Source organism: Orcinus orca, chromosome 7 (assembly GCF_937001465.1).
Source record: "Orcinus orca chromosome 7, mOrcOrc1.1, whole genome shotgun sequence".
Lineage (NCBI taxonomy): Eukaryota > Metazoa > Chordata > Mammalia > Artiodactyla > Delphinidae > Orcinus > Orcinus orca.
Genome location: NC_064565.1, coordinates 968035 through 1531753, shown reverse-complemented (window position 1 = coordinate 1531753; position 563719 = coordinate 968035).

Here is a 563719-nt window from a genome sequence, read left to right as displayed (position 1 = left end):
CATCTGGAATGTTGCACCCGACTACCAGGGGACGAAAACTGAGACGTATTTGAACACGTCTCCCGATCACACGGGTGATCATACTCTGGGTTCCCCATGCATGTTTTAGCTGAAGGAAGAATACCTTAAACCTGGAGATTTGAGACCCGTGGAATGGGTACCATGCAATATGACTTCAAAGGGTCTGCATTTGCTCTCCGAACCTCTCCAATCCTATCACTGCTGCATTTATGCCCCTGTACACATGCTTGATTCTCTTTCGGAGACATAGCATTCCCTAGGTTTTAAGATACTTACTAGTCAGGTACATTCTTTGGCGTTTAATATGGGGTGTTGAGTCCATTTCGTTGAGCAAGGAGTAGCTCTTGTCTATTCCATATTTGGCTTAAGGAACTTTATCTGTGCTCATTTCAATCTCTGGTTTTATGCAGCACCCCAACTCACCTTTCCCCTTAAGCAAGCATAAGTTGCTTTTCTAAATTTGAGACCCTGTTCTGTTTTGTAATTCAGTTCCTGTGTAGCCAAGTTTACATTCCGTGTATTAGTGATATCTTATGATGTTTCTTTTTCTGTGTGACTTATTTCAGTTAGAATCATCATACCTGTATCCACTCATTATGCTGCTACGGGCCTGATGACATAGATTTCATTGCTGAGTGATATTGCCTTGTACGTAAGTACCACAACTTCTTTATCCATTTTTCACTTGCTGCGATATTGAACTTGTACCGTAAATGAGGTTCTTGTAAACAGAGCCGTCCCAATTATTGGCGTGTCTGTGTCTTTTTGATTTTAATTTCCCTAAGCTATAAGACCATAAGTGGAAGTGCCCTAGGCTCTGTTGCTTTGTTTTAGATGTTTCAGGAAACACCATACACTTCTCCAGAGTGGCTGTTGGCAATTTACATCCCGCCCATCAGCATAACAATGCTCCCAGTTCTCCATGGCCTGTCCTGCCTTTCTGGATTTTACACTTTTTTCAGATGGCCCTTTTGACCGGGGGGAAGTGAGACTTCATTGTAGTGAAGATTTTCTTTGCAAGCTTCCTTGGTTGGCAAAAAAGTGCGTATGCATTTTTTCCTGAACATATTCAGGAAAAAACGCATACGTCCTTTTTGGCCAAGTGCATCATTGTGGACATTCTGCCTCTTTTCCTATGCTTTAAATGCAATTCCAGCCTAACTCCTGAAATCGGTTTCCTGCAATTCTGCCCCGCTTTCAAGTCCTCTTGGCAGCCTTACTTCAGTATATTTTTGGACGATAGCTGTCATTTATAACTCTGCAGGTTTGTGAATTACACTGCCCCTTAGCTCCTTTCTTCAACTCGCTTTCTTGTGAGCTGGCCGCAGCACCGCAGGATTGCTTCAGGCCCTAATCTGGTTCCGGCACGGCACGCTGAGCCTTTCATTAATTCCAGTTCCTGGAGGGAAATGAGAGTTAAATTTGCCCGTCCAGACACCTCCAGCTAGTCTCTCATTGGTTCTCCCTATTCCTGTTCATCTTCCGCAGAAATTGCAAACTGGGCCAAACAGGAGGTTAAAGGCACTGACTCTCCAAGTCGGGAGAGTGTTAGTAAAGCGTCTGGAATGTTGCACGCGAGTACCAGGGGATGAAAACTGAGACATATTTGAACACGTCTCCCGATCACACGGTTGATCATACTCTGGGTTCCACATGCATGTTTTAGCTGAAGGAAGAATACCTTAAACCTGGAGAGTTGAGACCCGTGGAATGGGTACCATGCAATATGACCTCAAAGGGTCTTCATTCGCTCACCGAACCTCTCCAATCCTATCACTGCTGCGTTTATGCCCCTGTACACACGCTTGATTCTCTTTCGGAGACATAGCAATCCATAGGTTTTAAGATACTTACTAGTCAGGTACATTCTTAGGCGTTTAATATGGGGTGTTGAGTCCATTTCGTTGAGCAAGGAGTAGCTCTTGTCTATTCCATATTTGGCTTAAGGAACTTTATCTGTGCTCATTTCAATCTCTGGTTTTATGCAGCACCCCATCTCACCTTTCCCCTTAAGCAAGCATAAGTTGCTTTTCTAAATTTGAGACCGTGTTCTGTTTTGTAATTCAGTTCCTGTGTAGCCAAGTTTACATTCCGTGTGTTAGTGATATCTTATGATGTTTCTTTTTCTGTGTGACTTATTTCAGTTAGAATCATCATACCTGAATCCACTCATTATGCTGCTATGGGCCTGATGACATAGATTTCATTGCTGAGTTATATTGCATTGTACGTAAGTACCACAACTTCTTTATCCATTTTTCACTTGCTGCGATATTGAACTTGTACCGTAAATGAGGTTCTTGTAAACAGAGCCGTCCCAAACTTTGGGGTGGCTGTGTCTTTTTGATTTTAATTTCCCTAAGCTATAGGACCATAAGTGGAAGTGCCCTAGGCTCTGTTGCTTTGTTTTTAAGATGTTTTAGGAAACACCATACACTTCTCCTGAGTGGCTGTTGGCAATTTACATCCCGCCCATCAGCATAACAAGGCTCCCAGTTCTCCATGGCCTGTCCTGCCTTTCTGGATTTTACACTCTTTTCAGATGGCCCTTTTGACCTGGGGGAAGTGAGACTTCATTGTAGTGAAGATTTTCTTTGCAAGCTTCCTTGGTTGGCCAAAAAGCGCGTATGCGTTTTTTCCTGAATATATTCAGGAAAAAACGCATACGCTCTTTTTGGCCAAGTGCATCATTGTGGACATTCTGCCTCTTTTCCTATGCTTTAAATGCAATTCCAGCCTAACTCCTGAAATCGGTTTCCTGCAATTCTGCCCCGCTTTCAAGTCCTCTTGGCAGCCTTACTTCATTATATTTCTGGACAATAGCTGTAATTTATAACTCTGCAGGTTTGTGAATTACAGTGCCCCTCAGCTCCTTTCTTCAACTCGCTTTCTTGTGAGCTGGCCACTACACCGCAGGATTGCTTCAGGCCTTAATCTTTTTCAAGCACGGCATGCTGAGCCTTTGGTTAATTCCTCTTCCTGGTGGGAAATGAGAGTTAAATTTTTCTGTCCTGACACCTTGAGCTAGTCTCTCAATGGTTTCCCCTCATCCTGTTCATCTTCCACAGAAATTGCAAACTGGGTCAAACAGGAGGTTAAAGGCATTGACTCTCCAAGTCGGGAGAGTGTTAGTAAAGCATCTGGAATGTTGCACCTGACTACCAGGGGACGAAAACTGAGACGTATTTGAACACGTCTCCCGATCACACGGGTGATCATACTCTGGGTTCCACATGCATGTTTTAGCTGAAGGAAGAATACCTTAAACCTGGAGAGTTGAGACCCGTGGAATGGGTACCATGCAATATGACTTCAAAGGGTTTGCATTTGCTCTCCGAACCTCTCCAATCCTATCACTGCTGCATTTATGCCCCTGTACACACGCTTGATTCTCTTTCGGAGACATAGCAATCCATAGGTTTTTTTTCTTTTTTTCTTTTTTTTGTGGAATGCGGGCCTCTCACTGTCGTGGTCTCTCCGGTTGCGGAGCATAGGCTCCGGACGCGCAGGCCCACCGGCCATGGCTCACGGGCCCAGCTGCTCCGCGGCATTCGGGATCCCCCCAGACCGCGGCACGAACCCGCGTCCCCTGCATCGGCAGGCGGACGCCCAACCACTGCGCCACCAGGGATGCTCCGCAATCCATAGGTTTTAAGATACTTACTAGTCAGGTACATTCTTAGGCGTTTAGTATGGGGTGTTGAGTCCATTTCATTGAGCAAGGAGTAGCTCTTGTCTATTCCATATTTGGCTTAAGGAACTTTATCTGTGCTCATTTCAGTCTCTGGTTTTATGCAGCACCCCAACTCACCTTTCCCCTTAAGCAACATAAGTTGGTTTTCTAAATTTGAGACCCTGTTCTGTTTTGTAATTCATTTCCTGTGTAGCCAAGTTTACATTCCGTGTATTAGTGATATCTTATGATGTTTCTTTTTCTGTGTGACTTGTTTCAGTTAGAATCATCATACCTGAATCCACTCATTATGCTGCTACGGGCCTGATGACATGGATTTCATTGCTGAGTGATATTGCATTGTACGAAAGTACCACAACTTCTTTATCCATTTTTCACTTGCTGTGATATTGAACTTGTACCGTAAACGAGGTTCTTGTAAACAGAGGCATCCCAACCTTTGTGGTGGCTGTGTCTTTTTTAAATTTTAAATACCCTAAGCTATAGGACCATAAGTGGAAGTGCCCTAGGCTCTGTTGCCTTGTTTTCAGATGTTTCAGGAAACACCATACACTTCTCCAGAGTGGCTGTTGGCAATTTACATCCCGCCCATCAGCATAACAAGGCTCCCAGTTCTCCATGGCCTGTCCTGCCTTTCTGGATTTTACACTTTTTTCAGATGGCCCTTTTGACCGGGGGGAAGTGAGACTTCATTGTAGTGCAGATTTCCTTTGCAAGCTTGCTTGGTTGGCCAAAAAGGGCGTATGCGTTTTCTCCTGAATATATTCAGGAAAAAACTCATACGCCCTTTTTGGCCAAGTGCATCATTGTGGACGTTCTGCCTCTTTTCCTATGCTTTAAATGCAATTCCAGTCTACCTCCTAAAATCGGTTTCCTGCAATTCTGCCCCGCTTTCAAGTCCTCTTGGCAGCCTTACTTCAGTATATTCTTGGAAGATAGCTGTCATTTATAACTCTGCAGGTTTGTGAATTACAGTGCCGCTGAGCTCCTATCTTCAACTCGCTTTCTTGTGAGCTGGCCGCAACACCACAGGATGGCTTCAGGCCTAAATCTGGTTCCGGCATGGCACGCTGAGCCTTTGGTTAATTCCTCTTCCTGGTGGGAAATGAGAGTTAAATTTGCCCGTCCAGACATCTCCAGCTAGTCTCTCATTGGTTCTCCCTACTCATGTTCATCTTCCGCAGAAATCGCAAAGTTGGCCAAACAGGAGGTTAAAGGCACTGACTCTCCAAGTGGGGAGAGTGTTAGTAAAGCGTCTGGAATGTTGCACCCGAGTACCAGGGGATGAAAACTGAGACATATTTGAACACGTCTCCCGATCACATAGTTGATCATACTCTGGGTTCCCCATGCATGTTTTAGCTGAAGGAAGAATACCTTAAACCTGGAGATTTGAGACCCGTGGAATGGGTACCATGCAATATGACTTCAAAGGGTCTTCATTTGCTCACCAAACCTCTCCAATCCTATCACTGCTGCATTTATGCCCCTGTACACACGCTTGATTCTCTTTCGGAGACATAGCATTCCCTAGGTTTTAAGATACTTACTAGTCAGGTACATTCTTTGGCGTTTAATATGGGGTGTTGAGTCCATTTCGTTGAGCAAGGAGTAGCTCTTGTCTATTCCATATTTGGCTTAAGGAACTTTATCTGTGCTCATTTCAATCTCTGGTTTTATGCAGCACCCCAACTCACCTTTCCCCTTAAGCAAGCATAAGTTGCTTTTCTAAATTTGAGACCCTGTTCTGTTTTGTAATTCAGTTCCTGTGTAGCCAAGTTTACATTCCGTGTATTAGTGATATCTTATGATGTTTCTTTTTCTGTGTGACTTATTTCAGTTAGAATCATGATACCTTAATCCACTCATTATGCTGCTACGGGCCTGATGACATAGATTTCATTGCTGAGTGATATTGCCTTGTACGTAAGTACCACAACTTCTTTATCCATTTTTCACTTGCTGCGATATTGAACTTGTACTGTAAACGAGGTTCTTGTAAACAGAGCCGTCCCAATTATTGGCGTGGCTGTGTCTTTTTGATTTTAATTTCCCTAAGCTATAAGACCATAAGTGGAAGTGCCCTAGGCTCTGTTGCTTTGTTTTAGATGTTTCAGGAAACACCATACACTTCTCCAGAGTGGCTGTTGGCAATTTACATCCCGCCCATCAGCATAACAAGGCTCCCAGTTCTCCATGGCCTGTCCTGCCTTTCTGGATTTTACACTTTTTTCAGATGGCCCTTTTGACCGGGGGGAAGTGAGACTTCATTGTAGTGAAGATTTTCTTTGCAAGCTTCCTTGGTTGGCCAAAAAGTGCGTATGCATTTTTTCCTGAACATATTCAGGAAAAAACGCATACGTCCTTTTTCGCCAAGTGCATCATTGTGGACATTCTGCCTCTTTTCCTATGCTTTAAATGCAATTCCAGCCTAACTCCTGAAATCGGTTTCCTGCAATTCTGCCCCGCTTTCAAGTCCTCTTGGCAGCCTTACTTCAGTATATTTTTGGACGATAGCTGTCATTTATAACTCTGCAGGTTTGTGAATTACACTGCCCCTTAGCTCCTTTCTTCAACTCGCTTTCTTGTGAGCTGGCCGCAGCACCGCAGGATTGCTTCAGGCCCTAATCTGGTTCCGGCATGGCACGCTGAGCCTTTCATTAATTCCAGTTCCTGGAGGGAAATGAGAGTTAAATTTGCCCGTCCAGACACCTCCAGCTAGTCTCTCATTGGTTCTCCCTATTCCTGTTCATCTTCCGCAGAAATTGCAAACTGGGCCAAACAGGAGGTTAAAGGCACTGACTCTCCAAGTCGGGAGAGTGTTAGTAAAGCGTCTGGAATGTTGCACCCGAGTACCAGGGGACGAAAACTGAGACATATTTGAACACGTCTCCCGATCACACGGTTGATCATACTCTGGGTTCCACATGCATGTTTTAGCTGAAGGAAGAATACCTTAAACCTGGAGAGTTGAGACCCGTGGAATGGGTACCATGCAATATGACCTCAAAGGGTCTTCATTCGCTCACCGAACCTCTCGAATCCTATCACTGCTGCGTTTATGCCCCTGTACACACGCTTGATTGTCATTCGGAGACATAGCAATCCATAGGTTTTAAGATACTTACTAGTCAGGTACATTCTTAAGCGTTTAATATGGGGTGTTGAGTCCATTTCGTCGAGCAAGGAGTAGCTCTTGTCTATTCCATATTTGGCTTAAGGAACTTTATCTGTGCTCATTTCAATCTCTGGTTTTATGCAGCACCCCAACTCACCTTTCCCCTTAAGCAAGCATAAGTTGCTTTTCTAAATTTGAGACCGTGTTCTGTTTTGTAATTCAGTTCCTGTGTAGCCAAGTTTACATTCCGTGTGTTAGTGATATCTTATGATGTTTCTTTTTCTGTGTGACTTATTTCAGTTAGAATCATCATACCTGAATCCACTCATTATGCTGCTATGGGCCTGATGACATAGATTTCATTGCTGAGTTATATTGCATTGTACGTAAGTACCACAACTTCTTTATCCATTTTTCACTTGCTGCGATATTGAACTTGTACCGTAAATGAGGTTCTTGTAAACAGAGCCGTCCCAAACTTTGGGGTGGCTGTGTCTTTTTGATTTTAATTTCCCTAAGCTATAGGACCATAAGTGGAAGTGCCCTAGGCTCTGTTGCTTTGTTTTTAAGATGTTTTAGGAAACACCATACACTTCTCCTGAGTGGCTGTTGGCAATTTACATCCCGCCCATCAGCATAACAAGGCTCCCAGTTCTCCATGGCCTGTCCTGCCTTTCTGGATTTTACACTCTTTTCAGATGGCCCTTTTGACCTGGGGGAAGTGAGACTTCATTGTAGTGAAGATTTTCTTTGCAAGCTTCCTTGGTTGGCCAAAAAGTGCGTATGCGTTTTTTCCTGAATATATTCAGGAAAAAACGCATACGCTCTTTTGGCCAAGTGCATCATTGTGGACATTCTGCCTCTTTTCCTATGCTTTAAATGCAATTCCAGCCTAACTCCTGAAATCGGTTTCCTGCAATTCTGCCCCGCTTTCAAGTCCTCTTGTCAGCCTTCCTTCAGTATATTTCTGGACAAAAGCTGTCATTTATAACTCTGCAGTTTTGTGAATTACAGTGCCCCTGAGCTCCTTTCTTCAACTCGCTTTCTTGTGAGCTGGGCGCAACACCGCAGGTTGCTTAAGGCCCTAATCTGGTTCCGGCACGGCACGCTGAAACTTTGGTTAATTCCTCTTCCTGGTGGGAAATGAGAGTTAAATTTGCCCGTCCAGACACCTCCAGCTAGTCTCTCATTGTTTCTCCCTATTCCTGTTCATCTTCCGCAGAAATTGCAAACTGGGCCAAACCGGAGGTTAAAGACACTGACTCTCCAAGTAGGGAGAGTGTTAGTAAAGCATCTGGAATGTTGCACCTGACTACCAGGGGACGAAAACTGAGACGTATTTGAACACGTCTCCCGATCACATGGTTGATCATACTCTGGGTGCCACATGCATGTTTTAGCTGAAGGAAGAATACCTTAAACCTGCAGAGTTGAGACCCGTGGAATGGGTACCATGCAATATGACTTCAAAGGGCCTGCATTTGCTCTCCGAACCTCTCCAATCATATCACTGCTGCGTTTATGCCCCTGTACACACGCTTGATTCTCTTTCGGAGACATAGCAATCCATAGGTTTTTTTTTTTTTTTTTTTTTTTGTGGAATGCGGGCCTCTCACTGTCGTGGCCTCTCCGGTTGCGGAGCATAGGCTCCGGACGCGCAGGCCCACCGGCCATGGCTCACGGGCCCAGCTGCTCCGCGGCATTCGGGATCCCCCCGGACCGCGGCACGAACCCGCGTCCCCTGCATCGGCAGGCGGACGCCCAACCACTGCGCCACCAGGGATGCTCCGCAATCCATAGGTTTTAAGATACTTACTAGTCAGGTACATTCTTAGGCGTTTAGTATGGGGTGTTGAGTCCATTTCATTGAGCAAGGAGTAGCTCTTGTCTATTCCATATTTGGCTTAAGGAACTTTATCTGTGCTCATTTAAGTCTCTGGTTTTATGCAGCACCCCAACTCACCTTTCCCCTTAAGCAACATAAGTTGGTTTTCTAAATTTGAGACCCTGTTCTGTTTTGTAATTCAGTTCCTGTGTAGCCAAGTTTACATTCCGTGTATTAGTGATATCTTATGATGTTTCTTTTTCTGTGTGACTTGTTTCAGTTAGAATCATCATACCTGAATCCACTCATTATGCTGCTAAGGGCCTGATGACATAGATTTCTTTGCTGAGTGATATTGCCTTGTACGTAAGTACCACAACTTCTTTATCCATTTTTCACTTTCTGCGATATTGAACTTGTACCATAAACGAGGTTCTTGTAAACAGAGCCGTCCCAACCTTTGGGGTGGCTGTGTCTTTTTGATTTTAATTTCCCTAAGCTATAGGACCATAAGTGGAAGAGCCCTAGGCTCTGTTGCTTTGTTTTTTAGGTGTTTCAGGAAACACCATACACTTCTCCCGAGTGGCTGTTGGCAATTTACATCCCGCCCATCAGCATAACAAGGCTTCCAGTTCTCCATGGCCTGTCCTGCCTTTCTGGATTTTACACTTTTTTCAGATGGCCCTTTTGACCAGGGGGAAGTGAGACTTCATTGTAGTGCAGATTTCCTTTGCAAGCTTGCTTGGTTGGCCAAAAAGGGCGTATGCGTTTTTTCCTGAATATATTCAGGAAAAATCGCATACGCCCTTTTTGACCAAGTGCATCATTGTGGACGTTCTGCCTCTTTTCCTATGCTTTAAATGCAATTCCACTCTACCTCCTGAAATCGGTTTCCTGCAATTCGGCCCCGTTTTCAAGTCCTCTTGGCAGCCTTACTTCAGTATATTCTTGGACGATAGCTGTCATTTATAACTCTGCAGGTTTGTGAATTACAGTGTCCCTGAGTTCCTTTCTTCAACTCGCTTTCTTGTGAGCTGACAGCAACACCGCAGGATTGCTTCAGGCCCTGATCTGGTTCCGGCACGGCTCGCTGAACATTTAGTTAATTCCTCTTCCTGGTGGGAAATGAGAGTTAAATTTGCCCGTCCACACACCTCCAGCTAGTCTCTCATTGGTTCTCCCTATTCCTGTTCATCTTCCGCAGAGATTGCAAACTGGCCCAAATAGGAGGTTAAAGACACTGACTCTCCAAGTCGGGAAAGTGTTAGTAAAGCGTCTGGAATGTTGCACCCGAGTACCAGGGGACGAAAACTGAGAAATATTTGAACACGTCTCCCGATCACATGGTTGATCATACTCTGGGATCCACATGCATGTTTTAGCTGAAGGAAGAATACCTTAAACCTGGAGAGTTGAGACCCGTGGAATGGGTACCATGCAATATGACTTCAGAGGGTCTTCATTTGCGCACTCAACCTCTCCAATCCTATCACTGCTCCGTTTATGCCCCTGTACACACGCTTGATTCTCTTTCGGAGACATAGCAATCCATAGGTTTTAAGATACATACTAGTCAGGTACATTCTTAGGCGTTTAATATGGGGTGTTGAGTCCATTTCGTTGAGCAAGGAGTAGCTCTTGTCTATTCCATATTTGGCTTAAGGAACTTTATCTGTGCTCATTTCAATCTCTGGTTTTATGCAGAACCCCAACTCACCTTTCCCCTTAAGCAAGCATAAGTTGGTTTTCTAAATTTGAGACCCTGTTCTGTTCTGTAATTCAGTTCCTGTGTAGCCAAGTTTACATTCCATGTGTTAGTGATATCTTATGATGTTTCTTTTTCTGTGTGACTTATTTCAGTTAGAATCATCATACCTGTATGCACTCATTATGCTGCTATGGGCCTGATAACATACATTTCATTCCTGAATGATATTGCATTGTACATAAGTACCACAACTTCTTTATCCATTTTTCACTTTCTGCGATATTGAACTTGTACTGTAAACGAGGTTCTTGTAAACAGAGCCATCCCAACCTTTGGGGTGGCTGTGTCTTTTAGATTTTCATTTCCCTAAGCTATAGGACCATAAGTGGAAGTGCCCTAGGCTCTGTTGCTTTGTTTTTTAGATGTTTCAGGAAACACCATACACTTCTCCAGAGTGGCTGTTGGCAATTTACATCCCGCCCATCAGCATAACAAGTCTCCCAGTTCTCCATGGCCTGTCCTGCCTTTCTGGATTTTACACATTTTTCAGATGGCCCTTTTGACCGGGGGAAATGAGACTTCATTGCAGTGCAGATTTCCTTTGCAAGCTTGCTTGGTTGGCTAAAAAGTGCGTATGCGTTCATTCCTTCAGGAAAAAATGCATACGCCATTTTTGGCCAAGTGCATCATTGTGGACGTTCTGCCTCTTTTCCTATGCTTTAAATGCAATTCCAGTCTACCTCCTGAACTCGGTTTCCTGCAATTCTGCCCCACTTTCAAGTCCTCTTGGCAGCCTTACTTCAGTATATTTTTGGACGATAGCTGTCATTTATAACTCTGCAGGTTTGTGAATTACAGTGCCCCACGCTCCTTTCTTCAACTGGCTTTCTTGTGAGCTGGTCGTAACACCACAGGATTGCTTCAGGCCCTAATATGGTTCCGGCACGGCACGCTGAGCCTTTGGTTAATTCCTCTTCCTGGTGGGAAACGAGAGTTAAATTTGCAAGTCCACACACCTCCAGCTAGTCTCTCATTGGTTCTCCCTATTCCTGTTCATCTTCTGCAGAAATTGCAAACTAGGCCAAACAGGAGGTTAAAGACTCTGACTCTCCAAGTCGGGAGAGTGTTAGTAAAGCGTCTGGAATGTTGCACCCGAGTACCAGGGGACGAAAACTGAAACATATTTGAACACATCTCCCGATCACACGGTTGATCATACTCTGGGTTCCACATGCATGTTTTAGCCGAAGGAAGAATACCTTAAACCTGGAGAGTTGAGACCCGTAGAATGGGTACCATGCAATATGACTTCAAAGGGTCTTCATTTGCTCACCGAACCTCTCCAATCCTATCACTGCTGCATTTATGCCCCTGTACACACGCTTGATTCTCTTTCGGAGACATAGCAATCCCTAGGTTTTAAGATACTTACTAGTCAGGTACATTCTTAGGCGTTTAATATGGGGTGTTGAGTCCATTTCGTTGAGCAAGGAGTAGCTCTTGTCTATTCCATATTTGGCTTAAGGATCTTTATCTGTGCTCATTGCAATCTCTGGTTTTATGCAGCACCCCAACTCACTTTTCCCCTCAAGCAAGCATAAGTTGGTTTTCTAAATTTGAGACCCTGTTCTGTTTTGTAATTCAGTTCCTGTGTAGCCAAGTTTACATTCCGTGTATCAGTGATATCTTATGATGTTTCTTTTTCTCTGTGACTTATTTCGGTTACAATCATCATACCTGAATCCACTCATTATTCTGCGATGGGCCTGATGACATAGATTTCATTGCTGAGTGATATTGCATTGTACGGAAGTACCACAACTTCTTTATCCATTTTTCACTTGCTGCGATATTGAACTTGTACCGTAAATGAGGTTCTTGTAAACAAATCCGTCCCAAACTTTGGGGTGGCTGTGTCTTTTTGATTTTAATTTCCCTAAGCTATAAGACCATAAGTGGAAGTGCCCTAGGCTCTGTTGCTTTGTTTTTTAGATGTTTCAGGAAACACCATAGACTTCTCCCAAGTGGCTGTTGGTAAATTACATCCCGCCCATCAGCATAACAAGGCTCCCAGTTCTCCATGGCCTGTCCTGCCTTTCTGGATTTTACACTTTTTTCAGATGGCCCTTTGGACCGGGGGGAAGTGAAACTTCATCGTAGTGCAGATTTTCTTTGCAAGCTTGCTTGGTTGGCCAAAAAGGGCGTATGTGTTTTTTCCTGAATATATTCAGGAAAAAACGCATACGCACTTTTTGGCCAAGTGCATCAATGTCGACGTTCTGCCTCTTTTCCTATGCTTTAAATGCAATTCCAGTCTACCTCATAAAATCGGTTTCCTGCAATTCTGCCCCGCTTTCAAGTCCTCTTGGCAGCCTTACTTCAGTATATTTTTGGACGATAGCTGTCATTTATAACTCTGCAGGTTTGTGAATTACAGTGCCCCTGAGCTCCTTTCTTCAACTCGCTTTCCTGTGAGCTGGCTGCAAAACCGCTGGATAGCTTCAGGCCATAATCTGGTTCCAGCACGGCACGCTGAGCCTTTGGTTAATTCCTCTTCCTGGTGGGAAATGAGAGTTAAATTTGCCCTTCCAGACACCTCCAGCTTGTCTCTCATTGGTTCTCCCTATTCCTGTTCATCTTCCGCAGAAATTTCATACTGGGCCAAACAGGAGGTTAAAGGCACTGACTCTCCAAGTGGGGAGAGTGTAGGTAAAGCATGTGGAATGTTGCACCCGAGTACCAGGGGACGAAAACTGAGACATATATGAACACGTCTCCCGATCACATGGTTGATCATACTCTGGGTTCCACATGCATGTTTTAGCTGAAGGAAGAATACCTTAAACCTGTAGAGTTGAGACCCGTGGAATGGGTACCATGCAATATGACTTCAAAGGGTCTTCATTTGCTCACTGAACCTCTCCAATCCTGTCACAGCTGTGTTTATGCCCCTGTACACACGCTTGATTCTCTTTCAGACATAGGCATTCCTAGGTTTTAAGATACTTACTAGTCAGGTACATTCTTAGGCGTTTAATATGGGGTGTTGAGTCCATTTAGTTGAGCAACGGTAGCTCTTGTCTATTCCATATTTGGCTTAAGGAACTTTATATGTGGACATTTCAATCTCTGGTTTTATGCAGCACCCCAACTCACCTTTTCCCTTAAGCAAGCATAAGTGGCTTTTCTCAATTTGAGACCCTGTTCTGTTTTGTAATTCAGTTCCTGTGTAGCCAAGTTTACATTCCGTGTATTAGTGATACCTTATGATGTTTCTCTTTCTGTGTGACTTATTTCAGTTAGAATCATCATACCTGAATCCACTCATTATGCTGCTACGGGCCTCATGACATAGATTTCATTGCTGAGTGATATTGCATTGTACGTAAGTACCACAACTTCTTTATCCATTTTTCACTTTCTGCGATATTGAACTTGTACCGTAAACTAGGTTCTTGTAAACAGAGCCGTCCCAACTTTTTGGGTGACTGTGTCTTTTTGATTTTAATTTCCCTAAGCTATAGGACCATAAGTGGAAGTGCCCTAGGCTCTGTTGCTTTGTTTTTTAGATGTTTCAGGAAACACCATACACTTCTCCCAAGTGGCTGTTGGCAATTTACATCCCGCCCATCAGCATAACAAGGCTCCCAGTTCTCCATGGCCTGTCCTGCCTTTCTGGATTTTACACTTTTTTCAGATGGCCCTTTTGCCCGGGGGGAATTGAGACTTCAGTTGTCCATGGCCTGTTCTGCCCTTTTCTGGATTTTACACTTTTTTCAGATGGCCCGTTTGACCGCGGGGAAGTGAGACTTCATTGTAGTGCAGATTTCCTTTATAAGCTTGCTTGGTTGGCCAAAAAGGGCGTATGGTTTTTTTACTGAATATATTCAGGAAAAAACGCATACGCACTTTTTGGCCAAGTGCATCATTGTCGACGTCCTGCCTCTTTTCCTATGCTTTAAATGCAATTCCAGTCTACCTCCTGAAATCGGTTTCCTGCAATTCTGCCCCGCTGTCAGGTCCCCTTGGTAGCCTTACTTCAGTATATTTTTGGACGATAGCTGTCATTTATAACTCTGCAGGTATGTGAATTACAGTGCCCCTGAGCTCCTTTCTTCAACTCGCTTTCTTGTGAGCTGGCCGCAACACCACAGGATTACTTCACGCCCTAATCTGGTTCCGGCTCGGCACGCTGAGCCTTTGGTTAATTCCTCTTCCTGGTGGGAAATGAGAGTTAAATTTGCCCGTCCAGACACCTCCAGCTAGTCTGTCATTGGTTCTCCCTATTCCTGTTCATCTTCCGCAGTGATTGCAAACTGGACCAAATATGAGGTTAAAGGCACTAACTCTCCTAGTCGGGAGAGTGTTAGTAAAGCGTCTGGAATGTTGCACCCGAGTACCAGGGGACGAAGACTGAGACATATTTGAACATGTGTCCCAATCACACGGTTGATCATACTCTGGGTTCCACATGCATGTTTTAGCTGAAGGAAGAGTACCTTAAACCTGGCGAGTTGAGACCCGTGGAATGGGTACCATGCAATATGACTTCAAAGGGTCTTCATTTGTTCACCGAACCTCTCCAATCCTGTCACAGCTGTGTTTATGCCCCTGTACACATGCTTTATTCTCTTTCAGACATAGCCATCCGTAGGTTTTAAGTTACTTACTAGTCAGGTACATTCTCAGGCGTTCAATATGGGGTGTTGAGGCCATTTTGTTGAGCAAGGAGTAGCTCTTGTCTATTCCATATTTGGCTTAAGGAATTTTATCTGTGCTCATTTCAATCTCTGGTTTTATGCAGCACCCCAACTCACCTTTCCCCTTAAGCAAGCATAAGTTGGTTTTTTAAATTTGAGACCCTGTTCTGTTCTGTAATTCAGTTCCTTTGTAGCCAAGTTTACATTCCATGTATTGGTGATATCTTATGATGTTTCTTTTTCTCTGTGACTTATTTCAGTTAGAATCATCATACCTGAATCCACTCATTATGGTGCTACGGGCCTGATGACATAGATTTCATTGCTGAGTAATATTGCATTTTATGTAAGTACCACAACATCTTTATCCATTTTTCAATTTCTGCGATATTGAACTTGTACCGTAAATGAGTTTCTTGTAAACAGAGCCGTCCCAAACTTTTGGGTGGCTGTGTCTTTTTGATTTTAATTTCCCTAAGCTATAGGACCATAAGTGGAAGTGCCCTAGGCTCTGTTGCTTTGTTTTTTAGATGTTTCAGGAAATACCATACACTTCTCCAGAGTGGCTGTTGGCAATTTACATCCCGCCCATCAGCATAACAAGGCTCCCAGTTCTCCATGGCCTGTCCTGCCTTTCTGGATTTTACACTTTTTTCAGATGGCCCTTTTGAACGGGGGGAAGTGAGACTTCATTGTAGTGCAGATTTCCTTTGCAAGCTTGCTTGGTTGGCCAAAAAGTGCGTATGCTTTTTTTCCTGAATAGATTCAGGATAAAACGCATACGCCCTATTTGGCCAAGTGCATCATTGTCGACGTTCTGCCTCTTTTCCTATGCTTTAAATGCAATTCCAGTCTACCTCCTGAAATCGGTTTCCTGCAATTCTGCCCCGCTTTCAAGTCCTCTTGGCAGCCTTACTTCAGCATATTTTTGGACGATAGCTGTCATTTATAACTCTGCAGGTTTGTGAATTACAGTGCCCCTGAGCTCCTTTCTTCAACTCGCTTTCTTGTGAGCTGGCCGCAACACCGCAGGATTGCTTCAGGCCCTAATCTGGTTCCGGCATGGCACGCTGAGCCTTTGGTTAATTCCTCTTCCTGGTGGGAAATGAGAGTTAAATTTGCCCGTTCAGACACCTGCAGCTAGTCCCTCATTGGCTCTCCCTATTCCTGTTCATCTTCCGCAGAAATTGCAAACTGAGCCAAACCGGAGGTTAAAGGCACTGACTCTCCAAGTCGGGAGAGTGTTAGTAAAGCATCTGGAATGTTGCACCCGAGTACCAGGGGACGAAAACTGAGACATATTTGAACACGTCTCCCGATCACACAGTTGATCATACTCTGGGTTCCACATGCATGTTTTAGCTGAAGGAAGAATACCTTAAACCTGGAGAGTTGAGACCCGTGGAATGGGTACCATGCAATATGACTTCAAAGGGTCTTCATTTGCTCACCAAACCTCTCCAATCCTATCACTGCTGCGTTTATGTCCCTGTACACATGCTTGACTCTCTTTCGGAGACATAGCAATCCATAGGTTTTAAGATATTTACTCGTCAGGTACATTCTTAGGCGTTTAATATGGGGTGTTGAGTCCATTTCGTTGAGCAAGGAGTAGCTCTTGTCTATTCCATATTTGGCTTAAGGAAATTTATCTGTGCTAATTTCGAACTCTGGTTTTATGTAGCACCCCAACTCACCTTTCCCCTTAAGCAAGCATAAGTTGCTTTTCTAAATTTGAGACCCTGTTCTGTTTTGTAATTCAGTTCCTGTGTAGCCAAGTTTACATTCCGTGTATTAGTGATATCTTATGATGTTTCTTTTTCTGTGTCACTTATTTCAGTTAGAATCATCATACCTTTATCCACTCATTATGCTCCTACGGGCCTGATGACATAGATTTCATTGCTGAGTGATAGTGCATTGTAGGTAAGTACCACAACTTCTTTATCCATTTTTCACTTTCTGTGATATTGAACTTGTACCATAAATGAGGTTCTTGTAAACATAGCCGTCCCAAACATTGGGGTGTCTGTGTCTTTTTTATTTTAATTTCCCTAAGCTGTCGGACCATAAGTGGAAGTGTCCTAGGCTCTGTTGCTTTGTTTTTTAGATGTTTCAGGAAACACCATACACTTCTCCCGAGTGGCTGTTGGCAATTTACATCCCGCCCATCAGCATAACAAGGCTCCCAGTTCTCCATGGCCTGTCCTGCCTTTCTGGACTGTGCAATTTTTTCAGATGGCCCTTTTGACTGGGGGGAAGTGAGACTTCATTACAGTGCAGATTTCCTTTGCAAGCTTGCATGGTTGGCCAAAAAGTGTGTATGCGTTTTTTCCTGAATATATTCAGGAAAAAACGCATATGCCATTTTTGGCCAACTGCATCATTGTGGAGGTTCTGCCTCTTTTCCTATGCTTTAAATGCAATTCCAGTCTACCTTGTGAAATCGGCTTCCTGCAATTCTGCCCCGCTTTCAAGTCCCCTTGGCAGCCTTACTTCAGTATATTTTTGGACGATAGCTATCATTTATAACTCTGCAGGTTTGTGAATTACAGTGTCCCTGAGCTCCTTTCTTCAACTCGTTTTCTTGTGAGCTGGCCGCAATACCGCAGGATGGCTTCAGGCCCTAATCTGGTTCCGGCATGGCATGCTGAGCCTTTGGTTAATTCCTCTTCCTGGTGGGAAATGAGAGTTAAATTTGCCCGTTCAGACATCTCCAGCTAGTCTCTCATTGGTTCTCCCTATTCCTGTTCTTCTTCCGCAGAAATTGCAAACTGGGCCAAACAGGAGGTTAAAGGCACTGACTCTCCAAGTCGGGAGAGTGTTAGTAAAGCATATGGAATGTTGCACCCGAGTACCATGGGACGAAAACTGAGACATATTTGAACACGTCTCCCAATCACACAGTTGATCATACTCTGGGTTCCACATGCATGTTTTAGCTGAAGGAAGAATACCTTAAACCTGGAGAGTTGAGACCCGTGGAATGGGTACCATGCAATATGACTTCAAAGGGTCTTTATTTTCTCACCGAACCTCTCCAATCCTATCACTGCTGCGTTTATGCCCCTGTACACATGCTTGATTCTCTTTCAGAGACATAGCAATCCATAGGTTTTAAGATACTTACTAGTCAGGTACATCCTTACGCGTTTAATATGGGGTGTTGAGTCCATTTCGTTGACCAAGGAGTAACTCTTGTCTACTCCATATTTGGCTTAATGAACTTTATCTGTGCTCATTTCAATCTCTGGTTTTATGCAGCACCCCAACTCACCTTTCCCCTTAAGCAAGCATAAGTTGATTTTCTAAATTTGAGACCCTGTTCTGTTTTGTAATTCAGTTCCTGTGTAGCCAAGTTTACATTCCGTGTATTAGTGATATCTTATGATATTTCTATTTCTGTGTGACTTATTTCAGTTAGAATCATCATACCTGAATCCACTCATTATGCTGCTACGGCCCTGATGACATAGATTTCTTTGCTGAGTGATATTGCATTGTACGTAAGTACCACAACTTCTCTATTCATTTTTCACTTTCTGCGATATTGAACTTGTACCATAAACGAGGTTCTTGTAAACAGAGCCGTCCCAAACTTTGGGGTGGCTGTGTCTTTTTGATTTTAATTTCCCTAAGCTATAGGACCATAAGTGGAAGTGCCCTAGGCTCTGTTGCTTTGTTTTTTAGATGTTTCAGGAAACACCATACACTTCTCCCAAGTGGCTGTTGGCAATTTACATCCCGCCCATCAGCATAACAAAGCTCCTAGTTCTCCCTGGCCTGTCCTGCCTTTCTGGATTTTACACTTTTTTCACATGGCCCTTTTGACTGGGGAGAAGTGAGACTTCATTGTAGTGCAGATTTCCTTTGCAAGCTTGCTTGGTTGGCCAAAAAGGGCGTATGTGTTTTTTCCTGAATATATTCAGAAAAAAACGCATACGCCCTTTTTGGCCAAGTGCATCATTGGGGACGTTCTGCATCTTTTCCTATGATATAAATGCAATTCCAGTCTACCTCCTGAAATCGGTTTCCTGCAATTCTGCCCCGCTTTCAAGTCCTCTTGGCAGCCTTACTTCAGGTATTTTTGGACGATAACTGTCATTTATAACTCTGCAGGTTTGTGAATTACAGTGCCCCTGAGCTCCTCTCTTCAACTCGCCTTCCTGTGAGCTGGCCGCAACACCACAGGATTGCTTCAGGCCCTAATCTGGTTCCGGCACGGCACGCTGAGACTTTGGTTAATTCCGCTTCTTGTTGGGAAATGAGAGTTAAATTTGCCCATCCAGACACCTCCAGCTAGTCTCTCATTGGTTCTCCCTATTCCTGTTTTTCTTCTGCAGAAATTGCAAACTGGGGCAAACAGGAGATTAAAGGCACTGACTCTCCAAGTCAGGAGAGTGTTAGTAAAACGACTGGAATGTTACACCTGAGTACCAGGGGCCGAGAACTGAGACACATTTGAACACGTCTCCCAATCACATGGTTGATCATACTCTGGATTCCTCATGCATGTTTTAGCTGAAGGAAGAATACCTTAAACCTGGAGAGTTGAGACCCGTGGAATGGGTACCATGCAATTTGACTTCAAAGGGTCTTCATTTGCTCACCGAACCTCTCCAATCCTATCACTGCTGCATTTATGCCCCTGTACACATGCTTGATTCTCTTTCGGAGACATAGCAATCCATAGGTTTTAAGATATTTACTAGTCACGTACATTCTTAGGCGTTTAATAAGGAGTGTTGAGTCCATTTCATTGAGCAAGGAGTAGCTCTTGTCTATTCCATATTTGGCTTAAGGAACTTTATCTGTGTTCATTTCAATCTCTGGTTTTATGCAGCACCCCAACTCACCTTTCCCCTTAAGCAAGCATAAGTTGGTTTTCTAAACTTGAGACACTGTTCTATTTTGTAATTCAGTTCATGTGTAGCCAAGTTCACATTCCGTGTATTAGTGATACCTTATGATGTTTCTTTTTCTGTGTGACTTATTTCAGTTAGAATCATCATACCTGAATCCACTCATTATGCTGCTACGGGCTTGATGAAATAGATTTCATTGCTGAGTGATATTGCATTGTACGTAAGTACCACAACTTCTTTATCCATTTTTCACTTTCTGCAATATTGAACTTGTACCGTAAACGAGGTTCTTGTAAACAGAGCTGTCCCAAACTTTGGGGTGGCTGCGTCTTTTTGATTTTATTTTCCCTAAGCTATAGGACCATAAGTGGAATTGCCCTAGGCTCTGTTGCTGTGTTTTTTAGATGTTTCAGGAAACACCATACACTTCTCCCGAGTGGCTGTTGTCAATTTACATTCAGCGCATCAGCATAACATAATATTCCATGGCCTGTCCTGCCTTTCTCCATGGCCTGTCCTGCCTTTCTGGATTTTACACTTTTTTCAGATGGCCCTTTTGCCCGGGGGGAATTGAGACTTCATTGTAGTGCAGATTTCCTTTTTAAGCTTGCTTGGTTGGCCAAAAAGGGCGTATGGTTTTTTTTACTGAATATATTCAGGAAAAAACGCATACGCACTTTTTGGCCAAGTGCATCATTGTCGACGTCCTGCCTCTTTTCCTATGCTTTAAATGCAATTCCAGTCTACCTCCTGAAATCGGTTTCCTGCAATTCTGCCCCGCTGTCAGGTCCCCTTGGTAGCCTTACTTCAGTATATTTTTGGACGATAGCTGTCATTTATAACTCTGCAGGTATGTGAATTACAGTGCCCCTGAGCTCCTTTCTTCAACTCGCTTTCTTGTGAGCTGGCCGCAACACCACAGGATTACTTCACGCCCTAATCTGGTTCCGGCTCGGCACGCTGAGCCTTTGGTTAATTCCTCTTCCTGGTGGGAAATGAGAGTTAAATTTGCCCGTCCAGACACCTCCAGCTAGTCTGTCATTGGTTCTCCCTATTCCTGTTCATCTTCCGCAGTGATTGCAAACTGGACCAAATATGAGGTTAAAGGCACTAACTCTCCTAGTCGGGAGAGTGTTAGTAAAGCGTCTGGAATGTTGCACCCGAGTACCAGGGGACGAAGACTGAGACATATTTGAACATGTGTCCCAATCACACGGTTGATCATACTCTGGGTTCCACATGCATGTTTTAGCTGAAGGAAGAGTACCTTAAACCTGGAGAGTTGAGACCCGTGGAATGGGTACCATGCAATATGACTTCAAAGGGTCTTCATTTGTTCACCGAACCTCTCCAATCCTGTCACAGCTGTGTTTATGCCCCTGTACACATGCTTTATTCTCTTTCAGACATAGCCATCCGTAGGTTTTAAGTTACTTACTAGTCAGGTACATTCTCAGGCGTTCAATATGGGGTGTTGAGGCCATTTCGTTGAGCAAGGAGTAGCTCTTGTCTATTCCATATTTGGCTTAAGGAATTTTATCTGTGCTCATTTCAATCTCTGGTTTTATGCAGCACCCCAACTCACCTTTCCCCTTAAGCAAGCATAAGTTGGTTTTTTAAATTTGAGACCCTGTTCTGTTCTGTAATTCAGTTCCTTTGTAGCCAAGTTTACATTCCATGTATTGGTGATATCTTATGATGTTTCTTTTTCTCTGTGACTTATTTCAGTTAGAATCATCATACCTGAATCCACTCATTATGGTGCTACGGGCCTGATGACATAGATTTCATTGCTGAGTAATATTGCATTTTACGTAAGTACCACAACATCTTTATCCATTTTTCAATTTCTGCGATATTGAACTTGTACCGTAAATGAGTTTCTTGTAAACAGAGCCGTCCCAAACTTTTGGGTGGCTGTGTCTTTTTGATTTTAATTTCCCTAAGCTATAGGACCATAAGTGGAAGTGCCCTAGGCTCTGTTGCTTTGTTTTTTAGATGTTTCAGGAAATACCATACACTTCTCCAGAGTGGCTGTTGGCAATTTACATCCCGCCCATCAGCATAACAAGGCTCCCAGTTCTCCATGGCCTGTCCTGCCTTTCTGGATTTTACACTTTTTTCAGATGGCCCTTTTGAACGGGGTGAAGTGAGACTTCATTGTAGTGCAGATTTCCTTTGCAAGCTTGCTTGGTTGGCCAAAAAGTGCGTATGCTTTTTTTCCTGAATAGATTCAGGATAAAACGCATACGCCCTATTTGGCCAAGTGCATCATTGTCGACGTTCTGCCTCTTTTCCTATGCTTTAAATGCAATTCCAGTCTACCTCCTGAAATCGGTTTCCTGCAATTCTGCCCCGCTTTCAAGTCCTCTTGGCAGCCTTACTTCAGCATATTTTTGGACGATAGCTGTCATTTATAACTCTGCAGGTTTGTGAATTACAGTGCCCCTGAGCTCCTTTCTTCAACTCGCTTTCTTGTGAGCTGGCCGCAACACCGCAGGATTGCTTCAGGCCCTAATCTGGTTCCGGCATGGCACGCTGAGCCTTTGGTTAATTCCTCTTCCTGGTGGGAAATGAGAGTTAAATTTGCCCGTTCAGACACCTGCAGCTAGTCCCTCATTGGTTCTCCCTATTCCTGTTCATCTTCCGCAGAAATTGCAAACTGGGCCAAACCGGAGGTTAAAGGCACTGACTCTCCAAGTCAGGAGAGTGTTAGTAAAGCATCTGGAATGTTGCACCCGAGTACCAGGGGACGAAAACTGAGACATATTTGAACACGTCTCCCGAACACACAGTTGATCATACTCTGGGTTCCACATGCATGTTTTAGCTGAAGGAAGAATACCTTAAACCTGGAGAGTTGAGACCCGTGGAATGGGTACCATGCAATATGACTTCAAAGGGTCTTCATTTGCTCACCAAACCTCTCCAATCCTATCACTGCTGCGTTTATGCCCCTGTACACATGCTTGACTCTCTTTCGGAGACATAGCAATCCATAGGTTTTAAGATATTTACTAGTCAGGTACATTCTTAGGCGTTTAATATGGGGTGTTGAGTCCATTTCGTTGAGCAAGGAGTAGCTCTTGTCTATTCCATATTTGGCTTAAGGAACTTTATCTGTGCTAATTTCAAACTCTGGTTTTATGTAGCACCCCAACTCACCTTTCCCCTTAAGCAAGCATAAGTTGCTTTTCTAAATTTGAGACCCTGTTCTGTTTTGTAATTCAGTTCCTGTGTAGCCAAGTTTACATTCAGTGTATTAGTGATATCTTATGATGTTTCTTTTTCTGTGTCACTTATTTCAGTTAGAATCATCATACCTTCATCCACTCATTATGCTCCTACGGGCCTGATGACATAGATTTCATTGCTGAGTGATAGTGCATTGTAGGTAAGTACCACAACTTCTTTATCCATTTTTCACTTTCTGTGATATTGAACTTGTACCATAAATGAGGTTCTTGTAAACATAGCCGTCCCAAACATTGGGGTGGCTGTGTCTTTTTTATTTTAATTTCCCTAAGCTATAGGACCATAAGTGGAAGTGCCCTAGGCTCTGTTGCTTTGTTTTTTAGATGTTTCAGGAAATACCATACACTTCTCCAGAGTGGCTGTTGGCAATTTACATCCCGCCCATCAGCATAACAAGGCTCCCAGTTCTCCATGGCCTGTCCTGCCTTTCTGGATTTTACACTTTTTTCAGATAGCCCTTTTGAACGGGGGGAAGTGAGACTTCATTGTAGTGCAGATTTCCTTTGCAAGCTTGCTTGGTTGGCCAAAAAGGGCGTATGCTTTTTTTCCTGAATAGATTCAGGATAAAACGCATACGCCCTATTTGGCCAAGTGCATCATTGTCGACGTTCTGCCTCTTTTCCTATGCTTTAAATGCAATTCCAGTCTACCTCCTGAAATTGGTTTCCTGCAATTCTGCCCCGCTTTCAAGTCCTCTTGGCAGCCTTACTTCAGCATATTTTTGGACGATAGCTGTCATTTATAACTCTGCAGGTTTGTGAATTACAGTGCCCCTGAGCTCCTTTCTTCAACTCGCTTTCTTGTGAGCTGGCCGCAACACCGCAGGATTGCTTCAGGCCCTAATCTGGTTCCGGCATGGCACGCTGAGCCTTTGGTTAATTCCTCTTCCTGGTGGGAAATGAGAGTTAAATTTGCCCGTTCAGACACCTGCAGCTAGTCCCTCATTGGTTCTCCCTATTCCTGTTCATCTTCCGCAGAAATTGCAAACTGGGCCAAACCGGAGGTTAAAGGCACTGACTCTCCAAGTCGGGAGAGTGTTAGTAAAGCATCTGGAATGTTGCACCCGAGTACCAGGGGACGAAAACTGAGACATATTTGAACACGTCTCCCGAACACACAGTTGATCATACTCTGGGTTCCACATGCATGTTTTAGCTGAAGGAAGAATACCTTAAACCTGGAGAGTTGAGACCCGTGGAATGGGTACCATGCAATATGACTTCAAAGGGTCTTTATTTTCTCACCGAACCTCTCCAATCCTATCACTGCTGCGTTTATGCCCCTGTACACATGCTTGATTCTCTTTCAGAGACATAGCAATCCATAGGTTTTAAGATACTTACTAGTCAGGTACATCCTTACGCGTTTAATATGGGGTGTTGAGTCCATTTCGTTGAGCAAGGAGTAGCTCTTGTCTATTCCATATTTGGCTTAAGGAACTTTATCTGTGCTAATTTCAAACTCTGGTTTTATGTAGCACCCCAACTCACCTTTCCCCTTAAGCAAGCATAAGTTGCTTTTCTAAATTTGAGACCCTGTTCTGTTTTGTAATTCAGTTCCTGTGTAGCCAAGTTTACATTCCGTGTATTAGTGATATCTTATGATGTTTCTTTTTCTGTGTCACTTATTTCAGTTAGAATCATCATACCTTCATCCACTCATTATGCTCCTACGGGCCTGATGACATAGATTTCATTGCTGAGTGATAGTGCATTGTAGGTAAGTACCACAACTTCTTTATCCATTTTTCACTTTCTGTGATATTGAACTTGTACCATAAATGAGGTTCTTGTAAACATAGCCGTCCCAAACATTGGGGTGGCTGTGTCTTTTTTATTTTAATTTCCCTAAGCTGTAGGACCATAAGTGGAAGTGTCCTAGGCTCTGTTGCTTTGTTTTTTAGATGTTTCAGGAAACACCATACACTTCTCCCGAGTGGCTGTTGGCAATTTACATGCCGCCCATCAGCATAACAAGGCTCCCAGTTCTCCATGGCCTGTCCTGCCTTTCTGGACTGTGCAATTTTTTCAGATGGCCCTTTTGACTGGGGGGAAGTGAGACTTCATTACAGTGCAGATTTCCTTTGCAAGCTTGCATGGTTGGCCAAAAAGTGTGTATGAGTTTTTTCCTGAATATATTCAGGATAAAACGCATATGCCATTTTTGGCCAACTGCATCATTGCGGAGGTTCTGCCTCTTTTCCTATGCTTTAAATGCAATTCCAGTCTACCTTGTGAAATCGGCTTCCTGCAATTCTGCCCCGCTTTCAAGTCCCCTTGGCAGCCTTACTTCAGTATATTCTTGGACGATAGCTATCATTTATAACTCTGCAGGTTTGTGAATTACAGTGTCCCTGAGCTCCTTTCTTCAACTCGTTTTCTTGTGAGCTGGCCGCAATACCGCAGGATGGCTTCAGGCCCTAATCTGGTTCCGGCATGGCATGCTGAGCCTTTGGTTAATTCCTCTTCCTGGTGGGAAATGAGAGTTAAATTTGCCCGTTCAGACATCTCCAGCTAGTCTCTCATTGGTTCTCCCTATTCCTGTTCATCTTCCGCAGAAATTGCAAACTGGGCCAAACAGGAGGTTAAAGGCACTGACTCTCCAAGTCGGGAGAGTGTTAGTAAAGCGTATGGAATGTTGCTCCCGAGTACCAGGGGACGAAAACTGAGACATATTTGAACACGTCTCCCAATCACACAGTTGATCATACTCTGGGTTCCACATGCATGTTTTAGCTGAAGGAAGAATACCTTAAACCTGGAGAGTTGAGACCCGTGGAATGGGTACCATGCAATATGACTTCTAAGGGTCTTTATTTTCTCACCGAACCTCTCCAATCCTATCACTGCTGCGTTTATGCCCCTGTACACATGCTTGATTCTCTTTCAGAGACATAGCAATCCATAGGTTTTAAGATACTTACTAGTCAGGTACATCCTTACGCGTTTAATATGGGGTGTTGAGTCCATTTCGTTGAGCAAGGAGTAACTCTTGTCTACTCCATATTTGGCTTAATGAACTTTATCTGTGCTCATTTCAATCTCTGGTTTTATGCAGCACCCCAACTCACCTTTCCCCTTAAGCAAGCATAAGTTGATTTTCTAAATTTGAGACCCTGTTCTGTTTTGTAATTCAGTTCCTGTGTAGCCAAGTTTACATTCCGTGTATTAGTGATATCTTATGATGTTTCTTTTTCTGTGTGACTTATTTCAGTTAGAATCATCATACCTGAATCCACTCGTTATGCTGCTACGGGCCCGATGACATAGATTTCATTGCTGAGTGATATTGCATTGCACGTAAGTACCACAACTTCTTTATCCATTTTTCACTTTCTGCGATATTGAACTTGTACCGTAAACGAGGTTCTTGTAAACAGAGCCGTCCCAAACTTTGGGGTGGCTGTGTCTTTTTGATTTCAATTTCCCTAAGCTATAGGACCATAAGTGGAAGTGTCCTAGGCTCTGTTGCTTTGTTTTTTAGATGTTTCAGGAAACACCATACACTTCTCCCAAGTGGCTGTTGGCAATTTACATCCCGCCCATCAGCATAACAAAGCTCCTAGTTCTCCCTGGCCTGTCCTGCCTTTCTGGATTTTACACTTTTTTCACATGGCCCTTTTGACTGGGGAGAAGTGAGACTTCATTGTAGTGCAGATTTCCTTTGCAAGCTTGCTTGGTTGGCCAAAAAGGGCGTATGTGTTTTTTCCTGAATATATTCAGAAAAAAACGCATACGCCCTTTTTGGCCAAGTGCATCATTGGGGACGTTCTGCATCTTTTCCTATGATATAAATGCAATTCCAGTCTACCTCCTGAAATCGGTTTCCTGCAATTCTGCCCCGCTTTCAAGTCCTCTTGGCAGCCTTACTTCAGGTATTTTTGGACGATAACTGTCATTTATAACTCTGCAGGTTTGTGAATTACAGTGCCCCTGAGCTCCTCTCTTCAACTCGCCTTCCTGTGAGCTGGCCGCAACACCACAGGATTGCTTCAGGCCCTAATCTGGTTCCGGCACGGCACGCTGAGACTTTGGTTAATTCCGCTTCTTGTTGGGAAATGAGAGTTAAATTTGCCCATCCAGACACCTCCAGCTAGTCTCTCATTGGTTCTCCCTATTCCTGTTTTTCTTCTGCAGAAATTGCAAACTGGGGCAAACAGGAGATTAAAGGCACTGACTCTCCAAGTAAGGAGAGTGTTAGTAAAACGACTGGAATGTTACACCTGAGTACCAGGGGCCGAGAACTGAGACACATTTGAACACGTCTCCCAATCACATGGTTGATCATACTCTGGATTCCTCATGCATGTTTTAGCTGAAGGAAGAATACCTTAAACCTGGAGAGTTGAGACCCGTGGAATGGGTACCATGCAATTTGACTTCAAAGGGTCTTGATTTGCTCACCGAACCTCTCCAATCCTATCACTGCTGCATTTATGCCCCTGTACACATGCTTGATTCTCTTTCGGAGACATAGCAATCCATAGGTTTTAAGATATTTACTAGTCACGTACATTCTTAGGCGTTTAATAAGGAGTGTTGAGTCCATTTCATTGAGCAAGGAGTAGCTCTTGTCTATTCCATATTTGGCTTAAGGAACTTTATCTGTGTTCATTTCAATCTCTGGTTTTATGCAGCACCCCAACTCACCTTTCCCCTTAAGCAAGCATAAGTTGGTTTTCTAAACTTGAGACACTGTTCTATTTTGTAATTCAGTTCATGTGTAGCCAAGTTCACATTCCGTGTATTAGTGATACCTTATGATGTTTCTTTTTCTGTGTGACTTATTTCAGTTAGAATCATCATACCTGAATCCACTCATTATGCTGCTACGGGCTTGATGAAATAGATTTCATTGCTGAGTGATATTGCATTGTACGTAAGTACCACAACTTCTTTATCCATTTTTCACTTTCTGCAATATTGAACTTGTACCGTAAACGAGGTTCTTGTAAACAGAGCTGTCCCAAACTTTGGGGTGGCTGCGTCTTTTTGATTTTATTTTCCCTAAGCTATAGGACCATAAGTGGAATTGCCCTAGGCTCTGTTGCTGTGTTTTTTAGATGTTTCAGGAAACACCATACACTTCTCCCGAGTGGCTGTTGTCAATTTACATTCAGCCCATCAGCATAACATAATATTCCATGGCCTGTCCTGCCTTTCTCCATGGCCTGTCCTGCCTTTCTGGATTTTACACTTTTTTCAGATGGCCCTTTTGCCCGGGGGGAATTGAGACTTCAGTTGTCCATGGCCTGTTCTGCCCTTTTCTGGATTTTACACTTTTTTCAGATGGCCCGTTTGACCGGGGGGAAGTGAGACTTCATTGTAGTGCAGATTTCCTTTTTAAGCTTGCTTGGTTGGCCAAAAAGGGCGTATGGTTTTTTTTACTGAATATATTCAGGAAAAAACGCATACGCACTTTTTGGCCAAGTGCATCATTGTCGACGTCCTGCCTCTTTTCCTATGCTTTAAATGCAATTCCAGTCTACCTCCTGAAATCGGTTTCCTGCAATTCTGCCCCGCTGTCAGGTCCCCTTGGTAGCCTTACTTCAGTATATTTTTGGACGATAGCTGTCATTTATAACTCTGCAGGTATGTGAATTACAGTGCCCCTGAGCTCCTTTCTTCAACTCGCTTTCTTGTGAGCTGGCCGCAACACCACAGGATTGCTTCACGCCCTAATCTGGTTCCGGCTCGGCACGCTGAGCCTTTGGTTAATTCCTCTTCCTGGTGGGAAATGAGAGTTAAATTTGCCCGTCCAGACACCTCCAGCTAGTCTGTCATTGGTTCTCCCTATTCCTGTTCATCTTCCGCAGTGATTGCAAACTGGACCAAATATGAGGTTAAAGGCACTAACTCTCCTAGTCGGGAGAGTGTTAGTAAAGCGTCTGGAATGTTGCACCCGAGTACCAGGGGACGAAGACTGAGACATATTTGAACATGTGTCCCAATCACACGGTTGATCATACTCTGGGTTCCACATGCATGTTTTAGCTGAAGGAAGAGTACCTTAAACCTGGAGAGTTGAGACCCGTGGAATGGGTACCATGCAATATGACTTCAAAGGGTCTTCATTTGTTCACCGAACCTCTCCAATCCTGTCACAGCTGTGTTTATGCCCCTGTACACATGCTTTATTCTCTTTCAGACATAGCCATCCGTAGGTTTTAAGTTACTTACTAGTCAGGTACATTCTCAGGCGTTCAATATGGGGTGTTGAGGCCATTTCGTTGAGCAAGGAGTAGCTCTTGTCTATTCCATATTTGGCTTAAGGAATTTTATCTGTGCTCATTTCAATCTCTGGTTTTATGCAGCACCCCAACTCACCTTTCCCCTTAAGCAAGCATAAGTTGGTTTTTTAAATTTGAGACCCTGTTCTGTTCTGTAATTCAGTTCCTTTGTAGCCAAGTTTACATTCCATGTATTGGTGATATCTTATGATGTTTCTTTTTCTCTGTGACTTATTTCAGTTAGAATCATCATACCTGAATCCACTCATTATGGTGCTACGGGCCTGATGACATAGATTTCATTGCTGAGTAATATTGCATTTTACGTAAGTACCACAACATCTTTATCCATTTTTCAATTTCTGCGATATTGAACTTGTACCGTAAATGAGTTTCTTGTAAACAGAGCCGTCCCAAACTTTTGGGTGGCTGTGTCTTTTTGATTTTAATTTCCCTAAGCTATAGGACCATAAGTGGAAGTGCCCTAGGCTCTGTTGCTTTGTTTTTTAGATGTTTCAGGAAATACCATACACTTCTCCAGAGTGGCTGTTGGCAATTTACATCCCGCCCATCAGCATAACAAGGCTCCCAGTTCTCCATGGCCTGTCCTGCCTTTCTGGATTTTACACTTTTTTCAGATGGCCCTTTTGAACGGGGGGAAGTGAGACTTCATTGTAGTGCAGATTTCCTTTGCAAGCTTGCTTGGTTGGCCAAAAAGTGCGTATGCTTTTTTTCCTGAATAGATTCAGGATAAAACGCATACGCCCTATTTGGCCAAGTGCATCATTGTCGACGTTCTGCCTCTTTTCCTATGCTTTAAATGCAATTCCAGTCTACCTCCTGAAATCGGTTTCCTGCAATTCTGCCCCGCTTTCAAGTCCTCTTGGCAGCCTTACTTCAGCATATTTTTGGACGATAGCTGTCATTTATAACTCTGCAGGTTTGTGAATTACAGTGCCCCTGAGCTCCTTTCTTCAACTCGCTTTCTTGTGAGCTGGCCGCAACACCGCAGGATTGCTTCAGGCCCTAATCTGGTTCCGGCATGGCACACTGAGCCTTTGGTTAATTCCTCTTCCTGGTGGGAAATGAGAGTTAAATTTGCCCGTTCAGACACCTGCAGCTAGTCCCTCATTGGTTCTCCCTATTCCTGTTCATCTTCCGCAGAAATTGCAAACTGGGCCAAACCGGAGGTTAAAGGCACTGACTCTCCAAGTCGGGAGAGTGTTAGTAAAGCATCTGGAATGTTGCACCCGAGTACCAGGGGACGAAAACTGAGACATATTTGAACACGTCTCCCGAACACACAGTTGATCATACTCTGGGTTCCACATGCATGTTTTAGCTGAAGGAAGAATACCTTAAACCTGGAGAGTTGAGACCCGTGGAATGGGTACCATGCAATATGACTTCAAAGGGTCTTCATTTGCTCACCAAACCTCTCCAATCCTATCACTGCTGCGTTTATGCCCCTGTACACATGCTTGACTCTCTTTCGGAGACATAGCAATCCATAGGTTTTAAGATATTTACTAGTCAGGTACATTCTTAGGCGTTTAATATGGGGTGTTGAGTCCATTTCGTTGAGCAAGGAGTAGGTCTTGTCTATTCCATATTTGGCTTAAGGAACTTTATCTGTGCTAATTTCAAACTCTGGTTTTATGTAGCACCCCAACTCACCTTTCCCCTTAAGCAAGCATAAGTTGCTTTTCTAAATTTGAGACCCTGTTCTGTTTTGTAATTCAGTTCCTGTGTAGCCAAGTTTACATTCAGTGTATTAGTGATATCTTATGATGTTTCTTTTTCTGTGTCACTTATTTCAGTTAGAATCATCATACCTTCATCCACTCATTATGCTCCTACGGGCCTGATGACATAGATTTCATTGCTGAGTGATAGTGCATTGTAGGTAAGTACCACAACTTCTTTATCCATTTTTCACTTTCTGTGATATTGAACTTGTACCATAAATGAGGTTCTTGTAAACATAGCCGTCCCAAACATTGGGGTGGCTGTGTCTTTTTTATTTTAATTTCCCTAAGCTATAGGACCATAAGTGGAAGTGCCCTAGGCTCTGTTGCTTTGTTTTTTAGATGTTTCAGGAAATACCATACACTTCTCCAGAGTGGCTGTTGGCAATTTACATCCCGCCCATCAGCATAACAAGGCTCCCAGTTCTCCATGGCCTGTCCTGCCTTTCTGGATTTTACACTTTTTTCAGATGGCCCTTTTGAACGGGGGGAAGTGAGACTTCATTGTAGTGCAGATTTCCTTTGCAAGCTTGCTTGGTTGGCCAAAAAGGGCGTATGCTTTTTTTCCTGAATAGATTCAGGATAAAACGCATACGCCCTATTTGGCCAAGTGCATCATTGTCGACGTTCTGCCTCTTTTCCTATGCTTTAAATGCAATTCCAGTCTACCTCCTGAAATCGGTTTCCTGCAATTCTGCCCCGCTTTCAAGTCCTCTTGGCAGCCTTACTTCAGCATATTTTTGGACGATAGCTGTCATTTATAACTCTGCAGGTTTGTGAATTACAGTGCCCCTGAGCTCCTTTCTTCAACTCGCTTTCTTGTGAGCTGGCCGCAACACCGCAGGATTGCTTCAGGCCCTAATCTGGTTCCGGCATGGCACGCTGAGCCTTTGGTTAATTCCTCTTCCTGGTGGGAAATGAGAGTTAAATTTGCCCGTTCAGACACCTGCAGCTAGTCCCTCATTGGTTCTCCCTATTCCTGTTCATCTTCCGCAGAAATTGCAAACTGGGCCAAACCGGAGGTTAAAGGCACTGACTCTCCAAGTCGGGAGAGTGTTAGTAAAGCATCTGGAATGTTGCACCCGAGTACCAGGGGACGAAAACTGAGACATATTTGAACACGTCTCCCGAACACACAGTTGATCATACTCTGGGTTCCACATGCATGTTTTAGCTGAAGGAAGAATACCTTAAACCTGGAGAGTTGAGACCCGTGGAATGGGTACCATGCAATATGACTTCAAAGGGTCTTCATTTGCTCACCAAACCTCTCCAATCCTATCACTGCTGCGTTTATGCCCCTGTACACATGCTTGACTCTCTTTCGAAGACATAGCAATCCATAGGTTTTAAGATTCTTACTAGTCAGGTATATTCTTAGGCGTTTAATATGGGGTGTTGAGTCCATTTCGTTGAGCAAGGAGTAGCTCTTGTCTATTCCATATTTGGCTTAAGGAACTTTATCTGTGCTAATTTCAAACTCTGGTTTTATGTAGCACCCCAACTCACCTTTCCCCTTAAGCAAGCATAAGTTGCTTTTCTAAATTTGAGACCCTGTTCTGTTTTGTAATTCAGTTCCTGTGTAGCCAAGTTTACATTCCGTGTATTAGTGATATCTTATGATGTTTCTTTTTCTGTGTCACTTATTTCAGTTAGAATCATCATACCTTCATCCACTCATTATGCTCCTACGGGCCTGATGACATAGATTTCATTGCTGAGTGATAGTGCATTGTAGGTAAGTACCACAACTTCTTTATCCATTTTTCACTTTCTGTGATATTGAACTTGTACCATAAATGAGGTTCTTGTAAACATAGCCGTCCCAAACATTGGGGTGGCTGTGTCTTTTTTATTTTAATTTCCCTAAGCTGTAGGACCATAAGTGGAAGTGTCCTAGGCTCTGTTGCTTTGTTTTTTAGATGTTTCAGGAAACACCATACACTTCTCCCGAGTGGCTGTTGGCAATTTACATGCCGCCCATCAGCATAACAAGGCTCCCAGTTCTCCATGGCCTGTCCTGCCTTTCTGGACTGTGCAATTTTTTCAGATGGCCCTTTTGACTGGGGGGAAGTGAGACTTCATTACAGTGCAGATTTCCTTTGCAAGCTTGCATGGTTGGCCAAAAAGTGTGTATGAGTTTTTTCCTGAATATATTCAGGATAAAACGCATATGCCATTTTTGGCCAACTGCATCATTGCGGAGGTTCTGCCTCTTTTCCTATGCTTTAAATGCAATTCCAGTCTACCTTGTGAAATCGGCTTCCTGCAATTCTGCCCCGCTTTCAAGTCCCCTTGGCAGCCTTACTTCAGTATATTCTTGGACGATAGCTATCATTTATAACTCTGCAGGTTTGTGAATTACAGTGTCCCTGAGCTCCTTTCTTCAACTCGTTTTCTTGTGAGCTGGCCGCAATACCGCAGGATGGCTTCAGGCCCTAATCTGGTTCCGGCATGGCATGCTGAGCCTTTGGTTAATTCCTGTTCCTGGTGGGAAATGAGAGTTAAATTTGCCCGTTCAGACATCTCCAGCTAGTCTCTCATTGGTTCTCCCTATTCCTGTTCATCTTCCGCAGAAATTGCAAACTGGGCCAAACAGGAGGTTAAAGGCACTGACTCTCCAAGTCGGGAGAGTGTTAGTAAAGCGTATGGAATGTTGCACCCGAGTACCAGGGGACGAAAACTGAGACATATTTGAACACGTCTCCCAATCACACAGTTGATCATACTCTGGGTTCCACATGCATGTTTTAGCTGAAGGAAGAATACCTTAAACCTGGAGAGTTGAGACCCGTGGAATGGGTACCATGCAATATGACTTCTAAGGGTCTTTATTTTCTCACCGAACCTCTCCAATCCTATCACTGCTGCGTTTATGCCCCTGTACACATGCTTGATTCTCTTTCAGAGACATAGCAATCCATAGGTTTTAAGATACTTACTAGTCAGGTACATCCTTACGCGTTTAATATGGGGTGTTGAGTCCATTTCGTTGAGCAAGGAGTAACTCTTGCCTACTCCATATTTGGCTTAATGAACTTTATCTGTGCTCATTTCAATCTCTGGTTTTATGCAGCACCCCAACTCACCTTTCCCCTTAAGCAAGCATAAGTTGATTTTCTAAATTTGAGACCCTGTTCTGTTTTGTAATTCAGTTCCTGTGTAGCCAAGTTTACATTCCGTGTATTAGTGATATCTTATGATGTTTCTTTTTCTGTGTGACTTATTTCAGTTAGAATCATCATACCTGAATCCACTCGTTATGCTGCTACGGGCCCGATGACATAGATTTCATTGCTGAGTGATATTGCATTGCACGTAAGTACCACAACTTCTTTATCCATTTTTCACTTTCTGCGATATTGAACTTGTACCGTAAACGAGGTTCTTGTAAACAGAGCCGTCCCAAACTTTGGGGTGGCTGTGTCTTTTTGATTTCAATTTCCCTAAGCTATAGGACCATAAGTGGAAGTGCCCTAGGCTCTGTTGCTTTGTTTTTTAGATGTTTCAGGAAACACCATACATTTCTACTGAGTGGCTGTTGGCAATTTACATCCCGCCCATCAGCATAACAAGGCTCCCAGTTCTCCATGGCCTGTCCTGCCTTTCTGGATTTTACACTTTTTTCAGATGACCCTTTTGTCCGCGGGGAAGTGAGACTTCATTGTAGTGCAGATTTCCTTTGCAAGCTTGCTTGGTTGGCCAAAAAGGGCGTATGCGTTTTTTCCTGAATATATTCAGGAAAAAACTCATACGCCCTTTTTGGCAAAGTGCATCATTGTGGACGTTCTGCCTCTTTTCCTATGCTTTAAATGTAATTCCAGTCTACCTCCTGAAATCGGTTTCCTGCAATTCTGCCCCGCTTTCAAGTCCTCTTGGCAGCCTTACTTCAGTATATTTTTGGACGATAGCTGTCATTTATAACTCTGCAGGTTTGTGAATTACAGTGTCCCTGAGCTCCTTTCTTCAACTCGCTTTCTTGTGAGTTCGCCGCAACACCGCAGGATTGCTTCAGGCCCTAATCTGGTTCCGTCACAGCACGCTGAGCCGTTGGTTAATTCCTCTTCCTGGTGGGAAATGAGAGTTAAATTTGCCCGTCCAGACACCTCCAGCTAGTCTGTCATTTTTTTTCCCTATTCCTGTTCATCTTCCGCAGAAATTGCAAACTGGGCCAAACAGGAGGTTAAAGGCACTGACTCCCCAAGTCGGGAGAGTGTTAGTAAAGCATCCGGAATGTTGCACCCGAGTACCAGGTGCCAAAAACTGAGACATATTTGAACACGTCTCCCGATCACATGGTCGATCATACTCTGGGTTCCACATGCATGTTTTAGCTGAAGGAAGAATACCTTAAACCTGGAGAGTTGAGACCCGTGGAATGGGTACCATGCAATATGACTTCAAAGGGTCTTCATTTGCTCACCGAACCTCTCCAATCCTATCACTGCTGTGTTTATGCCCCTGTGCACACGCTTGATTCTCTTTTGGAGACATAGCCATCCATAGGTTTTAAGATACTTACTAGTCAGGTACATTCTTAGGCGTTTAATATGGGGTGTTGAGTCCATTTCGTTGAGCAAGGAGAAGCTCTTGTCTATTCCATATTTGGCTTAAGGAACTATATCTGTGCTCATTTCAATCTGTGGTTTTATGCAGCACCCCAACTCACCTTTCCCCTTAAGCAAGCATAAGTTGGTTTTCTAAATTTGAGACCCTGATCTGTTTTGTAATTCAGTTCCTGTGTAGCCAAGGTTATGTTCTGTGTATTTGTGATATCTTATGATGTTTCTTTTTCTGTGTGAGTTATTTCAGTTAGAGTCATCATACCTGAATCCACTCATTATGCTGCTACGGGCCTGATGAAATAGATTTCATTGCTGAGTGATATTGCATTGTACGTAAGTACCACAACTTCTTTATCCATTTTTCACTTTCTACAATATTGAACTTGTACTGTAAACGAGGTTCTTGTAAACAGAGCTGTCCCAAACTTTGGGGTGGCTGCGTCTTTTTGATTTTATTTTCCCTAAGCTATAGGACCATAAGTGGAATTGCCCTAGGCTCTGTTGCTGTGTTTTTTAGATGTTTCAGGAAACACCATACACTTCTCCCGAGTGGCTGTTGTCAATTTACATTCAGCCCATCAGCATAACATAATATTCCATGGCCTGTCCTGCCTTTCTCCATGGCCTGTCCTGCCTTTCTGGATTTTACACTTTTTTCAGATGGCCCTTTTGGCCGGGGGGAATTGAGACTTCAGTTGTCCATGGCCTGTTCTGCCCTTTTCTGGATTTTACACTTTTTTCAGATGGCCCGTTTGACCGGGGGGAAGTGAGACTTCATTGTAGTGCAGATTTCCTTTTTAAGCTTGCTTGGTTGGCCAAAAAGGGCGTATGGTTTTTTTACTGAATATATTCAGGAAAAAACGCATACGCACTTTTTGGCCAAGTGCATCATTGTCGACGTCCTGCCTCTTTTCCTATGCTTTAAATGCAATTCCAGTCTACCTCCTGAAATCGGTTTCCTGCAATTCTGCCCCGCTGTCAGGTCCCCTTGGTAGCCTTACTTCAGTATATTTTTGGACGATAGCTGTCATTTATAACTCTGCAGGTATGTGAATTACAGTGCCCCTGAGCTCCTTTCTTCAACTCGCTTTCTTGTGAGCTGGCCGCAACACCACAGGATTACTTCACGCCCTAATCTGGTTCCGGCTCGGGACGCTGAGCCTTTGGTTAATTCCTCTTCCTGGTGGGAAATGAGAGTTAAATTTGCCCGTCCAGACACCTCCAGCTAGTCTGTCATTGGTTCTCCCTATTCCTGTTCATCTTCCGCAGTGATTGCAAACTGGACCAAATATGAGGTTAAAGGCACTAACTCTCCTAGTCGGGAGAGTGTTAGTAAAGCGTCTGGAATGTTGCACCCGAGTACCAGGGGATGAAGACTGAGACATATTTGAACATGTGTCCCAATCACACGGTTGATCATACTCTGGGTTCCACATGCATGTTTTAGCTGAAGGAAGAGTACCTTAAACCTGGAGAGTTGAGACCCGTGGAATGGGTACCATGCAATATGACTTCAAAGGGTCTTCATTTGTTCACCGAACCTCTCCAATCCTGTCACAGCTGTGTTTATGCCCCTGTACACATGCTTTATTCTCTTTCAGACATAGCCATCCGTAGGTTTTAAGTTACTTACCAGTCAGGTACATTCTCAGGCGTTCAATATGGGGTGTTGAGTCCATTTCGTTGAGCAAGGAGTAGCTCTTGTCTATTCCATATTTGGCTTAAGGAATTTTATCTGTGCTCATTTCAATCTCTGGTTTTATGCAGCACCCCAACTCACCTTTCCCCTTAAGCAAGCATAAGTTGGTTTTTTAAATTTGAGACCCTGTTCTGTTCTGTAATTCAGTTCCTGTGTAGCCAAGTTTACATTCCATGTATTAGTGATATCTTATGATGTTTCTTTTTCTGTGTCACTTATTTCAGTTAGAATCATCATACCTTTATCCACTCATTATGCTCCTACGGGCCTGATGACATAGATTTCATTGCTGAGTGATAGTGCATTGTAGGTAAGTACCACAACTTCTTTATCCATTTTTCACTTTCTGTGATATTGAACTTGTACCTTAAATGAGGTTCTTGTAAACATAGCCGTCCCAAACATTGGGGTGGCTGTGTCTTTTTTATTTTAATTTCCCTAAGCTGTAGGACCATAAGTGGAAGTGTCCTAGGCTCTGTTGCTTTGTTTTTTAGATGTTTCAGGAAACACCATACACTTCTCCCGAGTGGCTGTTGGCAATTTACATCCCGCCCATCAGCATAACAAGGCTCCCAGTTCTCCATGGCCTGTCCTGCCTTTCTGGACTGTGCAATTTTTTCAGATGGCCCTTTTGACCGGGGGGAAGTGAGACTTCATTACAGTGCAGATTTCCTTTGCAAGCTTGCATGGTTGGCCAAAAAGTGTGTATGCGTTTTTTCCTGAATATATTCAGGATAAAACGCATATGCCATTTTTGGCCAACTGCATCATTGTGGAGGTTCTGCCTCTTTTCCTATGCTTTAAATGCAATTCCAGTCTACCTTGTGAAATCGGCTTCCTGCAATTCTGCCCCGCTTTCAAGTCCCCTTGGCAGCCTTACTTCAGTATATTTTTGGACGATAGCTATCATTTATAACTCTGCAGTTTTGTGAATTACAGTGTCCCTGAGCTCCTTTCTTCAACTCGTTTTCTTGTGAGCTGGCCGCAATACCGCAGGATGGCTTCAGGCCCTAATCTGGTTCCGGCATGGCACGCTTAGCCTTTGGTTAATTCCTGTTCCTGGTGGGAAATGAGAGTTAAATTTGCCCGTTCAGACATCTCCAGCTAGTCTCTCATTGGTTCTCCCTATTCCTGTTCATCTTCCGCAGAAATTGCAAACTGGGCCAAACAGGAGGTTAAAAGCACTGACTCTCCAAGTCGGGAGAGTGTTAGTAAAGCATATGGAATGTTGCACCCGAGTACCAGGGGACGAAAACTGAGACATATTTGAACACGTCTCCCAATCACACAGTTGATCATACTCTGGGTTCCACATGCATGTTTTAGCTGAAGGAAGAATACCTTAAACCTGGAGAGTTGAGACCCGTGGAATGGGTACCATGCAATATGACTTCAAAGGGTCTTTATTTTCTCACCGAACCTCTCCAATCCTATCACTGCTGCGTTTATGCCCCTGTACACATGCTTGATTCTCTTTCAGAGACATAGCAATCCATAGGTTTTAAGATACTTACTAGTCAGGTACATCCTTACGCGTTTAATATGGGGTGTTGAGTCCATTTCGTTGAGCAAGGAGTAACGCTTGTCTACTCCATATTTGGCTTAATGAACTTTATCTGTGCTCATTTCAATCTCTGGTTTTATGCAGCACCCCAACTCACCTTTCCCCTTAAGCAAGCATTAGTTGGTTTTCTAAATTTGAGACCCTGTTCTGTTTTGTAATTCAGTTCCTGTGTAGCCAAGTTTACATTCCGTGTATTAGTGATATCTTATGATGTTTCTTTTTCTGTGTGACTTATTTCAGTTAGAATCATCATACCTGAATCCACTCGTTATGCTGCTACGGGCCCGATGACATAGATTTCATTGCTGAGTGATATTGCATTGTACGTAAGTACCACAACTTCTTTATCCATTTTTCACTTTCTGCAATATTGAACTTGTACCGTAAACGAGGTTCTTGTAAACAGAGCTGTCCCAAACTTTGGGGTGGCTGCGTCTTTTTGATTTTAATTTCCCTAAGCTATAGGACCATAAGTGGAAGTGCCCTAGGCTCTGTTGCTTTGTTTTTTAGATGTTTCAGGAAACACCATACACTTCTCCCAAGTGGCTGTTGGCAATTTACATTCAGCCCATCAGCATAACATAATACTCCATGGCCTGTCCTGCCTTTCTCCATGGCCTGTCCTGCCTTTCTGGATTTTACACTTTTTATAGATGGCCCTTTTGCCCGGGGGGAAGTGAGACTTCAGTTGTCCATGGCCTGTTCTGCCCTTTTCTGGATTTTACACTTTTTTCAGATGGCCCGTTTGACCGCGGGGAAGTGAGACTTCATTGTAGTGCAGATTTCCTTTTCAAGCTTGCTTGGTTGGCCAAAAAGGGCGTATGGTTTTTTTACTGAATATATTCAGGAAAAAACGCATACGCCCTTTTTGGCCAAGTGCATCATTGTCGACGTTCTGCCTCTTTTCCTATGCTTTAAATGCAATTCCGGTCTACCTCCTGAAATCAGTTTCCTGCAATTCTGCCCCGCTGTCAGGTCTCTTGGTAGCCTTACTTCAGTATATTTTGGACGGTAGCTGTCATTTATAACTCTGCAGGTTTGTGAATTACAGTGCCCCTGAGCTCCTTTCTTCAACTCGCTTTCTTGTGAGCTGGCCGCAACACCACAGGATTACTTCACGCCCTAATCTGGTTCCGGCTCGGCACGCTGAGCCTTTGGTTAATTCCTCTTCCTGGTGGGAAATGAGAGTTAAATTTGCCCGTCCAGACACCTCCAGCTAGTCTGTCATTGGTTCTCCCTATTCCTGTTCATCTTCCGCAGTGATTTCAAACTGGACCAAATATGAGGTTAAAGGCACTAACTCTCCTAGTCGGGAGAGTGTTAGTAAAGCATCTGGAATGTTGCACCCGAGTACCAGGGGACGAAAACTGAGACATATTTGAACATGTGTCTCAATCACACGGTTGATCATACTCTGGGTTCCACATGCATGTTTTAGCTGAAGGAAGAGTACCTTAAACCTGGAGAGTTGAGACCCGTGGAATGGGTACCATGCAATATGACTTCAAAGGGTCTTCATTTGTTCACCGAACCTCTCCAATCCTGTCACAGCTGTGTTTATGCCCCTGTACACATGCTTTATTCTCTTGCAGACATAGCCATCCGTAGGTTTTAAGTTACTTACTAGTCAGGTACATTCTCAGGCGTTCAATATGGGGTGTTGAGTCCATTTCGTTGAGCAAGGAGTAGCTCTTGTCTATTCCATATTTGGCTTAAGGAATTTTATCTGTGCTCATTTCAATCTCTGGTTTTATGCAGCACCCCAACTCACCTTTCCCCTTAAGCAAGCATAAGTTGGTTTTTTAAATTTGAGACCCTGTTCTGTTCTGTAATTCAGTTCCTTTGTAGCCAAGTTTACATTCCATGTATTGGTGATATCTTATGATGTTTCTTTTTCTCTGTGACTTATTTCAGTTAGAATCATCATACCTGAATCCACTCATTATGGTGCTACGGGCCTGATGACATAGATTTCATTGCTGAGTAATATTGCATTTTACGTAAGTACCACAACATCTTTATCCATTTTTCACTTTCTGCGATATTGAACTTGTACCGTAAATGAGTTTCTTGTAAACAGAGCCGTCCCAAAGTTTTGGGTGGCTGTGTCTTTTTGATTTTAATTTCCCTAAGCTATAGGACCATAAGTGGAAGTGCCCTAGGCTCTGTTGCTTTGTTTTTTAGATGTTTCAGGAAACACCATACACTTCTCCAGAGTGGCTGTTGGCAATTTACATCCCACCCATCAGCATAAGAAGGCTCCCAGTTCTCCATGGCCTGTCCTGTCATTCTGGATTTTACACTTTTATCAGATGGTCCTTTTGTCCTGGGGGAAGTGAGACTTCATAGTTGTGCTGATTTCCTTTGCCAGCTTGGTTGGTTTGCCAAAAAGTACGTATTCGTTTTTTCCTGAATGTATTCAGGAAAAAACGCATACACCCTTTTTGGCCAAGTGCATCATTGTCGAGGTTCTGACTCTCTTCATATGTTTTCAATGCAATTCCAGTCTACCTCCTGAAATCGGTTTCCTGCAATTCTGCCTTGCTTTCAATGCCTCTTCATAGCCTTACCTCAATATAGTTTTTGAAAATAGTTGGCGTTTATAACTCTGCAGGTTTTTGAATTACAGTGGCCCTTAGCTCCATTTTTCAGCTCTTATTTTTGTGATCTTGCCTCATAACCACAGGATTCCTTCAGGCCCTATTTTTTTTCTGGGGCACCTTGCTGTGCCTTTGGTTAATTCTTCTTACTGATGTGAAATTAGAGTGACATGTGCCCATTGAAACCGCTATGGCTAGTTTCTCACTGGTTCCCCCTATTCCCATTCATCCTCCGCACTAACTGCAGACTGTGCGATACCAGAACTTAAAGGCATTGACTCTCCATGTGGGGATGTTGTTAGTAAAGTGGCTGGAATGTCGATCCGGAGCCCCAGGAGAGGAAAAATGAGGTGCGTTTTAGAAACCTTTCCCGATCATATGGTATACCAGTTGCTGGGTTTCCCAAGCATAGTTTAGCTGTAGGAAGATTCCCTTCAATCTAGAGTGTTGGGACCCTTGGAATGAGTAGCATGAAGTATTGCATTAAACTTTTGGCAGTTGCTCACCAAAGCTCACCAATCCTCTCAGCCCCAAGTGTCCAGCCTTATGTCTTATCCAGCTGTGGGTTTATATGTGGTCAATCCAGGTTGCATCACAGCCCCTGAGCGAATTTTGTAAGAATTTTTCTCTCTTTCATTGTTTCTGCGTTTTGTTTTTAAAATTTATTTCTATAATGGGGTTTAGCTCATTTTCACTGCTGTGTTTGTGCCGCTCTGCACACACTTGATTCCCTTATGGAGATATATCAATACATGGGTTTTAAGATTCTTATTACTCAGATATATTTCTCTGCGGTGTATAGGGTGTGTTGAGGCCAGTTCATTGAGCAAGGTGTAGATCTTGTCTAATACCTATTTGGTTTATTGAACGGTATCTGTGCTAATTTCAAACTCTGGTTTTATGCATCACCCCACCTCTCCTTTCCCCTTAAGCTGACATAAGTGTGTTTTCTAAATGTGAGACACTGTTCTGTTCTGTAATTCATTTCTTGTGCAGCCATATTTACCCTCCCTCTATAAGTGATATCTTGTGATATGTTTCTTTTTGACTTATTTCAAGTAGTATTATCGGACGTAAATCCACTCTTTATCCTTCTACTAGCCTTATTACATTGATTTCATGGTGAAGAGATATTCCATTGTACATAAGTACCACATCTTCTTTATCCATTGTTCTCTTTCCTGGGATATTTAAGGTGTACTGAAGTTGAGGTTCTTGTAAACAGAGTAGCCCTAAACTGTGGTGTGCTTGTGTCTTGTTGATTTTTAGACTTCCCTAGATATACTCCCATGATTGGAAGTGTCCTATGCTCTGTAGCTCTGTTTTTTAGATGATTTAGGAACCACCATACACTTCTCCAGAGTGGCTCTCGGCAGTTCACACACTGCCCATCAGCGTATAAAGGCTCCCTGTTCTCCATGGCCTGTCCTGCATTTCTGGTTTTTACAATTTTTTAGGATGGCCCTTTTGACCGGTGGGAAATGAGACTTCTTTGTTGTGCACATTTGCATTGCTTGCTTGCTTCGTTGCCCATAAAGTGCGTCTGCGTTTTTTCCTGGATATAATCAGGAAAAAACGCATACACCCTTTTGGGCCAACTGCATCATTGTCGAAATTCTGCCGCTTTTCATGTGCGTTAAAGACGAGTCCAATCTATCTCTTGAAATCTGTTTCTTGCAATTCTGTCTTGCATTCAGATCCTCTTCTTTGCCTTACCTCAACATATTTTTGGACGTTAGTTTTCATTTATAACTCTGCAGGTTTGTGAATTGCAGTGACCCTGAGCTCCATGTTTTAAGTTGCTCTTTTGTGATCTGGCCTCAAACCCGCAGGATTGCTTCAGGCCCTATTTTGGCTCCGGCGAGGCAGGCTGAGCCTTTTTTTAATTCTTACTCTTAATGGGAAATTAGAGTGATATGTGCCCGTCCAAACCCCTACAACTCTTCTCTCATTGGTTCCCCCTCTTCCCATTCATCCTCCTCACAATTTGCAAAATGTGTGAAACAGAAGTTTAAATGTGCTGATTCTCCAAGTGGGGAGATTCTAAGTAACGTGGCTGGAATGGTGAACAGGAGCACCAGGAGAGGATAAATGAGGTGCATTTTAGACACATCTCCTGATCACATGGTGTACAGTCCTCTGGGTTTTCCATGCATGTTTTAGCTGTAGGAAGGTCCCTTGAACCTGCAGATTTGGGACCCATTGAATGGGTACCAGGTAGTATTACTTTAAAGGGTGTGCATTTCCTCACCCAACCTCACATTTCTCTTAGCGCAAACAGTTTCCAGCCTTATGTCTCATCCTGCTGTGGGTCTAGATGTGTTCAATCCATGTTGCATCACCGTCCCTGAGGAAAAGTTGTAAGAGGTTTTCTCTGTCTCTCTGTCATTTATTTTTTCCAATTTATTACTATATTGGTTACAGCTGATTTTCAAAGCTCTGTTTCTTGCTGCTGTATATCCACTTGATTCACGTACAGAGAGACATCAATAAATTCTTTTTCAGATTCTTACCAGTCGTATATATTCTTTTCCGGTGACTTGAGTGTGCTGAGTGCAGTTCTTTTAGCTACCGTGTAGGCCTTGTTGATTATCAGTTTCGTATTTGGAATGGTATCTTTGCTAATTTCAACCTCCTGGATGATGCCTCACCCCTTCCCACCTTTCCCGTTTAGCAGCCTTATGCGTGTTTTCTACATATTTGACTATGTTTTTGTTTTGTAATTTATTTCATGTGTAGCCATTTTGGATTCCACCTTTAAGTGATATCTTATGATATGTGTCTTTTTCTTTTTGAATTCTGTCACTTAGAATGATCATACGTAACTCCTCCGGAGTTGTTACAACTGGCCATATTTCATTGATTTCCAGGCTGAATAATATTCCACTCTACCTAAGTACCACATCTCTATCCATTTTTTCCCTCCAGAGACATTTAAGTTATATCCTAGTCGAGGATCTTTTAAACAGAGAGGGGGTAAACATTGGGGTGCCTGTGTCCTCTCGATTTTTGTTTTTCCCAAGATATACGCCCATGAGTGCAAGTGCCCTATGCTCCGTAGCTCATTTTTCAGATGCTTTAGTAAACACAATACACTTCTCCAGAATGGCCGTTGGCAATATACATTTCCACTATAAGTCTCACAGGGCTCCCTCTTCTCCTTGCCCTGTCCTGCATTTCTGTTGTTTACGCTTTATGAGGATGGCTCTTCTGACTGATGCGAAGTGATATCTTTTGTAGTATTGACTTCCAGTGCCCACCTGTTTGGTTGGCTAAAAAAGTGTATGCCCTTTTCTTGAATATATACAGAAAAAAACGCATACACCCTTTTTGGCCAACTGCAATGTTGGCAATGTTCAGCTCCTTTTCTTGTGCTTAATGGCGAGTCCTTTCTACCTCCTCAAATCCCTTTCCTGCCATTCTCCCTTGCTTACAAGTCCTTTTCTCTGACTTTCCTCAAGACATTTTTCAGTGATGGATATTTTCAACTCTGCAGTTTTGTGAATTTTACTGCCCCTGAGTTCCATTGTTCAACTTGTGTTTATGGGAACTGGCCACAAAGCAGCGGGATTTCCTCAAGCCCTATACTGTTTCCATGGGCAACCCTAGCCTTTGGTCAATTCGTCTTCCTGATTGGAAATTAGAGTGACATGTGCCTGTCTGAACACCTAGGACTTGTCTCTCATTGTTCCTCATCCTTCCGCTTCATCCTCTGGACAAATTCCAAACTGTACGCAACAGGATGTTGACAGTGCTGACATCTCCAAGTGGGGAGACTCTTAGTAAAGACGCTGGAGGGGTGAACCCGAGCACCAGGAGATGAGGAGATGAGAGGCCTTTTCCAAACTCTTCCCGATCAGATGGTATACCATCCTCTGGGTGTGACAGACATGTTTTAGCAGTAGGAAGAGTCCCATTCATGTAAGGAGAACACCAGGGCTTTTTCAAAATCAGTGTCTCCCCGAAACCCAAACTGGGGAATTTTTTAAGCTACGGCTACACATATGTTCATTAAGGGCCTTGGGAAGTAGGCAGAGTCCAAACTTTAGATGATTGAAGTCTTCAGGGTCAGAAGCACTCACCACCAGCTTCCCTTAGGTTACACTTTAACTGTCATTGATAGATGATGTCAATAAAAATATCTATTCTTTTTCAGATTATTTCCCCTTATAGGTTATTGCAAAATGTTGAGTGTAGTTCCCTGTGCTATACAGTAGTTCCTTGTTGATGATCTATTTTATACATAGCAGTGTGTATGTGTTAATTCCAAACTGTTAATTTATCCCTCCTCCCACCTTTCCCCTTTGGTAATAATAAATTATAAGATTTTATACTTCTCAGAAATGGGGGAGCTGAAAGAGGGGTATCATTTTCAATGGAAAAGCATTTAAAACAAGATTGAAGCTTTAACCAAGATTATTAGATGTACATCCTCGAAAAGAAATCACTTCGTTTCTCTAATATTGACCTGACAAATAAGACAAACCTTTTCACTGAACTTGCTTATAATAAAGTGATGGAAATATCAAATGGAAGTGTTAGAAACATCTTATTTTACCCGAGCCTTATACACTGTTCTATGTTAACTACAGTTTGGCTCACACATCTGTTCATTGAGGTTACAATAGTCTCAATTTCTGTTACTGATCCTCCAGAGTGGACCCCAACAAGTGTCCCCCTGCCCAGTGTCATTGGGGCCAACAGATCGAGACTGAGTTTGGTTCACAAGCAAAGGAAACTTTATATTTTGATCAGAGAATGGAGAGGTGAGAGCATGCACTACCCCGTGGGCTGTGGGCTGGGCTGCTGTGTAGAGATCCTGTCAGAGTCAGTGGGAGGGAGGGGGCGGAGCTCTCGAGGGCCGGGTTGGCTGTAGCTCAGGCTCTATATCGCGGAGTCTGCACTGGGCCCCAGGAGCTGAGGTGTCGACCCAGCCATTCTGCACTAGGAAATCTGGTCTGAAGTGCCGGGTGTGGAACCTCTGCATGCGGGACCCTAGGAGCACGTGAAATTAGACAAAGCACAAAGGATAAAAAAGCTTAGACTTGACTTTATTGCCCAGATTCTATTTTTATCTCCCAGGGATTTTTTTTTTTTTTTTTTTGCGGTACGTGGGCCTCTCACTGTTGTGGCCTCTCCCGTGGCGTAGCACAGGCTCCGGACGTGCAGGCTCAGCGGCCATGGCTCATGGGCCCAGCTGCTCCGCGGCATGTGGGATCTTCCCGGACCGGGGTATGAACCCGTGTCCCCTGCATCAGCAGGCGGACTCTCAACCACTGCGCCACCAGGGAAGCCCATCCCAGGGATTTTTAATGGGCTTTGCTGGGGACAAACCCCTCCTCTGCCTTTTGTCCCGTTCCTCATTCTTGGAGTGCTGAGGGTGCAGACCCTTCTTCTGTACCTGCTGAGTGCTGAGTTGGGAGCCCTCATACCCTGGGGCGAGGGTCAGAGCTTCTCCCCAGCAGCCTCCAGGTGACGTTGATTGTCCCCAGGCCCCCTGCCTCCCTGCTCGTCCACCTGAGCACCAGCATTGGAAGTGTTATAGATTCTAATGACCTTTAAGGGTCCAGGAAAGAGATGTGCAGAGACGCTGTGGGGGCCGGTTTCACCCCGCCCCACATTTGTTCGGCCACCTTAGGCTGACCGTTTCTGCCAGCCTAGATGCTCTGACCAGTAGTCTGCGCTTTCTTCAATTAGGCCCCTGAATTAACGTACAAACAGCACCAGGTGTCAGAGCCCTGCCTGCTCAACTCCCAGACAGTCCAGGGTCAGTGGTGATCAAGGACCATGATGGCCACTGAGTCAACAGCCTTTTGAAGTAAACAGGAGTCCAGCCGGTCTTATTGGCCACCATCATCACGGTGTCTGTAGGCTTTTCTATGGTGACAGTGTGATATACGGTTCCCCCGCCAAGATTATTAGCTCCCCTCTGGGTGCAGTAAGTCCTGCAAGCAGTAGTCTACTCTTTTGGGACACACTCTTGTTGTTTTATGAGAGAAATTCCAGGTCAAGTGATGTTCACACGAGTCGTCATGGTGCCCTGTTGCCCCCGGTTATCTATCTGGATGTTGGAGTTGGAGGGCTTCCTCACTCGAGGTTGGTGTGCCCACGGAGCGAACCCTGCAACTTCAGGGCATGGTTGGTGGTTAGGATCACCTCGTGGGGTCCTTTTCCCTTAGGAGGGAGGTGGCCTTTTGGGCTGCTGATTTCCAGGTTTTTAGATACCGCCAGTATCTTGGCCAGATGTGGCAGTGGGCCAAGCCCCTTGGTGACCGTAGTTTATCCTACCTGGATGGCATTCTTGCATTGTTCCATTTCAAGTGGGCCCAGTTTTTGCACTAATTCTCCAATGGCGATTCACCTTTCACCGGGAATGTAAAGGTCAAAGGGTTTAGCTAAATTAGGGAGTTCCAGGGCAAGGGTCTGAATTGACTGCTCTTTCCATTCTTGAAAGGCCACTTCTGGATTCTATTCAAAAGGATCATCATCTTTTCCTTTCAGTGTTTCATATAGAGGCCCAACTAGTAGACTGTAGTTAGGGATCCAGAAGCAGCAAACCCTGGCCTGCCCAGGAACCCCTAAGCTGTCTTCTAGTTTTAGAAAGGGGTAAGGTTGAAAATGGTTTCCTCCCTTTCCTGGGATGGGCTTCTCCGACCTTCTGTGAGAATGAAGCCCAGGCAGGTCACCGCAGTCTGTGATATTTGAGCTTTTTCTTGGACAACTTCTATCCTTTATTGGCTTGGTAGTTCAGAGGCCTCCTTAGTAGGGCTGGCGATCAGAATGTCATCTGCGTATTGAAGGAGGGTTTCCTTTTCCAGAGGTAGAACTTTTTGGTCTTTAGCTAAGCTTTCCCCAAAGATGGTGTGGGAATTTTTGCACCCTTGGGGCCAGACGGCCCGGAAGTATTGTTTTAGTTGTATGTTGAGTCCTGCCACTCACAAGCCAAAATTTCTTGTGACTCTGGGACTAATGGAATACAAAAGAAGGCATCATTGAAGACTAATACAGAATACCATGTCCTGGTGGTTGGTAGAATGCCCAGCAGGGTGTAGGAATTAGGAGCAACTGGAGGTATATCCTCGGTGGCTTCACTGACTGTCCTGACATCCTTTACCAGGTCCCCAGCAGCCCATGGGGCTCTCGTGGTCAGACCAATCCCAGAATATGGAGCTCACCTGGGCAGGTACCCCACCCCCACCCCAGCCCACGGGGCTCTCGTGGTCAGGCCCCTCCCAGGATACAGAGCTACCCTTGCAGGTACCGTGGCAGGGCTGGGCACACAGGAACCGTGCACATAGCCCTCATTGCAGAGCACCCCCAGCTCACCTGTCGCTCAGAGCTGACACAGAGCACCTCAGAGCAGGACTTGAACTAACAAACAGCAGCTGCGACAGGTCTGTGACCCTGGGCATCACTCTGTGCAGCCTCCCTCCACCTGGTCTTCCAGAGACTTCCACTGCACCCCGGGCACCAGGCCTCTGTCTCCAACCACCACCCACCTCTCCTCTCCCTGACTCCTGGGTTCCTCTCATTAGGAGAGGGTTTTCTTGAAGTTGTCTCCCACTCATGGGCCAGATAAAATGATTAGAAAACAAGCCAAAGCTGCAGCCCCTTGTCTATCCTGACTCTCAGGAGCCCACACCTGTTCCTTGGACCTGGCCGGTTCAGCAAGTTCCATTTTCTGCAACTGTGAGCCCCTGAGGGGTGATGATTGGCTGACCTGGGCAGCCTTACCGTGCCGGCCAGCCCTCCCCAGGTGTGCCTGGGTTGAGATCAATATAAATACCACTCCAGGCAGCAAGAGCCCCTGCAGCCGTGCCTGACACCATTTTCTCTGCCCTGTCAGCAGTCTCGGGGCTGGGCTGGTGGGAGGGAGTGAGAGGCCACGGCTTTGTGGGTGGCCCAGTGTGAGTGGGGCTCTGCTGGACTTTCTGCAGCAGTTGCCAGGCTGCCACCTGCTAAAGAAGAGGATGTGTCACCCATACCTGCTGCTGGAATTTCTCCCTGGGCAGAGGTGAGGAAGGAAAAAAGCAGTGGGGGCAGGGACAGGACGGGTATCTCAGGCAGGGAAATGGAAATCTTCCAGAAGAGCACCCAGGGCCAGGACCATCCTGGCTGGCCTGCAGGCACCAAGTCGGCCGGCATGCTGTCACTCGTGTGGCTCTATGGCCCTTCCTCTAGGCTTTCAAGTCCTTGTATATATTCAGGTGTTTTACCTGGGACGGGTGGGAATAGTTCAGCAGCAACAGGCCTGGGGCTCAGCTCACCTTTACTCACAGATGCCTCGGCACGGTGCCCCATCTTTGCAATGAGGACGCTTGTTGGGTGGGGGCTGCTGGCTGAATGGGAGATGATTCCCCACCACTGACCAACTTCAGAATTGTTTACAACTGGAGCAAGTGCCCTGATACGGTTTTCCTCTGTGTAACTGGTGGGTTCTGTGTTTTTTTTCTCTGTTTCGTTTTTGGTTCAAGGTAGATTTTATTCCTCTTTTTTGTATTTACAGATATAAGCATGGAAATAATTTATTCATATAAATACATGTATGTGCAGGGAATAATTGTTTTTTCTGTTTTATTTTTAAATTTTATTTCTTTTTAATTTTGAATTTTATTTTATATTTTTATACAGCAGGTTCTTATTGGTTATCTATTTTATACATATAAATGTATACATGCCAATCCCAGTCTCTCAACTCCTCTCACCACCACCCCCCCAACAGCTTTTCCCCCTTGTTGTCCATACGTTTGTTGTCTACATCTGTTGCTCTATTTATGCCTTGCAAAATGGTTAATCAGTACAGTTTTTCTAGGTTCCACCTATATGCATGAATATACAAGATTTGTTTTTCTCTTTCTGAATTACTTCACTCTGTATGACAGTCTCTAGATCCATCGACGTCTCTACAAATGACCCAATTTCATTCCTTTTCATGGCTTAGTAATATTCCATTTTATATATGTACCACAGCTTTATGCATTCGTCTGTCTGTGGGCATTTGGGTTGCTTCCATTACCTCGATATCGTAAATAGTTATGCAATGAACATTGCGGTGAATGTCTCTTTTTGATTTATGGTTTTGTCTGGGTATATGTCCAGTAATGGGATTACTGTATCATATGGTACTTCTATTGTTAGTTTCTTAAGAAATTCCATATTGTTCTCCATAGTGACTGTATCAATTTATATTCCCAACAATAGTGGAAGAGGGTTCCTTTTCTCCACACCCTTTCCAGCATTTTTTGCTTGTAGATTTTCTATGATGCCTATTCTACCAGGTGTGACGTGATACCTCATTGTTGAATCCATTTCGTTGAGCAAGGGGTAGGTCTTGTCTATTACATATTTGGCTTATGGAACGGTATCTGTGCTAATTTCAAACTCTGGTTTTATGCAGCACCCCAACTCACCTTCCCCCTTAAGCAAGCATAAGTTGGTTTTCTAAACTTGAGACCCTGTTCTCTTTTGTAATTCAGTTAATGTGTAGCCAAGTTCACATTCCATGTATTAGTGATACCTTATGATGTTTCTTTTTCTGTGTGACTTATTTCACTTAGAATCATCGTGCTTCAATCCACTCATTATGCTGATACGGACCTGGTGACAAAGATTTCATTGCTGAGTGGTATTCTGTTGTACATAAGTACCGAAACTTCTTTATCCATTATTTGCTCTCTGGGATATTTAACTTGTGCTGTTGAAGAGATTCCAGTAAAAAGAACCGTCCCAAATTTTGGGGTGGCTGTGTCTTTTTGATTTTAATTTCCCTAAGCTATAGGACCATATGTGGAAGTGCCCTAGGCTCTGTTGCTTTGTTTTTTACATGTTTCAAGAAACACCATACACTTCTCCAGAGTGGCTGTTGGCAATTTACATCCCACCCATCAGCATAACAAGGCTCCTAGTTTTCCATGGCCTGTCCTGCCTTTCTGGATTTTACACTTTTTTCAGATGGCACTTTTGACCGGGGGGATGTGAGACTTCATTGTAGTGCAGATTTCCTTTGCAAGCTTGCTTGGTTGGCCAAAAAGGGCGTATGCGTTTTTTCCTGAATATATTCAGGAAAAAACGCATACGCCCTTTTTGGCCAAGTGCATCATTGTCGACGTTCTGCCTCTTTTCCTATGCTTTAAATGCACTTCCAGTCTACCTCCTGAAATCGGTTTCCTGTAATTCTGCCCCGCTTTCAAGTCCTCTTGGCAGCCTTACTTCAGTATATTTTTGGACGATAGCTGTCATTTATAACTCTGCAGGTTTGTGAATTACAGTGCCCCTGAGCTCCTTTCTTCAACATGCTTTCTTGTGAGCTGGCCACAATACCACAGGATTGCTTCAGGCCCTAATCTGGTTCTGGCACGGCACGCTGAGCGTTTGGTTAATTCCTCTTCCTGGTGGGAAATGAGAGTTAAATTTGCCCGTCCAGACACCTCCAGCTAGTCTCTCATTGGTTCTCCGTATTCCTGTTCATCTTCCTCAGAAATTGCAAACTGGGCCAAACAGGAGGTTAAAGGCACTGACTCTCCAAGTCGGGAGAGTGTTAGTAAAGCGTCTGGAATGTTGCACCCGAGTACCAGGGGACGAGAACTGAGATATTTGAACACGTCTCCCAATCACACGGTTGATCATCCTCTGGGTACCACATGCATGTTTTAGCTGAAGGAAGAATACCTTAAACATGGAGAGTTGAGACCCGTGGAATGGGTACCATGCAATATGACTTCAAAGGGTCTTCATTTGCTCACCGAACCTCTCCAATCCTATCACTGCTGCGTTTATGCCCCTGTACACACGCTTGATTCTCTTTTGGAGACATAGCAATCCATAGGTTTTAAGATACTAGTCAGGTATATACATAGGCGTTTAATATGGGGTGTTGAGTCCATTTCGTTGAACAAGGAGTAGCTCTTGTCTATTACATATTTGGCTTATAGAACGGTTCTGTGCTCATTTCAATCTCTGGTTTTATGCAGCACCCCTACTCACCTTTCCCCTTAAGCAAGCATAAGTTGGTTTTCTAAATTTGAGAACCTGTTCTGTTTTGTAATTCAGTTCCTGTGTAGCCAAGTTTACATTCCGTGTGTTAGTGATATCTTATGATCTTTCGTTTTCTGTGTGACTTATTTCAGTTAGAATCATCATACCTGAATCCACTCATTATGCTGCTACGTGCCTGATGACATAGATTTCTTTGCTGAGTGATATTGCATTGTACGTAAGTACCACAACTTCTTTATCCATTTTTCACTTTCTGCGATATTGAACTTGTACTGTAAATGAAGTTCTTGTAAACAGAGTCGTCCCAAACTTTGGGGTGGCTGTGTCTTTTTGATTTTAATTTCCCTAAGCTATAGGACCATAAGTGGAAGTGCCCTAGGCTCTGTTGCTGTGTTTTTTAGATGTTTCAGGAAACACCATACACTTCTCCAGAGCTGCTGTTGGCAATTTACATCCTGCCCATCAGCATAAGAAGGCTCCCAGTTCTCCATGGCCTGTCCTGCCTTTCTGGATTTTACACGTTTATCAGATGGCCCTTTTGACCGGGGGGAAGTGAGACTTCATTGTAGTGCAGATTTCCTTTGCAAGCTTGCTTGGTTGGCCAAAAAGGGCGTATGCGTTTTTTCCTGAATATATTCAGGAAAAAACGCATACGCCCTTTTTGGCCAAGTGCATTATTGTCGACGTTCTGCCTCTTTTCCTGTGCTTTAAATGCAATTCCAGTCTACCTCCTGAATTCGGTTTCCTGCAATTCTGCCCTGCTTTCAAGTCCTCTTGGCAGCCTTACTTCAGTTTATTTTTGGACGATAGCTGTCATTTATAACTCTGCAGGTTTGTGAATTACAGTGTCCCTGAGCTCCTTTCTTCAACTTGCTTTCTTGTGAGCTGGCCGCAACACCGCAGGATGGCTTCAGGCCCTAATCTGGTTCCGGCACGGCATGCTGAGCCTTTGGATAATTCCTCTTCCTGGTGGGAAATGAGAGTTAAATTTGCCCGTCCAGACACCTCCAGCTAGTCTCTCATTGGTTCTCCCTACTCATGTTCATCTTCCACAGAAATTGCAAACTGGGCCAAAGAGGAGGTTAAAGGCACCGACTCTCCAAGTCGGGAGAATGTTAGTAAAATGTCTGGAATGTTGCACCCGAGTACTAGGGGACGAGAACTGAGATATTTGAACACGTTTCCCAATCACACGGTTGATCATACTCTGCGTTCCACATGCATGTTTTAGCTGAAGGAAGAATACCTTAAACATGGAGAGTTGAGACCCGTGGAATGGGTACCATGCAATATGACTTCAAAGGGTCTTCATTTGCTCACCGAACCTCTCCAATCCTATCACTGCTGCGTTTATGCCCCTGTACACACAGTTGATTCTCTTTCGGAGACATAGCAATCCATAGGTTTTAAGATACTAGTCAGGTATATACATAGGCATTTAATATGGGGTGTTGAGTCCATTTCGTTGAACAAGGAGTAGCTCTTGTCTATTACATATTTGGCTTATAGAACGGTTCTGTGCTCATTTCAATCTCTGGTTTTATGCAGCACCCCAACTCACCTTTCCCCTTAAGTAAGCATAAGTTGGTTTTCTAAATTTGAGACCCTGTTCTGTTTTGTAATTCAGTTCCTGTGTAGCCAAGTTTACATTCCGTGTATTAGTGATATCTTATGATGTTTCTTTTTCTGTGTGACTTATTTCAGTTAGAATCATCGTAACTGAATCCACTCACTATGCTGCTACGTGCCTGATGACATAGATTTCATTGCTGAGTGATATTGCATTTTACGTAAGTACCACAACTTCTTTATCCATTTTTCGCTTTCTGTGACTTTGAACTTGTACCATAAACGAGGTTCTTGTAAACAGAGCCATCCCAAACTTTGGGGTGGCTGTGTCTTTTTGATTTTAATTTCCCTAAGCTATAGGACCATAAGTGGAAGTGCCCTAGGCTCTGTTGATTTGTTTTTTAGATGTTTCAGGAAACACCATACACTTCTCCCGAGTGGCTGTTGGCAATTTACATCCCGCCCATCAGCATAACAAGGCTCCCAGTTCTCCATGGCCTGTCCTGTCATTCTGGATTTTACACTTTTTTCAGATGGTCCTTTTGACCGGGGGGAAGTCAGACTTCATTGTAGTGCTATTTTCTTTGCCAGCTTGGTTGGTTGGCCAAAAAGGGCGTATACATTTTTTCCTGAATATATTCAGGAAAAAACGCATACACCCTTTTTGGTTAAGTGCATCATTGTCAACGTTCTGCCTCTTTTCCTATGCTTTAAACGCAATTCCAGTCTACCTCCTGAAATCGGTTTCCTGCACCTCTGCGCCGCTTTCAAGTCCTCTTGGCAGACTTACTTCAGTATATTTTTGGACGATAGCTGTCATTTATAACTCTGCAGGTTTGTGTATTACAGTGCCCGTGAGCTCCTTTCTTCAACTCGCTTTCTTGTGAGCTGGCCGTAACACCGCAGGATTGCTTCAGGCCCTAATCTGTTTCCGACACGGCACGCAGAACCTTTGGTTATTTCCTGTTCCTGGTGGGAAATGAGAGTTAAATTTGCCCGTCCAGACACCTCCAGCTAGTCTCTCATTGGTTCTCCCTATTCCTGTTCATCTTCCGCAGAAATTACAAACTGGGCCAAACAGGAAGTTAAAGGCATGGACTCTCCAAGTCGGGAGAGTGTTAGTAAAGCGTCTGGATTGTTGCACCCGACTACCAGGGGACAAAAACTGAGACATATTGGAACACGTCTCCCGAACACACGGTTGATCATAATCTGGGTTCCACATGCATGTTTTAGATGAAGGAAGAATACCTTAAACATGGAGAGTTGAGACCCGTGGAATGGGTACCATGCAATATGACTTCAAAGGGTCTTCATTTGCTCACCGAACCTCTCCAATGTTATCACTGCTGCGTTTATGCCCCTGTACACATGCTTGATTGTCTTTCAGAGACATAGCAATCCATAGGTTTTAAGATACTTACTACTCAGGTACATTCTTAGGCGTTTAATATGGGGTGTTGAGTCCACTTCGTTGAGCAAGGAGTAGCTCTTGTCTATTCCATATTTGGCTTAAGGAACTTTATCTGTGCTCATTTCAATCTCTGGTTTTATGCAGCACCCCAACTCACCTTTCCCCTTAAGCAAGCATAAGTTGGTTTTCTCAATTTGAGACTCTGTTCTGTTTTGTAATTCAGTTCCTGTGTAGCCAAGTTTACATTCCGTATATTAGTGATACCTTATGATGTTTCTTTTCCTGTGTGACTTATTTCAGTTAGCATCATCATACCTGAATCCATTCATTATGCTGCTACGGGCCTGATGACATAGATTTCTTTGCTGAGTGATATTGCATTGTACGTAAGTACCACAACTTCTTTATCCATTTTTCACTTTCTGCGACATTGAACTTGTACTGTAAACGAGGTTCTTGTAAACAGAGCCATCCCAAACTTTGGGGTGGCTGTGTCTTTTTGATTTTAATTTCCCTAAGCTATAGGACCATAAGTGGAAGTGCCCTAGGCTCTGTTGCTGTGTTTTTTAGATGTTTCAGGAAACACCATACACTTCTCCAGAGTGGCTGTTGGCAATTTACATCCCGCCCATCAGCATAACAAGGCTCCCAGTTCTCCATGGCCTGTCCTGCCTTTCTGGATTTTGCACTTTTTTCAGATGGCCCTTTTGACAGGGGGCACGTGAGACTTATTGTAGTGCAGATTTCCTTTGCAAGCTTGCTTGGTTGGCCAAAAAGGGCGTATGCGTTTTTTCCTGAATATATTCAGGAAAAAACGCATATGCCGTTTTTGGCCAAGTGCATCATTGTGGACGTTCTGCCTCTTTTCCTATGCTTTAAATGCAATTCCAGTCTACCTCCTGAAATCGGTTTCCTGCAATTCTGCCCCGCTTTCAAGTCCTCTTGGCAGCCTTACTTCAGTATATTTTTTGGACGATAGCTGTCATTTATAACTCTGCAGGTTTGTGAATTACAGTGCCCCTGAGCTCCTTTCTTCAACTCGTTTTCTTGTGAGCTGGCCGCAACACCACAGGATTGCTTCAGGCCCTAATCTGGTTTCGGCACGGCATGCTGAGAGTTTGGTTAATTCCTCTTCCTGGTGGGAAATGAGACTTAAATTTGCCCGTCCAGACACCTCCAGCTAGTCTCTCATTGGTTCTCCCTATTCCTGTTCATCTTCCGCAGAAATTGCAAACTGGGCCAAACAGGAAGTTAAAGGCACTGACTCTCCAAGTCAGGAGAGTGTTAGTAAAGCGTCTGGAATGTTGCACCCGAGTACCAGGGGACGAAAACTGAGATATATTGGAACACGTCTCCCGAACACACGGTTGATCGTACTCTGGGTTCCACATGCATGTTTTAGCTGAAGGAAGAATACCTTAAACCTGGAGAGTTGAGACCCGTGGAATGGGTACCATGCAATATGACTTCAAAGGGTCTTCATTTGCTCACCGAACCTCTCCAATGTTATCACTGCTGCGTTTATGCCCCTGTACACATGCTTGATTCTCTTTTGGAGACATAGCAATCCATAGGTTTTAAGATTCTTACTAGTCAGGTACATATTTAGGCGTTTAATACGCGGTGTTTAGTCCATTTCATTGAGCAAGGAATAGCTCTTGTCTATTCCATATTTGGCTTAAGGAACTTTATCTGTGCTCATTTCAATCTCTAGTTTTATGCAGCACCCCAACTCACCTTTCCCCTTAAGCAAGCATAAGTTGGTTTTCTACATTTGAGACCCTATTCTGTTTTGTAATTCAGTTCCTGTGTAGCCAAGTTTACATTCCGTGTATTAGTGATATCTTATGGTGTTTCTTTATCTGTGTGACTTATTTCAGTTTGAATCATCATACCTGAATCCTCTCATTATGTTGCTATGGGCCTGATGACATAGATTTCTTTGCTGAGTGATATTGCATTGTATGTAAGTACCACAACTTCTTTATCCATTTTTCACTTTCTGCGATATTGAACTTGTACCGTAAACAAGGTTCTTGTAAACAGAGCCGTCCCAACCTTTGGGGTGGCTGTGTCTTTTTGATTTTAATTTCCCTAAGCTATAGGACCATAAGTGGAAGTGCCCTAGGCTCTGTTGCTTTGTTTTTTAGATGTTTCAGGAAACACCATACACTTCTCCAGAGTGGCTGTTGGCAATTTACATCCCGCCCATCAGCATAACAAGGCTCCCAGTTCTCAATGGCCTCTCCTGCCTTTCTGGATTTTACACTTTTTTCAGATGGCTCTTTTGACCGGGAGGCAGTGAGACTTCATTGTAGTGCAGATTTCCTTTGCAAGCTTGCTTGGTTGGCCAAAAAGGGCTTATGCGTTTTCTCCTGAATATATTCAGGAAAAAATGCATACGCCCTTTTTGGCCAAGTGCATCATTGTGGACGTTCTGCCTCTTTTCCTATGCTTTACATGCAATTCCAGTCTACCTCCTGAAATCGGTTTCCTGCAATTCTGCCCCGCTTTCAAGTCCTCTTGGCAGCCTTACTTCAATATATTTTTGGACGATAGCTGTCATTTATAACTCTGCAGGTTTGTGAATTACAGTGTCCCTGAGCTCCTTTCTTCAACTCGCTTTCTTGTGAGCTGGCCACAACACCGCAGGACTGCTTCAGGCCCTAGAGTGGTTCCGGCATGGCCCGCTGAGCCTTTGGTTAATTCCTCTTCCTTGTGGGAAATGAGAGTTAAATGTGCCCGTCCAGACACCTCCAGCTAGTCTCTCATTGATTCTCCCTATTCCTGTTCATTTTCCGCAGAAATTGCAAACTGGGCCAAACAGGAGGTTAAAGGCACTGACTCTCCAAGTGGGGAGAGTGCTGGTAAAGCGTCTGGAATGTTGCACCCGAGTACCAGGGGACGAAAACTGAGACACATTTGAACACGTTTCCCGATCACACGGTGGATCATACTCTGGGTTCCACATGCATGTTTTAGCTGAAGGAAGAATCCCTTAAACCTGGAGAGTTGAGACCCATGGAATGGGTACCATGCAATATGACTTCAAAGGGTCTGCATTTGCTCACCAAACCTCACCAATCCTATCACTGCTGTGTTTATGCCACTGTACACACGCTTGATTCTCTTTCGGAGACATAGAAATCCATAGGTTTTAAGATTCTTACTAATCAGGTATATTCTTGTGCATTTAATATGGGGTGTTGTGTCCACTTCGTTGAGCAAGGAGTAGCTCTTGTCTATTACATATTTGGCTTATGGAACGGTATCTGTGCTAATTTCAATCTCTGGTTTTATGCAGCACCCCAACTCACCTTTCCCCTTAAGCAAGCATACGTTGGTTTTCTACATTTGAGACCCTGTTCTGTTTTGTAATTCAGTTCCTGTGTAGCCAAGTTTACATTCCGTGTAGTAGTGATATCTTATGATGTTTCTTTTTCTGTGTGACTTATTTCACTTAGAATCATCGTACCTGAATCCACTCATTATGCTGCTACGGGCCTGATGACATAGATTTCATTGCTGAGTGATATTGCATTGTACGTAAGTACCACAACGTCTTTATCCATTTTTCGCTTTCTGCGATATTGAACTTCTACCGTAAACGAGGTTCTTGTAAACAGAGCTGTCCCAAACTTTGCGGTAGCTGTGTTTTTTTGATTTTAATTTCCCTAAGCTATAGGACCATAAGTGGAAGTGCCCTAGGCTCTGTTGCTTTGTTTTTTAGATGTTTCAGGAAACACCATACACTTCTCCAGAGTGGCTGTTGGCAATTTACATCCCACCCATCAGCATAACAAGGCTCCCAGTTCTCCATGGCCTGTCCTGCCTTTCTGGACTTTACACTTTTTTCAGATGGCCCTTTTGACCACGGGAAGTGAGACTTCATTGTAGTGCAGATTTCCTTTGCAAGCTTGCTTGGTTGGCCAAAAAGGGCTTATGCGTTTTTTCCTGAATATATTCAGGAAAAAACGCATACGCCTTTTTTGGCCAAGTGCATCATTGTGGACGTTCTGCCTCTTTTCCTATGCTTTACATGCAATTCCAGTCTACCTCCTGAAATCGGTTTCCTGCAATTCTGCCCCGCTTTCAAGTCCTCTTGGCAGCCTTACTTCAATATATTTTTGGATGATAGCTGTCATTTATAACTCTGCAGGTTTGTGAATTACAGTGCCCCTGAGCTCGTTTCTTCAACTCGCTTTCTTGTGAGCTGGCCACAACACCGCAGGACTGCTTCAGGCCCTAGAGTGGTTCCGGCATGGCCCGCTGAGCCTTTGGTTAATTCGTCTTCCTGGTGGGAAATGAGAGTTAAATTTGCCCGTCCAGACACCTCCTGCTAGTCTCTCATTGGTTCTCCCTATTCCTGTTCATTTTCCGAAGAAATTGCAAACTGGGCCAAACAGGAGGTTAAAGGCACTGACTCTCTAAGTGGGGAGAGTGTCAGTAAAGCATCTGGAATGTTGCACCCGAGTACCAGGGGAGGAAAACTGAGACACATTTGAACAAGTTTCCCGATCACACGGTGGATCATACTCTGGGTTCCACATGCATGTTTTAGCTGAAGGAAGAATCCCTTAAACCTGGAGAGTTGAGACCCATGGAATGGGTACCATGCAATATGACTTCAAAGGGTCTGCATTTGCTCACCGAACCTCACCAATCCTATCACTGCTGCGTTTATGCCGCTGTACACACGCTTGATTCTCTTTTGGAGACATATAAATCCATAGGTTTTAAGCTTCTTACTTGTCATGTATATTCTTAGGCGTTTAATATGGGGTGTTGAGTCCACTTCGTTGAGCAAGGAGTAGCTCTTGTCTCTTACATATTTGGCTTATGGAACGGTATCTGTGCTAATTTCAATCTCTGGTTTTATGCAGCACCCCAACTCACCTTTCCCCTTCAGCAAGCATACGTTGGTTTTCTACATTTGAGACACTGTTCTGTTTTGTAATTCAGTTCCTGTGTAGCCAAGTTTACATTCCGTGTAGTAGTGATATCTTATGATGTTTCTTTTTCTGTGTGACTTATTTCACTTAGAATCATCGTACCTGAATCCACTCATTATGCTGCTATGGGACTGATGACATAGATTTCATTGCTGAGTGATATTGCATTGTACGTAAGTACCACAACTTCTTTATCCATTTTTCTCTTTCTGTGATATTGAACTTGTACCGTAAACGAGGTTCTTGTAAACAGAGCCGTCCCAAACTTTGGGGTGGCTGTGTCTTTTTGATTTTAGTTTCCCTAAGCTATAGGACCATAAGTGGAAGTGCCCTAGGTTCTCTTGCTTAGTTTTTTAGATGTTTCAGGAAACACCATACACTTCTCCAGAGTGGCTGTTGGCAATTTACATCCCGCCCATCAGCATAACAAGGCTCCCAGTTCTCCATGGCCTGTCCTGCCTTTCTGGATTTTACACTTTTTTCAGATGGCCCTTTTGACCGGGGGTCAGTGAGACTTCATTGTAGTGCAGATTTCCTTTGCAAGCTTGCTTGGTTGGCCAAAAAGGGCATATGCGTTTTTTCCTGAATATTCAGGAAAAAACGCATACGCCCTTTTTGGCCAAGTGCATCATTGTGGACGTTCTGCCTCTTTTCCTATGCTTTACATGCAATTCCAGTCTACCTCCTGAAATCGGTTTCCTGCAATTCTGCCCCGCTTTCAAGTCCTCTTGGCAGCCTTACTTCAATATATTTTTGGACGATAGCTGTCATTTATAACTCTGCAGGTTTGTGAATTACAGTGCCCCTGAGCTCCTTTCTTCAACTCGCTTTCTTGTGAGCTGGCCGCAACACCGCAGGATTGCTTCAGGCCTTAGTGTGGTTCTGGCACGGCACGCTGAGCCTTTAGTTAATTCCTCTTCCTGGTGGGAAATGAGAGTTAAATTTGCCCGTCCAGACACCTCCAGCTAGTCTCTCATTGGTTCTCCCTATTCCTGTTCATTTTCCGCAGAAATTGCAAACTGGGCCAAACAGGAGGTTAAAGGCACTGACTCTCTAAGTGGGGAGAGTGTCAGTAAAGCGTCTGGAATGTTGCACCCGAGTACCAGGGGAGGAAAACTGAGACACATTTGAACACGTTTCCCGATCACACAGTGTATCATACTCTGGGTTCCACATGCATGTTTTAGCTGAAAGAAGAATCCCTTAAACCTGGAGAGTTGAGACCCATGGAATGAGTATCATGCAATATGACTTCAAAGGGTCTGCATTTGCTCACCGAACCTCACAAATCCTATCACTGCTGCGTTTATGCCACTGTACAGATGCTTGGTTCTCTTTCGGAGACATATAAATCCATAGGTTTTAAGATTCTTACTAGTCAGGTATATTTTTAGGCGTTTAATATGGGGTGTTGAGTCCACTTCGTTGAGCAAGGAGTAGCTCTTGTCTATTACATATTTGGCTTATGGAACGGTATCTGTGCTAATTTCAATCTCTGGTTTTATGCAACACCCCAACTCACCTTTCCACTTAACCAAGCATAAGTTGCTTTTCTACATTTGAGACACTGTTCTGTTTTGTAATTCACTTCCTGTGTAGCCAAGTTTACATTCCGTGTAGTAGTGATATCTTATGATGTTTCTTTTTCTGTGTGACTTATTTCACTTAGAATCATCGTACCTGAATCCACTCATTATGCTGCTACGGGCCTGATGACATAGATTTCATTGCTGAGTGATATTGCATTGTACGTAAGTACTACAACTTCTTTATCCATTTTTCTCTTTCTGTGATATTGAACTTGTACCGTAAACGAGGTTCTTGTAAACAGAGCCATCCCAAAATTTGGGGTGGCTGTGTCTTTTTGATTTTAATTTCCCTAAGCTATAGGACCATAAGTGGAAGTGCCCTAGGCTCTCTTGCTTTGTTTTTGGATGTTTCAGGAAACACCATACACTTCTCCAGAGTGGCTGTTGGTAATTTACATCCCGCCCATCAGCATAACAATGCTCCCAGTTCTCCATGGCCTGTCCTGCCTTTCTGGATTTTACACTTTTTTCAGATGGCCCTTTTTACCGGGGGTCAGTGAGACTTCATTGTAGTGCAGATTTCCTTTGCAAGCTTGCTTGGTTGGCCAAAAAGGGCGTATGCGTTTTTTCCTGAATATTCAGGAAAAAACGCATACGCCCTTTTTGGCCAAGTGCATCATTGTGGACGTTCTGCCTCTTTTCCTATGCTTTACATGCAATTCCAGTCTACCTCCTGAAATCGGTTTCCTGCAATTCTGCCCCGCTTTCAAGTCCTCTTGGCAGCCTTACTTCAATATATTTTTGGACGATAGCTGTCATTTATAACTCTGCAGGTTTGTGAATGACAGTGCCCCTGAGCTCCTTTCTTCAACTCGCTTTCTTGTGAGCTGGCCGCAACACCGCAGGATTGCTTCAGGCCTTAGTGTGGTTCTGGCATGGCACGCTGAGCGTTTAGTTAATTCCTCTTCCTGGTGGGAAATGAGAGTTAAATTTGCCCGTCCAGACACCTCCAGCTAGTCTCTCATTGGTTCTCCCTATTCCTGTTCATTTTCCGAAGAAATTGCAAACTGGGCCAAACAGGAGGTTAAAGGCACTGACTCTCTAAGTGGGGAGAGTGTCAGTAAAGCATCTGGAATGTTGCACCCGAGTACCAGGGGAGGAAAACTGAGACACATTTGAACACGTTTCCCCATCACACGGTGTATCATACTCTGGGTTCCACATGCATGTTTTAGCTGAAGGAAGAATACCTTAAACCTGGAGAGTTGAGACCCGTGGAATGGGTACCATGCAATATGACTTCAAAGGGTCTGCATTTGCTCACCAAACCTCACAAATCCTATCACTGCTGCGTTTATGCCACTGTACAGATGCTTGGTTCTCTTTCGGAGACATATAAATCCATAGGTTTTAAGATTCTTACTAGTCAGGTATATTTTTAGGCGTTTAATATGGGGTGTTGAGTCCACTTCGTTGAGCAAGGAGTAGCTCTTGTCTATTACATATTTGGCTTATGGAACGGTATCTGTGCTAATTTCAATCTCTGGTTTTATGCAGCACCCCAACTCACCTTTCCCCTTAAGCAAGCATAAGTTGGTGTTCTACATTTGAGACCCTGTTCTGTTTTGTAATTCAGTTCCTGTGTAGCCAAGTTTACATTCCGTGTACTAGTGATATCTTATGATGTTTCTTTTTCTGTGTGACTTATTTCTCTTAGAATCAACGTACCTGAATCCACTCATTATGCTTCTACGGGCCTGATGACATAGATTTCATTGCTGAGTGATATTGCATTGTACGTAAGTACCACAACTTCTTTATCCATTTTTCTCTTTCTGTGATATTGAACTTGTACCGTAAACGAGGTTCTTGTAAACAGAGCTGTCCCAAAATTTGGGGTGGCTGTGTCTTTTTGATTTTAATTTCCCTAAGCTATAGGACCATAAGTGGAAGTGCCCTAGGCTCTCTTGCTTTGTTTTTTGGATGTTTCAGGAAACACCATACACTTCTCCAGAGTGGCTGTTGGCAATTTACATCCCGCCCATCAGCATAACAAGGCTCCCAGTTCTCCATGGCCTGTCCTGCCTTTCTGGATTTTACACATTTTTCAGATGGCCCTTTTGACGGGGGTCAGTGAGACTTCATTGTAGTGCAGATTTCCTTTGCAAGCTTGCTTGGTTGGCCAAAAAGGGCGTATGCGTTTTTTCCTGAATATATTCAGGAAAAAACGCATACGCCCTTTTTGGCCAAGTGCATCATTGTGGACGTTCTGCCTCTTTTCCTATGCTTTACATGCAATTCCAGTCTACCTCCTGAAATCGGTTTCCTGCAATTCTGCCCTGCTTTCAAGTCCTCTTGGCAGCCTTACTTCAATATATTTTTGGACGATAGCTGTCATTTATAAGTCTGCAGGTTTGTGAATGACAGTGCCCCTGAGCTCCTTTCTTCAACTCGCTTTCTTGTGAGCTGGCCGCAACACCGCAGGATTGCTTCAGGCCCTAGTGTGGTTCGGGCATGGCACGCTGAGCCTTTGGTTAATTCCTCTTCCTGGTGGGAAAATAGAGTTAAATTTGCCGGTCCAGACACCTCCAGCTAGTCTTTCATGGGTTCTCCCTATTCCTCTTCATTTTCCGCAGAAATTGCAAACTGGGCCAAACAGGAGGTTAAAGGCACTGACTCTCCAAGTGGAGAGAGTGTTAGTAAAGCGTCTGGAATGTTGCACCCGAGTACCAGTGGACGAAAACTGAGACACATATGAACACGTTTCCCGATCACATGGTGGATCATACTCTGGGTTCCACATGCATGTTTTAGCTGAAGGAAGTATCCCTAAAACCTGGAGAGTTGAGACCCATGGAATGGGTACCATGCAATATGACTTCAAAGGGTCTGCATTTGCTCACCGAACCTCACCAATCCTATCACTGCTGCGTTTATGCCGCTGTACACACGCTTGATTCTTTTTCGGAGACATAGAAATCCATAGGTTTTAAGATTCTTACTAGTCAGGTATATTCTTAGGCGTTTAATATGGGGTGTTGAGTCCAGTTCGTTGAGCAAGGAGTAGCTCTTTTCTATTACATATTTGGCTTATGGAACGGTATCTGTGCTAATTTCAATCTCTGGTTGTATGCAGCACCCCAACTCACCTTTTCCCTTAAGCAAGCATAAGTTGGTTTTCTACATTTGAGACCTTGTTCTGTTTTGTAATTCAGGTCCTGTGTAGCCAAGTTTACATTCCGTGTAGTAGTGATATCTTATGATGCTTCTTTTTCTGTGTGACTTATTTCACTTAGAATCATCGTACCGGAATCCACTCATTATGCTGCTACGGGCCTGATGACATAGATTTCATTGCTGAGTGATATTGCATTGTATGTAAGTACCACAAATTCTTTATCCATTTTTCGCTTTCTGTGATATTGAACTTGTACCGTAAACGAGGTTCTTGTAAACAGAGCCGTCCCAAACTTTGGGGTGGCTGTGTCTTTTTGATTTTAATTTCCCTAAGCTATAGGACCATAAGTGGAAGTGCCCTAGGCTCTGTTGCTTTCCTTTTTAGATGTTTCAGGAAACACCATACACTTCTCCAGAGTGGCTGTTGGCAATTTACATCCCGCCCATCAGCATAACAAGGCTCCCAGTTCTCCATGGCCTGTCCTGCCTTTCTGGATTTTACACTTTTTTCAAATGGCCCTTTTGACCGGGGGGCAGTGAGACTTCATTTTAGTGCAGATTTCATTTGCAAGCTTGCTTGGTTGGCCAAAAAGGGCGTATGCGTTTTTTCCTGAATATTCAGGAAAAAACGCATACGCCCTTTTTGGCCAAGTGCATCATTGTGGACGTTCTGCCTCTTTTCCTATGCTTTACATGCAATTCCAGTCTACCTCCTGAAATCGGTTTCCTGCAATTCTGCCCCGCTTTCAAGTCCTCTTGGCAGCCTTACTTCAATATATTTTTGGACGATAGCTGTCCTTTCTATCTCAGCAGGTTTGTGAATGACAGTGCCCCTGAGCTCCTTTCTTCAACTCGTTTTCTTGTGAGCTGGCCGCAACACCGCAGGATTGCTTCAGGCCCTAGTGTGGTTCCGGCACGGCACGCTGAGCCTTTGGTTAATTCCTCTTCCTGGTGGGAAATGAGAGTTAAATTTGCCCGTCCAGACACCTCCAGCTAGTCTCTCATTGGTTCTCCCTATTCCTGTTCATTTTCCGCAGAAATTGCAAACTGGGCCAAACAGGAGGTTAAAGGCACTGACTCTCCAAGTGGGGAGAGTGTTAGTAAAGCGTCTGGAATGTTGCACCCAAGTACCAGGGGACGAAAACTGAGACACATTTGAACACGTTTCCCAATCACATGGTGGATCATACTCTGGGTTCCACATGCATGTTTTAGCTAAAGGAAGAATCCCTTAAACCTGGAGAGTTGAGACCCATGGAATGGGTACCATGCAATATGACTTCAAAGGGTCTGCATTTGCTCACCGAACCTCACCAATCCTATCACTGCTGCGTTTACGCCGCTGTACACACGCTTGATTCTCTTTCGGAGACATATAAATCCATAGGTTTTAAGATTCTTACGAGTCAGGTATATTCTTAGGCGTTTAATATGGGGTGTTGAGTCCACTTCGTTGAGCAAGGAGTAGCTCTTGTCTATTTCATATTTGGTTTATGGAATGGTATGTGCTAATTTCAATCTCTGCTTTTATGCAACACCCCAACTCACCTTTCCCCTTAAGCAAGCATAAGTTGGTGTTCTACATTTGAGACCCTGTTCTGTTTTGTAATTCAGTTCCTGTGTAGCCAAGTTTACATTCCGTGTACTAGTGATATCTTATGATGTTTCTTTTTCTGTGTGACTTATTTCTCTTAGAATCAACGTACCTGAATCCACTCATTATGCTTCTACGGGCCTGATGACATAGATTTCATTGCTGAGTGATATTGCATTGTACGTAAGTACCACAACTTCTTTATCCATTTTTCTCTTTCTGTGATATTGAACTTGTACCGTAAACGAGGTTCTTGTAAACAGAGCTGTCCCAAAATTTGGGGTGGCTGTGTCTTTTTGATTTTAATTTCCCTAAGCTATAGGACCATAAGTGGAAGTGCCCTAGGCTCTGTTGCTTTGTTTTTTAGCTGTTTCAGGAAACACCATACACTTCTCCAGAGTGGCTGTTGGCAATTTACATCCCGCCCATCAGCATAACAAGGCTCCCAGTTCTCCATGGCCTGTCCTGCCTTTCTGGATTTTACACATTTTTCAGATGGCCCTTTTGACGGGGGTCAGTGAGACTTCATTGTAGTGCAGATTTCCTTTGCAAGCTTGCTTGGTTGGCCAAAAAGGGCGTATGCGTTTTTTCCTGAATATTCAGGAAAAAACGCATACGCCCTTTTTGGCCAAGTGCCTCATTGTGGACGTTCTGCCTCTTTTCCTATGCTTTACATGCAATTCCAGTCTACCTCCTGAAATCGGTTTCCTGCAATTCTGCCCCGCTTTCAAGTCCTCTTGGCAGCCTTACTTCAATATATTTTTGGACGATAGCTGTCATTTATAAGTCTGCAGGTTTGTGAATGACAGTGCCCCTGAGCTCCTTTCTTCAACTCGCTTTCTTATGAGCTGGCCGCAACACCGCAGGATTGCTTCAGGCCTTAGTGTGGTTCTGGCATGGCACGCTGAGCCTTTAGTTAATTCCTCTTCCTGGTGGGAAATGAGAGTTAAATTTGCCCGTCCAGACACCTCCAGCTAGTCTCTCATTGGTTCTCCCTATTCCTCTTCATTTTCCGCAGAAATTGCAAACTGGGCCAAACAGGAGTTTAAAGGCACTGACTCTCTAAGTGGGGAGAGTGTCAGTAAAGCGTCTGGAATGTTGCACCCGAGACCAGGGGAGGAAAACTGAGACACATTTGAACACGTTTCCCGATCACACGGTGTATCATACTCTGGGTTCCACATGCATGTTTTAGCTGAAAGAAGAATCCCTTAAACCTGGAGAGTTGAGACCCATGGAATGAGTACCATGCAATATGACTTCAAAGGGTCTGCATTTGCTCACCGAACCTCACAAATCCTATCACTGCTGCGTTTATGCCACTGTACAGATGCTTGGTTCTCTTTCGGAGACGTATAAATCCATAGGTTTTAAGATTCTTACTAGTCAGGTATATTTTTAGGCGTTTAATATGTGGTGTTGAGTCCACTTCGTTGAGCAAGGAGTAGCTCTTGTCTATTACGTATTTGGCTTATGGAACGGTATCTGTGCTAATTTCAATCTCTGGTATTATGCAGCACCCCAACTCACCTTTCCCCTTAAGCAAGCATAAGTTGGTTTTCTACATTTGAGACCCTGTTCTGTTTTGTAATTCAGTTCCTGTGTAGCCAAGTTTACATTCCGTGTAGTAGTGATATCTTATGATGTTTCTTTTTCTGTGTGACTTATTTCACTTAGAATCATCGTACCTGAATCCACTCATTATGCTGCTACGGGCCTGATGACATAGATTTCATTGCTGAGTGATATTGCATTGTACGTAAGTACCACAACTTCTTTATCCATTTTTCGCTTTCTGTGATATTGAACTTGTACCGTAAACGAGGTTCTTGTAAACAGAGCCGTCCCAAACTTTGGGGTGGCTGTGTCTTTTTGATTTTAATTTCCCTAAGCTATAGGACCATAAGTGGAAGTGCCCTAGGCTCTGTTGCTGTGTTTTTTAGATGTTTTAGGAAACACCATACACTTCTCCAGAGTGTCTGTTGGCAATTTACATCCCGCCCATCAGCATAACAAGGCTCCCAGTTCTCCATGGCCTGTCCTGCCTTTCTGGATTTTACACTTTTTTCAGATGGCCCTTTTGACCGGGGGGCAGTGAGACTTCATTTTAGTGCAGATTTCCTTTGCAAGCTTGCTTGTTTGGCCAAAAAGGGCGTATGCGTTTTTTCCTGAATATATTCAGGATAAAAGGCATACGCACTTTTTGGCCAAGTGCATCATTGTGGACATTCTGCCTCTTTTCTTATGCTTTACATGCAATTCCAGTCTACCTCCTGAAATCAGTTTCCTGCAATTCTGCCCCACTTTCAAGTCCTCTTGGCAGCCTTACTTCAATGTATTTTTGGATGACAGCTGTCATTTATAACTCTGCAGGTTTGTGTATTACAGTGCCCCTGAGCTCCTTTCTTCAACTCGCTTTCTTGTGAGCTGGCCGCAACACCACACGATTGCTTCTGGCCCTAGTGTGGTTCCGACATGGCACGTTGAGCCTTTGGTTAATTCCTCTTCCTGGTGGGAAATGAGAGTTAAATTTACCGTCCAGACACCTCCAGCTAGTCTCTCATTGGTTCTCCCTATTCCTGTTCATCTTACGTAGAAATTGCAAACTGGGCCAAACAGGAGGTTAAAGGCACTGACTCTCCAAGTGGGGAGAGTGTTAGTAAAGCGTCTGGAATGTTGCACCCGAGTACCAGGGGACAAAAACTGAGACACATTTGAACAAGTTTCCCGATCACACGGTGGATCATACTCTGGGTTCCACATGCATGTTTTAGCTGAAGGAAGAATCCCTTAAACCTGGAGAGTTGAGACCCATGGAATGGGTACCATGCAATATGACTTCAAAGGGTCTGCATTTGCTCACCGAACCTCACCAATCCTATCACTGCTGCGTTTATGCCGCTGTACACACGCTTGATTCTCTTTTGGAGACATATAAATCCATAGGTTTTAAGCTTCTTACTTGTCATGTATATTCTTAGGCGTTTAATATGGGGTGTTGAGTCCACTTCGTTGAGCAAGGAGTAGCTCTTGTCTCTTACATATTTGGCTTATGGAACGGTATCTGTGCTAATTTCAATCTCTGGTTTTATGCAGCACCCCAACTCACCTTTCCCCTTCAGCAAGCATACGTTGGTTTTCTACATTTGAGACACTGTTCTGTTTTGTAATTCAGTTCCTGTGTAGCCAAGTTTACATTCCGTGTAGTAGTGATATCTTATGATGTTTCTTTTTCTGTGTGACTTATTTCACTTAGAATCATCGTACCTGAATCCACTCATTATGCTGCTATGGGCCTGATGACATAGATTTCATTGCTGAGTGATATTGCATTGTACGTAAGTACCACAACTTCTTTATCCATTTTTCTCTTTCTGTGATATTGAACTTGTACCGTAAACGAGGTTCTTGTAAACAGAGCCATCCCAAACTTTGGGGTGGCTGTGTCTTTTTGATTTTAGTTTCCCTAAGCTATAGGACCATAAGTGGAAGTGCCCTAGGTTCTCTTGCTTAGTTTTTTAGATGTTTCAGGAAACACCATACACTTCTCCAGAGTGGCTGTTGGCAATTTACATCCCGCCCATCAGCATAACAAGGCTCCCAGTTCTCCATGGCCTGTCCTGCCTTTCTGGATTTTACACTTTTTTCAGATGGCCCTTTTGACCGGGGGTCAGTGAGACTTCATTGTAGTGCAGATTTCCTTTGCAAGCTTGCTTGGTTGGCCAAAAAGGGCATATGCGTTTTTTCCTGAATATTCAGGAAAAAACGCATACGCCCTTTTTGGCCAAGTGCATCATTGTGGACGTTCTGCCTCTTTTCCTATGCTATACATGCAATTCCAGTCTACCTCCTGAAATCGGTTTCCTGAAATTCTGCCCCGCTTTCAAGTCCTCTTGGCAGCCTTACTTCAATATATTTTTGGACGATAGCTGTCATTTATAACTCTGCAGGTTTGTGAATTACAGTGCCCCTGAGCTCCTTTCTTCAACTCGCTTTCTTGTGAGCTGGCCGCAACACCGCAGGATTGCTTCAGGCCTTAGTGTGGTTCTGGCACGGCACGCTGAGCCTTTAGTTAATTCCTCTTCCTGGTGGGAAATGAGAGTTAAATTTGCCCGTCCAGACACCTCCAGCTAGTCTCTCATTGGTTCTCCCTATTCCTGTTTATTTTCCGCAGAAATTGCAAACTGGGCCAAACAGGAGGTTAAAGGCACTGACTCTCTAAGTGGGGAGAGTGTCAGTAAAGCGTCTGGAATGTTGCACCCGAGTACCAGGGGAGGAAAACTGAGACACATTTGAACACGTTTCCCGATCACACAGTGTATCATACTCTGGGTTCCACATGCATGTTTTAGCTGAAAGAAGAATCCCTTAAACCTGGAGAGTTGAGACCCATGGAATGAGTATCATGCAATATGACTTCAAAGGGTCTGCATTTGCTCACCGAACCTCACAAATCCTATCACTGCTGCGTTTATGCCACTGTACAGATGCTTGGTTCTCTTTCGGAGACATATAAATCCATAGGTTTTAAGATTCTTACTAGTCAGGTATATTTTTAGGCGTTTAATATGGGGTGTTGAGTCCACTTCGTTGAGCAAGGAGTAGCTCTTGTCTATTACATATTTGGCTTATGGAACGGTATCTGTGCTAATTTCAATCTCTGGTTTTATGCAACACCCCAACTCACCTTTCCACTTAACCAAGCATAAGTTGCTTTTCTACATTTGAGACACTGTTCTGTTTTGTAATTCAGTTCCTGTGTAGCCAAGTTTACATTCCGTGTAGTAGTGATATCTTATGATGTTTCTTTTTCTGTGTGACTTATTTCACTTAGAATCATCGTACCTGAATCCACTCATTATGCTGCTACGGGCCTGATGACATAGATTTCATTGCTGAGTGATATTGCATTGTACGTAAGTACTACAACTTCTTTATCCATTTTTCTCTTTCTGTGATATTGAACTTGTACCGTAAACGAGGTTCTTGTAAACAGAGCCATCCCAAAATTTGGGGTGGCTGTGTCTTTTTGATTTTAATTTCCCTAAGCTATAGGACCATAAGTGGAAGTGCCCTAGGCTCTCTTGCTTTGTTTTTGGATGTTTCAGGAAACACCATACACTTCTCCAGAGTGGCTGTTGGTAATTTACATCCCGCCCATCAGCATAACAATGCTCCCAGTTCTCCATGTACTGTCCTGCCTTTCTGGATTTTACACTTTTTTCAGATGGCCCTTTTTACCGGGGGTCAGTGAGACTTCATTGTAGTGCAGATTTCCTTTGCAAGCTTGCTTGGTTGGCCAAAAAGGGCGTATGCGTTTTTTCCTGAATATTCAGGAAAAAACGCATACGCCCTTTTTGGCCAAGTGCATCATTGTGGACGTTCTGCCTCTTTTCCTATGCTTTACATGCAATTCCAGTCTACCTCCTGAAATCGGTTTCCTGCAATTCTGCCCCGCTTTCAAGTCCTCTTGGCAGCCTTACTTCAATATATTTTTGGACGATAGCTGTCATTTATAACTCTGCAGGTTTGTGAATGACAGTGCCCCTGAGCTCCTTTCTTCAACTCGCTTTCTTGTGAGCTGGCCGCAACACCGCAGGATTGCTTCAGGCCTTAGTGTGGTTCTGGCATGGCACGCTGAGCGTTTAGTTAATTCCTCTTCCTGGTGGGAAATGAGAGTTAAATTTGCCCGTCCAGACACCTCCAGCTAGTCTCTCATTGGTTCTCCCTATTCCTGTTCATTTTCCGAAGAAATTGCAAACTGGGCCAAACAGGAGGTTAAAGGCACTGACTCTCTAAGTGGGGAGAGTGTCAGTAAAGCATCTGGAATGTTGCACCCGAGTACCAGGGGAGGAAAACTGAGACACATTTGAACACGTTTCCCCATCACACGGTGTATCATACTCTGGGTTCCACATGCATGTTTTAGCTGAAGGAAGAATACCTTAAACCTGGAGAGTTGAGACCCGTGGAATGGGTACCATGCAATATGACTTCAAAGGGTCTGCATTTGCTCACCAAACCTCACAAATCCTATCACTGCTGCGTTTATGCCACTGTACAGATGCTTGGTTCTCTTTCGGAGACATATAAATCCATAGGTTTTAAGATTCTTACTAGTCAGGTATATTTTTAGGCGTTTAATATGGGGTGTTGAGTCCACTTCGTTGAGCAAGGAGTAGCTCTTGTCTATTACATATTTGGCTTATGGAACGGTATCTGTGCTAATTTCAATCTCTGGTTTTATGCAGCACCCCAACTCACCTTTCCCCTTAAGCAAGCATACGTTGGTTTTCTACATTTGAGACACTGTTCTGTTTTGTAATTCAGTTCCTGTGTAGCCAAGTTTACATTCCGTGTAGTAGTGATATCTTATGATGTTTCTTTTTCTGTGTGACTTATTTCACTTAGAATCATCGTACCTGAATCCACTCATTATGCTGCTACGGGCCTGATGACATAGATTTCATTGCTGAGTGATATTGCATTGTACGTAAGTACCACAACTTCTTTATCCATTTTTCGCTTTCTGTGATATTGAACTTGTACCGTAAACAAGGTTCTTGTAAACAGAGCCGTCCCAAACTTTGGGGTGGCTGTGTCTTTTTGATTTTAATTTCCCTAAGCTATAGGACCATAAGTGGAAGTGCCCTAGGCTCTGTTGCTGTGTTTTTTAGATGTTTCAGGAAACACCATACACTTCTCCAGAGTGGCTGTTGGCAATTTACATCCCGCCCATCAGCATAACAAGGCTCCCAGTTCTCCATGGCCTGTCCTGCCTTTCTGGATTTTACACTTTTTTCAGATGGCCCTTTTGACCAGAGGTCAGTGAGACTTCATTGTAGTGCAGATTTCCTTTGCAAGCTTGCTTGTTTGGCCAAAAAGGGCGTATGCGTTTTTTCCTGAATATATTCAGGAAAAAACGCATACGCCCTTTTTGGCCAAGTGCATCATTGTGGACGTTCTGCCTCTTTTCCTATGCTTTACATGCAATTCCAGTCTACCTCCTGAAATCGGTTTCCTGCAATTCTGCCCCGCTTTCAAGTCCTCTTGGCAGCCTTACTTCAATATATTTTTGGACGATAGCTGTCATTTATAACTCTGCAGGTTTGTGAATGACAGTGCCCCTGAGCTCCTTTCTTCAACTCGCTTTCTTGTGAGCTGGCCGCAACACCGCAGGATTGCTTCAGGCCCTAGTGTGGTTCGGGCATGGCACGCTGAGCCTTTGGTTAATTCCTCTTCCTGGTGGGAAAATAGAGTTAAATTTGCCGGTCCAGACACCTCCAGCTAGTCTTTAATGGGTTCTCCCTATTCCTCTTCATTTTCCGCAGAAATTGCAAACTGGGCCAAACAGGAGGTTAAAGGCACTGACTCTCCAAGTGGAGAGAGTGTTAGTAAAGCGTCTGGAATGTTGCACCCGAGTACCAGTGGACGAAAACTGAGACACATTTGAATACGTTTCCCGATCACATGGTGGATCATACTCTGGGTTCCACATGCATGTTTTAGCTGAAGGAAGTATCCCTAAAACCTGGAGAGTTGAGACCCATGGAATGGGTACCATGCAATATGACTTCAAAGTGTCTGCATTTGCTCACCGAACCTCACCAATCCTATCACTGCTGCGTTTATGCCGCTGTACACACGCTTGATTCTTTTTCGGAGACATAGAAATCCATAGGTTTTAAGATTCTTACTAGTCAGGTATATTCTTAGGCGTTTAATATGGGGTGTTGAGTCCAGTTCGTTGAGCAAGGAGTAGCTCTTTTCTATTACATATTTGGCTTATGGAACGGTATCTGTGCTAATTTCAATCTCTGGTTGTATGCAGCACCCCAACTCACCTTTTCCCTTAAGCAAGCATAAGTTGGTTTTCTACATTTGAGACCTTGTTCTGTTTTGTAATTCAGGTCCTGTGTAGCCAAGTTTACATTCCGTGTAGTAGTGATATCTTATGATGCTTCTTTTTCTGTGTGACTTATTTCACTTAGAATCATCATACCGGAATCCACTCATTATGCTGCTACGGGCCTGATGACATAGATTTCATTGCTGAGTGATATTGCATTGTATGTAAGTACCACAAATTCTTTATCCATTTTTCGCTTTCTGTGATATTGAACTTGTACCGTAAACGAGGTTCTTGTAAACAGAGCCGTCCCAAACTTTGGGGTGGCTGTGTCTTTTTGATTTTAATTTCCCTAAGCTATAGGACCATAAGTGGAAGTGCCCTAGGCTCTGTTGCTTTCCTTTTTAGATGTTTCAGGAAACACCATACACTTCTCCAGAGTGGCTGTTGGCAATTTACATCCCGCCCATCAGCATAACAAGGCTCCCAGTTCTCCATGGCCTGTCCTGCCTTTCTGGATTTTACACTTTTTTCAGATGGCCCTTTTGACCGGGGGGCAGTGAGACTTCATTTTAGTGCAGATTTCATTTGCAAGCTTGCTTGGTTGGCCAAAAAGGGCGTATGCGTTTTTTCCTGAATATTCAGGAAAAAACGCATACGCCCTTTTTGGCCAAGTGCATCATTGTGGACGTTCTGCCTCTTTTCCTATGCTTTACATGCAATTCCAGTCTACCTCCTGAAATCGGTTTCCTGCAATTCTGCCTCGCTTTCAAGTCCTCTTGGCAGCCTTACTTCAATATATTTTTGGACGATAGCTGTCCTTTCTATCTCAGCAGGTTTGTGAATGACAGTGCCGCTGAGCTCCTTTCTTCAACTCGTTTTCTTGTGAGCTGGCCGCAACACCGCAGGATTGCTTCAGGCCTTAGTGTGGTTCCGGCACGGCACGCTGAGCCTTTGGTTAATTCCTCTTCCTGGTGGGAAATGAGAGTTAAATTTGCCCGTCCAGACACCTCCAGCTAGTCTCTCATTGGTTCTCCCTATTCCTGTTCATTTTCCGCAGAAATTGCAAACTGGGCCAAACAGGAGGTTAAAGGCACTGACTCTCCAAGTGGGGAGAGTGTTAGTAAAGCGTCTGGAATGTTGCACCCAAGTACCAGGGGACGAAAACTGAGACACATTTGAACACGTTTCCCAATCACATGGTGGATCATACTCTGGGTTCCACATGCATGTTTTAGCTAAAGGAAGAATCCCTTAAACCTGGAGAGTTGAGACCCATGGAATGGGTACCATGCAATATGACTTCAAAGGGTCTGCATTTGCTCACCGAACCTCACCAATCCTATCACTGCTGCGTTTACGCCGCTGTACACACGCTTGATTCTCTTTCGGAGACATATAAATCCATAGGTTTTAAGATTCTTACGAGTCAGGTATATTCTTAGGCGTTTAATATGGGGTGTTGAGTCCACTTCGTTGAGCAAGGAGTAGCTCTTGTCTATTTCATATTTGGTTTATGGAATGGTATGTGCTAATTTCAATCTCTGCTTTTATGCAACACCCCAACTCACCTTTCCCCTTAAGCAAGCATAAGTTGGTGTTCTACATTTGAGACCCTGTTCTGTTTTGTAATTCAGTTCCTGTGTAGCCAAGTTTACATTCCGTGTAGTAGTGATATCTTATGATGTTTCTTTTTCTGTGTGACTTATTTCTCTTAGAATCAACGTACCTGAATCCACTCATTATGCTTCTACGGGCCTGATGACATAGATTTCATTGCTGAGTGATATTGCATTGTACGTAAGTACCACAACTTCTTTATCCATTTTTCTCTTTCTGTGATATTGAACTTGTACCGTAAACGAGGTTCTTGTAAACAGAGCCGTCCCAAAATTTGGGGTGGCTGTGTCTTTTTGATTTTAATTTCCCTAAGCTATAGGACCATAAGTGGAAGTGCCCTAGGCTCTCTTGCTTTGTTTTTTGGATGTTTCAGGAAACACCATACACTTCTCCAGAGTGGCTGTTGGCAATTTACATCCCGCCCATCAGCATAACAAGGCTCCCAGTTCTCCATGGCCTGTCCTGCCTTTCTGGATTTTACACATTTTTCAGATGGCCCTTTTGACGGGGGTCAGTGAGACTTCATTGTAGTGCAGATTTCCTTTGCAAGCTTGCTTGGTTGGCCAAAAAGGGCATATGCGTTTTTTCCTGAATATTCAGGAAAAAACGCATACGCCCTTTTTGGCCAAGTGCATCATTGTGGACGTTCTGCCTCTTTTCCTATGCTTTACATGCAATTCCAGTCTACCTCCTGAAATCGGTTTCCTGCAATTCTGCCCTGCTTTCAAGTCCTCTTGGCAGCCTTACTTCAATATATTTTTGGACGATAGCTGTCATTTATAAGTCTGCAGGTTTGTGAATGACAGTGCCCCTGAGCTCCTTTCTTCAACTCGCTTTCTTGTGAGCTGGCCGCAACACCGCAGGATTGCTTCAGGCCCTAGTGTGGTTCGGGCATGGCACGCTGAGCCTTTGGTTAATTCCTCTTCCTGGTGGGAAAATAGAGTTAAATTTGCCGGTCCAGACACCTCCAGCTAGTCTTTCATGGGTTCTCCCTATTCCTGTTCATTTTCCGCAGAAATTGCAAACTGGGCCAAACAGGAGGTTAAAGGCACTGACTCTCCAAGTGGAGAGAGTGTTAGTAAAGCGTCTGGAATGTTGCACCCGAGTACCAGTGGACGAAAACTGAGACACATTTGAACACGTTTCCCGATCACATGGTGGATCATACTCTGGGTTCCACATGCATGTTTTAGCTGAAGGAAGTATCCCTAAAACCTGGAGAGTTGAGACCCATGGAATGGGTACCATGCAATATGACTTCAAAGGGTCTGCATTTGCTCACCGAACCTCACCAATCCTATCACTGCTGCGTTTATGCCGCTGTACACACGCTTGATTCTTTTTCGGAGACATAGAAATCCATAGGTTTTAAGATTCTTACTAGTCAGGTATATTCTTAGGCGTTTAATATGGGGTGTTGAGTCCAGTTCGTTGAGCAAGGAGTAGCTCTTTTCTATTACATATTTGGCTTATGGAACGGTATCTGTGCTAATTTCAATCTCTGGTTGTATGCAGCACCCCAACTCACCTTTTCCCTTAAGCAAGCATAAGTTGGTTTTCTACATTTGAGACCTTGTTCTGTTTTGTAATTCAGGTCCTGTGTAGCCAAGTTTACATTCCGTGTAGTAGTGATATCTTATGATGCTTCTTTTTCTGTGTGACTTATTTCACTTAGAATCATCGTACCGGAATCCACTCATTATGCTGCTACGGGCCTGATGACATAGATTTCATTGCTGAGTGATATTGCATTGTATGTAAGTACCACAAATTCTTTATCCATTTTTCGCTTTCTGTGATATTGAACTTGTACCGTAAACGAGGTTCTTGTAAACAGAGCCGTCCCAAACTTTGGGGTGGCTGTGTCTTTTTGATTTTAATTTCCCTAAGCTATAGGACCATAAGTGGAAGTGCCCTAGGCTCTGTTGCTTTCCTTTTTAGATGTTTCAGGAAACACCATACACTTCTCCAGAGTGGCTGTTGGCAATTTACATCCCGCCCATCAGCATAACAAGGCTCCCAGTTCTCCATGGCCTGTCCTGCCTTTCTGGATTTTACACTTTTTTCAGATGGCCCTTTTGACCGGGGGGCAGTGAGACTTCATTTTAGTGCAGATTTCATTTGCAAGCTTGCTTGGTTGGCTAAAAAGGGCGTATGCGTTTTTTCCTGAATATTCAGGAAAAAACGCATACGCCCTTTTTGGCCAAGTGCATCATTGTGGACGTTCTGCCTCTTTTCCTATGCTTTACATGCAATTCCAGTCTACCTCCTGAAATCGGTTTCCTGCAATTCTGCCCCGCTTTCAAGTCCTCTTGGCAGCCTTACTTCAATATATTTTTGGACGATAGCTGTCCTTTCTATCTCAGCAGGTTTGTGAATGACAGTGCCCCTGAGCTCCTTTCTTCAACTCGCTTTCTTGTGAGCTGGCCGCAACACCGCAGGATTGCTTCAGGCCCTAGTGTCGTTCTGGCATGGCACGCTGAGCCTTTGGTTAATTCCTCTTCCTGGTGGGAAATGAGAGTTAAATTTGCCCGTCCAGACACCTCCAGCTAGTCTCTCATTGGTTCTCCCTATTCCTGTTCATTTTCCGCAGAAATTGCAAACTGGGCCAAACAGGAGGTTAAAGGCACTGACTCTCCAAGTGGGGAGAGTGTTAGTAAAGCGTCTGGAATGTTGCACCCAAGTACCAGGGGACGAAAACTGAGACACATTTGAACACGTTTCCCAATCACATGGTGGATCATACTCTGGGTTCCACATGCATGTTTTAGCTAAAGGAAGAATCACTTAAACCTGGAGAGTTGAGACCCATGGAATGGGTACCATGCAATATGACTTCAAAGGGTCTGCATTTGCTCACCGAACCTCACCAATCCTATCACTGCTGCGTTTACGCCGCTGTACACACGCTTGATTCTCTTTCGGAGACATATAAATCCATAGGTTTTAAGATTCTTACGAGTCAGGTATATTCTTAGGCGTTTAATATGGGGTGTTGAGTCCACTTCGTTGAGCAAGGAGTAGCTCTTGTCTATTTCATATTTGGTTTATGGAATGGTATGTGCTAATTTCAATCTCTGCTTTTATGCAACACCCCAACTCACCTTTCCCCTTAAGCAAGCATAAGTTGGTGTTCTACATTTGAGACCCTGTTCTGTTTTGTAATTCAGTTCCTGTGTAGCCAAGTTTACATTCCGTGTAGTAGTGATATCTTATGATGTTTCTTTTTCTGTGTGACTTATTTCTCTTAGAATCAACGTACCTGAATCCACTCATTATGCTTCTACGGGCCTGATGACATAGATTTCATTGCTGAGTGATATTGCATTGTACGTAAGTACCACAACTTCTTTATCCATTTTTCTCTTTCTGTGATATTGAACTTGTACCGTAAACGAGGTTCTTGTAAACAGAGCTGTCCCAAAATTTGGGGTGGCTGTGTCTTTTTGATTTTAATTTCCCTAAGCTATAGGACCATAAGTGGAAGTGCCCTAGGCTCTCTTGCTTTGTTTTTTGGATGTTTCAGGAAACACCATACACTTCTCCAGAGTGGCTGTTGGCAATTTACATCCCGCCCATCAGCATAACAAGGCTCCCAGTTCTCCATGGCCTGTCCTGCCTTTCTGGATTTTACACATTTTTCAGATGGCCCTTTTGACGGGGGTCAGTGAGACTTCATTGTAGTGCAGATTTCCTTTGCAAGCTTGCTTGGTTGGCCAAAAAGGGCGTATGCGTTTTTTCCTGAATATTCAGGAAAAAACGCATACGCCCTTTTTGGCCAAGTGCCTCATTGTGGACGTTCTGCCTCTTTTCCTATGCTTTACATGCAATTCCAGTCTACCTCCTGAAATCGGTTTCCTGCAATTCTGCCCCGCTTTCAAGTCCTCTTGGCAGCCTTACTTCAATATATTTTTGGATGATAGCTGTCATTTATAAGTCTGCAGGTTTGTGAATGACAGTGCCCCTGAGCTCCTTTCTTCAACTCGCTTTCTTATGAGCTGGCCGCAACACCGCAGGATTGCTTCAGGCCTTAGTGTGGTTCTGGCACGGCACGCTGAGCCTTTAGTTAATTCCTCTTCCTGGTGGGAAATGAGAGTTAAATTTGCCCGTCCAGACACCTCCAGCTAGTCTCTCATTGGTTCTCCCTATTCCTCTTCATTTTCCGCAGAAATTGCAAACTGGGCCAAACAGGAGTTTAAAGGCACTGACTCTCTAAGTGGGGAGAGTGTCAGTAAAGCGTCTGGAATGTTGCACCCAAGACCAGGGGAGGAAAACTGAGACACATTTGAACACGTTTCCCGATCACACGGTGTATCATACTCTGGGTTCCACATGCATGTTTTAGCTGAAAGAAGAATCCCTTAAACCTGGAGAGTTGAGACCCATGGAATGAGTACTATGCAATATGACTTCAAAGGGTCTGCATTTGCTCACCGAACCTCACAAATCCTATCACTGCTGCGTTTATGCCACTGTACAGATGCTTGGTTCTCTTTCGGAGACATATAAATCCATAGGTTTTAAGATTCTTACTAGTCAGGTATATTTTTAGGCGTTTAATATGTGGTGTTGAGTCCACTTCGTTGAGCAAGGAGTAGCTCTTGTCTATTATGTATTTGGCTTATGGAACGGTATCTGTGCTAATTTCAATCTCTGGTATTATGCAGCACCCCAACTCACCTTTCCCCTTAAGCAAGCATAAGTTGGTTTTCTACATTTGAGACCCTGTTCTGTTTTGTAATTCAGTTCCTGTGTAGCCAAGTTTACATTCCGTGTAGTAGTGATATCTTATGATGTTTCTTTTTCTGTGTGACTTATTTCACTTAGAATCATCGTACCTGAATCCACTCATTATGCTGCTACGGGCCTGATGACATAGATTTCATTGCTGAGTGATATTGCATTGTACGTAAGTACCACAACTTCTTTATCCATTTTTCGCTTTCTGTGATATTGAACTTGTACCGTAAACGAGGTTCTTGTAAACAGAGCCGTCCCAAACTTTGGGGTGGCTGTGTCTTTTTGATTTTAATTTCCCTAAGCTATAGGACCATAAGTGGAAGTGCCCTAGGCTCTGTTGCTGTGTTTTTTAGATGTTTCAGGAAACACCATACACTTCTCCAGAGTGGCTGTTGGCAATTTACATCCCGCCCATCAGCATAACAAGGCTCCCAGTTCTCAATGGCCTCTCCTGCCTTTCTGGATTTTACACTTTTTTCAGATGGCTCTTTTGACCGGGAGGCAGTGAGACTTCATTGTAGTGCAGATTTCCTTTGCAAGCTTGCTTGGTTGGCCAAAAAGGGCTTATGCGTTTTCTCCTGAATATATTCAGGAAAAAACGCATACGCCCTTTTTGGCCAAGTGCATCATTGTGGACGTTCTGCCTCTTTTCCTATGCTTTACATGCAATTCCAGTCTACCTCCTGAAATCGGTTTCCTGCAATTCTGCCCCGCTTTCAAGTCCTCTTGGCAGCCTTACTTCAATATATTTTTGGAAGATAGCTGTCATTTATAACTCTGCAGGTTTGTGAATTACAGTGCCCCTGAGCTCCTTTCTTCAACTCGCTTTCTTGTGAGCTGGCCGCAACACCGCAGGATTGCTTCAGGCCCTAGTGTCGTTCTGGCATGGCACACTGAGCCTTTGGTTAATTCCTCTTCCTGGTGGGAAATGAGAGTTAAATTTGCCCGTCCAGACACCTCCAGCTAGTCTCTCTTTGGTTCTCCCTATTCCTGTTCATTTCCTGCAGAAATTGTAAACTGGGCCAAACAGGAGGTTAAAGGCACTGACTCTCCAAGAGGGGAGAGTGTTAGTAAAGCGTCTGGAATGTTGCACCCAAGTACCAGGGGACGAAAACTGAGACACATTTGAACACGTTTCCTGATCACATGGTGGATCATACTCTGGGTTCCACATGCATGTTTTAGCTGAAGGAAGAATCCCTTAAACCTGGAGAGTTGAGACCCATGGAATGGGTACCACGCAATATGACTTCAAAGGGTCTGCATTTGCTCACCGAGCCTCAACAATCCTATCACTGCTGCGTTTATGCCGCTGTACACACGCTTGATTCTCTTTCGGAGACATAGAAATCCATAGGTTTTAAGATTCTTACTAGTCAGGTATATTCTTAGGCGTTTAATATGGGGTGTTGAGTCCACTTCGTTGAGCAAGGAGTAGCTATTTTCTATTACATATTTGGCTTATGGAACGGTATCTGTGCTAATTTCAATCTCTGGTTGTATGCAGCACCCCAACTCACCTTTTCCCTTAAGCAAGCATAAGTTGGTTTTCTACATTTGAGACCTTGTTCTGTTTTGTAATTCAGGTCCTGTGTAGCCAAGTTTACATTCCGTGTATTATTGATATCTTATGATGCTTCTTTTTCTGTGTGACTTATTTCACTTAGAATCATCGTACCGGAATCCACTCATTATGCTGCTACGGGCCTGATGACATAGATTTCATTGCTGAGTGATATTGCCTTGTATGTAAGTACCACAAATTCTTTATCCATTTTTCGCTTTCTGTGATATTGAACTTGTACCGTAAGCGAGGTTCTTGTAAACAGAGCCGTCCCAAACTTTGGGGTGGCTGTGTCTTTTTGATTTTAATTTCCCTAAGCTATAGGACCATAAGTGGAAGTGCCCTAGGCTCTGTTGCTGTGTTTTTTAGATGTTTCAGGAAACACCATACACTTCTCCAGAGTGGCTGTTGGCAATTTACATCCCGCCCATCAGCATAACAAGGCTCCCAGTTCTCCATGGCCTGTCCTGCCTTTCTGGATTTTACACTTTTTTCAGATGGCCCTTTTGACCGGGGGGCAGTGAGACTTCATTTTAGTGCAGATTTCCTTTGCAAGCTTGCTTGGTTGGCCAAAAAGTGCGTATGCGTTTTTTCCTGAATATTCAGGAAAAAACGCATACGCTCTTTTTGGCCAAGTGCATCATTGTGGAAGTTCTGCCTCTTTTCCTATGCTTTTCATGCAATTTCTGTCTACCTCCTGAAATTGGTTTCCTGCAATTCTGCCCCGCTTTCAAGTCCTCTTGGCAGCCTTACTTCAATATATTTTTGGACGATAGCTGTCCTTTCTATCTCAGCAGGTTTGTGAATGACAGTGTCCCTGAGCTCCTTTCTTCAACTCGCTTTCTTGTGAGCTGGCCGCAACATCACAGGATTGCTTCAGGCCATAGTGTGGTTCCGGCATGGCACGCTGAGCCTTGGTTAATTCCTCTTCCTGGTGGGAAATGAGAGTTAAATTTGCCCATCTAGACACCTCCAGCTAGTCTCTCATTGGTTCTCCCTATTCCTGTACATTTTCTGCAGAAATTGCAAACTGGGCCAAACAGGTGGTTAAAGGCACTGACTCTCCAAGTGCGGAGAGTGTTAGTAAAGTGTCTGGTATGTTGCACCCGAGTACAAGGGGACGAACTGAGACACATTTGAACACATTTCCCGATCACACGGTGGATCATACTCTGGGTTCCACATGCATGTTTCAACTAAAGGAAGAATCCCTTAAACCTGGAGAGTTGAGACCCATGGAATGGGTACCATGCAATATGACTTCAAAGGGTCTGCATTTGCTCACCGAACCTCACCAATCCTATCACTGCTGCGTTTATTCCGCTGTACACACGCTTGATTCTCTTTCGGAGACATATAAATCTATAGGTTTTAAGATTCTTACTAGTCAGGTATATTCTTAGGCGTTTAATATGGGGTGTTGAGTCCACTTCGTTGAGCAAGGAGTAGCTCTTGTCTATTACATATTTGGCTTATGGAACGGTATCTGTGCTAATTTCAATCTCTGGTTTTATGCAACACCCCAACTCACCTTTCCACTTAAGCAAGCATAAGTTGGTTTTCTACATTTGAGACCCTGTTCTGTTTTGTAATTCACTTCCTGTGTAGCCAAGTTTACATTCCGTGTAGTAGTGATATCTTATGATGTTTCTTTTTCTGTGTGACTTATTTCACTTAGAATCATCGTACCTGAATCCACTCATTATGCTGCTACGGGCCTGATGACATAGATTTCATTGCTGAGTGATATTGCATTGTACGTAAGTACCACAACTTCTTTATCCATTTTTCTCTTTCTGTGATATTGAACTTGTACCGTAAACGAGGTTCTTGTAAACAGAGCCGTCCCAAACTTTGGGGTGGCTGTGTCTTTTTGATTTTAATTTCCCTAAGCTATAGGACCATAAGTGGAAGTGCCCTAGGCTCTCTTGCTTTGTTTTTTAGATGTTTCAGGAAACACCATACACTTCTCCAGAGTGGCTGTTGGCAATTTACATCCCGCCCATCAGCATAACAAGGCTCCCAGTTCTCCATGGCCTTTCCTGCCTTTCTGGATTTTACACTTTTTTCAGATGGCCCTTTTGACCGGGGGGCAGTGAGACTTCATTGTAGTGCAGATTTCCTTTGCAAGCTTGCTTGGTTGGCCAAAAAGGGCGTATGCGTTTTTTACTGAATATATTCAGGAAAAAAACGCATACGCCCTTTTTGGCCAAGTGCATCATTGTGGACGTTCTGCCTCTTTTCCTATGCTTTACATGCAATTCCAGTCTACCTCCTGAAATCGGGTTCCTGCAATTCTGCCCCGCTTTAAAGTCCTCTTGGCAGCCTTACTTCAATATATTTTTGGACGATATCTGTCCTTTCTATCTCAGCAGGTTTGTGAATGACAGTGCCCCTGAGCTCCTTTCTTCAACTCGCTTTCTTGTGAGCTGGCCGCAACACCGCAGGATTGCTTCAGGCCCTACTGTGGTTCCGGCACGGCACGCTGAGCCTTTGGTTAATTCCTCTTCCTGGTGGGAAATGAGAGTTAAATTTGCCCGTCCAGACACCTCCAGCTAGTCTCTCATTGGTTCTCCCTATTCCTGTTCATTTTCCGCAGAAATTGCAAACTGGGCCAAATAGGAGGTTAAAGGCACTGACTCTCCAAGTGGGGAGAGTGTTAGTAAAGCGTCTGGAATGTTGCACCCGAGTACCAGGGAACGAAAACTGAGACACATTTGAACACGTTTCCCAATCACACGGTGGACCATACTCTGGGTTCCACATGCATGTTTTAGCTAAAGGAAGAATCCCTTAAACCTGGAGAGTGCAATATGACTTCAAAGGGTCTGCATTTGCTCACCAAACCTCACCAGTCCTATCACTGCTGCGTTTTTGCCGCTGTACACCCGCTTGATTCTTTTTCGGAGACATAGAAATCCATAGGTTTTAAGATTCTTACTAGTCAGGTATATTCTTAGGCGTTTAATATGGGGTGTTGAGTCCACTTCGTTGAGCAAGGAGTAGCTCTTGTCTATTACATATTTGGCTTATGGAACGGTATCTGTTCTAATTTCAATCTCTGGTTTTATGCAGCACCCCAACTCACCTTTCCCCTTAAGCAAGCATAAGTTGGTTTTCTACATTTGAGACCCTGTTCTGTTTTGTAATTCAGTTCCTGTGTAGCCAAGTTTACATTCCGTGTAGTAGTGATATCTTATGATGTTTCTTTTTCTGTGTGACTTATTTCACTTAGAATCATCGTACCTGAATCCACTCATTATGCTGCTACGGGCCTGATGACATAGATTTCATTGCTGAGTGATATTGCATTGTACGTAAGTACCACAACTTCTTTATCCATTTTTTGCTTTCTGTGATATTGAACTTGTACCGTAAACAAAGTTCTTGTAAACAGAGCCGTCCCAAACTTTGGGGTGGCTGTGTCTTTTTGATTTTAATTTCCCTAAGCTATAGGACCATAAGTGGAAGTGCCCTAGGCTCTGTTGCTTTGTTTTTTAGATGTTTCAGGAAACACCATACACTTCTCCAGAGTGGCTGTTGGCAATTTACATCCCACCCATCAGCATAACAAGGCTCCCAGTTCTCAATGGCCTCTCCTGCCTTTCTGGATTTTACACTTTTTTCAGATGGCTCTTTTGACCGGGAGGCAGTGAGACTTCATTGTAGTGCAGATTTCCTTTGCAAGCTTGCTTGGTTGGCCAAAAAGGGCTTATGCGTTTTCTCCTGAATATATTCAGGAAAAAACGCATACGCCCTTTTTGGCCAAGTGCATCATTGTGGACGTTCTGCCTCTTTTCCTATGCTTTACATGCACTTCCAGTCTACCTCCTGAAATCGGTTTCCTGCAATTCTGCCCCGATTTCAAGTCCTCTTGGCAGCCTTACTTCAATATATTTTTGGAAGATAGCTGTCATTTATAACTCTGCAGGTTTGTGAATTACAGTGCCCCTGAGCTCCTTTCTTCAACTCGCTTTCTTGTGAGCTGGCCGCAACACCGCAGGATTGGTTCAGGCCCTAGTGTCGTTCCGGCATGGCCCGCTGAGCCTTTGGTTAATTCCTCTTCCTGGTGGGAAATGAGAGTTAAATTTGCCCGTCCAGACACCTCCAGCTAGTCTCTCATTGGTTCTCCCTATTCCTGTTCATTTCCTGCAGAAATTGCAAACTGGGCCAAACAGGAGGTTAAAGGCACTGACTCTCCAAGAGGGGAGAGTGTTAGTAAAGCGTCTGGAATGTTGCACCCGAGTACCAGTGGACGAAAACTGAGACACATTTGAACACGTTTCCCGATCACACGGTGGATCATACTCTGGGCTCCACATGAATGTTTTAGCTGAAGGAAGAATCCCTTAAACCTGGAGAGTTGAGACCCATGGAATGGGTACCATGCAATATGACTTCAAAGTGTCTGCCTTTGCTCACCGAACCTCACCAATCCTATCACTGCTGCGTTTATGCCGCTGTACACCCGCTTGATTCTTTTTCGGAGACATAGAAATCCATAGGTTTTAAGATTCTTACTAGTCAGGTATATTCTTAGGCGTTTAATATGGGGTGTTGAGTCCACTTCGTTGAGCAAGGAGTAGCTCTTGTCTATTACATATTTGGCTTATAGAATGGTATGTGCTAATTTGAATCTCTAGTTTTCTGCAACACCCCAACTCACCTTTCCCCTTAAGCAAGCATAAGTTGGTGTTCTACATTTGAGACCCTGTTCTGTTTTGTAATTCAGTTCCTGTGTAGCCAAGTTTACATTCCGTGTAGTAGTGATATCTTATGATGTTTCTTTTTCTGTGTGACTTATTTCTCTTAGAATCAACGTACCTGAATCCACTCATTATGCTTCTACGGGCCTGATGACATAGATTTTATTGCTGAGTGATACTGCATTGTACATAAGTACCACAACTTCTTTATCCATTTTTCTCTTTCTGTGATATTGAACTTGTACCGTAAACGAGGTTCTTGTAAACAGAGCCATCCCAAAATTTGGGGTGGCTGTGTCTTTTTGATTTTAATTTCCCTAAGCTATAGGACCATAAGTGGAAGTGCCCTAGGCTCTCTTGCTTTGTTTTTTGGATGTTTCAGGAAACACCATACACTTCTCTTGAGTGGCTGTTGGCAATTTACATCCCGCCCATCAGCATAACAAGGCTCCCAGTTCTCCATGGCCTGTCCTGCCTTTCTGGATTTTACACTTTTTTCAGATGGCCCTTTTGACCGGGAGGCAGTGAGACTTCATTGTAGTGCAGATTTCCTTTGCAAGCTTGCTTGGTTGGCCAAAAAGGGCATATGCGTTTTTTCCTGAATATTCAGGAAAAAACGCATACGCCCTTTTTGGCCAAGTGCATCATTGTGGACGTTCTGCCTCTTTTCCTATGCTTTACATGCAATTCCAGTCTACCTCCTGAAATCGGTTTCCTGCAATTCTGCCCCGCTTTCAAGTCCTCTTGGCAGCCTTACTTCAATATATTTTTGGACGATAGCTGTCATTTATAACTCTGCAGGTTTGTGAATGACAGTGCCCCTGAGCTCCTTTCTTCAACTCACTTTCTTGTGAGCTGGCCGCAACACCGCAGGATTGCTTTAGGCCCTAGTGTCGTTCTGGCATGGCACGCTGAGCCTTTGGTTAATTCCTCTTCCTGCTGGGAAAGTATAGTTAAATTTGCCGGTCCAGACACCTCCAGCTAGTCTCTCATTGGTTCTCCCTATTCCTGTTCATTTTCCGCAGAAATTGCAAACTGGGCCAAACAGGAGGTTAAAGGCACTGACTCTCCAAGTGGGGAGAGTGTTAGTAAAGCGTCTGGAATGTTGCACCCGAGTACCAGGGGACGAAAACTGAGACACATTTGAAGACGTTTCCCGATCACATGGTGGATCATACTCTGGGTTCCACATGCATGTTTTAGCTGAAGGAAGAATCCCTTAAACCTGGAGATTTGAGACCCATGGAATGGGTACCATGCAATATGACTTCAAAGGGTCTGCATTTGCTCACCAAACCTCACCAATCCTATCACTGCTGCGTCTATGCCACTGTAAACATGCTTGATTCTCTTTCGGAGACATATAAATCCATAGGTTTTAAGATTCTTACTAGTCAGGTATAGTCTTAGACATTTAATATGGGGTGTTGAGTCCACTTCATTGAGCAAGGAGTAGCTCTTGTCTATTACATATTTGGCTTATGGAACGGTATCTGTGCTAGTTTCAATCTCTTGTTTTATGTAACACCCCAACTCAACTTTCCACTTAAGCAAGCATAAGTTGGTTTTCTACATTTGAGACCCTGTTCTGCATTGTAATTCAGTTCCTGTGTAGCCAAGTTTACATTCCGTGTAGTAGTGATATCTTATGATGTTTCTTTTTCTGTGTGACTTATTTCACTTAGAATCATCGTACCTGAATCCACTCATTATGCTGCTACGGGCCTGATGACATAGATTTCATTGCTGAGTGATATTGCATGTACGTAAGTACCACAACTTCTTTATCCATTTTTCGCTTTCTGTGATATTGAACTTGTACCGTAAACAAAGTTCTTGTAAACAGAGCCGTCCCAAACTTTGGGGTGGCTGTGTCTTTTTGATTTTAATTTCCCTAAGCTATAGGACCATAAGTGGAAGTGCCCTAGGCTCTGTTGCTTTGTTTTTTAGATGTTTCAGGAAACACCATACACTTCTCCAGAGTGGCTGTTGGCAATTTACATCCCGCCCATCAGCATAACAAGGCTCTCAGTTCTCCATGGCCTGTCCTGCCTTTCTGGATTTTACACTTTTTTCAGATGGCTCTTTTGACCAGGAGGCAGTGAGACTTCATTGTAGTGCAGATTTCCTTTGCAAGCTTGCTTGGTTGGCCAAAAAGGGCTTATGCGTTTTCTCCTGAATATATTCAGGAAAAAACACATAAGCCCTTTTTGTCCAAGTGCATCATTGTGGACGTTCTGCCTCTTTTCCTATGCTTTACATGCAATTCCAGTCTACCTCCTGAAATCGGTTTCCTGCAATTCTGCCCTGCTTTCAAGTCCTCTTGGCAGCCTTACTTCAATATATTTTTGGAAGATAGCTGTCATTTATAACTCTGCAGGTTTGTGAATTACAGTGCCCCTGAGCTCCTTTCTTCAACTCGCTTTCTTGTGATCTGGCCACAACACCGCAGGATTGCTTCAGGCCCTAGTGTCGTTCCGGCATGGCACGCTGAGCCTTTGGTTAATTCCTCTTCCTGGTGGGAAAGTAGAGTTAAATTTGCCCGTCCAGACACCTCCAGCTAGTCTCTCTTTGGTTCTCCCTATTCCTGTTCATTTCCTGCAGAAATTGCAAACTGGGCCAAACAGGAGGTTAAAGGCACTGACTCTCCAAGAGGGGAGAGTGTTAGTAAAGCGTCTGGAATGTTGCACCCGAGTACCAGGGGACGAAAACTGAGACACATTTGAACACGTTTCCCGATCACACGGTGGATCATACTCTGGGTTCCACATGCATGTTTTAGCTGAAGGAAGAATCCCTTAAACCTGGAGAGTTGAGACCCATGGAATGGGTACCACGCAATATGACTTCAAAGGGTCTGCATTTGCTCACCGAGCCTCAAGAATCCTATCACTGCTGCGTTTATGCCACTGTACACACGCTTGATTCTCTTTCGGAGACATAGAAATCCATAGGTTTTAAGATTCTTACTAGTCAGGTATATTCTTAGGCGTTTAATATGGGGTGCTGAGTCCACTTCGTTGAGCAAGGAGTAGCTCTTTTCTATTACATATTTGGCTTATGGAACGGTATCTGTGCTAATTTCAATCTCTGGTTGTATGCAGCACCCCAACTCACCTTTTCCCTTAAGCAAGCATAAGTTGGTTTTCTACATTTGAGACCTTGTTCTGTTTTGTAATTCAGGTCCTGTGTAGCCAAGTTTACATTCCGTGTATTATTGATATCTTATGATGCTTCTTTTTCTGTGTGACTTATTTCACTTAGAATCATCGTACCTGAATCCACTCATTATGCTGCTACGTGCCTGATGACATAGATTTCATTGCTGAGTGATATTGCCTTGTATGTAAGTACCACAACTTCTTTATCCATTTTTCGCTTTCTGTGATATTGAACTTGTACCGTAAGCGAGGTTCTTGTAAACAGAGCCGTCCCAAACTTTGGGGTGGCTGTGTCTTTTTGATTTTAATTTCCCTAAGCTATAGGACCATAAGTGGAAGTGCCCTAGGCTCTGTTGCTTTGTTTTTTAGATGTTTCAGGAAACACCATACACTTCTCCAGAGTGGCTGTTAGCAATTTACATCCCGTCCATCAGCATAACAAGGCTCCCAGTTCTCCATGGCCTGTCCTGCCTTTCTGGATTTTACACTTTTTTCAGATGGCCCTTTTGACCGGGGGGCAGTGACACTTCATTTTAGTGCAGATTTCCTTTGCAAGCTTGCTTGGTTGGCCAAAAAGTGCGTATGCGTTTTTTCCTCAATATTCAGGAAAAAACGCATACGCTCTTTTTGGCCAAGTGCATCATTGTGGAAGTTCTGCCTCTTTTCCTATGCTTTACATGCAATTCCAGTCTACCTCCTGAAATTGGTTTCCTGCAATTCTGCCCCGCTTTCAAGTCCTCTTGGCAGCCTTACTTCAATATATTTTTGGACGATAGCTGTCCTTTCTATCTCAGCAGGTTTGTGAATGACAGTGCCCCTGAGCTCCTTTCTTCAACTCGCTTTCTTGTGAGCTGGCCGCAACACCGCAGGATTGCTTCAGGCCCTAGTGTGGTTCCGGCACGGCACGCTGAGCCTTTGGTTAATTCCTCTTCCTGGTGGGAAAGTAGAGTTAAATTTGCCGGTCCAGACACCTCCAGCTAGTCTCTCTTTGGTTCTCCCTATTCCTGTTCATTTCCTGCAGAAATTGCAAACTGGGCCAAACAGGAGGTTAAAGGCACTGACTCTCCAAGAGGGGAGAGTGTTAGTAAAGCGTCTGGAATGTTGCACCCGTGTACCAGGGGATGAAAACTGAGACACATTTGAATACGTTTCCCGATCACACGGTGGATCATACTCTGGGTTCCACATGCATGTTTTAGCTGAAGGAAGAATCCCTTAAACTTAGAGAGTTGAGACCCATGGAATGGGTACCATGCAATATGACTTCAAAGTGTCTGCATTTGCTCACCGAACCTCACCAATCCTATCACTGCTGCGTATATGCCGCTGTACACCCGCTTGATTCTTTTTCGGAGACATAGAAATCCATAGGTTTTAAGATTCTTACTAGTCAGGTATATTCTTAGGCGTTTAATATAGGGTGTTGAGTTCACTTAGTTGAGCAAGGAGTAGCTCTTTTCTATTACATATTTGGCTTATGGAACGGTATCTGTGCTAATTTCAATCTCTGGTTTTATGCAGCACCCCAACTCACCTTTCCCCTTAAGCAAGCATATGTTGCTGTTCTACATTTGAGACCCTGTTCTGTTTTGTAATTCAGTTCCTGTGTAACCAAGTTTCCATTCCGTGTAGTAGTGATATCTTATGATGTTTCTTTTTCTCTGTGACTTATTTCACTTAGAATCATCATACCTGAATCCACTCATTATGCTGCTACGGGCCTGATGTCATAGATTTCATTGCTGAGTGATATTGCATTGTACGTATGTACCACAACTTCTTTATCCATTTTTTGCTTTCTGTGATATTGAACTTGTACCGTAAACGAGGTTCTTGTAAACCGAGCCATCCCAAACTTTGGGGTGGCTGTGTCTTTTTGATTTTAATTTCCCTAAGCTATAGGACCATAAGTGGAAGTGCCCTAGGCTCTGTTGCTTTGTTTTTTAGATGTTTCAGGAAACACCACACACTTCTCCAGAGTGGCTGTTGGCAATTTACATCCCGCCCATCAGCATAACAAGGCTCCCAGTTCTCCATGGCCTGTCCTGCCTTTCTGGATTTTACACTTTTTTCAGATGGCCCTTTTGACCGGGGGGCAGTGAGACTTCATTGTAGTGCAGATTTTCTTTGCAAGCTTTCTTGGTTGGCCAAAAAGGGCGTATGTGTTTTTTCCTGAATATATTCAGGAAAAAAGGCATACGCCCTTTTTGGCCAAGTGCATCATTGTGGACGTTCTGCCTCTTTTCCTATGCTTTACATGCAATTCCAGTCTACCTCCTGAAATCGGTTTCCTGCAATTCTGCCCCGATTTCAAGTCCTCTTGGCAGCCTTACTTCAATATATTTTTGGACGATAGCTGTCATTTATAACTCTGCAGGTTTGTGAATGACAGTGCCCCTGAGCTCCTTTCTTCAACTTGCTTTCTTGTGAGCTGGCCGCAACACCACAGGATTGCTTCAGGCCATAGTGTGGTTCCGGCACGGCACGCTGAGCCTTGGTTAATTCCTCTTCCTGGTGGGAAATGAGAGTTAAATTTGCCCATCTAGACACCTCCAGCTAGTCTCTCATTGGTTCTCCCTATTCCTGTACATTTTCTGCAGAAATTGCAAACTGGGCCAAACAGGAGGTTAAAGGCACTGACTCTCCAAGTGCGGAGAGTGTTAGTAAAGTGTCTGGTATGTTGCACCCGAGTACAAGGGGACGAACTGAGACACATTTGAACACATTTCCCGATCACACGGTGGATCATACTCTGGGTTCCACATGCATGTTTCAACTAAAGGAAGAATCCCTTAAACCTGGAGAGTTGAGACCCATGGAATGGGTACCATGCAATATGACTTCAAAGGGTCTGCATTTGCTCACCGAACCTCACCAATCCTATCACTGCTGCGTTTATTCCGCTGTACACACACTTGATTCTCTTTCGGAGACATATAAATCCATAGGTTTTAAGATTCTTACTAGTCAGGTATATTCTTAGGCGTTTAATATGGGGTGTTGAGTCCACTTCGTTGAGCAAGGAGTAGCTCTTGTCTATTACATATTTGGCTTATGGAACGGTATCTGTGCTAATTTCAATCTCTGGTTGTATGCAGCACCCCAACTCACCTTTTCCCTTAAGCAAGCATAAGTTGGTTTTCTACATTTGAGATCTTGTTCTGTTTTGTAATTCAGTTCCTGTGTAGCCAAGTTTACATTCCGTGTATTATTGATATCTTATGATGTTTCTTTTTCTGTGTGACTTATTTCACTTAGAATCATCGTACCGGAATCCACTCATTATGCTGCTACGGGCCTGATGACATAGATTTCATTGCTGAGTGATATTGCATTGTACGTAAGTACCACAACTTCTTTATCCATTTTTCACTTTCTGCGATATTGAACTTGGACCCTAAACGAGGTTCTTGTAAACAGAGCCGTCCCAAACTTTGGGGTGGCTGTGTCTTTTTGATTTTAATTTCCCTAAACTATAGGACCATAAGTGGAAGTGCCCTAGGCTCTGTTGCTTTGTTTTTTAGATGTTTCAGGAAACACCATACACTTCTCCAGAGTGGCTGTTGGCAATTTACATCCCGCCCATCAGCATAACAAGGCTCCCAGTTCTCCATGGCCTGTCCTGCCTTTCTGGATTTTACAGTTTTTTCTGATGGCCCTTTTGACCGGGGGGCAGTGAGACTTCATTGTAGTGCAGATTTCCTTTGCAAGCTTGCTTGGTTGGCCAAAAAGGGCGTATGCATTTTTTCCTGAATATATTCAGGAAAAAACGCATACGCTCTTTTTGGCCAAGTGCATCATTGTGGACGTTCTGCCTCTTTTCCTATGCTTTACATGCAATTCCAGTCTACCTCCTGAAATCGGTTTCCTGCAATTCTGCCCCGCTTTAAAGTCCTCTTGGCAGCCTTACTTCAATATATTTTTGGACGATAGCTGTCCTTTCTATCTCAGCAGGTTTGTGAATGACAGTGCCCCTGAGCTCCTTTCTTCAACGCGCTTTCTTGTGAGCTGGCCGCAACACCGCAGGATTGCTTCAGGCCCTACTGTGGTTCCGGCACGGCACGCTGAGCCTTTGGTTAATTCCTCTTCCTGGTGGGAAATGAGAGTTAAATTTGCCCGTCCAGACACCTCCAGCTAGTCTCTCATTGGTTCTCCCTATTCCTGTTCATTTTCCGCAGAAATTGCAAACTGGGCCAAACAGGAGGTTAAAGGCACTGACTCTCCAAGTGGGGAGAGTGTTAGTAAAGTGTCTGGAATGTTGCACCCGAGTACCAGGGAACGAAAACTGAGACACATTTGAACACGTTTCCCAATCACACGGTGGACCATACTCTGTGTTCCACATGCATGTTTTAGCTAAAGGAAGAATCCCTTAAACCTGGAGAGTTGAGACCCATGGAATGGGTACCATGCAATATGACTTCAAAGGGTCTGCATTTGCTCACCGAACCTCACCAGTCCTATCACTGCTGTGTTTACTCCGCTGTACACACGCTTGATTCTCTTTCGGAGACATATAAATCCATAGGTTTTAAGATTCTTACTAGTCAGGTATAGTCTTAGGCATTTAATATGGGGTGTTGAGTCCACTTCGTTGAGCAAGGAGTAGCTCTTGTCTATTTCATATTTGGCTTATGGAATGGTATGTGCTAATTTCAATCTCTGGTTTTCTGCAACACCCCAACTCACCTTTCCCCTTAAGCAAGCATAAGTTGGTGTTCTACATTTGAGACCCTGTTCTGTTTTGTAATTCAGTTCCTGTGTAGCCAAGTTTACATTCTGTGTAGTAGTGATATCTTATGATGTTTCTTTTTCTGTGTGACTTATTTCTCTTAGAATCAACGTGCCTGAATCCACTCATTATGCTTCTATGGGCCTGATGACATAGATTTCATTGCTGAGTGATATTGCATTGTACGTAAGTACCACAACTTCTTTATCCATTTTTCTCTTTCTGTGATATTGAACTTGTACCGTAAACGAGGTTCTTGTAAACAGAGCTGTCCCAAAATTTGGGGTGGCTGTGTCTTTTTGATTTTAATTTCCCTAAGCTATAGGACCATAAGTGGAAGTGCCCTAGGCTCTGTTGCTTTGTTTTTTGGATGTTTCAGGAAACACCATACACTTCTCCAGAGTGGCTGTTGGCAATTTACATCCCGCCCATCAGCATAACAAGGCTCCCAGTTCTCCATGGCCTGTCCTGCCTTTCTGGATTTTACACTTTTTTCAGATGGCCCTTTTGACGGGGGTCAGTGAGACTTCATTGTAGTGCAGATTTCCTTTGCAAGCTTGCTTGGTTGGCCATAAAGGGCATATGCCTTTTTTCCTCAATATATTCAGGAAAAAATGCATACGCCCTTTTTGGCCAAGTGCATCATTGTGGACATTCTGCCTCTTTTCCTATGCTTTACATGCAATTCCAGTCTACCTCCTGAAATCGGTTTCCTGCAATTCTGCCCCGCTTTCAAGTCCTCTTGGCAGCCTTACTTCAATATATTTTTGGACGATAGCTGTCATTTATAACTCTGCATGTTTGTGAATGACAGTGCCCCTGAGCTCCTTTCTTCAACTCGCTTTCTTGTGAGCTGGCCGCAACACCGCAGGATTGCTTCAGGCCCTAGTGTGGTTCTGGCATGGCACGCTGAGCCTTTGGTTAATTCCTCTTCCTGGTGGGAAAGTAGAGTTAAATTTGCCGGTCCAGACACCTCCAGCTAGTCTCTCATTGGTTCTCCCTATTCCTGTTCATTTTCCGCAGAAATTGCAAACTGGGCCAAACAGGAGGTTAAAGGCACTGACTCTCCACGTGGGGAGAGTGTTAGTAAAGCGTCTGGAATGTTGCACCCGAGTACCAGGGGACGAAAACTGAGACACATTTGAACACGTTTCCCGATCACATGGTGGATCATACTTTGGGTTCCACATGCATGTTTTAGCTGAAGGAAGAATCCCTTAAACCTGGAGATTTGAGACCCATGGAATGGGTACCATGCAATATGACTTCAAAGGGTCTGCATTTGCTCACCAAACCTCACCAATCTTATCACTGCTGCGTCTATGCCGCTGTAAACATTCTTGATTCTCTTTCGGAGACATATAAATCCATAGGTTTTAAGATTCTTACTAGTCAGGTATAGTCTTAGGCATTTAATATGGGGTGTGGAGTCCACTTCATTGAGCAAGGAGTAGCTCTTGTCTATTACATATTTGGCTTATGGAACGGTATCTGTGCTAATTTCAATCTCTGGTTTTATGCAACACCCCAACTCAACTTTCCACTTAAGCAAGCATAAGTTGGTTTTCTACATTTGAGACCCTGTTCTGCTTTGTAATTCAGTTCCTGTGTAGCCAAGTTTACATTCCGTGTAGTAGTGATATCTTATGATGTTTCTTTTTCTGTGTGACTTATTTCTCTTAGAATCATCTTACCTGAATCCACTCATTATGCTGCTACGGGCCTGATGACATAGATTTCATTGCTGAGTGATATTGCATTGTACGTAAGTACCACAACTTCTTTATCCATTTTTCGCTTTCTGTGATATTGAACTTGTACCGTAAACGAGGATCTTGTAAACAGAGCCGTCCCAAACTTTGGGGTGGCTGTGTCTTTTTGATTTTAATTTCCCTAAGCTATAGGACCATAAGTGGAAGTGCCCTAGGCTCTGTTGCTGTGTTTTTTAGATGTTTCAGGAAACACCATACACTTCTCCAGAGTGGCTGTTGGCAATTTACATCCCGCCCATCAGCATAACAAGGCTCCCAGTTCTTAATGGCCTCTCCTGCCTTTCTGGATTTTACACTTTTTTCAGATGGCTCTTTTGACCGGGAGGCAGTGAGACTTCATTGTAGTGCAGATTTCCTTTGCAAGCTTGCTTGGTTGGCCAAAAAGGGCTTATGCGTTTTCTCCTGAATATATTCAGGAAAAAACGCATACGCCCTTTTTGGCCAAGTGCATCATTGTGGACGTTCTGCCTCTTTTCCTATGCTTTACATGCAATTCCAGTCTACCTCCTGAAATTGGTTTCCTGCAATTCTGCCCTGCTTTCAAGTCCTCTTGGCAGCTTTACTTCAATATATTTTTGGAAGATAGCTGTCATTTATAACTCTGCAGGTTTGTGAATTACAGTGCCCCTGAGCTCCTTTCTTCAACTCGCTTTCTTGTGAGCTGGCCGCAACACCGCAGGATTGCTTCAGGCCCTAATCTGGTTCCGGCATGGCACGCTGAGCCTTTAGTTCATTCCTCTTCCTGGTGGGAAATGAGAGTTAAATTTGCCCGTCCAGACACCTCCAGCTAGTCTCTCTTTGGTTCTCCCTATTCCTGTTCATTTCCTGCAGAAATTGCAATCTGGGCCAAACAGGAGGTTAAAGGCACTGACTCTCCAAGAGGGGAGTGTGTTAATAAAGCGGCTGGAATGTTGCACCCGAGTACCAGGGGACGAAAACTGAGACACATTTGAACACGTTTCCCGATCACACGGTGGATCATACTCTGGGCTCCACATGCATGTTTTAGCTGAAGTAAGAATCCCTTAAACCTGGAGAGTTGAGACCCATGGAATGGGTACCATGCAATATGACTTCAAAGTGTCTGCATTTGCTCACCGAACCTCACCAGTGCTATCACTGCTGCGTTTTTGCCGCTGTACACCCGCTTGATTCTTTTTCGGAGACATAGAAATCCATAGGTTTTAAGATTCTTACTAGTCAGCTATATTCTTAGGCGTTTAATATGGGGTGTTGAGTCCACTTCGTTGAGAAAGGAGTAGCTCTTGTCTATTACATATTTGGCTTATGGAACGGTATCTGTTCTAATTTCAATCTCTGGTTTTATGCAGCACCCCAACTCACCTTTCCGCTTAAGCAAGCATAAGTTGGTTTTCTACATTTGAGACCCTGTTCTGTTTTGTAATTCAGTTCCTGTGTAGCCAAGTTTACATTCCGTGTAGTAGTGATATCTTATGATGTTTCTTTTTCTGTGTGACTTATTTCACTTAGAATCATCGTACCTGAATCCACTCATTATGCTGCTACGGGCCTGATGACATAGATTTCATTGCTGAGTGATATTGCATTGTACGTAAGTACCACAACTTCTTTATCCATTTTTCGCTTTCTGTGATATTGAACTTGTACCGTAAACAAAGTTCTTGTAAACAGAGCCGTCCCAAACTTTGGGGTGGCTGTGTCTTTTTGATTTTAATTTCCCTAAGCTATAGGACCATAAGTGGAAGTGCCCTAGGCTCTGTTGCTTTGTTTTTTAGATGTTTCAGGAAACACCATACACTTCTCCAGAGTGGCTGTTGGCAATTTACATCCCGCCCATCAGCATAACAAGGCTCCCAGTTCTCAATGGCCTCTCCTGCCTTTCTGGATTTTACACTTTTTTCAGATGGCTCTTTTGACCGGGAGGCAGTGAGACTTCATTGTAGTGCAGATTTCCTTTGCAAGCTTGCTTGGTTGGCCAAAAAGGGCTTATGCGTTTTTTCCTGAATATATTCAGGAAAAAACGCATACGCCCTTTTTGGCCAAGTGCATCATTGTGGACGTTCTGTCTCTTTTCCTATGCTTTACATGCTCTTCCAGTCTACCTCCTGAAATCGGTTTCCTGCAATTCTGCCCTGCTTTCAAGTCCTCTTGGCAGCTTTACTTCAATATATTTTTGGAAGATAGCTGTCATTTATAACTCTGCAGGTTTGTGAATGACAGTGCCCCTGAGCTCCTTTCTTCAACTCGCTTTCTTGTGAGCTGGCCGCAACACCGCAGGATTGCTTCAGGCCCTAGTGTCGTTCCGGCATGGCCCGCTGAGCCTTTGGTTAATTCCTCTTCCTGGTGGGAAATGAGAGTTAAATTTGCCCGTCCAGACACCTCCAGCTAGTCTCTCTTTGGTTCTCCCTATTCCTGTTCATTTCCTGCAGAAATTGCAAACTGGGCCAAACAGGAGGTTAAAGGCACTGACTCTCCAAGAGGGGAGAGTGTTAGTAAAGCATCTGGAATGTTGCACCCGAGTACCAGGGGACGAAATCTGAGACACATTTGAACACGTTTCCCGATCACACGGTGGATCATACTCTGGGCTCCACATGAATGTTTTAGCTGAAGGAAGAATCCCTTAAACCTGGAGAGTTGAGACCCATGGAATGGGTACCATGCAATATGACTTCAAAGTGTCTGCATTTGCTCACCGAACCTCACCAATCCTATCACTGCTGCGTTTATGCCGCTGTACACCCGCTTGATTCTTTTCCGGAGACATAGAAATCCATAGGTTTTAAGATTCTTACTAGTCAGGTATATTCTTAGGCGTTTAATATGGGGTGTTGAGTCCACTTCGTTGAGCAAGGAGTAGCTCTTGTCTATTACATATTTGGCTTATGGAATGGTATGTGCTAATTTCAATCTCTGGTTTTCTGCAACACCCCAACTCACCTTTCCCCTTAAGCAAGCATAAGTTGGTGTTCTACATTTGAGACCCTGTTCTGTTTTATAATTCAGTTCCTGTGTAGCCAAGTTTACATTCCGTGTAGTAGTGATATCTTATGATGTTTCTTTTTCTGTGTGACTTATTTCTCTTAGAATCAACGTACCTGAATCCACTCATTATGCTTCTACGGGCCTGATGACATAGATTTCATTGCTGAGTCATACTGCATTGTACATAAGTACCACAACTTCTTTATCCATTTTTCTCTTTCTGTGATATTGAACTTGTACCGTAAACGAGGTTCTTGTAAACAGAGCCATCCCAAAATTTGGGGTGGCTGTGTCTTTTTGATTTTAATTTCCCTAAGCTATAGGACCATAAGTGGAAGTGCCCTAGGCTCTCTTGCTTTGTTTTTTGGATGTTTCAGGAAACACCATACACTTCTCTTGAGTGGCTGTTGGCAATTTACATCCCGCCCATCAGCATAACAAGGCTCCGAGTTCTCCATGGCCTGTCCTGCCTTTCTCGATTTTACACTTTTTTCAGATGGCCCTTTTGAAGGGGGTCAGTGAGACTTCATTGTAGTGCAGATTTCCTTTGCAAGCTTGCTTGGTTGGCCAAAAAGGGCATATGCGTTTTTTCCTGAATATTCAGGAAAAAACGCATACGCCCTTTTTGGCCAAGTGCATCATTGTGGACGTTCTGCCTCTTTTCCTATGCTTTACATGCACTTCCAGTCTACCTCCTGAAATCGGTTTCCTGCAATTCTGCCCCGCTTTCAAGTCCTCTTGGCAGCCTTACTTCAATATATTTTTGGACGATAGCTGTCATTTATAACTCTGCAGGTTTGTGAATTACAGTGCCCCTGAGCTCCTTTCTTCAACTCGCTTTCTTGTGAGCTGGCCGCAACACCGCAGGATTGCTTCAGGCCTTAGTGTGGTTCTGGCACGGCACGCTGAGCCTTTAGTTAATTCCTCTTCCTGGTGGGAAATGAGAGGTAAATTTGCCCGTCCAGACACCTCCAGCTAGTCTCTCATTGGTTCTCCCTATTCCTGTTCATTTTCCGCAGAAATTGCAAACTGGGCCAAACAGGAGGTTAAAGGCACTGACTCTCTAAGTGGCGAGAGTGTCAGTAAAGCGTCTGGAATGTTGCACCCGAGTACCAGGGGAGGAAACTGAGACACATTTGAACACGTTTCCCGATCACACGGTGTATCATACTCTGGGTTCCACATGCATGTTTTAGCTGAAAGAAGAATCCCTTAAACCTGGAGAGTTGAGACCCATGGAATGAGTACCATGCAATATGACTTCAAAGGGTCTGCATTTGCTCACCGAACCTCACCAATCCTATCACTGCTGCGTTTATGCCGCTGTACACACGCTTGATTCTCTTTTGGAGACATATAAATCCATAGGTTTTAAGCTTCTTACTTGTCATGTATATTCTTAGGCGTTTAATATGGGGTGTTGAGTCCACTTCGTTGAGCAAGGATTAGCTCTTGTCTATTACATATTTGGCTTATGGAACGGTATCTGTGCTAATTTCAATCTCTGGTTTTATGCAGCACCCCAACTCACCTTTCCCCTTAAGCAAGCATACGTTGGTTTTCTACATTTGAGACAATGTTCTGTTTTGTAATTCAGTTCCTGTGTAGCCAAGTTTACATTCCGTGTAGTAGTGATATCTTATGATGTTTCTTTTTCTGTGTGACTTATTTCACTTAGAATCATCGTACCTGAATCCACTCATTATGCTGCTACGGGCCTGATGACATAGATTTCATTGCTGAGTGATATTGCATTGTACGTAAGTACCACAACTTCTTTATCCATTTTTCGCTTTCTGTGATATTGAACTTGTACCGTAAACAAGGTTCTTGTAAACAGAGCCGTCCCAAACTTTGGGGTGGCTGTGTCTTTTTGATTTTAATTTCCCTAAGCTATAGGACCATAAGTGGAAGTGCCCTAGGCTCTCTTGCTGTGTTTTTTAGATGTTTCAGGAAACACCATACACTTCTCCAGAGTGGCTGTTGGCAATTTACATCCCGCCCATCAGCATAACAAGGCTCCCAGTTCTCCATGGCCTGTCCTGCCTTTCTGGATTTTACACTTTTTTCAGATGGCCCTTTTGACCGGGGGTCAGTGAGACTTCATTGTAGTGCAGATTTCCTTTGCAAGCTTGCTTGTTTGGCCAAAAAGGGCGTATGCGTTTTTTCCTGAATATATTCAGGAAAAAACGCATACGCCCTTTTTGGCCAAGTGCATCATTGTGGACGTTCTGCCTCTTTTCCTATGCTTTACATGCAATTCCAGTCTACCTCCTGAAATCGGTTTCCTGCAATTCTGCCCTGCTTTCAAGTCCTCTTGGCAGCCTTACTTCAATATATTTTTGGACGATAGCTGTCATTTATAACTCTGCAGGTTTGTGAATGACAGTGCCCCTGAGCTCCTTTCTTCAACTCGCTTTCTTGTGAGCTGGCCGCAACACCGCAGGATTGCTTCAGGCCTTAGTGTGGTTCGGGCATGGCACGCTGAGCCTTTGGTTAATTCCTCTTCCTGGTGGGAAAATAGAGTTAAATTTGCCGGTCCAGACACCTCCAGCTAGTCTTTCATGGGTTTTCCCTATTCCTCTTCATTTTCCGCAGAAATTGCTAACTGGGCCAAACAGGAGGTTAAAGGCACTGACTCTCCAAGTGGAGAGAGTGTTAGTAAAGCGTCTGGAATGTTGCACCCGAGTACCAGTGGACGAAAACTGAGACACATTTGAACACGTTTCCCGATCACATGGTGGATCATACTCTGGGTTCCACATGCATGTTTTAGCTGAAGGAAGTATCCCTAAAACCTGGAGAGTTGAGACCCATGGAATGGGTACCATGCAATATGACTTCAAAGGGTCTGCATTTGCTCACCGAACCTCACCAATCCTATCACTGCTGCGTTTATGCCACTGTACACACGCTTGATTCTTTTTCGGAGACATAGAAATCCATAGGTTTTAAGATTCTTACTAGTCAGGTATATTCTTAGGCGTTTAATATGGGGTGTTGAGTCCAGTTCGTTGAGCAAGGAGTAGCTCTTTTCTATTACATATTTGGCTTATGGAACGGTATCTGTGCTAATTTCAATCTCTGGTTGTATGCAGCACCCCAACTCACCTTTTCCCTTAAGCAAGCATAAGTTGGTTTTCTACATTTGAGACCTTGTTCTGTTTTGTAATTCAGGTCCTGTGTAGCCAAGTTTACATTCCGTGTAGTAGTGATATCTTATGATGCTTCTTTTTCTGTGTGACTTATTTCACTTAGAATCATCGTACCGGAATCCACTCATTATGCTGCTACGGGCCTGATGACATAGATTTCATTGCTGAGTGATATTGCATTGTATGTAAGTACCACAAATTCTTTATCCATTTTTCGCTTTCTGTGATATTGAACTTGTACCGTAAACGAGGTTCTTGTAAACAGAGCCGTCCCAAACTTTGGGGTGGCTGTGTCTTTTTGATTTTAATTTCCCTAAGCTATAGGACCATAAGTGGAAGTGCCCTAGGCTCTGTTGCTTTCCTTTTTAGATGTTTCAGGAAACACCATACACTTCTCCAGAGTGGCTGTTGGCAATTTACATCCCGCCCATCAGCATAACAAGGCTCCCAGTTCTCCATGGCCTGTCCTGCCTTTCTGGATTTTACACTTTTTTCAGATGGCCCTTTTGACCGGGGGGCAGTGAGACTTCATTTTAGTGCAGATTTCATTTGCAAGCTTGCTTGGTTGGCCAAAAAGGGCGTATGCGTTTTTTCCTGAATATTCAGGAAAAAACGCATACACCCTTTTTGGCCAAGTGCATCATTGTGGACGTTCTGCCTCTTTTCCTATGCTTTACATGCAATTCCAGTCTACCTCCTGAAATCGGTTTCCTGCAATTCTGCCCCGCTTTCAAGTCCTCTTGGCAGCCTTACTTCAATATATTTTTGGACGATAGCTGTCCTTTCTATCTCAGCAGGTTTGTGAATGACAGTGCCCCTGAGCTCCTTTCTTCAACTCGTTTTCTTGTGAGCTGGCCGCAACACCGCAGGATTGCTTCAGGCCCTAGTGTGGTTCCGGCACGGCACGCTGAGCCTTTGGTTAATTCCTCTTCCTGGTGGGAAATGAGAGTTAAATTTGCCCGTCCAGACACCTCCAGCTAGTCTCTCATTGGTTCTCCCTATTCCTGTTCATTTTCCGCAGAAATTGCAAACTGGGCCAAACAGGAGGTTAAAGGCACTGACTCTCCAAGTGGGGAGAGTGTTAGTAAAGCGTCTGGAATGTTGCACCCAAGTACCAGGGGACGAAAACTGAGACACATTTGAACACGTTTCCCAATCACATGGTGGATCATACTCTGGGTTCCACATGCATGTTTTAGCTAAAGGAAGAATCCCTTAAACCTGGAGAGTTGAGACCCATGGAATGGGTACCATGCAATATGACTTCAAAGGGTCTGCATTTGCTCACCGAACCTCACCAATCCTATCACTGCTGCGTTTACGCCGCTGTACACACGCTTGATTCTCTTTCGGAGACATATAAATCCATAGGTTTTAAGATTCTTACGAGTCAGGTATATTCTTAGGCGTTTAATATGGGGTGTTGAGTCCACTTCGTTGAGCAAGGAGTAGCTCTTGTCTATTTCATATTTGGTTTATGGAATGGTATGTGCTAATTTCAATCTCTGCTTTTATGCAACACCCCAACTCACCTTTCCCCTTAAGCAAGCATAAGTTGGTGTTCTACATTTGAGACCCTGTTCTGTTTTGTAATTCAGTTCCTGTGTAGCCAAGTTTACATTCCGTGTAGTAGTGATATCTTATGATGTTTCTTTTTCTGTGTGACTTATTTCTCTTAGAATCAACGTACCTGAATCCACTCATTATGCTTCTACGGGCCTGATGACATAGATTTCATTGCTGAGTGATATTGCATTGTACGTAAGTACCACAACTTCTTTATCCATTTTTCTCTTTCTGTGATATTGAACTTGTACCGTAAACGAGGTTCTTGTAAACAGAGCTGTCCCAAAATTTGGGGTGGCTGTGTCTTTTTGATTTTAATTTCCCTAAGCTATAGGACCATAAGTGGAAGTGCCCTAGGCTCTCTTGCTTTGTTTTTTGGATGTTTCAGGAAACACCATACACTTCTCCAGAGTGGCTGTTGGCAATTTACATCCCGCCCATCAGCATAACAAGGCTCCCAGTTCTCAATGGCCTCTCCTGCCTTTCTGGATTTTACACATTTTTCAGATGGCTCTTTTGACGGGGGTCAGTGAGACTTCATTGTAGTGCAGATTTCCTTTGCAAGCTTGCTTGGTTGGCCAAAAAGGGCGTATGCGTTTTTTCCTGAATATATTCAGGAAAAAACGCATACGCCCTTTTTGGCCAAGTGCATCATTGTGGACGTTCTGCCTCTTTTCCTATGCTTTACATGCAATTCCAGTCTACCTCCTGAAATCGGTTTCCTGCAATTCTGCCCTGCTTTCAAGTCCTCTTGGCAGCCTTACTTCAATATATTTTTGGACGATAGCTGTCATTTATAACTCTGCAGGTTTGTGAATGACAGTGCCCCTGAGCTCCTTTCTTCAACTCGCTTTCTTGTGAGCTGGCCGCAACACCGCAGGATTGCTTCAGGCCCTAGTGTGGTTCGGGCATGGCACGCTGAGCCTTTGGTTAATTCCTCTTCCTGGTGGGAAAATAGAGTTAAATTTGCCGGTCCAGACACCTCCAGCTAGTCTTTCATGGGTTCTCCCTATTCCTCTTCATTTTCCGCAGAAATTGCAAACTGGGCCAAACAGGATGTTAAAGGCACTGACTCTCCAAGTGGAGAGAGTGTTAGTAAAGCGTCTGGAATGTTGCACCCGAGTACCAGTGGACGAAAACTGAGACACATTTGAACACGTTTCCCGATCACATGGTGGATCATACTCTGGGTTCCACATGCATGTTTTAGCTGAAGGAAGTATCCCTAAAACCTGGAGAGTTGAGACCCATGGAATGGGTACCATGCAATATGACTTCAAAGGGTCTGCATTTGCTCACCGAACCTCACCAATCCTATCACTGCTGCGTTTATGCCACTGTACACACGCTTGATTCTTTTTCGGAGACATAGAAATCCATAGGTTTTAAGATTCTTACTAGTCAGGTATATTCTTAGGCGTTTAATATGGGGTGTTGAGTCCAGTTCGTTGAGCAAGGAGTAGCTCTTTTCTATTACATATTTGGCTTATGGAACGGTATCTGTGCTAATTTCAATCTCTGGTTGTATGCAGCACCCCAACTCACCTTTTCCCTTAAGCAAGCATAAGTTGGTTTTCTACATTTGAGACCTTGTTCTGTTTTGTAATTCAGGTCCTGTGTAGCCAAGTTTACATTCCGTGTAGTAGTGATATCTTATGATGCTTCTTTTTCTGTGTGACTTATTTCACTTAGAATCATCGTACCGGAATCCACTCATTATGCTGCTACGGGCCTGATGACATAGATTTCATTGCTGAGTGATATTGCATTGTATGTAAGTACCACAAATTCTTTATCCATTTTTCGCTTTCTGTGATATTGAACTTGTACCGTAAACGAGGTTCTTGTAAACAGAGCCGTCCCAAACTTTGGGGTGGCTGTGTCTTTTTGATTTTAATTTCCCTAAGCTATAGGACCATAAGTGGAAGTGCCCTAGGCTCTGTTGCTTTCCTTTTTAGATGTTTCAGGAAACACCATACACTTCTCCAGAGTGGCTGTTGGCAATTTACATCCCGCCCATCAGCATAACAAGGCTCCCAGTTCTCAATGGCCTGTCCTGCCTTTCTGGATTTTACACTTTTTTCAGATGGCCCTTTTGACCAGGGGGCAGTGAGACTTCATTGTAGTGCAGATTTCCTTTGCAAGCTTGTTTGGTTGGCCAAAAAGGGCGTATGCGTTTTTTCCTGAATATTCAGGAAAAAACACATACGCCCTTTTTGGCCAAGTGCCTCATTGTGGACGTTCTGCCTCTTTTCCTATGCTTTACATGCAATTCCAGTCTACCTCCTGAAATCGGTTTCCTGCAATTATGCCCCGCTTTCAAGTCCTCTTGGCAGCCTTACTTCAATATATTTTTGGACGATAGCTGTCATTTATAAGTCTGCAGGTTTGTGAATGACAGTGCCCCTGAGCTCCTTTCTTCAACTCGCTTTCTTATGAGCTGGCCGCAACACCGCAGGATTGCTTCAGGCCTTAGTGTGGTTCTGGCACGGCACGCTGAGCCTTTAGTTAATTCCTCTTCCTGGTGGGAAATGAGAGTTAAATTTGCCCGTCCAGACACCTCCAGCTAGTCTCTCATTGGTTCTCCCTATTCCTGTTCATTTTCCGCAGAAATTGCAAACTGGGCCAAACAGGAGTTTAAAGGCACTGACTCTCTAAGTGGGGAGAGTGTCAGTAAAGCGTCTGGAATGTTGTACCCGAGACCAGGGGAGGAAAACTGAGACACATTTGAACACGTTTCCCGATGACACGGTGTATCATACTCTGGGTTCCACATGCATGTTTTAGCTGAAAGAAGAATCCCTTAAACCTGGAGAGTTGAGACCCATGGAATGAGTACCATGCAATATGATTTCAAAGGGTCTGCATTTGCTCACCGAACCTCACAAATCCTATCACTGCTGCGTTTATGCCACTGTACAGATGCTTGGTTCTCTTTCGGAGACATATAAATCCATAGGTTTTAAGATTCTTACTAGTCAGGTATATTTTTAGGCGTTTAATATGGGGTGTTGAGTCCACTTCGTTGAGCAAGGAGTAGCTCTTGTCTATTACATATTTGGCTTATGGAACGGTATCTGTGCTAATTTCAATCTCTGGTTTTATGCAACACCCCAACTCACCTTTCCACTTAAGCAAGCATAAGTTGGTTTTCTACATTTGAGACCCTGTTCTGTTTTGTAATTCAGTTCCTGTATAGCCAAGTTTACATTCCGTGTAGTAGTGATATCTTATGATGTTTCTTTTTCTGTGTGACTTATTTCACTTAGAATCATCGTACCTGAATCCACTCATTATGCTGCTACGGGCCTGATGACATAGATTTCATTGCTGAGTGATATTGCATTGTACGTAAGTACCACAACTTCTTTATCCATTTTTCTCTTTCTGTGATATTGAACTTGTACCGTAAACGAGGTTCTTGTAAACAGAGCCGTCCCAAACTTTGGGGTGGCTGTGTCTTTTTGATTTTAATTTCCCTAAGCTATAGGACCATAAGTGGAAGTGCCCTAGGCTCTGTTGCTTTGTTTTTTAGATGTTTCAGGAAACACCATACACTTCTCCAGAGTGGCTGTTGGCAATTTACATCCCACCCATCAGCATAACAAGGCTCCCAGTTCTCCATGGCCTGTCCTGCCTTTCTGGATTTTACACTTTTTTCAGATGGCCCTTTTGACCGGGGGTCAGTGGGACTTATTGTAGTGCAGATTTCCTTTGCAAGCTTGCTTGGTTGGCCAAAAAGGGCTTATGCGTTTTCTCCTGAATATATTCAGGAAAAAACACATAAGCCCTTTTTGTCCAAGTGCATCATTGTGGACGTTCTGCCTCTTTTCCTATGCTTTACATGCAATTCCAGTCTACCTCCTGAAATCGGTTTCCTGCAATTCTGCCCTGCTTTCAAGTCCTCTTGGCAGCCTTACTTCAATATATTTTTGGAAGATAGCTGTCATTTATAACTCTGCAGGTTTGTGAATTACAGTGCCCCTGAGCTCCTTTCTTCAACTCGCTTTCTTGTGAGCTGGCCGCAACACCGCAGGATTGCTTCAGGCCCTAGTGTCGTTCCGGCATGGCACGCTGAGCCTTTGGTTAATTCCTCTTCCTGGTGGGAAATGAGAGTTAAATTTGCCCGTCCAGACACCTCCAGCTAGTCTCTCTTTGGTTCTCCCTATTCCTGTTCATTTCCTGCAGAAATTGCAAACTGGGCCAAACAGGAGGTTAAAGGCACTGACTCTCCAAGAGGGGAGAGTGTTAGTAAAGCGTCTGGAATGTTGCACCCGAGTACCAGGGGACGAAAACTGAGACACATTTGAACACGTTTCCCGATCAAACGGTGGATCATACTCTGGGTTCCACATGCATGTTTTAGCTGAAGGAAGAATCCCTTAAACCTGGAGAGTTGAGACCCATGGAATGGGTACCATGCAATATGACTTCAAAGGGTCTGCATTTGCTCACCGAACCTCACCAATCCTATCACTGCTGCGTTTATGCCGCTGTACACCCGCTTGATTCTTTTTCGGAGACATAGAAATCCATAGGTTTTAAGATTCTTACTAGTCAGGTATATTCTTAGGCGTTTAATATGGGGTGTTGAGTCCACTTCGTTGAGCAAGGAGTAGCTCTTGTCTATTACATATTTGGCTTATGGAATGGTATGTGCTAATTTCAATCTCTGGTTTTCTGCAACACCCCAACTCACCTTTCCCCTTAAGCAAGCATAAGTTGGTGTTCTACATTTGAGACCCTGTTCTGTTTTGTAATTCAGTTCCTGTGTAGCCAAGTTTACATTCCGTGTAGTAGTGATATCTTATGATGTTTCTTTTTCTGTGTGACTTATTTCTCTTAGAATCAACGTACCTGAATCCACTCATTATGCTTCTATGGGCCTGATGACATAGATTTTATTGCTGAGTGATACTGCATTGTACGTAAGTACCACAACTTCTTTATCCATTTTTCTCTTTCTGTGATATTGAACTTGTACCGTAAACGAGGTTCTTGTAAACAGAGCCATCCCAAAATTTGGGGTGGCTGTGTCTTTTTGATTTTAATTTCCCTAAGCTATAGGACCATAAGTGGAAGTGCCCTAGGCTCTCTTGCTTTGTTTTTTGGATGTTTCAGGAAACACCATACACTTCTCTTGAGTGGCTGTTGGCAATTTACATCCCGCCCATCAGCATAACAAGGCTCCCAGTTCTCCATGGCCTGTCCTGCCTTTTTGGATTTTACACTTTTTTCAGATGGCCCTTTTGACGGGGGTCAGTGAGACTTCATTGTAGTGCAGATTTCCTTTGCAAGCTTGCTTGGTTGGCCAAAAAGGGCATATGCGTTTTTTCCTGAATATTCAGGAAAAAACGCATACGCCCTTTTTGGCCAAGTGCATCATTGTGGACGTTCTGCCTCTTTTCCTATGCTTTACATGCAATTCCAGTCTACCTCCTGAAATCGGTTTCCTGCAATTCTGCCCCGCTTTCAAGTCCTCTTGGCAGCCTTACTTCAATATATTTTTGGACGATAGCTGTCATTTATAACTCTGCAGGTTTGTGAATTACAGTGCCCCTGAGCTCCTTTCTTCAACTCGCTTTCTTGTGAGCTGGCCGCAACACCGCAGGATTGCTTCAGGCCTTAGTGTGGTTCTGGCACGGCACGCTGAGCCTTTAGTTAATTCCTCTTCCTGGTGGGAAATGAGAGTTAAATTTGCCCGTCCAGACACCTCCAGCTAGTCTCTCATTGGTTCTCCCTATTCCTGTTCATTTTCCGCAGAAATTGCAAACTGGGCCAAACAGGAGGTTAAAGGCACTGACTCTCTAAGTGGGGAGAGTGTCAGTAAAGCGTCTGGAATGTTGCACCCGAGTACCAGGGGAGGAAAACTGAGACACATTTGAACACGTTTCCCGATCACACGGTGTATCATACTCTGGGTTCCACATGCATGTTTTAGCTGAAAGAAGAATCCCTTAAACCTGGAGAGTTGAGACCCATGGAATGAGTACCATGCAATATGACTTCAAAGGGTCTGCATTTGCTCACCGAACCTCACAAATCCTATCACTGCTGCGTTTATGCCACTGTACAGATGCTTGGTTCTCTTTCGGAGACATATAAATCCATAGGTTTTAAGATTCTTACTAGTCATGTATATTTTTAGGCGTTTAATATGGGGTGTTGAGTCCACTTCGTTGAGCAAGGAGTAGCTCTTGTCTATTACATATTTGGCTTATGGAACGGTATCTGTGCTAATTTCAATCTCTGGTATTATGCAGCACCCCAACTCACCTTTCCCCTTAAGCAAGCATAAGTTGGTTTTCTACATTTGAGACCCTGTTCTGTTTTGTAATTCAGTTCCTGTGTAGCCAAGTTTACATTCCGTGTAGTAGTGATATCTTATGATGTTTCTTTTTCTGTGTGACTTATTTCTCTTAGAATCATCGTACCTGAATCCACTCATTATGCTGCTACGGGCCTGATGACATAGATTTCATTGCTGAGTGATATTGCATTGTACGTAAGTACCACAACTTCTTTATCCATTTTTCGCTTTCTGTGATATTGAACTTGTACCGTAAACAAAGTTCTTGTAAACAGAGCCGTCCCAAACTTTGGGGTGGCTGTGTCTTTTTGATTTTAATTTCCCTAAGCTATAGGACCATAAGTGGAAGTGCCCTAGGCTCTGTTGCTTTGTTTTTTAGATGTTTCAGGAAACACCATACACTTCTCCAGAGTGGCTGTTGGCAATTTACATCCCGCCCATCAGCATAACAAGGCTCCCAGTTCTCAATGGCCTCTCCTGCCTTTCTGGATTTTACACTTTTTTCAGATGGCTCTTTTGACCGGGAGGCAGTGAGACTTCATTGTAGTGCAGATTTCCTTTGCAAGCTTGCTTGGTTGGCCAAAAAGGGCTTATGCGTTTTTTCCTGAATATATTCAGGAAAAAACGCATACGCCCTTTTTGGCCAAGTGCATCATTGTGGACGTTCTGTCTCTTTTCCTATGCTTTACATGCACTTCCAGTCTACCTCCTGAAATCGGTTTCCTGCAATTCTGCCCTGCTTTCAAGTCCTCTTGGCAGCTTTACTTCAATATATTTTTGGAAGATAGCTGTCATTTATAACTCTGCAGGTTTGTGAATGACAGTGCCCCTGAGCTCCTTTCTTCAACTCGCTTTCTTGTGAGCTGGCCGCAACACCGCAGGATTGCTTCAGGCCCTAGTGTCGTTCCGGCATGGCCCGCTGAGCCTTTGGTTAATTCCTCTTCCTGGTGGGAAATGAGAGTTAAATTTGCCCGTCCAGACACCTCCAGCTAGTCTCTCTTTGGTTCTCCCTATTCCTGTTCATTTCCTGCAGAAATTGCAAACTGGGCCAAACAGGAGGTTAAAGGCACTGACTCTCCAAGAGGGGAGAGTGTTAGTAAAGCATCTGGAATGTTGCACCCGAGTACCAGGGGACGAAATCTGAGACACATTTGAACACGTTTCCCGATCACACGGTGGATCATACTCTGGGCTCCACATGAATGTTTTAGCTGAAGGAAGAATCCCTTAAACCTGGAGAGTTGAGACCCATGGAATGGGTACCATGCAATATGACTTCAAAGTGTCTGCATTTGCTCACCGAACCTCACCAATCCTATCACTGCTGCGTTTATGCCGCTGTACACCCGCTTGATTCTTTTCCGGAGACATAGAAATCCATAGGTTTTAAGATTCTTACTAGTCAGGTATATTCTTAGGCGTTTAATATGGGGTGTTGAGTCCACTTCGTTGAGCAAGGAGTAGCTCTTGTCTATTACATATTTGGCTTATGGAATGGTATGTGCTAATTTCAATCTCTGGTTTTCTGCAACACCCCAACTCACCTTTCCCCTTAAGCAAGCATAAGTTGGTGTTCTACATTTGAGACCCTGTTCTGTTTTATAATTCAATTCCTGTGTAGCCAAGTTTACATTCCGTGTAGTAGTGATATCTTATGATGTTTCTTTTTCTGTGTGACTTATTTCTCTTAGAATCAACGTACCTGAATCCACTCATTATGCTTCTACGGGCCTGATGACATAGATTTCATTGCTGAGTCATACTGCATTGTACATAAGTACCACAACTTCTTTATCCATTTTTCTCTTTCTGTGATATTGAACTTGTACCGTAAACGAGGTTCTTGTAAACAGAGCCATCCCAAAATTTGGGGTGGCTGTGTCTTTTTGATTTTAATTTCCCTAAGCTATAGGACCATAAGTGGAAGTGCCCTAGGCTCTCTTGCTTTGTTTTTTGGATGTTTCAGGAAACACCATACACTTCTCTTGAGTGGCTGTTGGCAATTTACATCCCGCCCATCAGCATAACAAGGCTCCCAGTTCTCCATGGCCTGTCCTGCCTTTCTCGATTTTACACTTTTTTCAGATGGCCCTTTTGAAGGGGGTCAGTGAGACTTCATTGTAGTGCAGATTTCCTTTGCAAGCTTGCTTGGTTGGCCAAAAAGGGCATATGCGTTTTTTCCTGAATATTCAGGAAAAAACGCATACGCCCTTTTTGGCCAAGTGCATCATTGTGGACGTTCTGCCTCTTTTCCTATGCTTTACATGCACTTCCAGTCTACCTCCTGAAATCGGTTTCCTGCAATTCTGCCCCGCTTTCAAGTCCTCTTGGCAGCCTTACTTCAATATATTTTTGGACGATAGCTGTCATTTATAACTCTGCAGGTTTGTGAATTACAGTGCCCCTGAGCTCCTTTCTTCAACTCGCTTTCTTGTGAGCTGGCCGCAACACCGCAGGATTGCTTCAGGCCTTAGTGTGGTTCTGGCACGGCACGCTGAGCCTTTAGTTAATTCCTCTTCCTGGTGGGAAATGAGAGGTAAATTTGCCCGTCCAGACACCTCCAGCTAGTCTCTCATTGGTTCTCCCTATTCCTGTTCATTTTCCGCAGAAATTGCAAACTGGGCCAAACAGGAGGTTAAAGGCACTGACTCTCTAAGTGGCGAGAGTGTCAGTAAAGCGTCTGGAATGTTGCACCCGAGTACCAGGGGAGGAAACTGAGACACATTTGAACACGTTTCCCGATCACACGGTGTATCATACTCTGGGTTCCACATGCATGTTTTAGCTGAAAGAAGAATCCCTTAAACCTGGAGAGTTGAGACCCATGGAATGAGTACCATGCAATATGACTTCAAAGGGTCTGCATTTGCTCACCGAACCTCACCAATCCTATCACTGCTGCGTTTATGCCGCTGTACACACGCTTGATTCTCTTTTGGAGACATATAAATCCATAGGTTTTAAGCTTCTTACTTGTCATGTATATTCTTAGGCGTTTAATATGGGGTGTTGAGTCCACTTCGTTGAGCAAGGATTAGCTCTTGTCTATTACATATTTGGCTTATGGAACGGTATCTGTGCTAATTTCAATCTCTGGTTTTATGCAGCACCCCAACTCACCTTTCCCCTTAAGCAAGCATACGTTGGTTTTCTACATTTGAGACAATGTTCTGTTTTGTAATTCAGTTCCTGTGTAGCCAAGTTTACATTCCGTGTAGTAGTGATATCTTATGATGTTTCTTTTTCTGTGTGACTTATTTCACTTAGAATCATCGTACCTGAATCCACTCATTATGCTGCTACGGGCCTGATGACATAGATTTCATTGCTGAGTGATATTGCATTGTACGTAAGTACCACAACTTCTTTATCCATTTTTCGCTTTCTGTGATATTGAACTTGTACCGTAAACAAGGTTCTTGTAAACAGAGCCGTCCCAAACTTTGGGGTGGCTGTGTCTTTTTGATTTTAATTTCCCTAAGCTATAGGACCATAAGTGGAAGTGCCCTAGGCTCTCTTGCTGTGTTTTTTAGATGTTTCAGGAAACACCATACACTTCTCCAGAGTGGCTGTTGGCAATTTACATCCCGCCCATCAGCATAACAAGGCTCCCAGTTCTCCATGGCCTGTCCTGCCTTTCTGGATTTTACACTTTTTTCAGATGGCCCTTTTGACCGGGGGTCAGTGAGACTTCATTGTAGTGCAGATTTCCTTTGCAAGCTTGCTTGTTTGGCCAAAAAGGGCGTATGCGTTTTTTCCTGAATATATTCAGGAAAAAACGCATACGCCCTTTTTGGCCAAGTGCATCATTGTGGACGTTCTGCCTCTTTTCCTATGCTTTACATGCAATTCCAGTCTACCTCCTGAAATCGGTTTCCTGCAATTCTGCCCTGCTTTCAAGTCCTCTTGGCAGCCTTACTTCAATATATTTTTGGACGATAGCTGTCATTTATAACTCTGCAGGTTTGTGAATGACAGTGCCCCTGAGCTCCTTTCTTCAACTCGCTTTCTTGTGAGCTGGCCGCAACACCGCAGGATTGCTTCAGGCCCTAGTGTGGTTCGGGCATGGCACGCTGAGCCTTTGGTTAATTCCTCTTCCTGGTGGGAAAATAGAGTTAAATTTGCCGGTCCAGACACCTCCAGCTAGTCTTTCATGGGTTCTCCCTATTCCTCTTCATTTTCCGCAGAAATTGCAAACTGGGCCAAACAGGAGGTTAAAGGCACTGACTCTCCAAGTGGAGAGAGTGTTAGTAAAGCGTCTGGAATGTTGCACCCGAGTACCAGTGGACGAAAACTGAGACACATTTGAACACGTTTCCCGATCACATGGTGGATCATACTCTGGGTTCCACATGCATGTTTTAGCTGAAGGAAGTATCCCTAAAACCTGGAGAGTTGAGACCCATGGAATGGGTACCATGCAATATGACTTCAAAGGGTCTGCATTTGCTCACCGAACCTCACCAATCCTATCACTGCTGCGTTTATGCCGCTGTACACACGCTTGATTCTTTTTCGGAGACATAGAAATCCATAGGTTTTAAGATTCTTACTAGTCAGGTATATTCTTAGGCGTTTAATATGGGGTGTTGAGTCCAGTTCGTTGAGCAAGGAGTAGCTCTTTTCTATTACATATTTGGCTTATGGAACGGTATCTGTGCTAATTTCAATCTCTGGTTGTATGCAGCACCCCAACTCACCTTTTCCCTTAAGCAAGCATAAGTTGGTTTTCTACATTTGAGACCTTGTTCTGTTTTGTAATTCAGGTCCTGTGTAGCCAAGTTTACATTCCGTGTAGTAGTGATATCTTATGATGCTTCTTTTTCTGTGTGACTTATTTCACTTAGAATCATCGTACCGGAATCCACTCATTATGCTGCTACGGGCCTGATGACATAGATTTCATTGCTGAGTGATATTGCATTGTATGTAAGTACCACAAATTCTTTATCCATTTTTCGCTTTCTGTGATATTGAACTTGTACCGTAAACGAGGTTCTTGTAAACAGAGCCGTCCCAAACTTTGGGGTGGCTGTGTCTTTTTGATTTTAATTTCCCTAAGCTATAGGACCATAAGTGGAAGTGCCCTAGGCTCTGTTGCTTTCCTTTTTAGATGTTTCAGGAAACACCATACACTTCTCCAGAGTGGCTGTTGGCAATTTACATCCCGCCCATCAGCATAACAAGGCTCCCAGTTCTCAATGGCCTGTCCTGCCTTTCTGGATTTTACACTTTTTTCAGATGGCCCTTTTGACCGGGGGGCAGTGAGACTTCATTGTAGTGCAGATTTCCTTTGCAAGCTTGCTTGGTTGGCCAAAAAGGGCGTATGCGTTTTTTCCTGAATATTCAGGAAAAAACACATACGCCCTTTTTGGCCAAGTGCCTCATTGTGGACGTTCTGCCTCTTTTCCTATGCTTTACATGCAATTCCAGTCTACCTCCTGAAATCGGTTTCCTGCAATTATGCCCCGCTTTCAAGTCCTCTTGGCAGCCTTACTTCAATATATTTTTGGACGATAGCTGTCATTTATAAGTCTGCAGGTTTGTGAATGACAGTGCCCCTGAGCTCCTTTCTTCAACTCGCTTTCTTATGAGCTGGCCGCAACACCGCAGGATTGCTTCAGGCCTTAGTGTGGTTCTGGCACGGCACGCTGAGCCTTTAGTTAATTCCTCTTCCTGGTGGGAAATGAGAGTTAAATTTGCCCGTCCAGACACCTCCAGCTAGTCTCTCATTGGTTCTCCCTATTCCTGTTCATTTTCCGCAGAAATTGCAAACTGGGCCAAACAGGAGTTTAAAGGCACTGACTCTCTAAGTGGGGAGAGTGTCAGTAAAGCGTCTGGAATGTTGTACCCGAGACCAGGGGAGGAAAACTGAGACACATTTGAACACGTTTCCCGATGACACGGTGTATCATACTCTGGGTTCCACATGCATGTTTTAGCTGAAAGAAGAATCCCTTAAACCTGGAGAGTTGAGACCCATGGAATGAGTACCATGCAATATGATTTCAAAGGGTCTGCATTTGCTCACCGAACCTCACAAATCCTATCACTGCTGCGTTTATGCCACTGTACAGATGCTTGGTTCTCTTTCGGAGACATATAAATCCATAGGTTTTAAGATTCTTACTAGTCAGGTATATTTTTAGGCGTTTAATATGGGGTGTTGAGTCCACTTCGTTGAGCAAGGAGTAGCTCTTGTCTATTACATATTTGGCTTATGGAACGGTATCTGTGCTAATTTCAATCTCTGGTTTTATGCAACACCCCAACTCACCTTTCCACTTAAGCAAGCATAAGTTGGTTTTCTACATTTGAGACCCTGTTCTGTTTTGTAATTCAGTTCCTGTATAGCCAAGTTTACATTCCGTGTAGTAGTGATATCTTATGATGTTTCTTTTTCTGTGTGACTTATTTCACTTAGAATCATCGTACCTGAATCCACTCATTATGCTGCTACGGGCCTGATGACATAGATTTCATTGCTGAGTGATATTGCATTGTACGTAAGTACCACAACTTCTTTATCCATTTTTCTCTTTCTGTGATATTGAACTTGTACCGTAAACGAGGTTCTTGTAAACAGAGCCGTCCCAAACTTTGGGGTGGCTGTGTCTTTTTGATTTTAATTTCCCTAAGCTATAGGACCATAAGTGGAAGTGCCCTAGGCTCTGTTGCTTTGTTTTTTAGATGTTTCAGGAAACACCATACACTTCTCCAGAGTGGCTGTTGGCAATTTACATCCCACCCATCAGCATAACAAGGCTCCCAGTTCTCCATGGCCTGTCCTGCCTTTCTGGATTTTACACTTTTTTCAGATGGCCCTTTTGACCGGGGGTCAGTGGGACTTATTGTAGTGCAGATTTCCTTTGCAAGCTTGCTTGGTTGGCCAAAAAGGGCTTATGCGTTTTCTCCTGAATATATTCAGGAAAAAACACATAAGCCCTTTTTGTCCAAGTGCATCATTGTGGACGTTCTGCCTCTTTTCCTATGCTTTACATGCAATTCCAGTCTACCTCCTGAAATCGGTTTCCTGCAATTCTGCCCTGCTTTCAAGTCCTCTTGGCAGCCTTACTTCAATATATTTTTGGAAGATAGCTGTCATTTATAACTCTGCAGGTTTGTGAATTACAGTGCCCCTGAGCTCCTTTCTTCAACTCGCTTTCTTGTGAGCTGGCCGCAACACCGCAGGATTGCTTCAGGCCCTAGTGTCGTTCCGGCATGGCACGCTGAGCCTTTGGTTAATTCCTCTTCCTGGTGGGAAATGAGAGTTAAATTTGCCCGTCCAGACACCTCCAGCTAGTCTCTCTTTGGTTCTCCCTATTCCTGTTCATTTCCTGCAGAAATTGCAAACTGGGCCAAACAGGAGGTTAAAGGCACTGACTCTCCAAGAGGGGAGAGTGTTAGTAAAGCGTCTGGAATGTTGCACCCGAGTACCAGGGGACGAAAACTGAGACACATTTGAACACGTTTCCCGATCAAACGGTGGATCATACTCTGGGTTCCACATGCATGTTTTAGCTGAAGGAAGAATCCCTTAAACCTGGAGAGTTGAGACCCATGGAATGGGTACCATGCAATATGACTTCAAAGGGTCTGCATTTGCTCACCGAACCTCACCAATCCTATCACTGCTGCGTTTATGCCGCTGTACACCCGCTTGATTCTTTTTCGGAGACATAGAAATCCATAGGTTTTAAGATTCTTACTAGTCAGGTATATTCTTAGGCGTTTAATATGGGGTGTTGAGTCCACTTCGTTGAGCAAGGAGTAGCTCTTGTCTATTACATATTTGGCTTATGGAATGGTATGTGCTAATTTCAATCTCTGGTTTTCTGCAACACCCCAACTCACCTTTCCCCTTAAGCAAGCATAAGTTGGTGTTCTACATTTGAGACCCTGTTCTGTTTTGTAATTCAGTTCCTGTGTAGCCAAGTTTACATTCCGTGTAGTAGTGATATCTTATGATGTTTCTTTTTCTGTGTGACTTATTTCTCTTAGAATCAACGTACCTGAATCCACTCATTATGCTTCTATGGGCCTGATGACATAGATTTTATTGCTGAGTGATACTGCATTGTACGTAAGTACCACAACTTCTTTATCCATTTTTCTCTTTCTGTGATATTGAACTTGTACCGTAAACGAGGTTCTTGTAAACAGAGCCATCCCAAAATTTGGGGTGGCTGTGTCTTTTTGATTTTAATTTCCCTAAGCTATAGGACCATAAGTGGAAGTGCCCTAGGCTCTCTTGCTTTGTTTTTTGGATGTTTCAGGAAACACCATACACTTCTCTTGAGTGGCTGTTGGCAATTTACATCCCGCCCATCAGCATAACAAGGCTCCCAGTTCTCCATGGCCTGTCCTGCCTTTTTGGATTTTACACTTTTTTCAGATGGCCCTTTTGACGGGGGTCAGTGAGACTTCATTGTAGTGCAGATTTCCTTTGCAAGCTTGCTTGGTTGGCCAAAAAGGGCATATGCGTTTTTTCCTGAATATTCAGGAAAAAACGCATACGCCCTTTTTGGCCAAGTGCATCATTGTGGACGTTCTGCCTCTTTTCCTATGCTTTACATGCAATTCCAGTCTACCTCCTGAAATCGGTTTCCTGCAATTCTGCCCCGCTTTCAAGTCCTCTTGGCAGCCTTACTTCAATATATTTTTGGACGATAGCTGTCATTTATAACTCTGCAGGTTTGTGAATTACAGTGCCCCTGAGCTCCTTTCTTCAACTCGCTTTCTTGTGAGCTGGCCGCAACACCGCAGGATTGCTTCAGGCCTTAGTGTGGTTCTGGCACGGCACGCTGAGCCTTTAGTTAATTCCTCTTCCTGGTGGGAAATGAGAGTTAAATTTGCCCGTCCAGACACCTCCAGCTAGTCTCTCATTGGTTCTCCCTATTCCTGTTCATTTTCCGCAGAAATTGCAAACTGGGCCAAACAGGAGGTTAAAGGCACTGACTCTCTAAGTGGGGAGAGTGTCAGTAAAGCGTCTGGAATGTTGCACCCGAGTACCAGGGGAGGAAAACTGAGACACATTTGAACACGTTTCCCGATCACACGGTGTATCATACTCTGGGTTCCACATGCATGTTTTAGCTGAAAGAAGAATCCCTTAAACCTGGAGAGTTGAGACCCATGGAATGAGTACCATGCAATATGACTTCAAAGGGTCTGCATTTGCTCACCGAACCTCACAAATCCTATCACTGCTGCGTTTATGCCACTGTACAGATGCTTGGTTCTCTTTCGGAGACATATAAATCCATAGGTTTTAAGATTCTTACTAGTCAGGTATATTTTTAGGCGTTTAATATGGGGTGTTGAGTCCACTTCGTTGAGCAAGGAGTAGCTCTTGTCTATTACATATTTGGCTTATGGAATGGTATCTGTGCTAATTTCAATCTCTGGTATTATGCAGCACCCCAACTCACCTTTCCCCTTAAGCAAGCATAAGTTGGTTTTCTACATTTGAGACCCTGTTCTGTTTTGTAATTCAGTTCCTGTGTAGCCAAGTTTACATTCCGTGTAGTAGTGATATCTTATGATGTTTCTTTTTCTGTGTGACTTATTTCACTTAGAATCATCGTACCTGAATCCACTCATTATGCTGCTACGGGCCTGATGACATAGATTTCATTGCTGAGTGATATTGCATTGTACGTAAGTACCACAACTTCTTTATCCATTTTTCGCTTTCTGTGATATTGAACTTGTACCGTAAGCGAGGTTCTTGTAAACAGAGCCGTCCCAAACTTTGGGGTGGCTGTGTCTTTTTGATTTTAATTTCCCTAAGCTATAGGACCATAAGTGGAAGTGCCCTAGGCTCTGTTGCTGTGTTTTTTAGATGTTTCAGGAAACACCATACACTTCTCCAGAGTGGCTGTTGGCAATTTACATCCCGCCCATCAGCATAACAAGGCTCCCAGTTCTCAATGGCCTCTCCTGCCTTTGTGGATTTTACACTTTTTTCAGATGGCTCTTTTGACCGGGAGGCAGTGAGACTTCATTTTAGTGCAGATTTCCTTTGCAAGCTTGCTTGGTTGGCCAAAAAGGGCTTATGCGTTTTCTCCTGAATATATTCAGGAAAAAACGCATACGCCCTTTTTGGCCAAGTGCATCATTGTGGACGTTCTGCCTCTTTTCCTATGCTTTACATGCAATTCCAGTCTACCTCCTGAAATCGGTTTCCTGCAATTCTGCCCCGATTTCAAGTCCTCTTGGCAGCCTTACTTCAATATATTTTTGGAAGATAGCTGTCATTTATAACTCTGCAGGTTTGTGAATTACAGTGCCCCTGAGCTCCTTTCTTCAACTCGCTTTCTTGTGAGCTGGCCGCAACACCGCAGGATTGCTTCAGGCCCTAGTGTCGTTCCGGCATGGCACGCTGAGCCTTTGGTTAATTCCTCTTCCTGGTGGGAAATGAGAGTTAAATTTGCCCGTCCAGACACCTCCAGCTAGTCTCTCTTTGGTTCTCCCTATTCCTGTTCATTTCCTGCAGAAATTGCAAACTGGGCCAAACAGGAGGTTAAAGGCTCTGACTCTCCAAGAGGGGAGAGTTTTAGTAAAGCGTCTGGAATGTTGCACCCGAGTACCAGGGGACGAAAACTGAGACACATTTGAACACGTTTCCCGATCACACGGTGGATCATACTCTGGGTTCCACATGCATGTTTTAGCTGAAGGAAGAATCCCTTAAACCTGGAGAGTTGAGACCCATGGAATGGGTACCATGCAATATGACTTCAAAGTGTCTGCATTTGCTCACCGAACCTCACCAATCCTATCACTGCTGCGTTTATGCCGCTGTACACCCGCTTGATTCTTTTTCGGAGACATAGAAATCCATAGGTTTTAAGATTCTTACTAGTCAGGTATATTCTTAGGCGTTTAATATGGGGTGTTGAGTCCACTTCGTTGAGCAAGGAGTAGCTCTTGTCTATTACATATTTGGCTTATGGAATGGTATGTGCTCATTTCAATCTCTGGTTTTCTGCAACACCCCAACTCACCTTTCCCCTTAAGCAAGCATAAGTTGGTGTTCTACATTTGAGACCCTGTTCTGTTTTGTAATTCAGTTCCTGTGTAGCCAAGTTTACATTCCGTGTAGTAGTGATATCTTATGATGTTTCTTTTTCTGTGTGACTTATTTCTCTTAAAATCAACGTACCTGAATCCACTCATTATGCTTCTACGGGCCTGATGACATAGATTTCATTGCTGAGTGATACTGCATTGTACGTAAGTACCACAACTTCTTTATCCATTTTTCTCTTTCTGTGATATTGAACTTGTACCGTAAACGAGGTTCTTGTAAACAGAGCCATCCCAAACTTTGGGGTGGCTGTGTCTTTTTGATTTTAATTTCCCTAAGCTATAGGACCATAAGTGGAAGTGCCCTAGGCTCTCTTGCTTTGTTTTTTGGATGTTTCAGGAAACACCATACACTTCTCTTGAGTGGCTGTTGGCAATTTACATCCCGCCCATCAGCATAACTAGGCTCCCAGTTCTCCATGGCCTGTCCTGCCTTTCTGGATTTTACACTTTTTTCAGATGGCCCTTTTGACGGGGGTCAGTGAGACTTCATTGTAGTGCAGATTTCCTTTGCAAGCTTGCTTGGTTGGCCAAAAAGGGCATATGCGTTTTTTCCTGAATATTCAGGAAAAAACGCATACGCCCTTTTTGGCCAAGTGCATCATTGTGGACGTTCTGCCTCTTTTCCTATGCTTTACATGCAATTCCAGTCTACCTCCTGAAATCGGTTTCCTGCAATTCTGCCCCGCTTTCAAGTCCTCTTGGCAGCCTTACTTCAATATATTTTTGGACGATAGCTGTCATTTATAACTCTGCAGGTTTGTGAATTACAGTGCCCCTGAGCTCCTTTCTTCAACTCGCTTTCTTGTGAGTTGGCCGCAACACCGCAGGATTGCTTCAGGCCTTAGTGTGGTTCTGGCACGGCACGCTGAGCCTTTAGTTAATTCCTCTTCCTGGTGGGAAATGAGAGTTAAATTTGCCCGTCCAGACACCTCCAGCTAGTCTCTCATTGGTTCTCCCTATTCCTGTTCATTTTCCGCAGAAATTGCAAACTGGGCCAAACAGGAGGTTAAAGGCACTGACTCTCTAAGTGGGGAGAGTGTCAGTAAAGCGTCTGGAATGTTGCACCCGAGTACCAGGGGAGGAAAACTGAGACACATTTGAACACGTTTCCCGATCACACGGTGTATCATACTCTGGGTTCCACATGCATGTTTTAGCTGAAAGCAGAATCCCTTAAACCTGGAGAGTTGAGACCCATGGAATGAGTACCATGCAGTATGACTTCAAAGGGTCTGCATTTGCTCACCGAACCTCACAAATCCTATCACTGCTGCGTTTATGCCACTGTACAGATGCTTGGTTCTCTTTCGGAGACATATAAATCCATAGGTTTTAAGATTCTTACTAGTCAGGTATATTTTTAGGCGTTTAATATGGGGTGTTGAGTCCACTTCGTTGAGCAAGGAGTAGCTCTTGTCTATTACATATTTGGCTTATGGAACGGTATCTGTGCTAATTTCAATCTCTGGTTTTATGCAGCACCCCAACTCACCTTTCCCCTTAAGCAAGCATAAGTTGGTTTTCTACATTTGAGACCCTGTTCTGTTTTGTAATTCAGTTCCTGTATAGCCAAGTTTACATTCCGTGTAGTAGTGATATCTTATGATGTTTCTTTTTCTGTGTGACTTATTTCACTTAGAATCATCGTACCTGAATCCACTCATTATGCTGCTACGGGCCTGATGACATAGATTTCATTGCTGAGTGATATTGCATTGTACGTAAGTACCACAACTTCTTTATCCATTTTTCGCTTTCTGTGATATTGAACTTGTACCGTAAGCGAGGTTCTTGTAAACAGAGCCGTCCCAAACTTTGGGGTGGCTGTGTCTTTTTGATTTTAATTTCCCTAAGCTATAGGACCATAAGTGGAAGTGCCCTAGGCTCTGTTGCTGTGTTTTTTAGATGTTTCAGGAAACACCATACACTTCTCCAGAGTGGCTGTTGGCAATTTACATCCCGCCCATCAGCATAACAAGGCTCCCAGTTCTCAATGGCCTCTCCTGCCTTTCTGGATTTTACACTTTTTTCAGATGGCTCTTTTGACCGGGAGGCAGTGAGACTTCATTGTAGTGCAGATTTCCTTTGCAAGCTTGCTTGGTTGGCCAAAAAGGGCTTATGCGTTTTCTCCTGAATATATTCAGGAAAAAACACATACGCCCTTTTTGGCCAAGTGCATCATTGTGGACGTTCTGCCTCTTTTCCTATGCTTTACATGCAATTCCAGTCTACCTCCTGAAATCGGTTTCCTGCAATTCTGCCCCGATTTCAAGTCCTCTTGGCAGCCTTACTTCAATATATTTTTGGAAGATAGCTGTCATTTATAACTCTGCAGATTTGTGAATGACAGTGCCCCTGAGCTCCTTTCTTCAACTCGCTTTCTTGTGAGCTGGCCGCAACACCGCAGGATTGCTTCAGGCCCTAGTGTCGTTCCGGCATGGCACGCTGAGCCTTTGGTTAATTCCTCTTCCTGGTGGGAAAGTAGAGTTAAATTTGCCCATCCAGACACCTCCAGCTAGTCTCTCTTTGGTTCTCCCTATTCCTGTTCATTTCCTGCAGAAATTGCAAACTGGGCCAAACAGGAGGTTAAAGGCACTGACTCTCCAAGAGGGGAGAGTGTTAGTAAAGCGTCTGGAATGTTGCACCCGAGTACCAGGGGACGAAAACTGAGACACATTTGAACACGTTTCCCGATCACACGGTGGATCATACTCTGGGTTCCACATGCATGTTTTAGCTGAAGGAAGAATCCCTTAAACCTGGAGAGTTGAGACCCATGGAATGGGTACCACGCAATATGACTTCAAAGGGTCTGCATTTGCTCACCGAGCCTCAAGAATCCTATCACTGCTGCGTTTATGCCACTGTACACACGCTTGATTCTCTTTTGGAGACATAGAAATCCATAGGTTTTAAGATTCTTACTAGTCAGGTATATTCTTAGGCGTTTAATATGGGGTGCTGAGTCCACTTCGTTGAGCAAGGAGTAGCTCTTTTCTATTACATATTTGGCTTATGGAACGGTATCTGTGCTAATTTCAATCTCTGGTTGTATGCAGCACCCCAACTCACCTTTTCCCTTAAGCAAGCATAAGTTGGTTTTCTACATTTGAGACCTTGTTCTGTTTTGTAATTCAGGTCCTGTGTAGCCAAGTTTACATTCCGTGTATTATTGATATCTTATGATGCTTCTTTTTCTGTGTGACTTATTTCACTTAGAATCATCGTACCTGAATCCACTCATTATGCTGCTACGGGCCTGATGACATAGATTTCATTGCTGAGTGATATTGCCTTGTATGTAAGTACCACAAATTCTTTATCCATTTTTCGCTTTCTGTGATATTGAACTTGTACCGTAAGCGAGGTTCTTGTAAACAGAGCCGTCCCAAACTTTGGGGTGGCTGTGTCTTTTTGATTTTAATTTCCCTAAGCTATAGGACCATAAGTGGAAGTGCCCTAGGCTCTGTTGCTTTGTTTTTTAGATGTTTCAGGAAACACCATACACTTCTCCAGAGTGGCTGTTAGCAATTTACATCCCGCCCATCAGCATAACAAGGCTCCCAGTTCTCCATGGCCTGTCCTGCCTTTCTGGATTTTACACTTTTTTCAGATGGCCCTTTTGACCGGGGGGCAGTGAGACTTCATTTTAGTGCAGATTTCCTTTGCAAGCTTGCTTGGTTGGCCAAAAAGTGCGTATGCGTTTTTTCCTGAATATTCAGGAAAAAACGCATACGCTCTTTTTGGCCAAGTGCATCATTGTGGAAGTTCTGCCTCTTTTCCTATGCTTTACATGCAATTCCAGTCTACCTCCTGAAATTGGTTTCCTGCAATTCTGCCCCGGTTTCAAGTCCTCTTGGCAGCCTTACTTCAATATATTTTTGGACGATAGCTGTCCTTTCTATCTCAGCAGGTTTGTGAATGACAGTGCCCCTGAGCTCCTTTCTTCAACTCGCTTTCTTGTGAGCTGGCCGCAACACCGCAGGATTGCTTCAGGCCCTAGTGTGGTTCCGGCACGGCACGCTGAGCCTTTGGTTAATTCCTCTTCCTGGTGGGAAAGTAGAGTTAAATTTGCCGGTCCAGACACCTCCAGCTAGTCTCTCTTTGGTTCTCCCTATTCCTGTTCATTTCCTGCAGAAATTGCAAACTGGGCCAAACAGGAGGTTAAAGGCACTGACTCTCCAAGAGGGGAGAGTGTTAGTAAAGCGTCTGGAATGTTGCACCCGTGTACCAGGGGATGAAAACTGAGACACATTTGAACACGTTTCCCCATCACACGGTGGATCATACTCTGGGTTCCACATGCATGTTTTAGCTGAAGGAAGAATCCCTTAAACCTGGAGAGTTGAGACCCATGGAATGGGTACCATGCAATATGACTTCAAAGTGTCTGCATTTGCTCACCGAACCTCACCAATCCTATCATTGCTGCGTTTATGCCGCTGTACACCCGCTTGATTCTTTTTCGGAGACATAGAAATCCATAGGTTTTAAGATTCTTACTAGTCAGGTATATTCTTAGGCGTTTAATATAGGGTGTTGAGTTCACTTAGTTGAGCAAGGAGTAGCTCTTTTCTATTACATATTTGGCTTATGGAACGGTATCTGTGCTAATTTCAATCTCTGGTTTTATGCAGCACCCCAACTCACCTTTCCCCTTAAGCAAGCATAAGTTGCTGTTCTACATTTGAGACCCTGTTCTGTTTTGTAATTCAGTTCATGTGTAACCAAGATTCCATTCCGTGTAGTAGTGATATCTTATGATGTTTCTTTTTCTCTGTGACTTATTTCACTTAGAATCATCATACCTGAATCCACTCATTATGCTGCTACGGGCCTGATGTCATAGATTTCATTGCTGAGTGATATTGCATTGTACGTAAGTACCACAACTTCTTTATCCATTTTTTGCTTTCTGTGATATTGAACTTGTACCGTAAACGAGGTTCTTGTAAACCGAGCCATCCCAAACTTTGGGGTGGCTGTGTCTTTTTGATTTTAATTTCCCTAAGCTATAGGACCATAAGTGGAAGTGCCCTAGGCTCTGTTGCTTTGTTTTTTAGATGTTTCAGGAAACACCACACACTTCTCCAGAGTGGCTGTTGGCAATTTACATCCCACCCATCAGCATAACAAGGCTCCCAGTTCTCCATGGCCTGTCCTGCCTTTCTGGATTTTACACTTTTTTCAGATGGCCCTTTTGACCGGGGGGCAGTGAGACTTCATTGTAGTGCAGATTTTCTTTGCAAGCTTTCTTGGTTGGCCAAAAAGGGCGTATGTGTTTTTTCCTGAATATATTCAGGAAAAAAGGCATACGCCCTTTTTGGCCAAGTGCATCATTGTGGACGTTCTGCCTCTTTTCCTATGCTTTACATGCAATTCCAGTCTAGCTCCTGAAATCGGTTTCCTGCAATTCTGCCCCGATTTCAAGTCCTCTTGGCAGCCTTACTTCAATATATTTTTGGACGATAGCTGTCATTTATAACTCTGCAGGTTTGTGAATGACAGTGCCCCTGAGCTCCTTTCTTCAACTCGCTTTCTTGTGAGCTGGCCGCAACACCACAGGATTGCTTCAGGCCATAGTGTGGTTCCGGCACGGCACGCTGAGCCTTGGTTAATTCCTCTTCCTGGTGGGAAATGAGAGTTAAATTTGCCCATCTAGACACCTCCAGCTAGTCTCTCATTGGTTCTCCCTATTCCTGTACATTTTCTGCAGAAATTGCAAACTGGGCCAAACAGGAGGTTAAAGGCACTGACTCTCCAAGTGCGGAGAGTGTTAGTAAAGTGTCTGGTATGTTGCACCCGAGTACGAGGGGACGAACTGAGACACATTTGAACACGTTTCCCGATCACACGGTGGATCATACTCTGGGTTCCACATGCATGTTTTAGCTGAAGGAAGAATCCCTTAAACCTGGAGAGTTGAGACCCATGGAATGGGTACCATGCAATATGACTTCAAAGTGTCTGCATTTGCTCACCGAACCTCACCAATCCTATCACTGCTGCGTTTATGTCGCTGTACACCCGCTTGATTCTTTTTCGGAGACATAGAAATCCATAGGTTTTAAGATTCTTACTAGTCAGGTATATTCTTAGGCGTTTAATATGGGGTGTTGAGTCCACTTCGTTGAGCAAGGAGTAGCTCTTGTCTATTACATATTTGGCTTATGGAATGGTATGTGCTCATTTCAATCTCTGGTTTTCTGCAACACCCCAACTCACCTTTCCCCTTAAGCAAGCATAAGTTGGTGTTCTACATTTGAGACCCTGTTCTGTTTTGTAATTCAGTTCCTGTGTAGCCAAGTTTACATTCCGTGTAGTAGTGATATCTTATGATGTTTCTTTTTCTGTGTGACTTATTTCTCTTAAAATCAACGTACCTGAATCCACTCATTATGCTTCTACGGGCCTGATGACATAGATTTCATTGCTGAGTGATACTGCATTGTACGTAAGTACCACAACTTCTTTATCCATTTTTCTCTTTCTGTGATATTGAACTTGTACCGTAAACGAGGTTCTTGTAAACAGAGCCATCCCAAACTTTGGGGTGGCTGTGTCTTTTTGATTTTAATTTCCCTAAGCTATAGGACCATAAGTGGAAGTGCCCTAGGCTCTCTTGCTTTGTTTTTTGGATGTTTCAGGAAACACCATACACTTCTCTTGAGTGGCTGTTGGCAATTTACATCCCGCCCATCAGCATAACTAGGCTCCCAGTTCTCCATGGCCTGTCCTGCCTTTCTGGATTTTACACTTTTTTCAGATGGCCCTTTTGACGGGGGTCAGTGAGACTTCATTGTAGTGCAGATTTCCTTTGCAAGCTTGCTTGGTTGGCCAAAAAGGGCATATGCGTTTTTTCCTGAATATTCAGGAAAAAACGCATACGCCCTTTTTGGCCAAGTGCATCATTGTGGACGTTCTGCCTCTTTTCCTATGCTTTACATGCAATTCCAGTCTACCTCCTGAAATCGGTTTCCTGCAATTCTGCCCCGCTTTCAAGTCCTCTTGGCAGCCTTACTTCAATATATTTTTGGACGATAGCTGTCATTTATAACTCTGCAGGTTTGTGAATTACAGTGCCCCTGAGCTCCTTTCTTCAACTCGCTTTCTTGTGAGTTGGCCGCAACACCGCAGGATTGCTTCAGGCCTTAGTGTGGTTCTGGCACGGCACGCTGAGCCTTTAGTTAATTCCTCTTCCTGGTGGGAAATGAGAGTTAAATTTGCCCGTCCAGACACCTCCAGCTAGTCTCTCATTGGTTCTCCCTATTCCTGTTCATTTTCCGCAGAAATTGCAAACTGGGCCAAACAGGAGGTTAAAGGCACTGACTCTCTAAGTGGGGAGAGTGTCAGTAAAGCGTCTGGAATGTTGCACCCGAGTACCAGGGGAGGAAAACTGAGACACATTTGAACACGTTTCCCGATCACACGGTGTATCATACTCTGGGTTCCACATGCATGTTTTAGCTGAAAGCAGAATCCCTTAAACCTGGAGAGTTGAGACCCATGGAATGAGTACCATGCAGTATGACTTCAAAGGGTCTGCATTTGCTCACCGAACCTCACAAATCCTATCACTGCTGCGTTTATGCCACTGTACAGATGCTTGGTTCTCTTTCGGAGACATATAAATCCATAGGTTTTAAGATTCTTACTAGTCAGGTATATTTTTAGGCGTTTAATATGGGGTGTTGAGTCCACTTCGTTGAGCAAGGAGTAGCTCTTGTCTATTACATATTTGGCTTATGGAACGGTATCTGTGCTAATTTCAATCTCTGGTTTTATGCAGCACCCCAACTCACCTTTCCCCTTAAGCAAGCATAAGTTGGTTTTCTACATTTGAGACCCTGTTCTGTTTTGTAATTCAGTTCCTGTATAGCCAAGTTTACATTCCGTGTAGTAGTGATATCTTATGATGTTTCTTTTTCTGTGTGACTTATTTCACTTAGAATCATCGTACCTGAATCCACTCATTATGCTGCTACGGGCCTGATGACATAGATTTCATTGCTGAGTGATATTGCATTGTACGTAAGTACCACAACTTCTTTATCCATTTTTCGCTTTCTGTGATATTGAACTTGTACCGTAAGCGAGGTTCTTGTAAACAGAGCCGTCCCAAACTTTGGGGTGGCTGTGTCTTTTTTATTTTAATTTCCCTAAGCTATAGGACCATAAGTGGAAGTGCCCTAGGCTCTGTTGCTGTGTTTTTTAGATGTTTCAGGAAACACCATACACTTCTCCAGAGTGGCTGTTGGCAATTTACATCCCGCCCATCAGCATAACAAGGCTCCCAGTTCTCAATGGCCTCTCCTGCCTTTCTGGATTTTACACTTTTTTCAGATGGCTCTTTTGACCGGGAGGCAGTGAGACTTCATTGTAGTGCAGATTTCCTTTGCAAGCTTGCTTGGTTGGCCAAAAAGGGCTTATGCGTTTTCTCCTGAATATATTCAGGAAAAAACGCATACGCCCTTTTTGGCCAAGTGCATCATTGTGGACGTTCTGCCTCTTTTCCTATGCTTTACATGCAATTCCAGTCTACCTCCTGAAATCGGTTTCCTGCAATTCTGCCCCGATTTCAAGTCCTCTTGGCAGCCTTACTTCAATATATTTTTGGAAGATAGCTGTCATTTATAACTCTGCAGGTTTGTGAATTACAGTGCCCCTGAGCTCCTTTCTTCAACTCGCTTTCTTGTGAGCTGGCCGCAACACCGCAGGATTGCTTCAGGCCCTAGTGTCGTTCCGGCATGGCACGCTGAGCCTTTGGTTAATTCCTCTTCCTGGTGGGAAAGTAGAGTTAAATTTGCCCGTCCAGACACCTCCAGCTAGTCTCTCTTTGGTTCTCCCTATTCCTGTTCATTTCCTGCAGAAATTGCAAACTGGGCCAAACAGGAGGTTAAAGGCACTGACTCTCCAAGAGGGGAGAGTGTTAGTAAAGCGTCTGGAATGTTGCACCCGAGTACCAGGGGACGAAAACTGAGACACATTTGAACACGTTTCCCGATCACACGGTGGATCATACTCTGGGTTCCACATGCATGTTTTAGCTGAAGGAAGAATCCCTTAAACCTGGAGAGTTGAGACCCATGGAATGGGTACCACGCAATATGACTTCAAAGGGTCTGCATTTGCTCACCGAGCCTCAAGAATCCTATCACTGCTGCGTTTATGCCACTGTACACACGCTTGATTCTCTTTCGGAGACATAGAAATCCATAGGTTTTAAGATTCTTACTAGTCAGGTATATTCTTAGGCGTTTAATATGGGGTGCTGAGTCCACTTCGTTGAGCAAGGAGTAGCTCTTTTCTATTACATATTTGGCTTATGGAACGGTATCTGTGCTAATTTCAATCTCTGGTTGTATGCAGCACCCCAACTCACCTTTTCCCTTAAGCAAGCATAAGTTGGTTTTCTACATTTGAGACCTTGTTCTGTTTTGTAATTCAGGTCCTGTGTAGCCAAGTTTACATTCCGTGTATTATTGATATCTTATGATGCTTCTTTTTCTGTGTGACTTATTTCACTTAGAATCATCGTACCTGAATCCACTCATTATGCTGCTACGGGCCTGATGACATAGATTTCATTGCTGAGTGATATTGCCTTGTATGTAAGTACCACAAATTCTTTATCCATTTTTCGCTTTCTGTGATATTGAACTTGTACCGTAAGCGAGGTTCTTGTAAACAGAGCCGTCCCAAACTTTGGGGTGGCTGTGTCTTTTTGATTTTAATTTCCCTAAGCTATAGGACCATAAGTGGAAGTGCCCTAGGCTCTGTTGCTTTGTTTTTTAGATGTTTCAGGAAACACCATACACTTCTCCAGAGTGGCTGTTAGCAATTTACATCCCGCCCATCAGCATAACAAGGCTCCCAGTTCTCCATGGCCTGTCCTGCCTTTCTGGATTTTACACTTTTTTCAGATGGCCCTTTTGACCGGGGGGCAGTGAGACTTCATTTTAGTGCAGATTTCCTTTGCAAGCTTGCTTGGTTGGCCAAAAAGTGCGTATGCGTTTTTTCCTGAATATTCAGGAAAAAACGCATACGCTCTTTTTGGCCAAGTGCATCATTGTGGAAGTTCTGCCTCTTTTCCTATGCTTTACATGCAATTCCAGTCTACCTCCTGAAATTGGTTTCCTGCAATTCTGCCCCGGTTTCAAGTCCTCTTGGCAGCCTTACTTCAATATATTTTTGGACGATAGCTGTTCTTTCTATCTCAGCAGGTTTGTGAATGACAGTGCCCCTGAGCTCCTTTCTTCAACTCGCTTTCTTGTGAGCTGGCCGCAACACCGCAGGATTGCTTCAGGCCCTAGTGTGGTTCCGGCACGGCACGCTGAGCCTTTGGTTAATTCCTCTTCCTGGTGGGAAAGTAGAGTTAAATTTGCCGGTCCAGACACCTCCAGCTAGTCTCTCTTTGGTTCTCCCTATTCCTGTTCATTTCCTGCAGAAATTGCAAACTGGGCCAAACAGGAGGTTAAAGGCACTGACTCTCCAAGAGGGGAGAGTGTTAGTAAAGCGTCTGGAATGTTGCACCCGTGTACCAGGGGATGAAAACTGAGACACATTTGAACACGTTTCCCCATCACACGGTGGATCATACTCTGGGTTCCACATGCATGTTTTAGCTGAAGGAAGAATCCCTTAAACCTGGAGAGTTGAGACCCATGGAATGGGTACCATGCAATATGACTTCAAAGTGTCTGCATTTGCTCACCGAACCTCACCAATCCTATCATTGCTGCGTTTATGCCGCTGTACACCCGCTTGATTCTTTTTCGGAGACATAGAAATCCATAGGTTTTAAGATTCTTACTAGTCAGGTATATTCTTAGGCGTTTAATATAGGGTGTTGAGTTCACTTAGTTGAGCAAGGAGTAGCTCTTTTCTATTACATATTTGGCTTATGGAACGGTATCTGTGCTAATTTCAATCTCTGGTTTTATGCAGCACCCCAACTCACCTTTCCCCTTAAGCAAGCATATGTTGCTGTTCTACATTTGAGACCCTGTTCTGTTTTGTAATTCAGTTCATGTGTAACCAAGATTCCATTCCGTGTAGTAGTGATATCTTATGATGTTTCTTTTTCTCTGTGACTTATTTCACTTAGAATCATCATACCTGAATCCACTCATTATGCTGCTACGGGCCTGATGACATAGATTTCATTGCTGAGTGATATTGCATTGTACGTAAGTACCACAACTTCTTTATCCATTTTTTGCTTTCTGTGATATTGAACTTGTACCGTAAACGAGGTTCTTGTAAACCGAGCCATCCCAAACTTTGGGGTGGCTGTGTCTTTTTGATTTTAATTTCCCTAAGCTATAGGACCATAAGTGGAAGTGCCCTAGGCTCTGTTGCTTTGTTTTTTAGATGTTTCAGGAAACACCACACACTTCTCCAGAGTGGCTGTTGGCAATTTACATCCCACCCATCAGCATAACAAGGCTCCCAGTTCTCCATGGCCTGTCCTGCCTTTCTGGATTTTACACTTTTTTCAGATGGCCCTTTTGACCGGGGGGCAGTGAGACTTCATTGTAGTGCAGATTTTCTTTGCAAGCTTTCTTGGTTGGCCAAAAAGGGCGTATGTGTTTTTTCCTGAATATATTCAGGAAAAAAGGCATACGCCCTTTTTGGCCAAGTGCATCATTGTGGACGTTCTGCCTCTTTTCCTATGCTTTACATGCAATTCCAGTCTAGCTCCTGAAATCGGTTTCCTGCAATTCTGCCCCGATTTCAAGTCCTCTTGGCAGCCTTACTTCAATATATTTTTGGACGATAGCTGTCATTTATAACTCTGCAGGTTTGTGAATGACAGTGCCCCTGAGCTCCTTTCTTCAACTCGCTTTCTTGTGAGCTGGCCGCAACACCACAGGATTGCTTCAGGCCATAGTGTGGTTCCGGCATGGCACGCTGAGCCTTGGTTAATTCCTCTTCCTGGTGGGAAATGAGAGTTAAATTTGCCCATCTAGACACCTCCAGCTAGTCTCTCATTGGTTCTCCCTATTCCTGTACATTTTCTGCAGAAATTGCAAACTGGGCCAAACAGGAGGTTAAAGGCACTGACTCTCTAAGTGGGGAGAGTGTCAGTAAAGCGTCTGGAATGTTGCACCCGAGTACCAGGGGAGGAAAACTGAGACACATTTGAACACGTTTCCCGATCACACGGTGTATCATACTCTGGGTTCCACATGCATGTTTTAGCTGAAAGCAGAATCCCTTAAACCTGGAGAGTTGAGACCCATGGAATGAGTACCATGCAGTATGACTTCAAAGGGTCTGCATTTGCTCACCGAACCTCACAAATCCTATCACTGCTGCGTTTATGCCACTGTACAGATGCTTGGTTCTCTTTCGGAGACATATAAATCCATAGGTTTTAAGATTCTTACTAGTCAGGTATATTTTTAGGCGTTTAATATGGGGTGTTGAGTCCACTTCGTTGAGCAAGGAGTAGCTCTTGTCTATTACATATTTGGCTTATGGAACGGTATCTGTGCTAATTTCAATCTCTGGTTTTATGCAGCACCCCAACTCACCTTTCCCCTTAAGCAAGCATAAGTTGGTTTTCTACATTTGAGACCCTGTTCTGTTTTGTAATTCAGTTCCTGTATAGCCAAGTTTACATTCCGTGTAGTAGTGATATCTTATGATGTTTCTTTTTCTGTGTGACTTATTTCACTTAGAATCATCGTACCTGAATCCACTCATTATGCTGCTACGGGCCTGATGACATAGATTTCATTGCTGAGTGATATTGCATTGTACGTAAGTACCACAACTTCTTTATCCATTTTTCGCTTTCTGTGATATTGAACTTGTACCGTAAGCGAGGTTCTTGTAAACAGAGCCGTCCCAAACTTTGGGGTGGCTGTGTCTTTTTTATTTTAATTTCCCTAAGCTATAGGACCATAAGTGGAAGTGCCCTAGGCTCTGTTGCTGTGTTTTTTAGATGTTTCAGGAAACACCATACACTTCTCCAGAGTGGCTGTTGGCAATTTACATCCCGCCCATCAGCATAACAAGGCTCCCAGTTCTCAATGGCCTCTCCTGCCTTTCTGGATTTTACACTTTTTTCAGATGGCTCTTTTGACCGGGAGGCAGTGAGACTTCATTGTAGTGCAGATTTCCTTTGCAAGCTTGCTTGGTTGGCCAAAAAGGGCTTATGCGTTTTCTCCTGAATATATTCAGGAAAAAACGCATACGCCCTTTTTGGCCAAGTGCATCATTGTGGACGTTCTGCCTCTTTTCCTATGCTTTACATGCAATTCCAGTCTACCTCCTGAAATCGGTTTCCTGCAATTCTGCCCCGATTTCAAGTCCTTTTGGCAGCCTTACTTCAATATATTTTTGGAAGATAGCTGTCATTTATAACTCTGCAGGTTTGTGAATTACAGTGCCCCTGAGCTCCTTTCTTCAACTCGCTTTCTTGTGAGCTGGCCGCAACACCGCAGGATTGCTTCAGGCCCTAGTGTCGTTCCGGCATGGCACGCTGAGCCTTTGGTTAATTCCTCTTCCTGGTGGGAAAGTAGAGTTAAATTTGCCCGTCCAGACACCTCCAGCTAGTCTCTCTTTGGTTCTCCCTATTCCTGTTCATTTCCTGCAGAAATTGCAAACTGGGCCAAACAGGAGGTTAAAGGCACTGACTCTCCAAGAGGGGAGAGTGTTAGTAAAGCGTCTGGAATGTTGCACCCGAGTACCAGGGGACGAAAACTGAGACACATTTGAACACGTTTCCCGATCACACGGTGGATCATACTCTGGGTTCCACATGCATGTTTTAGCTGAAGGAAGAATCCCTTAAACCTGGAGAGTTGAGACCCATGGAATGGGTACCACGCAATATGACTTCAAAGGGTCTGCATTTGCTCACCGAGCCTCAAGAATCCTATCACTGCTGCGTTTATGCCACTGTACACACGCTTGATTCTCTTTCGGAGACATAGAAATCCATAGGTTTAAAGATTCTTACTAGTCAGGTATATTCTTAGGCGTTTAATATGGGGTGCTGAGTCCACTTCGTTGAGCAAGGAGTAGCTCTTGTCTATTACATATTTGGCTTATGGAACGGTATCTGTGCTAATTTCAATCTCTGGTTGTATGCAGCACCCCAACTCACCTTTTCCCTTAAGCAAGCATAAGTTGGTTTTCTACCTTTGAGACCTTGTTCTGTTTTGTAATTCAGGTCCTGTGTAGCCAAGTTTACATTCCGTGTATTATTGATATCTTATGATGCTTCTTTTTCTGTGTGACTTATTTCACTTAGAATCATCGTACCTGAATCCACTCATTATGCTGCTACGGGCCTGATGACATAGATTTCATTGCTGAGTGATATTGCCTTGTATGTAAGTACCACAAATTCTTTATCCATTTTTCGCTTTCTGTGATATTGAACTTGTACCGTAAGCGAGGTTCTTGTAAACAGAGCCGTCCCAAACTTTGGGGTGGCTGTGTCTTTTTGATTTTAATTTCCCTAAGCTATAGGACCATAAGTGGAAGTGCCCTAGGCTCTGTTGCTTTGTTTTTTAGATGTTTCAGGAAACACCATACACTTCTCCAGAGTGGCTGTTAGCAATTTACATCCCGCCCATCAGCATAACAAGGCTCCCAGTTCTCCATGGCCTGTCCTGCCTTTCTGGATTTTACACTTTTTTCAGATGGCCCTTTTGACCGGGGGGCAGTGAGACTTCATTTTAGTGCAGATTTCCTTTGCAAGCTTGCTTGGTTGGCCAAAAAGTGCGTATGCGTTTTTTCCTGAATATTCAGGAAAAAACGCATACGCTCTTTTTGGCCAAGTGCCTCATTGTGGAAGTTCTGCCTCTTTTCCTATGCTTTACATGCAATTCCAGTCTACCTCCTGAAATTGGTTTCCTGCAATTCTGCCCCGGTTTCAAGTCCTCTTGGCAGCCTTACTTCAATATATTTTTGGACGATAGCTGTCCTTTCTATCTCAGCAGGTTTGTGAATGACAGTGCCCCTGAGCTCCTTTCTTCAACTCGCTTTCTTGTGAGCTGGCCGCAACACCGCAGGATTGCTTCAGGCCCTACTGTGGTTCCGGCACGGCACGCTGAGCCTTTGGTTAATTCCTCTTCCTGGTGGGAAAGTAGAGTTAAATTTGCCAGTCCAGACACCTCCAGCTAGTCTCTCTTTGGTTCTCCCTATTCCTGTTCATTTCCTGCAGAAATTGCAAACTGGGCCAAACAGGAGGTTAAAGGCACTGACTCTCCAAGAGGGGAGAGTGTTAGTAAAGCGTCTGGAATGTTGCACCCGTGTACCAGGGGATGAAAACTGAGACACATTTGAACACGTTTCCCCATCACACGGTGGATCATACTCTGGGTTCCACATGCATGTTTTAGCTGAAGGAAGAATCCCTTAAACCTGGAGAGTTGAGACCCATGGAATGGGTACCATGCAATATGACTTCAAAGTGTCTGCATTTGCTCACCGAACCTCACCAATCCTATCATTGCTGCGTTTATGCCGCTGTACACCCGCTTGATTCTTTTTCGGAGACATAGAAATCCATAGGTTTTAAGATTCTTACTAGTCAGGTATATTCTTAGGCGTTTAATATAGGGTGTTGAGTTCACTTAGTTGAGCAAGGAGTAGCTCTTTTCTATTACATATTTGGCTTATGGAACGGTATCTGTGCTAATTTCAATCTCTGGTTTTATGCAGCACCCCAACTCACCTTTCCCCTTAAGCAAGCATATGTTGCTGTTCTACATTTGAGACCCTGTTCTGTTTTGTAATTCAGTTCATGTGTAACCAAGATTCCATTCCGTGTAGTAGTGATATCTTATGATGTTTCTTTTTCTCTGTGACTTATTTCACTTAGAATCATCATACCTGAATCCACTCATTATGCTGCTACGGGCCTGATGACATAGATTTCATTGCTGAGTGATATTGCATTGTACGTAAGTACCACAACTTCTTTATCCATTTTTTGCTTTCTGTGATATTGAACTTGTACCGTAAACGAGGTTCTTGTAAACCGAGCCATCCCAAACTTTGGGGTGGCTGTGTCTTTTTGATTTTAATTTCCCTAAGATATAGGACCATAAGTGGAAGTGCCCTAGGCTCTGTTGCTTTGTTTTTTAGATGTTTCAGGAAACACCACACACTTCTCCAGAGTGGCTGTTGGCAATTTACATCCCACCCATCAGCATAACAAGGCTCCCAGTTCTCCATGGCCTGTCCTGCCTTTCTGGATTTTACACTTTTTTCAGATGGCCCTTTTGACCGGGGGGCAGTGAGACTTCATTGTAGTGCAGATTTTCTTTGCAAGCTTTCTTGGTTGGCCAAAAAGGGCGTATGTGTTTTTTCCTGAATATATTCAGGAAAAAAGGCATACGCCCTTTTTGGCCAAGTGCATCATTGTGGACGTTCTGCCTCTTTTCCTATGCTTTACATGCAATTCCAGTCTACCTCCTGAAATCGGTTTCCTGCAATTCTGCCCCGATTTCAAGTCCTCTTGGCAGCCTTACTTCAATATATTTTTGGACGATAGCTGTCATTTATAACTCTGCAGGTTTGTGAATGACAGTGCCCCTGAGCTCCTTTCTTCAACTCGCTTTCTTGTGAGCTGACCGCAACACCACAGGATTGCTTCAGGCCATAGTGTGGTTCCGGCACGGCACGCTGAGCCTTGGTTAATTCCTCTTCCTGGTGGGAAATGAGAGTTAAATTTGCCCATCTAGACACCTCCAGCTAGTCTCTCATTGGTTCTCCCTATTCCTGTACATTTTCTGCAGAAATTGCAAACTGGGCCAAACAGGAGGTTAAAGGCACTGACTCTCCAAGTGCGGAGAGTGTTAGTAAAGTGTCTGGTATGTTGCACCCGAGTACAAGGGGACGAACTGAGACACATTTGAACACATTTCCCGATCACACGGTGGATCATACTCTGGGTTCCACATGCATGTTTCAACTAAAGGAAGAATCCCTTAAACCTGGAGAGTTGAGACCCATGGAATGGGTACCATGCAATATGACTTCAAAGGGTCTGCATTTGCTCACCGAACCTCACCAATCCTATCACTGCTGCGTTTATTCCGCTGTACACACACTTGATTCTCTTTCGGAGACATATAAATCCATAGGTTTTAAGATTCTTACTAGTCAGGTATATTCTTAGGCGTTTAATATGGGGTGTTGAGTCCACTTCGTTGAGCAAGGAGTAGCTCTTGTCTATTACATATTTGGCTTATGGAACGGTATCTGTGCTAATTTCAATCTCTGGTTGTATGCAGCACCCCAACTCACCTTTTCCCTTAAGCAAGCATAAGTTGGTTTTCTACATTTGAGATCTTGTTCTGTTTTGTAATTCAGTTCCTGTGTAGCCAAGTTTACATTCCGTGTATTATTGATATCTTATGATGTTTCTTTTTCTGTGTGACTTATTTCACTTAGAATCATCGTACCGGAATCCACTCATTATGCTGCTACGGGCCTGATGACATAGATTTCATTGCTAAGTGATATTGCATTGTTCGTAAGTACCACAACTTCTTTATCCATTTTTCACTTTCTGCGATATTGAACTTGGACCCTAAACGAGGTTCTTGTAAACAGAGCCGTCCCAAACTTTGGGGTGGCTGTGTCTTTTTGATTTTAATTTCCCTAAGCTATAGGACCATAAGTGGAAGTGCCCTAGGCTCTGTTGCTTTGTTTTTTAGATGTTTCAGGAAACACCATACACTTCTCCAGAGTGGCTGTTGGCAATTTACATCCCGCCCATCAGCATAACAAGGCTCCCAGTTCTCCATGGCCTGTCCTGCCTTTCTGGATTTTACACTTTTTTCAGATTGCCCTTTTGACCGGGGGGCAGTGAGACTTCATTGTAGTGCAGATTTCCTTTGCAAGCTTGCTTGGTTGGCCAAAAAGGGCGTATGCATTTTTTCCTGAATATATTCAGGAAAAAACGCATACGCTCTTTTTGGCCAAGTGCATCATTGTGGACGTTCTGCCTCTTTTCCTATGCTTTACATGCAATTCCAGTCTACCTCCTGAAATCGGTTTTCTGCAATTCTGCCCCGCTTTAAAGTCCTCTTGGCAGCCTTACTTCAATATATTTTTGGACGATAGCTGTCCTTTCTATCTCAGCAGGTTTGTGAATGACAGTGCCCCTGAGCTCCTTTCTTCAACTCGCTTTCTTGTGAGCTGGCCGCAACACCGCAGGATTGCTTCAGGCCCTACTGTGGTTCCGGCACGGCACGCTGAGCCTTTGGTTAATTCCTCTTCCTGGTGGGAAATGAGAGTTAAATTTGCCCGTCCAGACACCTCCAGCTAGTCTCTCATTGGTTCTCCCTATTCCTGTTCATTTTCCGCAGAAATTGCAAACTGGGCCAAACAGGAGGTTAAAGGCACTGACTCTCCAAGTGCGGAGAGTGTTAGTAAAGCGTCTGGAATGTTGCACCCGAGTACCAGGGAACGAAAACTGAGACACATTTGAACACGTTTCCCAATCACACGGTGGACCATATTCTGTGTTCCACATGCATGTTTTAGCTAAAGGAAGAATCCCTTAAACCTGGAGAGTTGAGACCCATGGAATGGGTACCATGCAATATGACTTCAAAGGGTCTGCATTGGCTCACCGAACCTCACCAGTCCTATCACTGCTGCGTTTACTCCGCTGTACACATGCTTGATTCTCTTTCGGAGACATATAAATCCATAGGTTTTAAGATTCTTACTAGTCAGGTATAGTCTTAGGCATTTAATATGGGGTGTTGAGTCCACTTCGTTGAGCAAGGAGTAGCTCTTGTCTATTTCATATTTGGCTTATGGAATGGTATGTGCTAATTTCAATCTCTGGTTTTCTGCAACACCCCAACTCACCTTTCCCCTTAAGCAAGCATAAGTTGGTGTTCTACATTTGAGAACCTGTTCTGTTTTGTAATTCAGTTCCTGTGTAGCCAAGTTTACATTCTGTGTAGTAGTGATATCTTATGATGTTTCTTTTTCTGTGTGACTTATTTCTCTTAGAATCAACGTGCCTGAATCCACTCATTATGCTTCTATGGGCCTGATGACATAGATTTCATTGCTGAGTGATATTGCATTGTACGTAAGTACCACAACTTCTTTATCCATTTTTCTCTTTCTGTGATATTGAACTTGTACCGTAAACGAGGTTCTTGTAAACACAGCTGTCCCAAAATTTGGGGTGGCTGTGTCTTTTTGATTTTAATTTCCCTAAGCTATAGGACCATAAGTGGAAGTGCCCTAGGCTCTGTTGCTTTGTTTTTTGGATGTTTCAGGAAACACCATACACTTCTCCAGAGTGGCTGTTGGCAATTTACATCCCGCCCATCAGCATAACAAGGCTCCCAGTTCTCCATGGCCTGTCCTGCCTTTCTGGATTTTACACTTTTTTCAGATGGCCCTTTTGACGGGGGTCAGTGAGACTTCATTGTAGTGCAGATTTCCTTTGCAAGCTTGCTTGGTTGGCCATAAAGGGCGTATGCGTTTTTTCCTGAATATATTCAGGAAAAAACGCATACGCCCTTTTTGGCCAAGTGCATCATTGTGGACATTCTGCCTCTTTTCCTATGCTTTACATGCAATTCCAGTCTACCTCCTGAAATCGGTTTCCTGCAATTCTGCCCCGCTTTCAAGTCCTCTTGGCAGCCTTACTTCAATATATTTTTGGACGATAGCTGTCATTTATAACTCTGCATGTTTGTGAATGACAGTGCCCCTGAGCTCCTTTCTTCAACTCGCTTTCTTGTGAGCTGGCCGCAACACCGCAGGATTGCTTCAGGCCCTAGTGTGGTTCTGGCATGGCACGCTGAGCCTTTGGTTAATTCCTCTTCCTGGTGGGAAAGTAGAGTTAAATTTGCCGGTCCAGACACCTCCAGCTAGTCTCTCATTGGTTCTCCCTATTCCTGTTCATTTTCCGCAGAAATTGCAAACTGGGCCAAACAGGAGGTTAAAGGCACTGACTCTCCACGTGGGGAGAGTGTTAGTAAAGCGTCTGGAATGTTGCACCCGAGTACCAGGGGACAAAAACTGAGACACATTTGAACACGTTTCCCGATCACATGGTGGATCATATTTTGGGTTCCACATGCATGTTTTAGCTGAAGGAAGAATCCCTTAAACCTGGAGAGTTGAGACCCATGGAATGGGTACCATGCAATATGACTTCAAAGTGTCTGCATTTGCTCACCGAACCTCACCAGTGCTATCACTGCTGTGTTTTTGCCGCTGTACACCCGCTTGATTCTTTTTCGGAGACATAGAAATCCATAGGTTTTAAGATTCTTACTAGTCAGGTATATTCTTAGGCGTTTAATATGGGGTGTTGAGTCCACTTCGTTGAGCAAGGAGTAGCTCTTGTCTATTACATATTTGGCTTATGGAACGGTATCTGTGCTAATTTCAATCTCTGGTTTTATGCAGCACCCCAACTAACCTTTCCCCTTAAGCAAGCATAAGTTGGTTTTCTACATTTGAGACCCTGTTCTGTTTTGTAATTCAGTTCCTGTGTAGCCAAGTTTACATTCCGTGTAGTAGTGATATCTTATGATGTTTCTTTTTCTGTGTGACTTATTTCACTTAGAATCATCGTACCTGAATCCACTCATTATGCTGCTACGGGCCTGATGACATAGATTTCATTGCTGAGTGATATTGCATTGTACGTAAGTACCACAACTTCTTTATCCATTTTTCGCTTTCTGTGATATTGAACTTGTACCGTAAACGAGGTTCTTGTAAACAGAGCCATCCCAAACTTTGGGGTGGCTGTGTCTTTTTGATTTTAATTTCCCTAAGCTATAGGACCATAAGTGGAAGTGCCCTAGGCTCTGTTGCTTTGTTTTTTAGATGTTTCAGGAAACACCATACACTTCTCCAGATTGGCTGTTGGCAATTTACATCCCGCCCATCAGCATAACAAGGCTCCCAGTTCTCAATGGCCTCTCCTGCCTTTCTGGATTTTACACTTTTTTCAGATGGCTCTTTTGACCGGGAGGCAGTGAGACTTCATTGTAGTGCAGATTTCCTTTGCAAGCTTGCTTGGTTGGCCAAAAAGGGCTTATGCGTTTTTTCCTGAATATATTCAGGAAAAAACGCATACGCCCTTTTTGGCCAAGTGCATCATTGTGGACGTTCTGCCTCTTTTCATATGCTTTACATGCACTTCCAGTCTACCTCCTGAAATCGGTTTCCTGCAATTCTGCCCTGCTTTCAAGTCCTCTTGGCAGCTTTACTTCAATATATTTTTGGAAGATAGCTGTCATTTATAACTCTGCAGGTTTGTGAATTACAGTGCCCCTGAGCTCCTTTCTTCAACTCGCTTTCTTGTGAGCTGGCCGCAACACCGCAGGATTGCTTCAGGCCCTAGTGTCGTTCCGGCATGGACCGCTGAGCCTTTGGTTAATTCCTCTTCCTGGTGGGAAATGAGAGTTAAATTTGCCCGTCCAGACACCTCCAGCTAGTCTCTCTTTGGTTCTCCCTATTCCTGTTCATTTCCTGCAGAAATTGCAAACTGGGCCAAACAGGAGGTTAAAGGCACTGACTCTCCAAGAGGGGAGAGTGTTAGTAAAGCGTCTGGAATGTTGCACCCGAGTACCAGGGGACGAAATCTGAGACACATTTGAACACGTTTCCCGATCACACGGTGGATCATACTCTGGGCTCCACATGAATGTTTTAGCTGAAGGAAGAATCCCTTAAACCTGGAGAGTTGAGACCCATGGAATGGGTACCATGCAATATGACTTCAAAGTGTCTGCATTTGCTCACCGAACCTCACCAATCCTATCACTGCTGCGTTTATGCCGCTGTACACCCGCTTGATTCTTTTCCGGAGACATAGAAATCCATAGGTTTTAAGATTCTTACTAGTCAGGTATATTCTTAGGCGTTTAATATGGGGTGTTGAGTCCACTTCGTTGAGCAAGGAGTAGCTCTTGTCTATTACATATTTGGCTTATGGAATGGTATGTGCTAATTTCAATCTCTGGTTTTCTGCAACACCCCAACTCACCTTTCCCCTTAAGCAAGCATAAGTTGGTGTTCTACATTTGAGACCCTGTTCTGTTTTGTAATTCAGTTCCTGTGTAGCCAAGTTTACATTCCGTGTAGTAGTGATATCTTATGATGTTTCTTTTTCTGTGTGACTTATTTCTCTTAGAATCAATGTACCTGAATCCACTCATTATGCTTCTATGGGCCTGATGACATAGATTTCATTGCTCAGTGATACTGCATTGTACATAAGTACCACAACTTCTTTATCCATTTTTCTCTTTCTGTGATATTGAACTTGTACCGTAAACGAGGTTCTTGTAAACAGAGCCATCCCAAAATTTGGGGTGGCTGTGTCTTTTTGATTTTAATTTCCCTAAGCTATAGGACCATAAGTGGAAGTGCCCTAGGCTCTCTTGCTTTGTTTTTTGGATGTTTAAGGAAACACCATACACTTCTCTTGAGTGGCTGTTGGCAATTTACATCCCGCCCATCAGCATAACAAGGCTCCCATTTCTCCATGGCCTGTCCTGCCTTTCTCGATTTTACACTTTTTTCAGATGGCCCTTTTGAAGGGGGTCAGTGAGACTTCATTGTAGTGCAGATTTCCTTTGCAAGCTTGCTTGGTTGGCCAAAAAGGGCGTATGCGTTTTTTCCTGAATATTCAGGAAAAAACGCATACGCCCTTTTTGGCCAAGTGCATCATTGTGGACGTTCTGCCTCTTTTCCTATGCTTTACATGCACTTCCAGTCTACCTCCTGAAATCGGTTTCCTGCAATTCTGCCCCGCTTTCAAGTCCTCTTGGCAGCCTTACTTCAATATATTTTTGGACGATAGCTGTCATTTATAACTCTGCAGGTTTGTGAATTACAGTGCCCCTGAGCTCCTTTCTTCAACTCGCTTTCTTGTGAGCTGGCCGCAACACCGCAGGATTGCTTCAGGCCTTAGTGTGGTTCTGGCACGGCACGCTGAGCCTTTAGTTCATTCCTCTTCCTGGTGGGAAATGAGAGGTAAATTTGCCCGTCCAGACACCTCCAGCTAGTCTCTCATTGGTTCTCCCTATTCCTGTTCATTTTCCGCAGAAATTGCAAACTGGGCCAAACAGGAGGTTAAAGGCACTGACTCTCTAAGTGGCGAGAGTGTCAGTAAAGCGTCTGGAATGTTGCACCCGAGTACCAGGGGACGAAAACTGAGACACATTTGAACACGTTTCCCGATCACACGGTGTATCATACTCTGGGTTCCACATGCATGTTTTAGCTGAAAGAAGAATCCCTTAAACCTGGAGAGTTGAGACCCATGGAATGAGTACCATGCAATATGACTTCAAAGGGTCTGCATTTGCTCACCGAACCTCACAAATCCTATCACTGCTGCGTTTATGCCACTGTACAGATGCTTGGTTCTCTTTCGGAGACATATAAATCCATAGGTTTTAAGATTCTTACTAGTCAGGTATATTTTTAGGCGTTTAATATGGGGTGTTGAGTCCACTTCGTTGAGCAAGGAGTAGCTCTTGTCTATTACATATTTGGCTTATGGAACGGTATCTGTGCTAATTTCAATCTCTGGTTTTATGCAGCACCCCAACTCACCTTTCCCCTTAAGCAAGCATAAGTTGGTTTTCTACATTTGAGACCCTGTTCTGTTTTGTAATTCAGTTCCTGTGTAGCCAAGTTTACATTCCGTGTAGTAGTGATATCTTATGATGTTTCTTTTTCTGTGTGACTTATTTCACTTAGAATCATCGTACTTGAATCCACTCATTATGCTGCTACGGGCCTGATGACATAGATTTCATTGCTGAGTGATATTGCATTGTACGTAAGTACCACAACTTCTTTATCCATTTTTCACTTTCTGTGATATTGAACTTGTACCGTAAACAAAGTTCTTGTAAACAGAGCCGTCCCAAACTTTGGGGTGGCTGTGTCTTTTTGATTTTAATTTCCCTAAGCTATAGGACCATAAGTGGAAGTGCCCTAGGCTCTGTTGCTGTGTTTTTTAGATGTTTCAGGAAACACCATACACTTCTCCAGAGTGGCTGTTGGCAATTTACATCCCGCCCATCAGCATAACAAGGCTCCCAGTTCTCCATGGCCTGTCCTGCCTTTCTGGATTTTACACTTTTTTCAGATGGCCCTTTTGACCGGGGGGATGTGAGACTTCATTGTAGTGCAGATTTCCTTTGCAAGCTTGCTTGGTTGGCCAAAAAGGGCATATGCGTTTTTTCCTGAATATTCAGGAAAAAACGCATACGCCCTTTTTGGCCAAGTGCATCATTGTGGACGTTCTGCCTCTTTTCCTATGCTTTACATGCAATTCCAGTCTACCTCCTGAAATCGGTTTCCTGCAATTCTGCCCCGCTTTCAAGTCCTCTTGGCAGCCTTACTTCAATATATTTTTGGACGATAGCTGTCATTTATAACTCTGCAGGTTTGTGAATTACAGTGCCCCTGAGCTCCTTTCTTCAACTCGCTTTCTTGTGAGCTGGCCGCAACACCGCAGGATTGCTTCAGGCCTTAGTGTGGTTCTGGCACGGCATGCTGAGCCTTTGGTTCATTCCTCTTTCTAGTGGGAAATGAGAGTTAAATTTGCCCGTCCAGACACCTCCAGCTAGTCTCTCATTGGTTCTCCCTATTCCTGTTCATTTCCTGCAGAAATTGCAAACTGGGCCAAACAGGAGGTTAAAGGCACTGACTCTCCAAGAGGGGAGAGTGTTAATAAAGCGGCTGGAATGTTGCACCCGAGTACCAGGGGACGAAAACTGAGACACATTTGAACACGTTTCCCGATCACACGGTGGATCATACTCTGGGCTCCACATGCATGTTTTAGCTGAAGTAAGAATCCCTTAAACCTGGAGAGTTGAGACCCATGGAATGGGTACCATGCAATATGACTTCAAAGTGTCTGCATTTGCTCACTGAACCTCACCAGTGCTATCACTGCTGTGTTTTTGCCGCTGTACACCCGCTTGATTCTTTTTCGGAGACATAGAAATCCATAGGTTTTAAGATTCTTACTAGTCAGGTATATTCTTAGGCGTTTAATATGGGGTGTTGAGTCCACTTCGTTGAGCAAGGAGTAGCTCTTGTCTATTACATATTTGGCTTATGGAACGGTATCTGTGCTAATTTCAATCTCTGGTTTTATGCAGCACCCCAACTAACCTTTCCCCTTAAGCAAGCATAAGTTGGTTTTCTACATTTGAGACCCTGTTCTGTTTTGTAATTCAGTTCCTGTGTAGCCAAGTTTACATTCCGTGTAGTAGTGATATCTTATGATGTTTCTTTTTCTGTGTGACTTATTTCACTTAGAATCATCGTACCTGAATCCACTCATTATGCTGCTACGGGCCTGATGACATAGATTTCATTGCTGAGTGATATTGCATTGTACGTAAGTACCACAACTTCTTTATCCATTTTTCGCTTTCTGTGATATTGAACTTGTACCGTAAACAAAGTTCTTGTAAACAGAGCCGTCCCAAACTTTGGGGTGGCTGTGTCTTTTTGATTTTAATTTCCCTAAGCTATAGGACCATAAGTGGAAGTGCCCTAGGCTCTGTTGCTTTGTTTTTTAGATGTTTCAGGAAACACCATACACTTCTCCAGAGTGGCTGTTGGCAATTTACATCCCGCCCATCAGCATAACAAGGCTCCCAGTTCTCAATGGCCTCTCCTGCCTTTCTGGATTTTACACTTTTTTCAGATGGCTCTTTTGACCGGGAGGCAGTGAGACTTCATTGTAGTGCAGATTTCCTTTGCAAGCTTGCTTCGTTGGCCAAAAAGGGCTTATGCGTTTTTTCCTGAATATATTCAGGAAAAAACGCATAAGCCGTTTTTGGCCAAGTGCATCATTGTGGACGTTCTGCCTCTTTTCCTATGCTTTACATGCACTTCCAGTCTACCTCCTGAAATCGGTTTCCTGCAATTCTGCCCTGCTTTCAAGTCCTCTTGGCAGCTTTACTTCAATATATTTTTGGAAGATAGCTGTCATTTATAACTCTGCAGGTTTGTGAATTACAGTGCCCCTGAGCTCCTTTCTTCAACTCGCTTTCTTGTGAGCTGGCCGCAACACCACAGGATTGCTTCAGGCCCTAGTGTCGTTCCGGCATGGCACGCTGAGCCTTTGGTTAATTCCTCTTCCTGGTGGGAAATCAGAGTTAAATTTGCCCGTCCAGACACCTCCAGCTAGTCTCTCTTTGGTTCTCCCTATTCCTGTTCATTTCCTGCAGAAATTGCAAACTGGGCCAAACAGGAGGTTAAAGGCACTGACTCTCCAAGAGGGGAGAGTGTTAGTAAAGCGTCTGGAATGTTGCACCCGAGTACCAGGGGACGAAATCTGAGACACATTTGAACACGTTTCCCGATCACACGGTGGATCATACTCTGGGCTCCACATGAATGTTTTAGCTGAAGGAAGAATCCCTTAAACCTGGAGAGTTGAGACCCATGGAATGGGTACCATGAAATATGACTTCAAAGTGTCTGCCTTTGCTCACCGAACCTCACCAATCCTATCACTGCTGCGTTTATGCCGCTGTACACCCGCTTGATTCTTTTCCGGAGACATAGAAATCCATAGGTTTTAAGATTCTTACTAGTCAGGTATATTCTTAGGCGTTTAATATGGGGTGTTGAGTCCACTTCGTTGAGCAAGGAGTAGCTCTTGTCTATTACATATTTGGCTTATGGAATGGTATGTGCTCATTTCAATCTCTGGTTTTCTGCAACACCCCAACTCACCTTTCCCCTTAAGCAAGCATAAGTTGGTGTTCTACATTTGAGACCCTGTTCTGTTTTGTAATTCAGTTCCTGTGTAGCCAAGTTTACATTCCGTGTAGTAGTGATATCTTATGATGTTTCTTTTTCTGTGTTACTTATTTCTCTTAGAATCAACGTACCTGAATCCACTCATTATGCTTCTACGGGCCTAATGACATAGATTTCATTGCTGAGTGATACTGCATTGTACATAAGTACCACAACTTCTTTATCCATTTTTCTCTTTCTGTGATATTGAACTTGTACCGTAAACGAGGTTCTTGTAAACAGAGCCATCCCAAAATTTGGGGTGGCTGTGTCTTTTTGATTTTAATTTCCCTAAGCTATAGGACCATAAGTGGAAGTGCCCTAGGCTCTCTTGCTTTGTTTTTTGGATGTTTCAGGAAACACCATACACTTCTCTTGAGTGGCTGTTGGCAATTTACATCCCACCCATCAGCATAACAAGGCTCCCAGTTCTCCATGGCCTGTCCTGCCTTTCTGGATTGTACACTTTTTTCAGATGGCCCTTTTGACGGGGGTCAGTGAGACTTCATTGTAGTGCAGATTTCCTTTGCAAGCTTGCTTGGTTGGCCAAAAAGGGCATATGCGTTTTTTCCTGAATATTCAGGAAAAAACGCATACGCCCTTTTTGGCCAAGTGCATCATTGTGGACGTTCTGCCTCTTTTCCTATGCTTTACATGCAATTCCAGTCTACCTCCTGAAATCGGTTTCCTGCAATTCTGCCCCGCTTTCAAGTCCTCTTGGCAGCCTTACTTCAATATATTTTTGGACGATAGCTGTCATTTATAACTCTGCAGGTTTGTGAATTACAGTGCCCCTGAGCTCCTTTCTTCAACTCGCTTTCTTGTGAGCTGGCCGCAACACCGCAGGATTGCTTCAGGCCTTAGTGTGGTTCTGGCACGGCACGCTGAGCCTTTAGTTAATTCCTCTTCCTGGTGGGAAATGAGAGTTAAATTTGCCCGTCCAGACACCTCCAGCTAGTCCCTCATTGGTTCTCCCTATTCCTGTTCATTTTCCGCAGAAATTGCAAACTGGGCCAAACAGGAGGTTAAAGGTACTGACTCTCTAAGTGGGGAGAGTGTCAGTAAAGCGTCTGGAATGTTGCACCCGAGTACCAGGGGAGGAAAACTGAGACACATTTGAACACGTTTCCCGATCACACGGTGTATCATACTCTGGGTTCCACATGCATGTTTTAGCTGAAAGAAGAATCCCTTAAACCTGGAGAGTTGAGACCCATGGAATGAGTACCATGCAATATGACTTCAAAGGGTCTGCATTTGCTCACCGAACCTCACAAATCCTATCACTGCTGCGTTTATGCCACTGTACAGATGCTTGGTTCTCTTTCGGAGACATATAAATCCATAGGTTTTAAGATTCTTACTAGTCAGGTATATTTTTAGGCGTTTAATATGGGGTGTTGAGTCCACTTCGTTGAGCAAGGAGTAGCTCTTGTCTATTACATATTTGGCTTATGGAACGGTATCTGTGCTAATTTCAATCTCTGGTTTTATGCAGCACCCCAACTCACCTTTCCCCTTAAGCAAGCATAAGTTGGTTTTCTACATTTGAGACCCTGTTCTGTTCTGTAATTCTGTTCCTGTGTAGACAAGTTTACATTCCGTGTAGTAGTGATATCTTATGATGTTTCTTTTTCTGTGTGACTTATTTCAGATAGAATCATCATACCTGAATCCACTCATTATGCTGCTACGGGCCTGATGACAGAGCTTTCATTGCTCAGTGATATTGCATCGTACGTAAGTACCACAACTTCTTTATCCATTTTTCGCTATCTGTGATATTGAACTTCTACCGTAAACGAGGTTCTTGTAAACAGAGCCTTCCCAAATTTTGGGGTGGCTGTGTCTTTTTGATTTTAATTTCCCTAAGCTATAGGACCATAAGTGGAAGTGCCCTAGGCTCTGTTGCTTTGTTTTTTAGATGTTTCAGGAAACACCATACACTTCTCTCGAGTGGCTGTTGGCAATTTACATCCCGCCCATCAGCATAACAAGGCTCCCAGTTCTCCATGGCCTGTCCTGCCTCTCTCGATTTTACACTTTTTTCAGATGGCCCTTTTGACCGGGGGGATGTGAGACTTCATTGTAGTGCAGATTTTCTTTTCAAGGTTGCTTGGTTGGCCAAAAAGGCCGTATGCGTTTTTTCCTGAATATATTTAGGAAAAACAGCATACGCACTTTTTGTCCAAGTGCATCATTGTGGACGTACTGCGTCTTTTCCTATGCTTTAAATGCAATTCCAATCTACCTCCTGAAATCGGTGTCCTGCAATTCTGCCCCGTTTTCAAGTCCTCTTGGCAGCCTTACTTCAGTATATTTTTCGACGATAGCTGTCATTTATAACTCTGCAGGTTTGTGAATTACAGTGCCCCTGAGCTCCTTTCTTCAACTCGCTTTCTTTTGAGCTGGCCGTAACACCGCATGATTGCTTAAGGCCCTAATCTGGTTCCCGCACGGCACACTGAGCCTTTGGTTAATTCCTCATCCTGGTGGGAAATGAGAGGTAAATTTGCCTGTCCAGACACCTCCAGCTAGTCTCTCATTGGTTCTCCCTATTCCTGTTCATCTTCTGCAGAAATTGCAAACTGGGCCAAACAGGAGGTTAAAGGCACTGACTCTCCAAGTCGGGAGAGTGTTAGTAAAGCATGTGGAATGTTGCACCCGAGTACCAGGGGATGAGAACTGAGACATATTTGAACACGTCTCCCGATCACACGGTTGATCATACTCTGGGTTCCACATGCATGTTTTAGCTGAAGGAAGAATCCCTTAAACCTGGAGAGTTGAGACCCGTGGAATGGGTACCATGCAATATGACTTCAAAGGGTCTTCATTTGCTCACCGAACCTCTCCAATCCTATTACTGCTGCGTTTATGCCCCTGTACACACGCTTGATTCTCTTTCGGAGACATAACAATCCATAGGTTTTAAGATACTTACTAGTCAGGTACATTCTTAGGCGTTTAATATGGGGTGTTGAGTCCATTTCGTTGAGCAAGGAGTAACTCTTGTCTATTACATATTTGGCTTAAAGAACTTTATCTGTGCTAATTTCAATCTCTGGTTTTATGCAGCATCCCAACTCACCTTTCCCCTTAAGCAAGCATAAGTTGGTTTTCTAAATATGAGACCCTGTTCTGTTTTGTAATTCAGTTCCTGTGTAGCCAAGATTACATTCCGTGTATTAGTGATATCTTATGATGTTTCTTTTTCTGTGTGACTTATTTCAGTTAGAATCATCATAACTGAATCCACTCATTTTGCTGCTACGTGCCTGATGACATAGATTTCATTGCTGAGTGATATTGCATTGTACGTAAGTACCACAACTTCTTTATCCATTTTTCGCTTTCTGCGATATTGAACTTGTACCGTAAACGAGGTTCTTGTAAACAGAGCTGTCCCAAACTTTGGGGTTGCTGTGTCTTTTTGATTTTAATTTCCCTAAGCTATAGGACCATAAGTGGCAACGCCCTAGGCTCTGTTGCTTTGTTTTTTAGATGTTTCAAGAAACACCATACACTTCTCCCGAGTGGCTGTTGGCAATTTACATCCCACCCATCAGCATAACAAGGCTCCCAGTTCTCCATGGCCTGTCCTGCCTATCTGGATTTTACACTTTTTTCAGATGGCCCTTTTGACCAGGGGGATGTGAGACTTCATTTTAGTGCAGATTTCCTTTGCAAGCTTGCTTGGTTGGCCAAAAAGGGCGTATGCGTTTTTTCCTGAATATATTCAGGAAAAAACGCATACGCCCTTTTTGGCCAAGTTCATCATTGTCGACGTTCTGCCTCATTTCCTATGCTTTAAACGCAATTCCAGTCTACCTCCTGAAATCGGTGTCCTGCAATTCTGCCCTGCTTTCAAGTCCTCTTGGCAGCCTTACTTCAGTATATTTTTGGACAATAGCTGTCATTTATAACTCTGCAGGTTTGTGAATTACAGTGTCCCTGAGCTCCTTTCTTCAACTCGCTTTCTTGTGAGCTGGCCGCAACACTGCAGGATTGCTTCAGGCCCTAATCTGGTTCCGGCACGGCACGCTGAGCCTTTGGTTAATTCCTCTTCCTGGTGGGAAATGAGAGTTAAATTTGCCCGTCCAGACACCTCCAGCTAGTCTCTCATTGGTTCTCCCTATTCCTGTTCATCTTCCGCAGAAATTGCAAACTGGGCCCAACAGGAGGTTAAAGGCACTGACTCTCCAAGTCGGGAGAGTGTTAGAAAAGCATCTGGAATGTTGCACCCGAGTACCAGGGGACGAGAACTGAGACATATTTGCACATGTCTCCCGATCACACTGTTGATCATACTCTGGGTTCCACATGCATGTTTTAGCTGAAGGAAGAATCCCTTAAACCTGGAGAGTTGAGACCTGTGGAATGGGTACCATGCAATATGACTTCAAAGGGTCTTCATATGCTCACCGAACCTCTCCAATCCTGTCACTGCTGTGTTTATGCCCCTGTACACATGCTTGATTCTCTTTCGGAGACATAGCAATCCATAGGTTTTAAGATACTTAGTAGTCAGGTACATTCTTAGGTGTTTAATATGGGGTGTTGAGTTCATTTCGTTGAGCAAGGAGTAGCTCTTGTCTATTCCATATTTGGCTTAAGGAACTTTATCTGTGCTCATTTCAATCTCTGGTTTTATGCAGCACCCCAACTCTCCTTTCCCCTTAAGCAAGCATAAGTTGGTTTTCTAAATTTGAGACCCTGTTCTGTTTTTTTTTTTTTTAACATCTTTATTGGAGTATAATTGCTTTACAGTGGTATGTTAGTTTCAGCTTCACCACAAAATGAATTAGTTATATATATACATATATTCCCATATCTCTTCCCGCTTGCGTCTCCCTCCCTCCCTATCCCACCCCTCCAGGCGGTCACAAAGCACCGAGCTTATCTCCCTGTGCTATGCGGCTGCTTCCCACTAGGTATCTACCTTACGTTTGGTAGTGTATATATGTCCATGCCTCTTTATCGCTTTGTCACCGTTTACCTTTCCCCCTCCCCATAGTCTCAAGTCCATTCTCTAGTAAGTCTGTGTCTTTATTCCTGTTTCACCCCTAGGTTTTTCATGACATTTTTTTTTAAATTCCATATATATGTGTTAGCATACGGTATTTGTCTCTCTCTTTCTGACTTACTTCACTCTGTATGACAGACTCTAGGTCTATCCATCTCATTACAAATAGCTCAATTTCGTGTCTTTTTATGGCTGAGTAATATTCCATTGTATATATGTGCCACATCTTCTTTATCCATTCATCCGATGATGGACACTTAGGTTGTTTCCATCTCTGGGCTATTGTAAATAGAGCTGCAATGAACATTTTGGTACATGACTCTTTTTGAATTATGGTTTTCTCAGGGTATATGCCCAGTAGTGGGATTGCTGGGTCATATGGTAGTTCTATTTGTAGCTTTTTAAGGAACCTCCATACTGTTCTCCACAGTGGTTGTATCAATTTACATTCCCACCAACAGTGTAAGAGGGTTCCCTTTTCTCCACACCCTCTCCAGCATTTATTGTTTGTAGATTTTTTGATGATGGCCATTCTGACCGGTGTGAGATGATATCTCATTGTAGTTTTGATTTGCATTTCTCTAATGATTAATGATGTTGAGCATTGTTTCATGTGTTTGTTGGCAATCTGTATATCTTCTTTGGAGAAATGTCTATTTAGGTCTTCTGCCCATTTTTGGATTGGGTTGTTTGTTTTTCTGTTATTAAGCTGCATGAGCTGCTTATAAATTTTGGAGATTAATCCTTTGTCAGTTGCTTCATTTGCAAATATTTTCTCCCATTCTGAGGGTTGTCTTTTGGTCTTCTTTATGGTTTCCTTTGCTGCGCAAAAGCTTTTAAGTTTCATTAGGTCCCATTTGTTTACTTTTGTTTTTATTTCCATTTCTCTAGGAGGTGGATCAAAAAGGACCTTGCTGTGATTTATGTCATAGAGTGTTCTGCCTATGTTTTCCTCTAAGAGTTTGATAGTTTCTGGCCTTACATTTAGGTCTTTAATCCATTTTGAGCTTATTTTTGTGTATGGTGTTAGGGAGTGATCTAATCTCATACTTTTACATGTAGCTGTCCAGTTTTCCCAGCACCACTTATTGAATAGGCTGTCCTTTCTCCACTGTACATTTCTGCCTCCTTTGTCAAAGATAAGGTGACCATATGTGCGTGGGTTTATCTCTGGGCTTTCTATCCTGTTCCATTGATCTATCTTTCTGTTTTTGTGCCAGTACCATACCGTCTTGATAACTGTAGCTTTGTAGTATAGTCTGAAGTTAGGAAGTCTGATTCCTCCAGCTCTTTTAATTTCCCTCAAGACTGCTTTGGCTATTCGGGGTCTTTTGTGTCTCCATACAAATTTTAAGATTTTTTTGTTCTAGTTCTGTAGAAAATGCCAGTGGTATTTGATAGGGATTGCATTGAATCTGTAGCTTGCTTTGGGTACTATAGTCATTTTCACAATATTGATTCTTCTAATCCAAGAACATGGTTTATACCTCCATATGTTTATATCATCTTTGATTTCTTTCAGCAGTGTCTTATAGTTTTCTGAGTACAGGTCTTTTACCTCCTTATGTAGGTTCATTCCTCCGTATTTTATTCTTTTTGTTGCAATGGTGAATGAGATTGTTTCCTTAATTTCTCTTTCTGATCTTTCATTGTTAGTGTATAGGAATGCAAGAGATTTCTGTGCATTAATTTTGTATCCTGCAACTTTACCAAATTCATTGATTAGCTCTAGTAGTTTTCTGGTGGCATCTTTAGGATTCACTATGTGTAGTATCGTGTCATTTGCAAACAGTGACAATTTTACTTCTTCTTTTCCAATTTGTATTCCTTTTATTTCTTTTTCTTCTCTGATTACTGTGTCAAGGATTTCCAAAACTATGTTGAGTAATAGTGGTGAGAGTGGACATTCTTGTCTTGTTCCTGATCTTAGAGGAAATGCTTTTAGTTTTTCACTATTGAGAATGATGTTTGCTGTGGGTTTGTCATATACTGCCTTTATTATGTTGAGGTAGATTCCCTCTATGCCCACTTTTTGGAGACTTTTAATCATAAATTGGTGTTGAATTTTGTCGAAAGCTTTTCCTGCATCTATTGGGATGATCATATTTTTATTCTACAATTTGTTAATATGGTGTATCACATTGATTGATTTGTGTATATTGAAGAATTCTTGCATCCCTGGGATAAACCCCACCTGATCATGGTGCATGATCCTTTTAATGTGTTGTTCAATTCTGTTTCCTAGTATTTTGGTGAGGATTTTTACATCTATATTAATCAGTGATATTGGTCTCTAATTTTCTTTTTCTGTAGTATCTTTGTCTGGTTTTGGTATCAGGGTGATGGTGGCCTCATATAATGAGTTTGGGAGTGCTCCTTCCCCTGAAAAGTTCTGAAGAGTTTGAGAAGATTGGGTGTTAGCTCTTGTCTAAATGTTTGATAGAATTCACCTCTGATGCCATCTAGTTCTGGACTTTTGTTTGTTGGAAGATTTTTAATCACACTTTCAATTTCATTACTTGTGATAGGTCTGTTCATATTTTCTATTTCTTCCCGGTTCAGTCTTGGAAGGTTATACCTTTCTAAGAATTTGTCCATTTCTTCCAGGTTGTCCATTTTATTGGCATAGAGTTGCTTGTAGAGGTCTCTTAGGATGCTTTGTATTTCTGTGGTGTCTGTTACAACTTCTCCTTTTTCATTTCTAATTTTATTGATTTGAGTCCTCTCCCTCTTTTACTTGAGTCTGGCTACAGGTTTATCATTTTTGTTTATCTTCTCAAAGAACCAGCTTTTAGTTTTATTGATCTTTGCTATTGTTTTTATTTCATTTATTTCTGCTCTGATCTTTATGATTTCTTTCCTTCTATTAACTTTGGGTTTTGTTCTTCGTTCTCTAGTTCCTTTAGGTGTAGGGTTAGATTGTTTATTTGAGATTTTTCTGGTTTCTTGAGGTAGGCTTTTATTGCTATAAACTTCCCTCTTAGAACTGTTTTTGCTGCATCCCATAGGTTTTCAATCATCGTGTTTTTGTTGTCATTTGTCTCTAGGTAGTTTTTGATTTCCTCTTTTATTTCTTCAGTGATCTCTTGGTTATTTAGAAACGTATTGTTTAGCCTCCATGTGTTTGTTTTTTACGTTATTTTCCCTGTAATTGAGTTCTAATCTCATAGCATTGTGGTCAGAACAGCTGCTTGATATGATTTCAGTTTTCTTAAATTTACTGAGGCTTTATTTGTGACCCAAGATGTGATCTATCCCGGAGAATGTTCCGTGTACCATTGAGAAGAACTTGTAGTCTGCTGTTTTTGGATGGAATGTCCTATAAATATCCATTAAATCTATCTGGTCTATTGTGTCATTTAAAGCTTGTGTTTCCTTATTAATTTTCTGTCTGGATGATCTCCATTGGTGTAAGTGAGGTGTTAAAGTCCCTTGCTATTATTGTGTTACTGTTGATTTCCTCTTTTATAGCTGTTAGCAGTTGCCTTATATATTGAGGTGTTCCTGTGTTGGGTACATATATATTTATAATTGTTATATCTTGGATTGATCTCTTGATCATTATGTAGTGTCCTTCCTTGTCTCTTGTAACATTCTTTATTTTAAAATCTATTTTATCTGATATGAGTATTGCTACTCCAGCTTTCTTTTGATTTTCATTTGCATGGAATATATTTTTCCATCCCCTCACTTTCAGTCTGTATGTGTCCCTAGGTCTGAAATGGGTCTCTTGTAGACAGCATATATATGGATCTTGTTTTTGTATCCATTCAGTGAGCCTGTGTCATTTGGTTGGAGCATTTAATCCATTCATGTTTAAGGTAATTATCAATATGTATGTTCCTATTATTATTTTCTTAATTGTTATGGGTTTGTCTTAGTGGGTCCTTTTCTTCTCTTGTGTTTCCCACTTAGAGAAGTTCCTTTAGCATTTGTTGTAGAGCTGGTTTCATGGTGCTGAATTCTCTTAGCTTTTGCTTGTCTGTAAAGCTTTTGATTTCTCCATCAAATTTGAATGAGATACTTGCTGGGTGGAGTACTCTTGGTGGTAGGTTCTTCCCTTTCATCACATTAAATTTATCATGCCACTCCCTTCTGGCTTGTAGATTTTCTGCTGAGAAATCAGCTGTTAACCTTATGGGAGTTCCGTTGTATGTTGTCATTTTTCCCTTGTTGCTTTCAATAATTTTTCTTTGTCTTTAATTTTTTCAATTTGATTACTGTGTGTCTCGGCATTTTTCTCCTTTGGTTTATCCTGCCTGGGACTCTCTGTGCTTCGTGGACTTCGGTGGCTATTTCTTTTCCCATGCTAGGGAAGTTTTCAACTATAATCTCTTCAGATATTTTCTCGAGTCCTTTCTCTCTCTGTTCTCCATCTGGGACCCCTATAATGCGAATGTTGTTGCATTTAATGTTGTCCCAGAAGTCTCTTAGGTTGTCTTCATTTATTTTCATTCTTTTTCTTTATTCTGTTCCATGGCAGTGATTTCCACCTTTCTGTCTTCCAGGTCACTTATCCGTTCTTCTGTCACAGTTATTCTGCTACTGATTCCTTCTAGTGTATTTTTCATTTCAGTTATTGTATTGTTCATCTCTGTTTGTTTGTTCTTTAATTCTTCTAGGTGTTTGTTCCTTAATTCTTCTAGGTCTTTGTTAAGCATTTCTTGCATCTTCTCGATCTTTGCCTCCATTATTTTTCTAAGGTCTTGGATCATCTTCACTATCATTATTCTGAATTCTTTTACTGGAAGGTTACCTATCCCCACTTCATTTCGTTGTTTTTCTGAGGATTTATCTTGTTCCTTGATCTGGTATAAAGTCCTCTGCCTTTTCATTTTCTCTATCTTTCTGTGAATGTGGTTTTCCTTCCACAGGCTGCAGAATTGTAGTTCTTCTTGCTTCTGCTGTCTGCTCTCCAGTGATTGAGTCCATCTGAGAGGCTTGTGCAAGCTTCCTTATGCGAGGGACTGGTGGTGGGTAGAGCTGGGTGTTGCTCTGGTGGGCAGAGCTTTAATCTGCTTGTCTGTGGATTAAATAAAAGTTTAATAAAAAGTTTAATCCGCTTGTCTGCTGATGCATGGGGCTGGGTTCCCTCCCTGTTGGTTGTTTGGACTGAGGCGACCCAGCACTGGAGTCTACCTTGCTCTTGGTGAGGCTAATGGTGGACTCTGGGAGAGTTCACACCAAGGAGTATTTCCCAGAACTTCTGCTGTCAGTGTCGTTGTCCCCATGGTGAGCCACAGCCACACCCCATCTCTGCAGGAGACCCTCTAAAACTAGCAGCTAGGTATGATCATTCACCTATGGGGTGACTGCTCCTTCCCCTGGGTCCTGATGTGCACACTACTTTGTGTGTGTCCTCCAAGAGGGGAGTCTCTGTTGAGACTCTGAGTCTCTGAGTGCAGTTGAGACTCTGAGTGGAGTCGCACAGACTCTGGGTCCTGTGAAGCTTCGATGTTTTGTGGTTCTAGAAATCCTATAGGAGACGGTCCACAGCAGGTGAAGCTAATGCTGTCATAGAGGTGGTGAAACCAAAGATCTGCAGTTCCGACTAGAGGTGCTGATGTACAAACAGGACAAAATCATCTCATGTGAATGTAGTTCAGGCATGTTTAAAATGAATGCAGTCATGTTAATGCCTAACATCTTCTATCTTGTGCCTCTCCTCAAGGACCACCTCCTCAGTTCCTGAGGCTCCTGTAAGTCATGTACAGGGGAATGGAGAGTGGGCTCTGTCCAGTCTGAGCCCTGAGTTACCCTGTGTGTATCTTAGGATACTTTGTATTTCTGTGGTGGCTCTTGTAACATCATCTCTTTCAGTTCTGATTTATTTGGGCCCTCTCTTTTAAAAAAAGTACTACTGTTGTCTTTTATTCTTTACAGAAGTTTAATAAGTGTTTGATCTACTACCCTTACTCTATGTATACTTTTTGCCGTGAGATTTTTACTTTTGTTTGTTTTCTTGTTACTGTCAATAATTAGTGAGAATTCTTTTAAGCTACCTTCAACATTGCTTATAAAGCTGCTTTATTAGTGATGACAGAGCTTTAATGGAAGTCGTGTTCTGGTTGTAAACTAGAATGCAATGTGCCAGCAAAAAGTCCCTTAAGTGTATGTCTCATTACTTCTTGTTCTTTTTTTTTCCTTTTTTCTCTCTTTTTTTCTTGTTCTTTTTTTAATTTTTATTTTTTATCAGAGCAAATTTGATTAAAATGTTTTGTTTGTTCTAGGTGTGTAAGATGTGGTTCTTTTACACATATACATGTATCTATACATCTTCAGATCGTTTTCTCATGTAGCTTGTGACACAATGTTGAGTAGTCTTCTCTTGGTATTCCGTAGGTCTTTGGTGATTATATATTTCACATGTGTTTCTATATCTATGTTAACCCCAATATCCTAATATATCCAGTCCTCACACCTTTCCATTTGGTGAACCTTAACTTTGTTTAATGAATCTGTGATTGCCTTTCTCTATGGAAATATCTTCATTGGTATCAATTTTTAGCTAACACCTATAAGTGATATTATAGGGTATGTGTCTTTTGCTGTCTGACTTAGTACAATTTGCCTGATTACCTCTAGAATCATCTACGGTGCTGCAAATGGCATTGTTTCATTTTTTTCCCTAGATAATATTCCATCTGTACATGTACCAGTTCTTCTTTGTCCACTCACCTCTTGATGGACTTTTTGGTTGCCTCCATGTCTTGGCTATTGTAATACTGCTGCACTGCACATTTGCCTGCCTGTGTCTTTCCAATTCTGTCTTCTTATGTTATAGGCCCAAGAGTGGGCCTCCTGTATCATATAGTATCTCAGGGTTTACCGTTTAAATGCACCACGATTCTGTGCTCATTAGTGGCTCTTTCCAGGTTACATCTCACTTAAAGTTGAGGGTATGCATTTCTCCACAACACCTTCAGCATTTATTTATTTATTTATTTTTAACATCTTTATTGAAGTATAATTGCTTTACAATGGTGTGCTAGCTTGTGCTTTACAACAAAATGAATCAGTTATACATATACATATGTTCCCATATCACTTCCCTCTTGCGTCTCCCTCCCTCCCACCCTCCCTCCCCTCCAGGCGGTCACAAAGCACCGAGCTGATCTCCCTGTGCCATGCTGCTGCTTCCCACTAGCTATCTACCTTACGTTTGGTAGTGTATATATGTCCATGCCTCTCTCTCCCTTTGTCACAGCTTACCCTTCCCCCTCCCCATATCCTCAAGTCCATTCTCTAGTAGGTCTCTGTCTTTATTCCTGTTTTACCCCTAGGTTCTTCATGACATTTTTTTTCTTAAATTCCAGGTATATGTGTTAGCATACGGTATTTGTCTCTCTCTTTCTGACTTACTTCACTGTGTATGACAGACTCTAGGTCTATCCACCTCATTACAAATAGCTCAATTTCATTTCTTTTTATGGCTTCAGCATTTATTGTTTGTAGTTTTCTTGTTGATGGATATTCTGACTGGTGTGAGCTGATACCTCTTTGTGGTTGAATTTGCATATGACTCATAATCCTTTGAAATTGAGCTTTAAGGCATGTCCTTTTTATTTTTCAAACTGTGATTACAGCTTAGCTCTTCAAAGTGTTTTCTAAAGTATGTGTTACATTTTGAAATTTATTGGCCATTACCTCCCTCAAAACATTTTGAGGGCAGGTTTCATTTACAGCCCTGCAGTACTTGTTCACATGAGGTGACCATTAGCACAGGCTTTAAAGCTGCTTTTGCAGGTAACGGCCAGATTGCAGCAGCCTTTCTTTGTTCCCCATGCTGGTACTAGGGAAACAGAGCTTCTGGCCAGTGGTCTTCCTCGGTTATAAATTAGAGTGGAATGTGCCCGGATAAACCCCCAAAGGCTGATGTCTCCTTATTTTTGTTTGTTTTTAAAATTTAATTTATATTTTTATCGGAGTAATATTCCATTGTGTATATGGACCACTTCTTGGTGCATAGCTCTGTTGAGGGACATTTTCGTTGCTTCCAAGTGTTGGCTATATTAAATATTGCTGGAGTGCAAGATTGCCAGCCTGTGACTTTTTGATTCTCATTTTCTCAGGTGATAGGCCCAGCAGTGGGTGTGACTGATTGACTAGTAGCTCAATGTTTACCTTTTCAAAGCACCTCCATTGTGTTTTCATTAGTGGCTCTTACCATGTCTCCCTTAGAACCAAGCGTACGAACTTCTCCACAATCCCTTCAGCATTTATAGTTTGCAGCATTTTTGCTAATGGCCAATCTGACTGCTGTGACCTGATAAGTTTTTGTAATTTGGGTTTGCATGACTTTAAAAATTCCTAAAATTCATCATTTTCCACGCCTTTTTCCTTTCTGTTAAAAATCAAGTGTGAGTACAATATATCTCTTGAAGCTCTCTTCTTGGAAGGTTGCCCTCTTTTGAATTTTTGGTGGATATTCGACCCCAGGATTTTTTTGGAGGGCAGATGTCATTACAGAACTGCAAGTTTGGTGAATATTTAGTGACCATTAGCACTGGGTTTAAAGCTGCTGTTGTGGGAAACGGCCACAAGGAGGCAGCATTTGTCCTTTCCCAAATCTGAGTACTAGGGCAGCAGAGCCTTTCTGGAAGTCGTGGTCCTAGGTTTTAAGTTAGAATGGAATGTGCCAGGAGGAACGCCCATAAGTTTATGTCTCATTACATCTTGGTTTTTAAAATTTATTTAATCGGGGTAATGATTAGATATTGTTTGTCCAGATGTACACAATCTGGTTCATTTGTACAATATATATGTCTATTCATGTTCAGATCCTCTTCCCATGTAAAATATTACAGTGTTCCGTAGACCTCCCTTGCTATATGGTCCGTCTTTTTGATATATGTTTATTATATGTATTTGTATACATATGGTAACGTTAATCTTAATTTATCCATTCTGCCCACCTTTCCTTTTAGATAAGCATACTTAATTTCTAAGTCTGTGAGTGTCTTTCTCTGTGGAAATATGTTCATTTGTGTTAGTTATTAGATAACGCCTATAAGTGATATCATAAGATATAGGTCTTTTGCTTTCTGACTTACCTCATATTCTGTGATTATCTCCAAGCTCATCTATGGCACCTCAAATAGCAGTGTTTCATTGTTTTCCATGGCTAATATTCTATTGTGAACGTGGACCACTTCTTCTTCATCCATACATCTGTTAATGGACATTTTGGTGGCTTCACTGTCTTGGCTATTGTGAATAAGGCTGCAGTGCAGCTTTTGCAGCCCGCGTCTTCTCGATTCTGGTCTTCTCAGGTGAGAGGCCCAGTGGTGTGACTGCTGCATCGAATGGTATCTCAACTTTTACTTTTAATCGTAGCTCCTTTCTGTTCTCATTATTGGCTCTTACCACGTTACATCTCACCAGCAGCTAGAGGGTACACAGTTCTCTAAAACCCCTTCAGAATTTATTGTTTGTAGACCTTTTGCTGATGGTCAGTCGACTGGTGTGAGTTGAAACCTTTTTGTACATTAGATTTGCATGAGTCTAATAATTCCTGAGGTTGAGCTTTCACCCATTTTCCTTTTTTTAAACAAGAGAGTGAGTCAAACTTAACTCTTCATACTATCGTCTTGAAAATTTTGTCAGTTTTGAATTTTATTGTCCATTCCCTACCTCAGCACAGTTGTTTAGGGCAGGTGTCCTTTGCAGCCCTGAGTCCTTGTGAATGTTAAGAGAACATTAGCTGTGGGCTTAACGCCGCTCTTGTGGAAAACGGCCACAAGGCAGCAGAATTTCTACATTTCCAACTCTGGGTTTTTGGGCAGCAGAGCCTTCCTGGAAATCGTGTTAGTAGGCTGCAAATTAGAGTGGAATGTGCCAGAGCACATCCCCAAGAGCTTATATCTCCTTACTTCTTGTTTGTTTTATAAATTTAATTTTTATTAATTATCAGAGCAAACTTGATAAAAATATTTTGTTTCTCCTAGGTGTACAGAATCTGGTTCATTATATCAATGTATCTGTCATTTATCTTTGCATTCTTTACCGTGTAAGTTATTACAGAGTGTTGCCTAGACCTCTCTTGGTATTCCATAGGTATTTTGTGATTATATATTTCATATGTATTAGTACATGTCTGTTAACCCTCATATCCTAATTCACACATTCCTTACACTTTTCCATTTGGTTAAACATAATTTTTTTTTCTTAATCCATGCTTTTCCTTCTCTTGGAAATAAGTTCATGAGTATCAACTTTTAGGTAACACCTAGAAGTGATGTCATAGGATATCTGTCTTTCACTTTCTTTCTTTAATTTGAGTGATTATCTCTAGGTCCTTATATGGTGGTGCAAACGGCACTGTTTCATTGTTTTCCATGGCTAATATTCCATTGTTTACATGGACCACTTCCTCTTTGTGCATTTTTCTGTTGATGGACATTTTGGTTTCTTCCAAGTCTTGGCTATGTTAAATATTCCTGCAGTACAGGATTGCCAGCCTGTGTCTTTTCCATTCTGCTCTGCTCAGGTGATAGGCACATCAAAGGACCTACCAGATCACATGGTAGCTCAATTTTTACCCTTAAACGCACCTCCATTATGTTCTCACTACTGGCTGTTACCAGTTTACATCCCCCCAGCAGCTGGAGGGTACACAGTTCTCTGAAACCCCTTCAGCATTTATTCTTTGTAGACTTTTTGCTGAAGAACATTCTGACGGCTGTGAGGTGAACATTTCTGTAATTGGATTTGCATGGCTTTATTCATTGCTGATGTTGCGCATTTTTCAATTTACTTTTATTTTAAAGAGAAAAAAAAGAAAAGACAAAATGTGCGTAAAATATGCCTCTTGACATTGTCTTCTTGAAATGTTGACGTCTTTTGAATTTTCTGGTCGATTACGACCCCAGGACATTTTTTGAGGCCCGGTGTCCTTTACAGTGCTGCACATATTTTGAATATTAAGTGAACATTACCTCTTGGTTTAAAGCTGCTGTTGTGTGAAACAGCCACAAGGCGGCAGCATTTCTCCTTTACCAAATCTGGTTACCAGGGCAACAGAGCCTTAATGGAAGTCCTGTTCTAGGTTGAAAATTAGAATGGGATGTGCCAGGAAAAATTCCTTTCAGTTTATGTCTCATTATTTCTTGTTCATATTTTTAATTTAATTTGTATTTTTTATCACAGCAAATTTGATTACAGTGTTTTTTTTTTTTGTTCTAGGTGTGCAAGATGTGGTTCTTTCACACACATACATATATCTATTCTTCTTTGGAACCTTTTCCCAGGTAGGTTATGACACAATGTTGAGTAGTCTTCTCTTGGTATTCCGTAGGTCTTTGGTGATTATATATTTCACATGTGTTTCTATATCTATGTTAACCCCAATATTGTAATGTATCCAATCCTCACACCTTTCGATTTGGGGAACCATAAGTTTGTTCAATGAATCTGTGATTGCCTTTCTCTGTGGAAATATCTTCATTGTTATCAATTTTCAGGTAACACCTATAAGTGATATACGTTAGGTGTCTTTCGCTTTCTCACTTACTACAAGTTGCATGGTTACCTCTAGACTCATCTATGGTGCTGCAAATGGCATTGTTTCATTTTTTTCCCGAGCTAATATTCCATCTCTACATGTAACAGTTCCTCTTTGTCCACTCATCTGTTGATGGACTTTTGGTTGCTTCCATGTCTTGGCTATTGTAATACTGCTGCAGTGCAGATTTGCCTGCCTGTGTCTTTCCAATTATGTCTTCTTATGTTATAGACCCAGGAGTGGGACTGCTGGATCATATAGTAGCTCAATGTTTACCTTTTAAAGGCACCTCCACCCTGTTCCCATTAGTGACTCTTACCAGGTTACGTCCCACTTCAAATTAAGGGTATGCATTTCTCCACAACCTCTTCAGCATTGATCATTTGTAGTTTCTTTCCTGATGGTTATTCTGAATGGTGTGAGCTGATACCTCTGTGTGGTTGGATTTGCATGTGTCTCATAATCCTTTGAAATTGAGCTTTCAGGCATGTCCTTTTATTTTTCAAACGGTTATTACAGCTTAGTTCTTCAAATGGTTTTCTTGAAATATGTGCCACATTTTGAAATACTTTGGCCTTTACCTCCCGCAAAACATGATGAAGGCAGGTTTCCTTTACAGCCCTGCAGGACTTGTTCATATGAAGTGAAAATTAGCATAGGTTTTAAAGCTGCTTTTGCAGGTAATGGCCAGAGGGTGGAGCATTTCATAATTCTATGAAACGTAACTGAACACACAATATATATTTTTTCTTTTAAATTTCCATTGTTACTTTTTTAAAGTACAATTATAATTGAAGTTCTTTGTAACAAGTGAAATTTAAAAAATTAAAGGAAAAGATAATATTTTACCACTTGCCATCCTTTCCCATTTACTGAAACGACCAGCATAATGTGTAGAGTTCTCATTTTATCCAGGTGTTCTATACATCTGGAATATCATGCTTCTCACTGTAGAAAAACAGATTTAGCTCTCACACTTTTTATAGGCTACATAACAGTCCATAGAACAGAAGTACCAACTATTTCAGACTTAGCTTTTTGAGGGACACTCGGGTTACTTTCTGTTTTATTTTGTTGTTCTTTTTCTGGGGGGGGTAGGAGTTTATTATTTATTTATTTATTTTTGTTGTGTTGGGTCTGAGTTTCCGTGTGAGGGCTTTCTCTAGTTGTGGCAAGTGGGGGGCCACTCTTGATCTCGGTGCGCGGGCCTCTCACTATTGCGGCCTCTCTTGTTGCAGAGCACAGGCTCCAGATGCGAGGGCTCACTGGTTGTGGCTTATGGACCTAGTTGCTCCATGGCATGTGGGATCCTCCCAGACCAGGGCTCGAACCTGTGTCCCCTGCATTAGCAGGCAGATTCTAACCACCGCACCACCAGCGAAGCCCCCTATTTTGTTGTTCTGCTAGTTTGTTTTAACCCAAGAAAATATTTTTTTAAATACAAAAAAACAAAATTAAGCTAGGGGTAAGGATTAGGGTTTAGGGTAAGGTTTAGGGTTAGGATACGGGTTAGGATTATTGTACGGCTTAGAGTATGGTTTAGGGTTATGGTTATGGTACGGGTTAGTGTTAGGGTACAGTTTAGGGTATGGCTATGGTTTAGTGTTAGGGTACGGGTTAAGGTATGGGTTAGTGTTAGGCTATGGGTTAGGATTAGGGTATGGTTTACATTCAGGGTTATGGTTAGGTTTAGTGTATGGGTTAGTGTTAGGTACGGGTTAGGGTAAGGGTTAGAGTTAGGTTTAGTGTTAAGGAAGGGGTACAGTTTAAGGTACAGTATAGGGAACAACAAAGGGTTAGGGTTAGGGTACGTGTTAGGGTACAGTTTAGTGTTAGTGTACGGGTTAGGATTAAGGTATGGTTTAGGGTAAGGTTTAGGGTTAGGGTTAGGGAACGGGTATGGTTTGGGGTACAGTTTAGGGTATGACCACGGGTTAGGAGTAGGGTAAGTGTTAGGGTACGGTTTAGTGTTAGTGTACAGGTTAGGATTATGGTACGGGATAGTGTAAGGGTTAGGGTTAGGGTTAGGGAATGGGTACAGATTAGGTTACAGGTTAGGGTATGACAACGGGTTAGGGTTAGGGTACGTGTTAGTGTATGGGTTAGGATTAGGGTACAGGTTAGGTTATGGGTTAATGTTAGGGGATGGGTTAGGATTAGGGTACGGGTTATGGTACGGTTTAGGGAAAGGGTTAGGATATGGGGTAGGGTAAGGATAAAGTTTAGTGTATGGCTATGTGTTACTGTTAGGGTACATGTTAGCGTACAGGTTAGTGTTTGTGTACAGCTTACGGTAAGGGTTAGGGTTAGGGAACGGGTACGGTCTCAGGTACAGGTTAGGGTACGGTAGCGGGATAGGGTCAGGGTACGTGTTAGGATGAGACTTCTTTGTAGTGCAGATTTGAATTTCCCGCTTGCTTGGTTGGCCAAAAAGGGCGTATGTGTTTTATCCTGAATATATTCAGGAAAAAACACATACGCACTTTTTGGCCAAGTGCATCATTGCTGAAGATCTGCCGCTTTTCATATGCTTTAAATGCAATTCCAATCTACCTCCTGAAATCTGTTTCCTGCAATTGTGCCTTGTTTCAAGTCCTCTTCACAGCCATACCTCAATATATTTTTGGACGATAGTTGTCCTTTATAACTCTGCAGGTTTGTGAATTGCAGTGCCCCTGAGCTCCTTTTTTCAACTCGCTTTCTGTGAGCTGGCCACAAATCAACAGGATTGCTTCAGGCCCTATTCTGGTTCTGGCATGGCACGCTGAGTCTTTGGTTAATTCTACATCCTGGTGGGAAATTAGAGTGAAATGTGCCCGTCCAAACACCTACAGCTAGTCTCTCATTGGTTCTCCCTATTCCCGTTCATCCTCCGCAGAAATTGCAGAGTGTGCCAAACAGGAGGTTACAAGCACTGACTCTCCAAGTGGGGAGATTGTTAGTAAAGCATCTGGAATGGCGAACCCGAGTACCAGCGGACGAATAATGAGATGCGTTTTAGAAACCTTGCCCGATCACACTGTGGACCATCCTCTGGGTTTCCCACGCATGTTTTAGCTGTAGGAAGAATCCCTTAAACCTGGAGAGTTGGGACCCATGGAATGGGTAGCACGCAGTACTACTTCAAAGGGTTTGCATTTGCTCACCGAACCTCACCAATCCTCACAGCCCCAAGTGTCCAGCCTTATGTCTCTCCCAGCTGTGGGTGTAGATGTGGTAAATCCAGGTTTCGTCACAAGCCCTGAATGAATTATTTAAGAATTTATCTCTCTTTCACTGTCTTTGTGTTTTGATTTTGAAATTTATTTTTATAATGGGGTTTAGCTGATTTTCACTGCTGTGTTTATGCCGCTCAATGCACACTTGATCCTCTTATGGAGACATATAAACACATAGGTTTTAAGATTCTTACTAGTCAGATATATTCCTCTGCAGTGAATAGGGGGTGTTGAGTCCACTTCGTTGAACAAGGAGTATATCTTGTCTATTACTGGCTTATGGAACTGTATCTGTGCTAATTTCAATCTCTGGTTTTATGCAGCACCCCAACTCACCTTTCCCCTTAAGCAAGCAAAAGTTTGTTTTCTAAATGTGAGACTCTGTTCTGTTTTGTAATTCAGTTCATGTGTAGCCAAGTTTACATTCCCTCTATAAGTGATATCTTATGATAAGTTTCTTTTTCTGTGTGACTTATTTCCTTTGAATCATTGTACCTAAATCCATTCATTATGCTTGTACGGGCCGGACGACATTGATTTCATTGCTGAGTGATGTTCCATTGTACGTAAGTATGAAAACTTCTTTATCCATTTCTCTCTTTCAAGGATATTTAATTTGTACCATAGTCGAGACTCTTGTAAACAGAGCAGCCCTAAACTTTGGGGTGGTTGTTTCTTGTTATTTTAATTTTCCTGAGTTATAGTGCTATAAGTAGGTTTAGGGTTAGGGTTAAGGTTAGGGTTAGGGAACAGGTATGGTTTAGGATGCGACAATGGTTTAGGGTGAGCGAAAGTGTTAGGGTACAGGTCAGTGTTAATGTACCGTTTAGGATTAGGGTAAGTGTTAGGGTAATGCTTCAGGTTAGGGTTATGGTTAGGGAATGGGGACAGTTTAGGGTAGAGGTTAGGGTATGACAACAGTTTAGGGATAGCGTACATGTAAGGGTAAGGGTTAGTGTTAGCGTACGGGTTAGGATTAGGGGACGGGTTAGGGTAAGGCTTTGGGTAAGGGTTAGAGTTAGCGTTAGGGATAGGGGATGGTGACCGTTTAGGGAAAAGGTTAGGGTATGACTATGGTTGAGAGTCAGCATTCGTGTTAGGGTATGAGTTAGAGTTAGCGTATGGGTTAGGATTAGGGGACCAGATAGGGTAAGACTTCGGGTAAGGGTTAGGGATAGGGTTAGGGGACGGGGAAAGTTTAGGGTACAGGTTAGGGTACGACAAGAGTTTAGGGTGAGCATACGTGTTAGGGTATGGGCTAGTGTTAGAATATGGGTTAGAATTAGGGGACGGGTTAGGGTAAGGCTTCAGGTAAAGTTTAAGGTTAGGATTAGGGGACTGGGAAGGTTTAGGGTACAGGTTAGGGAACGACGATGGTTTAGGGTGAGTGTACATGTTAGGGCATGGGTTAGTGTTAGCATACGGGTTAGGATTAGGGGACAGGTTAAGGTAAGGCTTCGGGTAAAGGTTAGGGTTAGGGTTAGGGGACGGGGAAGGTTTAGGGTACAGTTTAGGGTACGACAATGGTTTAGGGTGAGTGTACGTGTTAGGGTACGGGTTAGTTTAGCGTACGGGTTAGGATTAGGGGACGGGTTAGGGTAAGGCTTCAGGTAAGGGTTAGGGTTAGGAGAGGGGGACAGTTTAGGGTACAGATTAGGGTGTGACAGCGGTTTAGGGTGACCATACGTGTTAGGGTATGGGTTAGTGTTAGCGTACGGGTTAGGATTAGGTGACGGGTTAGGGTAAGGCTTCAGGTAAGGGTTAGGGTTAGGGTTAGGGTTAAGGGACGGGGATGGTTTAGGGTACAGATTAGGGTACTACAACGGTTTAGGGTGAGTGTACATGTTAGGATAAGAGTTAGTGTTAGCGTACGGGTTAGGATGAGGGGACAGGATGGGATAAGGCTTCGGGTAAGTGTTAGGGTTAGGCTTATGGGACGGGGATGGTTTAGGGTACATGTTAGGGTACAACAACGGTTTAGGGTGAGCATAGGTATTAGAGTACAGGTTAGTGTTAGGGTATGGCTTAGGATTAGGGGACGAGTTAGGGTAAGGCCTCGGGTAAGTGTTAGGGTTAGGGGACAGGGTCGGATTAGGGTACAGTTTAGGGTACGACAATGGTTAAGGGTGAGCATACGTGTTAGGGTACAGGATAGTGTCAGCGTACGGGTAAGGATTAGGGGAAAGTTTAGGGTACCGCTTCCAGTAGGGGTAGGGTTAGGGTTAGGGAATGGAGAAGGTTTAGGGCACAGGTTAGGGTACAACAACAGTTTAGGGTGAGCGTACGTGTGAGGGCACGGGTTAGTGTTAGCGTACGGGTTAGCATTAGGGGTCGGGTTAGGGTAAGGCTTCGGGTAAGGGTTAGGGTTAGGGTTAGGGGATGGGGACGGTTTAGGGGACAGTTTAGGGTACGACAACGTTTTAGGGTGAGTGTAAGTGTGAGGGCATGGGTTAGTGTTAGCTTACGGGTTAAGATTAGGGGACGGGTTAGGGTAAGGCTTCGGGTAAGGTTTAGGGTTAGGGTTAGGGGACGGGGACGGTTTAGGGGACAGGTTAGGGTACGACAACGGTTTAGGGTGAGCGTACGTGTGGGCAGGGGTTAGTGATAGTGTACGGGTTAGGATTAGGCGACGGGTTAGGGTAAGGCTTCGGGTAAGGTTTAGGGTTAGGGTTAGGGGATGGGGATGGTTTAGGGGACAGGTTTGGGTACGACAACAGTTTAGTGTGAGCGTATGTGTGAGGGCACGGGTTAGTGTTAGCGTACGGGTTAGTATTAACGTCGGGTTAGGGTAAGGCTTCGAGTAAGATTTAGGTTTAGGGTTAGGGTTAGGGTTAGGGGACGGGGATGCTTTAGGGGACAGGTTAGGGTATGAAAACGGTTTAAGGTGAGCGTACGTCTGAGGGCATGGGTTAGTGTTAGCGTATGGTTTAGGATTAGGGGACAGGTTAGGGTAAGGCTTCGGGTAAGGGTTAGGGGACGGGTTAGGGTAAGGCTTCGGGTAAGGTTTAGGGTTAGGGTTAGGGTTAGGGGACGGGGATGGTTTAGGGGACAGGTTAGGGTACGACAACGGTTTAGGGTGAGCGTACGTGTGGGCAGGGGTTAGTGATAGTGTACGGGTTAGGATTAGGCGACGGGTTAGGGTAAGGCTTCGGGTAAGGTTTAGGGTTAGGGTTAGGGGATGGAGATGGTTTAGGGGACAGGTTTGGGTACGACAACAGTTTAGTGTGAGCGTATGTGTGAGGGCACGGGTTAGTGTTAGCGTATGGGTTAGTATTAACGTCGGGTTAGGGTAAGGCTTCGAGTAAGATTTAGGTTTAGGGTTAGGGTTAGGGTTAGGGGACGGGGATGCTTTAGGGGACAGGTTAGGGTATGAAAACGGTTTAGGGTGAGCGTACGTCTGAGGGCACGGGTTAGTGTTAGCGTATGGTTTAGGATTAGGGGACAGGTTAGGGTAAGGCTTCGGGTAAGGGTTAGGGTTAGGGTTAGGGGAAGGGAAGGTTTAGGGAACGACAATGGTTTAGGGTAAGCATACGTGTGAGGGCACGGGTTAGTCTTAGCGTACGGGTTAGGATTACGGGACGGGTTAGTGTAAGGCTTCGGGTAAGTGTTATGGTTAGGGTTAGGGTTAGGGTTAGGGGACGGGGACGGTTTAGGGGAAAGGTTAGGGTATGACAATGGTTTAGGGTGAGCGTACGTGTGAGAGCACGGGTTAGTGTTAGCGTACGGGTTCGGATTAGGGGACGGGTTAGGTTAAGGCTTCAGGGTTAGGGTTGGTTAGGGGACGGGGATGGTTTAGGAGACAGGTTAGGGTAAGAAAACGGTCTGTGGTGAGCATACGTGTGAGGGCACAGGTTAGTGTTAGCGTACGGTTTGGGATTAGGGGACGGGTTAGGGTAAGACTTCTGGTAAGGGTTAGGGTTAGGGTTAGGGTTAGGGGATGGGGACGGTTTAGGGGACAGGTTAGGGTACGACAATGTTTTAGGGTGAGCGTACGTGTGAGGGCACCGGTTAATGTTAGCGTACAGGTTAGGATTAGGGAACGGGTTAGGGTAAGGCTTCGGGTAAGTGTTAGGGTTAGGGTTAGGGTTAGGGAATGGGGACGGTTTAGGGGACAGGTTATGGTACGACAACGGTTTAGGTTGAGTGTACTTGTGAGGGCACTGGTTAGTGTAAGCGTACGGGTTAGGATTAGGGGATGGGTTAGGGTAAGGCTTCGGGTAAGGGTTAGGGTTAGGGTTCGGGCTAGGGTTATGGTGAGGGTTAGGGGACGGGGACGGTTTAGGGGACAGGTTAGGGTACGCCAACGGATTAGGGTGAGTGTACGTGTGAGGGCACGGGTTAGTGTTAGCGAACGGGTTAGGATTACGGGACGGGTTAGGGTAAGGCTTCGGGTAAGGGTTAGGGTTAGGGTTAGGGGATGGGGATGGTTTAGGGGACAGGTTAGGTTACGACAACGGTTTAGTGTGAGAGTACGTCTGACGGCACGGGTTAGTGTTAGCGAACGGGTTAGGATTGGGGGATGGGTTAGGGTAAGGCTTCGAGTAAGGGTTAGGGTTAGGGTTAGGGTTAGGGTTAGGGGATGGGGACGTTTTAGGGGACAGGTTAGGGTACGACAACGGTTTAGGGTGAGCGTACGTGTGAGGGCACGGTTTAGTGTTAGCGTACGGGTTAGTATTAGGGGACGGGTTAGGGTAAGGCTTTGGGTAAGGGTTAGGGTTACGGGAAGGGGACGTTTTAGGGGACAGGTTACGGTACGACAATGGTTAGGGTGAGCGTACGTGTGAGGGCACGGGTTAGTGTTAGCGTACGCGTTAGGATTAAGGGATGGGTTAGGGTAAGACTTCGGGTAACGGTTAGGGTTAGGGTTAGAATTAGGGGACGGGGACGGTTTAGGGGACACGTTAGGGTACGACAACGGTTTAGGGTGAGCGTACGCGTGAGGGCACAGTTTAGTGTTAGCGTAAGGGTTAGGATTAGTGGACGGGTTAGGTTACGTCTTCGGGTAAGGGTTAGGGTTAGGGTTAGGGTTAGGGGACGGGGACGGTTTAGGGGACAGGTTAGGGTACGACAACGTTTTAGGGTGAGTGTACGTGTGAGGGCATGGGTTAGTGTTTGCGTCCAGGTTAGGATTAGGGGATGGGTTAAGGTAAGGCTTCGGGTAAGTTTAGGGTTAGGGTTAGGTTTAGGGTTAGGGTTATGGGACAGGGACGGTTTAGGGGACAGGTTAGGGTACGACAGCGGTTTAGGGTGAGCATACGTGTGAGGCCACAGGTTAGTGTTAGCGTACGGGTTAGAATTAGGGGACGGGTTAGTGTAAGCCTTCGGGTAAGGGTTAGGGTTAGGGTTAGGTGACGGGGACGGTTCAGGGGACAGGTTAGGGTACGACAACGTTTTAGGGTGAGTGTACGTGTGACGGCGCTGGTTAGTGTTAGTGTATGGCTTAGGATTAGGGGACAGGTTACGGTAAGGCTTAAGGTAAGGGTTAGGGTTAGGGTTAGGGTTAGGGGATGGAAACGGTTTAGGGGACAGGTTAGGGTACGACAACGGTTTAGGGTGAGCATAGGTGTGAGGGCACAGGTTAGTGTCAGCGTACGGGTTAGGAGTAGGGGACGGGTTACGGTAAGGCTTATGGTAAGGGTTAGGTTTAGGGTTAGGTTTAGGGTTAGGGGACGGGGACGGTTTAGGGGACAGGTTAGGGTACGAAAATGGTTTAGGGTGAGCTTACGTGTGAGGGCACGGGTTAGTGTTAGCCTACGGTTTAGGATTAGGGGATGGGTTAGGGTAAGGCTTCGGGTAAGGGTTAGTGTTAGGGTTAGGGTTAGGGGACTGGGACAGTTTAGGGGACAGGTTAGGGTTCCACAGTGGTTTAGGGTAAGCGTACGTGTGAGGGCATGGGTTATCGTTTTCGTACGGGTTAGGATTAGGGGACGGGTTAGGGTAAGGCTTTGGTTACGGTTAGGTTTAGGGTCAAGGGACGGGGACCGTTTCGGGGACAGGTTAGGGTATGACAACGGTTTAGGGTGAGTGTACGGGTGAGGGCACGGGATAGTTTTAGCGTACGGGTTAGGATTATGGGACGGGTTGGTGTAAGGCTTCGGGTAAGGGTTAGGCTTAGGGTTAGGGGACGGGGACGGGGACGGTTTAGGGGACAGTTTAGGGTACGACAACTGTTTAGGTTGAGCGTACATGTGAGGACACGGGTTAGTGTTAGCGTACGGATTAGGATTAGGGGACGGGTTAGGGTAAGGCTTCGGTTAAGGGTTAGGGTTAGGGTTAGTGTTAAGATTAGGGTTAGGCGACGGGGACGGTTTAGCAGACAGGTTAGGGTACGACAACGGTTTAGGTTGAGCGTACGTGTGAGGGCACTGGTTAGTGTTAGCGTCCGGGTTAGGATTAGGGGATGGGTTAAGGTAAGGCTTCTGGTAAGTTTAGGGTTAGGGTAGGGTTAGGGTTAGGGTTATGGGACGGGGACGGTTTAGGGGACAGGTTAGGGTACGACTCGGTTTAGGGTGAGCATACGTGTGAGGCCACAGGTTAGTGTTAGCGTATGGGTTAGGATTAGGGGGCGGATTAGTGTAAGGCTTCGGGTAAGGTTTAAGGTTAGGGTTAGAGTTAGGTGACGGGGACGGTTTAGGGGACAGGTTAGGGTACGACAATGGTTTAGGGTGAACGTAGGTGTGAGGGCACGGGTTAGTGTTAGCGTACGGTTAGGATTAGGGGACGGGTTACGGTAAGGCTTATGGTAAGGGTTAGGTTTAGGGTTAGGTTTAGGGTTAGGGGACGGGGACGGTTTAGGGGACAGGTTAGGGTACGACAACGGTTTAGGGTGAGCTTACGTGTGAGGGCATGTGTTAGTGTTAGCGTAAGAGTTAGGATTAGGGGATGGGTTAGGGTAAGGCTTCGGGTAAGGGTTAAGTTTAGGGTTAGGGTTAGTGTTAGTGGACGGAGATGGGGACGGTTTAGGGGACAGGTTAGGGTACAACAACCGTTTAGGGTGAGCATACATGTGAGAGCACGGTTTAGTGTTAGTGTACGGGTTAGGTTTAGGGATTGGGTTACTGTAAGGCTTCGGGTAAGGATTAGGGTTGGGGTTAGGATTAGGGGAAGGGTTAGCGGACAGGTTACTGTACGACAACGGTGTAGGGTGAGCGTACGTGTGAGGGCACGGGTTAGTGTTAGCGTACGGGTTAGGATTAGGGGACGGGATAGCGTAAGGCTTCGGGTAAGGGTTAGTGTTAGTTTTAGGGTTAGGGTTAGGAGACGGAGATGGTTTAGAGGACAGGTTAGGGTACAACAACGGTTTAGGATGAGCATATGTGTTAGGGCACGGGTAGTGTTAGCGTACGGTTTAGGGTTAGGGGACGGGTTAGGGTAAGGCTTTGGGAAAGGGTAAGGATTAGGTTTAGGGTTAGGGTTAGAAGACATGGACGGTTTAGGGGACAGGTTAGTGTACGACAACGGTTTAGGGTTAGCGTACGTGTGAGGGCACGGGTTAGTGTTAGCATACGGGTTAGGATTAGGGGACGGGTTAGGGTAAGTCTTCGGGTAAGGGTTAGGGTTAGGGTTAGGGGACGGAAATGGTTTAGGGCACAGGTGAGTGTATGACAACGGTTTAGGGTGAGCGTACGTGTGAGGGCATGGGTTAGTGTTAGCGTACGGGTTACGATTAGGGGACTGGTTATGGTAAGACTCTGGGTAAGGGTTTGGGTTAGGGTTAGGCTTAGGGTTAGGGGACGGAGACGGTTTAGGGGACAGGTTAGGGTACGACAACGGTTTAGGGTGAGCATACGTGTGAGGGCACGGGCTAGTGTTAGCATACGGGTTAGGATTAGGGGACAGGTTAGGGTAAGGCTTCGGGTAAGGGTAAGGGTTAGGGTTAGGGTTAGGGTTAGGGGACAGGGACATTTTAGGGGACAGGTTAGGGTACGACAGCGTTTTAGGGTGAGCGTACGTTTGAGGGCATGGGTTTGTGTTGGCGTACAGGTTAGGATTAGCTGACGGGCTAGGGTAAGACTTCGGGTAAGGGTTAGGTTTAGGGTTAGGGGACGGGGACGGTTTACGGTCCAGGTGAGGGTATGACAACGGTTTAGGGGGAGTGTACGTGTGAGGGCACGGGTTAGTGTTAGCGTACGGCTTAGGATTAGGGGATGGAGGAGGGAAGGCTTCGGGGAAGGGTTAGGGTTAGGGTTCGGGCTAGGGTTAGAGCTAGGGGACGGGGACGGTTTAGGGTCCAGGTGAGGGTACGACAGTGGTTTAGGGTGAGCGTACGTGTGAGGGCTCGGGTTATTGTTAGCGTACGGGTTAGGATTAGGGGACGGGTGAGGGGAAGGCTTCGGGGAAGTGTTAGGGTTAGGGTTCGGGCTAGGGTAAGGGTTAGGGGACGGGGACGGTTTAGGGTCCAGGTGAGGGTACGACAACGGTTTAGGGGGAGCGTACGTGTGAGGGCACGAGTTAGTGTTAGCGTATGGGTTAGGATTAGGGGACGGGTGAGGGGAAGGCTTCGGGGAAGGGTTAGGGTTAGGGTTCTGCCTAGGGTTAGGGTTAGGGGACGGGGACGGTTTAGGGTCCAGGTGAGGGTACGACAGCGGTTTAGGGTGAGCGTACGTGTGAGAGCTTGGGTTATTGTTAGCGTACAGGTTTGGATTAGGGGACGGGTGAGGGGAAGGCTTCGGGGAAGTGTTAGGATTAGGGTTCGGGCTAGGGTTAGGGTTAGGGGACGGGGACGGTTTAGGGTCCAGGTGAGGGCACGACAACGGTTTAGGGGGAGCGTACATGTGAGGGCACGGGTTAGTGTTAGCGTACGGGTTAGGATTAGGTAACGGGTGAGGGGAAGGCTTTCGGGAAGGGTTAGTTAGGGGACGGGGACGGTTTAGGGTCCCGGTGAGTGTACGACAACATTTTAGGGGGAGCGTATGTGTGAGGGCACGGGATAGTGTTAGCGTACGGGTCAGGAATAGGGGAAAGGTGAGGGGAAGGCTTCGGGGAAGAGTTAGGGTTAGGGTTCGGGCTAGGGTTAGGAGACGGGAACGGTTTAGGGTCCAGGTGAGGGTACGACAACGGTTTAGGGGGAGCGTACGTGTGAGGGCACGGGTTAGTGTTAGCGTCCGGGTTAGGATTAGGGGACGGGTGAGGGGAAGGCTTCGGGGAAGGGTTAGGGTTAGTGTTCGGGCTAGGGTTAGGGTTAGGCGATGGGGACGGTTTAGGGTCCAGGCGAGGGTACGACAATGGTTTAGGGGGAGCGTACGTGTGAGGGCACGGGTTAGTGTTCGCGTACGGGTTAGGATTAGGGGACGGGTGAGGGGAAGGCTTCGGGGAAGGGTTAGGGTTAGGGTTGGGGCTAGGGTTAGGGGACGGGGACGGGGACGGTTTAGGGGCAATGTGACGGTATGACAACGGATTAAGGGGAGCGTACGTGTGAGGGCACGGGTTAGTGTTAGCGTACGGGTTGGGATTAGGGGACGGGTGAGAGGAATGCTTCGGGAAAGGGTTAGGGTTAGGGTTCGGGTTAGGGTTAGGGTTAGGGGACGGGGACGGTTTAGGGTCCAGGTGAGGGTACGACAACAGTTTAGGGGGAGCGTACGTGTGAGGGCACGGGTTAGTGTTAGCGTCCGGGTTAGGATTAGGGGACGGGTGAGGGGAAGGCTTCGGGGAAGGGTTAGGGTTAGTGTTCGGGCTAGGGTTAGGGTTAGGCGATGGGGACGGTTTAGGGTCCAGGCGAGGGTACGACAATGGTTTAGGGGGAGCGTACGTGTGAGGGCACGGGTTAGTGTTCGCGTACGGGTTAGGATTAGGGGACGGGTGAGGGGAAGGCTTCGGGGAAGTGTTAGGATTAGGGTTGGGGCTAGGGTTAGGGGACGGGGACGGGGACGGTTTAGGGGCAATGTGACGGTACGACAACGGATTAAGGGGAGCGTACGTGTGAGGGCACGGGTTAGTGTTAGCGTACGGGTTGGGATTAGGGGACGGGGGAGGGGAAGGCTTTGGGGAAGTGTTAGGGTTACGGTTCGGGCTAGGGTTTGGGGATGGGGACGGGGACGGTTTAGGGTCCAGGTGAGGGTACGACAACGGTTTAGGGTGAGTGTACATGTGAGGGCAGGGGTTAGTGTGAGCGTACGGCTTAGGATTAGGGGACGGGGGAGGGGAAGGCTTTGGGGAAGTGTTAGGGTTACGGTTCGGGCTAGGGTTAGGGTTAGGGGACGAGGACGGTTTAGGGTCCAGCTGAGGGTACAACAACGGTTTAGGGGGAGCGTACGTGTGAGGGCACGGGTTAGTGTTAGCGTACGGGTTAGGATTAGGGGACGGGTGAGGGGAAGGCTTCGGGGAAGTTTTAGTGTTAGGGTTCGGGCTAGGTTTAGGGTTAGGGGACGGGGACGGTTTAGGGTCCAGGTGAGGGTACGACAACGGTTCAGGGGGAGCGTACGTGTGAGTGCACGGGTTAGTGTTAGCGTACGGGTTAGGATTAGGGGACGGGTGAGGGGAAGGCTTCGGGGAAGGGTTAGGGTTAGAGTTCGGGGTAGGGTTAGGGGACGGGGATGGGGACAGTTTAGGGTCCAGGTGAGGGTATGACAATGTATTAGGGGGAGCGTAAGTGTGAGGGCAAATGTTCGTGTTAGCGTACGGGTTAGGATTAGGGGACGGGTGAGGGGAAGGCTTCGGGGAAGGGTTAGGGTTAGGGTTCGGGCTAGGGTTAGGGTTAGAAGACGGACACGGTTTAGGGTCCAAGTGATGGTACGACAATGGTTTAGGGGGAGGGTACGTGTGAGGGCACGGGTTAGTGTTAGCGTACAGGTTAGGATTAGGGGACGGGTGAGGGGAAGGCTACGGGGGAAGTTTAGGGTTAGGGTTCGGGCTAGGGTTAGGGTGAGGGGACGGGGACGGTTTATGGTCCAGTTGAGGGTACGATAACTGTTTATGGGGAGCGTACGTGTGAGGGCACGGGTTAGTGTTAGCGTACGGGTTAGGATTAGGGAACGGGTGAGGGGCAGGGTTAGGGTTAGTGTTCGGGATAGTGTTAGGGTTAGGGGACGGGGACGGTTTAGGGGCCAGGTGAGGGTACGACAACGGATTAGGGGGAACGTAAGTGTGAGGGCACGGGTTAGTTTTAGCGTACGGATTAGTATTAGGGGACGAGTGAGGGGAATGTTTAGGGTTAGGGTTCGGGCTAGGGCTAAGGTTAGGGGACGGGGATGGTTTAGGGTCCAGGTTAGGGTACGACAACGGTTTAGGGTGAGCGTACGTGTGAGGGCAGTGGTTAGTGTGAGCATACGGGTTAGAATTAGGGGACGGGTGAGGGGAAGGCTTCGGGGAAGGGTTAGGGTTAGGGTTCGGGCTAGAGTTAGGGTTAGGGGAAGGGGACGGGTAGGGTCCAGATGAGGGTACGACAACGGTTTAGGGGAAGTGTACGTGTGAGGGCACGGGTTAGTGTTAGCGTACGGGTAAGGATAGGGGACGGGTGAGGGGAAGGCTTCGGGGAAGGATTAGGGTTAGGGTTCGGGCTAGGGTTAGGGTTAGGGGACGGGGACGGTTTAGGGTCCAGGTGAGGGTACGACAACGGTTTAGGGGGAGCGTACGTGTGAGGGCACAGGTTAGTGTTAGCATACGGGTTAGGATTAGGGGACGGGTGAGGGGAAGGTTTCGGGTAAGTGTTAGTGTTAGGGTTCGGGCTAGGGTTAGGGTTAGGGGACGGACACGGTTTAGGGTCCAGGTGAGGGTAAGACAAAGGTTTAGGGGGAGTGTACGTGTGAGGTCACGGGTTAGTGTTAGCGTACGGGTTAGTATTAGGGGACGGGTGAGGGGAAGGTTTAGGGTTAGGGTTCGGGCTAGGGCTAAGGTTGGGGGACAGGGACTGTTTAGGGTCCAGATGACGGTACGACAACGGTTTAGGGTGAGCGTACGTGTGAGGGCAGGGGTTAGTGTGAGCATTCGGGTTAGGATTAGGGGACGGGTGAGGGGAAGGCTTCCGGGAAGGGTTAGGGTTAGGGTTCCGGCTAGGGTTAGGATTAGGGGACGGGGATGGTTTAGGGTCCAGGTGAGGGTACGACAATGGTTTAGGGGGAGCGTACGTGTGAGGGCACGGGTTAGTGTTAGCGTATGGGTTAGGATTAGGGGACGGGTGAGGGGAAGGCTTCAGGGAAGGATTAGGGTTACGGTTCGGGCTAGAGTTAGGGTTAGGGGACGGGGACGGTTTTGGTCCAGGTGAGCGTACGACAACCGTTTATGGCAAGCGTACGTGTGAGGGCACGGGTTATGTTAACGTACGGGTTAGGATTAGGGGACGGGTGAGGGGAAGGTTTAGGGTTAGGGTTCGGGCTAGGGTTAGGGTTAGGGGACGGGGACGGTTTAGGGTCCAGGTGAGGGTACGACAATGGTTTAGGGTGAGCGTACGTGTGAGTGCACGGGTTAGTGTTAGCGTACGGGTTAGGATTAGGGGACGGGTGAAGGTATGGCTTCGGGGAAGGCTTAGGGTTAGGGTTCGGGCTAGGGTTAGGGTAGGGGACGGGGACGGTTTAGGGTCCAGGTGAGTGTACGACAACGGTTTAGGTTGAGCGGACGTGTGAGGGCACGGGTTAGTGTTAGCGTACGGGGTAGGATTAGGGGACGGGTGAGGGGAAGGCTTCGGGGAAGGGTTAGGGTTAGGGTTCGGGCTAGGGTTAGGGTTAGGGGACCAGGACGGTTTAGGGTCCAGGTGAGGGTACGACAACAGATTAGGGAGAGCGTACGTGTGAGGGCAAGGGTTAGTGTTAGCGTACGGGTTAGGATTAGAGGACGGGTGAGGGGAAGGCTTCGGGGAAGGCTTAGGGTTAGGGTTCGGGCTAGGGTTAGGGTTAGGGGATGGGGACGGCTTAGGGTCCAGGTGAGGGTACGACAATGGTTTAGAGTGAGCGTACGTGTGAGGATACGGGTTAGTGTTAGCGTACGGGTTTGGATTAGGGGACGGGTGAGGGGAAGGCTTCGGGGAAGGGTTAGGATTAGGGTTCGGGCTAGGGTTAGGGTTAGGGGACGGGGACGGTTTAGGGTGCAGGTGAGGGTACGACAACGGATTAGGGGGAGCGTACGTGTGAGGGCACGGGTGAGTGTTAGCGTACGGGTTAGGATTAGGAGCCGGGTGAGGGGAAGGAGTCGGAGAAGTGTTAGGGGTAGGTTTCGGGCTAGGGTTAGGGTTAGGGGACGGGGACGTTTTAGGGTCCAGGTGAGGGTATGACAACGGTTTAGGGGGAGCGTACGTGTGAGGGCACAGGTTACTGTTAGGGTACGGGTTAGGGTTAGGGGACGGGTGAGGGGAAGGCTTCGGGGAAGGGTTAGGGTTAGTGTTCGGGCTAGGGTTAGGGGACGGGAACGGGGACGGTTTAGGTTCCAGATGAGGGTACGACAACGGTTTAGGGGAACGTACGTGTGAGGGCACGTGTTAGTGTAAGCGTACCGGTTAGGAGTAGGGGACGGGTGAGGGGAAGGCTTCGGGGAAGGGTTAGTGTTAGGGTTCGGGATAGGGTTAGGGTTAGGGGACGGGGACGGTTTAGGGTCCAGGTGAGGGTACGACAACGGATTAGGGGGAGCGTACGTGTGAGGGCACGGGTGAGTGTTAGCGTACGGGTTAGGATTAGGAGCCGGGTGAGGGGAAGGCGTCGGAGAAGTGTTAGTGTTAGGTTTCGGGCTAGGGTTAGGGTTAGGGGACGGGGACCTTTTAGGGTCCAGGTGAGGGTATGACAACGGTTTAGGGGGAGCGTACGTGTGAGGGCACTGGTTACTGTTAGGGTACGGGTTAGGGTTAGGGGTCGGGTGAGGGGAAGGCTTCGGGGAAGGGTTAGGGTTAGTGTTCGGGCTAGGGTTAGGGGACGGGGACGGGGACGGTTTAGGTTCCAGATGAGGGTACAACGGTTTAGGGGGAGCGTACGTGTGTGGGCACGGGTTAGCGTAAGCGTACGGGTTAGGAGTAGGGGACGGGTGAGGGGAAGGCTTCGGGGAAGGGTTAGTGTTAGGTTTCGGGCTAGGGTTAGGGTTAGGGGACGGGGACGGTTTAGGGTCCATGTGAGGGTACGACAACGGTTTACGGTGAGCGTACGTGTGAGGGCACGGGTTAGTGTTAGCGTACGGGTTAGGAGTAGGGGACGGGTGAGGGGAAGGCTTCGGGGAAGGGTTAGGGTTAGGGTTTTGGCTAGGGTTAGGGTTAGGGGACTTGGACCGTTTAGGGTCCAGATAAGGGTACGACAAAGGATTAGGGAGAGCGTACATATGAGGGCACGGGTTAGTGTTAACGTACGGGTTAGGATTAGGGGACGGGTGAGTGGAAGGCTTCGGGGAAGGGTTAGGTTTAGAGTTCGGGCTAGGGTTAGGTTCAGGTGACGGGGACGGTTTAGGGTCCACGTGAGGGTACGACAACGGTTTAGGGGGAGCGTACGTGTGAGGGCACGGGTTAGTGTTAGCGTACGGTTTAGGATTAGGGGACGGGTGAGGGAAAGTCTTTGGGGAAGGGTTAGGGTTAGGGTTCCGGCTAGGGTTAGGGTTAGGGGATGGGGACGGTTTAGGGTCCAGGTGAGTGTACGACAACGGTTTAGGGAGAGCGTACGTGTGAGGGCATGGGTTAGTGTTAGCGTATGGGTTAGGATTAGGGGACGGGTGAGGGGAAGGCTCCGGGGAAGGGTTAGGGTTAGGGTTCGGGCTAGGTTTAGGGGACGGGGATGGGGAAGGTTTAGGGTCCAGGTGAGGGTACGACAACGGTTTAGGGTGAACGTACGTGTGAGGGCAGGGTTTAGTGTGAGCGTAGGGGTTAGGATTAGGGGACGTGTGAGGGGAAGGCTTCGGGAAGTGTTAGGGTTAGAGTTCGGGCTAGGGTTAGGGATAGGGGACGGGGACGGTTTAGGTTCCAGCTGAGGGTACGACAACGGTTTAGGGTGAGCGTACGTGTGAGGGCACGGGTTAGTGTTAGCGTACGGGTTAGGATTAGGGGACGGGTGAGGGTAAGGCTTCGGGGAAGGATTAGGGTTAGGCTTCAGGCTAGGGTTAGGTTTAGGGGACGGCGACGGTTTAGAGTCCCGGTGAGGGTACGACAACGTTTTAGGGGAGCGTACGTGTGAGGTCACGGGTTAATGTTAGCGTACGGGTTAGGATTCGGGGACGGGTGAGGGGAAGGCTTCGGGAAGGATTAGGGTTATTGTTCGGGCTAGGGTTAGGGTTAGGGGACGGGGACGGTTTAGGGTCCAGGTGAGGCTACGACAACGGTTTAGGGTGAGCGTACGTGTGAGGGCACAGGTTAGTGTTAGCGTACGGGGTAGGATTAGGGGACGGGTGAGGGGAAGGCTTCGGGGAAGGGTTAGGGTGAGGGTTCGGGCTATGGTTAGGGTTTGGGGACGAAGACGGTTTAGGGTCCAGGTGAGGGTACCACAACGGTTTATGGTGAGAGTACGTGTGAGGGCACGGGTTAGTGTTAGCGTACGGGTTAGGATTAGGGGACGGGTGAGGGGAAGGCTTCAGGGAAAGGTTAGGTTTAGGGTTCGGGCTAGGGTTAGGGAACGGGGACGGGGACGGTTTAGGGTTTAGGTGAGGGTACGACAACGGATTAGGGGGAACGTACGTGTGAGGGCACGGGTTAGTTTTAGCGTACGGATTAGTATTAGGGGACGAGTGAGGGGAAGGTTTAGGGTTAGGGTTCGGGCTACGGCTAAGGTTAGGGGACGGGGACGGTTTAGGGTCCAGGTTAGGGTACGACAACGGTTTAGGGTGAGCGTACGTATGAGGGCAGGGGTTAGTGTGAGCATACGGGTTAGGATTAGGGGACGGGTGAGGGGAAGGCTTCGGGGAAGGGTTAGGGTTAGGGTTCGGGCTAGAGTTAGGGTTAGGGGAAGGGGACGGGTAGGGTCCAGATGAGGGTACGACAACGGTTTAGGGGATGTGTACGTGTGAGGGCACGGGTTAGTGTTAGCATAGGGGTAAGGATTAGGGGACGGGTGAGGGGAAGGCTTCGGGGAAGGATTAGGGTTAGGGTTCGGGCTAGGGTTAGGGTTAGGGGACGGGGACGGTTTAGGGTCCAGGTGAGGGTACGACAACGGTTTAGGGGGAGAGTACGTGTGAGGGCACAGGTTAGTGTTAGCGTACGGGTTAGGATTAGGGGACGGATGAGGGGAAGGTTTCGGGTAAGTGTTAGTGTAAGGGTTCGGGCTAGGGTTAGGGTTAGGGGACGGACACGGTTTAGGGTCCAGGTGAGGGTAAGACAACGGTTTAGGGGGAGTGTACGTGTGAGGTCACGGGTTAGTGTTAGCGTACGGGTTAGTATTAGGGGACGGGTGAGGGGAAGGTTTAGGGTTAGGGTTCGGGCTAGGGCTAAGGTTGGGGGACGGGGACGGTTTAGGGTCCAGATGACGGTACGACAATGGTTTAGGGTGAGCGTACGTGTGAGGGCAGGGGTTAGTGTGAGCATTCGTGTTAGGATTAGGGGACGGGTGAGGGGAAGGCTTCGGGGAAGGGTTAGGCTTAGGGTTCCTGCTACGGTTAGGGGTAGGGGACGGGGACGGTTCAGGGTCCAGGTGAGGGTACGACAACTGTTTAGGGGGTGCGTACGTGTGAGGGCACGGGTTATTGTTAGCGTACGGGTTAGGAGTAGTGGACGTGTGAGGGGAAGGCTTCTGGGAAGGGTTAGGGTTAGGGTTCGGGCTAGGGTTAGGGTTAGGGGATCGGGATGGTTTAGGGTCCAGGTGAGGGTACGACAATGGTTTAGGGGGAGCGTACATGTGAGGGCACGGGTTAGTGTTAGCGTACGGGTTAGGATTAGGGGACGGGTGAGGGGAAGGCTTCAGGGAAGGATTAGGGTTAGGGTTCGGGCTAGAGTTAGGGTTAGGGGACGGGGACGGTTTTGGTCCAGGTGAGCGTACGACAACCGTTTATGGCAAGCGTACGTGTGAGGGCACGGGTTAGTGTTAGCGTACGGGTTAGGATTAGGGGACGGGTGAGGGGAAGGTTTAGGGTTAGGGTTCGGGCTAGGGTTAGGGTTAGGGGACGGGGACGGTTTAGGGTCCAGGTGAGGGTACGACAATGGTTTAGGGTGAGCGTACGTGTGAGTGCACGGGTTAGTGTTAGCGTACGGTTTAGGATTAGGGGACGGGTGAGAGGAAGGCTTCGGGGAAGGGTTAGGTTTAGAGTTCGGGCTAGGTTTAGGTTCAGGTGACGGGGACGGTTTAGGGTCCAGGTGAGGGTACGACAACGGTTTAGGGAGAGCGTACGTGTGAGGGCACGGGTTAGTGTTAGCGTACGGTTTAGGATTAGGGACGGGTGAGGTAAAGTCTTTGGGGAAGGGTTAGGGTTAGGGTTCCGGCTAGGGTTAGGGTTAGGGGATGGGGACGGTTTAGGGTCCAGGTGAGGGTACGACAACGGTTTAGGGGGAGCGTACGTGTGAGGGCATGGGTTAGTGTTAGCGTATGGGTTAGGATTAGGGGACGGGTGAGGGGAAGGCTCCAGGGAAGGGTTAGGGTTAGGGATCGGGCTAGGTTTAGGGGACTGGGATGGGGAAGGTTTAGGGTCCAGATGAGGGTACGACAACGGTTTAGGGTGAACGTACGTGTGAGGGCATGGTTTAGTGTGAGCGTAGGGGTTAGGATTAGGGGACGTGTGAGGGGAAGGCTTCGGGGAAGTGTTAGTGTTAGAGTTCGGGCTAGGGTTAGGGATACGGGACGGGGACGGTTTAGGGTCCAGCTGAGGGTACGACAACGGTTTAAGGGGACCGTACGTGTGAGGGCACGGGTTAGTGTTAGCGTACGGGTTAGTATTAGGGGATGGCTGAGGGGAAGGTTTAGGTTTAGGGTTCGGGCTAGGGTTAGTGTTAGGGGACGGGGACGGTTTAGGGTCCAGGTGAGGGTACGACAACGGTTTAGGGTGAGCGTACGTGTGAGGGCACGGGTTAGTGTTAGCGTACGGGTTAGGATTAGGGGACGGGTGAGGGAAAGGCTTCGGGGAAGGGTTAGGCTTAGGGTTCCTGCTACGGTTAGGGGTAGGGGACGGGGACGGTTCAGGGTCCAGGTGAGGGTACGACAACTGTTTAGGGGGTGCGTACGTGTGAGGGCACGGGTTATTGTTAGCGTACGGGTTAGGAGTAGTGGACGTGTGAGGGGAAGGCTTCTGGGAAGGGTTAGGGTTAGGGTTCGGGCTAGGGTTAGGGTTAGGGGATCGGGATGGTTTAGGGTCCAGGTGAGGGTACGACAATGGTTTAGGGGGAGCGTACATGTGAGGGCACGGGTTAGTTTTAGCGTACGGGTTAGGATTAGGGGGCGGGTGAGGGGAAGGCTTCGGGGAAGGATTAGGGTTAGGGTTCGGGCTAGAGTTAGGGTTAGGGGTCGGGGAAGGTTTTGGTCCAGGTGAGCGTACGACAACCGTTTAGGGGAACGTACGTGTGAGGGCACGGGTTAGTGTTAGCGTACGGGTTAGGATTAGGGGACGGGTGAGGGGAAGGTTTAGGGTTAGGGTTCGGGTTAGGGTTAGGGTTAGGGGATGGGGACGGTTTAGGGTCCAGGTGAGGGTACGACAACAGTTTAGGGGGAGCGTACGTGTCAGGGCACGGGTTAGTGTTAGCGTACGGGTTAGGATTAGGGGACGGGTGAGGGGAAGGCTTCGGGGAAGGGTTAGGGTTAGGGTTCGGGCTAGGGTTTGGGGATGGGGACGGGGACGGTTTAGGGTCTAGGTGAGGGTACGACAACGGTTTAGGGGAAGTGTACGTGTGAGGGCACGGGTTAGTGTTAGCGTACGGGTAAGGATTAGGGGACGGGTGAGGGGAAGGCTTCGGGGAAGGATTAGGGTTAGGGTTCGGGCTAGGGTCAGGGTTAGGGGACGGGGACGGTTTAGGGTCCAAGTGAGTGTACGACAACGTTTTAGGGGGAGAGTACGTGTGAGGGCACGGGTTAGTGTTAGCGTACGGGTTAGGATTAGGGGACGGGTGAGGGGAAGGTTTCGGGGAAGGGTTAGGTTTAGGGTTCAGGCTACGGTTGGGGTTGGGGACAGGGACTGTTTAGGGTCCAGGTGAGGGTACGACAGCGGTTTAGTGGGACCGTATGTGTGAGGGCACGGGTTAGTGTTAGCGTACGGGTTAGTATTAGGGGACGGGTGAGGGGAAGGTTTAGGGTTAGGGTTCGGGCTAGGGCTAAGGTTGGGGGACGGGGACGGTTTAGGGTCCAGATGACGGTACGACAACGGTTTAGGGTGAGCGTACGTGTGAGGGCAGGGGTTAGTGTGAGCATACCGGTTAGGATTAGGGGACGGGTGAGGGGAAGGCTTCGGGGAAGGGTTAGGGTTAGGGTTCCGGCTAGGGTTAGGATTAGGGGACGGGGATGGTTTAGGGTCCAGGTGAGGGAACGACAATGGTTTAGGGGGAGCGTATGTGTGAGGGCACGGGTTAGTTTTAGCGTATGGGTTAGGATTAGGGGACGGGTGAGGGGAAGGCTTCGGGGAAGGATTAGGGTTGGGTTCGGGCTAGAGTTAGGGTTAGGGGACGGGGACTGTTTTGGTCCAGGTGAGCGTACGACAACCGTTTATGGCAAGCGTACGTGTGAGGGCACGGGTTAGTGTTAGCGTACGGGTTAGGATTAGGGGACGGGTGAGGGGAAGGTTTAGGTTTTGGGTTCAAGCTAGGGTTAGGGTTAGGGGACGGGGACGGTTTAGGGTCCAGGTGAGGGTACGACAATGGTTTAGGGTGAGCGTACGTGTGAGTGCACGGGTTAGTGTTAGCGTACGGGTTAGGACTCGGGGACGGGTGAAGGTATGGCTTCGGGGAAGGCTTAGGGTTAGGTTTCGGGCTAGGGTTAGGGTAGGGGACATGGGCGGTTTAGGGTCCAGGTGAGTGTACGACAACGGTTTAGGTTGAGTGGACGTGTGAGGGCACGGGTTAGTGTTAGCGTACGGGGTAGGATTAGGGGACGGGTTAGGGGAAGGCTTCGGGGAAGTGTTAGGGTTAGGGTTCGGGCTAGGGTTAGGGTTAGGGGACCGGGACGGTTTAGGTTGCAGGTGAGGGTACGACAACGGATTAGGGAGAGCGTACATGTGAGGGCACGGGTTAGTGTTAGCGTACGGGTTAGGATTAGAGGACGGGTGAGGGGAAGGCTTCGGGGAAGGCTTAGGGTTAGGGTTCGGGCTAGGGTTAGGGTTAGGGGATGGGGACGGCTTAGGGTCCAGGTGAGGGTACAACAATGGTTTAGAGTGAGCGTACATGTGAGGACACGGGTTAGTGTTAGCGTACGGGTTTGGATTAGGGGATGGGTGAGGGGAAGGCTTCGGGGAAGGGTTAGCATTAGTGTTCGGGCTAGGGTTAGGGTTAGGGGACGGGGACGGTTTAGGGTCCAGCTGAGGGTACGACAACGGATTAGGGGGAGCGTACGTGTGAGGGCACGGGTGAGTGTTAGCGTACGGGTTAGGATTAGGGGCCGGGTGAGGGGAAGGCGTCGGGGAAGTGTTAGGGTTAGGTTTCGGGCTAGGGTTAGGGTTAGGGGACGGGGACGTTTTAGGGTCCAGGTGAGGGTATGACAACGGTTTAGGGGGAGCGTACGTGTGAAGGCACATGTTAGTGTTAGCGTACGGGTTAGGATTAGGGGACGGGTGAGGGGAAGGCTTCGGGGAAGGGTTACGGTTAGGGTTCGGGCTAGGGTTTGGGGATGGGGACGGGGACGGTTTAGGGTCCAGGTGAGGGTACGACAATGGTTTAGGGTTAGTGTACATGTGAGGGCAGGGGTTAGTGTGAGCGTACGGCTTAGGATTAGGTGACGGGTGAGGGGAAGGCTTTGGGGAAGGGTTAGGGTTAGGTTTCGGGCTAGGGTTAGGGTTAGGGGACGACGACGGTTTAGGGTCCAGCTGAGGGTACGACAACGGTTTAGAGGGAGAGTACGTGTGAGGGCACGGGTTAGTGTTAGCGTACGGGTTAGGATTAGGGGACGGGTGAGGGGAAGGCTTCAGGAAAGGTTTAGGGTTAGGGTTCGGGCTAGGTTTAGGGTTAGGGGACGCGGACGGTTTAGGGTCCAGGTGAGGGTACGACAACGGTTTAGGGGGAGCATACGTGTGAGGGCACGGGTTAGTGTTAGCGTACGGGTTAGGATTAGGGGACGGGTGAGGGGAAGGCTTCGGGGAAGTGTTAGGGTTAGAGTTCGGGGTACGGTTAGGGGACGGGGATGGAGACAGTTTAGGGTCCAGGTGAGGGTATGACAATGTATTAGGGGGAGCGTAAGTGTGAGGGCAAGGATTAGTGTTAGCGTACGTGTTAGGATTAGGGGACGGGTGAGGGGAAGGCTTCGGGGAAGGGTTAGGGTTAGGGTTCGGGCTAGGGTTAGAGTTAGAGGACGGGGACGGTTTAGGGTCCAAGTGATGGTACGACAATGGTTTAGGGGGAGCGTACGTGTGAGGGCATGGGTTAGTGTTAGCGTACGGGTTAGGATTAGGGGACGGGTGAGGGGAAGGCTACGGGGGAGGTTTAGGGTTAGGGCTCGGGCTAGGGTTAGGGTGAGGGGACGGGGATGGTTTTTGGTCCAGGTGAGGGTACGATAACTGTTTATGGGGAGCGTACGTGTGAGGGCACGGGTTAGTGTTAGCGTACGGGTTAGGATTAGGGAACGGGTGAGGGGCAGGGTTAGGGTTAGTGTTCGGGATAGTGTTAGGGTTAGGGGACGGGGACGTTTTAGGGGCCAGGTGAGGGTACGACAGCGGTTTAGGGTGAGCGTACGTGTGAGGGCACGGGTTACACTCAGCGTACGGGTTAGGATTAGGGGACAGGTGAGGGGAAGACTTCGTGGAAGGGTTAGGTTTAGGGGTCAGGCAAGGGTTAGGGTTAGGGGACAGGGACGGTTTAGGGTCCAGGTGAGGGTACGACAGTGGTTTAGGGGGAGCGTACTTGTGAGAGCATGTATTAGTGTTAGCGTACGGGTTAGGATTAGGGAACGTGTGAGGGGAAGGTTTGGGGTTAGGGTTCGGGCTAGGGTTAGGGTAGGGGACGGGGACGGTTTAGGGTCCAGGTGAGGGTACAACAATGGTTTACAGTGAGCGTACGTGTGAGTGCATGGGTTAGTGTTAGCGTACGGGTTAGGATTAGGGGACGGTTGAGGGGAAGGGTTTGGGTTAGGGTTAGTGCTAGGGTTAGGGTTAGGGGACGGGGACGATTCAGGGTCCAGGTGAGGGTACAACAACGGTTTAGGGGAAGCGTACGTGTGAGGGCACGGGTTAGTGTTAGCATACGGTTTAGGATTAGGGGATGGGTGAGGGGAAGGCTTCGGGGAAGTGTTAGGGTTAGGGCTCAGGCTAGGGTTAGCGTTAGGGAACGGGGATGGTTTAGGGTCCAGGTGAGGGTACTACAACGGTTTAGGGGGAGCGTACCTGTGTGGGCACGGGTTAGTGTTAGCGTACGGGTTAGTATTAGGGGACGGGTGAGGGGAAGGTGTAGGTTTAGGGTTCGGGATAGGGTTAGTGTTAGGGGACGGGGACGGTTTAGGGTCCAGGTGAGGGTACGACAACGGTTTAGTGTGAGCGTACGTGTGAGGGCACGAGTTAGTGTTAGCGTACGGTTTAGGATTAGGGGACGGGTGAGGGGAGGGCTTCGGGGAAGGGTTAGGCTTAGGGTTCCTGCTACGGTTAGGGGTAGGGGACGGGGACGGTTTAGGGTCCAGGTGAGTGTACGACAATGGTTTAGGGTGAGCGTACTGTGTGAAGGCACGGGTTAGTGTTATCGTACGGGTTAGGATAAGGGGACGGGTGAGGGGAAGGCCTCGGGGAAGGGTTAGGTTTAGGGTTCGGGCTAGGGTTAGGGTTAGAGGACGGGGACGGTTTAGGGTCCAGGTTAGGGTACGACAACGGTTTAGGGGGAGCGTACGTGTGCGGGCACGGGTTAGTGTTAGCGTACGGGTTAGGATAAGGGGACGGGTGAGGGGAAGGCTTCGGGGAAGGGTTAGGTTTAGGGTTCGGGCTAGGGTTAGGAGATGGGGACGGGAATGGTTTAGGGTCCAGGTGAGGGTACGACAATGGTTTAGGGGGAGCGTACGTGTGAGGGCACGGGTTAGTGTTAGCGTACGGTTTAGGATTAGGGGACGGGTGAGGGGAGGGCTTCGGGGAAGGGTTAGGGTTAGGGTTCCGGCTAAGGTTAGGGTTAGGGGACGGGGACGGTTCAGGGTCTACGTGAGGGTACGACAACGGTTTAGGGGGAGCGTACGTGTGAGGGCATGGGTTAGTGTTAGCATACGGGTTAGGATTAGGGGACGGGTGAGGGTAAGGCTTCGGGGAAGGGTTAGGGTTAGGCTTCAGACTAGGGTTAGGGTTAGGGGACGGCGACGGTTTAGGGTGTCGGTGAGGGTACAACAACGTTTTAGGGCAGCGTACGTGTGAGGGCATGGGTTAATGTTAGCGTACGGGTTAGGATTAGGGGACGGGTGAGGGGAAGGCTTCGGGAAGGATTAGGGTTAGTGTTCGGGCTAGGGTTAGGGTTAGGGGACGGGGACGGTTTAGGGTCCAGGTGAGGCTACGCCAACGGTTTAGGGTGAGCGTACGTGTGAGGGCACAGGTTAGTGTTAGCGTACGGTGTAGGATTAGGGGACGGGTGAGGGGAAGGCTTCGGGGAAGGGTTAGGGTTAGGGTTCGGGCTATGGTTAGGGTTTGGGGATGAGGACGGTTTAGGGTCCAGGTGAGGGTACCACAACGGTTTAGAGTGAGCGTACGTGTGAGGGCACGGGTTAATGTTAGCGTACGGGTTAGGATTAGGGGACGGGTGAGGGGAAGGCTTCAGGGAAAGGTTAGGATTAGGGTTCGGGCTAGGGTTAGTGTTAGGGGACGGGGACGGTTTAGGGTTTAGGTGAGGGTACGACAACGGATTAGGGGGAACGTACGTGTGAGGGCACGGGTTAGTTTTAGCGTACGGATTAGTATTAGGGGACGGGTGAGGGGAAGATTTAGGGTTAGGGTTCGGGCTACGGCTAAGGTTAGGGGACGGGGACGGTTTAGGGTCCAGGTTAGGGTACGACAACTGTTTAGGGTGAGCGTACGTGTGAGGGCAGGGGTTAGTGTGAGCATATGGGTTAGGATTAGGGGACGGGTGAGGGGAAGGCTTCGGGGAAGGGTTAGGGTTAGGGTTCGGGCTAGAGTTAGGGTTAGGGGACGGGGATGTGTAGGGTCCAGGTGAGGGTACGACAACGGTTTAGGGGAAGTGTACGTGTGAGGGCACGGGTTAGTGTTAGCGTACAGGTAAGGATTAGGGGACGGGTGAGGGGAAGGCTTCGGGGAAGGATTAGGGTTAGGGTTCGGGCTAGGGTTAGGGTTACGGGACGGGGACGGTTTAGGGTCCAAGTGAGTGTACGACAACGTTTTAGGGGGAGAGTACGTGTGAGGTCACGGGTTAGTGTTAGCGTACGGGTTAGTATTAGGGGACGGGTGAGGGGAAGGTTTAGGGTTAGGGTTCGGGCTAGGGCTAAGGTTGGGGGACAGGGACGGTTTAGGGTCCAGATGACGGTACGACAATGGTTTAGGGTGAGCGTACGTGTGAGGGCAGGAGTTAGTGTGAGCATACGGGTTAGGATTAGGGGACGGGTGAGGGGAACGCTTCGGGGAAGGGTTAGGGTTAGGGTTCCGGCTAGGGTTAGGATTAGGGGACGGGGATGTTTTAGGGTCCAGGTGAGGGTACGACAATGGTTTAGGGGGAGCGTACGTGTGAGGGCACGTGTTAGTGTTAGCGTATGGGTTAGGATTAGGGGACAGGTGAGGGGAAGGTTTCGGGGAAGGATTAGGGTTGGGTTCGGGCTAGAGTTAGGGTTAGGGGACGGGGACGGTTTTTGTCCAGGTGAGCGTACGACAACCGTTTATGGCAAGCGTACGTGTGAGGGCACGGGTTAGTGTTAGCGTACGGGTTAGGATTAGGGGACGGGTGAGGGGAAGGTTTAGGGTTAGGGTTCAGGCTAGGGTTAGGGTTAGGGGACGGGGACGGTTTAGGGTCCAGGTGAGGGTACGACAATGGTTTAGGGTGAACGTACGTGTGAGTGCACGGTTTAGTGTTAGCGTACGGGTTAGGATTCGGGGACGGGTGAAGGTATGGCTTCGGGGAAGGCTTAGGGTTAGGGTTCGGGCTAGGGTTAGGGTAGGGGACGGGGACGGTTTAGGGTCCAGGTGAGTGTATGACAACGGTTTAGGTTGAGTGGACGTGTGAGGGCACGAGTTAGTGTTAGCGTACGGGGTAGGATTAGGGGACGGGTTAGGGGAAGGTTTCGGGGAAGGGTTAGGGTTAGGGTTCGGGCTAGGGTTAGCGTTAGGGGACCGGGACGGTTTAGGGTGCAGGTGAGGGTAGGACAACGGATTAGGGAGAGCGTACATGTGAGGGCATGGGTTAGTGTTAGCGTACGGGTTAGGATTAGAGGACGGGTGAGGGGAAGGCTTCGGGGAAGGCTTAGGGTTAGGGTTCGGGCTAGGGTTAGGGTTAGGGGATGGGGACGGCTTAGGGTCCAGGTGAGGGTACGACAATGGTTTAGAGTGAGCGTACGTGTGAGGACACGGGTTAGTGTTAGTGTACGGGTTTGGATTAGGGGATGGGTGAGGGGAAGGCTTCGGGGAAGGGTTAGGATTAGTGTTCGGGCTAGGGTTAGGGTTAGGGGACGGGGATGGTTTAGGGTCCAGGTGAGGGTACGACAACGGATTAGGGGGAGTGTACGTGTGAGGGCACGGGTGAGTGTTAGCCTACGGGTTAGGATTAGGGGCCGGGTGAGGGGAAGGCGTCGGGGAAGTGTTAGGGTTAGGTTTCGGGCTAGGGGTAGGGTTAGGGGACGGGGACGTTTTAGGGTCCAGGTGAGGGTATGACAACGGTTTAGGGGGAGCGTACGTGTGAGGGCACTGGTTAGTGTTAGGGTACGGGTTAGGGTTAGGGGACGGGTGAGGGGAAGGTTTCAGGGAAGTGTTAGGGTTAGTGTTCGGGCTAGGGTTAGGGTTAGGGGACGGGGACGGTTTAGGTTCCAGATGAGGGTACGACAACCGTTTAGGGGGAGCGTACGTGTGAGGGCACGGGTTAGTGTAAGCGTACGGGTTAGGAGTAGGGGACGGGTGAGGGGAAGGCTTCGGGGAAGGGTTAGTGTTAGGGTTCGGGCTAGGGTTAGGGTTAGGGGACGGGGACCTTTTAGGGTCCATGTGAGGGTACGACAAAGGATTAGGGAGAGCGTTCATATGAGGTCACGTGTTAGTGTTAACGTACGGGTTAGGATTAGGGGACGGGTGAGGGGAAGGCTTCGGGGAAGGGTTAGGTTTAGGGTTCGGGCAGGGTTAGGTTTAGGTGACGGGGACGGTTTAGGGTCCAGGTTAGGGTACGACAACGGTTTATGGGGAGCGTACGTGTGAGGGCACGGGTTAGTGTTAGCGTACGGTTTAGGATTAGGGGACGGGTGAGGGAAAGTCTTTGGGGAAGGTGTAGGGTTAGGTTTCGGACTAGGGTTAGGGTTAGGGGACCGGGACGGTTTAGGGTCCAGGTGAGGGTACGACAACGATTTAGGGGGAGCGTACGTGTTAGGGCACGGGTTAGTGTTAGCGTATGGTTTAGGATTAGGGGAAGGGTGAGGGGAAGGCTTCGGGGAAGTGTTAGGGTTAGTGTTCGGTCTAGGTTTAGGTTTAGAGCACGGGGATGGTTTAGGGTCCAGGTGAGGGTACCACAACGGTTTCGGGGGAGCGAACGTGTGAGGGCACGGGTTAGTGTTAGCGTACGGGTTAGGATTAGGGGACGGGTGAGGGGAAGGCTTCGGGGAAGGGTTAGGGTTAGGGTTCGGGCTAGGGTTAGGTTTAGCGGATGGGGACGGTTTAGGGTGTAGGTGAGGGTATGACAACGGTTTAGGGTGAGCGTACGTGTGAGGGCACGGGTTAGTGTTACCGTACGGGTTAGGATTAGGGGACGGGTGAGGGGAAGGCTTCGGGGAAGGATTAGGGTTAGGGTTCGAGCTAGAGTTAGGGTTAGGGGACGGGGACGGTTTTGGTCCAGTTGAGCATACGACAACCATTTAGGGGGAGTGTACGTGTGAGGTCACGGGTTAGTGTTAGCGTACGGGTTAGGATTAGGGAACAGGTGAGGGGAAGGTTTAGGGTTAGGGTTAGGGTTAGGGTTAGGGGACAGGGACAGTTTAGGTTGCAGATGAGGGAATGACAACGGTTTAGGGGGAGCGTACGTGTGAGGGCACGGGTTAGTGTAAGCGTACGGGTTAGGATTAGGGGACGGGTGAGGGGAAGTCTTCGCGGAAAGGTTAGGGTTAGTGTTTGGGCTAGGGTTATTGTTAGGGGACTGGGACCTTCTAGGGTCCAGGTGAGTGTACGAAAACGGATTAGGGGGAGCGTACGTGTGAGGGCACGGGTTATTGTTAACGTACGGGTTAGGATTAGGGGACGGGTGAGGGGAAGTCTTCGGGGAAGGTTTAGGGTTAAGGTTCGGGCTAGGGTTAGGGTTAGGGGACGGGGACGGTTTAGGGTCCAGGTGAGGGTACGACAACGGTTTAGGGTGAGCGTACGTGTGAGGGCATGGGTTAGTGTTAGCGTACGGGTTACGATTAGGGGACGGGTGAGGGGAAGGCTTCGGGGAAGGGTTAGGGTTAGGGTTCGGGCTAGGGTTAGGGTTAGGGGACGGGGACGGTTTAGGGTCCAGGTGAGGGTACGACAACGGTTTAGTGTGAGCGTACGTGTGAGGGCATGGGTTAGTGTTAGCGTACGGGTTAGGATTAGGGGACGGGTGAGGGGAAGTCTTCGGTGAACAGTTAGTGTTAGGGTTTGGGCTAGGGTTAGGGTTAGGGGACTGGGACCTTTTAGGGTCCAGGTGAGGGTACGACAATGGTTTAAGGGGAGCGTACGTGTGAGGGCACGGGTTAGTGTTAGCGTACGGGTTAGGATTATGGGAATGGTGAGAGGAAGGCTTCGGGGAAGTGTTAGGGTTTGGGTTCGGGCTAGGGTTAGGGTTAGGGGACGGGGACGGTTTAGGGTCCAGGTGAGGGTACGACAACGGTTTAGGGTGAGCATACGTGTGAGGGCACGGGTTAGTGTTAGCGTACGGGTTAGGATTAGGGGACGGGTGAGGGCAAGTCTTCGGGGAAGGGTTAGGGTTAGGGTTTGGGCTAGGGTTATTGTTAGGGGACTGGGACCTTTTAGGGTCCAGGTGAGGGTACGACAACGGATTAGGGGGAGCATACGTGTGAGAGCACGGGTTAGTGTTAGCATACGGGTTAGGATTAGGGGACGGGTGAGGGGAAGGCTTCAGGGAAAGGTTAGAGTTAGGGTTCGGGCTAGGGTTAGGGTTAGGGGACGGGAACGGTTTAGGGTCCAGGTGAGGGTACGACAACTGTTTAGGGGGAGAACATGTGTGAGGGCACAGGATAGTGTTAGCGTACGGGTTAGGATTAGGTGCCGGGTGAGAGGAAGGCATCGGGGAAGTGTTAGGGTTAGGGTTCGAGCAAGGGTTAGTGTTAGGGGACGGGGACGGTTTAGGGTCCAGGTGAGGGTACGATAATGGTTTAAGGGGAGCGTACATGTGAGGGCACGGTTAGTGTTATCGTACGGGTTAGGATTATGGGAATGGTGAGAGGAAGGCTTCGGGGAAGGGTTAGGGTTAGGGTTCGGGCTAGGGTTTGGGTTAGGGGACGGGGACGGTTTAGGGTCCAGGTGAGGGTACGACAACGGTTTCGGGAGAGCGTACATGTGAGAGCACGGGTTAGTGTTAGCATACGTGTTAGGATTAGGGGACGGGTGAGGGGAAGGCTTCGGGGAAGGGTTAGGTTTAGGGTTTGGGGTAGGGTTAGGGTTAGGGGACGGGGACGGTTTAGGGTCCAGGTGAGGGTACGACAACGGTTTAGGGGGAGCGTACGTGTGAGGGCACGAGTTAGTGTTAGCGTTTGCGTTAGGATTAGGCGACAGGTGAGGGGAAGGCTTCGGGGAAGGTTTAGGGTTAGGGTTCGGGCTAGGGTTAGGGTTAGGGGACGGGGACGGTTTAGGGTCCAGATGAGGGTACGATAAATGTTTAGGGGCAGGGTACGTGTGAGGGCACGGGTTAGTGTTAGCATACGGGTTAGGATTAGGGTACGGGTGAGGGGAAGGGTTAGGTTTAGGGTTCGGGCTAGGGTTAGGTTTAGGGGACGGGGACGGTTTAGGGTCCAGGTGAGGGTACGACAACGGTTTACGGTGAGCGTACGTGTGAGGGCACAGGTTAGTGTCAGCGTACGGGTTAGGATTAGGGGACAGGTGAGGGGAAGGCTTCGGGGAAGGGTTAGGGTTAGGGTTCGGGGTAGGGTTAGGGTTAGGGGACGGGGACGGCTTAGGGTCCAGGTGAGGGTTCGACAACGGTTTAGGGGGAGCGTACGTGTGAGGGCACGGGTTAGTGTTAGTGTAAGGGTTAGGATTAGGGGATGGGTGAGGATAAGGCTTCGGAGAAGTGTTAGTGTTAGGGTTGGGGCTAGGGTTATGGTTAGGGGACAGGGACGGTTTAGGGTCCAGGTGAGGGTACGAGAACGGATTGGGGGAGTGAACGTGTGAGGGCATGGGTTAGTGTTAGCATACGTGTTAGGATTAGGGGATGGGTGAGGGGAAGGCTTCGGGGAAGGGTTAGGTTTAGGGTTCGGGCTAGGATTAGGGTTAGGGGACGGGGACGGTTTACGGTCCAGGTGAGGGTATGACAACGGTTTCGGGGGAGAATACGTGTGAGGGCATTTGTTAGTGTTAGCGTACGGTTTAGGATTAGGGGACGGGTGAGGGGAAGGCTTCGGGGAAGGGTTAGGGTTAGGGTGCATGCTAGGGTTAGGGTTAGGGGACGGGGATGGTTTAAGGTCCAGGTGAGGGTATGACAACGGTTTAGGGGGAGCGTACGTGTGAGGGCACGGGTTAGTGTTAGCATACGGGTTAAGATTAGGGGACGGGTGAGGGGAAGGCTTCGGGGAAGGGTTAGGTTTAGGGTTCGGGCTAGGGTTAGGGTTAGGGGATGGGGACGGTTTAGGATCCAGGTGAGCGTACGACAAAGGTTTCGGGGGAGCGTACATGTGAGGGCACGGGTTACTGTTAGCGTACTGGTTAGGATTAGGGGACGGGTGAGGCGAAGGCTTCAGGGAAGGTTTAGGGTTAGGGTTCGGGCTAGGGTGAGGGGACGGGAACGGGGACGGTTTAGGGTCCAGGTTAGTTTACCACAACGGTTTAGGGTGAGCGTACGTGTGAGGGCAGGGGTTTGTGTGAGCGTACGGGTTAGGATTAGGGGACGGGTGAGGGGAAGGCTTCAGGGAAGTGTTAGGTTTAGGGTTCGGGCTAGGGTTAGGGTTATGGGACAGGGACGGTTTAGGGTCCAGGTGAGGGTACGACAACGGTTTCGGGGGAGCTTACGTGTAAGGGCACAGGTTAGTGTTAGCGTACGGGTTAGGATTAGGGGACGGGTGACGGGAAGGCTTCGGGGAAGGTTTAGAGTTAGAGTTCGGGCTAGGGTTAGGGGACGGGGACTGTTTAGGGTCCAGGTGAGAGTACGACAACGGTTTAAGGGGAGCGTACGTGTGAGGGCACGGGTTAGTGTTAGCGTACGGGTTAGGATTAGGGGACGGGTGAGGGGAAGTCTTCGGGGAAGGATTAGGGTTAGGGTTTGGGCTAGGGTTAGGGTTAGGGGACTGGGACCTTTTAAGGTCCAGGTGAGGGTACGACAATGGTTTAAGGGGAGCGTACGTGTGAGGGCACGGGTTAGTGTTAGCGTACGGGTTAGGATTATGGGAATGGTGAGAGGAAGGCTTCGGGGAAGGGTTAGGGTTAGGGTTCGGGCTAGGTGTTGGGTTAGGGGACGGGGACGGTTTAGGGTCCAGGTGAGGGTACGGCAACGGTTTCAGGAGAGCGTACATGTGAGAGCACGGGTTAGTGTTAGCATACGTGTTAGGATTAGGGGACGGGTGCGGGGAAGGCTTTGGGGAAGGGTTAGGGTTAGGGTTCGGGCTAGGGTTAGGGTTAGCGGACGGGGACGGTTTAGGGTGTAGGAGAGTGTACGACAATGGTTTAGGGGGAGCGTACGTGTGAGGGCACGGGTTAGTGTAAGCGTACGGGTTAGGATTAGGGGACGGGTGAGGGGAAGGCTTCGGGGAAGGATTAGGGTTAGGGTTCGGGCTAGAGTTAGGTTTAGGGGACGGGGACGGTTTTGGTCCAGGTGAGCATACGACAACCGTTTAAGGGGAGCATACGTGTGAGGGCACGTGTTAGTGTTAGCGTACGGGTTAGGATTAGGGGACAGGTGAGGGGAAGGTTTAGGGTTAGGGTTCGGGCTAGGGTTAGGGTTAGGGGACGGGGACGGTTTAGGGTCCTGGGGAGGGTACGACAATGTTTTAGGCTGAGCGTACGTGTGAGTGCACGGGTTAGTGTTAGCGTACGGGTTAGGATTAGGGCATGGGTGAGGGGATGGCTTCGGGGAAGGCTTAGGGTTAGGGTTCGGGCTAGGGTTAGGGTTAGGGGACGGGGACTGTTTAGGGTCCAGGTGATTGTACGACAACGGTTTAGGTTGAGCGGACGTGGGAGGGCATGGGTCAGTGTTACCATACGGGGTAGGATTAGGGCACGGGTGAGGGGAAGGCTTCAGGGAAGGGTTAGGGTTAGGGTTCGGGCTAGGGTTAGGGATAGGAGACCGGTACGGTTTAGGGTCCAGTTGAGGGTACGATAATGGTTTCGGGGGAGCGTACGTGTGAGGGCACGGGTTAGCGTTAGCCTACGGGTTAGTATTAGGGGACGGGTGAGGGGAAGGTTTAGGGTTAGGGTTTGGGCTAGGGTTAGGGTTAGGGGACGGGGACGGTTTAGGGTCCAGGTGAGGGTACGACAACGGTTTAGGGGGAGCGTACGTGTGAGTGCACGGGTTAGTGTTAGCGTACGGGTTAGGATTAGGGGACGGGTGAGGGGAAGCCTTCGGGGAAGGGTTAGGGTTAGTGTTCGGGCTAGGGTTTGGGTTAGGGGACAGGGACGGTTTAGGGTCCAGGTGAGTGTACGACAACGGTTTCGGGGGAGCGTACGTGTGAGGGCATGGGTTAGTGTTAGCGTACAGTTTAGGATTAGGTGACGGGTGAGGGGAAGGCATCGGGGAAGTGTTAGGGTTAGGGTTCGGGCTAGGGTTAGGGTTAGGGGAAGGGGACGGTTTAGGGTCCAGTTGAGTGTACGACAACGTTTTAGGGGGAGAGTACGTGTGAGGGCACGGGTTAGTGTTAGCGTACAGGTAAGGATTAGGGGACGGGTGAGGGGAAGACTTCGGGGAAAGTTTAGGGTTAGGGTTCGGGCTAGGGTTAGGGTTAGGGGAAGGGGACGGTTTAGGGTCCAGGTGAGTGTACGACAACGTTTTAGGGGGAGAGTACGTGTGAGGGCACGGGTTAGTGTTAGCGTACGGGTTAGGATTAGGGGACGGGTGAGGGGAAGGCTTCGGGGAAGTGTTAGGGTTAGGGTTCGGGCTAGGGTTAGGTTTAGGGGACGGGGACGGTTTAGGGTCCAGGTGAGGGTACGACAACGCTTTAGGGGGAGAATACGTGTGAGGGCACAGGTTAGTGTTAGCGTACGGGTTAGGATTAGGGGACGGGTGAGGGGAAGGCTTCGGGTAAGTGTTAGGGTCAGGGTTCGGGCTAGGGTTAGGGTTAGGGGACGGACACGGTTTAGAGTCCAGGTGAGGGTACGACAACGGTTTATGGGGACTGTACGTGTGAGGGCACGGGTTAGTGTTAGCGTACGGGTTAGTATTAGGGGACGGGTTAGGGGAAGGTTTAGGATTAGGGTTCTGGCTAGGGCTAAGGTTGGGGGACGGGGACGGTTTAGGGTCCAGATGCCGGTACGACAACGGTTTAGGGTGAGCGTACGTGTGAGGGCAGGGTTTAGTGTGAGCATATGGGTAAGGATTAGTGGACAGGTGAGGGGAAGGCTTCGGGGAAGTGTTAGGGTTAGGGTTCGGGCTAGAGTTAGGGTTAGGGGACGGGGACGGGTAGGGTCCAGTTGAGGGTACGACAACGGTTTAGGGGGACGGTACGTGTGAGGGCACGGGGTAGTGTTAGCGTACGGGTAAGGATTAGGGGACGGGTGAGGGGAAGGCTTCAGGGAAGGTTTAGAGATACGGTTCGGGCTAGCGGTAGGGTTAGGGAACGGGGACGGTTTAGGATCCAGGTGAGGTTACGACAACGGTTTAGGGGGATCGTACGTGTGAGGGCACGGGTTAGTGTTAGCGTACGGGTTAGGATTAGGAGACGGGTGAGGGGAAGGCTTCGGGGAAGTGTTAGGGTTAGGGTTAGGGGTAGGGTTAGGGGATGGGGACGGGGACGATTTAGGGTCCAGGTGAGGGTACGACAACGGATTAGGGGGAGCGTACGTGTGAGGGCAAGTGTTAGTGTTAGCCTACGGGTTAGGATTAGGGGACGGGTGAGGGGAAGGCTTCGGGGAAGTGTTAGGGTTTGGGTTCGTGCTAGGGTTAGGGTTAGGGGACGGGGACGTTTTAGGGTCCAGATGAGGGTACGACAACGGTTTAGGGTGAGCGTACGTGTGAGGGCATGGGTTAGTGTTAGCGTACGGTTTAGGATTAGGGGACGAGTGAGGGGAAGGCTTCGGGGAAGGGTTAGGGTTACGGTTCAGACTAGGGTTATGATTAGGGGACGGGGACGGTTTAGGGTCCCCGTGAGGGTATGACAACATTTTAGGGGTAGTGTACGTGTAAGGGCACGGGTTAGTGTTAGCGTACGGGTTAGGATTAGGGGACGGATGAGGGGAAGGCTTCGGGGAAGGGTTAGGGTTGGGGTTCGGGCTAGGGTTAGGGTTAGGAGACGGGGACGGTTTAGGGTCCAGGTGAGGTTACGATAACTGTTTAGGGGAGCGTACGTGTGAGGGCACGGTGGAGTGTTAGCGTAAGGGTTAGAATTAGGGGGCGGGTGAGGGCAAGGCTTCGGGGAAGGGTTAGGTTTAGGGTTAGGGCTAGGGTTAGGGTTAGGGGACGGGGATGGTTTAGCGTACAGGTGAGGGTACGATAAATGTTTAGGGCTAGGGTATGTGTGAGGGCACGGGTTAGTGTTAGCGTACGGGTTAGGATTAGGGGACGGGTGAGAGGAAGGCTTCGGGGAAGGGTTAGTGTTAGGGTTCGGGCTAGGGTTAGGGTTAGGGGACAGGGACGGTTTAGGGTCCAGGTGAGGGTATGACAACGGTTTACGGTGAGCGTACGTGTGAGGGCACGGGTTAGTGTTAGCGTACGGGTTAGGATTAGGGGACGGGTGAGGGGAAGGCTTCGGGGAAGTGTTAGGGTTAGGGTTTGGGCTAGGGTTAGGGTTAGGGGACGGGGACCGTTTAGGGTCCAGGTGAGGGTACGACAACGGATTAGGGGGAGCGTACGTGTGAGGGCACAGGTTAGGGTTAACGTTCGGCTTAGGATTAGGGGACGGGTGAGGGGAAGGCTTCGGGGAAGGGTTAGGTTTAGGGTTCGAGCTAGGGTTAGGTTTAGGGGACGGGGACGGTTTAGGGTCCAGGTGAGGGTACGACAACGGTTTAGTGGGAGCGTACGTGTGAGGGCATGGGTTAGTGTTAACGTACGGGTTAGGATTAGGGGACGGGTGAGGGGAAGGCTTCGGGGAAGGGTTAGGGTTAGGGTTCGGGCTAGGGTTAGGGTTAGGGAAAGGGGACGGTTTAGGGTCCAGGTGAGGGTTCGACAACAGTTTAGGGGGCGCGTACTTGTGAGGGCACGGGGTAGTGTTAGTGTACGGGGTAGGTTTGGGGACGGGTGAGGTGAAGGCATCGTGGAAGGGTTAGGGTTAGCGTTTGTGCTAGGGTTAGCGTTAGAGAACAGGGACGGTTTAGGGTCCAGGTGAGCGTACGACAACGGTTTACGGGGAGCGTACGTGTGAGGGCACGGGTTAGTGCTAGCGTACGGGTTAGGATTAAGGGACGGGTGAGGGGAAGGCTTCGGGGAAGGGTTAGGGTTAGGGTTCGGGCTAGGGTTAGGGTTAGGGGACGGGGACGGTTTAGGGTCTAGGTGAGGTTACGACAACGGTTTCAGGGGAGCGTACGTGTGAGGGCACGGGTTAGTGTTAGCGTATGGGTTAGGATTAGGGGACGGGTGAGGGGAAGGCTTCGGGGAAGGGTTAGGGTTAGGGTTCGGGCTAGGGTTAGGTTTTGGGGACGGGGACGGTTTAGGGTCCAAGTGAGGGCACGACAACGGTTTAGGGGTAGCGTACGTGTGAGGGCACGGGTTAGGGTTAGCGTACGTGTTAGGATTAGGGGACAGTTGAGGAGAAGGCTTCGGGGAAGGGTTAGGTTTAGGGTTCGGGCTAGGATTAGGGTTAGGGGATGGGGACGGTTTAGGGTCCAGGTGCGTGTACGCCAACGGTTTACGGGGAGCGTACGTGTGAGGGCACGGGTTAGTGTTAGCGTACGGGTTAGGATTAGGTGACGGGTGAGAGGAAGGCTTCGGGGAAGGGTTAGGGTTAGGGTTTCGGCTAGGGTTAGGGTTAGGGGACTGGGACCGTTTAGGGTCCAGGTGAGGGTACGACAACGGATTAGGGGGAGCGTACATGTGAGGGCACAGGTTAGTGTTAACGTACGGGTTAGGATTAGGGGACGGGTGAGGGGAAGGCTTCGGGGAAGGGTTAGGTTTAGGGTTCGAGCTAAGGTTAGGTTTAGGGGACGGGGACGGTTTAGGGTCCAGGTGAGGGTACGACAACAGTTTAGGGGGAGCGTACGTGTGAGGGCATGGGTTAGTGTTAACGTACAGGTTAGGATTAGGGGAAGGGTGAGGGGAAGGCTTCGGGGAAGGGTTAGTGTTAGGGTTCGGGCTAGGGTTAGGGTTAGGGACAGGGACGGTTTAGGGTCCAGGTGAGGGTATGACAACGGTTTACGTTGAGCGTACGTGTGAGGGCACGGGTTAGTGTTAGCGTACGGGTTAGGATTAGGTGACGGGTGAGGGGAAGGCTTCGGGGAAGGGTTAGGGTTAGGGTTTGGGCTAGGGTTAGGGTTAGGGGACTGGGACCGTTTAGGGTCCAGGTGAGGGTACGACAACGGATTAGGGGGAGCGTACATGTGAGGGCACAGGTTAGTGTTAACGTACGGGTTAGGATTAGGGGACGGGTGAGGGGAAGGCTTCGGGGAAGGGTTAGGTTTAGGGTTCGAGCTAGGGTTAGGTTTAGGGGACGGGGACGGTTTAGGGTCCAGGTGAGGGTACGACAACGGTTTAGGGGGAGCGTACGTGTGAGGGCATGGGTTAGTGTTAACGTACGGGTTAGGATTAGGGGACGGGTGAGGGGAAGGCTTCGGGGAAGGGTTAGGGTTAGGGTTCGGGCTAGGGTTAGGGTTAGGGGACGGGGATGGTTTAGGGTCCAGGTGAGGGTACGACAACGGTTTAGGGGGAGCGTACGTGTGAGGGCATGGTTAGTGTTAGCGTACAGGTTAGGATTACGGGACGGGTGAGGGGAAGGCTTTGGGGAAGTGTTAGGGTTAGGGTTCGGGCTAGGGTTAGGGTTAGGGGACGGGGATGGTTTAGGGTCCAGGTGAGGGTACGACAACGGTTTAGGGGGAGCGTACGTGTGAGGGCCTGGGTTAGTGTTAGCGTACAGGTTAGGATTACGGGACGGGTGAGGGGAAGGCTTCGGGGAAGGGTTAGGGTTAGGGTTCGGGCTAGGGTTAGGGTTAGAGGACGGGGACGGTTTAGGGTCCAGGTGAGGGTACGACAACGGTTTAGGGTGAGCGTACGTGTGAGGGCACGGGTTAGTGTTAGCGTACGGGTTAGGATTAGGTGACGTGTGAGAGGAAGGCATCCGGGAAGGGTTAGGGTTAGGGTTCGGGCTAGGGTTAGGGTTAGGGGACGGGGACGGTTAAGGGTCCAGGTGAGGGTACGACAACGGTTTAGGGGGAGAGTATGTGTGAGGGCACGGGTTAGTGTTAGCGTACGGGTTAGGATTAGGGGACGGGTGAGGGGAAGGCTTCGGGGAAGGGTTAGGGTTAGGGTTCGGGCTAGGGTTAGGGTTAGGGGACGGGGACGGTTTAGGGTCCAGGTGAGTGTACGACAACGGTTTAGGGGGAGCGTACGTGTGAGGGCACGGGATAGTGTTAGGGTACGATTTAGTATTAGGGGACGGGTGAGGGGAAGGCTTCGGGGAAGGGTTAGGGTTAGGGTTCGGGCTAGGGTTAGGGGATGGGGACGGTTTAGGGTCCAGGTGAGGGTACGACAACGGTTTAGGGGGAGCGTACCTGTGAGGGCACGGGTTAGTGTTAGCGTACGGGTTAGAATTAGGGGACGGGTGAGGGGAAGGCTTCGGGGAAGGGTTAGGGTTAGGGTTCGGGCTAGGGTTAGGGTTAGGGAAAGGGGACGGTTTAGGGTCCAGGTGAGGGTTCGACAACAGTTTAGGGGGAGCGTACTTGTGAGGGCACGGGGTAGTGTTAGCGTACGGGGTAGGATTTGGGAACGGGTGAGGTGAAGGCATCGTGGAAGGGTTAGGGTTAGCGTTTGTGCAAGGGTTAGCGTTAGAGAACAGGGACGGTTTAGGGTCCAGGTGAGGGTACGACAACGGTTTACGGGGAGCGTACGTGTGAGGGCACGTGTTAGTGTTAGCGTACGGGTTAGGATTAAGGGACGGGTGAGGGGAAGGCTTCGGGGAAGGGTTAGGGTTAGGGTTCGGGCTAGGGTTAGGGTTAGGGGACGGGGACGGTTTAGGGTCTAGGTGAGGTTACGACAACGGTTTCGGGGGAGCGTACGTGTGAGGGCACGGGTTAGTGTTAGCGTACGGTTTAGGATTAGGGGACGGGTGAGGGGAAGGCTTCAGGGAAGGGTTAGGGTTAGGGTTCGGACTAGGGTTAGGTTTTGGGGACGGGGACGGTTTAGGGTCCAAGTGAGGGCACGACAACGGTTTAGGGGAGCGTACGTGTGAGGGCACGGGTTAGGGTTAGCGTACGTGTTAGGATTAGGGGACGGTTGAGGAGAAGGCTTCGGGGAAGGGTTAGGTTTAGGGTTCGGGCTAGGATTAGGGTTAGGGGACAGGGACGGTTTAGGGTCCAGGTGCGTGTACGCCAACGGTTTACGGGGAGCGTACGTGTGAGGGCACGGGTTAGTGTTAGCGTACGGGTTAGGATTAGGGGACGGGTGAGAGGAAGGCTTCGGGGAAGGGTTAGGGTTAGGGTTTCGGCTAGGGTTAGGGTTAGGGTCTGGGACCGTTTAGGGTCCAGGTGAGGGTATGACAACGATTTAGGGGTAGGGTAGGTGTGAGGGCACGGGTTAGTGTTAGCATACGGGTTAGGATTAGCGGACGGGTGAGGAGAAGGCTTCGGGGAAGCGTTAGGGTTAGGGTTCGGGCTAGGGTTAGGGTTAGAGGACGCGGACGATTTAGGGTCCAGGTGAGGGTATGACAACGGTTTAGGGGGAGCGTACGTGTGAGGGCACGGGTTAGTGTTAGCGTACGGGTTAGGATTAGGGGTCGGGTGAGGGGAAGGCTTCGGGGAAGGGTTAGGGTTAGGGTTCGGGCTAGGGTTAGGGTTTGGGGACGGGGACGGTTTAGGGTCCAAATGAGGGTACGACAATGGTTTAGGGGGAGTGAACATGTGAGGGCACGGGTTAGTGTTAGCGTACGGGTTAGGATTAGGGGACGGGTGAGGGGAAGGCTTCGGGGAAGGGTTAGGGTCAGGGTTCGGGCTAGAGTTAGTGTTAGGGGACGGGGATGGTTTAGGGTCCAGGTGATGGTACGACAACTGTTTAGGGGGAGCGTACATGAGAGGGCACGGGTTAGTGTTAGCGTACGGGTTAGGATTAAGGACGGGTGAGGGGAAGGCTTTGGGGAAGGGTTAGGGTTAGGGTTCGGCTAGGGTTAGGGTTTGGGGACGGGGACGGTTTAGGGTCCACGTGAGGGTACGACAACGGTTTAGGGGGAGCGTACGTGTGAGGGCACGGGTTAGTGTTAGCGTACGGATTAGGATTGGGGACGGGTGAGGGGAAGGCTTCGGTGAAGGGTTAGGGTTAGGGTTCGGGCTAGGGTTAGGGTTTGGGGACGGAGACGGTTTAGGGTCCAGGCCAGGGTACGACAGCGGTTTAGGGGGAGTGTACACGTGAGGGCAAGTGTTAGTGTTAGCGTACGGGTTAGGATTATGTGACGGGTGAGGGTAAGGCTTCGGCGAAGTGTTAGGGTTAGGGTTCGGGCTAGGGTTAGGGTTTGGGGATGGGGACGGTTTAGGGTCCAAGTGAGGGTACGACAACGGTTTAGGGGGAGCGTACGTGTGAGGGCACGGGTTAGTGTTAGTGTACTGGTTAGGATTAGGGGACGGGTGAGGGGAAGGCTTCAGGGAAGGGTTAGGGTTATGGTTCTGGCTAGGGTTAGGGTTAGGGGACGGAGACGGTTTAGGGTCCAGGTGAGGGTATGACACCGGTTTCGGGGGAGCGTACGTGGGAGGGCACGGGTTAGTGTTAGCGTAAGGGTTAGGATTAGGGGACGGGTGAGGGGAAGTCTTCAGGGAAGGGTTAGTGTTAGGGTTCGGTCTAGGGTTAGGGTTTGGGGACGGGGACGGTTTAGGGTCCAGGTGAGGGTACGACAACGGTTTAGGGGGAGCGTAAGTGTGAGGACACGGGTTAGTGTTAGCGTACGGATTAGGATTACGGGACGGGTGAGGGGAAGGCTTCGGGGAAGGGTTAGGTTTAGGGTTCTGGCTAGGTTTAGGGTTAGGGGACAGGGAAGGTTTAGGGTCCAGGTGAGGGTACGACAACGGTTTCGGGGGAGCGTACGTGTGAGGGCACGGGTTAGTGTTAGCGAACGGTTTAGGATTAGGGGACGGGTGAGGGGAAGGCTTCGGGGAAGGGTTAGGGTTAGGTTTCGGGCTAGGGTTAGGGTTAGGGCACGGGGACGGTTTAGGGTCCAGGTGAGGGTACGACAACGGATTAGGGGGAGCGTACGTGTGAGGGCACGGTTTACTGTTAGCGTCCGGGTTAGGATTACGGGACGGGTGAGGGGAAGGCTTCGGGGAAGGGTTAGGGTTAGGGTTCGTGCTAGGGTTAGGGTTAGGGGACGGGGACGGTTTAGGATCCAGGTGAGGGTACGACAACGGTTTAGGGGAAGCGTACGTGTGAGGGCACGGGTTAGTGTTAGCGTTTGCGTTAGGATTAGGCGACGGGTGAGTGGAAGGCTTCGGGGAAGGTTTAGGGTTAGGGTTCGGGCTAGGGTTAGGGTTAGGGGACGGGGACGGTTTAGGGTCCAGATGAGGGTACGATAAATGTTTAGGGGGAGAGTACGTGTGAGGGCACGGGTTACTGTTAGCGTACGGGTTAGGATTAGGGTACGGGTGAGGGGAAGGGTTAGGGTTAGGGTTCGGGCTAGGGTTATGTTTAGGGGACGGGGACGGTTTAGGGTCCAGGTGAGGGTACGACAACGGATTGGGGGAGCGAACGTGTGAGGGCATGGGTTAGTGTTAGCGTACGTGTTAGGATGAGGGGATGGGTGAGGGGAAGGCTTCGGGGAAGGGTTAGGGTTACGGTTCGGGCTAGGGTTAGGGTTAGGGGACGGGGATGGTTTAAGGTCCAGGTGAGGGTATGACACGGTTTAGGGGGAGCGTACGTGTGAGGGCACGGGATAGTGTTAGCGTACGGGTTAAGATTAGGGGACGGGTGAGGGGAAGGCTTCGGGGAAGGGTTAGGTTTAGGGTTCGGGCTTGGGTTAGGGTTAGGGGATTGGGATGGTTTAGGGTCCAGGTGAGCCTACGACAACGGTTTCAGGGGAGCGTACATGTGAGGGCACCTGTTAGTGTTAGCGTACTGGTTAGGATTAGGGGACGGGTGAGGTGAAGGCTTCGGGGAAGGTTTAGTGTTAGGGTTCGAGCTAGGGTTAGGGGACGGAAGGGGACGGTTTAGGGTCCAGGTGAGGTTACCACAACGGTTTAGGGTGAGCGTACGTGTGAGGGCAGGGGTTTGTGTGAGCGTACGGGTTAGGATTAGGGGATGGGTGAGGGGAAGGCTTCAGGGAAGTGTTAGGTTTAGGGTTCGGGCTAGGGTTAGGGTTAGGGGACGGGGACGGTTTAGGGTCCAGGTGAGGGTACGACAACGTTTTCGGGGGAGCGTACATGTGAGGGCACAGGTTAGTGTTAGCGTACGGGTTAGGATTAGGGGACGGGTGAGGGGAAGGCTTCTGGGAAGGTTTAGGGTTAGAGTTCAGGCTAGGGTTAGGGGACGGGGACTGTTTAGGGTCCAGGTGAGAGTACGACAACGGTTTAAGGGGAGCGTACGTGTGAGGCACGGGTTAGTGTTAGCGTACGGGTTACGATTAGGGGACGTGTGAGGGGAAGGCTGCGGGGAAGTGTTAAGTTTAGGGTTCTGTCTAGGGTTAGGGTTAGGGGATTGGGATGGTTTAGGGTCCAGGTGAGGGTACGACAACGGTTTCGGGGGAGGGTACGTGTGAGGGCACGGGTTAGTGTTAGCGTACGGGTTAGGATTAGGGGACGGGTGAGGGGAAGGCTTCGGGGAAGGGTTAGGGTTAGGGTTCGGGCTAGGGTTAGGTTTAGGGGACGAGGACGGTTTAGGGTCCAGGTGAGGGTTCGACAACGGTTTAGGGGAAGCGTACGTGTGAGGGCATGGGTTAGTGTTAGGGTACGGGTTAGGATTAGGGGACGGGTGAGGGGAAGGCTTCGGGGAACGATTAGGGTTAGGGTTCGGTCTAGAGTTACGGTTAGGGGACGGGGACGGTTTTGGTCCAGGTGAGCATACGACAACCGTTTAGGGGGAGCATACGTGTGAGGGCACGTGTTAGTGTTAGCGTACGGGTTAGTATTAGGGGACAGGTGAGGGGAAGGACTAGGGTTAGGTTTCGGGCTAGGGTTAGGCTTACGGGACGGGGACGTTTTAGTGTCCAGGTGAGCATACGACAACCGTTTAGGGGGAGCGTACGTGTGAGGGCACGGGTTAGTGTTAGCGTACGGGTTAGGATTAGGGGATGGGTGAGGGGAAGGTTTAGGGTTAGGGTTCGGGCTAGGGTTAGGGTTAGGGGACGGGGACGGTTTAGGGTCCAGGGGAGGGTACGACAATGGATTAGGGTGAGCGTACGTGTGAGTGCACGGGTTAGTGTTAGTGTACGGGTTAGGATCAAGGGATGGGTGAGGGGATGGCTTCGGGGAAGGCTTAAGGTTAGGGTTCGGGCTAGGGTTAGGGTTAGGGGACGGGGACTGTTTAGGGTCCAGGTGAGTGTACGACAACGGTTTAGGTTGAGCGGACGTGTGAGGGCACGGGTTAGTGTTACCGTATGGGGTAGGATTAGGGCACGGGTGAGGGGAAGGCTTCAGGGAAGGGTTAGGGTTAGGGTTCGGGCTAGGGTTAGGGATAGGGGACCGGGACGGTTTAGGGTCCAGGCGAGGGTACGACAACGTTTTCGGGGGAGCGTAGGTGTGAGGGCACGGGTGAGCGTTAGCGTACGGGTTAGTATTAGGGGACGGGTGAAGGGAAGGTTTAGGGTTAGGGTTCGGGCTAGGGTTAGGGTTAGCGGAAGGGGACGGTTTAGGGTCCAGGTGAGTGTACGGCAACGGTTTAGGGTGAGCGTACGTGTGAGGGCACGGGTTAGTGTTAGCGTACAGGTTAGGATTAGGGGACGGGTGAGGGGAACGCTTCGGGGAAGGGTTAGGGTTAGGGTTTGGGCTAGGGTTAGGGTTAGGGGACGGGGACGTTTTAGGGTCCAGGTGAGGGTACGACAACGGTTAAGGGGGAGCGTACGTGTGAGGGCACGGGTTAGTGTTAGCGTACGGGTTGTTATTAGGGGACGTGTGAGGGGAAGGTTTAGGATTAGGGTTCGGGCTAGGGCTAAGGTTAAGTGATGGGGACGGTTTAGGGTCCAGGTGACGGTACGACAACGGTTTAGGGTGAGCGTACATGTGAGGGCAGGGTTTAGTGTGAGCATACGGGTTAGGATTAGGGGACGGGTGAGGGGAAGGCTTCGGGGAATGGTTAGGGTTAGGGTTCGGTCTAGGGTTAGGGTTAGGGGATGGGGACGTTTTAGGGTCCACGTGAGGGTACGATAACGGTTTATGGGAAGCGTACGTGTGAGGGCATGGGTTAGTGTTAGCGTATGGGTTAGTATTAGGGGACGGGTGAGGGGAAGGCTTCGGGGAAGGGTTAGGGTTAGGATTTGGCCTAGTGTTAGGGGACGGGGACGGGGATGGTTTAGGGTCCAGGTGAGGGTACGACAATGGTTTAGGTGGAGCGTACGTGTGAGGGCACGGGTTAGTGTTAGCATACTGGTTAGGATTAGGGGACAGGTGAGGGGAAGGCTTTGGGGAAGTGTTAGGGTTAGGGTTCGGGATAGGGTTAGGGTTAGGGGACGGGGACGGTTTAGGGTCCAGGTGACAGTACGACAACGATTTAGGGGGAGTGTAGGTGTGAGGGCACAGGTTAGTGTTAGCGTACGGGTTAGGATTAGGGGACGGGTGACGGGAAGGCTTCTGGGAAGTGTTAGTGTTAGGGTTCGGGCTAGGGTTAGGTTTAGGGGACGGGGACGGTTTAGGGTCCAGGTGAGGGTACGACAATGGTTTAGGGGGAGCGTACGTGTGAGGGCACGGGTTAGTGTTAGCGTACGGGTTAATATTAGGGGACGGGTGAGGGGAAGGTTTAGGGTTAGGGTTCGGTCTAAGGTTAAGGTTAGGGGACTGGGACGGTTTAGGGTCCAGGTGAGGGTACGACAACGGAATAGGGGGAGCATACGTGTGAGGGCAAGTTTTAGTGTTAGCGTACGGGTTAGGATTAGGGGACGGGTGAGGGGAAGGCTTCGGGGAAGGGTTAGGGTTAGGGTTCCAGCTAGGGTTAGGGTTAGGGGATGGGGAAGGTTCAGGGTCCAGGTGAGGGTACGACAACGGTTTAGGGGGAGCGTACGTGTGAGGGCACGGGTTAGTTTTAGCGTACGGGTTAGGATTAGGGGACGGGTGAGGGTAAGGCTTCGGGGAAGGGTTAGGGTTAGGGTTCAGGCTAGGGTTAGGGTTAGGGGACGGCGACGGTTTCGGGTCCCAGTGAGGATACCACAACCTTTTAGGGGAGCGTACCTGTGAGGGCACGGGTTAGTGTTAGCGTACAGGTTAGAATTAGGGGACGGGTGAGGGCAAGGCTTCGGGGAAGGGTTAGGGTTTGGGTTCGGGCTAGGGTTAGGGTTAGGGGACGGGCACGGTTTAGGGTCCAGGTGAGTGTACGACAACGGTTTATGGGGAGCGTACGTGTGAGGGCATGGGTTAGTGTTACCGTACGGGTTAGGATTAGGGGACGGTTGAGGGGAAGGCTTTGGGGAAGTGTTAGGGTTAGGGTTCGGGGTTGGGTTAGGGTTAGGGGACGGGGACGGTTTAGGGTCCAGGTGAGGGTACGACAACGGTTTAGGGGGAGAGTACGTGTGAGGGCACAGGTTAGTGTTAGCGTACGGGTTAGGATTAGGGGACCGGTGAGGGGAAGGCTTCGGGTAAGTGTTAGGGTTAGTGTTCGGGCTAGAGTTAGGGTTAGGGGATGGACACGGTTTAGAGTCCAGGTGAGGGTACGACAACGGTTTATGGGGACCGTACGTGTGAGGGCACGGGTTAGTGTTAGCGTACGGGTTAGTATTAGGGGACGGGTTAGGGGAAGGTTTAGGGTTAGGGTTCGGGCTAGGGCTAAGGTTGGGGGACGGGGACGGTTTAGGGTCCAGATGCCAGTACGACAACGGTTTAGGGTGAGCGTACGTGTGAGGGCTCGGGTTAGTGTTAGCGTCCGGGTTAGGATTAGGGGACGGGTGAGGGGAAGGCTTCGGGGAAGGGTTAGGGTTAGGGTTCGGGCTAGTGTTAGGGTTAGGGTACGGGGACGGTTTAGGGTCCAGGTGAGGGTACGACAACGGTTTATGGTGAGCGTACGTGTGAGGGCACGGGTTAGTGTTAGGGTACGGTTTAGGATTAGGGGACGGGTTAGTGGAAGGCTTCGGGGAAGTGTTAGGGTTGGGCTTCGGGCTAGGGTTAGGGTTAGGAGACGGGGACGGTTTAGGGTCCAGGTGAGGTTACGATAACTGTTTAGGGGGAGCGTACGTGTGAGGGCACGGGTGAGTGTTACCGTGCGGGTTAGGATTAGAGGAAGGGTGAGGGGAAGGCTTTGGGGAAGGGTTAGGGTTAGGGTTTGGGCTAGGGTTTGGGTTAGCGGACGGGGACGGTTTAGGGTGTAGCTGAGGGTATGACAACGGTTTAGGGTGAGCGTACGTGTGAGGGCACAGGTTAGTGTTAGCGTACGGGTTAGGGTTAGTGAACGGGTGAGGGGAAGGCTTTGGGGAAGGGTTAGGGTTAGGGTTCAGGCTAGGGTTAGGGTTAGGGGACGGGGATGGTTTAGGATCCAGGTGAGGGTACGAGAATGGTTTAGGGGTAGCGTACGTGTGAGGGCACGGGTTAGTGTTACCGTACGGGTTAGGATTAGGGGACGGGTGAGGAGAAGGCTTCGGGGAAGGATTAGAGTTAGGGTTCGGGCTAGAGTTAGGGTTAGGGGACGGGGACGGTTTTGGTCCAGGTGAGCATACGACAACCGTTTAGGGGGAGTGTACGTGTGAGGGCACAGATTAGTGTTAGCGTACGGGTTAGAATTAGGGAACACGTGAGGGGAAGGTTTAGGGTTAGGGTTCGGGCTAGGTTTAGGGTTAGGGGATGGGGACGGTTTAGGGTCCAGGTGAGGGTACTACAATGGTTTAGGGTGAGCGTACGTGTGAGTGCACGGGTTAGTGTTAGCATACGGGTTAGGATTAGGTGACGGGTGAGGGGATGGCTTTGGGGAAGGCTTAGTGTTAGGGTTCGGGCTAAGGTTAGGGTTAGGGGACGGGGAGTGTTTAGGGTCCAGGTGAGTGTACGACAATGGTTTAGGTTGAGCGAACGTGTGAGGGCACGGGTTAGTGTTAGCGTACGGTGTAGGATTAGGGCACGGGTGAGGGGAAGGCTTCGGGGAAGGGTTAGGGTTAGGGTTCGGGCTAGGGTTAGGGTTAGGGGATCGGGACGGTTTAGGGTCCAGGTGAGGGTACGACAACGGTTTAGGGGGAGCGTACCTGTGAGGGCACGGGTTAGTGTTAGCGTACGGGTTACGATTACGGGACGGGTGAGGGGAAGGCTTCGGGGAAGGTTTAGGGTTAGGGTTCGGGCTAGGGTTAGGGTTAGGGGACGGGGACGGTTTAGGGTCCAGGTGAGGGTATGACAACGGTTTCGGTGGAGCGAACAAGTGAGGGCACGGGTTATTGTTAGCGTACGGGTTAGGATTAGGGGATGGGTGAGGGCAAGGCTTCGGGGAAGTGTTAGGGTTAAGGTTTGGGCTAGGGTTAGGGTTAGGGGACAGGGACGGTTTAGGGTCCAGGTGAGGGTACGACAACTGTTTAGGGGAAGAACACGTGTGAGGGCACGGGTTAGTGTTAGCGTACGGGTTAGTATTAGGGGACGGGTGAGGGGAAGGCTTCAGGGAAGGGTTAGGATTAGGGTTCGGGCTAGGGGTAGGGTTAGGTGACGGCGACGGTTTAGGTTCCAGGTGAGGGTACGACAACGGTTTAGGGGGAGCGTACGTGTGAGGGCACGGGTTAGTGTTAGCATACGGGTTAGGATTAGGGGACGGGTGAGGGGAAGGCTTCGGGGAAGGGTTAGGGTTAGGGTTCGGGCTAGGGTTAGGGTTAGGGGACGGGTCGGTTTAGGTTCCAGGTGAGGGTACGACAACGGTTTAGGGGGAGCGTACGTGTGAGGGCACGGGTTAGTGTTAGCGTACGGGTTAGGATTAGGGGACGGGTGAGGGGAAGGCTTCGGGGAAGGGTTAGGGTTAGGGTTCGGGCTAGGGTTAGGGTTAGTGGACGGGGACGGTTTAGGGTCCAGGTGAGCGTACGACAACGGTTTAGGGTGAGCGTACGTGTGAGGTCAAGGGTTAGTGTTAGCGTACGGTTTAGGATTAGGCTACGGGTGAGGGGAAGTCTTTGGGGAAGGGTTTGGGTTAGGGTTTGGGCTAGGGTTATTGTTAGGGGACTGGGACCTTTTAGGGTCCAGGTGAGGGTACGACAACGGATTAGGGGGAGCGTACGTGTGAGGGCACGGGTTAGTGTTAGCGTACGGGTTATGATTAGGTGACGGGTGAGGGGAAGGCTTCGGGGAAGGTTTAGGGTTAGGATTCGGGCTAGGGTTTGGGTTAGGGGACGGGGACGGTTTAGGGTCCAGCTGAGGGTACGACAACGGTTTCGGGGGACCGTAAGTGTGAGAGCACGGGTTAGTGTTAGCATACGGGTTAGCATTAGGGGACGGGTGAGGGGTAGGCTTCAGGGAAAGGTTAGAGTTAGGGTTCGGGCTAGGGTTAGGGTTAGGGGACGGGGACGGTTTAGGATCTAGGTGACGGTACCACAATTGTTTCGGAGGAACGTAGGTGTGAGGGAACGGGTTAGTGTTAGCGTATGGGTTAGAATTAGGGGACGGGTGAGGGCAAGGCTTCGGGAAAGGGTTAGGTTTAGGGTTTGGGCTAGTGTTAGGGTTAGGGGACGGGGACGGTTTAGGGTCCAGGTGAGGGTACGACAACGGTTTCGGGGGAGTGTACGTGTGAGGGCATGGGTTAGTGTTAGCGTATGGGTTATGATTAGGTGACGGGTGAGGGGAAGGCTTCGGGGAAGGGTTAGTGTTAGGGTTCAGGATAGGGTTAGGGTTAGGGGATGGGTACGGTTTAGGGTCCAGGTGAGGGTACGACAATGGTTTCGGGGGAGCGTACGTGTGAGGGCACGGGTTAGTGTTAGCGTACGGGTTAGGATTAGGGGACGGGTGAGGGGAAGTCTTCGGGGAAGGTTTAGGGTTAGGGTTCGGGCTAGGGTTAGGTTTAGGGGACGGGGACGGTTTAGGGTCCAGGTGAGGTTACGACAACGGTTTCGGGGGAGCGTACATGTGAGGGCACGGGTTAGTGTTAGAGTACGGGTTAGGATTAGGTGATGGGTGAGGGGAAGGCATCGGGGAAGGGTTAGGGTTAGGGTTCGGGCTAGGGTTAGGGTTAGGGGACGGGGACGGTTTAGGGTCCAGGTGAGGGTACAACAATGGTTTTAGGGGAGCGTACGTGTGAGGGCACGGGTCAGTGTTAGCATATGGTTTAGGATTAGGGGAGTGGTGAGGGGAAGGCTTCGGGGAAGGGTTAGGGTTAGGGTTCGGGCGAGGGTTTGGGTTAGGGGATGGGGACGGTTTAGGGTCCAGGTGAGGGTACGACAACGGTCTCGGGAGAGCGTACGTGTGAGAGCACGGGTTAGTGTTAGCATACGGGTTAGGATTAGGGGACGGGTGAGGGGAAGGCTTCAGGGAAAGTTTAGAGTTAGGGTTCGGGCTAGGGTTAGGGTTAGAGGACGGGGACGGTTTAGGGTCCAGGTGACGGTACCACAATGGTTTCGGAGGAGCGTAGGTGTGATGGCACGGGTTAGTGTTAGCGTATGGGTTAGGATTAGGGGACGGGTGAGGGGAAGGCTTCGGTGAAGGGTAAGGGTTCTGGTTCGGGCTAGGGTTAGGGTTAGGGGACGGGGACGGTTTAGGGTCCAGATGAGGGTACGATAAATGTTTAGGGCTAGGGTATGTGTGAGGGCACGGGTTAGTGTTTGCGTACGGGTTAGGATTAGGGTACGGGTGAGAGAAAGGCTTCGGGGAAGGGTTAGTGTTAGGGTTCGGGCTAGGGTTAGGGTTAGGGGATGGGGACGGTTTAGGGTCCAGGTGAGGGTACGACAATGGATTAGGGGGAGCGTACATTTGAGGGCACAGGTTAGTGTTAACGTACGGGTTAGGATTTGGCTACGGGTGAGGGGAAGGCTTCGGGGAAGTTTTAGGTTTAGGTTTCGAGCTAGGGTTAGGTTTAGGGGACGGGGACGGTTTAGGGTCCAGGTGAGTGTACGACAACGGTTTAGGGGGAGCGTACGTGTGAGGGCATGGGTTAGTGTTAACGTACGTGTTAGGATTAGGGGACGGGTGAGGGGAAGGCTTCGGGGAAGGGTTAGGGTTTGGGTTCGGGCTAGGGTTAGGGTTAGGGGACGGGGACGGTTTAGGGTCCAGGTGAGGGTACGACAACGGTTTAGGGGGAGCGTACGTGTTAGGGCATGGGTTAGTGTTAGTGTACGGGTTAGGATTACGGGACGGGTGAGGGGAAGGCTTCGGGGAAGGGTTAGTGTTAGGGTTTGGGCTAGGGTTAGGGTTAGAGGACGGGGACGGTTTAGGGTTCAGGTGAGGGTACGACAACGGTTTAGGGGGAGCGTTCGTGTGAGGGCACAGCTTAGTGTTAGCGTACGGGTTAGGATAAGGGGACGGGTGAGGGGAAGGCTTCAGGGAAGTGTTAGGATTAGGGTTCGGGCTAGGGGTAGGGTTAGGGGACGGGGACGGTTTAGGGTCCAAGTGAGTGTACGACAACGGTTTAGGGGGAGCATACTTGTGAGGGCACGGGTTAGTGTTAGTGTACGGGTTAGGATTACGTGACGGGTGAGAGGAAGCCATCGGGGAAGTTTTACGGTTAGGGTTCGGGCTAGGGTTAGGGTTAGGGGACGGGGACGGTTTAGGGTCCAGGTGAGGGTACGACAATGGTTTAGGTGGAGCGTATGTGTGAGGGCACGGGTTAGTGTTAGCGTACGGGTTAGGATTCGGGGACGGGTGAGGGGAAGGCTTCGGGGAAGGGTTAGGGTTAGGGTTCGGGCTAGGGTTAGGGTTAGGGGACGGGGACGGTTTAGGGTCCAGGTGAGGGTACGACAATGGTTTAGGTGGAGCGTATGTGTGAGGGCACGGGTTAGTGTTAGCGTACGGGTTAGGATTCGGGGACGGGTGAGGGGAAGGCTTCGGGGAAGGGTTAGGGTTAGGGTTCAGGCTAGGGTTTGGGTTAGGGTACGGGGACGGTTTAGGGTCCAGCTGAGGGTACGACAACGGTTTCGGGGGAGCGTACGTGTGAGAGCACGGGTTAGTGTTAGCATACGGGTTAGGATTAGGGGACGGATGTGGGGAAGGCTTCAGGGAAATGTTAGAGTTAGGGTTCGGGCTAGGGTTAGGGTTAGGGGACGGGGACGGTTTAGAGTCCAGGTGACGGTACCACAACGGTTTCGAGGGGCGTAGGTGTGAGGGCACGGGTTAGTATTAGCGTATGGGTTAGGATTAGGGGACGGGTGAGGGCAAGGCCTCCGGGAAGGTTTAGGGTTAGGGTTTGGGCTAGGGTTATTGTTAGGGGACTGGGACCTTTTAGGGTCCAGGTGAGGGTACGACAACGGATTAGGGGGAGCGTACGTGTGAGGGCACGGGTTAGTGTTAGCGTACGGGTTAGGATTAGGGGACGGGTGAGGGGAAGGCTTCGGGGAAGGGTTAGGGTTAGGATTCGGGCTAGGGTTTGGGTTAGGGGACGGGGACGGTTTAGGGTCCAGCTGAGGGTATGAAAACTGTTTAGGGGGAGCGTACGTGTGAGGGCACGGGTTATTTTTAGCGTACAGGTTAGGATTAGGGAACGGGTGAGGGGAAGGCTTCGGGCAAGTGTTAGGGTTAGGGTTCGGGCTAGGGTTAGGGTTAGGGTTAGGGGACGGTTTAGGGTCCAGGTGAGGGTACGACAACTGTTTAGGGGGAGAACACGTGTGAGGACATGGTTAGTGTTAGCGTACGGGTTAGGATTATGGGACGGGTGGTGGGAAGGCTTCGGGGAAGGGTTAGGTTTAGGGTTCGGGCTAGGGTTAGGGTTATGGGATGGGGACGGTTTAGGGTCCAGGTGAGGGTACGACAACGGTTTAGGGGGAGCGTACGAGGGAGGGCACGGGTTAGTGTTAGCGTACGGTTTAGGATTAGGGGACGGGTGAGGGGAAGGCTTCGAGGAAGGCTTAGGGTTAGGGTTCGGGCTAGGGTTAGGTTTATGGGACGGGGACGGTTAGGGTCCAGGTGAGGGTACGACAACGGTTTAGGGGGAGCGTACGTGTGAAGGCACGGGTTAGTGTTAGCATACGGGTTAAGATTAGGGGACGGGTGAGGGGAAGGCTTCGGGGAAGGGTTAGGGTTAGGGTTCAGGCTAGGGTTAGTGTTAGGTGACGGGGACGGTTTAGGGTCCAGCTGAGGGTACGACAACGGTTTAGGGGGAGCGTACCTGTGAAGGCACGGGTTAGTGTTAGCCTACGGTTTAGGATTAGGGGACGGGTAAGGGGAAGGCTTCGGGGAAGGCTTAGGGTTAGGGTTCGGGCTAGGGTTAGTGTCAGGGGACGGGGACGGTTTAGGGTCCAGGTGAGGGTACGACAACGGTTTAAGGGCAGCGTACGTGTGAGGGCATGGGTTAGTGTTAGCGTACGGTTTAGGATTAGGGGACGGGTGAGGGGAAGGCTTCGGGGAAGGGTTAGGGTTAGGGTTCGGGCTAGGGTTTGGGTTACGGGACAGGGACGGTTTAGGGTCCAGGTGAGGGTACGACAACGGTTTCCGTGGAGCGTACGTGTGAGGGCACGGGTTAGTGGTAGCGTACGGGTTAGGATTAGGGGACGGGTGAGGGGAAGGCTTCGGGGATGGTTTAGGGTTAGGGTTCGGGCTAGGGTTATTGTTAGGGGACGGGGATGGTTTAGGGTCCAGGTGAGGGTACGACAACGGTTTAGGGGGAGCGTACCTGTGAGGGCACTGGTTAGTGTTAGCGTACGTGTTAGGATTAGGGGACGGGTGAGGAAAAGGCTTCGGGGAAGGGTTAGGGTTAGGGTTCGGGCTAGGGTTATTGTTAGGGGACGGTGACGGTTTAGGGTCCAGGTGAGGGTACGACAACGGTTTAGGGGGAGCGTACCTGTGAGGGCACTGGTTAGTGTTAGCGTACGGGTTAGGATTAGGGGACGGGTGAGCGGAAGTCTTCGGGGAAGGGTTAGGGTTAGGGTTCGGGCTAGGTTTAGGATTTGGGTACGGGGAGTTTAGGGTCCAGCTGAGGATACGACAACGGTTTTAGGGGAGCGTACGTGTGAGGGCACGGGTTAGTGTTAGCGTACGGGTTAGGATTAGAGGACGGGTGAGGGGAAGGCTTCGGGGAAGGGTTAGGGTTAGGTTTCGGGCTTGGGTTAGGGTTAGGGGATGGGGACGGTTTCGGGTCCAGGTGAGGGTACGACAACAGTTTAGGGGGAGCGTACGTGTGAGGGCATGTGTTAGTGTTAGCGTACGGGTTAGGATTAGGGGACGGGTGAGGGGAAGGCTTTGGGGAAGGGTTAGGGTTACGGTTCGGGCTAGGGTTAGGGTTAGGGGACGGGGCGGTTTAGGGTCCAGGTGAGGTTTCGACAACGGTTTCGGTGGAGTGTACGTGTGAGGGCACGGGTTAGTGTTAGCGTACGGGTTAGGATTATGGGACGGGTTAGAGGAGGGCTTCGGGGAAGGGTTAGGGTTAGGGTTCGGGCTAGGGTTAGGGTTAGGGAACGGGGACGGTTTAGGGTCCAGGTGAGGGTTCGACAACAGTTTAGGGGGAGCGTACGTGTGAGGGCACGGGTTAGTGTTAGCGTACGGGTTAGGATTTGGGGACGGGTGAGGTGAAGGCATCGTGGAAGGGTTAGGGTTAGGGTTCGTGCTAGGGTTAGGATTAGAGAACAGGGACGGTTTAGGGTCCAGGTGAGGGTACGACAACGGTTTAGGGGGAGCGTACGTGTGAGGGCACGGGATAGTGGTAGCGTACGGGTTAGTATTAGGGGACGGGTGAAGGGAAGGCTTTGGGGAAGGGTTAGGGTTAGGGTTCGGGCTAGGGTTAGGGTTAGGGGACGGGGACGGTTTAGGGTCCAGGTGAGGGTACGACAACGGTTTAGGGGGAGCGTACGTGTGAGAGCACGGTTTAGTGTTAGCGTACGGGTTAGGATTAGAGGACGGGTGAGGGGAAGGCTTCGGGGAAGGGTTAGGGTTAGGGTTCGGGCTTGGGTTAGGGTTAGGGGACGGGGACGGTTTAGGGTCCAGGTGAGGGTACGACAACAGTTTAGGGGGAGCGTACGTGTGAGGGCATGTGTTAGTGTTAGCGTACGGGTTAGGATTAGGGGACGGGTGAGGGGAAGGCTTCGGGGAAGGGTTAGGGTTAGGGTTCGGGCTAGGGTTAGGGTTAGGGGACAGGGACGGTTTAGGGTCCAGGTGAGGGTACGACAACAGTTTAGGGGGAGCGTACGTGTGAGGGCACGGGTTAGTGTTAGCGTACGGGTTATTATTAGGGGACGGATGAGGGGAAGGCTTCGGGGAAGGGTTAGGGTTAGGGTTCGTGTTAGGGTTAGGGTTAGAGGACGGGGATGGTTAAGGGTCCAGGTAAGGGTACGACACCGGTTTAGGGGGAGCGTACGTGTGAGGGCACGGGTTAGTGTTAGCGTACGGGTTAGGATTAGGGGACGTGTGAGGGGAAGGCTTCGGGGAAGGGTTAGGGTTCAGGTTCCGGCTAGGGTTAGGGGACGGGGATGGGGACGGTTTAGGGTCCAGGTGAGGGTACGACAACGGTTTCAGGGGAGTGTACCTGTGAGGGCATGGGTTAGTGTTAGCGTACGGGTTAGGATTAGGGGACGGGTGAGGGGAAGGGTTAGGGTTAGGGGACGGGGACCGTTAAGGGTCCAGGTGAGGGTACGACAACGGTTTCGCGGGAGCGTACGTGTGAGGGCACGGGTTAGTGTTAGCGTACGGGTTAGGATTAGGGGACGGGTGAGGGGAAGGCTTCGGGGAAGTGTTAGGGTTAGGGTTCGGGCTAGGGTTAGGGTTAGGGGACGGGGACGGTTTAGGGGCCAGGTGAGGGTATGACAACGTTTTCGGGGGAGCGTACGTGTGAGGGCACGGGTTAGTGTTAGCGTACGGGTTAGGATTAGGGGACGGGTGAGGGGAAGGGTTAGGGTTAGGGGACGGGGACCGTTAAGGGTCCAGGTGAGGGTACGACAACGGTTTAGGGGGAGCGTACGTGTGAGGGCACGGGTTAGTGTTAGCGTATGGGTTAGGATTAGGGAACGTGTGAGGGGAAGGCTTCGGAGAAGGGTTAGGGTTAGGGTTCGGGCTAGGGTTAGGGTTAGGGGAAGGGGATGGGTTAGGGTCCAGGTGAGATTACGGCAACGGTTTCGGGGGAGCATACGTGTGAGGGCACGGGATAGTGTTAGCGTACGTGTTAGGATTAGGGGACGGGTGAGGGGAACGCTTCAGGGAAGGGTTAGTGTTAGGGTTCGTGCTAGGGTTAGGGTTAGGGGACGGGGACGGTTTAGGGTCCAGGTAAAGGTACAACAACGGTTTAGGGGGAGCGTACGTGTGAGGGCACTGGTTAGTTTTAGCGTACGGGTTATTATTAGGGGACGGGTGAGGGGAAGGCTTCGGGGAAGGGTTAGGGTTACGGTTCGGGCTAGGGTTAGGGTTAGGCGACGGGGACGGTTTAGGGTTAGGGTTAGGGTTAGGGTTAGGATTAGGGTTAGGGTTAGGGTTAGGGTTAGGGTTAGGGGACGGGGACGGTTTAGGGTCCAGGTGAGGGTACGACAACGGTTTCGGGGGAGCGTACGGGTGAGGGGACGGGTTAGTGTTAGCGTACGGGTTAGGATTAGGGGACGGGTGAGGGGAAGGTTTAGGGTTAGGGGACGGGGACGGTTTAGGGTCCAGGTGAGGGTACGACAACGGTTTAGGGGGAGCGTACGTGTGAGGGCACTGGTTAGTGTTAGCGTACGGGTTATTATTAGGGGACGGGTGAGGGGAAGGCTTCGGGGAAGGGTTAGGGTTAGGGTTCGGGCTAGGGTTAGGGTTAGGCGACGGGGACGGTTTAGGGTTAGGGTTAGGGTTAGGATTATGGTTAGGGTTAGGGTTAGGGTTAGGGTTAGGGGACGGGGACGGTTTAGGGTCCAGGTGAGGGTACGACAACGGTTTCGGGTGAGCGTACGTGTGAGGGCACGGGTTAGTGTTAGCGTAAGGGTTAGGATTAGGGGACGGGTGAGCGGAAGGCTTCGGGGAATTGTTAGGGTTAGGGTTCGGGCTAGGGTTAGGGTTAGGGGATAGGGACGGTTTAGGATGCAGGTGAGGGTACGACAATGGTTTAGGGGGAGCGTACATGTGAGGGCATGGGTTAGGGTTTGCGTACGGGTTAGGTTTAGTGGACGGGTGAGGGAAAGGTTTCGAGGAAGATTTAGGGTTAGGGTTCGGGCTAGGGTTAGGTTTAGGGGACGGGGACGGTTTAGGGCCCAGGTGAGGGAACGACAACGGATTAGGGGGAGCGTACGTGTGAGTGCACGGGTTAGTGTTAGTGTACGGGTTAGGATAAAAGTACGGGCGAGGGGAAGGCATCGTGGAAGTGTTAGGGTTAGGGTTCGTGCTACGGTTAGGGTTAGGGGACGGGGACGGTTTAGGGTCCAGGTGAGGGTACGAAAACAGATTAGGGGGAGCGTACGTGTGAGGGCATGGGTCAGTGTTAGCTTACGGGTTAGGATTAGGGGACGGGTGAGGGGAAGGCTTCGGGGAAGGGTTAGGGTGAGGTTTCGGGGTAGGGTTAGGGTTAGGGGACGGGGACGGTTTAGGGTCCAGGTGAGGGTACGACAACGGTTTAGGGGGAGCGTACGCGTGAGGGCATGGGTTAGTGTTAGCGTATGGGTTAGGATTAGGGGACAGTTGAGGGGAAGGCTTCGGGGAAGGGGTATGGTTACGGTTCGGGCTAGGGTTAGGATTAGGGGACGGGTACGTTTTAGGATCCAGGTGAGTGTACGACAACGGTTTAGGGGGAGCGTACATGTGAGGGCACGGGTTAGTTTTAGCGTACGGGTCAGGATTAGGGGACGGGTGAGGGGAAGGCTTCGGGGAAGGTTTAGGGTTACGATTCGGGCTAGGGTTAGGGTTAGGGGTCGCGGACGGTTTAGGGTCCAGGTGAGGGTATGACAACGGTTTAGGGGGACTGTAGGTGTGAGGGAACGGGTTAGTGTTAGCGTACGGGTTAGGATTCTGGGACGGGTGAGGGGAAGGCTTCGGGGAAGTGTTAGGGTTAGGGTTCGGGCTAGGGTTAGGGTTTGGGGACGGGGACGGTTTAGGGTCCAGATGAGGGTACAACAACGGTTTCGGGGGAGCGTACGTGTGAGGGCACGGGTTAGTGTTAGCGTACGGATTAGGATTAGGGGACGGGTGAGGGAAAGGCTTCGGGGAAGGATTAGGGTTAGGGTTCGGGCTAGGGTTAGTGTTAGGACATGGGGACGGTTTAGGGTCCAGGTGAGTGTACGACAAAGGTTTCTGGGGAGCGTACGTGTGAGGGCACGGGTTAGTGTTAGCGTACGGGATAGGATTAGGGGATGGGTGAGGGGAAGGCTTCAGGGAAGTGTTAGGGATAGGGTTCGGGCTAGGGTTAGGGTTAGGGGATGGGGACGGTTTAGGGTCCAGGTGAGGGTACGACAACGGTTTCGGAGGAGCGTATGTGTGAGGGCACAGGTTAGTGTTAGCGTACGGGTTAGGATTAGGGGACGGGTGAGGGGAAGGCTTCGGGGAAGGGTTAGGGTTAGGGTTCGGGCTAGGGTTAGGGGACGGGGACGGTTTAGGGTCCAGGTGAGGGTACGACAACAGTTTAGGGGGAGCGTACATGTGAGGGCACGTGTTAGTGTTAGCGTACGTGTTAGGATTAGGGGACGGGTGAGGAGAAGGTTTCGGGGAAGGGTTAGGGTTAGGGTTCAGGCTAGGATTAGGGTTACGGGATGGGGAAGGTTTAGGGTCCAGGTGAGGGTACGCCAACGGTTTAGAGGGAGCGTACGTGTGAGGGCACGGGTTAGTGTTAGCGTACGGGTTAGGATTAGGGGACGTGTGAGGGGAAGGCTTCGGGGAAGGGTTAGGGTTAGCGTTCGGGCTAGGGTTAGGGTTAGGGGACGGGGACGGTTTAGGGTCCAGGTGAGGGTACGACAACGGTTTAGGGGGAGCGTACGTGTGAGGGCATGGGTTAGTGTTAGCGTACGGGTTAGGATTAGGGGACGGATGAGCGGAAGGCTTCGGGGAAGGATTAGGGTTAGGGTTCGGGCTAGGGTTAGGGTTAGGGCACGGGGACGGTTTAGGGTCCAGGTGAGGGTATGACAACGGTTTAGGGGGAGTGTACGTGTGAGGGCAAGGGTTAGTGTTAGCGTACGGATTAGGATTATGGGACGGGTGAGGGTAAGGCTTCGGGGAAGGGTTAGGGTTAGGGTTCAGGCTAGGGTTAGGGTTTGGGGACGGGGACGGTTTAGGGTACAAGTGAGTGTACGACAACGGTTTAGGGGGAGCGTACGTGTGAGGGCATGGGTTAGTGTTAGTGTACGGGTTAGGATTAGGGGACGGGTGAGGGGAAGGCTTCAGGTAAGGGTTAGCGTTATGGTTCGGGCTAGGGCTAGTTTTAGGGTTAGGGGACGGGGACGGTTTAGGGTCCAGGTGAGGGTATGACCACGGTTTCGGGGGAGCGTACGTGGGAGGGCACGGTTTAGTGTTAGCGTACGGTTTAGGATTAGGGGACGGGTGAGTGGAAGGCTTCGGGGAAGGGTTAGGGTTAGGGTTCGGGCTAGGATTAGGGTTAGGGGACGGGGACGGTTTAGGGTCCAGGTGAGGGTACGCCAACTGTTTCGGGGGAGCGTAGGTGTGAGTGCACAGGTTAGTGTTAGTGTACGGGTTAGGATTAGAGGACGGGTGAGGTGAAGGCATCGTGGAAGTGTTAGGGTTAGGGTTCGTGCTACGGTTAGGGTTAGGGGACGGGGACGGTTTGGGTCCAGGTGAGGGTACGACAAAGGTTTCGGAGGAGCGTACGTGTGAGGACACGGGTTAGTGTTAGCGAACGGTTTAGGATTAGGGGATGGGTGACGGGAAGGCTTCGGGGAAGGTTTAGGGTTAGGGTTCGGGCTAGGGTTAGGGTTAGGGGATGGGGACGGTTTAGGGTCCCGGTGAGGGTACGACAATGGTTTCGGGGGAGCGTGCGTCTGTGGGCACGGATTAGTGTTATCGTACGGTTTAGATTTAGGGGACGGGTGAGGGGAAGCCTTCAGGGAAGGGTTAGGGTTAGGGTTTGGGCTAGGGTTAGGGTTAGGGGATGGGGACGGTTTAGGGTCCAGGTGAGGGCACGACTATGGTTTAGGGGGAGCGTACGTGTGAGGGCACGGGTTAGTGTTAGCGTACGGGTTAGGATCAGGGGACGGGTGAGGGGAAGGCTTCGGGGAAGGGTTAGGGTTCGGGTTCGGGCTAGGGTTAGGGTTAGGGCACGGGGACGGTTTAGGGTCCAGGTGAGGGTACGACAACGGATTAGGGGGAGCGTACGTGTGAGGGCACGGTTTAGTGTTAGCGTCCGGGTTAGGATTAGGGAACTGGTGAGGGGAAGGCTTCGGGGAAGGGTTAGGGTTAGGGTTCGTGCTAGGGTTAGGTTAGGGGACGGGGACGGTTTAGGATCCAGGTGAGGGTATGACAACGGCTTAGGGGATGCGTACGTGTGAGGGCATGGGTTAGTGTTAGCATACGGGTTAGGATTAGGGGACGGGTGAGGAGAAGGCTTCGGGGAAGTGTTAGGGATAGGGTTCGGGCTAGGGTTAGGGTTAGGGGTTGGGGACGGTTTAGGGTCCAGGTGAGGGTACGACAACTGATTAGGGTGAGCGTAAGTGTGAGTGCACAGGTTAGTGTTAGTATACGGGTTAGGATTAGAGGACGGGTGAGGTGAAGGCATCGTGGAATTGTTAGGGTTAGGGTTCGTGCTACGGTTAGGGTTAGGGGACGGGGACGGTTTAGGGTCAAGGTGAGGGTACGACAACGGTTTAGGGGGAGCGTACGTGTGAGGGCACGTGTTAGTTTTAGCGTACATGTCAGGATTAAGGTACGGGTGAGGGGAAGGCTTCGGGGAAGTGTTAGGGTTAGGGTTCGGGCTAGGGTTAAGGTTAGGGGACGGGGACATTTTAGGGTCCAGGTGAGGGTACGACAACGGTTTAGGGGGAGCGTAGGTGTGAGGGCACGGGTTAGTGTTAGCGTACGGGTTAGGATTAGGGGACGTGTGAGGGGAAGGCTTCGGGGAAGGGTTAGGGTTAGGGTTCGGGCTAGGGATAGCGTTAGGGGACGGGGATGGTTTAGGGTTCAGGTGAGGGTACGACAACGGTTTCAGGGGAGTGTACATGTGAGGGCACGGGTTAGTGTTATCGTACGGGTTAGGATTAGGGGACGGGTGAGGGGAAGGCTTCTGGGAAGGGTTAGGGTTAGGGTTCGGACTAGAGTTAGGGTTACGGGATGGGGACGGTTTAGGGTCCAGGTGAGGGTACGACAACGGTTTCGGGGGAGTGTACGTGTGAGGGCACGGGTTAGTGTTAGCGTACGGGTTAGGATTAGGGGACGGGTGAGTGGAAGTCTTCAGGGAAGTGTTAGGGTTAGGGTTCGGACTAGGGTTAGGTTTAGGGGACGGGGACGGTTTAGGGTGCAGGTGAGTGTACGACAACGGTTTAGGGGGAGCGTACGTGTGAGGGCACGGGTTAGTGTTAGCGTACGTGTTAAGATTAGGGCACGGGTGAGGGAAGGCTTCGGGGAAGTGATAGGGTTAGGGTTCGGGCTAGGGTTAGGGTTAGGTGACGGGGAAGGTTTAGGGTCCAGGTGAGGTTACGACAACGGTTTCGGGGGAGCGTACGTGTGAGGGCACGGGTTACTGTTACCGTACGGGTTAGGATTAGAGGACGGGTGGGGGAAGGCTTCGGGGAAGGGTTAGGGTTACGGTTCGGGCTAGGGTTAGGGTTAGGGGACGGGGACCGTTTAGGGTCCAGGTGAGAGTACGACAACGGTTTAGGGGGAGCGTACATGTGAGGGCACGTGTTAGTGTTAGCGTACGGGTTAGGATTAGGGGACTGGTGAGGGGAAGGCTTCGGGGAAGGGTTAGGGTTAGGGTTCGGGCTACGGTTAGGGTTAGGGGACGGGGACGGCTTAGAGTCCAGGTGAGTGTATGCCAACGGTTTCGGGGGAGCGTACGTGGGAGGGCACGGGTTAGTGTTAGCGTACGGTTTAGGATTAGGGGACGGGTGTGGGGAAGGCTTCGGGGAACAGTTAGCGTTCGGGCTAGCGTTAGTGTTAGGGGACGGGGACGGTTTAGGGTCCAGTTCAGGGTACGGCAACAGTTTAGGGGGAGCGTACGTGTGAGGGCACGGGTTAGTGTTAGCGTACGGGTTAGGATTAGATGACGGGTGAGGTGAAGGCTTCGGGGAAGTGTTAGGGATAGGGTTCGGGCTAGGGTTAGGGTTAGGGGATGGGGACGGTATAGGGTCCAGGTGAGGGTACGACAATGGTTTAGGGGGAGCGTACGTGTGAGGGCACGGGTTAGTGTTAGCGTACGGGTTAGGATTAGGGGACGGGTGAGGGGAAGGCTTCGGGGAAGGGTTAGGGTTAGGGTTTGGGCTAGGGTTAGGGTTAGGGGACGGGGACGGTTTAGGGTCCAGGTGAGGTTACGACAACGGATTAGGGGGAGCATACGTGTGAGTGCACGGGTGAGTGTTAGTGTACGGGTTAGGAATAGATGGGTTAGGGGAAGGCATCGTGGAAGTGTTAGGGTTAGGGTTCGTGCTATGGTTAGGGTTAGGGGACGGGGACGGTTTAGGGTCCAGGTGAGGGTACGACAATGGTTTAGGGGGAGAGTACGTGTGAGGGCATGGGTTAGTGTTAGCGTACGGGTTAGGATTAGGTGACGGGTGAGGGGAAGGCTTCGGGGAAGGGTTAGGGTTAGGGTTCGTGCTAGGTTTAGGGTTAGGGGCCCGGGACGGTTTAGGGTCCAGGTGAGTGTAGGACAACGGTTTAGGGGGAGCGTACTTGTGAGGGCATGGGTTAGTGTTAGCTAAAGGGTTAGGATTTGGGGATGGGTGATTGGAAGGCTTCGGGGAAGGGTTCGGGTTCGGATTCGGGCTAGGGTTAGGGTTAGGGGACGGGGACGGTTTAGGATCCAGGTGAGGGTACGACAACGGTTTCGGGGGAGCGTACGTGTGAGGGCACGGGTTAGTGTTAGCGTACGGGTTAGGATTAGGGCACGGGTGAGGGCAAGGCTTCGGGGAAGGGTAAGGGTTAGGGTTCGGCCTAGGGTTAGGGTTAGGGGACGGGGACGGTTTAGGGTCCAGGTGAGGGTACGACAATGGTTTCTGGGGAGCGTACGTGTGAGGGCACGGGTTAGTGTTAGCGTACGGGTTAGGATTAGGGGACGGGTGAAGGGAAGGCTTCAGGGAAGGGTTAGGGTTAGGTTTCGGGCTAGGGTTAGTGTTAGGGGACGGGGACGGTTTAGGGTCCAGGTGAGGGTATGACAACGGTTTAGGGGGAGCGTACGTGTGAGGGCACGGGTTAGTGTTAGCGTACGTGTTAGGATTAGGGGACGTGTGAGGGGAAGGCTTCGCGGAAGGGTTAGGGTTAGGGTTCGGGTTAGGGTTCGGGTTAGGGGATGGGGACGTTTTAGGGTCCAGGTGAGGGTACGAGAACGGTTTCGGGGGAGCGTACGTGGGAGGGCACGGGTTAGTGTTAGCGTACGGTTTAGGATTAGGGGACGGGTGAGGGGAAGGCTTCGGGGAACGGTTAGCGTTCGGGCTAGCGTTAGTGTAAGGGGACGGGGACGGTTTAGGGTCCAGGTGAGGGTACGACAACGGTTTCGGGGGAGTGTACATGTGAGGGCACGGGTTAGTGTTAGCGTACGGGTTAGGATTAGGGGACGGTTGAGGGGAAGGCTTCTGGGAAGGGTTAGGTTTAGGGTTCGGACTAGAGTTAGGGTTACGGGATGGGGATAGTTTAGGGTCCAGGTGAGGGTACGACAACGGTTTCAGGGGAGTGTACGTGTGAGGGCATGGGTTAGTGTTAGCGTACGTGTTAGGATTAGGGCACGGGTGAGGGGAAGGCTTCGGGGAAGTGATAGGCTTACGGTTCGGGCTAGGGTTAGGGTTAGGTGACGGGGAAGGTTTAGGGTCCAGGTGAGGTTACGACAACGGTTTCGGGGGAGCGTACGTGTGAGGGCACGGTTTAGTGTTAGCGTACGGGTTAGGATTAGGGGACGGGTGAGGGGAATCCTTCGGGGAAGAGTTAGGTTTAGGGTTCAGGCTAGGGTTAGGGTTTGGGGACGGGGACGGTTTAGGGTCCAGGTGAGGGTACGACAAAGTTTTAGGGGGAGCGTACGTGTGAGGGCACGGGTTAGTGTTAGCGTACGTGTTAGGATTAGAGGACGGGTGGGGGAAGGCTTCGGGGAAGGGTTAGGGTTACGGTTCGGGCTAGGGTTACGGTTAGGGGACGGGGACGTTTTAGGGTCCAGGTGAGGGTACGACAACGGTTTCGGGGGAGCGTACATGTGAGGGCACGGGTTAGTGTTAGCGTACGGGTTAGGATTAGGGGACTGGTGAGGGGAAGGTTTCTGGGAAGGGTTAGGGTTAGGGTTCGGGCTAGGGATAGGGTTAGGGGAAGGGGACGGTTTAGGGTCCAGGTGAGTGTACGACACTGGTTTAGGGGGAGCGCATGTGTACGGGCACGGGTTAGTGTTAGTGTACGGGTTAGGATTAGAGGACGGGTGAGGGGAATTCATCATGGAAGGGTTAGGGTTAGGGGACGGGGACGGTTTAGGGTCCAGGTGAGGTTACGACAACGGATTAGGGGGAGCATACGTGTGAGTGCACGGGTGAGTGTTAGTGTACGGGTTAGGAATAGACGACGGGTTAGGGGAAGGCATCGTGGAAGTGTTAGGGTTAGGGTTCGGGCTAGGGTTAGTGTTAGGGGACGGGGACGTTTTAGGGTGCAGGTGAGTGTACGACAATGGTTTAGGGGGAGGGTACGTGTGAGGGCACAGGTTAGTGTTAGCGTACGGGTTAGGATTAGGGGACGGGTGGGGGGAAGGCTTCGGGGAACGGTTAGCGTTCAGGCTAGCGTTAGTGTTAGGGGACGGGGACGGTTTAGGGTCCAGGTGAGGGTACGACAACGGTTTCAGGGGAGCGTACATGTGAGGGCACGGGTTAGTGTTAGCGTACGGGTTAGGATTTGGGGACTGGTGAGGGGAAGGCTTCTAGGAAGGGTTAGGGTTAGGGTTCGGGCTAGGGTTAGGGTTAGGGGAAGGGGACGGTTTAGGGTCCAGGTGAGGGTACGATACTGGTTTAGGGGGAGCGTATGTGTGCGGGCACGGGTTAGTGTTAGTGTACGGGTTAGGATTAGAGGACGGGTGAGGGGAAGGCATCATGGAAGGGTTAGGGTTAGGGGACGGGGACGGTTTAGGGTACAGGTGAGGGTACGACAAGGGTTACGGGGGAGCGTACGTGTGAGGGCATGGGTTAGTGTTAGCGTACGGGTTAGGATTAGGGGCCGGGTGAGGGGAAGGCTTCGGGGAAGTGTTAGGTTAGGTTTCGGGCTAGGGTTAGGGTTAGGGGACGGCGATGGTTTAGGGTCCAGGTGAGTGTACGACAACAGTTTCGGGGGAGCGTACGTGTGAGGGCACGGGTTAGTGTTAGCGTACGGGTTAGGATTAGGGCACGGGTGAGGGGAAGGCTTCGGGGAAGGGTTAGGGTTACGGTTCGGGCTAGGGTTAGGGTTAGGGGACGGGGACTGTTTAGGGTCCAGGTGAGGGTATGACAACGGTTTAGGGGGAGCGTACGTGTGAGGGTATGGGTTAGTGTTAGCGTACGTGTTAGGATTAGGGCACGGGTGAAGGGAAGGCTTCGGGGAAGTGATAGGGATAGGGTTCGGGCTAGGGTTAGGGTTAGGTGACGGGGAAGGTTTAGGGTCCAGGTGAGGTTACGACAACGGTTTCGGGGGAGCGTACGTGTGAGGGCACGGGTTAGGGTTAGCGTACGGGTTAGGATTAGGGCACGGGTGAGGGGAATCCTTCGGGGAAGAGTTAGGTTTAGGGTTCAGGCTAGGGTTAGGGTTTGGGGTCGGGGACGGTTTAGGGTCCAGGTGAGGGTACGACAAAGATTTAGGGGGAGCGTACGTGTGAGGGCACGGGTTAGTGTTAGCGTACGGGTTAGGATTAGAGGACGGGTGGGGGAAGGCTTCGGGGAAGGGTTAGGGTTACGGTTCGGGCTAGGGTTAGGGTTAGGGGACGGGGACGGTTTAGGGTCCAGGTGAGGGTACGAAAACGGTTTAGGGGGAGCGTACATGTGAGGGCACATGTTAGTGTTAGCGTACGGGTTAGGATTAGGGGCCGGGTGAGGGGAAGGCCTCGGGGAAGGGTTAGGGTTAGGGTTCGGGCTAGGGTTAGGGTTAGGGGACGGGGACGGCTTAGGGTCCAGGTGAGGGTACGCCAACTGTTTAGGGGGAGCCTACGTGTGAGGGCACGGGTTAGTGTTTGCGTACGGGTTAGGAGTAGGGGACGGGTGAGTGGAATCCTTCGGGGAAGTGTTAGTGTTAGGGTTCGTGCTAGGGTTAGGGTTAGGGGACGGGGACGGTTTAGGGTCCAGGTGAGGGTACGACAACGGTTTAGGGGGAGCGTACGTGTGAGGGCACGGGTTAGTGTTAGCGTACAGGTTAGGATTAGGGGACGTGTGAGGGGAAGGCTTCGGGGAAGGGGTAGGGTTAGGGTTCGGGCTAGGGTTAGCGTTAGGGGACGGAGACGGTTTAGGTTCCAGGTGAGGATACGACAACGGTTTCGGGGGAGTGTACGTGTGAAGGCACGGGTTAGTCTTAGCGTATGGGTTAGGATTAGGGGACGGGTGAGGGGAAGGCTTCGGGGAAGGGTTAGGGTTAGGGTTCGGGCTATGGTTAGTGTTAGGGGACGGGGACGGTTTAGGGTCCAGGTGAGGGTACGACAACGGTTTCGGGGGAGCGTACGTGGGAGGGCACGGGTTAGTTTTAGCCTACGGTTTAGGATTAGGGGACGGGTGAGGGGAAGGCCTCGGGGAAGTGTTAGGGTTACGGTTCGGGCTAGGTTTAGGGTTAAGGGACGGGGACGGTTTAGGGTCCAGGTGAGTGTACGACAACGGTTTCGGGGGAGTTTACGTGTGAGGGCACGGGTTAGTGTTAGCGTACGGGTTAGGATTAGGGTACGGGTGAGAGGAAGGCTTCGGGGAAGGGTTAGGTTTAGGGTTCAGGGTAGGGTTAGGGTTAGCGGACGGGGACCGTTTAGGGTCCAGGTGAGGGTACGACAACGGTTTCAGGGGAGCGTACGTGTGAGGGCACGGGTTTGTGTTAGCGTACGGGTTAGGATTAGGGGACGGGTGAGGGGAGGGCTTCGGGGAAGGGTTAGGGTTAGGGTTCGGGCTAGGGTTAGGGTTAGGGGACGGGGACCGTTTAGGTTTCAGGTGAGGGTACGACAACGGTTTCGGGGGAGCGTACATGTGAGGGCATGGGTTAGTTTTAGCGTACGGGTCAGGATTATGGGACGGGTGAGGGGAAGGCTTCGGGGAAGGGTTAGGGTTAGGGTTAGGGCTAGGGATAGGGTTTGGGGACGGAGAAGTTTTAGGGTCCAGGTGAGGGTAGTACAACGGTTTCGGGGGAGCGTACGTGTGAGTGCACAGGTTAGTGTTAGTGTACGGGTTAGGATTAGAGGACGGGTGAGGTGAAGGCATCGTGGAAGTGTTAGGGTTAGGGTTCGTGCTACGGTTAGGGTTAGGGGACGGGGACAGTTTAGGGTCCAGGTGAGGGTACGACAACGGTTTAGGGGGAGCGTACATGTGAGGGCATGGGTTAGTGTTAGCGAACGGTTTAGGATTAGGGGATGTGTGATGGGAAGGCTTCAGGGAAGTGTTAGGGATAGGGTTCGGGCTAGGGTTAGGGTTAGGGGTTGGGGACGGTTTAGGGTCCAGGTGAGGGTACGACAACGGTTTCAGGGGAGTGTACCTGTGAGGGCATGGGTTAGTGTTAGCGTACGGGTTAGGATTAGGGGACGGTTGAGGGGAAGGTTGCGGGGAAGGGTAGGGTTAGGGCTCGGGCTAGGGTTAGGGTTAGGGGACGGGGAAGGTTTAGGGTCCAGGTGAGGGTACGACAACGGTTTAGCGGGAGCGTACATGTGAGGGTACGGGTTACTGTTAGCGTACGGGTTAGGATTAGTGGACGGGTGAGGGGAAGGCTTCGAGGAAGTTTTAGGGTTAGGGTTCGGGCTAGGGTTAGTGTTAGGGGACGGGGACGGTTTAGGGTCCAGGTGAGGGTACGACAACGGTTTCGCGGGAGCGTACGTGTGAGGGCACGGGTTAGTGTTAGCGTACGGGTTAGGATTAGGGGACGGGTGAGGGGAAGGCTTCGGGGAAGTGTTAGGGTTAGGGTTCGGGCTAGGGTTAGGGTTAGGGGACGGGGACGGTTTAGGGGCCAGGTGAGGGTATGACAACGGTTTAGGGGGAGCGTACGTGTGAGGGCATGGGTTAGTGTTAGCGTACGGGTTAGGATTAGTTGACGGGTGAGGGGAAGGCTTCTGGGAAGGGTTAGGGTTAGGGTTCGGGCTAGGGTTAGGGTTAGGGAACGGGGACGGTTTAGGGTCCAGGTGAGGGTTCGACAACAGTTTAGGGGGAGCGTACTTGCGAGGGCACGGGTTAGTGTTAGCGTACGGGTTAGGATATGGGGACGGGTGAGTTGAAGGCATCATGGAAGGTTTAGGGTTAGGGTTTGTGCTAGGGTTAGGATTAGAGAACAGGGACGGTTTAGGGTCCAGGTGAGGGTACGACAACGTTTTCGGGGGAGCGTACGTGTGAGGGCACGGGTTAGTGTTAGCGTACGGGTTAGGATTAGGGGACGGGTGAGGGGAAGGGTTAGGGTTAGGGGACGGGGACCGTTAAGGGTCCAGGTGAGGGTACGACAACGGTTTAGGGGGAGCGTACGTGTGAGGGCACGGGTTAGTGTTAGCGTATGGGTTAGGATTAGGGAACGTGTGAGGGGAAGGCTTCGGAGAAGGGTTAGGGTTAGGGTTCGGGGTAGGGTTAGGGTTAGGGGAAGGGGATGGGTTAGGGTCCAGGTGAGATTACGGCAACGGTTTCGGGGGAGCATACGTGTGAGGGCACGGGATAGTGTTAGCGTACGTGTTAGGATTAGGGGACGGGTGAGGGGAACGCTTCAGGGAAGGGTTAGTGTTAGGGTTCGTGCTAGGGTTAGGGTTAGGGGACGGGGACGGTTTAGGGTCCAGGTAAAGGTACAACAACGGTTTAGGGGGAGCGTACGTGTGAGGGCACTGGTTAGTTTTAGCGTACGGGTTATTATTAGGGGACGGGTGAGGGGAAGGCTTCGGGGAAGGGTTAGGGTTACGGTTCGGGCTAGGGTTAGGGTTAGGCGACAGGGACGGTTTAGGGTTAGGGTTAGGGTTAGGGTTAGGATTAGGGTTAGGGTTAGGGTTAGGGTTAGGGTTAGGGGACGGGGACGGTTTAGGGTCCAGGTGAGGGTACGACAACGGTTTCGGGGGAGCGTACGGGTGAGGGGACGGGTTAGTGTTAGCGTACGGGTTAGGATTAGGGGACGGGTGAGGGGAAGGTTTAGGGTTAGGGGACGGGGACGGTTTAGGGTCCAGGTGAGGGTACGACAACGGTTTAGGGGGAGCGTACGTGTGAGGGCACTGGTTAGTGTTAGCGTACGGGTTATTATTAGGGGACGGGTGAGGGGAAGGCTTCGGGGAAGGGTTAGGGTTAGGGTTCGGGCTAGGGTTAGGGTTAGGCGACGGGGACGGTTTAGGGTTAGGGTTAGGGTTAGGATTATGGTTAGGGTTAGGGTTAGGGTTAGGGTTAGGGGACGGGGACGGTTTAGGGTCCAGGTGAGGGTACGACAACGGTTTCGGGTGAGCGTACGTGTGAGGGCACGGGTTAGTGTTAGCGTAAGGGTTAGGATTCGGGGACGGGTGAGCGGAAGGCTTCGGGGAATTGTTAGGGTTAGGGTTCGGGCTAGGGTTAGGGTTAGGGGATAGGGACGGTTTAGGATGCAGGTGAGGGTACGACAATGGTTTAGGGGGAGCGTACATGTGAGGGCATGGGTTAGGGTTTGCGTACGGGTTAGGTTTAGTGGACGGGTGAGGGAAAGGTTTCGAGGAAGATTTAGGGTTAGGGTTCGGGCTAGGGTTAGGTTTAGGGGACGGGGACGGTTTAGGGCCCAGGTGAGGGAACGACAACGGATTAGGGGGAGCGTACGTGTGAGTGCACGGGTTAGTGTTAGTGTACGGGTTAGGATAAGAGTACGGGCGAGGGGAAGGCATCGTGGAAGTGTTAGGGTTAGGGTTCGTGCTACGGTTAGGGTTAGGGGACGGGGACGGTTTAGGGTCCAGGTGAGGGTACGAAAACAGATTAGGGGGAGCGTACGTGTGAGGGCATGGGTTAGTGTTAGCTTACGGGTTAGGATTAGGGGACGGGTGAGGGGAAGGCTTCGGGGAAGGGTTAGGTTTAGGGTTCGGACTAGAGTTAGGGTTACGGGATGGGGATAGTTTAGGGTCCAGGTGAGGGTACGACAACGGTTTCAGGGGAGTGTACGTGTGAGTGCACGGGTTAGTGTTAGCGTACGTGTTAGGATTAGGGCACGGGTGAGGGGAAGGCTTCGGGGAAGTGATAGGCTTACGGTTCGGGCTAGGGTTAGGGTTAGGTGACGGGGAAGGTTTAGGGTCCAGGTGAGGTTACGACAACGGTTTCGGGGGAGCGTACGTGTGAGGGCACGGTTTAGTGTTAGCGTACGGGTTAGGATTAGGGGACGGGTGAGGGGAATCCTTCGGGGAAGAGTTAGGTTTAGGGTTCAGGCTAGGGTTAGGGTTTGGGGACGGGGACGGTTTAGGGTCCAGGTGAGGGTACGACAAAGTTTTAGGGGGAGCGTACGTGTGAGGGCACGGGTTAGTGTTAGCGTACGTGTTAGGATTAGAGGACGGGTGGGGGAAGGCTTCGGGGAAGGGTTAGGGTTACGGTTCGGGCTAGGGTTACGGTTAGGGGACGGGGACGTTTTAGGGTCCAGGTGAGGGTACGACAACGGTTTCGGGGGAGCGTACATGTGAGGGCACGGGTTAGTGTTAGCGTACGGGTTAGGATTAGGGGACTGGTGAGGGGAAGGTTTCTGGGAAGGGTTAGGGTTAGGGTTCGGGCTAGGGATAGGGTTAGGGGAAGGGGACGGTTTAGGGTCCAGGTGAGTGTACGACACTGGTTTAGGGGGAGCGCATGTGTACGGGCACGGGTTAGTGTTAGTGTACGGGTTAGGATTAGAGGACGGGTGAGGGGAATTCATCATGGAAGGGTTAGGGTTAGGGGACGGGGACGGTTTAGGGTCCAGGTGAGGTTACGACAACGGATTAGGGGGAGCATACGTGTGAGTGCACGGGTGAGTGTTAGTGTACGGGTTAGGAATAGACGACGGGTTAGGGGAAGGCATCGTGGAAGTGTTAGGGTTAGGGTTCGGGCTAGGGTTAGTGTTAGGGGACGGGGACGTTTTAGGGTGCAGGTGAGTGTACGACAATGGTTTAGGGGGAGGGTACGTGTGAGGGCACAGGTTAGTGTTAGCGTACGGGTTAGGATTAGGGGACGGGTGGGGGGAAGGCTTCGGGGAACGGTTAGCGTTCAGGCTAGCGTTAGTGTTAGGGGACGGGGACGGTTTAGGGTCCAGGTGAGGGTACGACAACGGTTTCAGGGGAGCGTACATGTGAGGGCACGGGTTAGTGTTAGCGTACGGGTTAGGATTTGGGGACTGGTGAGGGGAAGGCTTCTAGGAAGGGTTAGGGTTAGGGTTCGGGCTAGGGTTAGGGTTAGGGGAAGGGGACGGTTTAGGGTCCAGGTGAGGGTACGATACTGGTTTAGGGGGAGCGTATGTGTGCGGGCACGGGTTAGTGTTAGTGTACGGGTTAGGATTAGAGGACGGGTGAGGGGAAGGCATCATGGAAGGGTTAGGGTTAGGGGACGGGGACGGTTTAGGGTACAGGTGAGGGTACGACAAGGGTTACGGGGGAGCGTACGTGTGAGGGCATGGGTTAGTGTTAGCGTACGGGTTAGGATTAGGGGCCGGGTGAGGGGAAGGCTTCGGGGAAGTGTTAGGTTAGGTTTCGGGCTAGGGTTAGGGTTAGGGGACGGCGATGGTTTAGGGTCCAGGTGAGTGTACGACAACAGTTTCGGGGGAGCGTACGTGTGAGGGCACGGGTTAGTGTTAGCGTACGGGTTAGGATTAGGGCACGGGTGAGGGGAAGGCTTCGGGGAAGGGTTAGGGTTACGGTTCGGGCTAGGGTTAGGGTTAGGGGACGGGGACTGTTTAGGGTCCAGGTGAGGGTATGACAACGGTTTAGGGGGAGCGTACGTGTGAGGGTATGGGTTAGTGTTAGCGTACGTGTTAGGATTAGGGCACGGGTGAAGGGAAGGCTTCGGGGAAGTGATAGGGATAGGGTTCGGGCTAGGGTTAGGGTTAGGTGACGGGGAAGGTTTAGGGTCCAGGTGAGGTTACGACAACGGTTTCGGGGGAGCGTACGTGTGAGGGCACGGGTTAGGGTTAGCGTACGGGTTAGGATTAGGGCACGGGTGAGGGGAATCCTTCGGGGAAGAGTTAGGTTTAGGGTTCAGGCTAGGGTTAGGGTTTGGGGTCGGGGACGGTTTAGGGTCCAGGTGAGGGTACGACAAAGATTTAGGGGGAGCGTACGTGTGAGGGCACGGGTTAGTGTTAGCGTACGGGTTAGGATTAGAGGACGGGTGGGGGAAGGCTTCGGGGAAGGGTTAGGGTTACGGTTCGGGCTAGGGTTAGGGTTAGGGGACGGGGACGGTTTAGGGTCCAGGTGAGGGTACGAAAACGGTTTAGGGGGAGCGTACATGTGAGGGCACATGTTAGTGTTAGCGTACGGGTTAGGATTAGGGGCCGGGTGAGGGGAAGGCCTTGGGGAAGGGTTAGGGTTAGGGTTCGGGCTAGGGTTAGGGTTAGGGGACGGGGACGGCTTAGGGTCCAGGTGAGGGTACGCCAACTGTTTAGGGGGAGCCTACGTGTGAGGGCACGGGTTAGTGTTTGCGTACGGGTTAGGAGTAGGGGACGGGTGAGTGGAATCCTTCGGGGAAGTGTTAGTGTTAGGGTTCGTGCTAGGGTTAGGGTTAGGGGACGGGGACGGTTTAGGGTCCAGGTGAGGGTACGACAACGGTTTAGGGGGAGCGTACGTGTGAGGGCACGGGTTAGTGTTAGCGTACAGGTTAGGATTAGGGGACGTGTGAGGGGAAGGCTTCGGGGAAGGGGTAGGGTTAGGGTTCGGGCTAGGGTTAGCGTTAGGGGACGGAGACGGTTTAGGTTCCAGGTGAGGATACGACAACGGTTTCGGGGGAGTGTACGTGTGAAGGCACGGGTTAGTCTTAGCGTATGGGTTAGGATTAGGGGACGGGTGAGGGGAAGGCTTCGGGGAAGGGTTAGGGTTAGGGTTCGGGCTATGGTTAGGGTTAGGGGACGGGGACGGTTTAGGGTCCATGTGAGGGTACGACAACGGTTTCGGGGGAGCGTACGTGGGAGGGCACGGGTTAGTTTTAGCCTACGGTTTAGGATTAGGGGACGGGTGAGGGGAAGGCTTCGGGGAAGTGTTAGGGTTACGGTTCGGGCTAGGTTTAGGGTTAAGGGACGGGGACGGTTTAGGGTCCAGGTGAGTGTACGACAACGGTTTCGGGGGAGTTTACGTGTGAGGGCACGGGTTAGTGTTAGCGTACGGGTTAGGATTAGGGTACGGGTGAGAGGAAGGCTTCGGGGAAGGGTTAGGTTTAGGGTTCAGGGTAGGGTTAGGGTTAGCGGACGGGGACCGTTTAGGGTCCAGGTGAGGGTACGACAACGGTTTCAGGGGAGCGTACGTGTGAGGGCACGGGTTTGTGTTAGCGTACGGGTTAGGATTAGGGGACGGGTGAGGGGAGGGCTTCGGGGAAGGGTTAGGGTTAGGGTTCGGGCTAGGGTTAGGGTTAGGGGACGGGGACCGTTTAGGTTTCAGGTGAGGGTACGACAACGGTTTCGGGGGAGCGTACATGTGAGGGCATGGGTTAGTTTTAGCGTACGGGTCAGGATTATGGGACGGGTGAGGGGAAGGCTTCGGGGAAGGGTTAGGGTTAGGGTTAGGGCTAGGGATAGGGTTTGGGGACGGAGAAGTTTTAGGGTCCAGGTGAGGGTAGTACAACGGTTTCAGGGGAGCGTACGTGTGAGTGCACAGGTTAGTGTTAGTGTACGGGTTAGGATTAGAGGACGGGTGAGGTGAAGGCATCGTGGAAGTGTTAGGGTTAGGGTTCGTGCTACGGTTAGGGTTAGGGGACGGGGACAGTTTAGGGTCCAGGTGAGGGTACGACAACGGTTTAGGGGGAGCGTACATGTGAGGGCATGGGTTAGTGTTAGCGAACGGTTTAGGATTAGGGGATGTGTGATGGGAAGGCTTCAGGGAAGTGTTAGGGATAGGGTTCGGGCTAGGGTTAGGGTTAGGGGTTGGGGACGGTTTAGGGTCCAGGTGAGGGTACGACAACGGTTTCAGGGGAGTGTACCTGTGAGGGCATGGGTTAGTGTTAGCGTACGGGTTAGGATTAGGGGACGGTTGAGGGGAAGGTTGCGGGGAAGGGTAGGGTTAGGGCTCGGGCTAGGGTTAGGGTTAGGGGACGGGGAAGGTTTAGGGTCCAGGTGAGGGTACGACAACGGTTTAGCGGGAGCGTACATGTGAGGGTACGGGTTACTGTTAGCGTACGGGTTAGGATTAGTGGACGGGTGAGGGGAAGGCTTCGAGGAAGTTTTAGGGTTAGGGTTCGGGCTAGGGTTAGTGTTAGGGGACGGGGACGGTTTAGGGTCCAGGTGAGGGTACGACAACGGTTTCGCGGGAGCGTACGTGTGAGGGCACGGGTTAGTGTTAGCGTACGGGTTAGGATTAGGGGACGGGTGAGGGGAAGGCTTCGGGGAAGTGTTAGGGTTAGGGTTCGGGCTAGGGTTAGGGTTAGGGGACGGGGACGGTTTAGGGGCCAGGTGAGGGTATGACAACGGTTTAGGGGGAGCGTACGTGTGAGGGCACGGGTTAGTGTTAGCGTACGGGTTAGGATTAGGGGACGGGTGAGGGGAAGGCTTCTGGGAAGGGTTAGGGTTAGGGTTCGGGCTAGGGTTAGGGTTAGGGAACGGGGACGGTTTAGGGTCCAGGTGAGGGTTCAACAACAGTTTAGGGGGAGCGTACTTGCGAGGGCACGGGTTAGTGTTAGCGTACGGGTTAGGATATGGGGACGGGTGAGTTGAAGGCATCATGGAAGGTTTAGGGTTAGGGTTTGTGCTAGGGTTAGGATTAGAGAACAGGGACGGTTTAGGGTCCAGGTGAGGGTACGACAACGTTTTCGGGGGAGCGTACGTGTGAGGGCACGGGTTAGTGTTAGCGTACGGGTTAGGATTAGGGGACGGGTGAGGGGAAGGGTTAGGGTTAGGGGACGGGGACCGTTACGGGTCCAGGTGAGGGTACGACAACGGTTTAGGGGGAGCGTACGTGTGAGGGCACGGGTTAGTGTTAGCGTATGGGTTAGGATTAGGGAACGTGTGAGGGGAAGGCTTCGGAGAAGGGTTAGGGTTAGGGTTCGGGGTAGGGTTAGGGTTAGGGGAAGGGGATGGGTTAGGGTCCAGGTGAGATTACGGCAACGGTTTCGGGGGAGCATACGTGTGAGGGCACGGGATAGTGTTAGCGTACGTGTTAGGATTAGGGGACGGGTGAGGGGAACGCTTCAGGGAAGGGTTAGTGTTAGGGTTCGTGCTAGGGTTAGGGTTAGGGGACGGGGACGGTTTAGGGTCCAGGTAAAGGTACAACAACGGTTTAGGGGGAGCGTACGTGTGAGGGCACTGGTTAGTTTTAGCGTACGGGTTATTATTAGGGGACGGGTGAGGGGAAGGCTTCGGGGAAGGGTTAGGGTTACGGTTCGGGCTAGGGTTAGGGTTAGGCGACGGGGACGGTTTAGGGTTAGGGTTAGGGTTAGGGTTAGGATTAGGGTTAGGGTTAGGGTTAGGGTTAGGGTTAGGGGACGGGGACGGTTTAGGGTCCAGGTGAGGGTACGACAACGGTTTCGGGGGAGCGTACGGGTGAGGGGACGGGTTAGTGTTAGCGTACGGGTTAGGATTAGGGGACGGGTGAGGGGAAGGTTTAGGGTTAGGGGACGGGGACGGTTTAGGGTCCAGGTGAGGGTACGACAACGGTTTAGGGGGAGCGTACGTGTGAGGGCACTGGTTAGTGTTAGCGTACGGGTTATTATTAGGGGACGGGTGAGGGGAAGGCTTCGGGGAAGGGTTAGGGTTAGGGTTCGGGCTAGGGTTAGGGTTAGGCGACGGGGACGGTTTAGGGTTAGGGTTAGGGTTAGGATTATGGTTAGGGTTAGGGTTAGGGTTAGGGTTAGGGGACGGGGACGGTTTAGGGTCCAGGTGAGGGTACGACAACGGTTTCGGGTGAGCGTACGTGTGAGGGCACGGGTTAGTGTTAGCGTAAGGGTTAGGATTAGGGGACGGGTGAGCGGAAGGCTTCGGGGAATTGTTAGGGTTAGGGTTCGGGCTAGGGTTAGGGTTAGGGGATAGGGACGGTTTAGGATGCAGTTGAGGGTACGACAATGGTTTAGGGGGAGCGTACATGTGAGGGCATGGGTTAGGGTTTGCGTACGGGTTAGGTTTAGTGGACGGGTGAGGGAAAGGTTTCGAGGAAGATTTAGGGTTAGGGTTCGGGCTAGGGTTAGGTTTAGGGGACGGGGACGGTTTAGGGCCCAGGTGAGGGAACGACAACGGATTAGGGGGAGCGTACGTGTCAGTGCACGGGTTAGTGTTAGTGTACGGGTTAGGATAAGAGTACGGGCGAGGGGAAGGCATCGTGGAAGTGTTAGGGTTAGGGTTCGTGCTACGGTTAGGGTTAGGGGACGGGGACGGTTTAGGGTCCAGGTGAGGGTACGAAAACAGATTAGGGGGAGCGTACGTGTGAGGGCATGGGTTAGTGTTAGCTTACGGGTTAGGATTAGGGGACGGGTGAGGGGAAGGCTTCGGGGAAGGGTTAGGGTGAGGTTTCGGGGTAGGGTTAGGGTTAGGGGACGGGGACGGTTTAGGGTCCAGGGGAGGGTACGACAACGGTTTAGGGGGAGCGTACGCGTGAGGGCATGGGTTAGTGTTAGCGTATGGGTTAGGATTAGGGGACAGTTGAGGGGAAGGCTTCGGGGAAGGGTTATGGTTACGGTTCGGGCTAGGGTTAGGATTAGGGGACGGGTACGTTTTAGGATCCAGGTGAGTGTACGACAACGGTTTAGGGGGAGCGTACATGTGAGGGCACGGGTTAGTTTTAGCGTACGGGTCAGGATTAGGGGACGGGTGAGGGGAAGGCTTCGGGGAAGGTTTAGGGTTACGATTCGGGCTAGGGTTAGGGTTAGGGGTCGCGGACGGTTTAGGGTCCAGGTGAGGGTATGACAACGGTTTAGGGGGACTGTAGGTGTGAGGGAACGGGTTAGTGTTAGCGTACGGGTTAGGATTCTGGGACGGGTGAGGGGAAGGCTTCGGGGAAGTGTTAGGGTTAGGGTTCGGGCTAGGGTTAGGGTTTGGGGACGGGGACGGTTTAGGGTCCAGATGAGGGTACAACAACGGTTTCGGGGGAGCGTACGTGTGAGGGCACGGGTTAGTGTTAGCGTACGGATTAGGATTAGGGGACGGGTGAGGGAAAGGCTTCGGGGAAGGATTAGGGTTAGGGTTCGGGCTAGGGTTAGTGTTAGGACATGGGGACGGTTTAGGGTCCAGGTGAGTGTACGACAAAGGTTTCTGGGGAGCGTACGTGTGAGGGCACGGGTTAGTGTTAGCGTACGGGATAGGATTAGGGGATGGGTGAGGGGAAGGCTTCAGGGAAGTGTTAGGGATAGGGTTCGGGCTAGGGTTAGGGTTAGGGGATGGGGACGGTTTAGGGTCCAGGTGAGGGTACGACAACGGTTTCGGAGGAGCGTATGTGTGAGGGCACAGGTTAGTGTTAGCGTACGGGTTAGGATTAGGGGACGGGTGAGGGGAAGGCTTCGGGGAAGGGTTAGGGTTAGGGTTCGGGCTAGGGTTAGGGGACGGGGACGGTTTAGGGTCCAGGTGAGGGCACGACAACAGTTTAGGGGGAGCGTACATGTGAGGGCACGTGTTAGTGTTAGCGTACGTGTTAGGATTAGGGGACGGGTGAGGAGAAGGTTTCGGGGAAGGGTTAGGGTTAGGGTTCAGGCTAGGATTAGGGTTACGGGATGGGGAAGGTTTAGGGTCCAGGTGAGGGTACGCCAACGGTTTAGAGGGAGCGTACGTGTGAGGGCACGGGTTAGTGTTAGCGTACGGGTTAGGATTAGGGGACGTGTGAGGGGAAGGCTTCGGGGAAGGGTTAGGGTTAGCGTTCGGGCTAGGGTTAGGGTTAGGGGACGGGGACGGTTTAGGGTCCAGGTGAGGGTACGACAACGGTTTAGGGGGAGCGTACGTGTGAGGGCATGGGTTAGTGTTAGCGTACGGGTTAGGATTAGGGGACGGATGAGCGGAAGGCTTCGGGGAAGGATTAGGGTTAGGGTTCGGGCTAGGGTTAGGGTTAGGGCACGGGGACGGTTTAGGGTCCAGGTGAGGGTATGACAACGGTTTAGGGGGAGTGTACGTGTGAGGGCAAGGGTTAGTGTTAGCGTACGGATTAGGATTATGGGACGGGTGAGGGTAAGGCTTCGGGGAAGGGTTAGGGTTAGGGTTCAGGCTAGGGTTAGGGTTTGGGGACGGGGACGGTTTAGGGTCCAAGTGAGTGTACGACAACGGTTTAGGGGGAGCGTACGTGTGAGGGCATGGGTTAGTGTTAGTGTACGGGTTAGGATTAGGGGACGGGTGAGGGGAAGGCTTCAGGTAAGGGTTAGCGTTATGGTTCGGGCTAGGGCTAGTTTTAGGGTTAGGGGACGGGGACGGTTTAGGGTCCAGGTGAGGGTATGACCACGGTTTCGGGGGAGCGTACGTGGGAGGGCACGGTTTAGTGTTAGCGTACGGTTTAGGATTAGGGGACGGGTGAGTGGAAGGCTTCGGGGAAGGGTTAGGGTTAGGGTTCGGGCTAGGATTAGGGTTAGGGGACGGGGACGGTTTAGGGTCCAGGTGAGGGTACGCCAACTGTTTCGGGGGAGCGTAGGTGTGAGTGCACAGGTTAGTGTTAGTGTACGGGTTAGGATTAGAGGACGGGTGAGGTGAAGGCATCGTGGAAGTGTTAGGGTTAGTGTTCGTGCTACGGTTAGGGTTAGGGGACGGGGACGGTTTGGGTCCAGGTGAGGGTACGACAACGGTTTCGGAGGAGCGTACGTGTGAGGACACGGGTTAGTGTTAGCGAACGGTTTAGGATTAGGGGATGGGTGACGGGAAGGCTTCGGGGAAGGTTTAGGGTTAGGGTTCGGGCTAGGGTTAGGGTTAGGGGACGGGGACGGTTTAGGGTCCCGGTGAGGGTACGACAATGGTTTCGGGGGAGCGTGCGTCTGTGGGCACGGATTAGTGTTATCGTACGGTTTAGATTTAGGGGACGGGTGAGGGGAAGCCTTCAGGGAAGGGTTAGGGTTAGGGTTTGGGCTAGGGTTAGGGTTAGGGGATGGGGACGGTTTAGGGTCCAGGTGAGGGCACGACTACGGTTTAGGGGGAGCGTACGTGTGAGGGCACGGGTTAGTGTTAGCGTACGGGTTAGGATCAGGGGACGGGTGAGGGGAAGGCTTCGGGGAAGGGTTAGGGTTAGGGTTCGGGCTAGGGTTAGGGTTAGGGCACGGGGACGGTTTAGGGTCCAGGTGAGGGTACGACAACGGATTAGGGGGAGCGTACGTGTGAGGGCACGGTTTAGTGTTAGCGTCCGGGTTAGGATTAGGGAACTGGTGAGGGGAAGGCTTCGGGGAAGGGTTAGGGTTAGGGTTCGTGCTAGGGTTAGGTTAGGGGACGGGGACGGTTTAGGATCCAGGTGAGGGTATGACAACGGCTTAGGGGATGCGTACGTGTGAGGGCACGGGTTAGTGTTAGCATACGGGTTAGGATTAGGGGACGGGTGAGGAGAAGGCTTCGGGGAAGTGTTAGGGATAGGGTTCGGGCTAGGGTTAGGGTTAGGGGTTGGGGACGGTTTAGGGTCCAGGTGAGGGTACGACAACTGATTAGGGTGAGCGTAAGTGTGAGTGCACAGGTTAGTGTTAGTATACGGGTTAGGATTAGAGGACGGGTGAGGTGAAGGCATCGTGGAATTGTTAGGGTTAGGGTTCGTGCTACGGTTAGTGTTAGGGGACGGGGACGGTTTAGGGTCAAGGTGAGGGTACGACAACGGTTTAGGGGGAGCGTACGTGTGAGGGCACGTGTTAGTTTTAGCGTACAGGTCAGGATTAAGGTACGTGTGAGGGGAAGGCTTCGGGGAAGTGTTAGGGTTAGGGTTCGGGCTAGGGTTAAGGTTAGGGGACGGGGACATTTTAGGGTCCAGGTGAGGGTACGACAACGGTTTAGGGGGAGCGTAGGTGTGAGGGCACGGGTTAGTGTTAGCGTACGGGTTAGGATTAGGGGACGTGTGAGGGGAAGGCTTCGGGGAAGGGTTAGGGTTAGGGTTCGGGGTAGGGTTAGGGTTAGGGGAAGGGGATGGGTTAGGGTCCAGGTGAGATTACGGCAACGGTTTCGGGGGAGCATACGTGTGAGGGCACGGGATAGTGTTAGCGTACGTGTTAGGATTAGGGGACGGGTGAGGGGAACGCTTCAGGGAAGGGTTAGTGTTAGGGTTCGTGCTAGGGTTAGGGTTAGGGGACGGGGACGGTTTAGGGTCCAGGTAAAGGTACAACAACGGTTTAGGGGGAGCGTACGTGTGAGGGCACTGGTTAGTTTTAGCGTACGGGTTATTATTAGGGGACGGGTGAGGGGAAGGCTTCGGGGAAGGGTTAGGGTTACGGTTCGGGCTAGGGTTAGGGTTAGGCGACGGGGACGGTTTAGGGTTAGGGTTAGGGTTAGGGTTAGGATTAGGGTTAGGGTTAGGGTTAGGGTTAGGGTTAGGGGACGGGGACGGTTTAGGGTCCAGGTGAGGGTACGACAACGGTTTCGGGGGAGCGTACGGGTGAGGGGACGGGTTAGTGTTAGCGTACGGGTTAGGATTAGGGGACGGGTGAGGGGAAGGTTTAGGGTTAGGGGACGGGGACGGTTTAGGGTCCAGGTGAGGGTACGACAACGGTTTAGGGGGAGCGTACGTGTGAGGGCACTGGTTAGTGTTAGCGTACGGGTTATTATTAGGGGACGGGTGAGGGGAAGGCTTCGGGGAAGGGTTAGGGTTAGGGTTCGGGCTAGGGTTAGGGTTAGGCGACGGGGACGGTTTAGGGTTAGGGTTAGGGTTAGGATTATGGTTAGGGTTAGGGTTAGGGTTAGGGTTAGGGGACGGGGACGGTTTAGGGTCCAGGTGAGGGTACGACAACGGTTTCGGGTGAGCGTACGTGTGAGGGCACGGGTTAGTGTTAGCGTAAGGGTTAGGATTAGGGGACGGGTGAGCGGAAGGCTTCGGGGAATTGTTAGGGTTAGGGTTCGGGCTAGGGTTAGGGTTAGGGGATAGGGACGGTTTAGGATGCAGTTGAGGGTACGACAATGGTTTAGGGGGAGCGTACATGTGAGGGCATGGGTTAGGGTTTGCGTACGGGTTAGGTTTAGTGGACGGGTGAGGGAAAGGTTTCGAGGAAGATTTAGGGTTAGGGTTCGGGCTAGGGTTAGGTTTAGGGGACGGGGACGGTTTAGGGCCCAGGTGAGGGAACGACAACGGATTAGGGGGAGCGTACGTGTCAGTGCACGGGTTAGTGTTAGTGTACGGGTTAGGATAAGAGTACGGGCGAGGGGAAGGCATCGTGGAAGTGTTAGGGTTAGGGTTCGTGCTACGGTTAGGGTTAGGGGACGGGGACGGTTTAGGGTCCAGGTGAGGGTACGAAAACAGATTAGGGGGAGCGTACGTGTGAGGGCATGGGTTAGTGTTAGCTTACGGGTTAGGATTAGGGGACGGGTGAGGGGAAGGCTTCGGGGAAGGGTTAGGGTGAGGTTTCGGGGTAGGGTTAGGGTTAGGGGACGGGGACGGTTTAGGGTCCAGGGGAGGGTACGACAACGGTTTAGGGGGAGCGTACGCGTGAGGGCATGGGTTAGTGTTAGCGTATGGGTTAGGATTAGGGGACAGTTGAGGGGAAGGCTTCGGGGAAGGGTTATGGTTACGGTTCGGGCTAGGGTTAGGATTAGGGGACGGGTACGTTTTAGGATCCAGGTGAGTGTACGACAACGGTTTAGGGGGAGCGTACATGTGAGGGCACGGGTTAGTTTTAGCGTACGGGTCAGGATTAGGGGACGGGTGAGGGGAAGGCTTCGGGGAAGGTTTAGGGTTACGATTCGGGCTAGGGTTAGGGTTAGGGGTCGCGGACGGTTTAGGGTCCAGGTGAGGGTATGACAACGGTTTAGGGGGACTGTAGGTGTGAGGGAACGGGTTAGTGTTAGCGTACGGGTTAGGATTCTGGGACGGGTGAGGGGAAGGCTTCGGGGAAGTGTTAGGGTTAGGGTTCGGGCTAGGGTTAGGGTTTGGGGACGGGGACGGTTTAGGGTCCAGATGAGGGTACAACAACGGTTTCGGGGGAGCGTACGTGTGAGGGCACGGGTTAGTGTTAGCGTACGGATTAGGATTAGGGGACGGGTGAGGGAAAGGCTTCGGGGAAGGATTAGGGTTAGGGTTCGGGCTAGGGTTAGTGTTAGGACATGGGGACGGTTTAGGGTCCAGGTGAGTGTACGACAAAGGTTTCTGGGGAGCGTACGTGTGAGGGCACGGGTTAGTGTTAGCGTACGGGATAGGATTAGGGGATGGGTGAGGGGAAGGCTTCAGGGAAGTGTTAGGGATAGGGTTCGGGCTAGGGTTAGGGTTAGGGGATGGGGACGGTTTAGGGTCCAGGTGAGGGTACGACAACGGTTTCGGAGGAGCGTATGTGTGAGGGCACAGGTTAGTGTTAGCGTACGGGTTAGGATTAGGGGACGGGTGAGGGGAAGGCTTCGGGGAAGGGTTAGGGTTAGGGTTCGGGCTAGGGTTAGGGGACGGGGACGGTTTAGGGTCCAGGTGAGGGCACGACAACAGTTTAGGGGGAGCGTACATGTGAGGGCACGTGTTAGTGTTAGCGTACGTGTTAGGATTAGGGGACGGGTGAGGAGAAGGTTTCGGGGAAGGGTTAGGGTTAGGGTTCAGGCTAGGATTAGGGTTACGGGATGGGGAAGGTTTAGGGTCCAGGTGAGGGTACGCCAACGGTTTAGAGGGAGCGTACGTGTGAGGGCACGGGTTAGTGTTAGCGTACGGGTTAGGATTAGGGGACGTGTGAGGGGAAGGCTTCGGGGAAGGGTTAGGGTTAGCGTTCGGGCTAGGGTTAGGGTTAGGGGACGGGGACGGTTTAGGGTCCAGGTGAGGGTACGACAACGGTTTAGGGGGAGCGTACGTGTGAGGGCATGGGTTAGTGTTAGCGTACGGGTTAGGATTAGGGGACGGATGAGCGGAAGGCTTCGGGGAAGGATTAGGGTTAGGGTTCGGGCTAGGGTTAGGGTTAGGGCACGGGGACGGTTTAGGGTCCAGGTGAGGGTATGACAACGGTTTAGGGGGAGTGTACGTGTGAGGGCAAGGGTTAGTGTTAGCGTACGGATTAGGATTATGGGACGGGTGAGGGTAAGGCTTCGGGGAAGGGTTAGGGTTAGGGTTCAGGCTAGGGTTAGGGTTTGGGGACGGGGACGGTTTAGGGTCCAAGTGAGTGTACGACAACGGTTTAGGGGGAGCGTACGTGTGAGGGCATGGGTTAGTGTTAGTGTACGGGTTAGGATTAGGGGACGGGTGAGGGGAAGGCTTCAGGTAAGGGTTAGCGTTATGGTTCGGGCTAGGGCTAGTTTTAGGGTTAGGGGACGGGGACGGTTTAGGGTCCAGGTGAGGGTATGACCACGGTTTCGGGGGAGCGTACGTGGGAGGGCACGGTTTAGTGTTAGCGTACGGTTTAGGATTAGGGGACGGGTGAGTGGAAGGCTTCGGGGAAGGGTTAGGGTTAGGGTTCGGGCTAGGATTAGGGTTAGGGGACGGGGACGGTTTAGGGTCCAGGTGAGGGTACGCCAACTGTTTCGGGGGAGCGTAGGTGTGAGTGCACAGGTTAGTGTTAGTGTACGGGTTAGGATTAGAGGACGGGTGAGGTGAAGGCATCGTGGAAGTGTTAGGGTTAGTGTTCGTGCTACGGTTAGGGTTAGGGGACGGGGACGGTTTGGGTCCAGGTGAGGGTACGACAACGGTTTCGGAGGAGCGTACGTGTGAGGACACGGGTTAGTGTTAGCGAACGGTTTAGGATTAGGGGATGGGTGACGGGAAGGCTTCGGGGAAGGTTTAGGGTTAGGGTTCGGGCTAGGGTTAGGGTTAGGGGACGGGGACGGTTTAGGGTCCCGGTGAGGGTACGACAATGGTTTCGGGGGAGCGTGCGTCTGTGGGCACGGATTAGTGTTATCGTACGGTTTAGATTTAGGGGACGGGTGAGGGGAAGCCTTCAGGGAAGGGTTAGGGTTAGGGTTTGGGCTAGGGTTAGGGTTAGGGGATGGGGACGGTTTAGGGTCCAGGTGAGGGCACGACTACGGTTTAGGGGGAGCGTACGTGTGAGGGCACGGGTTAGTGTTAGCGTACGGGTTAGGATCAGGGGACGGGTGAGGGGAAGGCTTCGGGGAAGGGTTAGGGTTAGGGTTCGGGCTAGGGTTAGGGTTAGGGCACGGGGACGGTTTAGGGTCCAGGTGAGGGTACGACAACGGATTAGGGGGAGCGTACGTGTGAGGGCACGGTTTAGTGTTAGCGTCCGGGTTAGGATTAGGGAACTGGTGAGGGGAAGGCTTCGGGGAAGGGTTAGGGTTAGGGTTCGTGCTAGGGTTAGGTTAGGGGACGGGGACGGTTTAGGATCCAGGTGAGGGTATGACAACGGCTTAGGGGATGCGTACGTGTGAGGGCACGGGTTAGTGTTAGCATACGGGTTAGGATTAGGGGACGGGTGAGGAGAAGGCTTCGGGGAAGTGTTAGGGATAGGGTTCGGGCTAGGGTTAGGGTTAGGGGTTGGGGACGGTTTAGGGTCCAGGTGAGGGTACGACAACTGATTAGGGTGAGCGTAAGTGTGAGTGCACAGGTTAGTGTTAGTATACGGGTTAGGATTAGAGGACGGGTGAGGTGAAGGCATCGTGGAATTGTTAGGGTTAGGGTTCGTGCTACGGTTAGTGTTAGGGGACGGGGACGGTTTAGGGTCAAGGTGAGGGTACGACAACGGTTTAGGGGGAGCGTACGTGTGAGGGCACGTGTTAGTTTTAGCGTACAGGTCAGGATTAAGGTACGTGTGAGGGGAAGGCTTCGGGGAAGTGTTAGGGTTAGGGTTCGGGCTAGGGTTAAGGTTAGGGGACGGGGACATTTTAGGGTCCAGGTGAGGGTACGACAACGGTTTAGGGGGAGCGTAGGTGTGAGGGCACGGGTTAGTGTTAGCGTACGGGTTAGGATTAGGGGACGTGTGAGGGGAAGGCTTCGGGGAAGGGTTAGGGTTAGGGTTCGGGCTAGGGATAGCGTTAGGGGACGGGGATGGTTTAGGGTTCAGGTGAGGGTACGACAACGGTTTCGGGGGAGTGTACATGTGAGGGCACGGGTTAGTGTTATCGTACGGGTTAGGATTAGGGGACGGGTGAGGGGAAGGCTTCTGGGAAGGGTTAGGGTTAGGGTTCGGACTAGAGTTAGGGTTACGGGATGGGGACGGTTTAGGGTGCAGGTGAGTGTACGACAACGGTTTAGGGGGAGCGTACGTGTGAGGGCACGGGTTAGTGTTAGCGTACGTGTTAAGATTAGGGCACGGGTGGGGGAAGGCTTCGGGGAAGGGTTAGGGTTACGGTTCGGGCTAGGGTTAGGGTTAGGGGACGGGGACCGTTTAGGGTCCAGGTGAGAGTACGACAACGGTTTAGGGGGAGCGTACATGTGAGGGCACGTGTTAGTGTTAGCGTACGGGTTAGGATTAGGGGACTGGTGAGGGGAAGGCTTCGGGGAAGGGTTAGGGTTAGGGTTCGGGCTAGGGTTAGGGTTAGGGGACGGGGACGGCTTAGAGTCCAGGTGAGTGTATGCCAACGGTTTCGGGGGAGCGTACGTGGGAGGGCACGGGTTAGTGTTAGCGTACGGTTTAGGATTAGGGGACGGGTGAGGGGAAGGCTTCGGGGAACAGTTAGCGTTCGGGCTAGCGTTAGTGTTAGGGGACGGGGACGGTTTAGGGTCCAGTTCAGGGTACGGCAACAGTTTAGGGGGAGCGTACGTGTGAGGGCACGGGTTAGTGTTAGCGTACGGGTTATGATTAGATGACGGGTGAGGTGAAGGCTTCGGGGAAGTGTTAGGGATAGGGTTCGGGCTAGGGTTAGGGTTAGGGGATGGGGACGGTATAGGGTCCAGGTGAGGGTACGACAATGGTTTAGGGGGAGCGTACGTGTGAGGGCACGGGTTAGTGTTAGCGTACGGGTTAGGATTAGGGGACGGGTGAGGGGAAGGCTTCGGGGAAGGGTTAGGGTTAGGGTTTGGGCTAGGGTTAGGGTTAGGGGACGGGGACGGTTTAGGGTCCAGGTGAGGTTACGACAACGGATTAGGGGGAGCATACGTGTGAGTGCACGGGTGAGTGTTAGTGTACGGGTTAGGAATAGATGGGTTAGGGGAAGGCATCGTGGAAGTGTTAGGGTTAGGGTTCGTGCTATGGTTAGGGTTAGGGGACGGGGACGGTTTAGGGTCCAGGTGAGGGTACGACAATGGTTTAGGGGGAGAGTACGTGTGAGGGCATGGGTTAGTGTTAGCGTACGGGTTAGGATTAGGTGACGGGTGAGGGGAAGGCTTCGGGGAAGGGTTAGGGTTAGGGTTCGTGCTAGGTTTAGGGTTAGGGGCCCGGGACGGTTTAGGGTCCAGGTGAGTGTAGGACAACGGTTTAGGGGGAGCGTACTTGTGAGGGCATGGGTTAGTGTTAGCTAACGGGTTAGGATTAGGGGATGGGTGATTGGAAGGCTTCGGGGAAGGGTTCGGGTTCGGATTCGGGCTAGGGTTAGGGTTAGGGGACGGGGACGGTTTAGGATCCAGGTGAGGGTACGACAACGGTTTCGGGGGAGCGTACGTGTGAGGGCACGGGTTAGTGTTAGCGTACGGGTTAGGATTAGGGCACGGGTGAGGGCAAGGCTTCGGGGAAGGGTAAGGGTTAGGGTTCGGCCTAGGGTTAGGGTTAAGGGACGGGGACGGTTTAGGGTCCAGGTGAGGGTACGACAATGGTTTCTGGGGAGCGTACGTGTGAGGGCACGGGTTAGTGTTAGCGTACGGGTTAGGATTAGGGGACGGGTGAAGGGAAGGCTTCAGGGAAGGGTTAGGGTTAGGTTTCGGGCTAGGGTTAGTGTTAGGGGACGGGGACGGTTTAGGGTCCAGGTGAGGGTATGACAACGGTTTAGGGGGAGCGTACGTGTGAGTGCACGGGTTAGTGTTAGCGTACGTGTTAGGATTAGGGGACGTGTGAGGGGAAGGCTTCGCGGAAGGGTTAGGGTTAGGGTTCGGGTTAGGGTTCGGGTTAGGGGATGGGGACGTTTTAGGGTCCAGGTGAGGGTACGAGAACGGTTTCGGGGGAGCGTACGTGGGAGGGCACGGGTTAGTGTTAGCGTACGGTTTAGGATTAGGGGACGGGTGAGGGGAAGGCTTCGGGGAACGGTTAGCGTTCGGGCTAGCGTTAGTGTAAGGGGACGGGGACGGTTTAGGGTCCAGGTGAGGGTACGACAACGGTTTCGGGGGAGTGTACATGTGAGGGCACGGGTTAGTGTTAGCGTACGGGTTAGGATTAGGGGACGGTTGAGGGGAAGGCTTCTGGGAAGGGTTAGGTTTAGGGTTCGGACTAGAGTTAGGGTTACGGGATGGGGATAGTTTAGGGTCCAGGTGAGGGTACGACAACGGTTTCAGGGGAGTGTACGTGTGAGGGCACGGGTTAGTGTTAGCGTACGTGTTAGGATTAGGGCACGGGTGAGGGGAAGGCTTCGGGGAAGTGATAGGCTTACGGTTCGGGCTAGGGTTAGGGTTAGGTGACGGGGAAGGTTTAGGGTCCAGGTGAGGTTACGACAACGGTTTCGGGGGAGCGTACGTGTGAGGGCACGGTTTAGTGTTAGCGTACGGGTTAGGATTGGGGGACGGGTGAGGGGAATCCTTCAGGGAAGAGTTAGGTTTAGGGTTCAGGCTAGGGTTAGGGTTTGGGGACGGGGACGGTTTAGGGTCCAGGTGAGGGTACGACAAAGTTTTAGGGGGAGCGTACGTGTGAGGGCACGGGTTAGTGTTAGCGTACGTGTTAGGATTAGAGGACGGGTGGGGGAAGGCTTCGGGGAAGGGTTAGGGTTACGGTTCGGGCTAGGGTTACGGTTAGGGGACGGGGACGTTTTAGGGTCCAGGTGAGGGTACGACAACGGTTTCGGGGGAGCGTACATGTGAGGGCACGGGTTAGTGTTAGCGTACGGGTTAGGATTAGGGGACTGGTGAGGGGAAGGTTTCTGGGAAGGGTTAGGGTTAGGGTTCGGGCTAGGGATAGGGTTAGGGGAAGGGGACGGTTTAGGGTCCAGGTGAGTGTACGACACTGGTTTAGGGGGAGCGCATGTGTACGGGCACGGGTTAGTGTTAGTGTACGGGTTAGGATTAGAGGACGGGTGAGGGGAATTCATCATGGAAGGGTTAGGGTTAGGGGACGGGGACGGTTTAGGGTCCAGGTGAGGTTACGACAACGGATTAGGGGGAGCATACGTGTGAGTGCACGGGTGAGTGTTAGTGTACGGGTTAGGAATAGACGACGGGTTAGGGGAAGGCATCGTGGAAGTGTTAGGGTTAGGGTTCGGGCTAGGGTTAGTGTTAGGGGACGGGGACGTTTTAGGGTGCAGGTGAGTGTACGACAATGGTTTAGGGGGAGGGTACGTGTGAGGGCACAGGTTAGTGTTAGCGTACGGGTTAGGATTAGGGGACGGGTGGGGGGAAGGCTTCGGGGAACGGTTAGCGTTCAGGCTAGCGTTAGTGTTAGGGGACGGGGACGGTTTAGGGTCCAGGTGAGGGTACGACAACGGTTTCAGGGGAGCGTACATGTGAGGGCACGGGTTAGTGTTAGCGTACGGGTTAGGATTTGGGGACTGGTGAGGGGAAGGCTTCTAGGAAGGGTTAGGGTTAGGGTTCGGGCTAGGGTTAGGGTTAGGGGAAGGGGACGGTTTAGGGTCCAGGTGAGGGTACGATACTGGTTTAGGGGGAGCGTATGTGTGCGGGCACGGGTTAGTGTTAGTGTACGGGTTAGGATTAGAGGACGGGTGAGGGGAAGGCATCATGGAAGGGTTAGGGTTAGGGGACGGGGACGGTTTAGGGTACAGGTGAGGGTACGACAAGGGTTACGGGGGAGCGTACGTGTGAGGGCATGGGTTAGTGTTAGCGTACGGGTTAGGATTAGGGGCCGGGTGAGGGGAAGGCTTCGGGGAAGTGTTAGGTTAGGTTTCGGGCTAGGGTTAGGGTTAGGGGACGGCGATGGTTTAGGGTCCAGGTGAGTGTACGACAACAGTTTCGGGGGAGCGTACGTGTGAGGGCACGGGTTAGTGTTAGCGTACGGGTTAGGATTAGGGCACGGGTGAGGGGAAGGCTTCGGGGAAGGGTTAGGGTTACGGTTCGGGCTAGGGTTAGGGTTAGGGGACGGGGACTGTTTAGGGTCCAGGTGAGGGTATGACAACGGTTTAGGGGGAGCGTACGTGTGAGGGTATGGGTTAGTGTTAGCGTACGTGTTAGGATTAGGGCACGGGTGAAGGGAAGGCTTCGGGGAAGTGATAGGGATAGGGTTCGGGCTAGGGTTAGGGTTAGGTGACGGGGAAGGTTTAGGGTCCAGGTGAGGTTACGACAACGGTTTCGGGGGAGCGTACGTGTGAGGGCACGGGTTAGGGTTAGCGTACGGGTTAGGATTAGGGCACGGGTGAGGGGAATCCTTCGGGGAAGAGTTAGGTTTAGGGTTCAGGCTAGGGTTAGGGTTTGGGGTCGGGGACGGTTTAGGGTCCAGGTGAGGGTACGACAAAGATTTAGGGGGAGCGTACGTGTGAGGGCACGGGTTAGTGTTAGCGTACGGGTTAGGATTAGAGGACGGGTGGGGGAAGGCTTCGGGGAAGGGTTAGGGTTACGGTTCGGGCTAGGGTTAGGGTTAGGGGACGGGGACGGTTTAGGGTCCAGGTGAGGGTACGAAAACGGTTTAGGGGGAGCGTACATGTGAGGGCACATGTTAGTGTTAGCGTACGGGTTAGGATTAGGGGCCGGGTGAGGGGAAGGCCTCGGGGAAGGGTTAGGGTTAGGGTTCGGGCTAGGGTTAGGGTTAGGGGACGGGGACGGCTTAGGGTCCAGGTGAGGGTACGCCAACTGTTTAGGGGGAGCCTACGTGTGAGGGCACGGGTTAGTGTTTGCGTACGGGTTAGGAGTAGGGGACGGGTGAGTGGAATCCTTCGGGGAAGTGTTAGTGTTAGGGTTCGTGCTAGGGTTAGGGTTAGGGGACGGGGACGGTTTAGGGTCCAGGTGAGGGTACGACAACGGTTTAGGGGGAGCGTACGTGTGAGGGCACGGGTTAGTGTTAGCGTACAGGTTAGGATTAGGGGACGTGTGAGGGGAAGGCTTCGGGGAAGGGGTAGGGTTAGGGTTCGGGCTAGGGTTAGCGTTAGGGGACGGAGACGGTTTAGGTTCCAGGTGAGGATACGACAACGGTTTCGGGGGAGTGTACGTGTGAAGGCACGGGTTAGTCTTAGCGTATGGGTTAGGATTAGGGGACGGGTGAGGGGAAGGCTTCGGGGAAGGGCTAGGGTTAGGGTTCGGGCTATGGTTAGGGTTAGGGGACGGGGACGGTTTAGGGTCCAGGTGAGGGTACGACAACGGTTTCGGGGGAGCGTACGTGGGAGGGCACGGGTTAGTTTTAGCCTACGGTTTAGGATTAGGGGACGGGTGAGGGGAAGGCTTCGGGGAAGTGTTAGGGTTACGGTTCGGGCTAGGTTTAGGGTTAAGGGACGGGGACGGTTTAGGGTCCAGGTGAGTGTACGACAACAGTTTCGGGGGAGTTTACGTGTGAGGGCACGGGTTAGTGTTAGCGTACGGGTTAGGATTAGGGTACGGGTGAGAGGAAGGCTTCGGGGAAGGGTTAGGTTTAGGGTTCAGGGTAGGGTTAGGGTTAGCGGACGGGGACCGTTTAGGGTCCAGGTGAGGGTACGACAACGGTTTCAGGGGAGCGTACGTGTGAGGGCACGGGTTTGTGTTAGCGTACGGGTTAGGATTAGGGGACGGGTGAGGGGAGGGCTTCGGGGAAGGGTTAGGGTTAGGGTTCGGGCTAGGGTTAGGGTTAGGGGACGGGGACCGTTTAGGTTTCAGGTGAGGGTACGACAACGGTTTCGGGGGAGCGTACATGTGAGGGCATGGGTTAGTTTTAGCGTACGGGTCAGGATTATGGGACGGGTGAGGGGAAGGCTTCGGGGAAGGGTTAGGGTTAGGGTTAGGGCTAGGGATAGGGTTTGGGGACGGAGAAGTTTTAGGGTCCAGGTGAGGGTAGTACAACGGTTTCGGGGGAGCGTACGTGTGAGTGCACAGGTTAGTGTTAGTGTACGGGTTAGGATTAGAGGACGGGTGAGGTGAAGGCATCGTGGAAGTGTTAGGGTTAGGGTTCGTGCTACGGTTAGGGTTAGGGGACGGGGACAGTTTAGGGTCCAGGTGAGGGTACGACAACGGTTTAGGGTGAGCGTACATGTGAGGGCATGGGTTAGTGTTAGCGAACGGTTTAGGATTAGGGGATGTGTGATGGGAAGGCTTCGGGGAAGCGTTAGGGTTAGGGTTCAGGCTAGGGTTAGGGTTAGGGGACAGGGACGGTTTAGGGTCCAGGTGAGTGTACGACAATGGTTTCGGGGGAGCGTATGTGTGAGGGCACGGATTAGTGTTAGCGTACGGTTTAGATTTAGGGGACGGGTGCGTGGAAGGCTTCGGGGAAGGTTAAGGGTTAGGGTTCGGGCTAGGGTTAGGGTTAGGGCACGGGGACGGTTTAGGGTCCAGGTGAGGGTACGACAACGGATTAGGGGGACCGTACGTGTGAGGGCACGGTTTAGTGTTAGCGTCCGGTTTAGGATTAGGGGACGGGTGAGGGGAAGGCTTTGGGGAAGGTTTAGGGTTAGGGTTCGTGCTAAGGTTAGGGTTAGGGGACGGGGAAGGTTTAGGATCCAGGTGAGGGTACGACAAGGGTTTAGGGGAAGCGTACGTGTGAGGGCACGGTTTAGTGTTAGCATACGGGTTAGGATTAGGGGACGGGTGAGGAGAAGGCTTCGGGGAAGCGTTAGGGTTAGGGTTCGGGCTAGGGTTAGGGTTAGGGGACGGGGACGGTTTAGGGTCCAGGTGAGGGTACGACAACGGTTCAGGGGTAGCGTACGTGTGAGGGCACGGCTTAGTGTTAGCGTACAGATTAGGATTAGGGGACGGGTGAGGGGAAGGCTTCGGGGAAGTGTTAGGGTTAGGGTTCGGGCTAGGGTTAGGGTTAGGGGACGGGCACGGTTTAGGGTCTAGGTCAGGGTACGGCAACTGTTTAGGGGGAGCGTACGTGTCAGGGCACGGGTTAGTGTTAGCGTACGGGTTAGGATTAGATGATGCGTGAGGTGAAGGCTTCAGGGAAGTGTTAGGGATAGGGTTCGGGCTAGGGTTAGGGTTAGGGGTTGGGGACGGTTTAGGGTCCAGGTGAGGGTACGACAACTGATTAGGGCGAGCGTAAGTGTGAGTGCACAGGTTAGTGTTAGTATACGGGTTAGGATTAGAGGACGGGTGAGGTGAAGGCATCGTGGAATTGTTAGGGTTAGGGTTCGTGCTACGGTTAGGGTTAGGGGACGGGGACGGTTTAGGGTCAAGGTGAGGGTACGACAACGTTTTAGGGGGAGCGTACATGTGAGGGCACGGGTTAGTGATAGCGTACGGGTTAGGATTAGAGGACGGGTGAGGGGAAGCCTTCGGGGAAGTGTTAGGGTTAGGGTTCGTGCTAGGGTTAGGGTTAGGGGACGGGAACGGTTTAGGGTCCAGGTGAGGGTACGACAACGGTTTAGGGGGAGCGTACGTGTGAGGGCACGGGTTAGTGTTAGCGTACGGGTTAGGATTAGGGGACGTGTGAGGGGAAGGCTTCGGGGAAGGGTTAGGGTTAGGGTTCGGGCTAGGGTTAGCGTTAGGGAATGGGGATGGTTTATGTTCCAGGTGAGGATACGACAACGGTTTCAGGGGAGTGTACGTGTGAGGGCACGGGTTAGTCTTAGCGTACGGGTTAGGATTAGGGGACGGGTGAGGGGAAGGCTTCGTGGAAGGGTTAGGTTTAGGTTTCGGGCTATGGTTAGGGTTAGGGGACGGGGACGGTTTAGGGTCCAGGTGAGGGTACGACAACAGTTTCGGGGGAGCGTACGTGGGAGGGCACGGGTTAGTGTTAGCGTACGGTTTAGGATTAGGGGACGGGTGAGGGGAAGGCTTCGGGGAACGGTTAGCGTTTCGGCTAGCGTTAGTGTAAGGGGACGGGGACGGTTTAGGGTCCAGGTGAGGGTACAACAACGGTTTCGGGGGAGTGTACATGTGAGGGCACGGGTTAGTGTTAGCGTATGGGCTAGGATTAGGGGACGGGTGAGGGGAAGGCTTCTGGGAAGGGTTAGGGTTAGGGTTCGGACTAGAGTTAGGTTTACGGGACGGGGACGGTTTAGGGTCCAGGTGAGGGTACGACAACGGTTTCGGGGGAGTGTACGTGTGAGGGCACGGGTTAGTGTTAGCGTACGGGTTAGGATTAGGGTACGGGTGAGTGGAAGGCTTCGGGGAAGGGTTAGGTTTAGGGTTCAGGGTAGGGTTAGGGTTAGGGGACGGGGACCGTTTAGGGTCCAGGTGAGGGTACGACAACGGTTTCAGGGGAGCGTACGTGTGAGGGCACGGGTTAGTGTTAGCGTACGGGTTAGGATTAGGGGACGGGTGAGGGGAGGGCTTCGGGGAAGTGTTAGGGTTAGGGTTCGGGCTAGGGTTAGGGTTAGGGGACGGGGACGGCTTAGGGTCCAGGTGAGGGTACGCCAACAGTTTAGGGGGAGCGTACGTGGGAGGGCACGGGTTAGTGTTAGCGTACGGTTTAGGATTAGGGGACGGGTGAGGAGAAGGCTTCGGGGAATGGTTAGCGTTCGGGCTAGCATTAGTGTTAAGGGACGGGGACGGTTTAGGGTCCAGTTCAGGGTACGGCAACAGTTTAGGGGGAGCGTACGTGTGAGGGCACGGGTTAGTGTTAGCGTACGGGTTAGGATTATGGGACGGGTGAGGGGAAGGCTTTGGGGAAGGGTTAGGTTTAGGGTTTGGGCTAGGGTTAGGGTTAGGGGATGGGGACGGTTTAGGGTCCAGGTGAGGTTACGACAACGGATTAGGGGGAGCATACGTGTGAGTGCACGGGTGAGTGTTAGTGTACGGGTTAGGAATAGACGGGTTAGGGGAAGGCATCGTGGAAGTGTTAGGGTTAGGGTTCGTGCTACGGTTAGGGTTAGGGGACGGGGACGGTTTAAGGTCCAGATGAGGGTACGACAATGGTTTAGGGGGAGCGTACGTGTGAGGGCATGGGTTAGTGTTATCGTACGGGTTAGGATTAGGGGACGGGTGAGGGGAAGGCTTCGGGGAAGGGTTAGGGTTAGGGTTCGGGCTAGGTTTAGGGTTAGGGGACCGGGACGGTTTAGGGTCCAGGTGAGTGTAGGACAACGGTTTAGGGGGAGCGTACTTGTGAGGGCATGGGTTAGTGTTAGCTAACGGGTTAGGATTAGGGGACGGGTGATTGGAAGGCTTCGGGGAAGGGTTCGGTTTTGGGTTCGGGCTAGGTTTAGCGTTAGGGGACAGGGACGGTTTAGGATCCAGGTGAGGGTACGACAACGGTTTCGGGGGAGCGTACGTGTGAGGGCACGGGTTAGTGTTAGCGTACGGGTTAGGATTAGGGGACGGGTGAGGGGAAGGCTTCGGGGAACGGTTACCGTTCGGGCTAGCGTTAGTGTTAGGGGACGGGGACGGTTTAGGGCCCAGTTCAGGGTATGGCAACAGTTTAGGGGGAGCGTACGTGTGAGGGCACGGGTTAGTGTTAGCGTACGGGTTAGGATTAGATGACGGGTGAGGTGATGGCTTCAGGGAAGTGTTAGTGATAGGGTTCGGGCTAGGGTTAGGGTTAGGGGATGGGGACGGTATAGGGTCCAGGTGAGGGTACGACAACGGTTTAGGGGGAGCGTACGTGTGAGGGCACGGGTTAGTGTTAGCGTACGGGTTAGGATTAGGGGACGGGTGAGGGGAAGGCTTCGGGGAAGAGTTAGGGTTAGGGTTTGGGCTAGGGTTAGGGTTAGGGGACGGGGACGGTTTAGGGTCCAGTTGAGGTTACGACAACGGATTAGGGGGAGCATACGTGTGAGTGCACGGGTGAGTGTTAGTGTACGGGTTAGGAATAAACGGGTTAGGGGAAGGCATCGTGGAAGTGTTAGGGTTAGGGTTCGTGCTACGGTTAGGGTTAGGGGACGGGGACGGTTTTGGGTCCAGGTGAGGGTACGACAACATTTTCGGGGGAGCGTACGTGTGAGGGCATGGGTTAGTGTTAGTGTACGGGTTAGGATTAGGGGACGGGTGAGGGGAAGGCTTCGGGGAAGGGTTAGGGTTAGGGTTCGGGCTAGGGTTAGGGTTAGGGGACGGGGACGGTTTAGGGTCCAGGTGAGGGTACGACAACGGTTTAGGGGGAGCGTACGTGTGAGGGCACGGGTTAGTGTTAGCGCACGGGTTAGGATTATGGGACGGGTGAGGGGAAGGCTTCGGGGAAGGGTTAGGGTTAGGGTTCGGGCTAGGTTTAGGGTTAGGGGACAGGACGGTTTAGGGTTCAGGTGAGTGTACGACAATGGTTTAGGGTGAGCGTACGTGTGAGGGCACGGGTTAGGGTTAGCGTATGTGTTAGGATTAGGGGACGGGTGAGGGGAAGGCTTCGGGGAAGAGTTAGGGTTAGGGTTCGGGCTAGGATTAGGGTTTGGGGACGGGGACGGTTTAGGGTCCAGCTGAGGGTACGACAACGGTTTAGGGGGAGCGTTCGTGTGAGGGCACGGGTTAGTGTTAGCGTACGGGTTAGGATTAGGGGACGGGTGAAGGGAATGCTTCAGGGGAGGGTTAGGGTTACGGTTCGGGCTAGGGTTAGGGTTAGGGTACGGGGACGGTTTAGGGTCCAGGTGAGTGTACGACAACGGTTTAGGGGGAGCATACGTGTGAGGGCACGGGTTAGTGTTAGCGCACGGGTTAAGATTACGGGACGAGTGAGGGGAAGGTTTCGGGGAAGGGTTAGGGTTAGGGTTCGGGCTAGGGTTAGGGTTAGGGGACGGGACGGTTTAGGGTTCAGGTGAGTGTACGAGAATGGTTTAGGGGGAGCATACGTGTGAGGGCACGGGTTAGTGTTAGCGTACGGGTTAGGATTAGGGGACGGGTGAGGCGAAGGCTTCGGGGAAGGGTTAGGGTTAGTGTTCGGGCTAGGGTTAGGGTTAGGGGACGGGGACGGTTTAGGGTCCAGGTGAGTGTACGACAACGGTTTAGGGGGAGCGTACTTGTGAGGGCATGGGTTAGTGTTAGCGTACGTGTTAGGACTAGGTGACGGGTGATTGGAAGGCTTTGGGAAAGGGTTAGGGTTAGGGTTCGGGCTAGGGTTAGGGTTAGGGGACGGGGACGGTTTAGGGTCCAGGTGAGGGTACGACAAAGATTTCGGGGGAGCGTACGTGTGAGGGCACGGGTTAGTGTTAGCGTACGGGTTAGGATTATGGGACGGGTGAGGGGAAGGCTTCGGGGAAGGGTTAGGGTTAGAGTTCGGTCTAGGGTTAGGGTTAGGGGACGGGGACTGTTTAGGGTCCAGGTGAGGGTACGACAACGGTTTCGGGGGAGCGTACGTGTGACGGCACGGGTTAGTGTTAGCGTACGGGTTAGGATTAGGGGACGGGTGAAGGGAAGGCTTCAGGGAAGTGTTAGGATTAGGGTTCGGGCTAGGGTTAGGGTTAGGGGACGGGGACGGCTTAGGGTCCAGGTGAGGGTATGACAACGGTTTAGGGGGAGCGTACGTGTGAGGGCATGGGTTAGTGTTAGCGTAAGGGTTAGGATTAGGGGACGGGTGAGGGGAAGGCTTCGGGTAAGGGTTAGGGTTAGGGTTCGGGCTAGGTTTAGGGTTAGGGGACGGGCACGGTTTAGGGTCCAGGTAAGTGTAGGACAACGGTTTAGGGGGAGCGTACTTGTGAGGGCATGGTTTAGTGTTAGCTAACGGGTTAGGATTAGGGGATCGGTGATTGGAAGGCTTCGGGGAAGGGTTCGGGTTCGGGTTCCGCCTAGGGTTAGGGTTAGGGGACGGGGACGGTTTAAGGTCCAGGTGATGGTACGACAATGGTTTCTGGGGAGCGTACGTGTGAGGGCACGGGTTAGTGTTAGCGTACGGGTTAGGATTAGGGGACGGGTGAAGGGAAGGCTTCAGGGAAGGGTTAGGGTTAGGTTAAGGGCTAGGGTTAGTGTTAGGGGACAGGGACGGTTTAGGGTCCAGGTGAGGGTATGACAACGGTTTAGGGGGAGCGTACGTGTGAGGGCACGGGTTAGTGTTAGCGTACGGGTTAGGATTAGGCGACGTGTGAGGGGAAGGCTTCGCGGAAGGGTTAGGGTTAGGGTTCGGGTTAGGGTTAGGGTTAGGGGATGGGGACGTTTTAGGGTCCAGGTGAGGGTACGAGAAAAGTTTAGGGGGAGAGTACGTGTAAGGGCACGGGTTAGTGTTAGCGTACGGGTTAGGATTAGGGGACGTGTGAGGGGAAGACTTAGGGGAAGTTTTAGTGTTAGGGTTCGGGCTAGGGTTAGGGTTAGGGGACTGGGACGTTTTAGGGTCCAGGTGAGGGTACGACAACGGTTTCAGGGGAGCGTACGTGTGAGGGCAGAGGTTAGTGTTAGCGTACGGGTTAGGATTAGGGGACGGGTGAGGGGAAGGCTTCGGGGAAGGGTTACGGTTCGGGTTCGGGCTAGGGTTAGGGTTAGGGGACGGGGACGGTTTAGGGTCCAGGAGAGGGTACGACAACGGTTTCGGGGGAGCGTACGTGTGAGGGCATGGGTTAGTGTTAGCGTACGGGTTAGGATTAGGGGACGGGTGAGGGGAGGGCTTCGGGGAAGGGTTAGGGTTAGGGTTCGGGCTAGGGTTAGGGTTTGGGGACGGGGACGGTTTAGGGTCCAGTTGAGTGTACAACAACGGTTTAGGGGGAGCGTACATATGAGGGCACGGGTTAGTGTTAGCGTACGGGTTAGGATTAGGGGACGGGTGAGGGGAAGGCTTCGGGGAAGGGTTAGGGTTAGGGTTCGGGCTAGGGTTAGGGTTAGGGGACGGGGACGGTTTAGGGTCCAGGTGAGGGAACGACAACGGTTTCGGGGGAGCGTACGTGTGAGGGCATGGGTTAGTGTTAGCGTACTGGTTAGGATTAGGGGACGGGTGAGTGGAAGGCTTCGGGGAAGGGTTAGGGTTAGAGTTCGGGCTAGGGTTAGGGTTAGGGGACGGGGACTGTTTAGGGTCCAGGTGAGGGTACGACAACGGTTTTAGGGGAGCGTACGTGTGAGGGCACGGGTTAGTGTTAGCGTACGGGTTAGGATTAGGGGACGGGTGAAGGGAAGGCTTCAGGGAAGGGTTAGGATTAGGGTTCGGGCTAGGGTTAGGGTTGGGGACGGGGACGGTTTAGGGTCCAGATGAGGGTACGACAACGGTTTAGGGGGAGCGTACGTGTGAGGGCACGGGTTTGTGTTAGAGTATGGGATAGGATTAGGGGATGGGTGAGGGGAAGGCTTCGGTGAAGTGTTAGGATTACGGTTCGGGCTAGGGTTAGGGTTAGGGGACGGGGACAGTTTAGGGTCCAGGTGAGGGTACGACAACGGTTTCGGGGGAGCGTACGTGTGAGGGCACGGGTTAGTGTTAGCATACGGGTTAGGATTAGGGGACGGGTGAGGGGAAGGCTTCTGGGAAGGGTTAGGGTTAGGGTTCGGGCTAGGGTTAGGGTTTGGGGACGGGGACGGCTTAGGGTCCAGGTGAGGGTACGACAACGGTTTAGGGGGAGCGTACGTGTGAGGGCACGGGTTAGTGTTAGCGTACGGGTTAGGATTAGGGGACGACTGAGGGGAAGGGTTAGGGTTAGGGTTCGTGCTAGGGTTAGGGTTAGGGTACGGGGACGGCTTAGGGTCCAGGTGAGGTTACGACACCGGTTTAGGGGGAGCGTATGTGTGCGGGCACGGGTTAGTGTTAGTGTACGGGTTAGGATTAGAGGACGGGTGAGGGGAAGGCATCATGGACGGGTTAGGGTTAGGGGACGGGGACGGTTTTGGGTCCAGGTGAGGGTACGACAACAGTTTCGGGGGAGCGTACTTGTGAGGGCATGGGTTAGTGTTAGCGTACGGGTTAGGATTAGGGGCCGGGTGAGAGGAGGGTTTCGGGGAAGGGTTAGGTTAGGGTTCGGGCTAGGGTTAGTGTTAGGGGACGGGGACGGTTTAAGGTCCAGGTGAGTGTACGACAACGGTTTAGGGGGAGCGTACTTGTGAGGGCATGGGTTAGTGTTAGCATACGTGTTAGGATTAGGGGACGGGTGATTGGAAGGCTTCGGGGAAGGGTTAGGGTTAGGGTTTGGGCCAGGGTTAGGGTTAGGGGACAGAGACGGTTTAGGGTCCAGGTGAGGGTACGACAACGGTTTCGGGGGAGCGTACGTGTGAGGGCACGGGTTAGTGTTAGCCTACGGGTTAGGATTAGGGGACGGGTGAGGGGAAGGCTTCGGGGAAGGGGTAGGGTTAGAGTTCGGGCTAGGGTTAGGTTTAGGGGACGGGGACTGTTTAGGTTCCAGGTGAGGGTACGACAACGGTTTCGGGGGAGCGTACGTGTGAGGGCACGGGTTACTGTTAGCGTACGGGTTAGTATTAGGGGACGGGTGAAGGGAAGGCTTCAGGGAAGGGTTAGGATTAGGGTTCGGTCTATGGTTAGGGTTGGGGACGGGGACGGTTTAGGGTCCAGATGAGGGTACGACAACGGTTTAGGGGGAGCGTACGTGTGAGGGCCCGGGTTTGTGTTAGAGTATGGGTTAGGATTAGGGGATGGGTGAGGGGAAGGATTCGGGGAAGGGTTAGGGTTATGGTTCGGGCTAGGGTTAGGGTTAGGGGACGGGGACAGTTTAGGGTCCAGGTGAGGGTTCGACAACAGTTTCGGGGGAGCGTACGTGTGAGGGCACGGGTTAGTGTTAGCATACGGGTTAGGATTAGGGGACGGGTGAGGGGAAGGCTTCTGGGAAGGGTTAGGGTTAGGGTTCGGGCTAGGGTTAGGGTTTGGGGACGGGGACGGCTTAGGGTCCAGGTGAGGGTACGACAACGGTTTAGGGGGAGCGTACGTGTGAGGGCACGGGTTAGTGTTAGCGTACGCGTTAGGATTAGGGGACGACTGAGGGGAAGGGTTAGGGTTAGGGTTCGTGCTAGGGTTAGGGTTAGGGGACGGGGACGGCTTAGGGTCCAGGTGAGGTTACGACAGCGGTTTAGGGGGAGCGTATGTGTGCGGGCACGGGTTAGTGTTAGTGTACGGGTTAGGATTAGAGGACGGGTGAGGGGAAGGCATCATGGAAGGGTTAGGGTTAGGGGACGGGGACGGTTTTGGGTCCAGGTGAGGGTACGACAACAGTTTCGGGGGAGCGTACGTGTGAGGGCATGGGTTAGTGTTAGCGTACGGGTTAGGATTAGGGGCCGGGTGAGAGGAGGGCTTCGGGGAAGGGTTAGGTTAGGGTTCGGGCTAGGGTTAGGGTTAGGGGACGGCGATGGTTTAGGGTCCAGGTGAGTGTACGACAACAGTTTCGGGGGAGCGTACGTGTGAGGGCACGGGTTAGTGTTAGCGTACGGGTTAGGATTAGGGGACGGGTGAGGGGAAGGCTTCGGGGAAGGGTTAGGGTTAGGGTTCGGGCTAGGTTTAGGGTTTGGGGACGAGGACGGTTTAGGGTCCAGGTGAGTGTACGACAACGATTTAGGAGTACCGTACGTGTGAGGGCACCGGTTAGTGTTAGCGTACGGGTTAGGATTAGGGGACGGGTGAGGGGAAGGCTTCAGGGAATTGTTAGGGTTAAGGTTTGGGCTAGGGTTAGGGTTAGGGGAAGGGGACGGTTTAGGGTCCAAGTGAGGGTACGAGAACAGTTTATGGGGAGCCTACGTGTGAGGGTACGGGTTAGTGTAAGCGTACGGGTTAGGATTAGGGGACGGGTGAGGGGAAGGCTTCGGGGAAGGGTTAGGGTTAGGGTTCGGGCTAGGATTAGGGTTTGGGGACGGGGACGGTTTAGGGTCCAGGTGAGGGTACGACAACGGTTTAGGGGGAGCGTTCGTGTGAGGGCACGGGTTAGTGTTAGCGTACGGGTTAGGATTAGGGGACGGGTGAAGGGAATGCTTCAGGGGAGGGTTAGGGTTACGGTTCGGGCTAGGGTTAGGGTTAGGGGACGGGGACGGTTTAGGGTCCAGGTGAGGGTACGACAACGGTTTAGGGGGAGCGTACGTGTGAGGGCACGGGTTGGTGTTAGCGCACGGGTTAGGATTACGGGACGAGTGAGGGGAAGGTTTCGGGGAAGGGTTAGGGTTAGGGTTCGGGCTAGGGTTAGGGTTAGGGGACGGGACGGTTTAGGGTTCAGGTGAGTGTACGACAATGGTTTAGGGGGAGCGTACGTGTGAGGGCACGGGTTAGTGTTAGCGTACGGGTTAGGATTAGGGGACGGGTGAGGGGAAGGCTTCGGGGAAGGGTTAGGGTTAGGGTTCGGGCTAGGGTTAGTGTTAGGGGACGGGGACGGTTTAAGGTCCAGGTGAGTGTACGACAACGGTTTAGGGGGAGCGTACTTGTGAGGGCATGGGTTAGTGTTAGCATACGTGTTAGGATTAGGGGACGGGTGATTGGAAGGCTTCGGGGAAGGGTTAGGGTTAGGGTTTGGGCTAGGGTTAGGGTTAGGGGACAGGGACGGTTTAGGGTCCAGGTGAGGGTACGACAACGGTTTCGGGGGAGCGTACGTGTGAGGGCACGGGTTAGTGTTAGCCTACGGGTTAGGATTAGGGGACGGGTGAGGGGAAGGCTTCGGGGAAGGGGTAGGGTTAGAGTTCGGGCTAGGGTTAGGTTTAGGGGACGGGGACTGTTTAGGGTCCAGGTGAGGGTACGACAACGGTTTCGGGGGAGCGTACGTGTGAGGGCACGGGTTAGTGTTAGCGTACGGGTTAGTATTAGGGGACGGGTGAAGGGAAGGCTTCAGGGAAGTGTTAGGATTAGGGTTCGGTCTATGGTTAGGGTTGGGGACGGGGACGGTTTAGGGTCCAGATGAGGGTACGACAACAGTTTAGGGGGAGCGTACGTGTGAGGGCCCGGGTTTCTGTTAGAGTATGGGTTAGGATTAGGGGATGGGTGAGGGGAAGGATTCGGGGAAGGGTTAGGGTTACGGTTCGGGCTAGGGTTAGGGTTAGGGTACGGGGACAGTTTAGGGTCCAGGTGAGGGTTCAACAACGGTTTCGGGGGAGCGTACGTGTGAGGGCACGGGTTAGTGTTACCATACGGGTTAGGATTAGGGGACGGGTGAGGGGAAGGCTTCTGGGAAGGGTTAGGGTTAGGGTTCGGGCTAGGGTTAGGGTTAGGGGACGGGGACGGCTTAGGGTCCAGGTGAAGGTACGACACCGGTTTAGGGGGAGCGTATGTGTGCGGGCACGGGTTAGTGTTAGTGTACGGGTTAGGATAAGAGGATGGGTGAGGGGAAGGCATCATGGAAGGGTTAGGGTTAGGGGATGGGGACGGTTTTGGGTCCAGGTGAGGGTACGACAACAGTTTCGGGGGAGCGTACTTGTGAGGCATGGGTTAGTGTTAGCGTACGGGTTAGGATTAGGGGCCGGGTGAGAGGAGGGCTTCGGGGAAGGGTTAGGTTAGGGTTTGGGCTAGGGTTAGGGTTAGGGGACGGCGATGGTTTAGGGTCCAGGTGAGTGTACGACAACAGTTTCGGGGGAGCGTACGTGTGAGGGTATGGGTTAGTGTTAGCGTACAGGTTAGGATTAGGGGACGGGTGAGGGGAAGGCTTCGGGGAAAGGTTAGGGTTAGGGTTCGGGCTAGGGTTAGGGTTAGGGGACGGGGACGGTTTAGGGTCCAGGTGAGGGTACGACAACGGTTTAGGGGGAGCGTACGTGTGAGGGCACGGGTTAGTGTTAGCGCACGGGTTAGGATTACGGGACGGGTGAGGGGAAGGCTTCTGGGAAGGGTTAGGGTTAGGTTTCGGGCTAGGGTTAGGGTTAGGGGACGGGAGGGTTTAGGGTTCAGGTGAGTGTACGACAATGGTTTAGGGGGAGCGTACGTGTGAGGGCACGGGTTAGTGTTAGCGTAAGGGTTAGGATTAGGGGACAGGTGAGGGGAAGGCTTCGGGGAAGGGTTAGGGTTAGGGTTCGGGCTAGGGTTAGGGTTAGGGGACGGGGACGGTTTAGGGTCCAGGTGAGGGTACGACAACGGTTTAGGGGGAGCGTACGTGTGAAGTCACGGGTTAGTGTTAGCGCACGGGTTAGGATTACGGGACGGGTGAGGGGAAGGCTTCGGGAAAGGGTTAGGGTTAGGGTTCTGGCTAGGGTTAGGGTTAGGGGACGGGACGGTTTAGGGTTCAGGTGAGTGTACGACAATGGTTTAGGGGGAGCGTACGTGTGAGGGCACGGGTTAGTGTTAGCGTACGGGTTAGGATTAGGGAACGGGTGAGGGGAAGGCTTCGGGGAAGGGTTAGGGTTAGGGTTCGGGCTAGGGTTAGGGTTAGGGGACGGGGACGGTTTAGGGTCCAGGTGAGTGTACGACAACGGTTTAGGGGGAGCGTACTTGTGAGGGCATGGGTTAGTGTTAGCGTACGTGTTAGGATTAGGGGACGGGTGATTGGAAGGCTTCGGGGAAGGGTTAGGGTTAGGGTTCGGGCTAGGGTTAGGGTTAGGGGACGGGGACGGTTTAGGGTCCAGGTGAGGGTACGACAACGGTTTCGGGGGAGCGTACGTGTGAGGGCACGGGTTAGTGTTAGCGTACGGGTTAGGATTAGGGGACGGGTGAAGGGAAGGCTTCAGGGAACGGTTAGGATTAGGGTTCGGGTTAGGGTTAGGGTTTAGGGACGCGGAGGGTTTAGGGTCCAGGTGAGTGTACGACAACGGTTTCGGGGGAGCGTACGTGTGAGGGCATGGGTTAGTGTTAGCGTACGGGTTAGGATTAGGGGACGGGTGAGGGGAAGGCTCCGGGGAAGGGTTAGGGTTAGGGTTCGGGCTAGGGTTAGGATTAGGGGACGGGACGGTTTAGGGTCCAGGTGAGTGTACGACAATGGTTTAGGGGGAGGGTACGTGTGAGGGCACGGGTTAGTGTTAGCGTACGGGTTAGGATTAGGGGACGTGTGAGGGGAAGGCTTCGGGGAAGTGTTAGGGTTAGGGTTCGGGCTAGGGTTAGGGTTAGGGGTCGGGGACGGTTTAGGTTCCAGTTGAGTGTATGACAATGGATTAGGGGGAGCGTACTTGTGAGGGCATGGGTTATTGTTAGCGTACGGTTTAGGATTAGGGGACGGGTTATTGGAAGGCTTCGGGGAAGGGTTAGGGTTAGGGTTCGGGCTAGGGTTAGGTTTAGGGGACGGGGACGGTTTAGGGTCCAGGTGAGTGTACGACAACGGTTTCGGGGGAGCGTACGTGTGAGGGCATGGGTTAGTGTTAGCGTATGGGTTAGGATTAGGGGACGGGTGAGGGGAAGGCTTTGGCGAAGAGTTAGTGTTAGGGTTCGGGCTAGGGTTAGGGTTAGGGGACGGGGACGGTTTAGGGTCCAGGTGAGGGTACGACAACGGTTTCGGGGAGCGTACGTGTGAGGGCATGGGTTAGTGTTAGCATACGGGTTAGGATTACGGGACGGGTGAGGGGAAGGCTTCGGGGAAGTGTTAGAGTTAGGGTTCGGGCTAGGTTTAGGGTTAGGGGACGGAGACGGTTTAGGGTCCAGGTGAGTGTACGACAACGGTTTAAAGGGAGCGTACGTGTGAGGGCACGGGTTAGTGTTAGCGTACGGTTTAGGATTAGGGGACGGGTGAGGGGAAGGCTTCTGGAAATGGTTAGGATTAGGGTTCGGGCTAGGGTTAGGGTTAGGGGACGGGGACGGTTTAGTGTCCAGGTGTGGGTATGACAACGGTTTCGGGGGAGTGTACATGTGAGGGCACGGTTAGTGTTAGTGTACGGGTTAGGATTAGGGGACGGGTGAGTGGAAGGCTTCGGGGAAGGGTTAGGGTTAGGGATCGGGCTAGGTTTAGGGTTAAGGGACGGGGACGGTTTAGGGTCCAGGTGAGGGTACGACAACGGTTTCGGGGGAGCATACGTGTGAGGGCACGGGTTAGTGTTATCGTACGGGTTAGGATTAGGGGACGGGTGAGGGGAAGGGTTCGGGGAAGTGTTAGGGTTAGGGTTCGGGCTAGGGTTAGGTTTAGGGGACAGGGACGGTTTAGGGTCCAGGTGAGGGTACGACAACAGTTTCGGGAGAGTGTACGTGTGAGGGCACGGGTTAGTGTTAGCGTACGGGTTAGGATTAGGAGACGGGTGAGGGGAAGGCTTTGGGGAAGGGTTAGGGTTACGGTTCTGCATAGGGTTAGGGTTAGGGGACAGGGACGGTTTAGGGTCCAGTTGAGGGTATGAGAACAGTTTCGGGAGAGTGTACGTGTGAGGGCACGGGTTAGTGTTATCGTACGGGTTAGGATTAGGGGACGGGTGAGTGGAAGGCTTCGGGGAAGTGTTAGGGTTCGGGCTAGGTTTAGGGTTTGGGGACGGGGACCGTTTAGGGTCCAATTGAGGGTACGACAACGGTTTAGGGGGAACGTACGTGTGAGGGCACGGGTTAGTGTTAGCGTACAAGTTAGGATAGGGGACGGGTGAGGGGAAGGCTTCGGGGAAGGGATAGGGTTAGGCTTCGGGCTAGGGTTAGGGTTAGGAGACGGGGACGGTTTAGGGTCCATGTGAGGGTACAACAACGGTTTATGGGGAGTGTACGTGTGAGGACACGGGGTGGTGTTAGCGTACGCGTTAGGATTAGGGGACGGGTGAGGGGAAGGCTTCGGGAAAGGGTTAGGGTTAGGGTTCGGGCTAGGGTTAGAGTTAGGGGACGGGGACGGTTTAGGGTTCAGGTGAGGGTACGACATCGGATTCGGCGGAGCGTACGTGTGAGGGCACGGGTTAGTGTTAGCGTACGGTTTTGGATTAGGGGCCGGGTGAGGGGAAGGCTTCGGGAAGGGTTACGGTTAGGGGTCTGGCTAGGGTTAGGGTTAGGGGACGGGGAAGGTTTAGGGATCAGGGGAGGGTACGACAACGTTTTCGGGGGAGCGTACGTGTGAGGGCACGGGTTAGTGTTAGCGTACGGGTTAGGATTAGGGGACGGGTGAGGGGAAGGCTTCTGGGAAGGGTTAGGGTTACGGTTCGGGCTAGGGTTAGGGTTAGGGGACGGGGACGGTTTAGGGTCCCGGTGAGGGTACGAGAACGGTTTAGGAGGAGCGTATGTGTGAGGGCACGGGTTAGTGTTAGAGTACGGGTTAGGATTAGGGGACGGGTGAAGGGAAGGCTTCGGGAAAGGGTTAGGGTTAGGGTTCGGGCTAGGGTTAGGGTTTGGGGACGGGGACGGTTTAGGGTCCAGGTGAGGGTACGACAACGGTTTCAGGGGAGCGTACGTGTGAGGGCACGGGTTAGTGTTAGCGTAGGGTTTGGATAAGGGGACGGGTGAGGGGAAGGCTTCGGGGAAGTGTTACGGTTAGGGTTCGGGCTAGGGTTAGGGTTAGGGGACGGGGAAGGTTTAGGGTCCAGGTAATGGTAAGACAACTGTTTCAGGGGAGCGTACGTGTGAGGGCACGGGTTAGTGTTAGCGTACGTGTTAGGATTAGGGGACGGGTGATTGGAAGGCTTCGGGAAGGGTTAGGGTTAGGGTTCGGGCTAGGGTTAGGGTTAGGGGACGGGGACGGTTTAGGGTCCAGGTGAGGGTACGACAACGGTTTCGGGGGAGCGTACGTGTGAGGGCACGGGTTAGTGTTAGCGTACGGGTTAGGATTAGGGGACGGGTGAAGGGAAGCCTTCAGGGAACGGTTAGGATTAGGGTTCGGGTTAGGGTTAGGGTTTAGGGACGCGGAGGGTTTAGGGTCCAGGTGAGTGTACGACAACGGTTTCGGGGGAGCGTACGTGTGAGGGCACGGGTTAGTGTTAGCCTACGGGTTAGGATTAGGGGACGGGTGAGGGGAAGGCTCCGGGGAAGGGTTAGGGTTAGAGTTCGGGCTAGGGTTAGGTTTAGGGGACGGGGACTGTTTAGGGTCCAGGTGAGGGTACGACAACGGTTTCGGGGGAGCGTACGTGTGAGGGCACGGGTTACTGTTAGCGTACGGGTTAGGATTAGGGGACGGGTGAAGGGAAGCCTTCAGGGAACGGTTAGGATTAGGGTTCGGGTTAGGGTTAGGGTTTAGGGACGCGGAGGGTTTAGGGTCCAGGTGAGTGTACGACAACGGTTTCGGGGGAGCGTACGTGTGAGGGCACGGGTTAGTGTTAGCGTACGGGTTAGGATTAGGGGACGGGTGAGGGGAAGGCTCCGGGGAAGGGTTAGGGTTAGGGTTCGGGCTAGGGTTAGGATTAGGGGACGGGACGGTTTAGGGTCCAGGTGAGTGTACGACAATGGTTTAGGGGGAGGGTACGTGTGAGGGCACGGGTTAGTGTTAGCGTACGGGTTAGGATTAGGGGACGTGTGAGGGGAAGGCTTCGGGGAAGTGTTAGGGTTAGGGTTCAGGCTAGGGTTAGGGTTAGGGGTCGGGGATGGTTTAGGGTCCAGTTGAGTGTATGACAATGGATTAGGGGGAGCGTACTTGTGAGGGCATGGGTTATTGTTAGCGTACGGGTTAGGATTAGGGGACGGGTTATTGGAAGGCTTCGGGGAAGGGTTAGGGTTAGGGTTCGGGCTAGGGTTAGGGTTAGGGGACGGGGACGGTTTAGGGTCCAGGTGAGTGTACGACAACGGTTTCAGGGGAGCGTACGTGTGAGGGCACGGGTTAGTGTTAGCGTACGGGTTAGGATTAGGGGACGGGTGAGGGGAAGGCTTTGGCGAAGGGTTAGTGTTAGGGTTCGGGCTAGGGTTAGGGTTAGGGGACGGGGACGGTTTAGGGTCCAGGTGAGTGTACGACAATGGTTTAGGGGGAGCGTACGTGTGACGGCATGCGTTAGTGTTAGCGTACGGGTTAGGATTAGGTGACTAGTGAGGGGAAGGCTTCGGGGAAGTGTTAGGGTTATGGTTCGGGCTAGGGTTAGGGTTAGGGGACAGGGACGGTTTAGGATCCAGGTGAGTGTACGACAACGGTTTCGGGGGAGCGTACATGTGAGGGCATGGGTTAGTGTTAGCATACGGGTTAGTATTAGGGGACGGGTGAGGGGAAGGCTTCGGGGAAGTGTTACGGTTAGGGTTCGGGCTAGGGTTAGGGTTAGGGGACGGGGACGGTTTAGGGTCCAGGTGAGGGTACGACAACGGTTTCGGGGAGCGTACGTGTGAGGGCACGGGTTAGTGTTAGCATACGGGTTAGGATTACGGGACGGGTGAGGGGAAGGCTTCGGGGAAGTGTTAGAGTTAGGGTTCGGGCTAGGTTTAGGGTTAGGGGACGGAGACGGTTTAGGGTCCAGGTGAGTGTACGACAACGGTTTAAAGGGAGCGTACGTGTGAGGGCACGGGTTAGTGTTAGCGTACGGTTTAGGATTAGGGGACGGGTGAGGGGAAGGCTTGTGGAAATGGTTAGGATTAGGGTTCGGGCTAGGGTTAGGGTTAGGGGACGGGGACGGTTTAGTGTCCAGGTGTGGGTATGACAACGGTTTCGGGGGAGTGTACATGTGAGGGCACGGTTAGTGTTAGTGTACGGGTTAGGATTAGGGGACGGGTGAGGGGAAGGCTTCGGGGAAGGGTTAGGGTTAGGGATCGGGCTAGGTTTAGGGTTAAGGGACGGGGACGGTTTAGGGTCCAGGTGAGGGTACGACAACGGTTTCGGGGGAGCGTACGTGTGAGGGCACGGGTTAGTGTTATCGTACGGGTTAGGATTAGGGGACGGGTGAGGGGAAGGGTTCGGGGAAGTGTTAGGGTTAGGGTTCGGGCTAGGGTTAGGTTTAGGGGACAGGGACGGTTTAGGGTCCAGGTGAGGGTACGACAACAGTTTCGGGAGAGTGTACGTGTGAGGGCACGGGTTAGTGTTAGCGTACGGGTTAGGATTAGGAGACGGGTGACGGGAAGGCTTTGGGGAAGGGTTAGGGTTACGGTTCTGCATAGGGTTAGGGTTAGGGGACAGGGACGGTTTAGGGTCCAGTTGAGGGTATGAGAACAGTTTCGGGAGAGTGTACGTGTGAGGGCATGGGTTAGTGTTATCGTACGCGTTAGGATTAGGGGACGGGTGAGTGGAAGGCTTCGGGGAAGTGTTAGGGTTCGGGCTAGGTTTAGGATTTGGGGACGGGGACCGTTTAGGGTCCAATTGAGGGTACGACAACGGTTTAGGGGGAACGTACGTGTGAGGGCACGGGTTAGTGTTAGCGTACAGGTTAGGATAGGGGACGGGTGAGGGGAAGGCTTCGGGGAAGGGATAGGGTTAGGCTTCGGGCTAGGGTTAGGGTTAGGAGACGGGGACGGTTTAGGGTCCATGTGAGGGTACAACAACGGTTTATGGGGAGTGTACGTGTGAGGACACGGGGTGGTGTTAGCGTACGCGTTAGGATTAGGGGACGGGTGAGGGGAAGGCTTCGGGAAAGGGTTAGGGTTAGGGTTCGGGCTAGGGTTAGAGTTAGGGGACGGGGACGGTTTAGGGTTCAGGTGAGGGTACGACATCGGATTCGGCGGAGCGTACGTGTGAGGGCACGGGTTAGTGTTAGCGTACGGTTTTGGATTAGGGGCCGGGTGAGGGGAAGGCTTCGGGAAGGGTTACGGTTAGGGGTCTGGCTAGGGTTAGGGTTAGGGGACGGGGAAGGTTTAGGGATCAGGGGAGGGTACGACAACGTTTTCGGGGGAGCGTACGTGTGAGGGCACGGGTTAGTGTTAGCGTACGGGTTAGGATTAGGGGACGGGTGAGGGGAAGGCTTCTGGGAAGGGTTAGGGTTACGGTTCGGGCTAGGGTTAGGGTTAGGGGACGGGGACGGTTTAGGGTCCCGGTGAGGGTACGAGAACGGTTTAGGAGGAGCGTATGTGTGAGGGCACGGGTTAGTGTTAGAGTACGGGTTAGGATTAGGGGACGGGTGAAGGGAAGGCTTCGGGAAAGGGTTAGGGTTAGGGTTCGGGCTAGGGTTAGGGTTTGGGGACGGGGACGGTTTAGGGTCCAGGTGAGGGTACGACAACGGTTTCAGGGGAGCGTACGTGTGAGGGCACGGGTTAGTGTTAGCGTACGGTTTGGATAAGGGGACGGGTGAGGGGAAGGCTTCGGGGAAGTGTTACGGTTAGGGTTCGGGCTAGGGTTAGGGTTAGGGGACGGGGAAGGTTTAGGGTGCAGGTAATGGTAAGACAACTGTTTCAGGGGAGCGTACGTGTGAGGGCACGGGTTAGTGTTAGCGTTCGTGTTAGGATTAGGGGACGGGTTAGGGGAAGGCTTCGGGGAAGGGTTAGAGTTAGGGTTCGGACAAGGGTTAGGGTTAGGTTTAGGGGACGGTTTAGGGTCCAGGTGAGTATACAACAATGGTTTAGGGGGAGCGTACGTGTGAGGGCACGGGTTATTGTTAGCGTACGGATTAGGATTAGGTGACGGGTGAGGGGAAGGCTTCGGGGAAGGGTTAGGGTTAGGGTTTGGGCTAGGGTTAGGGTTAGGGGATGGGGACGGTTTAGGGTCCAGGTGAGAGTACGACACCGGTTTCGGGGGAGTTTACATGTGAGGGCACGGGTTAGTGTTAGCGTACGGGTTAGGATTAGGAGACGGGTGAGGGGAAGGCTTCGGGGAAGGGTTAGGGTTAGGGTTCGGGCTAGGTTTAGGGTTTGGGGACGAGGACGGTTTAGGGTCCAGGTGAGTGTACGACAACGATTTAGGAGTACCGTACGTGTGAGGGCACCGGTTAGTGTTAGCGTACGGGTTAGGATTAGGGGACGGGTGAGGGGAAGGCTTCAGGGAATTGTTAGGGTTAAGGTTTGGGCTAGGGTTAGGGTTAGGGTAAGGGGACGGTTTAGGGTCCAAGTGAGGGTACGAGAACAGTTTACGGGGAGCCTACGTGTGAGGGTACGGGTTAGTGTAAGCGTACGGGTTAGGATTAGGGGACGGGTGAGGGGAAGGCTTCGGGGAAGGGTTAGGGTTAGGGTTCGGGCTAGGATTAGGGTTTGGGGACTGGGACGGTTTAGGGTCCAGGTGAGGGTACGACAACGGTTTAGGGGGAGCGTTCGTGTGAGGGCACGGGTTAGTGTTAGCGTACGGGTTAGGATTAGGGGACGGGTGAAGGGAATGCTTCAGGGGAGGGTTAGGGTTACGGTTCGGGCTAGGGTTAGGGTTAGGGGACGGGGACGGTTTAGGGTCCAGGTGAGGGTACGACAACGGTTTAGGGGGAGCGTACGTGTGAGGGCACGGGTTAGTGTTAGCGCACGGGTTAGGATTACGGGACGAGTGAGGGGAAGGTTTCGGGGAAGGGTTAGGGTTAGGGTTCGGGCTAGGGTTAGGGTTAGGGGACGGGACGGTTTAGGGTTCAGGTGAGTGTACGACAATGGTTTAGGGGGAGCGTACGTGTGAGGGCACGGGTTAGTGTTAGCGTACGGGTTAGGATTAGGGGACGGGTGAGGGGAAGGCTTCGGGGAAGAGTTAGTGTTAGGGTTCGGGCTAGGGTTAGTGTTAGGGGACGGGGACGGTTTAAGGTCCAGGTGAGTGTACGACAACGGTTTAGGGGGAGCGTACTTGTGAGGGCATGGGTTAGTGTTAGCATACGTGTTAGGATTAGGGGACGGGTGATTGGAAGGCTTCGGGGAAGGGTTAGGGTTAGGGTTTGGGCTAGGGTTAGGGTTAGGGGACAGGGACGGTTTAGGGTCCAGGTGAGGGTACGACAACGGTTTCGGGGGAGCGTACGTGTGAGGGCACGGGTTAGTGTTAGCCTACGGGTTAGGATTAGGGGACGGGTGAGGGGAAGGCTTCGGGGAAGGGGTAGGGTTAGAGTTCGGGCTAGGGTTAGGTTTAGGGGACGGGGACTGTTTAGGGTCCAGGTGAGGGTACGACAACGGTTTCGGGGGAGCGTACGTGTGAGGGCACGGGTTAGTGTTAGCGTACGGGTTAGTATTAGGGGACGGGTGAAGGGAAGGCTTCAGGGAAGTGTTAGGATTAGGGTTCGGTCTATGGTTAGGGTTGGGGACGGGGACGGTTTAGGGTCCAGATGAGGGTACGACAACAGTTTAGGGGGAGCGTACGTGTGAGGGCCCGGGTTTGTGTTAGAGTATGGGTTAGGATTAGGGGATGGGTGAGGGGAAGGATTCGGGGAAGGGTTAGGGTTACGGTTCGGGCTAGGGTTAGGGTTAGGGTACGGGGACAGTTTAGGGTCCAGGTGAGGGTTCGACAACGGTTTCGGGGGAGCGTACGTGTGAGGGCACGGGTTAGTGTTACCATACGGGTTAGGATTAGGGGACGGGTGAGGGGAAGGCTTCTGGGAAGGGTTAGGGTTAGGGTTCGGGCTAGGGTTAGGGTTTGGGGACGGGGACGGCTTAGGGACCAGGTGAGGGTACGACAACGGTTTAGGGGGAGCGTACGTGTGAGGGCACGGGTTAGTGTTAGCGTACGGGTTAGGATTAGGGGACGGCTGAGGGGAAGGGTTAGGGTTAGGGTTCGTGCTAGGGTTAGGGTTAGGGGACGGGGACGGCTTAGGGTCCAGGTGAAGGTACGACACCGGTTTAGGGGGAGCGTATGTGTGCGGGCACGGGTTAGTGTTAGTGTACGGGTTAGGATAAGAGGACGGGTGAGGGGAAGGCATCATGGAAGGGTTAGGGTTAGGGGATGGGGACGGTTTTGGGTCCAGGTGAGGGTACGACAACAGTTTCGGGGGAGCGTACTTGTGAGGCATGGGTTAGTGTTAGCGTACGGGTTAGGATTAGGGGCCGGGTGAGAGGAGGGCTTCAGGGAAGGGTTAGGTTAGGGTTTGGGCTAGGGTTAGGGTTAGGGGACGGCGATGGTTTAGGGTCCAGGTGAGTGTACGACAACAGTTTCGGGGGAGCGTACGTGTGAGGGCATGGGTTAGTGTTAGCGTACAGGTTAGGATTAGGGGACGGGTGAGGGGAAGGCTTCGGGGAAAGGTTAGGGTTAGGGTTCAGGCTAGGGTTAGGGTTAGGGGACGGGGACGGTTTAGGGTCCAGGTGAGGGTACGACAACGGTTTAGGGGGAGCGTACGTGTGAGGGCACGGGTTAGTGTTAGCGCACGGGTTAGGATTACGGGACGGGTGAGGGGAAGGCTTCTGGGAAGGGTTAGGGTTAGGTTTCGGGCTAGGGTTAGGGTTAGGGGACGGGAGGGTTTAGGGTTCAGGTGAGTGTACGACAATGGTTTAGGGGGAGCGTACGTGTGAGGGCACGGGTTAGTGTTAGCGTAAGGGTTAGGATTAGGGGACAGGTGAGGGGAAGGCTTCGGGGAAGGGTTAGGGTTAGGGTTTGGGCTAGGGTTAGGGTTAGGGGACGGGGACGGTTTAGGGTCCAGGTGAGGGTACGACAACGGTTTAGGGGGAGCGTACGTGTGAAGTCACGGGTTAGTGTTAGCGCACGGGTTAGGATTACGGGACGGGTGAGGGGAAGGCTTTGGGGAAGGGTTAGGGTTAGGGTTCTGGCTAGGGTTAGGGTTAGGGGACGGGACGGTTTAGGGTTCAGGTGAGTGTACGACAATGGTTTAGGGGGAGCGTACGTGTGAGGGCACGGGTTAGTGTTAGCGTACGGGTTAGGATTAGGGGACGGGTGAGGGGAAGGCTTCGGGGAAGGGTTAGGGTTAGGGTTCGGGCTAGGGTTAGGGTTAGGGGACGGGGACGGTTTAGGGTCCAGGTGAGTGTACGACAACGGTTTAGGGAGAGCGTACTTGTGAGGGCATGGGTTAGTGTTAGCGTACGTGTTAGGATTAGGGGACGGGTGATTGGAAGGCTTCGGGGAAGGGTTAGGGTTAGGGTTCGGGCTAGGGTTAGGGTTAGGGGACGGGGACGGTTTAGGGTCCAGGTGAGGGTACGACAACGGTTTCGGGGGAGCGTACGTGTGAGGGCACGGGTTAGTGTTAGCGTACGGGTTAGGATTAGGGGACGGGTGAAGGGAAGGCTTCAGGGAACGGTTAGGATTAGGGTTCGGGTTAGGGTTAGGGTTTAGGGACGCGGAGGGTTTAGGGTCCAGGTGAGTGTACGACAACGGTTTCGGGGGAGCGTACGTGTGAGGGCACGGGTTAGTGTTAGCGTACGGGTTAGGATTAGGGGACGGGTGAGGGGAAGGCTCCGGGGAAGGGTTAGGGTTAGGGTTCGGGCTAGGGTTAGGATTAGGGGACGGGACGGTTTAGGGTCCAGGTGAGTGTACGACAATGGTTTAGGGGGAGGGTACGTGTGAGGGCACGGGTTAGTGTTAGCGTACGGGTTAGGATTAGGGGACGTGTGAGGGGAAGGCTTCGGGGAAGTGTTAGGGTTAGGGTTCGGGCTAGGGTTAGGGTTAGGGGTCGGGGACGGTTTAGGGTCCAGTTGAGTGTATGATAATGGATTAGGGGGAGCGTACTTGTGAGGGCATGGGTTATTGTTAGCGTACGGGTTAGGATTAGGGGACGGGTTATTGGAAGGCTTCGGGGAAGGGTTAGGGTTAGGGTTCGGGCTAGGGTTAGGGTTAGGTGACGGGGACGGTTTAGGGTCCAGGTGAGTGTACGACAACGGTTTCGGGGGAGCGTACGTGTGAGGGCACGGGTTAGTGTTAGCGTACGGGTTAGGATTAGGGGACGGGTGAGGGGAAGGCTTTGGCGAAGGGTTAGTGTTAGGGTTCGGGCTAGGGTTAGGGTTAGGGGACGGGGACGGTTTAGGGTCCAGGTGAGTGTACGACAACGGTTTCGGGGAGCGTACGTGTGAGGGCATGGGTTAGTGTTAGCATACGGGTTAGGATTACGGGACGGGTGAGGGGAAGGCTTCGGAGAAGTGTTAGAGTTAGGGTTCGGGCTAGGTTTAGGGTTAGGGGACGGAGACGGTTTAGGGTCCAGGTGAGTGTACGACAACGGTTTAAAGGGAGCGTACGTGTGAGGGCACGGGTTAGTGTTAGCGTACGGTTTAGGATTAGGGGACGGGTGAGGGGAAGGCTTCTGGAAATGGTTAGGATTAGGGTTCGGGCTAGGGTTAGGGTTAGGGGACGGGGACGGTTTAGTGTCCAGGTGTGGGTATGACAACGGTTTCGGGGGAGTGTACATGTGAGGGCACGGTTAGTGTTAGTGTACGGGTTAGGATTAGGGGACGGGTGAGGGGAAGGCTTCGGGGAAGGGTTAGGGTTAGGGTTCGGGCTAGGGTTAGGGTTAGGGGACGGGGACGGTTTAGGGTCCAGGTGAGGGTACGACAACGGTTTAGGGGGAGCGTACGTGTGAGGGCACGGGTTAGTGTTAGCGCACGGGTTAGGATTACGGGACGGGTGAGGGGAAGGCTTCTGGGAAGGGTTAGGGTTAGGTTTCGGGCTAGGGTTAGGGTTAGGGGACGGGGACGGTTTAGGGTCCAGGTGAGGGTACGACAACGGTTTAGGGGGAGCGTACGTGTGAGGGCACGGGTTAGTGTTAGCGCACGGGTTAGGATTACGGGACGGGTGAGGGGAAGGCTTCTGGGAAGGGTTAGGGTTAGGTTTCGGGCTAGGGTTAGGGTTAGGGGACGGGAGGGTTTAGGGTTCAGGTGAGTGTACGACAATGGTTTAGGGGGAGCGTACGTGTGAGGGCACGGGTTAGTGTTAGCGTAAGGGTTAGGATTAGGGGACAGGTGAGGGGAAGGCTTCGGGGAAGGGTTAGGGTTAGGGTTCGGGCTAGGGTTAGGGTTAGGGGACGGGGACGGTTTAGGGTCCAGGTGAGGGTACGACAACGGTTTAGGGGGAGCGTACGTGTGAAGTCACGGGTTAGTGTTAGCGCACGGGTTAGGATTACGGGACGGGTGAGGGGAAGGCTTCGGGGAAGGGTTAGGGTTAGGGTTCTGGCTAGGGTTAGGGTTAGGGGACGGGACGGTTTAGGGTTCAGGTGAGTGTACGACAATGGTTTAGGGGGAGCGTACGTGTGAGGGCACGGGTTAGTGTTAGCGTACGGGTTAGGATTAGGGGACGGGTGAGGGGAAGGCTTCGGGGAAGGGTTAGGGTTAGGGTTCGGGCTAGGGTTAGGGTTAGGGGACGGGGACGGTTTAGGGTCCAGGTGAGTGTACGACAACGGTTTAGGGAGAGCGTACTTGTGAGGGCATGGGTTAGTGTTAGCGTACGTGTTAGGATTAGGGGACGGGTGATTGGAAGGCTTCGGGGAAGGGTTAGGGTTAGGGTTCGGGCTAGGGTTAGGGTTAGGGGACGGGGACGGTTTAGGGTCCAGGTGAGGGTACGACAACGGTTTCGGGGGAGCGTACGTGTGAGGGCACGGGTTAGTGTTAGCGTACGGGTTAGGATTAGGGGACGGGTGAAGGGAAGGCTTCAGGGAACGGTTAGGATTAGGGTTCGGGTTAGGGTTAGGGTTTAGGGACGCGGAGGGTTTAGGGTCCAGGTGAGTGTACGACAACGGTTTCGGGGGAGCGTACGTGTGAGGGCACGGGTTAGTGTTAGCGTACGGGTTAGGATTAGGGGACGGGTGAGGGGAAGGCTCCGGGGAAGGGTTAGGGTTAGGGTTCGGGCTAGGGTTAGGATTAGGGGACGGGACGGTTTAGGGTCCAGGTGAGTGTACGACAATGGTTTAGGGGGAGGATACGTGTGAGGGCACGGGTTAGTGTTAGCGTACGGGTTAGGATTAGGGGACGTGTGAGGGGAAGGCTTCGGGGAAGTGTTAGGGTTAGGGTTCGGGCTAGGGTTAGGGTTAGGGGTCGGGGACGGTTTAGGGTCCAGTTGAGTGTATGACAATGGATTAGGGGGAGCGTACTTGTGAGGGCATGGGTTATTGTTAGCGTACGGGTTAGGATTAGGGGACGGGTTATTGGAAGGCTTCGGGGAAGGGTTAGGGTTAGGGTTCGGGCTAGGGTTAGGGTTAGGGGACGGGGACGGTTTAGGGTCCAGGTGAGTGTACGACAACGGTTTCGGGGGAGCGTACGTGTGAGGGCACGGGTTAGTGTTAGCGTACGGGTTAGGATTAGGGGACGGGTGAGGGGAAGGCTTTGGCGAAGGGTTAGTGTTAGGGTTCGGGCTAGGGTTAGGGTTAGGGGACGGGGACGGTTTAGGGTCCAGGTGAGTGTACGACAACGGTTTCGGGGAGCGTACGTGTGAGGGCATGGGTTAGTGTTAGCATACGGGTTAGGATTACGGGACGGGTGAGGGGAAGGCTTCGGGGAAGTGTTAGAGTTAGGGTTCGGGCTAGGTTTAGGGTTAGGGGACGGAGATGGTTTAGGGTCCAGGTGAGTGTACGACAACGGTTTAAAGGGAGCGTACGTGTGAGGGCACGGGTTAGTGTTAGCGTACGGTTTAGGATTAGGGGACGGGTGAGGGGAAGGCTTCTGGAAATGGTTAGGATTAGGGTTCGGGCTAGGGTTAGGGTTAGGGGACGGGGACGGTTTAGTGTCCAGGTGTGGGTATGACAACGGTTTCGGGGGAGTGTACATGTGAGGGCACGGTTAGTGTTAGTGTACGGGTTAGGATTAGGGGACGGGTGAGGGGAAGGCTTCGGGGAAGGGTTAGGGTTAGGGATCGGGCTAGGTTTAGGGTTAAGGGACGGGGACGGTTTAGGGTCCAGGTGAGGGTACGACAACGGTTTCGGGGGAGCGTACGTGTGAGGGCACGGGTTAGTGTTATCGTACGGGTTAGGATTAGGGGACGGGTGAGGGGAAGGGTTCGGGGAAGTGTTAGGGTTAGGGTTCGGGCTAGGGTTAGGTTTAGGGGACAGGGACGGTTTAGGGTCCAGGTGAGGGTACGACAACAGTTTCGGGAGAGTGTACGTGTGAGGGCACGGGTTAGTGTTAGCGTACGGGTTAGGATTAGGAGACGGGTGAGGGGAAGGCTTTGGGGAAGGGTTAGGGTTACGGTTCTGCATAGGGTTAGGGTTAGGGGACAGGGACGGTTTAGGGTCCAGTTGAGGGTATGAGAACAGTTTCGGGAGAGTGTACGTGTGAGGGCACGGGTTAGTGTTATCGTACGGGTTAGGATTAGGGGACGGGTGAGTGGAAGGCTTCGGGGAAGTGTTAGGGTTCGGGCTAGGTTTAGGGTTTGGGGACGGGGACCGTTTAGGGTCCAATTGAGGGTACGACAACGGTTTAGGGGGAACGTACGTGTGAGGGCACGGGTTAGTGTTAGCGTACAGGTTAGGATAGGGGACGGGTGAGGGGAAGGCTTCGGGGAAGGGATAGGGTTAGGCTTCGGGCTAGGGTTAGGGTTAGGAGACGGGGACGGTTTAGGGTCCATGTGAGGGTACAACAACGGTTTATGGGGAGTGTACGTGTGAGGACACGGGGTGGTGTTAGCGTACGCGTTAGGATTAGGGGACGGGTGAGGGGAAGGCTTCGGGAAAGGGTTAGGGTTAGGGTTCGGGCTAGGGTTAGAGTTAGGGGACGGGGACGGTTTAGGGTTCAGGTGAGGGTACGACATCGGATTCGGCGGAGCGTACGTGTGAGGGCACGGGTTAGTGTTAGCGTACGGTTTTGGATTAGGGGCCGGGTGAGGGGAAGGCTTCGGGAAGGGTTACGGTTAGGGGTCTGGCTAGGGTTAGGGTTAGGGGACGGGGAAGGTTTAGGGATCAGGGGAGGGTACGACAACGTTTTCGGGGGAGCGTACGTGTGAGGGCACGGGTTAGTGTTAGCGTACGGGTTAGGATTAGGGGACGGGTGAGGGGAAGGCTTCTGGGAAGGGTTAGGGTTACGGTTCGGGCTAGGGTTAGGGTTAGGGGACGGGGACGGTTTAGGGTCCCGGTGAGGGTATGAGAACGGTTTAGGAGGAGCGTATGTGTGAGGGCACGGGTTAGTGTTAGAGTACGGGTTAGGATTAGGGGACGGGTGAAGGGAAGGCTTCGGGAAAGGGTTAGGGTTAGGGTTCGGGCTAGGGTTAGGGTTTGGGGACGGGGACGGTTTAGGGTCCAGGTGAGGGTACGACAACGGTTTCAGGGGAGCATACGTGTGAGGGCACGGGTTAGTGTTAGCGTAGGGTTTGGATAAGGGGACGGGTGAGGGGAAGGCTTCGGGGAAGTGTTACGGTTAGGGTTCGGGCTAGGGTTAGGGTTAGGGGACGGGGAAGGTTTAGGGTCCAGGTAATGGTAAGACAACTGTTTCAGGGGAGCGTACGTGTGAGGGCACGGGTTAGTGTTAGCGTACGTGTTAGGATTAGGGGACGGGTGATTGGAAGGCTTCGGGGAAGGGTTAGGGTTAGGGTTCGGGCTAGGGTTAGGGTTAGGGGACGGGGACGGTTTAGGGTCCAGGTGAGGGTACGACAACGGTTTCGGGGGAGCGTACGTGTGAGGGCACGGGTTAGTGTTAGCGTACGGGTTAGGATTAGGGGACGGGTGAAGGGAAGCCTTCAGGGAACGGTTAGGATTAGGGTTCGGGTTAGGGTTAGGGTTTAGGGACGCGGAGGGTTTAGGGTCCAGGTGAGTGTACGACAACGGTTTCGGGGGAGCGTACGTGTGAGGGCACGGGTTAGTGTTAGCGTACGGGTTAGGATTAGGGGACGGGTGAGGGGAAGGCTCCGGGGAAGGGTTAGGGTTAGGGTTCGGGCTAGGGTTAGGATTAGGGGACGGGACGGTTTAGGGTCCAGGTGAGTGTACGACAATGGTTTAGGGGGAGGGTACGTGTGAGGGCACGGGTTAGTGTTAGCGTACGGGTTAGGATTAGGGGACGTGTGAGGGGAAGGCTTCGGGGAAGTGTTAGGGTTAGGGTTCAGGCTAGGGTTAGGGTTAGGGGTCGGGGACGGTTTAGGGTCCAGTTGAGTGTATGACAATGGATTAGGGGGAGCGTACTTGTGAGGGCATGGGTTATTGTTAGCGTACGGGTTAGGATTAGGGGACGGGTTATTGGAAGGCTTCGGGGAAGGGTTAGGGTTAGGGTTCGGGCTAGGGTTAGGGTTAGGGGACGGGGACGGTTTAGGGTCCAGGTGAGTGTACGACAACGGTTTCGGGGGAGCGTACGTGTGAGGGCACGGGTTAGTGTTAGCGTACGGGTTAGGATTAGGGGACGGGTGAGGGGAAGGCTTTGGCGAAGGGTTAGTGTTAGGGTTCGGGCTAGGGTTAGGGTTAGGGGACGGGGACGGTTTAGGGTCCAGGTGAGTGTACGACAATGGTTTAGGGGGAGCGTACGTGTGACGGCATGCGTTAGTGTTAGCGTACGGGTTAGGATTAGGTGACTAGTGAGGGGAAGGCTTCGGGGAAGTGTTAGGGTTATGGTTCGGGCTAGGGTTAGGGTTAGGGGACAGGGACGGTTTAGGATCCAGGTGAGTGTACGACAACGGTTTCGGGGGAGCGTACATGTGAGGGCATGGGTTAGTGTTAGCGTACGGGTTAGTATTAGGGGACGGGTGAGGGGAAGGCTTCGGGGAAGTGTTACGGTTAGGGTTCGGGCTAGGGTTAGGGTTAGGGGACGGGGACGGTTTAGGGTCCAGGTGAGGGTACGACAACGGTTTCGGGGAGCGTACGTGTGAGGGCACGGGTTAGTGTTAGCATACGGGTTAGGATTACGGGACGGGTGAGGGGAAGGCTTCGGGGAAGTGTTAGAGTTAGGGTTCGGGCTAGGTTTAGGGTTAGGGGACGGAGACGGTTTAGGGTCCAGGTGAGTGTACGACAACGGTTTAAAGGGAGCGTACGTGTGAGGGCACGGGTTAGTGTTAGCGTACGGTTTAGGATTAGGGGACGGGTGAGGGGAAGGCTTGTGGAAATGGTTAGGATTAGGGTTCGGGCTAGGGTTAGGGTTAGGGGACGGGGACGGTTTAGTGTCCAGGTGTGGGTATGACAACGGTTTCGGGGGAGTGTACATGTGAGGGCACGGTTAGTGTTAGTGTACGGGTTAGGATTAGGGGACGGGTGAGGGGAAGGCTTCGGGGAAGGGTTAGGGTTAGGGATCGGGCTAGGTTTAGGGTTAAGGGACGGGGACGGTTTAGGGTCCAGGTGAGGGTACGACAACGATTTCGGGGGAGCGTACGTGTGAGGGCACGGGTTAGTGTTATCGTACGGGTTAGGATTAGGGGACGGGTGAGGGGAAGGGTTCGGGGAAGTGTTAGGGTTAGGGTTCGGGCTAGGGTTAGGTTTAGGGGACAGGGACGGTTTAGGGTCCAGGTGAGGGTACGACAACAGTTTCGGGAGAGTGTACGTGTGAGGGCACGGGTTAGTGTTAGCGTACGGGTTAGGATTAGGAGACGGGTGACGGGAAGGCTTTGGGGAAGGGTTAGGGTTACGGTTCTGCATAGGGTTAGGGTTAGGGGACAGGGACGGTTTAGGGTCCAGTTGAGGGTATGAGAACAGTTTCGGGAGAGTGTACGTGTGAGGGCACGGGTTAGTGTTATCGTACGCGTTAGGATTAGGGGACGGGTGAGTGGAAGGCTTCGGGGAAGTGTTAGGGTTCGGGCTAGGTTTAGGATTTGGGGACGGGGACCGTTTAGGGTCCAATTGAGGGTACGACAACGGTTTAGGGGGAACGTACGTGTGAGGGCACGGGTTAGTGTTAGCGTACAGGTTAGGATAGGGGACGGGTGAGGGGAAGGCTTCGGGGAAGGGATAGGGTTAGGCTTCGGGCTAGGGTTAGGGTTAGGAGACGGGGACGGTTTAGGGTCCATGTGAGGGTACAACAACGGTTTATGGGGAGTGTACGTGTGAGGACACGGGGTGGTGTTAGCGTACGCGTTAGGATTAGGGGACGGGTGAGGGGAAGGCTTCGGGAAAGGGTTAGGGTTAGGGTTCGGGCTAGGGTTAGAGTTAGGGGACGGGGACGGTTTAGGGTTCAGGTGAGGGTACGACATCGGATTCGGCGGAGCGTACGTGTGAGGGCACGGGTTAGTGTTAGCGTACGGTTTTGGATTAGGGGCCGGGTGAGGGGAAGGCTTCGGGAAGGGTTACGGTTAGGGGTCTGGCTAGGGTTAGGGTTAGGGGACGGGGAAGTTTTAGGGATCAGGGGAGGGTACGACAACGTTTTCGGGGGAGCGTACGTGTGAGGGCACGGGTTAGTGTTAGCGTACGGGTTAGGATTAGGGGACGGGTGAGGGGAAGGCTTCTGGGAAGGGTTAGGGTTACGGTTCGGGCTAGGGTTAGGGTTAGGGGACGGGGACGGTTTAGGGTCCCGGTGAGGGTACGAGAACGGTTTAGGAGGAGCGTATGTGTGAGGGCACGGGTTAGTGTTAGAGTACGGGTTAGGATTAGGGGACGGGTGAAGGGAAGGCTTCGGGAAAGGGTTAGGGTTAGGGTTCGGGCTAGGGTTAGGGTTTGGGGACGGGGACGGTTTAGGGTCCAGGTGAGGGTACGACAACGGTTTCAGGGGAGCGTACGTGTGAGGGCACGGGTTAGTGTTAGCGTAGGGTTTGGATAAGGGGACGGGTGAGGGGAAGGCTTCGGGGAAGTGTTACGGTTAGGGTTCGGGCTAGGGTTAGGGTTAGGGGACGGGGAAGGTTTAGGGTGCAGGTAATGGTAAGACAACTGTTTCAGGGGAGCGTACGTGTGAGGGCACGGGTTAGTGTTAGCGTACGTGTTAGGATTAGGGGACGGGTTAGGGGAAGGCTTCGGGGAAGGGTTAGAGTTAGGGTTCGGACAAGGGTTAGGGTTAGGGTTAGGGGACGGTTTAGGGTCCAGGTGAGTATACAACAATGGTTTAGGGGGAGCGTACGTGTGAGGGCACGGGTTATTGTTAGCGTACGGGTTAGGATTAGGTGACGGGTGAGGGGAAGGCTTCGGGGAAGGGTTAGGGTTAGGGTTTGGGCTAGGGTTAGGGTTAGGGGATGGGGACGGTTTAGGGTCCAGGTGAGAGTACGACACCGGTTTCGGGGGAGTTTACATGTGAGGGCACGGGTTAGTGTTAGCGTACGGGTTAGGATTAGGAGACGGGTGAGGGGAAGGCTTCGGGGAAGGGGTAGGGTTAGGTTTCGGGCTAGGGTTAGGGTTATTGGACGGGGATGGTTTAGGGTCCAGGTGAGGGTACGAAAACGGTTTCGGTGGACCGTACGTGTGAGGGCACGGGTTAGTGTTAGCGTACGGGTTAGGATTACTGGACGGCTGAGGGGAAGGGTTAGGGTTAGGGTTCGTGCTAGGGTTAGGGTTAGGGGACGGGGACGGTTTAGGGTCCAGGTGAGGGTACGACAACGGTTTAGGGGGAGCGTACGTGTGAGGGCACGCGTTAGTGTTAGCGTACGTGTTAGGATTAGGGGACGGGTGAGGGGAAGGCTTCGGGGAAGGTTTAGGGTTAGGGTTCGGGATAGGGTTAGGGGTATGGGACGGGGCCGGTTTAGGGTCCAGTTGAGGGTACGACAACGGATTAGGGGGAGCATACGTGTGAGGGCACGGGTTAGTGTTAGTGTACGGGTTAGGATTAGAGGACGGGTGAGGGGAAGGCTTCGTGGAAGGGTTAGGGTTAGCGTTCGAGCTAGGGTTACAGTTAAGGGACGGTTACAGTTTAGGGTCCAGGTGAGGGTACCACAAAGATTTCGGGGGAGTGTACGTGTGAGGGCATGGGTTAGTGTTAGCGTCCGGGTTAGGATTAGGGGACGGTTGAGGGGAAGGCTTCGGGGAAGGTTTAGATTAGGTTTCGGGCTAGGGTTAGGGTTAGAGGACGGGGACGGTTTAGGGTCCAGGTGAGTGTACGACAATGGTTTAGGGCGAGCTGACGTGTGAGGGCACGGGTTTTTGTTAGCATATGGGTCAGGATTAGGGGACGTGTGAGGGGAAGGATTCGGGGAAGGGTTAGGGTTATTGTTCGGGCTAGGGTTAGGGTTAGGGAAAGGGGACGGTTTAGGATCCAAGTGAGGGTACGACAACGGTATCGGGGGAGCGTACGTGTGAGGGCACGGGTTAGTGTTATCGAACGGGTTAGGATTAGGGGACGGCTGAGGGGAAGGCTTCGGGGAAGTGTTAGGGTTAGGGTTCGGGCTAGGGTTAGGATTTGGGGACGGGGACGGTTTATGGTCCAAGTGAGAGTACGACAACGGTTTAGGGGGAGCGTACGTGTGAGGGCACGGGTTAGTGTTAGCGTACGGGTTAGGATTAGGGGACGGCTGAGGGGAAGGGTTAGGGTTAGGGTTCGTGCTAGGGTTAGGGATAGGGGACGGGGACGGTTTAGGGTCCAGTTGAGGGAATGGCAACGGTTTAGGGTGAGCGTACGTGTGAGGGCACGGGTTAGTGTTAGCGTACGTGTTAGGATTAGGGGACGGGTGAGGGGAAGGCTTCAGGGAAGGGTTAGGGTTAGGGTTCTGGATAGGGTTAGGGTTAGGGGATTGGGACGGTTTAGGGTTCAGATGAGGGTACGACAACGGTTTAGGGGGAGGGTATGGGTGAGGGCACGGGTTAGTGTTAGCGTACGGGTTAGGATTAGGGGACGGGTGAGGGTTAGGTTTCGGGGAAGGGTTAGGGTTAGGGTTCGGTCTAGGGTTAGGGTTAGGGTTAGGGGACGGTTTAGGGTCCAGGTGAGGGTACGACAACGGTTTAGGGAGAGCGTACGTGTGAGGGCACGGGTTAGTGTTAGCGTACGGGTTAGGATTAGGGTACGGGTGAGGGGAAGGCTTCAGGGAAGCGTTAGGGTTAGGGTTCGGGCTAGGGTTAGGGGACGGGGACGGTTTAGGGTCCAGGTGAGGGTACGACAACGGTTTAGGTGGAGCTTACATGTGAGGGCACGGGTTAGTGTTAGCGTACGGGTTAGGATTAGGGGACGGGTGAGGGGAAGGCTTCGGGGAAGGTTTAGAGTTAGGGTTCAGGCTAGGGTTAGGGTTAGGGGACGGGGACTGTTTTGGGTCCAGGTGAGGGTACGACAACGGTTTCGGGGGAGCGTACGTGTGAGGGCATGGGTTAGTGTTAGCGTACGGGTTAGGATTAGGCGACGGGTGAGGGGAAGGCTTCGGGGAAGGGTTAGGGTTCGGGCTAGGTTTAGGGTTTGGGGACGGGGACGGTTTAGGGTCCAAGTGAGGGTACGAAAACGGTTTAGGGGGAGCGTACGTGTGAGGGCACGGGTTAGTGTTTGCGTACGGGTTAGGATTAGGGGACGGGTGAGGGGAAGGCTTCGGGGAAGGGTTAGGGTTAGGGTTCGGGCTAGGTTTAGGGTTTGGAGACGGTGACGGTTTAGGGTCCAGGTGAGTGTACGACAAAGCTTTAGTGAGAGCATACGTGTGAGGGCACGTGTTAGTGTCAGCTTACGGGTTAGGATTAGGGGACGGGTGAGGGGAAGGCTTCGGGGAAGGGTTAGGTTTAGGGTTCGGGCTAGGGTTAGGGTTAGAGGACGGGGACGGTTTAGGGTGCAGGTGAGTGTACGACAATGGTTTAGGGGGAGCGTACGTGTGAGGGCACGGGTTAGCGTTAGCGTACGGGTTAGGATTAGGGGACGGGTGAGGGGAAGGCTTTGGGGAAGTGTTAGGGTTAGGTTTCGGGCTAGGGTTAGCGTTAGGGGACAGGACGGTTTACGGTCCAGGTGAGGGTACGACAACGGTTTCGGGGGAGTGTACGTTTGAGGGCACGGGTTAGTGTTAGCGTAACGGGTTAGGGTTAGGGGACGGGTTAGGAGAAGTCTTCGGGGAAGGGTTAGCGTTAGGGTTCGGGCTAGGTTTAGGGTTAGGGGACGGGGACGGTTTAGGGTCCAGGTGAGGGTACGACAACGGTTTAGGGGGAGCGTACGTGTGAGGGCACGAGTTAGTGTTAATGTACGGGTTAGGATTAGGGGACGGGTGAGGGGAAGGCTTCGGGGAAGGTTAACGGTATGGGTTCGGGCTAGGGTTAGGGTTAGGGGACGGGGACGGTTTAGGGTCCAGGTGAGGGTACAACAACGGTTTAGGGGGAGCGTACGTGTGAGGGCATGGGTTGGTGTTAGCGTACGGGTTAGGATAAGGGGACGGGTGAGGGGAAGACTTCCGGGAAGTGTTAGTTTTAGGGTTCGGGCTAGGGTTAGGGTTAGGGGACGGGGACGGTTTAGGGTCCAGGTGAGGGTACAACAACGGTTTAGGGGGAGCGTACGTGTGAGAGCACGGGTAAGTGTTAGCGTACGGTTTAGGATTAGGGGCCGGGTGAGGGGAAGGCTTCGGGAAGGGTTAGGGTTAGGGTTCCGGCTAGGGATAGGGTTAGGGGATGGGGACGGTTTAGGGATCAGGGGACGTACGACAACGGTGTAGGGGGAGCGTACGTGTGAGGGCACGGGTTAGTGTTAGCGTACGGGTTAGGATTAGGGGACGGGTGAGGGGAAGGCTTCAGGGAAGGGTTAGAGTTAGGGTACGGGCTAGGGTTAGCGTTAGGGGACGGGGACGGTTTAGGGTCCAGGTGAGGGTACGACAACAGTTTACGAGGAACGTACGTGTGAGGGCATGTGTTAGTGTTAGCGTACGGGTTAGGATTAGGGGACGGGTGAGGGGAAGGCTTCGGGGAAGGGCTGGGTTAGGGTTCAGGCTAGGGTTAGGGTGAGGGGACGGGACGGTTTAGGGTCCAGGTGAGGGTACGATAACAGTTTAGGAGAAGCATAGGTGTGAGGGCACGGGTTAGTGTTAGCGTACGGGTTAGGATTAGGGGACGGGTGAGGGGAAGGCTTCGGGGAAGTGTTAGGGTTAGGGTTCGGGCTAGGGTTAGTGTTAGGAGACGGGGAAGGTATAGGGTCCAGGTGAGGGTACCACAATGTTTTCGTGGGAGCGTATGTGTGAGGGCACGGGTTAGTGTTAACGTAAGGGTTAGGATTAGGGGACGGGTGAGGGGAAGGCTTCAGGGAAGGGTTAGGTTTAGGGTTTGGTCTAGGGTTTGGCTTAGGGGACGGGGAGGGTTTAGGGTCCAGGTGAGGGTATAACAACGGTTTAGGGGGAGCGTACATGTGAGGGCACGGGTTAGTGTTAGCGTACGGGTTAGGATTAGGGGACGGGTGAGGGGAAGGCTTCGGGGAAGAGTTAGGGTTAGGGTTCGGGCTAGGGTTAGGGTTAGGGGACGGGGACGGTTTAGGGTCCAGGTGAGGGTACGACAACGGTTTAGGGGGAGCGTACGTGTGAGGGCACGGGTTAGTGTTAGCGTACGGGTTAGGATTAGGTGACGGGTGAAGGGAAGGCTTCGGGGATGGGTTAGGTTTAGGGTTCGGGCTAGGGTTAGGGTTAGGGGACGGGGACAGTTTAGGGTCCAGGTGAGTGTACGACAGTGGTTTAGGGGGAGCGTATGTGTGAGGGAATGGGTTAGTGTTAGCATACGGGTTAGGATTAGGGGACGGGTGAGGAGAAGGCTTCGAAGAAGGGTTAAGGTTAGGGTTCGGGCTAGGGTTAGTCTAGGGGATGGGGATGGTTTAGGGTCCAGGTGAGGGTTCGACAACAGTTTCGGGGGAGTGCAGGTGTGAGGGCACGGGTTAGTGTTAGCGTACGGGTTAGGATTAGGGGACGGGTTAGGGGAAGGCTTTGGGGAAGGGTTAGGAATTGGGCTAGGGTTAGGGTTAGGGTTAGGGGATTGGGACGGTTTAGGGTCCAGGTGAGGGTACGACAACGGTTTAGGGGGAGCGTACGGGTGAGGGCACGGGTTAGTGTTAGCGTACGGGTTAGGATTAGGGGACGGGTGAGGGGAAGGCTTCAGGGAAGCGTTAGGGTTAGGGTTCGGGCTAGGGTTAGGGGACGGGGACGGTTTAGGGTCCAGGTGAGGGTACGACAACGGTTTAGGGGGAGCGTACATGTGAGGGCACGGGTTAGTGTTAGCGTACAGGTTAGGATTAGGGGACGGGTGATGGGAAGGCTTAGGGGAAGGGTTAGGGTTAGGGTTTGGGCTAGGGTTAGGGTTAGGGGAAGGGGACGGTTTAGGGTGCAGGTGAGGGTACGACAACGGTTTCGGGGGAGCGTACGTGTGAGGGCACGGGTTAGTGTTAGCGTACGGGTTAGGATTAGGGGACGGGTGAGGGGCAGGCTTTGTGGAAGGGTTAGGGTTACGGTTTGGGCTAGGGTTAGGGTTAGGGGATGGGGACGGTTTAGGGTCCAGGTGAGGGTACGACAACGGTTTCGGGGGATTGTACGTGTGAGGGCATGGTTTAGTGTTAGCGTACGGGTTAGGATTAGGGGACGGGTGAGGGGAAGGCTTCGGGGAAGGTTTAGGGTTAGGGTTCAGGCTAGGGTTAGGGTTAGGGGACGGGGACTGTTTTGGGTCCAAGTGAGGGTACGACAACGGTTTCGGGGGAGCGTACGTGTGAGGGCATGGGTTAGTGTTAGCGTACGGGTTAGGATTAGGCGACGGGTGAGGGGAAGGCTTCGGGGAAGGTTTAGGGTTCGGGCTAGGTTTAGGGTTTGGGGACGGGGATGGTTTAGGGTCCAAGTGAGGGTACGAAAACGGTTTAGGGGGAGCGTACGTGTGTGGGCACGGGTTAGTGTTAGCGTACGGGTTAGGATAAGGGGACGGGTGAGGGGAAGACTTCCGGGAAGTGTTAGTTTTAGGGTTCGGGCTAGGGTTAGGGTTAGGGGACGGGGACGGTTTAGGGTCCAGGTGAGGGTACAACAACGGTTTAGGGGGAGCGTACGTGTGAGAGCACGGGTAAGTGTTAGCGTACGGTTTAGGATTAGGGGCCGGGTGAGGGGAAGGCTTCGGGAAGGGTTAGGGTTAGGGTTCCGGCTAGGGATAGGGTTAGGGGATGGGGACGGTTTAGGGATCAGGGGACGTACGACAACGGTGTAGGGGGAGCGTACGTGTGAGGGCACGGGTTAGTGTTAGCGTACGGGTTAGGATTAGGGGACGGGTGAGGGGAAGGCTTCAGGGAAGGGTTAGAGTTAGGGTACGGGCTAGGGTTAGCGTTAGGGGACGGGGACGGTTTAGGGTCCAGGTGAGGGTACGACAACAGTTTACGAGGAACGTACGTGTGAGGGCATGTGTTAGTGTTAGCGTACGGGTTAGGATTAGGGGACGGGTGAGGGGAAGGCTTCGGGGAAGGGCTGGGTTAGGGTTCAGGCTAGGGTTAGGGTGAGGGGACGGGACGGTTTAGGGTCCAGGTGAGGGTACGATAACAGTTTAGGAGAAGCATAGGTGTGAGGGCACGGGTTAGTGTTAGCGTACGGGTTAGGATTAGGGGACGGGTGAGGGGAAGGCTTCGGGGAAGTGTTAGGGTTAGGGTTCGGGCTAGGGTTAGTGTTAGGAGACAGGGAAGGTATAGGGTCCAGGTGAGGGTACCACAATGTTTTCGTGGGAGCGTATGTGTGAAGGCACGGGTTAGTGTTAACGTAAGGGTTAGGATTAGGGGACGGGTGAGGGGAAGGCTTCAGGGAAGGGTTAGGTTTAGGGTTTGGTCTAGGGTTTGGCTTAGGGGACGGGGAGGGTTTAGGGTCCAGGTGAGGGTATAACAACGGTTTAGGGGGAGCGTACATGTGAGGGCACGGGTTAGTGTTAGCGTACGGGTTAGGATTAGGGGACGGGTGAGGGGAAGGCTTCGGGGAAGAGTTAGGGTTAGGGTTCGGGCTAGGGTTAGGGTTAGGGGACGGGGACGGTTTAGGGTCCAGGTGAGGGTACGACAACGGTTTAGGGGGAGCGTACGTGTGAGGGCACGGGTTAGTGTTAGCGTACGGGTTAGGATTAGGTGACGGGTGAAGGGAAGGCTTCGGGGATGGGTTAGGTTTAGGGTTCGGGCTAGGGTTAGGGTTAGGGGACGGGGACAGTTTAGGGTCCAGGTGAGTGTACGACAGTGGTTTAGGGGGAGCGTATGTGTGAGGGAATGGGTTAGTGTTAGCATACGGGTTAGGATTAGGGGACGGGTGAGGAGAAGGCTTCGAGGAAGGGTTAAGGTTAGGGTTCGGGCTAGGGTTAGTCTAGGGGATGGGGATGGTTTAGGGTCCAGGTGAGGGTTCGACAACAGTTTCGGGGGAGTGCAGGTGTGAGGGCACGGGTTAGTGTTAGCGTACGGGTTAGGATTAGGGGACGGGTTAGGGGAAGGCTTTGGGGAAGGGTTAGGAATTGGGCTAGGGTTAGGGTTAGGGTTAGGGGATTGGGACGGTTTAGGGTCCAGGTGAGGGTACGACAAAGGTTTAGGGGGAGCGTACGGGTGAGGGCACGGGTTAGTGTTAGCGTACGGGTTAGGATTAGGGGACGGGTGAGGGGAAGGCTTCAGGGAAGCGTTAGGGTTAGGGTTCGGGCTAGGGTTAGGGGACGGGGACGGTTTAGGGTCCAGGTGAGGGTACGACAACGGTTTAGGGGGAGCGTACATGTGAGGGCACGGGTTAGTGTTAGCGTACAGGTTAGGATTAGGGGACGGGTGATGGGAAGGCTTAGGGGAAGGGTTAGGGTTAGGGTTTGGGCTAGGGTTAGGGTTAGGGGAAGGGGACGGTTTAGGGTGCAGGTGAGGGTACGACAACGGTTTCGGGGGAGCGTACGTGTGAGGGCACGGGTTAGTGTTAGCGTACGGGTTAGGATTAGGGGACGGGTGAGGGGCAGGCTTTGTGGAAGGGTTAGGGTTACGGTTTGGGCTAGGGTTAGGGTTAGGGGATGGGGACGGTTTAGGGTCCAGGTGAGGGTACGACAACGGTTTCGGGGGATTGTACGTGTGAGGGCATGGTTTAGTGTTAGCGTACGGGTTAGGATTAGGGGACGGGTGAGGGGAAGGCTTCGGGGAAGGTTTAGGGTTAGGGTTCAGGCTAGGGTTAGGGTTAGGGGACGGGGACTGTTTTGGGTCCAAGTGAGGGTACGACAACGGTTTCGGGGGAGCGTACGTGTGAGGGCATGGGTTAGTGTTAGCGTACGGGTTAGGATTAGGCGACGGGTGAGGGGAAGGCTTCGGGGAAGGTTTAGGGTTCGGGCTAGGTTTAGGGTTTGGGGACGGGGATGGTTTAGGGTCCAAGTGAGGGTACGAAAACGGTTTAGGGGGAGCGTACGTGTGTGGGCACGGGTTAGTGTTAGCGTACGGGTTAGGATTAGGGGACGGGTGAGGGGAAGGCTTCGGGGAAGGGTTAGGGTTAGGGTTCGGGCTAGGGTTAGGGTTAGAGGACGGGGACGGTTTAGGGTCCAGGTGAGTGTACGACAATAGTTAAGGGGGAGCATACGTGTGAGGGCACGGGTTAGTGTTAGCGTACGGGTTAGGATTAGGGGACGGGTGACGGGAAGGCTTTGGGGAAGGGTTAGGGGTAGGTTTCGGGCTAGGGTTAGCGTTAGGGGACAGGACGGTTTACGGTCCAGGTGAGGGTACGACAATGGTTTCGGGGGAGTGTACGTTTGAGGGCACGGGTTAGTGTTAGCGTAACAGGTTAAGGTTAGGGGACGGGTTAGGAGAAGGCTTCGGGGAAGGGTTAGCGTTAGGGTTCGGGCTAGGATTAGGGTTAGGGGACGGGGACGGTTTAGGGTCCAGGTGAGGGTACGACAACGGTTTAGGGGGAGCGTACGTGTGAGGGCACGAGTTAGTGTTAATGTAGGGGTTAGGATTAGGGGACGGGTGAGGGGAAGGCTTCGGGGAAGGTTAACGGTATGGGTTCGGGCTAGGGTTAAAGTTAGGGGACGGGGACGGTTTAGGGTCCAGGTGAGGGTACAACAACGGTTTAGGGGGAGCGTACGTGTGAGGGCATGGGTTGGTGTTAGCGTACGGGTTAGGATAAGGGGACGGGTGAGGGGAAGGCTTCCGGGAAGTGTTAGGTTTAGGGTTCGGGCTAGGGTTATGGTTAGGGAACGGGGACGGTTTAGGGTCCAGGTGAGGGTTCAACAACGGTTTAGGGGGAGCGTACGTGTGAGAGCACGGGTTAGTGTTAGCGTACGGTTTAGGATTAGGGGCCGGGTGAGGGGAAGGCTTCGGGAAGGGTTAGGGTTAGGGTTTTGGCTAGGGTTAGGTTTAGGGGATGGGGACGGTTTAGGAATCAGGGGAGGGTACGACAACGGTGTAGGGGGAGCGTACGTGTGAGGGCACGCGTTAGTGTTAGCGTACGGGTTAGGATTCGGCGACGGGTGAGGGGAAGGCTTCAGGGAAGGGTTAGGGTTAGGGTACGGGCTAGGGTTAGCGTTAGGGGACGGGGACGGTTTAGGGTCCAGGTGAGGGTACGACAACAGTTTACGAGGTACGTACGTGTGAGGGCAAGGGTTTGTGTTAGCGTATGGGTTAGGATTAGGGGACGGGTGAGGGGAAGGCTTCGGGGAAGGGTTAGGGTTAGGGTTCGGGCTAGGGTTAGGGTTAGGGGACGGGGACGCTTTAGCGTCCAGGTGAGTGTACGACAATGTTTTAGCGGGAGCATACGTGTGAGGGAATGGGTTAGTGTTAGCGTACGGGTTAGGATTAGGGGATGGGTGAGGGGAAGGCTTCGGGGAAGGGTTAGGGTTAGGGTTCGGGCTAGGGTTAGGGTTAGGGGACGGGGACTGTTTAGGGTCCAGGTGAGGGTATGACAACGGTTTCGGGGGAGTGTACGTTTGAGGGCACGTGTTAGTGTTAGCGTACGGGTTAGGATTAGGGGACGGGTGAGGGGAAGGCTTCGGGGAAGGGTTAGGGTTAGGGTTCGGGCTAGGGTTAGGGTTAGGAGACGGGGAAGGTATAGGGTCCAGGTGAGTGTACCACAATGTTTTCGTGGGAGCGTATGTGTGAGGGCACGGGTTAGTGTTAATGTACGGGTTAGGATTAGGGGACGGGTGAGGGGAAGGCTTCAGGGAAAGGTTAGGGTTAGGGTTTGGGCTAGGGTTTGGGTTAGGGGATGGGGAGGGTTTAGGGTCCAGGTGAGGGTACAACAACGGTTTAGGGGGAGCGTACGTGTGAGGGCACGGGTTAGTGTTAGCGTACGGGTTAGGATTAGGGGACGGGTGAGGGGAAAGCTTCGGGGAAGAGTTAGGGTTAGGTTTCGGGCTAGGGTTAGGGTTAGGGGATGGGGACGGTTTAGGGTCCAGGTGAGGGTACGACAACGGTTTAGGGGGAGCATACGTGTGAGGGCACGGGTTAGTGTTAGCGTACGCGTTAGGATTAGGTGACGGGTGAAGGGAAGGCTTCGGGGATGGGTTAGGTTTAGGGTTCGGGCTAGGGTTAGGGTTAGGGGACGGGGACAGTTTAGGGTCCAGGTGAGTGTACGACAGTGGTTTAGGGGGAGCGTATGTGTGAGGGAATGGGTTAGTGTTAGCATAAGGGTTAGGATTAGGGTACGGGTGAGGAGAAGGCTTCGAGGAAGGTTTAAGGTTAGGGTTCGGGCTAGGGTTAGTCTTAGGGGATGGGGACGGTTTAGGGTACAGGTGAGGGTTCGACAACAGTTTCGGGGGAGTGTACGTGTGAGGGAACGGGTTAGTGTTAGCGTACGGGTTAGGATTAGGGGACGGGTGAGGGGAAGGCTTTGGGGAAGGGTTAGGGTTTGGGCTAGGGTTAGGGTTAGGGGACAGGGACGGTTTAGGGTCGAGGTGAGTGTACGACAATTGTTTAGGGGGAGCGTATGTGTGAGGGCACAGGTTAGTGTTAGCGTACGGGTTAGGATTAGTGGACGGGTGAGGGGAAGGCTTCGGGGAAGTGTTACGGTTACAGTTCGGGCTAGGGTTAGGGTTAAGGGACGGGGACGGTTTAGGGTCCAGGTGAGGGTACGACAACGGTTTCGGGGGAGTGTACGTATGAGGGCACGGATTAGTGTTAGCATATGGGTTAGGATTAGGGGACAGGTGAGGGGAAGGCTTCGGGGAAGGGTTAGGGTTAGGGTTCGGGCTAGGGTTAGGGTTAGGGGACGGTTTAGTGTCCAGATGAGGGTACGACAACGGTTTAGGGGGAGCGTATGTGTGAGAGCACGGGTTAGTGTTAGCGTACGGGTTAGGATTAGGGGACGGGTGAGGGGAAGGCTTCGGGGAAGGTTTAGGGTTACGGTTCGGGCTAGGGTTAGGATTAGGGGACGGGGACGGTTTAGGGTCCAGGTGAGGGTACGACAATGGTTTCGGGGGAGTGTTCTTGTGAGGGCACGGGTTAGTGTTAGCGTACGGGTTAGGATTATGGGACGGGTGAGGGGAAGGCTTCGGGGAAGGTTAGGCTTAGGGTTCGGGCTAGGGTTAGGGTTAGGGGACGGGGACGGTTTAGGGTCCAGGTGAGGGTACGACAACGGTTTTGGGGGAGCGTACGTGTGAGGGCACGGGTTAGTGTTAACGTACGTGTTAGGATTAGGGGACGGGTGAGGGGAAGGCTTCGGGGAAGGGTTAGGGTTAGGGTTCGGGATAGGGTTAGGGTTATGGGACGGGGACGGTTTAGGGTCCAGTTGAGGGTACGACAACGGATTAGGGGGAGCATACGTGTGAGGGCACGGGTTAGTGTTAGTGTACGGGTTAGGATTAGAGGACGGGTGAGGGGAAGGCATCATGGAAGGGTTAGGGTTAGCGTTCGAGCTAGGGTTACAGTTAGGTGACGGGGACGGTTTAGAGTCCAGGTGAGGGTACCACAAAGGTTTCGGGGGAGCGTACGTGTGAGGGCACGGGTTAGTGTTAGCGTACGGGTTAGGATTAGCGGACGGGTGAGGGGAAGGCTTCGGGGAAGGGTTAGGGTTAGGGTTCGGGCTAGGTTTAGGGTTAGGAGACGGGGACGGTTTAGGGTCCAGGTGAGTGTACGACAAAGCTTTAGGGAGAGCATACGTGTGAGGGCACGTGTTAGTGTTAGCATACGGGTTAGGATTAGGGGGCGGTTGAGGGGAAGGCTTCGGGGAAGGGTTAGGTTTAGGGTTCGGGCTAGGGTTAGGGTTAGGGGACGGGGACGGTTTAGGGTCCAGGTGAGTGTACGACAATGGTTTAGGGGGAGCGTACGTGTGAGAGCACGGGTTAGTGTTAGCGTACGGGTTAGGATTAGGGGACGGGTGAGGGGAAGGGTTTGGGAAGGGTTAGGGTTAGGGTTCCGGCTAGGGTTAGGGTTAGGGGATGGGGATGGTTTAGGGATCAGGGGAGGGTACGACAACGGTTTCGGGGGAGCGTACGTTTGACGGCAAGGGATAGTGTTAGCGTACGTGTTAGGATTAGGGGACGGGTGAGGGGAAGGCTTCGGGGAAGGGTTAGGGTTAGGGTTCGGTCTAGGGTTAGGGTTAGGGGACGGGGACGGTTTAAGGTCCAGGTGAGTGTACGTCAATGGTTTCTGGGGAGCGTACGTGTGAGGGCATGGGTTAGTGTTAGCGTACGGGTTAGGATTAGGGGACGGTTGAGCGGAAGGCTTCGGGGAAGTTTTACGGTATGGGTTCGGGCTAGGGTTAGGGTTAGGGGACGGGGACGGTTTAGGGTCCAGGTGAGGGTACAACAACGGTTTAGGTGGAGCGTACGTGTGAGAGCACGAGTTAGTGTTAGCGTACGCGTTAGGATTAGGGGACGGGTGAGGGGAAGGCTTCGGGGAAGGGTTAGGGTTAGGGTTCGGGCTAGGTTTAGGGTTAGGGGACGGGGACAGTTTAGGGTCCAGGAGAGGGTACGACAACGTATTCGTGGGAGCGTACGTGTGAGGGCATGGGTTAGTGTCAGCGTACGGGTTAGGATTAGGGGAAGGTTGAGGGGAAGGCCTCGGGGAAGGGTTAGGGTTAGGGTTCGGGCTAGGGTGAGGTTTAGGGGACGGGGACGGTTTAGTGTCCAGGTGAGGGAATGACAACAGTTTAGGGGGAGCGTACGTTGAGGGCACGTGTTAGTGTTAGCTTACGGGTTAGGATTAGTGGACGGGCGAAGGGAAGGCTTCGGGGAAGGGTTAGGGTCAGGGTTCGGGCTAGGGTTAGGGTTAGGGGACGGGGACGGTTTAGGGTCAAGGGGAGTGTACGACAACGGTTTAGGGGGAGCGTACGTGTGAGGGCATGTGTTAGTGTTAGCGTACGGGTTAGGATTAGGATACGGGTGAGGGGAAGGCTTCGGGGAAGTGTTAGGGTTAGGGTTAGGGCTAGGTTAGGGTAAGGCGACGGAGATGGTTTAGGGTCCAGGTGAGGGTACGACAACGGTTTAGGGGGAGCATAAATGTGAGGGCATGGGTTAGTGTTAGCGTACGACTTAGGATTAGGGGACGGGAGAGGGGAACGCTTCGGGGAAGTGTGAGGGTTAGGGTTCGGGCCAGGGTTAGGGTTAGGGGACAGGGACAGTTTAGGGTCCAGGGGAGGGTACGACAACGGTTTAGGGGGAGCGTACGTGTGAGGGCACGGGTTAGTGTTAGCGTACGGGTTAGGATTAGGGGACGGGTGAAGGGAAGGCTTCAGGGAAGGGTTAGGTTAGGGTTCGGGCTAGGGTTAGCGTTAGAGGACGAGGACGGTTTAGGGTCTAGGTGAGGGTACGACAACAGTTTAGGAGGAGCGTACGTGTGAGGGCATGGGTTAGTGTTATCGTACGGGTTAGGATTAGGGGACGGGTGAGGGTAAGGCTTCGGGGAAGGGTTAGGGTTAGGGTTCGTGCTAGGGTTAGGGTTTCGGGACGGGGACGGTTTAGGGTCCAGGTGAGTGTACGACAACGTTGTCGGGCGAGCGTACGTGTGAGCGCACGGGTTAGTGTTAGCGTACGGGTTAGGATTAAGTGACGGGTGAGGGGAAGGCTTCGGGGAAAGGTTAGGGTTAGGGTTCGGGCTAGTGTTAGGGTTAGGGGACGGGGACGGTTTAGGGTCCAGGTGAGGGTACGATAACGGTGTAGGGGGACCGTACTTTTGAGGGCATTGGTTAGGTTAGCGTACGGGTTAGGATTAGGGGACGGGTGAGGGGAAGGCTTCGGGGAAGGGTTAGGGTTAGGGTTCAGGCTAGGGTTAGGGTTAGCGGATGGGGACGGTTTAGGGTCCAGGTGAGGGTACGACAACGGTTTAGGGGGAGCGTACATGTGAGGGCACGGGTTAGTGTTAGCGTATGGGTTAGGATAAGGGACGGTTGAGGGGAAGGCTTCGGGGAAGGGTTATTGTTAGGGTTCGGGCTATGTTTAGGGGACGGGGACGGTTTAGGGTCCAGCTGAGGGTACGACAACGGTTGAGGGGGAGCGTACGTGTGAGGGCACGGGTCAGTGTTAGCGTACGGGTTAGGATTAGGGTACGGGTGAGGGGAAGGCTTCGGGGAAGGGTTAGTTTTAGGGTTCGGGCTAGGGTTAGGGTTAGGGGACGGGGACGGTTTAGGGTGCAGGTGGGGGAACGACAACGGTTTAGGGTGAGCGTACGTGTGAGGGCACGGGTTAGTGTTAGCATACGGGTTAGGATTAGGGGACGGGTGAGGGGAAGGCTTCGGGGAACAGTTAGGGTTAGCGTTCGGGCTAGGGTTAGGGTTAGGGGACGGGGACGGTTTAGGGTCCAGGTGAGGGTACAGCAACGTTTTCGGGGGAGCGTATGTGTGAGGGCACGAGTTAGTGTTAGCGTACGGGTTAGGATTAGGGGACGGGTGAGGTGAAGGCTTCGGGGAAGGTTGAGGGTTAGAGTTCAGGCTAGGGTAAGGGTTAAGGGATTGGGATGTTTTAGGGTTCAGGTGAGGGTACAACAACGGTTAAGGGGGAGCGTACGTGTGAGGGCACGGGTTAGTGTTAGCGTACGGGTTAGGATTAGAGAAGGGTGAGGGGAAGGCTTCGGGGAAGGGTTAGTGTTAGGGTTCGGTCTAGGGTTAGTGTTAGGGGACGGGGACGGTTTAGGGTCCAGGGGAGGGTACAACAACGGTTTAGGGGGAGCGTACGTGTGAGAGCACGGGTTAGTGTTAGCGTACGGGTTAGGATTAGGGGACGGGTGAGGGGAAGGCTTCGGGGAAGGGTTAGGGTTAGGGTTCGGGTTAGGGTTAGGGTTAGGGGACGGGGACGGTTCAGGGTCCAGGTGAGGGTACGACAACCGTTTAGGGGGAGTGTATGTGTGAGGGCACGGGTTAGTGTTAGCGTACAGGTTAGGATTAGGGGACGGGTGAGGGGAAGGCTTCGGGGAAGGGTTAGGGTTAGGGTTCGGGCTAGGTTTAGGGTTAGGGGACGGGGACGGTTTAGGGTCCAGGAGAGGGTAAGACAACGGATTATTGGGAGCGTACGTGTGAGGGCACGGGTTAGTGTTAACGTACGGTTTAGGATTAGGGGCCGGGTGAGGGGAAGGCTTCGGGAAGAGTTAGGGTTAGGGTTCCGGCTAGGGTTAGGTTTAGGGGATGGGGACGTTTTAGGGTCCAGGTGAGGGTACGACAACTGTTTAGGGGGAGCGTACGTGTGAGGGCATGGGTTGGTGTTAGCGTACGGGTTAGGATAAGGGGACGGGTGAGGGGAAGGCTTCGGGGAAGGGTTAGGTTTAGGGTTCGGGCTAGGGTTAGGGTTAGGGGACAGGAACGGTTTAGGGTCCAGGTGAGTGTACGAGAACGGTTTCGGGGGAGCGTACGTGTGAGGTCACGGGTTAGTGTCAGCGTACGGGTTAGGATTAGGGGACGGTTGAGGGGAAGGCCTCGGGGAACGGTTAGGGTTAGGGTTCGGGCTAGGGTTAGGTTTAGGGGACGGAGACGGTTTAGTGTCCAGGTGAGGGAACGACAACAGTTTAGGGGGAGCGTACGTTGAGGGCACGGGTTAGTGTTAGCGTACGGGTTAGGATTAGCGGACGGGCGAATGGAAGGCTTCGGTGAAGGGTTAGGGTTAGGGTTCGGGCTAGGGTTAGGGTTAGTGGAGTGGGACGGTTTAGGGTCCAGGGTAGGGTACGACAACGGTTTAGGGGTAGCGTACGTGTGAGGGCATTGGTTAGTGTGAGCGTACGACTTAGGATTAGGGGACGGGAGAGGGGAAGGCTTCGGGGAAGGGTGAGGGTTAGGGTTCGGGCCAGGGTTAGGGTTAGTGGAAAGGGACAGTTTAGGGTCAAGGGGAGGGTACGACAACGGTTTAGGGGGAGCGTACGTGTGAAGGCACGGGTTAGTGTTAGCGTACGGGTTAGGATTAGGGGACGGGTGAGGGGAAGGCTTCGGGGAAGGGTTAGGGTTAGGGTTCGGGCTAGGGTTAGGTTTGGCGATGGGGAGGGTTTAGGGTCGAGGTGAGGGTACGACAACGGTTTAGGGGGAGCGTACGTGTGAGGGAAGGGGTTAGTGTTAGCTTACGGGTTAGGATTATGGGACGGGCGAGGGGAAGGCTTCAGGAAAGGTTTAGAGTTAGGGTTAGGGCTAGGGTTAGTTTTAGGGGACAGGGACGGTTTAGGGTCTACGTGAGGGTACGACAACGGTGTAGGGGGAGCGTACGTGTGAGGGCACGGGTTAGTGTTAACGTATGGGTTAGGATTAGGGGACGGGTGAGGGGAAGGCTTCGGGGAAGGGTTAGGGTTAGGGTACAGGCTAGGGTTAGCGTTAGGGGACGGGGACGGTTTAGGTTCCAGTTGAGGGTACGACAACAGTTTACGAGGAGCGTACGTGTGAGGGCACGGGTTAGTGTTAGCGTATGGGTTAGGATTAGGGGACGGGTGAGGGGAAGGCTTCGGGGAAGGGTTAGGGTTAGGGTTCGGTCTAGGGTTAGCGTTAGGGGACGGGGACGCTTTAGCGTCCAGGTGAGTGTACGACAATGGTTTAGCGGGAGCATACGTGTGAGGGAATGGGTTAGTGTTAGGGTACGGGTTAGGATTAGGGGATGGGTGAGGGGAAGGCTTCGGGGAAGCGTTAGGGTTAGGGTTCGGGCTAGTTTTAGGGTTAGGGGACGGGGACTGTTTAGGGTCCAGGTGAGGGTATGACAACGGTTTCGGGGGAGTGTACGTGTGAGGGCACGGGTTAGTGTTAGCGTACTGGTTAGGATTAGGGGACGGGTGAGGGGAAGGCTTCGGGGAAAGGTTAGGGTTAGGGTTCGGGCTAGGGTTATGGTGTGGGGACGGGGACGGTTTAGGGTCCAAGTGAGGGTACGACAACAGATTAGCGGCAGCGTACGTGTGAGGGCACGGGTTAGTGTTAGCGTACTTGTTAGGATTAGGGGACGGTTGAGGGGAAGGCGTAGGGGAAGTGTTAGGTTTAGGGTTCGGGCTAGGGTTAGGGTTTGGTGACGGGGACGGTTTAGGGTCCAGGTGAGGGTACGACAACGGTTTAGGGGGAGCGTACGTGTGAGGGCATGGGTTAGTGTTAGCGTACGGGTTAGGATTAGGGGACGGTTGAGGGGAAGGCTTCGGGGAAGGATTAGGCTTAGGGTTCGTGCTAGGGTTAGGGTTAAGTGACGGGGACAGTTTAGGGTCCAGTTGAGGGTACGACAACGGTTTAGGGGGAGCGTACGTGTGAGGGCACGGGTTAGTGTTAGCCTACGGGTTAGGATTAGGGGACGGGTGAGGGGAAGGCTTCGGGGAAGTGTTAGGTTTAGGATTCGGGCTAGGTTTAGGTTTTGGGACCGGGACGGTTTAGGGTACAGGTGAGGGTACGACAACGGTTTAGGCGGAGCGTATGTGTGAGGGCACGGGTTAGTGTTAGCGTACCGGTAAGGATTATGGGACGGGTGAGGGGAAGGCTTCAGGGAAGGTTTAGCTTTAGGGTTCGGGCTAGGGGTAGATTTAGGGGATGGGGACGGTTTAGGGTCCAGGTGAGGGTACGACAACGGTTTAGGGGGAGCGTACGTGTGACGGCACGGGTTAGTGTTAGCGTACGGGTTAGGATTAGGGGACGGGTGAGGGGAAGGCTTCAGGGAAGGGTTAGGTTAGGGTTCGGGCTAGGGTTAGCGTTAGGGGACGGGGACGGTTTAGGGTCCAGGTGAGGGTACCACAACAGTTTAGGAGGAGCGTATGTGTGAGGGCACGGGTTAGTGTTAGCGTACCGGTAAGGATTAGGGGACGGGTGAGGGGAAGGCTTCGGGGAAGGGTTAGTGTTAGGGTTCGGGCTAGCGTTAGGGTTAGGGGACGGGACGGTTTAGGTTCCAGGTGAGGGTACGACAACGGTTTCGGGGGAGCGTACGTGTGAGGGCACGGGTTAGTGTTAGCGTACGGGTTAGGATTAGGGAACGGGTGAGGGGAAGGCTACGGGGAAGGTTTAGGGTTAGGGTTCGGGCTAGGGTTAGGGTTAGGGTATGGGGACGGTTTATGGTCCAGGTGAGTGTACGACAACGGTTTAGGGGGAGCGTACGCGTGAGGGCACGGGTTAGTGTTAGCGTATGTGTTAGGATTAGGGGACGGGTGAGGGGAAGGCTTCGGGGAAGGGTTAGGGTTAGTGTTCGGGCTAGGGTTAGGGTTAGGGGACGGGACGGTTTAGGGACCAGGTGAGGGTACGACAACGGTTTCGGGGGAGCCTACGTGTGAGGGCACGGGTTAGTGTTATCGTACGTGTTAGGATTAGGGGAAGTGTGAGGGGAAGGCTTTGGGGAAGGGTTAAGGTTAGGGTTCGGGCTAGGGTAAGGGTTAGAGGACGGGGAATGTTTAGGGTCCAGGGGAGGGTACGACAACCGTTTAGGGGGAGCGTATGTGTGAGGGGATGGGTTAGTGTTAGCGTATGATTTAGGATTAGGGGACGGGTGAGGGGAAGGCTTCGGGGAAGGGTTAGGGTTAGGGTTCGGGCTAGGGTTAGGGTTAGGGTATGGGGACGGTTTATGGTCCAGGTGAGGGTACGACAACGGTTTACGGAAAGAGTACGTGTGAGGACACGGGTTAGTTTTAGCGTATGTGTTAGGATTGGGGACGGGTGAGGGGAAGGCTTCGGGGAAGGTTTAGGCTTAGGGTTTGGGCTAGGGTTAGGGTTAGGGGACGGGAACGGTTTAGGGTCCAGGTGAGGGTACGACAACGGTTTCGGGGGAGCGTACGTTTGAGGGCACGGGTTAGTGTTACCATACGGGTTAGGATTAGGGGACGGGTGAGGGGAAGGCTTCTGGGAAGGGTTAGGGTTAGGGTTCGGGCTAGGGTTAGGGTTTGGGGACGGCTTAGGGTCCAGGTGAGGGTACGACAACGGTTTAGGGGTAGCGTACGTGTGAGGGCACGGGTTAGTGTTAGCGTACGGGTTAGGATTAGGGGACGGCTGAGGGGAAGGGTTAGGGTTAGGGTTCGTGCTAGGGTTAGGGTTAGGGGACGGGGACGGCTTAGGGTCCATGTGAGGGTACGACACCGGTTTAGGGGGAGCGTATGTGTGCGGGCACGGGTTAGTGTTAGTGTACGGGTTAGGATTAGAGGACGGGTGAGGGGAAGGCATCATGGAAGGGTTAGGGTTAGGGGACGGGGACGGTTTAGGGTCCAGGTGAGGGTACAACAACAGTTTCGGGGGAGAGTACGTGTGAGGGCATGGGTTAGTGTTAGCGTACGGGTTAGGATTAGGGGCCGGGTGAGAGGAGGGCTTCGGGGAAGTGTTAGGTTAGGGTTCGGGCTAGGGTTAGGGTTAGGGGACGGCGATGGTTTAGGGTACAGGTGAGTGTACGACAACAGTTTCGGGGGAGCCTACGTGTGAGGGCATGGGTTAGTGTTAGCGTACGTGTTAGGATTAGGGGACGTGTGAGGGGAAGGCTTCAGGGATGTGTTAGGGTTAAGGTTCGGGCTAGGGTTAGGGTTAGGGGAAGGGGACGGTTTAGGGTCCAGGTGAGGGTACGACAACAGTTTACGGGGAGCGTACGTGTGAGGGCACGGGTTAGTGTTAGCGTACGAGTTAGGATTAGGGGACGGGTGAGGGGAAGGCTTCGGGGAAGTGTTAGGGTTAGGGTTCGGGCGAGGGTTAGGGTTTGGGGACGGGGACGGTTTAGGGTCCAGGTGAGGGTACGACAACGGTTTAGGGGAGCGTACGTGTGAGGGCACGGGTTAGTGTTAGCGTACGGGTTAGGATTAGGGGACGGGTGAAGGGAATGCTTCAGGGAAGTGTTAGGGTTACGGTTCTGGCTAGGGTTAGGGTTAGGGGACGGGGACTGTTTAGGGTCCAGGTGAGTGTACGACAACGGTTTAAGGGGAGCGTACGTGTGAGGGCACGGGTTAATGTTAGCGTACGGGTTAGGATTAGGGGACGGGTGAGGGGAAGGCTTCGGGGAAGGGTCAGGGTTAGGGTTCGGGCTAGGGTTAGGATTAGGGGATGGGACGGTTTAGGGTCCAGGTGAGTGTACGACAATGGTTTAGGGGGAGGGTACGTGTGAGGGCACGGGTTAGTGTTAGCGTACGGGTTAGGATTAGGGGACGGGTGAGGGGAAGGCTTCGGGGAAGGGTTAGGGTTAGGGTTCGGGCTAGGGTTAGGGTTAGGGGACGGGGACGGTTTAGGGTCCAGGTGAGGGTACGACAACGGTTTCGGGGGAGCGTACTTGTGAGGGCATGGGTTAGTGTTAGCGTACGTGTTAGGATTAGGGGACGGGTGATTGGAAGGCTTCGGGGAAGGGTTAGGGTTAGGGTTCGGGCTAGGGTTAGGGTTAGGGGACGGGGACGGTTTAGGGTTCAGGTGAGTGTACGAGAATGGTTTAGGGGGAGCGTACGTGTGAGGGCATGGGTTAGTGTTAGCGTACAAACGTTTCGGAGTAGGGGACGGGTGAGGGGAAGGCTTCGGCGAAGGGTTAGTGTTAGGGTTCGGGCTAGGGTTAGGGTTAGGGGACGGGGACGGTTTAGGTTCCAGGTGAGTGTACGACAATGGTTTAGGGGGAGCGTACGTGTGACGGCATGGGTTAGTGTTAGCGTACGCGTTAGGATTAGGGGACTAGTGAGGGGAAGGCTTCGGGGAAGGGTTAGGGTTAGGGTTCGGGCTAGGGTTTGGGTTAGGGGACAGGGACGGTTTAGGATCCAGGTGAGTGTACGACAACGGTTTCGGGGGAGCGTACATGTGAGGGCATGGGTTAGTGTTAGCGTACGGGTTAGTATTAGGGGACGGGTGAGGGGAAGGCTTCGGGGAAGTGTTAGGGTTAGGGTTCGGGCTAGGGTTAGGGTTAGGGGACGGGGACGGTTTAGGGTCCAGGTGAGGGTACGACAACGGTTTCAGGGGAGCGGACGTGTGAGGGCACGGGTTAGTGTTAGCATACGGGTTAGGATTAGGGGACGGGTGAGGGGAAGGCTTCGGGGAAGTGTTAGAGTTAGGGTTCGGGCTAGGTTTAGGGTTAGGGGACGGAGACGGTTTAGGGTCCAGGTGAGTGTACGACAACGGTTTAAAGGGAGCGTACGTGTGAGGGCATGGGTTAGTGTTAGCGTACGCTTTAGGATTAGGGGACGGGTGAGGGGAAGGCTTCTGGAAATGGTTAGGATTAGGGTTCGGGCTAGGGTTAGGGTTAGGGGACAGGGACGGTTTAGGGTCCCGGTGAGTGTACGACAATGATTTAGGGGGTGTGTACGTGTGAGGGCACGGGTTAGTGTTAGCGTACGGGTTAGGATTAGGGTACGGGTGAGGGGAAGGCTTCGGGGAAGAGTTATGGTTAGGGTTCGGGCTAGGGTTAGGGTTAGGCGACAGGGACGGTTTAGTGTCCAGGTGTGGGTATGACAACGGTTTCGGGGGAGTGTACATGTGAGGGCACGGTTAGTGTTAGTGTACAGGTTAGGATTAGGGGACAGGTGACGGGAAGGCTTCGGGGAAGGGTTAGGGTTAGGGATCGGGCTAGGTTTAGGGTTAGGGGACGGGGACGGTTTAGGGACCAGGTGAGGGTACGAAAACGGTTTCGGGGGAGCGTACGTGTGAGGGCACGGGTTAGTGTTATCGTACGGGTTAGGATTAGGGGACGGATGAGGGGAAGGCTTCGGGGAAGTGTTAGGGTAGGGTTCGGGCTAGGGTTAAGTTTAGGGGACAGGGACGGTTTAGGGTCCAGGTGAGGGTACGACAACAGTTTCGGGAGAGAGTACGTGTGAGGGCACGGGTTAGTGTTAGCCTATGGGTTAGGATTAGGAGACGGGTGAGGGGAAGGCTTCGGGGAAGGGTTAGGGTTAGTGTTCTGCATAGGGTTAGGGTTAGGGGACAGGGACGGTTTAGGGTCCAGGTGAGGGTACGACAACGATTTCGGGGGAGCGTACGTGTGAGGGCACGGGTTAGTGTTAGCCTACGGGTTAGGATTAGAGGACGGGTGAGTGGAAGGCTTCGGGGAAGTGTTAGGGTTCGGGCTAGGTTTAGGGTTTGGGGACAGGGACCGTTTAGGGTCCAACTGAGGGTACGACAACGGTTTAGGGGGAGCGTACGTGTGAGGGCACGGGTTAGTGTTAGCGTACGAGTTAGGATTAGGGGACGGGTGAGGGGAAGGCTTCGGGGAAGTGATAGGGTTAGGCTTCGGGCTAGGGTTAGGGTTAGGGGACGGGGACGGTTTAGGGTCCATGTGAGGGTACAACAACGGTTTATGGGGAGTGTACGTGTGAGGACACGGGGTGGTGTTAGCGTACGCGTTAGGATTAGGGGCCGGGTGAGCGGAAGGCTTCGGGAAAGTGTTAGGGTTAGGGTTCGGGCTAGGGTTAGAGTTAGGGGACGGGGACGGTTTAGGGTCCAGATGAGGGTACGACATCGGATTCGGCGGAGCGTACGTGTGATGGCACGGGTTAGTATTAGCGTACGGTTTAGGATTAGGGGCCGGGTGAGGGGAAGGCTTCGGGAAGGGTTACGGTTAGGGTTCTGGCTAGGGTTAGGGTTAGGGGACGGGGAAGGTTTAGGGTCCAGGTAATGGTAAGACAACGGTTACAGGGGAGCGTACGTGTGAGGGCAAGGGTTAGTGTTAGCGTACGGGTTAGGATTAGGGGACGGGTGAGGGGAAGGCTTCGGGGAAGGGTTAGGGTTACAGTTCGGGCTAGGGTTCGGGTTAGGGGACGGGGACGGTTTAGGGTCCCGGTGAGGGTACGAGAACGGTTTAGGGGGAGCGTATGTGTGAGGGCACGGGTTAGTGTTAGAGTACGGGTTAGGATTAGGGGACAGGTGAGGGAAGGCTTTGGGGAAGGGTTAGGGTGAGGGTTCGGGCTAGGGTTAGGTTTGGGGACGGGGACGGTTTAGGGTCCAGGTGAGGGTACGACAACGGTTTAGGTTGAGCGTACGTGTGAGGGCACGGGTTAGTGTTAACGTATGGGTTAGGATTAGGGAACGGGTGAGGGGAAGGCGTAGGGGAAGTGTTAGGATTAGGGTTCGTGCTAGGGTTAGGGTTAGGGCACGGGGACGGTTTAGGGTCCAGGTGAGGGTACGACAACGGTTTCGGGGGAGCGTACGTGTGAGGGCATGAGTTAGTGTTAGCGTATGGGTTAGGATTAGGGGACGGGTGAGGGGAAGGCTTCGGGGAAATGTTAGGGTTAGGGTTCGGGCTAGGGTTAGGGTTTGGGGACGGGGACGGTTTAGGGTCCAGGTGAGGGTACGACAACGGTTTCGGGGGAGCGTACGTGTGAGGGCACGGGTTAGTGTTAGCGTAGGGTTCGGATTAGGGGACGGGTAAGGGGAAGGCTTCGGGGAAGTGTTACGGTTAGGGTTCGGGCTAGGGTTAGGGTTAGGGGACGGGGAAGGTTTAGGGTCCAGGTAATGGTAAGACAACGGTTTCAGGGGAGCGTACGTGTGAGAGCACGGGTTAGTGTTAGCGTACGTGTTAGGATTAGGGGACGGGTGAGGGGAAGGCTTCGGGGAAGAGTTAGGGTTAGGGTTCGGGCTAGGGTTATGGTTAGGGGACGGGGACGGTTTACGGTCCAGGTGAGGGTACGACAACGGTTTAGGGGGAGAGTACGTGTGAGGGCACGGCTTAGTGACAGCGTACGGGTTAGGATTAGGGGACGGGTGAGTGCAAGGCTTCGGGGAAGGGTTAGGGATAGGGTTCGGGCTAGGGTTAGCGTTAGGGGACGGGGACGGTTTAGAGTCCAGGTGAGGGTACGACAATGGTTTAGGGGGAGCGTACGTGTGAGGGCATGGGTTAGTGTTAGCGTACGGGTTAGGATTAGGGGACGGGTGAGGGGAAGGCTTCGGGGAAGAATTAGGGTTAGGGTTCGGGCTAGGGTTAGGGTTAGGGGACGGGGACGGTTTAGAGTCCAGGTGAGGGTACGACAACGGTTTAGGGGGAGCGTACGTGTGAGGGAACGGGTTAGTGTGAGCGTACGGGTTAGGATTAGGTGACGGGTGAGGGGAAGGCTTCGGGGATGGGTTAGGTTTAGGGTTCGGGCTAGGGTTAGGGTTCGGGGACGGGGACGGTTTAGGGTCCAGGTGAGTGTACGACAGTGGTTTAGGGGGAGCGTATGTGTGAGGGAACGGCTTAGTGTTAGCATACGGGTTAGGATTAGGGGACGGGTGAGGGGAAGGCTTCGGGAAAGGGTTAGGGTTAGGGTTCGGGCTAGGGTTAGTGTTAGGGGACGGGGACGTTTTAGGGTACAGGTGAGTGTACGACAATTGTTCAGGGGGAGCGTACGTGTGAGGGCACAGGTTAGTGTTAGCGTACGGGTTAGGATTAGGGGACGGGTGAGGGGAAGGCTTCGGGGAACGGTTAGGGTTAGGGTTCGGGCTAGGGTTAGGGTTAGGGGATGGGGACGGTTTAGGGTCCAGGTGAGGGTACGACAACGGTTTCGGGAGAGTGTACGTTTGAGGGCACGGGTTAGTGTTAGCGTACGGGTTAAGATTAGGGGACGGGTGAGGGGAAGGCTTCGGGGAAGGGTTAGGGTTAGGGTTCGGGCTAGGGTTCGGGTTAGGGGACGTTTTAGTGTCCAGGTGAGGGTACGACAACGGTTTAGGGGGAGCGTACGTTTGAGGGCACGCGTTAGTGTTAGCGTACGGGTTAGGATTAGGGGACGGGTGAGGGGAAGGCTTCGGGGAAGGTTTAGGGTTACGGTTCGGGCTAGGGTTAGGGTTAGGGGACGGGGACGGTTTAGGGTCCAGGTGAGGGTACGACAATGGTTTCGGGGGAGTGTTCTTGTGAGGGCACGGGTTAGTGTTAGCGTACGGGTTAGGATTAGGGGACGGGTGAGGGTAAGGCTTCGGGGAAGGTTAGGCTTAGGGTTCGGGCTAGGGTTAGGGTTAGGGCACGGGGACCGTTTAGGGTCCAGGTGAGGGTACGACAATGATTTAGAGGGAGCGTACATGTGAGGGCATGGGTTAGTGTTGCGTACGGCTTAGGATTGGGGGACGGGTGAGGGGAAGGCTTCGGGGAAGGGTTAGGGTTAGGGTTTGGGCTAGGGTTAGGGTTAGGGGATGGGGACGGTTTAGGGTCCAGGTGAGAGTACGACACCGGTTTCGGGGGAGTTTACATGTGAGGGCACGGGTTAGTGTTAGCGTACGGGTTAGGATTAGGAGACGGGTGAGGGGAAGGCTTCGGGGAAGGGTTAGGGTTAGGTTTCGGGCTAGGGTTAGGGTTATTGGACGGGGATGGTTTAGGGTCCAGGTGAGGGTACGACAACGGTTTCGGTGGAGCGTATGTGTGAGGGCACGGGTTAGTGTTAGCGTACGGGTTAGGATTAGGGGACGGGTGAGGGGAAGGCTTCGGGGAAGGGTTAGGGTTAGGGTTCGGCTAGGGCTAGGTTTAGGGGACGGGGAAGGTTTAGGGTGCAGGTGAGGGTACGACAACGGTTTCGGGGGAGTGTACGTGTGAGCGCACGGGTTAGTATTAGCGTACGGGTTAGGATTAGTGGACGGCTGAGGGGAAGGGTTAGGGTTAGGGTTCGTGCTAGGGTTAGGGTTAGGGGACGGGGACGGTTTAGGGTCCAGGTGAGGGTACGACAACGGTTTAGGGGGAGCGTACGTGTGAGGGCACGGGTTAGTGTTAGCGTATGTGTTAGGATTAGGGGACGGGTGAGGGGAAGGCTTCGGGGAAGGGTTAGGGTTAGGGTTCGGGATAGGGTTAGGGTTATGGGACGGGGCCGGTTGAGGGTCCAGTTGAGGGTACGACAACGGATTAGGGGGAGCATACGTGTGAGGGCACGGATTAGTGTTAGTGTACGGGTTAGGATTAGAGGACGGGTGAGGGGAAGGCATCGTGGAAGGGTTAGGGTTAGCGTTCGAGCTAGGGTTACAGTTAGGGGACGGGGACGGTTTAGGGTCCAGGTGAGGGTACCACAAAGATTTTGGGGGAGCGTACGTGTGAGGGCATGGGTTAGTGTTAGCGTACGGGTTAGGATTAGGGGACGGGTGAGGGGAAGGCTTCGGGGAAGTGTCAGGGTTAGGGTTCGGGCTAGGGTTAGGATTTGGGGACGGGGACGGTTTATGGTCCAAGTGAGAGTACGACAACGGTTTAGGGGGAGCGTACGTGTGAGGGCACGGGTTAGTGTTAGCGTACGGGTTAGGATTAGGGGACGGCTGAGGGGAAGGGTTAGGGTTAGGGTTCGTGCTAGGGTTAGGGATAGGGGACGGGGACGGTTTAGGGTCCAGTTGAGGGAACGGCAACGGTTTAGGGTGAGCGTACGTGTGAGGGCACGGGTTAGTGTTAGCGTACGTGTAAGGATTAGGGGACGGGTGAGGGGAAGGCTTCAGGGAAGGTTTAGGGTTAGGGTTCGGGATAGGGTTAGGGTTAGGGGATTGGGACGGTTTAGGGTCCAGGTGAGGGTACGACAACGGTTTAGGGGGAGCGTACAGGTGAGGGCACGGGTTAGTGTTAGCATACGGGTTAGGATTAGGGGACGGGTGAGGGTTATGTTTCGGGGAAGGGTTAGGGTTAGGGTTCGGTCTAGGTTAGGTTAAGGGTTAGGGGACGGTTTAGGGTCCAGGTGAGGGTACGACAATGGTTTCGGGGGAGTGTTCTTGTGAGGGCACGGGTTAGTGTTAGCGTACGGGTTAGGATTAGGGGACGGGTGAGGGGAAGGCTTCGGGGAAGGTTAGGCTTAGGGTTCGGGCTAGGGTTAGGGTTAGGGGACGGGGACCGTTTAGGGTCCAGGTGAGGGTACGACAACGGTTTAGGAGGAGCGTACGTGTGAGGGCATGGGTTGGGGTTAGCGTACGGGTTAGGATAAGGGGACGGGTGAGGGGAAGGCTTCCGGGAAGTGTTAGGTTTAGGGTTCGGGCTAGGGTTAGGGTTAGGGGACGGGAACGGTTTAGGGTCCAGGTGAGGGTACGAGAACGGTTTCGGGGGAGCGTACGTGTGAGGGCACGGGTTAGTGTCAGCGTACGGGTTAGGATTAGGGGACGGTTGAGGGGAAGTCCTCGGGGAAGGGTTAGGGTTAGGGTTCGGGCTAGGGTTAGGTTTGGCGACGGGGACGGTTTAGGGTTCAGGTGAGGGTACGACAACGGTTTAGGGGGAGCGTACGTGTGAGGGCAGGGGTTATTGTTAGCGTACGGGTTAGGATTATGGGACGGTCGAGGGGAAGGCTTCAGGGAAGGTTTAGAGTTAGGGTTCGGGCTAGGGTTAGGTTTAGGGGACAGGGACGGTTTAGGGTCCAGGTGAGGGTACGACAACGGTGTAGGGGGAGCGTACGTGTGAGGGCACGGGTTAGTGTTAGCGTACGGGTTAGGATTAGGGGACGGGTGACGGGAAGGCTTCAGGGAAGGGTTAGGGTTAGGGTACGGGCTAGGGTTAGCGTTAGGGGACGGGGACTGTTTACGGTCCAGGTGAGGGTATGACAACGGTTTCGGGGGAGTGTACGTGTGAGGGCACGTGTTAGTGTTTGCGTACGGGTTAGGATTAGGGGACGGGTGAGGGGAAGGCTTCGAGGAAGGGTTAAGGTTAGGGTTCGGGCTAGGGTTAGTGTTAGGGGATTGGGACGGTTTAGGGTCCAGGTGAGGGTTCGACAACAGTTTCGGGGGAGTGTACGTGTGAGGGCACGGGTTAGTGTTAGCGTACGGGTTAGGATTAGGGGACGGGTGAGGGGAAGGCTTTGGGGAAGGGTTAGGGTTTGGGTTAGGGTTAGGGTTAGGGGACGGGGACGGTTTAGGGTCCAGGTGAGGGTACGACAACGGTTTATGGGGAGCATACGTGTGAGGGCACGGCTTAGTGATAGCGTACGGGTTAGGATTAGGGGACGGGTGAGTGGAAGGCTTCGGGGAAGGGTTAGGGTTAGGGTTCGGGCTAGGGTTAGCGTTAGGGGACGGGGACGGTTTAGGGTCCAGGTGAGGGTACGACAATGGTTTAGGGGGAGCGTACGTGTGAGGGCACGGGTTAGTGTTAGCGTACGGGTTAGGATTAGGAGACGGGTGAGGGGAAGGCTTCGGGGAAGAGTTAGGGTTAGGGTTCGGGCTAGGGTTAGGTTTAGGGGACGGGGACGGTTTAGGGTCCAGGTGAGGGTACGACAACGGTTTAGGGGGAGTGTACGTGTGAGGGCACGGGTTAGTGTTAGCGTACGGGTTAGGATTAGGGGACGGGTGAGGGGAAGGCTTTGGGGAAGGGTTAGGGTTTGGGTTAGGGTTAGGGTTAGGGGACGGGGACGGTTTAGGGTCCAGGTGAGGGTACGACAACGGTTTATGGGGAGCATACGTGTGAGGGCACGGCTTAGTGATAGCGTACGGGTTAGGATTAGGGGACGGGTGAGTGGAAGGCTTCGGGGAAGGGTTAGGGTTAGGGTTCGGGCTAGGGTTAGCGTTAGGGGACGGGGACGGTTTAGGGTCCAGGTGAGGGTACGACAATGGTTTAGGGGGAGCGTACGTGTGAGGGCACGGGTTAGTGTTAGCGTACGGGTTAGGATTAGGAGACGGGTGAGGGGAAGGCTTCGGGGAAGAGTTAGGGTTAGGGTTCGGGCTAGGGTTAGGTTTAGGGGACGGGGACGGTTTAGGGTCCAGGTGAGGGTACGACAACGGTTTAGGGGGAGTGTACGTGTGAGGGCACGGGTTAGTGTTAGCGTACGGGTTAGGATTAGGTGACGGGTGAGTGGAAGGCTTCTGGGATGGGTTAGGTTTAGGGTTCGGGCTAGGGTTAGGGTTAGGGGACGGGGACGGTTTAGGGTCCAGGTGAGTGTAGGACAGTGGTTTAGGGGGAGTGTATGTGTGAGGGAACGGGTTAGTGTTAGCATACGGGTTAGGATTAGGGGACGGGTGAGGGGAAGGCTTTGGGGAAGGGTTAGGGTTCGGGCTAGGGTTAGGGGTAGGGGACGGGGACGGTTTAGGGTCCAGGTGAGTGTACGACAATTGTTTAGGGGGAGCGTACTTGTGAGGGCACAGGTTAGTGTTAGCGTACGGGTTAGGATTAGGGGACGGGTGACGGGAAGGCTTAGGGGAAGGGTAAGGGTTAGGGTTAGGGCTAGGGTTAGGGTTAGGGGATGGGGACTGTTTAGGGTCCAGGTGAGGGTACGACAACGGTTTAGGGGGAGCGTACGTGTGAGGGCACGGCTTAGTGTTAGCGTACGGGTTAGGATTAGGGGACGGGTGAGTGGAAGGCTTCAGGGAAGGGTTAGGGTTAGGGTTCGGGCTAGGGTTAGCGTTAGGGGACGGGGATGGTTTAGGGTCCAGGTGAGGGTACGACAACGGTTTAGGGGGAGGATACGTGTGAGGGCACGGGTTGGTGTTAGCGTACGGGTTAGGATTAGAGGACGGGTGAGGGGAAGGCATCGTGGAAGGGTTCGGGTTAGCGTTCGAGCTAGGGTTACAGTTAGGGGACGGGGACGGTTTAGAGTCCAGGTGAGGGTACCACAAAGTTTTCGGGGGAGCGTACGTGTGAGGGCATGGGTTAGTGTTAGCGTACGTGTTAGGATTAGGGGACGGGTGATGGGAAGGCTTAGGGGAAGGGTTAGGGTTAGGGTTTGGGCTAGGATTAGGGTTAGGGGAAGGGGACGGTTTAGGGTCCAGGTGAGGGTACGACAACGGTTTCGGGGGAGCGTATGTGTGAGGGCACGGGTTAGTGTTAGCGTACGGGTTAGGATTAGGGGACGGGTGAGGGGAAGGCTTCGGGGAAGGGTTAGGGTTAGGGTTCGGGCTAGGTTTAGGGTTAGGAGACGGGGACGGTTTAGGGTCCAGGTGAGTGTACGACAAAGCTTTAGGGAGAGCATACGTGTGAGGGCACGTGTTACTGTTAGCGTACGGGTTAGGATTAGGGGACGGGTGAGGGGAAGGCTTCAGGGAAGGGTTAGGTTAGGGTTCGGGCTAGGGTTAGCGTTAGGGGACGGGGACAGTTTAGGGTCCAGGTGAGGGTACGACAACAGTTTAGGAGGAGCGTATGTGTGAGGGCACGGGTTAGTTTTAGCGTATGGGTTAGGATTAGGGGACGGGTGAGGGGAAGGCTTCGGGGAAGGGTTAGGGTTAGGGTTCTGGCTAGGGTTAGGTTTAGGGGACGGGGACGGTTTAGGGTCCAGGTGAGGGTACGACAACGGTTTCGGGAGAGTGTACGTGTGAGGGCACGGTTTAGTGTTAGCGTACGGGTTAGGATTAGAGGACGGTTGAGTGGAAGGCTTCGGGGAAGGGTTAGTGTTAGGTTTCGGGCTAGGGTTAGGGTTAGGGGATGGGACGGTTTAGGTTCCAGGTGAGGTACGACAACGGTTTCGGGGGAGCGTACGTGTGAGGGCACGGGTTAGTGTTAGCGTACGGGTTAGGATTAGGGGACGGGTGAGGGGAAGGCTATGGGGAAGGGTTAGGGTTAGGGTTCGGGCTAGGGTTAGGGTTAGGGTACGGGGACGGTTTATGGTGCAGGTGAGGGTACGACAACGTTTTAGGGGGAGCGTACGTGTGAGGGCACGGGTTAGTGTTAGCGTACTGGTTAGGATTAGGGGACGGGTGAGGGGAAGGCTTCGGGGAAAGGTTAGGGTTAGGGTTCGGGCTAGGGTTAGGGTGTGGGGAAGGGGACGGTTTAGGGTCCAAGTGAGGGTACGACAACAGTTTAGCGGGAGCGTACGTGTGAGGGCACGGGTTAGTGTTAGCGTACTTGTTAGGATTAGGGGACGGGTGAGGGGAAGGCTTCGGGGAAGGCTTAGGTTTAGGGTTTGACCTAGGGTTAGGGTTAGGGGACGGGAACGGTTTAGGGTCCAGGTGAGGGTACGACAACTGTTTAGAGGGAGCGTACGTGTGAGGGCATGGGTTAGTGTTGCGTACGGGTTAGGGTTAGTGGACGGGTGAGGGGAAGGCTTCGGGGAAGGGATAGGGTTAGTGTTCGGGCTAGGGTTAGGGTTAGGGGACGGGACGGTTTAGGGTCCAGTTGAGGGTACGACAACGGTTTCGGGGGAGCCTACGTGTGAGGGCACGGGTTAGTGTTATCGTACGGGTTAGGATTACGGGACGTGTGAGGGGAAGGCTTTGGGGAAGGGTTAGGGTTAGGGTTCGGGCTAGGGTAAGGGTGAGAGGACGGGGATGGTTTAGGGTCCAGGGGAGGGTACGACAACGGTTTAGGAAGAGCGTACGTGTGAGGACACGGGTTAGTGTTATCGTACGGGTTAGGATTAGGGGACGTGTGAGGGGAAGGCTTCGGGGAAGTGTTAGTTTTAGGGTTCGGGCTAGGATGACGGTTAGGGGACGGGGACGGTTTAGGGTCCAGGTGAGGGTACGAAAACGGTTTCGGGGGAGCGTACGTGTGAGGGCACGGGTTAGTGTTAGCGTACTTGTTAGGATTAGGGGACGGGTGAGGGGAAGCCGTAGGGGAAGTGTTAGGGTTAGGGTTCGGGCTAGGGTTAGGGTTAGGGGACGGGGACCGTTTAGGGTCCAGGTGAGGGTACGACAACGGTTTCGGGGGAGCGTACGTGTGAGGGCACGGGTTAGTGTTAGCGTACAGTTTAGGATTAGGGGACGGGTGAGCTGAAGGCTTTGGGGAAGGGTTAGGGTTAGGGTTCGGCTAGGGCTAGGGTTAGGGGATGGGGAAGGTTTAGGGTCCAGGTGAGGGTACGACCACGGTTTCGGGGGAGTGTACGTGTGAGGGCACGGGTTAGTGTTTGCGTACGGGTTAGGATTAGTGGACGGCTGAGGGGAAGGGTTAGGGTTAGGGTTCGTGCTAGGGTTAGGGTTAGGGGACGGGGACGATTTAGGGTCCAGGTGAGGGTACGACAACGGTTTAGGGGGAGCGTACGTGTGAGGGCACGGGTTAGTGTTAGCGTACGTGTTAGGATTAGGGGACGGGTGAGGGGAAGGCTTCGGGGAAGTGTTAGGGTTAGGGTTCGGGATAGGGTTAGGGTTATGGGACGGGGACGGTTTAGGGTCCAGTTGAGGGTACGACAACGGATTAGGGGGAGCATACGTGTGAGGGCACGGGTTAGTGTTAGTGTACGGGTTAGGATTAGAGGACGGGTGAGGGGAAGGCATCGTGGAAGGGTTCGGGTTAGCGTTCGAGCTAGGGTTACAGTTAGGGGACGGGGACGGTTTAGAGTCCAGGTGAGGGTACCACAAAGTTTTCGGGGGAGCGTACGTGTGAGGGCATTGGTTAGTGTTAGCGTACGGGTTAGGATTAGGGGACGGGTGAGGGGAAGGCTTCGGAGAAGTGTTAGGGTTATGGTTCGGGCTAGGGTTAGGGTTAGGGGACGGGGATGGTTTAGGGTCCAGGTGAGTGTACGACAATGGTTTAGGTTGAGCTGACGTGTGAGGGCACGGGTTAGTGTTAGCGTACGGGTTAGGATTAGGGGACGGGTGAGGGGAAGGCTTCAGGGAAGCGTTAGGGTTAGGGTTCGGGCTAGAGTTAGGGGACGGGGACGGTTTAGGGTCCAGGTGAGGGTACGACAACGGTTTAGGGGGACCGTACATGTGAGGGCACGGGTTAGTGTTAGCGTATGGGTTAGGATTAGGGGACGGGTGATGGGAAGGCTTAGGGGAAGGGTTAGGTTTAGGGTTAGGGTTAGGTCTAGGTTAGGGTTAGGCGACGGAGACGGTTTAGGGTCCAGGTGAGGGTACGACAACGGTTTAGGAGGAGCGTACGTGTGAGGGCATGGGTTGGGGTTAGCGTACGGGTTAGGATAAGGGGACGGGTGAGGGGAAGGCTTCCGGGAAGTGTTAGGTTTAGGGTTCGGGCTAGGGTTAGGGTTAGGGGACGGGAACGGTTTAGGGTCCAGGTGAGGGTACGAGAACGGTTTCGGGGGAGCATACGTGTGAGGGCACGGGTTAGTGTCAGCGTACGGGTTAGGATTAGGGGACGGTTGAGGGGAAGTCCTCGGGGAAGGGTTAGTGTTAGGGTTCGGGCTAGGGTTAGGTTTGGCGACGGGGACGGTTTAGGGTCCAGGTGAGGGTACGACAACGGTTTAGGGGGAGCGTACGTGTGAGGGCAGGGGTTATTGTTAGCGTACGGCTTAGGATTATGGGACGGGCGAGGGGAAGGCTTCAGGGAAGGTTTAGAGTTAGGGTTCGGGCTAGGGTTAGGTTTAGGGGACAGGGACGGTTTAGGGTCCAGGTGAGGGTACGACAACGGTGTAGGGGGAGCGTACGTGTGAGGGCACGGGTTAGTGTTAGCGTACGGGTTAGGATTAGGGGACGGGTGAGGGGAAGGCTTCAGGGAAGGGTTAGGGTTAGGGTACGGGCTAGGGTTAGCGTTAGGGGACGGGGACTGTTTATGGTCCAGGTGAGGGTATGACAACGGTTTCGGGGGAGTGTACGTGTGAGGGCACGTGTTAGTGTTAGCGTACGGGTTAGAATTAGGGGATGGGAGAGGGGAAGGCTTCGGGGAAGGGCTGGGTTAGGGTACGGGCTAGGGTTAGGGTGAGGGGACGGGACGGTTTAGGGTCCAGGTGAGGGCACGATAACAGTTTAGGAGGAGCATATGTGTTAGGGCACGGGTTAGTGTTAGCGTACGGGTTAGGATTAGGGGACGGGTGAGGGGAAGGCTTCGGGGAAGTGTTAGGGTTAGGGTTCGGGCTAGGGTTAGTGTTAGGAGACGGGGAAGGTATAGGGTCCAGGTGAGTGTACCACAATGTTTTCGTGGGAGCGTATGTGTGAGGGCACGGGTTAGTGTTAACGTACGGGTTAGGATTAGGGGACGGGTGAGGAGAAGGCTTCGAGGAAGGGTTAAGTTTAGGGTTCGGGCTAGGTTTAGTGTTAGGGGATGGGGACGGTTTAGGGTTCAGGTGAGGGTTCGACAACAGTTTCGGGGGAGTGTACGTGTGAGGGCACGGGTTAGTGTTAGCGTACGGGTTAGGATTAGGGGACGGGTGAGGGGAAGGCTTTGGGGAAGGGTTAGGGTTTGGGCTAGGGTTAGGGTTAGGGGACGGGGACGGTTTAGGGTCCAGGTGAGTGTACGACAATTGTTTAGGGCGAGCGTATGTGTGAGGGCACAGGTTAGTGTTAGCGTACGGGTTAGGATTATTGGACGGGTGAGGGGAAGGCTTCGGGGAAGTGTTACGGTTAGGGTTCGGGCTAGGGTTAGGGTTAAGGGACGGGGACGGTTTAGGGTCCAGGTGAGGGTATGACAACGGTATCGGGGGAACGTACGTGTCAGGGCACGGATTAGTGTTAGCGTACGGGTTAGTATTAGGGGACGGGTGAGGGGAAGGTTTAGGGTTAGGGTTCGGGCTAGGGCTAAGGTTGGGGGACGGGGACTGTTTAGGGTCCAGATGACGGTACGACAACGGTTTAGGGTGAGCGTACGTGTGAGGGCAGGGGTTAGTGTGAGCATTCGGGTTAGGATTAGGGGACGGGTGAGGGGAAGGCTTCCGGGAAGGGTTAGGGTTAGGGTTCCGGCTAGGGTTAGGATTAGGGGACGGGGATGGTTTAGGGTCCAGGTGAGGGTACGACAATGGTTTAGGGGGAGCGTACGTGTGAGGGCACGGGTTAGTGTTAGCGTATGGGTTAGGATTAGGGGACGGGTGAGGGTAAGGCTTCAGGGAAGGATTAGGGTTAGGGTTCGGGCTAGAGTTAGGGTTAGGGGACGGGGACGGTTTTGGTCCAGGTGAGCGTACGACAACCGTTTATGGCAAGCGTACGTGTGAGGGCACGGGTTATGTTAACGTACGGGTTAGGATTAGGGGACGGGTGAGGGGAAGGTTTAGGGTTAGGGTTCGGGCTAGGGTTAGGGTTAGGGGACGGGGACGGTTTAGGGTCCAGGTGAGGGTACGACAATGGTTTAGGGTGAGCGTACGTGTGAGTGCACGGGTTAGTGTTAGCGTACGGGTTAGGATTAGGGGACGGGTGAAGGTATGGCTTCGGGGAAGGCTTAGGGTTAGGGTTCGGGCTAGGGTTAGGGTAGGGGACGGGGACGGTTTAGGGTCCAGGTGAGTGTACGACAACGGTTTAGGTTGAGCGGACGTGTGAGGGCACGGGTTAGTGTTAGCGTACGGGGTAGGATTAGGGGACGGGTGAGGGGAAGGCTTCGGGGAAGGGTTAGGGTTAGGGTTCGGGCTAGGGTTAGGGTTAGGGGACCAGGACGGTTTAGGGTCCAGGTGAGGGTACGACAACAGATTAGGGAGAGCGTACGTGTGAGGGCAAGGGTTAGTGTTAGCGTACGGGTTAGGATTAGAGGACGGGTGAGGGGAAGGCTTCGGGGAAGGCTTAGGGTTAGGGTTCGGGCTAGGGTTAGGGTTAGGGGATGGGGACGGCTTAGGGTCCAGGTGAGGGTACGACAATGGTTTAGAGTGAGCGTACGTGTGAGGATACGGGTTAGTGTTAGCGTACGGGTTTGGATTAGGGGACGGGTGAGGGGAAGGCTTCGGGGAAGGGTTAGGATTAGGGTTCGGGCTAGGGTTAGGGTTAGGGGACGGGGACGGTTTAGGGTGCAGGTGAGGGTACGACAACGGATTAGGGGGAGCGTACGTGTGAGGGCACGGGTGAGTGTTAGCGTACGGGTTAGGATTAGGAGCCGGGTGAGGGGAAGGAGTCGGAGAAGTGTTAGGGGTAGGTTTCGGGCTAGGGTTAGGGTTAGGGGACGGGGACGTTTTAGGGTCCAGGTGAGGGTATGACAACGGTTTAGGGGGAGCGTACGTGTGAGGGCACAGGTTACTGTTAGGGTACGGGTTAGGGTTAGGGGACGGGTGAGGGGAAGGCTTCGGGGAAGGGTTAGGGTTAGTGTTCGGGCTAGGGTTAGGGGACGGGAACGGGGACGGTTTAGGTTCCAGATGAGGGTACGACAACGGTTTAGGGGAACGTACGTGTGAGGGCACGTGTTAGTGTAAGCGTACCGGTTAGGAGTAGGGGACGGGTGAGGGGAAGGCTTCGGGGAAGGGTTAGTGTTAGGGTTCGGGTTAGGGTTAGGGTTAGGGGACGGGGACGGTTTAGGGTCCAGGTGAGGGTACGACAACGGATTAGGGGGAGCGTACGTGTGAGGGCACGGGTGAGTGTTAGCGTACGGGTTAGGATTAGGAGCCGGGTGAGGGGAAGGCGTCGGAGAAGTGTTAGGGTTAGGTTTCGGGCTAGGGTTAGGGTTAGGGGACGGGGACCTTTTAGGGTCCAGGTGAGGGTATGACAACGGTTTAGGGGGAGCGTACGTGTGAGGGCACTGGTTACTGTTAGGGTACGGGTTAGGGTTAGGGGTCGGGTGAGGGGAAGGCTTCGGGGAAGGGTTAGGGTTAGTGTTCGGGCTAGGGTTAGGGGACGGGGACGGGGACGGTTTAGGTTCCAGATGAGGGTACAACGGTTTAGGGGGAGCGTACGTGTGTGGGCACGGGTTAGCGTAAGCGTACGGGTTAGGAGTAGGGGACGGGTGAGGGGAAGGCTTCGGGGAAGGGTTAGTGTTAGGTTTCGGGCTAGGGTTAGGGTTAGGGGACGGGGACGGTTTAGGGTCCATGTGAGGGTACGACAACGGTTTACGGTGAGCGTACGTGTGAGGGCACGGGTTAGTGTTAGCGTACGGGTTAGGAGTAGGGGACGGGTGAGGGGAAGGCTTCGGGGAAGGGTTAGGGTTAGGGTTTTGGCTAGGGTTAGGGTTAGGGGACTGGGACCGTTTAGGGTCCAGATAAGGGTACGACAAAGGATTAGGGAGAGCGTACATATGAGGGCACGGGTTAGTGTTAACGTACGGGTTAGGATTAGGGGACGGGTGAGTGGAAGGCTTCGGGGAAGGGTTAGGTTTAGAGTTCGGGCTAGGGTTAGGTTCAGGTGACGGGGACGGTTTAGGGTCCACGTGAGGGTACGACAACGGTTTAGGGGGAGCGTACGTGTGAGGGCACGGGTTAGTGTTAGCGTACGGTTTAGGATTAGGGGACGGGTGAGGGAAAGTCTTTGGGGAAGGGTTAGGGTTAGGGTTCCGGCTAGGGTTAGGGTTAGGGGATGGGGACGGTTTAGGGTCCAGGTGAGTGTACGACAACGGTTTAGGGAGAGCGTACGTGTGAGGGCATGGGTTAGTGTTAGCGTATGGGTTAGGATTAGGGGACGGGTGAGGGGAAGGCTCCGGGGAAGGGTTAGGGTTAGGGTTCGGGCTAGGTTTAGGGGACGGGGATGGGGAAGGTTTAGGGTCCAGGTGAGGGTACGACAACGGTTTAGGGTGAACGTACGTGTGAGGGCAGGGTTTAGTGTGAGCGTAGGGGTTAGGATTAGGGGACGTGTGAGGGGAAGGCTTCGGGAAGTGTTAGGGTTAGAGTTCGGGCTAGGGTTAGGGATAGGGGACGGGGACGGTTTAGGTTCCAGCTGAGGGTACGACAACGGTTTAGGGTGAGCGTACGTGTGAGGGCACGGGTTAGTGTTAGCGTACGGGTTAGGATTAGGGGACGGGTGAGGGTAAGGCTTCGGGGAAGGATTAGGGTTAGGCTTCAGGCTAGGGTTAGGTTTAGGGGACGGCGACGGTTTAGAGTCCCGGTGAGGGTACGACAACGTTTTAGGGGAGCGTACGTGTGAGGTCACGGGTTAATGTTAGCGTACGGGTTAGGATTCGGGGACGGGTGAGGGGAAGGCTTCGGGAAGGATTAGGGTTATTGTTCGGGCTAGGGTTAGGGTTAGGGGACGGGGACGGTTTAGGGTCCAGGTGAGGCTACGACAACGGTTTAGGGTGAGCGTACGTGTGAGGGCACAGGTTAGTGTTAGCGTACGGTGTAGGATTAGGGGACGGGTGAGGGGAAGGCTTCGGGGAAGGGTTAGGGTGAGGGTTCGGGCTATGGTTAGGGTTTGGGGACGAAGACGGTTTAGGGTCCAGGTGAGGGTACCACAACGGTTTATGGTGAGAGTACGTGTGAGGGCACGGGTTAGTGTTAGCGTACGGGTTAGGATTAGGGGACGGGTGAGGGGAAGGCTTCAGGGAAAGGTTAGGTTTAGGGTTCGGGCTAGGGTTAGGGAACGGGGACGGGGACGGTTTAGGGTTTAGGTGAGGGTACGACAACGGATTAGGGGGAACGTACGTGTGAGGGCACGGGTTAGTTTTAGCGTACGGATTAGTATTAGGGGACGAGTGAGGGGAAGGTTTAGGGTTAGGGTTCGGGCTACGGCTAAGGTTAGGGGACGGGGACGGTTTAGGGTCCAGGTTAGGGTACGACAACGGTTTAGGGTGAGCGTACGTATGAGGGCAGGGGTTAGTGTGAGCATACGGGTTAGGATTAGGGGACGGGTGAGGGGAAGGCTTCGGGGAAGGGTTAGGGTTAGGGTTCGGGCTAGAGTTAGGGTTAGGGGAAGGGGACGGGTAGGGTCCAGATGAGGGTACGACAACGGTTTAGGGGATGTGTACGTGTGAGGGCACGGGTTAGTGTTAGCATAGGGGTAAGGATTAGGGGACGGGTGAGGGGAAGGCTTCGGGGAAGGATTAGGGTTAGGGTTCGGGCTAGGGTTAGGGTTAGGGGACGGGGACGGTTTAGGGTCCAGGTGAGGGTACGACAACGGTTTAGGGGGAGAGTACGTGTGAGGGCACAGGTTAGTGTTAGCGTACGGGTTAGGATTAGGGGACGGATGAGGGGAAGGTTTCGGGTAAGTGTTAGTGTAAGGGTTCGGGCTAGGGTTAGGGTTAGGGGACGGACACGGTTTAGGGTCCAGGTGAGGGTAAGACAACGGTTTAGGGGGAGTGTACGTGTGAGGTCACGGGTTAGTGTTAGCGTACGGGTTAGTATTAGGGGACGGGTGAGGGGAAGGTTTAGGGTTAGGGTTCGGGCTAGGGCTAAGGTTGGGGGACGGGGACGGTTTAGGGTCCAGATGACGGTACGACAATGGTTTAGGGTGAGCGTACGTGTGAGGGCAGGGGTTAGTGTGAGCATTCGTGTTAGGATTAGGGGACGGGTGAGGGGAAGGCTTCGGGGAAGGGTTAGGGTTAGGGTTCCGGCTAGGGTTAGGATTAGGGGACGGGGATGGTTTAGGGTCCAGGTGAGGGTACGACAATGGTTTAGGGGGAGCGTACGTGTGATGGCACGGGTTAGTGTTAGCGTATGGGTTAGGATTAGGGGACGGGTGAGGGGAAGGCTTCAGGGAAGGATTAGGGTTAGGGTTCGGGCTAGAGTTAGGGTTAGGGGACGGGGACGGTTTTGGTCCAGGTGAGCGTACGACAACCGTTTATGGCAAGCGTACGTGTGAGGGCACGGGTTAGTGTTAGCGTACGGGTTAGGATTAGGGGACGGGTGAGGGGAAGGTTTAGGGTTAGGGTTCGGGCTAGGGTTAGGGTTAGGGGACGGGGACGGTTTAGGGTCCAGGTGAGGGTACGACAATGGTTTAGGGTGAGCGTACGTGTGAGTGCACGGGTTAGTGTTAGCGTACGGTTTAGGATTAGGGGACGGGTGAGAGGAAGGCTTCGGGGAAGGGTTAGGTTTAGAGTTCGGGCTAGGTTTAGGTTCAGGTGACGGGGACGGTTTAGGGTCCAGGTGAGGGTACGACAACGGTTTAGGGAGAGCATACGTGTGAGGGCACGGGTTAGTGTTAGCGTACGGTTTAGGATTAGGGACGGGTGAGGTAAAGTCTTTGGGGAAGGGTTAGGGTTAGGGTTCCGGCTAGGGTTAGGGTTAGGGGATGGGGACGGTTTAGGGTCCAGGTGAGGGTACGACAACGGTTTAGGGGGAGCGTACGTGTGAGGGCATGGGTTAGTGTTAGCGTATGGGTTAGGATTAGGGGACGGGTGAGGGGAAGGCTCCAGGGAAGGGTTAGGGTTAGGGATCGGGCTAGGTTTAGGGGACTGGGATGGGGAAGGTTTAGGGTCCAGGTGAGGGTACGACAACGGTTTAGGGTGAACGTACGTGTGAGGGCATGGTTTAGTGTGAGCGTAGGGGTTAGGATTAGGGGACGTGTGAGGGGAAGGCTTCGGGGAAGTGTTAGTGTTAGAGTTCGGGCTAGGGTTAGGGATACGGGACGGGGACGGTTTAGGGTCCAGCTGAGGGTACGACAACGGTTTAAGGGGACCGTACGTGTGAGGGCACGGGTTAGTGTTAGCGTACGGGTTAGTATTAGGGGATGGCTGAGGGGAAGGTTTAGGTTTAGGGTTCGGGCTAGGGTTAGTGTTAGGGGACGGGGACGGTTTAGGGTCCAGGTGAGGGTACGACAACGGTTTAGGGTGAGCGTACGTGTGAGGGCACGGGTTAGTGTTAGCGTACGGGTTAGGATTAGGGGACGGGTGAGGGGAAGGCTTCGGGGAAGGGTTAGGCTTAGGGTTCCTGCTACGGTTAGGGGTAGGGGACGGGGACGGTTCAGGGTCCAGGTGAGGGTACGACAACTGTTTAGGGGGTGCGTACGTGTGAGGGCACGGGTTATTGTTAGCGTACGGGTTAGGAGTAGTGGACGTGTGAGGGGAAGGCTTCTGGGAAGGGTTAGGGTTAGGGTTCGGGCTAGGGTTAGGGTTAGGGGATCGGGATGGTTTAGGGTCCAGGTGAGGGTACGACAATGGTTTAGGGGGAGCGTACATGTGAGGGCACGGGTTAGTGTTAGCGTACGGGTTAGGATTAGGGGACGGGTGAGGGGAAGGCTTCAGGGAAGGATTAGGGTTAGGGTTCGGGCTAGAGTTAGGGTTAGGGGACGGGGACGGTTTTGGTCCAGGTGAGCGTACGACAACCGTTTATGGCAAGCGTACGTGTGAGGGCACGGGTTAGTGTTAGCGTACGGGTTAGGATTAGGGGACGGGTGAGGGGAAGGTTTAGGGTTAGGGTTCGGGCTAGGGTTAGGGTTAGGGGACGGGGACGGTTTAGGGTCCAGGTGAGGGTACGACAATGGTTTAGGGTGAGCGTACGTGTGAGTGCACGGGTTAGTGTTAGCGTACGGTTTAGGATTAGGGGACGGGTGAGAGGAAGGCTTCGGGGAAGGGTTAGGTTTAGAGTTCGGGCTAGGTTTAGGTTCAGGTGACGGGGACGGTTTAGGGTCCAGGTGAGGGTACGACAACGGTTTAGGGAGAGCGTACGTGTGAGGGCACGGGTTAGTGTTAGCGTACGGTTTAGGATTAGGGACGGGTGAGGTAAAGTCTTTGGGGAAGGGTTAGGGTTAGGGTTCCGGCTAGGGTTAGGGTTAGGGGATGGGGACGGTTTAGGGTCCAGGTGAGGGTACGACAACGGTTTAGGGGGAGCGTACGTGTGAGGGCATGGGTTAGTGTTAGCGTATGGGTTAGGATTAGGGGACGGGTGAGGGGAAGGCTCCAGGGAAGGGTTAGGGTTAGGGATCGGGCTAGGTTTAGGGGACTGGGATGGGGAAGGTTTAGGGTCCAGATGAGGGTACGACAACGGTTTAGGGTGAACGTACGTGTGAGGGCATGGTTTAGTGTGAGCGTAGGGGTTAGGATTAGGGGACGTGTGAGGGGAAGGCTTCGGGGAAGTGTTAGTGTTAGAGTTCGGGCTAGGGTTAGGGATACGGGACGGGGACGGTTTAGGGTCCAGCTGAGGGTACGACAACGGTTTAAGGGGACCGTACGTGTGAGGGCACGGGTTAGTGTTAGCGTACGGGTTAGTATTAGGGGATGGCTGAGGGGAAGGTTTAGGTTTAGGGTTCGGGCTAGGGTTAGTGTTAGGGGACGGGGACGGTTTAGGGTCCAGGTGAGGGTACGACAACGGTTTAGGGTGAGCGTACGTGTGAGGGCACGGGTTAGTGTTAGCGTACGGGTTAGGATTAGGGGACGGGTGAGGGGAAGGCTTCGGGGAAGGGTTAGGCTTAGGGTTCCTGCTACGGTTAGGGGTAGGGGACGGGGACGGTTCAGGGTCCAGGTGAGGGTACGACAACTGTTTAGGGGGTGCGTACGTGTGAGGGCACGGGTTATTGTTAGCGTACGGGTTAGGAGTAGTGGACGTGTGAGGGGAAGGCTTCTGGGAAGGGTTAGGGTTAGGGTTCGGGCTAGGGTTAGGGTTAGGGGATCGGGATGGTTTAGGGTCCAGGTGAGGGTACGACAATGGTTTAGGGGGAGCGTACATGTGAGGGCACGGGTTAGTTTTAGCGTACGGGTTAGGATTAGGGGGCGGGTGAGGGGAAGGCTTTGGGGAAGGATTAGGGTTAGGGTTCGGGCTAGAGTTAGGGTTAGGGGTCGGGGAAGGTTTTGGTCCAGGTGAGCGTACGACAACCGTTTAGGGGAACGTACGTGTGAGGGCACGGGTTAGTGTTAGCGTACGGGTTAGGATTAGGGGACGGGTGAGGGGAAGGTTTAGGGTTAGGGTTCGGGTTAGGGTTAGGGTTAGGGGATGGGGACGGTTTAGGGTCCAGGTGAGGGTACGACAACAGTTTAGGGGGAGCGTACGTGTCAGGGCACGGGTTAGTGTTAGCGTACGGGTTAGGATTAGGGGACGGGTGAGGGGAAGGCTTCGGGGAAGGGTTAGGGTTAGGGTTCGGGCTAGGGTTTGGGGATGGGGACGGGGACGGTTTAGGGTCTAGGTGAGGGTACGACAACGGTTTAGGGGAAGTGTACATGTGAGGGCACGGGTTAGTGTTAGCGTACGGGTAAGGATTAGGGGACGGGTGAGGGGAAGGCTTCGGGGAAGGATTAGGGTTAGGGTTCGGGCTAGGGTCAGGGTTAGGGGACGGGGACGGTTTAGGGTCCAAGTGAGTGTACGACAACGTTTTAGGGGGAGAGTACGTGTGAGGGCACGGGTTAGTGTTAGCGTACGGGTTAGGATTAGGGGACGGGTGAGGGGAAGGTTTCGGGGAAGGGTTAGGTTTAGGGTTCAGGCTACGGTTGGGGTTGGGGACAGGGACTGTTTAGGGTCCAGGTGAGGGTACGACAGCGGTTTAGTGGGACCGTATGTGTGAGGGCACGGGTTAGTGTTAGCGTACGGGTTAGTATTAGGGGACGGGTGAGGGGAAGGTTTAGGGTTAGGGTTCGGGCTAGGGCTAAGGTTGGGGGACGGGGACGGTTTAGGGTCCAGATGACGGTACGACAACGGTTTAGGGTGAGCGTACGTGTGAGGGCAGGGGTTAGTGTGAGCATACCGGTTAGGATTAGGGGACGGGTGAGGGGAAGGCTTCGGGGAAGGGTTAGGGTTAGGGTTCCGGCTAGGGTTAGGATTAGGGGACGGGGATGGTTTAGGGTCCAGGTGAGGGAACGACAATGGTTTAGGGGGAGCGTATGTGTGAGGGCACGGGTTAGTTTTAGCGTATGGGTTAGGATTAGGGGACGGGTGAGGGGAAGGCTTCGGGGAAGGATTAGGGTTGGGTTCGGGCTAGAGTTAGGGTTAGGGGACGGGGACTGTTTTGGTCCAGGTGAGCGTACGACAACCGTTTATGGCAAGCGTACGTGTGAGGGCACGGGTTAGTGTTAGCGTACGGGTTAGGATTAGGGGACGGGTGAGGGGAAGGTTTAGGTTTAGGGTTCAAGCTAGGGTTAGGGTTAGGGGACGGGGACGGTTTAGGGTCCAGGTGAGGGTACGACAATGGTTTAGGGTGAGCGTACGTGTGAGTGCACGGGTTAGTGTTAGCGTACGGGTTAGGACTCGGGGACGGGTGAAGGTATGGCTTCGGGGAAGGCTTAGGGTTAGGTTTCGGGCTAGGGTTAGGGTAGGGGACATGGGCGGTTTAGGGTCCAGGTGAGTGTACGACAACGGTTTAGGTTGAGTGGACGTGTGAGGGCACGGGTTAGTGTTAGCGTACGGGGTAGGATTAGGGGACGGGTTAGGGGAAGGCTTCGGGGAAGTGTTAGGGTTAGGGTTCGGGCTAGGGTTAGGGTTAGGGGACCGGGACGGTTTAGGTTGCAGGTGAGGGTACGACAACGGATTAGGGAGAGCGTACATGTGAGGGCACGGGTTAGTGTTAGCGTACGGGTTAGGATTAGAGGACGGGTGAGGGGAAGGCTTCGGGGAAGGCTTAGGGTTAGGGTTCGGGCTAGGGTTAGGGTTAGGGGATGGGGACGGCTTAGGGTCCAGGTGAGGGTACAACAATGGTTTAGAGTGAGCGTACATGTGAGGACACGGGTTAGTGTTAGCGTACGGGTTTGGATTAGGGGATGGGTGAGGGGAAGGCTTCGGGGAAGGGTTAGCATTAGTGTTCGGGCTAGGGTTAGGGTTAGGGGACGGGGACGGTTTAGGGTCCAGCTGAGGGTACGACAACGGATTAGGGGGAGCGTACGTGTGAGGGCACGGGTGAGTGTTAGCGTACGGGTTAGGATTAGGGGCCGGGTGAGGGGAAGGCGTCGGGGAAGTGTTAGGGTTAGGTTTCGGGCTAGGGTTAGGGTTAGGGGACGGGGACGTTTTAGGGTCCAGGTGAGGGTATGACAACGGTTTAGGGGGAGCGTACGTGTGAAGGCACATGTTAGTGTTAGCGTACGGGTTAGGATTAGGGGACGGGTGAGGGGAAGGCTTCGGGGAAGGGTTACGGTTAGGGTTCGGGCTAGGGTTTGGGGATGGGGACGGGGACGGTTTAGGGTCCAGGTGAGGGTACGACAATGGTTTAGGGTTAGTGTACATGTGAGGGCAGGGGTTAGTGTGAGCGTACGGCTTAGGATTAGGTGACGGGTGAGGGGAAGGCTTTGGGGAAGGGTTAGGGTTAGGTTTCGGGCTAGGGTTAGGGTTAGGGGACGACGACGGTTTAGGGTCCAGCTGAGGGTACGACAACGGTTTAGAGGGAGAGTACGTGTGAGGGCACGGGTTAGTGTTAGCGTACGGGTTAGGATTAGGGGACGGGTGAGGGGAAGGCTTCAGGAAAGGTTTAGGGTTAGGGTTCGGGCTAGGTTTAGGGTTAGGGGACGCGGACGGTTTAGGGTCCAGGTGAGGGTACGACAACGGTTTAGGGGGAGCATACGTGTGAGGGCACGGGTTAGTGTTAGCGTACGGGTTAGGATTAGGGGACGGGTGAGGGGAAGGCTTCGGGGAAGTGTTAGGGTTAGAGTTCGGGGTACGGTTAGGGGACGGGGATGGAGACAGTTTAGGGTCCAGGTGAGGGTATGACAATGTATTAGGGGGAGCGTAAGTGTGAGGGCAAGGATTAGTGTTAGCGTACGTGTTAGGATTAGGGGACGGGTGAGGGGAAGGCTTCGGGGAAGGGTTAGGGTTAGGGTTCGGGCTAGGGTTAGAGTTAGAGGACGGGGACGGTTTAGGGTCCAAGTGATGGTACGACAATGGTTTAGGGGGAGCGTACGTGTGAGGGCATGGGTTAGTGTTAGCGTACGGGTTAGGATTAGGGGACGGGTGAGGGGAAGGCTACGGGGGAGGTTTAGGGTTAGGGCTCGGGCTAGGGTTAGGGTGAGGGGACGGGGATGGTTTTTGGTCCAGGTGAGGGTACGATAACTGTTTATGGGGAGCGTACGTGTGAGGGCACGGGTTAGTGTTAGCGTACGGGTTAGGATTAGGGAACGGGTGAGGGGCAGGGTTAGGGTTAGTGTTCGGGATAGTGTTAGGGTTAGGGGACGGGGACGTTTTAGGGGCCAGGTGAGGGTACGACAGCGGTTTAGGGTGAGCGTACGTGTGAGGGCACGGGTTACACTCAGCGTACGGGTTAGGATTAGGGGACAGGTGAGGGGAAGACTTCGTGGAAGGGTTAGGTTTAGGGGTCAGGCAAGGGTTAGGGTTAGGGGACAGGGACGGTTTAGGGTCCAGGTGAGGGTACGACAGTGGTTTAGGGGGAGCGTACTTGTGAGAGCATGTATTAGTGTTAGCGTACGGGTTAGGATTAGGGAACGTGTGAGGGGAAGGTTTGGGGTTAGGGTTCGGGCTAGGGTTAGGGTAGGGGACGGGGACGGTTTAGGGTCCAGGTGAGGGTACAACAATGGTTTACAGTGAGCGTACGTGTGAGTGCATGGGTTAGTGTTAGCGTACGGGTTAGGATTAGGGGACGGTTGAGGGGAAGGGTTTGGGTTAGGGTTAGTGCTAGGGTTAGGGTTAGGGGACGGGGACGATTCAGGGTCCAGGTGAGGGTACAACAACGGTTTAGGGGAAGCGTACGTGTGAGGGCACGGGTTAGTGTTAGCATACGGTTTAGGATTAGGGGATGGGTGAGGGGAAGGCTTCGGGGAAGTGTTAGGGTTAGGGCTCAGGCTAGGGTTAGCGTTAGGGAACGGGGATGGTTTAGGGTCCAGGTGAGGGTACTACAACGGTTTAGGGGGAGCGTACCTGTGTGGGCACGGGTTAGTGTTAGCGTACGGGTTAGTATTAGGGGACGGGTGAGGGGAAGGTGTAGGTTTAGGGTTCGGGATAGGGTTAGTGTTAGGGGACGGGGACGGTTTAGGGTCCAGGTGAGGGTACGACAACGGTTTAGTGTGAGCGTACGTGTGAGGGCACGAGTTAGTGTTAGCGTACGGTTTAGGATTAGGGGACGGGTGAGGGGAGGGCTTCGGGGAAGGGTTAGGCTTAGGGTTCCTGCTACGGTTAGGGGTAGGGGACGGGGACGGTTTAGGGTCCAGGTGAGTGTACAACAATGGTTTAGGGTGAGCGTACTGTGTGAAGGCACGGGTTAGTGTTATCGTACGGGTTAGGATAAGGGGACGGGTGAGGGGAAGGCCTCGGGGAAGGGTTAGGTTTAGGGTTCGGGCTAGGGTTAGGGTTAGAGGACGGGGACGGTTTAGGGTCCAGGTTAGGGTACGACAACGGTTTAGGGGGAGCGTACGTGTGCGGGCACGGGTTAGTGTTAGCGTACGGGTTAGGATAAGGGGACGGGTGAGGGGAAGGCTTCGGGGAAGGGTTAGGTTTAGGGTTCGGGCTAGGGTTAGGAGATGGGGACGGGAATGGTTTAGGGTCCAGGTGAGGGTACGACAATGGTTTAGGGGGAGCGTACGTGTGAGGGCACGGGTTAGTGTTAGCGTACGGTTTAGGATTAGGGGACGGGTGAGGGGAGGGCTTCGGGGAAGGGTTAGGGTTAGGGTTCCGGCTAAGGTTAGGGTTAGGGGACGGGGACGGTTCAGGGTCTACGTGAGGGTACGACAACGGTTTAGGGGGAGCGTACGTGTGAGGGCATGGGTTAGTGTTAGCATACGGGTTAGGATTAGGGGACGGGTGAGGGTAAGGCTTCGGGGAAGGGTTAGGGTTAGGCTTCAGACTAGGGTTAGGGTTAGGGGACGGCGACGGTTTAGGGTGTCGGTGAGGGTACAACAACGTTTTAGGGCAGCGTACGTGTGAGGGCATGGGTTAATGTTAGCGTACGGATTAGGATTAGGGGACGGGTGAGGGGAAGGCTTCGGGAAGGATTAGGGTTAGTGTTCGGGCTAGGGTTAGGGTTAGGGGACGGGGACGGTTTAGGGTCCAGGTGAGGCTACGCCAACGGTTTAGGGTGAGCGTACGTGTGAGGGCACAGGTTAGTGTTAGCGTACGGTGTAGGATTAGGGGACGGGTGAGGGGAAGGCTTCGGGGAAGGGTTAGGGTTAGGGTTCGGGCTATGGTTAGGGTTTGGGGATGAGGACGGTTTAGGGTCCAGGTGAGGGTACCACAACGGTTTAGAGTGAGCGTACGTGTGAGGGCACGGGTTAATGTTAGCGTACGGGTTAGGATTAGGGGACGGGTGAGGGGAAGGCTTCAGGGAAAGGTTAGGATTAGGGTTCGGGCTAGGGTTAGTGTTAGGGGACGGGGACGGTTTAGGGTTTAGGTGAGGGTACGACAACGGATTAGGGGGAACGTACGTGTGAGGGCACGGGTTAGTTTTAGCGTACGGATTAGTATTAGGGGACGGGTGAGGGGAAGATTTAGGGTTAGGGTTCGGGCTACGGCTAAGGTTAGGGGACGGGGACGGTTTAGGGTCCAGGTTAGGGTACGACAACTGTTTAGGGTGAGCGTACGTGTGAGGGCAGGGGTTAGTGTGAGCATATGGGTTAGGATTAGGGGACGGGTGAGGGGAAGGCTTCGGGGAAGGGTTAGGGTTAGGGTTCGGGCTAGAGTTAGGGTTAGGGGACGGGGATGTGTAGGGTCCAGGTGAGGGTACGACAACGGTTTAGGGGAAGTGTACGTGTGAGGGCACGGGTTAGTGTTAGCGTACAGGTAAGGATTAGGGGACGGGTGAGGGGAAGGCTTCGGGGAAGGATTAGGGTTAGGGTTCGGGCTAGGGTTAGGGTTACGGGACGGGGACGGTTTAGGGTCCAAGTGAGTGTACGACAACGTTTTAGGGGGAGAGTACGTGTGAGGTCACGGGTTAGTGTTAGCGTACGGGTTAGTATTAGGGGACGGGTGAGGGGAAGGTTTAGGGTTAGGGTTCGGGCTAGGGCTAAGGTTGGGGGACAGGGACGGTTTAGGGTCCAGATGACGGTACGACAATGGTTTAGGGTGAGCGTACGTGTGAGGGCAGGAGTTAGTGTGAGCATACGGGTTAGGATTAGGGGACGGGTGAGGGGAACGCTTCGGGGAAGGGTTAGGGTTAGGGTTCCGGCTAGGGTTAGGATTAGGGGACGGGGATGTTTTAGGGTCCAGGTGAGGGTACGACAATGGTTTAGGGGGAGCGTACGTGTGAGGGCACGTGTTAGTGTTAGCGTATGGGTTAGGATTAGGGGACAGGTGAGGGGAAGGTTTCGGGGAAGGATTAGGGTTGGGTTCGGGCTAGAGTTAGGGTTAGGGGACGGGGACGGTTTTTGTCCAGGTGAGCGTACGACAACCGTTTATGGCAAGCGTACGTGTGAGGGCACGGGTTAGTGTTAGCGTACGGGTTAGGATTAGGGGACGGGTGAGGGGAAGGTTTAGGGTTAGGGTTCAGGCTAGGGTTAGGGTTAGGGGACGGGGACGGTTTAGGGTCCAGGTGAGGGTACGACAATGGTTTAGGGTGAACGTACGTGTGAGTGCACGGTTTAGTGTTAGCGTACGGGTTAGGATTCGGGGACGGGTGAAGGTATGGCTTCGGGGAAGGCTTAGGGTTAGGGTTCGGGCTAGGGTTAGGGTAGGGGACGGGGACGGTTTAGGGTCCAGGTGAGTGTATGACAACGGTTTAGGTTGAGTGGACGTGTGAGGGCACGAGTTAGTGTTAGCGTACGGGGTAGGATTAGGGGACGGGTTAGGGGAAGGTTTCGGGGAAGGGTTAGGGTTAGGGTTCGGGCTAGGGTTAGCGTTAGGGGACCGGGACGGTTTAGGGTGCAGGTGAGGGTAGGACAACGGATTAGGGAGAGCGTACATGTGAGGGCATGGGTTAGTGTTAGCGTACGGGTTAGGATTAGAGGACGGGTGAGGGGAAGGCTTCGGGGAAGGCTTAGGGTTAGGGTTCGGGCTAGGGTTAGGGTTAGGGGATGGGGACGGCTTAGGGTCCAGGTGAGGGTACGACAATGGTTTAGAGTGAGCGTACGTGTGAGGACACGGGTTAGTGTTAGTGTACGGGTTTGGATTAGGGGATGGGTGAGGGGAAGGCTTCGGGGAAGGGTTAGGATTAGTGTTCGGGCTAGGGTTAGGGTTAGGGGACGGGGATGGTTTAGGGTCCAGGTGAGGGTACGACAACGGATTAGGGGGAGTGTACGTGTGAGGGCACGGGTGAGTGTTAGCCTACGGGTTAGGATTAGGGGCCGGGTGAGGGGAAGGCGTCGGGGAAGTGTTAGGGTTAGGTTTCGGGCTAGGGGTAGGGTTAGGGGACGGGGACGTTTTAGGGTCCAGGTGAGGGTATGACAACGGTTTAGGGGGAGCGTACGTGTGAGGGCACTGGTTAGTGTTAGGGTACGGGTTAGGGTTAGGGGACGGGTGAGGGGAAGGCTTCAGGGAAGTGTTAGGGTTAGTGTTCGGGCTAGGGTTAGGGTTAGGGGACGGGGACGGTTTAGGTTCCAGATGAGGGTACGACAACCGTTTAGGGGGAGCGTACGTGTGAGGGCACGGGTTAGTGTAAGCGTACGGGTTAGGAGTAGGGGACGGGTGAGGGGAAGGCTTCGGGGAAGGGTTAGTGTTAGGGTTCGGGCTAGGGTTAGGGTTAGGGGACGGGGACCTTTTAGGGTCCATGTGAGGGTACGACAAAGGATTAGGGAGAGCGTTCATATGAGGTCACGTGTTAGTGTTAACGTACGGGTTAGGATTAGGGGACGGGTGAGGGGAAGGCTTCGGGGAAGGGTTAGGTTTAGGGTTCGGGCAGGGTTAGGTTTAGGTGACGGGGACGGTTTAGGGTCCAGGTTAGGGTACGACAACGGTTTATGGGGAGCGTACGTGTGAGGGCACGGGTTAGTGTTAGCGTACGGTTTAGGATTAGGGGACGGGTGAGGGAAAGTCTTTGGGGAAGGTGTAGGGTTAGGTTTCGGACTAGGGTTAGGGTTAGGGGACCGGGACGGTTTAGGGTCCAGGTGAGGGTACGACAACGATTTAGGGGGAGCGTACGTGTTAGGGCACGGGTTAGTGTTAGCGTATGGTTTAGGATTAGGGGAAGGGTGAGGGGAAGGCTTCGGGGAAGTGTTAGGGTTAGTGTTCGGTCTAGGTTTAGGTTTAGAGCACGGGGATGGTTTAGGGTCCAGGTGAGGGTACCACAACGGTTTCGGGGGAGCGAACGTGTGAGGGCACGGGTTAGTGTTAGCGTACGGGTTAGGATTAGGGGACGGGTGAGGGGAAGGCTTCGGGGAAGGGTTAGGGTTAGGGTTCGGGCTAGGGTTAGGTTTAGCGGATGGGGACGGTTTAGGGTGTAGGTGAGGGTATGACAACGGTTTAGGGTGAGCGTACGTGTGAGGGCACGGGTTAGTGTTACCGTACGGGTTAGGATTAGGGGACGGGTGAGGGGAAGGCTTCGGGGAAGGATTAGGGTTAGGGTTCGAGCTAGAGTTAGGGTTAGGGGACGGGGACGGTTTTGGTCCAGTTGAGCATACGACAACCATTTAGGGGGAGTGTACGTGTGAGGTCACGGGTTAGTGTTAGCGTACGGGTTAGGATTAGGGAACAGGTGAGGGGAAGGTTTAGGGTTAGGGTTAGGGTTAGGGTTAGGGGACAGGGACAGTTTAGGTTGCAGATGAGGGAATGACAACGGTTTAGGGGGAGCGTACGTGTGAGGGCACGGGTTAGTGTAAGCGTACGGGTTAGGATTAGGGGACGGGTGAGGGGAAGTCTTCGCGGAAAGGTTAGGGTTAGTGTTTGGGCTAGGGTTATTGTTAGGGGACTGGGACCTTCTAGGGTCCAGGTGAGTGTACGAAAACGGATTAGGGGGAGCGTACGTGTGAGGGCACGGGTTATTGTTAACGTACGGGTTAGGATTAGGGGACGGGTGAGGGGAAGTCTTCGGGGAAGGTTTAGGGTTAAGGTTCGGGCTAGGGTTAGGGTTAGGGGACGGGGACGGTTTAGGGTCCAGGTGAGGGTACGACAACGGTTTAGGGTGAGCGTACGTGTGAGGGCATGGGTTAGTGTTAGCGTACGGGTTACGATTAGGGGACGGGTGAGGGGAAGGCTTCGGGGAAGGGTTAGGGTTAGGGTTCGGGCTAGGGTTAGGGTTAGGGGACGGGGACGGTTTAGGGTCCAGGTGAGGGTACGACAACGGTTTAGTGTGAGCGTACGTGTGAGGGCATGGGTTAGTGTTAGCGTACGGGTTAGGATTAGGGGACGGGTGAGGGGAAGTCTTCGGTGAACAGTTAGTGTTAGGGTTTGGGCTAGGGTTAGGGTTAGGGGACTGGGACCTTTTAGGGTCCAGGTGAGGGTACGACAATGGTTTAAGGGGAGCGTACGTGTGAGGGCACGGGTTAGTGTTAGCGTACGGGTTAGGATTATGGGAATGGTGAGAGGAAGGCTTCGGGGAAGTGTTAGGGTTTGGGTTCGGGCTAGGGTTAGGGTTAGGGGACGGGGACGGTTTAGGGTCCAGGTGAGGGTACGACAACGGTTTAGGGTGAGCATACGTGTGAGGGCACGGGTTAGTGTTAGCGTACGGGTTAGGATTAGGGGACGGGTGAGGGCAAGTCTTCGGGGAAGGGTTAGGGTTAGGGTTTGGGCTAGGGTTATTGTTAGGGGACTGGGACCTTTTAGGGTCCAGGTGAGGGTACGACAACGGATTAGGGGGAGCATACGTGTGAGAGCACGGGTTAGTGTTAGCATACGGGTTAGGATTAGGGGACGGGTGAGGGGAAGGCTTCAGGGAAAGGTTAGAGTTAGGGTTCGGGCTAGGGTTAGGGTTAGGGGACGGGAACGGTTTAGGGTCCAGGTGAGGGTACGACAACTGTTTAGGGGGAGAACATGTGTGAGGGCACAGGATAGTGTTAGCGTACGGGTTAGGATTAGGTGCCGGGTGAGAGGAAGGCATCGGGGAAGTGTTAGGGTTAGGGTTCGAGCAAGGGTTAGTGTTAGGGGACGGGGACGGTTTCGGGTCCAGGTGAGGGTACGATAATGGTTTAAGGGGAGCGTACATGTGAGGGCACGGTTAGTGTTATCGTACGGGTTAGGATTATGGGAATGGTGAGAGGAAGGCTTCGGGGAAGGGTTAGGGTTAGGGTTCGGGCTAGGGTTTGGGTTAGGGGACGGGGACGGTTTAGGGTCCAGGTGAGGGTACGACAACGGTTTCGGGAGAGCGTACATGTGAGAGCACGGGTTAGTGTTAGCATACGTGTTAGGATTAGGGGACGGGTGAGGGGAAGGCTTCGGGGAAGGGTTAGGTTTAGGGTTTGGGGTAGGGTTAGGGTTAGGGGACGGGGACGGTTTAGGGTCCAGGTGAGGGTACGACAACGGTTTAGGGGGAGCGTACGTGTGAGGGCACGAGTTAGTGTTAGCGTTTGCGTTAGGATTAGGCGACAGGTGAGGGGAAGGCTTCGGGGAAGGTTTAGGGTTAGGGTTCGGGCTAGGGTTAGGGTTAGGGGACGGGGACGGTTTAGGGTCCAGATGAGGGTACGATAAATGTTTAGGGGCAGGGTACGTGTGAGGGCACGGGTTAGTGTTAGCATACGGGTTAGGATTAGGGTACGGGTGAGGGGAAGGGTTAGGTTTAGGGTTCGGGCTAGGGTTAGGTTTAGGGGACGGGGACGGTTTAGGGTCCAGGTGAGGGTACGACAACGGTTTACGGTGAGCGTACGTGTGAGGGCACAGGTTAGTGTCAGCGTACGGGTTAGGATTAGGGGACAGGTGAGGGGAAGGCTTCGGGGAAGGGTTAGGGTTAGGGTTCGGGGTAGGGTTAGGGTTAGGGGACGGGGACGGCTTAGGGTCCAGGTGAGGGTTCGACAACGGTTTAGGGGGAGCGTACGTGTGAGGGCACGGGTTAGTGTTAGTGTAAGGGTTAGGATTAGGGGATGGGTGAGGATAAGGCTTCGGAGAAGTGTTAGTGTTAGGGTTGGGGCTAGGGTTATGGTTAGGGGACAGGGACGGTTTAGGGTCCAGGTGAGGGTACGAGAACGGATTGGGGGAGTGAACGTGTGAGGGCATGGGTTAGTGTTAGCATACGTGTTAGGATTAGGGGATGGGTGAGGGGAAGGCTTCGGGGAAGGGTTAGGTTTAGGGTTCGGGCTAGGATTAGGGTTAGGGGACGGGGACGGTTTACGGTCCAGGTGAGGGTATGACAACGGTTTCGGGGGAGAATACGTGTGAGGGCATTTGTTAGTGTTAGCGTACGGTTTAGGATTAGGGGACGGGTGAGGGGAAGGCTTCGGGGAAGGGTTAGGGTTAGGGTGCATGCTAGGGTTAGGGTTAGGGGACGGGGATGGTTTAAGGTCCAGGTGAGGGTATGACAACGGTTTAGGGGGAGCGTACGTGTGAGGGCACGGGTTAGTGTTAGCATACGGGTTAAGATTAGGGGACGGGTGAGGGGAAGGCTTCGGGGAAGGGTTAGGTTTAGGGTTCGGGCTAGGGTTAGGGTTAGGGGATGGGGACGGTTTAGGATCCAGGTGAGCGTACGACAAAGGTTTCGGGGGAGCGTACATGTGAGGGCACGGGTTACTGTTAGCGTACTGGTTAGGATTAGGGGACGGGTGAGGCGAAGGCTTCAGGGAAGGTTTAGGGTTAGGGTTCGGGCTAGGGTGAGGGGACGGGAACGGGGACGGTTTAGGGTCCAGGTTAGTTTACCACAACGGTTTAGGGTGAGCGTACGTGTGAGGGCAGGGGTTTGTGTGAGCGTACGGGTTAGGATTAGGGGACGGGTGAGGGGAAGACTTCAGGGAAGTGTTAGGTTTAGGGTTCGGGCTAGGGTTAGGGTTATGGGACAGGGACGGTTTAGGGTCCAGGTGAGGGTACGACAACGGTTTCGGGGGAGCTTACGTGTAAGGGCACAGGTTAGTGTTAGCGTACGGGTTAGGATTAGGGGACGGGTGACGGGAAGGCTTCGGGGAAGGTTTAGAGTTAGAGTTCGGGCTAGGGTTAGGGGACGGGGACTGTTTAGGGTCCAGGTGAGAGTACGACAACGGTTTAAGGGGAGCGTACGTGTGAGGGCACGGGTTAGTGTTAGCGTACGGGTTAGGATTAGGGGACGGGTGAGGGGAAGTCTTCGGGGAAGGATTAGGGTTAGGGTTTGGGCTAGGGTTAGGGTTAGGGGACTGGGACCTTTTAAGGTCCAGGTGAGGGTACGACAATGGTTTAAGGGGAGCGTACGTGTGAGGGCACGGGTTAGTGTTAGCGTACGGGTTAGGATTATGGGAATGGTGAGAGGAAGGCTTCGGGGAAGGGTTAGGGTTAGGGTTCGGGCTAGGTGTTGGGTTAGGGGACGGGGACGGTTTAGGGTCCAGGTGAGGGTACGGCAACGGTTTCAGGAGAGCGTACATGTGAGAGCACGGGTTAGTGTTAGCATACGTGTTAGGATTAGGGGACGGGTGCGGGGAAGGCTTTGGGGAAGGGTTAGGGTTAGGGTTCGGGCTAGGGTTAGGGTTAGCGGACGGGGACGGTTTAGGGTGTAGGAGAGTGTACGACAATGGTTTAGGTGGAGCGTACGTGTGAGGGCACGGGTTAGTGTAAGCGTACGGGTTAGGATTAGGGGACGGGTGAGGGGAAGGCTTCGGGGAAGGATTAGGGTTAGGGTTCGGGCTAGAGTTAGGTTTAGGGGACGGGGACGGTTTTGGTCCAGGTGAGCATACGACAACCGTTTAAGGGGAGCATACGTGTGAGGGCACGTGTTAGTGTTAGCGTACGGGTTAGGATTAGGGGACAGGTGAGGGGAAGGTTTAGGGTTAGGGTTCGGGCTAGGGTTAGGGTTAGGGGACGGGGACGGTTTAGGGTCCTGGGGAGGGTACGACAATGTTTTAGGCTGAGCGTACGTGTGAGTGCACGGGTTAGTGTTAGCGTACGGGTTAGGATTAGGGCATGGGTGAGGGGATGGCTTCGGGGAAGGCTTAGGGTTAGGGTTCGGGCTAGGGTTAGGGTTAGGGGACGGGGACTGTTTAGGGTCCAGGTGATTGTACGACAACGGTTTAGGTTGAGCGGACGTGGGAGGGCATGGGTCAGTGTTACCATACGGGGTAGGATTAGGGCACGGGTGAGGGGAAGGCTTCAGGGAAGGGTTAGGGTTAGGGTTCGGGCTAGGGTTAGGGATAGGAGACCGGTACGGTTTAGGGTCCAGTTGAGGGTACGATAATGGTTTCGGGGGAGCGTACGTGTGAGGGCACGGGTTAGCGTTAGCCTACGGGTTAGTATTAGGGGACGGGTGAGGGGAAGGTTTAGGGTTAGGGTTTGGGCTAGGGTTAGGGTTAGGGGACGGGGACGGTTTAGGGTCCAGGTGAGGGTACGACAACGGTTTAGGGGGAGCGTACGTGTGAGTGCACGGGTTAGTGTTAGCGTACGGGTTAGGATTAGGGGACGGGTGAGGGGAAGCCTTCGGGGAAGGGTTAGGGTTAGTGTTCGGGCTAGGGTTTGGGTTAGGGGACAGGGACGGTTTAGGGTCCAGGTGAGTGTACGACAACGGTTTCGGGGGAGCGTACGTGTGAGGGCATGGGTTAGTGTTAGCGTACAGTTTAGGATTAGGTGACGGGTGAGGGGAAGGCATCGGGGAAGTGTTAGGGTTAGGGTTCGGGCTAGGGTTAGGGTTAGGGGAAGGGGACGGTTTAGGGTCCAGTTGAGTGTACGACAACGTTTTAGGGGGAGAGTACGTGTGAGGGCACGGGTTAGTGTTAGCGTACAGGTAAGGATTAGGGGACGGGTGAGGGGAAGACTTCGGGGAAAGTTTAGGGTTAGGGTTCGGGCTAGGGTTAGGGTTAGGGGAAGGGGACGGTTTAGGGTCCAGGTGAGTGTACGACAACGTTTTAGGGGGAGAGTACGTGTGAGGGCACGGGTTAGTGTTAGCGTACGGGTTAGGATTAGGGGACGGGTGAGGGGAAGGCTTCGGGGAAGTGTTAGGGTTAGGGTTCGGGCTAGGGTTAGGTTTAGGGGACGGGGACGGTTTAGGGTCCAGGTGAGGGTACGACAACGCTTTAGGGGGAGAATACGTGTGAGGGCACAGGTTAGTGTTAGCGTACGGGTTAGGATTAGGGGACGGGTGAGGGGAAGGCTTCGGGTAAGTGTTAGGGTCAGGGTTCGGGCTAGGGTTAGGGTTAGGGGACGGACACGGTTTAGAGTCCAGGTGAGGGTACGACAACGGTTTATGGGGACTGTACGTGTGAGGGCACGGGTTAGTGTTAGCGTACGGGTTAGTATTAGGGGACGGGTTAGGGGAAGGTTTAGGATTAGGGTTCTGGCTAGGGCTAAGGTTGGGGGACGGGGACGGTTTAGGGTCCAGATGCCGGTACGACAACGGTTTAGGGTGAGCGTACGTGTGAGGGCAGGGTTTAGTGTGAGCATATGGGTAAGGATTAGTGGACAGGTGAGGGGAAGGCTTCGGGGAAGTGTTAGGGTTAGGGTTCGGGCTAGAGTTAGGGTTAGGGGACGGGGACGGGTAGGGTCCAGTTGAGGGTACGACAACGGTTTAGGGGGACGGTACGTGTGAGGGCACGGGGTAGTGTTAGCGTACGGGTAAGGATTAGGGGACGGGTGAGGGGAAGGCTTCAGGGAAGGTTTAGAGATACGGTTCGGGCTAGCGGTAGGGTTAGGGAACGGGGACGGTTTAGGATCCAGGTGAGGTTACGACAACGGTTTAGGGGGATCGTACGTGTGAGGGCACGGGTTAGTGTTAGCGTACGGGTTAGGATTAGGAGACGGGTGAGGGGAAGGCTTCGGGGAAGTGTTAGGGTTAGGGTTAGGGGTAGGGTTAGGGGATGGGGACGGGGACGATTTAGGGTCCAGGTGAGGGTACGACAACGGATTAGGGGGAGCGTACGTGTGAGGGCAAGTGTTAGTGTTAGCCTACGGGTTAGGATTAGGGGACGGGTGAGGGGAAGGCTTCGGGGAAGTGTTAGGGTTAGGGTTCGTGCTAGGGTTAGGGTTAGGGGACGGGGACGTTTTAGGGTCCAGATGAGGGTACGACAACGGTTTAGGGTGAGCGTACGTGTGAGGGCATGGGTTAGTGTTAGCGTACGGTTTAGGATTAGGGGACGAGTGAGGGGAAGGCTTCGGGGAAGGGTTAGGGTTACGGTTCAGACTAGGGTTATGATTAGGGGACGGGGACGGTTTAGGGTCCCCGTGAGGGTATGACAACATTTTAGGGGTAGTGTACGTGTAAGGGCACGGGTTAGTGTTAGCGTACGGGTTAGGATTAGGGGACGGATGAGGGGAAGGCTTCGGGGAAGGGTTAGGGTTGGGGTTCGGGCTAGGGTTAGGGTTAGGAGACGGGGACGGTTTAGGGTCCAGGTGAGGTTACGATAACTGTTTAGGGGAGCGTACGTGTGAGGGCACGGTGGAGTGTTAGCGTAAGGGTTAGAATTAGGGGGCGGGTGAGGGCAAGGCTTCGGGGAAGGGTTAGGTTTAGGGTTAGGGCTAGGGTTAGGGTTAGGGGACGGGGATGGTTTAGCGTACAGGTGAGGGTACGATAAATGTTTAGGGCTAGGGTATGTGTGAGGGCACGGGTTAGTGTTAGCGTACGGGTTAGGATTAGGGGACGGGTGAGAGGAAGGCTTCGGGGAAGGGTTAGTGTTAGGGTTCGGGCTAGGGTTAGGGTTAGGGGACAGGGACGGTTTAGGGTCCAGGTGAGGGTATGACAACGGTTTACGGTGAGCGTACGTGTGAGGGCACGGGTTAGTGTTAGCGTACGGGTTAGGATTAGGGGACGGGTGAGGGGAAGGCTTCGGGGAAGTGTTAGGGTTAGGGTTTGGGCTAGGGTTAGGGTTAGGGGACGGGGACCGTTTAGGGTCCAGGTGAGGGTACGACAACGGATTAGGGGGAGCGTACGTGTGAGGGCACAGGTTAGGGTTAACGTTCGGCTTAGGATTAGGGGACGGGTGAGGGGAAGGCTTCGGGGAAGGGTTAGGTTTAGGGTTCGAGCTAGGGTTAGGTTTAGGGGACGGGGACGGTTTAGGGTCCAGGTGAGGGTACGACAACGGTTTAGTGGGAGCGTACGTGTGAGGGCATGGGTTAGTGTTAACGTACGGGTTAGGATTAGGGGACGGGTGAGGGGAAGGCTTCGGGGAAGGGTTAGGGTTAGGGTTCGGGCTAGGGTTAGGGTTAGGGAAAGGGGACGGTTTAGGGTCCAGGTGAGGGTTCGACAACAGTTTAGGGGGAGCGTACTTGTGAGGGCACGGGGTAGTGTTAGTGTACGGGGTAGGTTTGGGGACGGGTGAGGTGAAGGCATCGTGGAAGGGTTAGGGTTAGCGTTTGTGCTAGGGTTAGCGTTAGAGAACAGGGACGGTTTAGGGTCCAGGTGAGCGTATGACAACGGTTTACGGGGAGCGTACGTGTGAGGGCACGGGTTAGTGCTAGCGTACGGGTTAGGATTAAGGGACGGGTGAGGGGAAGGCTTCGGGGAAGGGTTAGGGTTAGGGTTCGGGCTAGGGTTAGGGTTAGGGGACGGGGACGGTTTAGGGTCTAGGTGAGGTTACGACAACGGTTTCAGGGGAGCGTACGTGTGAGGGCACGGGTTAGTGTTAGCGTATGGGTTAGGATTAGGGGACGGGTGAGGGGAAGGCTTCGGGGAAGGGTTAGGGTTAGGGTTCGGGCTAGGGTTAGGTTTTGGGGACGGGGACGGTTTAGGGTCCAAGTGAGGGCACGACAACGGTTTAGGGGTAGCGTACGTGTGAGGGCACGGGTTAGGGTTAGCGTACGTGTTAGGATTAGGGGACAGTTGAGGAGAAGGCTTCGGGGAAGGGTTAGGTTTAGGGTTCGGGCTAGGATTAGGGTTAGGGGATGGGGACGGTTTAGGGTCCAGGTGCGTGTACGCCAACGGTTTACGGGGAGCGTACGTGTGAGGGCACGGGTTAGTGTTAGCGTACGGGTTAGGATTAGGTGACGGGTGAGAGGAAGGCTTCGGGGAAGGGTTAGGGTTAGGGTTTCGGCTAGGGTTAGGGTTAGGGGACTGGGACCGTTTAGGGTCCAGGTGAGGGTACGACAACGGATTAGGGGGAGCGTACATGTGAGGGCACAGGTTAGTGTTAACGTACGGGTTAGGATTAGGGGACGGGTGAGGGGAAGGCTTCGGGGAAGGGTTAGGTTTAGGGTTCGAGCTAAGGTTAGGTTTAGGGGACGGGGACGGTTTAGGGTCCAGGTGAGGGTACGACAACAGTTTAGGGGGAGCGTACGTGTGAGGGCATGGGTTAGTGTTAACGTACAGGTTAGGATTAGGGGAAGGGTGAGGGGAAGGCTTCGGGGAAGGGTTAGTGTTAGGGTTCGGGCTAGGGTTAGGGTTAGGGACAGGGACGGTTTAGGGTCCAGGTGAGGGTATGACAACGGTTTACGTTGAGCGTACGTGTGAGGGCACGGGTTAGTGTTAGCGTACGGGTTAGGATTAGGTGACGGGTGAGGGGAAGGCTTCGGGGAAGGGTTAGGGTTAGGGTTTGGGCTAGGGTTAGGGTTAGGGGACTGGGACCGTTTAGGGTCCAGGTGAGGGTACGACAACGGATTAGGGGGAGCGTACATGTGAGGGCACAGGTTAGTGTTAACGTACGGGTTAGGATTAGGGGACGGGTGAGGGGAAGGCTTCGGGGAAGGGTTAGGTTTAGGGTTCGAGCTAGGGTTAGGTTTAGGGGACGGGGACGGTTTAGGGTCCAGGTGAGGGTACGACAACGGTTTAGGGGGAGCGTACGTGTGAGGGCATGGGTTAGTGTTAACGTACGGGTTAGGATTAGGGGACGGGTGAGGGGAAGGCTTCGGGGAAGGGTTAGGGTTAGGGTTCGGGCTAGGGTTAGGGTTAGGGGACGGGGATGGTTTAGGGTCCAGGTGAGGGTACGACAACGGTTTAGGGGGAGCGTACGTGTGAGGGCATGGTTAGTGTTAGCGTACAGGTTAGGATTACGGGACGGGTGAGGGGAAGGCTTTGGGGAAGTGTTAGGGTTAGGGTTCGGGCTAGGGTTAGGGTTAGGGGACGGGGATGGTTTAGGGTCCAGGTGAGGGTACGACAACGGTTTAGGGGGAGCGTACGTGTGAGGGCCTGGGTTAGTGTTAGCGTACAGGTTAGGATTACGGGACGGGTGAGGGGAAGGCTTCGGGGAAGGGTTAGGGTTAGGGTTCGGGCTAGGGTTAGGGTTAGAGGACGGGGACGGTTTAGGGTCCAGGTGAGGGTACGACAACGGTTTAGGGTGAGCGTACGTGTGAGGGCACGGGTTAGTGTTAGCGTACGGGTTAGGATTAGGTGACGTGTGAGAGGAAGGCATCCGGGAAGGGTTAGGGTTAGGGTTCGGGCTAGGGTTAGGGTTAGGGGACGGGGACGGTTAAGGGTCCAGGTGAGGGTACGACAACGGTTTAGGGGGAGAGTATGTGTGAGGGCACGGGTTAGTGTTAGCGTACGGGTTAGGATTAGGGGACGGGTGAGGGGAAGGCTTCGGGGAAGGGTTAGGGTTAGGGTTCGGGCTAGGGTTAGGGTTAGGGGACGGGGACGGTTTAGGGTCCAGGTGAGTGTACGACAACGGTTTAGGGGGAGCGTACGTGTGAGGGCACGGGATAGTGTTAGGGTACGATTTAGTATTAGGGGACGGGTGAGGGGAAGGCTTCGGGGAAGGGTTAGGGTTAGGGTTCGGGCTAGGGTTAGGGGATGGGGACGGTTTAGGGTCCAGGTGAGGGTACGACAACGGTTTAGGGGGAGCGTACCTGTGAGGGCACGGGTTAGTGTTAGCGTACGGGTTAGAATTAGGGGACGGGTGAGGGGAAGGCTTCGGGGAAGGGTTAGGGTTAGGGTTCGGGCTAGGGTTAGGGTTAGGGAAAGGGGACGGTTTAGGGTCCAGGTGAGGGTTCGACAACAGTTTAGGGGGAGCGTACTTGTGAGGGCACGGGGTAGTGTTAGCGTACGGGGTAGGATTTGGGGACGGGTGAGGTGAAGGCATCGTGGAAGGGTTAGGGTTAGCGTTTGTGCAAGGGTTAGCGTTAGAGAACAGGGACGGTTTAGGGTCCAGGTGAGGGTACGACAACGGTTTACGGGGAGCGTACGTGTGAGGGCACGTGTTAGTGTTAGCGTACGGGTTAGGATTAAGGGACGGGTGAGGGGAAGGCTTCGGGGAAGGGTTAGGGTTAGGGTTCGGGCTAGGGTTAGGGTTAGGGGACGGGGACGGTTTAGGGTCTAGGTGAGGTTACGACAACGGTTTCGGGGGAGCGTACGTGTGAGGGCACGGGTTAGTGTTAGCGTACGGTTTAGGATTAGGGGACGGGTGAGGGGAAGGCTTCAGGGAAGGGTTAGGGTTAGGGTTCGGACTAGGGTTAGGTTTTGGGGACGGGGACGGTTTAGGGTCCAAGTGAGGGCACGACAACGGTTTAGGGGAGCGTACGTGTGAGGGCACGGGTTAGGGTTAGCGTACGTGTTAGGATTAGGGGACGGTTGAGGAGAAGGCTTCGGGGAAGGGTTAGGTTTAGGGTTCGGGCTAGGATTAGGGTTAGGGGACAGGGACGGTTTAGGGTCCAGGTGCGTGTACGCCAACGGTTTACGGGGAGCGTACGTGTGAGGGCACGGGTTAGTGTTAGCGTACGGGTTAGGATTAGGGGACGGGTGAGAGGAAGGCTTCGGGGAAGGGTTAGGGTTAGGGTTTCGGCTAGGGTTAGGGTTAGGGTCTGGGACCGTTTAGGGTCCAGGTGAGGGTATGACAACGATTTAGGGGTAGGGTAGGTGTGAGGGCACGGGTTAGTGTTAGCATACGGGTTAGGATTAGCGGACGGGTGAGGAGAAGGCTTCGGGGAAGCGTTAGGGTTAGGGTTCGGGCTAGGGTTAGGGTTAGAGGACGCGGACGATTTAGGGTCCAGGTGAGGGTATGACAACGGTTTAGGGGGAGCGTACGTGTGAGGGCACGGGTTAGTGTTAGCGTACGGGTTAGGATTAGGGGTCGGGTGAGGGGAAGGCTTCGGGGAAGGGTTAGGGTTAGGGTTCGGGCTAGGGTTAGGGTTTGGGGACGGGGACGGTTTAGGGTCCAAATGAGGGTACGACAATGGTTTAGGGGGAGTGAACATGTGAGGGCACGGGTTAGTGTTAGCGTACGGGTTAGGATTAGGGGACGGGTGAGGGGAAGGCTTCGGGGAAGGGTTAGGGTCAGGGTTCGGGCTAGAGTTAGTGTTAGGGGACGGGGATGGTTTAGGGTCCAGGTGATGGTACGACAACTGTTTAGGGGGAGCGTACATGTGAGGGCACGGGTTAGTGTTAGCGTACGGGTTAGGATTAAGGACGGGTGAGGGGAAGGCTTTGGGGAAGGGTTAGGGTTAGGGTTCGGCTAGGGTTAGGGTTTGGGGACGGGGACGGTTTAGGGTCCACGTGAGGGTACGACAACGGTTTAGGGGGAGCGTACGTGTGAGGGCACGGGTTAGTGTTAGCGTACGGATTAGGATTGGGGACGGGTGAGGGGAAGGCTTCGGTGAAGGGTTAGGGTTAGGGTTCGGGCTAGGGTTAGGGTTTGGGGACGGAGACGGTTTAGGGTCCAGGCCAGGGTACGACAGCGGTTTAGGGGGAGTGTACACGTGAGGGCAAGTGTTAGTGTTAGCGTACGGGTTAGGATTATGTGACGGGTGAGGGTAAGGCTTCGGCGAAGTGTTAGGGTTAGGGTTCGGGCTAGGGTTAGGGTTTGGGGATGGGGACGGTTTAGGGTCCAAGTGAGGGTACGACAACGGTTTAGGGGGAGCGTACGTGTGAGGGCACGGGTTAGTGTTAGTGTACTGGTTAGGATTAGGGGACGGGTGAGGGGAAGGCTTCAGGGAAGGGTTAGGGTTATGGTTCTGGCTAGGGTTAGGGTTAGGGGACGGAGACGGTTTAGGGTCCAGGTGAGGGTATGACACCGGTTTCGGGGGAGCGTACGTGGGAGGGCACGGGTTAGTGTTAGCGTAAGGGTTAGGATTAGGGGACGGGTGAGGGGAAGTCTTCAGGGAAGGGTTAGTGTTAGGGTTCGGTCTAGGGTTAGGGTTTGGGGACGGGGACGGTTTAGGGTCCAGGTGAGGGTACGACAACGGTTTAGGGGGAGCGTAAGTGTGAGGACACGGGTTAGTGTTAGCGTACGGATTAGGATTACGGGACGGGTGAGGGGAAGGCTTCGGGGAAGGGTTAGGTTTAGGGTTCTGGCTAGGTTTAGGGTTAGGGGACAGGGAAGGTTTAGGGTCCAGGTGAGGGTACGACAACGGTTTCGGGGGAGCGTACGTGTGAGGGCACGGGTTAGTGTTAGCGAACGGTTTAGGATTAGGGGACGGGTGAGGGGAAGGCTTCGGGGAAGGGTTAGGGTTAGGTTTCGGGCTAGGGTTAGGGTTAGGGCACGGGGACGGTTTAGGGTCCAGGTGAGGGTACGACAACGGATTAGGGGGAGCGTACGTGTGAGGGCACGGTTTACTGTTAGCGTCCGGGTTAGGATTACGGGACGGGTGAGGGGAAGGCTTCGGGGAAGGGTTAGGGTTAGGGTTCGTGCTAGGGTTAGGGTTAGGGGACGGGGACGGTTTAGGATCCAGGTGAGGGTACGACAACGGTTTAGGGGAAGCGTACGTGTGAGGGCACGGGTTAGTGTTAGCGTTTGCGTTAGGATTAGGCGACGGGTGAGTGGAAGGCTTCGGGGAAGGTTTAGGGTTAGGGTTCGGGCTAGGGTTAGGGTTAGGGGACGGGGACGGTTTAGGGTCCAGATGAGGGTACGATAAATGTTTAGGGGGAGAGTACGTGTGAGGGCACGGGTTACTGTTAGCGTACGGGTTAGGATTAGGGTACGGGTGAGGGGAAGGGTTAGGGTTAGGGTTCGGGCTAGGGTTATGTTTAGGGGACGGGGACGGTTTAGGGTCCAGGTGAGAGTACGACAACGGTTTAAGGGGAGCGTACGTGTGAGGCACGGGTTAGTGTTAGCGTACGGGTTACGATTAGGGGACGTGTGAGGGGAAGGCTGCGGGGAAGTGTTAAGTTTAGGGTTCTGTCTAGGGTTAGGGTTAGGGGATTGGGATGGTTTAGGGTCCAGGTGAGGGTACGACAACGGTTTCGGGGGAGGGTACGTGTGAGGGCACGGGTTAGTGTTAGCGTACGGGTTAGGATTAGGGGACGGGTGAGGGGAAGGCTTCGGGGAAGGGTTAGGGTTAGGGTTCGGGCTAGGGTTAGGTTTAGGGGACGAGGACGGTTTAGGGTCCAGGTGAGGGTTCGACAACGGTTTAGGGGAAGCGTACGTGTGAGGGCATGGGTTAGTGTTAGGGTACGGGTTAGGATTAGGGGACGGGTGAGGGGAAGGCTTCGGGGAACGATTAGGGTTAGGGTTCGGTCTAGAGTTACGGTTAGGGGACGGGGACGGTTTTGGTCCAGGTGAGCATACGACAACCGTTTAGGGGGAGCATACGTGTGAGGGCACGTGTTAGTGTTAGCGTACGGGTTAGTATTAGGGGACAGGTGAGGGGAAGGACTAGGGTTAGGTTTCGGGCTAGGGTTAGGCTTACGGGACGGGGACGTTTTAGTGTCCAGGTGAGCATACGACAACCGTTTAGGGGGAGCGTACGTGTGAGGGCACGGGTTAGTGTTAGCGTACGGGTTAGGATTAGGTGATGGGTGAGGGGAAGGTTTAGGGTTAGGGTTCGGGCTAGGGTTAGGGTTAGGGGACGGGGACGGTTTAGGGTCCAGGGGAGGGTACGACAATGGATTAGGGTGAGCGTACGTGTGAGTGCACGGGTTAGTGTTAGTGTACGGGTTAGGATCAAGGGATGGGTGAGGGGATGGCTTCGGGGAAGGCTTAAGGTTAGGGTTCGGGCTAGGGTTAGGGTTAGGGGACGGGGACTGTTTAGGGTCCAGGTGAGTGTACGACAACGGTTTAGGTTGAGCGGACGTGTGAGGGCACGGGTTAGTGTTACCGTATGGGGTAGGATTAGGGCACGGGTGAGGGGAAGGCTTCAGGGAAGGGTTAGGGTTAGGGTTCGGGCTAGGGTTAGGGATAGGGGACCGGGACGGTTTAGGGTCCAGGCGAGGGTACGACAACGTTTTCGGGGGAGCGTAGGTGTGAGGGCACGGGTGAGCGTTAGCGTACGGGTTAGTATTAGGGGACGGGTGAAGGGAAGGTTTAGGGTTAGGGTTCGGGCTAGGGTTAGGGTTAGCGGAAGGGGACGGTTTAGGGTCCAGGTGAGTGTACGGCAACGGTTTAGGGTGAGCGTACGTGTGAGGGCACGGGTTAGTGTTAGCGTACAGGTTAGGATTAGGGGACGGGTGAGGGGAACGCTTCGGGGAAGGGTTAGGGTTAGGGTTTGGGCTAGGGTTAGGGTTAGGGGACGGGGACGTTTTAGGGTCCAGGTGAGGGTACGACAACGGTTAAGGGGGAGCGTACGTGTGAGGGCACGGGTTAGTGTTAGCGTACGGGTTGTTATTAGGGGACGTGTGAGGGGAAGGTTTAGGATTAGGGTTCGGGCTAGGGCTAAGGTTAAGTGATGGGGACGGTTTAGGGTCCAGGTGACGGTACGACAACGGTTTAGGGTGAGCGTACATGTGAGGGCAGGGTTTAGTGTGAGCATACGGGTTAGGATTAGGGGACGGGTGAGGGGAAGGCTTCGGGGAATGGTTAGGGTTAGGGTTCGGTCTAGGGTTAGGGTTAGGGGATGGGGACGTTTTAGGGTCCACGTGAGGGTACGATAACGGTTTATGGGAAGCGTACGTGTGAGGGCATGGGTTAGTGTTAGCGTATGGGTTAGTATTAGGGGACGGGTGAGGGGAAGGCTTCGGGGAAGGGTTAGGGTTAGGATTTGGCCTAGTGTTAGGGGACGGGGACGGGGATGGTTTAGGGTCCAGGTGAGGGTACGACAATGGTTTAGGTGGAGCGTACGTGTGAGGGCACGGGTTAGTGTTAGCATACTGGTTAGGATTAGGGGACAGGTGAGGGGAAGGCTTTGGGGAAGTGTTAGGGTTAGGGTTCGGGATAGGGTTAGGGTTAGGGGACGGGGACGGTTTAGGGTCCAGGTGACAGTACGACAACGATTTAGGGGGAGTGTAGGTGTGAGGGCACAGGTTAGTGTTAGCGTACGGGTTAGGATTAGGGGACGGGTGACGGGAAGGCTTCTGGGAAGTGTTAGTGTTAGGGTTCGGGCTAGGGTTAGGTTTAGGGGACGGGGACGGTTTAGGGTCCAGGTGAGGGTACGACAATGGTTTAGGGGGAGCGTACATTTGAGGTTTATGGGAAGCGTACGTGTGAGGGCACGGGTTAGTGTTAGCGTACGGGTTAATATTAGGGGACGGGTGAGGGGAAGGTTTAGGGTTAGGGTTCGGTCTAAGGTTAAGGTTAGGGGACTGGGACGGTTTAGGGTCCAGGTGAGGGTACGACAACGGAATAGGGGGAGCATACGTGTGAGGGCAAGTTTTAGTGTTAGCGTACGGGTTAGGATTAGGGGACGGGTGAGGGGAAGGCTTCGGGGAAGGGTTAGGGTTAGGGTTCCAGCTAGGGTTAGGGTTAGGGGATGGGGAAGGTTCAGGGTCCAGGTGAGGGTACGACAACGGTTTAGGGGGAGCGTACGTGTGAGGGCACGGGTTAGTTTTAGCGTACGGGTTAGGATTAGGGGACGGGTGAGGGTAAGGCTTCGGGGAAGGGTTAGGGTTAGGGTTCAGGCTAGGGTTAGGGTTAGGGGACGGCGACGGTTTCGGGTCCCAGTGAGGATACCACAACCTTTTAGGGGAGCGTACCTGTGAGGGCACGGGTTAGTGTTAGCGTACAGGTTAGAATTAGGGGACGGGTGAGGGCAAGGCTTCGGGGAAGGGTTAGGGTTTGGGTTCGGGCTAGGGTTAGGGTTAGGGGACGGGCACGGTTTAGGGTCCAGGTGAGTGTACGACAACGGTTTATGGGGAGCGTACGTGTGAGGGCATGGGTTAGTGTTACCGTACGGGTTAGGATTAGGGGACGGTTGAGGGGAAGGCTTTGGGGAAGTGTTAGGGTTAGGGTTCGGGGTTGGGTTAGGGTTAGGGGACGGGGACGGTTTAGGGTCCAGGTGAGGGTACGACAACGGTTTAGGGGGAGAGTACGTGTGAGGGCACAGGTTAGTGTTAGCGTACGGGTTAGGATTAGGGGACCGGTGAGGGGAAGGCTTCGGGTAAGTGTTAGGGTTAGTGTTCGGGCTAGAGTTAGGGTTAGGGGATGGACACGGTTTAGAGTCCAGGTGAGGGTACGACAACGGTTTATGGGGACCGTACGTGTGAGGGCACGGGTTAGTGTTAGCGTACGGGTTAGTATTAGGGGACGGGTTAGGGGAAGGTTTAGGGTTAGGGTTCGGGCTAGGGCTAAGGTTGGGGGACGGGGACGGTTTAGGGTCCAGATGCCAGTACGACAACGGTTTAGGGTGAGCGTACGTGTGAGGGCACGGGTTAGTGTTAGCGTCCGGGTTAGGATTAGGGGACGGGTGAGGGGAAGGCTTCGGGGAAGGGTTAGGGTTAGGGTTCGGGCTAGTGTTAGGGTTAGGGTACGGGGACGGTTTAGGGTCCAGGTGAGGGTACGACAACGGTTTATGGTGAGCGTACGTGTGAGGGCACGGGTTAGTGTTAGGGTACGGTTTAGGATTAGGGGACGGGTGAGTGGAAGGCTTCGGGGAAGTGTTAGGGTTGGGCTTCGGGCTAGGGTTAGGGTTAGGAGACGGGGACGGTTTAGGGTCCAGGTGAGGTTACGATAACTGTTTAGGGGGAGCGTACGTGTGAGGGCACGGGTGAGTGTTACCGTGCGGGTTAGGATTAGAGGAAGGGTGAGGGGAAGGCTTTGGGGAAGGGTTAGGGTTAGGGTTTGGGCTAGGGTTTGGGTTAGCGGACGGGGACGGTTTAGGGTGTAGCTGAGGGTATGACAACGGTTTAGGGTGAGCGTACGTGTGAGGGCACAGGTTAGTGTTAGCGTACGGGTTAGGGTTAGTGAACGGGTGAGGGGAAGGCTTTGGGGAAGGGTTAGGGTTAGGGTTCAGGCTAGGGTTAGGGTTAGGGGACGGGGATGGTTTAGGATCCAGGTGAGGGTACGAGAATGGTTTAGGGGTAGCGTACGTGTGAGGGCACGGGTTAGTGTTACCGTACGGGTTAGGATTAGGGGACGGGTGAGGAGAAGGCTTCGGGGAAGGATTAGAGTTAGGGTTCGGGCTAGAGTTAGGGTTAGGGGACGGGGACGGTTTTGGTCCAGGTGAGCATACGACAACCGTTTAGGGGGAGTGTACGTGTGAGGGCACAGATTAGTGTTAGCGTACGGGTTAGAATTAGGGAACACGTGAGGGGAAGGTTTAGGGTTAGGGTTCGGGCTAGGTTTAGGGTTAGGGGATGGGGACGGTTTAGGGTCCAGGTGAGGGTACTACAATGGTTTAGGGTGAGCGTACGTGTGAGTGCACGGGTTAGTGTTAGCATACGGGTTAGGATTAGGTGACGGGTGAGGGGATGGCTTTGGGGAAGGCTTAGTGTTAGGGTTCGGGCTAAGGTTAGGGTTAGGGGACGGGGAGTGTTTAGGGTCCAGGTGAGTGTACGACAATGGTTTAGGTTGAGCGAACGTGTGAGGGCACGGGTTAGTGTTAGCGTACGGTGTAGGATTAGGGCACGGGTGAGGGGAAGGCTTCGGGGAAGGGTTAGGGTTAGGGTTCGGGCTAGGGTTAGGGTTAGGGGATCGGGACGGTTTAGGGTCCAGGTGAGGGTACGACAACGGTTTAGGGGGAGCGTACCTGTGAGGGCACGGGTTAGTGTTAGCGTACGGGTTACGATTACGGGACGGGTGAGGGGAAGGCTTCGGGGAAGGTTTAGGGTTAGGGTTCGGGCTAGGGTTAGGGTTAGGGGACGGGGACGGTTTAGGGTCCAGGTGAGGGTATGACAACGGTTTCGGTGGAGCGAACAAGTGAGGGCACGGGTTATTGTTAGCGTACGGGTTAGGATTAGGGGATGGGTGAGGGCAAGGCTTCGGGGAAGTGTTAGGGTTAAGGTTTGGGCTAGGGTTAGGGTTAGGGGACAGGGACGGTTTAGGGTCCAGGTGAGGGTACGACAACTGTTTAGGGGAAGAACACGTGTGAGGGCACGGGTTAGTGTTAGCGTACGGGTTAGTATTAGGGGACGGGTGAGGGGAAGGCTTCAGGGAAGGGTTAGGATTAGGGTTCGGGCTAGGGGTAGGGTTAGGTGACGGCGACGGTTTAGGTTCCAGGTGAGGGTACGACAACGGTTTAGGGGGAGCGTACGTGTGAGGGCACGGGTTAGTGTTAGCATACGGGTTAGGATTAGGGGACGGGTGAGGGGAAGGCTTCGGGGAAGGGTTAGGGTTAGGGTTCGGGCTAGGGTTAGGGTTAGGGGACGGGTCGGTTTAGGTTCCAGGTGAGGGTACGACAACGGTTTAGGGGGAGCGTACGTGTGAGGGCACGGGTTAGTGTTAGCGTACGGGTTAGGATTAGGGGACGGGTGAGGGGAAGGCTTCGGGGAAGGGTTAGGGTTAGGGTTCGGGCTAGGGTTAGGGTTAGTGGACGGGGACGGTTTAGGGTCCAGGTGAGCGTACGACAACGGTTTAGGGTGAGCGTACGTGTGAGGTCAAGGGTTAGTGTTAGCGTACGGTTTAGGATTAGGCTACGGGTGAGGGGAAGTCTTTGGGGAAGGGTTTGGGTTAGGGTTTGGGCTAGGGTTATTGTTAGGGGACTGGGACCTTTTAGGGTCCAGGTGAGGGTACGACAACGGATTAGGGGGAGCGTACGTGTGAGGGCACGGGTTAGTGTTAGCGTACGGGTTATGATTAGGTGACGGGTGAGGGGAAGGCTTCGGGGAAGGTTTAGGGTTAGGATTCGGGCTAGGGTTTGGGTTAGGGGACGGGGACGGTTTAGGGTCCAGCTGAGGGTACGACAACGGTTTCGGGGGACCGTAAGTGTGAGAGCACGGGTTAGTGTTAGCATACGGGTTAGCATTAGGGGACGGGTGAGGGGTAGGCTTCAGGGAAAGGTTAGAGTTAGGGTTCGGGCTAGGGTTAGGGTTAGGGGACGGGGACGGTTTAGGATCTAGGTGACGGTACCACAATTGTTTCGGAGGAACGTAGGTGTGAGGGAACGGGTTAGTGTTAGCGTATGGGTTAGAATTAGGGGACGGGTGAGGGCAAGGCTTCGGGAAAGGGTTAGGTTTAGGGTTTGGGCTAGTGTTAGGGTTAGGGGACGGGGACGGTTTAGGGTCCAGGTGAGGGTACGACAACGGTTTCGGGGGAGTGTACGTGTGAGGGCATGGGTTAGTGTTAGCGTATGGGTTATGATTAGGTGACGGGTGAGGGGAAGGCTTCGGGGAAGGGTTAGTGTTAGGGTTCAGGATAGGGTTAGGGTTAGGGGATGGGTACGGTTTAGGGTCCAGGTGAGGGTACGACAATGGTTTCGGGGGAGCGTACGTGTGAGGGCACGGGTTAGTGTTAGCGTACGGGTTAGGATTAGGGGACGGGTGAGGGGAAGGCTTCGGGGAAGGGTTAGGGTTAGGGCTCGGTCTAGGGTTAGGGTTAGAGGACGGGGACGTTTTAGGGTCCAGGTGAGGGTATGAACACGGTTTAGGGGGTGCGTACGTGTGAGGGCACGGGTTATTGTTAGTGTACGGGTTAGGATTAGGGGATGGGTGAGGGGAAGGCTTCGGGGAAGGATTAGGATTAGGGTTCGGGCTACGGATAGGGTTAGGGGACGGGGATGGTTTAGGGTCCAGGTGAGGGTACGACAACTGTTTAGGGGGAGAACACGTGTGAGGGCACGGGTTAGTGTTAGCCTACGGGTTAGGATTAGGGGATGGGTGAGGGGAAGGCTTCGGGGAAGGGTTAGGATTAGGGTTCGGGCTAGGGTTAGGGTTAGAGGACGGGGACGGTTTAGGTTCCAGATGAGGGTACGACAACGGTTTAGGGGGAGCGTACGTGTGAGGGCACGGGTTAGTGTAAGCGTACGGGTTAGGATTAGGGGACGGGTGAGGGGAAGGCTTCGGGGAAGGGTTAGTGTTAGGGTTCGGGCTAGGGTTAGAGTTAGGGGACGGGGACGGTTTAGGGTCCATGTGAGGGTACGACAACTGTTTAGGGGGAGAACACGGGTGAGGGCATGGGTTAGTGTTAGCGTATGGGTTAGGATTAGGGGTCGGCTGGTGGGAAGGCTTCGGGGAAGGGTTAGGGTTAGGGTTCGGTCTAGGGTTAGGGTTAGGGGACGGGGACGGTTTAGGTTCAAGTGAGGGCACGACAACGGTTTAGGGGGAGCGTACGTTTGAGGGCACGGGTTAGTGTTAGCGTACAGGTTACGATTAGGGGACGGGTGAGAGGAAGGCTTCGTGGAAGGATTAGTGTTTGGGTTCGGGCTAGGGTTAGGGTTAGGGGACGGGGACGGTTTAGGGACCAGGTGAGTGTACGACAACGGTTTAGGGTGAGCGTACGTGTGAGGGCATGGGTTAGTGTTAGCGTAAGGGTTAGGATTAGGGGACGGGTTAGGGGAAGTCTTCAGGGAAGGGTTAGGGTTAGGGTTTGGGCTAGGGTTAGGGTTAGGGGACTGGGACCTTTTAGGGTCCAGGTGAGGTTACGACAACGGATTAGGGGGAGCGTACGTGTGAGAGCATGGGTTAGTGTTAACGTACCCGTTAGGATTAGGGGACGGGTGAAGGGAAGGCTTCGGGGAAGGGTTAGGTTTGGGTTCGGGCTAGGGTTAGGTTTAGGGGACGGGGACGGTTTAGGGTCCAGGTGAGGGTACGACAACGGTTTCGGGGGAGCGTACGTGTGAGGGCACGGGTTAGTGTTAGCGTACGGGTTAGGATTAGGGGACGGGTGAGGGGAAGTCTTCAGGGAAGGTTTAGGGTTAGGGTTCGGGCTAGGGTTAGGTTTAGGGGACAGGGACGGTTTAGGGTCCAGGTGAGGTTACGACAACGGTTTCGGGGGAGCGTACATGTGAGGGCACGGGTTAGTGTTAGAGTACGGGTTAGGATTAGGTGATGGGTGAGGGGAAGGCATCGGGGAAGGGTTAGGGTTAGGGTTCGGGCTAGGGTTAGGGTTAGGGGACGGGGACGGTTTAGGGTCCAGGTGAGGGTACAACAATGGTTTTAGGGGAGCGTACGTGTGAGGGCACGGGTCAGTGTTAGCATATGGTTTAGGATTAGGGGAGTGGTGAGGGGAAGGCTTCGGGGAAGGGTTAGGGTTAGGGTTCGGGCGAGGGTTTGGGTTAGGGGATGGGGACGGTTTAGGGTCCAGGTGAGGGTACGACAACGGTCTCGGGAGAGCGTACGTGTGAGAGCACGGGTTAGTGTTAGCATACGGGTTAGGATTAGGGGACGGGTGAGGGGAAGGCTTCAGGGAAAGTTTAGAGTTAGGGTTCGGGCTAGGGTTAGGGTTAGAGGACGGGGACGGTTTAGGGTCCAGGTGACGGTACCACAATGGTTTCGGAGGAGCGTAGGTGTGATGGCACGGGTTAGTGTTAGCGTATGGGTTAGGATTAGGGGACGGGTGAGGGGAAGGCTTCGGTGAAGGGTAAGGGTTCTGGTTCGGGCTAGGGTTAGGGTTAGGGGACGGGGACGGTTTAGGGTCCAGATGAGGGTACGATAAATGTTTAGGGCTAGGGTATGTGTGAGGGCACGGGTTAGTGTTTGCGTACGGGTTAGGATTAGGGTACGGGTGAGAGAAAGGCTTCGGGGAAGGGTTAGTGTTAGGGTTCGGGCTAGGGTTAGGGTTAGGGGATGGGGACGGTTTAGGGTCCAGGTGAGGGTACGACAATGGATTAGGGGGAGCGTACATTTGAGGGCACAGGTTAGTGTTAACGTACGGGTTAGGATTTGGCTACGGGTGAGGGGAAGGCTTCGGGGAAGTTTTAGGTTTAGGTTTCGAGCTAGGGTTAGGTTTAGGGGACGGGGACGGTTTAGGGTCCAGGTGAGTGTACGACAACGGTTTAGGGGGAGCGTACGTGTGAGGGCATGGGTTAGTGTTAACGTACGTGTTAGGATTAGGGGACGGGTGAGGGGAAGGCTTCGGGGAAGGGTTAGGGTTTGGGTTCGGGCTAGGGTTAGGGTTAGGGGACGGGGACGGTTTAGGGTCCAGGTGAGGGTACGACAACGGTTTAGGGGGAGCGTACGTGTTAGGGCATGGGTTAGTGTTAGTGTACGGGTTAGGATTACGGGACGGGTGAGGGGAAGGCTTCGGGGAAGGGTTAGTGTTAGGGTTTGGGCTAGGGTTAGGGTTAGAGGACGGGGACGGTTTAGGGTTCAGGTGAGGGTACGACAACGGTTTAGGGGGAGCGTTCGTGTGAGGGCACAGCTTAGTGTTAGCGTACGGGTTAGGATAAGGGGACGGGTGAGGGGAAGGCTTCAGGGAAGTGTTAGGATTAGGGTTCGGGCTAGGGGTAGGGTTAGGGGACGGGGACGGTTTAGGGTCCAAGTGAGTGTACGACAACGGTTTAGGGGGAGCATACTTGTGAGGGCACGGGTTAGTGTTAGTGTACGGGTTAGGATTACGTGACGGGTGAGAGGAAGCCATCGGGGAAGTTTTACGGTTAGGGTTCGGGCTAGGGTTAGGGTTAGGGGACGGGGACGGTTTAGGGTCCAGGTGAGGGTACGACAATGGTTTAGGTGGAGCGTATGTGTGAGGGCACGGGTTAGTGTTAGCGTACGGGTTAGGATTCGGGGACGGGTGAGGGGAAGGCTTCGGGGAAGGGTTAGGGTTAGGGTTCGGGCTAGGGTTAGGGTTAGGGGACGGGGACGGTTTAGGGTCCAGGTGAGGGTACGACAATGGTTTAGGTGGAGCGTATGTGTGAGGGCACGGGTTAGTGTTAGCGTACGGGTTAGGATTCGGGGACGGGTGAGGGGAAGGCTTCGGGGAAGGGTTAGGGTTAGGGTTCAGGCTAGGGTTTGGGTTAGGGTACGGGGACGGTTTAGGGTCCAGCTGAGGGTACGACAACGGTTTCGGGGGAGCGTACGTGTGAGAGCACGGGTTAGTGTTAGCATACGGGTTAGGATTAGGGGACGGATGTGGGGAAGGCTTCAGGGAAATGTTAGAGTTAGGGTTCGGGCTAGGGTTAGGGTTAGGGGACGGGGACGGTTTAGAGTCCAGGTGACGGTACCACAACGGTTTCGAGGGGCGTAGGTGTGAGGGCACGGGTTAGTATTAGCGTATGGGTTAGGATTAGGGGACGGGTGAGGGCAAGGCCTCCGGGAAGGTTTAGGGTTAGGGTTTGGGCTAGGGTTATTGTTAGGGGACTGGGACCTTTTAGGGTCCAGGTGAGGGTACGACAACGGATTAGGGGGAGCGTACGTGTGAGGGCACGGGTTAGTGTTAGCGTACGGGTTAGGATTAGGGGACGGGTGAGGGGAAGGCTTCGGGGAAGGGTTAGGGTTAGGATTCGGGCTAGGGTTTGGGTTAGGGGACGGGGACGGTTTAGGGTCCAGCTGAGGGTATGAAAACTGTTTAGGGGGAGCGTACGTGTGAGGGCACGGGTTATTTTTAGCGTACAGGTTAGGATTAGGGAACGGGTGAGGGGAAGGCTTCGGGCAAGTGTTAGGGTTAGGGTTCGGGCTAGGGTTAGGGTTAGGGTTAGGGGACGGTTTAGGGTCCAGGTGAGGGTACGACAACTGTTTAGGGGGAGAACACGTGTGAGGACATGGTTAGTGTTAGCGTACGGGTTAGGATTATGGGACGGGTGGTGGGAAGGCTTCGGGGAAGGGTTAGGTTTAGGGTTCGGGCTAGGGTTAGGGTTATGGGATGGGGACGGTTTAGGGTCCAGGTGAGGGTACGACAACGGTTTAGGGGGAGCGTACGAGGGAGGGCACGGGTTAGTGTTAGCGTACTGTTTAGGATTAGGGGACGGGTGAGGGGAAGGCTTCGAGGAAGGCTTAGGGTTAGGGTTCGGGCTAGGGTTAGGTTTATGGGACGGGGACGGTTAGGGTCCAGGTGAGGGTACGACAACGGTTTAGGGGGAGCGTACGTGTGAAGGCACGGGTTAGTGTTAGCATACGGGTTAAGATTAGGGGACGGGTGAGGGGAAGGCTTCGGGGAAGGGTTAGGGTTAGGGTTCAGGCTAGGGTTAGTGTTAGGTGACGGGGACGGTTTAGGGTCCAGCTGAGGGTACGACAACGGTTTAGGGGGAGCGTACCTGTGAAGGCACGGGTTAGTGTTAGCCTACGGTTTAGGATTAGGGGACGGGTAAGGGGAAGGCTTCGGGGAAGGCTTAGGGTTAGGGTTCGGGCTAGGGTTAGTGTCAGGGGACGGGGACGGTTTAGGGTCCAGGTGAGGGTACGACAACGGTTTAAGGGCAGCGTACGTGTGAGGGCATGGGTTAGTGTTAGCGTACGGTTTAGGATTAGGGGACGGGTGAGGGGAAGGCTTCGGGGAAGGGTTAGGGTTAGGGTTCGGGCTAGGGTTTGGGTTACGGGACAGGGACGGTTTAGGGTCCAGGTGAGGGTACGACAACGGTTTCCGTGGAGCGTACGTGTGAGGGCACGGGTTAGTGGTAGCGTACGGGTTAGGATTAGGGGACGGGTGAGGGGAAGGCTTCGGGGATGGTTTAGGGTTAGGGTTCGGGCTAGGGTTATTGTTAGGGGACGGGGATGGTTTAGGGTCCAGGTGAGGGTACGACAACGGTTTAGGGGGAGCGTACCTGTGAGGGCACTGGTTAGTGTTAGCGTACGTGTTAGGATTAGGGGACGGGTGAGGAAAAGGCTTCGGGGAAGGGTTAGGGTTAGGGTTCGGGCTAGGGTTATTGTTAGGGGACGGTGACGGTTTAGGGTCCAGGTGAGGGTACGACAACGGTTTAGGGGGAGCGTACCTGTGAGGGCACTGGTTAGTGTTAGCGTACGGGTTAGGATTAGGGGACGGGTGAGGGGAAGTCTTCGGGGAAGGGTTAGGGTTAGGGTTCGGGCTAGGTTTAGGATTTGGGTACGGGGAGTTTAGGGTCCAGCTGAGGATACGACAACGGTTTTAGGGGAGCGTACGTGTGAGGGCACGGGTTAGTGTTAGCGTACGGGTTAGGATTAGAGGACGGGTGAGGGGAAGGCTTCGGGGAAGGGTTAGGGTTAGGTTTCGGGCTTGGGTTAGGGTTAGGGGATGGGGACGGTTTCGGGTCCAGGTGAGGGTACGACAACAGTTTAGGGGGAGCGTACGTGTGAGGGCATGTGTTAGTGTTAGCGTACGGGTTAGGATTAGGGGACGGGTGAGGGGAAGGCTTTGGGGAAGGGTTAGGGTTACGGTTCGGGCTAGGGTTAGGGTTAGGGGACGGGGCGGTTTAGGGTCCAGGTGAGGTTTCGACAACGGTTTCGGTGGAGTGTACGTGTGAGGGCACGGGTTAGTGTTAGCGTACGGGTTAGGATTATGGGACGGGTTAGAGGAGGGCTTCGGGGAAGGGTTAGGGTTAGGGTTCGGGCTAGGGTTAGGGTTAGGGAACGGGGACGGTTTAGGGTCCAGGTGAGGGTTCGACAACAGTTTAGGGGGAGCGTACGTGTGAGGGCACGGGTTAGTGTTAGCGTACGGGTTAGGATTTGGGGACGGGTGAGGTGAAGGCATCGTGGAAGGGTTAGGGTTAGGGTTCGTGCTAGGGTTAGGATTAGAGAACAGGGACGGTTTAGGGTCCAGGTGAGGGTACGACAACGGTTTAGGGGGAGCGTACGTGTGAGGGCACGGGATAGTGGTAGCGTACGGGTTAGTATTAGGGGACGGGTGAAGGGAAGGCTTTGGGGAAGGGTTAGGGTTAGGGTTCGGGCTAGGGTTAGGGTTAGGGGACGGGGACGGTTTAGGGTCCAGGTGAGGGTACGACAACGGTTTAGGGGGAGCGTACGTGTGAGAGCACGGTTTAGTGTTAGCGTACGGGTTAGGATTAGAGGACGGGTGAGGGGAAGGCTTCGGGGAAGGGTTAGGGTTAGGGTTCGGGCTTGGGTTAGGGTTAGGGGACGGGGACGGTTTAGGGTCCAGGTGAGGGTACGACAACAGTTTAGGGGGAGCGTACGTGTGAGGGCATGTGTTAGTGTTAGCGTACGGGTTAGGATTAGGGGACGGGTGAGGGGAAGGCTTCGGGGAAGGGTTAGGGTTAGGGTTCGGGCTAGGGTTAGGGTTAGGGGACAGGGACGGTTTAGGGTCCAGGTGAGGGTACGACAACAGTTTAGGGGGAGCGTACGTGTGAGGGCACGGGTTAGTGTTAGCGTACGGGTTATTATTAGGGGACGGATGAGGGGAAGGCTTCGGGGAAGGGTTAGGGTTAGGGTTCGTGTTAGGGTTAGGGTTAGAGGACGGGGATGGTTAAGGGTCCAGGTGAGGGTACGACACCGGTTTAGGGGGAGCGTACGTGTGAGGGCACGGGTTAGTGTTAGCGTACGGGTTAGGATTAGGGGACGTGTGAGGGGAAGGCTTCGGGGAAGGGTTAGGGTTCAGGTTCCGGCTAGGGTTAGGGGACGGGGATGGGGACGGTTTAGGGTCCAGGTGAGGGTACGACAACGGTTTCAAGGGAGTGTACCTGTGAGGGCATGGGTTAGTGTTAGCGTACGGGTTAGGATTAGGGGACGGGTGAGGGGAAGGGTTAGGGTTAGGGGACGGGGACCGTTAAGGGTCCAGGTGAGGGTACGACAACGGTTTCGCGGGAGCGTACGTGTGAGGGCACGGGTTAGTGTTAGCGTACGGGTTAGGATTAGGGGACGGGTGAGGGGAAGGCTTCGGGGAAGTGTTAGGGTTAGGGTTCGGGCTAGGGTTAGGGTTAGGGGACGGGGACGGTTTAGGGGCCAGGTGAGGGTATGACAACGTTTTCGGGGGAGCGTACGTGTGAGGGCACGGGTTAGTGTTAGCGTACGGGTTAGGATTAGGGGACGGGTGAGGGGAAGGGTTAGGGTTAGGGGACGGGGACCGTTAAGGGTCCAGGTGAGGGTACGACAACGGTTTAGGGGGAGCGTACGTGTGAGGGCACGGGTTAGTGTTAGCGTATGGGTTAGGATTAGGGAACGTGTGAGGGGAAGGCTTCGGAGAAGGGTTAGGGTTAGGGTTCGGGCTAGGGTTAGGGTTAGGGGAAGGGGATGGGTTAGGGTCCAGGTGAGATTACGGCAACGGTTTCGGGGGAGCATACGTGTGAGGGCACGGGATAGTGTTAGCGTACGTGTTAGGATTAGGGGACGGGTGAGGGGAACGCTTCAGGGAAGGGTTAGTGTTAGGGTTCGTGCTAGGGTTAGGGTTAGGGGACGGGGACGGTTTAGGGTCCAGGTAAAGGTACAACAACGGTTTAGGGGGAGCGTACGTGTGAGGGCACTGGTTAGTTTTAGCGTACGGGTTATTATTAGGGGACGGGTGAGGGGAAGGCTTCGGGGAAGGGTTAGGGTTACGGTTCGGGCTAGGGTTAGGGTTAGGCGACGGGGACGGTTTAGGGTTAGGGTTAGGGTTAGGGTTAGGATTAGGGTTAGGGTTAGGGTTAGGGTTAGGGTTAGGGGACGGGGACGGTTTAGGGTCCAGGTGAGGGTACGACAACGGTTTCGGGGGAGCGTACGGGTGAGGGGACGGGTTAGTGTTAGCGTACGGGTTAGGATTAGGGGACGGGTGAGGGGAAGGTTTAGGGTTAGGGGACGGGGACGGTTTAGGGTCCAGGTGAGGGTACGACAACGGTTTAGGGGGAGCGTACGTGTGAGGGCACTGGTTAGTGTTAGCGTACGGGTTATTATTAGGGGACGGGTGAGGGGAAGGCTTCGGGGAAGGGTTAGGGTTAGGGTTCGGGCTAGGGTTAGGGTTAGGCGACGGGGACGGTTTAGGGTTAGGGTTAGGGTTAGGATTATGGTTAGGGTTAGGGTTAGGGTTAGGGTTAGGGGACGGGGACGGTTTAGGGTCCAGGTGAGGGTACGACAACGGTTTCGGGTGAGCGTACGTGTGAGGGCACGGGTTAGTGTTAGCGTAAGGGTTAGGATTAGGGGACGGGTGAGCGGAAGGCTTCGGGGAATTGTTAGGGTTAGGGTTCGGGCTAGGGTTAGGGTTAGGGGATAGGGACGGTTTAGGATGCAGGTGAGGGTACGACAATGGTTTAGGGGGAGCGTACATGTGAGGGCATGGGTTAGGGTTTGCGTACGGGTTAGGTTTAGTGGACGGGTGAGGGAAAGGTTTCGAGGAAGATTTAGGGTTAGGGTTCGGGCTAGGGTTAGGTTTAGGGGACGGGGACGGTTTAGGGCCCAGGTGAGGGAACGACAACGGATTAGGGGGAGCGTACGTGTGAGTGCACGGGTTAGTGTTAGTGTACGGGTTAGGATAAAAGTACGGGCGAGGGGAAGGCATCGTGGAAGTGTTAGGGTTAGGGTTCGTGCTACGGTTAGGGTTAGGGGACGGGGACGGTTTAGGGTCCAGGTGAGGGTACGAAAACAGATTAGGGGGAGCGTACGTGTGAGGGCATGGGTCAGTGTTAGCTTACGGGTTAGGATTAGGGGACGGGTGAGGGGAAGGCTTCGGGGAAGGGTTAGGGTGAGGTTTCGGGGTAGGGTTAGGGTTAGGGGACGGGGACGGTTTAGGGTCCAGGTGAGGGTACGACAACGGTTTAGGGGGAGCGTACGCGTGAGGGCATGGGTTAGTGTTAGCGTATGGGTTAGGATTAGGGGACAGTTGAGGGGAAGGCTTCGGGGAAGGGGTATGGTTACGGTTCGGGCTAGGGTTAGGATTAGGGGACGGGTACGTTTTAGGATCCAGGTGAGTGTACGACAACGGTTTAGGGGGAGCGTACATGTGAGGGCACGGGTTAGTTTTAGCGTACGGGTCAGGATTAGGGGACGGGTGAGGGGAAGGCTTCGGGGAAGGTTTAGGGTTACGATTCGGGCTAGGGTTAGGGTTAGGGGTCGCGGACGGTTTAGGGTCCAGGTGAGGGTATGACAACGGTTTAGGGGGACTGTAGGTGTGAGGGAACGGGTTAGTGTTAGCGTACGGGTTAGGATTCTGGGACGGGTGAGGGGAAGGCTTCGGGGAAGTGTTAGGGTTAGGGTTCGGGCTAGGGTTAGGGTTTGGGGACGGGGACGGTTTAGGGTCCAGATGAGGGTACAACAACGGTTTCGGGGGAGCGTACGTGTGAGGGCACGGGTTAGTGTTAGCGTACGGATTAGGATTAGGGGACGGGTGAGGGAAAGGCTTCGGGGAAGGATTAGGGTTAGGGTTCGGGCTAGGGTTAGTGTTAGGACATGGGGACGGTTTAGGGTCCAGGTGAGTGTACGACAAAGGTTTCTGGGGAGCGTACGTGTGAGGGCACGGGTTAGTGTTAGCGTACGGGATAGGATTAGGGGATGGGTGAGGGGAAGGCTTCAGGGAAGTGTTAGGGATAGGGTTCGGGCTAGGGTTAGGGTTAGGGGATGGGGACGGTTTAGGGTCCAGGTGAGGGTACGACAACGGTTTCGGAGGAGCGTATGTGTGAGGGCACAGGTTAGTGTTAGCGTACGGGTTAGGATTAGGGGACGGGTGAGGGGAAGGCTTCAGGGAAGGGTTAGGGTTAGGGTTCGGGCTAGGGTTAGGGGACGGGGACGGTTTAGGGTCCAGGTGAGGGTACGACAACAGTTTAGGGGGAGCGTACATGTGAGGGCACGTGTTAGTGTTAGCGTACGTGTTAGGATTAGGGGACGGGTGAGGAGAAGGTTTCGGGGAAGGGTTAGGGTTAGGGTTCAGGCTAGGATTAGGGTTACGGGATGGGGAAGGTTTAGGGTCCAGGTGAGGGTACGCCAACGGTTTAGAGGGAGCGTACGTGTGAGGGCACGGGTTAGTGTTAGCGTACGGGTTAGGATTAGGGGACGTGTGAGGGGAAGGCTTCGGGGAAGGGTTAGGGTTAGCGTTCGTGCTAGGGTTAGGGTTAGGGGACGGGGACGGTTTAGGGTCCAGGTGAGGGTACGACAACGGTTTAGGGGGAGCGTACGTGTGAGGGCATGGGTTAGTGTTAGCGTACGGGTTAGGATTAGGGGACGGATGAGCGGAAGGCTTCGGGGAAGGATTAGGGTTAGGGTTCGGGCTAGGGTTAGGGTTAGGGCACGGGGACGGTTTAGGGTCCAGGTGAGGGTATGACAACGGTTTAGGGGGAGTGTACGTGTGAGGGCAAGGGTTAGTGTTAGCGTACGGATTAGGATTATGGGACGGGTGAGGGTAAGGCTTTGGGGAAGGGTTAGGGTTAGGGTTCAGGCTAGGGTTAGGGTTTGGGGACGGGGACGGTTTAGGGTACAAGTGAGTGTACGACAACGGTTTAGGGGGAGCGTACGTGTGAGGGCATGGGTTAGTGTTAGTGTACGGGTTAGGATTAGGGGACGGGTGAGGGGAAGGCTTCAGGTAAGGGTTAGCGTTATGGTTCGGGCTAGGGCTAGTTTTAGGGTTAGGGGACGGGGACGGTTTAGGGTCCAGGTGAGGGTATGACCACGGTTTCGGGGGAGCGTACGTGGGAGGGCACGGTTTAGTGTTAGCGTACGGTTTAGGATTAGGGGACGGGTGAGTGGAAGGCTTCGGGGAAGGGTTAGGGTTAGGGTTCGGGCTAGGATTAGGGTTAGGGGACGGGGACGGTTTAGGGTCCAGGTGAGGGTACGCCAACTGTTTCGGGGGAGCGTAGGTGTGAGTGCACAGGTTAGTGTTAGTGTACGGGTTAGGATTAGAGGACGGGTGAGGTGAAGGCATCGTGGAAGTGTTAGGGTTAGGGTTCGTGCTACGGTTAGGGTTAGGGGACGGGGACGGTTTGGGTCCAGGTGAGGGTACGACAAAGGTTTCGGAGGAGCGTACGTGTGAGGACACGGGTTAGTGTTAGCGAACGGTTTAGGATTAGGGGATGGGTGACGGGAAGGCTTCGGGGAAGGTTTAGGGTTAGGGTTCGGGCTAGGGTTAGGGTTAGGGGATGGGGACGGTTTAGGGTCCCGGTGAGGGTACGACAATGGTTTCGGGGGAGCGTGCGTCTGTGGGCACGGATTAGTGTTATCGTACGGTTTAGATTTAGGGGACGGGTGAGGGGAAGCCTTCAGGGAAGGGTTAGGGTTAGGGTTTGGGCTAGGGTTAGGGTTAGGGGATGGGGACGGTTTAGGGTCCAGGTGAGGGCACGACTACGGTTTAGGGGGAGCGTACGTGTGAGGGCACGGGTTAGTGTTAGCGTACGGGTTAGGATCAGGGGACGGGTGAGGGGAAGGCTTCGGGGAAGGGTTAGGGTTCGGGTTCGGGCTAGGGTTAGGGTTAGGGCACGGGGACGGTTTAGGGTCCAGGTGAGGGTACGACAACGGATTAGGGGGAGCGTACGTGTGAGGGCACGGTTTAGTGTTAGCGTCCGGGTTAGGATTAGGGAACTGGTGAGGGGAAGGCTTCGGGGAAGGGTTAGGGTTAGGGTTCGTGCTAGGGTTAGGTTAGGGGACGGGGACGGTTTAGGATCCAGGTGAGGGTATGACAACGGCTTAGGGGATGCGTACGTGTGAGGGCATGGGTTAGTGTTAGCATACGGGTTAGGATTAGGGGACGGGTGAGGAGAAGGCTTCGGGGAAGTGTTAGGGATAGGGTTCGGGCTAGGGTTAGGGTTAGGGGTTGGGGACGGTTTAGGGTCCAGGTGAGGGTACGACAACTGATTAGGGTGAGCGTAAGTGTGAGTGCACAGGTTAGTGTTAGTATACGGGTTAGGATTAGAGGACGGGTGAGGTGAAGGCATCGTGGAATTGTTAGGGTTAGGGTTCGTGCTACGGTTAGGGTTAGGGGACGGGGACGGTTTAGGGTCAAGGTGAGGGTACGACAACGGTTTAGGGGGAGCGTACGTGTGAGGGCACGTGTTAGTTTTAGCGTACATGTCAGGATTAAGGTACGGGTGAGGGGAAGGCTTCGGGGAAGTGTTAGGGTTAGGGTTCGGGCTAGGGTTAAGGTTAGGGGACGGGGACATTTTAGGGTCCAGGTGAGGGTACGACAACGGTTTAGGGGGAGCGTAGGTGTGAGGGCACGGGTTAGTGTTAGCGTACGGGTTAGGATTAGGGGACGTGTGAGGGGAAGGCTTCGGGGAAGGGTTAGGGTTAGGGTTCGGGCTAGGGATAGCGTTAGGGGACGGGGATGGTTTAGGGTTCAGGTGAGGGTATGACAACGGTTTCGGGGGAGTGTACATGTGAGGGCACGGGTTAGTGTTATCGTACGGGTTAGGATTAGGGGACGGGTGAGGGGAAGGCTTCTGGGAAGGGTTAGGGTTAGGGTTCGGACTAGAGTTAGGGTTACGGGATGGGGACGGTTTAGGGTCCAGGTGAGGGTACGACAACGGTTTCGGGGGAGTGTACGTGTGAGGGCACGGGTTAGTGTTAGCGTACGGGTTAGGATTAGGGGACGGGTGAGTGGAAGTCTTCAGGGAAGTGTTAGGGTTAGGGTTCGGACTAGGGTTAGGTTTAGGGGACGGGGACGGTTTAGGGTGCAGGTGAGTGTACGACAACGGTTTAGGGGGAGCGTACGTGTGAGGGCACGGGTTAGTGTTAGCGTACGTGTTAAGATTAGGGCACGGGTGAGGGAAGGCTTCGGGGAAGTGATAGGGTTAGGGTTCGGGCTAGGGTTAGGGTTAGGTGACGGGGAAGGTTTAGGGTCCAGGTGAGGTTACGACAACGGTTTCGGGGGAGCGTACGTGTGAGGGCACGGGTTACTGTTACCGTACGGGTTAGGATTAGAGGACGGGTGGGGGAAGGCTTCGGGGAAGGGTTAGGGTTACGGTTCGGGCTAGGGTTAGGGTTAGGGGACGGGGACCGTTTAGGGTCCAGGTGAGAGTACGACAACGGTTTAGGGGGAGCGTACATGTGAGGGCACGTGTTAGTGTTAGCGTACGGGTTAGGATTAGGGGACTGGTGAGGGGAAGGCTTCGGGGAAGGGTTAGGGTTAGGGTTCGGGCTAGGGTTAGGGTTAGGGGACGGGGACGGCTTAGAGTCCAGGTGAGTGTATGCCAACGGTTTCGGGGGAGCGTACGTGGGAGGGCACGGGTTAGTGTTAGCGTACGGTTTAGGATTAGGGGACGGGTGTGGGGAAGGCTTCGGGGAACAGTTAGCGTTCGGGCTAGCGTTAGTGTTAGGGGACGGGGACGGTTTAGGGTCCAGTTCAGGGTACGGCAACAGTTTAGGGGGAGCGTACGTGTGAGGGCACGGGTTAGTGTTAGCGTACGGGTTAGGATTAGATGACGGGTGAGGTGAAGGCTTCGGGGAAGTGTTAGGGATAGGGTTCGGGCTAGGGTTAGGGTTAGGGGATGGGGACGGTATAGGGTCCAGGTGAGGGTACGACAATGGTTTAGGGGGAGCGTACGTGTGAGGGCACGGGTTAGTGTTAGCGTACGGGTTAGGATTAGGGGACGGGTGAGGGGAAGGCTTCGGGGAAGGGTTAGGGTTAGGGTTTGGGCTAGGGTTAGGGTTAGGGGACGGGGACGGTTTAGGGTCCAGGTGAGGTTACGACAACGGATTAGGGGGAGCATACGTGTGAGTGCACGGGTGAGTGTTAGTGTACGGGTTAGGAATAGATGGGTTAGGGGAAGGCATCGTGGAAGTGTTAGGGTTAGGGTTCGTGCTATGGTTAGGGTTAGGGGACGGGGACGGTTTAGGGTCCAGGTGAGGGTACGACAATGGTTTAGGGGGAGAGTACGTGTGAGGGCATGGGTTAGTGTTAGCGTACGGGTTAGGATTAGGTGACGGGTGAGGGGAAGGCTTCGGGGAAGGGTTAGGGTTAGGGTTCGTGCTAGGTTTAGGGTTAGGGGCCCGGGACGGTTTAGGGTCCAGGTGAGTGTAGGACAACGGTTTAGGGGGAGCGTACTTGTGAGGGCATGGGTTAGTGTTAGCTAAAGGGTTAGGATTTGGGGATGGGTGATTGGAAGGCTTCGGGGAAGGGTTCGGGTTCGGATTCGGGCTAGGGTTAGGGTTAGGGGACGGGGACCGTTTAGGATCCAGGTGAGGGTACGACAACGGTTTCGGGGGAGCGTACGTGTGAGGGCACGGGTTAGTGTTAGCGTACGGGTTAGGATTAGGGCACGGGTGAGGGCAAGGCTTCGGGGAAGGGTAAGGGTTAGGGTTCGGCCTAGGGTTAGGGTTAGGGGACGGGGACGGTTTAGGGTCCAGGTGAGGGTACGACAATGGTTTCTGGGGAGCGTACGTGTGAGGGCACGGGTTAGTGTTAGCGTACGGGTTAGGATTAGGGGACGGGTGAAGGGAAGGCTTCAGGGAAGGGTTAGGGTTAGGTTTCGGGCTAGGGTTAGTGTTAGGGGACGGGGACGGTTTAGGGTCCAGGTGAGGGTATGACAACGGTTTAGGGGGAGCGTACGTGTGAGGGCACGGGTTAGTGTTAGCGTACGTGTTAGGATTAGGGGACGTGTGAGGGGAAGGCTTCGCGGAAGGGTTAGGGTTAGGGTTCGGGTTAGGGTTCGGGTTAGGGGATGGGGACGTTTTAGGGTCCAGGTGAGGGTACGAGAACGGTTTCGGGGGAGCGTACGTGGGAGGGCACGGGTTAGTGTTAGCGTACGGTTTAGGATTAGGGGACGGGTGAGGGGAAGGCTTCGGGGAACGGTTAGCGTTCGGGCTAGCGTTAGTGTAAGGGGACGGGGACGGTTTAGGGTCCAGGTGAGGGTACGACAACGGTTTCGGGGGAGTGTACATGTGAGGGCACGGGTTAGTGTTAGCGTACGGGTTAGGATTAGGGGACGGTTGAGGGGAAGGCTTCTGGGAAGGGTTAGGTTTAGGGTTCGGACTAGAGTTAGGGTTACGGGATGGGGATAGTTTAGGGTCCAGGTGAGGGTACGACAACGGTTTCAGGGGAGTGTACGTGTGAGGGCATGGGTTAGTGTTAGCGTACGTGTTAGGATTAGGGCACGGGTGAGGGGAAGGCTTCGGGGAAGTGATAGGCTTACGGTTCGGGCTAGGGTTAGGGTTAGGTGACGGGGAAGGTTTAGGGTCCAGGTGAGGTTACGACAACGGTTTCGGGGGAGCGTACGTGTGAGGGCACGGTTTAGTGTTAGCGTACGGGTTAGGATTAGGGGACGGGTGAGGGGAATCCTTCGGGGAAGAGTTAGGTTTAGGGTTCAGGCTAGGGTTAGGGTTTGGGGACGGGGACGGTTTAGGGTCCAGGTGAGCGTACGACAAAGTTTTAGGGGGAGCGTACGTGTGAGGGCACGGGTTAGTGTTAGCGTACGTGTTAGGATTAGAGGACGGGTGGGGGAAGGCTTCGGGGAAGGGTTAGGGTTACGGTTCGGGCTAGGGTTACGGTTAGGGGACGGGGACGTTTTAGGGTCCAGGTGAGGGTACGACAACGGTTTCGGGGGAGCGTACATGTGAGGGCACGGGTTAGTGTTAGCGTACGGGTTAGGATTAGGGGACTGGTGAGGGGAAGGTTTCTGGGAAGGGTTAGGGTTAGGGTTCGGGCTAGGGATAGGGTTAGGGGAAGGGGACGGTTTAGGGTCCAGGTGAGTGTACGACACTGGTTTAGGGGGAGCGCATGTGTACGGGCACGGGTTAGTGTTAGTGTACGGGTTAGGATTAGAGGACGGGTGAGGGGAATTCATCATGGAAGGGTTAGGGTTAGGGGACGGGGACGGTTTAGGGTCCAGGTGAGGTTACGACAACGGATTAGGGGGAGCATACGTGTGAGTGCACGGGTGAGTGTTAGTGTACGGGTTAGGAATAGACGACGGGTTAGGGGAAGGCATCGTGGAAGTGTTAGGGTTAGGGTTCGGGCTAGGGTTAGTGTTAGGGGACGGGGACGTTTTAGGGTGCAGGTGAGTGTACGACAATGGTTTAGGGGGAGGGTACGTGTGAGGGCACAGGTTAGTGTTAGCGTACGGGTTAGGATTAGGGGACGGGTGGGGGGAAGGCTTCGGGGAACGGTTAGCGTTCAGGCTAGCGTTAGTGTTAGGGGACGGGGACGGTTTAGGGTCCAGGTGAGGGTACGACAACGGTTTCAGGGGAGCGTACATGTGAGGGCACGGGTTAGTGTTAGCGTACGGGTTAGGATTTGGGGACTGGTGAGGGGAAGGCTTCTAGGAAGGGTTAGGGTTAGGGTTCGGGCTAGGGTTAGGGTTAGGGGAAGGGGACGGTTTAGGGTCCAGGTGAGGGTACGATACTGGTTTAGGGGGAGCGTATGTGTGCGGGCACGGGTTAGTGTTAGTGTACGGGTTAGGATTAGAGGACGGGTGAGGGGAAGGCATCATGGAAGGGTTAGGGTTAGGGGACGGGGACGGTTTAGGGTACAGGTGAGGGTACGACAAGGGTTACGGGGGAGCGTACGTGTGAGGGCATGGGTTAGTGTTAGCGTACGGGTTAGGATTAGGGGCCGGGTGAGGGGAAGGCTTCGGGGAAGTGTTAGGTTAGGTTTCGGGCTAGGGTTAGGGTTAGGGGACGGCGATGGTTTAGGGTCCAGGTGAGTGTACGACAACAGTTTCGGGGGAGCGTACGTGTGAGGGCACGGGTTAGTGTTAGCGTACGGGTTAGGATTAGGGCACGGGTGAGGGGAAGGCTTCGGGGAAGGGTTAGGGTTACGGTTCGGGCTAGGGTTAGGGTTAGGGGACGGGGACTGTTTAGGGTCCAGGTGAGGGTATGACAACGGTTTAGGGGGAGCGTACGTGTGAGGGTATGGGTTAGTGTTAGCGTACGTGTTAGGATTAGGGCACGGGTGAAGGGAAGGCTTCGGGGAAGTGATAGGGATAGGGTTCGGGCTAGGGTTAGGGTTAGGTGACGGGGAAGGTTTAGGGTCCAGGTGAGGTTACGACAACGGTTTCGGGGGAGCGTACGTGTGAGGGCACGGGTTAGGGTTAGCGTACGGGTTAGGATTAGGGCACGGGTGAGGGGAATCCTTCGGGGAAGAGTTAGGTTTAGGGTTCAGGCTAGGGTTAGGGTTTGGGGTCGGGGACGGTTTAGGGTCCAGGTGAGGGTACGACAAAGCTTTAGGGGGAGCGTACGTGTGAGGGCACGGGTTAGTGTTAGCGTACGGGTTAGGATTAGAGGACGGGTGGGGGAAGGCTTCGGGGAAGGGTTAGGGTTACGGTTGGGGCTAGGGTTAGGGTTACGGGACGGGGACGGTTTAGGGTCCAGGTGAGGGTACGAAAACGGTTTAGGGGGAGCGTACATGTGAGGGCACATGTTAGTGTTAGCGTACGGGTTAGGATTAGGGGCCGGGTGAGGGGAAGGCCTCGGGGAAGGGTTAGGGTTAGGGTTCGGGCTAGGGTTAGGGGACGGGGACGGCTTAGGGTCCAGGTGAGGGTACGCCAACTGTTTAGGGGGAGCCTACGTGTGAGGGCACGGGTTAGTGTTTGCGTACGGGTTAGGAGTAGGGGACGGGTGAGTGGAATCCTTCGGGGAAGTGTTAGTGTTAGGGTTCGTGCTAGGGTTAGGGTTAGGGGACGGGGACGGTTTAGGGTCCAGGTGAGGGTACGACAACGGTTTAGGGGGAGCGTACGTGTGAGGGCACGGGTTAGTGTTAGCGTACAGGTTAGGATTAGGGGACGTGTGAGGGGAAGGCTTCGGGGAAGGGGTAGGGTTAGGGTTCGGGCTAGGGTTAGCGTTAGGGGACGGAGACGGTTTAGGTTCCAGGTGAGGATACGACAACGGTTTCGGGGGAGTGTACGTGTGAAGGCACGGGTTAGTCTTAGCGTATGGGTTAGGATTAGGGGACGGGTGAGGGGAAGGCTTCGGGGAAGGGTTAGGGTTAGGGTTCGGGCTATGGTTAGTGTTAGGGGACGGGGACGGTTTAGGGTCCAGGTGAGGGTACGACAACGGTTTCGGGGGAGCGTACGTGGGAGGGCACGGGTTAGTTTTAGCCTACGGTTTAGGATTAGGGGACGGGTGAGGGGAAGGCCTCGGGGAAGTGTTAGGGTTACGGTTCGGGCTAGGTTTAGGGTTAAGGGACGGGGACGGTTTAGGGTCCAGGTGAGTGTACGACAACGGTTTCGGGGGAGTTTACGTGTGAGGGCACGGGTTAGTGTTAGCGTACGGGTTAGGATTAGGGTACGGGTGAGAGGAAGGCTTCGGGGAAGGGTTAGGTTTAGGGTTCAGGGTAGGGTTAGGGTTAGCGGACGGGGACCGTTTAGGGTCCAGGTGAGGGTACGACAACGGTTTCAGGGGAGCGTACGTGTGAGGGCACGGGTTTGTGTTAGCGTACGGGTTAGGATTAGGGGACGGGTGAGGGGAGGGCTTCGGGGAAGGGTTAGGGTTAGGGTTCGGGCTAGGGTTAGGGTTAGGGGACGGGGACCGTTTAGGTTTCAGGTGAGGGTACGACAACGGTTTCGGGGGAGCGTACATGTGAGGGCATGGGTTAGTTTTAGCGTACGGGTCAGGATTATGGGACGGGTGAGGGGAAGGCTTCGGGGAAGGGTTAGGGTTAGGGTTAGGGCTAGGGATAGGGTTTGGGGACGGAGAAGTTTTAGGGTCCAGGTGAGGGTAGTACAACGGTTTCGGGGGAGCGTACGTGTGAGTGCACAGGTTAGTGTTAGTGTACGGGTTAGGATTAGAGGACGGGTGAGGTGAAGGCATCGTGGAAGTGTTAGGGTTAGGGTTCGTGCTACGGTTAGGGTTAGGGGACGGGGACAGTTTAGGGTCCAGGTGAGGGTACGACAACGGTTTAGGGGGAGCGTACATGTGAGGGCATGGGTTAGTGTTAGCGAACGGTTTAGGATTAGGGGATGTGTGATGGGAAGGCTTCAGGGAAGTGTTAGGGATAGGGTTCGGGCTAGGGTTAGGGTTAGGGGTTGGGGACGGTTTAGGGTCCAGGTGAGGGTACGACAACGGTTTCAGGGGAGTGTACCTGTGAGGGCATGGGTTAGTGTTAGCGTACGGGTTAGGATTAGGGGACGGTTGAGGGGAAGGTTGCGGGGAAGGGTAGGGTTAGGGCTCGGGCTAGGGTTAGGGTTAGGGGACGGGGAAGGTTTAGGGTCCAGGTGAGGGTACGACAACGGTTTAGCGGGAGCGTACATGTGAGGGTACGGGTTACTGTTAGCGTACGGGTTAGGATTAGTGGACGGGTGAGGGGAAGGCTTCGAGGAAGTTTTAGGGTTAGGGTTCGGGCTAGGGTTAGTGTTAGGGGACGGGGACGGTTTAGGGTCCAGGTGAGGGTACGACAACGGTTTCGCGGGAGCGTACGTGTGAGGGCACGGGTTAGTGTTAGCGTACGGGTTAGGATTAGGGGACGGGTGAGGGGAAGGCTTCGGGGAAGTGTTAGGGTTAGGGTTCGGGCTAGGGTTAGGGTTAGGGGATGGGGACGGTTTAGGGGCCAGGTGAGGGTATGACAACGGTTTAGGGGGAGCGTACGTGTGAGGGCATGGGTTAGTGTTAGCGTACGGGTTAGGATTAGGGGACGGGTGAGGGGAAGGCTTCTGGGAAGGGTTAGGGTTAGGGTTCGGGCTAGGGTTAAGGTTAGGGAACGGGGACGGTTTAGGGTCCAGGTGAGGGTTCGACAACAGTTTAGGGGGAGCGTACTTGCGAGGGCACGGGTTAGTGTTAGCGTACGGGTTAGGATATGGGGACGGGTGAGTTGAAGGCATCATGGAAGGTTTAGGGTTAGGGTTTGTGCTAGGGTTAGGATTAGAGAACAGGGACGGTTTAGGGTCCAGGTGAGGGTACGACAACGTTTTCGGGGGAGCGTACGTGTGAGGGCACGGGTTAGTGTTAGCGTACGGGTTAGGATTAGGGGACGGGTGAGGGGAAGGGTTAGGGTTAGGGGACGGGGACCGTTAAGGGTCCAGGTGAGGGTACGACAACGGTTTAGGGGGAGCGTACGTGTGAGGGCACGGGTTAGTGTTAGCGTATGGGTTAGGATTAGGGAACGTGTGAGGGGAAGGCTTCGGAGAAGGGTTAGGGTTAGGGTTCGGGGTAGGGTTAGGGTTAGGGGAAGGGGATGGGTTAGGGTCCAGGTGAGATTACGGCAACGGTTTCGGGGGAGCATACGTGTGAGGGCACGGGATAGTGTTAGCGTACGTGTTAGGATTAGGGGACGGGTGAGGGGAACGCTTCAGGGAAGGGTTAGTGTTAGGGTTCGTGCTAGGGTTAGGGTTAGGGGACGGGGACGGTTTAGGGTCCAGGTAAAGGTACAACAACGGTTTAGGGGGAGCGTACGTGTGAGGGCACTGGTTAGTTTTAGCGTACGGGTTATTATTAGGGGACGGGTGAGGGGAAGGCTTCGGGGAAGGGTTAGGGTTACGGTTCGGGCTAGGGTTAGGGTTAGGCGACAGGGACGGTTTAGGGTTAGGGTTAGGGTTAGGGTTAGGATTAGGGTTAGGGTTAGGGTTAGGGTTAGGGTTAGGGGACGGGGACGGTTTAGGGTCCAGGTGAGGGTACGACAACGGTTTCGGGGGAGCGTACGGGTGAGGGGACGGGTTAGTGTTAGCGTACGGGTTAGGATTAGGGGACGGGTGAGGGGAAGGTTTAGGGTTAGGGGACGGGGACGGTTTAGGGTCCAGGTGAGGGTACGACAACGGTTTAGGGGGAGCGTACGTGTGAGGGCACTGGTTAGTGTTAGCGTACGGGTTATTATTAGGGGACGGGTGAGGGGAATGCTTCGGGGAAGGGTTAGGGTTAGGGTTCGGGCTAGGGTTAGGGTTAGGCGACGGGGACGGTTTAGGGTTAGGGTTAGGGTTAGGATTATGGTTAGGGTTAGGGTTAGGGTTAGGGTTAGGGGACGGGGACGGTTTAGGGTCCAGGTGAGGGTACGACAACGGTTTCGGGTGAGCGTACGTGTGAGGGCACGGGTTAGTGTTAGCGTAAGGGTTAGGATTCGGGGACGGGTGAGCGGAAGGCTTCGGGGAATTGTTAGGGTTAGGGTTCGGGCTAGGGTTAGGGTTAGGGGATAGGGACGGTTTAGGATGCAGGTGAGGGTACGACAATGGTTTAGGGGGAGCGTACATGTGAGGGCATGGGTTAGGGTTTGCGTACGGGTTAGGTTTAGTGGACGGGTGAGGGAAAGGTTTCGAGGAAGATTTAGGGTTAGGGTTCGGGCTAGGGTTAGGTTTAGGGGACGGGGACGGTTTAGGGCCCAGGTGAGGGAACGACAACGGATTAGGGGGAGCGTACGTGTGAGTGCACGGGTTAGTGTTAGTGTACGGGTTAGGATAAGAGTACGGGCGAGGGGAAGGCATCGTGGAAGTGTTAGGGTTAGGGTTCGTGCTACGGTTAGGGTTAGGGGACGGGGACGGTTTAGGGTCCAGGTGAGGGTACGAAAACAGATTAGGGGGAGCGTACGTGTGAGGGCATGGGTTAGTGTTAGCTTACGGGTTAGGATTAGGGGACGGGTGAGGGGAAGGCTTCGGGGAAGGGTTAGGTTTAGGGTTCGGACTAGAGTTAGGGTTACGGGATGGGGATAGTTTAGGGTCCAGGTGAGGGTACGACAACGGTTTCAGGGGAGTGTACGTGTGAGGGCACGGGTTAGTGTTAGCGTACGTGTTAGGATTAGGGCACGGGTGAGGGGAAGGCTTCGGGGAAGTGATAGGCTTACGGTTCGGGCTAGGGTTAGGGTTAGGTGACGGGGAAGGTTTAGGGTCCAGGTGAGGTTACGACAACGGTTTCGGGGGAGCGTACGTGTGAGGGCACGGTTTAGTGTTAGCGTACGGGTTAGGATTAGGGGACGGGTGAGGGGAATCCTTCGGGGAAGAGTTAGGTTTAGGGTTCAGGCTAGGGTTAGGGTTTGGGGACGGGGACGGTTTAGGGTCCAGGTGAGGGTACGACAAAGTTTTAGGGGGAGCGTACGTGTGAGGGCACGGGTTAGTGTTAGCGTACGTGTTAGGATTAGAGGACGGGTGGGGGAAGGCTTCGGGGAAGGGTTAGGGTTACGGTTCGGGCTAGGGTTACGGTTAGGGGACGGGGACGTTTTAGGGTCCAGGTGAGGGTACGACAACGGTTTCGGGGGAGCGTACATGTGAGGGCACGGGTTAGTGTTAGCGTACGGGTTAGGATTAGGGGACTGGTGAGGGGAAGGTTTCTGGGAAGGGTTAGGGTTAGGGTTCGGGCTAGGGATAGGGTTAGGGGAAGGGGACGGTTTAGGGTCCAGGTGAGTGTACGACACTGGTTTAGGGGGAGCGCATGTGTACGGGCACGGGTTAGTGTTAGTGTACGGGTTAGGATTAGAGGACGGGTGAGGGGAATTCATCATGGAAGGGTTAGGGTTAGGGGACGGGGACGGTTTAGGGTCCAGGTGAGGTTACGACAACGGATTAGGGGGAGCATACGTGTGAGTGCACGGGTGAGTGTTAGTGTACGGGTTAGGAATAGACGACGGGTTAGGGGAAGGCATCGTGGAAGTGTTAGGGTTAGGGTTTGGGCTAGGGTTAGTGTTAGGGGACGGGGACGTTTTAGGGTGCAGGTGAGTGTACGACAATGGTTTAGGGGGAGGGTACGTGTGAGGGCACAGGTTAGTGTTAGCGTACGGGTTAGGATTAGGGGACGGGTGGGGGGAAGGCTTCGGGGAACGGTTAGCGTTCAGGCTAGCGTTAGTGTTAGGGGACGGGGACGGTTTAGGGTCCAGGTGAGGGTACGACAACGGTTTCAGGGGAGCGTACATGTGAGGGCACGGGTTAGTGTTAGCGTACGGGTTAGGATTTGGGGACTGGTGAGGGGAAGGCTTCTAGGAAGGGTTAGGGTTAGGGTTCGGGCTAGGGTTAGGGTTAGGGGAAGGGGACGGTTTAGGGTCCAGGTGAGGGTACGATACTGGTTTAGGGGGAGCGTATGTGTGCGGGCACGGGTTAGTGTTCGTGTACGGGTTAGGATTAGAGGACGGGTGAGGGGAAGGCATCATGGAAGGGTTAGGGTTAGGGGACGGGGACGGTTTAGGGTACAGGTGAGGGTACGACAAGGGTTACGGGGGAGCGTACGTGTGAGGGCATGGGTTAGTGTTAGCGTACGGGTTAGGATTAGGGGCCGGGTGAGGGGAAGGCTTCGGGGAAGTGTTAGGTTAGGTTTCGGGCTAGGGTTAGGGTTAGGGGACGGCGATGGTTTAGGGTCCAGGTGAGTGTACGACAACAGTTTCGGGGGAGCGTACGTGTGAGGGCACGGGTTAGTGTTAGCGTACGGGTTAGGATTAGGGCACGGGTGAGGGGAAGGCTTCGGGGAAGGGTTAGGGTTACGGTTCGGGCTAGGGTTAGGGTTAGGGGACGGGGACTGTTTAGGGTCCAGGTGAGGGTATGACAACGGTTTAGGGGGAGCGTACGTGTGAGGGTATGGGTTAGTGTTAGCGTACGTGTTAGGATTAGGGCACGGGTGAAGGGAAGGCTTCGGGGAAGTGATAGGGATAGGGTTCGGGCTAGGGTTAGGGTTAGGTGACGGGGAAGGTTTAGGGTCCAGGTGAGGTTACGACAACGGTTTCGGGGGAGCGTACGTGTGAGGGCACGGGTTAGGGTTAGCGTACGGGTTAGGATTAGGGCACGGGTGAGGGGAATCCTTCGGGGAAGAGTTAGGTTTAGGGTTCAGGCTAGGGTTAGGGTTTGGGGTCGGGGACGGTTTAGGGTCCAGGTGAGGGTACGACAAAGATTTAGGGGGAGCGTACGTGTGAGGGCACGGGTTAGTGTTAGCGTACGGGTTAGGATTAGAGGACGGGTGGGGGAAGGCTTCGGGGAAGGGTTAGGGTTACGGTTCGGGCTAGGGTTAGGGTTAGGGGACGGGGACGGTTTAGGGTCCAGGTGAGGGTACGAAAACGGTTTAGGGGGAGCGTACATGTGAGGGCACATGTTAGTGTTAGCGTACGGGTTAGGATTAGGGGCCGGGTGAGGGGAAGGCCTTGGGGAAGGGTTAGGGTTAGGGTTCGGGCTAGGGTTAGGGTTAGGGGACGGGGACGGCTTAGGGTCCAGGTGAGGGTACGCCAACTGTTTAGGGGGAGCCTACGTGTGAGGGCACGGGTTAGTGTTTGCGTACGGGTTAGGAGTAGGGGACGGGTGAGTGGAATCCTTCGGGGAAGTGTTAGTGTTAGGGTTCGTGCTAGGGTTAGGGTTAGGGGACGGGGACGGTTTAGGGTCCAGGTGAGGGTACGACAACGGTTTAGGGGGAGCGTACGTGTGAGGGCACGGGTTAGTGTTAGCGTACAGGTTAGGATTAGGGGACGTGTGAGGGGAAGGCTTCGGGGAAGGGGTAGGGTTAGGGTTCGGGCTAGGGTTAGCGTTAGGGGACGGAGACGGTTTAGGTTCCAGGTGAGGATACGACAACGGTTTCGGGGGAGTGTACGTGTGAAGGCACGGGTTAGTCTTAGCGTATGGGTTAGGATTAGGGGACGGGTGAGGGGAAGGCTTCGGGGAAGGGTTAGGGTTAGGGTTCGGGCTATGGTTAGGGTTAGGGGACGGGGACGGTTTAGGGTCCATGTGAGGGTACGACAACGGTTTCGGGGGAGCGTACGTGGGAGGGCACGGGTTAGTTTTAGCCTACGGTTTAGGATTAGGGGACGGGTGAGGGGAAGGCTTCGGGGAAGTGTTAGGGTTACGGTTCGGGCTAGGTTTAGGGTTAAGGGACGGGGACGGTTTAGGGTCCAGGTGAGTGTACGACAACGGTTTCGGGGGAGTTTACGTGTGAGGGCACGGGTTAGTGTTAGCGTACGGGTTAGGATTAGGGTACGGGTGAGAGGAAGGCTTCGGGGAAGGGTTAGGTTTAGGGTTCAGGGTAGGGTTAGGGTTAGCGGACGGGGACCGTTTAGGGTCCAGGTGAGGGTACGACAACGGTTTCAGGGGAGCGTACGTGTGAGGGCACGGGTTTGTGTTAGCGTACGGGTTAGGATTAGGGGACGGGTGAGGGGAGGGCTTCGGGGAAGGGTTAGGGTTAGGGTTCGGGCTAGGGTTAGGGTTAGGGGACGGGGACCGTTTAGGTTTCAGGTGAGGGTACGACAACGGTTTCGGGGGAGCGTACATGTGAGGGCATGGGTTAGTTTTAGCGTACGGGTCAGGATTATGGGACGGGTGAGGGGAAGGCTTCGGGGAAGGGTTAGGGTTAGGGTTAGGGCTAGGGATAGTGTTTGGGGACGGAGAAGTTTTAGGGTCCAGGTGAGGGTAGTACAACGGTTTCGGGGGAGCGTACGTGTGAGTGCACAGGTTAGTGTTAGTGTACGGGTTAGGATTAGAGGACGGGTGAGGTGAAGGCATCGTGGAAGTGTTAGGGTTAGGGTTCGTGCTACGGTTAGGGTTAGGGGACGGGGACAGTTTAGGGTCCAGGTGAGGGTACGACAACGGTTTAGGGGGAGCGTACATGTGAGGGCATGGGTTAGTGTTAGCGAACGGTTTAGGATTAGGGGATGTGTGATGGGAAGGCTTCAGGGAAGTGTTAGGGATAGGGTTCGGGCTAGGGTTAGGGTTAGGGGTTGGGGACGGTTTAGGGTCCAGGTGAGGGTACGACAACGGTTTCAGGGGAGTGTACCTGTGAGGGCATGGGTTAGTGTTAGCGTACGGGTTAGGATTAGGGGACGGTTGAGGGGAAGGTTGCGGGGAAGGGTAGGGTTAGGGCTCGGGCTAGGGTTAGGGTTAGGGGACGGGGAAGGTTTAGGGTCCAGGTGAGGGTACGACAACGGTTTAGCGGGAGCGTACATGTGAGGGTACGGGTTACTGTTAGCGTACGGGTTAGGATTAGTGGACGGGTGAGGGGAAGGCTTCGAGGAAGTTTTAGGGTTAGGGTTCGGGCTAGGGTTAGTGTTAGGGGACGGGGACGGTTTAGGGTCCAGGTGAGGGTACGACAACGGTTTCGCGGGAGCGTACGTGTGAGGGCACGGGTTAGTGTTAGCGTACGGGTTAGGATTAGGGGACGGGTGAGGGGAAGGCTTCGGGGAAGTGTTAGGGTTAGGGTTCGGGCTAGGGTTAGGGTTAGGGGACGGGGACGGTTTAGGGGCCAGGTGAGGGTATGACAACGGTTTAGGGGGAGCGTACGTGTGAGGGCACGGGTTAGTGTTAGCGTACGGGTTAGGATTAGGGGACGGGTGAGGGGAAGGCTTCTGGGAAGGGTTAGGGTTAGGGTTCGGGCTAGGGTTAGGGTTAGGGAACGGGGACGGTTTAGGGTCCAGGTGAGGGTTCAACAACAGTTTAGGGGGAGCGTACTTGCGAGGGCACGGGTTAGTGTTAGCGTACGGGTTAGGATATGGGGACGGGTGAGTTGAAGGCATCATGGAAGGTTTAGGGTTAGGGTTTGTGCTAGGGTTAGGATTAGAGAACAGGGACGGTTTAGGGTCCAGGTGAGGGTACGACAACGTTTTCAGGGGAGCGTACGTGTGAGGGCACGGGTTAGTGTTAGCGTACGGGTTAGGATTAGGGGACGGGTGAGGGGAAGGGTTAGGGTTAGGGGACGGGGACCGTTAAGGGTCCAGGTGAGGGTACGACAACGGTTTAGGGGGAGCGTACGTGTGAGGGCACGGGTTAGTGTTAGCGTATGGGTTAGGATTAGGGAACGTGTGAGGGGAAGGCTTCGGAGAAGGGTTAGGGTTAGGGTTCGGGGTAGGGTTAGGGTTAGGGGAAGGGGATGGGTTAGGGTCCAGGTGAGATTACGGCAACGGTTTCGGGGGAGCATACGTGTGAGGGCACGGGATAGTGTTAGCGTACGTGTTAGGATTAGGGGACGGGTGAGGGGAACGCTTCAGGGAAGGGTTAGTGTTAGGGTTCGTGCTAGGGTTAGGGTTAGGGGACGGGGACGGTTTAGGGTCCAGGTAAAGGTACAACAACGGTTTAGGGGGAGCGTACGTGTGAGGGCACTGGTTAGTTTTAGCGTACGGGTTATTATTAGGGGACGGGTGAGGGGAAGGCTTCGGGGAAGGGTTAGGGTTACGGTTCGGGCTAGGGTTAGGGTTAGGCGACGGGGACGGTTTAGGGTTAGGGTTAGGGTTAGGGTTAGGATTAGGGTTAGGGTTAGGGTTAGGGTTAGGGTTAGGGGACGGGGACGGTTTAGGGTCCAGGTGAGGGTACGACAACGGTTTCGGGGGAGCGTACGGGTGAGGGGACGGGTTAGTGTTAGCGTACGGGTTAGGATTAGGGGACGGGTGAGGGGAAGGTTTAGGGTTAGGGGACGGGGACGGTTTAGGGTCCAGGTGAGGGTACGACAACGGTTTAGGGGGAGCGTACGTGTGAGGGCACTGGTTAGTGTTAGCGTACGGGTTATTATTAGGGGACGGGTGAGGGGAAGGCTTCGGGGAAGGGTTAGGGTTAGGGTTCGGGCTAGGGTTAGGGTTAGGCGACGGGGACGGTTTAGGGTTAGGGTTAGGGTTAGGATTATGGTTAGGGTTAGGGTTAGGGTTAGGGTTAGGGGACGGGGACGGTTTAGGGTCCAGGTGAGGGTACGACAACGGTTTCGGGTGAGCGTACGTGTGAGGGCACGGGTTAGTGTTAGCGTAAGGGTTAGGATTAGGGGACGGGTGAGCGGAAGGCTTCGGGGAATTGTTAGGGTTAGGGTTCGGGCTAGGGTTAGGGTTAGGGGATAGGGACGGTTTAGGATGCAGGTGAGGGTACGACAATGGTTTAGGGGGAGCGTACATGTGAGGGCATGGGTTAGGGTTTGCGTACGGGTTAGGTTTAGTGGACGGGTGAGGGAAAGGTTTCGAGGAAGATTTAGGGTTAGGGTTCGGGCTAGGGTTAGGTTTAGGGGACGGGGACGGTTTAGGGCCCAGGTGAGGGAACGACAACGGATTAGGGGGAGCGTACGTGTCAGTGCACGGGTTAGTGTTAGTGTACGGGTTAGGATAAGAGTACGGGCGAGGGGAAGGCATCGTGGAAGTGTTAGGGTTAGGGTTCGTGCTACGGTTAGGGTTAGGGGACGGGGACGGTTTAGGGTCCAGGTGAGGGTACGAAAACAGATTAGGGGGAGCGTACGTGTGAGGGCATGGGTTAGTGTTAGCTTACGGGTTAGGATTAGGGGACGGGTGAGGGGAAGGCTTCGGGGAAGGGTTAGGGTGAGGTTTCGGGGTAGGGTTAGGGTTAGGGGACGGGGACGGTTTAGGGTCCAGGTGAGGGTACGACAACGGTTTAGGGGGAGCGTACGCGTGAGGGCATGGGTTAGTGTTAGCGTATGGGTTAGGATTAGGGGACAGTTGAGGGGAAGGCTTCGGGGAAGGGTTATGGTTACGGTTCGGGCTAGGGTTAGGATTAGGGGACGGGTACGTTTTAGGATCCAGGTGAGTGTACGACAACGGTTTAGGGGGAGCGTACATGTGAGGGCACGGGTTAGTTTTAGCGTACGGGTCAGGATTAGGGGACGGGTGAGGGGAAGGCTTCGGGGAAGGTTTAGGGTTACGATTCGGGCTAGGGTTAGGGTTAGGGGTCGCGGACGGTTTAGGGTCCAGGTGAGGGTATGACAACGGTTTAGGGGGACTGTAGGTGTGAGGGAACGGGTTAGTGTTAGCGTACGGGTTAGGATTCTGGGACGGGTGAGGGGAAGGCTTCGGGGAAGTGTTAGGGTTAGGGTTCGGGCTAGGGTTAGGGTTAGGGGACGGGGACTGTTTAGGGTCCAGGTGAGGGTATGACAACGGTTTAGGGGGAGCGTACGTGTGAGGGTATGGGTTAGTGTTAGCGTACGTGTTAGGATTAGGGCACGGGTGAAGGGAAGGCTTCGGGGAAGTGATAGGGATAGGGTTCGGGCTAGGGTTAGGGTTAGGTGACGGGGAAGGTTTAGGGTCCAGGTGAGGTTACGACAACGGTTTCGGGGGAGCGTACGTGTGAGGGCACGGGTTAGGGTTAGCGTACGGGTTAGGATTAGGGCACGGGTGAGGGGAATCCTTCGGGGAAGAGTTAGGTTTAGGGTTCAGGCTAGGGTTAGGGTTTGGGGTCGGGGACGGTTTAGGGTCCAGGTGAGGGTACGACAAAGATTTAGGGGGAGCGTACGTGTGAGGGCACGGGTTAGTGTTAGCGTACGGGTTAGGATTAGAGGACGGGTGGGGGAAGGCTTCGGGGAAGGGTTAGGGTTACGGTTCGGGCTAGGGTTAGGGTTAGGGGACGGGGACGGTTTAGGGTCCAGGTGAGGGTACGAAAACGGTTTAGGGGGAGCGTACATGTGAGGGCACATGTTAGTGTTAGCGTACGGGTTAGGATTAGGGGCCGGGTGAGGGGAAGGCCTTGGGGAAGGGTTAGGGTTAGGGTTCGGGCTAGGGTTAGGGTTAGGGGACGGGGACGGCTTAGGGTCCAGGTGAGGGTACGCCAACTGTTTAGGGGGAGCCTACGTGTGAGGGCACGGGTTAGTGTTTGCGTACGGGTTAGGAGTAGGGGACGGGTGAGTGGAATCCTTCGGGGAAGTGTTAGTGTTAGGGTTCGTGCTAGGGTTAGGGTTAGGGGACGGGGACGGTTTAGGGTCCAGGTGAGGGTACGACAACGGTTTAGGGGGAGCGTACGTGTGAGGGCACGGGTTAGTGTTAGCGTACAGGTTAGGATTAGGGGACGTGTGAGGGGAAGGCTTCGGGGAAGGGGTAGGGTTAGGGTTCGGGCTAGGGTTAGCGTTAGGGGACGGAGACGGTTTAGGTTCCAGGTGAGGATACGACAACGGTTTCGGGGGAGTGTACGTGTGAAGGCACGGGTTAGTCTTAGCGTATGGGTTAGGATTAGGGGACGGGTGAGGGGAAGGCTTCGGGGAAGGGTTAGGGTTAGGGTTCGGGCTATGGTTAGGGTTAGGGGACGGGGACGGTTTAGGGTCCATGTGAGGGTACGACAACGGTTTCGGGGGAGCGTACGTGGGAGGGCACGGGTTAGTTTTAGCCTACGGTTTAGGATTAGGGGACGGGTGAGGGGAAGGCTTCGGGGAAGTGTTAGGGTTACGGTTCGGGCTAGGTTTAGGGTTAAGGGACGGGGACGGTTTAGGGTCCAGGTGAGTGTACGACAACGGTTTCGGGGGAATTTACGTGTGAGGGCACGGGTTAGTGTTAGCGTACGGGTTAGGATTAGGGTACGGGTGAGAGGAAGGCTTCGGGGAAGGGTTAGGTTTAGGGTTCAGGGTAGGGTTAGGGTTAGCGGACGGGGACCGTTTAGGGTCCAGGTGAGGGTACGACAACGGTTTCAGGGGAGCGTACGTGTGAGGGCACGGGTTTGTGTTAGCGTACGGGTTAGGATTAGGGGACGGGTGAGGGGAGGGCTTCGGGGAAGGGTTAGGGTTAGGGTTCGGGCTAGGGTTAGGGTTAGGGGACGGGGACCGTTTAGGTTTCAGGTGAGGGTACGACAACGGTTTCGGGGGAGCGTACATGTGAGGGCATGGGTTAGTTTTAGCGTACGGGTCAGGATTATGGGACGGGTGAGGGGAAGGCTTCGGGGAAGGGTTAGGGTTAGGGTTAGGGCTAGGGATAGGGTTTGGGGACGGAGAAGTTTTAGGGTCCAGGTGAGGGTAGTACAACGGTTTCGGGGGAGCGTACGTGTGAGTGCACAGGTTAGTGTTAGTGTACGGGTTAGGATTAGAGGACGGGTGAGGTGAAGGCATCGTGGAAGTGTTAGGGTTAGGGTTCGTGCTACGGTTAGGGTTAGGGGACGGGGACAGTTTAGGGTCCAGGTGAGGGTACGACAACGGTTTAGGGGGAGCGTACATGTGAGGGCATGGGTTAGTGTTAGCGAACGGTTTAGGATTAGGGGATGTGTGATGGGAAGGCTTCAGGGAAGTGTTAGGGATAGGGTTCGGGCTAGGGTTAGGGTTAGGGGTTGGGGACGGTTTAGGGTCCAGGTGAGGGTACGACAACGGTTTCAGGGGAGTGTACCTGTGAGGGCATGGGTTAGTGTTAGCGTACGGGTTAGGATTAGGGGACGGTTGAGGGGAAGGTTGCGGGGAAAGGTAGGGTTAGGGCTCGGGCTAGGGTTAGGGTTAGGGGACGGGGAAGGTTTAGGGTCCAGGTGAGGGTACGACAACGGTTTAGCGGGAGCGTACATGTGAGGGTACGGGTTACTGTTAGCGTACGGGTTAGGATTAGTGGACGGGTGAGGGGAAGGCTTCGAGGAAGTTTTAGGGTTAGGGTTCGGGCTAGGGTTAGTGTTAGGGGACGGGGACGGTTTAGGGTCCAGGTGAGGGTACGACAACGGTTTCGCGGGAGCGTACGTGTGAGGGCACGGGTTAGTGTTAGCGTACGGGTTAGGATTAGGGGACGGGTGAGGGGAAGGCTTCGGGGAAGTGTTAGGGTTAGGGTTCGGGCTAGGGTTAGGGTTAGGGGACGGGGACGGTTTAGGGGCCAGGTGAGGGTATGACAACGGTTTAGGGGGAGCGTACGTGTGAGGGCACGGGTTAGTGTTAGCGTACGGGTTAGGATTAGGGGACGGGTGAGGGGAAGGCTTCTGGGAAGGGTTAGGGTTAGGGTTCGGGCTAGGGTTAGGGTTAGGGAACGGGGACGGTTTAGGGTCCAGGTGAGGGTTCAACAACAGTTTAGGGGGAGCGTACTTGCGAGGGCACGGGTTAGTGTTAGCGTACGGGTTAGGATATGGGGACGGGTGAGTTGAAGGCATCATGGAAGGTTTAGGGTTAGGGTTTGTGCTAGGGTTAGGATTAGAGAACAGGGACGGTTTAGGGTCCAGGTGAGGGTACGACAACGTTTTCGGGGGAGCGTACGTGTGAGGGCACGGGTTAGTGTTAGCGTACGGGTTAGGATTAGGGGACGGGTGAGGGGAAGGGTTAGGGTTAGGGGACGGGGACCGTTAAGGGTCCAGGTGAGGGTACGACAACGGTTTAGGGGGAGCGTACGTGTGAGGGCACGGGTTAGTGTTAGCGTATGGGTTAGGATTAGGGAACGTGTGAGGGGAAGGCTTCGGAGAAGGGTTAGGGTTAGGGTTCGGGGTAGGGTTAGGGTTAGGGGAAGGGGATGGGTTAGGGTCCAGGTGAGATTACGGCAACGGTTTCGGGGGAGCATACGTGTGAGGGCACGGGATAGTGTTAGCGTACGTGTTAGGATTAGGGGACGGGTGAGGGGAACGCTTCAGGGAAGGGTTAGTGTTAGGGTTCGTGCTAGGGTTAGGGTTAGGGGACGGGGACGGTTTAGGGTCCAGGTAAAGGTACAACAACGGTTTAGGGGGAGCGTACGTGTGAGGGCACTGGTTAGTTTTAGCGTACGGGTTATTATTAGGGGACGGGTGAGGGGAAGGCTTCGGGGAAGGGTTAGGGTTACGGTTCGGGCTAGGGTTAGGGTTAGGCGACGGGGACGGTTTAGGGTTAGGGTTAGGGTTAGGGTTAGGATTAGGGTTAGGGTTAGGGTTAGGGTTAGGGTTAGGGGACGGGGACGGTTTAGGGTCCAGGTGAGGGTACGACAACGGTTTCGGGGGAGCGTACGGGTGAGGGGACGGGTTAGTGTTAGCGTACGGGTTAGGATTAGGGGACGGGTGAGGGGAAGGTTTAGGGTTAGGGGACGGGGACGGTTTAGGGTCCAGGTGAGGGTACGACAACGGTTTAGGGGGAGCGTACGTGTGAGGGCACTGGTTAGTGTTAGCGTACGGGTTATTATTAGGGGACGGGTGAGGGGAAGGCTTCGGGGAAGGGTTAGGGTTAGGGTTCGGGCTAGGGTTAGGGTTAGGCGACGGGGACGGTTTAGGGTTAGGGTTAGGGTTAGGATTATGGTTAGGGTTAGGGTTAGGGTTAGGGTTAGGGGACGGGGACGGTTTAGGGTCCAGGTGAGGGTACGACAACGGTTTCGGGTGAGCGTACGTGTGAGGGCACGGGTTAGTGTTAGCGTAAGGGTTAGGATTAGGGGACGGGTGAGCGGAAGGCTTCGGGGAATTGTTAGGGTTAGGGTTCGGGCTAGGGTTAGGGTTAGGGGATAGGGACGGTTTAGGATGCAGGTGAGGGTACGACAATGGTTTAGGGGGAGCGTACATGTGAGGGCATGGGTTAGGGTTTGCGTACGGGTTAGGTTTAGTGGACGGGTGAGGGAAAGGTTTCGAGGAAGATTTAGGGTTAGGGTTCGGGCTAGGGTTAGGTTTAGGGGACGGGGACGGTTTAGGGCCCAGGTGAGGGAACGACAACGGATTAGGGGGAGCGTACGTGTCAGTGCACGGGTTAGTGTTAGTGTACGGGTTAGGATAAGAGTACGGGCGAGGGGAAGGCATCGTGGAAGTGTTAGGGTTAGGGTTCGTGCTACGGTTAGGGTTAGGGGACGGGGACGGTTTAGGGTCCAGGTGAGGGTACGAAAACAGATTAGGGGGAGCGTACGTGTGAGGGCATGGGTTAGTGTTAGCTTACGGGTTAGGATTAGGGGACGGGTGAGGGGAAGGCTTCGGGGAAGGGTTAGGGTGAGGTTTCGGGGTAGGGTTAGGGTTAGGGGACGGGGACGGTTTAGGGTCCAGGTGAGGGTACGACAACGGTTTAGGGGGAGCGTACGCGTGAGGGCATGGGTTAGTGTTAGCGTATGGGTTAGGATTAGGGGACAGTTGAGGGGAAGGCTTCGGGGAAGGGTTATGGTTACGGTTCGGGCTAGGGTTAGGATTAGGGGACGGGTACGTTTTAGGATCCAGGTGAGTGTACGACAACGGTTTAGGGGGAGCGTACATGTGAGGGCACGGGTTAGTTTTAGCGTACGGGTCAGGATTAGGGGACGGGTGAGGGGAAGGCTTCGGGGAAGGTTTAGGGTTACGATTCGGGCTAGGGTTAGGGTTAGGGGTCGCGGACGGTTTAGGGTCCAGGTGAGGGTATGACAACGGTTTAGGGGGACTGTAGGTGTGAGGGAACGGGTTAGTGTTAGCGTACGGGTTAGGATTCTGGGACGGGTGAGGGGAAGGCTTCGGGGAAGTGTTAGGGTTAGGGTTCGGGCTAGGGTTAGGGTTTGGGGACGGGGACGGTTTAGGGTCCAGATGAGGGTACAACAACGGTTTCGGGGGAGCGTACGTGTGAGGGCACGGGTTAGTGTTAGCGTACGGATTAGGATTAGGGGACGGGTGAGGGAAAGGCTTCGGGGAAGGATTAGGGTTAGGGTTCGGGCTAGGGTTAGTGTTAGGACATGGGGACGGTTTAGGGTCCAGGTGAGTGTACGACAAAGGTTTCTGGGGAGCGTACGTGTGAGGGCACGGGTTAGTGTTAGCGTACGGGATAGGATTAGGGGATGGGTGAGGGGAAGGCTTCAGGGAAGTGTTAGGGATAGGGTTCGGGCTAGGGTTAGGGTTAGGGGATGGGGACGGTTTAGGGTCCAGGTGAGGGTACGACAACGGTTTCGGAGGAGCGTATGTGTGAGGGCACAGGTTAGTGTTAGCGTACGGGTTAGGATTAGGGGACGGGTGAGGGGAAGGCTTCGGGGAAGGGTTAGGGTTAGGGTTCGGGCTAGGGTTAGGGGACGGGGACGGTTTAGGGTCCAGGTGAGGGTACGACAACAGTTTAGGGGGAGCGTACATGTGAGGGCACGTGTTAGTGTTAGCGTACGTGTTAGGATTAGGGGACGGGTGAGGAGAAGGTTTCGGGGAAGGGTTAGGGTTAGGGTTCAGGCTAGGATTAGGGTTACGGGATGGGGAAGGTTTAGGGTCCAGGTGAGGGTACGCCAACGGTTTAGAGGGAGCGTACGTGTGAGGGCACGGGTTAGTGTTAGCGTACGGGTTAGGATTAGGGGACGTGTGAGGGGAAGGCTTCGGGGAAGGGTTAGGGTTAGCGTTCGGGCTAGGGTTAGGGTTAGGGGACGGGAACGGTTTAGGGTCCAGGTGAGGGTACGACAACGGTTTAGGGGGAGCGTACGTGTGAGGGCATGGGTTAGTGTTAGCGTACGGGTTAGGATTAGGGGACGGATGAGCGGAAGGCTTCGGGGAAGGATTAGGGTTAGGGTTCGGGCTAGGGTTAGGGTTAGGGCACGGGGACGGTTTAGGGTCCAGGTGAGGGTATGACAACGGTTTAGGGGGAGTGTACGTGTGAGGGCAAGGGTTAGTGTTAGCGTACGGATTAGGATTATGGGACGGGTGAGGGTAAGGCTTCGGGGAAGGGTTAGGGTTAGGGTTCAGGCTAGGGTTAGGGTTTGGGGACGGGGACGGTTTAGGGTCCAAGTGAGTGTACGACAACGGTTTAGGGGGAGCGTACGTGTGAGGGCATGGGTTAGTGTTAGTGTACGGGTTAGGATTAGGGGACGGGTGAGGGGAAGGCTTCAGGTAAGGGTTAGCGTTATGGTTCGGGCTAGGGCTAGTTTTAGGGTTAGGGGACGGGGACGGTTTAGGGTCCAGGTGAGGGTATGACCACGGTTTCGGGGGAGCGTACGTGGGAGGGCACGGTTTAGTGTTAGCGTACGGTTTAGGATTAGGGGACGGGTGAGTGGAAGGCTTCGGGGAAGGGTTAGGGTTAGGGTTCGGGCTAGGATTAGGGTTAGGGGACGGGGACGGTTTAGGGTCCAGGTGAGGGTACGCCAACTGTTTCGGGGGAGCGTAGGTGTGAGTGCACAGGTTAGTGTTAGTGTACGGGTTAGGATTAGAGGACGGGTGAGGTGAAGGCATCGTGGAAGTGTTAGGGTTAGTGTTCGTGCTACGGTTAGGGTTAGGGGACGGGGACGGTTTGGGTCCAGGTGAGGGTACGACAACGGTTTCGGAGGAGCGTACGTGTGAGGACACGGGTTAGTGTTAGCGAACGGTTTAGGATTAGGGGATGGGTGACGGGAAGGCTTCGGGGAAGGTTTAGGGTTAGGGTTCGGGCTAGGGTTAGGGTTAGGGGACGGGGACGGTTTAGGGTCCCGGTGAGGGTACGACAATGGTTTCGGGGGAGCGTGCGTCTGTGGGCACGGATTAGTGTTATCGTACGGTTTAGATTTAGGGGACGGGTGAGGGGAAGCCTTCAGGGAAGGGTTAGGGTTAGGGTTTGGGCTAGGGTTAGGGTTAGGGGATGGGGACGGTTTAGGGTCCAGGTGAGGGCACGACTACGGTTTAGGGGGAGCGTACGTGTGAGGGCACGGGTTAGTGTTAGCGTACGGGTTAGGATCAGGGGACGGGTGAGGGGAAGGCTTCGGGGAAGGGTTAGGGTTAGGGTTCGGGCTAGGGTTAGGGTTAGGGCACGGGGACGGTTTAGGGTCCAGGTGAGGGTACGACAACGGATTAGGGGGAGCGTACGTGTGAGGGCACGGTTTAGTGTTAGCGTCCGGGTTAGGATTAGGGAACTGGTGAGGGGAAGGCTTCGGGGAAGGGTTAGGGTTAGGGTTCGTGCTAGGGTTAGGTTAGGGGACGGGGACGGTTTAGGATCCAGGTGAGGGTATGACAACGGCTTAGGGGATGCGTACGTGTGAGGGCACGGGTTAGTGTTAGCATACGGGTTAGGATTAGGGGACGGGTGAGGAGAAGGCTTCGGGGAAGTGTTAGGGATAGGGTTCGGGCTAGGGTTAGGGTTAGGGGTTGGGGACGGTTTAGGGTCCAGGTGAGGGTACGACAACTGATTAGGGTGAGCGTAAGTGTGAGTGCACAGGTTAGTGTTAGTATACGGGTTAGGATTAGAGGACGGGTGAGGTGAAGGCATCGTGGAATTGTTAGGGTTAGGGTTCGTGCTACGGTTAGGGTTAGGGGACGGGGACGGTTTAGGGTCAAGGTGAGGGTACGACAACGGTTTAGGGGGAGCGTACGTGTGAGGGCACGTGTTAGTTTTAGCGTACAGGTCAGGATTAAGGTACGGGTGAGGGGAAGGCTTCGGGGAAGTGTTAGGGTTAGGGTTCGGGCTAGGGTTAAGGTTAGGGGACGGGGACATTTTAGGGTCCAGGTGAGGGTACGACAACGGTTTAGGGGGAGCGTAGGTGTGAGGGCACGGGTTAGTGTTAGCGTACGGGTTAGGATTAGGGGACGTGTGAGGGGAAGGCTTCGGGGAAGGGTTAGGGTTAGGGTTCGGGCTAGGGATAGCGTTAGGGGACGGGGATGGTTTAGGGTTCAGGTGAGGGTACGACAACGGTTTCGGGGGAGTGTACATGTGAGGGCACGGGTTAGTGTTATCGTACGGGTTAGGATTAGGGGACGGGTGAGGGGAAGGCTTCTGGGAAGGGTTAGGGTTAGGGTTCGGACTAGAGTTAGGGTTACGGGATGGGGACGGTTTAGGGTCCAGGTGAGGGTACGACAACGGTTTCGGGGGAGTGTACGTGTGAGGGCACGGGTTAGTGTTAGCGTACGGGTTAGGATTAGGGGACGGGTGAGTGGAAGTCTTCAGGGAAGGGTTAGGGTTAGGGTTCGGACTAGGGTTAGGTTTAGGGGACGGGGACGGTTTAGGGTGCAGGTGAGTGTACGACAACGGTTTAGGGGGAGCGTACGTGTGAGGGCACGGGTTAGTGTTAGCGTACGTGTTAAGATTAGGGCACGGGTGGGGGAAGGCTTCGGGGAAGGGTTAGGGTTACGGTTCGGGCTAGGGTTAGGGTTAGGGGACGGGGACCGTTTAGGGTCCAGGTGAGAGTACGACAACGGTTTAGGGGGAGCGTACATGTGAGGGCACGTGTTAGTGTTAGCGTACGGGTTAGGATTAGGGGACTGGTGAGGGGAAGGCTTCGGGGAAGGGTTAGGGTTAGGGTTCGGGCTAGGGTTAGGGTTAGGGGACGGGGACGGCTTAGAGTCCAGGTGAGTGTATGCCAACGGTTTCGGGGGAGCGTACGTGGGAGGGCACGGGTTAGTGTTAGCGTACGGTTTAGGATTAGGGGACGGGTGAGGGGAAGGCTTCGGGGAACAGTTAGCGTTCGGGCTAGCGTTAGTGTTAGGGGACGGGGACGGTTTAGGGTCCAGTTCAGGGTACGGCAACAGTTTAGGGGGAGCGTACGTGTGAGGGCACGGGTTAGTGTTAGCGTACGGGTTATGATTAGATGACGGGTGAGGTGAAGGCTTCGGGGAAGTGTTAGGGATAGGGTTCGGGCTAGGGTTAGGGTTAGGGGATGGGGACGGTATAGGGTCCAGGTGAGGGTACGACAATGGTTTAGGGGGAGCGTACGTGTGAGGGCACGGGTTAGTGTTAGCGTACGGGTTAGGATTAGGGGACGGGTGAGGGGAAGGCTTCGGGGAAGGGTTAGGGTTAGGGTTTGGGCTAGGGTTAGGGTTAGGGGACGGGGACGGTTTAGGGTCCAGGTGAGGTTACGACAACGGATTAGGGGGAGCATACGTGTGAGTGCACGGGTGAGTGTTAGTGTACGGGTTAGGAATAGATGGGTTAGGGGAAGGCATCGTGGAAGTGTTAGGGTTAGGGTTCGTGCTATGGTTAGGGTTAGGGGACGGGGACGGTTTAGGGTCCAGGTGAGGGTACGACAATGGTTTAGGGGGAGAGTACGTGTGAGGGCATGGGTTAGTGTTAGCGTACGGGTTAGGATTAGGTGACGGGTGAGGGGAAGGCTTCGGGGAAGGGTTAGGGTTAGGGTTCGTGCTAGGTTTAGGGTTAGGGGCCCGGGACGGTTTAGGGTCCAGGTGAGTGTAGGACAACGGTTTAGGGGGAGCGTACTTGTGAGGGCATGGGTTAGTGTTAGCTAACGGGTTAGGATTAGGGGATGGGTGATTGGAAGGCTTCGGGGAAGGGTTCGGGTTCGGATTCGGGCTAGGGTTAGGGTTAGGGGACGGGGACGGTTTAGGATCCAGGTGAGGGTACGACAACGGTTTCGGGGGAGCGTACGTGTGAGGGCACGGGTTAGTGTTAGCGTACGGGTTAGGATTAGGGCACGGGTGAGGGCAAGGCTTCGGGGAAGGGTAAGGGTTAGGGTTCGGCCTAGGGTTAGGGTTAAGGGACGGGGACGGTTTAGGGTCCAGGTGAGGGTACGACAATGGTTTCTGGGGAGCGTACGTGTGAGGGCACGGGTTAGTGTTAGCGTACGGGTTAGGATTAGGGGACGGGTGAAGGGAAGGCTTCAGGGAAGGGTTAGGGTTAGGTTTCGGGCTAGGGTTAGTGTTAGGGGACGGGGACGGTTTAGGGTCCAGGTGAGGGTATGACAACGGTTTAGGGGGAGCGTACGTGTGAGTGCACGGGTTAGTGTTAGCGTACGTGTTAGGATTAGGGGACGTGTGAGGGGAAGGCTTCGCGGAAGGGTTAGGGTTAGGGTTCGGGTTAGGGTTCGGGTTAGGGGATGGGGACGTTTTAGGGTCCAGGTGAGGGTACGAGAACGGTTTCGGGGGAGCGTACGTGGGAGGGCACGGGTTAGTGTTAGCGTACGGTTTAGGATTAGGGGACGGGTGAGGGGAAGGCTTCGGGGAACGGTTAGCGTTCGGGCTAGCGTTAGTGTAAGGGGACGGGGACGGTTTAGGGTCCAGGTGAGGGTACGACAACGGTTTCGGGGGAGTGTACATGTGAGGGCACGGGTTAGTGTTAGCGTACGGGTTAGGATTAGGGGACGGTTGAGGGGAAGGCTTCTGGGAAGGGTTAGGTTTAGGGTTCGGACTAGAGTTAGGGTTACGGGATGGGGATAGTTTAGGGTCCAGGTGAGGGTACGACAACGGTTTCAGGGGAGTGTACGTGTGAGGGCACGGGTTAGTGTTAGCGTACGTGTTAGGATTAGGGCACGGGTGAGGGGAAGGCTTCGGGGAAGTGATAGGCTTACGGTTCGGGCTAGGGTTAGGGTTAGGTGACGGGGAAGGTTTAGGGTCCAGGTGAGGTTACGACAACGGTTTCGGGGGAGCGTACGTGTGAGGGCACGGTTTAGTGTTAGCGTACGGGTTAGGATTAGGGGACGGGTGAGGGGAAGGCTTCGGGGAAGTGTTAGGGTTAGGGTTCGGGCTAGGGTTAGGGTTAGGGGACGGGGACGGTTTAGGGGCCAGGTGAGGGTATGACAACGGTTTAGGGGGAGCGTACGTGTGAGGGCACGGGTTAGTGTTAGCGTACGGGTTAGGATTAGGGGACGGGTGAGGGGAAGGCTTCTGGGAAGGGTTAGGGTTAGGGTTCGGGCTAGGGTTAGGGTTAGGGAACGGGGACGGTTTAGGGTCCAGGTGAGGGTTCAACAACAGTTTAGGGGGAGCGTACTTGCGAGGGCACGGGTTAGTGTTAGCGTACGGGTTAGGATATGGGGACGGGTGAGTTGAAGGCATCATGGAAGGTTTAGGGTTAGGGTTTGTGCTAGGGTTAGGATTAGAGAACAGGGACGGTTTAGGGTCCAGGTGAGGGTACGACAACGTTTTCGGGGGAGCGTACGTGTGAGGGCACGGGTTAGTGTTAGCGTACGGGTTAGGATTAGGGGACGGGTGAGGGGAAGGGTTAGGGTTAGGGGACGGGGACCGTTAAGGGTCCAGGTGAGGGTACGACAACGGTTTAGGGGGAGCGTACGTGTGAGGGCACGGGTTAGTGTTAGCGTATGGGTTAGGATTAGGGAACGTGTGAGGGGAAGGCTTCGGAGAAGGGTTAGGGTTAGGGTTCGGGGTAGGGTTAGGGTTAGGGGAAGGGGATGGGTTAGGGTCCAGGTGAGATTACGGCAACGGTTTCGGGGGAGCATACGTGTGAGGGCACGGGATAGTGTTAGCGTACGTGTTAGGATTAGGGGACGGGTGAGGGGAACGCTTCAGGGAAGGGTTAGTGTTAGGGTTCGTGCTAGGGTTAGGGTTAGGGGACGGGGACGGTTTAGGGTCCAGGTAAAGGTACAACAACGGTTTAGGGGGAGCGTACGTGTGAGGGCACTGGTTAGTTTTAGCGTACGGGTTATTATTAGGGGACGGGTGAGGGGAAGGCTTCGGGGAAGGGTTAGGGTTACGGTTCGGGCTAGGGTTAGGGTTAGGCGACGGGGACGGTTTAGGGTTAGGGTTAGGGTTAGGGTTAGGATTAGGGTTAGGGTTAGGGTTAGGGTTAGGGTTAGGGGACGGGGACGGTTTAGGGTCCAGGTGAGGGTACGACAACGGTTTCGGGGGAGCGTACGGGTGAGGGGACGGGTTAGTGTTAGCGTACGGGTTAGGATTAGGGGACGGGTGAGGGGAAGGTTTAGGGTTAGGGGACGGGGACGGTTTAGGGTCCAGGTGAGGGTACGACAACGGTTTAGGGGGAGCGTACGTGTGAGGGCACTGGTTAGTGTTAGCGTACGGGTTATTATTAGGGGACGGGTGAGGGGAAGGCTTCGGGGAAGGGTTAGGGTTAGGGTTCGGGCTAGGGTTAGGGTTAGGCGACGGGGACGGTTTAGGGTTAGGGTTAGGGTTAGGATTATGGTTAGGGTTAGGGTTAGGGTTAGGGTTAGGGGACGGGGACGGTTTAGGGTCCAGGTGAGGGTACGACAACGGTTTCGGGTGAGCGTACGTGTGAGGGCACGGGTTAGTGTTAGCGTAAGGGTTAGGATTAGGGGACGGGTGAGCGGAAGGCTTCGGGGAATTGTTAGGGTTAGGGTTCGGGCTAGGGTTAGGGTTAGGGGATAGGGACGGTTTAGGATGCAGGTGAGGGTACGACAATGGTTTAGGGGGAGCGTACATGTGAGGGCATGGGTTAGGGTTTGCGTACGGGTTAGGTTTAGTGGACGGGTGAGGGAAAGGTTTCGAGGAAGATTTAGGGTTAGGGTTCGGGCTAGGGTTAGGTTTAGGGGACGGGGACGGTTTAGGGCCCAGGTGAGGGAACGACAACGGATTAGGGGGAGCGTACGTGTCAGTGCACGGGTTAGTGTTAGTGTACGGGTTAGGATAAGAGTACGGGCGAGGGGAAGGCATCGTGGAAGTGTTAGGGTTAGGGTTCGTGCTACGGTTAGGGTTAGGGGACGGGGACGGTTTAGGGTCCAGGTGAGGGTACGAAAACAGATTAGGGGGAGCGTACGTGTGAGGGCATGGGTTAGTGTTAGCTTACGGGTTAGGATTAGGGGACGGGTGAGGGGAAGGCTTCGGGGAAGGGTTAGGGTGAGGTTTCGGGGTAGGGTTAGGGTTAGGGGACGGGGACGGTTTAGGGTCCAGGTGAGGGTACGACAACGGTTTAGGGGGAGCGTACGCGTGAGGGCATGGGTTAGTGTTAGCGTATGGGTTAGGATTAGGGGACAGTTGAGGGGAAGGCTTCGGGGAAGGGTTATGGTTACGGTTCGGGCTAGGGTTAGGATTAGGGGACGGGTACGTTTTAGGATCCAGGTGAGTGTACGACAACGGTTTAGGGGGAGCGTACATGTGAGGGCACGGGTTAGTTTTAGCGTACGGGTCAGGATTAGGGGACGGGTGAGGGGAAGGCTTCGGGGAAGGTTTAGGGTTACGATTCGGGCTAGGGTTAGGGTTAGGGGTCGCGGACGGTTTAGGGTCCAGGTGAGGGTATGACAACGGTTTAGGGGGACTGTAGGTGTGAGGGAACGGGTTAGTGTTAGCGTACGGGTTAGGATTCTGGGACGGGTGAGGGGAAGGCTTCGGGGAAGTGTTAGGGTTAGGGTTCGGGCTAGGGTTAGGGTTTGGGGACGGGGACGGTTTAGGGTCCAGATGAGGGTACAACAACGGTTTCGGGGGAGCGTACGTGTGAGGGCACGGGTTAGTGTTAGCGTACGGATTAGGATTAGGGGACGGGTGAGGGAAAGGCTTCGGGGAAGGATTAGGGTTAGGGTTCGGGCTAGGGTTAGTGTTAGGACATGGGGACGGTTTAGGGTCCAGGTGAGTGTACGACAAAGGTTTCTGGGGAGCGTACGTGTGAGGGCACGGGTTAGTGTTAGCGTACGGGATAGGATTAGGGGATGGGTGAGGGGAAGGCTTCAGGGAAGTGTTAGGGATAGGGTTCGGGCTAGGGTTAGGGTTAGGGGATGGGGACGGTTTAGGGTCCAGGTGAGGGTACGACAACGGTTTCGGAGGAGCGTATGTGTGAGGGCACAGGTTAGTGTTAGCGTACGGGTTAGGATTAGGGGACGGGTGAGGGGAAGGCTTCGGGGAAGGGTTAGGGTTAGGGTTCGGGCTAGGGTTAGGGGACGGGGACGGTTTAGGGTCCAGGTGAGGGTACGACAACAGTTTAGGGGGAGCGTACATGTGAGGGCACGTGTTAGTGTTAGCGTACGTGTTAGGATTAGGGGACGGGTGAGGAGAAGGTTTCGGGGAAGGGTTAGGGTTAGGGTTCAGGCTAGGATTAGGGTTACGGGATGGGGAAGGTTTAGGGTCCAGGTGAGGGTACGCCAACGGTTTAGAGGGAGCGTACGTGTGAGGGCACGGGTTAGTGTTAGCGTACGGGTTAGGATTAGGGGACGTGTGAGGGGAAGGCTTCGGGGAAGGGTTAGGGTTAGCGTTCGGGCTAGGGTTAGGGTTAGGGGACGGGAACGGTTTAGGGTCCAGGTGAGGGTACGACAACGGTTTAGGGGGAGCGTACGTGTGAGGGCATGGGTTAGTGTTAGCGTACGGGTTAGGATTAGGGGACGGATGAGCGGAAGGCTTCGGGGAAGGATTAGGGTTAGGGTTCGGGCTAGGGTTAGGGTTAGGGCACGGGGACGGTTTAGGGTCCAGGTGAGGGTATGACAACGGTTTAGGGGGAGTGTACGTGTGAGGGCAAGGGTTAGTGTTAGCGTACGGATTAGGATTATGGGACGGGTGAGGGTAAGGCTTCGGGGAAGGGTTAGGGTTAGGGTTCAGGCTAGGGTTAGGGTTTGGGGACGGGGACGGTTTAGGGTCCAAGTGAGTGTACGACAACGGTTTAGGGGGAGCGTACGTGTGAGGGCATGGGTTAGTGTTAGTGTACGGGTTAGGATTAGGGGACGGGTGAGGGGAAGGCTTCAGGTAAGGGTTAGCGTTATGGTTCGGGCTAGGGCTAGTTTTAGGGTTAGGGGACGGGGACGGTTTAGGGTCCAGGTGAGGGTATGACCACGGTTTCGGGGGAGCGTACGTGGGAGGGCACGGTTTAGTGTTAGCGTACGGTTTAGGATTAGGGGACGGGTGAGTGGAAGGCTTCGGGGAAGGGTTAGGGTTAGGGTTCGGGCTAGGATTAGGGTTAGGGGACGGGGACGGTTTAGGGTCCAGGTGAGGGTACGCCAACTGTTTCGGGGGAGCGTAGGTGTGAGTGCACAGGTTAGTGTTAGTGTACGGGTTAGGATTAGAGGACGGGTGAGGTGAAGGCATCGTGGAAGTGTTAGGGTTAGTGTTCGTGCTACGGTTAGGGTTAGGGGACGGGGACGGTTTGGGTCCAGGTGAGGGTACGACAACGGTTTCGGAGGAGCGTACGTGTGAGGACACGGGTTAGTGTTAGCGAACGGTTTAGGATTAGGGGATGGGTGACGGGAAGGCTTCGGGGAAGGTTTAGGGTTAGGGTTCGGGCTAGGGTTAGGGTTAGGGGACGGGGACGGTTTAGGGTCCCGGTGAGGGTACGACAATGGTTTCGGGGGAGCGTGCGTCTGTGGGCACGGATTAGTGTTATCGTACGGTTTAGATTTAGGGGACGGGTGAGGGGAAGCCTTCAGGGAAGGGTTAGGGTTAGGGTTTGGGCTAGGGTTAGGGTTAGGGGATGGGGACGGTTTAGGGTCCAGGTGAGGGCACGACTACGGTTTAGGGGGAGCGTACGTGTGAGGGCACGGGTTAGTGTTAGCGTACGGGTTAGGATCAGGGGACGGGTGAGGGGAAGGCTTCGGGGAAGGGTTAGGGTTAGGGTTCGGGCTAGGGTTAGGGTTAGGGCACGGGGACGGTTTAGGGTCCAGGTGAGGGTACGACAACGGATTAGGGGGAGCGTACGTGTGAGGGCACGGTTTAGTGTTAGCGTCCGGGTTAGGATTAGGGAACTGGTGAGGGGAAGGCTTCGGGGAAGGGTTAGGGTTAGGGTTCGTGCTAGGGTTAGGTTAGGGGACGGGGACGGTTTAGGATCCAGGTGAGGGTATGACAACGGCTTAGGGGATGCGTACGTGTGAGGGCACGGGTTAGTGTTAGCATACGGGTTAGGATTAGGGGACGGGTGAGGAGAAGGCTTCGGGGAAGTGTTAGGGATAGGGTTCGGGCTAGGGTTAGGGTTAGGGGTTGGGGACGGTTTAGGGTCCAGGTGAGGGTACGACAACTGATTAGGGTGAGCGTAAGTGTGAGTGCACAGGTTAGTGTTAGTATACGGGTTAGGATTAGAGGACGGGTGAGGTGAAGGCATCGTGGAATTGTTAGGGTTAGGGTTCGTGCTACGGTTAGGGTTAGGGGACGGGGACGGTTTAGGGTCAAGGTGAGGGTACGACAACGGTTTAGGGGGAGCGTACGTGTGAGGGCACGTGTTAGTTTTAGCGTACAGGTCAGGATTAAGGTACGGGTGAGGGGAAGGCTTCGGGGAAGTGTTAGGGTTAGGGTTCGGGCTAGGGTTAAGGTTAGGGGACGGGGACATTTTAGGGTCCAGGTGAGGGTACGACAACGGTTTAGGGGGAGCGTAGGTGTGAGGGCACGGGTTAGTGTTAGCGTACGGGTTAGGATTAGGGGACGTGTGAGGGGAAGGCTTCGGGGAAGGGTTAGGGTTAGGGTTCGGGCTAGGGATAGCGTTAGGGGACGGGGATGGTTTAGGGTTCAGGTGAGGGTACGACAACGGTTTCGGGGGAGTGTACATGTGAGGGCACGGGTTAGTGTTATCGTACGGGTTAGGATTAGGGGACGGGTGAGGGGAAGGCTTCTGGGAAGGGTTAGGGTTAGGGTTCGGACTAGAGTTAGGGTTACGGGATGGGGACGGTTTAGGGTCCAGGTGAGGGTACGACAACGGTTTCGGGGGAGTGTACGTGTGAGGGCACGGGTTAGTGTTAGCGTACGGGTTAGGATTAGGGGACGGGTGAGTGGAAGTCTTCAGGGAAGGGTTAGGGTTAGGGTTCGGACTAGGGTTAGGTTTAGGGGACGGGGACGGTTTAGGGTGCAGGTGAGTGTACGACAACGGTTTAGGGGGAGCGTACGTGTGAGGGCACGGGTTAGTGTTAGCGTACGTGTTAAGATTAGGGCACGGGTGGGGGAAGGCTTCGGGGAAGGGTTAGGGTTACGGTTCGGGCTAGGGTTAGGGTTAGGGGACGGGGACCGTTTAGGGTCCAGGTGAGAGTACGACAACGGTTTAGGGGGAGCGTACATGTGAGGGCACGTGTTAGTGTTAGCGTACGGGTTAGGATTAGGGGACTGGTGAGGGGAAGGCTTCGGGGAAGGGTTAGGGTTAGGGTTCGGGCTAGGGTTAGGGTTAGGGGACGGGGACGGCTTAGAGTCCAGGTGAGTGTATGCCAACGGTTTCGGGGGAGCGTACGTGGGAGGGCACGGGTTAGTGTTAGCGTACGGTTTAGGATTAGGGGACGGGTGAGGGGAAGGCTTCGGGGAACAGTTAGCGTTCGGGCTAGCGTTAGTGTTAGGGGACGGGGACGGTTTAGGGTCCAGTTCAGGGTACGGCAACAGTTTAGGGGGAGCGTACGTGTGAGGGCACGGGTTAGTGTTAGCGTACGGGTTATGATTAGATGACGGGTGAGGTGAAGGCTTCGGGGAAGTGTTAGGGATAGGGTTCGGGCTAGGGTTAGGGTTAGGGGATGGGGACGGTATAGGGTCCAGGTGAGGGTACGACAATGGTTTAGGGGGAGCGTACGTGTGAGGGCACGGGTTAGTGTTAGCGTACGGGTTAGGATTAGGGGACGGGTGAGGGGAAGGCTTCGGGGAAGGGTTAGGGTTAGGGTTTGGGCTAGGGTTAGGGTTAGGGGACGGGGACGGTTTAGGGTCCAGGTGAGGTTACGACAACGGATTAGGGGGAGCATACGTGTGAGTGCACGGGTGAGTGTTAGTGTACGGGTTAGGAATAGATGGGTTAGGGGAAGGCATCGTGGAAGTGTTAGGGTTAGGGTTCGTGCTATGGTTAGGGTTAGGGGACGGGGACGGTTTAGGGTCCAGGTGAGGGTACGACAATGGTTTAGGGGGAGAGTACGTGTGAGGGCATGGGTTAGTGTTAGCGTACGGGTTAGGATTAGGTGACGGGTGAGGGGAAGGCTTCGGGGAAGGGTTAGGGTTAGGGTTCGTGCTAGGTTTAGGGTTAGGGGCCCGGGACGGTTTAGGGTCCAGGTGAGTGTAGGACAACGGTTTAGGGGGAGCGTACTTGTGAGGGCATGGGTTAGTGTTAGCTAACGGGTTAGGATTAGGGGATGGGTGATTGGAAGGCTTCGGGGAAGGGTTCGGGTTCGGATTCGGGCTAGGGTTAGGGTTAGGGGACGGGGACGGTTTAGGATCCAGGTGAGGGTACGACAACGGTTTCGGGGGAGCGTACGTGTGAGGGCACGGGTTAGTGTTAGCGTACGGGTTAGGATTAGGGCACGGGTGAGGGCAAGGCTTCGGGGAAGGGTAAGGGTTAGGGTTCGGCCTAGGGTTAGGGTTAAGGGACGGGGACGGTTTAGGGTCCAGGTGAGGGTACGACAATGGTTTCTGGGGAGCGTACGTGTGAGGGCACGGGTTAGTGTTAGCGTACGGGTTAGGATTAGGGGACGGGTGAAGGGAAGGCTTCAGGGAAGGGTTAGGGTTAGGTTTCGGGCTAGGGTTAGTGTTAGGGGACGGGGACGGTTTAGGGTCCAGGTGAGGGTATGACAACGGTTTAGGGGGAGCGTACGTGTGAGTGCACGGGTTAGTGTTAGCGTACGTGTTAGGATTAGGGGACGTGTGAGGGGAAGGCTTCGCGGAAGGGTTAGGGTTAGGGTTCGGGTTAGGGTTCGGGTTAGGGGATGGGGACGTTTTAGGGTCCAGGTGAGGGTACGAGAACGGTTTCGGGGGAGCGTACGTGGGAGGGCACGGGTTAGTGTTAGCGTACGGTTTAGGATTAGGGGACGGGTGAGGGGAAGGCTTCGGGGAACGGTTAGCGTTCGGGCTAGCGTTAGTGTAAGGGGACGGGGACGGTTTAGGGTCCAGGTGAGGGTACGACAACGGTTTCGGGGGAGTGTACATGTGAGGGCACGGGTTAGTGTTAGCGTACGGGTTAGGATTAGGGGACGGTTGAGGGGAAGGCTTCTGGGAAGGGTTAGGTTTAGGGTTCGGACTAGAGTTAGGGTTACGGGATGGGGATAGTTTAGGGTCCAGGTGAGGGTACGACAACGGTTTCAGGGGAGTGTACGTGTGAGGGCACGGGTTAGTGTTAGCGTACGTGTTAGGATTAGGGCACGGGTGAGGGGAAGGCTTCGGGGAAGTGATAGGCTTACGGTTCGGGCTAGGGTTAGGGTTAGGTGACGGGGAAGGTTTAGGGTCCAGGTGAGGTTACGACAACGGTTTCGGGGGAGCGTACGTGTGAGGGCACGGTTTAGTGTTAGCGTACGGGTTAGGATTGGGGGACGGGTGAGGGGAATCCTTCGGGGAAGAGTTAGGTTTAGGGTTCAGGCTAGGGTTAGGGTTTGGGGACGGGGACGGTTTAGGGTCCAGGTGAGGGTACGACAAAGTTTTAGGGGGAGCGTACGTGTGAGGGCACGGGTTAGTGTTAGCGTACGTGTTAGGATTAGAGGACGGGTGGGGGAAGGCTTCGGGGAAGGGTTAGGGTTACGGTTCGGGCTAGGGTTACGGTTAGGGGACGGGGACGTTTTAGGGTCCAGGTGAGGGTACGACAACGGTTTCGGGGGAGCGTACATGTGAGGGCACGGGTTAGTGTTAGCGTACGGGTTAGGATTAGGGGACTGGTGAGGGGAAGGTTTCTGGGAAGGGTTAGGGTTAGGGTTCGGGCTAGGGATAGGGTTAGGGGAAGGGGACGGTTTAGGGTCCAGGTGAGTGTACGACACTGGTTTAGGGGGAGCGCATGTGTACGGGCACGGGTTAGTGTTAGTGTACGGGTTAGGATTAGAGGACGGGTGAGGGGAATTCATCATGGAAGGGTTAGGGTTAGGGGACGGGGACGGTTTAGGGTCCAGGTGAGGTTACGACAACGGATTAGGGGGAGCATACGTGTGAGTGCACGGGTGAGTGTTAGTGTACGGGTTAGGAATAGACGACGGGTTAGGGGAAGGCATCGTGGAAGTGTTAGGGTTAGGGTTCGGGCTAGGGTTAGTGTTAGGGGACGGGGACGTTTTAGGGTGCAGGTGAGTGTACGACAATGGTTTAGGGGGAGGGTACGTGTGAGGGCACGGGTTAGTGTTAGCGTACGGGTTAGGATTAGGGCACGGGTGAGGGGAAGGCTTCGGGGAAGGGTTAGGGTTACGGTTCGGGCTAGGGTTAGGGTTAGGGGACGGGGACTGTTTAGGGTCCAGGTGAGGGTATGACAACGGTTTAGGGGGAGCGTACGTGTGAGGGTATGGGTTAGTGTTAGCGTACGTGTTAGGATTAGGGCACGGGTGAAGGGAAGGCTTCGGGGAAGTGATAGGGATAGGGTTCGGGCTAGGGTTAGGGTTAGGTGACGGGGAAGGTTTAGGGTCCAGGTGAGGTTACGACAACGGTTTCGGGGGAGCGTACGTGTGAGGGCACGGGTTAGGGTTAGCGTACGGGTTAGGATTAGGGCACGGGTGAGGGGAATCCTTCGGGGAAGAGTTAGGTTTAGGGTTCAGGCTAGGGTTAGGGTTTGGGGTCGGGGACGGTTTAGGGTCCAGGTGAGGGTACGACAAAGATTTAGGGGGAGCGTACGTGTGAGGGCACGGGTTAGTGTTAGCGTACGGGTTAGGATTAGAGGACGGGTGGGGGAAGGCTTCGGGGAAGGGTTAGGGTTACGGTTCGGGCTAGGGTTAGGGTTAGGGGACGGGGACGGTTTAGGGTCCAGGTGAGGGTACGAAAACGGTTTAGGGGGAGCGTACATGTGAGGGCACATGTTAGTGTTAGCGTACGGGTTAGGATTAGGGGCCGGGTGAGGGGAAGGCCTCGGGGAAGGGTTAGGGTTAGGGTTCGGGCTAGGGTTAGGGTTAGGGGACGGGGACGGCTTAGGGTCCAGGTGAGGGTACGCCAACTGTTTAGGGGGAGCCTACGTGTGAGGGCACGGGTTAGTGTTTGCGTACGGGTTAGGAGTAGGGGACGGGTGAGTGGAATCCTTCGGGGAAGTGTTAGTGTTAGGGTTCGTGCTAGGGTTAGGGTTAGGGGACGGGGACGGTTTAGGGTCCAGGTGAGGGTACGACAACGGTTTAGGGGGAGCGTACGTGTGAGGGCACGGGTTAGTGTTAGCGTACAGGTTAGGATTAGGGGACGTGTGAGGGGAAGGCTTCGGGGAAGGGGTAGGGTTAGGGTTCGGGCTAGGGTTAGCGTTAGGGGACGGAGACGGTTTAGGTTCCAGGTGAGGATACGACAACGGTTTCGGGGGAGTGTACGTGTGAAGGCACGGGTTAGTCTTAGCGTATGGGTTAGGATTAGGGGACGGGTGAGGGGAAGGCTTCGGGGAAGGGTTAGGGTTAGGGTTCGGGCTATGGTTAGGGTTAGGGGACGGGGACGGTTTAGGGTCCAGGTGAGGGTACGACAACGGTTTCGGGGGAGCGTACGTGGGAGGGCACGGGTTAGTTTTAGCCTACGGTTTAGGATTAGGGGACGGGTGAGGGGAAGGCTTCGGGGAAGTGTTAGGGTTACGGTTCGGGCTAGGTTTAGGGTTAAGGGACGGGGACGGTTTAGGGTCCAGGTGAGTGTACGACAACAGTTTCGGGGGAGTTTACGTGTGAGGGCACGGGTTAGTGTTAGCGTACGGGTTAGGATTAGGGTACGGGTGAGAGGAAGGCTTCGGGGAAGGGTTAGGTTTAGGGTTCAGGGTAGGGTTAGGGTTAGCGGACGGGGACCGTTTAGGGTCCAGGTGAGGGTACGACAACGGTTTCAGGGGAGCGTACGTGTGAGGGCACGGGTTTGTGTTAGCGTACGGGTTAGGATTAGGGGACGGGTGAGGGGAGGGCTTCGGGGAAGGGTTAGGGTTAGGGTTCGGGCTAGGGTTAGGGTTAGGGGACGGGGACCGTTTAGGTTTCAGGTGAGGGTACGACAACGGTTTCGGGGGAGCGTACATGTGAGGGCATGGGTTAGTTTTAGCGTACGGGTCAGGATTATGGGACGGGTGAGGGGAAGGCTTCGGGGAAGGGTTAGGGTTAGGGTTAGGGCTAGGGATAGGGTTTGGGGACGGAGAAGTTTTAGGGTCCAGGTGAGGGTAGTACAACGGTTTCGGGGGAGCGTACGTGTGAGTGCACAGGTTAGTGTTAGTGTACGGGTTAGGATTAGAGGACGGGTGAGGTGAAGGCATCGTGGAAGTGTTAGGGTTAGGGTTCGTGCTACGGTTAGGGTTAGGGGACGGGGACAGTTTAGGGTCCAGGTGAGGGTACGACAACGGTTTAGGGTGAGCGTACATGTGAGGGCATGGGTTAGTGTTAGCGAACGGTTTAGGATTAGGGGATGTGTGATGGGAAGGCTTCGGGGAAGCGTTAGGGTTAGGGTTCAGGCTAGGGTTAGGGTTAGGGGACAGGGACGGTTTAGGGTCCAGGTGAGTGTACGACAATGGTTTCGGGGGAGCGTATGTGTGAGGGCACGGATTAGTGTTAGCGTACGGTTTAGATTTAGGGGACGGGTGCGTGGAAGGCTTCGGGGAAGGTTTAGGGTTAGGGTTCGGGCTAGGGTTAGGGTTAGGGCACGGGGACGGTTTAGGGTCCAGGTGAGGGTACGACAACGGATTAGGGGGACCGTACGTGTGAGGGCACGGTTTAGTGTTAGCGTCCGGTTTAGGATTAGGGGACGGGTGAGGGGAAGGCTTTGGGGAAGGTTTAGGGTTAGGGTTCGTGCTAGGGTTAGGGTTAGGGGACGGGGAAGGTTTAGGATCCAGGTGAGGGTACGACAAAGGTTTAGGGGAAGCGTACGTGTGAGGGCACGGTTTAGTGTTAGCATACGGGTTAGGATTAGGGGACGGGTGAGGAGAAGGCTTCGGGGAAGCGTTAGGGTTAGGGTTCGGGCTAGGGTTAGGGTTAGGGGACGGGGACGGTTTAGGGTCCAGGTGAGGGTACGACAACGGTTCAGGGGTAGCGTACGTGTGAGGGCACGGCTTAGTGTTAGCGTACAGATTAGGATTAGGGGACGGGTGAGGGGAAGGCTTCGGGGAAGTGTTAGGGTTAGGGTTCGGGCTAGGGTTAGGGTTAGGGGACGGGCACGGTTTAGGGTCTAGGTCAGGGTACGGCAACAGTTTAGGGGGAGCGTACGTGTCAGGGCACGGGTTAGTGTTAGCGTACGGGTTAGGATTAGATGATGCGTGAGGTGAAGGCTTCAGGGAAGTGTTAGGGATAGGGTTCGGGCTAGGGTTAGGGTTAGGGGTTGGGGACGGTTTAGGGTCCAGGTGAGGGTACGACAACTGATTAGGGCGAGCGTAAGTGTGAGTGCACAGGTTAGTGTTAGTATACGGGTTAGGATTAGAGGACGGGTGAGGTGAAGGCATCGTGGAATTGTTAGGGTTAGGGTTCGTGCTACGGTTAGGGTTAGGGGACGGGGACGGTTTAGGGTCAAGGTGAGGGTACGACAACGTTTTAGGGGGAGCGTACATGTGAGGGCCCGGGTTAGTGATAGCGTACGGGTTAGGATTAGAGGACGGGTGAGGGGAAGCCTTCGGGGAAGTGTTAGGGTTAGGGTTCGTGCTAGGGTTAGGGTTAGGGGACGGGAACGGTTTAGGGTCCAGGTGAGGGTACGACAACGGTTTAGGGGGAGCGTACGTGTGAGGGCACGGGTTAGTGTTAGCGTACGGGTTAGGATTAGGGGACGTGTGAGGGGAAGGCTTCGGGGAAGGGTTAGGGTTAGGGTTCGGGCTAGGGTTAGCGTTAGGGAATGGGGATGGTTTATGTTCCAGGTGAGGATACGACAACGGTTTCAGGGGAGTGTACGTGTGAGGGCACGGGTTAGTCTTAGCGTACGGGTTAGGATTAGGGGACGGGTGAGGGGAAGGCTTCGTGGAAGGGTTAGGTTTAGGTTTCGGGCTATGGTTAGGGTTAGGGGACGGGGACGGTTTAGGGTCCAGGTGAGGGTACGACAACAGTTTCGGGGGAGCGTACGTGGGAGGGCACGGGTTAGTGTTAGCGTACGGTTTAGGATTAGGGGACGGGTGAGGGGAAGGCTTCGGGGAACGGTTAGCGTTTCGGCTAGCGTTAGTGTAAGGGGACGGGGACGGTTTAGGGTCCAGGTGAGGGTACAACAACGGTTTCGGGGGAGTGTACATGTGAGGGCACGGGTTAGTGTTAGCGTATGGGCTAGGATTAGGGGACGGGTGAGGGGAAGGCTTCTGGGAAGGGTTAGGGTTAGGGTTCGGACTAGAGTTAGGTTTACGGGACGGGGACGGTTTAGGGTCCAGGTGAGGGTACGACAACGGTTTCGGGGGAGTGTACATGTGAGGGCACGGGTTAGTGTTAGCGTACGGGTTAGGATTAGGGTACGGGTGAGTGGAAGGCTTCGGGGAAGGGTTAGGTTTAGGGTTCAGGGTAGGGTTAGGGTTAGGGGACGGGGACCGTTTAGGGTCCAGGTGAGGGTACGACAACGGTTTCAGGGGAGCGTACGTGTGAGGGCACGGGTTAGTGTTAGCGTACGGGTTAGGATTAGGGGACGGGTGAGGGGAGGGCTTCGGGGAAGTGTTAGGGTTAGGGTTCGGGCTAGGGTTAGGGTTAGGGGACGGGGACGGCTTAGGGTCCAGGTGAGGGTACGACAACGGTTTCGGGGGAGCGTACGTGTGAGGGCACAGGTTAGTGTTAGCGTACGGGTTAGGATTAGGGGACGGGTGAGGGGAAGGCTTCGGGGAACGGTTACCGTTCGGGCTAGCGTTAGTGTTAGGGGACGGGGACGGTTTAGGGCCCAGTTCAGGGTATGGCAACAGTTTAGGGGGAGCGTACGTGTGAGGGCACGGGTTAGTGTTAGCGTACGGGTTAGGATTAGATGACGGGTGAGGTGATGGCTTCAGGGAAGTGTTAGTGATAGGGTTCGGGCTAGGGTTAGGGTTAGGGGATGGGGACGGTATAGGGTCCAGGTGAGGGTACGACAACGGTTTAGGGGGAGCGTACGTGTGAGGGCACGGGTTAGTGTTAGCGTACGGGTTAGGATTAGGGGACGGGTGAGGGGAAGGCTTCGGGGAAGAGTTAGGGTTAGGGTTTGGGCTAGGGTTAGGGTTAGGGGACGGGGACGGTTTAGGGTCCAGTTGAGGTTACGACAACGGATTAGGGGGAGCATACGTGTGAGTGCACGGGTGAGTGTTAGTGTACGGGTTAGGAATAAACGGGTTAGGGGAAGGCATCGTGGAAGTGTTAGGGTTAGGGTTCGTGCTACGGTTAGGGTTAGGGGACGGGGACGGTTTTGGGTCCAGGTGAGGGTACGACAACAGTTTCGGGGGAGCGTACGTGTGAGGGCATGGGTTAGTGTTAGTGTACGGGTTAGGATTAGGGGACGGGTGAGGGGAAGGCTTCGGGGAAGGGTTAGGGTTAGGGTTCGGGCTAGGGTTAGGGTTAGGGGACGGGGACGGTTTAGGGTCCAGGTGAGGGTACGACAACGGTTTAGGGGGAGCGTACGTGTGAGGGCACGGGTTAGTGTTAGCGCACGGGTTAGGATTATGGGACGGGTGAGGGGAAGGCTTCGGGGAAGGGTTAGGGTTAGGGTTCGGGCTAGGTTTAGGGTTAGGGGACAGGACGGTTTAGGGTTCAGGTGAGTGTACGACAATGGTTTAGGGTGAGCGTACGTGTGAGGGCACGGGTTAGGGTTAGCGTATGTGTTACGATTAGGGGACGGGTGAGGGGAAGGCTTCGGGGAAGGGTTAGGGTTAGGGTTCGGGCTAGGATTAGGGTTTGGGGACGGGGACGGTTTAGGGTCCAGCTGAGGGTACGACAACGGTTTAGGGGGAGCGTTCGTGTGAGGGCACGGGTTAGTGTTAGCGTACGGGTTAGGATTAGGGGACGGGTGAAGGGAATGCTTCAGGGGAGGGTTAGGGTTACGGTTCGGGCTAGGGTTAGGGTTAGGGTACGGGGACGGTTTAGGGTCCAGGTGAGTGTACGACAACGGTTTAGGGGGAGCATACGTGTGAGGGCACGGGTTAGTGTTAGCGCACGGGTTAAGATTACGGGACGAGTGAGGGGAAGGTTTCGGGGAAGGGTTAGGGTTAGGGTTCGGGCTAGGGTTAGGGTTAGGGGACGGGACGGTTTAGGGTTCAGGTGAGTGTACGAGAATGGTTTAGGGGGAGCATACGTGTGAGGGCACGGGTTAGTGTTAGCGTACGGGTTAGGATTAGGGGACGGGTGAGGCGAAGGCTTCGGGGAAGGGTTAGGGTTAGTGTTCGGGCTAGGGTTAGGGTTAGGGGACGGGGACGGTTTAGGGTCCAGGTGAGTGTACGACAACGGTTTAGGGGGAGCGTACTTGTGAGGGCATGGGTTAGTGTTAGCGTACGTGTTAGGACTAGGTGACGGGTGATTGGAAGGCTTTGGGAAAGGGTTAGGGTTAGGGTTCGGGCTAGGGTTAGGGTTAGGGGACGGGGACGGTTTAGGGTCCAGGTGAGGGTACGACAAAGATTTCGGGGGAGCGTACGTGTGAGGGCACGGGTTAGTGTTAGCGTACGGCTTAGGATTATGGGACGGGTGAGGGGAAGGCTTCGGGGAAGGGTTAGGGTTAGAGTTCGGTCTAGGGTTAGGGTTAGGGGACGGGGACTGTTTAGGGTCCAGGTGAGGGTACGACAACGGTTTCGGGGGAGCGTACGTGTGACGGCACGGGTTAGTGTTAGCGTACGGGTTAGGATTAGGGGACGGGTGAAGGGAAGGCTTCAGGGAAGTGTTAGGATTAGGGTTCGGGCTAGGGTTAGGGTTAGGGGACGGGGACGGCTTAGGGTCCAGGTGAGGGTATGACAACGGTTTAGGGGGAGCGTACGTGTGAGGGCATGGGTTAGTGTTAGCGTAAGGGTTAGGATTAGGGGACGGGTGAGGGGAAGGCTTCGGGTAAGGGTTAGGGTTAGGGTTCGGGTTAGGTTTAGGGTTAGGGGACGGGCACGGTTTAGGGTCCAGGTAAGTGTAGGACAACGGTTTAGGGGGAGCGTACTTGTGAGGGCATGGTTTAGTGTTAGCTAACGGGTTAGGATTAGGGGATCGGTGATTGGAAGGCTTCGGGGAAGGGTTCGGGTTCGGGTTCCGCCTAGGGTTAGGGTTAGGGGACGGGGACGGTTTAAGGTCCAGGTGATGGTACGACAATGGTTTCTGGGGAGCGTACGTGTGAGGGCACGGGTTAGTGTTAGCGTACGGGTTAGGATTAGGGGACGGGTGAAGGGAAGGCTTCAGGGAAGGGTTAGGGTTAGGTTAAGGGCTAGGGTTAGTGTTAGGGGACAGGGACGGTTTAGGGTCCAGGTGAGGGTATGACAACGGTTTAGGGGGAGCGTACGTGTGAGGGCACGGGTTAGTGTTAGCGTACGGGTTAGGATTAGGCGACGTGTGAGGGGAAGGCTTCGCGGAAGGGTTAGGGTTAGGGTTCGGGTTAGGGTTAGGGTTAGGGGATGGGGACGTTTTAGGGTCCAGGTGAGGGTACGAGAAAAGTTTAGGGGGAGAGTACGTGTAAGGGCACGGGTTAGTGTTAGCGTACGGGTTAGGATTAGGGGACGTGTGAGGGGAAGACTTAGGGGAAGTTTTAGTGTTAGGGTTCGGGCTAGGGTTAGGGTTAGGGGACTGGGACGTTTTAGGGTCCAGGTGAGGGTACGACAACGGTTTCAGGGGAGCGTACGTGTGAGGGCAGAGGTTAGTGTTAGCGTACGGGTTAGGATTAGGGGACGGGTGAGGGGAAGGCTTCGGGGAAGGGTTACGGTTCGGGTTCGGGCTAGGGTTAGGGTTAGGGGACGGGGACGGTTTAGGGTCCAGGAGAGGGTACGACAACGGTTTCGGGGGAGCGTACGTGTGAGGGCATGGGTTAGTGTTAGCGTACGGGTTAGGATTAGGGGACGGGTGAGGGGAGGGCTTCGGGGAAGGGTTAGGGTTAGGGTTCGGGCTAGGGTTAGGGTTTGGGGACGGGGACGGTTTAGGGTCCAGTTGAGTGTACAACAACGGTTTAGGGGGAGCGTACATATGAGGGCACGGGTTAGTGTTAGCGTACGGGTTAGGATTAGGGGACGGGTGAGGGGAAGGCTTCGGGGAAGGGTTAGGGTTAGGGTTCGGGCTAGGGTTAGGGTTAGGGGACGGGGACGGTTTAGGGTCCAGGTGAGGGAACGACAACGGTTTCGGGGGAGCGTACGTGTGAGGGCATGGGTTAGTGTTAGCGTACTGGTTAGGATTAGGGGACGGGTGAGTGGAAGGCTTCGGGGAAGGGTTAGGGTTAGAGTTCGGGCTAGGGTTAGGGTTAGGGGACGGGGACTGTTTAGGGTCCAGGTGAGGGTACGACAACGGTTTTAGGGGAGCGTACGTGTGAGGGCACGGGTTAGTGTTAGCGTACGGGTTAGGATTAGGGGACGGGTGAAGGGAAGGCTTCAGGGAAGGGTTAGGATTAGGGTTCGGGCTAGGGTTAGGGTTGGGGACGGGGACGGTTTAGGGTCCAGATGAGGGTACGACAACGGTTTAGGGGGAGCGTACGTGTGAGGGCACGGGTTTGTGTTAGAGTATGGGATAGGATTAGGGGATGGGTGAGGGGAAGGCTTCGGTGAAGTGTTAGGATTACGGTTCGGGCTAGGGTTAGGGTTAGGGGACGGGGACAGTTTAGGGTCCAGGTGAGGGTACGACAACGGTTTCGGGGGAGCGTACGTGTGAGGGCACGGGTTAGTGTTAGCATACGGGTTAGGATTAGGGGACGGGTGAGGGGAAGGCTTCTGGGAAGGGTTAGGGTTAGGGTTCGGGCTAGGGTTAGGGTTTGGGGACGGGGACGGCTTAGGGTCCAGGTGAGGGTACGACAACGGTTTAGGGGGAGCGTACGTGTGAGGGCACGGGTTAGTGTTAGCGTACGGGTTAGGATTAGGGGACGACTGAGGGGAAGGGTTAGGGTTAGGGTTCGTGCTAGGGTTAGGGTTAGGGGACGGGGACGGCTTAGGGTCCAGGTGAGGTTACGACACCGGTTTAGGGGGAGCGTATGTGTGCGGGCACGGGTTAGTGTTAGTGTACGGGTTAGGATTAGAGGACGGGTGAGGGGAAGGCATCATGGACGGGTTAGGGTTAGGGGACGGGGACGGTTTTGGGTCCAGGTGAGGGTACGACAACAGTTTCGGGGGAGCGTACTTGTGAGGGCATGGGTTAGTGTTAGCGTACGGGTTAGGATTAGGGGCCGGGTGAGAGGAGGGCTTCGGGGAAGGGTTAGGTTAGGGTTCGGGCTAGGGTTAGTGTTAGGGGACGGGGACGGTTTAAGGTCCAGGTGAGTGTACGACAACGGTTTAGGGGGAGCGTACTTGTGAGGGCATGGGTTAGTGTTAGCATACGTGTTAGGATTAGGGGACGGGTGATTGGAAGGCTTCGGGGAAGGGTTAGGGTTAGGGTTTGGGCTAGGGTTAGGGTTAGGGGACAGAGACGGTTTAGGGTCCAGGTGAGGGTACGACAACGGTTTCGGGGGAGCGTACGTGTGAGGGCACGGGTTAGTGTTAGCCTACGGGTTAGGATTAGGGGACGGGTGAGGGGAAGGCTTCGGGGAAGGGGTAGGGTTAGAGTTCGGGCTAGGGTTAGGTTTAGGGGACGGGGACTGTTTAGGTTCCAGGTGAGGGTACGACAACGGTTTCGGGGGAGCGTACGTGTGAGGGCACGGGTTACTGTTAGCGTACGGGTTAGTATTAGGGGACGGGTGAAGGGAAGGCTTCAGGGAAGGGTTAGGATTAGGGTTCGGTCTATGGTTAGGGTTGGGGACGGGGACGGTTTAGGGTCCAGATGAGGGTACGACAACGGTTTAGGGGGAGCGTACGTGTGAGGGCCCGGGTTTGTGTTAGAGTATGGGTTAGGATTAGGGGATGGGTGAGGGGAAGGATTCGGGGAAGGGTTAGGGTTATGGTTCGGGCTAGGGTTAGGGTTAGGGGACGGGGACAGTTTAGGGTCCAGGTGAGGGTTCGACAACAGTTTCGGGGGAGCGTACGTGTGAGGGCACGGGTTAGTGTTAGCATACGGGTTAGGATTAGGGGACGGGTGAGGGGAAGGCTTCTGGGAAGGGTTAGGGTTAGGGTTCGGGCTAGGGTTAGGGTTTGGGGACGGGGACGGCTTAGGGTCCAGGTGAGGGTACGACAACGGTTTAGGGGGAGCGTACGTGTGAGGGCACGGGTTAGTGTTAGCGTACGCGTTAGGATTAGGGGACGACTGAGGGGAAGGGTTAGGGTTAGGGTTCGTGCTAGGGTTAGGGTTAGGGGACGGGGACGGCTTAGGGTCCAGGTGAGGTTACGACAGCGGTTTAGGGGGAGCGTATGTGTGCGGGCACGGGTTAGTGTTAGTGTACGGGTTAGGATTAGAGGACGGGTGAGGGGAAGGCATCATGGAAGGGTTAGGGTTAGGGGACGGGGACGGTTTTGGGTCCAGGTGAGGGTACGACAACAGTTTCGGGGGAGCGTACGTGTGAGGGCATGGGTTAGTGTTAGCGTACGGGTTAGGATTAGGGGCCGGGTGAGAGGAGGGCTTCGGGGAAGGGTTAGGTTAGGGTTCGGGCTAGGGTTAGGGTTAGGGGACGGCGATGGTTTAGGGTCCAGGTGAGTGTACGACAACAGTTTCGGGGGAGCGTACGTGTGAGGGCACGGGTTAGTGTTAGCGTACGGGTTAGGATTAGGGGACGGGTGAGGGGAAGGCTTCGGGGAAGGGTTAGGGTTAGGGTTCGGGCTAGGTTTAGGGTTTGGGGACGAGGACGGTTTAGGGTCCAGGTGAGTGTACGACAACGATTTAGGAGTACCGTACGTGTGAGGGCACCGGTTAGTGTTAGCGTACGGGTTAGGATTAGGGGACGGGTGAGGGGAAGGCTTCAGGGAATTGTTAGGGTTAAGGTTTGGGCTAGGGTTAGGGTTAGGGGAAGGGGACGGTTTAGGGTCCAAGTGAGGGTACGAGAACAGTTTATGGGGAGCCTACGTGTGAGGGTACGGGTTAGTGTAAGCGTACGGGTTAGGATTAGGGGACGGGTGAGGGGAAGGCTTCGGGGAAGGGTTAGGGTTAGGGTTCGGGCTAGGATTAGGGTTTGGGGACGGGGACGGTTTAGGGTCCAGGTGAGGGTACGACAACGGTTTAGGGGGAGCGTTCGTGTGAGGGCACGGGTTAGTGTTAGCGTACGGGTTAGGATTAGGGGACGGGTGAAGGGAATGCTTCAGGGGAGGGTTAGGGTTACGGTTCGGGCTAGGGTTAGGGTTAGGGGACGGGGACGGTTTAGGGTCCAGGTGAGGGTACGACAACGGTTTAGGGGGAGCGTACGTGTGAGGGCATGGGTTGGTGTTAGCGCACGGGTTAGGATTACGGGACGAGTGAGGGGAAGGTTTCGGGGAAGGGTTAGGGTTAGGGTTCGGGCTAGGGTTAGGGTTAGGGGACGGGACGGTTTAGGGTTCAGGTGAGTGTACGACAATGGTTTAGGGGGAGCGTACGTGTGAGGGCACGGGTTAGTGTTAGCGTACGGGTTAGGATTAGGGGACGGGTGAGGGGAAGGCTTCGGGGAAGGTTTAGGGTTAGGGTTCGGGCTAGGGTTAGTGTTAGGGGACGGGGACGGTTTAAGGTCCAGGTGAGTGTACGACAACGGTTTAGGGGGAGCGTACTTGTGAGGGCATGGGTTAGTGTTAGCATACGTGTTAGGATTAGGGGACGGGTGATTGGAAGGCTTCGGGGAAGGGTTAGGGTTAGGGTTTGGGCTAGGGTTAGGGTTAGGGGACAGGGACGGTTTAGGGTCCAGGTGAGGGTACGACAATGGTTTCGGGGGAGCGTACGTGTGAGGGCACGGGTTAGTGTTAGCCTACGGGTTAGGATTAGGGGACGGGTGAGGGGAAGGCTTCGGGGAAGGGGTAGGGTTAGAGTTCGGGCTAGGGTTAGGTTTAGGGGACGGGGACTGTTTAGGGTCCAGGTGAGGGTACGACAACGGTTTCGGGGGAGCGTACGTGTGAGGGCACGGGTTTGTGTTAGCGTACGGGTTAGTATTAGGGGACGGGTGAAGGGAAGGCTTCAGGGAAGTGTTAGGATTAGGGTTCGGTCTATGGTTAGGGTTGGGGACGGGGACGGTTTAGGGTCCAGATGAGGGTACGACAACAGTTTAGGGGGAGCGTACGTGTGAGGGCCCGGGTTTGTGTTAGAGTATGGGTTAGGATTAGGGGATGGGTGAGGGGAAGGATTCGGGGAAGGGTTAGGGTTACGGTTCGGGCTAGGGTTAGGGTTAGGGTACGGGGACAGTTTAGGGTCCAGGTGAGGGTTCGACAACGGTTTCGGGGGAGCGTACGTGTGAGGGCACGGGTTAGTGTTACCATACGGGTTAGGATTAGGGGACGGGTGAGGGGAAGGCTTCTGGGAAGGGTTAGGGTTAGGGTTCGGGCTAGGGTTAGGGTTTGGGGACGGGGACGGCTTAGGGACCAGGTGAGGGTACGACAACGGTTTAGGGGGAGCGTACGTGTGAGGGCACGGGTTAGTGTTAGCGTACGGGTTAGGATTAGGGGACGGCTGAGGGGAAGGGTTAGGGTTAGGGTTCGTGCTAGGGTTAGGGTTAGGGGACGGGGACGGCTTAGGGTCCAGGTGAAGGTACGACACCGGTTTAGGGGGAGCGTATGTGTGCGGGCACGGGTTAGTGTTAGTGTACGGGTTAGGATAAGAGGATGGGTGAGGGGAAGGCATCATGGAAGGGTTAGGGTTAGGGGATGGGGACGGTTTTGGGTCCAGGTGAGGGTACGACAACAGTTTCGGGGGAGCGTACTTGTGAGGCATGGGTTAGTGTTAGCGTACGGGTTAGGATTAGGGGCCGGGTGAGAGGAGGGCTTCGGGGAAGGGTTAGGTTAGGGTTTGGGCTAGGGTTAGGGTTAGGGGACGGCGATGGTTTAGGGTCCAGGTGAGTGTACGACAACAGTTTCGGGGGAGCGTACGTGTGAGGGTATGGGTTAGTGTTAGCGTACAGGTTAGGATTAGGGGACGGGTGAGGGGAAGGCTTCGGGGAAAGGTTAGGGTTAGGGTTCGGGCTAGGGTTAGGGTTAGGGGACGGGGACGGTTTAGGGTCCAGGTGAGGGTACGACAACGGTTTAGGGGGAGCGTACGTGTGAGGGCACGGGTTAGTGTTAGCGCACGGGTTAGGATTACGGGACGGGTGAGGGGAAGGCTTCTGGGAAGGGTTAGGGTTAGGTTTCGGGCTAGGGTTAGGGTTAGGGGACGGGAGGGTTTAGGGTTCAGGTGAGTGTACGACAATGGTTTAGGGGGAGCGTACGTGTGAGGGCACGGGTTAGTGTTAGCGTAAGGGTTAGGATTAGGGGACAGGTGAGGGGAAGGCTTCGGGGAAGGGTTAGGGTTAGGGTTCGGGCTAGGGTTAGGGTTAGGGGACGGGGACGGTTTAGGGTCCAGGTGAGGGTACGACAACGGTTTAGGGGGAGCGTACGTGTGAAGTCACGGGTTAGTGTTAGCGCACGGGTTAGGATTACGGGACGGGTGAGGGGAAGGCTTCGGGGAAGGGTTAGGGTTAGGGTTCTGGCTAGGGTTAGGGTTAGGGGACGGGACGGTTTAGGGTTCAGGTGAGTGTACGACAATGGTTTAGGGGGAGCGTACGTGTGAGGGCACGGGTTAGTGTTAGCGTACGGGTTAGGATTAGGGGACGGGTGAGGGGAAGGCTTCGGGGAAGGGTTAGGGTTAGGGTTCGGGCTAGGGTTAGGGTTAGGGGACGGGGACGGTTTAGGGTCCAGGTGAGTGTACGACAACGGTTTAGGGGGAGCGTACTTGTGAGGGCATGGGTTAGTGTTAGCGTACGTGTTAGGATTAGGGGACGGGTGATTGGAAGGCTTCGGGGAAGGGTTAGGGTTAGGGTTCGGGCTAGGGTTAGGGTTAGGGGACGGGGACGGTTTAGGGTCCAGGTGAGGGTACGACAACGGTTTCGGGGGAGCGTACGTGTGAGGGCACGGGTTAGTGTTAGCGTACGGGTTAGGATTAGGGGACGGGTGAAGGGAAGGCTTCAGGGAACGGTTAGGATTAGGGTTCGGGTTAGGGTTAGGGTTTAGGGACGCGGAGGGTTTAGGGTCCAGGTGAGTGTACGACAACGGTTTCGGGGGAGCGTACGTGTGAGGGCATGGGTTAGTGTTAGCGTACGGGTTAGGATTAGGGGACGGGTGAGGGGAAGGCTCCGGGGAAGGGTTAGGGTTAGGGTTCGGGCTAGGGTTAGGATTAGGGGACGGGACGGTTTAGGGTCCAGGTGAGTGTACGACAATGGTTTAGGGGGAGGGTACGTGTGAGGGCACGGGTTAGTGTTAGCGTACGGGTTAGGATTAGGGGACGTGTGAGGGGAAGGCTTCGGGGAAGTGTTAGGGTTAGGGTTCGGGCTAGGGTTAGGGTTAGGGGTCGGGGACGGTTTAGGTTCCAGTTGAGTGTATGACAATGGATTAGGGGGAGCGTACTTGTGAGGGCATGGGTTATTGTTAGCGTACGGTTTAGGATTAGGGGACGGGTTATTGGAAGGCTTCGGGGAAGGGTTAGGGTTAGGGTTCGGGCTAGGGTTAGGGTTAGGGGACGGGGACGGTTTAGGGTCCAGGTGAGTGTACGACAACGGTTTCGGGGGAGCGTACGTGTGAGGGCACGGGTTAGTGTTAGCGTACGGGTTAGGATTAGGGGACGGGTGAGGGGAAGGCTTTGGCGAAGAGTTAGTGTTAGGGTTCGGGCTAGGGTTAGGGTTAGGGGACGGGGACGGTTTAGGGTCCAGGTGAGGGTACGACAACGGTTTCGGGGAGCGTACGTGTGAGGGCATGGGTTAGTGTTAGCATACGGGTTAGGATTACGGGACGGGTGAGGGGAAGGCTTCGGGGAAGTGTTAGAGTTAGGGTTCGGGCTAGGTTTAGGGTTAGGGGACGGAGACGGTTTAGGGTCCAGGTGAGTGTACGACAACGGTTTAAAGGGAGCGTACGTGTGAGGGCACGGGTTAGTGTTAGCGTACGGTTTAGGATTAGGGGACGGGTGAGGGGAAGGCTTCTGGAAATGGTTAGGATTAGGGTTCGGGCTAGGGTTAGGGTTAGGGGACGGGGACGGTTTAGTGTCCAGGTGTGGGTATGACAACGGTTTCGGGGGAGTGTACATGTGAGGGCACGGTTAGTGTTAGTGTACGGGTTAGGATTAGGGGACGGGTGAGGGGAAGGCTTCGGGGAAGGGTTAGGGTTAGGGATCGGGCTAGGTTTAGGGTTAAGGGACGGGGACGGTTTAGGGTCCAGGTGAGTGTACGACAACGGTTTCGGGGGAGCGTACGTGTGAGGGCACGGGTTAGTGTTATCGTACGGGTTAGGATTAGGGGACGGGTGAGGGGAAGGGTTCGGGGAAGTGTTAGGGTTAGGGTTCGGGCTAGGGTTAGGTTTAGGGGACAGGGACGGTTTAGGGTCCAGGTGAGGGTACGACAACAGTTTCGGGAGAGTGTACGTGTGAGGGCACGGGTTAGTGTTAGCGTACGGGTTAGGATTAGGAGACGGGTGAGGGGAAGGCTTTGGGGAAGGGTTAGGGTTACGGTTCTGCATAGGGTTAGGGTTAGGGGACAGGGACGGTTTAGGGTCCAGTTGAGGGTATGAGAACAGTTTCGGGAGAGTGTACGTGTGAGGGCACGGGTTAGTGTTATCGTACGGGTTAGGATTAGGGGACGGGTGAGTGGAAGGCTTCGGGGAAGTGTTAGGGTTCGGGCTAGGTTTAGGGTTTGGGGACGGGGACCGTTTAGGGTCCAATTGAGGGTACGACAACGGTTTAGGGGGAACGTACGTGTGAGGGCACGGGTTAGTGTTAGCGTACAAGTTAGGATAGGGGACGGGTGAGGGGAAGGCTTCGGGGAAGGGATAGGGTTAGGCTTCGGGCTAGGGTTAGGGTTAGGAGACGGGGACGGTTTAGGGTCCATGTGAGGGTACAACAACGGTTTATGGGGAGTGTACGTGTGAGGACACGGGGTGGTGTTAGCGTACGCGTTAGGATTAGGGGACGGGTGAGGGGAAGGCTTCGGGAAAGGGTTAGGGTTAGGGTTCGGGCTAGGGTTAGAGTTAGGGGACGGGGACGGTTTAGGGTTCAGGTGAGGGTACGACATCGGATTCGGCGGAGCGTACGTGTGAGGGCACGGGTTAGTGTTAGCGTACGGTTTTGGATTAGGGGCCGGGTGAGGGGAAGGCTTCGGGAAGGGTTACGGTTAGGGGTCTGGCTAGGGTTAGGGTTAGGGGACGGGGAAGTTTTAGGGATCAGGGGAGGGTACGACAACGTTTTCGGGGGAGCGTACGTGTGAGGGCACGGGTTAGTGTTAGCGTACGGGTTAGGATTAGGGGACGGGTGAGGGGAAGGCTTCTGGGAAGGGTTAGGGTTACGGTTCGGGCTAGGGTTAGGGTTAGGGGACGGGGACGGTTTAGGGTCCCGGTGAGGGTACGAGAACGGTTTAGGAGGAGCGTATGTGTGAGGGCACGGGTTAGTGTTAGAGTACGGGTTAGGATTAGGGGACGGGTGAAGGGAAGGCTTCGGGAAAGGGTTAGGGTTAGGGTTCGGGCTAGGGTTAGGGTTTGGGGACGGGGACGGTTTAGGGTCCAGGTGAGGGTACGACAACGGTTTCAGGGGAGCGTACGTGTGAGGGCACGGGTTAGTGTTAGCGTAGGGTTTGGATAAGGGGACGGGTGAGGGGAAGGCTTCGGGGAAGTGTTACGGTTAGGGTTCGGGCTAGGGTTAGGGTTAGGGGACGGGGAAGGTTTAGGGTCCAGGTAATGGTAAGACAACTGTTTCAGGGGAGCGTACGTGTGAGGGCACGGGTTAGTGTTAGCGTACGTGTTAGGATTAGGGGACGGGTGATTGGAAGGCTTCGGGAAGGGTTAGGGTTAGGGTTCGGGCTAGGGTTAGGGTTAGGGGACGGGGACGGTTTAGGGTCCAGGTGAGGGTACGACAACGGTTTCGGGGGAGCGTACGTGTGAGGGCACGGGTTAGTGTTAGCGTACGGGTTAGGATTAGGGGACGGGTGAAGGGAAGCCTTCAGGGAACGGTTAGGATTAGGGTTCGGGTTAGGGTTAGGGTTTAGGGACGCGGAGGGTTTAGGGTCCAGGTGAGTGTACGACAACGGTTTCGGGGGAGCGTACGTGTGAGGGCACGGGTTAGTGTTAGCCTACGGGTTAGGATTAGGGGACGGGTGAGGGGAAGGCTCCGGGGAAGGGTTAGGGTTAGAGTTCGGGCTAGGGTTAGGTTTAGGGGACGGGGACTGTTTAGGGTCCAGGTGAGGGTACGACAACGGTTTCGGGGGAGCGTACGTGTGAGGGCACGGGTTACTGTTAGCGTACGGGTTAGGATTAGGGGACGGGTGAAGGGAAGCCTTCAGGGAACGGTTAGGATTAGGGTTCGGGTTAGGGTTAGGGTTTAGGGACGCGGAGGGTTTAGGGTCCAGGTGAGTGTACGACAACGGTTTCGGGGGAGCGTACGTGTGAGGGCACAGGTTAGTGTTAGCGTACGGGTTAGGATTAGGGGACGGGTGAGGGGAAGGCTCCGGGAAAGGGTTAGGGTTAGGGTTCGGGCTAGGGTTAGGATTAGGGGACGGGACGGTTTAGGGTCCAGGTGAGTGTACGACAATGGTTTAGGGGGAGGGTACGTGTGAGGGCACGGGTTAGTGTTAGCGTACGGGTTAGGATTAGGGGACGTGTGAGGGGAAGGCTTCGGGGAAGTGTTAGGGTTAGGGTTCAGGCTAGGGTTAGGGTTAGGGGTCGGGGACGGTTTAGGGTCCAGTTGAGTGTATGACAATGGATTAGGGGGAGCGTACTTGTGAGGGCATGGGTTATTGTTAGCGTACGGGTTAGGATTAGGGGACGGGTTATTGGAAGGCTTCGGGGAAGGGTTAGGGTTAGGGTTCGGGCTAGGGTTAGGGTTAGGGGACGGGGACGGTTTAGGGTCCAGGTGAGTGTACGACAACGGTTTCGGGGGAGCGTACGTGTGAGGGCACGGGTTAGTGTTAGCGTACGGGTTAGGATTAGGGGACGGGTGAGGGGAAGGCTTTGGCGAAGGGTTAGTGTTAGGGTTCGGGCTAGGGTTAGGGTTAGGGGACGGGGACGGTTTAGGGTCCAGGTGAGTGTACGACAATGGTTTAGGGGGAGCGTACGTGTGACGGCATGCGTTAGTGTTAGCGTACGGGTTAGGATTAGGTGACTAGTGAGGGGAAGGCTTCGGGGAAGTGTTAGGGTTATGGTTCGGGCTAGGGTTAGGGTTAGGGGACAGGGACGGTTTAGGATCCAGGTGAGTGTACGACAACGGTTTCGGGGGAGCGTACATGTGAGGGCATGGGTTAGTGTTAGCGTACGGGTTAGTATTAGGGGACGGGTGAGGGGAAGGCTTCGGGGAAGTGTTACGGTTAGGGTTCGGGCTAGGGTTAGGGTTAGGGGACGGGGACGGTTTAGGGTCCAGGTGAGGGTACGACAACGGTTTCGGGGAGCGTACGTGTGAGGGCACGGGTTAGTGTTAGCATACGGGTTAGGATTACGGGACGGGTGAGGGGAAGGCTTCGGGGAAGTGTTAGAGTTAGGGTTCGGGCTAGGTTTAGGGTTAGGGGACGGAGACGGTTTAGGGTCCAGGTGAGTGTACGACAACGGTTTAAAGGGAGCGTACGTGTGAGGGCACGGGTTAGTGTTAGCGTACGGTTTAGGATTAGGGGACGGGTGAGGGGAAGGCTTGTGGAAATGGTTAGGATTAGGGTTCGGGCTAGGGTTAGGGTTAGGGGACGGGGACGGTTTAGTGTCCAGGTGTGGGTATGACAACGGTTTCGGGGGAGTGTACATGTGAGGGCACGGTTAGTGTTAGTGTACGGGTTAGGATTAGGGGACGGGTGAGGGGAAGGCTTCGGGGAAGGGTTAGGGTTAGGGATCGGGCTAGGTTTAGGGTTAAGGGACGGGGACGGTTTAGGGTCCAGGTGAGGGTACGACAACGGTTTCGGGGGAGCGTACGTGTGAGGGCACGGGTTAGTGTTATCGTACGGGTTAGGATTAGGGGACGGGTGAGGGGAAGGGTTCGGGGAAGTGTTAGGGTTAGGGTTCGGGCTAGGGTTAGGTTTAGGGGACAGGGACGGTTTAGGGTCCAGGTGAGGGTACGACAACAGTTTCGGGAGAGTGTACGTGTGAGGGCACGGGTTAGTGTTAGCGTACGGGTTAGGATTAGGAGACGGGTGACGGGAAGGCTTTGGGGAAGGGTTAGGGTTACGGTTCTGCATAGGGTTAGGGTTAGGGGACAGGGACGGTTTAGGGTCCAGTTGAGGGTATGAGAACAGTTTCGGGAGAGTGTACGTGTGAGGGCATGGGTTAGTGTTATCGTACGCGTTAGGATTAGGGGACGGGTGAGTGGAAGGCTTCGGGGAAGTGTTAGGGTTCGGGCTAGGTTTAGGATTTGGGGACGGGGACCGTTTAGGGTCCAATTGAGGGTACGACAACGGTTTAGGGGGAACGTACGTGTGAGGGCACGGGTTAGTGTTAGCGTACAGGTTAGGATAGGGGACGGGTGAGGGGAAGGCTTCGGGGAAGGGATAGGGTTAGGCTTCGGGCTAGGGTTAGGGTTAGGAGACGGGGACGGTTTAGGGTCCATGTGAGGGTACAACAACGGTTTATGGGGAGTGTACGTGTGAGGACACGGGGTGGTGTTAGCGTACGCGTTAGGATTAGGGGACGGGTGAGGGGAAGGCTTCGGGAAAGGGTTAGGGTTAGGGTTCGGGCTAGGGTTAGAGTTAGGGGACGGGGACGGTTTAGGGTTCAGGTGAGGGTACGACATCGGATTCGGCGGAGCGTACGTGTGAGGGCACGGGTTAGTGTTAGCGTACGGTTTTGGATTAGGGGCCGGGTGAGGGGAAGGCTTCGGGAAGGGTTACGGTTAGGGGTCTGGCTAGGGTTAGGGTTAGGGGACGGGGAAGGTTTAGGGATCAGGGGAGGGTACGACAACGTTTTCGGGGGAGCGTACGTGTGAGGGCACGGGTTAGTGTTAGCGTACGGGTTAGGATTAGGGGACGGGTGAGGGGAAGGCTTCTGGGAAGGGTTAGGGTTACGGTTCGGGCTAGGGTTAGGGTTAGGGGACGGGGACGGTTTAGGGTCCTGGTGAGGGTACGAGAACGGTTTAGGAGGAGCGTATGTGTGAGGGCACGGGTTAGTGTTAGAGTACGGGTTAGGATTAGGGGACGGGTGAAGGGAAGGCTTCGGGAAAGGGTTAGGGTTAGGGTTCGGGCTAGGGTTAGGGTTTGGGGACGGGGACGGTTTAGGGTCCAGGTGAGGGTACGACAACGGTTTCAGGGGAGCGTACGTGTGAGGGCACGGGTTAGTGTTAGCGTACGGTTTGGATAAGGGGACGGGTGAGGGGAAGGCTTCGGGGAAGTGTTACGGTTAGGGTTCGGGCTAGGGTTAGGGTTAGGGGACGGGGAAGGTTTAGGGTGCCGGTAATGGTAAGACAACTGTTTCAGGGGAGCGTACGTGTGAGGGCACGGGTTAGTGTTAGCGTTCGTGTTAGGATTAGGGGACGGGTTAGGGGAAGGCTTCGGGGAAGGGTTAGAGTTAGGGTTCGGACAAGGGTTAGGGTTAGGTTTAGGGGACGGTTTAGGGTCCAGGTGAGTATACAACAATGGTTTAGGGGGAGCGTACGTGTGAGGGCACGGGTTATTGTTAGCGTACGGATTAGGATTAGGTGACGGGTGAGGGGAAGGCTTCGGGGAAGGGTTAGGGTTAGGGTTTGGGCTAGGGTTAGGGTTAGGGGATGGGGACGGTTTAGGGTCCAGGTGAGAGTACGACACCGGTTTCGGGGGAGTTTACATGTGAGGGCACGGGTTAGTGTTAGCGTACGGGTTAGGATTAGGAGACGGGTGAGGGGAAGGCTTCGGGGAAGGGTTAGGGTTAGGGTTCGGGCTAGGTTTAGGGTTTGGGGACGAGGACGGTTTAGGGTCCAGGTGAGTGTACGACAACGATTTAGGAGTACCGTACGTGTGAGGGCACCGGTTAGTGTTAGCGTACGGGTTAGGATTAGGGGACGGGTGAGGGGAAGGCTTCAGGGAATTGTTAGGGTTAAGGTTTGGGCTAGGGTTAGGGTTAGGGGAAGGGGACGGTTTAGGGTCCAAGTGAGGGTACGAGAACAGTTTACGGGGAGCCTACGTGTGAGGGTACGGGTTAGTGTAAGCGTACGGGTTAGGATTAGGGGCCGGGTGAGAGGAGGGCTTCGGGGAAGGGTTAGGTTAGGGTTTGGGCTAGGGTTAGGGTTAGGGGACGGCGATGGTTTAGGGTCCAGGTGAGTGTACGACAACAGTTTCGGGGGAGCGTACGTGTGAGGGTATGGGTTAGTGTTAGCGTACAGGTTAGGATTAGGGGACGGGTGAGGGGAAGGCTTCGGGGAAAGGTTAGGGTTAGGGTTCGGGCTAGGGTTAGGGTTAGGGGACGGGGACGGTTTAGGGTCCAGGTGAGGGTACGACAACGGTTTAGGGGGAGCGTACGTGTGAGGGCACGGGTTAGTGTTAGCGCACGGGTTAGGATTACGGGACGGGTGAGGGGAAGGCTTCTGGGAAGGGTTAGGGTTAGGTTTCGGGCTAGGGTTAGGGTTAGGGGACGGGAGGGTTTAGGGTTCAGGTGAGTGTACGACAATGGTTTAGGGGGAGCGTACGTGTGAGGGCACGGGTTAGTGTTAGCGTAAGGGTTAGGATTAGGGGACAGGTGAGGGGAAGGCTTCGGGGAAGGGTTAGGGTTAGGGTTCGGGCTAGGGTTAGGGTTAGGGGACGGGGACGGTTTAGGGTCCAGGTGAGGGTACGACAACGGTTTAGGGGGAGCGTACGTGTGAAGTCACGGGTTAGTGTTAGCGCACGGGTTAGGATTACGGGACGGGTGAGGGGAAGGCTTCGGGGAAGGGTTAGGGTTAGGGTTCTGGCTAGGGTTAGGGTTAGGGGACGGGACGGTTTAGGGTTCAGGTGAGTGTACGACAATGGTTTAGGGGGAGCGTACGTGTGAGGGCACGGGTTAGTGTTAGCGTACGGGTTAGGATTAGGGGACGGGTGAGGGGAAGGCTTCGGGGAAGGGTTAGGGTTAGGGTTCGGGCTAGGGTTAGGGTTAGGGGACGGGGACGGTTTAGGGTCCAGGTGAGTGTACGACAACGGTTTAGGGGGAGCGTACTTGTGAGGGCATGGGTTAGTGTTAGCGTACGTGTTAGGATTAGGGGACGGGTGATTGGAAGGCTTCGGGGAAGGGTTAGGGTTAGGGTTCGGGCTAGGGTTAGGGTTAGGGGACGGGGACGGTTTAGGGTCCAGGTGAGGGTACGACAACGGTTTCGGGGGAGCGTACGTGTGAGGGCACGGGTTAGTGTTAGCGTACGGGTTAGGATTAGGGGACGGGTGAAGGGAAGGCTTCAGGGAACGGTTAGGATTAGGGTTCGGGTTAGGGTTAGGGTTTAGGGACGCGGAGGGTTTAGGGTCCAGGTGAGTGTACGACAACGGTTTCGGGGGAGCGTACGTGTGAGGGCATGGGTTAGTGTTAGCGTACGGGTTAGGATTAGGGGACGGGTGAGGGGAAGGCTCCGGGGAAGGGTTAGGGTTAGGGTTCGGGCTAGGGTTAGGATTAGGGGACGGGACGGTTTAGGGTCCAGGTGAGTGTACGACAATGGTTTAGGGGGAGGGTACGTGTGAGGGCACGGGTTAGTGTTAGCGTACGGGTTAGGATTAGGGGACGTGTGAGGGGAAGGCTTCGGGGAAGTGTTAGGGTTAGGGTTCGGGCTAGGGTTAGGGTTAGGGGTCGGGGACGGTTTAGGTTCCAGTTGAGTGTATGACAATGGATTAGGGGGAGCGTACTTGTGAGGGCATGGGTTATTGTTAGCGTACGGTTTAGGATTAGGGGACGGGTTATTGGAAGGCTTCGGGGAAGGGTTAGGGTTAGGGTTCGGGCTAGGGTTAGGGTTAGGGGACGGGGACGGTTTAGGGTCCAGGTGAGTGTACGACAACGGTTTCGGGGGAGCGTACGTGTGAGGGCACGGGTTAGTGTTAGCGTACGGGTTAGGATTAGGGGACGGGTGAGGGGAAGGCTTTGGCGAAGAGTTAGTGTTAGGGTTCGGGCTAGGGTTAGGGTTAGGGGACGGGGACGGTTTAGGGTCCAGGTGAGGGTACGACAACGGTTTCGGGGAGCGTACGTGTGAGGGCATGGGTTAGTGTTAGCATACGGGTTAGGATTACGGGACGGGTGAGGGGAAGGCTTCGGGGAAGTGTTAGAGTTAGGGTTCGGGCTAGGTTTAGGGTTAGGGGACGGAGACGGTTTAGGGTCCAGGTGAGTGTACGACAACGGTTTAAAGGGAGCGTACGTGTGAGGGCACGGGTTAGTGTTAGCGTACGGTTTAGGATTAGGGGACGGGTGAGGGGAAGGCTTCTGGAAATGGTTAGGATTAGGGTTCGGGCTAGGGTTAGGGTTAGGGGACGGGGACGGTTTAGTGTCCAGGTGTGGGTATGACAACGGTTTCGGGGGAGTGTACATGTGAGGGCACGGTTAGTGTTAGTGTACGGGTTAGGATTAGGGGACGGGTGAGGGGAAGGCTTCGGGGAAGGGTTAGGGTTAGGGATCGGGCTAGGTTTAGGGTTAAGGGACGGGGACGGTTTAGGGTCCAGGTGAGTGTACGACAACGGTTTCGGGGGAGCGTACGTGTGAGGGCACGGGTTAGTGTTATCGTACGGGTTAGGATTAGGGGACGGGTGAGGGGAAGGGTTCGGGGAAGTGTTAGGGTTAGGGTTCGGGCTAGGGTTAGGTTTAGGGGACAGGGACGGTTTAGGGTCCAGGTGAGGGTACGACAACAGTTTCGGGAGAGTGTACGTGTGAGGGCACGGGTTAGTGTTAGCGTACGGGTTAGGATTAGGAGACGGGTGAGGGGAAGGCTTTGGGGAAGGGTTAGGGTTACGGTTCTGCATAGGGTTAGGGTTAGGGGACAGGGACGGTTTAGGGTCCAGTTGAGGGTATGAGAACAGTTTCGGGAGAGTGTACGTGTGAGGGCACGGGTTAGTGTTATCGTACGGGTTAGGATTAGGGGACGGGTGAGTGGAAGGCTTCGGGGAAGTGTTAGGGTTCGGGCTAGGTTTAGGGTTTGGGGACGGGGACCGTTTAGGGTCCAATTGAGGGTACGACAACGGTTTAGGGGGAACGTACGTGTGAGGGCACGGGTTAGTGTTAGCGTACAAGTTAGGATAGGGGACGGGTGAGGGGAAGGCTTCGGGGAAGGGATAGGGTTAGGCTTCGGGCTAGGGTTAGGGTTAGGAGACGGGGACGGTTTAGGGTCCATGTGAGGGTACAACAACGGTTTATGGGGAGTGTACGTGTGAGGACACGGGGTGGTGTTAGCGTACGCGTTAGGATTAGGGGACGGGTGAGGGGAAGGCTTCGGGAAAGGGTTAGGGTTAGGGTTCGGGCTAGGGTTAGAGTTAGGGGACGGGGACGGTTTAGGGTTCAGGTGAGGGTACGACATCGGATTCGGCGGAGCGTACGTGTGAGGGCACGGGTTAGTGTTAGCGTACGGTTTTGGATTAGGGGCCGGGTGAGGGGAAGGCTTCGGGAAGGGTTACGGTTAGGGGTCTGGCTAGGGTTAGGGTTAGGGGACGGGGAAGTTTTAGGGATCAGGGGAGGGTACGACAACGTTTTCGGGGGAGCGTACGTGTGAGGGCACGGGTTAGTGTTAGCGTACGGGTTAGGATTAGGGGACGGGTGAGGGGAAGGCTTCTGGGAAGGGTTAGGGTTACGGTTCGGGCTAGGGTTAGGGTTAGGGGACGGGGACGGTTTAGGGTCCCGGTGAGGGTACGAGAACGGTTTAGGAGGAGCGTATGTGTGAGGGCACGGGTTAGTGTTAGAGTACGGGTTAGGATTAGGGGACGGGTGAAGGGAAGGCTTCGGGAAAGGGTTAGGGTTAGGGTTCGGGCTAGGGTTAGGGTTTGGGGACGGGGACGGTTTAGGGTCCAGGTGAGGGTACGACAACGGTTTCAGGGGAGCGTACGTGTGAGGGCACGGGTTAGTGTTAGCGTAGGGTTTGGATAAGGGGACGGGTGAGGGGAAGGCTTCGGGGAAGTGTTACGGTTAGGGTTCGGGCTAGGGTTAGGGTTAGGGGACGGGGAAGGTTTAGGGTCCAGGTAATGGTAAGACAACTGTTTCAGGGGAGCGTACGTGTGAGGGCACGGGTTAGTGTTAGCGTACGTGTTAGGATTAGGGGACGGGTGATTGGAAGGCTTCGGGAAGGGTTAGGGTTAGGGTTCGGGCTAGGGTTAGGGTTAGGGGACGGGGACGGTTTAGGGTCCAGGTGAGGGTACGACAACGGTTTCGGGGGAGCGTACGTGTGAGGGCACGGGTTAGTGTTAGCGTACGGGTTAGGATTAGGGGACGGGTGAAGGGAAGCCTTCAGGGAACGGTTAGGATTAGGGTTCGGGTTAGGGTTAGGGTTTAGGGACGCGGAGGGTTTAGGGTCCAGGTGAGTGTACGACAACGGTTTCGGGGGAGCGTACGTGTGAGGGCACGGGTTAGTGTTAGCCTACGGGTTAGGATTAGGGGACGGGTGAGGGGAAGGCTCCGGGGAAGGGTTAGGGTTAGAGTTCGGGCTAGGGTTAGGTTTAGGGGACGGGGACTGTTTAGGGTCCAGGTGAGGGTACGACAACGGTTTCGGGGGAGCGTACGTGTGAGGGCACGGGTTACTGTTAGCGTACGGGTTAGGATTAGGGGACGGGTGAAGGGAAGCCTTCAGGGAACGGTTAGGATTAGGGTTCGGGTTAGGGTTAGGGTTTAGGGACGCGGAGGGTTTAGGGTCCAGGTGAGTGTACGACAACGGTTTCGGGGGAGCGTACGTGTGAGGGCACAGGTTAGTGTTAGCGTACGGGTTAGGATTAGGGGACGGGTGAGGGGAAGGCTCCGGGAAAGGGTTAGGGTTAGGGTTCGGGCTAGGGTTAGGATTAGGGGACGGGACGGTTTAGGGTCCAGGTGAGTGTACGACAATGGTTTAGGGGGAGGGTACGTGTGAGGGCACGGGTTAGTGTTAGCGTACGGGTTAGGATTAGGGGACGTGTGAGGGGAAGGCTTCGGGGAAGTGTTAGGGTTAGGGTTCAGGCTAGGGTTAGGGTTAGGGGTCGGGGACGGTTTAGGGTCCAGTTGAGTGTATGACAATGGATTAGGGGGAGCGTACTTGTGAGGGCATGGGTTATTGTTAGCGTACGGGTTAGGATTAGGGGACGGGTTATTGGAAGGCTTCGGGGAAGGGTTAGGGTTAGGGTTCGGGCTAGGGTTAGGGTTAGGGGACGGGGACGGTTTAGGGTCCAGGTGAGTGTACGACAACGGTTTCGGGGGAGCGTACGTGTGAGGGCACGGGTTAGTGTTAGCGTACGGGTTAGGATTAGGGGACGGGTGAGGGGAAGGCTTTGGCGAAGGGTTAGTGTTAGGGTTCGGGCTAGGGTTAGGGTTAGGGGACGGGGACGGTTTAGGGTCCAGGTGAGTGTACGACAATGGTTTAGGGGGAGCGTACGTGTGACGGCATGCGTTAGTGTTAGCGTACGGGTTAGGATTAGGTGACTAGTGAGGGGAAGGCTTCGGGGAAGTGTTAGGGTTATGGTTCGGGCTAGGGTTAGGGTTAGGGGACAGGGACGGTTTAGGATCCAGGTGAGTGTACGACAACGGTTTCGGGGGAGCGTACATGTGAGGGCATGGGTTAGTGTTAGCGTACGGGTTAGTATTAGGGGACGGGTGAGGGGAAGGCTTCGGGGAAGTGTTACGGTTAGGGTTCGGGCTAGGGTTAGGGTTAGGGGACGGGGACGGTTTAGGGTCCAGGTGAGGGTACGACAACGGTTTCGGGGAGCGTACGTGTGAGGGCACGGGTTAGTGTTAGCATACGGGTTAGGATTACGGGACGGGTGAGGGGAAGGCTTCGGGGAAGTGTTAGAGTTAGGGTTCGGGCTAGGTTTAGGGTTAGGGGACGGAGACGGTTTAGGGTCCAGGTGAGTGTACGACAACGGTTTAAAGGGAGCGTACGTGTGAGGGCACGGGTTAGTGTTAGCGTACGGTTTAGGATTAGGGGACGGGTGAGGGGAAGGCTTGTGGAAATGGTTAGGATTAGGGTTCGGGCTAGGGTTAGGGTTAGGGGACGGGGACGGTTTAGTGTCCAGGTGTGGGTATGACAACGGTTTCGGGGGAGTGTACATGTGAGGGCACGGTTAGTGTTAGTGTACGGGTTAGGATTAGGGGACGGGTGAGGGGAAGGCTTCGGGGAAGGGTTAGGGTTAGGGATCGGGCTAGGTTTAGGGTTAAGGGACGGGGACGGTTTAGGGTCCAGGTGAGGGTACGACAACGGTTTCGGGGGAGCGTACGTGTGAGGGCACGGGTTAGTGTTATCGTACGGGTTAGGATTAGGGGACGGGTGAGGGGAAGGGTTCGGGGAAGTGTTAGGGTTAGGGTTCGGGCTAGGGTTAGGTTTAGGGGACAGGGACGGTTTAGGGTCCAGGTGAGGGTACGACAACAGTTTCGGGAGAGTGTACGTGTGAGGGCACGGGTTAGTGTTAGCGTACGGGTTAGGATTAGGAGACGGGTGACGGGAAGGCTTTGGGGAAGGGTTAGGGTTACGGTTCTGCATAGGGTTAGGGTTAGGGGACAGGGACGGTTTAGGGTCCAGTTGAGGGTATGAGAACAGTTTCGGGAGAGTGTACGTGTGAGGGCATGGGTTAGTGTTATCGTACGCGTTAGGATTAGGGGACGGGTGAGTGGAAGGCTTCGGGGAAGTGTTAGGGTTCGGGCTAGGTTTAGGATTTGGGGACGGGGACCGTTTAGGGTCCAATTGAGGGTACGACAACGGTTTAGGGGGAACGTACGTGTGAGGGCACGGGTTAGTGTTAGCGTACAGGTTAGGATAGGGGACGGGTGAGGGGAAGGCTTCGGGGAAGGGATAGGGTTAGGCTTCGGGCTAGGGTTAGGGTTAGGAGACGGGGACGGTTTAGGGTCCATGTGAGGGTACAACAACGGTTTATGGGGAGTGTACGTGTGAGGACACGGGGTGGTGTTAGCGTACGCGTTAGGATTAGGGGACGGGTGAGGGGAAGGCTTCGGGAAAGGGTTAGGGTTAGGGTTCGGGCTAGGGTTAGAGTTAGGGGACGGGGACGGTTTAGGGTTCAGGTGAGGGTACGACATCGGATTCGGCGGAGCGTACGTGTGAGGGCACGGGTTAGTGTTAGCGTACGGTTTTGGATTAGGGGCCGGGTGAGGGGAAGGCTTCGGGAAGGGTTACGGTTAGGGGTCTGGCTAGGGTTAGGGTTAGGGGACGGGGAAGGTTTAGGGATCAGGGGAGGGTACGACAACGTTTTCGGGGGAGCGTACGTGTGAGGGCACGGGTTAGTGTTAGCGTACGGGTTAGGATTAGGGGACGGGTGAGGGGAAGGCTTCTGGGAAGGGTTAGGGTTACGGTTCGGGCTAGGGTTAGGGTTAGGGGACGGGGACGGTTTAGGGTCCTGGTGAGGGTACGAGAACGGTTTAGGAGGAGCGTATGTGTGAGGGCACGGGTTAGTGTTAGAGTACGGGTTAGGATTAGGGGACGGGTGAAGGGAAGGCTTCGGGAAAGGGTTAGGGTTAGGGTTCGGGCTAGGGTTAGGGTTTGGGGACGGGGACGGTTTAGGGTCCAGGTGAGGGTACGACAACGGTTTCAGGGGAGCGTACGTGTGAGGGCACGGGTTAGTGTTAGCGTACGGTTTGGATAAGGGGACGGGTGAGGGGAAGGCTTCGGGGAAGTGTTACGGTTAGGGTTCGGGCTAGGGTTAGGGTTAGGGGACGGGGAAGGTTTAGGGTGCCGGTAATGGTAAGACAACTGTTTCAGGGGAGCGTACGTGTGAGGGCACGGGTTAGTGTTAGCGTTCGTGTTAGGATTAGGGGACGGGTTAGGGGAAGGCTTCGGGGAAGGGTTAGAGTTAGGGTTCGGACAAGGGTTAGGGTTAGGTTTAGGGGACGGTTTAGGGTCCAGGTGAGTATACAACAATGGTTTAGGGGGAGCGTACGTGTGAGGGCACGGGTTATTGTTAGCGTACGGATTAGGATTAGGTGACGGGTGAGGGGAAGGCTTCGGGGAAGGGTTAGGGTTAGGGTTTGGGCTAGGGTTAGGGTTAGGGGATGGGGACGGTTTAGGGTCCAGGTGAGAGTACGACACCGGTTTCGGGGGAGTTTACATGTGAGGGCACGGGTTAGTGTTAGCGTACGGGTTAGGATTAGGAGACGGGTGAGGGGAAGGCTTCGGGGAAGGGTTAGGGTTAGGGTTCGGGCTAGGTTTAGGGTTTGGGGACGAGGACGGTTTAGGGTCCAGGTGAGTGTACGACAACGATTTAGGAGTACCGTACGTGTGAGGGCACCGGTTAGTGTTAGCGTACGGGTTAGGATTAGGGGACGGGTGAGGGGAAGGCTTCAGGGAATTGTTAGGGTTAAGGTTTGGGCTAGGGTTAGGGTTAGGGGAAGGGGACGGTTTAGGGTCCAAGTGAGGGTACGAGAACAGTTTACGGGGAGCCTACGTGTGAGGGTACGGGTTAGTGTAAGCGTACGGGTTAGGATTAGGGGACGGATGAGGGGAAGGCTTCGGGGAAGGGTTAGGGTTAGGGTTCGGGCTAGGATTAGGGTTTGGGGACTGGGACGGTTTAGGGTCCAGGTGAGGGTACGACAACGGTTTAGGGGGAGCGTTCGTGTGAGGGCACGGGTTAGTGTTAGCGTACGGGTTAGGATTAGGGGACGGGTGAAGGGAATGCTTCAGGGGAGGGTTAGGGTTACGGTTCGGGCTAGGGTTAGGGTTAGGGGACGGGGACGGTTTAGGGTCCAGGTGAGGGTACGACAACGGTTTAGGGGGAGCGTACGTGTGAGGGCACGGGTTAGTGTTAGCGCACGGGTTAGGATTACGGGACGAGTGAGGGGAAGGTTTCGGGGAAGGGTTAGGGTTAGGGTTCGGGCTAGGGTTAGGGTTAGGGGACGGGACGGTTTAGGGTTCAGGTGAGTGTACGACAATGGTTTAGGGGGAGCGTACGTGTGAGGGCACGGGTTAGTGTTAGCGTACGGGTTAGGATTAGGGGACGGGTGAGGGGAAGGCTTCGGGGAAGGGTTAGGGTTAGGGTTCGGGCTAGGGTTAGTGTTAGGGGACGGGGACGGTTTAAGGTCCAGGTGAGTGTACGACAACGGTTTAGGGGGAGCGTACTTGTGAGGGCATGGGTTAGTGTTAGCATACGTGTTAGGATTAGGGGACGGGTGATTGGAAGGCTTCGGGGAAGGGTTAGGGTTAGGGTTTGGGCTAGGGTTAGGGTTAGGGGACAGGGACGGTTTAGGGTCCAGGTGAGGGTACGACAACGGTTTCGGGGGAGCGTACGTGTGAGGGCACGGGTTAGTGTTAGCCTACGGGTTAGGATTAGGGGACGGGTGAGGGGAAGGCTTCGGGGAAGGGGTAGGGTTAGAGTTCGGGCTAGGGTTAGGTTTAGGGGACGGGGACTGTTTAGGGTCCAGGTGAGGGTACGACAACGGTTTCGGGGGAGCGTACGTGTGAGGGCACGGGTTAGTGTTAGCGTACGGGTTAGTATTAAGGGACGGGTGAAGGGAAGGCTTCAGGGAAGTGTTAGGATTAGGGTTCGGTCTATGGTTAGGGTTGGGGACGGGGACGGTTTAGGGTCCAGATGAGGGTACGACAACAGTTTAGGGGGAGCGTACGTGTGAGGGCCCGGGTTTGTGTTAGAGTATGGGTTAGGATTAGGGGATGGGTGAGGGGAAGGATTCGGGGAAGGGTTAGGGTTACGGTTCGGGCTAGGGTTAGGGTTAGGGTACGGGGACAGTTTAGGGTCCAGGTGAGGGTTCGACAACGGTTTCGGGGGAGCGTACGTGTGAGGGCACGGGTTAGTGTTACCATACGGGTTAGGATTAGGGGACGGGTGAGGGGAAGGCTTCTGGGAAGGGTTAGGGTTAGGGTTCGGGCTAGGGTTAGGGTTTGGGGACGGGGACGGCTTAGGGACCAGGTGAGGGTACGACAACGGTTTAGGGGGAGCGTACGTGTGAGGGCACGGGTTAGTGTTAGCGTACGGGTTAGGATTAGGGGACGGCTGAGGGGAAGGGTTAGGGTTAGGGTTCGTGCTAGGGTTAGGGTTAGGGGACGGGGACGGCTTAGGGTCCAGGTGAAGGTACGACACCGGTTTAGGGGGAGCGTATGTGTGCGGGCACGGGTTAGTGTTAGTGTACGGGTTAGGATAAGAGGACGGGTGAGGGGAAGGCATCATGGAAGGGTTAGGGTTAGGGGATGGGGACGGTTTTGGGTCCAGGTGAGGGTACGACAACAGTTTCGGGGGAGCGTACTTGTGAGGCATGGGTTAGTGTTAGCGTACGGGTTAGGATTAGGGGCCGGGTGAGAGGAGGGCTTCAGGGAAGGGTTAGGTTAGGGTTTGGGCTAGGGTTAGGGTTAGGGGACGGCGATGGTTTAGGGTCCAGGTGAGTGTACGACAACAGTTTCGGGGGAGCGTACGTGTGAGGGCATGGGTTAGTGTTAGCGTACAGGTTAGGATTAGGGGACGGGTGAGGGGAAGGCTTCGGGGAAAGGTTAGGGTTAGGGTTCGGGCTAGGGTTAGGGTTAGGGGACGGGGACGGTTTAGGGTCCAGGTGAGGGTACGACAACGGTTTAGGGGGAGCGTACGTGTGAGGGCACGGGTTAGTGTTAGCGCACGGGTTAGGATTACGGGACGGGTGAGGGGAAGGCTTCTGGGAAGGGTTAGGGTTAGGTTTCGGGCTAGGGTTAGGGTTAGGGGACGGGAGGGTTTAGGGTTCAGGTGAGTGTACGACAATGGTTTAGGGGGAGCGTACGTGTGAGGGCACGGGTTAGTGTTAGCGTAAGGGTTAGGATTAGGGGACAGGTGAGGGGAAGGCTTCGGGGAAGGGTTAGGGTTAGGGTTCGGGCTAGGGTTAGGGTTAGGGGACGGGGACGGTTTAGGGTCCAGGTGAGGGTACGACAACGGTTTAGGGGGAGCGTACGTGTGAAGTCACGGGTTAGTGTTAGCGCACGGGTTAGGATTACGGGACGGGTGAGGGGAAGGCTTCGGGGAAGGGTTAGGGTTAGGGTTCTGGCTAGGGTTAGGGTTAGGGGACGGGACGGTTTAGGGTTCAGGTGAGTGTACGACAATGGTTTAGGGGGAGCGTACGTGTGAGGGCACGGGTTAGTGTTAGCGTACGGGTTAGGATTAGGGGACGGGTGAGGGGAAGGCTTCGGGGAAGGGTTAGGGTTAGGGTTCGGGCTAGGGTTAGGGTTAGGGGACGGGGACGGTTTAGGGTCCAGGTGAGTGTACGACAACGGTTTAGGGAGAGCGTACTTGTGAGGGCATGGGTTAGTGTTAGCGTACGTGTTAGGATTAGGGGACGGGTGATTGGAAGGCTTCGGGGAAGGGTTAGGGTTAGGGTTCGGGCTAGGGTTAGGGTTAGGGGACGGGGACGGTTTAGGGTCCAGGTGAGGGTACGACAACGGTTTCGGGGGAGCGTACGTGTGAGGGCACGGGTTAGTGTTAGCGTACGGGTTAGGATTAGGGGACGGGTGAAGGGAAGGCTTCAGGGAACGGTTAGGATTAGGGTTCGGGTTAGGGTTAGGGTTTAGGGACGCGGAGGGTTTAGGGTCCAGGTGAGTGTACGACAACGGTTTCGGGGGAGCGTACGTGTGAGGGCACGGGTTAGTGTTAGCGTACGGGTTAGGATTAGGGGACGGGTGAGGGGAAGGCTCCGGGGAAGGGTTAGGGTTAGGGTTCGGGCTAGGGTTAGGATTAGGGGACGGGACGGTTTAGGGTCCAGGTGAGTGTACGACAATGGTTTAGGGGGAGGGTACGTGTGAGGGCACGGGTTAGTGTTAGCGTACGGGTTAGGATTAGGGGACGTGTGAGGGGAAGGCTTCGGGGAAGTGTTAGGGTTAGGGTTCGGGCTAGGGTTAGGGTTAGGGGTCGGGGACGGTTTAGGGTCCAGTTGAGTGTATGATAATGGATTAGGGGGAGCGTACTTGTGAGGGCATGGGTTATTGTTAGCGTACGGGTTAGGATTAGGGGACGGGTTATTGGAAGGCTTCGGGGAAGGGTTAGGGTTAGGGTTCGGGCTAGGGTTAGGGTTAGGGGACGGGGACGGTTTAGGGTCCAGGTGAGTGTACGACAACGGTTTCGGGGGAGCGTACGTGTGAGGGCACGGGTTAGTGTTAGCGTACGGGTTAGGATTAGGGGACGGGTGAGGGGAAGGCTTTGGCGAAGGGTTAGTGTTAGGGTTCGGGCTAGGGTTAGGGTTAGGGGACGGGGACGGTTTAGGGTCCAGGTGAGTGTACGACAACGGTTTCGGGGAGCGTACGTGTGAGGGCATGGGTTAGTGTTAGCATACGGGTTAGGATTACGGGACGGGTGAGGGGAAGGCTTCGGAGAAGTGTTAGAGTTAGGGTTCGGGCTAGGTTTAGGGTTAGGGGACGGAGACGGTTTAGGGTCCAGGTGAGTGTACGACAACGGTTTAAAGGGAGCGTACGTGTGAGGGCACGGGTTAGTGTTAGCGTACGGTTTAGGATTAGGGGACGGGTGAGGGGAAGGCTTCTGGAAATGGTTAGGATTAGGGTTCGGGCTAGGGTTAGGGTTAGGGGACGGGGACGGTTTAGTGTCCAGGTGTGGGTATGACAACGGTTTCGGGGGAGTGTACATGTGAGGGCACGGTTAGTGTTAGTGTACGGGTTAGGATTAGGGGACGGGTGAGGGGAAGGCTTCGGGGAAGGGTTAGGGTTAGGGTTCGGGCTAGGGTTAGGGTTAGGGGACGGGGACGGTTTAGGGTCCAGGTGAGGGTACGACAACGGTTTAGGGGGAGCGTACGTGTGAGGGCACGGGTTAGTGTTAGCGCACGGGTTAGGATTACGGGACGGGTGAGGGGAAGGCTTCTGGGAAGGGTTAGGGTTAGGTTTCGGGCTAGGGTTAGGGTTAGGGGACGGGGACGGTTTAGGGTCCAGGTGAGGGTACGACAACGGTTTAGGGGGAGCGTACGTGTGAGGGCACGGGTTAGTGTTAGCGCACGGGTTAGGATTACGGGACGGGTGAGGGGAAGGCTTCTGGGAAGGGTTAGGGTTAGGTTTCGGGCTAGGGTTAGGGTTAGGGGACGGGAGGGTTTAGGGTTCAGGTGAGTGTACGACAATGGTTTAGGGGGAGCGTACGTGTGAGGGCACGGGTTAGTGTTAGCGTAAGGGTTAGGATTAGGGGACAGGTGAGGGGAAGGCTTCGGGGAAGGGTTAGGGTTAGGGTTCGGGCTAGGGTTAGGGTTAGGGGACGGGGACGGTTTAGGGTCCAGGTGAGGGTACGACAACGGTTTAGGGGGAGCGTACGTGTGAAGTCACGGGTTAGTGTTAGCGCACGGGTTAGGATTACGGGACGGGTGAGGGGAAGGCTTCGGGGAAGGGTTAGGGTTAGGGTTCTGGCTAGGGTTAGGGTTAGGGGACGGGACGGTTTAGGGTTCAGGTGAGTGTACGACAATGGTTTAGGGGGAGCGTACGTGTGAGGGCACGGGTTAGTGTTAGCGTACGGGTTAGGATTAGGGGACGGGTGAGGGGAAGGCTTCGGGGAAGGGTTAGGGTTAGGGTTCGGGCTAGGGTTAGGGTTAGGGGACGGGGACGGTTTAGGGTCCAGGTGAGTGTACGACAACGGTTTAGGGAGAGCGTACTTGTGAGGGCATGGGTTAGTGTTAGCGTACGTGTTAGGATTAGGGGACGGGTGATTGGAAGGCTTCGGGGAAGGGTTAGGGTTAGGGTTCGGGCTAGGGTTAGGGTTAGGGGACGGGGACGGTTTAGGGTCCAGGTGAGGGTACGACAACGGTTTCGGGGGAGCGTACGTGTGAGGGCACGGGTTAGTGTTAGCGTACGGGTTAGGATTAGGGGACGGGTGAAGGGAAGGCTTCAGGGAACGGTTAGGATTAGGGTTCGGGTTAGGGTTAGGGTTTAGGGACGCGGAGGGTTTAGGGTCCAGGTGAGTGTACGACAACGGTTTCGGGGGAGCGTACGTGTGAGGGCACGGGTTAGTGTTAGCGTACGGGTTAGGATTAGGGGACGGGTGAGGGGAAGGCTCCGGGGAAGGGTTAGGGTTAGGGTTCGGGCTAGGGTTAGGATTAGGGGACGGGACGGTTTAGGGTCCAGGTGAGGGTACGACAATGGTTTAGGGGGAGGGTACGTGTGAGGGCATGGGTTAGTGTTAGCGTACGGGTTAGGATTAGGGGACGTGTGAGGGGAAGGCTTCGGGGAAGTGTTAGGGTTAGGGTTCGGGCTAGGGTTAGGGTTAGGGGTCGGGGACGGTTTAGGGTCCAGTTGAGTGTATGACAATGGATTAGGGGGAGCGTACTTGTGAGGGCATGGGTTATTGTTAGCGTACGGGTTAGGATTAGGGGACGGGTTATTGGAAGGCTTCGGGGAAGGGTTAGGGTTAGGGTTCGGGCTAGGGTTAGGGTTAGGGGACGGGGACGGTTTAGGGTCCAGGTGAGTGTACGACAACGGTTTCGGGGGAGCGTACGTGTGAGGGCACGGGTTAGTGTTAGCGTACGGGTTAGGATTAGGGGACGGGTGAGGGGAAGGCTTTGGCGAAGGGTTAGTGTTAGGGTTCGGGCTAGGGTTAGGGTTAGGGGACGGGGACGGTTTAGGGTCCAGGTGAGTGTACGACAACGGTTTCGGGGAGCGTACGTGTGAGGGCATGGGTTAGTGTTAGCATACGGGTTAGGATTACGGGACGGGTGAGGGGAAGGCTTCGGGGAAGTGTTAGAGTTAGGGTTCGGGCTAGGTTTAGGGTTAGGGGACGGAGACGGTTTAGGGTCCAGGTGAGTGTACGACAACGGTTTAAAGGGAGCGTACGTGTGAGGGCACGGGTTAGTGTTAGCGTACGGTTTAGGATTAGGGGACGGGTGAGGGGAAGGCTTCTGGAAATGGTTAGGATTAGGGTTCGGGCTAGGGTTAGGGTTAGGGGACGGGGACGGTTTAGTGTCCAGGTGTGGGTATGACAACGGTTTCGGGGGAGTGTACATGTGAGGGCACGGTTAGTGTTAGTGTACGGGTTAGGATTAGGGGACGGGTGAGGGGAAGGCTTCGGGGAAGGGTTAGGGTTAGGGATCGGGCTAGGTTTAGGGTTAAGGGACGGGGACGGTTTAGGGTCCAGGTGAGGGTACGACAACGGTTTCGGGGGAGCGTACGTGTGAGGGCACGGGTTAGTGTTATCGTACGGGTTAGGATTAGGGGACGGGTGAGGGGAAGGGTTCGGGGAAGTGTTAGGGTTAGGGTTCGGGCTAGGGTTAGGTTTAGGGGACAGGGACGGTTTAGGGTCCAGGTGAGGGTACGACAACAGTTTCGGGAGAGTGTACGTGTGAGGGCACGGGTTAGTGTTAGCGTACGGGTTAGGATTAGGAGACGGGTGAGGGGAAGGCTTTGGGGAAGGGTTAGGGTTACGGTTCTGCATAGGGTTAGGGTTAGGGGACAGGGACGGTTTAGGGTCCAGTTGAGGGTATGAGAACAGTTTCGGGAGAGTGTACGTGTGAGGGCACGGGTTAGTGTTATCGTACGGGTTAGGATTAGGGGACGGGTGAGTGGAAGGCTTCGGGGAAGTGTTAGGGTTCGGGCTAGGTTTAGGGTTTGGGGACGGGGACCGTTTAGGGTCCAATTGAGGGTACGACAACGGTTTAGGGGGAACGTACGTGTGAGGGCACGGGTTAGTGTTAGCGTACAGGTTAGGATAGGGGACGGGTGAGGGGAAGGCTTCGGGGAAGGGATAGGGTTAGGCTTCGGGCTAGGGTTAGGGTTAGGAGACGGGGACGGTTTAGGGTCCATGTGAGGGTACAACAACGGTTTATGGGGAGTGTACGTGTGAGGACACGGGGTGGTGTTAGCGTACGCGTTAGGATTAGGGGACGGGTGAGGGGAAGGCTTCGGGAAAGGGTTAGGGTTAGGGTTCGGGCTAGGGTTAGAGTTAGGGGACGGGGACGGTTTAGGGTTCAGGTGAGGGTACGACATCGGATTCGGCGGAGCGTACGTGTGAGGGCACGGGTTAGTGTTAGCGTACGGTTTTGGATTAGGGGCCGGGTGAGGGGAAGGCTTCGGGAAGGGTTACGGTTAGGGGTCTGGCTAGGGTTAGGGTTAGGGGATGGGGAAGGTTTAGGGATCAGGGGAGGGTACGACAACGTTTTCGGGGGAGCGTACGTGTGAGGGCACGGGTTAGTGTTAGCGTACGGGTTAGGATTAGGGGACGGGTGAGGGGAAGGCTTCTGGGAAGGGTTAGGGTTACGGTTCGGGCTAGGGTTAGGGTTAGGGGACGGGGACGGTTTAGGGTCCCGGTGAGGGTATGAGAACGGTTTAGGAGGAGCGTATGTGTGAGGGCACGGGTTAGTGTTAGAGTACGGGTTAGGATTAGGGGACGGGTGAAGGGAAGGCTTCGGGAAAGGGTTAGGGTTAGGGTTCGGGCTAGGGTTAGGGTTTGGGGACGGGGACGGTTTAGGGTCCAGGTGAGGGTACGACAACGGTTTCAGGGGAGCGTACGTGTGAGGGCACGGGTTAGTGTTAGCGTAGGGTTTGGATAAGGGGACGGGTGAGGGGAAGGCTTCGGGGAAGTGTTACGGTTAGGGTTCGGGCTAGGGTTAGGGTTAGGGGACGGGGAAGGTTTAGGGTCCAGGTAATGGTAAGACAACTGTTTCAGGGGAGCGTACGTGTGAGGGCACGGGTTAGTGTTAGCGTACGTGTTAGGATTAGGGGACGGGTGATTGGAAGGCTTCGGGGAAGGGTTAGGGTTAGGGTTCGGGCTAGGGTTAGGGTTAGGGGACGGGGACGGTTTAGGGTCCAGGTGAGGGTACGACAACGGTTTCGGGGGAGCGTACGTGTGAGGGCACGGGTTAGTGTTAGCGTACGGGTTAGGATTAGGGGACGGGTGAAGGGAAGCCTTCAGGGAACGGTTAGGATTAGGGTTCGGGTTAGGGTTAGGGTTTAGGGACGCGGAGGGTTTAGGGTCCAGGTGAGTGTACGACAACGGTTTCGGGGGAGCGTACGTGTGAGGGCACGGGTTAGTGTTAGCGTACGGGTTAGGATTAGGGGACGGGTGAGGGGAAGGCTCCGGGGAAGGGTTAGGGTTAGGGTTCGGGCTAGGGTTAGGATTAGGGGACGGGACGGTTTAGGGTCCAGGTGAGTGTACGACAATGGTTTAGGGGGAGGGTACGTGTGAGGGCACGGGTTAGTGTTAGCGTACGGGTTAGGATTAGGGGACGTGTGAGGGGAAGGCTTCGGGGAAGTGTTAGGGTTAGGGTTCAGGCTAGGGTTAGGGTTAGGGGTCGGGGACGGTTTAGGGTCCAGTTGAGTGTATGACAATGGATTAGGGGGAGCGTACTTGTGAGGGCATGGGTTATTGTTAGCGTACGGGTTAGGATTAGGGGACGGGTTATTGGAAGGCTTCGGGGAAGGGTTAGGGTTAGGGTTCGGGCTAGGGTTAGGGTTAGGGGACGGGGACGGTTTAGGGTCCAGGTGAGTGTACGACAACGGTTTCGGGGGAGCGTACGTGTGAGGGCACGGGTTAGTGTTAGCGTACGGGTTAGGATTAGGGGACGGGTGAGGGGAAGGCTTTGGCGAAGGGTTAGTGTTAGGGTTCGGGCTAGGGTTAGGGTTAGGGGACGGGGACGGTTTAGGGTCCAGGTGAGTGTACGACAATGGTTTAGGGGGAGCGTACGTGTGAAGGCATGCGTTAGTGTTAGCGTACGGGTTAGGATTAGGTGACTAGTGAGGGGAAGGCTTCGGGGAAGTGTTAGGGTTATGGTTCGGGCTAGGGTTAGGGTTAGGGGACAGGGACGGTTTAGGATCCAGGTGAGTGTACGACAACGGTTTCGGGGGAGCGTACATGTGAGGGCATGGGTTAGTGTTAGCGTACGGGTTAGTATTAGGGGACGGGTGAGGGGAAGGCTTCGGGGAAGTGTTACAGTTAGGGTTCGGGCTAGGGTTAGGGTTAGGGGACGGGGACGGTTTAGGGTCCAGGTGAGGGTACGACAACGGTTTCGGGGAGCGTACGTGTGAGGGCACGGGTTAGTGTTAGCATACGGGTTAGGATTACGGGACGGGTGAGGGGAAGGCTTCGGGGAAGTGTTAGAGTTAGGGTTCGGGCTAGGTTTAGGGTTAGGGGACGGAGACGGTTTAGGGTCCAGGTGAGTGTACGACAACGGTTTAAAGGGAGCGTACGTGTGAGGGCACGGGTTAGTGTTAGCGTACGGTTTAGGATTAGGGGACGGGTGAGGGGAAGGCTTGTGGAAATGGTTAGGATTAGGGTTCGGGCTAGGGTTAGGGTTAGGGGACGGGGACGGTTTAGTGTCCAGGTGTGGGTATGACAACGGTTTCGGGGGAGTGTACATGTGAGGGCACGGTTAGTGTTAGTGTGCGGGTTAGGATTAGGGGACGGGTGAGGGGAAGGCTTCGGGGAAGGGTTAGGGTTAGGGATCGGGCTAGGTTTAGGGTTAAGGGACGGGGACGGTTTAGGGTCCAGGTGAGGGTACGACAACGATTTCGGGGGAGCGTACGTGTGAGGGCACGGGTTAGTGTTATCGTACGGGTTAGGATTAGGGGACGGGTGAGGGGAAGGGTTCGGGGAAGTGTTAGGGTTAGGGTTCGGGCTAGGGTTAGGTTTAGGGGACAGGGACGGTTTAGGGTCCAGGTGAGGGTACGACAACAGTTTCGGGAGAGTGTACGTGTGAGGGCACGGGTTAGTGTTAGCGTACGGGTTAGGATTAGGAGACGGGTGACGGGAAGGCTTTGGGGAAGGGTTAGGGTTACGGTTCTGCATAGGGTTAGGGTTAGGGGACAGGGACGGTTTAGGGTCCAGTTGAGGGTATGAGAACAGTTTCGGGAGAGTGTACGTGTGAGGGCACGGGTTAGTGTTATCGTACGCGTTAGGATTAGGGGACGGGTGAGTGGAAGGCTTCGGGGAAGTGTTAGGGTTCGGGCTAGGTTTAGGATTTGGGGACGGGGACCGTTTAGGGTCCAATTGAGGGTACGACAACGGTTTAGGGGGAACGTACGTGTGAGGGCACGGGTTAGTGTTAGCGTACAGGTTAGGATAGGGGACGGGTGAGGGGAAGGCTTCGGGGAAGGGATAGGGTTAGGCTTCGGGCTAGGGTTAGGGTTAGGAGACGGGGACGGTTTAGGGTCCATGTGAGGGTACAACAACGGTTTATGGGGAGTGTACGTGTGAGGACACGGGGTGGTGTTAGCGTACGCGTTAGGATTAGGGGACGGGTGAGGGGAAGGCTTCGGGAAAGGGTTAGGGTTAGGGTTCGGGCTAGGGTTAGAGTTAGGGGACGGGGACGGTTTAGGGTTCAGGTGAGGGTACGACATCGGATTCGGCGGAGCGTACGTGTGAGGGCACGGGTTAGTGTTAGCGTACGGTTTTGGATTAGGGGCCGGGTGAGGGGAAGGCTTCGGGAAGGGTTACGGTTAGGGGTCTGGCTAGGGTTAGGGTTACGGGACGGGGAAGTTTTAGGGATCAGGGGAGGGTACGACAACGTTTTCGGGGAAGCGTACGTGTGAGGGCACGGGTTAGTGTTAGCGTACGGGTTAGGATTAGGGGACGGGTGAGGGGAAGGCTTCTGGGAAGGGTTAGGGTTACGGTTCGGGCTAGGGTTAGGGTTAGGGGACGGGGACGGTTTAGGGTCCCGGTGAGGGTACGAGAACGGTTTAGGAGGAGCGTATGTGTGAGGGCACGGGTTAGTGTTAGAGTACGGGTTAGGATTAGGGGACGGGTGAAGGGAAGGCTTCGGGAAAGGGTTAGGGTTAGGGTTCGGGCTAGGGTTAGGGTTTGGGGACGGGGACGGTTTAGGGTCCAGGTGAGGGTACGACAACGGTTTCAGGGGAGCGTACGTGTGAGGGCACGGGTTAGTGTTAGCGTAGGGTTTGGATAAGGGGACGGGTGAGGGGAAGGCTTCGGGGAAGTGTTACGGTTAGGGTTCGGGCTAGGGTTAGGGTTAGGGGACGGGGAAGGTTTAGGGTGCAGGTAATGGTAAGACAACTGTTTCAGGGGAGCGTACGTGTGAGGGCACGGGTTAGTGTTAGCGTACGTGTTAGGATTAGGGGACGGGTTAGGGGAAGGCTTCGGGGAAGGGTTAGAGTTAGGGTTCGGACAAGGGTTAGGGTTAGGGTTAGGGGACGGTTTAGGGTCCAGGTGAGTATACAACAATGGTTTAGGGGGAGCGTACGTGTGAGGGCACGGGTTATTGTTAGCGTACGGGTTAGGATTAGGTGACGGGTGAGGGGAAGGCTTCGGGGAAGGGTTAGGGTTAGGGTTTGGGCTAGGGTTAGGGTTAGGGGATGGGGACGGTTTAGGGTCCAGGTGAGAGTACGACACCGGTTTCGGGGGAGTTTACATGTGAGGGCACGGGTTAGTGTTAGCGTACGGGTTAGGATTAGGAGACGGGTGAGGGGAAGGCTTCGGGGAAGGGGTAGGGTTAGGTTTCGGGCTAGGGTTAGGGTTATTGGACGGGGATGGTTTAGGGTCCAGGTGAGGGTACGAAAACGGTTTCGGTGGACCGTACGTGTGAGGGCACGGGTTAGTGTTAGCGTACGGGTTAGGATTACTGGACGGCTGAGGGGAAGGGTTAGGGTTAGGGTTCGTGCTAGGGTTAGGGTTAGGGGACGGGGACGGTTTAGGGTCCAGGTGAGGGTACGACAACGGTTTAGGGGGAGCGTACGTGTGAGGGCACGCGTTAGTGTTAGCGTACGTGTTAGGATTAGGGGACGGGTGAGGGGAAGGCTTCGGGGAAGGTTTAGGGTTAGGGTTCGGGATAGGGTTAGGGGTATGGGACGGGGCCGGTTTAGGGTCCAGTTGAGGGTACGACAACGGATTAGGGGGAGCATACGTGTGAGGGCACGGGTTAGTGTTAGTGTACGGGTTAGGATTAGAGGACGGGTGAGGGGAAGGCTTCGTGGAAGGGTTAGGGTTAGCGTTCGAGCTAGGGTTACAGTTAAGGGACGGTTACAGTTTAGGGTCCAGGTGAGGGTACCACAAAGATTTCGGGGGAGTGTACGTGTGAGGGCATGGGTTAGTGTTAGCGTCCGGGTTAGGATTAGGGGACGGTTGAGGGGAAGGCTTCGGGGAAGGTTTAGATTAGGTTTCGGGCTAGGGTTAGGGTTAGAGGACGGGGACGGTTTAGGGTCCAGGTGAGTGTACGACAATGGTTTAGGGCGAGCTGACGTGTGAGGGCACGGGTTTTTGTTAGCATATGGGTCAGGATTAGGGGACGTGTGAGGGGAAGGATTCGGGGAAGGGTTAGGGTTATTGTTCGGGCTAGGGTTAGGGTTAGGGAAAGGGGACGGTTTAGGATCCAAGTGAGGGTACGACAACGGTATCGGGGGAGCGTACGTGTGAGGGCACGGGTTAGTGTTATCGAACGGGTTAGGATTAGGGGACGGCTGAGGGGAAGGCTTCGGGGAAGTGTTAGGGTTAGGGTTCGGGCTAGGGTTAGGATTTGGGGACGGGGACGGTTTATGGTCCAAGTGAGAGTACGACAACGGTTTAGGGGGAGCGTACGTGTGAGGGCACGGGTTAGTGTTAGCGTACGGGTTAGGATTAGGGGACGGCTGAGGGGAAGGGTTAGGGTTAGGGTTCGTGCTAGGGTTAGGGATAGGGGACGGGGACGGTTTAGGGTCCAGTTGAGGGAATGGCAACGGTTTAGGGTGAGCGTACGTGTGAGGGCACGGGTTAGTGTTAGCGTACGTGTTAGGATTAGGGGACGGGTGAGGGGAAGGCTTCAGGGAAGGGTTAGGGTTAGGGTTCTGGATAGGGTTAGGGTTAGGGGATTGGGACGGTTTAGGGTTCAGATGAGGGTACGACAACGGTTTAGGGGGAGGGTATGGGTGAGGGCATGGGTTAGTGTTAGCGTACGGGTTAGGATTAGGGGACGGGTGAGGGTTAGGTTTCGGGGAAGGGTTAGGGTTAGGGTTCGGTCTAGGGTTAGGGTTAGGGTTAGGGGACGGTTTAGGGTCCAGGTGAGGGTACGACAACGGTTTAGGGAGAGCGTACGTGTGAGGGCACGGGTTAGTGTTAGCGTACGGGTTAGGATTAGGGTACGGGTGAGGGGAAGGCTTCAGGGAAGCGTTAGGGTTAGGGTTCGGGCTAGGGTTAGGGGACGGGGACGGTTTAGGGTCCAGGTGAGGGTACGACAACGGTTTAGGTGGAGCTTACATGTGAGGGCACGGGTTAGTGTTAGCGTACGGGTTAGGATTAGGGGACGGGTGAGGGGAAGGCTTCGGGGAAGGTTTAGAGTTAGGGTTCAGGCTAGGGTTAGGGTTAGGGGACGGGGACTGTTTTGGGTCCAGGTGAGGGTACGACAACGGTTTCGGGGGAGCGTACGTGTGAGGGCATGGGTTAGTGTTAGCGTACGGGTTAGGATTAGGCGACGGGTGAGGGGAAGGCTTCGGGGAAGGGTTAGGGTTCGGGCTAGGTTTAGGGTTTGGGGACGGGGACGGTTTAGGGTCCAAGTGAGGGTACGAAAACGGTTTAGGGGGAGCGTACGTGTGAGGGCACGGGTTAGTGTTTGCGTACGGGTTAGGATTAGGGGACGGGTGAGGGGAAGGCTTCGGGGAAGGGTTAGGGTTAGGGTTCGGGCTAGGTTTAGGGTTTGGAGACGGTGACGGTTTAGGGTCCAGGTGAGTGTACGACAAAGCTTTAGTGAGAGCATACGTGTGAGGGCACGTGTTAGTGTCAGCTTACGGGTTAGGATTAGGGGACGGGTGAGGGGAAGGCTTCGGGGAAGGGTTAGGTTTAGGGTTCGGGCTAGGGTTAGGGTTAGAGGACGGGGACGGTTTAGGGTGCAGGTGAGTGTACGACAATGGTTTAGGGGGAGCGTACGTGTGAGGGCACGGGTTAGCGTTAGCGTACGGGTTAGGATTAGGGGACGGGTGAGGGGAAGGCTTTGGGGAAGTGTTAGGGTTAGGTTTCGGGCTAGGGTTAGCGTTAGGGGACAGGACGGTTTACGGTCCAGGTGAGGGTACGACAACGGTTTCGGGGGAGTGTACGTTTGAGGGCACGGGTTAGTGTTAGCGTAACGGGTTAGGGTTAGGGGACGGGTTAGGAGAAGTCTTCGGGGAAGGGTTAGCGTTAGGGTTCGGGCTAGGTTTAGGGTTAGGGGACGGGGACGGTGTAGGGTCCAGGTGAGGGTACGACAACGGTTTAGGGGGAGCGTACGTGTGAGGGCACGAGTTAGTGTTAATGTACGGGTTAGGATTAGGGGACGGGTGAGGGGAAGGCTTCGGGGAAGGTTAACGGTATGGGTTCGGGCTAGGGTTAGGGTTAGGGGACGGGGACGGTTTAGGGTCCAGGTGAGGGTACAACAACGGTTTAGGGGGAGCGTACGTGTGAGGGCATGGGTTGGTGTTAGCGTACGGGTTAGGATAAGGGGACGGGTGAGGGGAAGACTTCCGGGAAGTGTTAGTTTTAGGGTTCGGGCTAGGGTTAGGGTTAGGGGACGGGGACGGTTTAGGGTCCAGGTGAGGGTACAACAACGGTTTAGGGGGAGCGTACGTGTGAGAGCACGGGTAAGTGTTAGCGTACGGTTTAGGATTAGGGGCCGGGTGAGGGGAAGGCTTCGGGAAGGGTTAGGGTTAGGGTTCCGGCTAGGGATAGGGTTAGGGGATGGGGACGGTTTAGGGATCAGGGGACGTACGACAACGGTGTAGGGGGAGCGTACGTGTGAGGGCACGGGTTAGTGTTAGCGTACGGGTTAGGATTAGGGGACGGGTGAGGGGAAGGCTTCAGGGAAGGGTTAGAGTTAGGGTACGGGCTAGGGTTAGCGTTAGGGGACGGGGACGGTTTAGGGTCCAGGTGAGGGTACGACAACAGTTTACGAGGAACGTACGTGTGAGGGCATGTGTTAGTGTTAGCGTACGGGTTAGGATTAGGGGACGGGTGAGGGGAAGGCTTCGGGGAAGGGCTGGGTTAGGGTTCAGGCTAGGGTTAGGGTGAGGGGACGGGACGGTTTAGGGTCCAGGTGAGGGTACGATAACAGTTTAGGAGAAGCATAGGTGTGAGGGCACGGGTTAGTGTTAGCGTACGGGTTAGGATTAGGGGACGGGTGAGGGGAAGGCTTCGGGGAAGTGTTAGGGTTAGGGTTCGGGCTAGGGTTAGTGTTAGGAGACGGGGAAGGTATAGGGTCCAGGTGAGGGTACCACAATGTTTTCGTGGGAGCGTATGTGTGAGGGCACGGGTTAGTGTTAACGTAAGGGTTAGGATTAGGGGACGGGTGAGGGGAAGGCTTCAGGGAAGGGTTAGGTTTAGGGTTTGGTCTAGGGTTTGGCTTAGGGGACGGGGAGGGTTTAGGGTCCAGGTGAGGGTATAACAACGGTTTAGGGGGAGCGTACATGTGAGGGCACGGGTTAGTGTTAGCGTACGGGTTAGGATTAGGGGACGGGTGAGGGGAAGGCTTCGGGGAAGAGTTAGGGTTAGGGTTCGGGCTAGGGTTAGGGTTAGGGGACGGGGACGGTTTAGGGTCCAGGTGAGGGTACGACAACGGTTTAGGGGGAGGGTACGTGTGAGGGCACGGGTTAGTGTTAGCGTACGGGTTAGGATTAGGTGACGGGTGAAGGGAAGGCTTCGGGGATGGGTTAGGTTTAGGGTTCGGGCTAGGGTTAGGGTTAGGGGACGGGGACAGTTTAGGGTCCAGGTGAGTGTACGACAGTGGTTTAGGGGGAGCGTATGTGTGAGGGAATGGGTTAGTGTTAGCATACGGGTTAGGATTAGGGGACGGGTGAGGAGAAGGCTTCGAGGAAGGGTTAAGGTTAGGGTTCGGGCTAGGGTTAGTCTAGGGGATGGGGATGGTTTAGGGTCCAGGTGAGGGTTCGACAACAGTTTCGGGGGAGTGCAGGTGTGAGGGCACGGGTTAGTGTTAGCGTACGGGTTAGGATTAGGGGACGGGTTAGGGGAAGGCTTTGGGGAAGGGTTAGGAATTGGGCTAGGGTTAGGGTTAGGGTTAGGGGATTGGGACGGTTTAGGGTCCAGGTGAGGGTACGACAACGGTTTAGGGGGAGCGTACGGGTGAGGGCACGGGTTAGTGTTAGCGTACGGGTTAGGATTAGGGGACGGGTGAGGGGAAGGCTTCAGGGAAGCGTTAGGGTTAGGGTTCGGGCTAGGGTTAGGGGACGGGGACGGTTTAGGGTCCAGGTGAGGGTACGACAACGGTTTAGGGGGAGCGTACATGTGAGGGCACGGGTTAGTGTTAGCGTACAGGTTAGGATTAGGGGACGGGTGATGGGAAGGCTTAGGGGAAGGGTTAGGGTTAGGGTTTGGGCTAGGGTTAGGGTTAGGGGAAGGGGACGGTTTAGGGTGCAGGTGAGGGTACGACAACGGTTTCGGGGGAGCGTACGTGTGAGGGCACGGGTTAGTGTTAGCGTACGGGTTAGGATTAGGGGACGGGTGAGGGGCAGGCTTTGTGGAAGGGTTAGGGTTACGGTTTGGGCTAGGGTTAGGGTTAGGGGATGGGGACGGTTTAGGGTCCAGGTGAGGGTACGACAACGGTTTCGGGGGATTGTACGTGTGAGGGCATGGTTTAGTGTTAGCGTACGGGTTAGGATTAGGGGACGGGTGAGGGGAAGGCTTCGGGGAAGGTTTAGGGTTAGGGTTCAGGCTAGGGTTAGGGTTAGGGGACGGGGACTGTTTTGGGTCCAAGTGAGGGTACGACAACGGTTTCGGGGGAGCGTACGTGTGAGGGCATGGGTTAGTGTTAGCGTACGGGTTAGGATTAGGCGACGGGTGAGGGGAAGGCTTCGGGGAAGGTTTAGGGTTCGGGCTAGGTTTAGGGTTTGGGGACGGGGATGGTTTAGGGTCCAAGTGAGGGTACGAAAACGGTTTAGGGGGAGCGTACGTGTGTGGGCACGGGTTAGTGTTAGCGTACGGGTTAGGATAAGGGGACGGGTGAGGGGAAGACTTCCGGGAAGTGTTAGTTTTAGGGTTCGGGCTAGGGTTAGGGTTAGGGGACGGGGACGGTTTAGGGTCCAGGTGAGGGTACAACAACGGTTTAGGGGGAGCGTACGTGTGAGAGCACGGGTAAGTGTTAGCGTACGGTTTAGGATTAGGGGCCGGGTGAGGGGAAGGCTTCGGGAAGGGTTAGGGTTAGGGTTCCGGCTAGGGATAGGGTTAGGGGATGGGGACGGTTTAGGGATCAGGGGACGTACGACAACGGTGTAGGGGGAGCGTACGTGTGAGGGCACGGGTTAGTGTTAGCGTACGGGTTAGGATTAGGGGACGGGTGAGGGGAAGGCTTCAGGGAAGGGTTAGAGTTAGGGTACGGGCTAGGGTTAGCGTTAGGGGACGGGGACGGTTTAGGGTCCAGGTGAGGGTACGACAACAGTTTACGAGGAACGTACGTGTGAGGGCATGTGTTAGTGTTAGCGTACGGGTTAGGATTAGGGGACGGGTGAGGGGAAGGCTTCGGGGAAGGGCTGGGTTAGGGTTCAGGCTAGGGTTAGGGTGAGGGGACGGGACGGTTTAGGGTCCAGGTGAGGGTACGATAACAGTTTAGGAGAAGCATAGGTGTGAGGGCACGGGTTAGTGTTAGCGTACGGGTTAGGATTAGGGGACGGGTGAGGGGAAGGCTTCGGGGAAGTGTTAGGGTTAGGGTTCGGGCTAGGGTTAGTGTTAGGAGACGGGGAAGGTATAGGGTCCAGGTGAGGGTACCACAATGTTTTCGTGGGAGCGTATGTGTGAGGGCACGGGTTAGTGTTAACGTAAGGGTTAGGATTAGGGGACGGGTGAGGGGAAGGCTTCAGGGAAGGGTTAGGTTTAGGGTTTGGTCTAGGGTTTGGCTTAGGGGACGGGGAGGGTTTAGGGTCCAGGTGAGGGTATAACAACGGTTTAGGGGGAGCGTACATGTGAGGGCACGGGTTAGTGTTAGCGTACGGGTTAGGATTAGGGGACGGGTGAGGGGAAGGCTTCGGGGAAGAGTTAGGGTTAGGGTTCGGGCTAGGGTTAGGGTTAGGGGACGGGGACGGTTTAGGGTCCAGGTGAGGGTACGACAACGGTTTAGGGGGAGCGTACGTGTGAGGGCACGGGTTAGTGTTAGCGTACGGGTTAGGATTAGGTGACGGGTGAAGGGAAGGCTTCGGGGATGGGTTAGGTTTAGGGTTCGGGCTAGGGTTAGGGTTAGGGGACGGGGACAGTTTAGGGTCCAGGTGAGTGTACGACAGTGGTTTAGGGGGAGCGTATGTGTGAGGGAATGGGTTAGTGTTAGCATACGGGTTAGGATTAGGGGACGGGTGAGGAGAAGGCTTCGAGGAAGGGTTAAGGTTAGGGTTCGGGCTAGGGTTAGTCTAGGGGATGGGGATGGTTTAGGGTCCAGGTGAGGGTTCGACAACAGTTTCGGGGGAGTGCAGGTGTGAGGGCACGGGTTAGTGTTAGCGTACGGGTTAGGATTAGGGGACGGGTTAGGGGAAGGCTTTGGGGAAGGGTTAGGAATTGGGCTAGGGTTAGGGTTAGGGTTAGGGGATTGGGACGGTTTAGGGTCCAGGTGAGGGTACGACAAAGGTTTAGGGGGAGCGTACGGGTGAGGGCACGGGTTAGTGTTAGCGTACGGGTTAGGATTAGGGGACGGGTGAGGGGAAGGCTTCAGGGAAGCGTTAGGGTTAGGGTTCGGGCTAGGGTTAGGGGACGGGGACGGTTTAGGGTCCAGGTGAGGGTACGACAACGGTTTAGGGGGAGCGTACATGTGAGGGCACGGGTTAGTGTTAGCGTACAGGTTAGGATTAGGGGACGGGTGATGGGAAGGCTTAGGGGAAGGGTTAGGGTTAGGGTTTGGGCTAGGGTTAGGGTTAGGGGAAGGGGACGGTTTAGGGTGCAGGTGAGGGTACGACAACGGTTTCGGGGGAGCGTACGTGTGAGGGCACGGGTTAGTGTTAGCGTACGGGTTAGGATTAGGGGACGGGTGAGGGGCAGGCTTTGTGGAAGGGTTAGGGTTACGGTTTGGGCTAGGGTTAGGGTTAGGGGATGGGGACGGTTTAGGGTCCAGGTGAGGGTACGACAACGGTTTCGGGGGATTGTACGTGTGAGGGCATGGTTTAGTGTTAGCGTACGGGTTAGGATTAGGGGACGGGTGAGGGGAAGGCTTCGGGGAAGGTTTAGGGTTAGGGTTCAGGCTAGGGTTAGGGTTAGGGGACGGGGACTGTTTTGGGTCCAAGTGAGGGTACGACAACGGTTTCGGGGGAGCGTACGTGTGAGGGCATGGGTTAGTGTTAGCGTACGGGTTAGGATTAGGCGACGGGTGAGGGGAAGGCTTCGGGGAAGGTTTAGGGTTCGGGCTAGGTTTAGGGTTTGGGGACGGGGATGGTTTAGGGTCCAAGTGAGGGTACGAAAACGGTTTAGGGGGAGCGTACGTGTGTGGGCACGGGTTAGTGTTAGCGTACGGGTTAGGATTAGGGGACGGGTGAGGGGAAGGCTTCGGGGAAGGGTTAGGGTTAGGGTTCGGGCTAGGGTTAGGGTTAGAGGACGGGGACGGTTTAGGGTCCAGGTGAGTGTACGACAATAGTTAAGGGGGAGCATACGTGTGAGGGCACGGGTTAGTGTTAGCGTACGGGTTAGGATTAGGGGACGGGTGAGGGGAAGGCTTTGGGGAAGGGTTAGGGGTAGGTTTCGGGCTAGGGTTAGCGTTAGGGGACAGGACGGTTTACGGTCCAGGTGAGGGTACGACAATGGTTTCGGGGGAGTGTACGTTTGAGGGCACGGGTTAGTGTTAGCGTAACAGGTTAAGGTTAGGGGACGGGTTAGGAGAAGGCTTCGGGGAAGGGTTAGCGTTAGGGTTCGGGCTAGGATTAGGGTTAGGGGACGGGGACGGTTTAGGGTCCAGGTGAGGGTACGACAACGGTTTAGGGGGAGCGTACGTGTGAGGGCACGAGTTAGTGTTAATGTAGGGGTTAGGATTAGGGGACGGGTGAGGGGAAGGCTTCGGGGAAGGTTAACGGTATGGGTTCGGGCTAGGGTTAAGGTTAGGGGACGGGGACGGTTTAGGGTCCAGGTGAGGGTACAACAACGGTTTAGGGGGAGCGTACGTGTGAGGGCATGGGTTGGTGTTAGCGTACGGGTTAGGATAAGGGGACGGGTGAGGGGAAGGCTTCCGGGAAGTGTTAGGTTTAGGGTTCGGGCTAGGGTTATGGTTAGGGAACGGGGACGGTTTAGGGTCCAGGTGAGGGTTCAACAACGGTTTAGGGGGAGCGTACGTGTGAGAGCACGGGTTAGTGTTAGCGTACGGTTTAGGATTAGGGGCCGGGTGAGGGGAAGGCTTCGGGAAGGGTTAGGGTTAGGGTTTTGGCTAGGGTTAGGGTTAGGGGATGGGGACGGTTTAGGAATCAGGGGAGGGTACGACAACGGTGTAGGGGGAGCGTACGTGTGAGGGCACGCGTTAGTGTTAGCGTACGGGTTAGGATTCGGCGACGGGTGAGGGGAAGGCTTCAGGGAAGGGTTAGGGTTAGGGTACGGGCTAGGGTTAGCGTTAGGGGACGGGGACGGTTTAGGGTCCAGGTGAGGGTACGACAACAGTTTACGAGGTACGTACGTGTGAGGGCAAGGGTTTGTGTTAGCGTATGGGTTAGGATTAGGGGACGGGTGAGGGGAAGGCTTCGGGGAAGGGTTAGGGTTAGGGTTCGGGCTAGGGTTAGGGTTAGGGGACGGGGACGCTTTATCGTCCAGGTGAGTGTACGACAATGTTTTAGCGGGAGCATACGTGTGAGGGAATGGGTTAGTGTTAGCGTACGGGTTAGGATTAGGGGATGGGTGAGGGGAAGGCTTCGGGGAAGGGTTAGGGTTAGGGTTCGGGCTAGGGTTAGGGTTAGGGGACGGGGACTGTTTAGGGTCCAGGTGAGGGTATGACAACGGTTTCGGGGGAGTGTACGTTTGAGGGCACGTGTTAGTGTTAGCGTACGGGTTAGGATTAGGGGACGGGTGAGGGGAAGGCTTCGGGGAAGGGTTAGGGTTAGGGTTCGGGCTAGGGTTAGGGTTAGGAGACGGGGAAGGTATAGGGTCCAGGTGAGTGTACCACAATGTTTTCGTGGGAGCGTATGTGTGAGGGCACGGGTTAGTGTTAATGTACGGGTTAGGATTAGGGGACGGGTGAGGGGAAGGCTTCAGGGAAAGGTTAGGGTTAGGGTTTGGGCTAGGGTTTGGGTTAGGGGATGGGGAGGGTTTAGGGTCCAGGTGAGGGTACAACAACGGTTTAGGGGGAGCGTACGTGTGAGGGCACGGGTTAGTGTTAGCGTACGGGTTAGGATTAGGGGACGGGTGAGGGGAAAGCTTCGGGGAAGAGTTAGGGTTAGGTTTCGGGCTAGGGTTAGGGTTAGGGGATGGGGACGGTTTAGGGTCCAGGTGAGGGTACGACAACGGTTTAGGGGGAGCATACGTGTGAGGGCACGGGTTAGTGTTAGCGTACGCGTTAGGATTAGGTGACGGGTGAAGGGAAGGCTTCGGGGATGGGTTAGGTTTAGGGTTCGGGCTAGGGTTAGGGTTAGGGGACGGGGACAGTTTAGGGTCCAGGTGAGTGTACGACAGTGGTTTAGGGGGAGCGTATGTGTGAGGGAATGGGTTAGTGTTAGCATAAGGGTTAGGATTAGGGTACGGGTGAGGAGAAGGCTTCGAGGAAGGTTTAAGGTTAGGGTTCGGGCTAGGGTTAGTCTTAGGGGATGGGGACGGTTTAGGGTACAGGTGAGGGTTCGACAACAGTTTCGGGGGAGTGTACGTGTGAGGGAACGGGTTAGTGTTAGCGTACGGGTTAGGATTAGGGGACGGGTGAGGGGAAGGCTTTGGGGAAGGGTTAGGGTTTGGGCTAGGGTTAGGGTTAGGGGACAGGGACGGTTTAGGGTCCAGGTGAGTGTACGACAATTGTTTAGGGGGAGCGTATGTGTGAGGGCACAGGTTAGTGTTAGCGTACGGGTTAGGATTAGTGGACGGGTGAGGGGAAGGCTTCGGGGAAGTGTTACGGTTACGGTTCGGGCTAGGGTTAGGGTTAAGGGACGGGGACGGTTTAGGGTCCAGGTGAGGGTACGACAACGGTTTCGGGGGAGTGTACGTATGAGGGCACGGATTAGTGTTAGCATATGGGTTAGGATTAGGGGACAGGTGAGGGGAAGGCTTCGGGGAAGGGTTAGGGTTAGGGTTTGGGCTAGGGTTAGGGTTAGGGGACGGTTTAGTGTCCAGATGAGGGTACGACAACGGTTTAGGGGGAGCGTATGTGTGAGAGCACGGGTTAGTGTTAGCGTACGGGTTAGGATTAGGGGACGGGTGAGGGGAAGGCTTCGGGGAAGGTTTAGGGTTACGGTTCGGGCTAGGGTTAGGATTAGGGGACGGGGACGGTTTAGGGTCCAGGTGAGGGTACGACAATGGTTTCGGGGGAGTGTTCTTGTGAGGGCACGGGTTAGTGTTAGCGTACGGGTTAGGATTATGGGACGGGTGAGGGGAAGGCTTCGGGGAAGGTTAGGCTTAGGGTTCGGGCTAGGGTTAGGGTTAGGGGACGGGGACGGTTTAAGGTCCAGGTGAGTGTACGTCAATGGTTTCTGGGGAGCGTACGTGTGAGGGCATGGGTTAGTGTTAGCGTACGGGTTAGGATTAGGGGACGGTTGAGCGGAAGGCTTCGGGGAAGTTTTACGGTATGGGTTCGGGCTAGGGTTAGGGTTAGGGGACGGGGACGGTTTAGGGTCCAGGTGAGGGTACAACAACGGTTTAGGTGGAGCGTACGTGTGAGAGCACGAGTTAGTGTTAGCGTACGCGTTAGGATTAGGGGACGGGTGAGGGGAAGGCTTCGGGGAAGGGTTAGGGTTAGGGTTCGGGCTAGGTTTAGGGTTAGGGGACGGGGACAGTTTAGGGTCCAGGAGAGGGTACGACAACGTATTCGTGGGAGCGTACGTGTGAGGGCATGGGTTAGTGTCAGCGTACGGGTTAGGATTAGGGGAAGGTTGAGGGGAAGGCCTCGGGGAAGGGTTAGGGTTAGGGTTCGGGCTAGGGTGAGGTTTAGGGGACGGGGACGGTTTAGTGTCCAGGTGAGGGAATGACAACAGTTTAGGGGGAGCGTACGTTGAGGGCACGTGTTAGTGTTAGCTTACGGGTTAGGATTAGTGGACGGGCGAAGGGAAGGCTTCGGGGAAGGGTTAGGGTCAGGGTTCGGGCTAGGGTTAGGGTTAGGGGACGGGGACGGTTTAGGGTCAAGGGGAGTGTACGACAACGGTTTAGGGGGAGCGTACGTGTGAGGGCATGTGTTAGTGTTAGCGTACGGGTTAGGATTAGGATACGGGTGAGGGGAAGGCTTCGGGGAAGTGTTAGGGTTAGGGTTAGGGCTAGGTTAGGGTAAGGCGACGGAGATGGTTTAGGGTCCAGGTGAGGGTACGACAACGGTTTAGGGGGAGCATAAATGTGAGGGCATGGGTTAGTGTTAGCGTACGACTTAGGATTAGGGGACGGGAGAGGGGAACGCTTCGGGGAAGTGTGAGGGTTAGGGTTCGGGCCAGGGTTAGGGTTAGGGGACAGGGACAGTTTAGGGTCCAGGGGAGGGTACGACAACGGTTTAGGGGGAGCGTACGTGTGAGGGCACGGGTTAGTGTTAGCGTACGGGTTAGGATTAGGGGACGGGTGAAGGGAAGGCTTCAGGGAAGGGTTAGGTTAGGGTTCGGGCTAGGGTTAGCGTTAGAGGACGAGGACGGTTTAGGGTCTAGGTGAGGGTACGACAACAGTTTAGGAGGAGCGTACGTGTGAGGGCATGGGTTAGTGTTATCGTACGGGTTAGGATTAGGGGACGGGTGAGGGTAAGGCTTCGGGGAAGGGTTAGGGTTAGGGTTCGTGCTAGGGTTAGGGTTTCGGGACGGGGACGGTTTAGGGTCCAGGTGAGTGTACGACAACGTTGTCGGGCGAGCGTACGTGTGAGCGCACGGGTTAGTGTTAGCGTACGGGTTAGGATTAAGTGACGGGTGAGGGGAAGGCTTCGGGGAAAGGTTAGGGTTAGGGTTCGGGCTAGTGTTAGGGTTAGGGGACGGGGACGGTTTAGGGTCCAGGTGAGGGTACGATAACGGTGTAGGGGGACCGTACTTTTGAGGGCATTGGTTAGGTTAGCGTACGGGTTAGGATTAGGGGACGGGTGAGGGGAAGGCTTCGGGGAAGGGTTAGGGTTAGGGTTCAGGCTAGGGTTAGGGTTAGCGGATGGGGACGGTTTAGGGTCCAGGTGAGGGTACGACAACGGTTTAGGGGGAGCGTACATGTGAGGGCACGGGTTAGTGTTAGCGTATGGGTTAGGATAAGGGACGGTTGAGGGGAAGGCTTCGGGGAAGGGTTATTGTTAGGGTTCGGGCTATGTTTAGGGGACGGGGACGGTTTAGGGTCCAGCTGAGGGTACGACAACGGTTGAGGGGGAGCGTACGTGTGAGGGCACGGGTCAGTGTTAGCGTACGGGTTAGGATTAGGGTACGGGTGAGGGGAAGGCTTCGGGGAAGGGTTAGTTTTAGGGTTCGGGCTAGGGTTAGGGTTAGGGGACGGGGACGGTTTAGGGTGCAGGTGGGGGAACGACAACGGTTTAGGGTGAGCGTACGTGTGAGGGCACGGGTTAGTGTTAGCATACGGGTTAGGATTAGGGGACGGGTGAGGGGAAGGCTTCGGGGAACAGTTAGGGTTAGCGTTCGGGCTAGGGTTAGGGTTAGGGGACGGGGACGGTTTAGGGTCCAGGTGAGGGTACAGCAACGTTTTCGGGGGAGCGTATGTGTGAGGGCACGAGTTAGTGTTAGCGTACGGGTTAGGATTAGGGGACGGGTGAGGTGAAGGCTTCGGGGAAGGTTGAGGGTTAGAGTTCAGGCTAGGGTAAGGGTTAAGGGATTGGGATGTTTTAGGGTTCAGGTGAGGGTACAACAACGGTTAAGGGGGAGCGTACGTGTGAGGGCACGGGTTAGTGTTAGCGTACGGGTTAGGATTAGAGAAGGGTGAGGGGAAGGCTTCGGGGAAGGGTTAGTGTTAGGGTTCGGTCTAGGGTTAGTGTTAGGGGACGGGGACGGTTTAGGGTCCAGGGGAGGGTACAACAACGGTTTAGGGGGAGCGTACGTGTGAGAGCACGGGTTAGTGTTAGCGTACGGGTTAGGATTAGGGGACGGGTGAGGGGAAGGCTTCGGGGAAGGGTTAGGGTTAGGGTTCGGGTTAGGGTTAGGGTTAGGGGACGGGGACGGTTCAGGGTCCAGGTGAGGGTACGACAACCGTTTAGGGGGAGTGTATGTGTGAGGGCACGGGTTAGTGTTAGCGTACAGGTTAGGATTAGGGGACGGGTGAGGGGAAGGCTTCGGGGAAGGGTTAGGGTTAGGGTTCGGGCTAGGTTTAGGGTTAGGGGACGGGGACGGTTTAGGGTCCAGGAGAGGGTAAGACAACGGATTATTGGGAGCGTACGTGTGAGGGCACGGGTTAGTGTTAACGTACGGTTTAGGATTAGGGGCCGGGTGAGGGGAAGGCTTCGGGAAGAGTTAGGGTTAGGGTTCCGGCTAGGGTTAGGTTTAGGGGATGGGGACGTTTTAGGGTCCAGGTGAGGGTACGACAACTGTTTAGGGGGAGCGTACGTGTGAGGGCATGGGTTGGTGTTAGCGTACGGGTTAGGATAAGGGGACGGGTGAGGGGAAGGCTTCGGGGAAGGGTTAGGTTTAGGGTTCGGGCTAGGGTTAGGGTTAGGGGACAGGAACGGTTTAGGGTCCAGGTGAGTGTACGAGAACGGTTTCGGGGGAGCGTACGTGTGAGGTCACGGGTTAGTGTCAGCGTACGGGTTAGGATTAGGGGACGGTTGAGGGGAAGGCCTCGGGGAACGGTTAGGGTTAGGGTTCGGGCTAGGGTTAGGTTTAGGGGACGGAGACGGTTTAGTGTCCAGGTGAGGGAACGACAACAGTTTAGGGGGAGCGTACGTTGAGGGCACGGGTTAGTGTTAGCGTACGGGTTAGGATTAGCGGACGGGCGAATGGAAGGCTTCGGTGAAGGGTTAGGGTTAGGGTTCGGGCTAGGGTTAGGGTTAGTGGAGTGGGACGGTTTAGGGTCCAGGGGAGGGTACGACAACGGTTTAGGGGTAGCGTACGTGTGAGGGCATTGGTTAGTGTGAGCGTACGACTTAGGATTAGGGGACGGGAGAGGGGAAGGCTTCGGGGAAGGGTGAGGGTTAGGGTTCGGGCCAGGGTTAGGGTTAGTGGAAAGGGACAGTTTAGGGTCAAGGGGAGGGTACGACAACGGTTTAGGGGGAGCGTACGTGTGAAGGCACGGGTTAGTGTTAGCGTACGGGTTAGGATTAGGGGACGGGTGAGGGGAAGGCTTCGGGGAAGGGTTAGGGTTAGGGTTCGGGCTAGGGTTAGGTTTGGCGATGGGGAGGGTTTAGGGTCGAGGTGAGGGTACGACAACGGTTTAGGGGGAGCGTACGTGTGAGGGAAGGGGTTAGTGTTAGCTTACGGGTTAGGATTATGGGACGGGCGAGGGGAAGGCTTCAGGAAAGGTTTAGAGTTAGGGTTAGGGCTAGGGTTAGTTTTAGGGGACAGGGACGGTTTAGGGTCTACGTGAGGGTACGACAACGGTGTAGGGGGAGCGTACGTGTGAGGGCACGGGTTAGTGTTAACGTATGGGTTAGGATTAGGGGACGGGTGAGGGGAAGGCTTCGGGGAAGGGTTAGGGTTAGGGTACAGGCTAGGGTTAGCGTTAGGGGACGGGGACGGTTTAGGTTCCAGTTGAGGGTACGACAACAGTTTACGAGGAGCGTACGTGTGAGGGCACGGGTTAGTGTTAGCGTATGGGTTAGGATTAGGGGACGGGTGAGGGGAAGGCTTCGGGGAAGGGTTAGGGTTAGGGTTCGGTCTAGGGTTAGCGTTAGGGGACGGGGACGCTTTAGCGTCCAGGTGAGTGTACGACAATGGTTTAGCGGGAGCATACGTGTGAGGGAATGGGTTAGTGTTAGGGTACGGGTTAGGATTAGGGGATGGGTGAGGGGAAGGCTTCGGGGAAGCGTTAGGGTTAGGGTTCGGGCTAGTTTTAGGGTTAGGGGACGGGGACTGTTTAGGGTCCAGGTGAGGGTATGACAACGGTTTCGGGGGAGTGTATGTGTGAGGGCACGGGTTAGTGTTAGCGTACTGGTTAGGATTAGGGGACGGGTGAGGGGAAGGCTTCGGGGAAAGGTTAGGGTTAGGGTTCGGGCTAGGGTTATGGTGTGGGGACGGGGACGGTTTAGGGTCCAAGTGAGGGTACGACAACAGATTAGCGGCAGCGTACGTGTGAGGGCACGGGTTAGTGTTAGCGTACTTGTTAGGATTAGGGGACGGTTGAGGGGAAGGCGTAGGGGAAGTGTTAGGTTTAGGGTTCGGGCTAGGGTTAGGGTTTGGTGACGGGGACGGTTTAGGGTCCAGGTGAGGGTACGACAACGGTTTAGGGGGAGCGTACGTGTGAGGGCATGGGTTAGTGTTAGCGTACGGGTTAGGATTAGGGGACGGTTGAGGGGAAGGCTTCGGGGAAGGATTAGGCTTAGGGTTCGTGCTAGGGTTAGGGTTAAGTGACGGGGACAGTTTAGGGTCCAGTTGAGGGTACGACAACGGTTTAGGGGGAGCGTACGTGTGAGGGCACGGGTTAGTGTTAGCCTACGGGTTAGGATTAGGGGACGGGTGAGGGGAAGGCTTCGGGGAAGTGTTAGGTTTAGGATTCGGGCTAGGTTTAGGTTTTGGGACCGGGACGGTTTAGGGTACAGGTGAGGGTACGACAACGGTTTAGGCGGAGCGTATGTGTGAGGGCACGGGTTAGTGTTAGCGTACCGGTAAGGATTATGGGACGGGTGAGGGGAAGGCTTCAGGGAAGGTTTAGCTTTAGGGTTCGGGCTAGGGGTAGATTTAGGGGATGGGGACGGTTTAGGGTCCAGGTGAGGGTACGACAACGGTTTAGGGGGAGCGTACGTGTGACGGCACGGGTTAGTGTTAGCGTACGGGTTAGGATTAGGGGACGGGTGAGGGGAAGGCTTCAGGGAAGGGTTAGGTTAGGGTTCGGGCTAGGGTTAGCGTTAGGGGACGGGGACGGTTTAGGGTCCAGGTGAGGGTACCACAACAGTTTAGGAGGAGCGTATGTGTGAGGGCACGGGTTAGTGTTAGCGTACCGGTAAGGATTAGGGGACGGGTGAGGGGAAGGCTTCGGGGAAGGGTTAGTGTTAGGGTTCGGGCTAGCGTTAGGGTTAGGGGACGGGACGGTTTAGGTTCCAGGTGAGGGTACGACAACGGTTTCGGGGGAGCGTACGTGTGAGGGCACGGGTTAGTGTTAGCGTACGGGTTAGGATTAGGGAACGGGTGAGGGGAAGGCTACGGGGAAGGTTTAGGGTTAGGGTTCGGGCTAGGGTTAGGGTTAGGGTATGGGGACGGTTTATGGTCCAGGTGAGTGTACGACAACGGTTTAGGGGGAGCGTACGCGTGAGGGCACGGGTTAGTGTTAGCGTATGTGTTAGGATTAGGGGACGGGTGAGGGGAAGGCTTCGGGGAAGGGTTAGGGTTAGTGTTCGGGCTAGGGTTAGGGTTAGGGGACGGGACGGTTTAGGGACCAGGTGAGGGTACGACAACGGTTTCGGGGGAGCCTACGTGTGAGGGCACGGGTTAGTGTTATCGTACGTGTTAGGATTAGGGGAAGTGTGAGGGGAAGGCTTTGGGGAAGGGTTAAGGTTAGGGTTCGGGCTAGGGTAAGGGTTAGAGGACGGGGAATGTTTAGGGTCCAGGGGAGGGTACGACAACCGTTTAGGGGGAGCGTATGTGTGAGGGGATGGGTTAGTGTTAGCGTACGTGTTAGGATTAGGGGACGTGTGAGGGGAAGGCTTCTGGGAAGGGTTAGGGTTAGGGTTCGGGCTAGGATTAGGGTTTGGGGACGGCTTAGGGTCCAGGTGAGGGTACGACAACGGTTTAGGGGTAGCGTACGTGTGAGGGCACGGGTTAGTGTTAGCGTACGGGTTAGGATTAGGGGACGGCTGAGGGGAAGGGTTAGGGTTAGGGTTCGTGCTAGGGTTAGGGTTAGGGGACGGGGACGGCTTAGGGTCCATGTGAGGGTACGACACCGGTTTAGGGGGAGCGTATGTGTGCGGGCACGGGTTAGTGTTAGTGTACGGGTTAGGATTAGAGGACGGGTGAGGGGAAGGCATCATGGAAGGGTTAGGGTTAGGGGACGGGGACGGTTTAGGGTCCAGGTGAGGGTACAACAACAGTTTCGGGGGAGAGTACGTGTGAGGGCATGGGTTAGTGTTAGCGTACGGGTTAGGATTAGGGGCCGGGTGAGAGGAGGGCTTCGGGGAAGTGTTAGGTTAGGGTTCGGGCTAGGGTTAGGGTTAGGGGACGGCGATGGTTTAGGGTACAGGTGAGTGTACGACAACAGTTTCGGGGGAGCCTACGTGTGAGGGCATGGGTTAGTGTTAGCGTACGTGTTAGGATTAGGGGACGTGTGAGGGGAAGGCTTCAGGGAAGTGTTAGGGTTAAGGTTCGGGCTAGGGTTAGGGTTAGGGGAAGGGGACGGTTTAGGGTCCAGGTGAGGGTACGACAACAGTTTACGGGGAGCGTACGTGTGAGGGCACGGGTTAGTGTTAGCGTACGAGTTAGGATTAGGGGACGGGTGAGGGGAAGGCTTCGGGGAAGTGTTAGGGTTAGGGTTCGGGCGAGGGTTAGGGTTTGGGGACGGGGACGGTTTAGGGTCCAGGTGAGGGTACGACAACGGTTTAGGGGAGCGTACGTGTGAGGGCACGGGTTAGTGTTAGCGTACGGGTTAGGATTAGGGGACGGGTGAAGGGAATGCTTCAGGGAAGTGTTAGGGTTACGGTTCTGGCTAGGGTTAGGGTTAGGGGACGGGGACTGTTTAGGGTCCAGGTGAGTGTACGACAACGGTTTAAGGGGAGCGTACGTGTGAGGGCACGGGTTAATGTTAGCGTACGGGTTAGGATTAGGGGACGGGTGAGGGGAAGGCTTCGGGGAAGGGTCAGGGTTAGGGTTCGGGCTAGGGTTAGGATTAGGGGATGGGACGGTTTAGGGTCCAGGTGAGTGTACGACAATGGTTTAGGGGGAGGGTACGTGTGAGGGCACGGGTTAGTGTTAGCGTACGGGTTAGGATTAGGGGACGGGTGAGGGGAAGGCTTCGGGGAAGGGTTAGGGTTAGGGTTCGGGCTAGGGTTAGGGTTAGGGGACGGGGACGGTTTAGGGTCCAGGTGAGGGTACGACAACGGTTTCGGGGGAGCGTACTTGTGAGGGCATGGGTTAGTGTTAGCGTACGTGTTAGGATTAGGGGACGGGTGATTGGAAGGCTTCGGGGAAGGGTTAGGGTTAGGGTTCGGGCTAGGGTTAGGGTTAGGGGACGGGGACGGTTTAGGGTTCAGGTGAGTGTACGAGAATGGTTTAGGGGGAGCGTACGTGTGAGGGCATGGGTTAGTGTTAGCGTACAAACGTTTCGGAGTAGGGGACGGGTGAGGGGAAGGCTTCGGCGAAGGGTTAGTGTTAGGGTTCGGGCTAGGGTTAGGGTTAGGGGACGGGGACGGTTTAGGTTCCAGGTGAGTGTACGACAATGGTTTAGGGGGAGCGTACGTGTGACGGCATGGGTTAGTGTTAGCGTACGCGTTAGGATTAGGGGACTAGTGAGGGGAAGGCTTCGGGGAAGGGTTAGGGTTAGGGTTCGGGCTAGGGTTTGGGTTAGGGGACAGGGACGGTTTAGGATCCAGGTGAGTGTACGACAACGGTTTCGGGGGAGCGTACATGTGAGGGCATGGGTTAGTGTTAGCGTACGGGTTAGTATTAGGGGACGGGTGAGGGGAAGGCTTCGGGGAAGTGTTAGGGTTAGGGTTCGGGCTAGGGTTAGGGTTAGGGGACGGGGACGGTTTAGGGTCCAGGTGAGGGTACGACAACGGTTTCAGGGGAGCGGACGTGTGAGGGCACGGGTTAGTGTTAGCATACGGGTTAGGATTAGGGGACGGGTGAGGGGAAGGCTTCGGGGAAGTGTTAGAGTTAGGGTTCGGGCTAAGTTTAGGGTTAGGGGACGGAGACGGTTTAGGGTCCAGGTGAGTGTACGACAACGGTTTAAAGGGAGCGTACGTGTGAGGGCATGGGTTAGTGTTAGCGTACGCTTTAGGATTAGGGGACGGGTGAGGGGAAGGCTTCTGGAAATGGTTAGGATTAGGGTTCGGGCTAGGGTTAGGGTTAGGGGACAGGGACGGTTTAGGGTCCCGGTGAGTGTACGACAATGATTTAGGGGGTGTGTACGTGTGAGGGCACGGGTTAGTGTTAGCGTACGGGTTAGGATTAGGGTACGGGTGAGGGGAAGGCTTCGGGGAAGAGTTATGGTTAGGGTTCGGGCTAGGGTTAGGGTTAGGCGACAGGGACGGTTTAGTGTCCAGGTGTGGGTATGACAACGGTTTCGGGGGAGTGTACATGTGAGGGCACGGTTAGTGTTAGTGTACAGGTTAGGATTAGGGGACAGGTGACGGGAAGGCTTCGGGGAAGGGTTAGGGTTAGGGATCGGGCTAGGTTTAGGGTTAGGGGACGGGGACGGTTTAGGGTCCAGGTGAGGGTACGAAAACGGTTTCGGGGGAGCGTACGTGTGAGGGCACGGGTTAGTGTTATCGTACGGGTTAGGATTAGGGGACGGATGAGGGGAAGGCTTCGGGGAAGTGTTAGGGTAGGGTTCGGGCTAGGGTTAAGTTTAGGGGACAGGGACGGTTTAGGGTCCAGGTGAGGGTACGACAACAGTTTCGGGAGAGAGTACGTGTGAGGGCACGGGTTAGTGTTAGCCTATGGGTTAGGATTAGGAGACGGGTGAGGGGAAGGCTTCGGGGAAGGGTTAGGGTTAGTGTTCTGCATAGGGTTAGGGTTAGGGGACAGGGACGGTTTAGGGTCCAGGTGAGGGTACGACAACGATTTCGGGGGAGCGTACGTGTGAGGGCACGGGTTAGTGTTAGCCTACGGGTTAGGATTAGAGGACGGGTGAGTGGAAGGCTTCGGGGAAGTGTTAGGGTTCGGGCTAGGTTTAGGGTTTGGGGACAGGGACCGTTTAGGGTCCAACTGAGGGTACGACAACGGTTTAGGGGGAGCGTACGTGTGAGGGCACGGGTTAGTGTTAGCGTACGAGTTAGGATTAGGGGACGGGTGAGGGGAAGGCTTCGGGGAAGTGATAGGGTTAGGCTTCGGGCTAGGGTTAGGGTTAGGGGACGGGGACGGTTTAGGGTCCATGTGAGGGTACAACAACGGTTTATGGGGAGTGTACGTGTGAGGACACGGGGTGGTGTTAGCGTACGCGTTAGGATTAGGGGCCGGGTGAGCGGAAGGCTTCGGGAAAGTGTTAGGGTTAGGGTTCGGGCTAGGGTTAGAGTTAGGGGACGGGGACGGTTTAGGGTCCAGATGAGGGTACGACATCGGATTCGGCGGAGCGTACGTGTGATGGCACGGGTTAGTATTAGCGTACGGTTTAGGATTAGGGGCCGGGTGAGGGGAAGGCTTCGGGAAGGGTTACGGTTAGGGTTCTGGCTAGGGTTAGGGTTAGGGGACGGGGAAGGTTTAGGGTCCAGGTAATGGTAAGACAACGGTTACAGGGGAGCGTACGTGTGAGGGCAAGGGTTAGTGTTAGCGTACGGGTTAGGATTAGGGGACGGGTGAGGGGAAGGCTTCGGGGAAGGGTTAGGGTTACAGTTCAGGCTAGGGTTCGGGTTAGGGGACGGGGACGGTTTAGGGTCCCGGTGAGGGTACGAGAACGGTTTAGGGGGAGCGTATGTGTGAGGGCACGGGTTAGTGTTAGAGTACGGGTTAGGATTAGGGGACAGGTGAGGGAAGGCTTTGGGGAAGGGTTAGGGTGAGGGTTCGGGCTAGGGTTAGGTTTGGGGACGGGGACGGTTTAGGGTCCAGGTGAGGGTACGACAACGGTTTAGGTTGAGCGTACGTGTGAGGGCACGGGTTAGTGTTAACGTATGGGTTAGGATTAGGGAACGGGTGAGGGGAAGGCGTAGGGGAAGTGTTAGGATTAGGGTTCGTGCTAGGGTTAGGGTTAGGGCACGGGGACGGTTTAGGGTCCAGGTGAGGGTACGACAACGGTTTCGGGGGAGCGTACGTGTGAGGGCATGAGTTAGTGTTAGCGTATGGGTTAGGATTAGGGGACGGGTGAGGGGAAGGCTTCGGGGAAATGTTAGGGTTAGGGTTCGGGCTAGGGTTAGGGTTTGGGGACGGGGACGGTTTAGGGTCCAGGTGAGGGTACGACAACGGTTTCGGGGGAGCGTACGTGGGAGGGCACGGGTTAGTGTTAGCGTAGGGTTCGGATTAGGGGACGGGTAAGGGGAAGGCTTCGGGGAAGTGTTACGGTTAGGGTTCGGGCTAGGGTTAGGGTTAGGGGACGGGGAAGGTTTAGGGTCCAGGTAATGGTAAGACAACGGTTTCAGGGGAGCGTACGTGTGAGAGCACGGGTTAGTGTTAGCGTACGTGTTAGGATTAGGGGACGGGTGAGGGGAAGGCTTCGGGGAAGAGTTAGGGTTAGGGTTCGGGCTAGGGTTATGGTTAGGGGACGGGGACGGTTTACGGTCCAGGTGAGGGTACGACAACGGTTTAGGGGGAGAGTACGTGTGAGGGCACGGCTTAGTGACAGCGTACGGGTTAGGATTAGGGGACGGGTGAGTGCAAGGCTTCGGGGAAGGGTTAGGGATAGGGTTCGGGCTAGGGTTAGCGTTAGGGGACGGGGACGGTTTAGAGTCCAGGTGAGGGTACGACAATGGTTTAGGGGGAGCGTACGTGTGAGGGCATGGGTTAGTGTTAGCGTACGGGTTAGGATTAGGGGACGGGTGAGGGGAAGGCTTCGGGGAAGAATTAGGGTTAGGGTTCGGGCTAGGGTTAGGGTTAGGGGACGGGGACGGTTTAGAGTCCAGGTGAGGGTACGACAACGGTTTAGGGGGAGCGTACGTGTGAGGGAACGGGTTAGTGTGAGCGTACGGGTTAGGATTAGGTGACGGGTGAGGGGAAGGCTTCGGGGATGGGTTAGGTTTAGGGTTCGGGCTAGGGTTAGGGTTCGGGGACGGGGACGGTTTAGGGTCCAGGTGAGTGTACGACAGTGGTTTAGGGGGAGCGTATGTGTGAGGGAACGGCTTAGTGTTAGCATACGGGTTAGGATTAGGGGACGGGTGAGGGGAAGGCTTCGGGAAAGGGTTAGGGTTAGGGTTCGGGCTAGGGTTAGTGTTAGGGGACGGGGACGTTTTAGGGTACAGGTGAGTGTACGACAATTGTTCAGGGGGAGCGTACGTGTGAGGGCACAGGTTAGTGTTAGCGTACGGGTTAGGATTAGGGGACGGGTGAGGGGAAGGCTTCGGGGAACGGTTAGGGTTAGGGTTCGGGCTAGGGTTAGGGTTAGGGGATGGGGACGGTTTAGGGTCCAGGTGAGGGTACGACAACGGTTTCGGGAGAGTGTACGTTTGAGGGCACGGGTTAGTGTTAGCGTACGGGTTAAGATTAGGGGACGGGTGAGGGGAAGGCTTCGGGGAAGGGTTAGGGTTAGGGTTCGGGCTAGGGTTCGGGTTAGGGGACGTTTTAGTGTCCAGGTGAGGGTACGACAACGGTTTAGGGGGAGCGTACGTTTGAGGGCACGCGTTAGTGTTAGCGTACGGGTTAGGATTAGGGGACGGGTGAGGGGAAGGCTTCGGGGAAGGTTTAGGGTTACGGTTCGGGCTAGGGTTAGGGTTAGGGGACGGGGACGGTTTAGGGTCCAGGTGAGGGTACGACAATGGTTTCGGGGGAGTGTTCTTGTGAAGGCACGGGTTAGTGTTAGCGTACGGGTTAGGATTAGGGGACGGGTGAGGGGAAGGCTTCGGGGAAGGTTAGGCTTAGGGTTCGGGCTAGGGTTAGGGTTAGGGCACGGGGACCGTTTAGGGTCCAGGTGAGGGTACGACAACGATTTAGAGGGAGCGTACATGTGAGGGCATGGGTTAGTGTTGCGTACGGCTTAGGATTGGGGGACGGGTGAGGGGAAGGCTTCGGGGAAGGGTTAGGGTTAGGGTTTGGGCTAGGGTTAGGGTTAGGGGATGGGGACGGTTTAGGGTCCAGGTGAGAGTACGACACCGGTTTCGGGGGAGTTTACATGTGAGGGCACGGGTTAGTGTTAGCGTACGGGTTAGGATTAGGAGACGGGTGAGGGGAAGGCTTCGGGGAAGGGTTAGGGTTAGGTTTCGGGCTAGGGTTAGGGTTATTGGACGGGGATGGTTTAGGGTCCAGGTGAGGGTACGACAACGGTTTCGGTGGAGCGTATGTGTGAGGGCACGGGTTAGTGTTAGCGTACGGGTTAGGATTAGGGGACGGGTGAGGGGAAGGCTTCGGGGAAGGGTTAGGGTTAGGGTTCGGCTAGGGCTAGGTTTAGGGGACGGGGAAGGTTTAGGGTGCAGGTGAGGGTACGACAACGGTTTCGGGGGAGTGTACGTGTGAGCGCACGGGTTAGTATTAGCGTACGGGTTAGGATTAGTGGACGGCTGAGGGGAAGGGTTAGGGTTAGGGTTCGTGCTAGGGTTAGGGTTAGGGGACGGGGACGGTTTAGGGTCCAGGTGAGGGTACGACAACGGTTTAGGGGGAGCGTACGTGTGAGGGCACGGGTTAGTGTTAGCGTATGTGTTAGGATTAGGGGACGGGTGAGGGGAAGGCTTCGGGGAAGGGTTAGGGTTAGGGTTCGGGATAGGGTTAGGGTTATGGGACGGGGCCGGTTGAGGGTCCAGTTGAGGGTACGACAACGGATTAGGGGGAGCATACGTGTGAGGGCACGGATTAGTGTTAGTGTACGGGTTAGGATTAGAGGACGGGTGAGGGGAAGGCATCGTGGAAGGGTTAGGGTTAGCGTTCGAGCTAGGGTTACAGTTAGGGGACGGGGACGGTTTAGGGTCCAGGTGAGGGTACCACAAAGATTTTGGGGGAGCGTACGTGTGAGGGCATGGGTTAGTGTTAGCGTACGGGTTAGGATTAGGGGACGGGTGAGGGGAAGGCTTCGGGGAAGTGTCAGGGTTAGGGTTCGGGCTAGGGTTAGGATTTGGGGACGGGGACGGTTTATGGTCCAAGTGAGAGTACGACAACGGTTTAGGGGGAGCGTACGTGTGAGGGCACGGGTTAGTGTTAGCGTACGGGTTAGGATTAGGGGACGGCTGAGGGGAAGGGTTAGGGTTAGGGTTCGTGCTAGGGTTAGGGATAGGGGACGGGGACGGTTTAGGGTCCAGTTGAGGGAACGGCAACGGTTTAGGGTGAGCGTACGTGTGAGGGCACGGGTTAGTGTTAGCGTACGTGTAAGGATTAGGGGACGGGTGAGGGGAAGGCTTCAGGGAAGGTTTAGGGTTAGGGTTCGGGATAGGGTTAGGGTTAGGGGATTGGGACGGTTTAGGGTCCAGGTGAGGGTACGACAACGGTTTAGGGGGAGCGTACAGGTGAGGGCACGGGTTAGTGTTAGCATACGGGTTAGGATTAGGGGACGGGTGAGGGTTATGTTTCGGGGAAGGGTTAGGGTTAGGGTTCGGTCTAGGTTAGGTTAAGGGTTAGGGGACGGTTTAGGGTCCAGGTGAGGGTACGACAATGGTTTCGGGGGAGTGTTCTTGTGAGGGCACGGGTTAGTGTTAGCGTACGGGTTAGGATTAGGGGACGGGTGAGGGGAAGGCTTCGGGGAAGGTTAGGCTTAGGGTTCGGGCTAGGGTTAGGGTTAGGGGACGGGGACCGTTTAGGGTCCAGGTGAGGGTACGACAACGGTTTAGGAGGAGCGTACGTGTGAGGGCATGGGTTGGGGTTAGCGTACGGGTTAGGATAAGGGGACGGGTGAGGGGAAGGCTTCCGGGAAGTGTTAGGTTTAGGGTTCGGGCTAGGGTTAGGGTTAGGGGACGGGAACGGTTTAGGGTCCAGGTGAGGGTACGAGAACGGTTTCGGGGGAGCGTACGTGTGAGGGCACGGGTTAGTGTCAGCGTACGGGTTAGGATTAGGGGACGGTTGAGGGGAAGTCCTCGGGGAAGGGTTAGGGTTAGGGTTCGGGCTAGGGTTAGGTTTGGCGACGGGGACGGTTTAGGGTTCAGGTGAGGGTACGACAACGGTTTAGGGGGAGCGTACGTGTGAGGGCAGGGGTTATTGTTAGCGTACGGGTTAGGATTATGGGACGGTCGAGGGGAAGGCTTCAGGGAAGGTTTAGAGTTAGGGTTCGGGCTAGGGTTAGGTTTAGGGGACAGGGACGGTTTAGGGTCCAGGTGAGGGTACGACAACGGTGTAGGGGGAGCGTACGTGTGAGGGCACGGGTTAGTGTTAGCGTACGGGTTAGGATTAGGGGACGGGTGACGGGAAGGCTTCAGGGAAGGGTTAGGGTTAGGGTACGGGCTAGGGTTAGCGTTAGGGGACGGGGACTGTTTACGGTCCAGGTGAGGGTATGACAACGGTTTCGGGGGAGTGTACGTGTGAGGGCACGTGTTAGTGTTTGCGTACGGGTTAGGATTAGGGGACGGGTGAGGGGAAGGCTTCGAGGAAGGGTTAAGGTTAGGGTTCGGGCTAGGGTTAGTGTTAGGGGATTGGGACGGTTTAGGGTCCAGGTGAGGGTTCGACAACAGTTTCGGGGGAGTGTACGTGTGAGGGCACGGGTTAGTGTTAGCGTACGGGTTAGGATTAGGGGACGGGTGAGGGGAAGGCTTTGGGGAAGGGTTAGGGTTTGGGTTAGGGTTAGGGTTAGGGGACGGGGACGGTTTAGGGTCCAGGTGAGGGTACGACAACGGTTTATGGGGAGCATACGTGTGAGGGCACGGCTTAGTGATAGCGTACGGGTTAGGATTAGGGGATGGGTGAGTGGAAGGCTTCGGGGAAGGGTTAGGGTTAGGGTTCGGGCTAGGGTTAGCGTTAGGGGACGGGGACGGTTTAGGGTCCAGGTGAGGGTACGACAATGGTTTAGGGGGAGCGTACGTGTGAGGGCACGGGTTAGTGTTAGCGTACGGGTTAGGATTAGGAGACGGGTGAGGGGAAGGCTTCGGGGAAGAGTTAGGGTTAGGGTTCGGGCTAGGGTTAGGTTTAGGGGACGGGGACGGTTTAGGGTCCAGGTGAGGGTACGACAACGGTTTAGGGGGAGTGTACGTGTGAGGGCACGGGTTAGTGTTAGCGTACGGGTTAGGATTAGGGGACGGGTGAGGGGAAGGCTTTGGGGAAGGGTTAGGGTTTGGGTTAGGGTTAGGGTTAGGGGACGGGGACGGTTTAGGGTCCAGGTGAGGGTACGACAACGGTTTATGGGGAGCATACGTGTGAGGGCACGGCTTAGTGATAGCGTACGGGTTAGGATTAGGGGACGGGTGAGTGGAAGGCTTCGGGGAAGGGTTAGGGTTAGGGTTCGGGCTAGGGTTAGCGTTAGGGGACGGGGACGGTTTAGGGTCCAGGTGAGGGTACGACAATGGTTTAGGGGGAGCGTACGTGTGAGGGCACGGGTTAGTGTTAGCGTACGGGTTAGGATTAGGAGACGGGTGAGGGGAAGGCTTCGGGGAAGAGTTAGGGTTAGGGTTCGGGCTAGGGTTAGGTTTAGGGGACGGGGACGGTTTAGGGTCCAGGTGAGGGTACGACAACGGTTTAGGGGGAGTGTACGTGTGAGGGCACGGGTTAGTGTTAGCGTACGGGTTAGGATTAGGTGACGGGTGAGTGGAAGGCTTCTGGGATGGGTTAGGTTTAGGGTTCGGGCTAGGGTTAGGGTTAGGGGACGGGGACGGTTTAGGGTCCAGGTGAGTGTAGGACAGTGGTTTAGGGGGAGTGTATGTGTGAGGGAACGGGTTAGTGTTAGCATACGGGTTAGGATTAGGGGACGGGTGAGGGGAAGGCTTTGGGGAAGGGTTAGGGTTCGGGCTAGGGTTAGGGGTAGGGGACGGGGACGGTTTAGGGTCCAGGTGAGTGTACGACAATTGTTTAGGGGGAGCGTACTTGTGAGGGCACAGGTTAGTGTTAGCGTACGGGTTAGGATTAGGGGACGGGTGACGGGAAGGCTTAGGGGAAGGGTAAGGGTTAGGGTTAGGGCTAGGGTTAGGGTTAGGGGATGGGGACTGTTTAGGGTCCAGGTGAGGGTACGACAACGGTTTAGGGGGAGCGTACGTGTGAGGGCACGGCTTAGTGTTAGCGTACGGGTTAGGATTAGGGGACGGGTGAGTGGAAGGCTTCAGGGAAGGGTTAGGGTTAGGGTTCGGGCTAGGGTTAGCGTTAGGGGACGGGGATGGTTTAGGGTCCAGGTGAGGGTACGACAACGGTTTAGGGGGAGGATACGTGTGAGGGCACGGGTTGGTGTTAGCGTACGGGTTAGGATTAGAGGACGGGTGAGGGGAAGGCATCGTGGAAGGGTTCGGGTTAGCGTTCGAGCTAGGGTTACAGTTAGGGGACGGGGACGGTTTAGAGTCCAGGTGAGGGTACCACAAAGTTTTCGGGGGAGCGTACGTGTGAGGGCATGGGTTAGTGTTAGCGTACGTGTTAGGATTAGGGGACGGGTGATGGGAAGGCTTAGGGGAAGGGTTAGGGTTAGGGTTTGGGCTAGGATTAGGGTTAGGGGAAGGGGACGGTTTAGGGTCCAGGTGAGGGTACGACAACGGTTTCGGGGGAGCGTATGTGTGAGGGCACGGGTTAGTGTTAGCGTACGGGTTAGGATTAGGGGACGGGTGAGGGGAAGGCTTCGGGGAAGGGTTAGGGTTAGGGTTCGGGCTAGGTTTAGGGTTAGGAGACGGGGACGGTTTAGGGTCCAGGTGAGTGTACGACAAAGCTTTAGGGAGAGCATACGTGTGAGGGCACGTGTTACTGTTAGCGTACGGGTTAGGATTAGGGGACGGGTGAGGGGAAGGTTTCAGGGAAGGGTTAGGTTAGGGTTCGGGCTAGGGTTAGCGTTAGGGGACGGGGACAGTTTAGGGTCCAGGTGAGGGTACGACAACAGTTTAGGAGGAGCGTATGTGTGAGGGCACGGGTTAGTTTTAGCGTATGGGTTAGGATTAGGGGACGGGTGAGGGGAAGGCTTCGGGGAAGGGTTAGGGTTAGGGTTCTGGCTAGGGTTAGGTTTAGGGGACGGGGACGGTTTAGGGTCCAGGTGAGGGTACGACAACGGTTTCGGGAGAGTGTACGTGTGAGGGCACGGTTTAGTGTTAGCGTACGGGTTAGGATTAGAGGACGGTTGAGTGGAAGGCTTCGGGGAAGGGTTAGTGTTAGGTTTCGGGCTAGGGTTAGGGTTAGGGGATGGGACGGTTTAGGTTCCAGGTGAGGTACGACAACGGTTTCGGGGGAGCGTACGTGTGAGGGCACGGGTTAGTGTTAGCGTACGGGTTAGGATTAGGGGACGGGTGAGGGGAAGGCTATGGGGAAGGGTTAGGGTTAGGGTTCGGGCTAGGGTTAGGGTTAGGGTACGGGGACGGTTTATGGTGCAGGTGAGGGTACGACAACGTTTTAGGGGGAGCGTACGTGTGAGGGCACGGGTTAGTGTTAGCGTACTGGTTAGGATTAGGGGACGGGTGAGGGGAAGGCTTCGGGGAAAGGTTAGGGTTAGGGTTCGGGCTAGGGTTAGGGTGTGGGGAAGGGGACGGTTTAGGGTCCAAGTGAGGGTACGACAACAGTTTAGCGGGAGCGTACGTGTGAGGGCACGGGTTAGTGTTAGCGTACTTGTTAGGATTAGGGGACGGGTGAGGGGAAGGCTTCGGGGAAGGCTTAGGTTTAGGGTTTGACCTAGGGTTAGGGTTAGGGGACGGGAACGGTTTAGGGTCCAGGTGAGGGTACGACAACTGTTTAGAGGGAGCGTACGTGTGAGGGCATGGGTTAGTGTTGCGTACGGGTTAGGGTTAGTGGACGGGTGAGGGGAAGGCTTCGGGGAAGGGATAGGGTTAGTGTTCGGGCTAGGGTTAGGGTTAGGGGACGGGACGGTTTAGGGTCCAGTTGAGGGTACGACAACGGTTTCGGGGGAGCCTACGTGTGAGGGCACGGGTTAGTGTTATCGTACGGGTTAGGATTACGGGACGTGTGAGGGGAAGGCTTTGGGGAAGGGTTAGGGTTAGGGTTCGGGCTAGGGTAAGGGTGAGAGGACGGGGATGGTTTAGGGTCCAGGGGAGGGTACGACAACGGTTTAGGAAGAGCGTACGTGTGAGGACACGGGTTAGTGTTATCGTACGGGTTAGGATTAGGGGACGTGTGAGGGGAAGGCTTCGGGGAAGTGTTAGTTTTAGGGTTCGGGCTAGGATGACGGTTAGGGGACGGGGACGGTTTAGGGTCCAGGTGAGGGTACGAAAACGGTTTCGGGGGAGCGTACGTGTGAGGGCACGGGTTAGTGTTAGCGTACTTGTTAGGATTAGGGGACGGGTGAGGGGAAGCCGTAGGGGAAGTGTTAGGGTTAGGGTTCGGGCTAGGGTTAGGGTTAGGGGACGGGGACCGTTTAGGGTCCAGGTGAGGGTACGACAACGGTTTCGGGGGAGCGTACGTGTGAGGGCACGGGTTAGTGTTAGCGTACAGTTTAGGATTAGGGGACGGGTGAGCTGAAGGCTTTGGGGAAGGGTTAGGGTTAGGGTTCGGCTAGGGCTAGGGTTAGGGGATGGGGAAGGTTTAGGGTCCAGGTGAGGGTACGACCACGGTTTCGGGGGAGTGTACGTGTGAGGGCACGGGTTAGTGTTTGCGTACGGGTTAGGATTAGTGGACGGCTGAGGGGAAGGGTTAGGGTTAGGGTTCGTGCTAGGGTTAGGGTTAGGGGACGGGGACGATTTAGGGTCCAGGTGAGGGTACGACAACGGTTTAGGGGGAGCGTACGTGTGAGGGCACGGGTTAGTGTTAGCGTACGTGTTAGGATTAGGGGACGGGTGAGGGGAAGGCTTCGGGGAAGTGTTAGGGTTAGGGTTCGGGATAGGGTTAGGGTTATGGGACGGGGACGGTTTAGGGTCCAGTTGAGGGTACGACAACGGATTAGGGGGAGCATACGTGTGAGGGCACGGGTTAGTGTTAGTGTACGGGTTAGGATTAGAGGACGGGTGAGGGGAAGGCATCGTGGAAGGGTTCGGGTTAGCGTTCGAGCTAGGGTTACAGTTAGGGGACGGGGACGGTTTAGAGTCCAGGTGAGGGTACCACAAAGTTTTCGGGGGAGCGTACGTGTGAGGGCATTGGTTAGTGTTAGCGTACGGGTTAGGATTAGGGGACGGGTGAGGGGAAGGCTTCGGAGAAGTGTTAGGGTTATGGTTCGGGCTAGGGTTAGGGTTAGGGGACGGGGATGGTTTAGGGTCCAGGTGAGTGTACGACAATGGTTTAGGTTGAGCTGACGTGTGAGGGCACGGGTTAGTGTTAGCGTACGGGTTAGGATTAGGGGACGGGTGAGGGGAAGGCTTCAGGGAAGCGTTAGGGTTAGGGTTCGGGCTAGAGTTAGGGGACGGGGACGGTTTAGGGTCCAGGTGAGGGTACGACAACGGTTTAGGGGGACCGTACATGTGAGGGCACGGGTTAGTGTTAGCGTATGGGTTAGGATTAGGGGACGGGTGATGGGAAGGCTTAGGGGAAGGGTTAGGTTTAGGGTTAGGGTTAGGTCTAGGTTAGGGTTAGGCGACGGAGACGGTTTAGGGTCCAGGTGAGGGTACGACAACGGTTTAGGAGGAGCGTACGTGTGAGGGCATGGGTTGGGGTTAGCGTACGGGTTAGGATAAGGGGACGGGTGAGGGGAAGGCTTCCGGGAAGTGTTAGGTTTAGGGTTCGGGCTAGGGTTAGGGTTAGGGGACGGGAACGGTTTAGGGTCCAGGTGAGGGTACGAGAACGGTTTCGGGGGAGCATACGTGTGAGTGCACGGGTTAGTGTCAGCGTACGGGTTAGGATTAGGGGACGGTTGAGGGGAAGTCCTCGGGGAAGGGTTAGTGTTAGGGTTCGGGCTAGGGTTAGGTTTGGCGACGGGGACGGTTTAGGGTCCAGGTGAGGGTACGACAACGGTTTAGGGGGAGCGTACGTGTGAGGGCAGGGGTTATTGTTAGCGTACGGCTTAGGATTATGGGACGGGCGAGGGGAAGGCTTCAGGGAAGGTTTAGAGTTAGGGTTCGGGCTAGGGTTAGGTTTAGGGGACAGGGACGGTTTAGGGTCCAGGTGAGGGTACGACAACGGTGTAGGGGGAGCGTACGTGTGAGGGCACGGGTTAGTGTTAGCGTACGGGTTAGGATTAGGGGACGGGTGAGGGCAAGGCTTCAGGGAAGGGTTAGGGTTAGGGTACGGGCTAGGGTTAGCGTTAGGGGACGGGGACTGTTTATGGTCCAGGTGAGGGTATGACAACGGTTTCGGGGGAGTGTACGTGTGAGGGCACGTGTTAGTGTTAGCGTACGGGTTAGAATTAGGGGATGGGAGAGGGGAAGGCTTCGGGGAAGGGCTGGGTTAGGGTACGGGCTAGGGTTAGGGTGAGGGGACGGGACGGTTTAGGGTCCAGGTGAGGGCACGATAACAGTTTAGGAGGAGCATATGTGTTAGGGCACGGGTTAGTGTTAGCGTACGGGTTAGGATTAGGGGACGGGTGAGGGGAAGGCTTCGGGGAAGTGTTAGGGTTAGGGTTCGGGCTAGGGTTAGTGTTAGGAGACGGGGAAGGTATAGGGTCCAGGTGAGTGTACCACAATGTTTTCGTGGGAGCGTATGTGTGAGGGCACGGGTTAGTGTTAACGTACGGGTTAGGATTAGGGGACGGGTGAGGAGAAGGCTTCGAGGAAGGGTTAAGTTTAGGGTTCGGGCTAGGTTTAGTGTTAGGGGATGGGGACGGTTTAGGGTTCAGGTGAGGGTTCGACAACAGTTTCGGGGGAGTGTACGTGTGAGGGCACGGGTTAGTGTTAGCGTACGGGTTAGGATTAGGGGACGGGTGAGGGGAAGGCTTTGGGGAAGGGTTAGGGTTTGGGCTAGGGTTAGGGTTAGGGGACGGGGACGGTTTAGGGTCCAGGTGAGTGTACGACAATTGTTTAGGGCGAGCGTATGTGTGAGGGCACAGGTTAGTGTTAGCGTACGGGTTAGGATTATTGGACGGGTGAGGGGAAGGCTTCGGGGAAGTGTTACGGTTAGGGTTCGGGCTAGGGTTAGGGTTAAGGGACGGGGACGGTTTAGGGTCCAGGTGAGGGTACGACAACGGTATCGGGGGAACGTACGTGTCAGGGCACGGATTAGTGTTAGCGTACGGGTTAGGATTAGGGGACGGGTGAGGGGAAGGCTTCGGGGAAGGGTTAGGGTTAGGGTTCGGGCTAGGGTTAGGGTTAGGGGACGGTTTAGTGTCCAGGTGAGGGTGCGACAACGGTTTAGGGGGAGCGTATGTGTGAGGGCACGGGTTAGTGTTAGCGTACGGGTTAGGATTAGGGGACGGGTGAGGGGAAGGCTTCGGGGAAGATTTAGGGTTACAGTTCGGGCTAGGGTTAGGGTTAGGGGACGGGGACGGTTTAGGGTCCAGGTGAGGGTACGACAATGGTTTCGGGGGAGTGTTCTTGTGAGGGCACGGGTTAGTGTTAGCGTACGGGTTAGGATTAGGGGACGGGTGAGGGGACGGCTTCGGGGAAGGTTAGGCTTAGGGTTCGGGCTAGGGTTAGGGTAAGGGGACGGGGACCGTTTAGGGTCCAGGTGAGGGTACGAGAACGGTTTCGGGGGAGTGTACATGTGAGGGCACGGGTTAGTGTTAGCGTACGGGTTAGGATTAGGGGACGGGTGAGGGGAAGGCTTAGGGGAAGGGTTAGGGTTAGATTTAGGGCTAGGGTTATGGTTAGGGGACGGGGACGGTTTAGGGTCCAGGTGAGGGTACGACAACGGTTTAGGGGGAGCATACGTGTGAGGGCACGGCTTAGTGATAGCGTACGGGTTAGGATTAGGGGACGGGTGAGTGGAAGGCTTCGGGGAAGGGTTAGGGTTAGGGTTCGGGCTAGGGTTAGCGATAGGGGACGGGGACGGTTTAGGGTCCAGGTGAGGGTACGACAATGGTTTAGGGGGAGCGTACGTGTGAGGGCACGGGTTAGTGTTAGCGTACGGGTTCGGATTAGGAGACGGGTGAGGGGAAGGCTTCGGGGAAGAGTTAGGGTTAGGGTTCGGGCTAGGGTTAGGGTTAGGGGACGGGGACGGTTTAGGGTCCAGGTGAGGGTACGACAACGGTTTAGGGGGAGCGTACGTGTCAGGGCACGGGTTAGTGTTAGCGTACGGGTTAGGATTAGGTGACGGGTGAGTGGAAGTCTTCGGGGATGGGTTAGGTTTAGGGTTCGGGCTAGGGTTAGGGTTAGGGGACGGGGACGGTTTAGGGTCCAGGTGAGTGTAGGACAGTGGTTTAGGGGGAGTGTATGTGTGAGGGAACGGGTTAGTGTTAGCATACGGGTTAGGATTAGGGGACGGGTGAGGGGAAGGCTTTGGGGAAGGGTTAGGGTTCGGGCTAGGGTTAGGGGTAGGGTACGGGGACGGTTTAGGGTCCAGGTGAGTGTACGACAATTGTTTAGGGGGAGCGTACTTGTGAGGGCACAGGTTAGTGTTAGCGTACGGGTTAGGATTAGGGGACGGGTGACGGGAAGGCTTAGGGGAAGGGTTAGGGTTAGGGTTAGGGCTAGGGTTAGGGTTAGGGTATGGGGACCGTTTATGGTCCAGGTGAGGGTACGACAACGGTTTAGGATGAGCGTACGTGTGAGGGCACGGCTTACTGTTAGCGTACGGGTTAGGATTAGGGGACGGGTGAGTGGAAGGCTTCGGGGAAGGGTTAGGGTTAGGGTTCGGGCTAGGGTTAGCGTTAGGGGACGGGGATGGTTTAGGGTCCAGGTGAGGGTACGACAACGGTTTAGCGGGAGGATACGTGTGAGGGCATGGGTTAGTGTTAGCGTACGGGTTAGGATTAGGGGACGGGTGAGGGGAAGGCTTCGGGGAAGGGTTAGGGTTAGGGTTCGGAGAAGGGTTAGGGTTAGGGTTAGGGGACGGTTTAGGGTCCAGGTGAGTGTACGACAATGGTTTAGGGGGAGCGTACCTGTGAGGGCACCGGTTATTGTTAGCGTACGGGTTAGGATTAGGGGACGAGTGAGGGGAAGGCTTCGGGGAAGGGTTAGGGTTAGGGTTTGGGCTAGGGTTAGGGTTAGGGGATGGGGACGGTTTAGGGTCCAGGTGAGAGTACGACACTGGTTTCGGGGGAGTTTACATGTGAGGGCACGGGTTAGTGTTAGCGTATGGGTTAGGATTAGGGGACGGGTGATGGGAAGGCTTAGGGGAAGGGTTAGGGTTAGGGTTAGGGTTAGGTCTAGGTTATGGTTAGGCGACGGAGACGGTTTAGGGTCCAGGTGAGGGTACGACAACGGTTTAGGAGGAGCGTACGTGTGAGGGCATGGGTTGGGGTTAGCGTACGGGTTAGGATAAGGGGACGGGTGAGGGGAAGGCTTCCGGGAAGTGTTAGGTTTAGGGTTCGGGCTAGGGTTAGGGTTAGAGGATGGGGACTGTTTAGGGTCCAGGTGAGGGTACGACAACGGTTTAGGGGGAGCGTACGTGTGAGGGCATGGCTTACTGTTAGCGTACGGGTTAGGATTAGGGGACGGGTGAGTGGAAGGCTTCGGGGAAGGGTTAGGGTTAGGGTTTGGGCTAGGGTTAGGGTTAGGGGATGGGGACGGTTTAGGGTCCAGGTGAGAGTACGACACTGGTTTCGGGGGAGTTTACATGTGAGGGCACGGGTTAGTGTTAGCGTACGGGTTAGGATTAGGAGACGGGTGAGGGGAAGGCTTCGGGGAAGGGTTAGGGTTAGGGTTCGGGCTAGGGTTAGGGTTAGGGGACGGGGACGATTTAGGGTCCAGGTGAGGGTACGACAACGGTTTAGGGGGAGCGTACGTGTGAGGGCACGGGTTAGTGTTAGCGTACGTGTTAGGATTAGGGGACGGGTGAGGGGAAGGCTTCGGGGAAGTGTTAGGGTTAGGGTTCGGGATAGGGTTAGGGTTATGGGACGGGGACGGTTTAGGGTCCAGTTGAGGGTACGACAACGGATTAGGGGGAGCATACGTGTGAGGGCACGGGTTAGTGTTAGTGTACGGGTTAGGATTAGAGGACGGGTGAGGGGAAGGCATCGTGGAAGGGTTCGGGTTAGCGTTCGAGCTAGGGTTACAGTTAGGGGACGGGGACGGTTTAGAGTCCAGGTGAGGGTACCACAAAGTTTTCGGGGGAGCTTACGTGTGAGGGCATGGGTTAGTGTTAGCGTACGGGTTAGGATTAGGGGACGGGTGAGGGGAAGGCTTCGGAGAAGTGTTAGGGTTATGGTTCGGGCTAGGGTTAGGGTTAGGGGACGGGGATGGTTTAGGGTCCAGGTGAGTGTACGACAATGGTTTAGGGCGAGCTGACGTGTGAGGGCACGGGTTAGTGTTAGCGTACGGGTTAGGATTAGGGGACGGGTGAGGGGAAGGCTTCAGGGAAGCGTTAGGGTTAGGGTTCGGGCTAGAGTTAGGGGACGGGGACGGTTTAGGGTCCAGGTGAGGGTACGACAACGGTTTCGGGGGAGCGTATGTGTGAGGGCACGGGTTAGTGTTAGCGTACGGGTTAGGATTAGGGGACGGGTGAGGGGAAGGCTTCGGGGAAGGGTTAGGGTTAGGGTTCGGACTAGGTTTAGGGTTAGGAGACGGGGACGGTTTAGGGTCCAGGTGAGTGAACGACAAAGCTTTAGGGAGAGCATACGTGTGAGGGCACGTGTTACTGTTAGCGTACGGGTTAGGATTAGGGGACGGGTGAGGGGAAGGCTTCAGGGAAGGGTTAGGTTAGGGTTCGGGCTAGGGTTAGCGTTAGGGGACGGGGACAGTTTAGGGTCCAGGTGAGGGTACGACAACAGTTTAGGAGGAGCGTATGTGTGAGGGCACGGGTTAGTGTTAGCGTACGGGTTAGGATTAGGGGACGGGTGAGGGGAAGGCTTCGGGGAAGGGTTAGGGTTACAGTTCGGGCTAGGGTTCGGGTTAGGGGACGGGGACGGTTTAGGGTCCCGGTGAGGGTACGAGAACGGTTTAGGGGGAGCGTATGTGTGAGGGCACGGGTTAGTGTTAGAGTACGGGTTAGGATTAGGGGACAGGTGAGGGAAGGCTTTGGGGAAGGGTTAGGGTGAGGGTTCGGGCTAGGGTTAGGTTTGGGGACGGGGACGGTTTAGGGTCCAGGTGAGGGTACGACAACGGTTTAGGTTGAGCGTACGTGTGAGGGCACGGGTTAGTGTTAACGTATGGGTTAGGATTAGGGAACGGGTGAGGGGAAGGCGTAGGGGAAGTGTTAGGATTAGGGTTCGTGCTAGGGTTAGGGTTAGGGCACGGGGACGGTTTAGGGTCCAGGTGAGGGTACGACAACGGTTTCGGGGGAGCGTACGTGTGAGGGCATGAGTTAGTGTTAGCGTATGGGTTAGGATTAGGGGACGGGTGAGGGGAAGGCTTCGGGGAAATGTTAGGGTTAGGGTTCGGGCTAGGGTTAGGGTTTGGGGACGGGGACGGTTTAGGGTCCAGGTGAGGGTACGACAACGGTTTCGGGGGAGCGTACGTGGGAGGGCACGGGTTAGTGTTAGCGTAGGGTTCGGATTAGTGGACGGGTAAGGGGAAGGCTTCGGGGAAGTGTTACGGTTAGGGTTCGGGCTAGGGTTAGGGTTAGGGGACGGGGAAGGTTTAGGGTCCAGGTAATGGTAAGACAACGGTTTCAGGGGAGCGTACGTGTGAGAGCACGGGTTAGTGTTAGCGTACGTGTTAGGATTAGGGGACGGGTGAGGGGAAGGCTTCGGGGAAGAGTTAGGGTTAGGGTTCGGGCTAGGGTTATGGTTAGGGGACGGGGACGGTTTACGGTCCAGGTGAGGGTACGACAACGGTTTAGGGGGAGAGTACGTGTGAGGGCACGGCTTAGTGACAGCGTACGGGTTAGGATTAGGGGACGGGTGAGTGCAAGGCTTCGGGGAAGGGTTAGGGATAGGGTTCGGGCTAGGGTTAGCGTTAGGGGACGGGGACGGTTTAGAGTCCAGGTGAGGGTACGACAATGGTTTAGGGGGAGCGTACGTGTGAGGGCATGGGTTAGTGTTAGCGTACGGGTTAGGATTAGGGGACGGGTGAGGGGAAGGCTTCGGGGAAGAATTAGGGTTAGGGTTCGGGCTAGGGTTAGGGTTAGGGGACGGGGACGGTTTAGAGTCCAGGTGAGGGTACGACAACGGTTTAGGGGGAGCGTACGTGTGAGGGAACGGGTTAGTGTGAGCGTACGGGTTAGGATTAGGTGACGGGTGAGGGGAAGGCTTCGGGGATGGGTTAGGTTTAGGGTTCGGGCTAGGGTTAGGGTTCGGGGACGGGGACGGTTTAGGGTCCAGGTGAGTGTACGACAGTGGTTTAGGGGGAGCGTATGTGTGAGGGAACGGCTTAGTGTTAGCATACGGGTTAGGATTAGGGGACGGGTGAGGGGAAGGCTTCGGGAAAGGGTTAGGGTTAGGGTTCGGGCTAGGGTTAGTGTTAGGGGACGGGGACGTTTTAGGGTACAGGTGAGTGTACGACAATTGTTCAGGGGGAGCGTACGTGTGAGGGCACAGGTTAGTGTTAGCGTACGGGTTAGGATTAGGGGACGGGTGAGGGGAAGGCTTCGGGGAACGGTTAGGGTTAGGGTTCGGGCTAGGGTTAGGGTTAGGGGATGGGGACGGTTTAGGGTCCAGGTGAGGGTACGACAACGGTTTCGGGAGAGTGTACGTTTGAGGGCACGGGTTAGTGTTAGCGTACGGGTTAAGATTAGGGGACGGGTGAGGGGAAGGCTTCGGGGAAGGGTTAGGGTTAGGGTTCGGGCTAGGGTTCGGGTTAGGGGACGTTTTAGTGTCCAGGTGAGGGTACGACAACGGTTTAGGGGGAGCGTACGTTTGAGGGCACGCGTTAGTGTTAGCGTACGGGTTAGGATTAGGGGACGGGTGAGGGGAAGGCTTCGGGGAAGGTTTAGGGTTACGGTTCGGGCTAGGGTTAGGGTTAGGGGACGGGGACGGTTTAGGGTCCAGGTGAGGGTACGACAATGGTTTCGGGGGAGTGTTCTTGTGAAGGCACGGGTTAGTGTTAGCGTACGGGTTAGGATTAGGGGACGGGTGAGGGGAAGGCTTCGGGGAAGGTTAGGCTTAGGGTTCGGGCTAGGGTTAGGGTTAGGGCACGGGGACCGTTTAGGGTCCAGGTGAGGGTACGACAACGATTTAGAGGGAGCGTACATGTGAGGGCATGGGTTAGTGTTGCGTACGGCTTAGGATTGGGGGACGGGTGAGGGGAAGGCTTCGGGGAAGGGTTAGGGTTAGGGTTTGGGCTAGGGTTAGGGTTAGGGGATGGGGACGGTTTAGGGTCCAGGTGAGAGTACGACACCGGTTTCGGGGGAGTTTACATGTGAGGGCACGGGTTAGTGTTAGCGTACGGGTTAGGATTAGGAGACGGGTGAGGGGAAGGCTTCGGGGAAGGGTTAGGGTTAGGTTTCGGGCTAGGGTTAGGGTTATTGGACGGGGATGGTTTAGGGTCCAGGTGAGGGTACGACAACGGTTTCGGGGGAGTGTACGTGTGAGCGCACGGGTTAGTATTAGCGTACGGGTTAGGATTAGTGGACGGCTGAGGGGAAGGGTTAGGGTTAGGGTTCGTGCTAGGGTTAGGGTTAGGGGACGGGGACGGTTTAGGGTCCAGGTGAGGGTACGACAACGGTTTAGGGGGAGCGTACGTGTGAGGGCACGGGTTAGTGTTAGCGTATGTGTTAGGATTAGGGGACGGGTGAGGGGAAGGCTTCGGGGAAGGGTTAGGGTTAGGGTTCGGGATAGGGTTAGGGTTATGGGACGGGGCCGGTTGAGGGTCCAGTTGAGGGTACGACAACGGATTAGGGGGAGCATACGTGTGAGGGCACGGATTAGTGTTAGTGTACGGGTTAGGATTAGAGGACGGGTGAGGGGAAGGCATCGTGGAAGGGTTAGGGTTAGCGTTCGAGCTAGGGTTACAGTTAGGGGACGGGGACGGTTTAGGGTCCAGGTGAGGGTACCACAAAGATTTTGGGGGAGCGTACGTGTGAGGGCATGGGTTAGTGTTAGCGTACGGGTTAGGATTAGGGGACGGGTGAGGGGAAGGCTTCGGGGAAGTGTCAGGGTTAGGGTTCGGGCTAGGGTTAGGATTTGGGGACGGGGACGGTTTATGGTCCAAGTGAGAGTACGACAACGGTTTAGGGGGAGCGTACGTGTGAGGGCACGGGTTAGTGTTAGCGTACGGGTTAGGATTAGGGGACGGCTGAGGGGAAGGGTTAGGGTTAGGGTTCGTGCTAGGGTTAGGGATAGGGGACGGGGACGGTTTAGGGTCCAGTTGAGGGAACGGCAACGGTTTAGGGTGAGCGTACGTGTGAGGGCACGGGTTAGTGTTAGCGTACGTGTAAGGATTAGGGGACGGGTGAGGGGAAGGCTTCAGGGAAGGTTTAGGGTTAGGGTTCGGGATAGGGTTAGGGTTAGGGGATTGGGACGGTTTAGGGTCCAGGTGAGGGTACGACAACGGTTTAGGGGGAGCGTACAGGTGAGGGCACGGGTTAGTGTTAGCATACGGGTTAGGATTAGGGGACGGGTGAGGGTTATGTTTCGGGGAAGGGTTAGGGTTAGGGTTCGGTCTAGGTTAGGTTAAGGGTTAGGGGACGGTTTAGGGTCCAGGTGAGGGTACGACAATGGTTTCGGGGGAGTGTTCTTGTGAGGGCACGGGTTAGTGTTAGCGTACGGGTTAGGATTAGGGGACGGGTGAGGGGAAGGCTTCGGGGAAGGTTAGGCTTAGGGTTCGGGCTAGGGTTAGGGTTAGGGGACGGGGACCGTTTAGGGTCCAGGTGAGGGTACGACAACGGTTTAGGAGGAGCGTACGTGTGAGGGCATGGGTTGGGGTTAGCGTACGGGTTAGGATAAGGGGACGGGTGAGGGGAAGGCTTCCGGGAAGTGTTAGGTTTAGGGTTCGGGCTAGGGTTAGGGTTAGGGGACGGGAACGGTTTAGGGTCCAGGTGAGGGTACGAGAACGGTTTCGGGGGAGCGTACGTGTGAGGGCACGGGTTAGTGTCAGCGTACGGGTTAGGATTAGGGGACGGTTGAGGGGAAGTCCTCGGGGAAGGGTTAGGGTTAGGGTTCGGGCTAGGGTTAGGTTTGGCGACGGGGACGGTTTAGGGTTCAGGTGAGGGTACGACAACGGTTTAGGGGGAGCGTACGTGTGAGGGCAGGGGTTATTGTTAGCGTACGGGTTAGGATTATGGGACGGTCGAGGGGAAGGCTTCAGGGAAGGTTTAGAGTTAGGGTTCGGGCTAGGGTTAGGTTTAGGGGACAGGGACGGTTTAGGGTCCAGGTGAGGGTACGACAACGGTGTAGGGGGAGCGTACGTGTGAGGGCACGGGTTAGTGTTAGCGTACGGGTTAGGATTAGGGGACGGGTGACGGGAAGGCTTCAGGGAAGGGTTAGGGTTAGGGTACGGGCTAGGGTTAGCGTTAGGGGACGGGGACTGTTTACGGTCCAGGTGAGGGTATGACAACGGTTTCGGGGGAGTGTACGTGTGAGGGCACGTGTTAGTGTTTGCGTACGGGTTAGGATTAGGGGACGGGTGAGGGGAAGGCTTCGAGGAAGGGTTAAGGTTAGGGTTCGGGCTAGGGTTAGTGTTAGGGGATTGGGACGGTTTAGGGTCCAGGTGAGGGTTCGACAACAGTTTCGGGGGAGTGTACGTGTGAGGGCACGGGTTAGTGTTAGCGTACGGGTTAGGATTAGGGGACGGGTGAGGGGAAGGCTTTGGGGAAGGGTTAGGGTTTGGGTTAGGGTTAGGGTTAGGGGACGGGGACGGTTTAGGGTCCAGGTGAGGGTACGACAACGGTTTATGGGGAGCATACGTGTGAGGGCACGGCTTAGTGATAGCGTACGGGTTAGGATTAGGGGATGGGTGAGTGGAAGGCTTCGGGGAAGGGTTAGGGTTAGGGTTCGGGCTAGGGTTAGCGTTAGGGGACGGGGACGGTTTAGGGTCCAGGTGAGGGTACGACAATGGTTTAGGGGGAGCGTACGTGTGAGGGCACGGGTTAGTGTTAGCGTACGGGTTAGGATTAGGAGACGGGTGAGGGGAAGGCTTCGGGGAAGAGTTAGGGTTAGGGTTCGGGCTAGGGTTAGGTTTAGGGGACGGGGACGGTTTAGGGTCCAGGTGAGGGTACGACAACGGTTTAGGGGGAGTGTACGTGTGAGGGCACGGGTTAGTGTTAGCGTACGGGTTAGGATTAGGGGACGGGTGAGGGGAAGGCTTTGGGGAAGGGTTAGGGTTTGGGTTAGGGTTAGGGTTAGGGGACGGGGACGGTTTAGGGTCCAGGTGAGGGTACGACAACGGTTTATGGGGAGCATACGTGTGAGGGCACGGCTTAGTGATAGCGTACGGGTTAGGATTAGGGGACGGGTGAGTGGAAGGCTTCGGGGAAGGGTTAGGGTTAGGGTTCGGGCTAGGGTTAGCGTTAGGGGACGGGGACGGTTTAGGGTCCAGGTGAGGGTACGACAATGGTTTAGGGGGAGCGTACGTGTGAGGGCACGGGTTAGTGTTAGCGTACGGGTTAGGATTAGGAGACGGGTGAGGGGAAGGCTTCGGGGAAGAGTTAGGGTTAGGGTTCGGGCTAGGGTTAGGTTTAGGGGACGGGGACGGTTTAGGGTCCAGGTGAGGGTACGACAACGGTTTAGGGGGAGTGTACGTGTGAGGGCACGGGTTAGTGTTAGCGTACGGGTTAGGATTAGGTGACGGGTGAGTGGAAGGCTTCTGGGATGGGTTAGGTTTAGGGTTCGGGCTAGGGTTAGGGTTAGGGGACGGGGACGGTTTAGGGTCCAGGTGAGTGTAGGACAGTGGTTTAGGGGGAGTGTATGTGTGAGGGAACGGGTTAGTGTTAGCATACGGGTTAGGATTAGGGGACGGGTGAGGGGAAGGCTTTGGGGAAGGGTTAGGGTTCGGGCTAGGGTTAGGGGTAGGGGACGGGGACGGTTTAGGGTCCAGGTGAGTGTACGACAATTGTTTAGGGGGAGCGTACTTGTGAGGGCACAGGTTAGTGTTAGCGTACGGGTTAGGATTAGGGGACGGGTGACGGGAAGGCTTAGGGGAAGGGTAAGGGTTAGGGTTAGGGCTAGGGTTAGGGTTAGGGGATGGGGACTGTTTAGGGTCCAGGTGAGGGTACGACAACGGTTTAGGGGGAGCGTACGTGTGAGGGCACGGCTTAGTGTTAGCGTACGGGTTAGGATTAGGGGACGGGTGAGTGGAAGGCTTCAGGGAAGGGTTAGGGTTAGGGTTCGGGCTAGGGTTAGCGTTAGGGGACGGGGATGGTTTAGGGTCCAGGTGAGGGTACGACAACGGTTTAGGGGGAGGATACGTGTGAGGGCACGGGTTGGTGTTAGCGTACGGGTTAGGATTAGAGGACGGGTGAGGGGAAGGCATCGTGGAAGGGTTCGGGTTAGCGTTCGAGCTAGGGTTACAGTTAGGGGACGGGGACGGTTTAGAGTCCAGGTGAGGGTACCACAAAGTTTTCGGGGGAGCGTACGTGTGAGGGCATGGGTTAGTGTTAGCGTACGTGTTAGGATTAGGGGACGGGTGATGGGAAGGCTTAGGGGAAGGGTTAGGGTTAGGGTTTGGGCTAGGATTAGGGTTAGGGGAAGGGGACGGTTTAGGGTCCAGGTGAGGGTACGACAACGGTTTCGGGGGAGCGTATGTGTGAGGGCACGGGTTAGTGTTAGCGTACGGGTTAGGATTAGGGGACGGGTGAGGGGAAGGCTTCGGGGAAGGGTTAGGGTTAGGGTTCGGGCTAGGTTTAGGGTTAGGAGACGGGGACGGTTTAGGGTCCAGGTGAGTGTACGACAAAGCTTTAGGGAGAGCATACGTGTGAGGGCACGTGTTACTGTTAGCGTACGGGTTAGGATTAGGGGACGGGTGAGGGGAAGGCTTCAGGGAAGGGTTAGGTTAGGGTTCGGGCTAGGGTTAGCGTTAGGGGACGGGGACAGTTTAGGGTCCAGGTGAGGGTACGACAACAGTTTAGGAGGAGCGTATGTGTGAGGGCACGGGTTAGTTTTAGCGTATGGGTTAGGATTAGGGGACGGGTGAGGGGAAGGCTTCGGGGAAGGGTTAGGGTTAGGGTTCTGGCTAGGGTTAGGTTTAGGGGACGGGGACGGTTTAGGGTCCAGGTGAGGGTACGACAACGGTTTCGGGAGAGTGTACGTGTGAGGGCACGGTTTAGTGTTAGCGTACGGGTTAGGATTAGAGGACGGTTGAGTGGAAGGCTTCGGGGAAGGGTTAGTGTTAGGTTTCGGGCTAGGGTTAGGGTTAGGGGATGGGACGGTTTAGGTTCCAGGTGAGGTACGACAACGGTTTCGGGGGAGCGTACGTGTGAGGGCACGGGTTAGTGTTAGCGTACGGGTTAGGATTAGGGGACGGGTGAGGGGAAGGCTATGGGGAAGGGTTAGGGTTAGGGTTCGGGCTAGGGTTAGGGTTAGGGTACGGGGACGGTTTATGGTGCAGGTGAGGGTACGACAACGTTTTAGGGGGAGCGTACGTGTGAGGGCACGGGTTAGTGTTAGCGTACTGGTTAGGATTAGGGGACGGGTGAGGGGAAGGCTTCGGGGAAAGGTTAGGGTTAGGGTTCGGGCTAGGGTTAGGGTGTGGGGAAGGGGACGGTTTAGGGTCCAAGTGAGGGTACGACAACAGTTTAGCGGGAGCGTACGTGTGAGGGCACGGGTTAGTGTTAGCGTACTTGTTAGGATTAGGGGACGGGTGAGGGGAAGGCTTCGGGGAAGGCTTAGGTTTAGGGTTTGACCTAGGGTTAGGGTTAGGGGACGGGAACGGTTTAGGGTCCAGGTGAGGGTACGACAACTGTTTAGAGGGAGCGTACGTGTGAGGGCATGGGTTAGTGTTGCGTACGGGTTAGGGTTAGTGGACGGGTGAGGGGAAGGCTTCGGGGAAGGGATAGGGTTAGTGTTCGGGCTAGGGTTAGGGTTAGGGGACGGGACGGTTTAGGGTCCAGTTGAGGGTACGACAACGGTTTCGGGGGAGCCTACGTGTGAGGGCACGGGTTAGTGTTATCGTACGGGTTAGGATTACGGGACGTGTGAGGGGAAGGCTTTGGGGAAGGGTTAGGGTTAGGGTTCGGGCTAGGGTAAGGGTGAGAGGACGGGGATGGTTTAGGGTCCAGGGGAGGGTACGACAACGGTTTAGGAAGAGCGTACGTGTGAGGACACGGGTTAGTGTTATCGTACGGGTTAGGATTAGGGGACGTGTGAGGGGAAGGCTTCGGGGAAGTGTTAGTTTTAGGGTTCGGGCTAGGATGACGGTTAGGGGACGGGGACGGTTTAGGGTCCAGGTGAGGGTACGAAAACGGTTTCGGGGGAGCGTACGTGTGAGGGCACGGGTTAGTGTTAGCGTACTTGTTAGGATTAGGGGACGGGTGAGGGGAAGCCGTAGGGGAAGTGTTAGGGTTAGGGTTCGGGCTAGGGTTAGGGTTAGGGGACGGGGACCGTTTAGGGTCCAGGTGAGGGTACGACAACGGTTTCGGGGGAGCGTACGTGTGAGGGCACGGGTTAGTGTTAGCGTACAGTTTAGGATTAGGGGACGGGTGAGCTGAAGGCTTTGGGGAAGGGTTAGGGTTAGGGTTCGGCTAGGGCTAGGGTTAGGGGATGGGGAAGGTTTAGGGTCCAGGTGAGGGTACGACCACGGTTTCGGGGGAGTGTACGTGTGAGGGCACGGGTTAGTGTTTGCGTACGGGTTAGGATTAGTGGACGGCTGAGGGGAAGGGTTAGGGTTAGGGTTCGTGCTAGGGTTAGGGTTAGGGGACGGGGACGATTTAGGGTCCAGGTGAGGGTACGACAACGGTTTAGGGGGAGCGTACGTGTGAGGGCACGGGTTAGTGTTAGCGTACGTGTTAGGATTAGGGGACGGGTGAGGGGAAGGCTTCGGGGAAGTGTTAGGGTTAGGGTTCGGGATAGGGTTAGGGTTATGGGACGGGGACGGTTTAGGGTCCAGTTGAGGGTACGACAACGGATTAGGGGGAGCATACGTGTGAGGGCACGGGTTAGTGTTAGTGTACGGGTTAGGATTAGAGGACGGGTGAGGGGAAGGCATCGTGGAAGGGTTCGGGTTAGCGTTCGAGCTAGGGTTACAGTTAGGGGACGGGGACGGTTTAGAGTCCAGGTGAGGGTACCACAAAGTTTTCGGGGGAGCGTACGTGTGAGGGCATTGGTTAGTGTTAGCGTACGGGTTAGGATTAGGGGACGGGTGAGGGGAAGGCTTCGGAGAAGTGTTAGGGTTATGGTTCGGGCTAGGGTTAGGGTTAGGGGACGGGGATGGTTTAGGGTCCAGGTGAGTGTACGACAATGGTTTAGGTTGAGCTGACGTGTGAGGGCACGGGTTAGTGTTAGCGTACGGGTTAGGATTAGGGGACGGGTGAGGGGAAGGCTTCAGGGAAGCGTTAGGGTTAGGGTTCGGGCTAGAGTTAGGGGACGGGGACGGTTTAGGGTCCAGGTGAGGGTACGACAACGGTTTAGGGGGACCGTACATGTGAGGGCACGGGTTAGTGTTAGCGTATGGGTTAGGATTAGGGGACGGGTGATGGGAAGGCTTAGGGGAAGGGTTAGGTTTAGGGTTAGGGTTAGGTCTAGGTTAGGGTTAGGCGACGGAGACGGTTTAGGGTCCAGGTGAGGGTACGACAACGGTTTAGGAGGAGCGTACGTGTGAGGGCATGGGTTGGGGTTAGCGTACGGGTTAGGATAAGGGGACGGGTGAGGGGAAGGCTTCCGGGAAGTGTTAGGTTTAGGGTTCGGGCTAGGGTTAGGGTTAGGGGACGGGAACGGTTTAGGGTCCAGGTGAGGGTACGAGAACGGTTTCGGGGGAGCATACGTGTGAGGGCACGGGTTAGTGTCAGCGTACGGGTTAGGATTAGGGGACGGTTGAGGGGAAGTCCTCGGGGAAGGGTTAGTGTTAGGGTTCGGGCTAGGGTTAGGTTTGGCGACGGGGACGGTTTAGGGTCCAGGTGAGGGTACGACAACGGTTTAGGGGGAGCGTACGTGTGAGGGCAGGGGTTATTGTTAGCGTACGGCTTAGGATTATGGGACGGGCGAGGGGAAGGCTTCAGGGAAGGTTTAGAGTTAGGGTTCGGGCTAGGGTTAGGTTTAGGGGACAGGGACGGTTTAGGGTCCAGGTGAGGGTACGACAACGGTGTAGGGGGAGCGTACGTGTGAGGGCACGGGTTAGTGTTAGCGTACGGGTTAGGATTAGGGGACGGGTGAGGGCAAGGCTTCAGGGAAGGGTTAGGGTTAGGGTACGGGCTAGGGTTAGCGTTAGGGGACGGGGACTGTTTATGGTCCAGGTGAGGGTATGACAACGGTTTCGGGGGAGTGTACGTGTGAGGGCACGTGTTAGTGTTAGCGTACGGGTTAGAATTAGGGGATGGGAGAGGGGAAGGCTTCGGGGAAGGGCTGGGTTAGGGTACGGGCTAGGGTTAGGGTGAGGGGACGGGACGGTTTAGGGTCCAGGTGAGGGCACGATAACAGTTTAGGAGGAGCATATGTGTTAGGGCACGGGTTAGTGTTAGCGTACGGGTTAGGATTAGGGGACGGGTGAGGGGAAGGCTTCGGGGAAGTGTTAGGGTTAGGGTTCGGGCTAGGGTTAGTGTTAGGAGACGGGGAAGGTATAGGGTCCAGGTGAGTGTACCACAATGTTTTCGTGGGAGCGTATGTGTGAGGGCACGGGTTAGTGTTAACGTACGGGTTAGGATTAGGGGACGGGTGAGGAGAAGGCTTCGAGGAAGGGTTAAGTTTAGGGTTCGGGCTAGGTTTAGTGTTAGGGGATGGGGACGGTTTAGGGTTCAGGTGAGGGTTCGACAACAGTTTCGGGGGAGTGTACGTGTGAGGGCACGGGTTAGTGTTAGCGTACGGGTTAGGATTAGGGGACGGGTGAGGGGAAGGCTTTGGGGAAGGGTTAGGGTTTGGGCTAGGGTTAGGGTTAGGGGACGGGGACGGTTTAGGGTCCAGGTGAGTGTACGACAATTGTTTAGGGCGAGCGTATGTGTGAGGGCACAGGTTAGTGTTAGCGTACGGGTTAGGATTATTGGACGGGTGAGGGGAAGGCTTCGGGGAAGTGTTACGGTTAGGGTTCGGGCTAGGGTTAGGGTTAAGGGACGGGGACGGTTTAGGGTCCAGGTGAGGGTACGACAACGGTATCGGGGGAACGTACGTGTCAGGGCACGGATTAGTGTTAGCGTACGGGTTAGGATTAGGGGACGGGTGAGGGGAAGGCTTCGGGGAAGGGTTAGGGTTAGGGTTCGGGCTAGGGTTAGGGTTAGGGGACGGTTTAGTGTCCAGGTGAGGGTGCGACAACGGTTTAGGGGGAGCGTATGTGTGAGGGCACGGGTTAGTGTTAGCGTACGGGTTAGGATTAGGGGACGGGTGAGGGGAAGGCTTCGGGGAAGGTTTAGGGTTACAGTTCGGGCTAGGGTTAGGGTTAGGGGACGGGGACGGTTTAGGGTCCAGGTGAGGGTACGACAATGGTTTCGGGGGAGTGTTCTTGTGAGGGCACGGGTTAGTGTTAGCGTACGGGTTAGGATTAGGGGACGGGTGAGGGGACGGCTTCGGGGAAGGTTAGGCTTAGGGTTCGGGCTAGGGTTAGGGTAAGGGGACGGGGACCGTTTAGGGTCCAGGTGAGGGTACGAGAACGGTTTCGGGGGAGTGTACATGTGAGGGCACGGGTTAGTGTTAGCGTACGGGTTAGGATTAGGGGACGGGTGAGGGGAAGGCTTAGGGGAAGGGTTAGGGTTAGATTTAGGGCTAGGGTTATGGTTAGGGGACGGGGACGGTTTAGGGTCCAGGTGAGGGTACGACAACGGTTTAGGGGGAGCATACGTGTGAGGGCACGGCTTAGTGATAGCGTACGGGTTAGGATTAGGGGACGGGTGAGTGGAAGGCTTCGGGGAAGGGTTAGGGTTAGGGTTCGGGCTAGGGTTAGCGATAGGGGACGGGGACGGTTTAGGGTCCAGGTGAGGGTACGACAATGGTTTAGGGGGAGCGTACGTGTGAGGGCACGGGTTAGTGTTAGCGTACGGGTTCGGATTAGGAGACGGGTGAGGGGAAGGCTTCGGGGAAGAGTTAGGGTTAGGGTTCGGGCTAGGGTTAGGGTTAGGGGACGGGGACGGTTTAGGGTCCAGGTGAGGGTACGACAACGGTTTAGGGGGAGCGTACGTGTCAGGGCACGGGTTAGTGTTAGCGTACGGGTTAGGATTAGGTGACGGGTGAGTGGAAGTCTTCGGGGATGGGTTAGGTTTAGGGTTCGGGCTAGGGTTAGGGTTAGGGGACGGGGACGGTTTAGGGTCCAGGTGAGTGTAGGACAGTGGTTTAGGGGGAGTGTATGTGTGAGGGAACGGGTTAGTGTTAGCATACGGGTTAGGATTAGGGGACGGGTGAGGGGAAGGCTTTGGGGAAGGGTTAGGGTTCGGGCTAGGGTTAGGGGTAGGGTACGGGGACGGTTTAGGGTCCAGGTGAGTGTACGACAATTGTTTAGGGGGAGCGTACTTGTGAGGGCACAGGTTAGTGTTAGCGTACGGGTTAGGATTAGGGGACGGGTGACGGGAAGGCTTAGGGGAAGGGTTAGGGTTAGGGTTAGGGCTAGGGTTAGGGTTAGGGTATGGGGACCGTTTATGGTCCAGGTGAGGGTACGACAACGGTTTAGGATGAGCGTACGTGTGAGGGCACGGCTTACTGTTAGCGTACGGGTTAGGATTAGGGGACGGGTGAGTGGAAGGCTTCGGGGAAGGGTTAGGGTTAGGGTTCGGGCTAGGGTTAGCGTTAGGGGACGGGGATGGTTTAGGGTCCAGGTGAGGGTACGACAACGGTTTAGCGGGAGGATACGTGTGAGGGCATGGGTTAGTGTTAGCGTACGGGTTAGGATTAGGGGACGGGTGAGGGGAAGGCTTCGGGGAAGGGTTAGGGTTAGGGTTCGGAGAAGGGTTAGGGTTAGGGTTAGGGGACGGTTTAGGGTCCAGGTGAGTGTACGACAATGGTTTAGGGGGAGCGTACCTGTGAGGGCACCGGTTATTGTTAGCGTACGGGTTAGGATTAGGGGACGAGTGAGGGGAAGGCTTCGGGGAAGGGTTAGGGTTAGGGTTTGGGCTAGGGTTAGGGTTAGGGGATGGGGACGGTTTAGGGTCCAGGTGAGAGTACGACACTGGTTTCGGGGGAGTTTACATGTGAGGGCACGGGTTAGTGTTAGCGTATGGGTTAGGATTAGGGGACGGGTGATGGGAAGGCTTAGGGGAAGGGTTAGGGTTAGGGTTAGGGTTAGGTCTAGGTTATGGTTAGGCGACGGAGACGGTTTAGGGTCCAGGTGAGGGTACGACAACGGTTTAGGAGGAGCGTACGTGTGAGGGCATGGGTTGGGGTTAGCGTACGGGTTAGGATAAGGGGACGGGTGAGGGGAAGGCTTCCGGGAAGTGTTAGGTTTAGGGTTCGGGCTAGGGTTAGGGTTAGAGGATGGGGACTGTTTAGGGTCCAGGTGAGGGTACGACAACGGTTTAGGGGGAGCGTACGTGTGAGGGCATGGCTTACTGTTAGCGTACGGGTTAGGATTAGGGGACGGGTGAGTGGAAGGCTTCGGGGAAGGGTTAGGGTTAGGGTTTGGGCTAGGGTTAGGGTTAGGGGATGGGGACGGTTTAGGGTCCAGGTGAGAGTACGACACTGGTTTCGGGGGAGTTTACATGTGAGGGCACGGGTTAGTGTTAGCGTACGGGTTAGGATTAGGAGACGGGTGAGGGGAAGGCTTCGGGGAAGGGTTAGGGTTAGGGTTCGGGCTAGGGTTAGGGTTAGGGGACGGGGACGATTTAGGGTCCAGGTGAGGGTACGACAACGGTTTAGGGGGAGCGTACGTGTGAGGGCACGGGTTAGTGTTAGCGTACGTGTTAGGATTAGGGGACGGGTGAGGGGAAGGCTTCGGGGAAGTGTTAGGGTTAGGGTTCGGGATAGGGTTAGGGTTATGGGACGGGGACGGTTTAGGGTCCAGTTGAGGGTACGACAACGGATTAGGGGGAGCATACGTGTGAGGGCACGGGTTAGTGTTAGTGTACGGGTTAGGATTAGAGGACGGGTGAGGGGAAGGCATCGTGGAAGGGTTCGGGTTAGCGTTCGAGCTAGGGTTACAGTTAGGGGACGGGGACGGTTTAGAGTCCAGGTGAGGGTACCACAATGTTTTCGGGGGAGCTTACGTGTGAGGGCATGGGTTAGTGTTAGCGTACGGGTTAGGATTAGGGGACGGGTGAGGGGAAGGCTTCGGAGAAGTGTTAGGGTTATGGTTCGGGCTAGGGTTAGGGTTAGGGGACGGGGATGGTTTAGGGTCCAGGTGAGTGTACGACAATGGTTTAGGGCGAGCTGACGTGTGAGGGCACGGGTTAGTGTTAGCGTACGGGTTAGGATTAGGGGACGGGTGAGGGGAAGGCTTCAGGGAAGCGTTAGGGTTAGGGTTCGGGCTAGAGTTAGGGGACGGGGACGGTTTAGGGTCCAGGTGAGGGTACGACAACGGTTTCGGGGGAGCGTATGTGTGAGGGCACGGGTTAGTGTTAGCGTACGGGTTAGGATTAGGGGACGGGTGAGGGGAAGGCTTCGGGGAAGGGTTAGGGTTAGGGTTCGGACTAGGTTTAGGGTTAGGAGACGGGGACGGTTTAGGGTCCAGGTGAGTGAACGACAAAGCTTTAGGGAGAGCATACGTGTGAGGGCACGTGTTACTGTTAGCGTACGGGTTAGGATTAGGGGACGGGTGAGGGGAAGGCTTCAGGGAAGGGTTAGGTTAGGGTTCGGGCTAGGGTTAGCGTTAGGGGACGGGGACAGTTTAGGGTCCAGGTGAGGGTACGACAACAGTTTAGGAGGAGCGTATGTGTGAGGGCACGGGTTAGTGTTAGCGTACGGGTTAGGATTAGGGGACGGGTGAGGGGAAGGCTTCGGGGAAGGGTTAGGCTTAGGGTTCTGGCTAGGGTTAGGGTTAGGGGACGGGGACGGTTTAGGGTCCAGGTGAGGGTACGACAACGGTTTCGGGAGAGTGTACGTGTGAGGGCACGGTTTAGTGTTAGCGTACGGGTTAGGATTAGAGGACGGTTGAGTGGAAGGCTTCGGAGAAGGGTTAGTGTTAGGTTTCGGGCTAGGGTTAGGGTTAGGGGACGGGACGCTTTAGGTTCCAGGTGAGGTACGACAACGGTTTCGGGGGAGCGTACGTGTGAGGGCACGGGTTAGTGTTAGCGTACGGGTTAGGATTTGGGGACGTGTGAGGGGAAGGCTATGGGGAAGGGTTAGGGTTAGGGTTCGCGCTAGGGTTAGGGTTAGGGTACGGGGACGGTTTATGGTGCAGGTGAGGGTACGACAACGTTTTAGGGGGAGCGTACGTGTGAGGGCACGGGTTAGTGTTAGCGTACTGGTTAGGATTAGGGGACGGGTGAGGGGAAGGCTTCGGGGAAAGGTTAGGGTTAGGGTTCGGGCTAGGGTTAGGGTGTGGGGAAGGGGACGGTTTAGGGTCCAAGTGAGGGTACGACAACAGTTTAGCGGGAGCGTACGTGTGAGGGCACGGGTTAGTGTTAGCGTACTTGTTAGGATTAGGGGACGGGTGAGGGGAAGGCTTCGGGGAAGGCTTAGGGTTAGGGTTTGACCTAGGGTTAGGGTTAGGGGACGGGAACGGTTTAGGGTCCAGGTGAGGGTACGACAACGGTTTAGAGGGAGTGTACGTGTGAGGGCATGGGTTAGTGTTGCGTACGGGTTAGGGTTAGTGGACGGCTGAGGGGAAGGCTTCGGGGAAGGGTTAGGGTTAGTGTTCGGGCTAGGGTTAGGGTTAGGGGACGGGACGGTTTAGGGTCCAGTTGAGGGTACGACAACGGTTTCGGGGGAGCCTACGTGTGAGGGCACGGGTTAGTGTTATCGTACGGGTTAGGATTAGGGGACGTGTGAGGGGAAGGCTTTGGGGAAGGGTTAGGGTTAGGGTTCGAGCTAGGGTAAGGGTGAGAGGATGGGGATGGTTTAGGGTCCAGGGGAGGGTACGACAACGGTTTAGGAAGAGCGTACGTGTGAGGACACGGGTTAGTGTTATCGTACGGGTTAGGATTAGGGGACGTGTGAGGGGAAGGCTTCGGGGAAGTGTTAGTTTTAGGGTTCGGGCTAGGATGACGGTTAGGGGACGGGGACGGTTTAGGGTCCAGGTGAGGGTACGAAAACGGTTTCGGGGGAGCGTACGTGTGAGGGCATGGGTTAGTGTTAGCGTACTTGTTAGGATTAGGGGACGGGTGAGGGGAAGCCGTAGGGGAAGTGTTAGGGTTAGGGTTCGGGCTAGGGTTAGCGTTAGGGGACGGGGACCGTTTAGGGTCCAGGTGAGGGTACGACAACGGTTTCTGGGGAGCGTACGTGTGAGGGCACGGGTTAGTGTAAGCGTACAGTTTAGGATTAGGGGACGGGTGAGCTGAAGGCTTTGGGGAAGGGTTAGGGTTAGGGTTAGGGCTAGGGTTAGTGTTTGGGGACGGGGACGGTTTAGGGCCCAGGTGAGGGTACGACAACGGTTTAGGGGGAGCATACGTGTGAGGGCACGGGTTAGTGTTAGTGTACGGGTGAGGATTAGGGGACGGCTGAGGGGAAGGCTTCGGGGAAGGGTAAGGGTTAGGGTTCGGGCTAGGTTTAGGGTTAGAGGACGGGGATGGTTTAGGGTCCAGGAGAGGGTACGACAACGGTTTAGGGGGAGCGTATGTGTGAGGGCATGGGTTAGTGTTAGCGTATGCTTTAGGATTAGGGGACGGGTGAGGGGAAGGCTTCAGGGAAGGGTTAGGGTTAGGGTTCGGGCTAGGGTTAGTGTTAGTGGATGGGGACGGTTTAGGGTCCAGGTGAGGGTACGACAACGGTTTAGGGGGAGCGTATGTGTGAGGCCATGGGTTAGTGTTAGCGTACAGTTTAGGATTAGGGGACGGGTGAGTGGAAGGCTTCGGGGAAGGGTTAGGGTTAGGGTTAGGGCTGGGGTTAGTGTTTGGGGACGGGGACTGTTTAGGGTCCAGGTGAGGGTACGACAACGGATTAGGGGGACCATACGTGTGAGGGCACGGGTTAGAGTTAGCGTAAGGTTTAAGATTAGGAGACGGTTGAGGGGAAGGCGTCGGTGAAGGGTTAGTGTTAGGGTTCAGGCTAGGGTTAGGGTTAGGGGACGGGGACGGTTTAGGGTCCAGGTGAGGGTACGACAACGGTGTAGGCGGAGCGTACTTTTGAGGGCATTGGTTAATGTTAGCGTACGGGTTAGGATTAGGGGACGGGTGAGGGGAAGGCTTTGGGGAAGGGTTAGGGTTAGGGTTCAGGCTAGGGTTAGGGTTAGCGGACGGGGACGGTTTAGGGTCCAGGTGAGTGTACGACAACGGTTTAGGGGGAGCGTACATGTGAGGGCACGGGTTAGTGTTAGCGTACGGGTTAGGATTAGGGGACGGGTGAGGGGAAGGCTTCGGGAAGGGTTAGGGTTAGGGTTCGGGCTATGGTTAGGGGATGGGGACGGTTTAGGGTCCAGCTGAGGGTACAACAACGGTTTAGGGGGAGCGTACATGTGAGGTCACGGGTTAGTGTTAGTGTACGGGTTAGGATTAGTGGACGGGTGAGGGGAAGGCTTCGGGGAGGGTTTAGGGTTAGGGTTCGGGCTAGGGTTAGGGTTAGGGGACGGGGACGGTTTAGGGTCCAGGTGAGGGAACGACAACGGTTTAGGGGGAGCGTACGTGTGAGGGCATGGTTTAGTGTTAGCGTACGGGTTATTATTAGGGTTCGGGTGAGTGCAAGGCTTCGGGATAGGGTTAGGGTTAGGATTCGGGCTAGGGTTAGGGTTAGGGGACGGGGACGGTTTAGGGTCCAGGTGAGGGTACGACAACGGTTTAGGGGGAGCGTACTTGTGAGGGCACGGTTTAGTGTTAGCGTACGGGTTAGGATTAGGGGACGGTTGAGGGGAAGGCTTCGGGGAAGTGTTAGGGTTAGGTTTCAGGCTAGGCTTAGGGTTAGGGTATGGGGACGGTTCAGGGTCCAGGTGAGGGTACGACAACGGTTTAGGGGGAGCGTATGTGTGGGGGCACGGTTTAGTGTTACCGTACGGGTTAGGATTAGGGGACGGGTGAGGGGAAGGCTTCGGGGAAGGGGTAGGGTTAGGGTTCGGGCTAGGGTTAGGGTTAGGGGACGGGGACGGTTTAGGGTCCAGGTGAGGGTACGACAACGGTTTAGGGGGAGCGTATGTGTGAGGGCACGGGTTAGTGTTAGCGTACGGGTTAGGATTTGGGGACGGGTGAGAGAAGGCTTCGGGGAAGGTTAACGGTTAGGGTTTGGGCTAGGGTTAGGTTTAGGGGACGGGGACGGTTTAGGGTCCAGGTGAGGGTACAACAACGGTGTAGGGTGAACGTACGTGTGGGGGCACAGGTTAGTGTTAGCGTACGGGATAGGATTAGGGGACGGGTGAGGGGAAGGCTTCGGGGAAGGGTTAGGGTTAAGGTTCGGGCTAGGGTTGGGGTTAGGGGAAGGGGAAAGTTTAGGATCGAGGTGAGTGTACGACAACGGTTTAGGGGGAGCGTACGTGAGAGGGCACGGGTTAGTGTTAGCGTACGGCTTAGGATTACGGGACGTGTGAGGGGAAGGCTTCGGGGAAGGGTTAGTGTTAGGGTTAGGGTTCGGGCTATGGTTAGATTAGGGGATGGGGAGGGTTTAGGGTCCAGATGAGGGTACGACAACAGTTTAGGAGGAGCGTACGTGTGAGGGCACGGGTTAGTGTTAGCGTACGGGTTAAGATTAGCGGACGGGTGAGGGGAAGGCTTCGGGGAAGGGTTAGGGTTAGGGTTTGGGCTAGGGTTAGGGTTAGGGGACGGGGACGGTTTAGCGTCTAGCTGAGTGTACGACAAAGGTTTAGGGGGAGCATACGTGTGAGGGCATGGGTTAGTTTTAGCATACGGGTTATGATTAGGGGACAGGTGAGGGGAAGGCTTCAGGTAAGGTTTAGGGTTAGGGTTCAGGGTAGGGTTAGGTTTAGGGGACGGGGACGGTTTAGGGTCCAGGTGAGGGTACGACAACGGTGTAGGGGGAGCGTACGAGTGAGGGCACAGGTTAGTGTTAGCGTACGGGTTAGGATTATGGGACGGGTGAGGGGAAGGCTTCGGGGAAGGGTTAGGTTTAGGGTTCGGTCTAGGGTTACGGTTAGGGGACGGGGACGGTTTAGGGTCCAGGTGAGGGTACGACAACGGATTAGGGGAAGCGTACGTGTGAGGGCATGGGTTAGTGTTAGCGTACGGGTTAGGATTAGGGGACGGGTGAGGGGAAGGCTTCAGGGAAGGGTTAGTGTTAGGGTTCGGGCTAGGGTTAGCGTTATGGGACGGGGAAGGTTTAGGGTCCAGGTGAGGGTACGACAACAGTTTAGGAGGAGCGTACGTGTGAGGGCACGGGTTAGAGTTAGCGTTCGGGTTAGGATTAGGGGATGGGTGAGGGGAAGGCTTCGGGGAACGGTTAGTGTTAGGGTTCGGTCTAGGGTTAGGGTTAGAGGACGGGGATGGTTTAGGGTCCAGGGGAGGGTACGACAACGGTTTAGGGGGAGCGTACGTGTGAGGGCATGTGTTAGTGTTAGCGTATGGTTTAGGATTAGGAGACGGGTGATGGGAAGGCTTCGGGGAAGGGTTAGGGTTAGGGTTCGGGCTAGGGTTAGGGTTTGATGACGGGGACGGTTTAGGGTCCAGGTGAGGGTACGACAACGGTTTAGGGGGAGTGTACGTGTGAGGGCACGGGTTAGTGTTAGCGTATGGGTTAGGATTAGGGGACGGTTGAGGGGAAGGCTTCGGGGAAGGATTAGGCTTAGGGTTCGTACTAGGGTTAGGGTTAGGGGACGGGGACGGTTTAGGGTCCTGTTGAGAGTACGACAACGGTTTAGGGGGAGCGTACGTTTGAGGGCACGGGTTAGTGTTAGCGTACGGGTTAGGATTAGGGGACGGGTGAGGGGAAGGCTTCGGGGAAGTGTTAGGTTTAGGGTTCGGGCTAGGGTTAGGTTTGGGGACCTGGACGGTTTAGGGTCCAGGTGAGGGTACGACAACGGTTTAGGGGGAGCGTATGTGTGAGGGCATGGGATAGTGTTAGCGTACCGGTAAGGATTAGGGGACGGGTGAGGGGAAGGCTTCAGGGAAGGTTTAGCTTTAGGGTTCGGGCTAGGGTTAGGTTTAGGGGACGGGGACGGTTTAGGGTCCAGGTGAGGGTACGACAACGGTGTAGGGGGAGCGTACCTGTGAGGGCACGGGTTAGTGTTAGCGTACTTGTTAGGATTAGGGGACGTGTGAGGGGAAGGCTTTTGGGAAGGGTTAGGGTTAGGGTTCGGGCTAGGGTTAGGGTTAGAGGACGGGGATGGTTTCGGCTACAGGGGAGGGTATGACAACGGTTTAGGGGGAGCGTACGTGTGAGGGCATTTGTTAGTGTTAGCGTATGGTTGAGGATTAGGGGACGGGTGAGGGTAAGGCTTCGGGGAAGGGTTAGGGTTAGGGTTTGGGCTAGGGTTAGGGTTAGGGTATGGAGAGGTTTTATGGTCCAGGTGAGGGTACGACAACGGTTTAGGGAGAGCGTACGTGAGAGGACACGGGTTAGTGTTAGCGTATGTGTTAGGATTAGGGGACGGGTGAGGGGAAGGCTTCGGGGAAGGCTTAGGGTTAGGGTTTGGGCTAGGGTTAGGGTTAGGGGACGGGAACGGTTTAGGGTCCAGGTGAGTGTACGACAACGGTTTAGGGGGAGCATACGTGTGAGGGCATGGGTTAGTGTTAGCGTACGGTTTAGGATTAGGGGACGGGTGAGGGGAAGGCTTCGGGGAAGGTTTAGGGTTAGGGTTCGAGGTAGGGTTAGTGTTAGGCGACGGGGCGGTTTAGGGTCCAGGTGAGGGTACGACAAGGGATTAGGGGGAGCGTACTTGTGAGGGCACAGGTTAGTGTTAGCGTACGGGTAAGGATTAGGGGACAGGTGATGGGAAGGCTTCGGGGAAGGGTTAGGGTTAGGGTTCGGGCTAGGGTTAGGGTTTGAGGACGGGGACGGTTTAGGGTCCATGTGAAGGTACGACAACGGTTTCGGGGGAGTGTACGTGTGAGGGCACGGGTTAGTGTTAGTGTACGGGATAGGATTATGGGACTGGTGAGGGGAAGGCTTCGGGGAAGCGTTAGGGTTAGGGTTCGGGCTAGGCTTAGGGTTAGGCGATGGGACGGTTTAGGGTCCAGGTGAGGGTACGACAACAGTTTAGGGGGAGCGTACGTGTGAGGGCACGGGTTAGTGTTATCGTAAGGGTTAGGATTAGGGGACGGGTGAGGGGAAGGCTTCGGGGAAGGGTTAGGGTTAGGGTTCGGGGTAGGGTTAGGGTTAGGCGACGGGGACGGTTTAGGGTCCAGGTGAGGGTACGACAACGGTGTAGGGGGAGCGTACGTGTGTGGGCATGGGTTAGTGTTAGCGTACGGGTTAGGATTAGGGGACGGGTGAGGGGAAGGCTTCGGGGAAGGGTTAGGGTTAGGGTTCGTTCTAGGGTTAGGGTTAGGGGACGGGGACGGTTTAGGGTCCAGGTGAGGGTAGGGCAACGGTTTCAGGAGAGTGTACGTGTGAGGGCACGGTTTAGTGTTAGCGTGCGGGTTAGGATTAGGGGACGGTTGAGGGGAAGGCTTCGGGGAAGTGTTAGTGTTAGGGTTCGGGCTAGGGTTAGGGTTAAGGGACGGGACGGTTTAGGTTCCAGGTGGGGGTACGACAACGGTTTCGGGGGAGCGTACGTGTGAGGGCACGGGTTAGTGTTAGCGTACGGGTTAGGATTAGGGGACGGGTGAGGGGAAGGCTACGGGGAAGGGTTAGGGTTAGGGTTCGGGCTAGGGTTAGGGTTAGGGTATGGGGACGGTTTATGGTCCAGGTGAGGGTACGACAACGGTTTAGGGGGAGCGTACGTGTGAGGGCACGGGTTAGTGTTAGCGTATGTGTTAGGATTAGGGGACGGGTGAGGGGAAGGCTTCGGGGAAGGCTTAGGGTTAGGGTTTGGCCTAGGGTTAGGGTTAGGGGACGGGAACGATTTAGGGTCCAGGTGAGGGTACGACAACGGTTTAGAGGGAGCGTACGTGTGAGGGCATGGGTTAGTGTTGCATACGGGTTAGGATTAGTGGACGAGTGAGGGGAAGGCTTCGGGGAAGGGTTAGGGTTAGTGTTCGGGCTAGGGTTAGGGTTAGGGGCCGGGGACGGTTTAGGGTCCAGGTGAGGGTACGACAACGGTTTAAGGGGAGCGTACGTGTGAGGGCACGGGTTAGTGTTAGTGTACGGGTTAGGATTAGGGGACGTGTGAGGGGAAGGCTTCGGGGAAGGGTTAGGTTTAGGGTTCGGGCTAGGGTTAGGGTTAGGGGACGGGACGGTTTAGGGTCCAGTTGAGGGTACGACAACGGTTTCGGGGAAGCGTACGTGTGAGGGCACGGGTTAGTGTTATCGTACGGGTTAGGATTCGGGGACGTGTGAGGGGAAGGCTTTGGGGAAGGGTTAGGGTTAGGGTTCGGGCTAGGGTTAGGGTTAGAAGACGGGGATGGTTTCGGCTCCAGGGGAGGGTACGACAACGGTTTAGGGGGAGCGTACGTGTGAGGGCATGGGTTAGTGTTAGCGTATGGTTTAGGATTAGGGGACGGGTGAGGGGAAGGCTTCGGGGAAGGGTTAGGGTTAGGGTTTGGGCTAGGGTTAGGGTTAGGGTATGGGGACCGTTTATGGTCCAGGTGAGGGTACGACAACGGTTTAGGGAGAGCGTACATGAGAGGACACGGGTTAGTGTTAGCGTATGTGTTAGGATTAGGGGACGGGTGAGGGGAAGGCTTCGGGGAAGGCTTAGGGTTAGGGTTTGGGCTAGGGTTAGGGTTAGGGGACGGGGACGGTTTAGGGTCCAGGTGAGGGTACGACAACAGTTTAGCGGGCGCGTACGTGTGAGGGCACGGGTTAGTGTTAGCGTACTTGTTAGGATTAGGGGACGTTTGAGGGGAAGCCGTAGGGGAAGTGTTAGGGTTAGGGTTCGGGCTAGGGTTAGGGTTAGGGGACAGGGACCGTTTAGGTTCCAGGTGAGGGTACGACAATGGTTTCGGGGGAGCATACGTGTGATGACATGGGTTAGTGTTAGCGTACGGGTTAGGATTAGGGGACGGGTGAGGGGAAGGATTCGGGGAATGTTTAGGGTTAGGGTTCGGGCTAGGGTTAGGGTTAGCGGACGGGGACGGTTTAGGGTCCAGGTGAGGGTACGACAACAGTTTCGAGGGAGCGTACGTGTGAGGGCACGGGTTAGTGTTAGCGTACAGTTTAGGATTAGGGGACGGGTGAGGTGAAGGCTTCAGGGATGGGTTAGGGTTAGGGCTAGGTTTAGTGTTTGGGGACGGGGACGGTTTAGGGTCCAGGTGAGGGTACGACAACGGTTTAGGGGGAGCATACGTGTGAGGGCATGGGTTGGTGTTAGTGTACGGGTTAGGATTAGGGGACGGGTGAGGGGAAGGCTTCGGGGAAGGGTTAGGGTTAGGGTTCGGGCTAGGGTTAGGGTTAGAGGACAGGGATGGTTTAGGGTCCAGGGGAGGGTACGACAACGGTTTAGGGGGAGCGTATGTGTGAGGGCATGGGTTAGTGTTAGCGTATGGTTTAGGATTAGGGGACGGGTGAGGGGAAGGCTTCGGGGAAGGGTTAGGGTTAGGATTCGGGCTAGGGTTAGTGTGAGGGGACGGGGACGGTTTAGGGTCCAGGTGACGTTACGACAACGGTTTAGGGGGAGCGTATGTGTGAGGCCATGGGTTAGTGTTAGCGTACAGTTTAGGATTAGGGGACGGGTGAGGGGAAGGCTTCGGGGAAGGGTTAGGGTTAGGGTTAGGGCTAGGTTTAGTGTTTGGGGACGGGGACGGTTTAGGGTCCAGGTGAGGGTATGACAACGGTTTAGGGGGAGCAAACATGTGAGGGCATGGGTTAGTGTTAGCGTACGGGTTAGGATTAGGGGACGGGTGAGGGTAAGACTTCGGGGAAGGGTTAGTGTTAGGGTTCAGGCTAGGGTTAGGGTTAGAGGACGGGGATGGTTTAGGGTCCAGGGGAGGGTACGACAACGGTTTAGGGGGAGCGTACGTGTGAGGGCATGGGTTAGTGTTAGCGTAAGGTTTAGGATTAGGGGACGGGTGAGGGGAAGGCTTCGGGGAAGGGTTAGGGTTAGGGTTCGGGCTATGGTTAGGGTTAGGGTATGGGGACGGTTTATGGTCCAGGTGAGGGTACGACAACAGTTTAGGGGGAGCGTACGTGTGAGGGCACGGGTTAGTGTTAGCGTAAGGGTTAGGATTAGGAGACGGGTGAGGGGAAGGCTTCAGGGAAGGCTTAGGGTTAGGGTTTGGGCTAGGGTTAGGGTTAGGGGACGGGAACAGTTTAAGGTCCAGGTGAGGGTACGACAACGGTTTAGAGGGAGCGTACATGTGAGGGCATGGGTTAGTGTTGCGTACGGCTTAGGATTAGGGGACGGGTGAGGGGAAGGCTTCGGGGAAGGGTTAGGGTTAGGGTTCGGGCTAGGGTTAGGGTTAGGGGATGGGGACGGTTTAGGGTCCAGGTGAGGGTACGACAACGGTTTAGGGGGAGCGTACGTGTGAGGGCATGGGTTAGTGTTAGCGTAAGGTTTAGGATTAGGAGACGGGTGAGGGGAAGGCTTCGGGGAAGTGTTAGGTTTACTGTTCGGGCTAGGGTGATGGTTAGGGGACGGGGACGGTTTAGGGTCCAGGTGAGGGTACGACTACGGTTTAGAGGGAGCGTAAGTGTGAGGGCACGGGTTAGTGTTAGCGTACGGGTTAGGATTAGGGGACGGGTGAGGGGAAGGCTTCGGGGAAGGGTTAGGGTTATGGTTCGTGCTAGGGTTAGGGTTTCGGGACGTGGACGGTTTAGGGTCCAGGTGAGGGTACTACAACGTTATAGGGCGAGCGTACGTGTGAGCGCACGGGTTAGTGTTAGCGTACGGGTTACGATTAAGTGACGGGTGAGGGGAAGGCTTCGGGGAAAGGTTAGGGTTAGGGTTCGGGCTAGTGTTAGGGTTAGGGGACGGGGACGGTTTAGGGTCCAGGTGAGGGTATGACAACGGTTTCGGGGGAGCGTAGGTGTGAGGGCACGGGTTAGTGTTAGCGTACGGGTTAGGATTAGGGGACGGGTGAGTGGAAGGCTTCGGGGAAGGGTTAGGGTTAGGGTTCGGGCTAGGGTTAGGGTTCGGGGACGGGGACGGTTTAGGGTCCAGGTGAGGGTACGACAACGGTTTCGGGGGAGCGTACGTGTGAGGGCATGGGTTAGTGTTAGCGTATGGGTTAGGTTTACAGGATGGGTGAAGGGAAGGCTTCGGGGAAGGGTTAAGGTTAGGGTTTGGGCTAGGGTTAGGGTTAGGGGACGGGAACTGTTTAGGGTCCAGGTGAGGGTACGACAACGGATTAGGGGGACCGTACGTGTGAGGGCACGGGTTAGAGTTAGCGTAAGGGATAAGATTAGGAGACGGTTGAGGGGAAGGCTTCGGTGAATGGTTAGTGTTAGGGTTCGGGCTAGGGTTAGGATTAGGGGACGGGGACGGTTTTGGGTCCGGTGAGGGTACGACAACGGTTTAGGGGGAGCATACTTTTGAGGGCATTGGTTAGTGTTAGCGTATGGGTTAGGATTAGGGGACGGGTGAGGGGAAGGCTTCGGGGAAGGGTTAGGGTTAGGGTTCAGGCTAGGGTAAGGGTTAGGGGCTGGGGACGGTTTAGGGTCCAGGTGAGGTTACGACAACGGTTTAGGGGGAGCGTACGTGTGAGGGCACGGGTTAGTGTTAGTGTATGGGTTAGGATTAGGGGACGGGTGAGGGGAAGGCTTCGCGGAAGTGTTAGTTTTAGGGTTCGGGCTAGGGTGACGGTTAGGGTACGGGGACGGTTTAGGGTGCAGGTGAGGGTACGACAACGGTTTAGGGGGAGCGTACGTGTGAGGGCACGGGTTAGTGTTAGCGTACGGGTTAGGATTAGGGGACGGGTTAGCGGAAGGCTTCGGGGAAGGGTTAGGGTTAGGGTTCGAGGTAGGGTTAGTGTTAGGCGACGGGGCCGGTTTAGGGTCCAGGTGAGGGTACGACAACGGATTAGGGGAGCGTACTAGTGAGGGCACAGGTTAGTGTTAGCGTACGGGTTAGGATTAGGGGACGGGTGAGGGGAAGGCTTCAGGGAAGGGTTAGGTTAGGGTTTGGGCTAGGGTTAGCGTTAGGTGACGGGGAAGGTTTAGGGTCTAGGTGAGGGTACGACAACAGTTTAGAAAGAGCGTACGTGTGAGAGCACGGGTTAGTGTTAGCGTACGGGTTAGGATTAGGGGACGGGTGAGGGGAAGGCTTCGGGGAAGTGTTAGGGTTAGGGTTCGGGCTAGTTTTAGGGTTAGGGGACGGGGACAGTTTAGGGTCCAGGTGAGGGTACGACAACGGTTTCGGGGGAGCGTATGTGTGATGGCATGGATTAGTGTTAGCGTACGGGTTAGGATTAGGGGACGGGTGAGGGGAAGGCTTCGGGGAAGGGTTAGGGTTAGGGTTCGGGCTAGGGTTAGGGTTAGGGAACGGGGACGGTTTAGGGTCCAGGTGAGGGTACGACAACGGTGTAGGGGGAGTGTACGAGTGAGGGCACGGGTTAGTGTTAGCGTACAGTTTAGGATTAGGTGACCGGTGAGGTGAAGGCTTCGGGGAAGGGTTAGGGTTAGGGTTAGGTCTAGGGTTAGTGTTTGGGGACGGGGACGGTTTAGGGTCCAGGTTAGGGTACGACAACGGTGTAGGGGGAGTGTACGTGTGAGGGCATGGGTTAGTGTTAGCGTACAGTTTAGGATTAGGGGACGGGTGAGGTGAAGGCTTCGGGGAAGGGTTAGGGTTAGGGTTAGGTCTAGGGTTAGTGTTTGGGGACGGGGACGGTTTAGGGTCCAGGTGAGGGTACGACAACGGTTTAGGGGGAGCATACGTGTGAGGGCACGGGTTAGTGTTAGTGTACGGGTTAGGATTAGGGGACGGGTGAGGGGAAGGCTTCAGGGAAGGGTTAGGGTTAGGGTTCAGGCTAGGGTTAGGGTTAGAGGATGGGGATGGTTTAGGGTCCAGGGGAGGGTACGACAACGGTTTAGGGGGAGCGTATGTGTGAGGGCACGGGTTAGTGTTAGCGTACGGGTTAGGATTAGGCGATGGGTGAGGGGAAGGCTTCAGGGAAGGCTTACGGTTAGGGTTTGGGCTAGGGTTAGGGTTAGGGGACGGGAACGATTTAAGGTCCAGGTGAGGGTACGACAACGGTTTAGAGGGAGCGTACATGTGAGGGCATGGGTTAGTGTTGCGTACGGCTTAGGATTAGGGTCGGGTGAGGGGAAGGCTTCGGGGAAGGGTTAGGGTTAGGGTTAGGGCTAGGGTTAGGTTTAGGGGACGGGGACGGTTTAGGGTCCAGGTGAGGGTACGACAACGGTTTAGGGGGAGCGTACGTGTGAGGGCATGGGTTAGTGTTAGCGTAAGGTTTAGGGTTAGGGGACGGGTGAGGGGAAGGCTTCGGGGAAGGGTTAGGGTTAGGGTTCGGGCTAGGGTTAGGGTTAGGGTATGGGGAACGTTTATGGTCCAGGTGACGGTACGACAACAGTTTAGGGGGAGCGTACGTGTGAGGGCACGGGTTAGTGTTAGCGTACGGGTTAGGATTAGGGGACAGGTGAGGGGAAGGCGTAGGGGAAGTGTTAGGGTTAGGGTTCGGGCTCGGGTTAGGGTTAGGGGACGGGGACGGTTTAGGGTCCAGGTGAGGGTACGACAACGGTTTCGGGGGAGCGTACGTGTGAGGGCACGAGTTAGTGTTAGCGTACAGGTTAGGATTAGGGGACGTGTGAGGAGAAGGCTTCTGGAAAGTGTTAGGGTTAGGGTTCAGGCTAGGGTTAGGGTTAGGGGACGGGACGGTTTAGGGTCCAGGTGAGTGTACGACAACGGTTTCGGGAGAGCGTACGTGTGAGGGCACGGGTTAGTGTTAGCGTACAGGTTAGGATTAGGGGACAGGTGAGGGTAAGGCTTCGGGGAAGCGTTAGGGTTAGGGTTCGGACTAAGTTTAGGGTTAGGGCACGGGGACTGTTTAGGGTCCAGCTGAGGGTACGACAACGGTTTAGGGGGAGCGTACGTGTGAGTGAACGGGTTAGTGTTAGCGTACGGCTTAGGATAAGGGGACGTGTGAGGGGAAGGCTTCGGGGAAGGGTTCGTGTTAGGGTTCGGGCTAGGGTTAGGGTTAGAGGTCGGGGACGGTTTAGTGTCCAGGTGAGGGTACAAAAACGGTTTAGGGTGAGCGTACGTGTGAGGGCATCGGTTAGTGTTAGCGTACGTGTTAGGGTTAGGGGACGTGTGAGGGGAAGGCTTCGGGGAAGGGTTAGGTTTCAGGCTAGGGTTAGGGTTTGGGGACGTGGACGGTTTAGGGTCTAAGTGAGGGTACGACAACAGTATAGGGTGAGCGTACCTGTGAGGGCACGGGTTAGTGTTAGCGTACGGGTTAGGATTAGGGGATGTGTGAGGGGAAGGCTTCGGGGAAGGCTTAGGGTTAGGGTTCGGGCTACGGTTAGCGTTTGGGGATGGGGATGGTTGAGGGTCCCGGTGAGTGTACGACAATGGTTAAGGGGGAGCGTACGTGTGAGGGCACGGGTTAGTGTTAGCGTACGGGTTAGGATTAGGGGACGGGTGAGGGGAAGGCTTCGGGGAAGTGTTAGGGTTAGGCTTCGGGCTAGGGTTAGGGTTAGGGGACAGGGACGGTTTAAGGTCCAGGTGAGGGTACGACAACGGTTTCGGGGGAGTGTACGTGTGAGTCTACGGGTTAGTGTTAGCGTACGGGTTAGGATTAGGGGACAGGTGAGGGGAAGGTTTCGGGGAAGGTTTAGGGTTAGGGTTCGGGCTAGGGTTAGGGTTCGGGGACGGAGACGGTTTAGGGTCCAGGTGAGGGTACGACAACGGTTTCGGGGGAGCGTACGTGTGAGGGCATGGGTTAGTGTTAGCGTGAGGGTTAGGTTTACAGGACGGGTGAGGGGAAGGCTTCGGGGAAGGGTTAAGGTTAGGGTTCGTGCTAGGGTTAGGGGCCTGGGACGGTTTAGGGTCCAAGTGAGGGTACAACAGCGGTTTAGGTGGAGCATACGTGTGAGGGCACGGGTTAGTGTTAGCGTACGTGTTAGGATTAGGGGACAGGTGAGGGGAAGGCTTCGGGGAAGGGTTAGGGTTAGGTTTCGGGTTAGGGTTAGTGTTAGGCGACAGGGACGGTTTAGAGTCCAGGTGAGGGTACGACAACGGTGTAAGGGGAGCGTACGTGTGAGGGCATGGGTTAGTGTTAGCGTACGGGTTAGGATTAGGGGACGGGTGAGGGGAAGGCTTCGGGGAAGGGTTAGGGTTCTGGCTAGGGTTAGGGGACGGGGACGGGGACGGTTTAGGGTCCAGGTGAGGGTACGACAACGGTATAGGGGGAGCGTACTTTTGAGGGCAAGGGTTAGTGTTAGTGTATGTGTTAGGATTAGGGGACGGGTGAGGGGAAGGCTTCGGGCAAGGGTTAGGGTTAGGGTTCGAGGTAGGGTTAGTGTTAGGCGACGAGGACGGTTTAGGGTCCAGGTGAGAGTACGACAACAGTTTAGGAGGAGCGTACGTGTGAGGGCATGGGTTAGTGTTAGCGTACGGGTTAGGATTACGGGACGGGTGAGGGGAAGGCTTCAGGGAAGGGTTAGGGTTAGGGTTCGGGCTAGTGTTAGGGTTAGGGGACGGAGACGGTTTAGCGTCCATGTGAGTGTACGACAATGGTTTAGGGGGAACGTACGTGTGAGGGCACGGGTTAGTGTTAGCGTACGGGTTAGGATTAGGGGACGGGTGATGGGAAGGCTTCGGGGAAGGGTTAGGGTTAGGGTTCGGGCTAGGGTTAGGGTTTGAGGACGGGGACGGTTTAGGGTCCAGGAGAGGGTACGATAACGGCTTAGGGGGAGTGTACGTGTGAGGGCACGGGTTAGTGTTAGCGTACGGGTTAGGATTTGGGGACGGTTGAGGGGAAGGCTTCGGGGAAGTGTTAGGGTTAGGGTTCGGGCTAGGGTTAGGGTTAGCGGACGGGACGGATTAGGGTCCAGGTGAGGGTACGACAATGGTTTCGGGGGAGCGTACGTGTGAAGGCATGGGTTAGTGTTAGCGTACGGGTTAGGATTAGGGGACAGGTGAGGGGAAGGCTTCGGGGAAGGGTTAGGTTTAGGGTTCGGGCTAGGGTTACGGTTTGGGGACGGGGACGGTTTAGGGTCCAAGTGAGGGTACGACAACAGTTTAGCGGGCGCGTACGTGTGAGGGCACGGGTTTGTGTTAGCATACTTGTTAGGATTAGGGGACGGTTGAGGGGAAGCCGTAGGGGAAGTGTTAGGGTTAGGGTTCGGGCTAGGGTTAGGGTTAGGGGACAGGGACCGTTTAGGTTCCAGGTGAGGGTACGACAATGGTTTCGGGGGAGCATACGTGTGATGGCATGGGTTAGTGTTAGCGTACGGGTTAGGATTAGGGGACGGGTGAGGGGAAGGCTTCGGGGAATGTTTAGGGTTAGGGTTCGGGCTAGGGTTAGGGTTAGGGGACGGGGACGGTTTAGGGTCCAGGTGAGGGTACGACAACGGTTTCGAAGGAGCGTACGTGTGAGGGCACGGGTTAGTGTTAGCGTACAGTTTAGGATTAGGGGACAGGTGAGGTGAAGGCTTCAGGGATGGGTTAGGGTTAGGGTTAGGGCTAGGTTTAGTGTTTGGGGACGGGGACGGTTTAGGGTCCAGGTGAGGGTACGACAACGGTTTAGGGGGAGCATACGTGTGAGGGCATGGGTTGGTGTTAGTGTACGGGTTAGGATTAGGGGACGGGTGAGGGGAAGGCTTCGGGGAAGGGTTAGGGTTAGGGTTCGGGCTAGGGTTAGGGTTAGAGGACAGGGATGGTTTAGGGTCCAGGGGAGGGTACGACAACGGTTTAGGGGAAGCGTATGTGTGAGGGCATGGGTTAGTGTTAGCGTATGGTTTAGGATTAGGGGACGGGTGAGGGGAAGGCTTCGGGGAAGGGTTAGGGTTACTGTTCGGGCTAGGGTGACGGTTAGGGGACGGGGACGGTTTAGGGTCCAGGTGAGGGTACGACAACAGTTTAGGGTGAGCGTACGTGTGAGGGCACGGGTTAGTGTTAGCGTACGGGTTAGGATTAGGGGACTGGTGAGGGGAAGGCTTCCAGAAAGGGTTAGGGTTAGGGTTCGGGCTAGGGTTAGAGTAAGGGGACGGGGACGGTGTAGGGTCCAGGTGAGGGTACGACTACGGTTTAGAGGGAGCGTAAGTGTGAGGGCACGGGTTAGTGTTGCGTACGGGTTAGGATTAGGGGACGGGTGAGGGGAAGGCTTCGGGGAAGGGTTAGGGTTATGGTTCGTGCTAGGGTTAGGGTTTCGGGACGTGGACGGTTTAGGGTCCAGGTGAGGGTACTACAACGTTGTAGGGCGAGCGTACGGGTGAGCGCACGGGTTAGTGTTAGCGTACGGGTTACGATTAAGTGACGGGTGAGGGGAAGGCTTCGGGGAAACGTTAGGGTTAGGGTTCGGGCTAGTGTTAGGGTTAGGGGACGGGGACGGTTTAGGGTCCAGGTGAGTTTATGACAACGGTTTCGGGGGAGCGTAGGTGTGAGGGCACGGGTTAGTGTTAGCGTACGGGTTAGAATTAGGGGACGGGGAGGGGAAGGCTTCGGGGAAGGGTTAGGGTTAGGGTTCGGGCTAGGTTTAGGGTTCGGGGACGGGGACGGTTTAGGGTCCAGGTGAGGGTACGACAACGGTTTCGGGGGAGCGTACGTGTGAGGGCATGGGTTAGTGTTAGCGTATGGGTTAGGTTTACAGGATGGGTGAAGGGAAGGCTTCGGGGAAGGGTTAAGGTTAGGGTTTGGGCTAGGGTTAGGGTTAGGGGACGGGGACTGTTTAGGGTCCAGGTGAGGGTACGACAACGGATTAGGGGGACCGTACGTGTGAGGGCACGGGTTAGAGTTAGCGTAAGGGATAAGATTAGGAGACGGTTGAGGGGAAGGCTTCGGTGAATGGTTAGTGTTAGGGTTCGGGCTAGGGTTAGGGTTAGGGGACGGGGACGGTTTTGGGTCCAGGTGAGGGTACGACAACGGTTTAGGGGGAGCATACTTTTGAGGGCATTGGTTAGTGTTAGCGTACGGGTTAGGATTAGGGGACGGGTGAGGGGAAGGCTTCGGGGAAGGGTTAGGGTTAGGGTTCGGGCTAGGGTTAGGGTTAGGGAACGGGGACGGTTTAGGGTCCAGGTGAGGGTACGACAACGGTGTAGGGTGAACGAACGTGTGGGGGCACAGGTTAGTGTTAGCGTACTGGATAGGATTAGGGGACGGGTGAGGGGAAGGCTTCGGGGAAGGGTTAGGGTTAGGGTTCGGGCTAGGGTTGGGGTTAGGGGACGGGGACGGTTTAGGATCCAGGTGAGTGTACGACAACGGTTTAGGGGGAGCGTACGTGTGAGGGCATGGGTTAGTGTTAGCGTACGGGTTAGGATTAGGGGACGGGTGAGGGGAAGGCTTCGAGGAAGGATTAGGGTTAGGGTTCGGGCTAGAGTCAGGGTTAGGGGACGGGGACGGTTCAGGGTCCAGGTGAGGGTACGACAACGGTTTAGGGGGAGCGTAGGTGTGAGGGCACGGGGTGGTGTTAGCGTACGGGTTAGGATTAAGGGACGGGTGAGGGGAAGGCTTTGGGGAAGGGTTAGGGTTAGGGTTCGGGCTAGGGTTAGGGTTAGCGGACGGGGACGGTTTAGGGTCCAGATGAGGGTACGACAACGGTTTAGGGGGAGCGTATGTGTGAGGGCACGGGTTAGTGTTAGCGTGCGGTTTAGGATTAGGGGACGAGTGAGGGGAAGGCTTCGGGGAAGTGTTAGGGTTAGGGTTCGGGCTAAGGTTAGGTTTAGGGGACGGGGATGGTTTAGGGTCCAGGTGAGGGTACGAAAACGGTTTAGGGGGAGCGTACGTGTGAGGGCACGGGTTAGTGTTAGCGTACGGGTTAGGATTAGGGGACGGGTGAGGGGAAGGCTTCGGGGAAGGGGTAGGGTTAGGGTTCAGGCTAGGGTTAGGGTTAGGGGACGGGTACGGTTTAGAGTCCAGGTGAGGGTACGACAACGTTGTAGGCCGAGCGTACGTGTGAGCGCACGGGTTAGTGTTAGAGTACGGGTTAGGATTAAGTGACGGGTGAGGGGAAGGCTTCGTGGAAGGTTTAGGGTTAGGGTTCGGGCTAGGGTTAGGGTTAGGGGACGGGGACGGTTTAGGGTCCAGGTGAGGGTACGACAACGGTTTAGGGGGAGCGTATGTGTGAGGGCACGGGTTACTGTTACCGTACGGCTTAGGATTAGTGGACGGGTGAGGGGAAGGCTTCGGGGAAGGGTTAGGGTTAGGGTTCGGGCTAGGGTTAGTGTTAGGGTTAGGGGACGGTTTAGGGTCCAGGTGAGGGTACGACAAATGTTTATGGGGAGCGTACGTGTGAGGGCACGGGTTAGTGTTAGCGTACGGGTTAGGATTAGGGCACGGGTGAGGGGAAGGCTTCGGGGAAGTGTTAGGTTTAGGGTTCGGGCTAGGGTTAGGGTTAGGGGACGGGGACGGTTTAGGGTCCAAGTGAGGGTACGACAACGGTTTACAGGGAGCGTACGGGTGAGAGCACGGGTCAATGTTAACGTACGGCTTAGGATTAGGGGACGGGTGAGGGGAAGGCTTCGGGGAAGGGTTAGGGTTAGGTTTCAGGCTAGGGTTAGGGTTAGGGGACGGGGACGGTTTAGGGTCCAGGTGAGTGTACGACAAGGGTTTAGGGGGAGAGTACGTGTGAGGGCATGGGTTAGTGTTAGCGTACGGGTTAGGATTAGGGGACGGGTGAAGGGAAGGCTTCGGGGAACGGTTAGGGTTAGGTTTCGGGCTAGGGTTAGGGTTAGGGGACGGGGACGGTTTAGGGTCCAGGTGAGGGTACGACAACGGTTTCGGGGGAGCGTTCGTGTGAGGGCAAGGGTTAGTGTTAGCGTACGGGTTAGGATTAGGGGACGGGTGAGTGGAAGGCTTTGGGGAAGGGTTAGTGTTATGGTTCGGGCTAGAGTCAGGGTTAGGGGACGGGGACGGTTTAGGGTCCATGTGAGGGTACGACAACGGTTTAGGGGGAGCGAACGTGTGAGGGCATGGGTTAGTGTTAGCGTACGGGTTAGGATTAGGGGACGGGTGAGGGGAAGGCTTCGAGGAAGGATTAGGGTTAGGGTTCGGGCTAGAGTCAGGGTTAGGGGACGGGGACGGTTCAGGGTCCAGGTGAGGGTACGACAACGGTTTAGGGGGAGCGTAGGTGTGAGGGCACGGGGTGGTGTTAGCGTACGGGTTAGGATTAAGGGACGGGTGAGGGGAAGGCTTTGGGGAAGGGTTAGGGTTAGGGTTCGGGCTAGGGTTAGGGTTAGCGGACGGGGACGGTTTAGGGTCCAGATGAGGGTACGACAACGGTTTAGGGGGAGCGTATGTGTGAGGGCACGGGTTAGTGTTAGCGTGCGGTTTAGGATTAGGGGACGAGTGAGGGGAAGGCTTCGGGGAAGTGTTAGGGTTAGGGTTCGGGCTAAGGTTAGGTTTAGGGGACGGGGATGGTTTAGGGTCCAGGTGAGGGTACGAAAACGGTTTAGGGGGAGCGTACGTGTGAGGGCACGGGTTAGTGTTAGCGTACGGGTTAGGATTAGGGGACGGGTGAGCGAAGGCTTCGGGGAAGGTTAACGGTTAGGGTTTGGGCTAGGGTTAGAGTTAGGGGACGGGTACGGTTTTGGGTCCAGGTGAGGGTACAACAACGGTGTAGGGTGAACGAACGTGTGGGGGCACAGGTTAGTGTTAGCGTACTGGATAGGATTAGGGGACGGGTGAGGGGAAGGCTTCGGGGAAGGGTTAGGGTTAGGGTTCGGGCTAGGGTTGGGGTTAGGGGACGGGGACGGTTTAGGATCCAGGTGAGTGTACGACAACGGTTTAGGGGGAGCGTACGTGAGAGGGCACGGGTTAGTGTTAGCGTACGGCTTAGGATTACGGGACGAGTGAGGGGAAGGCTTCGGGGAAGTGTTAGTGTTAGGGTTAGGGTTCGGGCTAGGGTTAGATTAGGGGATGGGGAGGGTTTAGGGTCCAGATGAGGGTACGACAACAGTTTAGGAGGAGCGTACGTGTGAGGGCACTGGTTAGTGTTAGCGTACGGGTTAGGATTAGGGGACGGGTGAGGGGAAGGCTTCGGGGAAGGGTTAGGGTTAGGGTTCGGGCTAGGGTTAGGGTTAGGGAACGGGGACGGTTTAGGGTCCAGGTGAGGGTACGACAACGGTGTAGGGGGAGTGTACGAGTGAGGGCACGGGTTAGTGTTAGCGTACAGTTTAGGATTAGGTGACCGGTGAGGTGAAGGCTTCGGGGAAGGGTTAGGGTTAGGGTTAGGTCTAGGGTTAGTGTTTGGGGACGGGGACGGTTTAGGGTCCAGGTTAGGGTACGACAACGGTGTAGGGGGAGTGTACGTGTGAGGGCACGGGTTAGTGTTAGCGTACAGTTTAGGATTAGGGGACGGGTGAGGTGAAGGCTTCGGGGAAGGGTTAGGGTTAGGGTTAGGTCTAGGGTTAGTGTTTGGGGACGGGGACGGTTTAGGGTCCAGGTGAGGGTACGACAAAGGTTTAGGGGGAGCATACGTGTGAGGGCACGGGTTAGTGTTAGTGTATGGGTTAGGATTAGGGGACGGGTGAGGGGAAGGCTTCAGGGAAGGGTTAGGGTTAGGGTTCAGGCTAGGGTTAGGGTTAGAGGATGGGGATGGTTTAGGGTTAGGGTTAGGGTTAGGGTTAGGGTTAGGGGACGGTTTAGGGTCCAGGTGAGGGTACGACAAATGTTTATGGGGAGCGTACGTGTGAGGGCACGGGTTAGTGTTAGCGTACGGGTTAGGATTAGGGCACGGGTGAGGGGAAGGCTTCGGGGAAGTGTTAGGTTTAGGGTTCGGGCTAGGGTTAGGGTTAGGGGACGGGGACGGTTTAGGGTCCAAGTGAGGGTACGACAACGGTTTACAGGGAGCGTACGGGTGAGAGCACGGGTCAATGTTAACGTACGGCTTAGGATTAGGGGACGGGTGAGGGGAAGGCTTCGGGGAAGGGTTAGGGTTAGGTTTCAGGCTAGGGTTAGGGTTAGGGGACGGGGACGGTTTAGGGTCCAGGTGAGTGTACGACAAGGGTTTAGGGGGAGAGTACGTGTGAGGGCATGGGTTAGTGTTAGCGTACGGGTTAGGATTAGGGGACGGGTGAAGGGAAGGCTTCGGGGAACGGTTAGGGTTAGGTTTAGGGCTAGGGTTAGGGTTAGGGGACGGGGACGGTTTAGGGTCCAGGTGAGGGTACGACAACGGTTTCGGGGGAGCGTTCGTGTGAGGGCAAGGGTTAGTGTTAGCGTACGGGTTAGGATTAGGGGACGGGTGAGTGGAAGGCTTTGGGGAAGGGTTAGTGTTATGGTTCGGGCTAGAGTCAGGGTTAGGGGACGGGGACGGTTTAGGGTCCATGTGAGGGTACGACAACGGTTTAGGGGGAGCGAACGTGTGAGGGCATGGGTTAGTGTTAGCGTACGGGTTAGGATTAGGGGACGGGTGAGGGGAAGGCTTCGAGGAAGGATTAGGGTTAGGGTTCGGGCTAGAGTCAGGGTTAGGGGACGGGGACGGTTCAGGGTCCAGGTGAGGGTACGACAACGGTTTAGGGGGAGCGTAGGTGTGAGGGCACGGGGTGGTGTTAGCGTACGGGTTAGGATTAAGGGACGGGTGAGGGGAAGGCTTTGGGGAAGGGTTAGGGTTAGGGTTCGGGCTAGGGTTAGGGTTAGCGGACGGGGACGGTTTAGGGTCCAGATGAGGGTACGACAACGGTTTAGGGGGAGCGTATGTGTGAGGGCACGGGTTAGTGTTAGCGTGCGGTTTAGGATTAGGGGACGAGTGAGGGGAAGGCTTCGGGGAAGTGTTAGGGTTAGGGTTCGGGCTAAGGTTAGGTTTAGGGGACGGGGATGGTTTAGGGTCCAGGTGAGGGTACGAAAACGGTTTAGGGGGAGCGTACGTGTGAGGGCACGGGTTAGTGTTAGCGTACGGGTTAAGATTAGGGGACGGGTGAGCGAAGGCTTCGGGGAAGGTTAACGGTTAGGGTTTGGGCTAGGGTTAGAGTTAGGGGACGGGGACGGTTTTGGGTCCAGGTGAGGGTACAACAACGGTGTAGGGTGAACGAACGTGTGGGGGCACAGGTTAGTGTTAGCGTACTGGATAGGATTAGGGGACGGGTGAGGGGAAGGCTTCGGGGAAGGGTTAGGGTTAGGGTTCGGGCTAGGGTTGGGGTTAGGGGACGGGGACGGTTTAGGATCCAGGTGAGTGTACGACAACGGTTTAGGGGGAGCGTACGTGAGAGGGCACGGGTTAATGTTAGCGTACGGCTTAGGATTACGGGACGTGTGAGGGGAAGGCTTCGGGGAAGGGTTAGTGTTAGGGTTAGGGTTCGGGCTAGGGTTAGATTAGGGGATGGGGAGGGTTTAGGGTCCAGATGAGGGTACGACAACAGTTTAGGAGGAGCGTACGTGTGAGGGCACTGGTTAGTGTTAGCGTACGGGTTAGGATTAGGGGACGGGTGAGGGGAAGGCTTCGGGGAAGGGTTAGGGTTAGGGTTCGGGCTAGGGTTAGGGTTAGGGAACGGGGACGGTTTAGGGTCCAGGTGAGGGTACGACAACGGTGTAGGGGGAGTGTACGAGTGAGGGCACGGGTTAGTGTTAGCGTACAGTTTAGGATTAGGTGACCGGTGAGGTGAAGGCTTCGGGGAAGGGTTAGGGTTAGGGTTAGGTCTAGGGTTAGTGTTTGGGGACGGGGACGGTTTAGGGTCCAGGTTAGGGTACGACAACGGTGTAGGGGGAGTGTACGTGTGAGGGCACGGGTTAGTGTTAGCGTACAGTTTAGGATTAGGGGACGGGTGAGGTGAAGGCTTCGGGGAAGGGTTAGGGTTAGGGTTAGGTCTAGGGTTAGTGTTTGGGGACGGGGACGGTTTAGGGTCCAGGTGAGGGTACGACAAAGGTTTAGGGGGAGCATACGTGTGAGGGCACGGGTTAGTGTTAGTGTATGGGTTAGGATTAGGGGACGGGTGAGGGGAAGGCTTCAGGGAAGGGTTAGGGTTAGGGTTCAGGCTAGGGTTAGGGTTAGAGGATGGGGATGGTTTAGGGTCCAGGGGAGGGTACGACAACGGTTTAGGGGGAGCGTATGTGTGAGGGCACGGGTTAGTGTTAGCGTACGGGTTAGGATTAGGGGATGGGTGAGGGGAAGGCTTCAGGGAAGGCTTAGGTTTAGGGTTTGGGCTAGGGTTAGGGTTAGGGGACGGGAACGATTTAAGGTCCAGGTGAGGGTACGACAACGGTTTAGAGGGAGCGTACATGTGAGGGCATGGGTTAGTGTTGCGTACGGCTTAGGATTAGGGGACGGGTGAGGGGAAGGCTTCGGGGAAGGGTTAGGGTTAGGGTTAGGGCTAGGGTTAGGTTTAGGGGACGGGGACGGTTTAGGGTCCAGGTGAGGGTACGACAACGGTTTAGGGGGAGCGTACGTGTGAGGGCATGGGTTAGTGTTAGCGTAAGGTTTAGGGTTAGGGGACGGGTGAGGGGAAGGCTTCGGGGAAGGGTTAGGGTTAGGGTTCGGGCTAGGGTTAGGGTTAGGTTATGGGGACCGTTTATGGTCCAGGTGAGGGTACGACAACAGTTTAGGGGGAGCGTACGTGTGAGGGTACGGGTTAGTGTTAGCGTACGGGTTAGGATTAGGGGACGGGTGAGGGGAAGGCGTAGGGGAAGTGTTAGGGTTAGGGTTCGGGCTCGGGTTAGGGTTAGGGGACGGGGACGGTTTAGGGTCCAGGTGAGGGTACGACAACGGTTTCGGGGGAGCGTACGTGTGAGGGCACGGGTTAGTGTTAGCGTACTGGTTAGGATTAGGGGACGTGTGAGGAGAAGGCTTCTGGAAAGTGTTAGGGTTAGGGTTCAGGCTAGGGTTAGGGTTAGGGGACGGGACGGTTTAGGGTCCAGGTGAGGGTACGACAACGGTTTCGGGAGAGCGTACGTGTGAGGGCACGGGTTAGTGTTAGCGTACAGGTTAGGATTAGGGGACAGGTGAGGGTAAGGCTTCGGGGAAGCGTTAGGGTTAGGGTTCGGACTAAGTTTAGGGTTAGGGCACGGGGACTGTTTAGGGTCCAGCTGAGGGTACGACAACGGTTTAGGGGGAGCGTATGTGTGAGTGAACGGGTTAGTGTTAGCGTACGGCTTAGGATAAGGGGACGTGTGAGGGGAAGGCTTCGGGGAAGGGTTCGTGTTAGGGTTCGGGCTAGGGTTAGGGTTAGAGGTCGGGGACGGTTTAGGGTCCAGGTGAGGGTACAAAAACGGTTTAGGGTGAGCGTACGTGTGAGGGCATGGGTTAGTGTTAGCGTACGTGTTAGGGTTAGGGGACGTGTGAGGGGAAGGCTTCGGGGAAGGGTTAGGGTTCAGGCTAGGGTTAGGGTTTGGGGACGTGGACGGTTTAGGGTCTAAGTGAGGGTACGACAACAGTATAGGGGGAGCGTACCTGTGAGGGCACGGGTTAGTGTTAGCGTACGGGTTAGGATTAGGGGATGTGTGAGGGGAAGGCTTCGGGGAAGGCTTAGGGTTAGGGTTCGGGCTACGGTTAGCGTTTGGGGATGGGGATGGTTGAGGGTCCCGGTGAGTGTACGACAATGGTTAAGGGGGAGCGTACGTGTGAGGGCACGGGTTAGTGTTAGCGTACGGGTTAGGATTAGGGGACGGGTGAGGGGAAGGCTTCGGGGAAGTGTTAGGGTTAGGCTTCGGGCTAGGGTTAGGGTTAGGGGACAGGGACGGTTTAAGGTCCAGGTGAGGGTACGATAACGGTTTCGGGGGAGTGTACGTGTGAGGCTACGGGTTAGTGTTAGCGTACGGGTTAGGATTAGGGGACGGGTGAGGGGAAGGTTTCGGGGAAGGTTTAGGGTTAGGGTTCGGGCTAGGGTTAGGGTTCGGGGACGGAGACGGTTTAGGGTCCAGGTGAGGGTACGACAACGGTTTCGGGGGAGCGTACGTGTGAGGGCATGGGTTAGTGTTAGCGTGCGGGTTAGGTTTACAGGACGGGTGAGGGGAAGGCTTCGGGGAAGGGTTAAGGTTAGGGTTCGGGCTAGGGTTAGGGGCCTGGGACGGTTTAGGGTCCAAGTGAGGGTACAACAGCGGTTTAGGTGGAGCATACGTATGAGGGCATGGGTTAGTGTTAGCGTACGTGTTAGGATTAGGGGACAGGTGAGGGGAAGGCTTCGGGGAAGGGTTAGGGTTATGTTTCAGGTTAGGGTTAGTTTTAGGCGACGGGGACGGTTTAGGGTCCAGGTGAGGGTACGACAACAGTGTAGGGGGAGCGTACGTGTGAGGGCATGGGTTAGTGTTAGCGTACGGGGTAGGATTAGGGGACGGGTGAGGGGAAGGCTTCGGGGAAGGGTTAGGGTTAGGGTTCTGGCTAGGGTTAGGGTTAGGGGACGGGGACGGTTTAGGGTCCAGGTGAGGGTACGACAACGGTTTAGGGGGAGCGTACTTTTGAGGGCATTGGTTAGTGTTAGCGTACGGGTTAGGATTAGGGGACGGGTGAGGGGAAGGCTTCGGGGAAGGGTTAGGGTTAGCGTTCAGGCTAGGGTTAGGGTTAGCGGACGGGGATGGTTTAGGGTCCAGGTGAGGGTACGACAACGGTTTAGGGGGAGCGTACATGTGAGGGCACGGGTTAGTGTTAGCGTATGGGTTAGGATTAGGGGACGGGTGAGGGGAAGGCTTCGGGGAAGGGTTAGTGTTAGGGTTCGGGCTATGGTTAGGAGATGTGGACGGTTTAGGGTCCAGCTGAGGGTACGACAACGGTTTAGGGCCAGCGTACGTGTGAGGGCACGGGTCAGTGTTAGCGTAGGGGTTAGGATTAGGGTACGGGTGAGGGGAAGGCTTTGGGGAAGGGTTAGTTTTAGGGTTCGGGCTAGGGTTAGGGTTAGGGGACGGGGACGGTTTAGGGTGCAGGTGAGGGAACGACAACGGTTTAGGGTGAGCGTACGTGTGAGGGCACGGGTTAGTGTTAGCGTACGGGTTAGGATTAGGGGACGGGTGAGGGGAAGGCTTCGGGGAAGGGGTAGGGTTAGGGTTCAGGCTAGGGTTAGGGTTAGGGGACGGGTACGGTTTAGAGTCCAGGTGAGGGTACGACAACGTTGTAGGCCGAGCGTACGTGTGAGCGCACGGGTTAGTGTTAGAGTACGGGTTAGGATTAAGTGACGGGTGAGGGGAAGGCTTCGTGGAAGGTTTAGGGTTAGGGTTCGGGCTAGGGTTAGGGTTAGGGGACGGGGACGGTTTAGGGTCCAGGTGAGGGTACGACAACGGTTTAGGGGGAGCGTATGTGTGAGGGCACGGGTTACTGTTACCGTACGGCTTAGGATTAGTGGACGGGTGAGGGGAAGGCTTCGGGGAAGGGTTAGGGTTAGGGTTCGGGCTAGGGTTAGTGTTAGGGTTAGGGGACGGTTTAGGGTCCAGGTGAGGGTACGACAAATGTTTATGGGGAGCGTACGTGTGAGGGCACGGGTTAGTGTTAGCGTACGGGTTAGGATTAGGGCACGGGTGAGGGGAAGGCTTCGGGGAAGTGTTAGGTTTAGGGTTCGGGCTAGGGTTAGGGTTAGGGGACGGGGACGGTTTAGGGTCCAAGTGAGGGTACGACAACGGTTTACAGGGAGCGTACGGGTGAGAGCACGGGTCAATGTTAACGTACGGCTTAGGATTAGGGGACGGGTGAGGGGAAGGCTTCGGGGAAGGGTTAGGGTTAGGTTTCAGGCTAGGGTTAGGGTTAGGGGACGGGGACGGTTTAGGGTCCAGGTGAGTGTACGACAAGGGTTTAGGGGGAGAGTACGTGTGAGGGCATGGGTTAGTGTTAGCGTACGGGTTAGGATTAGGGGACGGGTGAAGGGAAGGCTTCGGGGAACGGTTAGGGTTAGGTTTAGGGCTAGGGTTAGGGTTAGGGGACGGGGACGGTTTAGGGTCCAGGTGAGGGTACGACAACGGTTTCGGGGGAGCGTTCGTGTGAGGGCAAGTGTTAGTGTTAGCGTACGGGTTAGGATTAGGGGACGGGTGAGTGGAAGGCTTTGGGGAAGGGTTAGTGTTATGGTTCGGGCTAGAGTCAGGGTTAGGGGACGGGGACGGTTTAGGGTCCATGTGAGGGTACGACAACGGTTTAGGGGGAGCGAACGTGTGAGGGCATGGGTTAGTGTTAGCGTACGGGTTAGGATTAGGGGACGGGTGAGGGGAAGGCTTCGAGGAAGGATTAGGGTTAGGGTTCGGGCTAGAGTCAGGGTTAGGGGACGGGGACGGTTCAGGGTCCAGGTGAGGGTACGACAACGGTTTAGGGGGAGCGTAGGTGTGAGGGCACGGGGTGGTGTTAGCGTACGGGTTAGGATTAAGGGACGGGTGAGGGGAAGGCTTTGGGGAAGGGTTAGGGTTAGGGTTCGGGCTAGGGTTAGGGTTAGCGGACGGGGACGGTTTAGGGTCCAGATGAGGGTACGACAACGGTTTAGGGGGAGCGTATGTGTGAGGGCACGGGTTAGTGTTAGCGTGCGGTTTAGGATTAGGGGACGAGTGAGGGGAAGGCTTCGGGGAAGTGTTAGGGTTAGGGTTCGGGCTAAGGTTAGGTTTAGGGGACGGGGATGGTTTAGGGTCCAGGTGAGGGTACGAAAACGGTTTAGGGGGAGCGTACGTGTGAGGGCACGGGTTAGTGTTAGCGTACGGGTTAGGATTAGGGGACGGGTGAGCGAAGGCTTCGGGGAAGGTTAACGGTTAGGGTTTGGGCTAGGGTTAGAGTTAGGGGACGGGGACGGTTTTGGGTCCAGGTGAGGGTACAACAACGGTGTAGGGTGAACGAACGTGTGGGGGCACAGGTTAGTGTTAGCGTACTGGATAGGATTAGGGGACGGGTGAGGGGAAGGCTTCGGGGAAGGGTTAGGGTTAGGGTTCGGGCTAGGGTTGGGGTTAGGGGACGGGGACGGTTTAGGATCCAGGTGAGTGTACGACAACGGTTTAGGGGGAGCGTACGTGAGAGGGCACGGGTTAGTGTTAGCGTACGGCTTAGGATTACGGGACGTGTGAGGGGAAGGCTTCGGGGAAGGGTTAGTGTTAGGGTTAGGGTTCGGGCTAGGGTTAGATTAGGGGATGGGGAGGGTTTAGGGTCCAGATGAGGGTACGACAACAGTTTAGGAGGAGCGTACGTGTGAGGGCACTGGTTAGTGTTAGCGTACGGGTTAAGATTAGCGGACGGGTGAGGGGAAGGCTTCGGGGAAGGCTTCGGGGAAGGGTTAGGGTTAAGGTTTGGGCTAGGGTTAGGGTTAGGGGACGGGGAAGGTTTAGCGTCCAGCTGAGTGTACGACAAAGGTTTAGGGGGAGCATACGTGTGAGGGCATGGGTTAGTGTTAGCATACGGGTTATGATTAGGGGACGGGTTAGGGGAAGGCTTCAGGTAAGGTTTAGGGTTAGGGTTCAGGGTAGGGTTAGGTTTAGGGGACGGGGACGGTTTAGGGTCCAGGTGAGGGTACGACAACGGTGTAGGGGGAGCGTACGAGTGAGGGCACAGGTTAGTGTTAGCGTACGGGTTAGGATTAGGGGACGGGTGAGGGGAAGGCTTCGGGGAAGGGTTAGGTTTAGGGTTCGGTCTAGGGTTACGGTTAGGGGACGGGGACGGTTTAGGGTCCAGGTGAGGGTACGACAACGGATTAGGGGCAGCGTACGTGTGAGGGCATCGGTTAGTGTTGGCGTACGGGTTAGGATTAGTGGACGGGTGAGGGGAAGGCTTCAGGGAAGGGTTAGTGTTAGGGTTCGGGCTAGGGTTAGCGTTATGGGACGGGGAAGGTTTAGGGTCCAGGTGAGGGTACGACAACAGTTTAGGAGGAGCGTACGTGTGAGGGCACGGGTTAGAGTTAGCGTTCGGGTTAGGATTAGGGGATGGGTGAGGGGAAGGCTTCGGGGAAGTGTTAGGGTTAGGGTTCGGGCTAGGGTTAGGGTTAGGGGACGGGGACGGTTTAGGGTCCAGGTGAGGGTACGACAACGGTTTAGGGGGAGCGTACGTGTGAGGGCATGGGTTATTGTTAGCGTACGGGTTAGGATTAGGGGTCGTGTGAGGGGAAGGCTTCGGGGAAGGGTTACGGTTAGGCTTCAGGCTAGGGTTAGGGTTAGGGGATGGGGACGGTTTAGGGTCCAGGTGAGGGTACGAAAACGGTTTAGGGGGAGCGTACGTGTGAGGGCACGGGTTAGTGTTAGCGTTCGGGTTAGGATTAGGGCACGGGTGAGGGGAAGGCTTCGGGGAAGTGTTAGGGTTAGGGTTCGGGCTAGGGTTAGGGTTAGGGGACGGGGACGGTTTAGGGTCCAGGTGAGGGTACGACAACGGTTTACAGGGAGCGTACGGGTGAGAGCACGGGTCAATGTTAACGTACGGCCTAGGATTAGGGGACGGGTGAGGGGAAGTCTTCGGGGAAGGGTTAGGGTTAGGGTTCGGGCTAGGGTTAGGATTAGGGGACGGGGACGGTTTAGGGTCCAGGTGAGAGAACGACAAGGGTTTAGGGGGAGCGTAAGTGTGAATGCAAGGGTTAGTGTTAGCGTACGGGTTAGGATTAGGGGACGGGTGAATGGAAGGTTTCGGAGTAGGGTTAGGGTTAGGGTTCGGGCTAGGGTTACGGTTAGGGGATAGGGACAGTTTAGGGTCCAGGTTAGGGGACGACAATGGTTTAGGGTGAGCGTACGTGTGAGGGCACGGGTTAGTGTTAGCGTACGGGTTAGGATTAGGGGACGTGTGAGGGGAAGGCTTCGGGGAGGCGTTAGTGTTATGGTTTGGGCTAGGGTTAGGGTTAGGGGACGGGGACGGCTTAGGGTCCAGGGGAGGGTACGACAACGGTTTAGGGGGAACGTACATGTGAGGGCACGGGTTAGTGTTAGCGTACGGGTTAGGATTAGGGGACGGGTGAGGGGAAGGCTTCGGGGAAGTGTTAGGGTTAGGTTTCGGGTTAGGGTTAGAGTTAGGGGAAAGGGACGGTTTAGGGTCCAGGTGAGGGTACGACAACGGTTTCGGGGGAGTGTACGTTTGAGGTCACGGGTTAGTGTTAGCGTACGGGTTAGGATTAGGAGACGGGTGAGGGGAAGGCTTCGGGGATGTGTTAGGGTTCGGGCTAGGGTTAGGATTTTGGGACGTGGACGGTTTAGGGTCTAAGTGAGGGTACGACAAGAATTTAGGGGGAGCGTACGTGTGAGGGCACGGGTTAGTGTTAGCGTACGGGTTAGGATTAGGGGACAGGTAAGGGGAAGGCTTCGGGGAAGGGTTAGGGTTAGGGTTGATGCTAGGGTTAGGGTTAGGGGACGGAGACGGTTTAGGGTCCAGGTGAAGGTACGACAACGGTTTAGGAGGAGCGTACGTGTGAGGGCATGGGTTAGTGTTAGCGTACGGGTTGGGATTAGGGAACAGGTGAGGGGAAGGCTTCGGGGAAGAGTTAGGGTTAGGGTTCGGGCTAGGGTTAGGTTTAGGGGATGGGGACGGTTTAGGGTCCAGGTGAGTGTACGACAACGGTTTAGGGGGAGCGTACGTGTGAGGGCACGGTTTAGTGTTAGCGTACGTGTTAGGGTTAGGGGACGTGTGAGGGGAAGGCTTCGGGGAAGGGTTAGATTTAGGGTTCGGGCTAGGATTAGGGTTAGGTGACGGGGACGATTTAGGGTCCAGGTGAGGGTACGAAAACGGTTTAGGGGGAGCGTACGTGTGAGGGCATGGGTTAGTGTTAGCGTACGGCTTAGGATTAGGGGACGGGTGAGGAGAAGGCTTCAGGGAAGGGTTAGGGTTAGGGTTCGGGCTAGGGTTAGGGTTAGAGAACGGGGACGGTTTAGGGTCCAGGTGAGGGTACGAGAACGGTTTAGGGGGAGCGTACGTGTGAGGGCATGTGTTAGTTATAGCGTACGGCTTAGGATTAGGAGACGTGTGAGGGGAAGGCTTCGGGGAAGGTTTAGGGTTAGGGTTCGGGCTAGGGTTAGGGTTAGGGGTCGGGGACGGTTTAGGGTCCAGGTGAGGGTACGACAACGGTTTAGGGGGAGCGTACGTGTGAGGGCACGGGTTAGTGTTAGCGTACGTGTTAGGAATAGGGGACGGGTGAGGGGAAGGCTTCTGGGAAGGGTTAGGGTTAGGGTTAGGGCTAGGGTTAGGGTTAGGGGACTGGGACGGTTTAGGGTCTGGGTGAGGGTATGAAAACGGTTTAGGGTGAGCGTACGTGTGAGGGCACAGGTTAGTGTTAGCGTACGGGTTAGGATTAGGGGACGGCTGAGGGGAAGGCTTCAGGGAAGGGTTAGGGTTAGTGTTCGGGCTAGGGTTAGGATTAGGGTACGGGGACGGTTTAGGGTCCAGGTGAGGGTACGACAACGGTTTAGGGGGAGCGTACGTGTGAGGGCATGGGTTAGTGTTAGTGTACGGGTTAGGATTAGGGGACGGGTGAAGGGAAGGCTTCGGAGAACGGTTAGGGTTAGGGTTCGGGCTAGGTTTAGGTTTAGGGGATGGGGACGGGTTAGGGTCCAGGTGAGGGTACGACAACGGATTAGGGGGAGCGTACGTGTGAGGGCATGGGTTAGTGTTAGCGTACGGGTTAGGATTAGGGGATGGCTGAGGGGAAGGCTTCAGGGAAGGGTTAGGGTTAGTGTTTGGGCTAGGGTTAGCGTTAGGGGACGGGGACGGTTTACGGTCCAGGTGAGGGTACGGCAACAGTTTAGGAGGAGCGTATGTGTGAGGGCTCGGGTTAGTGTTAGCGTACGGGTTAGGATTAGGGGACGGGTGAGGGGAAGGCTTCGGGGAAGTGTTAGGGTTCGGGCTAGGGTTAGGGTTAGGGGACGGGGACGGTTTAGGGTCCAGGTGAGTGTACGACAATGGTTTAGGGGGAGCGTACGTGTGAGGGCATGGGTTAGTGTTAGCGTACAGGTTAGGATTAGGGGACGGGTGAGGGGAAGGTTTCGGGGAAGGGTTAGGGTTAGGGTTCGGGCTAGGGTAAGGGTTATGGGACGGGGACGGTTTAGGGTCCAGGTGAGGGTACGACAACGGTTTAGGTGGAGCGTACGTGTGAGGGCACGGGTTAGTTTTAGCGTACGGGTTAGGATTAGGGGACGTGTGAGGGGAAGGCTTAGGGGAAGGGTTATGGTTAGGGATCGGGCTAGAGTTAGGGTTAGGGGACGGGGACGTTTTAGGGTCCAGGTGAGTGTACGACAATGGTTTAGGGTGAGCGTACATGTCAGGGCACGGGTTAGTGTTAGTGTACGGGTTAGGATTAGTGGACGGGTGAGGGGAAGGCTTCGGGGAAGGGTTAGGTTTAGGATTCGGGCTAGGGTTAGGGTTAGGGGACGGGGACGGTTTAGGGTCCAGGTGAGGGTACGACAACGGTTTACGGGGAGTGTACGTGTGAGGGCACGGGTTAGTGTTAGCGTACGGGTTAGGATTAGGGGACGGGTGAGGGGAAGGCTTCGGGGAAGCGTTAGGGTTAGGGTTCGGACTAAGTTTAGGGTTAGGGCACGGGGACTGTTTAGGGTCCAGCTGAGGGTACGACAACGGTTTAGGGGGAGCGTACGTTTGAGTGAACGGGTTAGTGTTAGCGTACGGCTTAGGATAAGGGGACGTGTGAGGGGAAGGCTTCGGGGAAGGGTTCGTGTTAGGGTTCGGGCTAGGGTTAGGGTTAGAGGTCGGGGACGGTTTAGGGTCCAGGTGAGGGTACAAAAACGGTTTAGGGTGAGCGTACGTGTGAGGGCATCGGTTAGTGTTAGCGTACGTGTTAGGGTTAGGGGACGTGTGAGGGGAAGGCTTCGGGGAAGGGTTAGGTTTCAGGCTAGGGTTAGGGTTTGGGGACTTGGACGGTTTAGGGTCTAAGTGAGGGTACGACAACAGTATAGGGGGAGCGTACCTGTGAGGGCACGGGTTAGTGTTAGCGTACGGGTTAGGATTAGGGGATGTGTGAGGGGAAGGCTTCGGGGAAGGCTTAGGGTTAGGGTTCGGGCTACGGTTAGCGTTTGGGGATGGGGATGGTTGAGGGTCCCGGTGAGTGTACGACAATGGTTAAGGGGGAGCGTACGTGTGAGGGCACGGGTTAGTGTTAGCGTACGGGTTAGGATTAGGGGACGGGTGAGGGGAAGGCTTCGGGGAAGTGTTAGGGTTAGGCTTCGGGCTAGGGTTAGGGTTAGGGGACAGGGACGGTTTAAGGTCCAGGTGAGGGTACGACAACGGTTTCGGGGGAGTGTACGTGTGAGTCTACGGGTTAGTGTTAGCGTACGGGTTAGGATTAGGGGACAGGTGAGGGGAAGGTTTCGGGGAAGGTTTAGGGTTAGGGTTCGGGCTAGGGTTAGGGTTCGGGGACGGAGACGGTTTAGGGTCCAGGTGAGGGTACGACAACGGTTTCGGGGGAGCGTACGTGTGAGGGCATGGGTTAGTGTTAGCGTGCGGGTTAGGTTTACAGGACGGGTGAGGGGAAGGCTTCGGGGAAGGGTTAAGGTTAGGGTTCGTGCTAGGGTTAGGGGCCTTGGACGGTTTAGGGTCCAAGTGAGGGTACAACAGCGGTTTAGGTGGAGCATACGTGTGAGGGCACGGGTTAGTGTTAGCGTACGTGTTAGGATTAGGGGACAGGTGAGGGGAAGGCTTCGGGGAAGGGTTAGGGTTAGGTTTCGGGTTAGGGTTAGTGTTAGGCGACAGGGACGGTTTAGGGTCCAGGTGAGGGTACGACAACGGTGTAGGGGGAGCGTACGTGTGAGGGCATGGGTTAGTGTTAGCGTACGGGTTAGGATTAGGGGACGGGTGAGGGGAAGGCTTCGGGGAAGGGTTAGGGTTCTGGCTAGGGTTAGGGGACGGGGACGGGGACGGTTTAGGGTCCAGGTGAGGGTACGACAACGGTTTAGGGGGAGCGTACTTTTGAGGGCAAGGGTTAGTGTTAGTGTATGTGTTAGGATTAGGGGACGGGTGAGGGGAAGGCTTCGGGCAAGGGTTAGGGTTAGGGTTCGAGGTAGGGTTAGTGTTAGGCGACGAGGACGGTTTAGGGTCCAGGTGAGAGTACGACAACAGTTTAGGAGGAGCGTACGTGTGAGGGCATGGGTTAGTGTTAGCGTACGGGTTAGGATTACGGGACGGGTGAGGGGAAGGCTTCGGGGAAGGGTTAGGGTTAGGGTTCGGGCTAGTGTTAGGGTTAGGGGACGGAGACGGTTTAGCGTCCATGTGAGTGTACGACAATGGTTTAGGGGGAACGTACGTGTGAGGGCACGGGTTAGTGTTAGCGTACGGGTTAGGATTAGGGGACGGGTGATGGGAAGGCTTCGGGGAAGGGTTAGGGTTAGGGTTCGGGCTAGGGTTAGGGTTTGAGGACGGGGACGGTTTAGGGTCCAGGAGAGGGTACGATAACGGTTTAGGGGGAGTGTACATGTGAGGGCACGGGTTAGTGTTAGCGTACGGGTTAGGATTTGGGGACGGTTGAGGGGAAGGCTTCGGGGAAGTGTTAGGGTTAGGGTTCGGGCTAGGGTTAGGGTTAGCGGACGGGACGGATTAGGGTCCAGGTGAGGGTACGACAATGGTTTCGGGGGAGCGTACGTGTGAAGGCATGGGTTAGTGTTAGCGTCCGGGTTAGGATTAGGGGACAGGTGAGGGGAAGGCTTCGGGGAAGGGTTAGGTTTAGGGTTCGGGCTAGGGTTACGGTTTGGGGACGGGGACGGTTTAGGGTCCAAGTGAGGGTACGACAACAGTTTAGCGGGCGCGTACGTGTGAGTGCACGGGTTAGTGTTAGCGTACTTGTTAGGATTAGGGGACGGTTGAGGGGAAGTCGTAGGGGAAGTGTTAGGGTTAGGGTTCGGGCTAGGGTTAGGGTTAGGGGACAGGGACCGTTTAGGTTCCAGGTGAGGGTACGACAATGGTTTCGGGGGAGCATACGTGTGATGGCATGGGTTAGTGTTAGCGTACGGGTTAGGATTAGGGGACGGGTGAGGGGAAGGCTTCGGCGAATGTTTAGGGTTAGGGTTCGGGCTAGGGTTAGGGTTAGGGGACGGGGACGGTTTAGGGTCCAGGTGAGGGTACGACAACGGTTTCGAGGGAGCGTACGTGTGAGGGCACGGGTTAGTGTTAGCGTACAGTTTAGGATTAGGGGACAGGTGAGGTGAAGGCTTCAGGGATGGGTTAGGGTTAGGGTTAGGGCTAGGTTTAGTGTTTGGGGACGGGGACGGTTTAGGGTCCAGGTGAGGGTACGACAACGGTTTAGGGGGAGCATACGTGTGAGGGCATGGGTTGGTGTTAGTGTGCGGGTTAGGATTAGGGGACGGGTGAGGGGAAGGCTTCGGGGAAGGGTTAGGGTTAGGGTTCGGGCTAGGGTTAGGGTTAGAGGACAGGGATGGTTTAGGGTCCAGGGGAGGGTACGACAACGGTTTAGGGGGAGCGTATGTGTGAGGGCATGGGTTAGTGTTAGCGTATGGTTTAGGATTAGGGGACGGGTGAGGGGAAGGCTTCGGGGAAGGGTTAGGGTTAGGATTCGGGCTAGGGTTAGTGTGAGGGGACGGGGACGGTTTAGGGTCCAGGTGACGGTACGACAACGGTTTAGGGGGAGCGTATGTGTGAGGCCATGGGTTAGTGTTAGCGTACAGTTTAGGATTAGGGGACGGGTGAGGTGAAGGCTTCGGGGAAGGGTTAGGGTTAGGGTTAGGGCTAGGTTTAGTGTTTGGGGACGGGGACGGTTTAGGGTCCAGGTGAGGGTATGACAACGGTTTAGGGGGAGCAAACATGTGAGGGCATGGGTTAGTGTTAGCGTACGGGTTAGGATTAGGGGACGGGTGAGGGTAAGACTTCGGGGAAGGGTTAGTGTTAGGGTTCAGGCTAGGGTTAGGGTTAGAGGACGGGGATGGTTTAGGGTCCAGGGGAGGGTACGACAACGGTTTAGGGGGAGCGTACGTGTGAGGGCATGGGTTAGTGTTAGCGTAAGGTTTAGGATTAGGGGACGGGTGAGGGGAAGGCTTCGGGGAAGGGTTAGGGTTAGGGTTCGGGCTAGGGTTAGGGTTAGGGTATGGGGACGGTTTATGGTCCAGGTGAGGGTACGACAACAGTTTAGGGGGAGCGTACGTGTGAGGGCACGGGTTAGTGTTAGCGTAAGGGTTAGGATTAGGGGACGTGTGAGGGGAAGGCTTCGGGGAAGGCTTAGGGTTAGGGTTTGGGCTAGGGTTAGGGTTAGGGGACGGGAACGGTTTAAGGTCCAGGTGAGGGTACGACAACGGTTTAGAGGGAGCGTACATGTGAGGGCATGGGTTAGTGTTGCGTACGGCTTAGGATTAGGGGACGGGTGAGGGGAAGGCTTCGGGGAAGGGTTAGGGTTAGGGTTCGGGCTAGGGTTAGTGTTAGGGGATGGGGACGGTTTAGGGTCCAGGTGAGGGTACGACAACGGTTTAGGGGGAGCGTACGTGTGAGGGCATGTGTTAGTGTTAGCGTAAGGTTTAGGATTAGGAGACGGGTGAGGGGAAGGCTTCGGGGAAGTGTTAGGGTTACTGTTCGGGCTAGGGTGACGGTTAGGGGACGGGGACGGTTTAGGGTCCAGGTGAGGGTACGACAACGGTTTAGGGTGAGCGTACGTGTGAGGGCACGGGTTAGTGTTAGCGTACGGGTTAGGATTAGGGGACTGGTGAGGGGAAGGCTTCCGGAAAGGGTTAGGGTTAGGGTTCGGGCTAGGGTTAGGGTAAGGGGACGGGGACGGTGTAGGGTCCAGGTGAGGGTACGACTACGGTTTAGAGGGAGCGTAAGTGTGAGGGCACGGGTTAGTGTTGCGTACGGGTTAGGATTAGGGGACGGGTGAGGGGAAGGCTTCGGGGAAGGGTTAGGGTTATGGTTCGTGCTAGGGTTAGGGTTTCGGGACGTGGACGGTTTAGGGTCCAGGTGAGGGTACTACAACGTTGTAGGGCGAGCGTACGGGTGAGCGCACGGGTTAGTGTTAGCGTACGGGTTACGATTAAGTGACGGGTGAGGGGAAGGCTTCGGGGAAAGGTTAGGGTTAGGGTTCGGGCTAGTGTTAGGGTTAGGGGACGGGGACGGTTTAGGGTCCAGGTGAGGGTATGACAACGGTTTCGGGGGAGCGTAGGTGTGAGGGCACGGGTTAGTGTTAGCGTATGGGTTAGGTTTACAGGATGGGTGAAGGGAAGGCTTCGGGGAAGGGTTAAGGTTAGGGTTTGGGCTAGGGTTAGGGTTAGGGGACGGGGACTGTTTAGGGTCCAGGTGAGGGTACGACAACGGATTAGGGGGACCGTACGTGTGAGGGCACGGGTTAGAGTTAGCGTAAGGGATAAGATTAGGAGACGGTTGAGGGGAAGGCTTCGGTGAATGGTTAGTGTTAGGGTTCGGGCTAGGGTTAGGGTTAGGGGACGGGGACGGTTTTGGGTCCAGGTGAGGGTACGACAACGGTTTAGGGGGAGCATACTTTTGAGGGCATTGGTTAGTGTTAGCGTACGGGTTAGGATTAGGGGACGGGTGAGGGGAAGGCTTCGGGGAAGGGTTAGGGTTAGGGTTCGGGCTAGGGTTAGGGTTAGGGAACGGGGACGGTTTAGGGTCCAGGTGAGGGTACGACAACGGTGTAGGGGGAGTGTACGAGTGAGGGCACGGGTTAGTTTTAGCGTACAGTTTAGGGTTAGGTGACCGGTGAGGTGAAGGCTTCGGGGAAGAGTTAGGGTTAGGGTTAGGTCTAGGGTTAGTGTTTGGGGACGGGGACGGTTTAGGGTCCAGGTTAGGGTACGACAACGGTGTAGGGGGAGTGTACGTGTGAGGGGCACGGGTTAGTGTTAGCGTACAGTTTAGGATTAGGGGACGGGTGAGGTGAAGGCTTCAGGGAAGGGTTAGGGTTAGGGTTAGGTCTAGGGTTAGTGTTTGGGGACGGGGGACGGTTTAGGGTCCAGGTGAGGGTACGACAAAGGTTTAGGGGGAGCATACGTGTGAGGGCACGGGTTAGTGTTAGTGTATGGGTTAGGATTAGGGGACGGGTGAGGGAAAGGCTTCAGGGAAGGGTTAGGGTTAGGATTCAGGCTAGGGTTAGGGTTAGAGGATGGGGATGGTTTAGGGTCCAGGGGAGGGTACGACAACGGTTTAGGGGGAGCGTATGTGTGAGGGCACGGGTTAGTGTTAGCGTACGGGTTAGGATTAGGGGATGGGTGAGGGGAAGGCTTCAGGGAAGGCTTAGGGTTAGGGTTTGGGCTAGGGTTAGGGTTAGGGGACGGGAACGATTTAAGGTCCAGGTGAGGGTACGACAACCGTTTAGAGGGAGCGTACATGTGAGGGCATGGGTTAGTGTTGCGTACGGCTTAGGATTAGGGGACGGGTGAGGGGAAGGCTTCGGGGAAGGGTTAGGGTTAGGGTTAGGGCTAGGGTTAGGTTTAGGGGACGGGGACGGTTTAGGGTCCAGGTGAGGGTACGACAACGGTTTAGGGGGAGCGTACGTGTGAGGGCATGGGTTAGTGTTAGCGTAAGGTTTAGGGTTAGGGGACGGGTGAGGGGAAGGCTTCGGGGAAGGGTTAGGGTTAGGGTTCGGGCTAGGGTTAGGGTTAGGTTATGGGGACCGTTTATGGTCCAGGTGAGGGTACGACAACAGTTTAGGGGGAGCGTACGTGTGAGGGCACGGGTTAGTGTTAGCGTACGGGTTAGGATTAGGGGACGGGTGAGGGGAAGGCGTAGGGGAAGTGTTAGGGTTAGGGTTCGGGCTCGGGTTAGGGTTAGGGGACGGGGACGGTTTACGGTCCAGGTGAGGGTACGACAACGGTTTCGGGGGAGCGTACGTGTGAGGGCACGGGTTAGTGTTAGCGTACGGGTTAGGATTAGGGGACGTGTGAGGAGAAGGCTTCTGGAAAGTGTTAGGGTTAGGGTTCAGGCTAGGGTTAGGGTTAGGGGACGGGACGGTTTAGGGTCCAGGTGAGTGTACGACAACGGTTTCGGGAGAGTGTACGTGTGAGGGCACGGGTTAGTGTTAGCGTACAGGTTAGGATTAGGGGACAGGTGAGGGTAAGGCTTCGGGGAAGCGTTAGGGTTAGGGTTCGGACTAAGTTTAGGGTTAGGGCACGGGGACTGTTTAGGGTCGAGCTGAGGGTACGACAACGGTTTAGGGGGAGCGTATGTGTGAGTGAACGGGTTAGTGTTAGCGTACGGCTTAGGATAAGGGGACGTGTGAGGGGAAGGCTTCGGGGAAGGGTTAGTGTTAGGGTTCGGGCTAGGGTTAGGGTTAGAGGTCGGGGACGGTTTAGGGTCCAGGTGAGGGTACAAAAACGGTTTAGGGTGAGCGTACGTGTGAGGGCATGGGTTAGTGTTAGCGTACGTGTTAGGGTTAGGGGACGTGTGAGGGGAAGGCTTCGGGGAAGGGTTAGGGTTCAGGCTAGGGTTAGGGTTTGGGGACGTGGACGGTTTAGGGTCTAAGTGAGGGTACGACAACAGTATAGGGGGAGCGTACCTGTGAGGGCACGGGTTAGTGTTAGCGTACGGGTTAGGATTAGGGGATGTGTGAGGGGAAGGCTTCGGGGAAGGCTTAGGGTTAGGGTTCGGGCTACGGTTAGCGTTTGGGGATGGGGATGGTTGAGGGTCCCGGTGAGTGTACGACAATGGTTAAGGGGGAGCGTACGTGTGAGGGCACGGGTTAGTGTTAGCGTACGGGTTAGGATTAGGGGACGGGTGAGGGGAAGGCTTCGGGGAAGTGTTAGGGTTAGGCTTCGGGCTAGGGTTAGGGTTAGGGGACAGGGACGGTTTAAGGTCCAGGTGAGGGTACGATAACGGTTTCGGGGGAGTGTACGTGTGAGGCTACGGGTTAGTGTTAGCGTACGGGTTAGGATTAGGGGACGGGTGAGGGGAAGGTTTCGGGGAAGGTTTAGGGTTAGGGTTCGGGCTAGGGTTAGGGTTCGGGGACGGAGACGGTTTAGGGTCCAGGTGAGGGTACGACAACGGTTTCGGGGGAGCGTACGTGTGAGGGCATGGGTTAGTGTTAGCGTGCGGGTTAGGTTTACAGGACGGGTGAGGGGAAGGCTTCGGGGAAGGGTTAAGGTTAGGGTTCGGGCTAGGGTTAGGGGCCTGCGACGGTTTAGGGTCCAAGTGAGGGTACAACAGCGGTTTAGGTGGAGCATACGTGTGAGGGCATGGGTTAGTGTTAGCGTACGTGTTAGGATTAGGGGACAGGTGAGGGGAAGGCTTCGGGGAAGGGTTAGGGTTATGTTTCAGGTTAGGGTTAGTGTTAGGCGACGGGGACGGTTTAGGGTCCAGGTGAGGGTACGACAACAGTGTAGGGGGAGCGTACGTGTGAGGGCATGGGTTAGTGTTAGCGTACGGGGTAGGATTAGGGGACGGGTGAGGGGAAGGCTTCGGGGAAGGGTTAGGGTTAGGGTTCGGGCTATGGTTAGGAGATGGGGACGGTTTAGGGTCCAGCTGAGGGTACGACAACGGTTTAGGGCCAGCGTACGTGTGAGGGCACGGGTCAGTGTTAGCGTAGGGGTTAGGATTAGGGTACGGGTGAGGGGAAGGCTTTGGGGAAGGGTTAGTTTTAGGGTTCGGGCTAGGGTTAGGGTTAGGGGACGGGGACGGTTTAGGGTGCAGGTGAGGGAACGACAACGGTTTAGGGTGAGCGTACGTGTGAGGGCACGGGTTAGTGTTAGCGTACGGGTTAGGATTAGGGGACGGGTGAGGGGAAGGCTTCGGGGAAGGGGTAGGGTTAGGGTTCAGGCTAGGGTTAGGGTTAGGGGACGGGTACGGTTTAGGGTCCAGGTGAGGGTACGACAACGTTGTAGGCCGAGCGTACGTGTGAGCGCACGGGTTAGTGTTAGAGTACGGGTTAGGATTAAGTGACGGGTGAGGGGAAGGCTTCGTGGAAGGTTTAGGGTTAGGGTTCGGGCTAGGGTTAGGGTTAGGGGACGGGGACGGTTTAGGGTCCAGGTGAGGGTACGACAACGGTTTAGGGGGAGCGTATGTGTGAGGGCACGGGTTACTGTTACCGTACGGCTTAGGATTAGTGGACGGGTGAGGGGAAGGCTTCGGGGAAGGGTTAGGGTTAGGGTTCGGGCTAGGGTTAGTGTTAGGGTTAGGGGACGGTTTAGGGTCCAGGTGAGGGTACGACAAATGTTTATGGGGAGCGTACGTGTGAGGGCACGGGTTAGTGTTAGCGTACGGGTTAGGATTAGGGCACGGGTGAGGGGAAGGCTTCGGGGAAGTGTTAGGTTTAGGGTTCGGGCTAGGGTTAGGGTTAGGGGACGGGGACGGTTTAGGGTCCAAGTGAGGGTACGACAACGGTTTACAGGGAGCGTACGGGTGAGAGCACGGGTCAATGTTAACGTACGGCTTAGGATTAGGGGACGGGTGAGGGGAAGGCTTCGGGGAAGGGTTAGGGTTAGGTTTCAGGCTAGGGTTAGGGTTAGGGGACGGGGACGGTTTAGGGTCCAGGTGAGTGTACGACAAGGGTTTAGGGGGAGAGTACGTGTGAGGGCATGGGTTAGTGTTAGCATACGGGTTAGGATTAGGGGACGGGTGAAGGGAAGGCTTCGGGGAACGGTTAGGGTTAGGTTTCGGGCTAGGGTTAGGGTTAGGGGACGGGGACGGTTTAGGGTCCAGGTGAGGGTACGACAACGGTTTCGGGGGAGCGTTCGTGTGAGGGCAAGGGTTAGTGTTAGCGTACGGGTTAGGATTAGGGGACGGGTGAGTGGAAGGCTTTGGGGAAGGGTTAGTGTTATGGTTCGGGCTAGAGTCAGGGTTAGGGGACGGGGACGGTTTAGGGTCCATGTGAGGGTACGACAACGGTTTAGGGGGAGCGAACGTGTGAGGGCATGGGTTAGTGTGAGCGTACGGGTTAGGATTAGGGGACGGGTGAGGGGAAGGCTTCGAGGAAGGATTAGGGTTAGGGTTCGGGCTAGAGTCAGGGTTAGGGGACGGGGACGGTTCAGGGTCCAGGTGAGGGTACGACAACGGTTTAGGGGGAGTGTAGGTGTGAGGGCACGGGGTGGTGTTAGCGTACGGGTTAGGATTAAGGGACGGGTGAGGGGAAGGCTTTGGGGAAGGGTTAGGGTTAGGGTTCGGGCTAGGGTTAGGGTTAGGGGACGGGGACGGTTTAGGGTCCAGATGAGGGTACGACAACGGTTTAGGGGGAGCGTATGTGTGAGGGCACGGGTTAGTGTTAGCGTGCGGTTTAGGATTAGGGGACGAGTGAGGGGAAGGCTTCGGGGAAGTGTTAGGGTTAGGGTTCGGGCTAAGGTTAGGTTTAGGGGACGGGGATGGTTTAGGGTCCAGGTGAGGGTACGAAAACGGTTTAGGGGGAGCGTACGTGTGAGGGCACGGGTTAGTGTTAGCGTACGGGTTAGGATTAGGGGACGGGTGAGCGAAGGCTTCGGGGAAGGTTAACGGTTAGGGTTTGGGCTAGGGTTAGAGTTAGGGGACGGGGACGGTTTTGGGTCCAGGTGAGGGTACAACAACGGTGTAGGGTGAACGAACGTGTGGGGGCACAGGTTAGTGTTAGCGTACTGGATAGGATTAGGGGACGGGTGAGGGGAAGGCTTCGGGGAAGGGTTAGGGTTAGGGTTCGGGCTAGGGTTGGGGTTAGGGGACGGGGACGGTTTAGGATCCTGGTGAGTGTACGACAACGGTTTAGGGGGAGCGTACGTGAGAGGGCACGGGTTAGTGTTAGCGTACGGCTTAGGATTACGGGACGTGTGAGGGGAAGGCTTCGGGGAAGGGTTAGTGTTAGGGTTAGGGTTCGGGCTAGGGTTAGATTAGGGGATGGGGAGGGTTTAGGGTCCAGATGAGGGTACGACAACAGTTTAGGAGGAGCGTACGTGTGAGGGCACTGGTTAGTGTTAGCGTACGGGTTAAGATTAGCGGACGGGTGAGGGGAAGGCTTCGGGGAAGGCTTCGGGGAAGGGTTAGGGTTAAGGTTTGGGCTAGGGTTAGGGTTAGGGGACGGGGAAGGTTTAGCGTCCAGCTGAGTGTACGACAAAGGTTTAGGGGGAGCATACGTGTGAGGGCATGGGTTAGTGTTAGCATACGGGTTATGATTAGGGGACGGGTTAGGGGAAGGCTTCAGGTAAGGTTTAGGGTTAGGGTTCAGGGTAGGGTTAGGTTTAGGGGACGGGGACGGTTTAGGGTCCAGGTGAGGGTACGACAACGGTGTAGGGGGAGCGTACGAGTGAGGGCACAGGTTAGTGTTAGCGTACGGGTTAGGATTAGGGGACGGGTGAGGGGAAGGCTTCGGGGAAGGGTTAGGTTTAGGGTTCGGTCTAGGGTTACGGTTAGGGGACGGGGACGGTTTAGGGTCCAGGTGAGGGTACGACAACGGATTAGGGGCAGCGTACGTGTGAGGGCATCGGTTAGTGTTGGCGTACGGGTTAGGATTAGTGGACGGGTGAGGGGAAGGCTTCAGGGAAGGGTTAGTGTTAGGGTTCGGGCTAGGGTTAGCGTTATGGGACGGGGAAGGTTTAGGGTCCAGGTGAGGGTACGACAACAGTTTAGGAGGAGCGTACGTGTGAGGGCACGGGTTAGAGTTAGCGTTCGGGTTAGGATTAGGGGATGGGTGAGGGGAAGGCTTCGGGGAAGTTTTAGGGTTAGGGTTCGGGCTAGGGTTAGGGTTAGGGGACGGGGACGGTTTAGGGTCCAGGTGAGGGTACGACAACGGTTTAGGGGGAGCGTACGTGTGAGGGCATGGGTTATTGTTAGCGTACGGGTTAGGATTAGGGGTCGTGTGAGGGGAAGGCTTCGGGGAAGGGTTACGGTTAGGCTTCAGGCTAGGGTTAGGGTTAGGGGATGGGGACGGTTTAGGGTCCAGGTGAGGGTACGAAAACGGTTTAGGGGGAGCGTACGTGTGAGGGCACGGGTTAGTGTTAGCGTTCGGGTTAGGATTAGGGCACGGGTGAGGGGAAGGCTTCGGGGAAGTGTTAGGGTTAGGGTTCGGGCTAGGGTTAGGGTTAGGGGACGGGGACGGTTTAGGGTCCAGGTGAGGGTACGACAACGGTTTACAGGGAGCGTACGGGTGAGAGCACGGGTCAATGTTAACGAACGGCCTAGGATTAGGGGACGGGTGAGGGGAAGTCTTCGGGGAAAGGTTAGGGTTAGGGTTCGGGCTAGGGTTAGGATTAGGGGACGGGGACGGTTTAGGGTCCAGGTGAGAGAACGACAAGGGTTTAGGGGGAGCGTAAGTGTGAATGCAAGGGTTAGTGTTAGCGTACGGGTTAGGATTAGGGGACGGGTGAATGGAAGGTTTCGGAGTAGGGTTAGGGTTAGGGTTCGGGCTAGGGTTACGGTTAGGGGATAGGGACAGTTTAGGGTCCAGGTTAGGGGACGACAATGGTTTAGGGTGAGCGTACGTGTGAGGGCACGGGTTAGTGTTAGCGTACGGGTTAGGATTAGGGGACGTGTGAGGGGAAGGCTTCGGGGAGGCGTTAGTGTTATGGTTTGGGCTAGGGTTAGGGTTAGGGGACGGGGGCGGCTTAGGGTCCAGGGGAGGGTACGACAACGGTTTAGGGGGAACGTACATGTGAGGGCACGGGTTAGTGTTAGCGTACGGGTTAGGATTAGGGGACGGGTGAGGGGAAGGCTTCGGGGAAGAGTTAGGGTTAGGTTTCGGGTTAGGGTTAGAGTTAGGGGAAAGGGACGGTTTAGGGTCCAGGTGAGGGTACGACAACGGTTTCGGGGGAGTGTACGTTTGAGGTCACGGGTTAGTGTTAGCGTACGGGTTAGGATTAGGAGACGGGTGAGGGGAAGGCTTCGGGGATGTGTTAGGGTTCGGGCTAGGGTTAGGATTTGGGGACGTGGACGGCTTAGGGTCTAAGTGAGGGTACGACAAGAATTTAGGGGGAGCGTACGTGTGAGGGCACGGGTTAGTGTTAGCGTACGGGTTAGGATTAGGGGACAGGTAAGGGGAAGGCTTCGGGGAAGGGTTAGGGTTAGGGTTGATGCTAGGGTTAGGGTTAGGGGACGGAGACGGTTTAGGGTCCAGGTGAAGGTACGACAACGGTTTAGGAGGAGCGTACGTGTGAGGGCATGGGTTAGTGTTAGCGTACGGGTTGGGATTAGGGAACAGGTGAGGGGAAGGCTTCGGGGAAGAGTTAGGGTTAGGGTTCGGGCTAGGGTTAGGTTTAGGGGATGGGGACGGTTTAGGGTCCAGGTGAGTGTACGACAACGGTTTAGGGGGAGCGTACGTGTGAGGGCATGGGTTAGTGTTAGCGTACGGCTTAGGATTAGGGGACGGGTGAGGAGAAGGCTTCAGGGAAGGGTTAGGGTTAGGGTTCGGGCTAGGGTTAGGGTTAGAGAACGGGGACGGTTTAGGGTCCAGGTGAGGGTACGAGAACGGTTTAGGGGGAGCGTACGTGTGAGGGCATGTGTTAGTTATAGCGTACGGCTTAGGATTAGGAGACGTGTGAGGGGAAGGCTTCGGGGAAGGTTTAGGGTTAGGGTTCGGGCTAGGGTTAGGGTTAGGGGTCGGGGACGGTTTAGGGTCCAGGTGAGGGTACGACAACGGTTTAGGGGGAGCGTACGTGTGAGGGCACGGGTTAGTGTTAGCGTACGTGTTAGGAATAGGGGACGGGTGAGGGGAAGGCTTCTGGGAAGGGTTAGGGTTAGGGTTAGGGCTAGGGTTAGGGTTAGGGGACTGGGACGGTTTAGGGTCTGGGTGAGGGTACGAAAACGGTTTAGGGTGAGCATACGTGTGAGGGCACAGGTTAGTGTTAGCGTACGGGTTAGGATTAGGGGACGGCTGAGGGGAAGGCTTCAGGGAAGGGTTAGGGTTAGTGTTCGGGCTAGGGTTAGGATTAGGGTACGGGGACGGTTTAGGGTCCAGGTGAGGGTACGACAACGGTTTAGGGGGAGCGTACGTGTGAGGGCATGGGTTAGTGTTAGTGTACGGGTTAGGATTAGGGGACGGGTGAAGGGAAGGCTTCGGAGAACGGTTAGGGTTAGGGTTCGGGCTAGGTTTAGGTTTAGGGGATGGGGACGGGTTAGGGTCCAGGTGAGTGTACGAAAACGGTTTAGGGGGAGCGTACGTGTGAGGGCACGGGTTAGTGTTATCGTATGGGTTAGGATTAAGGGACGGGTGAGGGGAAGGCTTCGGGGAAGGGTTGGGCATAGTGTTCGGGCTAGGGTTAGTGTTAGGGTACGGGGACGGTTTAGGGTCCAGGTGAGGGTACGACAACGGATTAGGGGGAGCGTACGTGTGAGGGCATGGGTTAGTGTTAGCGTACGGGTTAGGATTAGGGGATGGCTGAGGGGAAGGCTTCAGGGAAGGGTTAGGGTTAGTGTTTGGGCTAGGGTTAGCGTTAGGGGACGGGGACGGTTTACGGTCCAGGTGAGGGTACGGCAACAGTTTAGGAGGAGCGTATGTGTGAGGGCTCGGGTTAGTGTTAGCGTACGGGTTAGGATTAGGGGACGGGTGAGGGGAAGGCTTCGGGGAAGTGTTAGGGTTCGGGCTAGGGTTAGGGTTAGGGGACGGGGACGGTTTAGGGTCCAGGTGAGTGTACGACAATGGTTTAGGGGGAGCGTACGTGTGAGGGCATGGGTTAGTGTTAGCGTACAGGTTAGGATTAGGGGACGGGTGAGGGGAAGGTTTCGGGGAAGGGTTAGGGTTAGGGTTCGGGCTAGGGTTAGGTTTAGGGGACGGGGACGGTTTAGGGTCCAGATGAGGGTACGACAACGGTTTCCAGGGAGGGTACGTGTGAGGGCACGGGGTAGTGTTAGCGTACGGGTTAGGATTAGGGGACGGGTGAGGAGAAGGCTTCGGGGAACGGTTAGGGTTAGGTTTCGGGCTAGAGTTAGGGTTAGGGGACGGGGACGGTTTAGGGTCCAGGTGAGGGTACGACAACGGTTTCCAGGGAGGGTACGTGTGAGGGCACGGGGTAGTGTTAGCGTACGGGTTAGGATTAGGGGACGGGTGAGGAGAAGGCTTCGGGGAACGGTTAGGGTTAGGTTTCGGGCTAGAGTTAGGGTTAGGGGACGGGGACGGTTTAGGGTCCAGGTGAGGGTACGACAACTGTTTCGGGAGAGCGTTCGTGTGAGGGCACGGGTTAGTGTTAGCGTACGGGTTAGGATTAGGGGACGGGTGAGTGGAAGGCTTTGGGGAAGGGTTAGTGTTATGGTTCGGGCTAGAGTCAGGGTTAGGGGACGGGGACGGTTTAGGGTCCATGTGAGGGTACGACAACGGTTTAGGGGGACCGTACGTGTGAGGGCATGGGTTAGTGTTAGCGTACGGGTTAGGATTAGGGGACTGGTGAGCGAAGGCTTCGGGGAAGGTTAACGGTTAGGGTTTGGGCTAGGGTTAGGTTTAGGGGACGGGGACGGTTTAGGGTCCAGGTGAGGGTACAACAACGGTGTAGGGGGAACGTACGTGTGGGAGCACAGGTTAGTGTTAGCGTACGGGTTAGGATTAGGGGACGGGTGAGGGGAAGGCTTCAGGGAAGGGTTAGGGTTAGGGTTCGGGCTAGGGTTGGGGTTAGGGGACGGGGACGGTTTAGGGTCCAGGTGAGTGTACGACAACGGTTTAGTGGGAGCGTACGTGACAGGGCACGGGTTAGTGTTAGCGTACGGCTAAGGATTACGGGACGTGTGAGGGGAAGGCTTCGGGGAAGGGTTAGTGTTAGGGTTAGGGTTCGGGCTAGGGTTAGATTAGGGGATGGAGAGGGTTTAGGGTCCAGATGAGGGTACGACAACAGTTTAGGAGGAGCGTACGTGTGAGGGCACGGGGTAGTGTTAGCGTACGGGTTAAGATTAGCGGACGGGTGAGGGGAAGGCTTCGGGGAAGGGTTAGGGTTAGGGTTTGGGCTAGGGTTAGGGTTAGGGGACGGGGACGGTTTAGCGTCCAGCTGAGTGTACGACAAAGGTTTAGGGGGAGCATACGTGTGAGGGCATGGGTTAGTGTTAGCATACGGGTTATGATTAGGGGACGGGTGAGGGGAAGGCTTCAGGTAAGGTTTAGGGTTAGGGTTCGGGGTAGGGTGAGGTTTAGGGGATGGGGACGGTTTAGGGTCCAGGTGAGGGTACGAAAACGGTGTAGGGGGAGCATACGAGTGAGGGCACGGGTTAGTGTTAGCGTACGGGTTAGGATTAGGGGACGGGTGAGGGGAAGGCTTCGGGGAAGGGTTAGGTTTAGGGTTCGGTCCTGGGTTACGGTTAGGGGACGGGGACGGTTTAGGGTCCAGGTGAGGGTACGACAACGGATTAGGGGGAGCGTACGTGTGAGGGCATGGGTTAGTGTTAGCGTACGGGTTAGGATTAGGGGACGGGTGAGGGGAAGGCTTCAGGGAAGGGTTAGTGTTAGGGTTCGGGCTAGGGTTAGCGTTAGGGGACGGGGAAGGTTTAGGGTCCAGGTGAGGGTACGACAACAGTTTAGGAAGAGCGTACGTGTGAGGGCACGGGTTAGAGTTAGCGTTCGGGTTAGGATTAGGGGATGGGTGAGGGGAAGGCTTCGGGGAAGGGTTAGGGTTAGGGTTCGGGCTACGGTTAGGGTTAATGTACGGGGACGGTTTATGGTCCAGGTGAGGATACGACAACAGTTTAGGGGGAGCGTACGTTGAGGGTACGGGTTAGTGTTAGCGTACGGGTTAGGATTAGGGGACGGGTGAGGGGAAGGCTTTGGGGAAGGGTTAGGGTTAGGGTTCGGGCTAGGGTTAGGGTTAGGGGACGGGGACGGTTTAGGGTCCAGGTGAGTGTACGACAACGGTTTAGGTGGAGCGTACGTGTGAGGGCACGTGTTAGTGTTAGCGTATGGGTTAGAATTAGGTGACGGGTGAGGGGAAGGCTTCGGGGAAGTGTTAGGGTTAGGGTTCAGGCTAGGGTTAGGGTTAGGGGACGGGGACGGTTTAGAGTCCAAGTGAGTGTATGACAATGGTTTAGTGGGAGCTTACGTGTGAGGGCACGGGTTATTGTTAGCGTACGGGTTAGGTTTAGGGGACGGGTGACTGGAAGGCTTCGGGGAAGGGTTAGTGTTAGGTTCGCTCTAGGGTTAGGGTTAGGGGACGGGGACGGTTTAGGGTCCAGGTGAGGGTACGACAACATTTTAGGGGGAGTGTCCATGTGAGGGAACGGGTTAGTGTTAGAGTACGTGTTAGGATTAGGGGACGGGTGAGGGGAAGGCTTCGGGGAAGGGTTAGGGTTAGGGTTCGGGTTAGGGTTAGGTTTGGGGACGGGGACGGTTTAGGGTCCAGGTGAGGGTACGAAAACAGTTTAGGGGGAGCGTACGTGTGAGGGCATGGGATAGTGTTAGCGTACGGGTTAGGATTAGGGGACGGGTGAGGGGAAGGCTTCAGGGAAGATTAGGGTTATGGTTCGGGGTAGGGTTAGGTTTAGGGGACGGGGATGGTTTAGGGTCAGGTGAGGGTACGACAACGGTGTAGGGGGAGCGTACGTGTGAGGGCACGGGTTAGTGTTAGCGTACGGGTTAGGATTAGGGGACGGGTGTGGGGAAGGCTTCGGGGAAGGTTTAGGTTTAGGGTTCGGGCTAGGGTTAGGGTTAGGGGACGGGGACGGTTTAGGGTCCAGGTGAGGGTACGACAGCGGTTCAGGGGGAGCGTACGTGTGAGGGCATGGGTTAGTGTTAGCGTACGGGTTAGGATTAGGGGACGGGTGAGGGGAAGGCTTCGGGGAAGGGTTAGGGTTAGGGTTTGGGCTAGGGTTAGGGTTAGGGGATGGGGACTGTTTAGGGTGCAGGTGAGGGTACGACAGCGGTTTCGGGGGAGCGTACGTGTGAGGGCATGGGTTAGTGTTAGCGTACGGGTTAGGATTAGGGTACGAGTTAGGGGAAGGCTTCGGGGAAGGGTTAGGGTTAGGGTTCGGGCTAGGGTTAGGTTTGTGGACGGGGACGGTTTAGGGTCCAGGTGAGGGTACGACAACGGTTTAGGGGGAGCGTACGTGTGAGCGCATGGGTTAGTGTTAGCGTACGGGTTAGGATTAGGGGACGGGAGAGGGGAAGGCTTCGGGGAAGGATTAGGGTTAGGGTTCGGGCTAGGGTTAGGGTTAGGGGACGGCGACGGTTTAGGGTCCAGGTGAGGGTACGACAACGGTTTCAGGGGACTTTACGTGTGAGGGCACGGGTTAGTGTTAGCGTACGGGTTAGGATTAGGGGACGGGTTAGGGGAAGGCTTCGGGGAAGGGTTAGGGTTAGTGTTCGGGATAGGGTTAGGGTTAGGGGACGGGGACGGTTTGGGGTCCAGGTGAGGGTACGACAACGTTTTCGGGGGAGCGTACGTGTGAGGGCACGGGTTAGTGTTAGCGTACGGGTTAGGATTAGGGGATGGGTGAGGGGAAGGCTTCGGGGAAGGGTTAGGATTAGGGTTTGAGCTAGGGTTAGGGTTAGGGGACGGGGACAGTTTAGTGTCCAGGTGAGGGTACGACAACGGTTTAGGGGGAGCATACGTGTGAGGGCACGGGTTAGTGTTAGCGTACGGGTTAGGATTAGGGGACGGGTGAGGGGAAGGCTTCAGGGAAGGGTTAGGGTTAGGTTTCGGGTTAGTGTTAGGGTTAGGGGACGGGGATGGTTTAGGGTCCAGGTGAGGGTACGACAATGGTTTCGTGGGAGTGTTCTTGTGAGGGCATGGGTTAGTGTTAGCGTACGGGTTAGGATTAGGGGACGGGTGAGGGGAAGGCTTCGGGGAATGTTAGGCTTAGTGTTCGGACTAGGGTTAGGGTTAGGGGACGGGGACCGTTTAGGGTCCAGGTGAGGGTACGACAACGGTTTCGGGGGAGCATATGTGTGAGGGCACGGGTTAGTGTTAGCGTACGGGTTAGGATTAGGGGACAGGTGAGGGGAAGGCTTAGGGGAAGGGTTAGGGTTAGGGTACGGGCTAGGGTTAGGGTTAGGGCACGGGGACGTTTTAGGGTCCAGGTGAGGGTACGACAATGGTTTAGGGGGAGCGTACGTGTGAGGGCACGGGTTAGTGTTAGCGTACGGGTAAGGATTAGGGGACGGGTGAGGGGAAGGCTTCGGGGAAGGGTTAGGGTTACGGTTTGGGCTAGGTGTAGGGTTAGGGGACAGGGACAGTTTAGGGTCCAGGTGAGGGTACGACAACGGTTTCGGGGGAGTGTACGTGTGAGGGTACGGGTTAGTGTTAGCGTACGGGTTAGGATTAGGGGACGGGTGAGGGGAAGGCTTCGGGGAAGGGTTAAGTTTAGGGTTCGTGATAGGGTTACGGTTATGGGACGGCGACGGTTTAGGGTCCAGTTGAGGGTACGACAACGGTTTAGGGCGAGCGTACGTGTGAGGGCACGGGTTAGTGTTAGCCTAAGGGTTAGGATTAGGGGACAGGTGAGGGGAAGCCTTCGGGGAAGGGTTAGGGTTAGGGTTCGGGCTATGGTTAGGGTTAGGGGACGGGGACGGTTTAGGGTCCGGGTGAGGGAACGACAACGGTTCACGGGGAGCGTACGTGTGAGGGCACGGTTTAGTGTTAGCGTTCGGTTTAGGATTAGGGGACGGATGAGTGGAAGGCTTCGAGGAAGATTTAGGGTTAGAGTTCGGGCTAGAGTTAGGGTTAGGGGACGGGGACGGTTTAGGGCCCAGGTGAGAGTACGACAACGTTTTAGGGGGAGCATACGTGTGAGGGCATGGGTTAGTGTTAGTGTACGGGTTAGGATTAGGGGACGGGTGAGGGGAAGGTTACGAGAAAGTGTTAGGCTTAGGGTTCGGGCTAGGGTTAGTGTTAGGGGACGGGGACGGTTTAGGGTCCAGGTGAGGGTACGACAACGGTTTAGGGGGAGCGTACGTGTGAGGGCATGGGTTAGTGTTAACGTACGGCTTAGGATTAGGTGACGGGTGAGTGTAAGGCTTCGGAAAAGGGTTAGGGTTAGGGTTCGGGCTAGGGTTAGGGTTAGGGGACGCGGACGGTTTGGGGTCCAGGTGAGGGTACGACAACGGTTTAGGGTGAGCTTACGTGTGACAGCACAGGTTAGTGTTAGCGTACGGGTTAGTTTTAGGGAACAGGTGAGGAGAAGGCTTCGGGGAAGGGTTAGAGTTAGGGTTCGGGCTAGGGTTAGGGTTAGGGGACGGGGACGGTTTAGGGTCCAGGTGAGGGTACGACAACGGTTTAGGGGGATCGTACGTGTGAGGGCACAGGTTAGTGTTAGCGTACTGCTTAGGATTAGGGGACGGGTTAGGTGAAGGCTTCGGGGAAGTGTTAGGGTTAGGGTTCGGGCTAGGGTTACGGTTAGGGGATGGGGACAGTTTAGGGTCCAGTTGAGGGTACGACAACGGTTTAGGGGGAGCGTACGCATGAGGGTACGGGTTAGTGTTAGTGTATGGTTAGGATCAGGGGACGGGTTAGGGGAAGGTTTTGGGTAAGGGTTAGGGTTAGGGTTTGGGCTAGGGTTAGGTTTACGGGACGGGGACGGTTTAGGGTCCAGGTGAGGGTACGACAACGGTTTAGGGGAAGCGTACGTGTGAGGGCACGGTTTAGTGTTAGCGTACGTGTTAGGATTATGGGACGGGTGAGGGGAAGGCTTCGGGGAACGGTTAGTGTTAGGGTTCGGGCTAGGGTTAGGGTTAGGGGACGGGGACGGTTTAGGGTCCAGGTGAGGGTACGACAACAGCTTAGGGGGAGCATACGTGTGAGGGCACGGGTTAGTGTTAGCGTACGGGTTAGGATTAGGTGACGTGTGAGGGGAAGGCTTCGGGGAAGAGTTAGGGTTAGGGTTCGGGCTAGGGTTAGGGTTAGGGGACGGGGACGGTTTAGGGTCCAGGTGAGGGTACAACAACGGTTGAGGGGGAGCGTACGTGTGAGGGCACGGGTTAGTGTTAGCGTACGGGTTAGGAGTATGGGAGGGGTGAGGGGAAGGCTTCGGGGAAGGGTTAGGGTTAGGGTTCGGGCTAGGGTTAGGGTTAGGGGATGCGGACAGCTTAGGGTCCAGGTGAGGGTACGACAACGGTTTAGGGGGAGCGTACGTGTGAGGGCACGGGTGAGTGTTAGCGTACCGCTTAGGATTAGGGGACGGGTGAGAGGAAGGCTTTGGGGAAGGGTTAGGGTTAGGGTTCAGGTTAGGGTTAGGGTTAAAGGAAAGGGACGGTTTAGGGTCCAGGTGAGGGTACGACAACGGTTTAGGGGGAGCGTACGTGTGAGGGCACGGGTTAGTGTTAGCGTATGGGTTAGGATTAGGGGACGGCTGACGGGAAGGCTTCGGGTAAGGGTTAGGGTTAGAGTTCGGGCTAGGGTTAGGGTTAGGGGACGGGGACGGTTTAGGGTCCAGCTGAGTGTATGACAACGGTTTAGGCTAGCGTACGTGTGAGGACACGGGTTAGTGTTAGCGTACGGCTTAGGATTAATGGACGGGTGAGGGGAAGGCTTTGGGGAAGGGTTAGGGTTATGGTTCAGGCTAGGGTTAGGATTAGGGGACGGGGACGGTTTAGGGTCAAGGTGAGGGTACTACAACGGTTTAGGGGGAGCGTACGTGTGAGGGCACGGGTTAGTGTTAGCGTAGGAGTTAAGATTAGGGGACGGGTGAGGGGAAGGCTTCGGGGAAAGGTTAGGGTTAGAGTTCGGGACAGGGTTAGAGTTATGGGACGGGGATGGTTTAGGTTCCAGGTGAGGGTACGGCAACGGTTTAGGGGGAGCTTACGCATGAGAGCATGGGTTAGTGTTAGCATACGGGTTAGGATTAGGGGACAGGTGAGGGGAATGATTCGGGGAAGGGTTAGGGTTACGGGACGGGGACGGTTTAGGGTCCAGGTGAGGGTACGACAACGGTTTAGGGGGAGCGTACGTGTGAGGGCATGGGTTAGTGTTAGCGTACGGGTTAGGATTAGGGGACGGGTGAGGGGAAGGCTTCGGGGAAGGGTTAGGGTTAGGGTTCGGGCTAGGGTTAGGGTTAGGGGACGGGGACGGTTTAGGGTCCAGGTGAGGGTACGACAACGGTTTAGGCTAGCCTACGTGTGAGGGCATGGGTTAGTGTTAGCGTACGGGTTAGAATTAAGGGACGGTTGAGGGGAAGGCTTCGGGGAAGGGTTAGGGTTAGGGTTCGGACTAGGGTTAGGGATCGGCGACGGGGATGGTTTAGGGTCCAGGTGAGTGTACGACAACGGTTTAGGGGGAGCGTACATATGAGGGCACGGGTTAGTGTTTGCGTACGGGTAAGGATTAGGTGACGGTTGAGGGGAAGGCTTCGGGGAAGTGTTAGGTTTAGGGTTCGGGCAAGGGTTAGGGTTAGGGGACGGGGACGGTTTAGGGTCCAGGTGAGGGTACGACAATGGTTTAGGGGGAGCGTACGTGTGAGGGCACGGTTTAGTGTTAGCGTACAGGTTAGGATTAGGGGACGGGTGAGGGGAAGGGTTCGGGGAATTGTTAGGTTTAGGGTTCGGGCTAGGGTTAGGGTTAGGGGACGGGGACGGTTTAGGGTCCAGGTGAGTGTACAACAACTGTTTAGGGGGAGCGTACGTGTGAGGGCACGGTTTAGAGTTAGTGTATGGTTTAGGATTAGGGGACGGGTGAGGCGAAGGCTTCGGGGAAGGGTTAGGTTTAGGGTTCGGGCTACGGTTAGGGTTAGGTTATGGGGACGGTTTAGGGTCCAGGTGAGGGTACGACAACGGTTTAGGGTGAGCGTACGTGGGAGGGCACGGGTTAGTGTTAGCGTACGGGTTAGGATTCGGGGACGGGTGAGGGGAAAGCTTCGGGGAAGGGTTAGGGTTAGGGTTCGAGCTAGGTTTAGGTTTATGGGACGGTTTAGGGTCCAGGTGAGGGTACGACAACGTATTAGGGGGAGCGTACATGTGAGGGCACGGGTTAGTGTTAGCGTACGTGTTAGGATTAGAGGACGGGTGAGGGGAAGGCTTTGGGGAAGGGTTAGGGTTCGGGTTCAGGCTAGGGTTAGGGCTAGGGGACGGGGACGGGGACTGTTTAGGGTCCAGGTGAGGGTACGACAACGGTTTAGGGGGAGTGTACGCATGAGGGCACGGGTTAGTGTTAGCGTACGTGTTAGAATTAGGGGACGGGTGAGGGGAAGTCTTCGGGGAAGAGTTAGGGTTAGGGTTCGGGCTAGGGTTAGGGTTACGGGATGGGGACGGTTTAGGGTCCAGGTGAGGGTACGACAATGGTGTAGAGGGAGCGTACGTGTGAGGGCACGGGTTAGTGTTAGCGTACGGGTTAGGATTAGGGGACGGGTGAGAGGAAGGCTTCGGGGAAGGGTTAGAGTTAGGGTTCGGGCTAGGGTTAGGGTTAGGGGACGGGGACAGTTTAGGGTCCAGGTGAGGGTACGACAACTGTTTAGGCTAGCGTACATGTGAGGGCACGTGTTAGTGTTAGCGTACGGCTTAGAATTAGGGGACGGGTGAGGGGAAGGCTTCGGGGAAGGGTTAGTGTTAGGGTTCGGGCTAGGGTTAGGGTTAGGGGACGGGGACGGTTTAGGGTCCAGGTGAGGGTACGACAACGGTTTACGGGGAGCGTACGTGTGAGGGCACGGGTTAGTGTTAGCATACGGGTTAGGATTAGGGGACGGGTGAGGGGAAGCCTTCGGGGAAGGTTTAGGGTTAGGGTTCGGGCTAGGGTTAGTGTTAGGGGACGGGGACGGTTTAGGGTCCAGGTGAGGGTACGACAACGGTTTAGGGGCAGCGTACATGTGAGGGCATGCGTTAGTGTTAGCGTACGGGTTAGGATTAGGGGACGGGTGAGGGGAAGGCTTCGGGGAAGGGTTAGGGTTAGGGTTCGGGCTAGGGTTAGGGTTAGGGGACGGGGACGGTTTAGGGTCCAAGTCAGGGTACGACAACGGTTTAGAGTGAGCGTAAGTGTGAGGGCATGGGTTAGTGTTAGCGTACGAGTTAGGATTAGGGGACGGGTGAGGGCATTGCTTCGGGGAAGGTTTAGGGTTAGGGTTCGGGCTAGGGTTAGGGTTAGGGGACGGGGACGTTTTAGGGTCCAGATGAGGATACAACAACGGTTCACGTGGAGCGTACATGTGAGGGCACTTATTAGTGTTGGCGTACGGCTTAGGATTAGGGGATGGGTGAGGGGTAGGCTTTGGGGAAGGGTTAGGGTTCGGGTTCGGGCTAGGGTTAGGGTTAGGGTTATGGGACGGGGACGGTTTATGGTCCAGGTGAGGGTACGACAACGGTTTCGGGGGAGCGTACGTGTGAGGGCACGGGTTAGTGTTAGCGTACGTGTTAGGATTAGGGGACGGGTGAGGGGAAGGCTTTGGGGAAGGGTTAGTGTTAGGGTTCGGGCTAGGTTTAGGGTTAGGGGACGGGGACTCTTTAAGGTCCAGGTGAGGGTACAACAACGGTTTACGGGGAGTGTACCTGTGAGGGCACTGGTTACTGTTAGCATACGGGTTAGGATTAGGGGACGGGTGAGGGCAAGGCTTCGGGGAAGTTTTAGGGTTAGGGTTCGGGCTAGGGTTAGAGTTATGGGACGGGGACGGTTTAGGGTCCAGGTGAGGATACAACAATGGTTTAGGGGGAGCGTACGTGTGAGGGCACGGGTTAGTGTTAGCGTATGGGTTAGGATTAGGGGATGGGTGAGGGTAAGGCTTCGGGGAAGAATTAGGGTTAGGAATCGGGGTAGGGTTATTGTTAGGGAACGGGGACGTTTTAGGGTCCAGGTGAGGGTACGACAATGGTTTAGGGGGAGCGTACATGTGAGGGTACGAGTTAGTGTTAGCGTACGGCTTAGGATTAGGGGACGGGTGAGGGGAAGGCTTTGGGGAAGGGTTAGCGTTATGGTTCGGGCTAGAGTTAGGGTTAGGGGATGGGAACGGTTTGCGGTCCAGGTGAGGGTACGACAACGGTTTAGGGGGAGCGTACGTGTGAGGGCATGGGTTAGTGTTAGCGTACGGGTTACGATTAGGGGACGGGTGAGGGGAAGGCTTCAGGGAAGTGTTAGGGTTAGGGTTCGGGCTAGGGTTAGTGTTAGGGGATGGGGAGGGTTTAGGGTCCAGGTGAGGGTACGAGAACGGTTTAGGTGGAGCGTACGTGTGAGGGCACGGGTTAGTGTTAGCGTACGGGTTAGGATTAGCGGACGGGTGAAGGGAAGGCTTCGGGGAAGGGTTAGGGTTAGGGTTCGGGCTAGGGTTAGGGTTAGGGGACGGGGACGGTTTAGGGTCCAGGTGAGGGTACGACAACGGTTTAGGCTAGCCTACGTGTGAGGGCATGGGTTAGTGTTAGCGTACGGGTTAGAATTAAGGGACGGTTGAGGGGAAGGCTTCGGGGAAGGGTTAGGGTTAGGGTTCGGGCTAGGTTTAGGGTTAGGGGACGGGGACGGATTAGGGTCCAGGTGAGGGTACGACAACGGTTTAGGGGGAGCGTACATGTGAGGGCACAGGTTAGTGTTAGTGTACGGGTTAGGATTAGGGGACGGGTGAGGGGAAGGCTTCGGGGAAGTGTTAGGGTTAGGGTTCGGGCTATGGTTAGGGGACAGGGACGGTTTAGGGTCCAGGTGAGGGTATGACAACGGTTTAGGGGGAGCGTACGTATGAGGGCACGGATTAGTGTTAGCGTACTGGTTAGGATTAGGGGACGGGTGAGGGGAAGGCTTCGGGGAAGGGTTAGGGTTAGGGTTAGGACTATGGTTAGGGTTAGGGGACGGGGACGGTTTAGCGTCCAGGTGAGGGTACGACCATGGTTTAGGGGGAGCGTACGTGTGAGGGCTCGGGTTAGTGTTAGCGTACGGGTTAGGTAAGGGGATGGGTGAGGGGAAGGCTTCGGGGAAGGGTTAGGGTTAGGGTTCGTGCTAGGGTTAGGGTTAGGGGACGGGGACGGTTTAGGGTCCAGGTGAGAGTACGACAACGGTTTAGGGGAGCGTACGTGTGAGTGCACGGGTTAGTGTTAGCGTACGGATTAGGATTAGGGGACGGGTGAGGGGAAGGCTTCGGGGAAGGCTTAGGGTTAGGGTTCAGGCTAGGGTTAGGGTTAGGGGATGGGGACGGTTTAGGGTCCAGGTGAGAGTACGACAACTCTTTAGGGGGACCGTATGTGTGAGGGCACGTGTTAGTGTTAGCAAACTGGTTAGGATTAGGGGACGGGTGAGGGGAAGGCTACGAGGAAGTATTAGGCTTAGGGTTCGGGCTAGGGTTAGTGTTAGGGGACGGGGACGGTTTAGGGTCCAGGTGAGGGTACGACAACGGTTTAGGGGGAGCGTACGTGTGAGGGCACAGGTTAGTGTTAGCGTACGGGTTAGGATTAGGGGACGGGTGAGGGGAAGGCTTCGGGGAAGGGTTAGGGTTAGGGTTCGGTCTAGGGTTAGGGTTAGGGGACGGGGTCGGTTTAGGGTCCAGGTGAGGGTATGACAACGATTTAAGGGGAGGGTACGTGTGAGGGCACGGGTTAGTGTTAGCGTATGGGTTAGGATTAGGGGACGGGAGAGGGGAAGGCTTCAGGGAAGTGTTAGGGTTAGCGTTAGGGCTAGGGTTAGGGTTAGGGGACGGGGACGGTTTAGGGTAGAGGTGAGTGTACGACAACGGTTTAGGGCGAGCGTACGTGTGAGGGCACGGGTTAGTGTTAGCCTAAGGGTTAGGATTAGGGGACAGGTGAGGGGAAGCCTTCGGGGAAGGGTTAGGGTTAGGGTTCGGGCTATCGTTAGGGTTAGGGGTCGGGGACGGTTTAGGGTCCGGGTGAGGGAACGACAACGGTTCACGGGGAGCGTACGTGTGAGGGCACGGTTTAGTGTTAGCGTTCGGTTTAGGATTAGGGGACGGATGAGTGGAAGGCTTCGAGGAAGATTTAGGGTTAGAGTTCGGGCTAGAGTTAGGGTTAGGGGACGGGGACGGTTTAGGGCCCAGGTGAGAGTACGACAACGTTTTAGGGGGAGCATACGTGTGAGGGCATGGGTTAGTGTTAGTGTACGGGTTAGGATTAGGGGACGGGTGAGGGGAAGGCTTCGGGGAAGGATTAGGGTTAGGGTTCGGTTGCTTAGGGTTAGGGGACGGGCACGGTTTAGGATCCAGGTGAGGGTACGACAACGGTTTAGGGGGAGCGTACGTGTGAGGGCATGGGTTAGTGTTAGTGTACGGGTTAGGATTAGGGGACGGGTGAAGGGAAGGCTTCGGGGAAGGGTTAGGGTTAGGGTTCGGGCTAGGGTTAGGTTTAGGGGACGGGGACGGTTTAGGGTCCAGGTGAGGGTACAACAACGTTTTAGGGGGAGCATACGTGTGAGGGCACAGGTTAGTGTTAGTGTACGGGATAGGATTAGGGGACGGGTGAGGGGAAGGCTTCGGGGAAGTGTTAGGGTTAGGGTTCGGGCTAGGGTTAGGGGACAGGGACGGTTTAGGGTCCAGGTGAGGGTACGACAACGGTTTAGGGTGAGCGTACGTGTGAGGGCACGGATTAGTGTTAGAGTACGGATTAGGATTAGGGGATGGGTGAGGGGAAGGCTTCGGGGAAGGGTTAGGGTTAGGGTTAGGACTAGGGTTAGGGTTAGGGGACAGAGACGGTTTAGGGTCCAGGTGAGGGTACGACCACGGTTTAGGGGGAACGTACGTGTGAGGGCTCGGGTTAGTGTTAGCATACGGGTTAGGTAAGGGGATGGGTGAGGGGAAGGCTTCGGGGAAGGGTTAGGGTTAGGGTTCGGGATAGGGTTAGGGTTAGGGGACGGGGACGGCTTAGGGTCCAGGTGAGAGTACGACAACGGTTTAGGGGAGCGTACGTGTGAGGGCACGGGTTAGTGTTAGCGTACGGGTTAGGATTAGGGGACGGGTGAGGGGAAGGCTTCGGGGAAGGCTTAGGGTTAGGGTTCCGGCTAGGGTTAGGGTTAGGGGATGGGGACGGTTTAGGGTCCAGGTGAGAGTACGACAATGGTTTAGGGGGAGCGTACGTATGAGGGCACGGGTTAGTGTTAGCAAACGGCTTAGGATTAGGGGACGGGTGAGGGGAAGGCTACGAGGAAGTGTTAGGCTTAGGGTTCGGGCTAGGGTTAGGGTTAGGGGACGCGGACGGTTTGGGGTCCAGGTGAGGGTACGACAACGGTTTAGGGTGAGCTTACGTGTGACAGCACATGTTAGTGTTAGCGTACGGGTTAGTTTTAGGGAACAGGTGAGGAGAAGGCTTCGGGGAAGGGTTAGAGTTAGGGTTCGGTCTAGGGTTAGGGTTAGGGGACGGGGACGGTTTAGGGTCCAGGTGAGGGTACGACAACGGTTTAGGGGTATCGTACGTGTGAGGGCACAGGTTAGTGTTAGCGTACTGCTTAGGATTAGGGGATGGGTTAGGTGAAGGCTTCGGGGAAGTGTTAGGGTTAGGGTTCGGGCTAGGGTTACGGTTAGGGGATGGGGACAGTTTAGGGTCCAGTTGAGGGTACGACAACGGTTTAGGGGGAGCGTACGCATGAGGGTACGGGTTAGTGTTAGTGTATGGTTACGATCAGGGGACGGGTTAGGGGAAGGTTTTGGGTAAGGGTTAGGGTTAGGGTTTGGGCTAGGGTTAGGTTTACGGGACGGGGACGGTTTAGGGTCCAGGTGAGGGTACGACAACGGTTTAGGGGAAGCGTACGTGTGAGGGCACGGTTTAGTGTTAGCGTACGTGTTAGGATTATGGGACGGGTGAGGGGAAGGCTTCGGGGAACGGTTAGTGTTAGGGTTCGGGCTAGGGTTAGGGTTAGGGGACGGGGACGGTTTAGGGTCCAGGTGAGGGTACGACAACAGCTTAGGGGGAGCATACGTGTGAGGGCACGGGTTAGTGTTAGCGTACGGGTTAGGATTAGGTGACGTGTGAGGGGAAGGCTTCGGGGAAGGGTTAGAGTTAGGGTTCGGGCTAGGGTTAGGGTTAGGGGACGGGGACAGTTTAGGGTCCAGGTGAGGGTACGACAACTGTTTAGGCTAGCGTACGTGTGAGGGCACGTGTTAGTGTTAGCGTACGGCTTAGAATTAGGGGACGGGTGAGGGGAAGGCTTCGGGGAAGGGTTAGTGTTAGGGTTCGGGCTAGGGTTAGGGTTAGGGGACGGGGACGGTTTAGGGTCCAGGTGAGGGTACGACAACGGTTTACGGGGAGCGTACGTGTGAGGGCACGGGTTAGTGTTAGCGTACGGGTTAGGATTAGGGGACGGGTGAGGGGAAGCCTTCGGGGAAGGTTTAGGGTTAGGGTTCGGGCTAGGGTTAGTGTTAGGGGACGGGGACGGTTTAGGGTCCAGGTGAGGGTACAACAACGGTTTAGGGGCAGCGTACATGTGAGGGCATGCGTTAGTGTTAGCGTACGGGTTAGGATTAGGGGACGGGTGAGGGGAAGGCTTCGGGGAAGGGTTAGGGTTAGGGTTCGGGCTAGGGTTAGGGTTAGGGGACGGGGACGGTTTAGGGTCCAGGTCAGGGTACGACAACGGTTTAGAGTGAGCGTAAGTGTGAGGGCATGGGTTAGTGTTAGCGTACGAGTTAGGATTAGGGGACGGGTGAGGGCAAGGCTTCGGGGAAGGTTTAGGGTTAGGGTTCGGGCTAGGGTTAGAGTTAGGGGACGGGGACGTTTTAGGGTCCAGATGAGGATACAACAACAGTTCACGTGGAGCGTACATGTGAGGGCACTTATTAGTGTTGGCGTACGGCTTAGGATTAGGGGATGGGTGAGGGGTAGGCTTTGGGGAAGGGTTAGGGTTCGGGTTCGGGCTAGGGTTAGGGTTAGGGTTATGGGACGGGGACGGTTTATGGTCCAGGTGAGGGTACGACAACGGTTTCGGGGGAGCGTACGTGTGAGGGCACGGGTTAGTGTTAGCGTACGTGTTAGGATTAGGTGACGGGTGAGGGGAAGGCTTTGGGGAAGGGTTAGTGTTAGGGTTCGGGCTAGGGTTAGGGTTAGGGGACGGGGACTCTTTAAGGTCCAGGTGAGGGTACAACAACGGTTTACGGGGAGTGTACGTGTGAGGGCACTGGTTACTGTTAGCATACGGGTTAGGATTAGGGGACGGGTGAGGGCAAGGCTTCGGGGAAGTTTTAGGGTTAGGGTTCGGGCTAGGGTTAGAGTTATGGGACGGGGACGGTTTAGGGTCCAGGTGAGGGTACAACAATGGTTTAGGGGGAGCGTACGTGTGAGGGCACGGGTTAGTGTTAGCGTACGGGTTAGGATTAGGGGATGGGTGAGGGTAAGGCTTCGGGGAAGAATTAGGGTTA